At 42.5% G+C, this 576,716-nt stretch overlaps 4 protein-coding genes, 3 long non-coding RNA genes and 1 other non-coding gene across 19 annotated transcripts in view; 3 read left to right on the forward strand and 5 right to left on the reverse strand.

The window, feature by feature from the left end:
- Positions 1-2,254: 2,254 nt before the first annotated feature.
- LOC137334778 (uncharacterized) lies at positions 2,255-19,842 on the reverse strand. Its single transcript, XR_010966238.1, has 3 exons — positions 19,649-19,842; positions 16,184-16,234; positions 2,255-2,847 (listed from the first exon to the last, which is right to left on the reverse strand). It is a non-coding gene; the product is annotated as an uncharacterized lncRNA (long non-coding RNA).
- LOC137334779 (uncharacterized) lies at positions 19,313-89,289 on the forward strand. Of its 3 annotated transcripts, XR_010966239.1 has the most exons (7): positions 19,313-19,486; positions 22,087-22,153; positions 26,493-26,554; positions 29,594-29,666; positions 34,553-34,653; positions 83,858-83,936; positions 85,419-89,289. It is a non-coding gene; the product is annotated as an uncharacterized lncRNA (long non-coding RNA). The 3 variants fall into 3 exon arrangements; XR_010966240.1 differs by lacking the exon at positions 26,493-26,554; XR_010966241.1 differs by lacking the exons at positions 26,493-26,554; positions 29,594-29,666.
- Positions 89,290-114,605: 25,316 nt separating this feature from the next.
- LOC137334781 (uncharacterized) lies at positions 114,606-118,993 on the reverse strand. The gene is made up of 2 exons (XR_010966242.1): positions 118,445-118,993; positions 114,606-116,025 (listed from the first exon to the last, which is right to left on the reverse strand). It is a non-coding gene; the product is annotated as an uncharacterized lncRNA (long non-coding RNA).
- pparab (peroxisome proliferator-activated receptor alpha b) lies at positions 118,789-254,077 on the forward strand. Of its 4 annotated transcripts, XM_067999746.1 has the most exons (8): positions 118,789-118,913; positions 146,368-146,698; positions 151,138-151,377; positions 175,261-175,421; positions 184,177-184,315; positions 209,633-209,832; positions 212,263-212,710; positions 247,227-254,077. In XM_067999746.1, exons 3-8 carry the CDS (start codon positions 151,176-151,178, stop codon positions 247,472-247,474), a joined length of 1,398 nt encoding a protein of 465 aa, XP_067855847.1. In that variant the 5' UTR covers positions 118,789-118,913; positions 146,368-146,698; positions 151,138-151,175; the 3' UTR covers positions 247,475-254,077. The 4 variants fall into 4 exon arrangements, with proteins under 4 accessions (XP_067855847.1, XP_067855846.1, XP_067855848.1 ...); XM_067999745.1 differs by lacking the exon at positions 146,368-146,698; XM_067999747.1 differs by lacking the exon at positions 146,368-146,698 and having other exon boundaries at positions 212,263-212,400.
- Positions 254,078-257,103: 3,026 nt separating this feature from the next.
- Positions 257,104-306,984, reverse strand: LOC137334782 (dynamin-1-like protein). Of its 2 annotated transcripts, XM_067999749.1 has the most exons (19): positions 306,693-306,984; positions 301,643-301,790; positions 288,146-288,192; positions 287,278-287,349; positions 286,216-286,302; positions 283,987-284,149; positions 282,589-282,709; positions 281,137-281,268; positions 280,358-280,564; positions 274,632-274,752; positions 274,063-274,218; positions 273,514-273,603; positions 270,566-270,658; positions 267,912-267,968; positions 267,155-267,232; positions 264,451-264,630; positions 263,754-263,863; positions 261,881-262,040; positions 257,104-260,985 (listed from the first exon to the last, which is right to left on the reverse strand). In XM_067999749.1, exons 1-19 carry the CDS (start codon positions 306,792-306,794, stop codon positions 260,929-260,931), a joined length of 2,181 nt encoding a protein of 726 aa, XP_067855850.1. In that variant the 5' UTR covers positions 306,795-306,984; the 3' UTR covers positions 257,104-260,928. The 2 variants fall into 2 exon arrangements, with proteins under 2 accessions (XP_067855850.1, XP_067855851.1); XM_067999750.1 differs by lacking the exon at positions 267,155-267,232.
- A 3,858-nt stretch (positions 306,985-310,842) lies between these two features.
- Positions 310,843-317,881, reverse strand: yars2 (tyrosyl-tRNA synthetase 2, mitochondrial). Its single transcript, XM_067999751.1, has 5 exons — positions 317,078-317,881; positions 316,771-316,938; positions 315,415-315,570; positions 314,131-314,301; positions 310,843-312,562 (listed from the first exon to the last, which is right to left on the reverse strand). Exons 1-5 carry the CDS (start codon positions 317,872-317,874, stop codon positions 312,397-312,399), a joined length of 1,458 nt encoding a protein of 485 aa, XP_067855852.1. The 5' UTR covers positions 317,875-317,881; the 3' UTR covers positions 310,843-312,396.
- A 7,448-nt stretch (positions 317,882-325,329) lies between these two features.
- Positions 325,330-576,716, reverse strand: part of LOC137334786 (FYVE, RhoGEF and PH domain-containing protein 4-like) — a 252,962-nt gene continuing 1,575 nt past the window's right edge. The window contains exons 2-21 of one of the 6 annotated variants that reach the window (XM_067999755.1): positions 550,700-550,783; positions 525,980-526,018; positions 489,394-489,512; positions 399,664-399,840; positions 394,666-394,840; positions 375,039-375,537; positions 363,125-363,217; positions 360,370-360,518; positions 355,559-355,715; positions 353,154-353,292; positions 351,185-351,243; positions 348,895-349,044; positions 345,592-345,684; positions 345,414-345,493; positions 340,423-340,453; positions 337,217-337,312; positions 336,033-336,158; positions 335,013-335,162; positions 334,771-334,914; positions 325,330-329,930 (exon numbers count right to left, since the gene is read on the reverse strand). In XM_067999755.1, coding sequence (XP_067855856.1) covers positions 329,655-329,930; positions 334,771-334,914; positions 335,013-335,162; positions 336,033-336,158; positions 337,217-337,312; positions 340,423-340,453; positions 345,414-345,493; positions 345,592-345,684; positions 348,895-349,044; positions 351,185-351,243; positions 353,154-353,292; positions 355,559-355,715; positions 360,370-360,518; positions 363,125-363,217; positions 375,039-375,537; positions 394,666-394,840; positions 399,664-399,840; positions 489,394-489,421 — 2,622 coding nt within the window. In that variant the 5' untranslated portion in view covers positions 489,422-489,512; positions 525,980-526,018; positions 550,700-550,783 and the 3' untranslated portion in view covers positions 325,330-329,654. Of the gene's footprint in view, positions 329,931-334,770; positions 334,915-335,012; positions 335,163-336,032; positions 336,159-337,216; positions 337,313-340,422; positions 340,454-345,413; positions 345,494-345,591; positions 345,685-348,894; positions 349,045-351,184; positions 351,244-353,153; positions 353,293-355,558; positions 355,716-360,369; positions 360,519-363,124; positions 363,218-375,038; positions 375,538-394,665; positions 394,841-399,663; positions 399,841-489,393; positions 489,513-499,207; positions 499,286-525,979; positions 526,019-550,699; positions 550,784-576,716 lie in introns of those variants that run through there. The other 5 variants (XM_067999757.1, XM_067999758.1, XM_067999753.1 and 2 more) reach the window with 5 other exon arrangements.
- On the forward strand, positions 475,618-475,736 carry LOC137335036 (U5 spliceosomal RNA). Its single transcript, XR_010966313.1, has one exon. It is a non-coding gene; the product is annotated as a U5 spliceosomal RNA (small nuclear RNA).

The following is a 576,716-nucleotide window of genomic DNA, read 5'->3' on the forward strand; positions in this document are numbered from 1 at the left end:
GGGAGAGGGAGAAAAGCAAGGTTTGGTTGCAGGCTGTGCTCACATGGCTGTTTTGGCTTCTTACAGCTTTGTAGATATCACAATAATGTTTACAATCCTGTTTGAGAGGTTGGGAGATCAAGGGTCCTCCCTGAACTAAGGCAACCTTAGTCTGCAGGCCTATTTACTGTAAGGCTAGTGCCTGATGATAGCATAAGATAGATATTTGTGACCTTGACTGACTCCGGCTTTGCGACAGTGGGTTTGGAGAGCTGCCAGTTTCTCACTCGATAAGAACGAGAAGGAGGCTAGAGAAGGAGAAAACCTAAGTCTTGCAGGTTTTTTTTAACCAAGTGCCTGCTGCAGTAGGCAGAGGTTATAAAAACAACATGATACTGGCAATTTAGAGCAACCTTGTGTAATTAAGATGGGGATGATGACAAACTGGTTCTTAAATTATTTTTTTTTGTTTTTTGGAGGAAGAAGATTGTTCGTTTAGCATGTGGCATGCTGCCAGTTTGGCGCTGTTTTTAATGAGACAAAGATAGGAGGAGGGACCAGACAGGGCGTGGCAAATGACAGTTGGAGAAAGGTCTGTGAATTGCTGTCCTCAGCTGTCTCCTCCACAAGAAAAGAGAGAGGGGGAGGGAAAAAAACACACCACTTCCTCCTGAGAATACTCAAACTATCGCAGAATTCTGAGTGCTTTGGCTTTCATGCCAGCGATGTGCTGGCAGCTGTGTCTAGCATGAAATAAAGTGTCACAATCCTCAGTGGCATGCAGCAGATACACTGCACTAATGATTAATGTCTGTATAGTCTTCGCTGTAAGAAGCTTTAATTCCTTGATAAGCACATTGTACTACTTCTAGCATTATATAAAGTGCATTTAGGTACACATTTAAATCCCATATCAATTTTAAAAAATAATCTTTATAAGTTCTCCGCTCTCGACTACGTCTATAGGACTTGGTGCTGCATGATGATGTTCAGCATTGTAAAAGGAATTTGCATTCCTTTCTTTTTTAAAAGTACCAGGAAAAAGTCCAATGAGGCAGTAAGACCTAGTTTGGATACACAATGTGCCTGAAGCACGGAGAACTGTAGTAGCAGTTTGGAGCACAGAGGCTGGATGAAAATAACTGTCAGATATACAATTAGAAATTGTGGCAGATGTGAGGTGAGATTTTCTGTCTGCTAGATGATTGTAGGATTTCTTTTTTAAATTGTTCTCTGCTTTCAAATGTTATGTTTTGAAACCTTTTCGAACAAACTTTGGACCCATGTTAACTGCACGCATTGTTAGTTTTCACAGTTCTGGCAACCTGTACAGTTCTCAGTTCTGTTGTTTAATGGATTTTAACTCTTTACTGTGATCCCCATTACTGGAGAGGGAAAATAAAATGAGAAAAGTGTAGATCCTGTTGTGATTCTGTGTGAATAATTTTGCTGCTATGGAGTGCATCCCTCTTTGAAGAAACACCACTCTCTTTAATACCTTCTCAACTCCACCCCAAACTCTTAAAGAAACAGAAAAAATATAAAGGGTAGCCTTACAAATCATTAAAGCTTTCTTATTCGGTTGTGATCAATGGTCTTAAAAAGAAAATCACTTGGTGCTTGGAACTCATTTAAATGTTTGAACAAAATCACAAAATTTACTGGAGTCCAGCGAGCACTTGCTTATAGGCACTTTTACATTTACGAATTACTGCCGACAGCAAATGTACAGTTGTCTCACTGTCCACTGCAATTAATAATCATCAGGCGTGGTCCACTACTGCCCAATGTCTGATGGAGAATAGCACCAGGTAGAAATGTAAGTGGGGAGGATGGACGCAGGAGGCCAGTGTAATGATGCTCTCCTGAAACCAGTGCTGCTGTGTAAAAGCGCTGAAACATTAATCTCTCTGAATCAAACATCGTCCCATATTTCTGTACTTTTCTCTGATTTGCCTTGACTTGAGCTGCAGCAAATGAAACCTACAGAATCTGACATATTTTGAGATGTCACATACAGGAAAACGCTTGTGAATTGCAAAATGAATCAGCTACTCAAAGGCAAAAGAGATCACAAGGAGGCAGGTTTGTTTTGTGGCTTTCCCCCTCCCCCATGCGCCAATTAAAATCTCTTTTTCAAGGCGAGCAATAGTAAAGTTTCCCGATAAAAGTCCTCAGGGAATATGAATGAGGTAAGATTTGTGGAATCTAACTGGAGCAAAAAGATTTTTGAGGGACCGACACAACGTAACTTGACCTGAATTTATTAGATCACAAATCATTTAAACATTAGTAAGATCATGGTTCTGTATATGCATTGTGACATTGTAATTTTAAAAAAAATACATGTATTGCTCTTATTAGCAGTGGAAAAATTTGTTTTAAACTCACAAAATAGTATTTTTTTCTAATTAGTAATTCAAGCACTTTCTGGTGTAAATACAGATATTAAAAATATATTGATTTGCACCCCTCATATTCCCGCATCAAATAGTTGAAGATGTTTTATTTTGTGGTTATTCACCTTGAAGCTCCTTTTGTGAATTCTGCAGTGTGTGACTGCAGCTCCTTCCATGCTGGGTGCAGATCGAACTTCAGGCTTCTTGTTTAGTTCTTGTCATTTCTGAGCGTACATTGTAACATATCGGGGATGAACAGATTTTATTTGTATCCGATGCAAAACAGCAAATGGAGAAACAAGAAATATGTGTGCTGTCTATTCTTAGGGAAAATCCCACCCTTTGCCTTTTGATTGCCCAGAATAACTGGAAAACCATTGCCAGTTCGAGTTCTGGAATTATTGTTTCAAGAATGAAAGGGTTCCATTGAAAAGTTAATTAAAATTCATCATTGTTGCAAAGAATTCTGCTGCAAAATAGAAATAGAAATACCATTGTAAAGACAATGCAACAAAATGGGAATCTTTGTTTGTTTAAAGTGGAAATTTAAAACGTATAGATATTTTACTGAAAAAAAATTTCCTTCATAAAGGGGAAACCTCCATCTTTTACGTGAAGACTTAGGAAAGAATTACATTATATTTTCTGAGATGTATTTTAAATGAATAATGCTGGTTTTCCACATAATTTCCTGGAAAATTTCAAAAACTATTATGTTTATAGATTTAAAAACGTCACGCTTAGATTTCAAATTTATGCAAGGATCAAAAAGTTCTAACAGTAACATTTTTTTAAAAGGGCACCTTTGTAGTCATTGTTTTGCTGTTTACATTAGTGAGCACTGTAAAATATTAGTACCCCCATCAAAACTGGTTCAGAACTAGGGGCAAATAGATTCTGTTAAAATATCCATTGTTTTAAGTAACAACTGTGCAAATTTTATATGGAGCCAACATTTTCCTCTACACTAAAAGCAGTTAAATAATTTGTGTTGCTAAAACAGCTTTAGCTAATATTTTATTAACGTCGTATATTTTTCTTGAACTCACACCTTTAAATGAGAAAGAAGTCGGTGATGAAATTCATTGAGAACGGGCAGATGACCATTGGTAGGGAAGAGTATTTGGGAGGAATTAAATGAAACCTCACTTCATGGTATTGTTGAGAGGGATTGAAGTTTTGTTTATTGTTAGATTTGAGTTCTTTGCTTGGCTGTGCTGTTTATACAGATTATTTTGTTTTACTGTGTCACCATGTTCTGCGTTGTTTGAATTGTGGTTTGTGTTGGTATTTAGCTGATAACTCTGTCAAACTATGCAGGGAGATCAAGCTGGATAACCCTTGGAACACCACAGGAGATTTCAGTTCCTAAATCAAAACAGTGGCAAGATTTTATTTTATTTTGTACGCACGTTTATTTTACATGAAAGCTAAGAATTAAGTCCTTGTTTGCTTCTATATATTTCTGTAAATCTACTTTGAAACAGTTAAAAAGTCAGTTTTTTGAATTTTCTGTGAGATTGAAAAGCTGTAATCTGACTCATGTCTAAGAAAACTGACTACATGTTATAGCAAAGGAATACCAACATGTGGAAAACTTGCATCCCACAGCAATTTGTGTACAGGATTATAACTTGTACACCAGTGGATTTGATTCTGTTTGAAAGCTGAAAATTTTTGAATAATGACATGCTATTTTAATCGATTACCAGAAAAAAAAATATAAATATACTGCAGGTTTATTCAGGAAGGATTATGTTCAGACAGATGTAAAGCTGGATTCATGAATTTGGAAGCCATCTTCGCTGGCCACACAGATTTTTTTTTAAAATGTGGCCTGTGCCAAATATGTGGTCTAAGTAAGGACTAAGGCCGAACAAAGCTATTGGGATATTTATTCTTAGCACTTTCAAGCAACACGACCAATCCATTTTATAAATAGCAACTTTAAAAATTCATAGTTTATCTGAATATACCAACAATTTGCCTGGATAGCTTGACTAGAGCTTTGTCAGGTGCAGCAGTGTTAGGGACCAATGATATATGTCAATAAAATTGAGATAATGTTAAAGAGAAATACTGTGAATAGTTCAGTGAGAGTCTGGTAATGAATTGCCAAAATTTAAGCAATTTTTTTTTTTGAGTAGAGCATATAGGTCTCGAAATACAGTTAACAAAATGGGTTGTTCAAAGTCTCTGCCGGATGCATATATCCACGCTTACAGAAGGACTACTCCACGGCCTTTGTGCAAGAACACTCAATTCATTGCTTGCTTGGCTTTCCTTCTAGTTTCAGCCAATCAAAGGTGTCGTCAGACATGCTCAGCAAAATAATATCCATTACTTAGTAAGATCAGAGTGCCGTTCCAGTGAGTTGGCCAATCTGTGTCTTTGAGCAGTTCTTAGTGACTTGAGGCTGTTGTAGAGGCTCATAGAACATTTTTTTTTACAGTAGTGCAGTGTTTAGCCTGTTAATTACTGTAAATCAGAAATATTAGCACAAAGAATATTTTATGCAATCTGAGGCTGCCAACACTTTCACACAAAATTAAATTTGCTGAGAAACATTTGTGGTAAATTTAAATGTGTGACTACAATAAAAATTATTTGGCAGCAAAAGTTTCCTAATTTACAATGCCCATCATGTCCCCAGAAATAAAAACAATAATTTTTGTGTCAATGACCCTGATGTAGGGTGTACACACTGGAAGTGCCCATCTCAACAGATTCACTTTGGGGATGATATTTAAGTTGATACGGCTAATACGGAGAAGTCAAATTATTTTTTCTATGTTTATTATGTATTGCTTTTACTACTTGTTGGTGATGATATCAGACTGTTATTGTATCCTGGTTAGCTCTGGTTGTATCGGCCATTTAGCTCCAATGGTACATGTTGCTGAGTTTCCAACCCTGTTGCATTTTTCAGGAGGGGCCGTACATTATTGCACATATCTAAGATAGTTAAATGTTTTTGCAGTGGCCAAAGGATCTTGTGGTTATCAACTACAATAAACTTAACATCATAAATTGGTAAATCCTTGATGTGAGCATCATTATGCAACACATTGACAGCACTAAAATAGAAATTCCAAACTGAATAAACTCCAACATAAAATGAATTGATTTCATAAATGTAATTTTCTACCATTGTCTGGTGATGATAGTTAACACATTGAACTTTATTGTCGCTCTTTATGGTGTCATCCAAACCCCTCAATCAGATTACACCCTTGTAATTACCAATTATTTTATGGACAAATTTTGTGAATCACTCCATTTGATTACAGCCTGTAACTCACTCTGAGGTATCCATTATTCTGTACATAAACCATCCAAACACTTTATAGATTAATGCCTTGTAATCATTCCCATATTCATAAATTGCTTAACGGTGTTCACATCTTGATTGGATTTCAAATATAAACAAACCAAGGTAGATTCTCAGGTGCATCTACAGTTATGGTAATGATTCAGAAAACAAAGCTTTATCTAGCGATGAACAAAAGTTTTGTGATTATCCTAATGATCGAACATCCTAATGACATCTCGTATCAAAGATGTGATGATTTATATTAATATTTCAGTGTGAATTCCTGTTAAGCTAATGCATCATATTTCACAGCTATTCAGATGTTTTAGAGGTGGTTCATCACTAAACAAGAATCATCTCTACTGAAAGATGAAATACTTGAGTATGTGTTATTCTTAGAGTGCCTCAATATGAGGAAATTATAGGTTGGTAAACTATTAATTTCCTCCTGTATTATGGATTCTATTAAGCACTTGGAGAAACATGAGTTATTCAAAGCCATTCAGCAAGGATTACTAAAAGACAGGTCATGCTTGACCAACATTATAGAATTCTTTGAAGAAGTAATAGATAAAGGAAATGTAGTGGGTGTGGTTTATGTGTATTTTTAAAAAGCATCTGATAAGTTACCACAGTACCATAGTAACATTAGGAACAGGAGTAGGCCATTCAGCCCCTCGGGCCTGCTCCAATATTCAATTAGATCATGGCTGTTCTAGGAACATAGGAATTCAGAAATTTACCACAGTAGACTGCAAGGAACTTTCAATGGATAAAACTACAGGCGAACAGTGGGAGGTGTTTAAAGAAGTATTTGGTAGAATTCAAGACCTGTACAAACCCCTAAAGGGCACGAACGCCACTTGTGTAATTAAACAATCTTGGTCAACAAGGCCAGTAGAAATATGGCAAAGGTTTTACGTGGAATTAATGGGAATGTGGACAGATGGGTAGAGAGATGGTTGGAGGGCTTTTCTCACTAGAGCTGAGAAGGCTAAAAGGTGATTTGATTGAAGATTGTGAAGTGTTATAACCATTACAAAACAGAATTAAAGGGGAGGTTAGAAAAAAAGAGGATAGTTAGAATTCTCTACCTCAAACTGTTTTTGAAGCAGAATCCATAAATTCTTTGAAAAGGGAATTAGTCATTTGAAAAATAGAAATATTAATTGCCATAAGGAGTGAGCTGAAGAGTGGGATTAGATTATGTGGCTTGAAGGGCCAAATGACCTGTTTGTTTGCTATAACATTCTGATTCTATGTTGAAAATGTCTTTTAAATTCCCATTGATATTATGACTCGTATAGATTTTAAATTTGATTTTAATTACCAACGATCTCCTTTGCATCTGATTAAAGTAAAATTTTCCAGGAGAAAAAGGGCTCTTCTTTTATCTCTCTCCACCTCTCCCTCCAACTTGTTTTGCAATGCATGGGAATTATTTTGCTGTGTACCAGATCTTTTCACTTACAACAGAAGCCTCACAGTTAGGTGTGTACCAATAATTAGAACTGATAATCAGTGTGGATTTTTCAATAATCTGTGACTCTAATAACATGCTCAGTGTATCAAAATTATCAGAATTTATCAGCAGTATCTGTAACAGGTCATTGTAACTGGGCTTCAGGAGATTGTAACCAGGGTCTTTTTCTTTGTTGAAGTAGGAAGGACTAGCATTTATATAGCACCTTATCATGACCCAAAGCTCTTCACATTGCTTTGAAGTGCAGTCATTGTTGTTATGCTGATGAACGTGACAGCCACTTTGCACACAGCAATGTCCATTTAAAAAACCAAGCGAGCTGTTCTTCAGATAGTGCCATGGGATCTTCAACATCCATCTTAAATTGGCATGGACCTGTTGTTCAGTGCATGCTTCGGCGTCACTGTGTGACTTAATAGAATGGAGACTAAAGGAAGTATAAGTGTGGTGCAAATCCTGATCTGAGGAGTGTTTCTTCAGATCAGGATTTGCAATAGGATGGAGACAAACTCCATCCTATTGAGTGCACCTACTTGGACTTCTGCTTCCTCAACAAAGTCCTGTCCCTGTATTTTGAGGGTCTGCTCCTCTAAAGAGAAGAGGATTCAGCTTTGCCAGTTCTCCAACCGCTCTCATCCTCACCCTCTTGTTATGCACTCTCCTCTAGTTATGCACTCCCCTCCACAAAAGCAAAGGCATTGAGTAATTGACATTGGTGGCCAAACATAAAGCAAAAGCCCATGTGTCAGGGTATCATGCAAGTGTTGTACATGGAAGGGGTTTTGGTAGCAGGCTCTGTCATTGAGGTTCCCACTGAAGGAGCTTGTGCTGAGAAAGGGAGGTGATGAGAAATGTACAGTACAACCTAATAGGCCACTATAGGAAACTGGACATTGCTGTAAAAGTCTACGGGTTGGGAGGAACGTTTCATGCCAGTACTGCACAGTACAACTATGGGGTCACAGTGCAGGCCCCTACCTTGCCATACCTGACGAAGGAGGAAGCCTCCGAAAGCTTGTGATTTTCAAATAAAATTGTTGGACTATAACCTGGTGTTGTAAGATTGTTTACATACCTGGTGAGGTCACTGAACTTTTCCAGCCCTGAATCAAGGTACTCTGCTCAGTGCTGGTAGCATTGACATGACCATTGACATCCTGCCAAGTTCTCTGACCCACCCCTTGGCTAACTCAATGACCACTGGAGGGAAACAGAACATTCCTCCTTTGCTGTGTTTGCTGTAACACGATTATGACTTGCTCACAGATATTTCCCAAGGCTTCTAGAAGGATATCAGCAGCCAAATTTCCTTTAAGCTGCTGCAGGTCTTCAAGAAGAATTGACACCACTAATGGGTGAGCATAGAGTAGGAGTCGGGGGTCCATCACATCTGCTGCTCACCATGGCATACAAATTAGTTCCAAATATAGCTGGCTTTGGCAACGTGCAAACTGCCCGCTGCCCAAATTACATTGGGGCAATGGACTGAGATGAAAATTGGCCCCATTGTTTAAAAATGTGAGATTTAATATGAATAATGTTGATTTCAGGAGAAAATGCATTTTAATTTAGTGATGCAATTTTATCTGATTTAACCGCAGCGATTTCTGTTTTTGTTTTATTAAGGTAAATGAGTCTGTATCTTTTAACATCATTAGAACAGGATAGGCCCTTCTTCTCTGGGCATATTGAGCAAGTATTTAATAATGTGCAGATGACTTGTGACAGTCTGCAGTCACCAGTACTGTGATGCATGGGGAGTGGCAACCTGAGACGGATAATGCTTAATCCTCCTTAGTTAATGTATCAGCAAATCTTTACCTAGACAAAGCAAACAGTGCTGCTCCTGACAATGGAAAAGCTGCACTCCCAGTATAACACTATGACCTCTGGGCCATGGCCTTTGTTCCCAACATAATGGGAAGTGCCCTCACAACACTACCACAAAATGGAGCAGCAATGTAGACACGTGCTGCCAGAGAATGTCCAGACTGTTGTGAGTTTTATTAGGAAGCACATTGTACCCAATAATATTTCCACACATCATTTCATATCTCTGTGAAGCCTTAGGATACTGTAAACTATATACATTGCTTTGTGGATCCTATTTACATAATGAATGGATAGCATCCGTTAAAACTTATGTCCTTGTTCTGTATTGCATTCATCCTTAAGCAGTAATTTTAATACATATATATAAAAAAGCTACACTGTGGTACAATTTAATTTGTAGTATCTATGCAGTATGCTTGTATTATATTTTCCACACTGTATAAGTGCATTCTTCATTACATTATGCATAATTGTACATATACCTTATGGAATATATACTACAAATTGTTTGAGAGTTGGTAATATAATATGAAATATATATATTTGGCTTACAATGTAATAGTATTATACAATGTATGTACTCCTTAGAGAGGGAATGCTAAAATACAGATTGTAGTAGCACGAGTTGTATGTTTCACATAGATTATGTAAACTATATGAAATGTGTGTCTCTTCCAGTATATAGGCTATAAGCTAAAATGTATGTCCCTTAGATTTTATATTTATGTACTCCATATCCCTTAGAGTATATAGATTATAAAACATTTTTATCCCTTATAGTACATGGATTATAGAATGTCCTTTGCAGAAGGTGGATTATAAAATAGAATATATCCCATATGGTATATGGATTATAATGTGAAATATGTTCATTTTTACACTGTATGGATTGATATAAAATGTCTGTGTTGTTTACAGTACATAGATTATAATGTAAAATGTGCATGTTCCTTACAGTAGATAGGTTATGATTATAATATTAAAAATTTCCCCTTGCAAAATATAGATTATAATACAAAATGTGTCCCTCACAGAAGGTAAATTATAATTTTAACATTAACTGTGTTCCCGGCAGTACATAAAATGTGTCCCCTACAGAAGAAGGATTATTAAATAGAAAAGTCCAATTCAGTACATGGATTACAATGTGCATTCCTTGCACTATATACATTATAGTATTAAATATCTGTTTTCTTTGCAGTATATAGATTATAATGTAAAATGTTTGTTACTATAATATAGATTATAATTATAATATAAAAATATGTCCCTTGCAATATTAGAGTACAATGTAAAATATCTGTGTTCCTTACAGTACATATATTATACTATAACATGCCTGTGTTTCGTACCATAAATAGATTATACTTGTAATATAAAATGTGCCCCTTGCAGAATATAGATTATAACATAAAATTCCTGTGTCACTTACAGTATATAGATTATAATATAAAGCATATCCTTTTCAGAACATAAATTATAATTGTAAAACAAAATGTGTTCCTGGCAGTATATAAGCTGTAATAAAAAATGCGGTCCTTACAGAACATAGATTATAATAAAAATTGTGGCCCTTACAGAAGATAGATTATCCTATAAAATGTGTGCCCCTTAGAGTACATAGGTTATAAAATAGAATGTGTCTCTTATAGAGCATAGATTATAATGCAAAATGCTGCTTACAATATATAGATTTTAATATAAAATGTTCCTTACAGTATTTAGATTATAATGTAATTGTGAGTGCTGCTTGCAGATGACAAATTATTATATAAAAATTTGTCTCATGCAGTATTTAGATTATAATATAAAATGTCTTTATTCCTTACAGTATATAGATTATAATATAAAATGCATGTCCCTTACAGTATCTGGATTATAATTATAAAATAAAATATGTCCCATGCAGTTTTCATTATGAAATGTGTCCTTTATAGAACATAGATTATAATTATAATATAAATTGTAATCCTTACAGTATATAGATTAAAATATAAAATACAGTGTATTGATTATTATAATATAAAATATGTGTTCCTATAGTACATGTGAGTTTCCCCAAAGCACACAGAATCAGTAATAAGGCGGTCATTACTGTAGTGATGAAAGAATGCTAACGGTAACCACAGAACAGATTGTAAGTTGTGAGACTTTAATTTACTCTTGAGGTTCGGGTGATGAATGATTTTAGATATTATCTGAACTTTGAGATTAAAATACCATGTTACCACCTCTCTAATTATTTTTTGTACTATTTACTACTGTCTCAATAAAATGAAGAGAATATTAATGACAGTTAAAAACAGAACTAAATTGACAATGATTGAAATCTGTAGGAGGATACTGTAATGTATTGACTGCTAAGTAATAGTCATGTGATTCACACAAGTGTATATTAGGGAAATTATTTACCAGTTCTAAAGCAGAATTGTGTTGGAATTAAGAGACCAGTAAATATCATAATACATTGACAATGTTGTCACTGGATGTATTTAGCTCTTGATATCAAAGTGCTCTCTGAAAAATCTTACCTAAGCCACTCTGGTCTAATACTTTGTCAATACACTTTTTATCTGACGCTCTGAATTAATTACCTGAAATTACTTTTTCCCTCTCAACACCAATACTTCACTCAATGTTGTATAGCTCAAAATTCTCTCTCTCACAGCTCAATCCTGAAAGGACAAATTCAATAACTGTACTGCTGGTTACTTTTCACAGTTCAAGTGGACATTTTATGAAACTTTCACACGCCCACCATGAAGCTTTATTGAAATCTTAGCGACAGCACTGCTATGCAAAAATGAAATGATCTGACAGTTAATCCTTTCAGAGGTTTAAATTGAAATCTGTAACAAAACAAAAAGTGCTTTGTCCCACTTTTTAAATATCTGTAATTGTATTATTCACTGCCCCTGCACACACACACACATCTCCTCCTCCTAAAGCAGATTATTTTATTGGATCTTTAGTTATATGTTTCATCTGTTTCATGCCACTCTTTCTTCTCAATTTGCTCACTGGAAAACTCGAAATTGATCTGAAATAGATAGCAAAAAAGCAATGCACTGACTTCCATCTTTAAATAATAAATGGACATTGCCTTTGTTTAGAAGACCGGAGAGTTTATTAAAGAAAACTGTGTAAAAAAGCTTGAATTATTTTCGCTGCTTGGTAGCTACTAAACAAGATACTGTTTTATATTGAAAAGTTTTTGACATTTCTTGTTTTCTTCTACATTTGCAAGATAATGATGTAGATTGTAGCAGAACGTACTACTGCTTCACAGGTGTGTGACTTCATCACGATGAAAATGACAGCTGGCCCACTATTTTCCCTCTGCAGGCATTAAGATCGTGCCTCTTTAACCCCTATAAATACTTTTAACAAATTCTCTGTGCAAATTACAATACAGAATGGCACTGATCTCTCTATTTCAGAGGTTCTGAGGTACAAACCTCCTCCCAGCAGCTAATTTATCTTGGCTCCAAGTTGCTGTTTTACCTAAAGAATTCTGGCTTGTGTGCAAACAAAGGTTGTATTTGTTTTTTTATTTTTAAAAAAATTGCATTTCCTTGCTATAAAAACTTTATTGATTATTTTTATATAACACATAGCAGTAGCAGTGTCAATATAATTTGCAAAAAAATGCAAGAGAGCATAGAAATATTCCAAAGTACGTCAAATATTTTATTCCAACTCTTCACAGAATGGAAAACATTATCAGAACCTTGAAATATTGTTTGTTTTTTGTTATTTTGGAGGAAGACTATTTAGGATATTTTAGTTCCCACTTTTAGGGGCCTAAATTTATTTATTTCCCCTCCATTCCTGAAGGTATTAACTCATGCTGGGGTACAATTCTACAGCTACTGTTAACCCTCTGTTGCCCTCACCATTTTTCATGTGTGATTGTAAAGAGTAGGTGTCGGCAGGCAGTTTGGAAAGACAACATAGTTGAGCTCTCCCCTGATAAACGTGCACTTTCCAGCAGGAGTTAATCAATACCGATGAGGAGTGTAATTTGTCCCCTCTCTAGCCCAGGAACACTGGAGCCAGTTGTTACACTCCCATCTTAAAATTGTCAAAAGAAAAAGATCCTATGAAAGCAGTGTCTTTTCCATTTTTGGCTCAGCTATTCCATGTCACTTATTCTTTTCTAGGTTAAAAATGGCGATGAAATTTTGGTGTTAATTTAAACTCTGATGTGGTGCTTTTCACTGTGTTAATTTCTGGGTTACGGTCATGACATGTTTAGGGCAACAAGGCAGTAACACATCTTGAAGCTGAAATGATATAAAGAGAGTGAGAGAGAGAAGCTGGAGCAGTTTATTAGCATGGTGTTAATTCCTTGACACTTGCACTTCCTGGGATCACACTCCAGTGTATGTGCTGGTTGTATAATAGAAACAAAGTTAATGACTTGTCACCATCATTTGCAATTTTTTGTTTACATTTCTTTTGACAGCAGTATCATGGCACCCAGAATTGAATCATCCAGTTTGAACTGTTGTAGTGGTGTCAGGAATTAATTTTACTGCACATTATAGGTGAATATCACAGCTTGTTCAGATTAGATTTCAGCAATACACATGTTCTGAGGTATGGTCCTAGTTTCTATCTGTTGAGGTTGGGGGAATAATGAGTTGGATTAGACACAGGTGAAATGCTTGCTCTCCACCTGTTCACTGATACCACGTAGTGATATGTTTTTGCTTCAGAGAGTTTGTTGTTGTGTATATTAAAAAAGCACAGTAAATATGGTGTTAATAGGGCAACGTGTAAATTAAAAGGTGTCTTGCAAAATTTTAATTGTTTGGAGAAGGAGTATAGCCAGATTGCTGTGTGTCATTTTTATCACAATGCTACATAGTAATAAAATGACATTGTGTTTCAACATGATTTATTTCACCATATCATGTGTTTGTAAATAAACTGAAAGAAGCATTTTCCCCCGAAAAAGCACCAGTTCTGTACTAATTCAGTAAAGTTGGGAAGGTGACTTATTTAAAATGTTCATAACATTCTCCGAAGTATAAATGAAAAGGGAGAAAAATGGAAATCCAAGATTTCATACCTTTTGCAGTAATGGCCCCTCCCCTAAAGAAATTTGTACACTTCTGCATTTCCTAACATCAGATTATATACTATTTCTATTTTCCTCAACCAACATCACCAAAAACAGATTAACTGATTGTTCACTTAATTGCTGTTAATGCAATTTTGCAATGCGCAAAATGCCTGCTACATTTGCTTACAAAACAGTCACTGCAGTTCAAAGTAATTAATTAAATGTAAAGCATTTTGAGGCATTGCTGAAAAATGTAACAAGGCACTATATAATATACCTTTTTCCTTTTGACATCTCACCACACATCACTTGTTTTGCATTACACCCCAGCTGCTCATTTGGTAGCCCACTCAGTATGATCCAGAGCTGGATTTATTTTTAATTAATTATTTCTTCCCATAAATTTGCAGTAGGATTTCTGGACCAAAATTGTACATGCAACGATCACATTTGCTTTGTTTTTAATTCAGGAAAGCTTTGAATTAATGAGGTGCCATCTTCATTTTAATTTTAAAAGGAAGTTTTGGCCAGACTTTTGTTTTTTTTACTTGCTTATACCATCAGAATCTTGTTGGTAAAGGTCATTGCTTCTCTTGCTTGTGATAATATTGTGAGGAAAATGGCCTATGACTTTTCCCAAACAAAAAAAAGGTTTGTTATGAAAACAGTGCCTCTTATATTTCTATATTGTTCTATAACTTACATTTTATTGTTCATGACTGAAAATATACCACAAGGGGAACAATTAACTAAAAGCACAGTTTTGCAGATTTGTAGGAAAGAAAAGGGAAAATGAGTTTTGAAAACTGAAATGGCCTTTCAGTATGCAAAGAGTTAAAAAACAACTAAAAAATAAAATATATATATTTTTTAAAAATCTGAATGAGACTACTTACAAAGAAATGTATATTCCCATATTGGTTTTGAGATTGTACCTGCATTTGTGACTGTGCCACTCAAGCATAAACTAGTCCAAAACTAACGGAGAACTGGAGGCACCTTTTGTAATGCCACGTCATCCAGTCCAAAAATAATGAAGATTAGAAAGAAAGAGAAAAATGTTGAACCTAAATTTTGAAGAAATGGAACAGGTGTTGTATTCATACATGAGTTAAGAGTTGGACAACTAGATTTCATTTACAAGTTGTTAACTATTTGAAGTTGGATGTAATATTTTGATATCAGAATAAATAATATTTTTTAAAAATGAGTGAAAAATGAAAGAAGTTTTGTGTTTTGTTCTATTTCAGCCTGACTAAATGTATTTCAGGTGGTAAATCTTCTGTAGTCTAACTGTTTGCAGCAGCCTTTAGCATCTTACTATAAAAAAATTCTTATTGGAGTGTGGCAGTGGACAAATGTTTTAAAAGGGCATTTTGGTACATTAATGTTACCACAAACAGGCTAGACACGAGTTACATTTTACAGCAACAGATGTTACTTTTTAGAATATTCAGCTGACAAAATCTGCTGGCAAATCCCACTCCAATCAAAAAATCACCTTGATCCTTTAGAAAGCTGAACTGAGAGAGTTAAAAATTAGGTTTGTGATTCCATTTAAATAATGGTTGCAGGAATAAACACTCAATATGGCAACTGTATCTATCTAACAGTTCAAAATACAGTTTTCTCTGCTAAAGTGTTGGTCCTTGCTTTTGAAAAACTCTTGAGTGGAAAGTCAGCAGGGTGTAAGCCCTGACCTGTACAGTCCATTTATGGCTCAGTGATTACCCTGCTCCACAAAAAGATTTATTCACTTATAAGCGAGAAAAGAAGCTGGAATTCAAGTTTGGATATTAGTTGAGCCGAGAGCATCGTTATCATGGACCTAGCGAAGAAGACCTCATTGACAATTTATCTTAAGGTTTGAGCTACTTTACTGAGACCAACAGACCTTCCATCAGAATCTATGGGCAAAAAAAGGTTGTTTGTTGCAATGCGAGAGTGTTTGCGTGTGTGCACTTTGGCAAGTTTTTTTCATAGATGATAGTCTGTGACACATTTGAAAAAATCTGGCAGACAGAAAGCATTGGTGCACCTAACTTCAATTGGCTATGTTGTGCTGAAACTTCAATCAGTGCTAACTACAGCAGTCATTTACTCACAGTACAAAGGTGATGGCTTGAAATACAGGATTTGAACACACTTTACCATATCTGGGAAAATAAAATTAAGAAGAAATATATTAACTGAAAGATCTACAACTGAATACATTGTTTTAATAAAAGTTAATATAAAGACAACTGGGAATTTAAAAAAATACTTGTTCTTACTGTTGTTGGAAACATCCGGGATTCACTCTGAGATAACACTGTTTACTGGGGTAGAATGTACTTATGAGTAATTATTTTGCGTGAATCTAGTGACCATCTTAAGATTCTATTTAAATCGTATTTTTTCAAAAACAAAATAGAAGTGTGTAAAATTAACTCTGTGGCAATGTTGGTCCCAAGTAAGCAGGGGTACATGAGCACCTCTTACAGGTCGCCACTTAGAGAAAAATCATGAGATTGGTTAACCCTCAGAGTACTGAAATTGTCCTGGTAAACTTCCAGATCTATTTGTACTCTTTAATATGTGAGAAAGGGAGATACTTCTATGCATGTTTAATATTATGAATTAATTTTAAGTGATCCATAAAAAGCAGAGAGCTTTTATGAAGTGTTTGCAGCAACTCTCTATCAAATCATAAACTTGGTATTATTTATTTATTTAAAGGGTTAAATTACTTCCAGGTTTTTTTTTTAAAGTGCCCTGTGGGGTTGTGTGCATTATGCAAAATTACATTTTATCAACTGCCAAGTACAGGGGCTCCTATCAATTTAACCTTTGGGTATAAATGTGGTGCAGAGAACTCCTACAGAGATGGAAAAAATGTGTAATTTTCTCAAATTGTTCTTATTTGCTAATTGGTGCTGTGTTGGTTGTCATGACCAAATGGTTTCTCAATGTCAATACTTGGAGAGCGAAACCTGTGCATACTTGCAGGATTTGATCTGATCATAAGAACATAAGAAATAGGAGCAGGAGTAGGTCATACAGCCCCACGAGCCTGCTCCGCCATTCAATAAGATCATGGCTGATCTTCTACCTCAACTCCACTTTCCCGCCCTATCCTCATATCCCCACAAGCTTTTATTATAGAGATACTTTTGGGAATCTCACTAGGCCCCTCTGAAAGAAAAGGAAATACTATACATGCTCTAATATAAATTTTAAAAGACTCTCTGCTGTGTCAGCTAAATGATTGGGTGAAGAGAATTTTTAAATCTGTTGGTAATTTTCCATGTGGCTGCTTTCTGCAATCTAGCAATGAGCTTTTTAGAATTAATTTAAATTTTTTTCAGAATTACTGTTACTTTTGAGAGTGTTTTTAAGGGCTTTCATCTGAACTACTGTTATCTGTCAGAAGTGTCTATCATCCTTCATTTCCTGTAATAATCACAGTGATTAATCTGACAATGTCCGAGGTGGCAAATTTCATGTTAGAGAATGAGAAGAAAAACACTCTCTCCCAAAAGACAAACACTCAAAATACATTACAGTAAAAGAATAAAAACCAGGGGGCACTATCTAAGGGAAATGGGAAAGAAAGTGTGCTTCAAAAAATAGAAAATATATATGTACAGTAAATATTAAAGTGTCACTGTACTTCAGATGTTAGTCACTTTTAAATCAAAATTAAGAAAAATCTATACATTGAACATATGCCCCTATTTACAATAAACAACAAACAAATCAAGATGAACTGATGACAGGGAAACAAAGCAGTTGAATGCTTCAGATTGTAATTATTGTAAATTTGATTCATTTACAATGCACCCAAAATAAACAGAAACAAAGAAACGAGGAGTTCTCAAAGTAGATAACTAAAATGGTATTTATTGCAGAATGCCTGTACATTTTTAGAGACACCAAAGCCCGTTATTTACATTTTTGAATAGATTTTGCCTCGAATTCAGAAAAATAAGAGAATGTCCGCCTTCTTGACATTGATATCCTGTCCCTAGGAATGAGGATATAAAGGTGAAGACAATTATAGAATAGAACTAGCATGAAAACATTGTGGTTTCAGCAGAATAATAAATATGCACAGTTTCTGGATATATAATCATTTTTAAACACAAAAATGGGCACATTTCTTTCATGTCTGATTGTTGTCAGTTTTCAAAACAGGAAACAGTTGCATAATTTTCTGTAAATTTTTAAGTCATTTTCCAGACAGTTCCAATGCACTTTTCAATATGTATTTATGCGTATCTATTTTTTTTAAGATCATGATTTATATATCAGCAGCCCTGGAAATGATTAATTAGTTATATTTAAAATTATTTTCCACATTTACAAACGTATAAATTTTGTGTTATCTCAAAGATTTACAGAAGAAATTCAACAGTAATTATATGAAAGGAAACTGAAAGCAATTTTTCAAAAATTATTTGCAACATATTTGGACTAATCCAAATTAATGCACAAAAAGTACTCTGACCTGAGATGGTTACTGCAAATGGCAAATAAATAGTTATTTAAAAAAAAGAAAATTTATAGATAAACTGTAATTTAAAATTACAGAAAAGTATGGACTTTATAGCATATGAAATTACATATGCAATGTCATTTTTTTTTGCTAAAAGCAGGGCAGCTGCATTTTTTAAAATGTGGTTTTCGTATTTAGTAATGTTTTCTGGAAGCTGTTATTATCATGTAGCATATAATAACAGAGCTGAGACGCTGCTCTCTTTAATCTGAGGAAGAATAAACCATTTGAAGTTTGAATTTCCAAGCACTTTGAGATTTGACGTGAATAATTCCAATCTTTGCATTTTTGGCACAGTCTGCTCGAAGGCTTTCAGACCATTTTGAAGCTCTGATCTGTGATTTCATTACTGTAAGCTAGCAGGCTAGAGCAGGAGAAGAATGTGTCCCTTTCAATACAGAGTTTGAACAAACATGTGCCCCTCTTCAGGTACTGCTTCCAGAGCCAGTAAGCTGCTGAGTCTTTTTATGTTGTTCACCCAGAAATTCCTTCAGTGAAACTAATTTAAAATTATGTTTTTGCAAAAGTTTATTTTTGATTAAAGTTAATAGAATTATTTTACTAATCACTATCAATTAGAGCGGGAGGGGCGAATTATTTTTTTTTAAATTTACGTCAGGAAGTTTTCTATTGGTCAGAAGAAATGGCGAGATGTGACGCAAAGGATACTTGGCCAAGTAGAAACGCTGATCTGTGCCAAAGCAGACGTATCAAGAAATGTTGTTGCTAAGAGCGCTTGTGGAGGCCTTTTTTTGTGTTTTGTTTTGTTATTGGCATAGACTAGTGAGAACACAAGCAATTTCCATTTTAGCAGTGAGGCTTTGATGGCCTATCTTCAATGGAACACGCAATGGTCAGAATAAAAAGACAGGTTAGTCAAAAAAAAGAAATTCAGCAAGAAGTGGCTGAGGTTCTTTTTTCTTTCTTTAGGAGGCCGTGAGTGAGTGCCACAGTCTCCTGTGCGGGTATGCAGGAGAGAAAGCCAGCAAACATAACTGCGCTATCAGAGGTAGTGTTCAGAAATAAACCCCACCTTTTTTAGATTCACAAGTCGACGAGTTGAACTTTTGACTTCCTTTGGTTGCAACATGCTCAACAATAGAGCTGTCCATGTAAACTGTTCTTCTTTTTCTAAATCCGTCAAAGCAGGGAGAGAGAGAGAGGAAATTTTTTTTAAAGTTCGCCTTGGTCTTTCAGCAGCAGCAGGGGAAGGGGGGGGGTGGAATATGTACTGTGAACTTATGCTAGCAGCTTCTGGAACTCGAGCCAAAAGGGGCAGGAAGTTGTTTTACAATAGAGTTACAGTAATCTGCCATATGTTGATCATAAAAATATTTTTTTAAAAGAAAAAATATACCACTTTCAGTTTATGGTGTCCAGTTAAAGATATTATTTGAGTTTGCTTGCGAAGCTCAGCTCAAGCCCTTGAACGCTCCCAACAAATGCACTTAAAGCTGCAACGTGACTTTTGGCACGATTCCTCAAGTTTGCTTGAGGTTACTGTTGGGGGGGGGGGGAGGGGATGGGCGGGGAGGGAAGCACAGCACGCTGCACAAGCAAAGTTTAAAACCATACAGCAAAAAAAGAGAAACTTTTGCTGAAATCTTTCTGAAAATAAGTTTCAAAATGCGCCGTTCAGTTGAGTCCAGGGGCATTTTGTGTGCAGCATTTAGAACCAGGTTTGCTTTCTGTACGTTTTCAATCTAATAGCAATCATGGCAGCTGTTTTTCTTCCAGCACAGCAGTTGCTGTCTCGCCCAAATGCTTATCAGCCTTTGACTCCATGCCAAGATAGTTGTAAGGGTCGAACAGTCTTAACTTGGTTGAGCAGCTGGTTAAGAGCAGGGACATGAGAACAAAATTATTCAATTACGTGTGGATTTACTTTTCTATATTGATTCTCAAAGCTAAGTAACGATGATTTGATGTCCTTTGATATATAATCTTGGAAGACTTTCCTTTTCCAAATTGTGTTTTTTTTTTAAATAACACATTATCTCTTGCCAGTGCTGAGGATAAAGCTGTAGAAGGTAAAAGGTTAATTAGCAAGGCTGCACTAAGAACGGTGTGTGTTTTAAACAGTGGGGAAATCAGTCTCGTGCTGCATGTCTTAATTCATTACCTGGCTCAAAAGAGTGTGTGTGTTTGGGGGAAGGGGGCTGCAAGGAAGCAGAGAGTGCGCTGGCGCAGTGCGGTCCAGCTCAGCCAAAGGATCGGTGGTGTCAGTCGCTGCACAATTCATGGCCGTGTGATGAAAGTAGCTAGCTCTCACACACGGGGCGGGAGGGGGGTGGGTGAGGGGGGGAGCATGCCTCTATTTCATCATCAGCTCAGGCCTCTCGGTACTGCTCTGTCCTCCTTGATAGACAGTTGCAGTCACTCGTGAGAGGGCGACTGAGCTATGCTTATGCTGCTTCTGTTCCTGTTGCAAGGGCCTCCCCCTCAGACAGCCTTTGCCAGACCAGAAGATTTCTCCACACGGCAAACTGGATTTTTGTTTTTTGTTTCTCTATTGTGACTGGTTGGCAGAAGATGAGGCTCACATTTTTTGTTTGAATTATTTTTTTTCTTTCCTTTTTGGCTTTCTCTGAAGTAATGTGATGGTTAGTGCAGCTGTAGTTTTTTTTTAAAATGAATAAATTTTTCCTGATTTGAGTACTGAATTTTTCTCAGTGTGCCTACCTAATCCTGCATGGGTTAGGGTGGTGCTTGCTTCAAAATACGAACGTACTCTGCCACTCAAAAAAAAAACCAGCTCGGTCTTGTGATTGTACTGCGCATCTGCGTGTGAAAGGACGGCGTTAGATGTGGATGTGCCGAGGGCTGTGTGGAAGTAGCTGCACTACTGGGTCCTCATTTTTTTCATATACTGATTGGGAGGGAACAGGGTGTGCAGCGGAGCGCTGTCTGGGACAGGTGCCAACTCCAGACAAAAGACATAAAATAGGCTGTGAAAGAAAATGTTCAGATCAGTACGAAAAGGATTATTGATGATATTGTGGAATGAAAGTAATAAATAATTTGAGTTAAGCCACGTTAGTTTCACTTTCAATTTAGAAGTAAGAAGAAAAAAAACAAGGGAGAGTTGATTTTAAAAAAATACTTTCTTCTCACTGCAGGCATTTGGGTTGTGAAGGGGGGTCGCTTCTGCCCGTTGAATAATTCATAGGCTTGGTTGTGAGGCTGGACCAGCAATGTTATTAGCATGCATCAGACATGCTGTTTGTCTGTTTGCTAACATTCTTCATTCAAAGACTTGTTAACTACCAGACGAGTTTAACACACTGGTTTTCAGCTACCCTTCGGCCTCCCATTGTCACCAGCGTTGGCAACCGAAGGGGGGGCACGGATGGCAAGGAAAGCCTGCAGATGAAAACTGGAAGTGGTTGCTAGGTAGGGACCGCCTTCCATTACTCAGGCCTGTGAGTACTTGTAAAAATGGAGCTGACTGTTTTCTTGTCTGCTTTACAGGACGGCAAGATACAAGGTGAATGCTTTTACATGTCTACCCTTGCCGACTTCTCACACTTTTTTTGGGGTAAGAGTCTCTCTCTCTCTCTCTCTCTCTGCCTCTCTCGTCCATTAGCTATTTGAATGACGTTCTGTAATGATGGACTGTATTTTCAGCTACTCAGACCACTATGAGTGCTTATAGTCAACAAGCAAAATGAAGTTTTAATTTGTAAACCGTGTCTATAAAAATCGCTGCTGTCTCACTTTCTGAAGATGGCAGCGACTGTCTTAATTTCCATTTTTCTCTGTGTTTGGTTTCATTTGGTTTCCTGCTTTTTCCCCAAAATTTTCCAAGTACAGTTGACTTTCTATTTTTTTCCTTTTTTTGCTTTATGAAAAAATGTGTTTAATGCTGTGAAGTTTCAGTTTGTTGATGAGCGAGGGTTTGTTTCCTGACTCTTTTATTTCAGAGCGCACATGTTCTCGGACCGGTGCCAGTCTTTCTTCCTGGGTTATAATGCAGTGTCTGTTGGTTACCACCCTTTACTGGCGCAGGGATATGGGGCAGCTTGAAAGGGCAGAGAAAATAAGAGATACAGTTTGTTTTTTGGGTTTGCTTTGGAGATTGTTTTCAACTTCTGCTAAACAATATGGACTAAAATGTTTTTCTTTGGTACTGAGTGAGTATTAAATACCAGGGGTTAAAGGGAGAGGGAGATTAAGGTTCTTTATTTCCCTAAAAGTATTTTTCAGTAAGTGTTGTTTCTACGAATTGATCATCGCCATATGCCTGTAACCCTTAGTAGATTGCTGCCTATCCTTCTCCATTTGACCTTTTCTTGCAATTTTTTTTGTGGTTTTGTTTAGGTGGTAAAGTTGGTCTATTTCTGTGCTTTGTTTGTATGGATTGTATTGAATGAGCTTTTAGAGAATGCCTGGTGTTGTGTCGTCCAGTTTTGGCGCGTACACTGTATAAAGGAATTCTGCCGTTTGCAATTTTTTTGGAATTGGGGGAATCTGCAAGCAACTTATTAACTTTTTATTTCGTCATTTTCTTTCTGCTTTTCTGCTGTTGAATGTATTTGGAAAACACCAACTTTCATGAATGGTTATCTTGAAGAAAAGCATAAAATTACTGGAATATGCCAGAGTAGTAAAACAACCTTGTGTTTGTTTGAAACATTCGAATTTTTTCCTCTTTTCATTAACCCTGTACTAGTCGAATCTCCTGATGGTAAAGCTTGCGGTACGGTTTCTGTATCTGCTGTTCCAAGGTGTTGTTTATATTTAACTTTTTTCCTGTTGGATAATGTTTTTAAATTTAAAAAAAAAAATATGTATTTAAATACAGTCAAATTTCCTCAGTAACTCATGTTTGTTTTAGAACGAGTCATACTGAATTTTAAAAAAATTATCTCAATTCACAAAAGGATGATTGAGATCATCTGAGACACGTTGTCAGTTTAACCCATCCCATAGTGTATGCCAGTTAGCTAATTACATAATATTTAATTTAAATCTTTAATGTGTTAAAATCTGGTGGTGGCGATTCTTTTTTACAAAGCAAAAATAAAGATCGAAACCTTCTGAGTTGGAGCTGCATTGAGTTGGTCGGATCAGCCGTGCCTTGCGGCTGGTTTCGCTCCCTAGTATTGGCTTCCCCGCAGTCATCCATTTTTTCTATGTATTGGGGCAGTTCTTACAGTGGTGCGTGGCCCTGTTTACGGGTCTTTCCAATCGACTTTATAAGGCTCAAGGATTGTTTCTGTGCTTTATTCCAATTGAGGATCTGAATGCTTCCAGTCAGAATAAAAACTATTCTCAGTTAAGTGATTATTCCTGCATGGGGTTTGATCCTGAATATTCAGCATTTAAGAAAGAGAGAACAAAACGTAGGTGTTGGTGCGTATTTAACCTTTGCCATGGGTCTGTTCTCTAAACAGATGTTGTCTTTCTCAGATGTCAGTATTCTGTAGACTGCAACAGTAATCATGGCAGCTCCCACATTATAAATATGCCTTTTACACCAAGATCTCTTCTACTGAGTGAAAGATAGTACAACCAGACAAGTAAAATAATTTTTAAAAAATTATTTGCTGTTGATATTTTAAGTGACTATGTAAAAGGTTAGTGTTTGTGTGTTTCTTTTAATGTTGAATGTAATTGCATCTATGTCAGCTAGTCTCAAAGAATGTTCTGTGTGCGTGTATGTCTGTCTGTGTGTGTGTGTGTGTGTGTGTTTGTAAGTCTGCCCGTCTGTCTCTCTGTGCCTATCGTACTTGTTTTATTTTACATTCATTTATTTAATTACACTACATTAAACCATTGCATATTTTCATTTAAAAATGACTTTGAATGCTGATGTCAGATTTACTAAGAACACATATTCATTACTGCTAATAGAAAACTCCTGATGGTCAGCAAATTAAACTAATCCACTCAAAATAGACTGTTATCACACAAATATGTGACACTCCACAAAAAGCCATGTTATGCTGGTTCAGGAAACTCATATATGTTAAAGTATTTTATTTCCCAAATATATTTTGTCTAATTTTATCATTTTTAGCAAATAATTATTTAGTTAAGTGCACAGTCATTGACATTATCTAATTCAAATATAAAATGTTGATTTCTTTAGCAGTCTCTTTCCCTGTCCGTTTAAATGCTGCATTTATATCACTGCATTCTGCTTGTTCTAAAATCTCAGGTTTCCAATTTCGCATGATCTAATTTACTATTTTTTAATTATCTTTTTCTCCCAATTGTTTTCTGTGGATCTGCACTGACTTGCATTTATTCAAAATGCAAGTTGGTGTTAAAACTGCACACTGGGCATGAGCTGTTAGCGCTATATTTTAGAAATGAAGAGACTGATCCGACAAACCAGAATGCGGAGACGTCTCACAGTGAAACCTATGCCGCACGTATCAGATAATTAGTTTCAAACAGCAATGGCCTGCTGTCACAGGCCGTCAGTGATCGTACCAAACCAAACCTTTGACTCGAAAAAGAAAAGAAACAACAAAATTATTTGTATTTCTAGGAAGAGTTGTTACAGGATTAACGTGAGTTGATTTCTTTTTTCCACAAAACAAGTTGTTCGAGCCTAGTGAGCGTCATTGAGACACTTCATTCTTAACAGGAGGAATAAGAATACCATGGTTCTTGTTGCTAAGCTATTCCAGTACAGTCAGATCTCCCATTTTGGTCTATTGTCTTAAACTGGAATGGGAGGCAGAGAAAATATATCGCATTAGCACGCAAGGTATCTTTCCATGGCAATATAACTTCAGAGATGTTTTCCTCATCCCATAAATGGATAGCACCACCCTATTAATGTGGGAGAAAAGTAAAATTCTAAAAGAAGAGAATGACGTATTGAAAGTCGGAGCTGACAAGATTTGAGTAGAAATGTCAGTTTCCATATAAAATAAATGTAACTAAAACACTTCAATTTCCCATTTTATAGCGTGTAAATAACAGTTGTGTTGAAATACAGAACTCACCTTGTTCAACTGGTGGAGATCAATAATGATGGTTTGCTGTGTTATGGACTAATTTACAAAGAAAGAAGCAGACTATTTGCAGGAGACTCTGTTTGGCGGAGGGGTTGCAGTTGGGAAGTTTGGCTTTAAGATTTCAATTTTAATTACTACAGTGATGGTGAGGGGGAAGGTTGAATAATTTTCAATTGATGCCAGCTTTCATTTTGTAAAATTAAGAAATGCAGTATTTCAGTGAAGAGAGGAGTTAAACAAACCTTTGCTAAATTGATGTTGCATTCAGCAAAAGTTGAAACAAAATGGAAATGAGGTATTGTAATTAATTCAATAACCCTTTAAAGGTAGATGCTAAACTGAACTCAAACTAAAAAAAATAACTCTTTAAACATTTTCTCGTATTTTTTCAATTCAAATATTTAATATCAGTCATGATTCTGATCCTTGGCCGAGGATCAACGATTGACAATTTGACAGGCTGGACCGTCCCGCCTTTCCAACCAAGAAGGATTGTGTTGAAGCACAAGCTCAAAGACAGGATAGGGAAAAGAAGACACAAACTGTGCAATCTGTCAAACACGTGATATACAAGCCAGTTAAAGAGCCGCATTATTACTGAAATTTGGGATTGAATGCGCCACAAAGATGTCATTTGTTTTTTGGGTGGGTTGTGAGGGAGCAGGGGCGAGTGGCTGATTTGCTTTTTAAAAGATACAAATCATAGTTAGATGCCCAAACACTCGAAAGAGGGGCTGATATGTAAGACAAATGCTTGTATTTTCTTTGCCAGTGCCTGCTATATAATTGCTGCTATACTTGTTCAACAGTAACTAATTTTTGTATGTTCAATTGAAAATCTGTACGAAGGAAATTAAATCAGACATTCTGAAAGCCTATTTGCTCCCAATTTTATTAATCCAGAATGCCTTAAATTGAACCGTGAGCCATAAAGCCAACATTTGAATCTAGAATCAGGATACACGGTAAGAATGTGAGGGAAAAAGTAAGTTTTGTTTCTGGGATATTTGGAAACTTTTGTTAAAGTGAGCTGGAAATGTAATCTTTTATACAAATAACTTTTTTGTTTATGTATGTATATAGTTCCTGGAATATACTGATTATTGTAACGTGTTTTGTCAAAAACCTTTTAAAATGTGCTATTTCAAATAAAGTCAGTCATTGACATAGAGGCTGAAATTTACAACTAATTATAATTTTCTGGATTTGCCTTAAGCAGTGGACTTAAAAGAACAAGTCATGTGTGAGTAGATGGATATATATAGAAAAAGAAAGAATTTGCATTTACATAGCACCTTATCACAAAGTGCTGCACATCCAATGAATTTAATTTCTGGTACAGTCACTTTTGTTATTTAGGTAAATGCAGCAGCCAGTTTGCACACAGTAAGGTCTCACAAACAGCAAATTGGATGAGTTACTACTTAATATGTTTTTAGTGATGTTGGTTGAGGGAAGAATGTTGTCCAGGACAGCAGCAGAACTCCCTGCTGTTCTTTGAATCGTGGCATGGATCTTTTAACGTCCATCTGAACGGACAGACCTCAGTTTAACGTCTCATGCGAAAGACAGCACTTTTGGCAATGTAGCACTCCCTGTTGACTGCTTGAGCTGTCAGCCTAGATTATGTGCTCAAGTCTTAGAGTAGGGCTTGAACCCACAAACTACTGACTCAGAGTTGATATGCTACCAACTGAGCCAAGCTGACATAAATATGAAGAAAAAGAGAGTATTTTTAAATATAACATTTTGACTACATAGCTACATTATTTCTCTCTCTCATCTATTTATATATATATATGTATCCTGTTAATTCACAGTTGCTGAGTTCAAATTGTCAAATTCAAATCATGCTAACAAAAAGTTTCCTATGCCATTTTAATCAGTTGGTTAATCAAATTACTGGATAATTTGACATTTTTGCATAAAAACAACTTTACAAGGATATAAGAGAACAGTTCTTGTTGTCTTCCTTACTGTTTTCAAGGCAAATTCAGTATTAGTTAAAAGAAGTCACTATGGGGTAGATTTTAACTTTCACCACCGGGCAGAAAAAAGGCGGTAGTTGATTGGCCGCCTGTTATGCACACTACCGGATTTTCCTTTCCATTGACTTCAATGAAAAGGAAAATCAGGCGGTGTATATAACAGGTGGCCAATCAACTACTGGCCGCCGATGAAAGTTAAAATCTACCCCTATGTTTCTGAAGTATTTAAGAGGCACTGTTTTTACCATGGAGAGGCTGAAACATCCGCATGCAATATTTACCAAGACATCATATTGAAGAAGTGTGATAATATCTTTGCAAAATAGTGACAGTGTTTTGGTACATGTTGCTGGAAGATGTCACAGATTATTTGCCAACCATTTTCCAATAAAGATAATGCACCTTACATTACTTGAGGCAAATAAGGAGGGCTAGAGTATTAAAAAATATATTTTTTAGAGGGGAAACTGGAATTGATTGGTGGTTAAAATCAATCTTTATTTTTCAGACCAAAATGTAATTATTTTGGTTCTTTGAAAATAATTTTTTAAAAAATCAACAAAAAGTTATAGATTAAAAGTTCCCAAAGGGAAATTTCAAGGGTTTTCCTTTGGAAGCTGTTAATTGTATTTACAGCTTTTGAAAATCTACACGGTAGCCATTAGCTAGTTTTAGCACCCATTTTGCAATGTGTCTCTCAGCTAATGTTGGACGCATGTACTGAAACCTTGCTAAGTGGATGCTAATTCAGTGAAAGGCGCAACTTAAACTCAATGTGTAAACATCATGGGGTTGAAATTCCGCAAAAGTTCTGTTGATCTTCCACCATAACTTCTGTGGAAACCCCAGAAAAGCAGTTTGTTCTCCAGGATTTCCACTGATCTCAAATTGAAGTTATGGCAGGAGATTGGGAGAAGCCCTGCAGAAATTCCAGGTTTATAACTTTGTCATTTTAAAACCACATATGACTGCATTTTCAGTCAATTATATATAGAGATTTCTTCTCAGTAATTTGTTTGTTCCTGTTAGATGCAGCAGACAATAGTAATTTACATTTTTCCAAGTTTGGAATTCAGATTCTAATAAAGCTTTAACCTTTTGGTTAATTCAGTGTACAATTTAAATAATACTGTGGGAGTAATTTTAATCTGACGTGCCTGGTGGAAAACTGACAGGATCGGATCAGCTGTCTGTTTTACATCCCGTCAGATTTTGCTTTCCATTGAAGTCACTAAGAAGTAAAATTGGGTGGGGTGTAAACTGTGTGGCTGATCTGATCCTGTAAGTTTCCCATCGGTCGGTTTAGGTTAAAATTACCCCGTGTGTCTGTTTTTATTCCTTTTAACCCGTCACTTTGACCTAGCTTTCAGTCTTCCTTCCTGGCATGGCATACATTTTCCTTGCACCTATTTGTGAAGTGCCTTGGGATGTTTCTTTATACTAAAGGCACTGAATAAATGCAAGTTATTGCTGGTGCTCAATCAACACTTTTAGAAATGGCATTTTTACTTTGGTGCTGCAACAAGTGGCTATGCCATTTTGCTGAATGGGGTTTTTAAAGGAAACCACTGAGATTTTACTATTTGAACTGACAGTAAATAAATCCATATAAATGAAGCACTTTTAAAAACGAAATGTATGTATTTCTATTAATGGAACATTACTTTTTAAATGTTCATCTTCGTATTTTTGCCCAAAATTATTGTTTTCTGCTTATTGCACAAATAGCATTCAGTGTTTTGCAACATCTCTACATCATTTTATATTTAAATAAAATAATTTTGCAGTCCTTAGATTAAGATTAAGATTCCTAAGATTTAGGAATTTCTCTACAGATATGAAAAACTAAATGACATTTTTTTAAAAGAGTAATTTCAGATATTCTGATAAATTGCATGAGTGTTTTTTATATAAATAAAATAGAAGAAAACACATTTTGCAAGATCTTACAGAATATTTTTCAGTTTGCTATTGTAGTTTTAACTCTTCTGGCCTCCTTCTGCATCCTCACCCTAGAAAAATACAGAAGGAATAAAGATACCTGAGAGGGAAATACAAAGCTTAATGCAACCTCGGGAGAATTTGGATGGTGAGTTTACTAATGCTAACTGCACCCAAGATTGGTTCATAGTCTTGTATTACATTGGGTATAGTGTATTTATATAATAGACCATTTATATTATAAAGTGCAAGTATACTCTAATGCACAATGCTATACCTTGTACACTATACTATAAACGTTGTATATGGAGCTCTATCATTGAATATTGAAGTGTGACTTGTATTAACACAATACAGTGCATTTAGATTATAGTATATGGTGTATTTATTGTATTTACATAGTGTACTTATAGAGTGCAGAATATATTTATAATTACACAGTTTCATTTGAATAGCTGTACACATACTAAAAATAGACTTTAAACTGCATATTTTTAGTATTTTACATTTTTTTCTCCTGTTCTTCTGAAGATGTTAATTCTTACTGTTCCATGAGCTTTGGCTGTCCTTCTGTTCCCAACCATAACAGATACAGATTACCACTTCAGCCTTGTTCTTTAGGTTTTGTAATTGGAGCTCGTATTGTCCCTCACTGTTGCTAGTTTTGTGGTGCAGCTTCATTTCTTGTGACATGAAGCAAGATTATAGGATGCTAGGCCATGGTTACTATGACGGTGACAGTCCAGAGGTCAGAATGTTGCACTGAATAATAATATGTGATTTACAATTATAACATTACATTATACGTTAATGGTTGGGAGTGTGCAGACAACCTCAAGTAGAAACCTCCCTAGTGACATTTTGACACCTTACGGTTTAACCAGGATTCTTCAATTGTGTTACTAGGCTCTGTATGCCTAGCCATTTGTTGTTTCCCAGATTTAGGTCACCTATTATGTATTGCGATTTTAACATAAGATGGGTGGGTCTGCTTACTGTTTTGTTTCTGGGTGTTGTGGCTGAGTGCCATGCTGTTTTAGAGTTAATCCGGGCCTACTATCATCGGTGCGAACCTCATCTGTGAGATCTAGATTTCCCTCCCTCAGTATCATGAATTAACACCTGAGTTTGCCTAAAATTCCCAGCATTTCTCTTGGTTTCTCTCGCTATAGGCGTATAGTTTTAAGAGGAGGCTTTCACTATTGCTTTGGATATTGGAATAGCACCAAAAGCAAAATAAACACTTGCAAATCCCATAACCCGAGGAGACATAAAGAAAGAGCTAGGTACAGAAAAAGGGAAACTAAGGGAATGAGAGGAAAGAAGAATATATTGATATCATTTGGCTGTTCCCATATGAGGGGTGCAGCTTGCCATTTTTAGCCATGTTTATACTTTTTCCATAAGGCAATACCTCAGGTTTGAAAACGTCACACCCAGGATTTGTCCAGCATAGACACCCCTGGTTAAACAGTTAGTGCATGGCCTCGAAACTGTTCTTTTCAGGAACTAGCAGTCAGATCAATGTTTAAGTGTCTTTTTGGCACCAACCGTAAAATTTTTATTTCAATTATTACTGTCTGAATGTAAAATAAATTTCTTGCATTTTTTCACATCTGCTGTTCAAAAATAAAAGCTGTTATGAGCATTCCTTTTGTCCTACTGTGGCGGGTCAGGCCAGCCTCTTTGAAGTACACCATAATCACATGACAGGATGGAGGGCAGTACAGAGCTGTTGATGGAATGACTTGAAGGCCATCTATTGATTCCTGCAAGAATATAGTTTAAAATCATTGCCAAGACAGCCAGTGTCCTTTATGTTTTATATTGTAGCTCATTGAGTTACTCACCAGATAGCACATATTACATTAAATTCAGTGCAAGGAAACTGATCAACTATGTTTAATTAAGTTGGGAAGAATAATGATATCTACTTTCTAGAGGACATTGGAAAATAAAAATTGATGTAGTTAACTTCCTAAGGACCAGCAGATTACCTTGGACCACTGGGTAACATCTTTGCTCTCCATTCACACTATCCAATAGTCATAATGGACATAGTGTTGATTTTTACAAGAGCAAAAGAACCTTACCACTTCTATGAAAACCCTGACAGTGTTAATGGAGGTGAAGAATACTATGTTAGCAGCACATTGTTGAATGTACATTTGGTGGGAGGGGGCAGGAGAAGCACAGGAGTGGTCTGCTATGTACAGCTTTGCTCCCTGTCCTTAATACTTTAACTATTTGGTTGGCTAATAGCAGAGCAAACATACAACAAGACATCCATAACCTAGGATTCTTGCAAGAAAATGGATTCATACATTCGACAATCGTGCTCAGCATATCTCAAATCAACTTCTGTTCACTAAGGAAAATTGAGCTCCCATTTAGGTAGATAATTTTGTTGTTTTTTTTCAATTAGCTGAAATATTTGTTTGATATCACTTCTGTGATTATAGAGTTTGTGTTTGATAGGTCTGCAAAATTTTCATGGTGGGGGAGGGAGAGAGTGGCCACAGACAGTCGGGAAAGGTGGGTTTTGTCTTATTGTTATAGCTTTGGTCTTCAAAAAGGAGCATCTTCTGGAAACGACTTTTGCTTCTAGAAGTGCTGCATCTTTGCTTTGCTGCTTCACTCCAGCTTTATCACAGCTCTAGTTTATTGTGTTCTGTGACTGCAGCAGGTAATTTCACTGCCATGTGATCATCATTTCACACCTGAGTAAAGCTGTTATGTAAAATCGCACGTGAAATAGCACTTTGAACAGCAGCAACAAGTGGTGAAGCAGAGTTTGTAAAAAAATATGCTTCAGGCTGTGTGGGACGTTGTGGTCTGATTGAACAAATGAAACAGAACGACAATTAAAAAGATGCTAACAGGCTTGAAATTGAGGATGAGCACAAAATAGTAAAAATTTTGAATGAAAATTTCCTCCAAGTGTTCAGCAGACATGAGCAACATGCCCTCCTCAAAGATATCCCAAGTAAGATCAATGGACAGAACTTTCAATTTTTGCAGGGGCATATAAATGGCAGTAGTGAATTGTCCGCCTGTTACATATTCCGCCCGATTTTCCTTTCCATTGATGTCAACAGAAAGGTAAATTGGGTGGGGTGTAAATTGAGCGACTGATCCACTACCACCCATTTTATGCCCCTGCTGAAGTTGAAGGTTTTGCCCAATTACTTCATTGTATATGAGACAGAAGTCCTAGATAGGGGTTCAAAACAAATAAATCCCCAGGCTGGATGGTATTTATCAGAATGCTGAGAGAGACTAGAAAGGAGAACTGTGAGGCACTGACAATCATTAGAGGGAGGCAATGGATACTGGAAGGGAGGTATTGATAAATTGGAAACAAGCTAATGTGGTGCCCATATTCTAAGGGTTAAAACAGACAGATGCAATTACAGCCCTATTAATCTTACTTCTTTTTCATGTAAAATAATGGAATCAATTATTAGGAGTAAACTTGAGAATTATCTGTACAGCAATAACCTAGTTAGCGGAGGTGACCGTAGAATCAGAAGAGGAAGGTCTTGCCGGACCAACCTTCTCAACAACTTTGAGGAAGTGACAACCCAAATGGACTGCGGGAAGTCCCATAACATGGTGTACCTTGTCTTCCAAAAGGCTTTTGATAAAGCTTCTCACGAAAGGCTATTAATTAAACTCAAAGCTGTGGGGATTTAGGGTAAACCCTGGGAATGGATAAGAAACTGGCTGAAGTGAAGGAAACAGCAAATACTCATTAGAGGACTTATGTCAAAGTGGAGGGAAGTACAGTGTGGTATATCCCAGGTCTCAGTATTGGGACCACTACAGTTTCTAATTTGAATAACTGACCTGGATTCAGAAAATAATATTAATTGGTCAAATTTGCAGATGATACCAAACTAGGAGGGGCAGTGGCAGCTCAGAAACTACAAAATGAGTTTAACAAGATCTGAAAGTGGGCAGAACAATGGCAGATGAAATTTAATGCAGATACGCGTTAAGTGCTACAGATAGGAAGAAAAAATATACGATACATGTACTTCCTAATTAAGTACCGGATAAGAAGGCATACGGGATACTTTCCTTTATTAGCCGATGCATAAAATATAAGAGCAGGGAGGTTATGCTAGAACTGTATAAAACACTAGTTAGGCCATAGCTAGAGTACTGTGTGCAGTTCTGGTCACCACATTACAGGAAGGATGTAATTGCAATAGAGAGGGTACAGAGGAGATTTACGAGGATGATGCCAGGATAATTTTAGCAATGAGGAAAGATTGGATAGGCTGGAGTTGTTTTCTTTGGAACAGAGAAGGCTGAGGGGAGATTTAATTGAGGTGTATAAAATTATGAGGGGCCTAGATAGAGTGGATAGAAAGGCCCTAGTTCCCTTAGCAGAGAGATCAATAACCAGGGAGACATAGATTTAAAGTAATTGGTAGAAGGAGTAGAGGGGAGTGGAGGAGAAATGTTTTCACCCAGAGGATAGTGGGGGTCTGGAACTCACTGCCTGAAAGGATGGTAGAGGCAGAAACCCTCATCACATTTAAAAAGTACTGAAGTGCCTTAACCTACAAGGTTGTATAGCTGGAAAGTGGGATTAGGCTGGATAGCTCTTTTTCGGTCGGCACAGACACAATGGGCCGAATGGCCTCCTTCTGTGCCGTAAATTTCTATGATAATGGTGTTGAAATAGCTGAATATGAAGCTAAAAGAGACTTAGGAGTCTTGGAGTCGACACTAAATATGTCCAAGCAATGGAGAGTAGTAATCAGCAAAACCAATAGGATGTTGTATTCTACTGTTCTGGCTTTGTAGTTCAAGTCAGAGGAGATAATGATCAAACGTTTTGGTGCTCTATTCAAATCACACCTTGAATACTGCATCCAGTTGTGGTCACCAAGAAACAAGAAAGAAATTCAACTGTGTGGCTTTCACCAAATGAACAGACTGCTACTGTTTACCTTTTTTTGCGATGTCTTCTATAGGCCAGTATATTGGTGAGATTTCAAAACTTTCTTTGTTTTTTTTAAGGTCAAAGAAAAATGAGTATTCAAAGTCCACAAGATTTCAAGGATTAGAAGATGGTTAAAAGATGAGTCCGGACACTTGCTGAAGGACAGATGCCACCCCAGGTAATGAGCTATACTTGTCATCTAGATGCACTATATCTTAATGAAACCTTATGTAGGGGTGCACACTGCCAAAGAATTTTACCATAGACCTCTCCGTGGCTTTGAACAGAAACTAAAGTGATCAAATTTACTGATGAATATTTTCAATATTTTATGTCAACAACATGAAAACTTGAATTCAGTCTATTGAAATGGTCAAATAAACGTTTCTCAAATTTTTAAAAATGAAAGAAGGTGTAGACCGGTTTAAATTGTCTGGTGTTTGATGTTCATTGCTAAATGTTAAAGGCAGTTCATTGCTGCTCCTTGTGCATCAAGATTATAATTCCCTTTCCTCCCTACTCCTTTGATTTAAATACTTTGCTCCCAGTCGCCAGACTGATGAAAAATGTAGAGATCGTGTGAGTGCGATCAATTTCTGCTCAACTAACTCTGGGGTTGTGGCAATTCAAATAAATGATTAATGTCAAGAAATGTCTAATGATTGGTCAGTCGACTTGCCGTCAAGATAGCCAGAGTGACTAGAGTACACACATTCGTGACCTGGATGTTCAGACCCTGTTCTACTCAACGAGTTCAGTGATATTATTGTGACAACAAAGCATGGACTGATCTGTATTTTTGGCCTTTATTTTATCAGCAGGGAATTTTCAATATTGTTTGGGCTGAAAAAATCTGTTCTGAAATCAGTTGCTAGCTTGCACCATAGTTTTGTTCAATGGTTTGTTGCACAGAGATTCCATAATGTAGGTTACAAGGCTCACCACAGTCCGTCGTACCTGGAAATGCCACAGCAGGTCAGTCTGCTTAAAAAAAATTAATAATATAATTTAGAAATTGGAAAATGTTATGGAAGGAATATTATCTTTGGATATTGTGAGACCAACAAAAATAAATTCGCAACAAATGTATTTTCACTATTACCTCTGAGTGCATACTGAGAATAAAGCCATTATTGGGGTATTAAATTTTTAGAAAATCTTTTCAATTTGAGGAACCTGACCTGCTCTCTCATGTTAGAGGATTCACTGGCCTGTATTAAGATAGCAGCACTGTGATTTTATCAGAAGGTCCTAGCTCTTTATAAAAAATAATAATATATGTATATTTAGGATCCCTATGGTTTAATGACCCTGAACATTCAGTTCATTTAATCATTGATAGGACAAGTGATTTGTTATCAAGTAAATCTGCTCAGAACGCAGTGCTTTTGCTGACTCCAGGACTTTTTAAGCAAAATTACGGTACTGAGGCAGGAAACTGCTACATGTGGTAAGTACAGAAATTTGTGGGATTTGTCAGAGCATGTTACCTTGAGCCATATTATTTGCTGTAATCGTTGTGGCTATCCCGGTAATCAAGTCACCTGTCACAGTTTCACAAAATCTGAGTAGTTCGTCCCTTTGAGGTGCTAGCTAGGATCCCAGATCAATTGGAGGGGCTGACACAAGTCAACAGTCAAATCAAGGGGTTTGAGATCCCTACATTGTGAGGGCAAGACTCCAGTCATGCATAAACATCATCTGAATCTCTCAATTAGATTACAGCCTTTAAATAACTTTTCTGTCTATTGTTTACAAAATAAACTGGATTTTTAAAAAAAGTCATTAAGTTTGTCAATGCTACTGTTTCTGGGTGTGCCTTGAACATGTGAGGTAAGGAAGCTGTGGATATGAATCATGTTAGTAATCACCAACCTTTCAGTCAACCAAGGTGTCAGCTTTAGCTCATTGGTAGCACCCTTGCCTCTGAGTCACAAAAGTTAAGAGTTTATAGCCCCACTCCAGGACTTCAGCACATAATCTCAGCTGACACTCTAGTGCACTACTGAGGGAATGCTGAACTGTTGGAAGTACTGTATTTTGGATGAGATGTTAAACCAAGATCACCTCTGCCCTCTCAGGTGGATGTAAAAGATTGCATTTGAATGAAGAAGATTCAAAGAAGAGCAGTTCATCGGGTGTCCTGGTCGACATTTATCCCTCAACCAACATCACTGAGACAGTTTAATTTGTTATTTATCTCATGGCTGGTTGTGGGACCTTGCTGCATGCAGATTGGTTGCCACATTTTTCCTACATTACAATAGTGACTACACTTCAAAAGTACTTAATTGGCTGTGAAGCACTATGGGGCATCCTGAGGTTGTGAAAGGTGCTATATAAATGCAAGTCCTTTCTTTCTTTTCTTTCATTTTGTTCAGATAGAGAGAAACTATTTCAGCTGCTTGGGGAATCTAGGACCAGGGGACGTAGCCTAAAAATTAGAGCCGGGACATTCAGGAGTGAAATTAGGAAACACTTCTACACACAAAGGGTGGTAGAAGTTTGGAACTCTCTTCTCCAAACGGCAGTTTATGCTAACTCAATTGTTAATTTTAAATCTGAAATTGACAGATTTTTGTTAACCAAAGGTATTAAGGATTTAGAGCTAAGGCGGCTACATGGAGTTAGGCCACAGATCAGCCATGATCTCATTGAATAGCAGAATAGGCTCAAGTAGCGAAATGGCCTACTCCTGTTCCTATGTTCCTATCAGTGGATAAAAATACCTGGTTTATCATTAGTGATGTTGAAGAAAAAGTCATTTCGAGAGACATTTTTTTTCCCCTGATGGGTCAGTTAATAAATGCACTGTCTGTGTGGCACTGAATTATACAGATTTGCTGATCCTTGCATGGTGGCAGAAAGGCTGCTACAATTGGCCTCAGTTCTCCAGGGCTAACAAGAGAAAAATCAGCCCGAATTCCTGTTCCCAATTGTTGTGTAGTCACTTCAGCTGAGGACTATAATACCCCGACAATTGAATAGCCAGTCAATACTCATTGTCTAGTTCACACCAGTAGAATAAGCAGTTTAGATGGATAGTGGAGGGTGACTGATAGCTATATAACTGTATCCTAGAATGAGTCCACTCCTTCAAAAAAAGGGGGGACAAAATAGAAAGAAAAAAACTTTTTAAATACGAGATACCAAGGAGACCGAACAGCTGTGTGCTGCTTTCATCATGAAAAAATCACTTCTAAGAAGTGCAGTTTTAAATTTTCTGCCACAGCCATGAAATGCATGACCACCTTGTAGTGTTCTATAAATGACAAAATAAGGATTTTCAAATATTTTCTTTTACCATCGCTGCCTCTTTAACAAATGTTTCTGGTGATTTTTGAATTGCTGAATTTTTCCTTTTGTTTTTGCCCTTTTGAAAGTTACCATACTGACATGAGAGCTGAGCAGGGCATAGTGTGATGGTCACAGAAAGGTGTGAAAGGTGTCTGCGAGTTTCACAACAGCAGGTATACAGGGAGTTAATCTGTGGTTAATTAACAGGAAATCATATGACCATTATACATAATGTAGAGGGCAATGGATACCTACGATGGATTACAGGGCAGTAATTAAATGAGGGGATTCAGATAATGTCATAAACCGCTCAAATCAGATTATAATTGGTAACGGAACCTTGAGATCACAGTCTTAAACATACATAATATAAATACTGTTCACTTTATAAAATGTATTTAATTCTTATCTCTCCAGTTTTTATTGTACATGTCTAAGGATCAAGGATTTATCAGTGAGGGTAATATAATCCGTGGGGCTGATACATGATGACATTTACATTATAAGGATCAATGATTGTGATCTTAATACTGTGAATCTATCTGGAAATAAGTTGCAGTTGAGTGCCATCATCGTACTATACATGTTAGCAGTAGTTGCTATTAGAGTTCAGATATTGCAGGCATTTTATTACCAATACCTCACCAGCAAAATGGAATTCTGAGGTCTTAGTTGGTTGTTGAAAAAGCCATTAAACGAAAGATGATGATTTTTGTGTATTATAGATTTGTTCCTTGAGCTATAGAGGGGGAAAATCAACCAGGGTTCCTGATCCTGATAGCTAGCCATGATTTCTCCGGAAAGGTGAGGTCAGAGTCAGGCTTAGCTGTGATGACCCCTATGGTTTACTACACTTGCATTCCTCCAAGTCTGGCGTCTTGCACATCCCCAATTTCCTTTGCCCCTCTATTGGTGGCTGTGCCTTCAGCTGCCGAGGCCCTAAGCTCTGGAATTCCCTCCCTAAACATCTCTGCCTCTCTACCCCTCTATCCTCCTTTAAGACGCTCCTTTGACCAAGTTTTTGGTCACCTGTCCTAATATCTCCTTATGTGGCTCGTGTCAAATTTTGTCTTCTGTGCTTCTCTGAAATGCCTAGGGACGTTTTACTACATTAAAGGCTCTATATAAGTGCAAGTTGTTGTTGTCTTCACACAGGAAAAAATGTTTCTGAAACCAATTTTTCACTTACTTACAGATTGTAATGACATATATCACATTAGAACTTGCCATGATTTCATCTACATGGGGTGACACATGGCTCTTTCCCTGCCTAAACTAAGTTTGCCATACTGCCATATAAGGTATAGAATGATACCACGTAGATGAATACAACTCATAATATAGATCAAATAGCAAAGGATTTATATCAAATCCTGCTTTGTGGCCTTGAATCTATTAACATCTGTCCTGAACAGAGGAAGTTAGCAGTGTAATAAGTGACATGACTTCTCAAAACAAAATGATTTCATTCAAGTCAACTTCTATTTTAGGTTAGACACCTTAAATAAAATTGTTTATTTAAAAAGAAATATATCAACTATTTAACTTTATGAAATCAAAACGCTTAAATGATCTACTGCCACCATCTTTAAGGGAAGTTATCACCAGATGACTTCCCCTCCTCCTTTTGCACGTTTTCATTCCACTATCGCACTTTTTTATGAAAACAAAGCAAAACACTCATTTAGTATCTCCCTTATGCCTTCATCCTCCATCAGATTTTCTTTTTCATATCTAATTAGCTCTAACCTTTTGTTTTGTATTATTAGATCAGAAAGGTCCAGAATGTGAAACTGACTTGTATTTGCTCTTTCATTCTCACCAGTTTAAATTAGTTGAAACTAGAGTCTCAAAGGGTTTTTTGCTGAGGTGTTTTGGTTGTTGCCTCACATGGCATAGTTGCTCCCCAGCTGAGAAAACAGACACTCAGGTCTCTATCAATGCCAATCTGTAACTGGTCTCCAAGAGCAGCCTGGGGAAATTCACCCTGGATGTTTCACTCTCCTCCTCCTGCCCCGTGCCTTGCCCCCAAACGGCACCTTCCAATGATAGCACAACTGCAACTGAATTAGCCATGTGAAGACCCAAGGATGTTTACACTCTGTGGCACCAGTTTTAGACAACATGTTGTATAACATTATAAGATAAGTATTTCTGCTGAAAGACTTCATGTGTAATCTGTGGAACTGCAGGAGTGTTTTTGACTCTAGTTTTGCTAACCCCACTATGATCTGTTCACTTAAAAGCTAGGCCAAAAAAAGAAAAACTGGGGGGAAAAGCAGTTAATATGTTATTTCAGGGTGGAAGCTGAGCAGAATTATTAACTGAAAATAATCCATGATGCTTCCCAATTCACAGAATGGTCTTTAAAATGCTGCAGTGAAACTGATTTGTAATATTTCAATACATCGGGTGCAATCCTTCATTGTTTAGGGGCTGTCTTTGCATTTTTTCACTTTTATAACTTATTTTCATTTTATTATTCTTTCATTTTGTTAATTGTGACATTTTTCAGCATCAGTGCCAGTTTATTAATTTCAGAAAGAGGTCTGTCTGACATCGCATGCCCCAATATAAGGGAAAAATAGGTCAGTGAAGTGATTGTCTGTTTAAAATCATTGGAACTGGAGTCCAAAATACAGAGATACTGCTGACATACAGAAATAACAAGGACAAAAATAGTAACACATCACACTTCATTTTTTCTTGTTAAGCAAATGAAATGAGAATAGGTTGTTGATGTCAATAATAAGAGGGGTAGAAAGAAACTACATTGGCTCTAAAATCGACCTTTAATTGTTCAAGCCAGACTAAAAATTCTTAGACAAACTGGTGCTGCAGTGAAAGAAGTGGGACAGGAGAACAATTTTGTGAGTTTAAATATTTGCTATAGTAAAAGATAATTGTTTGGGAGTGAAAATCAAAATCAAAACAATCAAATGGAGAATTAAATTTGAGCCCAAATTCAATTTTTCCAGGTTCACTGCTCTTCCTGTTTTTGTCCGGTTTCTGCCATAATGGCTATGCTGATGTTCGGGTCTGGGACCTTTCATGTGTGCAGGTGCCAATGCTGCTCGGAGGTCATTGTAATATATTATAGTGAGGATAACAGCGTAGGAATGGCCAAAACTTGTGACTTGAGCCCCTAATGCACCAAGGGTAACTTAGAATGAATGAAAAGAAGAGCACCTGTTGCCAGCATCAGCTGATACTGGTAGAAGTGCATTACTTTGGAGCCCGAAGCCTGGGGAAGTTTTGAAAAGTGAAAGCTTGAGCTACGGTAGGGATTTTGGAGTGTTTTTTTAGTTGCAACTGGACAGAGCTGACCTTGCCTCTGATAGCCTAAGAGCCTATGAGACCATCGGGATATTCCCACCCACCTATATTAAAAGATTCTAATTAACAGTTCTGGGGTTCTCTTGTTTTCTATTTTAATGGAGAAGGAGCAGCAGTACAGGAGGGAGGAAAGGAGACTAAAACACCATTTGGGGAGGATGCACCTTACAAGATATTATTTCCCCCCCCCCCACCAAAAGACTTTACCAGCCACGCACATCTGATGAAGATCTCAGTGAAGAGCTCTGTGTGAGGAGTGTGTGCTTCACCAGAGAGGCTGAAGGATAGATATGCCAGCTTCTGCTTGAAGACCTGCAGCCAAGATCATCTACTCACAGGTCTGCCTGTGGCTTCAAAAGTTACCACCACATAATTTCTATTCCACTGGCTAATTTCAAACAGCCGCAGGAATCCTGTATAATATCATCCAGGGTGCTGTCTCCGTTTATCACCATTGTCATTACTCCACTTGCTCTTCTTCAAATAAATTCTAATTTCTTCAATGCATTACACATCCCTGAACTTTTTATTTATTGCAATATAGGAATGCCATGGTGATTGTCTAGGTGTTCACTCAGTAACCTGCTGCCTGCACTGTCCCACCGATCTCGCCACCTTCTATGGCTAGAGCAGAGTGTCTCCCCAGCAGCTCCATGGCCTACTTCTCATAGGAGGTTAGCTCTCTAATGTCCAGTATTTCCCCTTCGGTCCCCTGCCTTTCACAGGCATTGTGAGCAAGTTTCTCCCATAATGATATTGAGGAAATTCAGTGAAGGCTAACACTTGTGGACTGTCACCCTGGAGGTATCACACAATAGCTGTAATAGATCTGCTAGTATCACCCTGTTAAAATGAAAGAAGGCTTTTTAAGATTCTGAATGCAAATAATTCCTGTTAGGGGAGTTGGTGATGCATATTATACAATACAGGGTTAGAACCTCTGAACCACAATGCACAGTGAAGGTTGACTTGTACAACTATTCATTTTAGTTGGTGCCTATGGTATCCAGGAAGGAAAAGGGATGGTGGCTGGTGTGTTACTTTGCCTGCTGTCACCATTGAACTTTTTCTGGCACTGATCTGCAGTTCTGGGGGTGCCATTGCCACCTCTTTCCACAAAGCATCCAAACCACTTTATCAGATTTTCAATTTTTCTTTCCTTTGCTGCATTTCATCCAGGAGTGTCTGAAGGTCGGCTTCATTAAAATTTTGGGCTCCTCTTCTCTGCCTCCTTCCAATGCACTGTTCTTTTCGACCTACTCTTTCACTTGAAGACATTCTTTAAAAGTGCCACTTAATCTCACATGAACCATCTATTACAGCTACCTCGCAATCAAAGTCTTGCAAAAGATTCATTACTTACCTGCTGCTGTAATCTTCAGCCATTCCTGGCTATTTAAAGGCTACATCTGAAAGTTCCACCCCCATCCCCTCCCAGCATAGTCCTCCTGTGTCACACGGGAATTGTGCTCAACCAACACCAATGGGGTTGTAAATGAATTGAGGCCATGTTCTACAGCGAAGTCCGGGGCAAATGGCCACATGGAATTTTGGGACCTTTTTGTTTATTTGTAAAAGATTTATTTATTTCATATAACTTACATATGTATAATAAATATTGATACAAATATGTAATGCTATAATGTGAGTTGATTTTTAGGATGAGTTTGAATCATATTCTTATCAAGGTAGGGTATATTCTGAGGGATGGAACATTTTTCACTTAAATTACAGCACTTCAGATTGTGGTAATACATGCCTATGCTTGTTTTCCAACCTACCTGTAATAGTTCTGTGACCTCTGTGTAGAATGAAAGGATGACTAAGAGTTCAGTGTTGTCTGGCATTCTCCACATCCAGTGAGCCTCTCTTTACTCTGTTCAAATCCCAGCCTCAGAAAATTAGCTTTAATTCACCAATATGACTTTTCCATATCGCACAACAGCCTTCCTTAAGGCCCCTGACTTTCAATTTAATTTATGTCTAATGATGGGCAGTTTTGAGCTATAGGCCCACATACACAACCAACTAAGTTTTGATTACCCTAAGCTTTCTTCATTTTGGACTTTCACAGAGAGACAAGTCAGTCTGGGGTGGATCTAAACTCAGGCATGAGAGGTGAAGGGAAAGTATTCAAACTCAGTGTTCTGAAGCATTCTTGCTATATGAAAATTTCTCCCCTTATTCCTTGCTTAAATACTGCATATGCATACTAGATATTGTTTAGGTTTATAAATAAGTGGTAACAAAGGTTTAGGTTTAAAATCAGGTATACCAATACACAGTGTAAGTTACACCTTTGCTTTGCACCGTGTTTAAAGCCAACATTAATTATGGACATGCATCGCATTGTGCCTGATTGCTGCAAGTAGATTTCACTGTGATGGAATTACAGTGAATAACCTGCAACTTAGTTGGCAGTCTAGACTTTGTCTTTGTTAACTTGTTTGTACAAATACACATCAGTTTTTCTATTGTAACATTTAGTTTCTTCAAATAGCAAATCAGTGGTCCATTGAACTCTGCTTAGTATTTTTTTAAAACTGACATTCTCTAGATTGTGTGTTTCTCAAAATTGTCACAATGCTGAATGGAGGTTCAGCATTTCCTCAATGAGAGGAGAAAAAAATTGCAGGAAACTCAATGCAAGTCATTTTTCATGCACCTATTGATGGCTGGTCCAACTCAACATGGCAGATATGATGCACTAGTGTAGATTTACAACATGTTGCTCAGGCAGAAACCACCCTGATTTACATTTCTATTGTAAGTTGAAAATTTACTCCACTGTGTTTATGCCTGTGAAAATTTTACTTATTGGAAGATGTGGAAACATCATACTAATTTGGAAATACATCTTTCTTTTGAGAAAGCCTTGAATTTATATAATGCCTTTCACATCCCAAAGCACTTCACGGGCATTGAAATACTTTTGAAATGTAGTCACTGTTGTTTTGTAGGTAAACACAACAAATAATTTACACAGAGCAGGGTCCCAAAAACAGCAGTGTAATGAATGACACATTTTCTGTTTGGTGGTGTTGGTTGAGGGATGAGTGCTGATGATGAAATCAGGATAACTCCCTGCTCTTCTTTGAAAAAGTGCCATGTGATTTTTCACTTCCACCAGGTCAGGCAGATGATGCCTCAATTTAACATCTCATCCTAAAGACTACACCTCTGATAATGCAGCAGTCTCTCATAGCTGTACTGCAATGATTATGTGCTCAAGTCCTGGAGTGGAGCTTGAATCCACAATCACAGAAGGTTGAATATTGTTGCAAGATTAATTTTTGTAGGTCTCAATATTGAATTTTTTTGAAAGTTTGCTGTCAAAGGCCTTTGGAAAATTAGCATTTGTAGGTTATTCCTTCAATGCGGTTGGCTGTGTAGAGTTAGTTAAATATTGAGCACTCGAGTGGAGCAGTGAACCCACAAATTAGTGTGGGAGTGCTGCATTCCAACTTGTCCTGATCTGCAAATTGTATTTCATGGAGACTTCAGTTACAGTAACTTCAGACTGTGGTAATGCATGCCTGTGCTTGTTTTATACCCTATCTGTAATGCTCTATAGTGCTCGTTTATTCAACATCACACACATTAGCCTGGGCGATGATTAAGACCCTTTCAGGGAGAGAGTTATTTGGACAACAGCAATTACCCAACAATGTTATGATATTGGTTCACTAGACAAGTAGGATTGGACCTCTGTGTAGAATGAAGGCATGATGAAAAGTCCAGTGCTGTCTGCCATTTTGCACATACAGTTCCCACTTGCCTTTCTTCATCATTTGCTATTCACTTCTAAATGAGAGTAATTTCGAGCGTTATTGGAGTTTCAGTTATGCAAGTACACAGTGATATGAAAAAGCCTGTTCGTTATGCTGCTTATTTAGAAGAGTACACACTACCAATAGCAGCTCGTGTGGAGAGTGGATGTCAATAGTTACTTTAAGAACTACTAGAACAATGATGTGGACAACTGGAAGTAGACATGTAACTTGATGATCCAGCTCTGAAAGTGGTTTCAGCAACTGATGAAATCGTTTACAATTTGGCAAAGCCAGTTCCTGAAAGTTTGTACCTAATATTAACTCTTCATTTGGTGTAATGTAAGCAAGTATTTGAAAGACAAGTTTTGTAGGTTGAAGCCCCACCCTCATACGCTCCAGCCTGTGTCGTACAATTCTCCTTCTCCAGTCAGAGGTTCCTTGCTGTGGAGGGTCCACCTGCAATGCCTGTTGTTTCTATGGTACATATTTGATGGTCTCTTTAGTGTTATATACAAGGTAAAGCCAACAGGTTTTTATGACTTTGACAGACCTTTTAACTTGAAAGACCTTAGCTGTAACACCATGATCCTTTCATACTTGAAACATAAGTATTGTTAACATGACTGTCTAAATTTAGATGGATCTTGACTCAGGTACAGATTAGAGCCCATGCTGGGTGCTGAAAAGACTGATTTTATGTAGCCAAGTATCTTTTCTCTGCCTTTGTTAAGGTTTGGAGATACGTGATGATTTGCTGGTTGATCCCACTGGTTCTAGTGGTTTGGCTAAATAACCTGGTGGTTATATTGAGCCAGCACATGGTGTTCTCTGCCAACTCTTTAGTTATCTGTACCAATTGACTGGAACCTGTTCCATTGGATCCCAGAGATTGGTTCAGTCCACTAATAGTTGACTGTTGAGGTCAAATGTTTAGTTCATATGAAATCAGTTTATGATGAAAACTGCCTCCAATCCAAAGAAGGCATCTTAATCAATACGCTTAATTACTATATCCATTTCTATGTGGGGGACTAAGTGGTGCACTTAGCACATGTCCTTTCACCTCCTGGACCTCAGTTCACCAACCCAGACTGATGAGTTGAAATGCATCTTATGAGGAATAAATTTGACGCATTCTCAACTCAGTTCCTAGAAGCATGGCACACAAACAATAATAAAAAAAAATGAACATGTTTTGTCAAAAATTGTCAAACCTACTCAGAGAGGACGCAAGGATGGCTGGTGTGGGAAGTGAGGATAATTCGTACTCAGGCAGTAGAGTGTACTCTTCTAAGGGTGGTGGTACAGCATATTGATGGGCTAGAATAAAATATTTATGTATGGCTTCTGTCAGCATTTACATGTGACCTCTGAACTGAGGTTGCAGTTCCTTTTATTTGCACTAAGAAAGCTGTTTGGACTGGAGATTTATCAGATATAAACAGGTGGCCACTCATACCAGTGACTGTTTACACAGGTCTCACTCTCAGTGTGTAAATATAGCCACAGAAAAACAACTGTGGTGGATAGTGTTACAAAGGTACTTAAATTGTACACCATGTTCTTAAACTAACATGATATCACTTTCACACACCTTTGTTAATTGACTTCTAATAGTAACAGCCATGTTCAATGTGGTTACCACCGGTGATTGCTGCTGCCACTGTGATTCTGTTCTTTACAGGTGTGACTAATCGTCAACCTACGGCACAAAGTCAAAAGAGATGAGCTAATGCGACCAGGCTGAACTGGCCTGTTTTCAGCTCAATGAACTCTGTGCAATACTGGACTATGCCTCATCTGTTCCACTCAATTGTTGCACCACATCCGACATGTTATATATCCCTCTAGAATGTGATCTTATTATTGTCTAGTATTTGTTCCATTCTATCGCTAATTTTGTGGTAAACCTCCTAATGTACTTTTAATTGCAATGAAACGATTTATAATCTGAAAATTAGTTATTTTTCCTTTTGAACACTGCAGAGGGATTTCTACAACCAAAATTAGAACTATAACCCAATGACCTAACAGTTTTATTTATTCTGAAGACATTTTGAATTGAGAATTGTTCCATATTCTTCTGCAATGTTGGTGTCTAATCAATATTGTAAATTATCATATGCACTTCTGACCATATTTCTGACTTCAGAAGACTCAGTGCACTAAGAAACTGTTAGAAACTACACTTTCAACTGCAAAGTCATAGTCTCTATGGCAATTCTTGTAATGTACAAGGACATTTCAAATGTGGGATAAGCTAGTACGACTTTCCAGCGAAGCTATTAATTTGCACATTCTAATGCTTAAATGGTGTTGGGACCACACATGCTATTTCTAGATTATTATTTATTCCTTTTTCTCAACTTTGTGTTTTTACTTCTGCACGTTGAAAGCACATCTCTCAATTTTCTCCAGAACAGGCTATAACATAATCAGAAAGGATAGGGAAGGAAGAAGGGGGTGGAATAGCTGTACTAATCAGAGATAATATAATGGCAGTAGAAAAAGGTGACATAACGAACAGAAGGATAGAAACAGAATCCATGGATTGAAATAAAAGATAGGAAGGGATATCACACTAATAGGGGTATACTACAGACCACCTAATAGTGGAAAGGAGGTGGAGGAAAAAACATGTAAGCAAATATGTGAAATGAGTAAAGGATATAGAATAATAATCATGGGAGATTTTAACTATCCCCAAATAAACCGGCAAGAAGAGATAAGTAAAGGGGTACAGGGATTGGAGATTTTATAATGCATGTAGGGCTCCTTTCTTACCCAGTATATAAAAAGCCCAACAAGAGAGGAAGCACTGCTAGATCTAGTAATGGGAAATGAACCAGAACAGATAAGAGAAAGAAGCGTAAGGGAACAATAGCGATCACAACATAATACGATTTTAGATAAAAATTGAGAAGGACATAGTAATAAATTGGAAAAAAGGCTGATTTTCAGGGGATGAGAATGGAACTAGGGAAAATAAAGTGGAAAAAATTACTGATAAACAAAGAAATAGAACAGCAGTGGAAAACATTCAAAATGGTGATCAATAGAGTCCAGGGGAAATATATCCCACTTAAAAGCAAGAACAACCTAGTCAGTAATGATACATCATGGATGAATAAAGAAATGAGGGCAAAATTGAAACTAAAGAAAAAGGCATACACTAAGTACAAAGACAACAAAGGAGAGGATGACAAAAGGTTAGGAAAGAAGTTTAAAAAAACAATTAGGAAGGCAAAGAGGAACTACAAAATTAAATTATCAAGGAATATAAAAAGAAATAGCAAATTATTCTACAGACACAAATAATAAACGAAAAATCAGGAGTGGGATAGGGCCACTAAGGCCCAATAAACTCACAGGTAACGACAGCAAAATGGCAGAAATATTAAATAATTACTTTGCCTCAGTATTTAATAGGGAGACTAACATGGTGGGCATGACATTAGAAGAAGAGATCAAAAAAGATAGAAAGAATAGAAATCAGAGAAAGGTTGTAGCCCAGAAGGAGGCCATTTGGCCCACCGAGATATAAAGACATTTAAGATAGAAAGGGAGGAGATGATTAATACACTAATCAAACTTAGAGAGGATAAAACCCATGATCTGGATGGATTGCATCCGCGCATATTAAAAGAAGTTAGGGAAGAGATAGCATAGGCACTATTACATATATATAAAAATTCATTAGAAAAGGGTATAGTGCCAGAAGACTGGTGGACAGCTAATGTGATTCCTATATTTAAATAGGGAGATAAAACCAGTCCAGGGAACTATAGACCAGTTAGCTTAACGTTGGTGGTAGGAAAGATAATGGAATCCTTACTCAAAGACGTAATAGAAAAACATCCAGAAACTGAAAAAATAGTAAAGAATAGTCAGCACGGATTTCGAAAGGGAAGGTCACGCTTGACCAGCCTTATTGAATTCTTTGAAGAAATAACAGAAAGGGTAGACAAGGGTAATGCAGTAGATGTATTACCCAGTAGATGTGGATTTTCAAAAGGTCTTTGATAAGGTACTGCATAGTAGACTCATGACTAAGGTCAGAGCATGTGGAGTCAGGGGACAGGTAGCAGAATGGATAGCAAACTGGCCACAAAACAGAAAACAGAGAGAAGGGGTGAAAGGTAGTTACTCAGATTGGCAAAAGGAGGGAAATGGTGTTCCACAAGGATCGCTGTTGGGACTACTGTTGTTCACCATTTACATAAATGATTTGGACGTGAGAATCAGAAGTACAATTTTAAAATTTGCGAACAACACCAAATTGGGGGGTGTAGTTAATAACGAGGAGGACTGCAACAAACTTGCAGAATGGCATGTAATTGGCAAATGAATTTCAATATAGATAAGTGTGAGGTATTATGTTTTGGTAGGAAGAATAAGAAGGCCACATACTGCTCGGATAGTAAGAGACTAAATGGGGTAGAGGAGCAAAGGGACCTGGGCATGCAGATACACAAATCACTAAAAGTAATGACCAGGTTAATAAGGTCATAAAAAAAGCAAACCAAGCACTGAGGTTCATTTCTAGAGGGATAGAATTGAAAAGCAGAGACGTTATGTTAAACTTGTATCGAACCTTGGTTAGACCACACTTGGAGTACTGTGAACAATTCTGGTCTCCATATTATAAAAAGGATATAGAGGCACTGGAGAAGATGCAAAAAAGATTTACTAGGATGATAGCAGAACTGAGAGGTTATACCTATCAGGAAAGATTGAGCAGGCTTTGGGGTTCTTTTCTCTAGAAAAGAGAAGACTGAGGGGTGACCTGAAAGAGGTCTTTAATATTATGAAAGGGTTTGATAGGGTAGACATAGAGAAGATGTTTCCACTTCCAGGGGGGACCAGAACTAGGGACAATAAATATAAAATAGTCACTAATAAATCCAATAGGGAATTCAGGAGTTACTTCTTTACCCAGAGAGTGGTTGGAATGTGGAACTCGCGACTACAAAGAGTAGCTGAGGTGAATAGCATAGGTGCATTTAAGGGGAAGCTAGATAAACACATGAGGGAGAAAGGATTAGAAGTGTATGCTGACAGGGTTAGATGAAATAAGGAGGGAGGAGGCTCGTGTGGGACACAAACACCGGCATAGAGCTGTTGGGCCGAATGGCCTGTTTCTGTGCTGTACATTCTATGTAACTGCTCAGCACACACCTGGATGTTCTACAGCAAACACGTCTGAGTTTTTGTCCCTGTGAGCCAGGTAGATGTGTTTTGTGGTGCCTCGCAATAGAGGGGCTACATGTAAAATTTAAATCTATGATCCCATTAATTTGCATATATCTCAGTTGCCAACCCAACACATCTTGGCTTTCTGATTTTGGATTTATCCACCAATGAGACCACAACATTAAGAGCTGTCCTTTCCAAACCTTCAGACTCAGAAAATTCAAACAGGATGAACCAGCAACTAAAAAATATAAACGCAAGTAGGACTGAGTTGCCTGGGCTTTGACGGTCATATTGTTAGGGCTCAGGGATGGATGTTGGACACACCTGTTCCAGAGCTTGAGAGTAAATGAAAACAAGACACTTTCAATGCTGGAGAGCTAAGTGCCCTATGTTCCTTTGTGAAATTGGAAAAGAAATTTGCAGTAAACTGGATTTTTCACGTCAATAAATCATGCATACTTTCAAAGTTGCCCCCAAATAGCATTTGACACTTGGAAAGTTTACTTGTTCTCTTGTATCGGCAGTTGAGTGTAAGAAAACGACCTGCACTGACGGAACTGGGTTCACAAGTTGATAACATTAGTTTGATCACAAATCACATAAAATTCAAGGACAAATTGTCAGTGACTTTTGACTGCACAATAATTTTGTTGACATTTGTCTGTAATAAAACTCAAAATAACTGATAGTGAGCAGGAAAGCTGTAGACTGCAGGAAGATATCAATGGACTGGTCAAGTGGGCAGAAAAGTGGCAAATAGAATTCAATCCAGAGAAGTGTGAGGTAATGCATTTGGGGAGGGCAAACAAGGCAAGGGAACACACAATAAATGGGACGATACTGAGAGGTGTAGAGGAACAAAGGGATCTTGGAGTGCATGTCCACAGATCCCTGAAGGTAGCAGAACAGGTAGATAAGGGCTATAGACCTGGAAATTGGATTAAGCTGGATAGCTCTTTGTCAGCCAGCACAGCCATGGTGGGCCGAATGGCCTCCTTCCATGCCATAACTTTCTATGATTCTATGATTCTAACTGATAATAATGAAATTTGCCAACTTCTGTTATAAACACAAAACTAGAAAATCAAATGGTTAACATCAGTCTTGTACAAGATCTTGATAAATGAGCATTTGATTTTTTTTTCTAATCTTGGTGATAGTTTTTCAATCTTGTTGCCCAAGCAGTGAATAACTCAGCTGCTGCCATTATTACAAAGAGAAGACAAAGCAGTAAAGTAATGGACAGTGGATTTATGACCGTGTAAACGGTGGCAAGACAAAAAACAGTTTGCATTCACTACAGGTGGAGCTTTTCACTTCCATTTCCCTCAATAGAAATAAATACTTCTTGATGATCCATGAATCTGCTTTTTACACTTTCAAAGTTCAGGATTAAAATCGTGTGGCTAGCTTGCCAAAAATTGTGCTCATAACATTTTATAAAAAAAATCTTTATTCCGCATCCCATTTAAAATTGTTTCCAGTTGTTCTCCCGGTACCATTCCCACATTCCCTGCCTGACATGGCAGGCAGGTGTCATGTTCCAAGGCCACTGCCAGAAGTACTGTTCAGAAGGTATGCAAGAATGACTGAGTAGGAGCATTTTCTGCTTGAATTGTATCCCCACCCTTAGTTTTTCAAGAAGACCAAATCCTCAGTCTTCTTCCCCAGCCCCCAGCATCATTTCTGAGATCAGGGACTCACTGTGTGCACATTTACAGCTCTTATCGCTTTGCTGTATAGCACACTGGGGCATCAGTGGATTGCACTACCTAACGTATCTGGTTTGAAAAAACTCTCATACATTGCTTTTGTTTGGAAATGACAGCATTAAATCCAAAACAGTCACAGAGCCATGAATTGTGATCAGCAGGTTGATGTGACTGTAAACAGTTATGCACATGTAGACATTGTGCAGTACAAAATCTAAATATTGTCAAAACAAAACATGGTTAAATAATGTTTAATATGTATTATTTTGTACAGGAATCTCTTTTCTATTCACCATTTCACTGGCTATAATAGGCAAAAGCACACCTTTTCCTAAGTTTGCGACAAATCTTTTCTTAGACAGTGGAGGGCATGAGGAAAGCAAGTTTTGGGTGTGGGTGAGGGGAGATAGTTGCAGATCTTAGAGAAGAAGCAAGGGGATTAGGCAGAGGCTCTAGAGGAGCCAAGGAACTATTTTTGTAGCATCTGCTCTTCAAAAGGAAAACGGGCCCTGGGAAGATAAAGTCATGGAGAGGTCAAAAATTCCTGAGATCCATGAGCTCTGTGACAAAGTTATGATGATGAAGTCATAGCCACACACGAGAGGGCCATAGATAATGTTACTGTAACCCCTGGAATGCTGGAATCCAAAAATACACACATCATCCTTTTATACCTTGGGAAGAAAAACAAATAATTGTTTTTGGAAAGTTAGATATTCTAACTGGTTGAATGGTTGAATGATGTATAGAAGCAAAGACTTGAAAAAAAATTTGATTTCTGAAGGAGCGTCAATGGTAAACAAAAATTGTAGACTTTCCAATAGATAAAAGACCATGTTATCAAATATCTCGTTATCCTGGAAGGATATCACCATTCACTTAACTCGAGTACAGTGTCTGTATTTTTTCCAGTAGCAAAGCTTCATATTGCTGCCTGTGGAACTCTCTCCCAGACAATAGCCTAGAAATTACTGTTGGTAATATCAGCAGATATAATATCAGCAGGTCATATTATATTCCTCTGTCCATTACTGTAACAGTTGTGTTAACCAATTTATTTTAAATAGGTTAACACCTCATTAAAATAGGCAAAGGAATGTTAAACGAATGTGTTAAGTATTCATCAACTAACATCACCAAGAGTAATTTCTCAGCTGATGTTATCGTTTGGAGAAGGTTAAAAACAGTTAAACATCACTTGTTAAACCAGGTCACTGGAGCAGAAACCTGTTGCCTGTTGTTTCTCCTGTACAATCTCTACAAGTTTTTTTCTCTGCCAAGTGTCTCCCCTTCTTGGGTACAGTTCCACCGGTGCTGGGCACCATCCAAAAAAATTCCAACCACCATCCTGCAATAAATAGTGTTTTTTCGCCCATGCCCTTCTCTCCCATTCCTTCTTTCCTACTTCCTCCATCTCCCCCCTCTCTGACTCCTATCTTGTTCTACCCTTCCTTCACATAGCACCTCCACTTCAGGCTACAGCCATGGAAGCCTGCAGTGTGCTAATGTCCTGCATCTGTGACGTTGGTGACACTCATCCTCCTGTTCTTCTGCCAGGTCCAGGCCTGTCCATCACTTAAATATGTGTAGCAGACTGTGCCAGTCTAATGATAGTGCATCTGGGCCAAAACTTGGATTAGTTGCAATGTAAAAATACAGGGGGTGAAATTGGGCCGTGTAGCGCCCTTTTTGCTGGCGCTACGCGGTCACCTAAGCCCCGAAAATGGCATCCGAGATACATGCACACGCTTCCGATGTAAATTGTATAAGTTTTTGGAAGTTTCCTCTACTTGGATAAAGTTGCAATATTCCATAGAGTGGTCTGGCTGGTCTTGCATTTAAAATATTGTGCTGACAAAAGTTGCTTCCAGACATGGGTCGCCTGCCACGGCTTCCTCTGGGAATTGAACGTGACTCGGAGAATGTCGCGAGGCTACGCAGAGCAGGACAAGCTGCTAGAAGAGAGAGGAGGAGTAGCAGCAGGGCACTCAGCAGGAGGCCATATCCGCGGAGGGTCTTCAGGGAGCAATTCTCTTACCTCAACTTCAGCGACGACCAGTGCATCAGACGGCTGCGGTTCACTAAAGAGGTTGTGACTGAAATTCGTCAACTGCTGCAGCCACAACTGCAGCCTCAAAGCAGGGCATAGACAGCATTGCCTGTGGCTGTCAAGGTAACTGTGACGCGTAATTTTTAAGGCTCTGGCTCCTGTCAGGCTGCTGTTGGAGATATAAGCAACATCTTGCAGATTCAGTGCACTGCTAGATAAAGGAGGTCACTGAGGCTCTGTACGCACTCAGATACAGATTCATCTCATTCCCTCTTGCCAGATCAGGAGCGAGTACAAGGGTTTGTTCGCATTGCAGGCTTCCCCATGGTGCAGGGTGCCATTGACTTAACGCATTTGACCGAGTGTGGCACCAAGGAGCCCTAGTAAAATTGAAGTCAATGGGAATCGGGGGAAAACTCTCCAGTGGCTGGAGTCATACCTTGCACAAAGGAAGATGGTAGTGGTTGTTGGAGGCCAATCATCTCAGCCCCAGGACATTGCTGCAGGAGTTCCTCAGGGCAGTGTCCTAGGCCCAACCATCTTCAGCTGCTTCATCAATGACCTTCCCTCCATCATAAGGTCAGAAATGGGGATGATCGCTGATGATTGCAGTGTTCAGTTCCATTTGCAACCCCTCAGATAATGAAGCAGTCCGTGCTCGCATGCAGCAAGACCTGGACAACATTCAGGCTTAGGCTGATAAGTGGCAAGTAACATTCGTGCCAGACAAGTGCCAGGCAATGACCATCTCCAACAAGCGAGAATCCAACCACCTCCCCTTGACATTCAACGGCATTACTATCGCCGATTCCCCCATCATCAACATCCTGGAGGTCACGATCGACCAGAAGCTTAACTGGACCAGCCACATAAATACTGTGGCCACAAAAGCAGGTCAGAGGCTGGGTATTCTGCAGTGAGTGACTCACCTCCTGACTCCCCAAAGCCTTACCACCATCTAAAAGGCACAAGCCAGGAGTGTGATGAAATACTCTCCACTTGCCTGGATGAGTGCAGCTCCAACAACACTCAAGAAGCTCGACACCATCCAGGACAAAGCAGCCCACTTGATTGGCACCCCATCCACCACCCTAAACATTCACTCCCTTCATCAGCGACGCACCGTGGCTGTAGTGTGTACCATCCACAGGATGCACTGCAGCAACTCGACAAGGCTTATTCGACAGCACCTCCCAAACCCACGACCTCTACCACCTAGTAGGACAAGGGCCGCAGGCGCATGGGAACAACACCACCTGCACGTTCCCCTCCAAGTCACACATCTCGACTTGGAAATATATCGTCACTCCTTCATCATCGCTGGGTCAAAATCCTGGAACTCCCTACCTAACAGCACTGTGGGAGAACCTTCACGGACTGCACCACCATCTTCTCAAGGGCAATTAGGGATGGGCAATAAATGCTGGCCTTGCCAGTGACGCCCACATCCCATGAACGAATAAAAAAAAATATTGCCATGCATGCTCTGCATCTGAACTTGGCCATATTCATGAACAGAAAGGGATTCCACTCCCTTAATGTGCAGCTGGTGTGCGACCACAGGGAGTGCATCATGCAGGTCAATGCCCGCTATTCTGGCAGCAGTCATGATCCCTTCATTCTGCGGCTGTCCTCTGTGCCACCTATATTTGAACCAGCACAGCAAGTCAAAGGCTGGCTATTGGGCAACAAGGGTTATCCCCTCATGAAATGGCTCACGACTCCGATCAGGAACGCATGCACATGTGCATGTCAGGCCTACAGTGAGAGCCATGCTGCCACACGGAACATTAAAGGGCACACCATAGACGTCCTCAAACAACGCTTCCTCTGCCTGGACCACTTTGGAGGAGCCCTGCAGTACTCAGCTGAGTGGGTATCAAGATTTGTTATTGTATGCTGCATGCTGTACAACCTCACCATTATGAGGAACAGCCCTTGCCACCGCCTACCTGAGCAACAGGCAGAAGAAGAGGCAGAGGAGGAGGAGGATGAGACGGAGGAGGAGGAGGAAGAGACGGAGGAGGAAGTGCAGCAGGAATTGGAGGTAAAGGCAGGGAGGCTATAAGGTAGACAGGCCCTGTCTGCCAGGGCTCTGCGTGATCAGATTATTAATGAGCGATATACCAGTAACCTCCCCATTCACCAACAGTCCCACGCTTCTTTCCTTTCCTCTCTCACATGACCGTCAAATCGTCCTCCTTATGATTACACATTGGTTCCTCCTGCAGCTCATCATAGAAATAAAAACGACCACCAAATGCAAATTCAAATCTACTTTTAGAAATTAACACATAAAATTATGAAAAGAAAGAGGGAAGTGTGTCATTGAGTGTCCTGCAAGATGTTTGGGTGATTTGGCTGTCATGGTTGAATAGCTGCCAGTGTGTGTGACCTGTGAGTTGTGGGTGTGCGACTTGCAACTTGGTAATGTGTGAGGGTGAGATGAAGCATCTGATTTGAAGAGTTTGTTGGTAGGTGGGTGATGGGGGGTGTAGTGCATGAGGCTAGTGGTGCAGTTGGTACGATATGCCATTTGACAGTTGAACTCACTTACCTTGACCACTAGTGTTAAATCATTGAACTTCTTTCTGCACTGCATCCATGTCTTGGCGCTATGCTCCTGGCATTGACCTCGACGGCTACTTCCTGCCACTGCCTTGAGCATATGTCTGGAGGGCCTCCTGCCCCCCTGCGGATATAGGATGCCCCTCCTTCTGTCCACCACTTCCACCAAGGCCTCTAGTGCATCATCGGAGAACCTTGGTGCATGGTCTCTCTCAGGCATAGCCATTCTTCCAACTATCAGAGCCCAGGAATCACTTCTCACACCACTTCCTGCAGCCACAGTTCACTTCCCCTTTAAGAGATGCAGGCTGCCTTTAAGCCAAGCCTCCCTAGACAAAAAGTAATGTTACTCACTAATACCTCAAAATTCCTGTTTTTTTTAAAAATGGAGAGAATTTTTTTTTGGTTGAAATAATGAAGCATTAACTAAATCAGCGGAATTTGTGATTCCTGAGAAAGTGATTTTGCTAGCGGCAATTAAAAATTCCAGCACCAATCACAATCAGCAATAATGATCCTTTAACACTTCTTAAGCAGCTAAAGAGGCACATAACTGGTAAATATATCAAAGTTTGTTCATCTAGCTGTAGACTGTACAGTTCTGGTAGAAAATAGCAGAATGAAAGCAGCAAAAAAAATTCCAAATTACTATAAGTGTACAGCTGCAGTCCTGGCTTTCCTGCTTAAGAATGTTTTGAAGTATGTTCATTTTTGACACTGGTAACAATTTCTACATTGCAGCCTGATCAAACTGTTTTGATGTATTATACATATTTTTAAATTTAAATTTTGTAAGTGGCATTATTTATTTTGTAATGCAATGTAAAATCTTCACGTGTTAGTGATGGATACTTACAGCTCAAATTAATGGAAAAATTATTTAAAAGTTCCCAAAGTTTGATACAGTATCCATTGTATTTGGTGTTAAATTGCTTGCTAAATAGATGTTCTTTGATATTGACTTTACCTCCTTTGCGATAAACTTCCACCAATTGTCTGTATGCTATAATGCGGAACTCAAACTTCAAAATATTGACCATCTTCAAACTGTCAAGAACTGTGACTAAAAGAATTTATGTGAAAGGGGATGTTGCTCATATTGGATACTACATTCTCTGTATGTACAGGTTCATTAATAATATAACAACTTTTGAACTGAGTACAGAATCAATTGTGGATGATCCCATATTGCAGTTACCTGCTGAATATCCTGGAATAGTGCCCCCTCATTGTGACCAGTCTTTAGTGAGATATTATTGTATGGCCCAGATTTTGCTGGAGTGGGTCATCTTGTGGCATCTCCTGTTAATTAGACTTGTTCGTGCACGTTTAGGTATTAAAATTTTTTGCCCACGAAATTGCTAGAAGTGCGAGCTGATAACGGGGCAGTGAGGGAAACAGGGCATCGGGGACCTTGTTGAACAACGGGACAAACCGTGTATCTCCTTAACCAATGAGATTTATGGATTGAGAAATAAATAGAGGAAGGACTGAGAAGAGGGGTGAATTAGAGTGGGTGAATTCAATGTCAAATCAGGTACAGAAAGAGAAATAAAGAGAGGGAAAGAAAGATTGGATTAAGAGGGAGAGAAAAAAGAGACAGAAAGGAAAAATAAGAAAATAAAATTTAAAATTTGACATTTTAAAAATCTACTAAAACAATTCATAACCTGAAGGAATGAGACTCCACACTTATAATTGTTCACTTTCTGGGCAAGAGAGGTTGAATGACAGTCATTAACAATTATCACGTTGTTAAAAGGGTACTTACGTTGTTAATTACTAGACTTAACTTTCTGTGGCAAGTTTAATGGGCAATTAATGTGCAAATGCAGAAACGTCATGAGAATGACGCAAAGCTAATGGTGGAGTGGCACAAATCTTCCAGCAACTTGTGGCAATTCGCAATTCACAGGGTCTCTCTTCCTCACCACAAGTTGCCGGCCAATTTGCACATTAATAACAGTGTGAATTGTTCAGATGCTATTATTTTTTCAGCAAAATCTGGGGCTGTATTTCCTAAAGTCAGGCTCAACTCAGGCATAACAGAATTGCAGAAGAATGAAATCTCACTTCACAAATATTATTGATTTCCTTTCTTTAAGTTGTGATATGAAATTACCATCTGTAATTGACATCCTATATTGAATCACCACATTTAGTGTTGAAACATTGTTAGCACTACAGCTTCTGCCACTTGCCTGCGCTGTATTAGAATGAAGAGAAGCAATTTTTAGTTTATCAGGGCAGATATTTCAATGGGTGATAGTTCAGGAATTATTTTTACTCTTTTGTGAAAGTAGTGACTTGACTACAATGGAATTCACTTGTGAGAACATGACAGAACTTAAGAGACAAGCAAAAATGCTATGGTGCTGAATTTGTCACTTTTTCTCTTTTTTTAAAAAAAGTAATAGTTGCTATGTATATATGTGGCACAGTGTATTCTTAATATTTAAATAAGAATGTCATCATCAAACAAACATCAGAAAGTGTGATCAGGAAAAATTCAACAATTGAAGGTGAAAACATTAAGTGGTACTTCAGTTTCTGGTGTCAATAGGATGCACATGTAACTGGTACAATGAACATGTTTTTGTGTATATACCTACCATATAAAACAAAACCAATTTTTGAATTTAAATGTAACATGCTCCCAGACCCACAAATTGAATAAGTTGCATTCATCTTTAGAATTGGAAGACTTAAGAAAGATATTTGAAACCTGGGACTCACCAAAGCAAATTAAAACAATAGAGCACGTGATGCAGAAGAAATAGTTTAAAAGCTGATGGATTAAATTAATATGCCATGGATATTTATTTTTTGGTGTCTGACACATGGGGAACCTCATCATGTTTAATAGTCTCCAATTCTTCACATACTTATAGGATTTCAATTTGCCCAATATGAAGTACACACTTTCTCCCATAGGGACAAATCCCACTTACCTAAGTCCACAGAACTTAAGGTGCAGACTGGCATAGCCAATGCTTAGGGAACCCCAAATTTACTTATGGATATTGATGTAATTTAACCAGCCAAACTATGCAGCTTACTTGAGTAGATCACTGGTAAACGTCTCCCTGTTTGTCTACTCTATCCATTAGATCTTTGACCTGCAGGGTTGCCTGAAGCCAAATGGGAAGAATCCCTGCCTCAGTGACATGTCTACCCCTTCAGGCTCCATTAGAGAGCCAGGCTAGCTGGCTTGCTGATTATCAGCAGTGCCCTGGAGTTCTCCTGACATGTCTGGCTTGGTTATTGGATTACCAAGTCTGCCATGGAGGGTTGACTTGGTGCCAAATTTTCATCAGGAGACATGTCATCTTGGAACCAACTCAATCCCAAATGGGCAGGGGCAGGACATGCCCTAGATTCAACTTTGAAAATAAATCTTGGGTCTTTAGTGCTTGCATCCCCAAACTGAGATGTATAAAGCTTACATTACTAGCCAGTTGCTTTAGATGAGAAGAGCCATCAATTTGTTAATTAATCAACTTAAAAAAAATCCCTTTGTTTTACTTTTATCCCTCCTCCCTCAGAATATACACTTTGCCAAATACTTGGCCAATAGAATTGGCCTCTGCCTACGGTAATGCTGCTGCACCCTTCCCTTTGTTAAACTCAGTAATACTAGGTCTGACCAGGGGTAAGTTTTCATCTTTACTGCTCCCGACAGAGAGCTTTGCACACCAAGGAGTGCACATCAAGAATCTGGGTGCTGCCCCCATGATTTATCACCCATAAATGACGGGAAATTGTGGGGTGTATTCCTGAGTTCCTGATACATGCTCCTGGCATGGAAAGCTCTATGAAAATGTACCATCTGGAGTAAAATTATCAACTTTTTAGTAGTTAAGCAGCTGTGGAATTCTGCACAATTTCCTCACTAATGAACAAAACAAGGCCTCACTAAACAAAAGTCTTTTTCTTACAGACTTTCTGCTAATATTTGTTAATCGATGTTCCTACACCTAAAAATTTAATGCATCACTAAACATGAAAGATTAGTCCATTACTGCTTGCTACCTACATTCATCCACTTTTTACTCACGTCTGATTGATATCTTGTAAGCCTCCTGCATACATTAAATACACTCAAAATAGATTTGAGTTTCCCTTCCCCATTTGTATGTATCGAGTCATATTTATTTGTTGTACTTTACATAATATCATTGACCATTCCTATGCTATTTCTGGGGCAGGCCTAGAATTGAGCTTGAGTTGCCTGCTCTTGTTGCTATTGTTGCAAATGAATTTCAATATAGATAAGTGTGAGGTGGTGCATTTTGGTAGGAAGAATAAGGAGGCCACATATTGCTTGGATAATAAGAATCTAAATGGGATAGAGCAGCTAAGGGATCTGGGGTACAGATACACAAATCACTAAAAGTAGCGAAAAGGTTAATAAGGCCATTAAAAAAGGCAAATCAAGCACTCGGGTTCATTTCTAGAGGGATAGAATTGAAAAGCAAAGAAGTTATGTTAAACTTGTACAGAAGCTTGGATAGACCACACTTGGAGTATTGTGCACAGTTCTGGTCTCCATACTATGGAAAGGATGAAGAAGCATTGGAGAAAATGCATAAAGGTTCACAAGGATGATACCAGAACTGAGAGGATATCCTTATCAGGAAAGGCTCAAAACGCTGGGGCTTTTTACTCTAGAAAAGAGAAGGCTGAGGGTGACCTGATAGAAGTCTTTATGATAATGATAGGGTTTAATAGGATAGACGTAGAGAAAATGTTTCCAGTTGTGGGGGAGTCCAAAACTAGTGGTTATAAATATAAAATGGTCACTAATGAATCCAATAGGGAATTCAGGAGAAACTTGTTTACCCAAAGAGTGGTAAGAATGTGGAACGCACTACCACAAGAAGTAGTTGAGGCAAATAGCATAGATGCATTTAGCTAGATAAGAACATGAGGGAGAAAGGAATAGAAGGATATCCTGATTGGGTTGGATGAAGTAGGGAGGGAGGAGGCTTGTGTGGAGCATAAACGCCAGCATAGACCAGTTGGGCCGAATAGCCTGTTTCTGTGCTGTAGTTTCAATGTAACTTGATGTAGCTTGATGATAGTTGTTATGTCTGTTGGATTGATGCGTATTTTTTTTGTCTCTTCACTTCATATTTTGTTGAGAAATCTTTGAATAATAGTGATTAAAAAATGAAGAAGTAAAGAGCACTTAGTGGAGATGCTATTGAAATGACATCTCCCTCCTCAAATATCTTTGTCTTTTCAGGTTCCGGCCTGCGACCTAGACACTTTCACAGCAAGAGCTTTCACAAAATGGCCGTTTTGTCTGCACAGCCATTTTGTGGCTCTGCTGAGGCTGCCAGGTAATGCTAACAGAGACAGCAGCAGGGCACAAACAGGCAGCTTACAGTCCCTGGATAGAACCCAGATCCTGTACTCGAGGAGCTGACCTTGGGTGGAGGCCATCAACTGTTCTTTTGCAGCAGTACAAATGCGTTGGCAGGTCTACCATAGTTTCATAGTCTCTAACAATTAATAATCTGAACAAGCTTTGCAGAAGGTCACAGAACCATGTCCTTGGTATCAGGCTAGCAAATTATTTTCACATTTACTATTTTTAAAACTCTTTTAGTGTCCTCCCTGCAGATTCTTCTTTAAAAATGAATAAATGTTTCATGGGTACAACCTTTTCTTGCACTGCAGTTGCTCCCATGAGAAAGATGCAGCCAAATGAAAATATTGCTTGGCATCAGCGGCTGCCAACCAGCAGGAACGGGACAGAAGGGTTGCACTATCTGACAGTCACACAGATGTCTCAGTGACGATTTATAGTGTTCCAGTAGGTCCTTGTTTATGCAACAGAAATCATTTCTGTGAAACTGAAAATTTGAATTGTATTTGGCATTTCAATCAGACATTTTAAAGGGGCAATGTCTTCATAAGGAAGTGTTTGGCAACCCAAACCTTTCTTTATTTAAGAAGGGAGAAGATATCATTATTTTTGCACTGTGGTGTCACATGCAGAGAGGTAATGATGTAATGCCATATGACTTCCATCAGTGTGCCATGTATTTATGAATAAACCAAAAGGTTTTTGGAACACATCTTCATGAAGATGGTGTGCCTTTAACACACCTGAACACTCCTGTGCAAATGGTTGCATTCAGTACAAAATAAATAATATCAAATTTTCTAAAATAGATCATTTTTGAACACAAGCTCCAGAAAATACTTAAGTTTTGTGTTTTATGTTTGTATGATAGATAAATATTAGTCTCAGAACTGAAACAGTTTGGATTTTCTATATATGAATCTATATAAAACCTTAGTAATACCACAGTTTGGAGTAAGTTGTGTGGTTTTGGGCTCCACGCTATAGAAAGGATGTTGAGGCCAAAGAAAGGGTTCAGCACAGATTCACTAGAATGCTGCCTGGTACGAGGAAATACAAAAACGAAATAGACAATCTACCTCCTAGGACGTCTTCAGCAATACTGCCGAGCTGATCTCTTAAAGTGTCCCAGTCTGTCACCACTTCACCTGTGGGCTCTGCCAGTGCCTGAAAATGATTGGACAGTTCAAGTTTGAAATTATATTTTAATGATGGTGTCTTGAGCTTCTCGATATCAAACTGTTTGATGGCTGAGCCTCTGGGGAGATCAGAATTTTTCTTCAATTTCAGAGCTACATAAGAAGACAGTGATCCAAGTTGCCATACTCAGCGCTCTGAAGACCCAAACATTATCAACTTCCTATCTATCCAGTCGTAGCCAGAGAATCACCTGCAATGGCTTCTCTCCAGCACCGTTACCTCCGGAGTCCCCCAAGGATCTATCCTTGGCTCACTCCTATTTCTCATCTATTTCAGTTTTGGTAGTTCCATTGTTGCTCCACCATTTATGTCTGTGGATGTCTTTTCTGGTGCCCCATATCGTCAGCCCATGGGCCGCACACTTGTCAACTGGCCACTCACCATTGTCATTTTGTAGTCTGTGGCCATATGCTGCAATGGTCTTAGCCAAGTTTGATCTGTTGGCACCTACTTCAGCATTAAAGTCTGTCAATAGGAAGAGTAGGTCCCGTTGGGGTACTATCGTGATGGCTGCCTGGAGACATCTATAGAACTTGTTATTCATCATCAAAGTCTGACCCATTTGTCAGGGCATATGGTACTATTACTGATAAATTACAGATTGAGCTGTAAGAAGGCATTCATTTATCGGTTTCCAACTGGCGAGCACTTTGGTTCTCTGGTAATCCACGGCAAGAGATACACCTTGGAGATGTTGTCCATGATGCCTATCTGAGTGAACGTATCCATTTCCACTCATTTACGTGGAACCCTGCCCAGTCCACCTAACCTGTTTCTAACTCTTGTGTCATACATCCAGTCCATGGGGTCGTGCATCAATAGTAATACAAATTCAAAAGTCATATTGTAATATAAAAAAGCAAAAAATGTATAATAATAATCGTACCTCGTACAAATGCGAAAGCCATATTGTGATATTACAACAACTCATAGAAAAAATATAAAAGCCGTGTTCTAGTAGTTTAACATCTCGTACAAATACAAAAAACAAGGTTGTGATAGTACAGTGTCTTGTATAAAAATACTAAAGCTGTGTTGTAAAAGACATCAGGGGAATACTTTGGGCAAAAGAACCTTTATCTCTTTAGGAAATTATGACTTAGTTCTTGATGGCCATTAACTGTGAACCACATGACACATGACATGTTGAACCATGGAAAATATGCCTTCCAGTGTCATGTCAGCTGGCTACAGCTACAAGAAATCACAACTTTGCTTAAATCAAACTGAGTCAAGGACTTTTTTTAGAATCCGTTTAGCACATAAATTGCCTGGGAGGATCTAAGCGCTTTTCGTAGTCTTTTTAATTTTCTGTCACTTATTATGGCTTCATAGTGGCTGTCAGTTTCTCAGTGTTCTTGTGTTTGGATAAGACAGCTGTACTGACGGTTCAATTACAAGTCAGATGTTGAGTGATTTACCCACAGGACAGACTTGCACTTTATCTTACTGATGAGGTGCATTGCATCTCAATGTATAAGTCACATCATCGCATATGATTCCATGTTCTCTTGTTTGAGTCAGGTTCAGGGAGACTGGTATCTATGCGCCATTTAACTACTAAATCTGGCTTCCTTGCCCTAGCAGCAGGCTTGTATAACCATGAAAAGCCAGGTCTAAGATTCTTCTGCTGAAATGATGGAGCCAGATTTTGTAGGAGCTGTTTCACAGATGCTGGTCTTCCAGAACCTGATCCAGACAAGAAACTGTCCCCCACCCAATCATCATCACAATTAGAAAGGTGACATCCACAGTAATTACATGAGGTTTTGAACTGTGTGCCTGTAAACTGGAGCCCTGGACTATAAAACACTTTGTCAGTGTTATCTCGCACATAGTGGCCTGTGGTGAATGCAGCACACTTAACAGTGTGAAATCTTTATTATGCATCTTAATCCACACTTCACAAATTGTATGGTCAACCAAGCTATTAAAAAATCACATTAAGGCTTAGTGATTTTTAACCACAATCCCATCTTCCTTGACTATAATTTTCTTTTTGCAAAAGTCATAGTGTAAACTGCTTGAAATCCTAGGTGCAGGATCAAGTTCGTTTCAGGCCTTTTTTTTAAACAGATTTTATTTATCATGGGAGCTTTAAAAAAATTTGAAACGTACAATTGTGGAAGCTTTAAAAATGTTAATGTGACTCATTTTGATGCCATAAAAATACATTCAAAGATACAACAATATAATGCAAGTCTAAATTTTGAGCATAAATTTACAGCCCGATCAGAACTGATGTAGATACAGGAAATGCTGTTATCTGGGGCACGATTTTAACTTTGAAGTCCGGGTGGGTTAGGGGCAGGGGGGCAAACAAAATCACGCATTTCTAGAGCGGGAAGGAATCCCGGCTCCAACCAGCCAAAAAACGTGCACAACCCAGACCCATCTGGGTGCGCATGCCATTCCTGAACCCCGGGTTGAAATTTAAACCAACAATTGAAGTACTTAAAGTACTTGAAATCTGCATTAATGTAATTATGCTGGCAAGCTATTTCAACGCTGCTTCAACGTGTTTCCCGTGCTGTGTGAAACATGGCATGGGAAATTCGGCAGGTTGCAGCCGGCGGCCATTTGGACATTTAAATCCCTGTTTGACAGATGGGGATAAAAGGTCAGTTATTGCAGCAGGGCTCTCAGTTCTCTCAGACAAACTTTTGGCTGGGAGATCTTTGTGTTTAGACTGAAAGTTCTTGGTTTCCACTCAGAATTGTTCTGTTTATACATATTTACCTACTTTTTGGACCCCCTCAAACTGACACCATCAGGATGGGGGGGCGCAATGGCTGCATTCACCAGTACATCTGAAGAGGAGGAATATCGCCATCTACGCCAGCCGTGCACTTCTGCCACTTGCAGCTGCACAACACAGAGGTGCGCCATTGGCATCCGCACAAGAGCAGAGAGGGAAACAACAGAGGTACCAATGTCGCAGGAGGCACTACCCTAGACCGAGGCTGAGCTTCCTGGACCTCTCTGAGGAGCAGTGCCTACGGAGGCTGAGAGTGAGACGTCAGGTGGTTGCAGACATCTGCAGCCTCCTTCATGTTGAGCAGCTCCCGGCTGAGCCTTGTGGCATCGCATTGCCCGTCGCAGTTAAAGTGACCACTGCCCTCAACTTCTTCGCCTCCGGGTCCTTCCAGGGCGCCACAGGTGACATTGCCGGGGTCTCTCAGTCACCTGCCCACAAGTGCACAAGACAGGTCACCGATGGTTTGTTTTGCAGGGCGTCCCACCACGTCAACTTCCCCACGGACAACCTTAGCCAGTCGGAGAGGGCAGTGGGTTTCCACTCTGTGGCTGGCTTACCAGGGGTACAGGGTACAATCGATTGCACGCATATAGCAATCCGAGCACCTCCACACGAGCCAAGACTATTCATCAACAGAAAGGGGTATCACTCCATCAAAGCGCAGCTCGTTTGTGACCACCGGAAAATATTTCTTCACATGTGTGCCAGATTCCCTGGCAGCTGCCACGATTCATTCATTCTGAGGGAATCCAACATCCTGGAGCTCTTCCACGCACTGAACACCCTTAAGGGCTGGCTCCTCGGGGACAAGGGATACCCCCCGCACACGTGGCTCATGAAAACCTTTGAGGAACTCCATCACCGAGCAACAGCATCGATACAACGGCAGTCACATCGCCACCAGGTCTATCATTGAACATGCAATAGGGCTGCTGAAGATGCAATTTCGGTGCTTGGATCGGTCTGGGGGAGCGCTTCAAAACGCACCAGTGAGAGTGGGTCGAATTATAGTCGTCTGTTGTGTCCTGCAGAACATGGCACAACAGAGAGGGTTAATGGTTGATGAAGCCCCATGCCCTCATCCAGCATCCACATTGAGGAGGAGGACAAGGAGGAGGAGGAGGAAGAGGAACCCATCGGTAGAGCAGCGGCTCACCTGGCTGCTCATGAGGCCAGGGAATCACTGATATGTGAACGATTCTCATAAGGAGATCACAAAGTGAGAATAGTCCATTCCTCAGACCATCTGGAAAGAGCAGTGTCAACACCATCTCCGCCACCGCCGCCCCCCCCACCCCCCACACAAAACAGTCCTACAACAACACATACACCCACTGTAAACTCACCCACTGGGTAGCATCAAGTTTCACTGTTCATGTTGAAGCACATGAAAGGGCGCTATCACAAAAGGCTGTCAAGAATGGGCAAGACGTGGCAGTAGTGGTGAGAATGATAACATTAAAGTGAATTTAACAAAAAACAAATATAAATGAAAAACATGACAGTCTGTCAGACACCCTTGTGCAGACCCATTGTGATCACAAATCCTTAGCCTTTCTCTTCCTACCACTTCTACGTGGTGCATCCCCTGTGGCTGCAGCAGAGGCAGTGGCAGGTTGCTCATGTCCCTGGCCGGACTGCTTAGATGCTTTCGGCCCACGCCTTCTGGGTTTTGGAGCCCGTGAGGGCCTCTCCACAGACTGCTCCACCTGCACCTGTGGAGGGGCTGACTCGGCCACCTTCAGAGGAGGCAGCATTGTGGGTACTGGTTGAGAGGGGGGCAACGGGTGAGACGTGGAAGCGCTTTGAGTGGTGTCCCCACTTCCATGTCTCCTTTTGCCATCATCCCTCTCCTGGGCCAGCCCACACCACTCCTACCACTCTGCTGGACAACAGTTTGGAGGATATGTGATGCCTTGAAAGCCCAGTTGTAAAGTTTCTGTCAACCTGTTTACGGCGGCAGAATGTTGTTCACCCTGAGTCCGAATGGCCGTTGTCATGGCCTGAATGGACTCATTTGTGAGCCATGCTTGAAGCTGAATGGAGGCTAGCCTTAAGTCCATCGCAGACATTCCCGCACTTACCTGCGCTACTATTCCACTAATGCAGGAGTTGGACTCCTCCATCCTCTGGGCTGTTGTGGAGAGTGTACATCGCACCTGTTCTAGTACCTCACAAATATGCTGCTGGCCCTTGATCATTCTCCTTTTAAAGGATGGCCCCCGGGATTCAGCATCTGCGCCCAGCTGAACAGAGCCTGGAGAGGAGTGTGCCCACCGATGCGGACTCTCCACAGCTGCCCTGCCACCAGTGTCCAGTCATGCTCACTTGTGTATGATGACTCACTGGGTGCCAACCTAATTAACTGACTGCTAGGACCCACCGAGGTGTGAGTATCTGTGCTGGTGGATGGCTCGCTAAGATGTGATGGTGCGCCCTCAGAAGCCGGGAGTTCCTCTGAGGAATCGCCCTCTCCCATCACTTCAGTCGTTGAAGGGCCTGGAAGAGAACAGAAGGCAATATTAAGTCATGTTGTGATGAGCAAACTGAGGTGTTCAACATGCCAATCATTTTAACATCAATTCATATTGTGTGTGATGAATGTTAAAGTTGTGTCACCAGATGTTCGTGGGGTGCCAGTCTCGGCATCCCCGACGAACAAGCACTCGAGGGTGTGGCTGTTCTCCATGGCCTTCTCCTCTGCCTCTGTGAGGAGCACTATTTGTTGGGGCCCCCTCCAGTCCTCGCCCTCTCACGTGCATTTTGCGCTCTCCTCCTAGAAGGGAAGAAAGTGCAGACATGTGAGTGAGTGACGGTGATGTGGTCAGCCGATGAATGCATTGGTCTGGGTGAGGCTGACAATGACAGAGGTGCATCAGAGGGTGAGTATCAGACAGAGACATCACATTGGATCAGGACTGGGGTGAGTGGTAGTGGTGTGGTCACGAATGGGGAGGTGAGGAAGTGCTCAGGAAGTGAAGGTAAGTTGAGGATGAGCTTTAAGTGGGTGTGAGGAGTGATGTGATGGAGTAGTCTTGGCAGTGCAGAATGATGTGGGGGGGAGAGGGGTGATGTGCACCACAGAACGCAGGAGAATCAGTGAGTGTACTCACTTTTGCTGACCTAGTTAGGTCATTAAAATGCTTCCTACACTGGACCCAAGTGCGGCAGATGTTGCTCCTGCTGGTGACCTCCTCTGCCACCTCAAACCAAGCCTTGTGGCAGAGGCAGAGCGCTTCCTCCTGTTGGCTGGGTAAAATAGTTCCCTCCTCCTCTTCACCTCGGCCAGCAGCACCTCAAGTGAGGTGTCATTGAATCTTGAAGCTGCCTTGCCCCTCTGCTGCTCCATTCTGCGTGCTTGCTCCTTGCTCCAGCAAAAGCCATCGGTGCAATGGCCCTTTAAATCTAGACGCTCCAGCTGACAGCAAGTCATGCAGGTGCGCAGTCTACCCGCTGTGCAGCTTTTGGACGGCAAACCCGGAAACAACGTTAAGGGGCACCAATTAAGTCGCGATCGCGTGGGGAACGGTAAGATTTTATTATTCGGGTTTGCCATGCACCCATTGACCCCCCCGCTGCCATCCCGCCACCTCATTAAAATCGTGTCCCTGGTCTTTATTTGGGAGCTATGTTAATGAGCAGCAGAGGATTTCATTGGCGGTTTCGCTGAATCAGCGTAAAAGATTGAGGAAACTTGGATGTGGGGAGGAGAGTACTGCGTGGGGAGGGGAGTACTGCATGCCCCAGGGCTCAGTATTGAGACTACTACTGTTTTTAATTGGCGTCAATGACATGGATTCAGAAACTTAATGTAAATTGATCATTTGCAGATGATATTAAACTATGAGGCGCGTTAGAAGGAGGCAGGCTCAAAATTACAGAATGAGTTAAACCAAATTTCAGAAATTTAATGCAGACAAGTGTAAAGTATTGCACATAGATAGGAAATATGGTTAACTTACATAATCCATGAATGATGTCAAAATAACTAAGGATGAAGTTTATAGAGACCTAGGAGTCTTAGCAGACTTAACATTCAATGTATCCAAGCAATATAGAGCAGCAATCAACAAAGCCAATAGAATGATTAACAAGGGAAATATTCAAGTGCTGGAAGCAGTGCAAAGAAGAGCCATGAGGCTGATTCCCAGGGATCTGAGTTATGAGGAAACACGGGAGAGTCTTGGCCTTTTCAGCCTGGCTAGGAGGTGTCTGAGAGATGGTCTTATAGAGGTATAGAAGATAGTAATCCAGAATACAACTTTAAATTAAACTGTGGGAGTAGGACAAAGGGATACAATTCAAACTAGTATAAGGTAACTTTAGGACTGAGGTTGTCCTTCTGCAGAGAGTGAGTATTACTTGGAATAGACTTCTGGGCAATGGTGAAAGAAAAACCCTGGAATCATTTAAGAAACAACTAGATGCAGCAATGGGCAAGTGGGGTTGTTTTGGATAGCTGAATTAAGATGGGCTGAATGGTCTTCCTCATCTGTAAGTATCTTATGATCTTGTGTAAGATTAGGTTTTGATTTGGGAATGAAGCCCCATAGTAATGTTTATTCACTCTTGGTAAATCTACGCAATAATGCCAAGTAATGGTTAATGGCTCATTTCTTTATTCTTGTTTATCTGTATAGTCTTCAATGTGCATTGATGTAGGAAGTTTCTGGCTTGCAAGCTGTAAATTTCTTTTTCACCCCTCAGCCCTTCAAGGTTTGTTTTTTTTATTATTCGTTTTTGTATACTTCCCAATGGAGAATCTTGGCACCAGGGAATTGAATACTTTCCCATTTCCAGCACCCAATGTTAGTGTCAAGCACTCCGAGGTCAGATACATTACAACCAGATGCAAAATAAAGCTTTTTTCTCTACTCTGCACAACAGCGTGTCTCAACCCAAATCTCCAAAGAGCACCCTTATTGCACAGGTGTGGTTTTTCCCATTTCCCACATCACCGATCCTAATCCCCACTTTACAAAGTGTATGGTCGACCACATGATCAAGACCTGACATTAAGCTTTTGTGGTTTGTGACCACAGAAACAATTTTCTGAGAACATAATTTGTTTTTAAATGACTATTTTTATAAAACTGTTATGGCTATCTTTATAGTAAGATTGTTACTTGATGCTGAGGGCCTCCATCGATTAGTAGCTGGTAAAGTGCAAACATTGCGATACTTGCATTTCTGACATCTATAATAATCCTAATAAGCCTTTTTGTGTTTTTGTTCTTTTTCCTCTTCATTTCATGATTCATTTTCTGTCACTCTTACATCACCTCTTCTTAAGCTTCTGCCAATCTTGCTCAGAGCAGTTGCTTGGAGGCCACGAGAGCCATGTGGCTTGATTTAACTTCCCACTTCCTTCTCTCTGGAAATGTATCTGCGCCTCATTAGTGTTACAGTTGGGTGTCATTGACTATTTGGGTAGTTTCTCAGTTTCTGGCAAAGCTTCTTCTGGAAAAGATTTCAACAGGTGATGCAGTCTATAGCTGGCTAGTCTAGGCTGGCTGTAGGCTAGAGCAATTCAAGACTACTCCCACTGTCCCATTATTTTCCTCTGCTTCAAATATTTATCCAATTTTTCTTCAAAAGATGCAATGATCTCAACCACTCCCAGTGGCAAACCACTGCATGCTCCAACAACCCTCTGCTTAAAGAAATTTCTCCTAACTTCTCTCCTCACTCTCTTGGTGATGATTTTAAATTGATGACCTCTTGTCACTGACTCTCCAAACAGAAGAAATAACCTTTCCCTATTCACTCGATCAAAGATCTTCATAATTTCAAGAATCTCTATTAAATTCCTCCTTTGCCTTCGATACTCCAGTGGAAATAGTTCCAGTATTTCCTTGTTACTAGTTTTCCCATCCCTGGCATCATCCTAATGAATCTAGGTTGTATGTTGTCTATGGCTTTAATGCCTTCTCTATGATAGGGCATACAAAATTACACACAGTAATCCAACTGTAGTCTAACCAACATTTGTATTAATTCATCATTATTTCTTTATTTTTGTATTCTATACCCCTATTTATAAAACCCCAAATTCTATTGACCATTTATGGTTTTAGCTACCTGCACTCACACTTATGAGGAATTATATGTTTAAACCCTTAGTTTTCTTTCTTTTTTCACACCCATCAGCGTCTTTCCATTAACTGTATACTCCCAATACTTGTTCTTTCTTCTATAATGTATTACTTCACACTTATCCACATTAAATTGCTTCTGCCACCTGTCTGCCTATCTCACAAACGTGTCTGTATTTTTGAAGTCTTTTACAGTTCTCCCCGCTGTTTGCTAAACCTGCTGTCTATGTATATGTTTTACATATATTTGGGTAGGCTCTTATCCCTCTCACACTCCTGGAAGGAAAAAAGTTAAAGCTTCTCAACTGAAAGGCAATTCTTCTCTCACTTCAAATCTCAATCCTCTATCCCTCTCTGTTGAATTATTGCTTCTTTGAACTTCTAAACTCTAAATACATCATTCTACATGCTCTTCTTTCTCTCTGCATCCTCACTGTGTTGAAATCAGTATTTTCTGTAATGACCCATCTTTGCAAGTACCTTAAAACCATGGAACTCCTTTTCTCTTTCAATCTTTCCTACAGAGTACAATCTTCAGGTTTTTAAAACCCAAACTTGAAGTCACCTAATCTTTATTTCCTGATTGACCTCATCTCTGCCATATTCTTTTGCAGCCTTTGATTTTAGCTCAAATTTCATATTTCTAAATCAGCAGCAAATCGGAACACTGTAATTATAAGCAGCAAGAAAAACTTACTAATAAAAAGTGGAAACCATAGCTGATGACTTAAAAAAATAACTTAGAAGTCAGAGAAAGCTAGACTTTTTAGCCTGAATTCTGATTTTCAGCCTGAAAAACAATCAAACTTTTATTGACCTCACCTTTCATAGTTCCCTCACCAAATAATTAAATTCTGATTGATCTGAGGCTTTATTTATTTAGCAATTAGAATTTGTGGCCTTATAGAAATAGATGCACCTTAGCAGCAGAATAATACATCAGAATAGTGAAGGGTTAAAGCAGTTCTAGTATTTATTTAATGAGAGCTTCATCAGGGACATATCCAATAGGCTAGAAATAGAAAGGTTTTTTTACTCCCTTAAGCTATTGCAAAAGTTGTTAGAAGTTTGAATAATTACTGGAATTCCATTTGTTTTTATTTTATACTTTACTGAGATAAAATGCTCACTTTGCTCTTTGCCAAGTTAAAAAGGTTCACTGCATCAGGTTTTGGTGATGTTGGTTTTATTACAACAAAAGATAGTATGTTGGAGCTGCACTCTATTATAATTAATGATATCACTCTGCACTGTAATTACTGGTGTTCTGTGATGTAGCTGCTAATGTAACTGTGCTCCACCCATCAATATGTGTTGTGGCTTTTGATTTATGGTATCAAAGTTGCAGATGTTAAACATTTGGCTCTGAAAGAGTTAAGAAATGTGCAGCCATTTCAATACTACGTAGAAAAGTACAGATGACTAACTAAAAGTCTTGACAATTTATGGGCAGAAACCTTAACTGGGATAAACAGTTGAAAATTGCTGAAACTTATATTTATTTTATGATTTCTTCTTTTAAAAACCTCATGAATATTTTAATGTAGAACTTGTGTGTGTACTTAAATATGGGGAACAGTCGCCATCTGGTGGGGGATTACTATATAGACTAGTTCTGGAAAACTCAGCTGATTTTACAGTAGTGTGGTAAAACTGCTGCAAGTAACACACATGGATTGCTGCCTTTTTCGACAGATTGGCCATTGAACTTTGTAAGTTGTAGGAAACCCTGAAATTGGTTGTGTGAGTGCTTCTGCTTCACAGCACTCTGTCATTTCATGAGTATATTAAATAATTAAAGGACTATGACAAAAGAAGCTGTAATGGGACACCTCGGATAATAACCAATTTTTTCCAGATTAATGCGCTAATTTTATTTTCCCATCAAATTGTTTAACATAGTCACTTGTATTTTTACAAGTTCAGAGCATTAAATGACTTACTATTTATTTCTACTGGATGATCAAATTAAAAAAGCAATTATACAAGACGTCACTGTCTTCATAGCTGCTAAGAAATCAGGCCCCACACTTATCAATGGAGATGCTGAGGGAACGCACTGTAGCGGAGACGTGGCTGGAGTATCCACAGGGTAAAGCCATATTCAGTTCCTCAAATGACAGATGTGTCAAGAAGTGGGCAGGACTAATCGACCACTGCAGCATCAGACATGGCAGCACTCGTTGTAGGCCAGTCTTGTGACCCAGGACAAGGGGGTGCAGAGCCATCTCATTCCCAAAAGCCAGATACCTCATTAACTTCTGCCACTGGAGAAGCACCTAGATTGGGCACAGTACATGGATGTAGAGCATACACACCAAGGGGAAGCACCAGGAGAAAATACTGTCGATACATACACTCATCACTTGTCAAGAATTACATTTGATTGCACTTTATGATTGTCTGCTGAGGGTGTAGAATAAGGTGTTAGGCAGATGAAAAATTGGCAGCCATGGTTAGTGCAGAGACTAATGTTGTTAAAGGTGTTTTGAGCCACTACATTTTGCAGATGTGGAGAGAACTGTTATTTTGTTGGACAAATGTGACATTTTAGCTGAAGGTGTCCTCCGTGAACCTACCCTTCTCCGACTGATTTCTCTAGGCAAAGTGGCCTTTGAAATTTAACCACCCCATTTTGGCTCAATATTTGTAAAGCACAAATAACCGTAAATACGTCATATGACGCATTCCTATTATGTCTCTGATCTGCTGGAATTCGGGGAGGTAACTAAATTAGCAATTAAGGGCTATCCCATGAATATAATTTACTTGGCTTTTCGGAAGGCATTTGATAAAGTTCCACATATCAAGCTTTTAAAAAAGATGAAAGTTTATGGAATAAATGGCAGATGATCCAGCTTGATTGAACATGGGCTAGACAATAGAAAGCAGAGGTGATGAGAACTGGAAAAGGCTCTTTCTATATAGGCACTGATCAGTGGAGTTCTCTAAGGGTCTGTTCTGGTTCCCTGCTGTTAACACTCTTTATAAACAATATAAATGGAGGGTAGTACTAGTACTAGCATTTGCTGATAAATCTAAGAGGTTTGGTTTTAGCACATTGGTTAACTCACTTAAATTAAATTCTGTCTGCACAATTTTCATACAGTCATTAAACTGTTAAGTTAGAGCTGCAAGTGATGTGGCAGGTGACTAATGTAAGATTGATAGAATTCGTATAAATCTCTACAAATTAAGAATTGGCTAATAGATGTTAATGTTGATAAATGAAATGCATAGTGTGGATATAAGTATGCCATTTAACATAGATTGTGATTGCAGAACTGAGAAGTACAAAATTAACAAGCCTCAGTTGAGATGAGGCACCAGGAGAAACCACCAACATATGATATACACAGATACATAGAATAAATTCCTAGCAAAACAATGTTGATTAACTCCTTCAAAAAAGGGCTGCACATAATTTTCTAACCATTTAAAATTAATGGGAGGTGCATGTCTGAATTTCCAATGAGTTGCTGCAGGCAAAGTTCTCCACCATTAACACAAAATCTGAAAATGACCCTCTATTGTGCAAATAGAATACATATTGAGGACAGGAGTTTTACTGAAATAAATCCCCTATGTTGCAAATTTATGTTTTTTGTTTCTTAAACCACCGCTCCTTAGGGTTGATTACAAAACAGTAATGTGAACAAAGAATACAGATAGATAATATAGAATAATAGATACTTTGGAGTGAGTTACAGACTGGATTCTAATCAAGGGTGAAGATGTTTTATATATGAAGGTAAATTTTACACATGTTTACTCCTAGCACAGAGCCTCTTCCACTGGGATTGCGTAATGGAAATTTGCATGGCCTCTCAGGATTTTCTGTCCATTAATTTTAATGCACAGAAAATTATGGGACAATTGTATGAGTCTATGTTTCCAACAGGGAACATTGCCCACCGGAAGACATTTCGGAAGTTCAATGACATATAAACTACAGCCAAAGCTCAAGTGGATTTTTTTAGCCACCATCTGAACTCCTTCAACTACATAATTTTCACAAAACACACAAGTGCTACTTCCTCCTAAATATCTGTTATTTGAAACTTAATCTTAATGGAATATCATCTTCAAAAGTAAGAGAAAAATGAAATGCAGAAAAAATTTTGGAGCCTCTTGTGAGTGTGGTTTGGACATTTAAATATTCAACTTTGATGACATTATTGCAGAGTAGTCCAGATGTTCTTGACTTTCATCTACACCAGTGACTTAAGCCTTAAGCAACACTACCATTAATAATGTATACAGATAATCTAACACATCATTGAACATCAAGTACAACAAAGAGTCTGCCTGCCATGCTGCACTTAATCGCTTGTTCTACTCAAGCCTGATAAATGATTAAAGATAGATTATACGATTTTGAAATTCAAGCATCACCTAAACTCTTCAATTTACTCCAACAGAGAAAATCATTTTTTAAAATTATTAATTTGTATATTTCTGTACTTCAGTCGTAATACAATAAATAGAATATGGACATTTCTCAGACCTGCCACTGTTTATTTTTAGAACATAAGAAATTGGAGCAGGAGTAGGCCATACGGCCCCTCAAGCCTGCTCCGCCATTCGATAAGATCATAGCTGATCCTCTACCTCAACTCCACTTTCCTGCCCTATCCCCAGATCCATTGATTCCCTTAGTGTCCAAATGTCCATCGATCTCAGTCTTGAATATACTCAACAACTGAGCATCCACAGCCGTCTGGGGTAGAGAATTCCAAAGAGTCACAACTCTCTGACTGAAGAAATTTTTCCTCATCTCGATCCTAAATGGCCGACCCCTTATCTTGAGACTATGACCTCTAGTTGTAGATTCTCCAGCCAGTGGAAACAGCCTCTCAGCATCTACCCTGTCAAGCCCTCTCAGAATTTTATACATTTCAATGAGATCACCTCCCATTCTTCTAAACTCCAGAGAATTTTCCCACACTTAGTGCATAAGGTTTTTGATTTAATTTCATAACCACAATCTGCGGGTTAGAGTTCTGACTCTGAGTTACCCCTCTGAAAAATAATTGAGCTGTTGTTCGCCAAATGAAAGCGGCAATGTTCGCATAGTATGATCCAGCAGTTGCATGCCTGACTCCTATTTGGAGAGGTCCGCTCTGACTCCTGGGGCATGATATTCGCGTGGGAAACCCGGAAGCGAATTGAGTGCGTAGCAATCTGCAATCGCAACTCAATTGAAGGTATTTGAGCTTCCAGGTTTCCAACGTGCCAGGCAGCCAGATTGACAGGCTGGCTGCCTGTCAACAGTGAAAGGAGCTGCAAATTAGAGAAGGGGGCAGGAGGGAGAGAGAGATCATCGGGCTTGGAAAAAAATCGGAGGGGGTGGGGGGAAGTGGACGACATCAGGAGGCCCAACCAGCATCAGGGATCGGGGCGGGCGTGGGGGAGGTCAGCCAGCGTCAGAGATTGGGGGGGGGGGGGCAGCCAGCGGCGACATCGGGGGTGGGGGGGGTCAGCCAGCATTGGGGGGAGGGTTGGTCCTGCATCGGTGGGGTTCAGCATCGGGGGGGGGGGCGGTGGGAGGATACCCCATGGGGGGTGGGCGTGGGTGGCAGCCAATTGTGGGGGTCCTGTCGGCTAAGTGAGCTTGTTGGGCCAGGATGAAGCACTCCAGCTCCTCCAGGCCCACAAGCAGTGCAATAAAGGCACTCACCTCACGGATCTGGCCCTTCCACACCCTGCTTTCACCTAATGTGAATCGGAAGCGATGGGAAACCCGAACAGGTAAGGTTTAAGTTTTCCAATATACAAAATATTAAGTACCTCAAGTGTTTCAAAGAGGTACATTGCCCCTTTAAGTATCAGCCTGCCGGCTTTAAGTGTGGGCGGGACTTCCTGGTGTCTGCTGTGCACACGCATACAAACCTGCCTGGGTTAAACCCAGAAGTGGGCGTGTTGGAGCTGGGATGCGGTCCTGCTCCAAATATTTACCCGCCCCCAACCTCCCGTTCTTGGGGGTTATGATTACCCCCTTAAACTCTTACAAAGATGCAAACTTTTCCACTGTCGTGCTAGAGGTTTGCAAGTTCTGCACCAGTCCATCAATAGCATTAGTTTGTGACTCGTCTACCCTGATCTTGCAGCTAATTGTGGAGCTGAATTGATGTGGATAAACTTGGGTCCTACACTGCCTTGTCTCCAGGCTGAAGTGTAAGGTGTGATAGCTTCGTCCTGTTTCATAGAATCATAGAAAATAGGAGCAAGAGTAGGCCATTCGGCCCTTCGGGCCTGCTCCGCCATTCAAAATGATCATGGCTGATCATCTAACTCAGTACCCTGTTTCCGCTTTTTCCCCAATATCCCTTGATCCCTTTAGCATTAAGATGCTAAAAGATCTGTAATAGAAGGTTACATCAGGTTATGGTTGCCATCTTTTTTCAATCCAGAAGAGGACAGGGGTGGGATCATGGTTTAGGCTGTGATGTTTTCTCTTTGCTGATAATGAAAATTCATTGAAAACTTTAAAAACTGAAGCGTTTTCATGATGAAACAGAGAAATAAGCAAACAAAAAGGCTTCTCTTTAAAAAGAAAATAGACTTTGGGGTCCAGTTTACATCTTAGAAATTTCCAGTCAGTTCAGTTATAAAAAGATTCTCTTTGATAGAAAAGATTAACATTTTATGAAACCTAAAGTTGTGAAAAGTGATAATTTAAAGTCCAAGTATATAAAGAATATTTTTTCTGCATTAATTTATCGTAACATTTCGAAGGTTCATGTGTATGAAAGTGTTTAAGAGGAAATTTAACGATTTGATGCGTTTGTCAAGCATATCCAATTTCCCAGCCATGGAACAGGGAGTCAGATGCTGCACTGCTCCATCAGTTCCCACAGACTCGGTTTCATGCCTCCACTATGGGTCTCCTGTCATTTCACCTTTGTTTGATGCTTCTTTTCCTTTCCCTCCCCCCCCCCCCCCCACCCACTTCGGTCTTGGCAAAGCCTGCCAAAGGATTGAAATGCAATTTGAGCCTTTCCACAGGCCCTAAGAATTTTTGCCTACTTACCTTTAAGTTAAAGCATTTTGCATTCCCTGCACAAGGCTGAAACTGCGCAGGCAGCTATGAAGGTGATGTAAAAGAGCACACCCTCCCCCGAAAAATTATTGGCCGGCAATGAACTAGCTTAGTTATTGAATTGCTTTGTAAATATGAATAGATATTACTTAAATGCCTGTTAAACTGGGATTTTAAAATTAAAAACATTTGTTAGCTTTTAGGCCATATTTTCCCCATTTTTGAAAACCTTTTTTTCAAGAATGGCATGTTCCTGCAATACTATCAGCAGGTCACACGTTTTTTCATTGTAATATGTGACCTACTAATAATATTGCAGGAGCACAATTTTAAAACTAGTGTCGATGTTGAAAAGTTTGTTGTGTAATTGTGGAGTACACAGTAAATTTCTGTTAAATTGCACAAAGACAATTGCAAAAATCCTGATTTACCTACAAGGCCTTGAATCTACACAGGTCTGTTGTTGCCATCCTATCTGATCTGCTTAAGAATGGTTCATAATACAATAAGCCATTGTTATGTTATGGTATTTGCGAGCTAGCCAAACCCTTGATATAACAATGGGGATATTATAATTTAGGCAAGTGATTTGGTGCAGTGTGACAACACATCTTGCAAATTTCTACACGTACCACTTATTAAGGAAATCTCTGTTAAAGGATAAGATCTTACAGTAATTGCAGCAATACTGCACTCCAGCAGAGAAGCCACACACGAAGGGAACATGTGACAAAGGTAGGCCTGCAACATTGTAACCCCGATACTCCAACTCTCACTCCTTCAATCACATCTCCCTGCTCTTATCTTCTTATTCAACCTGAATTGGTTAATGCACGGATAATTCGAAAAATGCCATTGTTTCATTCAGAAATGCTTTTAATACAAAATTTAATTCATTGCGATGTGAAAGTGAGTCTGTAATTTACACCAAAAGTACAACAGCTGTGTTTATCCATACTTCTTAATTACAACTGTCATCACCACATGCTCATCTGTGAAGTCTGCTTACAAAGGCACACAATTCACATGTTTAATTGTAAGAAGATATTCCACATTTTGTCAAAATACAGATTCTAAAAGTATCATATAGCATTGAGTAACAGGGCAGTAACAAATCCAGAGGTTATGATAAGCTTGCCCCTGCTATACATCAACACTATCCCAACTCTGAGATGTCTTACTATCTTTGGGAACATAGCCCAGAATATTATTCTGTATAATATGTAGAAATGTAACAATTTCTTATCATTTTCCTTACTGAATAAAAATGAATATCAGGATTGGGAAAAAGCAGACTTTCACATGTATACCACATGATTTGACAAGCAGCGATATTGGGACTTATTTAGCTGAATAATGCAAAGGAATTTTGTATTTATTATATAAAAACAACAGATGGTAAGGGATGGATTAGCAAGGGGCATGCAATCCCTTGTCTGTGCTTTAAGGCTGGTATGTGGAAGGCGTGGCGCTTGACAAGTAACTCCAGCCAGTCAGTCATGCACACACCAGCTCCAAAAAAGAAACACAGTTGTGATAGAGCACACCTTTGCAATGCTTCTCCAACCATCCATCTATTATTTTATATAATATCAGGACTTAAAATTAATGCTGGTCTGCTAGACATGGAGCAGCAGATTTCTTCTTGGACCACAGCCAGCATTTGTGTGAATAGTATGGGTCTGGGATGGGGTTCCTGGCACCTGCACAGTAGTGACTAGTGCTCACTGACGTGCAGGAAAATTTCCTGCTGTGTGCCCTTCTTCCGACAGAAGCAACCAAGGTAAATTACTACTCAGTACTATTTTGTTTTTTAACAATACAGTTGTGCAGGAGAGTGTTTATATTAATATTAGCATATTTGTCCAGTTGTTTGTAGTACAACTGTTGGTGTGGGATTAGGGTAAAGCCAGGAAATAATGTAGTCAGGCTGGGGAAGGGCACAGAGGGAAGCTAATAGCATGAATATTTGAGAGGAGTCTGATTTTTGCTTCAGGAAAAGCATACACCAAAGAATTATTGTTTAACAGATATTTTATTTAAATGAAAGACTTTTGACATTTTCAAAATGGTAGTTAAAAAGACTGCATTCTCCATTTATAGACTGAATTGCTTTCCCAAGTGATGAGCAGAAATTTAATTGAATTCTGTGAAAGGGACTGCTATTTCAATAAGGTGATGCAGATTTTTGAAACATATTAAAAAGATATGAATTCAATTTTTAAAATAATTTAAAGGAACAGCAATATTTTTTCTTTCATGAAAAGATATTTGGCAAACCTCTTACAACCAAACACATATTGTGGTTGAAATGCATCATTGTGTTACTTGCAAGTGATATTATCATAACGGAAATGGGTCCTCTGGCTCTTTTCCTTTTTCAAACAGAAAAAAACCTTTTCAGGCACTTTTGCATGGAAACAAAGATCCTTTAACATATGATTACTGTGCTTTGCTAGTTGTCCAGTTGTTTGATACAGGGAATTACTTTTTTAGCAATCTGTTCCGCTGTCTATTGACCTCCAGCTCTTATTTGTCTGTGAGAGAGAAGGGACTGCTTTTAGTGAAAAGTGAGCATATGGATTTCTGAACATAAAATTAATATTTTGTGAATCATAATATAGGAACAAGAGTAGGCCAGTTAGCCCCTCGAGCCTGTTCCGCCATTCAATGAGATCACAGCTGATCTGTGATCTACCTCCATGTACTCGCCTTAGCCCCATATCCCTTAATACCTTTGGTTAACAAGAATCTATCAATCTCAGATTTAAAATTAACAGTTGAGCTAGCATCAACTGTCATTCGCGGAAGAGAGTTCCAAACTTTTACCACCCTTTAAATGTAGAAGTGTTTCGTAACTTCACTCCTAAAAATCCTAGCTCTAATTTTTAGGCAAATTCCCCTAGTCTTAGACTCCCCAACAAGCAGAAATAGTTTCTATCTACCCTATCAGTTCCCTTTTAATATCTTGAAAACTTCGATCAAATCACCCCTTAATCTTCTAAATTCCAGGGAATACAACCCTAGTTTGTGTAATCTCGCCTCTTAATTTAACCTTTGGAGTCCAGGTATCATTCTAGTAAATCTACGCTGCACTCCCTCCAAGGCCAATATATCCTTCCTAAGGAGTGATGCCCAGAACTGAACACAGTACTTGCAGGTGTTGTCTAACCAGGGCTTTGTTTAGCTGTAGCATAACTTCTACCCCCATGTATTCCAGTCCTCTCAATATAAAGGCCAGCATTCTATTAGCCTTTTTGATTATTTTCTGTACCTGTCCATGACATTTTAATGTACATGGATCCCTAAATCTCTTTGGACCTCCACTGTTTAGAGCTTTTCACCATTTATAAAGTACTCTGATCTATCCTGGTTAGGTCCACAGTGAATGACTTCACACTTGCCTACATTAAAATCCATTTGCCACAGTTTTGCCCATTCACTTAATCTATTAATATCTCTCTGTAATTTTATGCTTCCATCTACACTGTTGCCTATCTTTGTGTCATCGGCAAACTTGGATATGTGGCTCTCTATCCCATCATCTAAGTCGTTAATAAATACAGTGAATAGTTGAGGCCCCAACACAGATTCCTGTGGACACCGCTAGTCAAAACCATTCCAATTTGAGTACCTGCCCATTATCCCTACTCTCTGTCTCCTGCCGCTCAGCCAATTTCCTAACCAGGTCAATAATTTGCCCTCAATTCCATGAGCTTCAACTTTAGCTCTCTTATGAGGGACTTTATTGAATGCCTTCTGGAAGTCCATATAAACAACATCCATAGATCCTGACCACTACTTTAGTCACCTCTTCAAAAATTCAGTCAGGTTCGTCAGGCATGACCTACCCTTTACAAATCCATGCTGGCTCTCTCTGATCAGCTGAAAATTTTCAATGTGTTCAGTCACTTTATCCCTTATTATAGACTCTAGTAATTTCCTGACAACAGATGTTAGGCTAACCGGTCTATAATACTCTGGTTTTTCTCTCTCACCATTCTTAAATAGAAGAGTGACATGTGCAATTTTCCAATCTAAAAGAACAGTTCCTGAATCGAGAGAACTTTGGAAGATTATAGTTAGGGCATCCGCAATGTTCTCATCTACTTCCTTTAAAACCCTGGGATGGAAACAATCTGGTCCTGGGGATTTGTCACTCTTTAGTGCCCTTATTTTCTTCATTACTGTTAATTTGCTTATGTTAATTATGGTGAGTCCCTGTCCCTGATTCAAAATTAGTTTTCTTGGATGTCCGGCATGCTAGCCTCTTCCTCTACTGTAAATACTGATGTAAATAATAGAACTATGGCATGTAGGTGCAAGGCACAGGTTCACACCATATTTCCACCTGCCAAGTTTCCAATCTCAGGTGGTTCATAAGGGATGGGATGGATGGGGAGGAATGATGTCTGTAATGATGAAGACACATTGAAGAGAGAGTTGCCCTGCACAAGTCTCACACACCACCTCGTAATCAATTCAGGAAAAGCCTTGCCTGATGTGAGGAATCAGATTACCATGTTGCAATCTGGGTTGGCAATCAAAAACAGGGCACAGGAGGGAAAACATCAAGTTCTTACTCAGTTCCCTCCCCCCCAGACCCCCAAAAAGCCACCTCATTGTTTACCATTACCCTTTAGTTAAGATCGTGTTGAACTCTTTCAGATCAAGAGGCATGAAGTAGTTTCAATGGTGAACAATGACATAGCTTTTTGACCCTACCCAATCCATAATGAACTATCTCACCAGGTGGAACGGTACATGGGCATTGCTGAATTAAGAGTCAGTGGTGGTGCAGCAGATATTTCAGCACCGTGGTACAGAATTATCATTGTATTTTATAGCACTTACAATTTTTAATATAACAGACATTATTATTATGTACATTATTTTCCAACATTGTTTGAAATCATAATCTCTGGCATTCAGTGTTTAAATTTTAATTTTTTGAAAAGCATTGTTTTTCTTGTGCTTGTAGGAAAAAAAGATACTGCACTCTGCTAGCAAGAGGACAAGCAAAAGTTTCAGCTGTAAAGGAGCAGCTGCTGACATCGCAGGTTGGCCTTTTTGAAAACCAGCAAGATTCCATTCCATTCCATTTTGCTCTTTTCTTTTTCTCATGCAAGCCACTCATAGTCTGCATTATCCTGCATTTGGAAGTACACGAATATTTAGGCCAATTACTTCTCTAAGACCACCACCAGCACTGCTTTGCGATTGCCAGAGGATCAATTTAAATGGAGCCAGTTGGATGGTATCTGTACTACCCTCACAACCCCCCACCCAAAAAATCTCTATCTCCATTTCTTTCCATCCTTTGTTGGTATGTTTTACCCTTTACCTTTTGGCCTTCATGTACTGTATGTCCCAGTCCTTTACCAGATGTGTGGCAGGTGACCCTGTCCCATGTTTCTTCCAGCGCTACTCTTAAATTGATACTAGGGTCGAGGTTATCCAGCATGACTGGGCCTTCTTTCACCGCTTCTTTGCATTCTTGCGTTCTAGTACCCATCCTCTACCTGTTGAGATCGGGAATATATCACACAGTGAATTAGGGAATGAACCCACATCAAGTTATGCTGTGTGGTAATATGCTTGTGTATTTAAAGTTGGGTGACCCGATCAATATAAATAATGCTATGGTTGAATTGGAATCAGAAATGTTCACGTTTGCATCTGCCAGTCTGTTCCTTAAGGAGTGCCTGCTTAGCCTTCCAAAGAGATGTTTAGCACTCCCTTGTCTAAAATGGGCAGTAAGTTAGAGTTACCAACATTAGGAAAATATTAGGAGTGACATTCATGATTAAAATGAGTATGACAGAAATCAAACCCATTTAAACATATGGAGCTGTGTTTAATTTTAGGAGTGAGTTACATCAAAATAGACCACTTTTATAAACCAATGTGAGTAACACTCACTCCAAATGAGTGACTCTTAACAGGTTTAAATATTTATAGAATTATTGTATAGAAGTGCAGGTTGATAAATATTTATGCAAAGTGCTATATATTACTTATAGTGAAGCTGTCCACTTTTGTTATTTGAGAGACATATTTTACATCACCAGTTTCAAAAACCCTCTTCCTATTATGTGCTGCAAAGCTGTACCACAATTCTCTGTTGCCATAGTGATTGCAGTAACAGTGAAAATGGTCAATAATGCATAAGGGAATGTATTAAAGGCTCACTGATATGACACATACCACACCCAGCTCTAATTACTGTATATATTAAAGAGAAAAGTGCTTGTACATATTACAATGATTTGCTTTTGGTCAAGCTCTTGCAAACATCAAATGCTGCATTCTGATAAAATGCTAATGTCGGCCATCTAATTGTGATACACATATTGGTATAATTATGGTTGCAGTCTCCTCTTTATTGTGGTGCTTACGGTACTAACACATACCTGCCCTTATCAATATGGCAGCTGAGATTTTTTTCAGCTGTTTGCTTTGTGTTGACCAAGTAGAGGAAAGTCTTTTAACGTGATTGCACTTTCAGTTCTCGGTTTCCCTTTTTGTTCCCTTCTATGCAGGTACACAAACATAAGGAACACCATTTTCCTCCTTGGTTGTTGCTGCAGAATATTACTGTCCTTTGGGGTGAGGTAGTAGGTTGTATAGTTTTAGGGTTACCCCCTTCCGGTCAGATAACTATACAATCTACTGTCTTTCCTGAGGTGGCTGTCAAAACTGCGATGGATGTGTTAAAAACCATACACGTTATTTCAGTTATCTGGATATATTTTGGAAACGAGGAATGATTTAAACGATCCTGACAAATGGTGTTCTCAGAACAAATATGATTTAATCAATGATTTTTTTTTAGGTTGTAAAGCACTAGTTTGATAATGGATGTTGAAGATGTTCAATTAATAACAGCCACGTAATCCATGTGTGACAAAAACACCGCAGAGGTGAATATTTCCTGTATTTGATCACTCGGATGCACGTTATGTTTATCCTATGATTATCAACACTTCTATAGTTCTTTTCAAATGAAAAAATGAATAAAATGTTGCATCAGCACTTGAATCCAAAATAATACCTGATCATGCCGAATAATATGGTTAGTAATGGTTGGTTGCTCAGTTTTTTGGTTCCTAATGTGGCCTCAAGGTAAGTACATTTTTACAAACTTACCTTTATGTGGAACGGGGGGAAGCAGGAGTGCTCCTCCTCGCTCCAACATTACCAACAGCATCCCTGAAGGCCACTGCCGGCCCACGATCACCCCTCCCGTCCATTCTCCTCCCCTCCCGTTCTCCTCCCCCTCCCCCTGGACTTGTCTGATGGCCACTACCGGTGAGGCAGCTGATCCAACTTCATCCTCATCTAACCGGCGAGCTGCCTCTAAATGCCTGTTTGGCATCTGCAACCTGCTCACAATATGCTGATGAGGTCCGAGGCTCACCCGATATTCCCAGCGCGCCGCCTATTTCAGGCCTGGAAATGGGCTAAACAAATTTCCCCCCCAAAGAGTTCAAATCTCTTACCAAATTCACAGAAAAGCAGCTAGTAGGTTTAAGTATCTATGGTTTGATAGATGTTATTATTTATTATGGTGTAAATGAAGCTACAGGCCCTGAAATTCTATGGGGGTTCCACTGATCCCCTGCAATAATTTCAACGAGAGACTGGCGGAACCTCCACGGAGACAGGGGGTGGGAGAACCCAGGGGCAAGGACTGCCTAAACCAGTAGTTTCCACTTCTGACCTTGGAGAGGGCCCCAGCTCATACACTGAGAGAGATGAGGCATTCGGGCCTCCACAAGGGTGGGCCGCATGTGGGCCACCGTGGTGGGGTTCACGTCTGGCAAGGTGTCTGGTCTCCCGAAAAGGACAATTTATATTTTTTAAATTACAAGGTTGGGGTGGTGAGCCTAAGAAACCACTCCCATGGATGGGCAGCTACCCCAGTTTGCTGGCGCATGGGGCAGGCAGACACTAAAGAAATGCCCCAACTGGTACTTCCGCCCACTGGCCCCATGCAAATGAAATGCCCTCCCTCTAACCTCACAAACAACAGCGAGGATAGGCGTTGGAGGACGGCAGGCGTGATCCCAGCACAATCACCAGGATTGGCGCCTGTGGAATTTCAGAGCCACATTGTTTAACTGGGCTCATTTTATGATGGGACAGGCAGCAAATCTGCAAAATAACTGGAGCAAATATGATGGTGCTCTTGCTACAATAATTTTGAAAACTGTATAATGTGTAAAATACAACTTAGTTTGTTCTTTTACATTGCAATTGGCTTCAGGCATTGTTCATCAATCGGCCATGACTATTTCTCAATGTTCTGCCAGAGTGAGGTAGTAGGTTGTGTAGTTTCAGGGTAGTGATTTTGCCCCATCAGAAGATAACTATACAACCTACTGCCTTCCCTGAAGAGCAATATGACGGCCCGCAACCTGATTTTAGAAAATGAACACATAAAATATGGTGCAAGCAATAGGAAGAACAGCACAAACCAAGGGTAAGTTTCAATAAACATCAATGGTATTTGATAATAAATTGTTCTTTGTTGTTATTCTAGAATGTAGTAGGTTGATGCAGACAGGCAGTGGTTGCTCATTTTGTTCATATGCCTGTTTGAGAGTAATCCTGTTCTTATATTACCTTGGCAATTGGGTGCTACTGTGGTCTATCCAGTGTGAAATGCCGATGACTATCAAACATGCCGAGTCTCATTCCTTCAGGAAGTGAATTGTTGGAGATTTTAAATTTAAAATGTTTTTTTCTTACTTTTCCTTTCTGTGTCTTTTTTCTCTCTTTTAATCCAATCTTTTTTTCCCTCTCTTGAATTCATCCACTCTAATTCACCCTCCATCTCAGTCCTTCCTCTGTTTATTTCTCAATCTATGTATCTCATTGGTTAAGGAGATACACTGTTGGTCCTGTCATTCACCAAGGTCCCGGATGCCCTGTTTCCCTCGCTGCACCATTATCAGCTCGCACTTCCAACAACTTACAGGGCAAAACATTTTGAGCTGAAGGGCGCAAGTTCTGGGCTAATATCTATATAGTTGGGGTATAATATTTCCTATTGTATGTATACATTAAAAAATTGTCAACAATAGCAGAAGACTGGAAGGATCATTTACATATGTTTATCACTTTGAAATATTTATATACTTGGGGTGGGTTTTATATTAATATAAATTTATATATTGAAATATTAAGTACCCAGGTGTGGTACAAGAATGCAACCCCATCTTGGCATTCAGAAGTCTTCATGAACCATGAGAATCAAACAAAATTCAAGGGGAGACAAATGTCATGTAAAAATATAATGCACAGAATGAGACAATTCCCTCTTTCAATAATTTATTGAAGTACAGGTACAGACAGCGGCAGCCCTCCATTACCATACCTAAATGGTCACTCTTCATATATGAGCTTTGACAATGGACTACATTTTCATTTTCATGGCCTGGGCTGTAATATGGAGGAGTGGATTGCCCGCCCTATATAGAATCTGCCTGATCTTCAATCCATTGAAATTAATAGAATTAAAATCGGGCGGGTTCTATAACAGGGAGGCGACCTGCTCCACCAGATTACCGCCCAGGTGTCGAGGACGAAACTCTACTCCAACAAGCATGCCTGGTCCCGTTGTCCACATGAATACTTCCCATTCATCTGAAACTGGGTGATAGCCTTCAATGTACTCTTGGGTACCTGTTTTTTTAAATAATATCTGAAGTATTTTGGTTAAAAGAAATGTCACACATTTCAGCTACGCTTCTACTGGCTGATGGCATTCTGGCACACACCTAGTGCCATAATCTATTTATTGGGCAATATAACTTCAAAAATCAACAGAACTGGCATTCATAACACAGTTCTGTGAGACCAAAAACGCAAATACACTATTGCTGGCAAAGACCATCAACGACATTAACAGTAGCAATCCAACAGAAGGAGAGGTAACTTAGTGACCCCACTGTTTGAGTTAGGATCCACTCAAGCTGAAGCCATGACAGGGCCTCATTGATGCATCATATGGATTAGTTTACCACTGAAAAGACAAAAAACAGAAAACTTAACAGCTGCCTGATTTTATTTTACAGATGTTTATTTGATGCTAACATCTGAGAATTTTAAATTGATCTTCTATATGAGAATGATCTTTCTGTAATCTCTGCATAAATTGGGGAAATTCACTATGACATGGTGCTGATACTGGATATCACTCAGAATTATGCTCACAGTTCAATTTTCCATCTATTTCAAGCTCACATTTAATTTCATGGAGAAGTTCTCTTAATCCTGTGTTTGTCAATGACAGTAAGTGGAATTCAATTGATAGTACATGGTCTGTGTTGTCACAGGATTCTTTAGGTCTGTCTTTCTATTGCAATTATTTTATATTCAATGTTAAATAAACATGTTATTTAAAAAGTGTTTGTAGTAGTATTTTTTCACTGTCCAGTTCATAAAATATGATGGATGTCTTTGATAAAACTTATTTTAAAAGTAAAAGTTTCAGTGTCATTTTTCTAGTTAAATAAATGAAAGATGCTAATGGATCAAATATTAACATCCTGAGCTATGTCTGGTGATGGTGGCATAAAATTCACTCAGTACTGCTTTTGAGTTGGTTTGATCTGATGAGTTTAAAGTATTCAAACTGTAATGCTTGGCCATGTTTCCTTCAAATTTCAATGATAACATATGTTACAAATTCGGATCGGCCTTAGATACCTTCTCAGATTCTGTAACATCAGTCGTTCCCATAAACAGACTGAGTGTCTTATCTTTTATGGAGTTGACTTATATACAGTTGGAGTTGGAGTTGACCCTATATACACTTGTATGATGGAGTAACCAGAGATGTAACAATCGCATCCTCTTGTGATCTGGATTGGATATTTGTGTCTTTAACACAAATGCATCTTCAATCGTTCCAAAGGCAGACCAAGATGAGCAGGTCAGAGGCAGGGTATTCTGCGGTGAGTGACTCACCTCCTGACTTCCCAAAGCCTTTCCACCATCTACAAGGCACAAGTCAGGAGTGTGATGGAATACTCTCCACTTGTCTGGATGAGTGCAGCTCCAACAACACTCAAGAAGCTCGATACCATCCAGGACAAAGCAGCCTGCTTGATTGGCACCCCATCCACCACCCTAAACATTCACTCCCTCCACCACCAGCCACAGGATGCACTGCAGCAACTCACCAAGGCTTCTTCGACAGCACCTTCCAAACCCGCGATCTCTACCACCTAGAAGGACAAGGGCAGCAGGTGCATGGGAACACCACCTCCCGCATGTTCCCCTCCAAGTCACACACCATCCTCATTTGGAAATATATTGCCATTCCTTCATCGTCGCTAGGCCAAAATCCTGGAACTCCCTACTTAACAGAACTGTGGGAGAACCTTCACCACACGGACTGCAGCGGTTCAAGGCGGCGGCTCACCAACACCTTCTCAAGGGCAATTAGGGATGGGCAATAAATGCTGGTCTTGCCAGCGACGCCCACATCTCATGAATGAATAAAACAACATTGAGTGCTAGTTGTAATCAAAACTCATTTATTTCACTCAGCTTCCCATTGCTTCCTATATGTAAAGAAAATAATGAACCCTAATCCATGTTGGTGATCTTATCTTACTTTCTGTGAAACTACTAATTATTTTACTGTTTCTTGGCATTTTCTCTTTCATTCCTGCCACTGCCTGTCAATCCTTCTGATAGTTTGCTTGGTTTCACTATCACCTATCTTTAAAGGTGCAGCAGTTAAAAAGAACCGAGAAACAATCAGAGCCACCATGGGTTAGCACAATCATGGTTCGCATGAGATTTTTTTTCTTTTAACTCTCACTGGACAATAGGCTTATTTGCATTCTATCTCTCACATGCATGACATCAAAGAAAAAGGGACACCATAACAATGATAGGTAATATTACTTAATGTTTACTTGATGTTGGTTGCATTTAATCAAGGGATGCAAAACTATATAATAATCAATATATCCAAGCAGCACATGTAGTCCAGTTACATCACCAATTGGAGGTCCTAGCTGTCCCCTCTACACAAAATGAATGGTATAATGATATAGAATGAACAATCATAGATGTTCCTTTACTTCAGTAAGTGTTCTCTTCTGTTCAGGCTGATGAAGGTGTTTTTGGTGAAGGCCCCCCCCCCACCCCAAGCTGGAAGGAGAGCATCAGTAATAAATAACATGATGGTCAGTTCAAACTCAAAACTATTGTCGTGAGTTCCTTTAATTCGTAATTTGGCTCAATAAAACAACTGATATCCTGCAGTGCTCAATGGTGGCTGAAGGCTTCAAGCAAACAGGCAAACACTATGTGGCCATTCCTCATGGTCACCCAAGTGCATACTAAAGAACTTAAACATAGGTAAGCAGCTGAAGAAACCCTTCCCAGTGATTTTAGACCTCCTGGATATGTACATGGCAGATTTTGCCAGAACCACGAGCAGACCAATCAGGAGATCAGCCAACCTGCCCACCCTGCAAAAACAGGTGCACCAAAATAGACAGTGCTTGGGGGGGTGGAGGTGCAATCAAATGTTGAGGAGCAGCCTTTTCAGATGGTGACCTAGAGGCTGCAACCACTGACCCTAAATATATATATGGAAAAATGTTTTGTCCTGTGTGCAGAATAGATACGTAGTCAGGGCATCTGTGAAATGGCTCAAATAAATGTTAGATTTCACTATTCCAAGCTGCAGTCTCCACCCCAGGTCTCCAGTGGTGCTGGGAAGGAGAAGATATGAGGAATACAGTACCTTCCATTACTTCAGTAAATGTCAATGTTTCACATCAGTTGAAGTGTGTGATTTAGACAATTGGTATCTTGACAGTATTTAAATATGGTAAATATTTTGAGGCAGATTTCTCCAGGCAGAGCATTGAAGATCAAGTGTGTTAGCAGATACTGAACTGTATATAATGTTTTTAAATCTTGATAAAGTTATTCCTTTTCATTCAATGCTGGATTACAAAGAATCCCTAAACAAGTTCAAATTTGCTCCAGTTTGCCTTTGAAGTGCAATTTTAAAGAATAAAACAACACATCAAAGAAAGACTGTTATTAGGTGTACAGATACCTCCCTTTATAACAATGAGGATTATACTGCCATTCAGACAAATAGTTTCCCTGTGTAAGTGTGCCAGAGACATCCAGTTTAGAATACAGCTGATGCAAGGTACCCAGATCCTTCCAGAATGTAAGCAAGCACATCCATCCAAATAGCTAAGCACTGTTTCAATCTAATACTTTTCAGTATCCTAATCTTATTGATATCTTTCTCCTTAGAAATTCTCTCCATAAGTTAATTGTCTATAACCACTTGGTGATGTTGACCTTCAGAAATGTTTTTTCTCTATTTGCGCTCATCATGATAAGGATGCTCCTGCTGGGGATTGGAACACTTTACAACATCATGAAGCACTCTTCACAGGAGTTCTGAACTGAATTGGAATTTTACAATTGAAATGTCACAGTGTCTTGCTGGGAACAAAGGAATCTAATTAACTTGCCAAGACAGGGATTCTCAGGGGAATTTTAATGGGAGATCCAAGATGCAGTGCAATGTGTCATGAGCCAACAGTCTGTGCAACAAGCTTCTCACAGTGATATCTCTCTACCCACAATGCATTGGAGAAAAGAAAAGACAGCATCATGTTTGTATTGGATAAACACATCACGGTAAATTCACCAATCCCATGTCCAAAGGGAGCTCAAGTCGGAATTAGGACTAAAGTACTAACACGATTCTCTGACCTATGCTGGGAGCACGGGATTGATGAATTTGCCCAGTTGTTTCTTGCCTGTGCACAGGTGGCGTAAAACATTTTTCAGAGGGTTTTGTTTGTATAAAAAATAACCTGTAGTTCCCCATAACATTCATAGCAATTTTAGTGCTGAAATGGTACTGTATTTTGCCAGTAACCATCACTTATTTTAATTGTTAAAGAAAAAATATTGTTTAACTTTAGAACTTGACATATTTTATTATTCTGTTAAAAAATGGTATTTGAGCCTATTGGATTTATGAATGTGGATCAAAATTTAACCTTGATGTAAAGTTTCTGTGCTAATTTTAGCAAGAAAGTAGGTGTGAGTATAAAGTGGTGAAATAGTTTTTGTTGCATCTATGTTTTCATTAAAATTAGCAAAGATAGGAATTCATCCCTTGTTTCTGTAAATATTAACCAGGCTTAAATAGTTACTCTAACTTCTCATTTGTAATCAATCTGAGAAAATGCAGAATGTGTACTACTGTTCTGTCATTTCTGAAACGCCTGCCAAACTGGAAGCCATCTGAGAAATAATGAATACATTGCAAATCTTTTTTAAAAAACACACACAGAACATTAGCAGAAAAATGGAATGTTCATGTTGACAAACAATACAGTTATTAAATACTGTCAAAGTTTAAATCTATATGGATTACCTTTTATGTATGTCTGCATTTTCATGCAAGTTCTGGAAAATTATCTTGGGATTATATATTTTGGGCTATCTAAGCAATTTATAGTTTAACATATCTATGTGTGTAGTACAGTATCTGTTATTTAACAGTTCACTAATCTCATTCTCTTTGTCATTTTTGCTGTATTTGTAGTTCTGACTTTCACAGGCCATCTGACAGTGGAACATTACTGTAATGGGGAGTATTTTCAAAAGCAAAATACTTCTTCCTTTTAGTTATTCCACTGTGAACATTTTCAAATTATCCTTTTTCTAAAAGCACTGACTCATGTTGTGGTTCTGTGCCATGGATGGCAGCAGCCTTACGGTATCTTGATCAAGATGCCATTTTTTGTGTGTGAGCCTAGAAAGTTAAGTATAGTTTTACGGTTTTCATGGATACACAGATAGAATTGCATAATTTAATCACTAAAACGCTGGTAAAAATCCAGGAGCCCCAAGTTAAAATGAAATTTGACTTATTCAGTAACCATAAATCTGTGGTGCTAGAAATAGATTATCAAGTACTCTGAAACATGTGTTACTAGGACCATGAAAATATCATTTATGGAATACAGTGGAATTTGCAGACCTGAGCAGCTGGCCTGAACTGCTTTTGATATAGTGAGATTTTTCTTGATTACTTTCAGGTACCATGGAAACATTTCAGAGAGCTTTATTTGCTTAGAAATTTAACCTGTGGTTGATCATTTCTCTCAGGAGACTGATCAAGACTGAATCCATGATATGTTTATGAAAGGAAAGAATTGATGGCCTTTTTTTTGTTCCACATCTATTTTGCTCTTAAAAATCAGATTAAATCTGAATGTTTGGCATATTAATCTGAACTAGTCCAAGTTAGTTAGTTTATTGCTTATCCCTTTTGATACAATACAATCTTGTCTCATCTAATAAGTTGGGATGGACTGAAAACTATGGTTTACAAAGTTCCTTCAATAGTGTCCAAGGACATCCCTACAGGCTGATACAACCTTGTGGAGGGAAAGAAAAGAAAAGGAAAAGAAAATATTAAAAAAGGAAAGAAGGCTTTCACGTCCTCAGGATGTCTCAATGCGCTATATAGCCAATTAATTAATTTTGAAGTGTAATTTTGAAGTATCACTGTTGTTATGTAGATAACGTGGCAGTCAATTTAATAACAACGTTCCACAAACAGCATCGAGACAAATATCCAGTTAATCTGAAAGGATGAAAGTCTGACATGACTCTAGGAGAACTTCCGTCTCTGTTTCAAAAAAATGCCATAGGATCTTTTACCTCCACCTGAACAGACAGAGAACCCTCTGTTAAAGTTTCATTCAAAAGACAGTACCCCCAGGAACACAACAGTCACTCAGTACTGTCCTGAAATGTCAGCCTAGATTATGTGGATTAGGGCTTGAACCCACAACCTTTTGACTGAGGCAAAAGTATTACCAATTGAGCCAAGTTAACACTTGAAGAGAGGAGTACTATTGGGGAGGGGAAGAAAGGAGCTTTTTTTTTCTGTGTAAGAATTTTCACATACTATTAAGAGCAGATTTTCCATAATTGAGGTGTCAGGAACCCCAGTCATGGAGTACGCCCCTCTCTATTTTTAGTTTATGGTATCAGTGGTTTCCTAGCCACCAAGAACCAGGGCTGGATCTGAAAACACAGTGGCCTAGAAATTGGTTGATGGCTCGCCTGTTTTACAGGCATAAAAAGCGTCCAATAAGGCATGCGCTCATACATTCTGCACCGCAAGTGCGCCGCCCGCTGTATTGGTGGACAGAAAAAGAGGCGTCCAGGACCCAAGCCTAAAACATGCTTAAGGCCCTTTGCACATGCAAACGGGAGACCTCACCTGTTTGAGGCCCCCTTCCCAAAATTGGACTGCTCTGAATAGAGCTGGTGCCAGGCCGCCTCCAATAACGAATCTGTGGGCTGCATGTGGCCTAACCAGCAGTCCTTAAAGGAACCGCTGGAGGCCACCACTACAAAGGTAAGCTTGTTTTAAAATGTGCTCCTCCCGGCTGCACTCGTGTGTCCACTCTGGCTTAGTGATAGTAGTAGCACTTTTGCCTCTGAGTCAGAAGGTTATGGGTTGAAGTCCCACTCGAGACTTGAGCACAAAATCTAGGCTGACACTCCAGTGCAGTACTGAGGGAATGCTGCACTGGCAAAGGTGCTGTCTATAAGACGAGACATTAAACTCCCAAGCCCCCTTCTGCCCAGGACCTACCTGAGGCTGAGGCAGTGGCCCGAAATCCATTGTCGATTCGCCGGTGAGCTGCCTGGAGATGCCATTTAAATAAGGTCTGAGGCCCAATATTGGGTGTGCCTTGAGCCTTCCGTTCTTGCACAGGGATTGGTCCCTGCAGCTAGTGGGAGGCCAGTGCAAAGCAATTGCTTGGCCAGTGGCTGAAAATGCAACATCCACTGTTCGTTGTGCTGATGTGTATTGGTGCTAGGTCCCTGCTGTATTGGCACAGGTCTGAAGCCTTCCCATAGCTCATTACACATTATGCACCTGATGCTAAGTGCCTATTTGGAACAGGCAATTCAGGGGTAGCCTGTTGGCCGGGGGAGGGGGGGGGATGGTGTGGGGAATATTTTGCTCCCATATGCTCTCTTCAATAAAGGACCACCCTTACTTTGTACCCTAACAACTGCAAAAAAAAAAATGGCAGTGCTCCACTGATGGCCATCAGTGCCTCATTGGCTGCCGGCGCCTGACATTCCATCACCTGATCCATATGGCACTCCCCTGTCACGGGCACTGTCAAATCATATGAATACACATTATAGACAAGATCAGTTCAGTGAGGTGCATGCATGGCCAGTGCGACAGGAACAGTGTCCCGTGCAGATAGTGTGTGATAATGCATCCTGAAAGCTCCTTTGGCACTCGTGCCCTGTGCTCCAGTCATGCGGTAGGCTCATTAAAGGTATGAAAAGTATGATCATGAGGATTAGGCCCCATAATGCATTTGAATGTCTAAACAACACTACATTATAGTGCAAGGTCAGCTTTCTGTGCTACAGGCACATGCAGTGCTCAAAGAGCAGTGGTCCTGCCATCTCTGTGCTAGGATCGTAGTTTTTTTAATGTCGTTTTCTGTTCATGTTAAGTAGAGCCAACAGGAATGGAAGTTTTTCATGTAAAACCTCAAAAGATACTTGTTTTATCAGCATTACCAGATTATTTCAATAGTGAATTGTAAGAAAGTTAATTATCCAGTCTATCTAATATAGTGTACACAGTACAATACTGTTAAACATAGTAGTGATTCAGTTGTATCATGCAGGGACACCACTGATTAAAGCCACTGGATTGAATTCACATTTTGTATGTAGCAGTGCATTCGCATTTTTTTTACCTACACTTCTCAAATACCGGCTTGCTTCATAAAGTTCCCTGTAATGTGTGTATATTTAATTCACTGTTTTTAGGTGATGCAAAATCAATGGATTTTGCTAAGTAAATGTTAACAAGTGGTTATAATTGGATTTCTGTGTTCCTTTGTTGTTACATTCTATACTGCATTATCTTGCTTTGCCGTGCAGAATTATTCCAACAAACACTTAGTTAAACTAGACAGGCATTGTGTAATGGTCACTCAATCAATCAGTGTTACATTGTGATGTCAGTCTCCTCTGTAGCAATACAATGTCACCTCTAACAGTTTTCTGAAATGTTAAACATTTTTCATGGAATGAAAATGATTTCAACCTATTTGTGCAACAGTATATTCATTAAATTTTCATCATGTGTGCTGAAATATATTTATCTGCCCGGCTGATAGCAACAGTACACATACAAGATGGCAGTGGTGTATGTAGCTTAAGTATATTATTGTACATCCATTGCCAACTTGTGCATCACCAACACAGCCTGTCATTGGAAGCACTGCTATCTTTGCTGTAATGAACTTTGAACTTATTCAGCTTAAAATGTACATATGTTGTGAGAACCACTGTGCACCAGGTTTATGAAAACTGCTACTTTTACCTGGTGTTTTAGAGCCCCAAGTGAAGGACCTGAGTTTGAATTCCAATTTTTAATGTCACTCCCACTCAAGCTTCATCTAGACCAGGGTGCAAACATGCACTTATTTAAAAAAAAACAAATCGACTTGTATTTTCCTTATTTCCTTGATTTTAAGCACTGTTCACAAATTGAAACAAGATCACTTCATTATGAAAATAAGAAAGTATGCAAAGAGAAAAGGCCAACTTCCTTCACAAATCGTGTACAATTTACTTCAATGTATACTTTGCTCAACCCACACGATTTCCTGAGGGAGGCAGCCAAACATAAGTAAAACCTCCAACCACAAATCCTTCGTAAAAATTCTTACAGATTCCCAATTCATTCTAACAACCTACATTTTGTAGTGCTGACCAGTTGCCTTCTACAGATGAGTAATCCATGGTACAAAGTGCATGAATTGTCTGTCTATACTTATCCCGGAATCTTTAATCCTGTTTGTAAACATATATTTATCCAATTCTTTTTTAAAAGAGTTAATCAATGTAGTATTAATGGCATTTTGAAAATATCCCTTTATCACTATTTTGCATAATTGTGGATTGAAGAACAGGAAAAATAAGAATAAAGATAAATCATTAGCAGAAATAGAGACTCATAACTAATTTTTATTACTATTACAGGTATATAGCTATGAGTAAAAGGCAATTTTCATGAGATAGAAATCTTTTCCTTTGTGAGAGTTCAAGAAGTTGAATCCTGATATTGGCAATTTCAACAAAAAACTCCATAAACCTATAGATGATAACCATCAGCATTTCACAGTGACAGTCAGGGCTTGCAGAATTGTGTCCACCTTTAGTGTTTGCTAACAAAAATCAACATGGACCAGGTTGTTTGGTCACTGCCCTGAGATTATCCCAGAATATTACTGGAATATCTTCGAGACATATATAGAACTTGAGCGCATGCAGTGCCACAGAACCTGTATGCCTATGTGCCAACCCAGTCAAATGGCTTCCACACTGGCTTGTGATGAAGTAGCACCGTGGTGTACATGTACTTCAAGCCTTCAGGGGAAGTTATACTTCAGAGAATGATCATGTATATTGTACTTGAGAACTGATGTAAAATGTATCAAATGGAGAAGATGTACAGCAATGATTTATGTAAACGTATTCAAGAGTGTAAGCTAAAGCATACAATCAGGGAGTTGACACATATTTGTCAACCGTCAGCATTGTGACTGGTGGTATGAGGTGGAGAATGGCAATGATGCAGGGAGTGCCAGAAACCATGGAATCACTTTGGAGCTGCTTCTTGTAAGGCTGGTGAACAGGATTTTCTTTTTAAGATATGCATAGCTTAATTGTTCCAAAGTGCAAATGTGATTTCTATTCACAAGTAGGGGTATCCCTGTGAGAACAAAAATTAGAGAGGAATCTCACTGATCTCCATGGTTTTTAACTTGGTCCTTCGGCTTGTCGGAGCACGTGTATCAAATGCTTTAAAGGCCACAAAATAATCAGAAAGGAACATGCTAGATTTGTTCTCATGAGGAATGTGTAGGGCAGGTTGTGATTTTGCAGAGTATCGTATCGTACAGTTGTAGCCCTCCACAAATGGACTCTGCAAAGCTATTTAACAGCTAAACAGTAGCCAAAACAGCCAAAAACATGACCCAAAAATACCCTAAAAGCCTAAAAAGACTAACCAGAGACTTACCTTAAAGATGGTGAGGATCTCTTTAAATACCACTTCTGAAAGCTGCTTACCGACTGATCCTGCCATGATGCACTGGGCGGATTAAAGAAGTGATGTTTCAGGTGTGCGCGGACATCAATTTCAGAAAAGGGCCCTGATTCAGGCGCAGGACCCTGATTATAATATGTAAATGAAGCCTGCATTTGTTGCAGGTGGCCAGTGAGGACAAACTTTAAAAAAAAATCAGTTAAAATTTTACCTCAGTTAAACTTTGGAAATTTGTGCTCTTGTTTTACAAAATTATTTTAAGAAATGCGACTTAGTAAAAAGTACTAGAAGCTGGAGGGAAATATTTAATCAGTACAGATAACTGAACAGTTCTGATGCATCCTGAAAACTTAGGTACACTATCCATATTCGGACTGCATAATCCAAATTTAGTTCACAGTCACAGTTCTGGGCAAAAATATCAAGTCCAAGCCCAGGCTTTAGGGACAAGTTGAGACCTTCAAGTAAAAATTGTAATGAAGGCCTTAAAAAGACACAAAAAGCAATTTTGTGGATAAATTTAATCATGCTATTGTGAAATAATTAATTTTTTATTATTACATTTTGTTTAAACCTTCATTTTGGACTTCAGAAATTTCAGTGACTGAGAAAATAATAACAGCGAAGAAAAATTTCAGGAAGCATTTTGAGCAATTTGTGGCACCACGGTTGCCAAATTTTGCAATCACAGGATTATAAAATCTCACCATAAAATAACAGCCATTGTTTGTATCACAACATGGCACCTTAAAACATTGCAAAGACCTATCACAGCACCACCTATATAAATAACAGGCAATGCATTTAGATAGAATGAGTTTTCAATGTAATGTGTATCCCACGTACTGCATTTAATATATAACATATTGCCTCCACTATATCTCTCCAACCTCTTTCAGTATGCTTGGTTTGGTAATTCTTCTACTTACAATCACAATAATTTTTTTAATGCAGTGTCTTTTTTAATATTTATCTTCAGTACTGGTTCTTCCACATTCTCCTCAGGTACACCTACTTTCACCTTCATCTGTAAAAACTGATGCAAAATACTTATTAAGCATCTACGCCAATCCCTCACTTTCAAGTTGAAGATGGCACCCTTCTTCTCTAAATGATTTACACCTTTATTTTTTATCCTTTTACTTGTTACTCTGCTCATGTGTACAGTTGACAGTAGCTACACAAGTCAGTGGTACTCTAGTAGATTTACATTGTCAGCTCCACAGTAACACTCAGAAACAACATGACTTCTCATGATTCTACTACCATTTCTACTTACCTACTGGCATATGTTCAACTGTTTGGGTTGACAGCTAATGTGGCATTGTACAATTAACTTGTGTGCAGTCAGGTCACATTGCTCACAGATACTGGGCACTCCAGCTTCTTCTGAAACTCAGAGTACCACCATGTATTTACACAAATGTACGTGATACATGACATTATGATGTTCAACATGTACTTACCTTACTGACGCTAGAAGATTTAGAAAAATTCAAAGTGCCCAATATAACCTGGCCAGGACAACTACAGAGAATTATATAATGTTACACTCAAGACTCAATGGGCTCAATTTTAGGAGGCAATTGCGGGTGCATTGGGGGCGGGGAGGCTCTGACAATTGCGGAAATCCCATTCGGGTTCAGAAGCCGACTCCAACCCGTCGACTTCCGAGTTTCCCAAGGGACCCACCTGTGTGCGCGTGGGCAACCCGAAAACGGAAGTCCTGCCAGCAATTAAAGGCGGCGGGATGACAGTTAAAGAGCCAAATGTACCTCATTGAGGTACTTAAGGCATTTTACCTGTGACAGATGAAGTAATTGTAACGATTTTTAACTTACCTGGGTGGCTTGCCCACCGCTTCTGATTCACGCCTGGTGAAACCAAGCATGAAGGGCTGGATCAGGGAAAAAGAAACTAAATAAATTACATAAAACACCATAGAAGGAAGATAAAACTCAAAATGAATCTACCTTTGCACCATGCTCCGATGTCCGATGTCTCCCTCTCTGATCTTCTACTCTTCACCCCCCCCCCGATGTCCTCCCGATCTTCCCCTCACTTCCCCCTCCCCCCGATGTCCTCACGATCTTCCCCTCACCCCCGATCTTCCCCTCCCCCGATAGCCCCCTGGTCACCCCGATGTCCCCCTCTTCCCCCCGATGTCCCCCTCTTCCCCCCTGATCTTCCCTTCTCCCACCCCCCCGATCTTCCATTCTCCCCCCAGATTTTCCACTCTCCACTCTCCCCGGTCTTCCATTCCAGCGCTGGATGATGTCTCGCTCTCTCTCTTTCTCTCCCCCCACCCCCTTACGTTGCAGCTCCTGACAGCAGCCAGCCTGTCAATCAGACTGGCTGCCGGGCGTGAAACCCGGAGAGGACGTTAATCATCAGCAATCAACAAGCGATCACATCAGAAATGGTAAGTTTTGTTCATGGAGGTTTGCCACGCGCACCTTCACCCCTCCACTGCCAAACCGCCGCCATTGCAAAATTGACCCCAATATTCCTACCACAAGGTATATCTACACCATTAGGGATGCAGTCAGAGATTCAAATTTAATTTGTCAGTGCAGTACTGTCCATTAGTTTGTGTAAGAACAAGTGCAATTTAATATTTTATAAAATCTTGGGATAAGAGACTTATGGCAGGCTTTAAGCCATTTAAAATAAACTCGACTGGAAAGTCTTGGATCAGGTTTAAGAATATTTGCATCAATCTGTGCTGTGTTGAAAGAGAAGACACTCTCAGAAAGAATCAGCTGAATTACATAGAAAAAAAATGATTTGTTAGGTTTCTGATCAAAGCTGGATTTTGATTTGCTTTTTTTTAATTCGTTCACGGGATGTGGGCGTTGCTGGCTAGGCCAGCATTTATTGCCCATCCCTAATTGCCCTCGAGAAGGTGGTGGTGAGCCGCCTTCTTGAACCGCTGCAGTCCGTGTGGTGACGGTTCTCCCACAGTGCTGTTAGGAAGGGAGTTCCCGGATTTTGACCCAGCGACAATGAAGGAACGGCGATATATTTCCAAGTCGGGATGGTGTGTGACTTGGAGGGGAATGTGCAGGTGGTGTTGTTCCCGTGTGCCTGCTGCTCTTGTCCTTCTAGATGGTAGAGGTCGCGGGTTTGAGAGGTGCTGTCGAAGAAGCCTTGGCGAGTTGCTGCAGTGCATCCTGTGGGTGGTACACACTGCAGCCACAGTGCGCCGGTGGTGAAGGGAGTGAATGTTTAGGGTGGTGGATGGGGTGCCAATCAAGCGGGCTGCTTTATCTTGGATGGTGTCGAGCTTCTTGAGTGTTGTTGGAGCTGCACTCATCCAAGCAAGTGGAGAGTATTCCATCACACTCCTGACTTGTGCCTTATAGATGGTGGAAAGGCTTTGGGGAGTCAGGAGGTGAGTCACTCACCACAGAATACCCAGCCTCTGACCTGCTCTCGTAGCCACAGTATTTATATGGCTGGTCCAGTTAAGTTTCTGGTCAATGGTGACCCCCAGGATGTTGATGGTGGGGGATTCGGCGTTGGTAATGCCGTTGAATGTCAAGGGGAGGTGGTTAGACTCTTTCTTGTTGGAGATGGTCATTGCCTGGCACTTACCTGGCGCGAATGTTACTTGCCACTTATGAGCCCAAGCCTGGATGTTGTCCAGGTCTTGCTGCATGCGGGCTCGGACTGCTTCATTATTTGAGGGGTTGCGAATGGAACTGAACACTGTGCAGTCATCAGCGAACATCCCCATTTCTGACCTTATGATGGAGGGAAGGTCATTGATGAAGCAGCTGAAGATGGTTGGGCCTAGGACACTGCCCTGAGGAACTCCTGCAGCAATGTCCTGGGGCTGAGATGATTGGCCTCCAACAACCACTACCATCTTCCTTTGTGCTAGGTATGACTCCAGCCACTGGAGAGTTTTCCCCCTGATTCCCATTGACTTCAATTTTACTAGGGCTCCTTGGTGCACACTCGGTCAAATGCTGCCTTGATGTCAAGGGCAGTCACTCTCACCTCACCTCTGGAATTCAGCTCTTTTGTCCATGTTTGGACCAAGGCTGTAATGAGTTCTGGAGCCGAGTGGTCCTGGCGGAACCCAAACTGAGCATCGGTGAGCAGGTTATTGGTGAGTAAGTGCCGCTTGATAGCACTGTCGACGACACCTTCCATCACTTTGCTGATGATTGAGAGTAGACTGATGGGGCGGTAATTGGCCGGATTGGATTTGTCCTGCATTTTGTGGACAGGACATACCTGGGCAATTTTCCACATTGTCAGGTAGATGCCAGTGTTGTAGCTGTACTGGAACAGCTTGGCTAGAGGCGCAGCTAGTTCTGGAGCACAAGTCTTCAGCACTACAGCTGGGATGTTGTCGGGGCCCATAGCCTTTGCTGTATCCAGTGCACTCAGCCATTTCTTGATATCACGTGGAGTGAATCGAATTGGCCGAAGACTGGCTTCCGTGATGGTGGGGATATCGGGAGGAGGCCGAGATGGATCATCCACTCGGCACTTCTGGGTAAAGATGGTTGCAAACGCTTCAGCCTTGTCTTTTGCACTCACGTGCTGGACTCCGCCGTCATTGAGGATTGGGATGTTTGCAGAGCCTCCTCCTCCCGTTAGTTGTTTAATTGTCCACCACCATTCACGACTGGATGTGGCAGGACTGCAGAGCTTTGATCTGATCCGTTGGTTGTGGAATCGCTTAGCTCTGTCTATAGCATGTTGCTTCCGCTGTTTAGCATGCATGTAGTCCTGAGTTGTAGCTTCACCAGGTTGGCACCTCATTTTTAGGGACGCGTGGTGCTGCTGGCATGCTCTTCTACACTCCTCATTGAACCAGGGTTGATCCCCTGGCTTGTTGGTAATGGTAGAGTGAGGAATATGCCGGGCCATGAGGTTACAGATTGTGCTGGAATACAATTCTGCTGCTGCTGATGGCCCACAGCGCCTCATGGATGCCCAGTTTTGAGCTGCTAGATCTGTTCTGAATCTATCCCATTTAGCCACGGTGATAGTGCCACACAACACGTTGGATGGTGTCCTCAGTGCGAAGATGGGACTTCATCTCCACGAGGACTGTGCGGTGGTCACTCCTACCAATACTGTCATGGACAGATGCATTTGCGACAGGTAGACTGATGAGGATGAGGTCAAGTAAGTTTTTCCCTCGTGTTGGTTCGCTCACCACCTGCCGCAGGCCCAGTCTGGCAGCTATGTCCTTCAGGACTCGGCCAGCTTGGTCAGTAGTGGTGCTACCGAGCCACTTTTGGTGATGGACATTGAAGTCCCCCACCCAGAGTACGTTTTGTGCCCTTGCTACCCTCAGTGCTTCCTCCAAGTGGTGCTCAACATGGAGGAGGACTGATTCATCAGCTGAGGGAGGACGGTAGGTGGTAATCAGCAGGAGGTTTCCTTGCGCATGTTTGACCTGATGCCATGAGATTTCATGGGGTCCAGAGTCAATGTTGAGGACTCCCAGGGCCACTCCCTCCTGACTGTATATCACTGTACCGCCACCTCTGGTGGGTCTGTCCTGCCGGTGGGACAAGACATACCCAGGGATGGATGATGGAAGAGTCTGGGACGTTGGCTGAAAGGTATGATTCTGTGAGTATGGCTATATCGGGCTGTTGCTTGACTAGTCTGTGGGACAGCTCTCCCAATTTTGGCACAAGTCCCCAGATGTTAGTAAGGAGGACCTTGCAGGGTCGACTGGGCTTGGTTTGCTGTTGTCGTGTCCGGTGCCTAGTAGTCCGATGCCGGGTGGTCCGTCCGGTTTTATTCTTATTATGACTATTTTTAGCGAGATTTTACAACTGAGTGGCTTGCTAGGCCATTTCAGAGGGCAATTAAGAATCAACCACATTGCTGTGGGTCTGGAGTCACATATTGGCCAGACCGGGTAAGGACGGCAGGTTTCCTTCCCTAAAGGACATTAGTGAACCAGATGGGTTTTTTCGAAAATCCGGTAGTTTCATGGCCATCATTACTGATACTAGTATTTTAATTCCAGATTTTATTTAATTATTTGGTGGGAAGTTAGAAAGAAGGAATGGCTTGCATTTGTATGGTGCTTTTCACAACCTCAGGATGTCCCAAAGCGTTTTAAAGCCTTTTGAAGTGTAGTCGTTGTTGTTAAGTACTTTTTACGTGTAGTCACTGTTAGGAAACACAGCAGCCAATTAGTGCATAGCAAGGTCCCAGAAACAGCAATGTGATAATGACCAATAATCTGATTTTTTAGTGATATTGGTTGAGGGATAACTATTGGTCAGGACACTGAAAAGAACTCCCCCGATCCACTTTGAGATAATGCCATTCGAAATATGTCCACCTAAGAGGGAAGATGGGGCCTTGGATTAATGTCTCATCCGAAAGAGAGCCGTGCCTTGTGGATTTGGATGTTTGGAAACCACAGCTAAAACAGATCATAATCAGGATTTGCATTATGAAAGGCTAGCATTTTAAAAACTTGAGAGATTTTGTTTTCCTCCTCCGGATCCACACAAGGAGCAAAGGAGACATTTGATTCCAAATCCAGAGCAGGAAGATAATATAAATAATATAAAGCCTATCTTTTCTATTTGAAATCTAAAAGACTAACATTGCAAACTGGTGGGTGAAATGACACAGAAAAAGGGAATTTCATCAGTTTCTGATATGAGTGGGTTAACCTTGAGCAACAAGTGATGGACAACAGGTGTCGCGATCCTTTTAGAGCTTTTTTTTGGAGAACTGAGTTATAAATAAATCTTGTGACTTCTTGATACCCTTGGACTATAAATATCACTGGAATTAAGTTATCTGGGACAGGTATGTGTCATTAAACAGTAGTATTATTTTTCTTTTATGTATCAAGGATGGGAGGGGGTCTGGAATGGACCACCAACCTTGGTAGATGCCACTTTGCTCAATGTTAAAGAAAAGTCTGGAATAAATGTGAACAGTTCTTAATAGAAAATATTTATAAAAACCTGATTTCCTCTCCCCACTAGAATTTGTGTTGCAAAGCAAATTCTATCCTGGCTGATCAAAATGAGGAAAAAAATTTTCTAATAGCAGTATTTTTGAAGAAGTACAAAGAAAAACCATAAATGCAGAAAATCAGAAATAAAAAAAGAAAATGTTGTCATTAAGCAGCAGGTTGGTTAGCTTCTAAATAGGCTAACATTTCAGACAGTATATTTAATCAGAACTGGCATGGTCGGGAGAAGAGCTTGTTTATAAGAAGAAAGGAGGGATAAGCAATGGATAGACTTCAAGGCCCTGAAATTCTTGGGGAGGCCTGGGGGGTCAGAATGGGACTCCATCCACCCACAGTAGCAGACCCTGAAATCCCAGGGTTAAGCTATTTTACATTGCTATCAGTCGGCAACGAGAGCGTCCGTCTGAGGGTGGGGGGAGGGATTTCACTTGCGCAGTTTGACACAGTGCCTTTGTGATGTCGGGCTTGCAAACCTTGAAGATAACATTTTTAAAAAATGCTTTTGTCTTCTTTTGCCAATGTAGGCAACGCAATCGTTGATTTGCAACCAATTGCAGTACAAAACCAGGCTGTGGTTTTCAGAACTCCCCTTCCATGGCCCTAGCAATGCTGGATGCCAAGTTCTTCAATGAGATAGCCAGAAATAAATCAAGTCATGATTTCCACAAGTTTTTCCAACAGTAATTCCAATATTGCTTCATCTTCCTTGCCAGGCACTTTTCCAATGAACAGTGGATGTAAACAATGATGGATTTGTTTTAACTACAGTATCATAAAGAGGAGTGTTAAAAAAGAGCCATCTTGAAATATGCTAATTTTTCTAGATAGTTTAGTTTAGGATTACAGGAGTACATAAGTACAAAATTAAATCTTTTTGGATCAGGGAGATATCTGGCAGAACTTACCTTCGTAGCCTCAGGAAATTAAATGTGGGACAAAATCCAAAATAGTGGAGATTGTACATGATTTGTAGAAGCAGGCCTTTTCTTGTTATAATCCAAAAAAAACTTTAATAAGCACATGGTTGCAGTGATAAGGGGAAAATATTGAGAAAGCTTTCTAAAACAGTTTACTTTTGTTTTTAGTAGTAACTTTTTGTATTGCTTTTTCACAGTATTATAAAGATTGTTGGGATGTTTTTAAAGAGCATGCTGAGTACTTTCTGACAGGCCCAATGTAATGTATTTACATTATGCAGGAATTAGAAATATTTTCAATGTAGGTTGTTGGCAACACTACGGAAGAACTAATTCACAATTTTCAATTTTTGTAGTGCAATCTTTACAGTGGGAACCTAAGACACTCAAGTGGATGCAAGTTGAATTAACTCACATGAAACTATTAAAAACTAAAATGGCTCACTTGACCTTCATCATTGACTTCCAATTTTGTATTCACTATTAATAATGCACTGAAAGTGATGGGGAAAATGCACCAAAGAAGTAAACTGTTTGAAGGAGACTGAGCTTGCGTTATTACTTCTGAAATTTATCAAAAGGACAAATATCAATTGGACGCTGTAAAACCTATGTAAAAATTGTCTAAAATTCTACCAAATGTCTGTTTTGACAAAAACAATAAATCCTGTCTTTATGTCTGTTTAATTTCAATTAGCTAGGAGTTAAAATAGAGGCTGCTGTCTTGAGGAGATAGCCGTTACAAGGAAGGAGATCTTTCTTTTGCTGGATCAGCTAAGATAAAATTGCTTTGATAGTGGAATACATACGAACATACGAATTAAGAGCAGGAGTAGGCCATTTGGCCCCTCGAGCCTGCTCTGCCATTTGATAAGATCATGGCTGATCTGATTGTGACCTCAACCCTACTTTCCCGTCTACCTACTATAACCTTTGACTCCCTTGTTAATAAGGCATCTATCGAACTCAGCCTTAAAAGTATTCAATGACCCTGCCTCCACCACTCTCTGGGGAAGGGAGTTCCATAGACTCAAGACCATCTGAGAGAAAAAATTTCTCCTCATCTCCATCTTAAATGGGAGACCCCTTATTTTTAAACTGTGGCCCCAAGTTCTCGTCTCTCCCACAGCGGAAACATCCCCTCAGCATCTACCTCTTCAAGTCTCCTCAGGATCTTATATGTTTGAATAAGATCACCTCTCATTCTTCTAAACTCCAATGTCTACAGGCCCAACTTGTCCAACCTTTTCTCATAAGATAACCCCCTCATCCCAGAAATCAGTCGAGTGAACTTTCTCTGAACTGTCTCCAAAGAAATGATGTCCTTTCTTAAATAAGGAGACCAAAACTGCACACAGTATTCTAGATGTGGTCTCACCAATGCCCTGTACAAATGTAGCAAAACATCTCTACTTTTATATTTCATTTCCCTTGCAATAAATGACAACATTCCATTTGCCTTCCTAATCACTTGCTGTACCTGCATACTAACTTTTTGTGATTCGTGTACTAGGACACCCAAATCCCTCTGTACCTCAGAGTTCGGCAATCTCACCATTTAAATAATATACTGCTTTGCTATTCCTCCTGCCGAAGTCGACAAGTTCATATTTTCCCCCATTATACTCCATCTGCCAAATTTTTGCCACTCACTTAACCTATCTATATCCCTTTGCAGACTCCTTGGGCCCGATGTTACCAGGGCTGCGGGTTCTCGGCGGGAGGGCTATCGGGCGCGTGGGTAATGCGCCCGGCGAAATCAGTCAGCTCCCCGCGCGATCGTAGCATAATTGAAACCGCTTACCTTGTCCTCCGGGTTCCCCACTGCTGATCTGCGCATCGGGCGGGCTGCGCATGCGCAGTAAGATCTGTCAGCTGGAGGAGCTCTATTTAAAGGGGCAGTCCTCCACTGACAGATGCTGCAACAAATAGAAAAAATTACAGCATGGAGCAGCCCAGGGGGAAGGCTGCTCCCAGTTTAATGATGCCTCACTCCCGGTATCAATACATGGGGTGAGGAGGAGGGGGAGGACAGAGATCGTCCCCCCGGCGGCCAGGAGGAAGCGGCTTGCCTCTGCCACCAGGAAGGCCTGGCTCGAGGAGGCAGAGGAGGTCACCTGCACCACCAACATATCGCCCACCTGCATACAATTCAGGAGGCGCTCCAATGACCTCAGTAGGTCAGCCAAAGTGAGTACAGTTACTCTTTCCCCTACACTCCGTCTGCCACATCACCGCCCCCACCCACATCTCCTTCTGCACTGCCAACACTACTCTGTCACATCACGCCTCATACCCACTCAAACCTCATCCTCATCTTACCTGCACCTACTCACCTCGCCAGTACTCATCCCGCCACTACCACTCAACCCAATCCTCATACAATCTCATGGCTCTATCTCATACTCACCCTCTCGTGCATCTCTTTCACGGTCAGCCTCACTCAACCTGCCACTACCCATGCTGCAGCCACAGGGCATGCATCACGTATGTGCAGTAGGAAGCGTAAGGCAAACGTGTCGTGAGCATGAAGGGGATGCACAAGGGTGTTTGAGGATTTGTCACGGTTGTTATTTATATTTAATTTCTGAGCAACTCACATCACATATTATATTGGCACCACTACTGCCATGTCTTCGCGAATCTTGTCTGGTTTGTGCAATAATGCCCTTTCCTGAGGATCACTATGAAGACCCACAACTGATGACACCCATTGCGTCACTGCAGAGTGGGTGTAGGTGTATTTGCAGGGCTCTTTTGTGCAGACGGCTGAGAGACGTCGGCGATGTCCCCGGTTGCACCCTGGAAGGATGCAGAGGAAAAGTTGTTGAGGGCAGTGGTGACTTTGACAGCGACAGGTAAGAAGATGGTGCTCGGGCCAGCCGGGAGCAGCTTGGCATGAAGGAGGCTGCAGATGTCCACCACTACATGTCGAGTGACTCTGAGCCTCCGTGTGCACTGCTGCTCAGAGAGGTCCAGGAAGCTGAGCCTCGGTCTGTGGACCCTGTGTCGAGAGTAGTGCCCTCTGCGACGCATCTCTCTCTGCGGTAGCCCTCCCTCCTGCTGTACAGGTGGATGTGTCACAGCACTCTGTTGTGGAGCTCCACGTGTCAGAGGTGGACGGCGTGGATGGCGAGGCTGGTGAGGCTGGTGATGCTGTTCACCCTCCGAGGAGGTCATGACTGCAGCTCCGGCGGCCCCCATCCGGAAGATGTACATCTGAGGGGGTCCGCACGGTAGGTACATATCTCTAGACCCCGGGGTAAGTGTGCAAGTTGGTGACTTTGATTGTCAGGAGGAGGGTGGTGGAGGCCAAACTTTGTCCCAAGTGACAGAGTGGCCTCCTGCAATGAGTGAGGGTCTCCCCCCCCACCTGTCAAATGAACCTTTGCAGCTGCCACAGGCTGACAGCTGCAACAGGTCCATCTGAACTGGGAGTGTTTCCCCCAGTGTGGGAAACAGTCCCAGTTTGTTTTAAAATCCCACCCCTCCTCACATAATCCCTTAATCAGGTCAGTTAATGACCTGAACAAGCAAAATAAATACGTTCAAGTGGCATCCCGCTGGCTTTAATTGCCTGCGGGATTCCCACCAGTGGGGGCTGCGCGCGCACGCCGGCGCGTCAGCGGGGAACCCGGAAGTGCACGGGTTCGAGGCGGGCTCCGGTCCCGCTACGGGATTTCCCGATTTTCGGGGCCCCCCCGCCAGGAACGCACCCGATAGCGGGTGCTAAAATGCTGCCCCTTATGTCCTCTTCACAACTTACTTTCCTACCTACCTTTGTGTCATCAGCAAACTTAGCAACCATACATTCGGTCCCTTCATCCAAGTCATTGATATAGATTGTAAATAGTTGAGGCCCAAGCACTGATCCCTGTGACACTCCATTCATTTCATCTTGCCAACCTGAAAATGACCCATTTATGCCTACTCTTTGTTTCCTGTTAGCTAACCAATCCTTCATCCATGCTAATATGTTACCTCCTCCACCATGAGCTCTTATTTTGTGTAGTAGCCTTTGATGTGGCACCTTGTCAAAAGCCTTCTGGAAATCCAAGTACACCAGATCCACAGGATCCTCTTTATCCACATTGCTTGTTACTTCCTCAAAGAACTCTAATAAATTAGTCAAACACGATTTCCTTTTCACAAAGCCATGTTGACTCTGCCTGATTGCATTGAGATTTTCTAAGTGCTCTGCTGTAACCTCTTTAAAAGTAGATTCTAGCATTTTCCCTGTGACAGATGTTAAGCTAACTGGCCTGTAGTTTCCTGCTTTCTATCTCCCTCCTTTCTTGAATAGAGGAGTTACGTTTGCTATTTTCCAATCTGATGGGACCCTTCCAGAATCTAGGGAATTTTGGAAAATTAATACCAATGCATCTACTATCTCTGCAGCCATTTCTTTTAAGACCCATGGATGAAGTCCGTCAGGACCTGGGGACTTGTCAGCTTTTAGTTCTAATAATTTTTTCAAAACCCTTTCCCTGGTGATTGTAAATGTTTTAAGTTCCTCCCTCCCTTTCACTTCTTGATTCACAATTATTTCTGGTATGCTCTTTGTATCCTCTACAGTGAAGTCGGACACAAAATATCTATTCAATTCATCCGCCATTTCCTTATTCTCCATTATTAATTCCCAGACTCACTCTCTAGAGGACATTGGTCACTTTACTTACTCTTTTCCTTTTTAAATACCTGTAGAAACTCTTGCTATCTGTTTTTATATTTCTAGCTAGATTTCTCTCGTACTCTAATTTCTCCCTCCTTATTATTCTTTTAGTCATTCTTTGCTGTTTTTTATATTCTGATCAATCTTCTGACCTGCCACTAATCTTCGCGGAATTGTATGCTTTTTCTTTCAATTTGATACTATCTTTAACTTCCTTAGTTAGCCATGGATGGTACATCCTTCCCCTAGAGTCTTTCTTTCTCACTGGAATGTATCTTTGCTGAGTGTTATAAAATATCTCATTAAATGTCTGCCACTGCATCTCTACTGACCTGTCCCTTAACCTAAGTTCCCAGTTCACTTTAGCCAGCTCTGTCTTCATGCCCTCATAATTGCCCTTATTCAAGTTTAAAACACTAGTCTCAGACTTACTCTTCTCTCCCTCAAACTGAATGCGAAATTCAATCATATTGTGATCACTGCTACCTAGAGGCTCCTTTACAATGAGGTCATTAATTAATCCTGTCTCATTACTCATTACCAGATCTAGAATAACCTGTTCTCTGGTTGGCTCTAGAATGTGCTGCTCCAAGAAACTGTCTCAAAAGCACTCTATGAACTCATCTTCCAGGCTACCTTTGCCAATCAGATTCTTCCAATCTATATGTAGATTAAAATCACCCATGATTATCGCTGTTCATTTCTCACAAGCCCCCATTATTTCTTCCTGTATACCCTGTCCTACAGTGTTGATGATGTAGAAGTTTATCAGATGAAAATGTTATTTCTGATTATTGTCCAGTTTTGGAACAAGTTGGGTATTATGAAGGGGAAGCTAACAATTACAATTCGTTATCCCATTTTTTACAGAGATGTGAAAGCTCATAACATTTTGTTTGCTTGATTATTTCAAAATAAATAACGTTGCATCAAAGAGATTCCACAAGATAAATATCCCAGTTCTGGCTGTTAGCTTTAGTTCTGGTAAAGACATGACAGACTTCATGTGTGCTAGCAGTTCACATATTTTATGTATAGCATCTTTTTCCGTAAGATGCATTTTGTGATTGTGGACTGAAGATTCTGGAGTTGAGCCACTCTTCAGAGGTTGGGTAGACTTAGACAAGTAGCTTACCTCCTGACCCCTCAAAGACTCTCCACCTCCTGACCCCTCAAAGACTTTTCACCACCTACAAGGCTCAAGTCAGGAGTGTGATGGATTACTCACCACTTGTCAGGATGGGCACAGCTACAACAACACTCAGGACACCATCCAGGACAGAGCAGTCCACTTGATTACTGCCCCTGCCATTAGACTCAATGTCCACCCCTTGTACACTGTGGCTGCAGTATGCAATGTAGGATGCATAGCAGTAACTCACTAAGCTTCATTTGATAACTGCAGCGGTTCAAGAAGGTGGCTCACCATCACCTTCTCAAGAGCAATTAGGGATGGGCAATAAATGCTAGCCTCGCCACCGATGCCCACATCCCATGAACAAATAAAAAAAATCTCCCAGCACCGAGACCTCTACCACCAAAAAGGACAAGAACAGCATGATCAGGGACTACCATCACCTCCAGGTTTCACCATCCTAACTTGGACACATGCTGTTGTTCCTTCATTATCACTGGGTCAAAATCCTGGAATTGCCTACAAAACATCACTAGTGGGAACACTGTCACAGGACTGCAGCAGTTCAAGGAAAAGCCCCAATATCAAATTCTCAGAAAAATAGGGATGGGCAATAAAATGTGGCTTTTGCAGCGTCACCCACATCCCGAAAACAAAATAAAACTGTATCATGGCAAGAAAGGCTCAGCTGCTTTGTCCAAAGGAACTGTTACATTCTAAGAAGCTGTAAAAAGGCAGCTTTTCTAAAAAGGGTATTTAACCTTTTATTGACCAATTCTAGTTCTTTTATATAAATATTTTGTTGTTTAGTATTGTGCTTGCATCCTTTTTGCTTTTGTGTATTATTTTATTTGTAAATAAAGCCAGAACAAAGTGGTCAAATGGTGTGATATTTTCTGTTATTTGGATTGCCAGGAGACGAAGTGAGCATCTTATGTATCCTCCAGCAAGCGATTTCTGCATTCAGGGTTAATTGTTGGATTTGCACCACACTAATTCAAAAATGGGCGAGAATACAGACACAGATTTGAGTCTGTAGGAGACCTGAGTCTGCTTATCAAAACTGTCATCAAGCCATTCACACAAGAAAAGGCATTGGGGAAAAAAGCCTGAATCATAACTGTTCAACACCATAAGCTTGCCGATGACTTATATATATCTCAGTGATTTAAAATAGGCATAGGGAGAGTAAATAGCCCATAATAATGGCCTAAGAGATGAGGCAAAAAAGAATTATAAAGTCAAAAGAAATTTGTTTTTGTCTACAGAGAAGATGACTCATGTTTTTCAAATGCTGAGGGAGTAAGAAACCACATCTAGCCAGTCCTCTGAGGCTGATAATTTTGGGGAGATTTTCTGCTCATGGCAGTGCTTTCAGAAGTATGTGAGCACATCTTGTGTCTTGACTAAATGCAGGGGAGCTCCCAATATTTTCTTAAAACCCCCTCATTTTAATAATTATGCAATGTTTGTTTTTGGTCCATGGAAGGTGTGCAGGATATTGCATAACAGCAAAAAAGAACTGCTGCTGTGACTTGAGGCATTTGCACTTTCTGTGCTTTGCAAGTGCACTGCTTTGAAATTATTTTTCCTGGCATGTTATAGATGGCAGATGTAAGAGTCCAGGGAGGAGGGAGCACTGCTCCCTTCACAGACAGAGCCCTGTTTGTAATATTGTGAAAGGTGAGGCAAAGGAGGATTTAGTTTAGAGAAGCGCCTTACACAGAAGGCAGCTGGCTGTGCTGTGTGGGAAGAGGTAGTATAGGAAATGCCTACTTTTCCAGTAGTTCTTAAAACCTGAACAATAGTCAAGCAAAGAAAGTCCCCACTTATGGTGGTTTCGTTAATCAAAAGCAATTATTTAATGATATAATTCACACAAGCACAAAGCAAAATCAAATAATGCACGCAACTGTACTCTACACTTAAACAAACATCAAGCAAATCAAGTAGTACATATCACCTTGAAACCAAGGATTTCTACTTCAAGATCCGTTAAGATTGATCAAGTCCTACGGAGCTTTTAAAGTCTTGTTGCTGGATGTCCTCAGTGAGCTTCGATGGCTCCACCGATCTACATTACCAATTTCGTCCTGATGTCTTTTTATATTATTTTTGCCCTTTGGGGTGTCGATGAATTAGTGGTAATGTCATTGTGTCCAATCACGCACTATTGCCAGGCCTCCACCATGACTAGGCCTCATTGATCGACAGTTATCTCGCTTAAGACCAGGTGCAGTGGTCTCGTGTTTTCCAGACACCGCGAAATGGGGCAGGCCTCCAATATCAGTGTTGCCATGATGAACTGTCTCTTTCTCATGGCCTTGCATGGCTTTACAATGGCTGCTTCAGTAGGTTTTTAGCTACTTTATCTGATATCAGTTTTGTGGAATGTTACTCCCATCAATCGTGTTTTGCAAACCAAAGAAATTTCTGGAAGCCTTTCAGTGCCTGTTGCTTTAAATTGGTTCTGTTGTAATGTTCCAAAGGGGTAATGTTAACCCTTTCCTTAATCCAGGTATATTGTCCAAAGTTCCAGTAGGTTTTAAATTCACAATGCTCAAGGGGTTTTAACCCCTTGTCTTACAGTAGTGGAGCAGATAAATGCAGTTTCTATGGTAAGCAGATCTTCATCACGGATATGGAAGAAGTTTATCACATTTAAGAGGTTTCCACGGTTAGTGTCTGCCAAGTGTAGCTGTTCCAGTGCTATGGTATGGTATAGCATAGCAGCAACACGCACTTTCACCTCAGCCAGCTGCTTCCTCATACTGGATACATGCTGAGCATTTGGGAATCCTTCAGTCTCTCAAACAATCACATTCACCACTTTACAAATCTCTTTATGACTGCAGGAAAAGGAAGACATGAGCTACTGGCATTGGCTCTCCCAACCTGAAGCCCCAACCCGCCTGGAAGAAATGACTGCAGATTATTGGCCACCAATAAAGCCCAATAGGTGACTGACCTGCAATTCCAGGCTAGTACCCATCATTGCTGTGTTTTTCTTCCTGCCATGAATTTGTCATATACTCAGGAGTTGGGGTAGATTTTCAACTTGCTGCCCGGGTGTAAAACTGGTGTTGCGGATCAGCTGCCCATTATAGGAGTCGTCCAATTTTCAATTCCGTTGAAATTCCTATCGGTAAAGCAGAGCTCCAAGCCACATGTTGATAGTTCACTTTTTATATCTGTGTAGATTTCTGTCCCAAGTCTCAAATCACAAGAGGACTCAACAAAACAACTTTCACCAACTTGCTATAGAGTAAGAGGGAGGAGAACACAGGAATTTTGAGTTGCCATTCAACATCAGAAAAGACCAAGTCCTATCGAAAGGGAAGAAACCCTTAGAGACAAACAACTCCTCACTTCCACAGAAAAAGAAAAGGACCTCACTAGGTCCATTTTAGGAACCAAGCACATTTTTATCACTTCCTAAAGGAAAACTGTTACTATATAAAAATTCCAATAAATCTGCTTAGATCATGCCAGCCCTGGTTTTGGTATTTTCACCTTCAGTGAAGCCTGGCATATATCCTAAGCTATTTCCAATGGGGTCCTCATGTTTTTATTATATGCATGAAAAAGGTGACCTACCTTGTTCCAGATAACTCATTTAATTAATTTGACAGGCATTATTTTGCTTCTGTCCAATATTAGTTACTATTTCTTTCTGGGTACTAAAGAGTATCTACTTTATAAAATGATAGCAACTTTATTAAAATCAGAACTTATAAATTCTAAAACCTTTACTTAGACTTTAGTCATTAGGAATCATGTGCTGCAGGAAAAAAAAAATCCCAGTTCAGTTTTGTATAGCAAGAATCACGTGAAAGATTTGTCTGTAAGCATTTTGCCAATTAGGGGATATTAAATTCAAGTTCAAAAAGGATTTAATTCCTCTCAAGTCTGTCCAAATCCAAAGGCATAATATTTAATGAAATAAAATATGGCCAAAGCCCATTGAAATTCAAATATGGTTCCCATTGAAATTGATTTTGAGATATCTACAAACCCGAAAGAATTGCTACAGTATTTCCCATCTATTTTCATATTGGATATTCACACAAACTGTATAATTGTATAACTCCTCAAAGTTACAATATGCTGCAATGCATTTAAAATATGTTTTATGCGCAATAGAGCACTTGTTGCACAAAATTTTATTTTATTTTGTTGTACATTTCCCTGCTTAGTGATTTGCAAGAAAAGACCCTGTTTTCTCCATTGATTACCTCATTACTAGTTGAAAATCTAATACTACAATGTAAAATATTGAACGACTTTGATTCTAGTGGTGTATTTCCTGTGTTTTTGCGATGGTTGTCTCGCAAGTACTATGTTGCAAACACAGAAAGACCTGGCTCTCTGAACTGAAAAGTAAATGTTCACAAGGTATTTAAAAGGAGGAAGTCCCAAGGCCAAGTTACAAGTCATTACAGCATCTTGCAGTCACAAGTTTCAAGGATTCACAAAAAAGGAAATAGGGGAAGAATGAAAATCCAGATGCCAAATATAAAAGAGAAAGGAATGTGCACAGCATGATCACAGTTCTCCATTTGGTTTGTGGCAGCAAGAGAAAGCACTCATATAAACAGACCATTACTGAAAAAATGCAGTCTTTTGCGTAACAACTGGGGCTGGAAATCTTTGAGCCAACAAATTATGGGTTTCACAGTGGAAAAATGCATAACCTACGGTGAGAAAAATAATTTAGACACAGGAGTGAGAAAATAAACTAGACCTTTATGAAATTCTGAAAGGTAACAACTCCATTGTGGCAAAAATCCTAAGACGAATGGGTTAGTAAGGAGGTCTGATGACACACTAACTTGCATGCTGCGCACATACATTGAGCAGAGTCCAAAGGACTGGGATGAAATGTTGCCGTGTTTATTGTTTGCCTACAGGGAGGCACTGCACAAATCCATAGGGTTCTCGCTGTTTGAATTGGTATTTGAATGGCAGGTGCACAATCACTGAAAACTATCCAGAGAAGCATGGTCAGGGAAGAACAATGGTGAGATAGAATGCACCTACTCAGTGCTACATAGTACGAGGGAACAGATAGCTAGATAATTGCAGGAGATGTTGTATCTGGGTGGTATGGTATGGGCATCGTCAGCGGGGTTAGTCCCTAAGAAAGAGATCATGTGGTTCTATGTAGATTATCAGAAACAAAATTACCCCACAAAAGCTGTGTCTACCATATGTCTTGCATTGAGGAGATTCTTGTAAAGCTGGTGCTGCTAAGTATCTGATAACCCTAGACCTGACAAAAGGCTATTGTACCTGGACCGACCCACAACCAGGAAACAGGTATGGGCAGTCCTTGGGCTCTGGTTAAATACAAAGACCTCAATTTTCATCTTGGTCTAAAGTTGATCCATGAATTTGGAGTTGTTCTACATGCAGTCAACATTTAGTAGCCCGTTTATATCTATATTATTTAGGCCTTTCATCATTTTAAAGATCAAGCCTTGTAAGATCTCCCTCATAAGATTCTTTTCTATAATAAAAATGGAACAAGGTCTATAAAAGGCTCGCCCAACACATAACTACTAAACACACCTTGAAGCTTGAGTTAAACCCAAGTGGATTAATTGTTGGCCATTATGTTATTGGTACACGTGCAGTTAACAGCACTTATTTTTGAACAATTTACTTCCCTTTTTACCTGAAGGTGGTGACTTTGGTTGATACATAGCTCCATAGGCACCAGTCGTCCTCCTTGTTATCATGTTATATAATAAAATGCACTCCAGCCAGTTGATCTAAGGCAGATAATAAGATAGCATCAAGTGGGACCCAAGGAAGTGTTACAAAACTTTGTTTGCTGTTTTTCCTGTGTGCAGACAGGCTTTTCACCAAATCTCTTGTTCAATGTACACGTTCAATATTTTCTGTTTGTGCAAGTGACACGAACTTATCTCATGTACACACACTCAACTGCGCAACGATTGGCTAGTTTGCCTCTCCTCCCTCTGGCTTGCCCATGGCGCGTCACTTCCGTCTGTCAGCCCCAACCTGGTGGCTGTTGGAAGAAAAATTGATAAACAGCGCGAGGCCACTTCGAACGCGTTCCAGAATCTGCCCAAAACATTCTGAACATCGAGACCAACCGCCGAGCGACAACTTCAACAGAGGTGAGAGGTCGGCGCGAGAGGAAAAAATATCTTTATATTGATCGAGTGGAATAACGATAAACTTTGAGTTCCTCGGTACTATAGAGGGAGAGGGCACAATAGCCAGCTGCGGTCATGTACGGTTGTTACTAAGGTATTTGAGTGCAAGTTACTCGGACGGCAGGAGGTGATTGACAGACGTTGACAAACTGTTGATTTTCTTTTCTCTCCTCCTCCCGCTCTTGATGTGAACAGCTGACTGTCAGGGTTAATGGGGCCCGAAAGAAGTCAGGTACGCACAGGGACTCTGTGCTAAATGTGCCTGTTTTGTGCAAGGCTGATAGGGTCAGGACTTCGACCCGACTTCCTGTCAAATACTAGTATAACTTGTAATATAACAGAGTAAGTGGTAAGTGTTGTGTTGCTAGCAGGTGCAGTCCACGCCACACCGGGTTTTACGACACTTGTGCAGCTCTTTGGAAACCAACGAAACATTCCAGTCCCAACACTGATGTCATCTTAGTGACCCTCTCCACTTGGGTTGTGTAGTTTTCTTTCTTAACCTTTAAAGAGAAAAGTAACTGAAAATAATTGTCAAAAAGACAAATTTTTCTAGTATTTGAGTTTTCTTTAATTTATTTAAACCCCTGAGCGTGAGCAGGACTATATAGGTTTCAGCGTTAATACTTTAGAAGGGGACTTCTTTAGTTAAAAAGGGTAAGGTCAATTAACAATCCATCTAAGTGCATATAAATCACAGATCAATACTGTGAAAACTTTATTGATGTGTCACCATGTTGGGTGATGGGAGGGATTTTGTTGGAACAGGCACAATAACTGCATAAAGCAAACTTTCCTTACATAGTCCTTGCCTAGTTTAAAATTTTCAATCAGTTTCTGATCAATAGTGTTATCAGGAGGAAAATAGTTGTTGACTACAATTTTTTTTATTAACTACATTTGATCAAGTTTCTTACGAAGGCCAAAACAAAGCTAAAAGTTGAGTTAGAGACGAAAACTTAAAGAAAAATATTAGGACTAAAACAACAGGCTAGTAGTCTGCACCTATTGGAAATTCACTATGACCTAATTTTGCTGTAGCAGGGCATCTAACGGCGTCTGCTGTTGGTTAGATTTGCCCTTCCACGTATAGCTTTTAAAATATTTTGCGTGGCAAGTTGCTGAGAGTGTGAGCTGATAACGGCACAGTGAGAGAAACAGGGCATCTGGGACCTGAGTGAACAGGGCAAGCAACTGTGTATCTCCTTAACCAATCAGATTGAAGGAATGAGAAATAAACAGCGCAAGGACTGAGAAGAAAGTGTAAATTAGAATGGGTGAATTCAATGTCAAATCAGATACAGAAAGAGAAATAATGGGAGGGACAGAAAGCTTGGATTAAGAGAGAGGGGGAAAAAGAGACAGAAAGGAAAAGTTAAAAAAAATTCAAAATTTTAAATGTTAGTTTTTTAAAATCTCCAGCAATTAATACCTCAATGAATGAGACTGCACACTTGTAATAGTTAATTTTCAGTGCCAGAGAGACTGATTGACAATAATTAACACTTATAATGTCATGAAAAGGGTACTTAGAGTTGAAATGACAATACTTAACTTTCTGTGGCGAGTTTAGTTCGTATCTACCGCGCAAATACAGCAACTTCACGCCATTCAATGCATTGCAGTGGTGAGGCAGAGATCAAGATGCCGTTTTCACGAAGCTAATGGCGAGCGGCACAACTCAGAGAGCAACTTTTGGATATCAATCTTAACCGTGCATCTGCCTCTCGCCTGAAGTTGCTGTACTATTTGCACATAAATAACAGTGAGTGCCATTAGCTTCACCATTATTTTGACAGCAAATTCTGGCCCAATAAAGTTTTCATTGGCCTCATGAGTTGTGTGACAAGTGAAACATTTTGAAATATAAATTCTGAAAAGACTAGAATGAAAACATATTAAGTAAAAACTAATTTTTGACTAATTGTTTCCAAGACTAAAATTAAAATATTACCAAAATTTGGGAATGAAAAACTGAATTAAAACTAGAATCAAATCTCTTGCAAAAACAAAAATAAAATAAGATTAAAATTCAAAACTGCTTCAAAGGAGGATAAAATTTAAATAATTTCTATGGTTAAAACAATACTGATTTAGTAGTGCTGGATATTATCAGTGATATCACCAAGTTGTTGGCCACTCCTGTGAAAGGGAATAGTTCAAGGGAAGAGAAGTGTAGGAAAAGAGCATCCTTAATAATATTGGGTAAAAATAATTACAATTGAGTACATTTTTAAAAAGTTATATACTAGAGGAGGTCTCTGAAGCTGATTTTATTTGGTGAGGTCATACTGATGATGCCTGTTAAGGGAATTTCTCCTCAATATAATTGCCAATTTTTGCCTCTGTTCCATCATGTTTTGTCAGTTTTATCTATGTCTGCTGTTTTTTTTTCATGGTTGAGTAGTTATTTGCCATAGTATAATTTTATTTTGGTTAGGAAAGCTTCAGAGTTGCTCCCTTAATAGGTGTTGGTAGCATGATATCACCAAATAAAATTGGAGAACTAGTGAATTTTTAATAAAGTAAACATTTTTTTATATTTCAGGCACCAAGATTAGTATTTTTTTATTTGTTTATGGGATGTGAGCGTCACTGGCAAGGCCAGCATTTATTGTCCATCCCTAATTGCCCTTGAGAAGGTGGTGGTGAGCCGCCTTCTTGAACCGCTGCAGTCTGTGTGGTGAAGGTTCTCCCACAGTGCTGTTAGGAAGGGAGTTCCAGGATTTTGACCCAGCGACGATGAAGGAACGGCGATATATTTCCAAGTTGGGATGGTGTGTGACTTGGAGGGGAATGTGTAGGTGGTATTGTTCCCATATGCCTGCTGCCCTTGACCTTCTAGGTGGTAGAGATCATGGGTTTGGGAGGTGCTGTCGAAGAAGCCTTGGCGAGTAGCTGCAGTGCATCCTGTGGATGGTACACACTGCAGCTACTGTGTGCCAGTGGTGAAGGGAGTGAATGTTTAGGGTGGTGGATGGGGTGCCAATCAAGTGGGCTGCTTTGTCCTGGATGGTGTTGAGCTTCTTGAGTGTTATTGGAGCTGCACTCATCCAGGCAAGTGGAGAGTACTCCATCACACTCCTGACTTGTGCCTTGTAGATGGTGGAAAGGCTTTGGGGAGTCAGGAGGTGAGTCACTCGTCGCAGAATACCCAGCCTCTGACCTGCTCTTGTAGCCACAGTATTTATGTGGCTGGTCCAGTTAAGTTTCTGGTCAATGGTGACCCCCAGGATGTTGATGGTGGGGGATTCGGCGATGGTAATGCTGTTGACAGACAGGGGAACACTTGTGTGAAAAATGCTTTAATTATTCTATGGAGATGAATATATTGATAATTTCACTTCAGTAAGTTATTTCATATATGCAAATCAAAAATGATTCACACGTAGAAAATAACTTAATGAATACTGCAGTCTTTTTATTTTTATACATGGCTCTTTTTTTAAAAATTCAGTAAATATCTATTTTAAAAATAGGATTAAAGGTGATACAGCTAGATATAAACAATCTATGAAACAAGAAAATTTGTGTGCTGCTGGGAATTCATGGAAATATCTTTTGTTGAAAGCAACTAGATGATGTTCAATGTGTAGGTTGGATTAATATTTTGGATTACCTTTATAGTTGGGGAGAAATTTCAGAGTGTTTTATCTTGGGATAGATTGCATAGCTCAGAGATTTAATGGGTTGGGTAGAGTCGACAATAGGGAAAATGGTATAATCTGTAAAAAGAACGGCAAATGACCCTTTCTGGTTCCGAGGGAAGGTGTACTTTGGCTGTTTTGTATCATATCCCTCAGTCATTGCTGTAAAGTGAAGATGGCAGCTAGGAGAAATTCTACAAGGGTGCATCAATTTCCAGAAACTGCTCTGGAGGTCCTCATGGAGGAGGTGATCAGGAGGAGGGAGGTGCTCTTTCCACTGAACAGGAGAAAAGTACCAAGGCAAATAGCCTGGCAGCAATGGTCAGAGGTGGCAGAGCAGGTTAATGTGAGGAGCATTGCGCACAGGACCTGGCTGCAATGCTGCAAGAAATTCAGTGATCTGAAGGACAGCAGGATGCCGAGGAAGAGCAAGGGTCACCAACCCTGCCAGCTGCCAGAGCTTCATGGCAGCCAATCATTGAGGAATGATTTGGTTGAATTATCTGTTTCCGCCTCCTCCCCCCACCCAGCACCAACAGTCACTCCTGCCATCAGACAGTCCTTACATGCTCCAGGTGAATGCCCTCAACTTCAACACCAGCATGGGCATTGCCATCATGCACAATTCCGGCGTAGTTTGTGTGCGGCAGATTGTGATGTGAAATTTGGAGGTCTTGCAATGATTTTACACTAGAAAACGAGCATCCGTGAGTTGAATTTCCTAATTACAACAGTGACTACACTTCAAAAGTTCTTCATCGGCTATAAAGCGCTTTGGGACATTCTGAGGTCGTGAAAGGCCTTATATAAATGCAAGTTTTTTTTCTTTCAATACTGCATGAGATTGATTGGTGTGTATAATATATTAGACATTTTGCATATAACGAGTGCATCCTATATATTTCACATTTTAATTTCTGTTACAATTTTTGTACAATGCTACTTCCATCATGCAGAGAGGTAGAAGTGATGTGGCCCTGGAGTGGGATGATGGCGAAAGGGGGTATGGAAGAGGAAACTCCACGGAAAGTGCTCCCATGTCTCACCTGTTGTCCCCCCACCCCCCCACTCCTCCTCAACCAGTACCCACAATGCTGCCTCCTCTCCCGATGGCTGAGTGTGCTTCTGTACAGATACAGGTGGAGCAGTCTTTGGCTCCAAAACCCAGAGGGCGTAGGCTGAGAGCATCTCAGCAGTCAGGGCAGGGACCTGAGCAACCTGCCACTACCTCTGCTGAAGCCACAGGGGATGCACTGCGTAGAAGCGGTAGGAAGAGGAAGGCTAAAGTTATGTAATCACTAAGGGCATGCACGAAATGTCATATTTTTCATTTATCTATTTTTTTTCTTGCATGCACATTAAATATTATAATTGTTGCCACCACTGCCACGTCTTGTCCATTCTTGAGTCTCTTTTGTGACAGGGCCCTTTCGTATGCTTCAGCGTGAACGTCAAGACTTGATGCCACCAATTGGGTGCCTTTACATTGGATGTATGTGTGGTTGATGGACTGTCCTGTGCAAGCGGAGGAGGAGGAGGAGGAGGCTGGTATTGGTGGTGACGGTTGTTCCAGGCGGTCGGAGTAGTTCACTATCTTCACTTAGGTTCTCATAAGGAGATCTGCAATTAGATATGAGTGACTCCCTGGCATCACGAGCAGCCATGTGTGCCGCTGCTCTGTCGATGGATTGCCCATCCTCCTCATCCTCGTCGTCTTCAATGTTGCCGCCAGATGTGGATGCTTCATGAGCGCATTGGAGGTCCTCCACCTGTAACCCTCCGTTGAGCGATGTTGTGCAGGACATAACACACAACTATTATTCTGCACACCCTCGCTGGTGACTACTAAAGGGCTCCCCCAGATCGATCCAGGCACCTGAAGCACATCTTCAGCATTCTTATGGCTTGTTCAATGACAGATTTGGTGGTAATGTGATTGTCATTGTACCACTGCTGTGTGTCGTTGATGGGGTTTCTCACAGATGTCATGAGCCACGTCTGCAGGGTATATCCCTTGTCTTCAAAGAGCCAGCCCTTAAGTCTGTCTTATGCGTGGAAGAGGGCCGGGATGTTGGACTCGTGCAAAATGAAGGAATCGTGGCAGCTGCCAGGGAATTTGACACACACCTGCAGAAATCTCTTCCGGTGGCTGCAAACCAGCTGTGCATTGATGGAGTGATATCCCTTTCGGTTGATGAACAGTCCTGGCTCATGTGCAGGTACTTGGATTGCTACGTGTGTGCAATCGATTGTGCCCTGCACCCATGGGAAGCCAGCAAGAGAGTTGAAATCCATAGCCCTCTCCGTCTTGCTGATTTTGTCGACAGGAAGTTGACATAGTCGGAACCCCTGGAAAACAAGCAATCCACGACTTGTCATATATACTTATATGCAGACGACTGAGAGATCCTGGTGATGTCACTGGTGACGCCCTGGAATGATCTGGAGATGAAGAAATTGAGGGCAATGGTGACTTTAACTGTGCCCGGCATTATGTGGCCACCAGGCCCAACCAGGAGCATTTCTGCATGAAGGAGCCTGCAGGTGTCTGCAACCTCCTGGCGATTCATTCTGAGCCTGCATAGACACTGCTCCTCAGAGAGGTCCAGGAAGTTCAGCCCCTGGCTGTACACCCTCTCGTGGGTAGTGCTTCCTGCGACGTTGGCCCCTCCGTTGGGCCCCTCTCTGCTCTTTTTTTTTTATTCGTTCACGGGATGTGGGCGTCGCTGGCAAGGCCAGCATTTATTGCCCATCCCTAATTGCCCTCGAGAAGGTGGTGGTGAGCCGCCTTCTTGAACCGCTGCAGTCCTTGTGGTGACGGTTCTCCCACAGTGCTGTTAGGAAGGGAGTTCCAGGATTTTGACCCAGCGACAATGAAGGAACGGCGATATATTTCCAAGTCGGGATGGTGTGTGACTTGGAGGGGAACGTGCAGGTGGTGTTGTTCCCATGCGCCTGCTGCTCTTGTCCTTCTAGGTGGTAGAGGTCGCGGGTTTGGGAGGTGCTGTCGAAGAAGCCTTGGCGAGTTGCTGCAGTGCATCCTGTGGATGGTGCACACTGCAGCCACAGTGCGCCGGTGGTGAAGGGAGTGAATGTTTAGGGTGGTGGATGGGGTGCCAATCAAGCGGGCTGCTTTATCTTGGATGTCGAGCTTCTTGAGTGTTGTTGGAGCTGCACTCATCCAAGCAAGTGGAGAGTATTCCATCACACTCCTGACTTGTGCCTTGTAGATGGTGGAAAGGCTTTGGGGAGTCAGGAGGTGAGTCACTCGCCGCAGAATACCCAGCCTCTGACCTGCTCTCGTAGCCACAGTATTTATATGGCTGGTCCAGTTAAGTTTCTGGTCAATGGTGATCCCCAGGATGTTGATGGTGGGGGATTCGGCGATGGTAATGCCGTTGAATGTCAAGGGGAGGTGGTTAGACTCTCTCTTGTTGGAGATGGTCATTGCCTGGCACTTATCTGGCGCGAATGTTACTTGCCACTTATGAGCCCAAGCCTGGATGTTGTCCAAATCTTCCTGCATGCGGGCACGGACTGCTTCATTATCTGAGGGGTTGCAAATGGAACTGAACACTGTGCAGTCATCAGCGAACATCCCCATTTCTGACCTTATGATGGAGGGAAGGTCATTGATGAAGCAGCCGAAGATGGTTGGGCCTAGGGCACTGCCCTGAGGAACTCCTGCAGCAATGCCCTGGGGCTGAGATGATTGGCCTCCAACAACCACTACCATCTTCCTTTGTGCTAGGTATGACTCCAGCCACTGGAGAGTTTTCCCGCTGATTCCCATTGACTTCAATTTTACTAGGGCTCCTTGGTGCCACACTCGGTCAAATGCTGCCTTGATGTCAAGGGCAGTCACTCTCACCTCTTCTGCAGGTCCTTGTGTTGCACCTCACTTGTGGAGCCTCAACTCCTGGAACTGCATGCTGCGCCTGCCTCGTTGGTGATGTGCCTTCTCCTCAGATGTACTGTAGAATAAATCCATTGCGCCTCCCCCCCCCCCCCCCACCCCATCCTGATGATGTCAGTTTGAGGGGGTCCAAAATGTAGGTAAATATGTCTGAACACAAGAATTCTGAGTGTGAACAAAGAAATCTCAGTCTAAACACAAAGAACTCCCAGCCAAAGGTTTGTCTGAGAACTGATTGCCCTGCTACACAACTCACCTTTTCTTCACGTGTCAATCACTGGTTCAATGGTGCAAATGAGGGCCGGCTGCAACTCTCCTCCATTTCCATGGCATCTTTCAGAGGCCACGGGAGACACAGAAGTTAAAATGATTTGTGTAGGTCAATACACAAAATGTTAACAGCATTAAGTATTTTAAATACCTCAATTGGCCCTTTAAATATCTTAAAAGCCGGCGGGACTTCAGAGTTTCAGAAGCGCATGCGTACCCAGACGTGTTGGGGTCAAACCCGGAAGTCGGCGCGTTGGAGCCGGGATACGGTCCCGCTCCGAAAACAGAGGATTTTTACTACCCACCTGTCCCCATCCCACCCATTCTTGGGGGTTAAAATTTACCCCAGTGTCTGACAAATATGTGACTAGATAACCAAGTAACTACTACAAGTTTCATAGGTAGAAAGCAACTTATCAGTGGCATAGGCAGGATTTATTTTTGGGCACAGTTTGGATATGAGCTTGCCAGACCAAACAAAACTACTTCAAAAGGTATATTTTTCAAATACGGATTTCACAAGGTTCAAATAGAAACCTTTTACTTCCATTAATCTAACAATTCAAATAAAGCAAATAAAATTTTGTTGGACAAAAACTCTAAAGCATGAAGTCCAAGTGCCGGTTATATGTCACTAGTCTATCAATAACTTTGCTACTATCCACTGCAACATCCTGGTGAACATTTAGAAGCACAAGCCCAACTAATTAGTTTTCACTGATTGATTGAATTGAAGAACTGACTAACTCTGGAAGAACACAGTTATTTCTGTGTTCTATCAAGTGATCTAAGGCATATTCTTTCGAAAGAAGCTGTAGTCTGATAAACAAAATCAGAAATTTTGGGGAGGTGTTTGAACACCCTTAAACCCCCGGGCTATGCCAGTGACTCATCACAGTTGATTTGGCAATCCTTGCATCACAGTTAACTTTTTATCTTGGATAAAAAGGGGATTTTTTTCTTTATTTGTATTCAGTTCCCTTAGCATTTCTTCTAAGCCAGTTTTCTCTGATGTCATCAACTTTTATTATTTTAACATATGTTTTCTTGTCAGAAAAGAAACAAATATAATTATTTAAAACCAAACTTTTTGCAAAATGCTGCATTTATGGTGACATTTTATCATTAATACGCTTCTTACTGAATTTAATAGTGATTGAGTTGAAGTAATGATTGAATTTCCATCTGAAAAGAAAGTACTTTAATTTTGGATAGACTGAGTAATTACAGGCCAGTCAGCCTAACCTCGGCAGTGGGCAAATTATTGGAATCAATTCTGAGGGACAGGATAAACTGTCACTTAGAAAGGCACAGACTAATCAAGGACAGTCAGCACGGATTTGTTAAGGGGAGGTCATGTCTGACTAACTTGATTGAATTTTTTGAGGCGGTGACAAGGAAGACCGATGAGGGTAGCGCAATTGATTTTAGCAAGGCTTTTGACAAGGTCCCACATGGCAGATTGTTTAAAAAAGTAAAGACCCATAGGATCCAAGAGAATGTGGCAAATTGGATCCAAAATTGGCTCAGTGGCAGGAAGCAAAGGGTAATGGCCGCCAGGTGTTTTTGCGACTGGAAGGCTGTTTCCAGTGGGGTGCCGCAGGGCTCGGTACGAGGTCCTTTGCTTTTTGTGGGGTTGTTTTCCTTGGAACAGAGAAGGCTGAGGGGTGATTTGATTGAGGTGTACAAAATTGAGGGGCCTAAATAGAGTGGATAGGAAGGACCTATTTCCCTTAGCGAGGTGTCAATAACCAAGGGACATAGATTTAAAGTGATTGGTAGAAGGATTAGAGTGGAAATGAGGAAAAAAAATTTCACCCAGAGGGTGGTGGGGGCCTGGAACTCACTGCCTGAGAGGGTACAATACACTGTTCAGATAGTTCAAATGGGACTAATACCAAACCTATTGCTTTTGTATGAAAATGCAATTGGATGTTTAACTTCATCATTATTTAGGCTTGTTGATATATTTCAGTCTCGTTGTATTGGAGTTAACAAATCTTTGGTGTTTTGAAGGTTTATATGAATCACAACTGTGAGCCCTAATCAAGCTGTCGTAACTAAATTGTTACTTCTTTTGGGTTCTAACCATATAGGCACTTAAAGAGCTGAAACAGGGGTGGCAAACTCAATTTATATGGGCCTGATCCGACATCTTGGCACTTGCCGTGGGCCTCATTCAGCAAACGTTATTTGGATACACGGGATAGAAATTGTTATGTGTTTTGCCCCGTTTTTTTGGGTGTAAAACAGGCGCAATTAGTGTTGGATCAATTTAGATATGCAAAGAAGTATTGCACCTGCTTCAGGACCCTTCTACAAAATGCATGAAAAAGTAGGTGGAGCAAGTGCCGTGCAAGCTCCGACTAATTTTTCCAGTTCTACAGCGGCCTAAACAGCAGTTCTTAAAGGGACCGCTGAAGGTTGCTGAAGCAATAGTAGGGCAAGCTTTTTTTAACTTCCCTTTCCGCGAAGCGTGGAGAAGCATTCCTGCTCCTCCCAGCTCCACAGCACTACTGTGGGCTGCTGCCAGCCCGTACTCAGCCCTCCTACATCTCAATGCTCCATATATTGAAGCTTGTGATGTAAAATCAGGGCTTGCAGCTCCCTGCGTGCAGTAGGAATCCTCAGTCTCCATACCTTTGTTCCCCATTCGTCCACCAGTGGAAACAATCTTTCACTATTTACCCACAACAAAGTTCCCAGGTTTCACTCACCCCTTTGGCTGCTCCTCTCTTGCGCCGCTCCTGATCAACGTGCTGCTGCTCCCGGCTCTGCAGGAAATGCTGGGCCCCATGACCACCCTACCCTATTCCCCAGTTCCCTCATTCCCCCCCCCCCCCCCCCACCCAAGCCCCAAACTCCCCGATTGCCAGTTTCCCTCTCTTCTCCCACCTGAGCCCTAATCACCCGACCACTATTCCCTAGTGTCTCTTCCCCCCCCCCACCAAGTCCGCATTCCCGACCCCCATTTACCTAGTCTCCGTCTTCCCCAACCTCTATTCATCAAGCTCCCTTTCTCCCCTGAGCTGGAAGACCTCCTCTTCCTGACCCAGACCCCCGTCTCCAGTTTCCCCCCCTCCACAAGCCCCAATCTTCGACCCAGTCCCAGTCTCTCCCCCCACCCCCCCTGCCCTCCAAGCTCTAATCTGTATCCCCCTCCCCTTTTCTCTCGTCCCAATCTCAGTCTCCCCATTTCCACCCCCCCCTTCCCCCGGTCTCAATCTCACTCTTTACCACCCCACCTCCCCTGCGTTTGTGTAGTCTCTGAGCAAAAGATATTTTTGAAGCCTAAATCATTTAGGCAGATAAGAGACCAAATGGACCCTTTTTTTAGGAAGTCAGTTTGGTAGAAATATGTGTTTGTGTTTGCAGGTGTGGGGGTGATGGGTGAAGAAGAAATGGGAGATTGGGTTGCATGATATGTCAGAACACTAATGTGTAGGATCATGAAGTAATGGGATACATAGTTGATGTTCTGTTTCGCTCCTAAACTTAGATTTGTTGATCTATGGAGGTGCTTCATTAGAGAAATATCCAGGCTGCACATAACATTAGCAGATGCCAAGAAAAAGATTGGACCATAATTTGCTGTGGCAAGGCATCTAGCAGCAACTGCTGTTAGTTAGACTTGCCCTTGTACGTTTAGGATTTTAAATTTTTTGTGTGGCAAGTTGCTGAAAATGCAAGCTGATAACAGCGCAGCGAGGGAAACAGGGTATCTGGGACCTGAGTGAACAGGACAAATAACTGGGTATTTCCGTAACCAATCAGATTGAAGGATTGTGAAATTAACAACGCAAGTACTGAGAAGGAAATGTAAATTAGAGTGGTTGAATTCAATGTCAAATCGGATACAGAAATAGAAATAAAGGGAGGGAAAGAAAGATTGGACTAAGAGAGAGAAAAAGAGACAAAGGAAAATTTACATTTTACATTTTTAAAATCTCCAACAACAATTAAAATCTGGAGGAATGAGGCTCCATGCTTGTAATAGTTAATTTACAGCGTAGAGAGGTTGATTGGCAGTAATTAACACTTATCACTTAGTTAAAAAGGTACTTCAACTTGAAATGACAATACTTAACTTTCTGTGGTGAATTTAGTTCGTATCTACTGCGCAAATACAGCAACTTCATGCCCCTCAATGGTGAGGCAGACAGTGAGATGCCATTCTCGCGAAGCTAACGACGGAGCAACTCAAATCGGACAGCAATTTTTGGATATCCGTGTTTAACCGTGCATCTGTCCCTCGCCTGAAGTTGCTGTACCATTTGTGCATAAATTATGGCGAGTGCCGTTACATTGACAGCAAATTATGGCCCATCGTAGTCCTTCAACCACCCTGCCCCGCCCTGCACCACCACCACCAAAGCTTATGCTGTTGATGCCTCGCCTCTAGAAATTATGGAAGAAAATAGAGGACGGCTTCTTTCAAATAAGAGGAATGACAAAAGTGACAAAATTAATAGATTTTTAACAACTAAAATTGCAGATGAATTCTAAAGCAGTCAGGCTGACTGGGGAATTTGTAACCTGTAAAGTTCAGTAAAGCACCAACCCGGTCACCTTCCCCATCCTTGAAAACGCTGATAAATTAAGGCAGTATGCCTTGGAGTCTTATCAGCTGCCATAGATCTCCACGATGCCTACTTTCCCATGGCCATTTAGCCATGTCATCAAAAATATTTGGTTTCATTCTCAGGAATACAGTTATTAGTGCAAGATTCTCCTCTTTAATCTTTCCCTGGCACGCAGGAAACTGCCTATCTGTTGTTTTGGCACTTCTCAGGACCTGCCACTAGCACATCTATCTGTATCTGGACAGTTGGCTCATAAAAGCTCCATGCCGAGAGTCGACGGATAGTTGTGCAGAAGATACTTGCAACATTCTAGGATTTTTCATCTACCGTAAGAAAACATACCTGGAGTGTTTGCAGGAGAAGACATTTGTCGCCACCCTTTTACAGACTGCAATGGAAAGAGTTTCCTTGCCCCAGATTGGTTTGCCTTCCTTTCAGACTTAGTGACACTTCTTAGAGAGGATTTCCTGGTTCTAATAGGCATGTGCTTCATGTCCTTTGTCTGATAATGACAGCCATATTGGTGGTCCCCAGTTGAACCTACTAAAATGGTGCTCTTACAAATTGTCTTTTCCCCAATTGGTCAGGATCAACAGTGTACTTACAACCACTTCTTCCTCAGCTGACCCCTTTGACTGACACATCCCCTTCAGGCTGTGGGACCCATCTTTTATATCACTGGACTCAGGACCAATGGAATTCATAGCAATCCAACTAGCACATGTAACTGCCGAATTACAGGGCAACATTTGGCTACAAGCCATCCACCTGCAGCTGTGACTGACCCATTCCCTGGCGATTCAGGATCTTTGGTCACCTCTCCTGCTTTTGAACTGGAGTTAGGTTAAAGAAGGCTCGGCCTGTTATCTCCTTGGAAACACACATTTCTCTGTACATTTCTTCTCATCCAGGGACCTTCAAAGGATCAGGATGGAAGCGGTGAAGACATTTCTGTAACCTTGTATTAGCCTTGGAAGTTGCTCGTTGTCAACATCCTGGAGTTGAACGTCTTGCTGAATTGACTACCCCACAGGAGAGACCTCCTTTTCCCACTGTAGGATTAGATTCTCCAACCAGACTCAGCATATTTGTGTTTGGCAGCCTAACTGTTGAGAGGGGATGGTTTCCAGAACAAGGCCTTCATCTTTTGGCCATTGCTTCAAGCAACCTATCGGCATATCAGGGTGCAATCTGCAGTAATGTGTACAGGGAAAACAGGTATGCAATGGACACAGGATGGCTGAACTGTGAGAGCAGGATCAATGCCAATTTCATACTGGGCTGCAGTTCTGCTATCTGCATTATGTGAGCTAAGGGCTTGTGCCCATTTGGTGTCTTTAACCTCATTGAGACTCCAGATTTGATACAAAATATTTAAATTAACAGACTCTGTGGCTTTTGCAGTGCTTTTGTTGTATTTACATTGTGTGCCCATTTGGAATGGGAGCGAGGGAAGCTCCATGTATCAAGGAGTTCTTAAATTGTCACAAGCTGTGTATGTTTTGGTTTTTGTTGCAGTGATCACAGTATCCTTTCAGAATTGTGTTTTTAGTAGAGATTTTCTCTGTATTTCTACATTTTTATTGTATGTTTTTGCAATGAGCTTTGGGTGATCATTTTTATTTACTCCTTACGGTAAGTTTGTTTCAAAGTGTCTCGAGTTCAGTATTTCATGATTGAAGAGCTACAAGATGAAAAAAGACACCAGATCGTATCTGCAGAGCTTGGCACGCCCACCTGTCTCCACTTGCTCTGGGTCAGAAGAAAGCCCGATGCAGCGTTTTGTCTTCTACTGTAAAGATACCAGCAAAGAAATCATGCAGCATAGAAATGACCCTATCAGTCGCTGGCAAGGTTACAACTGTTAAACTTTTGGCTCATTCTCAGCTAACAGTGTAATATCAGCTAATGTGCTGCTGTAACAGATGACTGCATTGGTCAGCATGGCCAGCACTTTAATCTCATTTTCCACTAAATAACATAACATGGCTGTCACAGCAATTCTGCATTTCCCAAGTTCAGAGGTTATTGATGACTGCCATGTCCCCTGCCTAACCCATATCCTGGGTGTCAGTAAATGAGCACATTTGTGTTACAATGCCTTCATATGTGAAACCCTTGGATAATGAGTGTAGTAAGGTTTTTAATTGTATGTTGCATCTTGACTATGTGTCCGCCTGATGTATAGGTATACATGAGATGTAATGAAGTGTAAAGTAGTGTGGAGGCTTGGCGTGAGCAAGCAGCAAATGTGGAATAGGTTGTCAGGAAACATTTGTCACATAGAATCTTGGGCCATCTACATGATACATGATATTGTGTCTCTGGGGGAGGCGCCCTGGAGTGCCAAACAGGGCAAACCTCCTTGTACCCATCTTATGCAGCAACAACCAACCTCATCAGCTATCAAACGCGGTTAGATGCAGCGCCATTCTGCCACTTGCCCACAGCCTTCGTTTTGAGGCTCCACATTGGGTTTTCCATAAGAACATAAGAACATAAGAAATAGGAGCAGGAGTAGGCCAATCGGCCCTTCGAGCCTGTTCCGCCATTTAATAAGATCATGGCTGATCTGATCCTAACCTCACATCTAAATTCATGTCCAATTTCCTGCCCGCTCCCCATAACCCCTAATTCCCTTTACTTCTAGGAAACTGTCTATTTCTGTTTTAAATTTATTCAATGATGTAGCTTCCACAGCTTCCTGGGGCAGCAAATTCCACATTCCTTTTGTTCTCACCCATCATTTCTTCCCTCTCTCCTCTCTTTCCCCCCCACCCCGGCCTCCCCACCAGCCTTTTATAAGGAAGAAAACTTTTTAAGATAATTTTGGAGCCATGTACTTAATCTTTTGTTGCTTCCTGTACAAAGCTCATAATTACTTGTTATAATCAAGATCTCTCTTGAGTTGTCAGCATTTTGGGGGCTATGTCAGCTTTTTTAAAACTGTCTGCTAGCTTTTGCTAAATTGCTAAATTTTTTGATTTGCATGCAACAGTTTCCCTTTTATGGATTGGGAAGAGAATGGGACACACCCCTAATATCTCAATGCCATGACATCACAAATTTCTTAAAAGGGAAGGCTGTCACATGTTTCTCTCCTCTTTCCGCCCCCCCCCCCCCCGCCATGAGGTAAATAAGTGCTCTCTTCACTAAATGTCCTTTTTCCCATATGTTGGTGGACCTGCAGTGATCTGTCTTCTCTGTTCTAACGTACTCTTGCAACAGACACAATCTTTAGGCGTCAAATTAGTGATAGTCTCTGTCTTCTCCCTTCAAATGCGGGCTTGTACATTAACAGAACATTCATTTTCAATATACGCCTGTGGTTTATTTCACAAAATTAAAATTCTTTGGAAATAAAATTTGCATTATACAAGTTTAAACCATAATATTGTAGAGATCAAAATACACTAAAAATAATTAATCATAATTTGGTCATTTTCCAATATCCAATACAACTATACACATTTGACCAAGTTTTTTTTCCTTCCTCTCCCACAAACTGTTGAATTTTTTGAGGTGGTCACTAATAAGGTAGACAAGGGAGTGTCTATGGAAGTTATATATGGATTTCCAGAAGGCATACGATAAAGTTCCACATGAGATAATTAGCAAAAATGAGAGTGCACGGAGTTGGAGGTAGCCTTTGGACTTGGGTTGGAATTTGGTTAGGAGGTACGAGGCAGAAAGTGGGGATAAAGGGTAGGTACGCTGATTGGCAGGATGTGACAAGTGGTAGTCCCCATGTCATCAAATCTGGGATTTGTTCTGGGGCCTCAAATTTTCACCATATTTATTAATTATTAATGACTTGGATGAAGGAATAGAGTTGGAAATCCAAGTTTGCAGATGACACTAAGTTAGGAGGGACAGTAAGTAGGGCAGATGGGAGCAGGAAGTTGCAAAGGGACATAAAGTGAGTGGGCAAAACTATGGCAAATGAAGTTCAATGTGGCCAAGTGTGAGGTCATCTGTTTTGGATCCAAGAAAGATAAATCGGAGTATTTTCTAAATGGTGGGAAACTAGGGACCATAGAGGAGCAAAGAGATTTGGGAGTCCAAGTAGACAAATCATTAAAAGCTAGTAGACAGGTACAAAAAGTAATCAAAAAGGCTAATGCAATGTTGGCCTTTATCTCAAGTGTGCTGGAATACAAAGGGGGAGGAAGTTATGCTTCAGTTGTGTAGAGTCTTGGTCAGACCCCATCTGTAGTTCTGCATTCAGTTTTGGGCACCATGCCTCAAGGATATATTGGCCATGGAAGGGGTGGAGCGCAGATTCACCAGAATATTATCGGGGCTTAGAGGGCTAAATTATGAGGACAGGTTGCAGAAACTTCGCTTGTATTCCCTTGAGTATAGGAGATTGAGGGGTGATTTGATTGAGATGTTTAAAATGTTAAAAGGATTTGATAGGGTAGATTATGGAGAAACTATTTCCTCTGGTGGTGGAATCAAGAACAAGGGAACATAATCTTAAAATTAGAGTTAGGCCATACATGAAGCACTTTTTCACACAAAGGGTAGTAGAAATTTGGAACACTCTTTCCCAAAAGGCTGTGGATGCTAGAACAATTGCAGCTTTCAAGACTGAGATAGGTTTTTGTTATTTTGGTATCAAGGGATAAGAAGCAAAGGTGGCAAAATGGAGTTGAGGTGCCAATCAGCCATGATCTAATTGATTGGCAGTGTAGGCCTGAGGGGCTGAATGGCCTACTTCCGTTCCTAGTGTTCCTATGTTCCAAACTGTGCACAAGTGATGAATATACTTGCTTGAAAGACTAGAGAGCTAGGTCAGTGAGGATTGAAAGTGGAGGGGGGAGTCTTACACAGGAGTAACTGTGGTTGATTGCACTGTAGCTCACTTTAGAGAATGCATTCACCTGCATCTGGCCTGGTCCCGCTCCTGTCTATTGTGGACTCTCCAGTCCTGATCCTTTCTCTTCCACTTCCCTTTCTTAGAATCCGAGTCTCTTGCTCCATTTCTGTGCACAGTGGTTGTACAACTGTGGAACAATCAAGGTACATTCAAATCAAATTTCCAGCTCTCTGGTGAGCCTCACTGATTGAAGGGACATCTTATACATAGGTCATAGATCTTTTTCAGGCATTTGACTAGGAAGGTGGGGTCACTTATAGGTGGGTCACCTTGTATGTAAATATGTACAGTAACAATCCCAAATTTAATCAGATTGTACAGTAATCATTGCTAAAGTTATATTTTACTGTGATTTCTATTGACAGAGGCCAGATTCACCCCAAATCAGCTGGAATCTGACCTTTATTTGCCACTGCAAATAGCCAAATGTTCATGTGTTGAATTAGCACCATATAATACCAAGTTATTTAGGGGTAAGATGTCCTCTCTGTGCTCCAAGTGCAAGCCGGTATAAATTGCTGGCATGATATGATTTTATCACTTTTTCTTGCTCCCCACATGGCACCAATTATTACTTTGTTTTCCTTACCACCCAACCCCACATTGCAGACCCATTATATCTTCTGTGTTCTCTCCATCATTTCTTACCACTGGAAAGGTTTTCCAGTTACAAGAACTATGTCTGTGTGCAAAATAAGATTTAAAGTGTGTATGGTTATAGAGCTGCTGACCAATACAAGCTGGCAGCTGTACTCCGTATGTATATATAGATTCTGTTGTTGAGTCTAGAATACAATACCGGATTTTGGTATCCACCATATATTTGAAGCAAGGAGTTCAAACAGTGTTGTGTTAAACCAGTCAACCATTAACAAATTCTACATAGTAAGCTTCCTAAGTTAGAATTTGCCCTCAGTGAACTGAAAGCCCTGTTCCCATGGTGCAGTTCTTTGACGTACAGTTGTATCATTGCAGATTTGTGGCCTGTCCCTTACCAACCCCCACTTGTTTATCTGAATGAACCTGTTCACTCTTATCAATTTAAATAAACCCATTCACCCTGACATCTCACTCACTACTATTTTTGTAACTCTTTGAGTACTGTAAGTTCTTAACAACCTTCAGAATGTTTAAAATATGCAACAACAAAAAAACAGATGGTACAATACAAGTTTTATTCTAAAATACTAGAGTGTGAGCAGATTAAAACTGGAGTCTAGAGTTTACAGCCTGGAAATTTAATTGTGCCATGTCCATTTTTCATGCTCTCCAGCTGCAAACTTCTCTATGAAGATTATCAGGGTTGGTCAGTGATTGATTAACGAGGTTTCTTTTCTGGGTTCGGATTGATCCAGCCAGTTCTTCAAACCTTTAGGAGTGGAGAGCAGTGCAGCTTCTGGAAACTACAGTAAAACCTCTGAGGACAGTTTTAAGTTTGAATGGTGGTTGAGCCTAGGAATTTAAACCCTCTGACTGAGGCTCCAGTATTCTACTTCTCCAGCTACCAGAATATCTTCAATTCACCGTTTTAATCATTAACTTTTTATTTAACAATTGTTAATAGAACATTCAGAAAGTTCAAAGACAGAAAATCGAAATGCAGAGGGTGGGAGAAGGAAGAAATAGAGAAAACTTAAGTACCTGTCTCCTCGTCCTGCACCCTATGAGGCTGTCTGTATTGTCTTTTCAGTTCATTTTCATTTGTTGGCATCTATTGCAATTTGTACTGCCATCATGAGCGAGGAAAAAGTCCTAAAGCAGTTCATTGTTGGTCTGAGGGACTCATTGCTGACAGTTCTTTAATGAAATTAGAACTAAGCAAATTAACATTATATGGACGCTAGCCATTTTAAAATAATCCTTTTGGCTGTTGCATTGCAACTTTACATTATGCATGTGATACACAAAGGAAATTTTATTTATAGTAGAATATAGCAAATGATTTTCAGAGATTGAAAAATCTCTTAAGCAGCTTTTCAATAATAAATTCCATTGCCATTTGCATTATAGGGACAATTTTACAAATGTGTACCACTGTTAAATGAATGGCTGAAAAATCAAGGGCAGTGCGCCTGCGATTTCCCATTATGCCTGGCTGATGGGTGATGCTCCCTGCTGGTATTGTGATTTGGAAACATAGGGTGGTATAAGGGAATACCCTTTGCCTGTGACTGCAGGGGACTCAGTGTACTGAAGAAACTAATTATCCAAAGTTTGTTTAGAGATAAGTATACGTTATCCTTTGCACTTGCCTATAGTAAAAACTTCCTTTGTAGATAATTGTAATTCTTTGTAATAACTTTATTTTTAGAAGTCCTACACATTATACTTACACTTTTCATTGCTTTGGCCAGGGAATTATATTTTTGATATGCCATTACTCCTAATACACATCAACAGAAACTTGAACAAAGCTGCTTTTGTAGTTAAGAAAACGATAACTCCATTTTAAAACCAGAGTCATATTACAGCATTTGGCCATGAGGCAAATTTATTTCTATAATTCAAGTGTGCATGCCAGCATACCTAATCACAGGCCTATTACAGTATGATTTTAGCAAGATTCTTCTGCTGATGTTTGGTACCAGCTAGTAAGTGGCAGTTGCCCAGATCTTGATACTGCAGCTTTTTCAAAGTAAGATTAAAAAAAGATGAATTTTACAATCAGAAAGTAGAATTCTGAGCTAAAGTAAGTGTACAAAATCCTGTGATAAAAATATAGTGATTCAGGTCATTCAAAGATTTTATTTACAGTAAATGAAGAAGTATAGTAACTTCCCATGAGTCAAATTGGTTGTGATTCTTACTAAATTGTATTTGCCTCTTTGGATCTCATAATTTAACTTTTGTTTAATGAATGGAATTGTATAGGCATATATACTCATTTTGAGCATTTTCCACAGGAAGGATTTGGAAGAAGAGTTAATGTACTTAAATGTTATGTTTTAAAGCAAGTGTATTCATGCAAGTTAAAAGATGTGTCTGAGACAATAGGTAATTAAGGTGCTAATGAGTTAGCTTTGGAAACTGTAAATAATAAACCATCAGATAACTTGTCTCAGTAATCAATAAACACTGCACCCATTGAACAGGAAAGTCCTTGATCCCTTTTGTGGCTGTGAAAAGCAAGAGATATAAAAGAGCTAGGGACACAGCTAGGCAGGCAAGCTTTTGAAACAGGATGCTGTGTAAGGAGTTAGGTTTTTGAAGCAGAAAATTGCAAAGTAGTGAAGTACAGAAAAATGATGCGAGATAGATACAATGCAGGAGGAGATAGGAAATTGTTTGTTTTAAGTCAAATAGGACGACCCACTGATGAGGGGAAGTTTTTAGTGTTTTGTATTATTACACAAAGACGAGTTCTACCAATTAAACTAAATGAATCTGATTGTAACTGTTGCTCCATAATGTTCACTTACTATGAAATAAAGCAGCTTAATGATTCGTATCAAGGCTTGACTCACCGTTTGCTTGGTCTACCTTCAAAGAGATTGAAGAAGCATACATGCAAGAGACACAAATATCTAGTCCAGATCACAAGGTGATGCTATTGCAATGTCCCTGAGTTACACTATTGTACAAGTAAATATAGGGCAGTGTGAGTCAAGTTCCATAAAAAGAAATAAAAACAGAAAATGCTGGAGAAGCTCAGCAAATCAGGCAGTATCTGTGGAGAAAGAAATAGAGTTAATGTTTCAGGTCGAAGATCTTTCGTCAGACCGGAAATGGGCGGGGTGGGGACGGATTTTAGATTTTTAATGTTTTTACAGCCCGGCCCCCAACCCACCCGTTTTTCTGAGTTAAAATTTAGGCCTTTGTGTTTCCAAAAGTGAAGGTTCATAACAGTAATCAAAACTATATATAATCTTGTGTATGACATGCATTTCTTGTACACATTAACCTTACTTCCTGTGTCGTACTTTCAGGGTGCCTTGGGTGACATATGCCAATATACAGTGCATTGTTGCATCTGGCCAGTGAGATTATCACTTTTCTGAAGGATGAAGAATATCAGCAGTGGATGGTTCTTCACTTTTTTATAAAGTGGCTGGATTCAGCAAGGTGCCAGGCCTAATTGGTAGAATCCATGTAGCCACTTTCAATGCTGCTATGAATAGCAAGGAATTACATTCGATTAACGTCAAAGTTGTATATGGCCAAATACCCTAGAAGCTGCCATTCATCCTTCATTAGTTTACAGTCCCATCCTTGTTTCAAGGACTTTCCACTCTCGGTGGATGGATCCTGGGAGATCAGGGAGATCCTCTGAGCCCTGGTTAATGAATAACTGGGAATCTCGGAACTGCACCTGGAAGAAAATATAATGAGGCATATTGCCTCTAGGAGGAACAAAATAGAATACACTGTTGTACTGCTCAAACAATTATACTGCTGCTTGGTTCTGTTGCACAGACCCAAAAAGGTATCTGAAATAATAGTTGTGTGCTTTATGCTGCATAATTATGCTGTCCAGAGAGAAATTGAAGTGCAGCGGGGGGGAGTCGTGGAAGGCCAAAAAAGATGGAAACAATGAGACAGAGCCTGTGGATTTGCCAGTTCTGCTTGAGCAGCAACATGCCTGGGAAATCTGCCAAGTTACTTGAGAGCCTATTTGCTTAAAATTTTTAAGCCCCCTAACACAAACATTTTTGGATCAGGTTTGCCTTGAACTGTAACACTAACCCTATACTATAACTCACCGATCATGAATGTACATCCAGTTAAATGCTCAAGCAGAAATGCCTAACTAACAAAACGAAAGCCCAAGATCAACTTCAAGTGCAAATGTGTGAAATTTATTGATGATGAAAATGTGCTGCTTCTGTTGTCAACTATTTCTCTCCCATGTGCTGCCCTTGGCGACAAGTGGGTGAGATTCTGGTAATTGTTCCGCTGGCCAGCCTCCCATCTTCCACCCTCTGTAAACATCAACTCATCCAAAGCTCTGCTGCTTGAATCCTGACTTGCCCCAAGTCCCGTTCACCCATCACCCCTGTGCTCGCTGATAGTCCTGGCTCTCGGTCCAGCAGTGTCTCAAATTTAAATTTCTCATCCTTTTGTTCAAATCCCTCCACCGCCTTGCTCCTCCCTATCTCTGTAAACTCCTCCAGCCATACAACCCACTAATTCTGCGTTCCTCCAATTCTGGCCTCTTGTACATCCCGGATTTCCTTTGCCCCTCCATTGGCGGCTGTGCCTTCGGCTGTCTTGGCCCTAAGCTCTGGAAATCCCTCCCGAAACCCCTCAGCGTCTCTATCTCTTTCCTCCTTTAAGACGCTCCTTAAAACCTACCTCGGTAACCAAGCCCAGTCCTAATATCTCCTTATGTGGCTCGTTGTCAAATTTTGTCTGATAATGCTCTTGCGAAGCACCTTGGGACATTTTACTACGTTAAAGGCACTATATAAATGCAAGATGTTGTTGTAATTATCCTAATGCTCCTTCTAAGTGCTACCCTAATGGGAGAAAGAAAGAAAGACTTGCATTTATATAGCACCTTTCATGACCTCAGGACGTCCCAAAGCACTTAATAGCCAATGAAGTACTTTTTGAAGTGCAGCCACTGTTGAAATGTTGGAAATTAAGGGAGGGCTTGTAAAAAAGGTAATGCAATAATCATAGGCGATTTTAACTTTCACATAGATTGGACAAATCACATTGGCAAAAATAGCCCTGAGGAGGAGTTCATAGAGTGTATTAGGGACTGTTTCTTAGACCAATACATCGGGAAACCAACCAGGGAACAGGCCATTTTGGACCTGGTAATGGACAACAAAACAGGATTAATTAATGATCTCAAAGTAAAGGATCCCTTGGGAAGCAGTGATCATAACATGATAGAATTTCACATCCAGTTTGAGAGCGAGGATCTTGGGTATGAAACTACTGTATTAAACTTAAATAAGAGCAATTATAAAGGAATGAGGGCGGAATTGGCTAAAGTGGATTGGATAAACAGATTAAATGGTATGATGGTGGATAAGCAATGGCAAACATTTAAAAAGATATTTTGTGACTCGCAACAAAAATATATCCCTGTGAGGAGGAAAGACTTCACAAAAAGGGTGAACCAACCATGGCTAAATAAGGAAGTCAAGGATAGTATCAGGTTAAAAGAAAAAGCGTGCAACGTGGCAAAGATTACTGGTAAGCCCGAAGATTGGGAAAACTTTAAAAACCAGCAAAGGATGACTAAAAGAATAATAAAGAGGGAGAAAATAAATTGAGAGTAAACTAGCAAGAAATATAAAAACTGACAGTAAAAGCTTCTACAAGTATATAAAAAGGAAGAGGGTAGCTAAAGTAAACATTGGTCCCTCAGAGGATGAGACTGGGGAAATAATAATGGAAAACAAGGAAATGGCAGAGGAATTGAACAGATATTTTGTATCTGTCTTCACAATAGAAGACACTAATAACATACCAATAATAGTAGAAAATCAAGGGGCAAAGGGGAGGGAGGAACTAAAAACAATCACTATCACTAGAAGAAAAAGTACTAGATAAACTAATGGGTCTGAAGGCTGACAAGTCCCCTGGACCTGATGGCTTGCATCTGAGGGTCTTAAAGAGATAGTGGATGCATTGGTTGTAATCTTCCAGAATTCACTAGATTCTGGAAAGGTCCCAGCGGATTGGAAAACTGCAAACATAACACCCCTATTCAAGAAGGGAGTGAGACAGAAAGCAGGTAACTATAGACCAGTTAGCCTAACATCTGTCATTGGGAAAATGCTATAAACAATTATTAAGGAAGTAGTAGCAGGACATTTGGAGACTCATAATACAATCAAGGAGAGTCAACATGGTTTAATGAAGGGGAAATCATGGGCTCGATATTAGGAGGGCTGCGGGTTCGCGGCAGGGGGGCCGGTGAAATCAGTCTGCCCCGTGCGCGATCGCAGCCTAATTGGATACACTTACCTGGTCTTCCGGGTTCCCCGCTGCTGAGCTGCGCGTCGGGCTGACTGCGCATGCGCAGTAAGGTCTGTCAGCTGAAGGAGCTCTATATAAAGGGGCAGTCCTCCACTGACTGATGCTGCAGGAAATAGGAAAAATTACAGCATGGAGCAGCCCAGGGGGAAGGCTGCTTCCAGGTTTAATGATGCCTCACTCCAGGTATCATTGGATGGGGTGAGGAGGATGGGGAGGACAGAGCTCTTCCCCCCCCCCCCCCCCCCACCGGGCGGACGGGAGGAAGCGGCCTGCCTCTGCCACCAGGAAGGGCAGGCTCAAGGTGGCAGAGGAGGTCACCTGCACCACCTGCCTACAGTGCAGGAGGTGCTGCAATGACCCAAGTAGGTCAGCCAAAGTGAGTACACTTACTCATTCCCCTACACTCCGTCTGCCACATCACCGCCCCCACCCACATCTCCTTCTGCACTGCCAACACTACTCTATCACATCACCCCTCACACCCACTCAAAGCTCATCCTCATCTTACCTGCACTTACTCACCTCGCCAGTACTCATCCCGCCACTACCACTCAACCCAATCCTCATACAATCTCATGGATCTATCTCATACTCACCCTCTCATGCATCTCTTTCACGGTCAGCCTCACTCAACCTGCCACTACATGTGCTGCAGCCACAGGGCATGCATCACATATGTGCAGTAGGAAGCGTAAGGCAAATGTGTTGTGAGCATGAAGGGGATGCATAAGGGTGTTCGAGGGTTTGTCATAGTTTTTACTTATATTTAATTTCTGAGCAACTCACATCACATATTATATTGGCACCACTACTGCCACGTCTTTGCGAATCTTGTCTGGTTTGTGCAATAATGCCCTTTCCTGAGGATCACTATGAAGACCCACACCTGTTGCCACCCATTGTGTCACTGCAGAGTAGGTGTCGGTGTATTTGCAGGGCTCTTTTGTGCAGGCGACTAAGAAACGTCGATGATGTCCCCGGTGGCACCCTGGAAGGATGCGGAGGAGAAGTTGTTGAGGGTAGTGGTGACTTTGACAGTGACAGGTAAGAAGATGGTGCTCGGGCCAGCCGGGAGCAGCTTGGCATGAAGGAGGCTGCAGATGTCCACGACTACATGTCGAGTGACTCTGAGCCTTCGTGTGCACTGCTGCTCAGAGAGATCCAGGAAGCTGAGCCTCGGTCTGTGGACCCTGTGGCGAGGTTAGTGCCCTCTGCGAAGCAACTCTCTCTGCGGTTGCCCTCCCTCCTGCTGTGCAGGTGGATGTGTCGCAGCACTGTGTTGTGGAGTTCCACGTGTCAGAGGTGGACGACGTGGCCGGCGAGGCTGGTGATGCTGTTCGCCCTCCGAGGAGGTCATGACTGCAGCTACGGCAGTCCTCATCCGGAAAATGTACATCTGCGGGTGTCCGCAAGGTAGGTACATGTATCTGGACCCCGGGGAAAGTGTGCAAGTTGGTGAATTTTATTGTTAGGAGGAGGGTGGTGGAGTCCAAACCTTGTCCAAAGTGATGGAGTGGCCTCCTGCAATGAGTGAGGGTCCCCCCTCCCCCCCCTCCGCCCCACCCCTCACCCCCCACCCCCCACCTGTCGAATGAACCTTTGCAGCTGCCACAGCCTGACAGCTGCAACACGTCCATTTCAACTGGGAGTGTCTTCCCCCAGTACGGGAAACAGTCCCAGATGTTTGTAAAATCCCACCCCTCCTGAAATATTCCCTTAATCAGGTCTGTAAATGACCTGAAATACCACAATAAATACTGTCAAGTGGCACCCCGCCGGCTTTAATTGCCTGCGGGAGTCCCACACGCGGGGGCTGTGCGCACACGCCAGCACGTCTGTGGGGAACCCGGAAGTGGGCGGGAAGGAGCCGGGCTCCCGACCCGCTCCGGGATTCCCTGATTTTCAGAGCCCCCCCCGCCAGGAACACACCCGATAGCGGGTGCTAATATCGGGCCCCACGTCTGACATTTATTAGAGTTCTTTGAGGAAGTAACGAGCAGGGTGGATAAAGGAGAACCAATGGATGCAGTATATTTGGATTTCCAAAAGGCATTCGATAAGGTGCCACATAAAAGATTACTGCACAAGATAAGAGCTCATGGTATTGTGGGTATTATATTGGCATGGATAGAGGATTGGCTAACCAACAGAAAACAAAGAGTCGGGATAAAAGGGTCATTTTCAAAATGGCAATCTGTAACTAGTGGGGTGCCACAGGGATCAGTGCTGGGGCCTCAACTATTTACAATATATATCAATGACTTGGATGAAGGGACTGAGTGTCTTGTGGCCAAATTTGCTGATGATACAAAGGTAGGCGAAAAATCAAGTTGTGATGAGGATACAAAGTGCCTGCAAAGGGATATTGACAAGTTAAGCGAATGGGCAAAAATTTGGCAGATGGAATATAATGTGGGAAAATGTGAAGTTGTCCACTTTGGGAGGAAAAATAAAAAAGCAAAATATTATTTGAATGGAGAAATACTACAAAATGCTGCGGTACAGAGGGATCCGGGTGTCCTCGTACATGAAACACAAAAAGTCAACATACAGGTGCAGTAGGTAATCCGGACGGCAAATGGAATATTGGCCTTTACTTCTAGGGGGATGGAGTATAAAAGCAGGGAAGTCATGCTACAACTGTACAGGGTGCTGGTGAGACCACACCTGGAGTACTGCATACTGTTCTGGTACCCTTATTTAAGGAAGGACATACTTGCATTGGAGGCAGTTCAGAGAAGGTTCACTAGGTTGATTCCGGGTATGGAAGGGTTGTCTTATGAGGAAAGATTGAACAGGTTCGGTCTATACTCATTGGAGTTTAGAAGAATGAGAGGAGATCTTATTGAAACATACAAGATTCTGAGGGGACTCGCTAGGTTAGTTGCTGAGAGGATGTTACCCTTCATGGGGGAATCTAAAACTAGGGGGCATAGTCTCAGAATAAGGGGTCGCCTGATTTAGACGGAAACGAGGAGGAATTTCTTCTCCCAGAGGGTCGTGAATCTTTGGAATTCTTTACCCCGAAAGGCTGTGGCGGCTGAGTCATTGAATACATTCAGGGCTGAGTTAGACAAATTTTTGATCAGCAAGGGAGTCAAGGGGTATGAGGAAAGGGCAATGTGATATTGACCAGATAACCTGATTTAGTGATGTTGGTTGTGGGATAAATATTTTCTAGGTCACCTGGGCTAACTTCCCTGCTCCTCTTCGAATTGGAGCAACAGGATCTTTCATGCCCACCTGAGAGGGCAGATGGGGCCTCGGTTTAATGTCTTATCTGAAAGATGGCACCTCTGACAGCGCAACATTGCCACGGTACCGCACTGGAGTGTCAACCTAGATTTTTGTGCTCAAGTCTCTGAAGTAGGACCTGAACCCACAACCTTCTGACTCAGAGGCGAGAATGCTACCCACTGAGCCACGGCTGACACAGAAGGAAGTGAAGTACTTGACTGCTGGATTTCCCCAAGGGTTTCCTGAGGCACGATGACTCTGCCTCCTTCAGCAAGGTCAGAAGATGTCCCTGAAACTACTGGCGCCGCTTGTGCTGCTATGATGGCTGCTAGCATCAACTCGCCTCCTCTGCATGCATTCGTTGAGTAGGCCGGTTTGGTGGCATGGATGATGAGTTGTCCTGAAAGATACCTACCTTGTCCCTGAATTCTTCTGCTATGTTCCTGCTGCTGATGCACTCCCTCAGCATGTTCAGCCATCTACATGGGGGTAGTCCACAGAGCTGCTGTGAGGTTATAGAAGCCCCGCGTCACGGTACTATCCAGAAGATCCTCCAGCATGGAGAATTCAATATGAGCTAACTCTCAGATCGAGTTACATCGAGTCTACAGTACAGAAACAGGCTATTTGCCCCAACTGGTCTATGCCTGCTTTGTGCTCCACACGAGCCTCCTTCCTCCCTACTTCATCTAACCGTATCAGCATATCCTTCTATTCCTTTTTCCCTCTTGTGCTTATCTAGCTTCCCTTTAAATGCATCTATGCTATTTGCCTCAACCACTCCTTGTGGTGGCATGTTCCACATTCTTACCACTCTTTGGGAAAATCTCCTGAATCCCCTAGGATTTATTAGTGACTATCTTATATTTATGACCTCTAGTTTTCGACTCCCCCACAAGTGGAAACAATTTTTCTACGTCTACCCTATCAAACCCTGCAAAATCATAGAATGGTTACAGCACAGAAGGAGGCCATTGAGCCCATGCCGGCTCTTTGTAAGAGCATTCCAGTTAACCCCGTTACCCTGTTCTTTTCCCGTGGCCCTGCATATTTTTTCCCTTCCCTTTTTGAAAGCCACAATTGAATCTGCTTCCACCACTCTTTTAGGTAGCGCATTCCAGATCATAACTATTCGTTGCATAAAAAAGTTTTTCCTCATGTCGCCTTTGGTTTTTTTGCCAATCACCTTAAACCTCTGTCCTCTGGTTCTCAACCCTTCCGCCAATGGGAACAGTTTCTTTTTATTTACTTTATCTAAACCCTTCATGATTTTGAACACTTCTATCAAATCTCTTCTCAACCTTCTCTGCTCTAAGGAGAACAACCCCAGCTTCTCCAGTCTATCATGTAACTGAAGTCCCTTATCCCTGGAACCATTCTAGTAAATCTTTTCTGCACCCTCTCTAAGGCCTTCACATCCTTTCTAAAGTGCGGTGCCCAGAATTGGACACAATACTCCAGTTGTGGCTGAACCAGTGTTTTATAAAGGTTCAACATAACTTCCTTGCTTTTGTACTCTATGCCTCTATTTATAAAGACCAGGATCCCGTATGCTTTCTCAACCTGTCCTGCCACCTTCAACGATTTGTGTATAAAAGGCTGCACAAGGATAGAGACAGGTTAAGTAATTGGGCAAGAAGGTGGCAGATGCAGTATAAAGTGGGGAAATGTGAAATTATCTACTTTGGTAGGAAGAATAGAAAAGCAGAATATTTTTTAAAAGGTGAGAGACTAAGAAATGTTGGTATTCAGAGGGATTTGTACACGAATCACAGAAATCTAACATGCAGGTAAAGCAAGCAATTAGGAAGGCAAATGGTATATTAGCCTTTACTGTAAGGAGGTTGGAGTGTAATAGTAAGGAGGTCTTGCTGCGATTATATAGGGCTCTGGTGAGACCACACCTGGCGTACTGTGTACAGTTTTAGTCTCCTTACCTAAGGAAGGATATACTTGCCTTGGAGGGTGTACAACGAAGGGTCAGTAGATTGATTCTTGGGATGAGAGGGTTGTCCCATGAGGAGAGATTGAGTAAAATGGGCCTATAATTCTCTGGAGTTTAGAAGAATGAGAGGTGATCGCATTGAAATGTATACAATTCTTAGAGGGCTTGACAGGGTAGATGTCGAGAGGCTGTTTCCCCTGGCTGGAGAGTCTCGAACTAGGGATCATGGTCTCAACATAAGGGTTTGGCCATTTAGGATAAAGATAAGGAAAAATTTGTTCACTCAGAGTTGTGAATCTTTGGAATTCTCTACACCAGAGGGCTCGTTCAATATATTCAAGACTGAGACTGATAGATTTTTGGACACCAAGGGAATCAAGGGATATGGGGATAGGACAAGAAAGTGGAGTTGAGGCAGATGATCATCCGTTGATCATCTTATTGAGTAGTGGAGCAGTCTCGGAGGGGCCATAAGGCCGACTAATGCTCCTATTTCTTATGTTCTTATTAAACCCTTTCATTATCTTAAAGACCTCTATCATGTCACATCTCAGCCTTCTCTTTTCTAGAGAAAAGCGCCCCAGACTGTTCAGCCTTTCCTCATAAGTATATCCTCTCAGTTCTGATATCATCCTTATGAATCTTTTTTGCACCTTCTCCAATGTCTCTATATCCTGTTTGTAATATGGAGACCAGAACTATTCACAGTACTCCGTGTGGCCTAACCAATGTTCAATACAAGTTTAATATAACTTCTCTGCTTTTCAATTCTATCCCTCTAGGTTTGCCCTTTTTACGGCCTTATTAACCTGCATTGCTACTTTTAGTGATTTGTGTATCTGTACCCCGCGATCCCTTTGCTCCTCCACCCCATTTAGACTCTCATTATTCAAGCAGTATATGGCCTCCTTATTCTTCCTGGCAAAATGCACCACCTCACACTTATCTATATTGAAATTCATTTGCCATTAATGTGCCCATTCTGCAACTTTATTAATGTCTTCTTGCATTTTGATGCATTCTTCCTTTGTATTAACTATACCCCCCCCCCCACCCCCGGCCCAATTTGGTGTCGTCCATAAATTTTGAACTTTCTGATTCCCAAGTCCAAATCGTTAACGTAAATTGTGAACAACAGTGATCCCAGCACCAATCCCTGTGGAACACCACATCCCACCTTTTGCCAATCTGAGTAGCTACGCTTAACCCCATCTCTGTTTTCTGTTTTGTAGTCAGCTTACTATCCATTCTGCTACCTATCTCCTGACTCCACGTGCTCTGACATTAGTCATGAGTGAGCCTTATCGAAGACCTTTTGAAAATCCAATATATCTACTACATTACCCTTGTCTACTCTTTCTGTTACTTCCTCAAAGAATTCAATAAGGTTGGTCAAGCTTGACTTTCCCTTCTGAAATCTGTGCTGACTACTCTTTATTATATTTTTGTTTTCTAGATGTTTTTATATTACATTTTTGCGTAAAAGATTCCATTACCTTTCCTACCGTGGAGTCCAAGGTCTTCATAACATTAATTATGATGTTCCTGAGAGCATGCAACTGCTCTTAAGGATGCCCTGGAGGTGCCATGCTGTCCAGAGTAGACTGCAGTTCTGTAAAGTGGTCAAACAGCACTGCATAGATATGGGTCATGGACTCCTCTGTACGAACCATCTACTATGAACAGTTCCTTACACATTCTCAAAGAACTCAATAAATTGATGGTGCTTAGAAAGCAACCTTCTTTAAAGGCAGGTCCTAGATGCCATCAATTCCAGTATTCAACATTTGAGGCTGGTGGCGGTGATGGATTTTCTTACCAATTTAAAAAACAATACATCATAATATAGCCTGCAACAATTGTGAATTATGAATTCTATTCAGTGATGAAAATGAAATGTTGCAACGCAATTGTATTAGAATTGCACTATTCGAATTCCTGTATTTAAGAACATGTAGAGAAAGCTTAACTTGTTTTCCTTTTGCCATATACCTCACTCTGTGAAAGTAATAATTCACTCTGTTGTACAATTCCGTAGGCAACAGCAAACCTGTGCTACCTTATGTAAGTGGTCATTTTTCAGCAGTGGATTTTCCAGCCACTAATTCTCTTCCCCCTTCCTTTACATCAGGCACAATATAGCAGCCTCCCTTCTGCAAAGGCAAAAAATCAGTTAAGATCTAAAATCAATTTTCTTTTTAAAAAGTAAGCTTAGTTACTGCATTTATCAAATAACTTAATTATTCTCCACACATTACTTCAGTACCAAAGTGGCAATTCTTCTAAGTTCAACTATTATAACTCCTTTTTCAAGTAGTAACTGAAAACATAACATAATTTTTAGTTGGGTAATAGGCCTCTATCAAAATAGATATTGCAGAGAAAAGTCTCCTCAAAACATAAGGTAGTAGTCTGAAATTACAGACCATAAAAATTGAAGTAGGTGGGGGTGATAGGACATTACAGTAAAAGCCCTCATGAGGAAGAAAACATTTGTCAGTTGTGGCAAAATGTTTGCTATTCTTGCAGTTGTTGTTTTATAATTTCTTTTTAAAAGTTAGACCTCGTATAAATGTCCTTTTTTCCGAAACAGAAAGTGTGTGACATGGAATCCTCAATATTGGGGAAAATCTGGATAACCCACAATCTTCTTACTGACCACCATTTATTCTTCTTTATATGCTATTCTATGTAATATGAAATGTAATTTCTCATTTTGATGGAAATTGAATTTTAGTAAAAATTTACATTGGTCTTTTCTTTTCATAGTCTAATGAGTGTTGTACTGCCAGACAGTGTCCACTGGAATGGTAGACACACAGATCCAATCCAATCCATTATTGCCACTGGAAAATGACTCTGGGAGCCCCTTGTCTGGAGAATTGGTACAGGAAATGGAGAATGTACAGGACATCTCACACTCTATAGGGGACAACAGCTCAGAGGCATTCAGTGTTGATGAGAACCTGACTTCAGGAAATGGCCCCGGATCAAATGAAACTGTGCCAGGTAGGAGGATTTACTTCGATTGGACAATAATTTTTCCAAATGTTTCAGTAAATGGGGAGCTGGTCCACATGTATATGATCCATTGTTGCTTTGGGCTTAACTGTTGTATCTATTCTAAACAATTTTACAACACCAAGTTATAGTCCAGCAATTTTATTTTAAATTCACAAGCTTTCGGAGGCTACCTCCTTCCTCAGGTGAACGATCCGCATCGTTCACCTGAGGAAGGAGGTAGCCTCCGAAAGCTTGTGAATTTAAAATAAAATTGCTGGACTATAACTTGGTGTTGTAAAATTGTTTACAATTGTCAACCCCAGTCCATCACCGGCATCTCCACATCGTATCTATTCTACCCAGAGAGAACAGAGCCATGCATTGGCAACTGCAGCCCATCGACTCAAAATAGGGGAATTGCTATTGGACAAATTAGATACAAGTGACACCTGAGTTAGCTTTCAGACTGATATTAACCCAAAGAAAGTTATGCTAACGAGCTTAAAAATTAATCTCATAGGTCACAGCTTCATGCTGGCCTGGGAGCACAACATGTACACCTGTGCTACCAATATACAGGATTTTACACTATTATTTAGTTTAGGGAATTTTAAAAAAAACAGGTGCTCCAACCAAGAATTAGAGTCAGAATAACTTTTCTAACTTTTGTGTGTTTGTATATGGATCTATCCTTTATGACTCCCATAAAGAACCACATATTGCAGTTAATGTTGATGGAGAACTGTGCAATTCACCACAGGTGTTACCTTAGTTGATGGAATTCTAGAGGTAAGTGAAAGCTGTGAAATGTATTGCCAATAGCAAAAATACTTTGGGTCAGAATCTTGTAAACAATTGGGAGCAAAACAAAGCTGGAAGAGAAAGTACCTTTTGAAAACAAACATAATGGTAGCTTGGCTGTGAGTGGAGGTTGATATCCATGGACTCTGTCAAAAGCTCATCCTAGTGGACCTATTGATAGGAATACTTGAATGGTGGTGGAATTAGTCTCTCCCTTCTCCAGATGTTTTAATAATCTTTGCTTTCAGAAGAATACTTGAGTGAAACTCTCTGTTTAAAGTCTAGTATTGTAGTGTTGGAAATGTTATCTCCTTCCTCACCCAAGTCAACTTCCACAGAAGTCAATAGAGGGTAATTGTTAGTGTAGCAGTAGCAGGTTATGCAGACATTACATACTTCTGTAATGGTTTATTGTTCCAATCCCTAACCTTTTAGACAAATTAATTATTTTGTTATGTTGAGAACATTTAAATCAATTTTTAAAAATTTCTTTTTTGTTTGTACAATATACTTTGGGTCCAGTGGTATGATGGCAGGCATCCTGGAAAGTTGGGTGCAAAAGCCTGTGCCCTGCAATGCATCTTGAGGTACCCAGCACGCCAGAGTGTAGATGATGAGCACGAAGGGAACTGGGAGCTGTGCGCCAGGCTCATTATGCCCCGACTTCTGTGTTAATTAGGTGACCGGCCTAAAGTACGACTGGACTGCCTGAGCAGTGTTCCAACCACACAAACACCGATTTTAGAATAGGTGTTGAACAGGAGGCTAGCATGAAAACTTTTTTTTTAAATTGTGCACTGGTGGCTCCCCTTGCCACTGACCAATGTCAGTTATCCCTCCTCCTAGAGCAGGATATTAACGAGATATATTGGACAGCCAACAGCCCTTCACAGCACTCAGATGGCATTATCAGGCCTTTTATGTGTACCCTTAAAGCAAAATTACACTTACCAAAATTGTTCCATAGTCATAATTCTTAAACAGGGAGATAGTGACTACTGTAATGGCTTAGTTACTTAAGGCAATGAGTAGCTGAACAATAGAGATCAGAAAGGTCCGAACCTGAATCCTTGGTTTGTATTTAGTTAGCTAATCCCAGTTGGGGTCGTCATAGGATCACTGCAGTTTGTGTCAGTGCTACTGGGTTAAAGAAATCAAGATCAGCTAGGGTAGTTCTCCTTATGGATGTGTACTTATGGATGTCAGGGGAGGACAGGATTGGACTCTCTTCTACGGTCAAATAACTTACCAACCCTCACCGACTTGGCTCACTGATGAAGAGCTGCTATTTGGGTGAAGTACCAGAGGGTGCTCATGTAACCATACCACAGCAAGGAGTCCACACTGGAGCAGGGGAGATGATTGGCAGAAATTCTCCATGTACATGGATGCTCTACCCCATTTATTTCATTTCTGGAGGGAAAATTCTGCAAAATATTTCTCCAACTCCTATAGCTATTGAAGAAAGCTTCAGAACGTCCACATTTACACCCTTCCTGCTTGGTTGCTATCTGCAGACGAGATTTTCACACGCCAGTACAGAACCTTTAGCCCTGATTTTGAGCGGGAATTAGGCAGGGGTGAAGCGAGTGGCAAACGCCATTACCGGCTGATTTTAACTCACAGACCACATCTACATGCCACTGGTCAGCTGCCCACCCAAAACAGGCAGGACGTAGCAGCTGGTCGGCAGGCTGGTGTGGAATTTTAGGTGGCAGGACGCCGCCGGCCAGCATCAAAGGAACAGCTGCCAGCAAAAAGGTAAGTTTCGGGAGAGTCTTGCGGGAGCTCCCTGGGGCAGGGTGGGGTAAACTTTCCTTGAGGCCCAGAGGAGTACTCCTATTCTTCCTGGCCCTACAAGAAAAGTTTTTTAAAAAAGCAGGGAAAAAACTTAACTGTTTGGGCCTCTTTGGCCCTGGATCCTTTTCCTGCTGTCTTCACTCAGTGGGAAAGCCACAACAATTTCCTCTCTCAGTTAAAATCGTACTTCAATCTGCACATTTAAAGAAGGACCATGCTAGCCTCAAGATGCTGTCTTTGCCACCTGCTCAAAAGAGCAAGTTAAAATAGAAGACAGAGAGATAAGTACGGGACATCAGCTAATCTGAAACCACCTGCTGAGTTTTCAATGGGCAGGTAGGGTTAAAATTGCCCATTATATGTTCTATGAAGTATTTGATCATATTTGTTACCTTCAATTCCATTCTTAATCAGATATTATTTAGCTTTTTTAAGATGTTAATTGACACAGTACTAACTATTTTTGTGGGCAATCTACACATTGCTCTGTGCAAACAATATCCTACATTTCTAGCCTTGTTGATTTTGTGCATGAGTCTTCTAGTTCTGCATTCATGGTTCATGCTAAATTACCTGTTTGCCCTTGCTTTATCTACTATTATATGTTTCTAAACTGCATAGTGGGAGCAGGAACTGTGTTGAAATCATCCAGATGTGACATCATCATTTGGGCAGTTTTACCACCAGCAAGTGACAATGTGATATGGAAGCTTTTGATGTCATTTTGAGAGAGTTTCTACATAAAATATTGGCTCAGAAGTTACCTTTATTCAATAGTTTTAAAAGGATAAAACATGGTAACAAGGGATGATCAAATAGCACAGAAGTAATGGAGCAATACAGCTGAAGTACACCAATAGGTTCAAAATGGGTAATCAGCAATGATCCCCAGATTTCAACAAGTTCTGTAAACAACTCCATAGAATGTAATAAAAACAGAAAATGCTCGAAAAGCTCAGCAAGGGAGGCAACATCTGTGGAGACAGAAACAGAGATAACGGGCTCGATATTACTAGGGCAGCGGGGGGTCGACTGGGCGCGTGGGTAATGCGCCCGGTAAAATCAGTGTGCTCTGCATGGAATTGCAGGCTAATTGGAGCCACTTACCTTGGCTTCCGGGTCTCCCGCTGGTAAACTGCGCAGCGGGCGGACTGCGCATGCGCAGCAAGGCCTATCAGCTGGAGGAGCCCTATTTAAAGGGGCAGTCCTCCACTGACTGATGCTGCAGGAAATAGGAAAAATTACAGCATGGAGCAGCCCAGGGGGAAGGCTGCTCCCAGGTTTAATGATGCCTCACTCCAGGTATCATTGGATGGGGTGAGGAGGAGGGGGAGGACAGAGATCTCCACCCCCCGCCCCCCCCCCCCCCCCCGCGCCTCCCAAGCGGGCGGGAGGAAGCGGCCTGCCTCTGCCATCAAGAAGGCCTGGCTCGAGGTGGCAGAGGAGGTCATCAGCACCACCAACATATCTCGCACCTGCATACAGTGCAGGAGGCGCTTCAATCACCTAAGTAGGTCAGCCGAAGTGAGTACACTTACTCATTCCCCTCCCCTCCGTCTGCCACATCACCATCCCCCACCCCACATTTCCTTCTGCACTGCCAACACTACTCTGTCACATCACCCCTCACACCCACTCAAAGCTCATCCTCATCTTACCTGCACTTACTCACCTCGCCGGTACTCATCCCGCCACTACCACTCAACCCAATCCTCATACAATCTCATGGATCTATCTCATACTCACCCTCTCATGCATCTCTTTCACAGTCAGCCTCACTCAACCTGCCACTACCTGTGCTGCAACCACAGGGCATGCATCACATATGTGCAGTAGGAAGCGTAAGGCAAATGTGTCGTGAGCATGAAGGGGATGCACAAGGGTGTTTGAGGGTTTGTCATGGTGTTTACCTATATTTAATTTCTGATCAACTCACATAACATATTATATTGTCACCACTACTGCCACGTCTTTGCGAATCTTGTCTGGTTTGTGCAATAATGCCCTTTCTTGAGGATCACTATGAAGACTCACAACTGATGCCACCCATTGTGTCACTGCAGAGTGGGTATAGGTGTATTTGCAGGGCTCTTTTGTGCAGACGACTGAGAGACGTCGGCGATGTCCCCGGTGGCACCCTGGAAGGATGCGGAGGAGAAGTTGTTGAGGGTAGTGGTGACTTTGGCAGTGACAGGTAAGAAGATTGTGCTCGGGCCAGCCTGGAGCAGCTCAGCATGAAGGAGGCTGCATATGTCCACGACTACATGTCTGGTGACTCTGAGCCTCCGTGTGCACTGCTGCTCAGAGAGGTCCAGGAAGCTGAGCCTCGGTCTGTGGACCCTGTGGTGAGGGTAGTGCCCTCTGCGACGCATCTCTCTCTGTGGTTGCCCTCCCTCCTGCTGTGCAGGTGGATGTGTCGCAGCACTCTCTTGTGGAGCTCCATGTGTCAGAGGTGGACGGCGTGGCCGGCGAGGCTGGTGATGCTGTTTGCCCTCCGAGGAGGTCATGACTGCAGCTACATCGGCCTCCATCCGGAAGATGTACATTTGAGGGGGTCCGCAAGGTAGGTAAATGTGTCTGGACACCGGGGTAAGTGTGCAAGTTTGTGAATTTTATTGTTAGGGGGAGGGGGGGTGGAGGCGACTCTGTCACTTTGGACAATGAGTGAGGGTCTCACCCCCACCTGTCAAATGAACCTTTGCAGCTGCCACAGGCTGACAGCTGCAACACGTCAATTTGAACTAGGAGTGTTTCCCCCAGTACGGGAAACAGTCTCAGTTCATTTCAAAATCCCATCCCTCCTAAAATAACAGGTCAATCAGGTCTGTAAACAACCTGAAGTATCTGTTTAAGTACTTTAAGTGGCACCCCGCCGGCTTTAATTGCCGGCGGGAGTCCCACATGCAGGGGCTGCGCGCGCATGTGAGCGCGTCACTGGGGAACCTAGAAGTGGACGGGTTGGAGCCGGGCTCCAGACCCACCCCGGGAATCCCGGATTTTCGCAGCCCCCCCGCCACAAACGCACCCGATTGCGGGTGCGAAAATCGAGCCCAACGTTTCAGGTTGAAGAACTTTTGTCAGAACTGGAAGATGTTAGAGTTAGTTTTTAAGCAAGTACAGAGCCAGGGAAAGTAGGGGAGGGGAGGAAAGAAAAAAGGGAAGGTCTGTGATTAAATGACAAAAGGGATGACTGTGCAAGGCAAGATAATGGGACAAGTTAAGAAACAAAAGATCGGTCTAGAGGATCTGTAAGTGACAACAGAAGAACCATAACCAGCAGCTGCGAAAAAAAAAGGGAGCTGTGGTTATGGTCTGAAGTTATTGAAATCAACGTTGAGTCCGGAAGGTTGTTAAGTGCCTAAACGAAAGATTGAGGTTCTGTTCCTCGAGCTTCCATTGAGCTTCGTTAGAAGAAGGTAAGAGGCCGAGGTCAGAGTGGGAATGGGATGGGGAATTAAAATGGCATGCAACCGGCAGGTCAGGGTCACGCTTGCGGACTGAGCGGAGGTGTTCAGCAAAGCGATCATCTAATCTGCGTTTGGTCTCCCCAATGTAGAGGAGACCGCGTTGTGAGCAGCAAATACTGTATACTAAATTGAAAGAAGTACAAGTAAACTGCTGTTTCACCTGGAAGGAATGTTTGGGGCCCTGGATGGTGGAAAGGGAGGAGGTGAAGGGGCAGGTGTTGGATCTCCTGCGCTCACACGGGAAGGTGCCGTGGGGAGGACGGTGGGTGTTGGGGGTGATGGAAGAGTGGACCAGGGTGTTGCGGAGGGAGCGGTCCCTTTGGAATGCTGAAAGGGGAGGGGAGGGGAAGATGTGTTTAGTGGTGGGATCGCACTGGAGGTGGCAGAAATGGTGGAGGATGATACATTGAATGTGGAGGCTGGTGGGGTGGAAGGTGAGGACTAGGGGGACCCTATTGTGGTTCTGGGAGGGAGGGGAAGGGAAGGGGTGAGGGCAGAAGTGTGGGAAATAGGACGGACATGGTCGAGGGCCCTGTCAACTACAGTGGCGGGGAAGGAAGACATAGCGGAAGCACTGGTGTGGAAGGTGCTATAGTCAGAACAGATGAGACGGAGAATTTGGTAGAAGTGAATAGAGTCCTTACAAGAAGCAGGGTGGGAGGAAGTGTAATCAAGGTAGCTGTGGGAGTCAGTGGGTTTATAATAGATATTGGCTGACAGCCTATCCCCAGAAATGGAGATAGAGAAGTCAAAGAAGGGAAGAGTCGGAGATGGACCATGTGAAGGCAAAGGAAGGGTGGAAATTAGAAGCAAAGTTGATGAAATTTTGCAGTTCAAGGCGAGAGCAGGAAGCGGCACCATTACCGGCATCAATGTACTGGAAAAAGAGGTGAGGGAGGGTACCTGAGTAGGACTGGAACAAGGAATATTCCACGTATCCCACAAAAAGGCAGGCACAGCTGGGACCCATACGGGTTCCCATAGTGGCACCTTTTATTTGGAGGAAGTGAGTGGAGTCAAAGGAGAAGTTGTTCAAGGTAAGAACAAGTGGTCTCCTCTACATTGGGGAGACCAAACACAGATTGGGTGATCGCTTTGCTAAACTCCTCCGCTTAGTCCGCAAGCATGACCCTAACCTGCTGGTCGCTTGCCATTTTAATTCCCCATCCCACTCCCACTCAGACCTCTCTGTAGTCGGCCTCTTGCACTGTTCCAATGAAGCTAGAGGAATAGCATCTCATCTTTCGTTTAGGCATTTTAAAACCTTCCGGACTCAACATTGATTTCAATAACTTCAGAACGTAACCACTGCTCCCATTTTTTTTTTTGGCAACTGCTGGTTATGGTTCTGCTGTTGCCATTTACAACACCTCCAGACTGATCTTTTGTTTCTTAACTTGTCCCATTATCACCCTCCTTGTCTTGCACCGTCATCCCTTTTGTCATTTAATTGCTCTTGCCCTCTACCCTATCACAGACCTTCCCTTTTGTTCTTTCCTCCCCTCCGTTCCCTCCCCCCACTTTCCCTGGCTCTGTACTTATAGTCACATTGCAATGTTGGGAGGCGCAGCAGCGAATTTGCACACAGAACAGCAATGAGATAAATAACCAAATAATCTGAGCGATGAATATTGGCCAGGACACCAGGAGAACGCCCCGGTCTTCCTCGAATAATGCCATGGGGATCTTTTACGTCCTCCTGAGAGGGTAGGCGTGGACTGTGTAAGTCCTACACTATAAGAGATTTAGGCTCTTATAGTGTAGGATTTGCATAGTTCCAAGACATTAACAATATCTGTATCAATGAGCATTCTGGCCCATTGATTTAAGAGTGTACTGGGGCTGGTGGATTCTCTGAAAGTGATGTAGCTAAACCTATGGAGGAGGAGGATCTCATCACAACCTGGGTCCTAGTCGCATTTCATTTGATAATACTGTCATTTGTGTTGCATTAAAATTGATATATACATTTCAGTGACCCATGCATTTAGCCTGGACACTATACTCAACTTGGCAGACATTCCCAGTTCATCTAATTTGCCATCTTTTCCTTTACTGTGTTTTCACCAATGTGGATAGAAACTGGGAACATTGAGAGAATTTGTACCCCCTGCACCAGCCATTTAAAAAAAAAAATCAGCTGACATACCATGAGTAAAGACCACCTAATATAGCAGTAAATGTTGCTGAGAAGCCAAGAGCGTTGCTGTAGTAATCAAATATATATAGCTTAAAAAACTGAAAGAAATCTGCTGTCCTTATGCATTCACTAATTCTTTTTATATCATATTTACTCTTTATATTTTGCTCTTTACATATTTTGTTTTTAAGTAGCCAACTTTCCTGATTTCCTTTGCTTCCACCAGTCTAACTTTTAGAGTTGGGACATGCCACTAACATTTGCTCTTTTGTTAAAACCATTTTTAAAGACCATTTTCCTGGTCATCTAGGAAAATTTGATAACTGGTTGCACCAGTTCAAATTTATCATGTTTTTATGCTGATGTGGTAATTGCAAAGTCTGTTGAGATAATTTGGCAGCTCAAGCAAGTGAGCGTTCTGAAAGGTGTTATCTCAATGGTGACCTGAGGGTTAAATTTATTTATTTTTGGTCCTGGATAAGGTGGACAGGATCCCAGAGAACATAAAGGAAGCCTTCTTTACCCCACTATTGGAGAAATAATCAAATGCGGTACTAATTCTCATGTGATACTAATTATTTTAATATTAATGGTAAATTTGTGAATTTAGAAGTATTTGAACATTTTACCAGCAGTATAATAATTAGATAAATTCCATCAAAGTAAGACTGAATGCTCTATGATCATGTAAAGCAACCACTTAACTACATGATAAATGGAGGTGCTAAATGACCTAGATCAGAGACGCCGAGCTTCATCTAATAAAGCACTTAATTACCAATTGGACCAAGTGCATAAACAGATTGATGGTTAAGGAAGAACTGCTATCGGGCCAAATTACCCTCTCAATGATGTATAGCTTATCAGGAATTTATCATTGTGACGTGAGATTGATATAATGCAAAAGAGGGAGTTAATTCTTTCTTTCTAAAGTAGCTAATTGAATTTGAAGACAGAAATAAACACTTATTATGACCAACCAGATCTAATTTTGTTGTTGAAACCAGTACAAAAGTGAGAATTTAGGTACTACATTTTCCATGGGACATTCTGATCTCATGCACCAGATGTAACAAGGCATCTTAACATGTACTTTTTAGAAATGGAAGTTAATATGTATTTTCCAGTCTGTGGTGTTCACTGGGCAACTCATTTTCCTTGCTGTGATTTGAGGGGGAAAAGAACAAGATTCTTCAATAGGAAGGAATAAAAACCTTCAGATCATTCAGCCTCACTTTGATGGAATTAGTTTAAACCAGGTCATCTGGTTGGCCATAATTATCAAGTGCTACTTTTTGGCACCACTCTGGTGAACAAGGTTAGAATGCTCATGAAAAGTGAACTAAGATTCATAAAATCCAAATAAGTACTTTTATATCTTCATCAGCTATGTAAATTTGTTGCATTGTAGCAGACAGAAAATGTATTCTTTGTTGTCAGGGACACTTGAACCAGGATATTGAACCAGAAATAAAAACTAAAAATATTGGAAATACACAGCAGGGCCATCAGCATCTGTAAAGAGAAAAGGTAGGTTAATATTTCGAGTGTAGAACCTTCAACAAACTGAAAGATAAGAGGCCCATATGTACTGCTGAACATGCAACAACAATTTACATTTACCTTTAACATGAGGAATGTCCCAAGTATGGAAAATGGACAAAAAAGACGGTGGGGGGCGGGGGGGAAATCAGCACTCGCAGACAGGGAGTTAATGGAACTGAAATACATTTGAACTGCTTTGTAGATAAGTAGCTGGTATAAAGAAAATCATCTTAGTGAAGCAATCAAAGAACAAAACAAGAAAATAGCTAATGTAGTTTAAGACATGGGACATAGGGAAAAAAACCTGCAGATGCAGGAGGCCTGAAACAAAAGCAGTGAACGCTGTATACACCCAGCATGCCTGAAAAGAGAAAAGACAGCCCAACACCTGGGATGCAGACCCCCTGCTCCAGGACTTTTGTGAGGAATCTTACAACACCAGGTTATAGTCCAACAGTTTTATTTGAAAATCACAAGCTTTCGGAGGCTTTCTCCTTCGTCAGGTGAGTGTCGAGATTCATTGAAAATTACCGCATATATAGTCATAGAACAATGCCTGGTGATTACAGATAATCCTTCCAACTGCCCGTTATCAAGGCCATCAAATTAATTGAATAGTGTTCAGACAGAGAAAGAGACGGAGAAAGCCTCCGAAAGCTTGTGATTTTCAAATAAAACTGTTGGACTATAACCTGGTGTTGTAAGATTCCTTACATTTGTACACCCCGGTCCATCACCGGCATCTCCACATCCAGGCACTTTGGGTGTAGGCCTCCTGCATCAGATCAATGTGCCAACTTACCTTCCCTTCCCCCAGACACCAGTAGAGCCATCTTGCATCTCTAGCACTCCTGCTTCCAAGAAATTGGGAGAGGTGGCTACGGTCAGAAGTTACTAACGTAAACATTCAGATCACAGAGTTGCAGGGTGCCCAAGAGGAAGATGAGATGCTCTTCCTGAAACTTGCCTTGAGCTTGGTTGAAATAGTGTAGTAGGTCACAGATGGAGAGTTCAGAGTGGGAGTGAGATAGAGCGTTAGAGGTGAGCCTCGTGGCGGTGACAGTCAAATTTGCGAACAGATTTGACGAAGTGGTTACCTAATCTGAATTTGGCCTTCCCAATAGAAGAGAGACCACAACGTGAGCAGTGAATACAGCATACTAGATTGGAAGAAGTATATTTAAGTTGCTGTCTCACGTGAAGAAATGTTTGGGACAAGGTTGTGAGAACAGGTGAATGAACAGGTGTTGCATCTGCTGCAGTGCACATTGATCCAGGAGATGGTTTGACTGCTCAAAAAGCCACTGATTTATATTTTTCCATGGAAAAATGTGGAATTGAAAACACCAATAAAAATCCAGAAATCCCATATAATAAATAAGGATTTGATTTGATCAGTCACCATAAATCAGTGGCTCTGCTCATTGTCACCGGAAGGTGCCAGAGTGTATCTGCTAGGTTAAAGTATGTGGATAAACTAATCAGATTAAAGAGGTTATTAAAGATCATGCTATTTAATGTATGGAATTAATGTTAATTGTTTAATCCTTATTTTTATATTACTTTTGAATGCAGAAGTTTAAAATATTTTATGCTACTGTTGACCAAATTATACAGTTTTAATTCTGGAAGTTTGGAGTTTGGATTATGTTATGCTCATGTTCATTTCTGTAACTATTTTTGTAATGTTTTGTATCTGATGTCAAATAAATTAGCATTGTTTTGTAGTTCACTGTGTTGTGTCAAGTTCTTCATGTCTTCCAGGTAAGCTGAAGGTTACTTGGTAACTAAACAGTGCTGCAATTTGCTTTCAGTAACTGCTTCTGTGATTACACCTCTTGAATTATTTCATATAGAAGTGACTTTGAGCCAAAACTGCAATTTCACCATAAAATAATTAACTCCAGTGTCAAATTCCTAATTGATGTTTGTTCACTGTACCCTGCCCCCATTTTCCATAAACAAAATTATTGGCTTGCTTTAGTACCATAGAGTGTGTGCCTACAAGGTTTACATTTCAAGTAAACTGACCCTTGGGCAGACTGAAACATCAAATCAAATTTTTAAAAAAATAGAAAAAATTCTGTTTGAATTTGAAAGTATAACTGACTGACTGTTAAAATCACGACCCAAAAGTTGGTATATTACGTGCATAGCCCTATCGAAAATTACCTTTTATAGGATGGTCACAACCAGTAAATAATGTACAGGAGAGCTCATAGATAACACTTGGCAGGTTACTATATCTGATTTCTAAATATGTCAAATTGGCAAGATGGGCAATTTTTGCTGCCTGTTGAATATCAAAATAGAAAGTATATAACTTATAGAAAAATGTATACTGTGATAGTCAGAGAACAGTGCCTGGTGATTACAGATAATCTTTCCAACTGCCCGTAATCAAGGCAATCAAAGGAATTGAATAGTGTTCAGACAGAGACACATTAGATACAAGACGACTGAATGGACGGACGGACGGACGGGCGGGCGGGCGGGCGGGCATGACCAGTTGTATTAAACACAGATAACTTTTGTTTCCCGCTGGTGGGGTTACGTGTAGCGTGACATGAACCCAAGATCCCAGTTGAGGCCGTCCTCATGGGTGCGGAACTTGGCTATCAATTTCTGCTCGACGAATTTGCGTTGTCGTGTGTCTCGAAGGCCGCCTTGGAAAACGCTTACCCGAAGATCGGTGGCTGAGTGTCCTTGACTGCTGAAGTGTTCCCCGACTGGGAGGGAACCCTCCTGTCTGGCGATTGTTGCGCGGTGTCCATTCATCCGTTGTCGCAGTGTCTGCACGGTTTCGCCAATGTACCATGAGAAAGAAAGAAAGAAAGATGTGTCGATGATTTCTTCCTCTGGACCCACGGCGAAGAATCACTGAAGAGACTACACGATAACATCAACAAGTTCCATCCCACCATCAAACTCACCATGGACTACTCCTCAGAATCGGTTTCTTTCTTGGACACACAAATCTCCATCAAAGACGGGCAGTTCAGCACTTCACTCTACCGCAAGCCCACGGACAACCTCACGATGCTCCACTTTTCCAGCTTCCACCCTAACCACGTCAAAGAGGCCATCCCCGATGGACAGGCCCTACGAATACACAGAATCTGCTCAGACGAGGAGGAACGCGATGGACACCTACAGACTCTGAAAGACGCCTTCGTAAGAACGGGATATGACGCTCGACTTGTCGATCGACAGTTCCGACTGGCCACAGCGAAGAATCGCATAGACCTCCTCAGAAGACAAACACGGGACGCAACCAACAGAGTACCCTTCGTCGTCCAGTACTTCCCCGGAGAGGAGAAACTACATCATGTTCTCTGCAGCCTTCAACATGTCATCGATGACGACGAACACCTCGCTAAGGCCATCCCCAGGCCTCCACTACTCGCCTTCAAACAGCCACCCAACCTCAAACAGACCATCGTTCGCAGCAAAATACCCAGCTTTCAGGAGAACAGCGTCCACGACACCACACAACCCTGCCACGGCAACCTCTGCAAGACATGCCAGATCATCGACACAGATGCCACCATCACACGAGAGGACACCACCCACCAGGTACATGGTTCATACTCCTGTGACTCGGCCAATGTTGTCTACCTCATACGTTGCAGGAAAGGATGCCCCGGAGCATGGTACATTGGTGAGACCGTGCAGACGCTGCGACAACGGATGAACGGACACCGCGCAACAATTGCCAGACAGGAGGGTTCCCTCCCAGTCGGGGAACACTTCAGCAGTCAAGGACATTCAGCCACCAATCTTCGGGTAAGCGTTCTCCAAGGTGGCCTTCGAGACACACGACAACGCAAAATCGTCGAACAGAAATTGATAGCCAAGTTCCGCACCCATGAGGACGGCCTCAACTGGGATCTTGGGTTCACGTCACGCTACACGTAATCCCACCAGTGGGAAAAAAAGTTATGTTTTTAATTCAACTGGTCATTCTCTCTCTCTCTTTCTCTTCCTTTCGGATGTTTTTTTTTATTCGTTCACGGGATGTGGGCGTCGCTGGTGAGGCCAGCACTTATTGCCCATCCCTAATTGCTCTCGAGAAGGTGGCGGTGAGCCGCCTTCTTGAACCGCTGCAGTCCGTGTGGTGACGGTTCTCCCACAGTGCTGTTAGGAAGGGAGTTCCAGGATTTTGACCCAGCGACAATGAAGGAACGGCGATATATTTCCAAGTCGGGATGGTGTGTGACTTGGAGGGGAACGTGCAGGTGGTGGTGTTCCCATGCGCCTGCTGCCCTTGTCCTTCTAGGTGGTAGAGGTCGTGGGTTTGGGAGGTGCTGTCGAAGAAGCCTTGGCGAGTTGCTGCAGTGCATCCTGTGGATGGTGCACACTGCAGCCACTGTGCGCTGGTGGTGAAGGGAGTGAATGTTTAGGGTGGTGGATGGGGTGCCAATCAAGCGGGCTGCTTTACCTTGGATGGTGTCGAGCTTCTTGAGTGTTGTTGGAGCTGCACTCATCCAGGCAAGTGGAGAGTATTCCATCACACTCCTGACTTGTGCCTTGTAGATGGTGGAAAGGCTTTGGGGAGTCTGGAGGTGAGTCACTCGCCACAGAATACCCAGCCTCTGACCTGCTCTCGTAGCCACAGTATTTATATGGCTGGTCCAGTTAAGTTTCTGGTCAATGGCGACCCCCAGGATGTTGATGGTGGGGGATTTGGCGATGGTAATGCCGTTGAATGTCAAGGGGAGGTGGTTAGACTCTCTCTTGTTGGAGATGGTCATTGCCTGGCACTTATCTGGCGCGAATGTTACTTGCCACTTATCAGCCCAAGCCTGGATGTTGTCCAGGTCTTGCTGCATGCGGGCTCGGACTGCTTCATTATCTGAGGGGTTGCGAATGGAACTGAACACTGTGCAGTCATCAGCGAACATCCCCATTTCTGACCTTATGATGGAGGGAAGGTCATTGATGAAGCAGCTGAAGATGGTTGGGCCAAGGACACTGCCCTGAGGAACTCCTGCAGCAATGCCCTGGGGCTGAGATGATTGGCCTCCAACAACCACTACCATCTTCCTTTGTGCCAGGTATGACTCCAGCCACTGGAGAGTTTTCCCCCTGATTCCCATTGACTTCAATTTTACTAGGGCTCCTTGATGCCACACTCGGTCAAATGCTGCCTTGATGTCAAGGGCAGTCACTCTCACCTCACCTCTGGAATTCAGCTCTTTTGTCCATGTTTGGACCAAGGCTGTAATGAGTTCTGGAGCCGAGTGGTCCTGGCGGAACCCAAACTGAGCATCGGTGAGCAGGTTATTGGTGAGTAAGTGCCGCTTGATAGCACTGTCGACGACACCTTCCATCACTTTGCTGATGATTGAGAGTAGACTGATGGGGCGGTAATTGGCCGGATTGGATTTGTCCTGCTTTTTGTGGACAGGACATACCTGGGCAATTTTCCACATTGTCGGGTAGATGCCAGTGTTGTAGCTGTACTGGAACAGCTTGGCGAGAGGCGCAGCTAGTTCTGGAGCACAAGTCTTCAGCACTACAGCTGGGATGTTGTCGGGGCCCATAGCCTTTGCTGTATCCAGTGCACTCAGCCGTTTCTTGATATCACGTGGAGTGAATCGAATTGGCCGAAGACTGGCTTCCGCGATGGTGGGGATATCGGGAGGAGGCAGAGATGGATCATCCACTCGGCACTTCTGGGTGAAGATGGTTGCAAACGCTTCAGCCTTGTCTTTTGCACTCACGTGCTGCACTCCGCCATCATTGAGAATGGGGATGTTTGCAGAGCCTCCTCCTCCCGTTAGTTGTTTAATTGTCCACCACCATTCACGACTGGATGTGGCAGGACTGCAGAGCTTTGATCTGATCCGTTGGTTGTGGAATCGCTTAGCTCTGTCTGTAGCATGTTGCTTCCGCTGTTTAGCATGCATGTAGTCCTGAGTTGTAGCTTCACCAGGTTGGCACCTCATTTTTAGGTACGCCTGGTGCTGCTCCTGGCATGCTCTTCTACACTCCTTATTGAACCAGGGTTGATCCCCTGTCTTGTTGGTAATGGTAGAGTGAGGAATATGCCGGGCCATGAGGTTACAGATTGTGCTGGAATACAATTCTGCTGCTGCTGATGGCCCACAGCGCCTCATGGATGCCCAGTTTTGAGCTGCTAGATCCATTCTGAATCTATCCCATTTAGCACGGTGGTAGTGCCACACAACACGTTGGATGGTTTCCTCAGTGCGAAGACGGGACTTCATCTCCACGAGGACTGTGCGGTGGTCACTCCTACCAATACTGTCATGGACAGATGCATTTGCGACAGGTAGATTGGTGAGGACGAGGTCAAGTAAGTTTTTCCCTCGTGTTGGTTCGCTCACCACCTGCCGCAGGCCCAGTCTAGCAGCTATGTCCTTCAGGACTCGGCCAGCTCGGTCAGTAGTGGTGCTACCGAGCCACTCTTGGTGATGGACATTGAAGTCCCCCACCCAGAGTACATTCTGTGCCCTTGCTACCCTCAGTGCTTCTTCCAAGTGGTGCTCAACATGGAGGAGGACTGATTCATCAGCTGAGGGAGGACGGTAGGTGGTAATCAGCAGGAGGTTTCCTTGCCCATGTTTGACCTGATGCCATGAGATTTCATGGGGTCCAGAGTCAATGTTGAGGACTCCCAGGGCCACTCCCTCCTGACTGTATATCACTGTACCGCCACCTCTGGTGGGTCTGTCCTGCCGGTGGGACAGGACATACCCAGGGATGGTGATGGAAGAGTCTGGGACGTTGGCTGAAAGATATGATTCTGTAAGTATGGCTATATCAGGCTGTTGCTTGACTAGTCTGTGGGACAGCTCTCCCAATTTTGGCACAAGTCCCCAGATGTTAGTAAGGAGGACCTTGCAGGGTCGACTGGGCTTGGTGTTTTGCCGTTGTCGTGTCCGGTGCCTCGTGGTCTGATGCCGGGTGGTCCGTCCGGTTTTATTCTTATTATGACTTTTCGTAGCGAGATTTTACAACTGAGTGGCTTGCTGGGCCATTTCAGAGGGCAATTAAGAATCAACCACATTGCTGTGGGTCTGGAGTCACATATAGGCCAGACCGGGTAAGGACGGCAGATTTCCTTCCCTAAAGGACATTCGTGAACCAGATGGGTTTTTACGACAATCCGGTAGTTTCATGGCCATCGTTACTGATGCTGGTATTTTAATTCCAGATTTTTATTTAATTAATTGAATTTAATTAATTAATTGAATTTAAATTCGCCAGCTGCCGTGGCGGGATTTGAACTCATGACTCTGGATTTTAGCCCAGGCCTCTGGATTACTAGCCCAGTAACATAACCACTATGCTACCGTACCCAATGTGCGTGCATGCGTCCGATCTTTCGTTCTTCCTTTCTTCTATTTGTATATTCAGTAGTCTTGTATCTAATGTCTCTCTGTCTGAACACTATTCAATTCCTTTGATTGCCTTGATTACGGGCAGTTGGAAAGATTATCTGTAAGCACCAGGCATTGTTCTCTGACTTTTTATGCGGTGACTTTCAAGGAATCCCACACTCACCTGACAAAGGAGAAAGCCTCCGAAAGCTTGTGATTTTCAAATAAAACTGTTGGACTATAACCTGGTGTTCTAAAATTCCTTACATCCGTTAGATCAGACTGAGGTCACATGAAGGCATTTCAGTTATGTTACTTAACCGTCAATAATTTTATTTAAAGGAATTTCAGCCGTACCAATTTATGGAGGTAAATTTTAACATACTGGTGGGAACTCAGCGGGGTGGGGAAGGTTCAATACACGCCTGGGAAACCCGGAAAAATTTTTCATGCGTTTTCTCGAGCGATCGTGACTCAATTGATGGCCCTTAATTTGACTTCCGGGTTTTGTGTCTCCAAGCTGCGCAGCGGCTGTACTGTGCACTCGAATGACGTGCTGGGAGCTGGATTATTTAAAGGGCCATTGCAACCATGGATTTTGAGGGAGAAAGGAAAAATATGAAGATATGGAGCAGCAAAGGACAAGGCCAGCACCTCGGTTCAGTGATTCCTCACTGGAGTTGCTATTAGCCGGTGTGAGGAGCAGGAGGGAAACATTGTACCTGGTTGACAGGAGGAAGCGCTCTGCTTCTGTCACCAAGAAGGCCTGGCTCGAGGTGGCAGAGGAGGTGACTAGCAGGAGCAGCATGTCAAGAATGTTGGTGCAATGCAGGAAACAATTCAGTGACCTAACCAGGTCAGGAAAAGTGAGTACAGTTTCTGATTCACCTATATTCTGTGGTGCACATTACGCCGTCTCTTTCCACCCCACTCCCCCACACCTCATACTTTGCCCTGCCAAGCCTACTCCAGCACATCACTCCTCGCACCTACTTAAGTCTCAGTATCAACTTACCTTCACTTTCTGTGCACTTCCTCACCTCCCCATTTGTGCACCCACCACTTCCGCTCACCCCAATCCTGATGCAATGTGATGAATCTATCTCTCTGATACTCACCCTCTGATGCATCTGCTTCATTGCCAGCCTGACCCAGAGCAATGCATCCACCAGGTGACCCTGTCATCCTCACTTGCACCTCTGTACTTTCTCCCCTTGTAGGAGAAGAGAGCACAAAATGCAAGGGGGAGGAGTCGGACTGGAGGGGGGCCACCACAAATAGTGCCCCTAACAGAGGCGGAGGAGGAGAAGGCCTTGGACCTCAGCCGGTCGAATGCCTGGCCGTCGGAGATGCCGAGACCGGCATCTCGCTAACGTCTGGTGACAGAACTTTAACATCCTTCACACATACCATGATTGATGTTATCAGTGATTGACCTGTTGTAAACCTCAATATGCTCATTACAAACTAACCTATGATGATTCTTAATATTGCTTTATGTTCTCTTCCAGGGTCTTCACGGACCACGTGACCTGGACAAGGGCGATCCCTCGGAGGAGCTCCCTATCTCTGAGGGTGCACTGTCACATCATAGCGAGCTGTTCACCAGCGCAAATACTCTCCCCTTGGTCGGAGTATTTGTCACCTGATGATTCACCACACACAAATGAGCGTGAGCAGACACTGGTGACGGGCAGCTGTGGAGAGCTGTATCGGTGAGCGCACTCCTCTCCAAGCTCTGCTCAGCTGGCAACAGATGCTGAAGCCCGGGGACCATCCTTGAGAAGGAGAATGATTGAGTTAGGGATGCACTATTGCGACATTCTGGAATAAGTGCCACGCACACTCTCCACAATAACGGAGAGGATGGAGGAGTCCACCTCCGGCATTAGCAGAAAGATAGTGTGGGAATGTCTGCGACGGAGAAAATGGCAGTCTCCATTGAGCTTTAAGCACGGCTCACAAATGAGTCCATTCAGACCCTGACAATGGCTGTGCGGACTCCGGGTGCTCAATATTCTGCCGCCTTAAACAGGCAGACAGATACTTTAGCAGTGGTCTTACAAGGCATCACAGATGTCCTCTAAACTGTTGTCCAGCAGAGTGGTAGGAGTGATGTGGCCTGGAGAGGGATGATGGCGAAAGTGAACATGGAAGTAGGGACTTCACGCTGCCATTTCTCACCCATTGTCGTTCTCCCGCCCCCAACCAGTACCCGCAATGCTGCCTCCTCTCCCGATGATGTGGAGATGCCGGTGATGGACTGGGGTGGACAAATGTAAGGAATCTTACAACACCAGGTTATAGTCCAACAGTTTTATTTGAAAACCACAAGCTTTCGGAGCTTACCTTCTTCGTCAGGTGGGTGACGAAGAAATTTTTGTGCAGGTCAAACCACAAAAATTTAACTTCTTTAAGTACCTTACTTGGCCCTTTAAATATCATCCTGCCAGCTTTAAGTGTCAGCTGGACTTCCAAGTTTCAGGAACGCGCGTGCACCCAGATGTGTCTGGGTCAAACCCAGAAGCCAGCGAATTGGAGCCGGGATGCGGTCCCACTCTGCAATCGGAGGATATTGACTGCCTGCCCGCCCCCAACCCATCCATTCTTCAGGGTTAAAATTTACCCCGTGATGTCACCTGATCAGACGACAAAACTTGAGAAGCTGTAATTCATTTGAATAAAGTCCCCATAATCCAGGAGTTCAGTATTTTCACTCTCTTGATCAGGAGTTAATGCAAGTTAAGCAATAATAATCTTACCATCCTAGGGGGTGAAATTGGTCTTTGGTGAATGCATGAAACGGGTAATAGCAAATCGGCAGCCCGATTTGCTGTAGTGAATCAGTAAAACATTCATTACGTTAATATGCATTGCAGATTATGTGGTGACCGCATATCATCTCTCTCCATCGTTTACCAGTAACCGACATTCATCGACCGGCCTCTCTTTATATTGACATCTAGAATGTCTCACAATTAAAGATCCAAGAGGCATAGCTGCTCTGTATTGTCAATAGGAAAGAAAACCGGGCTAGGTGCAAAACGAGCTGCCAATTCGCTATCACTTATTTTGCACAACTACCCAAGACCAGTTTCACCCCTCTTGAGTCCAGGCCTGATTTTGTGTAACTAGAGATGTACAAATCTCTTCCCTGCTATGTTGACAACCTTTCTGATATCAACATATCTTATGTGAGACTTTATTCCCCTTTTTTGATACTTCTGAGAGAGAATGTGAGCACTGAGAGCCAGGTACAACATAAAGATACCTTCAGACATACACAATTACTACTACTTCATAGCTAGCTCAGGATACATGTACTGCATGGAAGAGGATTTTAATATGTGACTGTTCTTGTATGCTTTTCAGTTCCTCCACTTATAGAAACTTGTATCAGTTATTGCCACAGGTGACAAACAAAACCTTCCATTGACATTGGGATGCTTCCACTCTCGAAGCAAGAATTTTATTACTTTTTTGTTCCTAGTACTTGTTAGGAACTTACTCTATTGCTGGACTTTGTGATACAGAGGTATGTTCTTGATTTGTTTGCTTAATTCTGATCTTCTGTTATATCTTTGTATCCTTGGTAGATTCGTACTTGCTGAGATAATACACAATATTAATCTTTTCACTGCTTGATCCTTCATTCAGAGCAAACAAGAAAGCACTGACTACTTGGAAGCCTTTATCTTTGCAAGGCTCATTATACAGGAAATGATTCTTCAGGGCAGACATTCTTTTACAGTTCTCTCACAAAGACTGATTTGTTTGTCTTCCTCAGAAATCCATTTTATGTAGTTAAAGCCAGTGGCACAGGACCCAGTGGATGTGTCAACACATCTCTTGTTTGCAATATTCTGCTTTATTATAGTAGTGTGTAAAGAAATTCCAATCAATCCTCAAAATACCTTTCTGTCACCTTCCCTGTAAGTCTTTTTCTTGTTGAGGTTGGTGAAGGTTTTCAACTATAGTTTTCACATTGTGTCATGGAACTTTAAAGTAGTAGAATGTTTCAAGCCACTGTTCCCTGAAGGTCTAATATACTTTCTCTCCAGTATCATGCACACAAGATCTGCAGTGCCATTTTAAGAGGCAGATTAGCTTTTGTTGATCATCCCTGATTGGTGATCTAATTGCTTTCAAGACTGGAGTTTATAATAAAAGTTAGGCTGATTCATATTTTTTTAGACCTTTTTAGAAGGGTACTTTGGCATTCTGCTGTCAGGTAGTACTTGCTGACTGCTCTTGGTTTAAGTTTGAATCTTTTTGAGACATGAATGATTTGTTATGTGCTATACTGCATCCTCAATGTCCCACAAACAATGAGATGAAAAATAAGTTTGAACAATGGTTTTTGGTGATAATGATTAAGGGGATAATGTTGGCCAGGACACTTCTTTGAATAGTGCCATAAGATCTTTAATGTCCATCTGAGCAAGCAGATAGGAACTTCGCTTCACGTTGGTGTCTTTGACAAAGCAGTAATCCTTCATTACTGCACTGCAGGATCATCCTGCAGAGTATGTGCTCAAGGCCTGGTATGGGATTCAAACCTAAAGCTACAGTACTGGCAAATGAGCCAAGCTGACACTTAAACTGGTCAGAGAAACCTTTTGATTCACAGTATTGTTCAACCTCAGGATGATTGGCAAGTAAAGGTGACATCTGTGCAAAATAAGCTAGCAATTAACAAACATAGTTCATCTTGTCATAGGCAAATCATCTTGGAATCATTGCCTGGATGGATGATAAGGGCAACAGCAATTTCCCATTTTTTTTGCTTGCAGAAGGTCAAGCATGATAACAATGTCCATATAGAGCGTTCAGAATACAGAGATGCCTTTTTTTTTTGAGGTACCTTTCAAAAAGGTCAAACATTTGCTCAGAGTAAGAGTTCTCGCATATATCTCTTCTATGTGATGCATTGCATCAACAATGTGCTTTTCTATCATTGCAGTTGGAATCCACGCAAGAACGAGGATTGTGGAATCCATACTTTTTGGCACTTAGTCTTTGATAGTTGATAGCAGATATAAGGCTGCTCTCTTCGTTTGTGTCCAAGTCTTTTTGACTTCAAGAGCAAAGTATCTGTTATCTTCTGATTTTCTTTGGCAAGATTGTACAATCGCAATTTATCAGGGCAGTTATCGTGAGGAGATATATACTGCATGTCTTCAAATTTTGTCTCCAGTTTCCTGTGAACATGTTCTGATTTTGATAATGCCAGATTATTAATCAAAGTTGCTGGTCTAATAGTCAGCTTGTTTAACCTTATGACTTGAGGTCTTTCAAAAATTTCAGCTCTCATGAAGCTAAACAATAGCTCGCAGTGCTCACTCCCCTGCTATAAAATATGTCTTAGGGTCGTCTTCATCCAAATCACAAGCACTGGTAGTTGTAGGGGTGTTCTTGCTCTTGCTTCTTTAGCCACTATAAACTGATCTGTGTTAACATTCCTTTTCTGCCTCTAGATGTCAGCTGTGTTAGCCATGGCTCAGTAGTAGCACCCTCGCCCCTGAGCCAGAAGGTTGTGGGTTCATGTCCCACTCCAGAGACTGGAGTACATAAATACTTCAGTGCAGTGCTGAGGGAGTGCCCCATCTGCCCCCTCAGGTGAATGTAAAAGATCCCATGGCACTATGAAAAAGAGCAGGGGAGTTCTCACTGGCGTTCTGGCTAATATTTATTCCTCAACCAACATCACTAAAACAGATTATCTGGTTATTTTCTCATTGTTGTTTATGGGACCTGCTGTGCGCAGATTGGCTGCCACGTTTCCTACATTACAACAGTGATTACATTTCAAAAGCACTTAATTGGCTGTAAAGTGCATCGGGATGTTCTGAGATCGTGAAAGACGCTATATAAGTTCTTTCTTTCTACTTCTAAGTCTCTGGACACGATGGCTTGTATTCTTGAATTTTGTTCTTCTTTGATGGCATTTCGTACTATTTTATTTGAATGTAGCTCAATACAATTACATAGTGATTCTCGTGTCTTCTGGCCTTTTAGATATGTCTTTTCCACATACCTACACACAGGTTGGTAGGCTCTGACAAACTAGATAGTAGTATCAGAAGATTTTCTCTAGTTTATATCTGGGCTTTTTCCAGAATCATGCTCTATAGTCTTGGCTGCAATTGAGTCCAGTCTGTCTCCATTGTGAAAATGTTGCACCAGTTCTGATAAGAAATGTAGTTCTTTTCACCTTGAGGCAATGTTCTTGTAATATCTAAGATGAGGATACGGTGCTGTATCTGGTTTGCTTTTGGCTAAGTGTTCCAGGGATTTCATTTCCTGTCTTGAAAGCAAATTGTAAGTTGGGTCGTCTTTGGTCTAGTGGATGATGCATACTGGAACAGTATAGGTCTGCTTTGTCATTTTACAAAGAGAAGAAATATTAATGTAATTCTTACCATTTTAAAAATACAAAAGTCAAAGAAAAAATATACAGATTTATCATTAAATCACTTCTTTCATGAAAGAGCAGTACTGCCGTCTTTTTCATGCTATCTGATTTTACCTGATCCAAATACTCATTGGGAAGGATTGCTCAATATCGTAATACAATATAGGTTATTTTTATTTTGTGATAGGATGGCACTGCTTTGAGTTTTGTTTGCTTTCCTAGATGAAATGGATTAAGGTCCCTAGTTCATGGGTTATTAAAAGCAACACAACTGGCTAAAATGTAAAAATAACTAAAATGTTACTCGATTTTAGTTGTCTACTTGATGAATCTCAAAAGATTTTCAATATTTTTTCTTCTCCCCCTCTTCAGATACTCTTACACCGGCCTCTAGTCCATCATCAGTAATCTTTCCTGTTACACCGTTAACCCAAGATGAAGCTTCCACCTCGGGGCTAAGCGTTGAGTGTCGAGTGTGTGGGGACAAGGCCTCTGGCTTCCATTATGGCGTACATGCCTGTGAAGGCTGTAAGGTACGTGCAATAATGCTGTAAGTCTTGTTTATTGAAAATTTGTGGGTTTTGTTGTTTTTCTTATCAGTGTTGTGTTAGAATGTTTTTATCAGTGGCTCCTCTGGTAATGCTTAAAGGAAATAAATGTATTGACTGGTATTCAATTCCTACTGCTTCACTAAACACGCAACACCAGAAGAGATCAATTTTTTTTTTATTCGTTCATGGGGTGTGGGCGTCGCTGACAATGCCAGCATTTATTGCCCATCTCTGATTGCACTTGAGAAGGTGGTGGTGAGCCACCTTCTTGAATCGCTGCAGTCCATGTGGTGAAGGTTCTCCCACAGTGCTGTTAGGTAGGGAGTTCCAGGATTTTGACCCAGCGACGATGAAGAAATGGCAATATATTTCCAAGTCGGGATGGTGTGTGACTCGGAGGGGAATGTGCAGGTGGTGGTGTTCCTATGTGCCTGTTGCCCTTGTCCTTCTAGATGGGTAGAGGTCACGGGTTTGGGAGGTGCTGTCGAAGAAGCCTTGGCAAATTGCTGCAGTGCATCTTGTGGATGGTACACACTGCAGCCATGGTGCGCCGGTGATGAAGAGAGTGAATGTTTAGGGTGGTGGACGGGGTGTCAGTCAAGTGGGCTGCTTTGTCCTGGATGGTGTCGAGCTTCTTAAATGTTGTTGGAGCTGCATTCATCCAGGCAAGTGGAGAGTATTCCATCACACTCCTGACTTGTGCCTTGTAGATGGTGGAAAGGCTTAGGGGAGTCAGGAGGTGAGTCACTCGCCACAGAATACCCAGCCTCTGACCTGCTTTTGTAGCCACAGTATTTATGTGGCTGGTCCAGTTAAGTTTCTGGTCAATGGTGATCCCCAGGATGTTGATGGTGGGGGATTCAGCAATGGTAATGCATTGAATGTCAAGGGGAGATGTTCATTGCCTGGCACTTGTCTGGCGTAAATGTTACTTGCCACTTATCAGCCCAAGCTTGGATGTTGTCCAGGTCTTGCTGCATGCGAGCACGGACTGCTTCATTATCTGAGGGGTTGCGAATGGAACTGAACACTGCAAGCATCAGCGAACATCCCCAATTCTGTTGTTGCTGAACATTTTGTTACTTGATTTCAGATGCTTAGGACATTTGGCACTTGGCTAAATGCAGTCTTGGAGTTCTTATGATGTTGCTGGATGTTGGCTCAAGTCCTTGCTCATCTATTCTGGATATTGGCAATACTAGGTGAAGTGGAACTCCTCCCTCCTAGAATACAACTTACCCCCTCTTCCCCAGATGCAGAGCATCAATTTGATCCATCGGCTCATTCACTAATGGTTTTGCGCTGTGTTATCCTGTCCAGTTTAAATTCCTCAAGGGAGATTTGCAGCCAGAAGACTATAGTACTACCATTATCTTCTAGCTATCTGAATTTTTGTGCCTGAATCGTTGTTTCTAGCAAATGATTCTGATCAGACAGCCGATGAAGAGCATTACTCTACTTGTCACTTCAGCCCCTAAAGCTATATATGCAGATATATTAGCAATACATCTCCACCTGCTGCAAGGAGATAGATTTGACAATTTTAATTGTTTCCTGGGGAAATATCTGAATGCATTTATATTGGGATTTGAATGTTTCTGGATAATAAGCTGGTTCATTATCTTAAAACATCTAAATTCTGGTATACAGGCCTTCGGGCAGGTTTTCAAAGAGCCTAAATGATGTATTCCCAGTAGGCCCACTCTTAGGTTCTACAAGATTTTTTAGAAATTGTAGCTGACGGCTTTGGCCTTCAGGTTATAGGTCATGTTATCCTGCAATAAATCATAAGGAAAGTATGGTGATGGCCAGAATGGTCCAATTCCTGAGGGTTCAGAGCTGACTCCAGAATCTTTTAGATGTAACAAAAGCATGCACAAAAACTTCTCAGGATAAAAACCCTATGCCTGCAGACAGAGGGTTCAAGTGACTGGATTCATGGGAGCTAGGTTTTTGGATGCACGGCTAGGATGCGCTGCAAATGAGGATTGACTAAAGTGCATTAGAGATTATGTCATTGATCAAAGAAGCCCAAGCACGTGTTGGGGAGCCTGCTGTACCTTTGGTAAACAGTACTAAGTGAGAAATTTTGTTTTTTGGTGTTAATATGCACAAATTCATCAAGTATATTGGGATTTTGTCTCCCTTGGAATGCCTCCAACATCTGCTGAAATTGAAATATTTTGGGTCTCCTCTCGAGCTCTTTTGGGGAATATCTAATTTCACGAAAAGTATACAAAAATCTGGAATAATTAATTTTCTTCCTATCCCCTCTTAAAGCATGATCATTATACTTCTTAAGCTCATGTACCAGCCTTTTTAAGCATTAATGTTCTATTAAACTGAAGAGAGGGATCATTTGGCCCATCTACCTCATTGTTCCATAGAAACCTACAATGCCCCATCACAGTGTCTAACTGCCCCATGAATGTTTCTAGAATTCTTGCTTCCACAACCTACCTGGAAGATCATTCTAGGTATTAATCGCTCTTTGTGTTAATGTCAGGAAGCACGACCTAATCCTGATCCTGCCTTTGTCAGTTTGTACCTATGTACTTTTTCTATTTCACTTACTATTATAGTAGTATACAAAATAATATCATAGTAGGCACAGCACAGGAGGGGAGGCCATTTGGCCCATTGTGCTTCTGCTAGCTCTTTGAAAGAGCTATCTAATTAGTCCCATTCTCCTGCTCTTTCCCCATAGCCCTGTATTTTTTTTCCCTTCAAGTATTTATCTAATTCCCTTTTGAAAGTTACTATTGAGTCTGCTTCCACACCATTTCAGGCAGTGCATTCCAGATCATTACAACTCGCTATCTTAAAAAAAATGTTTCCTCATGTCGCCTCTGGCTCTTTTGACGATCACCTTAAATCTGTGTCCTCTGGTTACTGACCTTCTGCCACTGGAAACAGTTTCTCCTTATTTACTCTACCAAAACCATTCATGATTTTGAACACCTCTATCAAATCTTCCGTTAACTTTCTTTGTTTTAAGGAGAACAACCCCAGCTTCTCCAGTCTTTCCACATAACTGAAGTCCCTCATCCCTGGTACCATTCTAGTAAATCTCTTCTGCACCCTCTCTAAGGCCTTCACATCCTTCCTAAGTGTGGTGCCCAGAACTGGACACACCACTCCAGCTGAGGCCTAACCAGTGTTTTATAAAGGTTTGCATAACTTTCTTGCTTTTATACTCTATGCCTCTATTAATAAAGCCCAGGATCCCATATGCTTTTTAAACAGCCTTCTCAACTTGTCCTGCCACCTTCAAAGATTTGCGTATGTGTACCCCCAGGTCTCTGTCCCTGCACCCCCTTTAAAATTATATCACGTAGTTTATATTGCCTCGCCTCATTCTTCCTACCAAGATGCATGACTTCACACTTCTCTGCATTAAATTTCATTTGCCATGTGTCTGCCCATTTCACCAGGCTGTCTATGTCCTCCTGAAGTCTGATACTATCATCCACATTGTTTACTACATTTCCGAGTTTCGTGTCATCTGCAAACTTTGAAATGATACCATCTATACCCAAGTCCATTAATATATATCAAAAAGAGCAGTGATCCTAATACTGACCCCTGGGGAACACCACTGAATACTCCCCTCCAGTCTGAAAAACAACCGTTCACCACTACTCTCTGCTTTCTGTCCGCTAGCCAATTTTGTATCCAAGCTGCCACTGTCCCTTTTAATCCCATGGGCTTTAATTTTACTAACAAGTCTATTATGTGGGTACTTTATCAAATGCCTTTTGAAAGTCAATAAACACAACATCAACCGGACTACCCTCATCAGCCCTCTACGTTACTTCATCAAAGAACTCAATCAAGGTAGTCAAACATGGCTTCTTTCAGTGGTGAAGGTTCCAAGTTTTGCTAACTTTCCCTAGTGTCAAAGGATTGACTAATGAGAAACCAGTCTCATCGCCCTTCTGCATTGCTTTCAGGGCTTTGAGTTTCCCTTGTATGTTGGTGGCTAGAACGGAACGTGTTATTCAAGATGTGACCTGATCACAGAACTATAAAGCTCCAGCATGATTGCCTTAGCTTAAACCACTGATTTGGCAATATAGCACAGCATTTGTTTTGCTCAGTTAATTGCTACAATGCAATGACTGAACGTGGTCAGTGTGGAGACGACTGTCCGTTCCAAATCTCTTTCAACTTCTCCCATTGCTACTTCTACACCATTCGTTATGTCCCCCATTTTTAATTCAAATATGTAAGACTTTGCAATAGCCTGTTTGAATTTTATCTGCCATAGTTCTGCCTGCTTTCAAATATTGTTAGGGTCCTTCTGCTTTACCAGAGTCTACTGCCCATCTAATTTCATATTATCTGCAAATTTGATCAACTTACTTTGTGTTTCTAAATCTACATCATTTAGGTGGATTAGAAACAGTAAGGAACCTAGCACTGATCCTTGGGGCACTCCATTCTGTACATCACCCCAGCCTGACATCGTTCCCATAACTAGTACAAGCTCTCTTTCAGCCAATTTCTTACCCATCTCCAAATTCCTTTAGGGTGCCCAGTGCCTTAAGTTTGTGTAGCAGTCTTTCATGTGGAACTTTAATAAAGACTTTAGGTACACTGTATCATAGCACTTTCCAACATCCACTTGGGATGTCATTTCCTCTGAAAGCCAAGGAGGTTAGTCAGGCAGTATCTGTTCCTTCTGAAATTATGTTGGCTGGCACTTACTAGGTCATTTTCATGTAGGTTCTCCTTATCTTTATTCCTAATAATCAATTTTGTTATTTTGTCTGTTGTTAAAAACACTGGTATTCATACTTAATATGGCATGATGAGCCTGTTGGTGGTAGACCTCACAAAACTTCTTCTGAAGATGCTGCAGTATTTAATTTGCTACAGGGAACTTATATTTCCTCAATTCATCCTTCTCTCCATAAATCTCAGCTACAAATTTGGGATTATCAGAAAAGTAATGTTGGTTTATGTGGTTTAAAATTAAGTTTCTTCATAAGACTAAGCAACTTTTTTGGTGTCCCATTGACCACACACGCTTGGATCTGTTGTTTCCAAATAAGGATTGACAAAATGGCTCATTGATGACCCATCTTTATTTGCAGATCAGCTGTGAAAGGCTGGGATGGCCACCCATTTCCAACTCCTTGATCAGATTTTAATAATATGTGAAGGATGCTGTAGTGAATAAGTAGAATATCTTCGTAAGTGAATACAACCTCTGAATACTAAGATATCTCCCAAACAGCCCCTCACTTATTTCATTGTAATTAAAATTTGTACACAGATTATACTTGTATTTTGTTTTTCATACTAATGCGTTCTGTCTCCTCTGAGGAAAAATAACTGCGTATCAGGGGAGCGGACTCACTCTTTGAACCATGTGGCAAGAGAAAGTCATATAGCATTGGCCAAGCATTTTTAGTTGCTTTTAGGGGATTGTATACTTGTGATTCCATTCCTTGATAGCTTGGTATTGCTCAATTAGTATATTGAGATAGGTTCTTGTTATAAATTTCAGGTCTGCTCTAGATATTTTCTCGTTTCAGCGTAACCTGTCTCTCTTGTGTGTGAATCCCGCATTTCTTATGATAAGGAATTAACCTTTATTGACCAATATCTAGACATACAATAGTGTTACCCAGGGGTTGTAACAGTGAAAACCCCAGGTTATATAAACCTAATACTGGCACTGATTAACACTTTGAGACAAGGCCAAATGGAAATCAGCAAACTGGTTTATTTTCCCATTGTTAAATGAATATACAGAGTAATGTTTATAGTATGTCTTACCTTACTTCGACTTAATTCAGCAAACCTCCTCATTGTATAGAAAATAACACTGTCCCTGTTAGGAGGCTATATTAACCTTTCACACCAAGGTTTCTTTTGGACCTGGTCTGCTTTATGTTAGAAGGAGGGACCATCCACCACCTGCGTCTCACTCAGCAGATCTTCTCAACTGATTTGTTGACCATGTGTTTCTGCCCTTTTTTCCTTTGCTGGACAGGAGGTTAGCAGCTTGACCTCTCACCTTCTCCCTGTCTGAGGATTGTCTGGTAGTGCTACCAATGAAACTGTTTATTGCCCCCTTTGGTGGGGATCCCACAAAACTAGCTCCTGCTGTTCTCAAAATCAATAGGACCTTCTCAACATGTTATGTCTGGATGGCTCACAAGAAAGTCTGAATGCCCTCCAATGTCTAGAGCTGAAGTGGTATGCGAGAAACTCCATTCAACAATCTGATCCATCTGGCTTGAATACACATCTTCCAGATTTCCATTCGAAAATGTAATCCCTTGAGAGAAAAATTTAACTCAAAACTAATATTTCAATATAAGTTATACCAAGCTTTATCCGTGACAAAATAGTCAGGAAGACTGGCCCTCTTCGGGTTTGTGGGAGAAATCATGTGCGTTTTCTTGGTTTCCAACAGTTCTTCAGCGGTGAAGATCTAACAAGATAAATAATTCAGCATTCTTCCTTCTAACTAGATTCCAATATGACTGGCTTCTGTTTTTTTTTACAGAAATACTTAAACTTTCTCACACTGACAGTTTTCTTTGCTCTAATTGTATAAATACTACAGCAGCAAATTTGTTGTACTACAATTAGGTTATAAGAAAAAGATACAATAAAGTGTCTTTAACAGTTTCTCCATCCCTGCCTATTTAGTTACCTCTCAGACATCCTGGGTGCTCATCCTGGCTCTCCTCCACCATTTACACACTGCTACTTGACAGTATAATCTGGAAGCGTAAGGCCAGCTTACATGTATGCTGACAACACCCAGCTCTACCTCTACATAAGAACATTAGAAATAGGAGCATGAGTAGGACATACAGCCCTTCGAGCCTGCTCCACCATTGAATAAGATCATGGCTGATCTTCTACCTCAACTCCACTTTCCCGCCCTATTCCCATATCCCTTGATTCCCTTAGTGTCCAAAAATCTATCGATCTCAATCTTGAATATACTCAACAACTGAGCATCCACAGCCCTCTGGGGTAGAGAATTCCAAAGATTCTCTGAATGAAGAAATCTTTCCTCATCTCAGTCCTAAATGGCTGACCCCTTATCTTCTTCCATCAACTCAAAAACTAATGGTGCCTATCTGACATCCAAGACCTGGATGAGCCAAAGTTTATTCCAGTTCAATGTTGATAAAACTGAAGCCATTCTTTTTGGCTCTTGCCAGCATCTATGTACCGCTGGGCTTGACTCAGCCTCCACAGTTGCCACTTCCAGCTGAGTCAGCAGGTGATGAACCAAGCTCAGTTTCCTCCAGCACATCTGCTCCATTACTAAGACTGCTTTCCTCCACCTCTGCAACATTGCCTGCTTTCACCCCTACCTCTCCCTTACTGTCATTGCAAACCTAGTCCATACCTTCATCTTGAAGCTTGACTTCTCAAATGCTCTCCAAACTTCAGTGGCAGGTTGACTTCAAAATTTTCATCCTTGTTTCTAAATCCTTTCATGATCTTGTCCCATGCTCCCGTAGTAATCTCCTCCACCCTTACATTTCCGCAGACACACTCTACTCCTGTAAAACTGTACCATTATTGGCTGATTACTCACTCATTATACTCATGTCTTCTGGAATTGCCTATTTAGTTCTGTCTACTTTGCTGCCTCCTTCCTTCCTTCCAAATACTTGCTCAAAGCCTTTATCTTCAACTGTACTTTCGTCCCTCATGAGGGGGCTTGACAGGGTAGATGCTGAGAGATTGTTTCCCCTGGCTAGATAGTCCAGAACTGGGGGGCATAATCGCAGGATACGGGGTCGGCCATTCAAGACTGAGATGAGGACGAATTTCTTCACGCAGAGGGTTGTGAATCTTTGGAATTCTCTACCCCAAGAGGGCTGTGAATGCTGAGTTATTGAATATATTCAAGGCTGAGATGGATAGATTTTTGGACTCTAGGGGAATCAAGGGAAATGAGGATCTGGCAGGAAAGTGGAGTTGAGATCGAAGATCAGCCATGATCTGATTGAATGGTGGAGCAGGCTCGAGGGGCTGTATGGCCTACTCCTGCTCCTAGTGCTTATGTTCTTATGCCCAGCCCCCACCCTAACTATCTTTTTCCTCCTGCTTGGCACCCACTCTTTTTTCCTCCTTCATGCAAATGACTGAGAGATGCATTTCTTTGGCACTTCTCACATACAGAAAGGTAAGTTGGTGTTGTTACCTCAGTCTTTCAATGAACCTAATATTGGTTTTAGTTTGGGAAAAAGGGGTATCAATAAGTGTGTGTTGAAAACAGCAGTGCAGTTTTCAAGAATCACATACGTGAATACTTTGCTAAAATAGGGGGGAAAAAAGCAATCTTAAATTATTTTATGCATTGTTCAGAATTGTTGATCTTGGTTTTAATAGGCTCCTTACAACAGCACATTTTTCTTGGGTGAATTCCCCAGCCCAATTCATTTTGTGCCGATTATGACTCCAGTTGAGGGCAGTAATTGTAACTTTATCTGAGGGCTATAGAAGTGACTGTTTATACTTCTTTTCACTAACTCTTTTCTGAATGTGCAGTCACACTCTATATAAATGGAAATGATAAGTCTAGAAGGAATGTATTGGACAAGAGGTCAAGTTAGTATTTCTCTCTACATATTATTTGGGAAAATCACAAAATACTGGAATTGAATAAGGATAGACATTATTTAAACGAAGATCTTGTATTATACCAGCATCAAGTTGCTCTATAATTGCTACTGTGATTTTTATTTTATAGGGCTTTTTTCGGAGAACAATACGATTGAAACTGGACTATGATCAGTGTGAACGCAATTGTAAGATTCAAAAAAAGAACCGCAACAAGTGCCAATGCTGTCGTTTTCGCAAGTGCCTTTCTGTGGGAATGTCACATAATGGTATGTGAAGGCTGTACTCTGGATTTCTATGCAGAAGCTTAAACTGAGTTTGGTTCTGATTAGGTGCATAAGTTCACGAAGATTGATGTATCTATCTGTCCCATAAGCATATCCATGTTATGACTCACATTGTACATCACACATCCTGCTTTAGCTGCATTGGTTAATTTTTGTTTGTTTGGGAATACATGCAGTGTTTGATGACTTATGTGTTTCTATAGCTGCTCTAGGTGGAAATGACTCCTTGACTGGCTCTATGCTGTCAGATTGCTTGTCCGACATCAAATTCCTGATGTGTCATAACTTTCTACATCTCACTAGTTCAGCTTTAATGTTGGCCTGCGGATAATAAGAGCTGCGCTTTGGGAGGAGGGTAAAGAAGCAAGGACAGTGCGTGGAGGGAGGAAAAGAAAATGCCAGCATTAAAGGGGAAGGGAGGGAAAGGAAAGCCAACATTAAAGCAAAGAGCTAGTGTAGTACCACTCTGCCACTTCTCAAAGACATGAGGAGTATTCTGTGAAGACCAAATCAATTTACTGAAGTAAATCAGCAATTGATTAAATACCAGTAATGCAATATACATTTACAGTAGATGCTAGACTATGCTCTCTCCTCGTATAAGGAAAATAATAAGTAGTTCAAAATCTTTGTACTAAATCTATTAAATATTAAAAACATTGAGTGGTATCAACATGCTGAATTGCCAGTACTAACTGAAGGAGATATCATCTTGGACTGTGGGATGGGGAAGAAGAGTGCCTGCTTGAACTGAGAAAAGGGGCAGTGATCCAGTTGCCTCACTACCCTTGGATCGCATTGCCCATACCCAACCTCTCACCTGCTTGGGACTATGGACCTGACGCTGCCTGAGAAATTACTCTCTCCACTACTGATATTCTTGTTGCTGGCTGTCTTGAATGAGTTTTACCTTCCTCCAACTAAACATTGAGAAGATCTGAGCCATTATTTTAGGCCACTCCTACAAACTTTGCTCCTTTGTCACTAATTCTATCCCGGTCCCTAACCACTTCCTCAGTTTGACCCTGAGCTGAACTTCAGATCCCAGATCCTCTCTGACATAAATACCGCATACTTTCACTTTTGCAACATTGCCTGCCTCTGCTTGTACTTCAACTGCTCTGCTGTGCAAGACCTTATACATGTCGTCTGCACCTCCAGACTTGGCTACTTTAATGCTGTCCTTGCTGGCCTCTCATTCTCCACCCTCCATAAACTCCAGCTTATCGGAAGCGTCCGTTGTGGCTCAGTGGTAGCACTCTCGGCTCTGAGTGAGAAGGTTATGAGTTTAAGTCCCACTCCAGAGACTTGAGCACAAAATCTAGGCAGATACTCCATTGCAGTACTGCAACGTGCCATGTGCCATCTTTCGGATGAGACATTAAACTGAGGCCCCGTCTGCCCTTTCAGGAAGACGAAAAAGATCACATGGCACTATTTCGAAGAAGAGCAGGGGAGTTCTCCCTGGTGTCATGGGCAATATTTATCTCTCAACCAACATCACTAAAACAGATTATCTGATCATTATCACATTGCTGTTTGTGGGACCTTGCTGTGCACAAATTGGTTGCCATGTTTCCTACTTGTAAGTACTTCATTGGCTGTAAAGTGCTTTGGGACATCCTGAGATTGTGAAAGACTCTATATAAATGGAAGTCTTATTTTGTCTAAAACTCTGCCATGTGTATCCTATCCTGCACTAAGTTCCACTCGTCCATCACCTCTTCTTTCTGATCTAAGATCTGCTCCCTGTCCCGAAATGCCTCAAATTTAAAATCCGTGTCCTCATCTTTAAATCCCACAATTGCCTCGCACCACCCTCCCTCTGCAACCTCCGCCAGCCCGATATTCCCACCCCCCCCAATATTCTTCTCCTCTGCCTCAGGCCTCTTGTGCATTTTCCCCTCTCTTTGCCGGCACAGCTTTCAGTTTCTTGGGTTCCACTCTCTGGAATTCCTTCCCTAAATCACTCTACCTCCCTCTCCTGCTTTAAAAACCTCCTCAAAACCCATCACTTTGACCAAACTTTTGATCACTCCCCCTAGTCTCTCTAACTACAGGTACAAATTCAAATTAGAGGGTATGACATGATAGCTATTACTGAGACATGGCTGCAGGATGGTCAGGATTGGGAACTAAATATACCAGGTTATAAGGGCTACAGGAGAGATGGGGAAAATGGAATAGGGGGAGGAGTAGCCTTAATGATTAGAGATGAAATCACTTCAATGATAAAGGAGGATATAACGAGATGTATGTAGCCAATAGAGACCTTATGGGTTGAATTGAGAAATAGGAAAGGATCTAAGCCTATAGTGGGAGTTGTGTATAGGACCCCTGGCAGCTAGATTGTATAAATGCAGAGATTAGACAAGCGTGTAATAAAGGCATAGTGGTCTTAATGGGGGACTTTAACCTTCACATAGATTGGGAAAAGCAGACTAGCAACTGTCAAAGATAGTGAATTTCTTGAGTGTGTCCGGGATAGTTTTCTACAGCAGTATGTCCTAGAGGCATCAAGGGGGCAAGCCATACTAGATTTAGTAACGAGTAATGAACCAGATTTAGTTAACAGCTCAACTGTGTGTGAACATCTATCCAATAGCGATCATAACATGATCGAGTTCAAGGTAGTGTTTGAAAGGGAAAAAAGTGAATCAGCTGCTAAGATTCTAGACTTGGGCAAGGCCGACTTCAATGGGATGAGACAGAGACTGTCCATAGTAAACTGGGCAAATCTGTTAATCGGTAAAACGACTGATGATCAGTGGGAAATGTTTAAAGAAACATTTAACGTGTTACGGAATCGGTTTATACCCCTGAGGGGCAAGAACTCTACTTGCCAAAAAAAACAGCCATGGACAACCGAAGAGGTAAGGGGCAGTATAAGACATAAGGAAAGGGCATACAAAAAGGCAAAAAATGGCACAGATCCTGGCGAAAGGGAAAGGTACAAAGATCAACAAAGGGTCACAAAACAGATAGTAAGAGCTACAAAAAGAGAGTATGAAAAGAAACTTGCAAGTGATATCAAAACCAATACGAAGAACTTTTATAGTTATATAAGGAAAAAGAGGGTGGTCAGGAGCAGTGTTGGCCCCTTAAAAACTGAAAGTGGGGATATTGTCATTGACAGTGGGGAAATGGCGGACATGTTGAATAATTACTTTGCGTCAGTATTTACAGTAGAAAAAGAGGATAGCATGCCGGAAATCCCAAGAAAGCTAATATTGAATCGGGGACAGGGACTCAATAAAATTAACATAAGTAAAGCAACAGTAATGAAGAAAATAATAGCACTAAAGAGTGACAAATCCCCAGGACCAGATGGTTTCCATCCCAGGGTTTTAAAGGAAGCAGGTGAGCACATTGCAGATGCCCTAACTATAATCTTTCAAAGTTCTCTAGATTCAGGAACTGTCCCTCTAGATTGGAAAATTGCACATGTCACTCCGCTTTTTAAGAAAGGAGAGAGAGGGAAACCAGGGAATTAAAGATCAGTTACCTAACATCTGTTGTGGGGAAAATGCTGGAGTCTATAATTAAGGATAGAGTGACTGAAAATTCTCTGTGTTCAGCTAATCAGAGAGCAGGTTACTTGCCCAGAAAGGTAGGTCATGCCTGACAAACCTGATTGAATTTTTTGAAGAGGTGACTAAAGTAATGGACAGGGGAATGTCAATGGACTTATTTATATGGACTTCCAGAAGGCATTTGATAAGGTCCCACATAAGAGACTGTTAGCTAAGATAGAAGCCCGTGGAATCGAGAGAAAAGTACAGACTTGGTTAGGAAGTTGGCTGAGCGAAAGGCGACAGACAGTAGGGATAATGGGTAGGTACTCACATTGGCAGGATGTGACTAGTGGAGTCCCGCAGGGATCTGTCTTGGGGCCTCAATTATTCACAATATTTATTAACGACTTAGATATGAGACTTTCATCTAAGTTTGCTGATGACACAAAGATTGGTGGCATTGTAAGCAGTGTAGATGAAAACATAAAATTACAAAGGGATATTGATAGATTAGGTGAATGGGCAAAACTGTGGCAAATGGAATTCAATGTAGGCAAATGTGAGGTCATCCACTTTAGATCAAAAAAGGATAGAACAGGGTACTTTCTAAATGGTAAAAAGTTAAAAACAGTGGATGTCCAAAGGGACTTAGGGGTTCAGGTACATAGATCATTGAAGTGTCATGAACAGGTGGAGAAAATAATCAATAAGGCTAATGGAGTGCTGGCCTTTATATCTAGAGGACTAGAGTACAAGGGGGCAGAAATTATGCTGTAGCTATACAAAACCCTGGTTAGACCGCACCTGGAGTACTGTGAGCAGTTCTGGGCACCGCACCTTTGGAAGAACATATTGGCCTTGGATGGAGTGCAGCGTAGATTTACTAGAATGATACCCAGACTTCAAGGGTTAAGTTATGAGGAGAGATTACACAAATTGGGCTTGTATTCTGTAGAGTTTCGAAGGTTAAGGGGTGATCTGATCGAAGCTTATAAGATATTAAGGGGAACAGATAGGGTGGATGGAGAGAAACTATTTCTGCTATTTGTGGATTCTAGGAGTAGGGGGCACAGTCTAAAAATTAGAGCCAGACCTTTCAGGAGTGAGATTAGATAACATTTCTACACACAAAGGGTGGTAGAAGTTTGGAACTCTCTTCCACAAACGGCAATTGATGCTAGCTCAATTGATAAATTTAAATCTGAGATAGATAGCTTTTTGGCAACCAAAGGTATTAAGGGATATGGGCCAAAGGCAGGTATATGGAGTTAGATCACAGATCAGCCATGATTTTATCAAATGGCGGAGCAGGCTCGCGGGGCTGAATAGCCTACTCCTGTTCCTATATTCCTATGTTCCTATGTTCCTAAACCAAGCACTGGGGTTCATTGCTAGAGGATACAATTGAAAAGCAGAAAAGATATATTAAACTTGTATAGAACCTTGGATAGACCTCGCTTGGAGTACTGTGCACAGTTCTGGTCTCTATATTATAAAAAGGATATAGAGGCAGTGGAAAAGGTGCAAAAAAGATTCACAAGGATGATACCAGAACTGAGAGGATATCCTTATCAGCAAAGGCTCAACAGGCTTGGGCTCTTTTCTCTAGAAAAGAGAAGGCTGAGGGATGACCTGATAACGTCTTTAAGATAATGAAAGAGTTTTATAGGGTAGACGTAGAGAAAATGTTTTCACTTGTGGGGGAGTCCAAAACTAGAGGTCATAAATATAAGATAGTCACTAATAAATCCTAGGGGTTTCAGGAGAAACTTCATTACCCAAAGAGTGGTAAGAATGTGGAACACGCTACCACAAGGAGTAGCTGAGGTGAATAGCATAGATGCATTTAAGGAGGAGCTAGATAAGCACATGAAGCAGAAAGGAATAAAAGGACATGCTGATAAGGTTAGATGAAGAGGGTTGGGAGGAGGCTCGCGTGTAGCATAATCGCTGGCATAGACCAGCTCGACCAAATGGCCTATTTCTGTGCTGTAGATTCTATGTAACTTTCTTATGAACAACAACTTGCATTTATATAGCGTCTTTAACGCAGCAAAATGCTCCAAGGTGCTCTACAGTTTGGGGGGAGGGGGGGTGGTTTGAGCCTGAGGAGGAGAGGGTTGGGGGAGATATCTCTTCAACAATGTCTTTAGCTAAGTTTTAACGTGAATTTTGAAGGTGCGGAAAGAACTAGCAAGGTTTGGCAGAGGAGTTCGGGTGTGTGAGAGTTAGTAAGTGGTTCTGCCAATTATGGTAGAGCGAAAAGTGGTGGTTGGGGGGGAGGGGAACAGATCAGGTTTAGAAGAGCAGAGATGCGGGCAGGGATGTAGGGGTTGCAAAGATAAGGCGGATGATTCAATAGATACAGGCTAGATTATTCACCCATTCAATGCCCATGAGTATAAAATCTGGCCATGTCATTTTTCTCAACTGTCAGTGGAAAGGAGAAATTTTGCCTAACTTGCCTTTAGGAGACGAAGTCCTGGAATTTCCTGAAGAGTTTTGGAGTAACTACGGTGCAAGAGCAGAGTTGCATCAATTTGTTTTCCAAGGAAACCCGCCAGTAACTGACTTAGACAAGGCCGTTGAAATCGACATGCTAGGGTATGGGGAGCCAGTGGTGGTTGGCAAGAATTAGAGTGATAGGTCAGCAGGATTATGTCCCAGATAAGATGAGGGTGGCAGAGGTCTGGATGCATTGGGGTTTATGTAGGGTAGAGCTTGGGAGGCCAGAGTCAGGAGGTGACAAATGTGTGGATGTGGGATAACGTAGAGGTGGAGCTTGATGAAGTTTCAGAGATAAAAGTAGGCCATCTTGATGATAAACTAGATGTGGCATTACAAGTTCATTTTAGCAGAACCAAGGTTGTTCAGTGTTGGCAAGTATTTGGAGCTAAAGTGTGGAGTTTCTGATGGGACGAATAGATGGATTAGTTCATGCTGATGTTGAGATGCAAGAAATTTTGGCTCATACAATGCTTTATGTTGGACAAGGAATCTGACAGCCCAGTGACAATTGTGAAATCAAGGATGTTAGTTGAGAAGTAGAACTGGATATCATCAATGTACATAATAAAAGCTGACTCCATGCTTATATATGATGTCACCAAGGAATAGGGGGTACCAAGGATGGAACTTTGGGGCACATTGGAGATGACTGTGTGGGAATTGTGGAAGGTGTGTTGTTCAATATTGGGACAGGTAGTACAGGAGCCATGATAGGGCAGTGCAATGGAAGTGAATTATGCAGGAAAAGGCAATGGAAGAGAACGTTGTATGGCTGCAGAGAGGTTGAGGGAATGAGGAAGGATAATGCAGCACTGTTACAGTCTCACAGAATGTTGCTGGGGTGGCACAACTTGCATTTATAGAGTGCCGTTAAAATAATTAAATCTCCCAAGGTGTTTCACAAAGGTCAAAAAATGGATTCTAAGCAGTGGAGGAAGAGATAGGAGCGGGAATAGGCCCTACGGCCCCTCAAGCCTGCTCCGCCATTCAGTCTCCGCCATTCATTCATCTCAGCCCCAGGACATTGCTGTAGGAGTTCCTCAGGGCAGTGTCCTAGACTCAACCATCTTCAGCTGCTTCATCAATGACCTTCCCTCCATCATAAGGTCAGAAATGGGGATGTTTGCTGATGATTGCACAGTGTTCAGTTCCATTCGCAACCCTCCAGATGATGAAGCAGTCCATGCCCGCATGCAGCAAGACCTGGACAACATCCAGGTTTGGGCTGATAAGTGGCAAGTAACATTCGCATCAGACCAGTGCCAGGCAATGTCCATCTCCAACAAGAGAGAATCTAACCGCCTCCCCTTGACATTCAACGGCATTAACATTGCCGAATCCCCCACCATCAGCATCCTGGGGGTCACCATTGACCAGAAACTTAACTGGACCTGCCACATAAATACTGTGGCTACAAGAGCAGGTCAGAGGCTGGGTATTCTGTGGCGAGTGACTCACCTCCTGACTCCCCAAAGCCTTTCCACCATCTACAAGGTACAAGTCAGGGGTGTGATGGAATACTCTCCACTTGCCTGGATGAGTGCAGCTCCAACAACACTCAAGAAGCTCGACACCATCCAGGACAAAGCAGCCTGCTTGATTGACACCCCATCCACCACCCTAAACATTCACTCCCTCCACCACGGGCGCAAAGTGGCTGCAGTGTGTACCATCCACAGGATGCACTGCAGCAATTCGCCAAGGCTTCTTCAACAGCACCTCCCAAACCCGCAACCTCTACCACCTAGAAGGACAAGGGCAGCAGGCACATGGGAACAACACCACCTGCATGTTCCCCTCCAAGTCACATACCAACCAGACTTGGAAATATATCGCCGTTCCTTCATCGTCGCTGGGTCAAAATCCTGGAACTCCTTACCTAACCGCACTGTGGGAGAGCCTTCACCACACGGTCTGCAGCGGTTCAAGAAGGTGGCTCACCACCACCTTCTCAAGGGCAATTACGGATGGGCAATAAATGCCATTCAAGACTGAGATGAGGAGGAATTTCTTCACGCAGAGGGTTGTGAATCTTTGGAATTCTGTACCCCAGAGGGCTGTGGATGCCCACATCCCATGAACGAATTAAAAAAAAAAAGATCATGGCTGATCTTCGACCTCAACTCCACTTTCCCGCCCGATCCCCATATCCCTTGATTCTCCTAGAGTCCAAAAATCTATCCATCTCAGCCTTCAATATATTCAAGGACTCAGCATCCACAGCCCTCTGGGGTACAGAATTCCAAAGATTCACAACCCTCTGAGTGAAGAAATTCCTCCTCATCTCAGTCTTGAATGGCCGACCCATTATTCTGCGACTATGCCGCCTAGCTCTAGACTCTCTAGCCAGGGGAAACAATCTCCCAGCATCTACCCTGTCAAGCCCCCTCACAATCTGATATGTTTCAATTAGATCACCTCTCATCCTTCTAAACTCCAGAGAATATAGGCCCATTCTACTCAACCTCTCTTCATAGGACAACCCTCTCATCCCAGGAATTGATCTAGTAAACCGTCGTTGCACCGCCTCCAAGGCAAGTATATCCTTCCTTAGATAAGGAGACTAAAACTGTACGCAATACTCCAGATGAGGTCTTACTAAAGCCCTGTACAACTGTAGTAAAACTTCTTTACTCTTGTACTCCAACCTCCTTGCAATAAAGGCCAACATGCCATTTGCTTTCCTAATTGCCTGCTGTACCTACATACTAACTTTTTGTGTGTCTTGTACGAGGACACACAAGTCTCTCTGAACACCAACATTTAATAGTTTTTCACCATTTAAAAAATATTCTGTTGTTCTATTCTTCCTACCTCACATTTCCCACATTATCTGCCACCTTCACTTATTCTATCTAAATCCCTTTGCAGACTCTCTGGGCTCAATTTTAAAAGGGTGGCAGGATGGCAGCAGTGGGGTCAGTTGGCGCACGGCAAGCCCGAATAATAAAAACTTACCGTTCCCCACGTGATCGCGACTTAATTGGTGCCCCTTATCCATGTTTCCGGGTTTGCTGTCCGAAAGCTGCACAATGGGCAGGCTGTCAGCTGGAGCATCTGGATTTAAAGGCCATTCCTCCAATGGATTTTACTAGAGCAAAGAGTAAGAAGACCCAATGGAGCAGCACAGGGGCAAGGCTGCTCCAAGATTCAGTGATGCCTCACTCCAACTGCTACTGGCCAGGGTGAGGAGGAGAAGGGAACTATTTTACCCGGCCGACAGGAGGAAGCGCCGTGCCTCTGCCACCAAGAAGGCCTGGCTTGAGGTGGCAGAGGAGGTCACCAGCAGCAATATCTGCCGCACCTGGGTCCAGTGCAGGAAGTGTTTCAATGACCTAACTAGGTCAGCAAAAGTGAGTACACTTACTGATTCTCCTGTATTCCATGTTGCACATCGCCCCCCCCCCCCACCCTGCCCCCACATCATTCTGCACTGCCAAGACTACTCCATCACATCATTCCACACACCCATTTAAGGCTCATCCTCAACTTACCTGAGCACTTCCTCACCTCCCCATTTGTGACCCCACCACTACCACTCACCCCAATCCTGATCCAATGTGATGTCTCTGTCTCATACTCACCCTCTGATGCATCTCTTTCATGGTCAACCTCACCCAAAGCAATGCATTCACCGGTTGGTCACTTCACCATCACTCACTCACACGTCTACACTTTCTCCCCTTGTAGGAGAAGAGAGCGCAAAATGCACGCAACAGAACTGGAGGGGGGCCACAACAAATAGTGGTCCTCACAGACGCGGAGGAGGAGGCCCTGCAGATCAGCCGCACCCTCAAGTGCCTGTCTATCGGGGACGCCGAGACTGGAACCCCACAAACGTCTGGTGACACAACTTGAATATTCATCACACACAACATGAATTGATGTTAACACTGATTGGCATGTTGAACACTTCAGTATGCTCATCGCAACATGACACATCTGTGGTGATGCTTAATATTGCCTTCTGTTCTCTTACAGGCCCTTCAGTGACCGCAGTGACCGCAGAGAGTGATTCCTCAGAGGAGCTCCAGGCCTCTGAGGGCGCACAGTCACATCTCAGCGAGCCATCCACCAGAGCAGATACTCACACCTCAGTGGGTCTTATTAGTCAGTTAGTTGGGTTAGCACCTGGTGAGCCACCACATACAAGCGAGCACGAACAGACACTGGTGGCAGGGGCAGCTGTGGAGAGTCCGCGTCAGTGGGCACACTCCTCCAGGCTCTGCTCAGCTAGATGCAGATGCTGAACCCCGGGCGCCATTCTTTAAAGGGAGAATGATCGAGGGACAGCAGCACATTTGTGAGGTACTGGAACAGGTGCCATGCACACTCTCCACAATAGCGCAGAGAATGGAGGAGTCCAACTCCTGCATTAGTGGAATGGTGGCACAAGTACGTGAAGGAATCTCTGAGTTAGTGTCACAGGGTCGTGAGCAACTGTCTGAGATAGTGTTGCGGGTAACTGCGGGAATGTCTGTGATGGAGAGAAGACTAGCCTCCATTGAGCTTCAAGCACGGCTCGCAAATGAGTCCATTCAGCTCCTAACAATGGCCGTTCGGACTCACAACATTCTGCCGCCTTAAACAGGCAGACAGAAACTTTACAATTGGACTTCCGAGGTATCATACATATCCTCCAAACTGTTGTCCAGCAGGTTGGTAGGAGTGATGTGGGCCTAGTCCAGGAGACGGATGATGGTGAAAGGGGACATGGAAGTGGGGATGCCACTCAAAGCGCTCCTACATCTCACCCGTTGCCCCCTCTTAACCAGTACCCACAATGCTGCCTCCTCTCCAGGTGGCTGAGTCGGCTCCTGCACGGATGCAGGTAGAGCAGTCATATTTATCATTTATATTTGGTTTTCGTTAGTCACGTTAAATGTTATCATTCTCATCACTACTATCACGTCTTGCCCATTCTTGACTGGCTTTTGTGATAGCGCCCTTTCATGTGCTTCATCATGAACGGCGACACTTGATGACACCCAGTGGATCACTTTACACTGGGTGTAAGTGTAGTTGCAGGACTGTTTTGTGTGGGGTGGGGTGGGGGGCTGGTGTTGGCACTGCTCTTTCCAGGTGGTGTGAGGACTGGATTCTTCTCACTTTCTGATCTTACAAGAACCGTTCACGTATGAGTGACTCCCTGGCCTCACAAGCAGCCAGGTGAGCTGCTGCTCTGCCCATGGGTTCCTCCTCCTGCTCCCGCTCCTGCTTCTCCTCCTCAATGTGGATGGCAGATGTGGATGAGTGGATGGGGCCTCATCAACCGATACTCCTTTCTGTTGTGCCATGTGGTGCAGGACACTACTATAATGCGACCCACTCTCGCTGGTGCGTATTGAAGTGCTCCCCCAGAACGATCGAGGCACCAAAATCGCATCTCCAGCAGTCCTATTGCATGTTCAGTTATAGACCTGGTGGCAATGTGGATGTCGTCGTATTGATGCTGTTGCTCGCTGATGGGGTTCCTCAGAGGTGTCATGAGCCACATGTGGCAGGGGGTATTCCTTGTCTCTGAGGAGCCAGCCCTTAAGAGTGTTCAGTGCATGGAAGAGGCCCGGGATGTTGGATTCCCTCAGAAGGAACGAATCATGGCAGCTGCCAGGGAATCTGGCGCACACGTGAAGACATCTTTTGCGGTGGTCAAAAATGAGCTGAGCGTTGATGGAGTGATACCCCTTTCTGTTGATGAACAGTCCTGGTTCATGTGGAGGTGCGCAGATTGCTATATGGGTGCAGTCAATTGCGCCCTATACACGTGGGAAGCCAGCCACAGAGTGGAATCCTACTGTCCTCTCCGTCTCGCTGAGGTCGTCCATGGGGAAGTTGACGTATTGCGAGGCTCTGCGAAACAAGCCGTTGGTGACCTGCCGTACGCACTTGTGTGCAGGCAACTGAGGTACCCCGGCGATGTCACCAGTGGCACCCTGGAATGATCCGGAGGTGAAGAAGTTGAGGGCAGTGGTCACTTTAACAGCAACAGATAATGAGAGGTTGCCAGGCCCAGCCGGGAGGAGCTCAGCATGAAGGAGGCTGCAGATGTCTGCGATCACCTGGCAACTCACTCTCAGCATCCATACGCACTGCTCCTCAGAGAGGTCCAGGAAGCTGAGCCTTGGTCTGTAGACCCTCTTATGAGGGTAGTGCCTCCTGCGACATAACTCCTTCTGTTGTTCCCCTCTGTGCTCTTGTGGAGGTGCCTGTGGCGCAGCACTGTGTTGTGGAGCTACAAGCGGCGGGAGTGCACGCCATGCCTGGTGAGGATGGTGATGTTCCTCGTCCTCTGATATACTGGTGAATGCAGCCATCGCGCCCCCCCCATTCTGATGGTGTCAGTTTGAGGGGGTCCGAAAAGTTGTTAAAGATGTGTAAACAGAACAATTCTAAGTGGAAACCAAGAATTTTCAGCCTAACACAAAGATCTCCCAGCCAAACTTTTGTCTGAGAGAACTGAGTGCCCTGCTGCAACAACTCGCCTTTTATCCCCATCTGTCAAACAGAGATTTAAATGTCCAAATGGCTGCCGGCTGAAACACGACTCGTTCCCCATTGCATGTTTCACAAAGCACGGGAAACACGCTGAGACCACATTGAAATCACTTGCTTTCACTCTTAATTCGATTTATGTACATTTCAAGTACTTTAAGTACTTGAATTCCTTGTTTAAATATCGTAAAGCCGGAGGGACTTCTGGGTTCGGGAACGGCGCGCGCATCCAGTTGACTCTGGGTCGTGCGCGTTCTTAGGTGTTTTGGAGCCGGGATTTCTGCCCGCTCCTGGAAATCCTGATTCTCTTTCTCCCCCCTGGCCCCCAACACATCCACAGTTCCATTTTAAAATCGAACCCTTTGTGTCTTCCTCACAGCTTACTTTCCACCTAGCTTTGTATCGTCAGCAAACTAGGATACATTACACTCGGTCCCTTCATCTAAGTCATTAATATAGATTGTAAATAGCTGAGGCCCAAGCACCGATCCTTGCGGCACCCCGCTAACTACAGCCTGCTAACCTGAGAATGACCCGTTTATCTCTACTCTCTGTTTTCTGTCCTTTAACCAATCCTCTATCCATGCTAATATATTACCCCCAACCCCATGAGCCCTTACCTTGTGTAACAACCTTTTATGTGGCACCTTATCGAATGCCTTTTGAAAATCCAAATATTCTACATCCACTGGTTCCCCTTTATCTTACTCCTAGTTACATCCTCAAAAAACTCTAATAAATTTGTCAAACACAATTTCCCTTTCATAAAACCATGTTGACTCTGCCTAATCATATTATGATGTTCTAAGTGCCCTGTTACCACTTTCTTAATAACGTATTCCAGCATTTTCCTGACCACCGATGTCAGGTTAACTGGCCTGTAGTTCCCTGTTTGCTCTCTCCCTCCCTTCTTGACTAGCGGGGTAACATTTGCTAACTTCCAGTCCACTGGGACCGTTCCAGAATATAGGGAATTTTGGAAGATCATAACCAATGCATCCGCTATCTCTGCAGCCACCTCTTTTAGAACCCTAGGATGTAGGCCATGGGATTTGTCGGCTTTTGGTCCCATTAGTTTGTCCAGTACATTTTCTCTAGTGATATTAATTTCAATCTCATTTGCTCCTCGGTTCCCCACTATTTTTGGTATGCTTTTTGTGTCTTCTACTGTGAAGACAGATGCAAAATATTTGTTTAACGCATCTGCCATTTCCTGATTTCCCCATTATAATTTCTCCTGTCTCGGCCTCTAAGGGACCAACGTTTACTTTTGGGGCTCTCTTTTTACACATTTGTAGAAGCTCTTACAATCCGTTTTTATATTTCTTGCTAGTTTACTTTCAAATTCTATTTTCTCCCTTTTTATCGATTTTTTTTTTTGGGTTGTCCTTTGTTGGTTTCTAAAACTCTCCCAATCCCCCCAGGCTTATTACTTTTCTTGGCAACATTATAGGCCTCTTTTTTCAATCTAATACTCTCCTTAACTTCTTTAGTTAGCCATGGGTGGATCACTTGTCCCGTGGAGTTTTTATTTCTCAATGGAATGTGTACTTGTTGAGAATATTGAAATTTTAAAAAAATGTTTGCCATTGCTTTTCAACTGTCAAACCCTTTAATTTAATTTCCCAATCTACCTTTGACAACTCGCCCCCCATACCTATGTAATTGGCTTTATTTAAGTTTAAGAGTCTCATTTCTGACTTAAGTACGTTACTTTCAAACTCAATGTGAAGTTTATCATATTATGATCACTCTTCCCCAGAAGCTCTTTTGCTGTGAGATTACTAATTAACCCTATCTTATTACATAATACAAGAAGGTGACTGAAAGCAGGGTCAAGGAAGTACGTTTCGACTTTGATCAGCGCACTCTGCCGTGGATCGGATGGGAACCGGACTAAAGAGATTTGAACAGGGAATGGAGAGAGAGGTGGGCACAGTGTTGGGTGGTGGTGACACATTCCAAAATCTTAGGGAGGAAGGCTATTTGGAAAGAATAAAGGGGCATTAATTAAGCTTTTTAGAGAGGGGAACAATGCCTGAGGAGAGGGAGCAGTTGACATTCGTTGCAGACGGTATCAGCGTTGGGCTGTCATGCCCCATACAGTAACATAATGTGCCAACACTCGTGGGGGGGCTGGGTGAATGTCCTCCAAATGAGTTACGACACTGTTGCATCATTGGGGAAAAAAAGTTTGTGCCTGCTGGAAGCCTGTAGAGGGGCTTACACATAGGTTTCCTGGGTCTCCTCGTTTGCGCACCCATTGGTGTAATTGTTGGCATAAAACCCGTGTAAAACAGATTTAGCAGCTGAACTGCATGGAAACTCCTGTGTGGCCTTTAAAAACACTGTTCAAATTTCACTCTTCAGCAGCAGCCTGAGGGACAAAAAGGAAGAAAGGAACAGTGCTTGGCTCTTTCACTTTACCCTCAAATAATTTCACTATGTCTTAGCAATATTTCTTTATATATTTGTACAGAATAATAAAAACTCAAGGAACCAGAGGGCAGCAGGGCATGGCCCCATCCAGGAGAAGAATACGCAACTATACAGATGCAGACCTCCAAGCCCTCCTGGAGGAAAGTGAAAGCAGGAGGCACAGACTCCTGGGTGTGGGTGCCACTAAGCCTGCCAGGAATGTAACTTATGCCACCTGGAGGGAGGTGGCTCTAGCACTGACTGCCAACTCCCTCACCCCCAGTGCTGCAAAAGGTTCAACAACCTCGTCAGGGCTGGCAAGGTAATACACTGGACACACTCCCTTTTTCTTCCTTGCCCACCTTAGGCACCAACACACTCTTCACCCCCTTAAAGCAACACTTGTACAACTAACCCTTCACAGTGCATTCTGGTTAAGGGCAGCTCTAACTTGGAATCCTGCACTATGACTACACAGCTCCTCTAACACCAATTGCTTGCATGCTCAACCCCAAAACCCCATCCTTCACTTTAATAGCTTCATACCACAAAATGTCTGTCTTCCGTTCTCCCATGCCTCTTGGCACACATTCCTCAACTGTTTACCCTCATTTACTTTATCTTCTTGCAAAACAAATTGGTACACAATGCCTGCTAATGGCACGCCACAGAAGGGAGTGTCCTCATCTTTTAAACCCCTAACCCCCTTTGAGGAGAAGGCCATGGAGCTAATGGGGACTCACTTGACTCTTGCTGTGAGAGATGGTGATGTCAGCGGCATCTTGACAGCACCAGTTTACTGACTGAGCATCTATTCTGTTGCCCTGGTATCAGTGAAGCATCACGCAAACTTAACCTTTCACCCCATTCTCTCTCTCCTTAATTCCAAGGGAGAAATGGTCACCCATTCTTAGCTTCTATCCTCCTTTCGTGTAGATCTTCCACAGCAATGGGGAGCAGAAGAAGAGGAACATAATGATAAAGAGGAGGAGGAGCAGCAGGGAGGAGGAGCTAGAGCATTACTCTCGTGTGTACAGCTGTCCATTTGCGGCAACGTCACAAGGGTTCTCTTCCTTGCTGGCACCTTCATTGCAATCTGCAGCAGCTTCCCAGCTTAAAAAGTGGCCAGGGACCAGTTGGCGCCTCCACCTTCACAAAAGCTCAGACTGCAGCTCTAAAGGCATTGGGGGACAGAATGGAGTGCAGCGTGCATCTTAATTTCCAGACAGGGGGTGAACACTGTCTTGGGACTTTCAGGATCTGATAGCTGCATTAGACCAGCCATTCTGCTGATCATTAGGGCCACAGATCCAAGATCCAGTGGAATGGTGACAACTGGTGTCCAACTGCCTGATTCCACCATATCTCAGGACAGCAGCACAAACCGGGCCACCAGTCTTCTCCCTCAGGCCAGTGGAATGTGGCAGACGACACCAAGTTGCTCAGAAGCAAGCTGACCTGAGACGAGGGCTGCCTCAGTCCCATGACTCTTGTGTACTGCTTGAGGAACTAACTTCCTGCAATGCTGGCCCTCGGGTTGCACTTATAAGGAGCATAAGGTGATAGAAAGGCATATGTAGGCACCCAGGGGAAATACAGTGTTGGGAAAGAATAGGGTGATCGTGTGTACTTTGCAATTATTGTATTAAAATAGACTGCACTGACATGGCGCTTTGTTATACATGGAAATTCCAGTTATACAGAAAAAAGTGCACTCATTTGGTGCCGACTTAATCACTCAGGTAATCATTATTGGCACAGTCATGTGGAGGCAAAGAGGGACTAATCTGTTGTCGTGTTGTAGTGGATTGAGGGAATGTGTCTATTTGCATGGGGGAGAAGGTCAGGCTGTGGTGTCAAAGATAAACTGTGTTATACAGGAGAAGACTTCCCAAATGATTTGTCCTCTGATGCTCCTTGCAGCAGTCATTGAGGACTCCTCTGAGTACAGGTCATCCAGATGGTCCAACAGAGAAAGGGCCTCCTCCTCAGCCATGTCAAAGTGCAAATCTTCCTGAAGTGCAAAGTTGTGAAGGGCACAGCAGGCTATAACTATTCTAGACACCCAATGAGGAGAACACTGCAGATCCCCTCCTGACCTGTCCAGGCGGTGAAAGTGTGTTTTTAAACACCTCAAGATCAGCCTCGTAAAGGCATGTGCCTCGTTGTACCACTCCTCTGCTGTTGTTCATGCCATTCTGACTGGGGTCATTAGCTATGGGATTATGCTTTGTTGCCCAGGAGCTATCCATTTATTTGATTCTCTTTGAAGTGGTCTGGGAGGTAATGAATAGCCCGTTCTCATGTAAAGGGCATCAGTAACCTGACAAATGCATGCCCTTACTGTTCCTTTGGTGATGTTACAGAGAGTGCCCCATGGCTGCCTGAAATAACCCTGTGTCATAGAAGTTGAGGTTGATGGTCACCTTCATAGTCACCGAAAGAGCAGGCAGACGGGCTTGGCTGGAGGTCTTCCTACGGCAGGTCTCAGAGATGCTCCCTTTCCTTTTTGGTGAACTGAACTTTTCTTATCCACAGCTCATCAGAGGTCCTTGTAGTACCTATGCTGCCAGTATATACCTGGAAGGCTGCAACCTCCTTACTTTCCAGCTAAAAAGTTGCCAGGGACCAGTTGGCGCCTCCACCTTCACAAAAGCTCAGACTGCAGCTCTAAAGGCATTGGGGGACAGAATGAAGTGCAGCGTGCCTGACTTTCCTTAGCTCCATCCTTGCTGCTCTTCCTCCTCCATGATAATGGCATACAATGGTAGGCCTACAGGGAATACCATACCTGCTCCTGAGAAGCCCTCACTGTGGGTGAAGTGGCGGGGATCCAAAAATCTTCCAATGGGCTGATTCTGTGAGAAGCAATCATAAGCACATATGGGTATTTGTAGTGATAAAAGCAAAACAAAGCCTTTTAATAACAAAATCATTTCTAAACTAGAATTGAGTGTATAAACTCTCTAGACTCTTCATGCTTACAAACTTTTCTCTTCTGCCTTGATCAGGTGATCCAAGCAGCTGATATGCCGTATAAATCTCAGTGACTTACCCAGAGTGCATTAGCAGTGCAAACCCAAGAATCACACAACTGCTATGCCGCTGGCTCTCACTCTGATATATGTAAATGAGGCCAGTGGGGCTTCAGTGGGTGGAGCATGGGAAGGCTACAAAAAAGTGTGAGGGAACTCGGGGGGAATTGTTTTAAAGGTTTACAGCAAGCAAAAATGACTTCCACCTGATTTTCCAGGCTTAGAAAATTTCTTGCGCCATGTATGCACCACTAATGCACTAAAATGTCCTAGCTTGTATAGTGACTGCTGTGATGATGGCAAACCCAGCAGCCATTTTGTAGATAATATGATCCCAGAAAGAGCAATGAGATAAATGAACAATTGATCTGTCTTTGGTGTCTTGGTTGAGGGAAGAATGTGGGTCAGGGCACTGGAAGAGCTCCCTATTTGTCTTCAAATTGTCTCATGGGATCTTTAGCCTCTCGATTGAAGGACGGCACCTCTGGCAATGCAATATTGGCTCAGTATGTACTGTAGTGTCAGCCTAGATTATGTATTCAATGCCAGAGTGGGACTTGAACCCACAAACTTCTGACTTGAAGTTGTTGGAAGGGAATTTTTTCAGAGGGATGAAAATTTGCAAAGAAAAAGATAATTAATACAATGCCAATAGTTCTAAGAAGCTTTTAAATATCCTAAAAAGGACAGCATTATAAAGGGAAGTATGGATTCTACGGAAGTTACAATTTCGTGTTTTCATATAACTACCCTCTCAGTGGTCAAACAGTGGTTACATTAAATGGACCACGTCCCCTACAATCTGGAAATTGTACCTTTTCTATACTGTTTCTTCACTGAGGTTACACCAGGGGTAAACATTACTCCATTTGCTTACTGGATTTAACATAATCTTATGTTAAACTACAGTACCTCTCTTTGAAATGATGGCTATCATGCCATAGACTAAAGGTTTATAGACTATAAAATCATAGAAGTTTACAGCACAGAAGGAGGCCATTCGGCCAATTATGTCTATGCCAGCTCTTTGCTAGAGTAATGCAAAACTAATGTCACTACTCTGATCTGTCCCCAAAGCAACAAATATTTTCATTTGGAACTAAATAATATGAAACACAAAATGGAAAATAGTAAAATTACAATAAATAAGTATATATACATTACGAAAGACTAGAATAGGTGAAATACCCTTTGTAAGAACAGCTTTGAATTAATAAATATTGAACAGAGTTCTGTTCTGAACAGCAAATTCAATGTTTAACCTCCTCACAAATCTGCTATACCAATTTAACAAATCCTTCAATTAAGGTGTGAAACAGCCTTTTAAGGAGGCCATTTGGCCCAATGTGCCTGTGCCACGTTTTTGAAAGAGCTATCCAATTAGTCACACTCCCCTGGTCTTTCCTCACAGCCCTGTAAATTCAATTAATAACCTGAAGCTCTGCTCAATTATCAAAGTGGGAGAAAAAAAATCAAAATGTTGTCTGAGAAGCTTTACCTGTGGTTGTTCCTTGCTTCAGGAGATTAACAAGTTGGAGGTTTACAAGCTTGGTATTTTAAGTTCTCTGTTTCTGCAATCAGGGTTTAAATTAATTAATTGTGCTACATTTAAGTAATAGATATAGACATACAGTAGAACCCCAGTGCACCCAATTATTATCTGTATTTGTGATTATTCACAAACCAGACCAGTAGGCTTTGGGCTGCGTCAAGTTGAGAATCCTGCAAGACCAATATGTTTATCCAATCAGTAAATCAAGCATGCAGATATTGTATTGGGATGTTTGACTGATTTTATGAAGGAGGCCTGTGTGGGGCCCATGGCATTTTATTTAATTAGACATTTTTAAAGGGAATGCAGGTAGGTAAATATCAACTGCTTTGAAAGGCCTGTTTGCTCAAACTTGTACTATGCTGCAGTTTGTTCTGAAGTTAGTCTTTTAAAATGACAAGACATTACAGCTGGGAGTATTCAATGTCCTTCACTTTGAATTAATTTTATGGTTCTAGCCTTTCAGATTTTTGGATGTAACAGGTTACAGCGGAGAGTTTACAGTTCTGATTTTGCAGAAAAATGTAGGTTCTGATTTTGCTCTCAAAATAGCGGTGAGACTAATGTCGCTCGCTGATATTTATGTGCAAATGGTACAGCAACTTCAGGTGAGGAGCAGATGCATGGTTAAACGCAAATATCTAAAAGTTGCTGTCTGAGTTGAGCCACTCCGCTGTTAGCTTCGTGAAAATGGCAACTTGCTCTCTGCCTCACCGTTGACATGCATTAAGTGGTGTGAAGTTGCTGTATATGGCAGTAGATACGAACTAAACTCACCACAGAAAGTTAAGCCTTGTCATTTCAAGCCTAAGTACCCTATTAACGACGTGATAAGTTTTAATTACTGCCTTGTTGGCACTGAAAATTAGCTATTACAAGTGTGGCGTTTCATTCCTTCAGGTATTTTGTTGGAGATTTTAAAAATGTAAAATTTTAAACTTTTTTTTTTACTTTCTGTTTTTTTTCTCTCTCTCTTAATCCAATCTTCCTTTCCCTCTCTATTTCTTTCTCTGTATCTGATTTCACATTGAATTCACCCACTTTAATTTACACTTCTCTCAGTCCTTGCACTGTTTATTTCACAATCCTTCAATCTGATTGGTTAAGGAGATACCCTGTTGCTTGCCCTGTTCACTCAGGTCCCAGATGCCCTGTTTCCCTGGCTGCAACGTTATCAGCTCACACTCTCAGCAACTTGCCATGCAAAAAATTTTAAAACCTAAATGTGAAAAGGCAAGTCTAACTAATGGCAGATGCATTAGATACCCTGTACAGTAAAATCTGGGCTGTAGAATTTCATTTTAATTCTCTTGAGCCCAAAGCAATTTAAAAAAAGTTGTCATGTGAATACAGGAAACAATCTAAACAGATTTAAATAATTAATACATCAATATATTCTTGCATCCCCTGATTTTGATCTTTTCCAGCCAAATTTGTGGGTGTGCAATTATCTGTCAATTTCAGTTATCCACATTGAATAATCAAAGTTCCACTGTAGATCTAAATTATATTGGGATGTTAAAAGAAATAGGTGTCAGAGGAATTAATGAAACTTGCCAATAGATGATCAGGTTCAAAAGTTAGACAAGCTTGGGATTCAATTGAGTTACTCTGTATGGAGTCCAGTACTTTTTACAACTAAAATTCACTGGGGTCATCGCCACTAAAATCAGTTCTTATTGTTGTTGTATAAGGCTGAATTTCTCTGAAGAGAGAAAGTTTCTAATAATCTTAATTCTTGTATACTTAACAGCCTCAAAGTATTTGTTTACAAGTTTATTCTGCTGCTAGTTTGCACAATGTTGTAATGTAGGTTTGGCCTGTCTATGAGATAGATTGGAATGATAGAATCATGTGCCTCGCTTTATTTATCTTGCTTTTCCACTAGTCAAGCCATTGCCCTTGAATTTCGTTCAGCAAGGTGACATTGCACTTACATGAATACAAGATCTTCGAGCCTTGTATTTAAAAGTGAATTTGAAGGTTGTTTAAGATTTTCCAAGTACGTCAATTGGAAATGCAAGTGTAAGACATGTAAATACTGCAGAAGTTAATATTTTCACAGTAATACATTTAGAGCTTTGTATGCAGGCAAAATGTTTATTGCATACAATTAAATAGTTCAACAGCATTCTGCATTTGCTAAATAATTAAAATATTTTCTATTTATGATTGCAAACTAGTGCTTTAGAAATAAAATATATTTTAATATGACAGATACTTTCCAAATTTTATGCAGAGAAGGATTTACGTTATCATATCAGTGAAATAATTATTTTAATGGATTAATACTGGGGCAAAGATTATTGCCTCGTAATTACCCAGTTGAACCTGTGGGCTACATGGAAATGTTTAGTAGTGCACAGTAATATATTAAATATATTTGCCCTAATTTTTGTACATTGAAGCACTTCTGGCAGTTCATAATTTTAAATTCCCCACTTTTCAAAAGTAAATTCAATTTTATTTCTCCATCTAAGAGCTGGAGTACACACAATTAATACTGAATCATGTGTCCTCTGTACTATAAAGTGGGACAGTTTTGTAACGTGAAAGGAAAGAAAGACAGCTGGTAGCAAACATAAGCACTTGCTTAATAGTCTGCCTCCTGTTACTTTCCAATTTGCTGTTCATTCAGCTTTTAATGGTACCTACTTTGGATACTCCTCCCTTGTTGGGGGAAAAAAGGGCTAAAATGTGCAAGTGTGTGTTGGAGGGGAAGCACTGCTTGTGCCAGCATGTAGCATGCTATCATTTGTGTACTTTTCAAACTTATTTTTAGCTCCTGTTATGAAGCAATTAGAGAAATGATATCCCAAGGTAGGTCCCATGAAATTAGGATGGGGGAGTCGGGCGAAGTGAGTGTGCAGGAAAGTGTTCACACATATTTTGGTACTTAGCCAGCTCCTGGCTCATAATGAGTAATACATGCTATATCTAGATTATATTATAAATCATGTATTGGGTGTGCGCTTTTTATCCACAAATCTTACTTCCATTATCATTACTTTTGGTCACACTTTTGTGTCAACTTTTCCCATTGTAAATTGCTATGTCAATTCTTCCCATTTAATTTTGTAATATCAATGTTATGATATAATTACAACTGTGTGGAGCAAATTTCTGAATTTTTTTCTCACAGCTGTATCACTCTTGTTCTTAACTAATTTTCCAGTAGGTAAGTATTTAATTTTCTATTTAAGCTTTTAACTTTTTATTTTAAAATAAATATTTATGCTTAAACTTTTAATTTATTGACTGAAATTATGTTCATAATTTTAAATGCCCCACTTTCATTGGGCCTCAGGACCCTCTGCTCCCTTCTATATGGCTGCCTGTTTTTTTTGCCCGCTTGTAGGCATCTCCCTGATGCCTCACACCACCATCACCTTCCTTTCATTAAAAATTAGCTGCTTTTGGTGGCATAGGCCTTTCTGTTCCATCTTCCCCCGCCCCGTGGCTCCTCTTTTGCCTGGTAGTGGGCCTCCCTAGATGCTCACTGTGTCATCAGTGTCCCACTCCTGCTCACAGTTAGGCTTGTAATAGGCCATGGATGTCCTCTTGTTTCTTCATCCACTTGAGAGCCTCCCTGATGTCTTGCTGTAACATCAAAGACGTGCTTCTGCTTCAGCTTGTAACAGGCTACGGATGTCCTGCTTGCTCAAAACTATTTATCTTTTTTAAAGTCCTTTATAGCACTTTATACCATTTATAGTGCCATATTTATATTACCACAACTGATTGTATGTATTCTTTTCTGAATCATGCTCCTGCTATTTTTTTAAGTCTCGTTCGTTATTTCTATATTGTTTTTAGTGTTGCTTCCACTGTTTCTGTTTTTAAATATACCTCTGATGTTTCCTTTTGACTCCTCCTTGCTATCTTTTTTTCACTACAGCTCTGCTTTTGGTTTATCTTCCCACTCAGTATTTGTTTTTTTTAAGTATCAATCTAGGTTTTTTTTGTGCTGCACTCTGCTTTTTTTTAAACTGCCAGTTCTAGTGTTTTTGTTTTTCAGTCCCATTCCCAGTTATTTTCTTTTTAATTGGTGCTCTTTTTAATCCTGGTCCCACTTCTGTGCTTTTTTAAAAAAAATTTGCCCACACCATTATATCTGCCGAGACTTCCCTGCCCAATAGTTACATAATTTTTACCTTTCCTGCCCACACTTACCCTCACCTATCTCTTCAACATATGTGGCCAAACTCCCTATTTCCTGCCCAGATTTCAGACCTATTCTGTACTTATCGCTACCAAATTTTCCAGAGCCCCTATCTTCCTTTTTACCACCCATTCATCACCGCAACCGCTTTTCCACTTACAGCTACCAACCGGTGCACAGCCCACTTACATAAGAACATAAGAAATAAGGGCAGGAATAGGCCATATGGCCCCTCGAGCCTGCTCCACCATTCAATCAGATCATGGCTGATCTTTGACCTCAGCTCCACTTTCCCACCCGATCCCTCCCTTGTTTCCTCCCTTTTCTCCCCTAATGTTTCGTACCTCTCCACCAATTAAGCATGACTCCCCAACTTATCACTCTAAACGTCACATATTCAACTTCACATTTGAGTTCAAGTCACCAGAGAAACTGACAAACATAATATTCTCAATACTTTTTATACTACTATTTATACAAAATGCTGCGGAAATTTATATTCTTTCATTTATGCACATTATAGAAAAAATATTTCACTTTTTAATTACAAAGTATACACTACATAAATACATTTTAATTTACAATTGATATATTTCACAATTTATTTTTACTGTCATTTTCTTTTTTCCCAATCTCTACAACTATATAAGAAATTTCTAATATACAACTTTTTCCTAATTTCCAGTTGCCTATGTTAATTTAATTATAATTTCTATATAGCTCTAGAATGACACATTCTCCATTATACCATCTAATCCTCCTGTCCTTATCAGACAACATATTGTCTAAGTTCCAGTGAGAAATGCCACTGGACATATAATTGTGAAAATAATCTTCAGTTCTTCATGGCAACACAACTCGAAACAAGTTTACTTATCGTTGCATGCATTTTGGGATTTTGTCCATTTCCATGTGCTAATTTCTGATACATTGTTGCAGTTTTCATATATGCCAACCATTTGTGTTTCAAGTCAATATTAACATTTTCAGGGCACTGCCTGCTTGTTTGTGTTTATGGATAAAAGTCATTATTGCACCCAGGTTGCTATTCCAGGCAAATTGAATGCTACTGCACGGTGGGCAGGAATTCTGGTGATTTCAGGAAATCTCACGCAGTGTGCAGTCATGTTCAATCACTTGGAGCAGCAACAGGAGGCAGAAGACTAGGAATGGTGTTGCAGATTGTGGGAAAGCCCAGGAGTAGTGTTGAGGTACGGGGAGGCCAGGAATGATGCTGAAGTGGGGAGGAGCATGGAGGTGGTGCTGAGGAGGGATGGATGAGCCTGAGGAGTGCTGAGAAGAGGAGACATGAGTGTAGCAGAGAGAATTGGGGATGAAAGGAGAGTGGCAGTATGAACTGAAAAGGGAGAAGTGTCAGCATGAACTGAAGTGGGAGGGAGGGAGGGAGAAGAGTAGCAGCATGAGCTGAAGGGAGGAGTGGCAGCATGAACTGAAGGGAGGAGTGGCAGCATGAACTGAAGGGAGGAAAGAGGGAGGAGTGATAGCATGAACTGAAGGGAGGAGTGGCAGCATGAACTGAAGGGAGGAAAGAGGGAGGAGTGATAGCATGAACTGAAATGAGGAAATTGAATAAAACATTTTTTCCTACCTGCACAGCCATCCGTTTCGGTCGAATGCCACAATCTGAAAAGGAGAAATTAAAAGCGGAGATTCTGACACTAGAGCGCGATGTACAGAATTCACAGATGGCTGATCTGAAATCTCTTGCCAAACACATGTATGAGGCTTATCTAAAGAACTTTAACATGAACAAGACCAAAGCCAGAGCAATCTTGACAGGAAAAGCTAACATCCCGGTAAGTAATTGTAATTCCTCCTCATTAATTTAACCTCTTTATACAAGTGAATAACACCACATTCAAATGGAAATGAAGAGATTGGTGCCTCAATGCAGCTATGCAAGCACATGTTCCTTCCCCCCATATCCTTCGATGTGAATGAGGTCTCATTTTGGTTTTGAATTTCATTTTCTTTTACTGCTGTCAATTACAGTTGTTCACTCATGTTGCAACACACCAGGAAAGAAAGGTTTGCCACACATTGAATTCAGTTCTTCTGGTATTATCATGCTTAAGTAGTTAATTGTGAATCTTTGTTTTTATTTTAGCAAACTTTTACAGTGCTTGCAATCATTAATATTGACTTCTGGTTTTGGAAATAGCTTTTTAAAATTTTGCCTTAAATGTTAGAACGGTAAATATACACTGAGATAATCAAACAGTCCACACAATGATACATGTACTGCTGGATCCTGAGGTGGGATTTTGTCTATGGAGGATATTGAAGACAGATGACGAAAAGGGTGAAATCGAGGAGAGGGCAGGGTGCCAGTGATACATGGGGTGAGATGGTCATCACCATTATCGTCATAATCTTCCACAAACTTTTACTATCCTTCCTCCTCCTCCTTTTGCCCCCCAACTTGAGCTGGACAATGAGGCAAAAAAGGGTGTGCAGCACTCAGTGAGTGGTGAGGTAGTGACAGTTCTGAAGCTTGGTCTTTAAAGTTCTGTAGTAGGTGCAGTGGAAAATTCTATAAATAGATGCAATATCTCTGACCCCAGGTCGCATTTTGAACAAATTGAATATGTGACAGCTCAAAATATATAAAAACGTGACATTTTACTTAATTTGCAGAAATGAGATAAAAGTTTGAGAACTTTTTAATTTGATATTCAAAGAGGTGATGCATTTTGGTAGATCGAATCGGGCCAGGACCTACTCCGTTAATGGTAGGGCGTTGGGGAGAGTTATAGAACAAAGAGATCTAGGAGTACAGGTTCATAGCTCCTTGAAAATGGAGTCACAGGTGGATAGGGTGGTGAAGAAGGCATTCTGCATGCTTGGTTTCATTGGTCAGAACATTGAATACAGGAGTTGGGATGTCTTGTTGAAGTTGTACAAGAGATTAGTAAGGCCACACTTGGAATACTGTGTACAGTTCTGGTCACCCTATTATAGAAAGGATATTATTAAACTAGAAAGAGTGCAGAAAAGATTTACTAGGATGCTACCGGGACTTGATGGTTTGACTTATAGGGAGAGGTTGGATAGACTGAGAGTTTTTTCCCTGGAGAGTAGGAGGTTTAGGGGTGATCTTATAGAAGTCTATAAAATAATGAGGGGCATAGATAAGGTAGATAGTCAAAATCTTTTCCCAAAGGTAGGGGAGTCTATAACGAGGGGGCATAGATTTAAGGGGAGAGATACAAAAGGGTCCAGAGGGGCAATTTTTTCACTCAAAGGGTGGTGAGTGTCTGGAACGAGCTGCCAGAGGCAGTAGTAGAGTCGGGTACAATTTTGTCTTTTAAAAAGTATTTGGACAGTTACATGGGTAAGATGGGTATAGAGGGATATGGGCCAAGTGCAGGCAATTGGGACTGGCTTAGTGGTATAAACTGGGCGACAAGGACATGTTGGGCCGAAGGGCCTGTTTCCATGTTATAAACTTCTATGATTCTATGATTCTATATTTTGTCATCCCACTGAGAGCCATGGATTTTGATTACTGCTGCTGTGATGTAAAATCCATGCTTACTTCAACAATAATTTAGTTGGCCCCAGACAGAGTGCATTGCTTCTGATGCATCTACAGAATTTAAGGGCAGTGTCTAAACTGTGTTTCCATTGTCAATGTGTGTTTACTTAATTTCTTCCCAAATGAATCATCCATACTCCTTCCTGGTAATTGGCTTTTAAGACTAGCTAATTAACATCAGCTGACTCACCATCGAGTGGGCTTGATAGGCCTGGTGGTCTTTCCTCTCACTTCTTTTCATTTCTTCATATTCCCTTTGATGCTGTAAGTGGCACTCCTTCCAGGAGATGTACTTAAGATATGGAGAAAGAGATCCCTTACTGGTGAGCTTTTCTCCTTCCTTTTTCAATATGGCCAAGACTAATAAATGCATTAATTTCCCTAAAATAAAACCTGATGCTAATCTGTGATCCTGTTAGAAATCCCATTTATCATCTGAGCCACTGCCATGAACTTCTATAATTTATAAAGGTAATGTAAAATGTGACCTATTTTGGAGGAGTAGTTGAACTTTGGCTGTTCTTGTGCATAACTTGTCTAGATTCTTCACTGTCTCTGCTATTTTTTTCTTTTAAAAATACATTGGAAAAATGTAATTAAAAGTTCTTAAGGAAACTTATTTTGTTCTGGGAACTTGGTACAGGAGAGTGTTATGATGTTTACTAATTCTTGAATAATAAATTTACAGCCTTTTGTCATTCATGACATGGAGACGTTACGCCTGGCAGAGGAGAATCTAGTATCAAAGCAAGCAGTAAATGGCATCCAGAACAAAGAAGCTGAAGTTAGAATCTTTCACCGCTGCCAGTGTACGTCAGTGGAAACAGTAAGAGAACTGACGGAATTTGCCAAATGTATCCCTGAATTTGTAAACCTTGACCTCAATGATCAAGTGACCCTATTAAAATATGGAGTTTATGAAGCCATGTTTGCCATGTTGGCATCCATTATGAACAAAGATGGGCTGCTGGTAGTCTATGGGAATGGTTTTATGACTCGAGAGTTTTTGAAAAGCCTGCGGAAACCTTTTAATGAGATAATGGAGCCTAAGTTTGAGTTTGCCATGAAGTTCAATGCACTAGAGTTGGATGACAGTGATTTGGCTCTCTTTGTGGCTGCCATCATTCTTTCTGGAGGTAAGAATGAGTGACTCATAGAACTTGAAAAGTTAAGTAGCATTTCACTGCACAATGCTTCTTTCACTGTTGTAATTGAACACTTTTAAGGGCTCAATGTGTTGGACATCGGAGAAAAAATGTAATTGCTAATTAATACTATTAACACCAAAAGCATATATGGCAAGTCTCAGAAATTTGTTTTGTCAGTGACATTAGCCCAGAATTTGCTGGAGGGGGGCATCTCGCAGCGTGCCCTATTAGACTTTTTCCCGTGTCCTTCAGCTCAAAAATTTTTTGTGCTGCAAATTGCTGGAAGTGTGAGCTGATAACGGGGCATCTGGGACTTTGGTGAATGACGGGATCAACAGTATATTTCTTTAACAAATGAGATTTAAGGATCAGTAAGGAGTTAGGGGGAATTAGAGTCAAATCAGGTACAGAAAGGGAACTAAAGAGAGGGATAGAAAGATTGGATTAAGAGAGAAAAAAAAGAGACAGAAAGGAAAAGTAAGAAAAAATTAACACATTTTAAATTTTAAAAATCTCTACGAACAATTTACTACCTGCAGGAATGAGACTCCACGATTTCAATTGTTCTGTTTCTGGGCCAGAGAGGTTGAGTGGCATTGCAGGAACATAAATCTCATCGTTAAAAGGGTCCTTACATCGTTAAGTACAAGTCCTAACTTTTTGCAGCATGTTTAATTGGTAATTATTGTGCAAATGCGGCAATTTCTTGAAACTCACAGGGAGGTTGACGTTGTCAGGTGACTAACAGCGGAGCGACGCAAATCGTCCAGCAGTTTGTGGCAATTCGCAACTCATGGGGTATCTCTTCCTCGCCACAAATTGCTGGATGATTTACACGCTAATAACGGCATACACATTAAACTCACCGTTATTTTGCCAGAAAATTCTGGCCCATTGTTTTGGTATTGCACAACAACAATGAAAAGCCGATAACTAACCAGTAATCTCTGTGCAAGCGCGGTAGAGTTGGACAATAAAAATGTAATGTTGAAATTAATTGGTCTTCACAAAATAGTACTGCATTCTGCAGTTGTGCTCAATACATAGCTGTGGTTTGCTCATTATTATGTTCTTTAGTAACACAAGGTCAGTGCTCTCCCTGCTAATTAAAGTTTCAGTGTGAGAAGTGCTATTGTACAGAATGAAATTTCAAGGCCACTCACTTGAGCAGCTTCATTCATACAATTAATATGAAAAGGTAGTAGCAATGTAACAATATTATACTTTTTTGTACTTTTCATATTCACAGTGACGCTGAAGAAAAAAATGGTCCCATGTAATGTTGCCATATCCAGTCTGTACAGCAATATAGTTTATACTTTAAAATTATTCTATTCACCTCAGATTTTTAATTCACGTTCTTCAGCTCATGTGTGATGTAAACAAAATATATGATGATGAGCTGTGGGATGTAAATTATGTGTACGAGTGGGTGAACCAAATAAATTATGAGCAAAGTAACAAATTAACTGTCAATTATTTCTCTTGGAGGTAAATCATATCCTATTGCTTAAATATATCTTCTTTATGTAATTATTAGCTTAAGTAAAAAAAACAGGTATCAGACCATGAAATCAAGCAAAAGTTTATACATTTTTACATAGAATGTACAGCACAGAAACAGGCCATTCTGCCCAACAGGTCTATGCCGGTGTTTATGCTCCACACGATGCTCCTCCCACCTTACTTCATCTCACCCCATCAACATATCCTTCTATTCCTTTCTCCCTCATGTACTTACGTAGCTTTCCCTTAAATGCATTAATGCTGTTCACCTCAATGACTCTATGTGGTAGTGAGTTCCACATTTTCACCACTCTGAGTAAAGAAGTTTCTCCTGAATTCCTTGTTGGATTTATTAGTGACTATCTTATATTTATGGCCCCTAGTTCTGGTCCCCCCGCAAGTGGAAACATCTTCTCCACGTCTACCCTGTCAAACCCTTTCGTAATCTTAGACCTCTATCAAGTCACCCCTCAGTCTTTTTTCTAGAGAAAAGAGCCCCAGCTTGCTCAATCTTTCCTGATAGGATGATACCAGAACTGAGAGGTTATACCTAATATGAAGATCAGAACTGTTCATAGTATTCCAAGTGTGGTCTAACCAAGGTTCTATACAAGTTTAACATAACTTCTCTGCTGTTCAATTCTATCCCTCTAGAAATGCACCCAGTGCTTGGTTTGCTTTTTTTAACGGCCTTATTAACCTGTGTCTCTACTTTTTTAGTGATTTGCGTATCTGTACCCACAGATTCCTCTGCTCCTCTACCCCATTTAGACTCTTATTATCCAAGCAGTATGTGGCCCCCTTATTCTTCCTACCAAAATGCAATACCTCACACTTATCTTTGTTGAAATTCATTTGCCAATTACATGCCTGCAAGTTTATTAATGTGTATGTGTAATCTTTAATTTGTCGCAGTCGTCCTCAGTATTGACTATACCCCCCAACTTGGTGTCATCCGCAAATTTTGAAATTGTAATTCCAATTCCCGAGTCCAAAGCGTTTATGTAAATGGTGAACAACAGTGGTCCTAGTACCGATCCTTATGGAACACCACGGATAATCTGATCCCTCTATTAGGTTTCATAATGAAGAAGTAACTTTATTCTAAATGAATTAGATTTGCTAACAAAATTGAGTGTAGCCTCTATTATGGTATCGTGGCAGTTCACATTTGGTTAAAATTTATTTTTAGCCCTAGTCAAAGTTCATGACGCTGATTAAAATGGTAGGGTATCAGGTTTACTAGTCTGCCATTGAAGTGACAGACAATAAGGTAAAGTTTAATTGCAAGGAATTTGCAGTGAATATACATATGAGTTTCCAGGTTAGTAACAAAATAATTTTGAAATTATTGACTTTAGTGGTTGGTGTTTGTTTTTTCTACCTGATTTGTTCTCTGTATCCTGTATCCATCCATTTTAGAGCAGTAGATGCAACGGAGTGATACAAGGCACAGGTATTTCACAATAAGTGTGTCGGCGTTATTGTGCAATGTGTATCTGTTTTTGTGTTTTGCAACCCTGTTTTTGTGTTTTGTTTCAATGGGTATGTTTTGGCAGGTAAGGGGGCCAGGGAAGGCCAGTGATAAGACTGTAGACCAGAGTTAGAAGAGCAGAGGTAGCACAATTAATTAATTTAAACCCTGATTGCAGAAACAGAGAACTTAAAATACCAAGCTCGTAAACCTCCAACTTGTTAATCTCCTGAAGCAAGGAACAACCACAGGTAAAGCTTCTCAGACAACATTTTGATTTTTTTTCTCCCACTTTGATAATTGAGCAGAGCTTCAGGTTATTAATTGAATTTACAGGGTTATTAATTGAATTTACAAGGAACGATGCAGGGTTGGAGGCGGTTAGATAGGTAGAGTGGAGTGAAGAGTGTGGGGTTTCTAGGAGGAACTGAACAAGATGGTGTCTGGCTTGCCACCGTTAAGCTGCAGAAAGTCATCAGGCAGGGAATGAAGGAATGGGCAAAAGTGAGAAGATGCACTTTTGTAGCAGAAAATGGAGGGACTGTAGGCATTGATGAGGAGAGATTGAGTAGGATGGGCCTATATTCTCTGGAATTTAGAAGAATGAGGGGTGATCTCATTGAAACGTGTAAGATTCTAAGAGGGCTTTACAGGGTAGATGCTGAGAGGCTGTTTCCCCGGTTGGAGAGTCTTGAACTAGGGGTCATAGTCCCAAGATAAGGGGTCGGCCATTTAAGACCAAGATGAGGAAAAATTTCTTCACTGAGGGTTGTGAATCTTTGGAATTCTCTCCCCCAGGGGGCTGTGGATGCTCAGTCGTTGAGTATATTCAAGACTGAGATTGATAGATTTTTGGACACTTAGGGAGTTAAGGGATATGGGGATAGGGTGGGAAAGTAGAGTTGAGGTAGATGATCAGCCATGATCTTATTGAATGGCAGAGCAGGCTCGAGGGGCCGTACGACCTACTCCTGCTCCTAGTTCTTATGTTCTTGTGTGAGTAATAAAAAGTATAGAATTGGAGACAGGTAAACATCTGAGACTAGGGATGGGTAGAAGTGCGGTAGACCGATGTTAGTGAGAATCAACAGATATAATTTTGGAGAGCAGTTAAGTGAGGGGATGTATGTGGGTGCAGCAAATTCAACAATAGTCACATAGGAGCAAAGGTGGGCATGGAAAATGGATAAATATGGGGCTGCAGCATTAACTGGTAAAGTCCAGGACTGTGGCAGTGGCCTGCGATGTTGGGGCTGTTGGAAGTTAGCCAATTCAGTGGTAGTCATGGAGAAGCAAAGGCAGACATGGAAACAAAAAGAAAAGAAAGACTTGCATTTATGTAGCACTTTTCACTCCTCAGGACATCCCAACATGCTTTACAGCCAATGAAGTACTTCTGAGGTGTAGTCAGTGTTGTTTGGTAGAAAACCTGGCAACCAGTTTGCACACAGCAAGGTCCCACAAACTGCAATGAGATAACGGCCAGATAATCTGTTTGTGATTTTAGTTGAGGGATAAATATTGGTCAGGACACTGGGGAGAATATGCATTGAAATAGGAAACATGAATCATATGCACGCAGTGAAAGAGTACCATTTACAGAGGCAGAAAAGGAGAAATTTTGGTATTATTATTGACCATTTGCTGAAAGCATCCAATAAATGTGAGGTTTTTATCAGCAAGGTTAATTGAGTATTGGAATGCGTCTCTAGGGCGCTTGATTGCAAGTTGAAACAAAATATTTTAACCTTGTATATATATCATCAACAACGATACATTTAAAATTCTGTGGGCAGCTTTGGATACGCTACCCTGGAAAGGACATAGATATATTGAGCTAAGGAAAGCCATGGGATGATTCCAGGACCTAGAGCTTTAAGTAATGAAGAGAGACTCTCAAATCTGACTGTTTTATTGGAGAATGGGAAACATAAAGTTTATGATTCAGATCAAAAATGAAGAAGGCGTGGATAATGTAGACATAAGCAAGTTATTAAGGATAAGCTGTGATGGCAGATTCAGAGGACACCAATGTAAAACTAGTAAGCTTCAAGTGAAACTGGAGATTAGAACAAAATTTGTGCGCTCCAAACTAGCTGATGTGTAGAATAAACTCCCTTCAGTTAATGCCATATTGGTTAATCTCAGTGCAAAACATTTGGATAAATACTTGATGAGCAACAGGATTGAAGGTTAAACAAATAAATATAAACAGATAATCAAATGCTCTATGGAACGAGAAAGTTCTGTGCTGGTGAATCCATGGTTTTGTTATCTATGGAAAGCAATTTAGAGAAGAATTTTGCTGAACTTTGCCTCAGGAAATGTAGGATGCAGCACATGACAGGTCACATTGCTCACAGCCTGGGGAAAGAATGATGTCCTATTCTTACTTCATGCTTTCTTATGTTCTCAAAGAAAGCATTGTACAGCTTCCTGATAGCCTAATTGGTAATACTAAGCCATACAGATCGGAACAAGGTCCCACCCTCCGTAAACTTCATCTCATCCAAAACTCTGCTGCCCGTATCCAAACTTGCACCAAGCCCCGTTCACCCAACACCGCTGTGCTCGCTGACCTACATTGGCTCCCGGTCCAACAATGCCCGAATTTAAAATTCCCATTGTTGTGTTCAAATCCCATCCCTCTCTCTGTAACCCCTTCCAGCCCTACAGTCCCCCGGATCTCTGTGCACCTCCAATTCTGGCCTCTTGCACATCCCCGACTTCTATTGCCCCACCATTGGTGGCTGTGCCTTCAGCTGCCTATGCCCTAAGTTCTGGAATTCCCTCCCTAAATGTCTTTGCCTCTGTACCTCTCTCTCCTCCTTTTAAGACGTTGCTTAAAACTTTTGGTCACCTGTCCTAATATCTTTTTATGTGGCTCTGTGTCAAATTTTGTTTGATAACATTCCTGTGAAATGTCTTCGGACATTTTACTACGTCAAAGGCACTATATAAATGCAAGTTGTTATTGTTGTAGATTATTTGATCTCAACCACAATGCTACAATCGTCCTTGATCCCTCTTACTTAGGGAAGGGAAAAATCAACCAGGATTCCCACTCCTGTTTGCTATTCAGTGACCTCTGCTGGAAATGCACATGTGTGTGTGTGGACATCAGGTGACAACAGTATCAAGCTTGGCTGTGATGCTCTCCACAATAGAGTAACTTGCCATTGGTCACTGTCACTGGAGTACTGTGTATAGTTTTGATCTCCTTACCTAAGGAAGGATCTACTTGGCTTAGAGGGGGTGCAATGTAAGTTCACTGGATTGATTCCTAGGATGAGAGGGTTGACTTATGAGGAGAGATTGAGCAAAATGGGCCTATATTTTGGTTTTGGAAGAATGAGAGGTGATCTCATTGAAACATATAAAATTCTTAGAGGGCTTGACAGGGTAGATGCTGAGAGGCGGTTTCCTCTGGCTGGAGGAATGGCCTCTTGGGTGAGGTAATAAAGAGCTGTCGGCACCCATGTAACTGAAGCCGAGCAAGAGTTTAGCAACTTCTTACTACTGGACTAATACAGCTCAAAAAAAATTGAAATGATGAGTTATAAAATCCTTGCAAATTTTTTATCCTTTTGATTTTGTCCAGTTGTTCCCTGTTCTGTAGTCACGCTGTAGTCTATACTTAATGAACACACAGCAAATTGGTGTATTTTGAACTATGTATATATTGCCACCTTATTTCCATCTGTCTCGTGTTCAGAACATGTTACCAGTCTTCCAAGAGAATGAATATTTTTTCATAATATCCCTCATTCAATCTGTGCAACTATTTCACATGTATGTCCATAGATCTAGAAGTAGTGCTACATCAGTATAACGTTAAAAAAATTGAAAAAACATTCTCTGTTCATAATGAGGCGAATTTGCCATTTGTTTTGCCACATTATCGAGCATTATACCAAGAACACTGTGGACATAGTTAATCTATAGTGCAAACTAATTTTTATTTCCGAAAAGTGGTCTGTATGTCAACTAATCTGATGCTTCGCTTTGGTGACACTATATGGCTTGTATGCCTTAACTTTGTGCTCCTTTTAGGTGCTCGCCTTGTGGCAGGAGTCAGTGAAGCGATTAGATGCTGTGTCACAGTGGGAGTCTTTTTTGAGTGTGGCACCTCCTGTACTCCCTTGAGTTGAGTTACAGGATGGCCCAGCTACTGGCTCTGTTACATCCACAGCTGCAATAAGCTGCCTGATCCTGCACACTTGCTGGTGTATGTACTGTCAATGGGGTGGCTCAAGGGTGCACATATACGCCTGACAAGAGGGACAGGACCTTGTGCCAGTTCCAGTCATGTCCCTAATATCTACCAATGGCATAAAGCAGATATGATGTACCCAATGATATCAGTAAACTGTAAGTGTTCTCTTTAACCCTAATTTGAGGGCGACCTCTGATCAACTCCCTCAATGCTGCTTTGGCCAATGATCTAAAGGGTGGTCTCCTCAAAATTTCCTAGTGGCTTGAAGTTGAGAGACCCTCCTTCCATTTGAGTCTGCTCCATCCTGTTACAGACAGCTTTCTTCTGGAAACAGAAAAGCCAAGGTGTGGAAATTGTCTGGAGGGCATACATTCCTACCCAAATGTCACGGTTTCAGCCCATTGTGGTTGTGAGTGCAACTGCATTAGAATCATAGAAAGTTACGGCACAGAAGGAGGCCATTCAGCCCATCGTGCCCGCCAGCTGAAAAAGAGCTATCCAGCTTAATCCCACTTTCCAGCACTTGGTCCGTAGCCCTGTAGGTTAAGGCACTTCAAGTGCACATCCAAGTACTTTTTAAATGAGTTGAGGGTTTCTGCCTCTACCACTTTTTCGGGCAGTGAGTTCCAGACCCCCACCATCCTCTGGATGAAAAAAATTCTCCTCCGCTCCCCTCTAATCCTTCTACCAATTACTTTAAATCTATGCCCCCTGGTCACTGACCCCTCTGCTAAGGGAGATAGGTCCTCCCTATCAACTCTTGTCCACAAAATGCAGGACAAATCCAATTCGGCCAATTACCGTGCCATCAGTCTACTCTCAATCATCAGCAAAGTGGAAGGTGTCGTCGACAGTGCTATCAAGCGGCACTTACTCACCAATAACCTGCTCACCGATGCTCAGTTTGGGTTCCGCCAGGATCACTCTGCTCCAGACCTCATTACAGCCTTGGTCCAAACATGGACAAAAAAGCTGAATTCCAGAGGTGAGGTGAGAGTGACTGCCCTTGACATCAAGGCAGCATTTGACCGAGTGTGGCACCAAGGAGCCCTAGTAAAATTGAAGTCAATGGGAATCAGGGGGAAAACTCTCCATTGGCTGGAGTCATACCTAGCACAAAGGAAGATGGTAGTGGTTGTTGGAGGCCAATCATCTCAGCCCCAGGACATTGGGCCTAGGACACTGCCCTGCAGCAATCATTTTCAGCTGCTTCATCAATGACCTTCCCTCCATCATAAGGTCAGAAATGGGGATGTTCGCTGATGATTGCACAGTGTTCAGTTCCATTCGCAACCCCTCAGATAATGAAGCAGTCCGTGCCTGCATGCAGCTAGACCTGGACAACATCCAGGCTTGGGCTGATAAGTGGCAAGTAACATTCGCAGCACACAAGTGCCAGGCAATGACCATCTCCAACAAGAGAGTGTCTAATCACCTCCCCTTGACATTCAACGGCATTACCATCGCCGAATCCCCCACCATTCACATCCTGGGGTCACCAATGACCAGAAACTTAACTGGACCAGCCACATAAATACTGTGGCTACAAGAGCAGGTCTGAGGCTGGATATTCTGCGGCGAGTGACTCACCTCCTGACTCCCCAAAGCCTTTCCACCATCTGCAAGGCTCAAGTCAGGAGTGTGATGGAATACTCTCCACTTGCCTGGATGAGTGCAGCTCCAACAACACTCAAGAAGTTCGACACCATCCAAGACAAAGCAGCCCGCTTGATTGGCACCCCATCCACCACCCTAAACATTCACTCCCTTCACCACCGACGCATCGTGGGTGCAGTGTGTACCATCCACAGGCTGCACTGCAGCAACTCGCCAAGGCTTCTTCGTCAGCACCTCCCAAACCCGCGATCTCTACCACCTAGAAGGACAAGGGCGGCAGGCACATGGGAACAACACCACCTGCACATTCCCCTCCAAGTCACACATCATCCCGACTTGGAAATATATCGCCGTTCCTTCATCGTCGCTGAATCAAAATTCTGGAACTCCCTTCCTAACAGCACTGTGGGAGAACCTTCACCACACGGACTGCAGTGGTTCAAGAAGGAAGCTCACCACCACCTTCTCGAGGGCAATTAAGGATGGGCAATAAATGCCGGCCTTGCCAGCGACGCCCACATCCCATGAACAAATAAAAAAAACTCTATATAGTCACGTCATAATTTTATATACCTCAATTAAATCTTCCCTCAGCCTCCTTTGTTCCAAAGAAAACAACCCCAGCCTATCCAATCTTTTCTCATAGCTAAAATTCTCCAGCCCTGACAACATCCTTGTAAATTTTCTATGTACTCTCTCTAGTGTGATCATATCTTTCCTGTAATGTGGTGACCAGAACTGTATGCAGTACCTCCCTGCTCTTATATTCTAGGCCTTGACTAATAATGGAAAGTACCCCGTATGCCTTTTTAACCACCTTATCCACCTGTCCTACTACCTTCAGGGATCTGTGACATGCACATCAAGGTCCCTTTGCTCCTCTACACCTCTCCGTATCCTCCCATTTATTGTGTATTCCCACACCTTGTTTGCCCTCACCAAATGCATTACCTCACACTTCTCTGGATTGAATTCCATTTGCCACTTTTCTGCCCACCTGACCAGTCTTTTGATATCTTCCTGCAGTCTACTGCTTTCCTCCTCACTATCAACCACACAGCCAATTTTTGTATCATCTGCAAATTTCTTGATCAAGCCCTCTACATTCAAATCCAAATCGTTAATGTATACCACAAAAAGCAAGGGACCTAGTACTGAGCCTTGCAGAACCCCACTGGAAACAGCCTTCCAGTTGCAAAAACACCCATCAACCATTACCCTTCGCTTCCTGCCACTGAGCCAATTTTGGATCCAACTAGCCACTTTCCTTTTGGCTCCCATGGGCTTTTACTTTTTTGACCAGTCTGCCATGAGGGACCTTGTCAAAAGCCTTGTTAAAATCCATGTGCACTACATCAAACGTGTTACCCTCGACCGTTGAGGTCGAAAGATTTGTTTTATGTTGATCCCATTAATAATGTAACAAAAGGAACATTGCAGGTGTAATGTGTACCCTGCTACATAATGGCCATACATGATAATCCTTCAAAGAACTACAAGATAGTATGATGGTAGGAAACATATGCTCCATACTTTGCACAGTGATTTTTTATGTCATAATAGGTAGTTGTACTTTGGCTGATCTAGTGATGTTCTTCCTGACTTGGAACCAGGCCTTTTGAGTGTTGGTCTCAACATTGCTATGCATCACAACCTTTGCTTATACACTCTTTGCTGCCTGCCTGTGTGGGTTCGTACCATGGAGTGTCAAAAGAATGCTACCCTGCTGTTGTACACTTAGGAACATAGGGACAGGCCATTCAGCCCCTCAAGCCTGTTCAGTCATTCAATTAGATCATGGCTGATCTATATCAAACAGAAGTCCTGTAAATCTGGAGTTTTGGATGCTGCTTCTCTTGAAGATGACATTCTTTTCCATTATCAGTGCAACCTTAATGCACTCTCAGTAAAATAGCTTTCCATTAAGGTGATGCTGCAGGACCTTAAATCCTGCAGCATCACTGGATTTCCCACCTGCAAACAGCAAGCTCCCAATCAGAGGCATTCTTCATACTTGCTTATAATATTAATGCAAGGCTGATCCTAGAAGCTCCAGCAGGATTAAAATCAGGCTCATGGATCTCCTGTTGCGCCTGTCTCCTGCCAGATCCATGCACAAACATAAATATTGTCGCTATGGTCTTTTAGATCAGATCAACAATGTCTCATTGGAGGATATGTCCCAGAATCATAAAATCTTGCAGCACAAAAGGAGGCCATTCAACCCATCATATCTGTGCTGGGGTCTCTGAATGCTCAAGGATATATATCCTTGTTCTGTATAAACCATGATCTGAGCAGGATAACAGATTTATTCACCAGTGGTTGATTACAAATGTTATCCTGATAGCCTGTTATCCAAACACCACTATCTGAATTAACAAGTTAGCCAAATCAGCTGGATATCTTTTTGTTTTAGGAGATTTCAAAATGTCAAATTTTAAATTGAAATTTGTTTTTTTTCTGCCTCTTTTTTTCTCTCTCTCTTAATCCAATTTTTCCCCTCTCTCTATTTCTCTTTCTGTACCTGATTTGACATTGAATTCACCCACTCAAATTTACCCTCCTTCTCAGTCTTTCCTCTCTTTTTTTCTCAATCCTTAAATCTCATTGGTTCACCAAGGTCCCAGGTCCCAGGTACCCTGTTTCCCTCGCTGCCCCGTTTTCAGCTCGCACTTCCAGCAACTTTGTGAGCAAAAAATGTTAAAACTTTACCATGCACGGACAAGTCTAACTAACGGGGCACGCTGCAAGATGCCCCACTCCAGCAAAATCTGGCCCAATATTATTTACTACATTACATTAGCAGGGGAATGGGACTAACTGGATTGCTCTTTCAAAGAGCCGGTACCGACTGGATGGGCCGAACGATCCCCTTCTGTGCTGTAACGATTCTATGATTCTATACATCTTTGGAATTAATAAATGATCAGCAATCCAGATTCACTTATCTGGAAGAGGTGTTTCCCAAATTATTTGGAGACTTGGAATTTCAACTAAGCGGGACTGCATAATGAGTGATTTATTTTGTGTATAACATGACAATATTTACTTTGGCTGCCCTATACTGCTGTATAGTTTCAAGGTGTTACATCAGATAACTAACAGTAAACGGTTTGTTTTGCTAAGCTGGTTTCAGTTCGTGGACTTCGCACTTTCTTTTGCACTTGTGTGTTAAATGTTTCATTACTATTAAGGTGCCTGGATACATAGTGAAACACAGAAAAGGAACAGCATTGTTAGTACATGTACTCCAGTGACTAGTAGTTGATATGAAAGTAAATTTCCATAGCCCAGCAATGACACCACTGCTCTTCAGTTCTTTTTTCCACTGCACAAGATGCAGAGTTATTTTTAATTTCTTTTGGTAACTCAGAAGTAATGCTAATTAGGTCATATGACCATGAGCCAAGTGAATTAAGTGAAGTATCCCTTTTTTTGTAAAATTAAATGTTTCTTTAACTCATAGATATTTAGTATAAACCAACTAACTAATTTGTAACTGGAATACTGGAAAATAATTTCTCTTGATACCTGTTAACTTAGTTTCTTTTGGTATGATGTGGAGATGCCGGTGATGGACTGGGGTTGACAATTGTAAACAATTTCACAACACCAAGTTGTAGTCCAGCAATTTTATTTTAATTTCACAAGCTTTCGGAGGCTTCCTCCTTCCTCAGGTGAATTTTGTGGAAATTAGATCCTCGAAATGAAATTGCATTTATAAATCACAGAACAATGCTTGGTGATTACAGACTGTCTTTTCAACAGCCCGTTGCCAAGGCAATCAGTGTGCAGACAGACAGGTGTTACCTACAAGGTCTCCGAATATACAAAAAAACAGAGATAGAGAGGTAGAAACATAGAAAAGACAGCAACTGACCCTTTATATTAAAAACAGATAACATTTGTTCGCTGGTGGGGTAACATGTAGCATGACATGAACCCAAGATCCCAGTTGAGGCCGTCCTCATGGGTGCGGAACTTGGCTATCAATTTCTGCTCGACGATTTTGCGTTGTCGTGTGTCTCGAAGGCCGCCTTGGAGTACGCTTACCCGAAGGTCGGTGGCTGAATGTCCTTGACTGCTGAAGTGTTCCCTGACTGGGAGGGAACCCTCCTGTTTGGCGATTGTTGCGCGGTGTCCGTTCATCCGTTGTCGCAGCGTCTGCATGGTCTCGCCAATGTACCATGCTCTGGGGCATCCTTTCCTGCAACGTATGAGGTAGACAACGTTGGCCGAGTCACAGGAGTATGAACCATGCACCTGGTGCGTGGTGTCCTCTCGTGTGATGGTGGTATCTGTGTCGATGATCTGGCATGTCTTGCAGAGGTTACCGTGGCAGGGTTGTGTGGTGTCGTGAACGCTGTTCTCCTGAAAGCTGGGTAATTTGCTGCGAACGATGGTCTGTTTGAGGTTGGGTGGCTGTTTGAAGACGAGTAGTGGAGGTGTGGGGATGGCCATAGCGAGGTGTTCGTCGTCATTGATGACATGTTGAAGGCTGCGGAGAACATGGCGTAGTTTCTCCGCTCCGGGGAAGTACTGGACGACAAAGGGTACTCTGTTGGTTGCGTCCCGTGTTAGTCTCCTGAGGAGGTCTATGCGATTTTTCGCTGTGGCCCGTCGGAACTGTCGATCGATGAGTCGAGCGTCATATCCCGTTCTTACTAGGGCGTCTTTCAGCGTCTGCAGGTGTCCACCCTAACCACGTCAAAGAGGCCATCCCCTATGGACAGGCCCTGCGAATACACAGGGTCTGCTCAGACGAGGAGGAACGCGATGGACACCTACAGACGCTGAAAGACGCCCTAGTAAGAACGGGATATGACGCTCGACTCATCGATCGACAGTTCCGACGGGCCACAGCGAAAAATCGCATAGACCTCCTCAGGAGACTAACACGGGACGCAACCAACAGAGTACCCTTTGTCGTCCAGTACTTCCCCGGAGCGGAGAAACTACGCCATGTTCTCCGTAGCCTTCAACATGTCATCAATGAGGACGAACACCTCGCTGTGGCCATCCCCACACCTCCACTACTCGCCTTTAAACAGCCACCCAACCTCAAACAGACCATCGTTCGCAGCAAATTACCTAGCTTTCAGGAGAACAGCGTCCACGACACCACACAACCCTGCCACGGTAACCTCTGCAAAACATGCCAGATCATCGACAGATACCACCATCACACGAGAGGACACCACCCACCAGGTGCATGGTTCATACTCCTGTGACTCGGCCAACGTTGTCTACCTCAAACGTTGCAGGAAAGGATGCCCCAGAGCATGGTACATTGGCGAGACCATGCAGACGCTGCGACAACGGATGAATGGACACCGCGCAACAATCGCCAAACAGGAGGGTTCCCTCCCAGTTGGGGAACACTTCAGCAGTCAAGGACATTCAGCCACCGACCTTCGGGTAAGCGTACTCCAAGGTGGCCTTCGAGACACACAACGCAAAATCGTCGAGCAGAAATTGATAGCCAAGTTCCGCACCCATGAGGACGGCCTCAACCGGGATCTTGGGTTCATGTCACGCTACACGTTACCCCACCAGCGAACAAATGTTATCTGTTTTTAATATAAAGGGTCAGTTGCTGTCTTTTCTATGTTTCTACCTCTTTATCTCTGTTTTTTTGTATATTCGGAGACCTTGTAGGTAACACCTGTCTGTCTGCACACTGGTTGCCTTGGCAACGGGCAGTTGAAAAGACAGTCTGTAATCACCAAGCATTGTTCTGTAATTTATAAATGCGATTTCATTTTGAGGATCTCATTTCCACAAAATTCACCTGAGGAAGGAGGAAGCCTCCGAAAGCTTGTGAAATTAAAATAAAATTGCTGGACTATAACTTGGTGTTGTGAAATTGTTTACAATTTCTTTTGGTACCTATTTCTGGGGTACCTTTGTCGTCCAGTACTTCCCCGGAGCGGAGAAACTACGCCATGTTCTGTCATTTCTTGAATGTTTGCATTGTACTGTTCCCTGTCAGTAGTTTTTCATATACATTGCTAGTTCATTAGAATCTGAAGTCATAGCATGTCAGATCAAGCATGTAATTGGTGTGGGATTGGCTCATGTTTATCTGAATTGGACAAATCCTATCAGCAATAAGAAACTTGGTTGCTGACACTGACAACAACTTGCATTGATATTATGCCTTTAACATGGAAAAGCGTTTCACATCAGTGTAATCAACGAATAGATAGAAAGATGCAGTTATGTTTAAACATAGATTTTAGTAAATAACCATTTGATAATCTCATAGGATTTCTTTGATGCCTCTGTAGTTCCCTATGTTGATTTCAGGTGTTTTTGAGGAATCTGTAGACTTCAGCTATATCTTTTCAAAGCCCCATTTCAACTCTTTCACAGTACATACTCACTTGTATATAGGTTTGAACAAAATGCAGTATTGGTGGGTTAACTTAGTTGTGTATTAGTAGATAATATCTTGTAGTATATTCATATGTAGTATCTTGCCATTGGTGAGGTTTTTTTTAAGATGTCAGCATTCCACAAGTTTAGTTGCTAGAAGGGAAGTATCACTTCAGAAAGGTCAAGAAAGACTATTTTCAATGTGAAATATAACTTTCTGTCCCTGTTTTAACAATTTAGGCTATGTAAAGTCATGTGTGCAACAGAATATTTGTCTTGTCCTGCATAAAAAATATAATTATCACCATGCTTAAGAGTGACAAAGTAGGTTGGGGCCATGTACAGTTGATTACACCTAGTTCTTTTTAAGTCCAAATTCAGGAAAAGGTAAACTCTTCCAAATCAGAAGGCCTAATATGCTCAGGTTGCCACTGGGTTTAGCCCCCTCCAGTCAGCTCCTGCTGATCACTTAGATCCTGAACCTGATTTCCTATCATCACAAACTTGTTAAAGCACAATCATACTTCTATGTGGGTTGTGAGACATAAGGGGAAATTTCAACCCCCAAGAATGGGTGGGTTGGGGACGGGTGGGAAGTTAAAGTAATAGAAACTTGAAGCGTGACCGTAACCCAGCTCCAACGTGCCCACTTCAAGGTTTAATGGAGATGTGTTTGGCTTTGTGCGAGTAACCTACTTGCCGGAGGGGTGTTAATAATTAGTACCGGTGGATTGGTAATTGTCAGATCAATTTAGATGATAGTGAGGTGATTTCAATTTGAATTGAACAGGCATTAGAATTTAACGCCTCCAACAGGATTTCCTAGGCCGCGGGAATCCCGGCAGGTAAGAGGAGGCGAGAAAGGCTGGATTCATGAGGTAAGTGCCATTCAGCAACAGGAGCGCTTCACTGCGTCTCACCAAGCATACCTTTTTAAACAACCTTTTAATCGGATGTCTTACCCCCGAACCCCCCCTAAAATGTCTCCGACTTCCCCCACGACGACGGACTCTTTCTCTCCCCCCGGGACGACGGACTCTTTCTCTCTCTTTCCCCCCCGCGACGACGGACTCTTTCTCTCTCTTTCCCCCCCGCGACGACGGACTCTTTCTCTCTCTTTCCCCCCCGCGACGACGGACTCTTTCTCTCTCTTTCCCCCCCCGCGACGACGGACTCTTTCTCTCTCTTTCCCCCCCGCGACGACGGACTCTTTCTCTCTCTTTCCCCCCCGCGACGACGGACTCTTTCTCTCTCTTTCCCCCCCGCGACGACGGACTCTTTCTCTCTCTTTCCCCCCCGCGACGACGGACTCTTTCTCTCTCTTTCCCCCCCGCGACGACGGACTCTTTCTCTCTCTTTCCCCCCCGCGACGACGGACTCTTTCTCTCTCTTTCCCCCCCCGCGACGACGGACTCTTTCTCTCTCTTTCCCCCCCGCGACGACGGACTCTTTCTCTCTCTTTCCCCCCCGCGACGACGGACTCTTTCTCTCTCTTTCCCCCCCGCGACGACGGACTCTTTCTCTCTCGTTCCCCCCCGCGACGACGGACTCTTCTCCTCCTCCTCCTCCTCCTCCCCCCCAGGAATCTCGGCAAGTAAGAGGAGGCGAGAAAGGCTGGATCCATGAGGTAAGTGCCTTTATTCAACTGCTTGTGGGCCTGGAGCAACAGGAGCGCTTCCCTGTGTCTCACCAAGCATACCTTTTTAAACAACCTGTAATCAGACGACTTCCCCCCCCCCCCCCCCCACCACACCCCACCTTAGATGTCCGACTTCTCCCACCCCCTCACCTGAGAAGTCAGACTTCCCCCCCCCCCTCCCCCACCTGAGAAGTCAGACTTCCCCCCCCCTCCCCCACCTGAGAAGTCAGACTTCCCCCCCCCCTCCCCCACCTGAGAAGTCAGACTTCCCCCCCCCCTCCCCCACCTGAGAAGTCAGACTTCCCCCCCCCTCCCCCACCTGAGAAGTCAGACTTCCCCCCCCCCACCTCAGAAGTCAGACTTCCCCCCCCTCCCCCACCTGAGAAGTCAGACTTCCCCCCCTCCCCCACCTGAGAAGTCAGACTTCCCCCTCCATCCCCCACCTGAGAAGTCAGACTTCCCCCTCCCTCCCCCACCTGAGAAGTCAGACTTCCCCCTCCCTCCCCCACCTGAGAAGTCAGACTTCCCCCTCCCTCCCCCACCTGAGAAGTCAGACATCCCCCTCCCTCCCCCACCTGAGAAGTCAGACTTCCCCCTCCCTCCCCCACCTGAGAAGTCAGACTTCCCCCTCCCTCCCCCACCTGAGAAGTCAGACTTCCCCCTCCCTCCCCCACCTGAGAAGTCAGACTTCCCCCTCCCTCCCCCACCTGAGAAGTCAGACTTCCCCCTCCCTCCCCCACCTGAGAAGTCAGACTTCCCCCTCCCTCCTCCACCTGAGAAGTCAGACTTCCCCCTCCCTCCTCCACCTGAGAAGTCAGACTTCCCCCTCCCTCCCCCACCTGAGAAGTCAGACTTCCCCCTCCCTCCTCCACCTGAGAAGTCAGACTTCCCCCTCCCTCCCCCACCTGAGAAGTCAGACTTCCCCCTCCCTCCCCCACCTGAGACGTCAGACTTCCCCCTCCCTCCCCCACCTGAGACGTCCGACTTCTCTCCCCCTCCCCCACCTGAGAAGTCCGACTTCTCTCCCCCTCCCCCACCTGAGAAGTCCGACTTCTCTCCCCCTCCCCCACCTGAGAAGTCCGACTTCTCTCCCCCCACCCCCACCTGAGAAGTCCGACCTCTCCCCCCTCCCCCACCTGAGAAGTCCGACTTCTCTCCCCCCTCCCCCACCTGAGAAGTCCGACTTCTCTCCCCCCTCCCCCCCCCTGAGAAGTCCGACTTCTCTCCCCCCTCCCCCCCGAGAAGTCCGACTTCTCTCCCCCCTCCCCCCCCTGAGAAGTCCGACTTCTCTCCCCCCTCCCCCCCCTGAGAAGTCCGACTTCTCTCCCCCCTCCCCCCCTGAGAAGTCCGACTTCTCTCCCCCCTCCCCCCCCCTGAGAAGTCGGACTTCTCTCCCCCCTCCCCCACCTGAGAAGTCCGACTTCTCTTCCCCCCTCCCCCACCTGAGAAGTCCGACTTCTCTTCCCCCCTCCCCCACCTGAGAAGTCCGACTTCTCTTCCCCCCTCCCCCACCTGAGAAGTCCGACTTCTCTCCCCCCCCTCCCCCACCTGAGAAGTCCGACTTCTCTCCCCCCCCTCCCCCACCTGAGAAGTCCGACTTCTCTTCCCCCCTCCCCCACCTGAGAAGTCCGACTTCTCTTCCCCCCTCCCCCACCTGAGAAGTCCGACTTCTCTTCCCCCCTCCCCCACCTGAGAAGTCCGACTTCTCTTCCCCCCTCCCCCACCTGAGAAGTCCGACTTCTCTTCCCCCCTCCCCCACCTGAGAAGTCCGACTTCTCTTCCCCCCTCCCCCACCTGAGAAGTCCGACTTCTCTTCCCCCCTCCCCCACCTGAGAAGTCCGACTTCTCTTCCCCCCTCCCCCACCTGAGAAGTCCGACTTCTCTTCCCCCCTCCCCCACCTGAGAAGTCCGACTTCTCTTCCCCCCTCCCCCACCTGAGAAGTCCGACTTCTCTTCCCCCCTCCCCCACCTGAGAAGTCCGACTTCTCTTCCCCCCTCCCCCACCTGAGAAGTCCGACTTCTCTTCCCCCCTCCCCCACCTGAGAAGTCCGACTTCTCTTCCCCCCTCCCCCACCTGAGAAGTCCGACTTCTCTTCCCCCCTCCCCCACCTGAGAAGTCCGACTTCTCTTCCCCCCTCCCCCACCTGAGAAGTCCGACTTCTCTTCCCCCCTCCCCCACCTGAGAAGTCCGACTTCTCTTCCCCCCTCCCCCACCTGAGAAGTCCGACTTCTCTTCCCCCCTCCCCCACCTGAGAAGTCCGACTTCTCTTCCCCCCTCCCCCACCTGAGAAGTCCGACTTCTCTTCCCCCCTCCCCCACCTGAGAAGTCCGACTTCTCGTCCCCCCTCCCCCACCTGAGAAGTCCGACTTCTCGTCCCCCCTCCCCCACCTGAGAAGTCCGACTTCTCGTCCCCCCTCCCCCACCTGAGAAGTCCGACTTCTCGTCCCCCCTCCCCCACCTGAGAAGTCCGACTTCTCGTCCCCCCTCCCCCACCTGAGAAGTCCGACTTCTCGTCCCCCCTCCCCCACCTGAGAAGTCCGACTTCTCCTCTCTTCCCCCCTCCCCCACCTGAGAAGTCCGACTTCTCCCCCCCCCCCCACCCCCAACCTGAGAAGTCCGACTTCTCCCCCCCCCCCCCCACCCCCAACCTGAGAAGTCCGACTTCTCCCCCCCCCCCCCCCCCGCCTGAGAAGTCCGACTTCTCTTCCCCCACCCCCCCCCACCTGAGATGTCCGACTTCTGCTCTTCCCCCACCTGAGAAGTCCGACTCCTCCTCTCCCCCCCCCCCCCCCAACCTGAGAAGTCCGATGACTCCTCTCCCCCCTCCCCCAACCTGAGAAGTCCGACTTCTCTTCCCCCCCCCCGCAACCTGAGAAGTCCGACTTCTCTTCCCCCACCCCCCCCCCAACCCGAGAAGTCCGACTTCTCTTCCCCCACCCCCCCCACCTGAGATGTCCGACTTCTCCTCTCCCCCCCCCCCCCCCCCCCACCTGAGAAGTCCGACTTCTCCTCTTCCCCCACCTGAGAAGTCCGACTTCTCCTCTTCCCCCACCTGAGAAGTCCGACTTCTCCTCTTCCCCCACCTGAGAAGTCCGACTTCTCCTCTTCCCCCACCTGAGAAGTCCGACTTCTCCTCTTCCCCCACCTGAGAAGTCCGACTTCTCCTCTTCCCCCACCTGAGAAGTCCGACTTCTCCTCTTCCCCCACCTGAGAAGTCCGACTTCTCCTCTTCCCCCACCTGAGAAGTCCGACTTCTCCTCTTCCCCCACCTGAGAAGTCCGACTTCTCCTCTTCCCCCACCTGAGAAGTCCGACTTCTCCTCTTCCCCCACCTGAGAAGTCCGACTTCTCCTCTTCCCCCACCTGAGAAGTCCGACTTCTCCTCTTCCCCCACCTGAGAAGTCCGACTTCTCCTCTTCCCCCACCTGAGAAATCCGACTTCTCCTCTTCCCCCACCTGAGAAGTCCGACTTCTCCTCTTCCCCCACCTGAGAAGTCCGACTTCTCCTCTTCCCCCACCTGAGAAATCCGACTTCTCCTCTTCCCCCACCTGAGAAGTCCGACTTCTCCTCTTCCCCCACCTGAGAAGTCCGACTTCTCCTCTTCCCCCACCTGAGAAGTCCGACTTCTCCTCTTCCCCCACCTGAGAAGTCCGACTTCTCCTCTTCCCCCACCTGAGAAGTCCGACTTCTCCTCTTCCCCCAACTGAGAAGTCCGACTTCTCTCCCCCCTCCCCCACCTGAGAAGTCCGACTTCTCCTCTCTTCCCCCCCCCCCACCCCCAACCTGAGAAGTCCGACTTCTCCCCCCCCCGCCTGAGAAGTCCGACTTCTCTTCCCCCACCCCCCCCCACCTGAGATGTCCGACTTCTGCTCTTCCCCCACCTGAGAAGTCCGACTCCTCCTCTCCCCCCCCCCCCCCCCAACCTGAGAAGTCCGATGACTCCTCTCCCCCCTCCCCCAACCTGAGAAGTCCGACTTCTCTTCCCCCCCCCCCGCAACCTGAGAAGTCCGACTTCTCTTCCCCCACCCCCCCCCCAACCCGAGAAGTCCGACTTCTCTTCCCCCACCCCCCCCACCTGAGATGTCCGACTTCTCCTCTCCCCCCCCCCCCCCCACCTGAGAAGTCCGACTTCTCCTCTTCCCCCACCTGAGAAGTCCGACTTCTCTTCCCCCCTCCCCCACCTGAGAAGTCCGACTTCTCTTCCCCCCCTCCCCCACCTGAGAAGTCCGACTTCTCTTCCCCCCTCCCCCACCTGAGAAGTCCGACTTCTCTTCCCCCCTCCCCCACCTGAGAAGTCCGACTTCTCTTCCCCCCTCCCCCACCTGAGAAGTCCGACTTCTCTTCCCCCCTCCCCCACCTGAGAAGTCCGACTTCTCTTCCCCCCTCCCCCACCTGAGAAGTCCGACTTCTCTTCCCCCCTCCCCCACCTGAGAAGTCCGACTTCTCTTCCCCCCTCCCCCACCTGAGAAGTCCGACTTCTCTTCCCCCCTCCCCCACCTGAGAAGTCCGACTTCTCGTCCCCCCTCCCCCACCTGAGAAGTCCGACTTCTCGTCCCCCCTCCCCCACCTGAGAAGTCCGACTTCTCGTCCCCCCTCCCCCACCTGAGAAGTCCGACTTCTCGTCCCCCCTCCCCCACCTGAGAAGTCCGACTTCTCGTCCCCCCTCCCCCACCTGAGAAGTCCGACTTCTCCTCTCTTCCCCCCTCCCCCACCTGAGAAGTCCGACTTCTCCCCCCCCCCCCACCCCCAACCTGAGAAGTCCGACTTCTCCCCCCCCCCCCCCACCCCCAACCTGAGAAGTCCGACTTCTCCCCCCCCCCCCCCCCGCCTGAGAAGTCCGACTTCTCTTCCCCCACCCCCCCCCACCTGAGATGTCCGACTTCTGCTCTTCCCCCACCTGAGAAGTCCGACTCCTCCTCTCCCCCCCCCCCCCCAACCTGAGAAGTCCGATGACTCCTCTCCCCCCTCCCCCAACCTGAGAAGTCCGACTTCTCTTCCCCCCCCCCGCAACCTGAGAAGTCCGACTTCTCTTCCCCCACCCCCCCCCCAACCCGAGAAGTCCGACTTCTCTTCCCCCACCCCCCCCACCTGAGATGTCCGACTTCTCCTCTCCCCCCCCCCCCCCCCCCCACCTGAGAAGTCCGACTTCTCCTCTTCCCCCACCTGAGAAGTCCGACTTCTCCTCTTCCCCCACCTGAGAAGTCCGACTTCTCCTCTTCCCCCACCTGAGAAGTCCGACTTCTCCTCTTCCCCCACCTGAGAAGTCCGACTTCTCCTCTTCCCCCACCTGAGAAGTCCGACTTCTCCTCTTCCCCCACCTGAGAAGTCCGACTTCTCCTCTTCCCCCACCTGAGAAGTCCGACTTCTCCTCTTCCCCCACCTGAGAAGTCCGACTTCTCCTCTTCCCCCACCTGAGAAGTCCGACTTCTCCTCTTCCCCCACCTGAGAAGTCCGACTTCTCCTCTTCCCCCACCTGAGAAGTCCGACTTCTCCTCTTCCCCCACCTGAGAAGTCCGACTTCTCCTCTTCCCCCACCTGAGAAGTCCGACTTCTCCTCTTCCCCCACCTGAGAAGTCCGACTTCTCCTCTTCCCCCACCTGAGTAGTCCGACTTCTCCTCTTCCCCCACCTGAGAAATCCGACTTCTCCTCTTCCCCCACCTGAGAAGTCCGACTTCTCCTCTTCCCCCACCTGAGAAGTCCGACTTCTCCTCTTCCCCCACCTGAGAAATCCGACTTCTCCTCTTCCCCCACCTGAGAAGTCCGACTTCTCCTCTTCCCCCACCTGAGAAGTCCGACTTCTCCTCTTCCCCCACCTGAGAAGTCCGACTTCTCCTCTTCCCCCACCTGAGAAGTCCGACTTCTCCTCTTCCCCCAACTGAGAAGTCCGACTTCTCTCCCCCCTCCCCCACCTGAGAAGTCCGACTTCTCCTCTCTTCCCCCCCCCCCACCCCCAACCTGAGAAGTCCGACTTCTCCCCCCCCCGCCTGAGAAGTCCGACTTCTCTTCCCCCACCCCCCCCCACCTGAGATGTCCGACTTCTGCTCTTCCCCCACCTGAGAAGTCCGACTCCTCCTCTCCCCCCCCCCCCCCAACCTGAGAAGTCCGATGACTCCTCTCCCCCCTCCCCCAACCTGAGAAGTCCGACTTCTCTTCCCCCCCCCCCGCAACCTGAGAAGTCCGACTTCTCTTCCCCCACCCCCCCCCCAACCCGAGAAGTCCGACTTCTCTTCCCCCACCCCCCCCACCTGAGATGTCCGACTTCTCCTCTCCCCCCCCCCCCCCCCCCACCTGAGAAGTCCGACTTCTCCTCTTCCCCCACCTGAGAAGTCCGACTTCTCCTCTTCCCCCACCTGAGAAGTCCGACTTCTCCTCTTCCCCCACCTGAGAAGTCCGACTTCTCCTCTTCCCCCACCTGAGAAGTCCGACTTCTCCTCTTCCCCCACCTGAGAAGTCCGACTTCTCCTCTTCCCCCACCTGAGAAGTCCGACTTCTCCTCTTCCCCCACCTGAGAAGTCCGACTTCTCCTCTTCCCCCACCTGAGAAGTCCGACTTCTCCTCTTCCCCCACCTGAGAAGTCCGACTTCTCCTCTTCCCCCACCTGAGAAGTCCGACTTCTCCTCTTCCCCCACCTGAGAAGTCCGACTTCTCCTCTTCCCCCACCTGAGAAGTCCGACTTCTCCTCTTCCCCCACCTGAGAAGTCCGACTTCTCCTCTTCCCCCACCTGAGAAGTCCGACTTCTCCTCTTCCCCCACCTGAGAAGTCCGACTTCTCCTCTTCCCCCACCTGAGAAGTCCGACTTCTCCTCTTCCCCCACCTGAGAAGTCCGACTTCTCCTCTTCCCCCACCTGAGAAGTCCGACTTCTCCTCTTCCCCCACCTGAGTAGTCCGACTTCTCCTCTTCCCCCACCTGAGAATCCGACTTCTCCTCTTCCCCCACCTGAGAAGTCCGACTTCTCCTCTTCCCCCACCTGAGAAGTCCGACTTCTCCTCTTCCCCCACCTGAGAAGTCCGACTTCTCCTCTTCCCCCACCTGAGAAATCCGACTTCTCCTCTTCCCCCACCTGAGAAGTCCGACTTCTCCTCTTCCCCCACCTGAGAAGTCCGACTTCTCCTCTTCCCCCACCTGAGAAGTCCGACTTCTCCTCTTCCCCCACCTGAGAAGTCCGACTTCTCCTCTTCCCCCACCTGAGAAGTCCGACTTCTCCTCTTCCCCCAACTGAGAAGTCCGACTTCTCTCCCCCCCTCCCCCACCTGAGAAGTCCGACTTCTCCTCTCTTCCCCCCCCCCCACCCCCAACCTGAGAAGTCCGACTTCTCCCCCCCCCCGCCTGAGAAGTCCGACTTCTCTTCCCCCACCCCCCCCCACCTGAGATGTCCGACTTCTGCTCTTCCCCCACCTGAGAAGTCCGACTCCTCCTCTCCCCCCCCCCCCCCCCAACCTGAGAAGTCCGATGACTCCTCTCCCCCCTCCCCCAACCTGAGAAGTCCGACTTCTCTTCCCCCCCCCCGCAACCTGAGAAGTCCGACTTCTCTTCCCCCACCCCCCCCCCAACCCGAGAAGTCCGACTTCTCTTCCCCCACCCCCCCCACCTGAGATGTCCGACTTCTCCTCTCCCCCCCCCCCCCCCACCTGAGAAGTCCGACTTCTCCTCTTCCCCCACCTGAGAAGTCCGACTTCTCCTCTTCCCCCACCTGAGAAGTCCGACTTCTCCTCTTCCCCACCTGAGAAGTCCGACTTCTCCTCTTCCCCCACCTGAGAAGTCCGACTTCTCCTCTTCCCCCACCTGAGAAGTCCGACTTCTCCTCTTCCCCCACCTGAGAAGTCCGACTTCTCCTCTTCCCCACCCCCCCCCCCCCTGAGAAGTCCGACTACTCCTCTTCCCCACCTGAGAAGTCCGACTTCTCCTCTTCCCCCACCTGAGAAGTCCGACTTCTCCTCTTCCCCCACCTGAGAAGTCCGACTTCTCCTCTTCCCCCACCTGAGAAGTCCGACTTCTCCTCTTCCCCCACCTGAGAAGTCCGACTTCTCCTCTTCCCCCACCTGAGAAGTCCGACTTCTCCTCTTCCCCCACCTGAGAAGTACCGACTTCTCCTCTTCCCCCACCTGAGAAGTCCGACTTCTCCTCTTCCCCCACCTGAGAAGTCCGACTTCTCCTCTTCCCCCACCTGAGAAGTCGACTTCTCCTCTTCCCCCACCTGAGAAGTCCGACTTCTCCTCTTCCCCCACCTGAGAAGTCCGACTTCTCCTCTCTTCCCCCCCCCACACCAACCTGAGAAGTCCGACTTCTCCCCCCCCCGCCTGAGAAGTCCGACTTCTCCCCCCCCCGCCTGAGAAGTCCGACTTCTGCTCTTCCCCCACCTGAGAAGTCCGACTCCTCCTCTCCCCCCCCCCCCCCCCCAACCTGAGAAGTCCGACGACTCCTCTCCCCCCTCCCCAACCTGAGAAGTCCGACTTCTCTTCCCCCCCCCCCCCCGCAACCTGAGAAGTCCGACTTCTCTTCCCCCACCCCCCCCCCACCCGAGAAGTCCGACTTCTCCTCTTCCCCCACCTGAGAAGTCCGACTTCTCTCCCCCCTCCCCCACCTGAGAAGTCCGACTTCTCTCCCCCCCCTCCCCCACCTGAGAAGTCCGACTTCTCTCCCCCCTCCCCCACCTGAGAAGTCCGACTTCTCTCCCCCCTCCCCCACCTGAGAAGTCCGACTTCTCTCCCCCCTCCCCCACCTGAGAAGTCCGACTTCTCTCCCCCTCCCCCACCTGAGAAGTCCGACTTCTCTCCCCCCTCCCCCACCTGAGAAGTCCGACTTCTCTCCCCCCTCCCCCACCTGAGAAGTCCGACTTCTCTCCCCCCTCCCCCACCTGAGAAGTCGACTTCTCTCTCCCCCCTCCCCACCTGAGAAGTCCGACTTCTCTCCCCCCTCCCCCACCTGAGAAGTCCGACTTCTCTCCCCCCTCCCCCACCTGAGAAGTCCGACTTCTCTCCCCCCTCCCCCACCTGAGAAGTCCGACTTCTCTCCCCCCTCCCCCACCTGAGAAGTCCGACTTCTCTCCCCCCTCCCCCACCTGAGAAGTCCGACTTCTCTCCCCCCTCCCCACCTGAGAAGTCCGACTTCTCTCCCCCCTCCCCCACCTGAGAAGTCCGACTTCTCTCCCCCCTCCCCCACCTGAGAAGTCCGACTTCTCTCCCCCCTCCCCCACCTGAGAAGTCCGACTTCTCTCCCCCCTCCCCCACCTGAGAAGTCCGACTTCTCTCCCCCCTCCCCCACCTGAGAAGTCCGACTTCTCTCCCCCCTCCCCCACCTGAGAAGTCCGACTTCTCTCCCCCCTCCCCCACCTGAGAAGTCCGACTTCTCTCCCCCCTCCCCCACCTGAGAAGTCCGACTTCTCTCCCCCCCTCCCCCACCTGAGAAGTCCGACTTCTCTCCCCCCTCCCCCACCTGAGAAGTCCGACTTCTCTCCCCCCTCCCCCACCTGAGAAGTCCGACTTCTCTCCCCCCTCCCCACCTGAGAAGTCCGACTTCTCTCCCCCCTCCCCCACCTGAGAAGTCGACTTCTCTCCCCCTCCCCCACCTGAGAAGTCCGACTTCTCTCCCCCCTCCCCCACCTGAGAAGTCCGACTTCTCTCCCCCTCCCCCACCTGAGAAGTCCGACTTCTCTCCCCCCTCCCCCACCTGAGAAGTCCGACTTCTCTCCCCCCTCCCCCACCTGAGAAGTCCGACTTCTCCCCCTCCCCCACCTGAGAAGTCCGACTTCTCTCCCCCTCCCCCACCTGAGAAGTCCGACTTCTCTCCCCCCTCCCCCACCTGAGAAGTCCGACTTCCCTCTCCCCCCCTCCCCCACCTGAGAAGTCCGACTTCTCTCCCCCCTCCCCCACCTGAGAAGTCCGACTTCTCTCCCCCCTCCCCCACCTGAGAAGTCCGACTTCTCTCCCCCCTCCCCCACCTGAGAAGTCCGACTTCTCTCCCCCCTCCCCCACCTGAGAAGTCCGACTTCTCTCCCCCCTCCCCCACCTGAGAAGTCCGACTTCTCTCCCCCCTCCCCCACCTGAGAAGTCCGACTTCTCTCCCCCCTCCCCCACCTGAGAAGTCCGACTTCTCTCCCCCCCTCCCCACCTGAGAAGTCCGACTTCTCTCCCCCCTCCCCCACCTGAGAAGTCCGACTTCTCTCCCCCCCTCCCCCACCTGAGAAGTCCGACTTCTCTCCCCCTCCCCCACCTGAGAAGTCCGACTTCTCTCCCCCCTCCCCCACCTGAGAAGTCCGACTTCTCTCCCCCCTCCCCCACCTGAGAAGTCCGACTTCTCTCCCCCCTCCCCCACCTGAGAAGTCGACTTCTCTCCCCCCTCCCCCACCTGAGAAGTCCGACTTCTCTCCCCCCCTCCCCCACCTGAGAAGTCCGACTTCTCTCCCCCCTCCCCCACCTGAGAAGTCCGACTATCTCTCCCCCCCTCCCCCACCTGAGAAGTCCGACTTCTCTCCCCCCTCCCCCACCTGAGAAGTCCGACTTCTCTCCCCCCTCCCCCACCTGAGAAGTCCGACTTCTCTCCCCCCTCCCCCACCTGAGAAGTCCGACTTCTCTCCCCCCTCCCCCACCTGAGAAGTCCGACTTCTCTCCCCCCTCCCCCACCTGAGAAGTCCGACTTCTCTCCCCCCTCCCCCACCTGAGAAGTCCGACTTCTCTCCCCCCTCCCCACCTGAGAAGTCCGACTTCTCTCCCCCCTCCCCCACCTGAGAAGTCCGACTTCTCTCCCCCCTCCCCCACCTGAGAAGTCCGACTTCTCTCCCCCCTCCCCCACCTGAGAAGTCCGACTTCTCTCCCCCCCTCCCCCACCTGAGAAGTCCGACTTCTCTCCCCCTCCCCCACCTGAGAAGTCCGACTTCTCTCCCCCCTCCCCCACCTGAGAAGTCCGACTTCTCTCCCCCCTCCCCCACCTGAGAAGTCCGACTTCTCTCCCCCCTCCCCCACCTGAGAAGTCCGACTTCTCTCCCCCCTCCCCCACCTGAGAAGTCCGACTTCTCTCCTCCCCTCCCCCACCTGAGAAGTCCGACTTCTCTCCCCCCTCCCCCACCTGAGAAGTCCGACTTCTCTCCCCCCCTCCCCCACCTGAGAAGTCCGACTTCTCTCCCCCCTCCCCCACCTGAGAAGTCCGACTTCTCTCCCCCCTCCCCCACCTGAGAAGTCCGACTCTCTCCCCCCTCCCCCCACCTGAGAAGTCCGACTTCTCTCCCCCCTCCCCCACTGAGAAGTCCGACTTCTCTCCCCCCTCCCCCACCTGAGAAGTCCGACTTCTCTCCCCCCTCCCCCACCTGAGAAGTCCGACTTCTCTCCCCCCTCCCCCACCTGAGAAGTCGACTTCTCTCCCCCCTCCCCCACCTGAGAAGTCCGACTTCTCTCCCCCCTCCCCCACCTGAGAAGTCGACTTCTCTCCCCCCTCCCCCACCTGAGAAGTCCGACTTCTCTCCCCCCTCCCCCACCTGAGAAGTCCGACTTCTCTCCCCCTCCCCCACCTGAGAAGTCCGACTTCTCTCCCCCCCTCCCCCACCTGAGAAGTCCGACTTCTCTCCCCCCTCCCCCACCTGAGAAGTCCGACTTCTCTCCCCCCCTCCCCCACCTGAGAAGTCCGACTTCTCTCCCCCTCCCCCACCTGAGAAGTCCGACTTCTCTCCCCCCTCCCCCACCTGAGAAGTCCGACTTCTCTCCCCCCTCCCCCACCTGAGAAGTCCGACTTCTCTCCCCCCTCCCCCACCTGAGAAGTCCGACTTCTCCCCCCTCCCCCACCTGAGAAGTCCGACTTCTCTCCCCCCTCCCCCACCTGAGAAGTCCGACTTCTCTCCCCCCTCCCCCACCTGAGAAGTCCGACTTCTCTCCCCCCTCCCCCACCTGAGAAGTCCGACTTCTCTCCCCCCTCCCCCACCTGAGAAGTCCGACTTCTCTCCCCCCTCCCCCACTGAGAAGTCCGACTTCTCTCCCCCCTCCCCCACCTGAGAAGTCCGACTTCTCTCCCCCTCCCCCACCTGAGAAGTCCGACTTCTCTCCCCCCTCCCCCACCTGAGAAGTCCGACTTCTCTCCCCCCTCCCCTACTGAGAAGTCCGACTTCTCTCCCCCTCCCCTACCTGAGAAGTCCGACTTCTCTTCCCCCACCCCCCCACCTGAGAAGTCCGACTTCTCTTCCCCACCCCCCCCACCTGAGAAGTCGACTTCTCTTCCCCCACCCCCCCACCTGAGAAGTCCGACTTCTCTTTCCCCCCCCCTCCCCACCTGAGAAGTCCGACTTGTGCTCTTCCCCCCCCCAACCTGCGAAGTCCGACTTCTCTCCCCCCTCCCCACCTGAGAAGTCCGACTTCTCTGCCTCCTCCCCCACCTGAGAAGTCCGACTTCTCTTCCCCCCCCCCACCGCGACGTTAGATTCTCTTTTCTTCCCCGCCCCCCCCCCCCTGTCATCGACCCCGGCCGTCCAAACCCCGAAGATCCTGATCTCTCCCCGGCTGCTTTTCCGCCTGATAGGCAACCAGCGTCTCAATCGTCATGCCATGCAGGAAACCCTTCCTTCTGGGTGTCCCGTCCAAAAATCCTTGAACCTCCCCCCCCCCCCCCCACCTTCAACTTTCATCCATGCGCTGAGTTATTTTCCAGCCTATGGATTCTCACCCGCCATTCGATATTGTGGGAGCTTTTGGTCTGCAACATAATTGCTAAAGATAATATTTTTAAATGTTAATTAGAATTTTGGTTTATTTATACCAACCAAACTTTGAAGCATTCAAGTTTTTGTTCTAAAATGTAATTAGCAATTCTTGCTCCAAAATGAGCTACTGTTCCAACTGAGAGCAGAGGAGACAGTGAAGTCAAGAATGTCAAATGAAGGTGCACAATGGGTGAAGACCTCAAAGGTAAGAGGTTGTAACTGTCGGATGGGATTGGAAGAAACATGAAGAAATTGTGGCTTAGTAAGTTGAAACGAGATTTTTTATTATTGCTTCATCGTAGGGCATGTAGGAAATAAAAAGATATGAAAAAATAATGAATTTCCTGAGTATTTTCTACCAGAGACACATGTAATTGGGGCATAAAGCAAATATCTGGTATTAAAAAAAATTGAGCAAACCCAGGCGTAAGTGCGTTCCGCATGTAATTCCACAATGCCCGATATCCTCGATCTTGCACGCCTCTCTGTCAATCATTGCACCCGAACGCGTCTCGGTTCAGTATGGTGGCTCCACCTCCATGCTAAAGAGCTGTACACACTAATTTCCTGCAATTAGCTGGTTCAAAATGGGTGAAAAATTAAGCCCAAATTTTAGGTGCAGCAAAAAAAGTAATTTTTCTGATGTTTTATTGTGCTTTTTTTTAAAGTGTTTTTAAAAAAATGTATTCTAAGACCTGTACTGTATTTTCTGTTGCTTTGAATACATTATTGTGGCTTCAGTATAGTCACATTAAAAATAGAAAAGCTTCCACAATTGCATGTCCTTAAGCATGCTGGGGGAAAGATTGGATAAGGGGTTGTTTTTGGGTACAGGTAGCGTGCTGTGCTATTACACCGCGCCCAATGGTCCCTGCGCAGGCAGGATGCAAGTTTCGGCCCTCTGGAGGACTCACCTGCAATCAGCATTCCATTTCAGGCCTTGCACGTGGAATCAATGCAATTCACACTTTCCACCACCAGGGGAGCTCAATCTCTTAAAGGGAGGATGTTTCTTAGAAATCTCTTAAAGGTAGTTGGTACCTGTTATTTGCTGAAAATAACAGTCTACTATCTGCACAGAGTCTGAACGGAGATCAGACATTGCACATGTAAAACACAGATGCAGGTCCCATCCCTATGTTTACACACTGATGAGTTTTGTTAAAACATTGAATAAAGGTTGCACACTACTAAATCCCACATCCTCCAATCTTCACGCCAGACATCACCAATCTGCCGATCTGAGTTGGTACCAGGCCTGCGAGAGTGCATGCACCAAGGTTCTCTGCTGATGCACTAGAGACCTTGGTGCAAGAGGTGGACAGCAGGAGGGATATCCTATATCGGGTGGGGGGGTGCAGTGGGGGGGGCAAGAAGCCCTCCAGACATATATCCAAAAGCCAGTGGGAGGAATAGGGGGAAGAAGTCAATGCCAGGCGCACAGCATCATGAACATGGATGCAGTGCAGGAAGAAGTTCAATGCTTTGACATGAGTGGTCAAGGTGAGTGAGGTCAACTGTCAAGTGGCGTCTCCTGCCAACTGCATCACAGACTACACCCCCCATCACCCACATACCAACAAACTCACTCCATCAGTACTCAACTCTTCCAACCAGATGCTTCCTCTCACCCTTACACATTACCACTGTTTCAAGCCGCCCACCCACAACTCAAGGGCCACACACGCTGGCAGCTATTCAACCATGAAAGGCACATCACCCAGACACACGTCCCACTTTCTTGCAGGAGAAGGTGGCATATATCAGGAGGCAGCAAGTGGCAGTGGCATTTAGCCCCTCAAGCCTGTTCCACCATTCAATAAGATCATGGTGGACCTGTGACCTAACTCCATATACCTGCCTTAGCCCCATATCCCTTAATACCATTGGTTCACAGAAATCTATCAGTCTCAGATTTAACATTCACACGTAAGCTAGTATCAACTGACGTCTGCAGAAGAGCGGTCCAAACATCTCCTATCCTTTGCATGTAGAAGCATTTCCTCACTTCACTCCTGCACGTCCTGGCTCTAAATGATAGGCTATGTCCCCGCGTCCTAGTATTCAAGTCTAAGAGACCTCCAAAAACAGTTACAAATGTCTTGGCAGCCAGATGCAATAATCCAGCCACTAACCTGTAAATCCTGCATGGACCCTTTAAATAGCGCTGGTGGGTGCTCCTCCAGGCACTCTAAGACACGTGCAGATGGTCGGGGTTAAGACTGTGCGTTGAGTTGAGCGTTAGGTGCCAAAATTATGTCTGTCACTTTAAATCAACGTTGCACACTGAAGCCATTTTCTCCCTACTTTACATGATTCCAGTGTTCGTTATCTGCGCCTGCACTAACTCCTGTATCAAGATGGCTTCCAGCGCACGTCACGCTGGAAATGTGCGTGCGCATCCAAGACACCATCTTGGATGTTGGAGAGGCCGTGTAGCGCCGAAGCGAGTGCTACACAGCCCAATTTAGCGTCCGCTGTGCCTAATGTGCATGAATGATGGGTGGATGGATGGAAATTTAAATTTTTATACTTAAGAAAGGAATATATGGCGTGAGCTGCACGTTTTCCCCAGGCCCGATTGTTTATGCTGATTTCTACTTGTTTACGCTGAATTTTATATTCTTGTATATGCCAATGAGATAGGCAGGACATTTAACAGTAAATTGATATTTGCAAAATGTGTGACGAATGGGTGTAATTTCAGGTGTAACTTCCCAATAACAGGAAATTCCACCCCATTAAAATGAAGCACATACATCCTTAGAGTGAAATTTTCCCCATTCAGTTAATAGGAGAAACTTGCATCCATGGTTTCCCATTAATAACTAATATAAATTAGCCCTTACACTGTTTCTCCACCATTTATACTTCCAGGGCGTTTTCATTCTACCAAATACAATACCAGATTATTAATATCTATATTGATATCTATATCATACTGTTATGATGGCATTACAGCCTTGAGGTTTAGAATCATAGAATGCTACAGCACAGAAAAAGAGCATTTGACCATCAAGTCTGCATCAATGTTTTTCTCTGCATGAGCTACCTAGTCTAATCCCACTCTTCTGCTTGGTCACCATAACCTCTTAATATTCATCTTTTTCAAACATCTAATTCCTTTTTAAAAAAATTTATGGACTTTGCTTCAGCAACAATGTATGGCAAAGAATTCCATATTCTAACCACCTCTATATAAAGAACTTTCTTCTAACTTTTTCTTAAATTCTGCTGTGATAAAATGTGTGCTCTTTCATTATCATCTCACCAACCAACAGTATGGAATCATCACCGTCCACCCTACAACAACGTTTCATTATCTCAAAGACCTCTAATAGGTCACATCTTAACCTTCTCAGCCCTAGGGGAAAAAACCCTTTACTTCTCAGGTCTCTGTTCATAACTAACCCCTTATTCCTGATACCATCCTAGTGAATCTATGCTGCACATTTATACCCTTATTATCTTTGGAGGTATTGATTTCCAAGCCCTGCGACCCAAAAAGGGTTGAAAACTTCCTATGCAGAATAGAATACTGAATTTCCCAGCTAAAGGGAACTTTTTGCATGGCCTGCAAATACAGAAGTTGCTGTATCCCTTAGGTCACATTTCTTTGTTTTGAGCAGCCCTCTGAATTTCCAGGGGAAATGACTCCCCAGAATCTTGGAAGAGGTTTTGTACAGTTGATACAGCCTTCTCTGAGATTCACCCTCACAGGACACATCTGAGTTTGAAAAAGTATTTGCTACATCCTGTACTGTGAGTCAGCCCCCAGAGACTGGCAATCATACAGGATTTTTTTGCTGGAGAAGTTTGCATATTTCCTACTATTTATTGTGTGTCGTTTTAGTTGTGTGTGTAAAAATAGTCTTTGGGGTAGGATAGGCTTATGGGCAGGAGAGTTTTGGAATAGTTGAGTCTGGAGGTGACAAAGGCATGGATGAGGGTTTCGGGGGGTCAGAGACGGGCGATGGTAAGGAGGTCGAAGTAGTCGGTGATGGAGAGGATATGGAGTTGGAAACTCAGCTCGGGATCAGATAGGACACTGAGGTTGTGAACTGTCTGGTTCAACCTGAGACAGGGAAGGGGAAGTGGGTGGGGGAGGGGGATGGAATTACTGGTGGGGGCTGAAGACTATTACTTTGAGCTACCCAGTGTTTAAAAAGTAGCTTTAAATTATTGCCTTCAATCCTGGACCAAACTAGCTTATTTTGCTGTTGAAACTAAAGTTTTATAATAGGGGTAGAGTTTCTGTTTTGGGCGCAGGAAAATGCGCCTGAAATGGTGCTGGTTATATTACAGTTCACGTTTCTGATAAAATTCATTTGCATAATTACAAAAGTAAAATCTTCAATGAATCAGCACAATTGGGCAGCGTAATAGCATGTAATTGTTTCTTTCTTTCCATTAAAATGTATTCTTTGATGTATTTAAGAGTGGTAACATGGTGCAGTTTTATCAATGTGGCTGAAAATGGGTTTATCACTAAAAATAAGCATTTTAATAAATGATCACACCTCCACCTGGTGAATAACTTGAAAATGACTTTAAAAAACTATACTGAACCATTTAATAGTTTTGTTGGTGTACACTAGTCAGTTTCTTAGTAAATTAAATATTTTTTGATATGAAAAAACTTTTAAAACTTGCCTACTAGTGCCTCTGCACCCAAGAAAAAGAGCATCATTTGAAGAGCCTTCCCTAATTGGCAGAGTCTTGCAATTTCGACCTGGAGGTGTGGCCAGTTTTGTGGGCGGGGCCTGATCCGGGCAAATTAAATCTTAAACCAGCATAAAAGATCGTGGAAAGCACGGTTTTGGGCATAACTCACATTTAAAATTCCCTGATCTTTTACGCTCGTTCGGATGATTCTGCCTGGATTGCGCTGATATTACTAGTGTAACCAAGCAGAAACTCTACCCCATAGTTTATAAAAATAAAATCCAGGATGTCTAGCATTAAACACTTCAATTTTTTTTTAATAGATCGACCAGGTCTGGTTAATGTATCACAGATTGAACAGATGCAGGAGAGCATTGTTCAAGCCCTTCGCGTCCATCTGCGCAACAACCATCCTGATGCCATCTACCTATTTCCCAAACTCCTCCAGAAGATGGCTGACCTCCGCCAGCTGGTTACAGAGCATGCTCAACTTGTCCAGAAGATCAAAAAGACTGAAGCAGACACTTTTCTACATCCACTTCTACAGGAAATTTACAGGGATATGTACTAACACTAATGCAAGCTGTCACCAATATCAGAGGTTATAAATCACAGAGCATCACTAAGAATAATTAAGAGTGCAAGGATTACTTATTAGTCAATAATTGTTATTTACACAGTGCTTCTCTCAGGTTTGCTTAACATGATTGGCTGAGGGTTGTGCCCTGTGAGACAACATACTGTATGACATCTGATCAAATTTGCCACATATTTTGACATAAATTGGTTTGCTAATCCAATATATAATTGAAATAATGCAGTTTTTTATTTTGTTTGTGACTAAACCATACCTTTGATTCAGCTTATTCGACTTGCTCAATTGGCAACTTTTCAGGGCCCAAAATAATGAAGCGATTTGATTGCTTTCTAACATAAGATGTAAATCTAATAGTTTACTAAAAAATTAAACTATGAATGGATCAATTTCCCATAAGTGAATTAATCCGTAAGAGTTCATCATTGCACTCATAATAATCCACAGTGTGAAAAAGTCTACTGGTATTTCATGCAACCTCTTGCTTTCAAAGGTTTGATGATTTTCTTACAATTTTACATTCAATAATTCAAGTTATGCAGCTCATAATGCTTGCTGCCAGAAATTTACCAAAGTAAGTTTTAAGCCCTGCACGATTTTAAATAATTGATGTAATCTATTGTATACTTTGCACAGAAAAAGGGAAAAACCACTACTCAAAATGGGTAAAATTTCTGAGCAGAAAATGGGATCTTTATTACTATTGTACAATTCTTGTAACCCAACCATTAAAGAAAATGCAGACCCACTAACAACCAATTGAGGAATAGCAAATAGACTGGCTAGCTGACCCATAATTGCAAATTATGCTTTAATGAAATCATTAATAAAATTTCAATATTTCTCCATTCCCCTACCTCCTAAAAAAGAATCAGTTTATTTTCCACTTTGTTAAGGTTTTAGGTATTACTTAAAGCCTATGGAACAAAATAACTATGAAACCAATTCATAAGGAGCAAGTTGGAAGGGGTTATGGTGTTCAACCTCAGATTGAAATAAGTGAGAATGCTGCTTTAATCTTGAGAGTGAGGAGATTCTCATTTGGAAGATAATTTACAAGATTGGGCAGAGCTCAGTTCTGTCATATCTCTACTGTTTTAAAGAGGATAGTGGGAAGAAGGATGTTGAATCCTAATTAGAATTACAAACAAAAATAAATTCCAACATGAAATACAAAAGAGCAGTGAACAATGTAGCCTGCAGTGCTTATTGGTTGTGGATGACTTCAGGTAGATGCAGCACACTAATCTGTAATCTGTGCTTTTGAGAGTGCATACCAAAACTTATTCATGAGTAAACTGTCAAAGATGCCTTCCCTTACAATCTTCTGGCTCCTGCATTTGCAGATTTGGCAAGCCCCATAGGAATTTTGAAAGTTAAGTGCTTATTTCAGACTCAAATAGTTCAAAATTGTTTTTGCACTTAACAAGAACAAAGGCTGTGATTAAAGATAGATTTTCTTAATTGGAATGAAACAATCAGAAAATGTTGGTCAGATTTGAAATTTAGCTTTAACACTTTGATATGAAGATACTTTTTCAATAATTGTAAAGCAAATTTTATCCTTTTGCAAGGTAGGGTAAGGGGAATTCCCATTAAAATGAATGGGATTTCCCTGTGAGAATCAAATGTTAAAACTAATATTATTAAATAGCAAGTGGCCACAGAGAATCTTCCATGTTTTTATTTTGTATAATAGTTCAAAATATCACTAATTAAGGTTTTTGTAGAATGGCTGTCTGAGAGTTACAATGTTTATGCAGGTATTGGGAGCCTATTCCATAGCTGAAGATACTGTAGGCCAGATTTTGCCCTCATCAGGGACCTATAGTTAAAACATTCTATGGCGTGATGAATGCCTTACCTTTCTTGCTTACTAGTTACTTCATGACTGCTGGATATTTTCCCCATGCTGATGATTAGATATAAAATAACTAGAAAAACTGTGGGACTAGTGGATTTTTCCACTTACTGTGGCCAATATCAATGCATAATTAATCAGCAATAATAATATACTAAGAATGTATAAAATGATCAATCGTATGCTTGTATATTATGTAGAAAATTGAATGGTACTACCAAATGCCTTTTCTCTCAAAACAGAACTAATCCGCCTTCATGTTTGGGGCTTGAGCACTATCTTAACTCTTGTATGCCGTAACTCGACCTTGTGTGTCAGTTGCATAGAATTGTATTTTTCTACTAAAACTTTTGTGACATTGTACATAGATTGTGTAATGCTTTTTGTTGAAATACACAATTTTTTTTATGAGTCCTTTAAGGGTTTTGTACAAGGACATTCCTTTCTTACATAAAGTGACTCTCAAACAAATATAGGAAATTGAGACTGAAATTGTGTGTGGATTGTGAAATATCTATAAACTTGGTGAGGCGAAGGACTGTGGAAATATATGATGTCAGAAAAGGATAAATCCAGCGTAACAATATTGCATCTCCTATTTTGTTTATTTGGTACACTTTTATTTCCAGGACAAATTGGTGAATTAATTTATTAAATTTACAATTCCTAGTCTTATCCTTTTGACTCCTGCAACAATACAGTAGCTAATTTTTCAAAACATATTTTATTTTCCATTATCCTTTTGAATTCTAATATTTGGATTTAACACAGCAGATGTCTTTCATATATTCTACAGAGTTTAAGTTCAGTACTGAAAGGGAGTTTATATGTAACTATAATAATATTTTGGACGGCAAAAGACTACCACTTGTTCTTTCCCTTTTTCTAATAGGTATTTATCCAGCACTTTTAAAAAAAAAACCTCATGTTTTCTGTCTTGTTTCTGCTAGTAATGTATTCCATAATTCTATAACCCTCTTACTTGAACATATTACCTAAATTTCCTATTTTCTTTTGACACGCTTTAATTTGTGTCCCTTTGTACACAAATCTTTTCTGGAAGAATTTTCCTGGATCTAAATTCTACATATCCATGGAAATTTTAAAGACCTCTATCATAAAAATCTTAAAGACCTCTATCAGACCTTTCATCATCCTCCTGCTCCCCAGGGCGTAAAGTCCCAGGATTGAGAATCTTCCCTCATAACTTAGTCCTCTAAATTCATGATTCATGAGTTTTCAAGATATTAAGGGGAACTGATAGGGTAGACAGAGAAAAACTATTTCTGCTGGTTGGGGAGTCTAGGACTAGGGGACATAGCCTAAAGATTAGAGCCAGAACTTTCAGGAGTAAAGTTAGGAAACACTTCCACACGCAAAGGATGGTAAAAGTTTGGCACTCTCCTGCAAACGGCAGTTGATGCTAGCTCAATTGTTAATTTTAAATCTGAGATTGATAGATTTTTGTTAACCAAAGGTATTAAGGGATATGGGACTATGGCAGGTATATGGAGTTAAGTCACAGATCAGCCATGATCTCTTTGAATGGCGGAATAGGCACGAGGGGCTAAATGGCCTGCTCCTGTTCCTTTATCCCTATCTGTGTTGTGGACCTTCCCTGAATGCCTTCCAAGAATTCTACAGCCATTATGTAATATGGAGATCGAAACTGAACAGTGCTCCAGACGCAGCCTCACCAAGGCCAGGTACAACTTCAACATCACCTTCTTCAACGGTCACACCATTAATTATACATCTCATCATTTAATTTTTTTTAACCACCTGCGAACACTGAACCAGCTGTTTTAACAACCTAGCCACCAAAATCCTGCTGTTACTCAAATGTGTTGCCATTTAATACGTATGCCACATTCTCACTCCTAATTTCAAGACTTACCCACCACCTTCATTTTTAATTTAATTAATTTTTTAAAAAAAAGATGCTATTTCTCATCAGATCAGAAAATTAGTCTTTTAATATACTTGAAGTTACATAATTATTTTAGGTTTGAGCATTTCTGATTGATTCACACTCAAGTGTCAAAATCAAAAACAAAAATTTCGTAGTCTTTCCTGTCTTTTGGATAGTACATTTTTACTGTGTCTACTGTACATTTTCATTTTTGCAGATAAATGCATTGATGTATTTTTTTATTTTTAAAGGGAAAGGGAATATGTATTAAGCCTGCTTATTATGAAGAGTTAGAGTTTGTTAGATGAATCCGGTAGTAAGTTTAGACAACTGTATTTTACCAGCTCTGAAGAAATGTGATGAACAAATACATAATACAGTGATTCTGAAGTTGGACTAACTAAACCAATACAAATGATGTGCTTGTTTGTACATATATGGCTAACACGGCACAATCACTAATTTCTTGTACCCAAGCATCCCTTGGTGTTCCTGTATGTAAGTTCTTAATAGTATCCAGTCTTGGTCTCCAAATACTATCTTAGTTCTAAGGATCTCAGGTACAATAAAAGAGGCAGGGATTAGTAATTATTTGATGTGCATTGCATTGGAGCTCATCATCTGCTTTCAGATTGATAGCTGTAATTTAAAAAACATGGAGTATTGGCAAATCAATTAGCCCACTGTGCCAAAGCGGATTCAATTGCATGTAAAACCACTGGAAAACCCAGTAAAACTACTGGATTCCTATTGAGGAGCATCACAGAAACAGGAGAGTGATAATGATGCCCTTCACCATGCTAGTGAGATAATTATACTTGAAGTTTGATTATAGTAGGGTAAGTATGTTTTGTACAAGTCAAGTAGCACTCAACACCCTAATTTACCTGTTCTACTGATCAGATTTTGATTGAATTTATTTGAGAGTTTTAAGAGTTTATTTTTGTAATGCAGTGTGCCAACCTTTATGCCTTTCCCTCTATCCTTATGCCTATTTTCAATATAACAATGTGTTCAATTCATGGATGAGACTGTTAACTCTATAGCAGTCTTTTAAATTGCTGCTGCTAATAAATATGTTGCAAAAGTAGTGAAATTATAGAAATTGTTAAGAAATACTAAAGTCTGAGAGTGCTTCCATTGCATAACGAGGTAACTATTCAGGTACCAAAATAGTGTCCACCAGTATCCTATATACAGCACTAAATCTGATAGTGCCACCTTCATTAGATTATGATGAAGAAGCAATGTCCACTTTTGATTATGATGTGGTTTTGTACCTATTTTCTCTTACATAATGCATGAACATCGCAAGCATGAGTGGCATTTAATGGATAGTTAGGAGTGTTCAACAAAGTCTAACCCAAGTAAATTGTTCTAATGATCTCTCATATTCCAGCAGCAAAATCTGAGATCTAAAGTTTTATCAGAACTCTTGAGACTGAGTTATACACTTTAAATGCACTTCTGATTGTTATACGTGCTATTTACAATGTTTTTGTTTAGTAATTTTTGTGTTGCCAATTTATAAATGTTCCTTTTCATTTTTTTATCTCTGTAGAAAAATAGTAGTTGTTGAATTTACCAGTATATTGTGTCATATAGCAGGAAGGAGATTGATGCAGGCTTTATGAACAAGTTGCTAAAGGTGTTACAATATCATGTGACAGGAAGGCATGTGTTAAAATATTTTTTGGAACGTTACCAAGCTATTTGGTGCATAATGGATAAGTGTCTCATGTCACTTTTAAAAGAACATTTTAGGTAGAAGCTCTGGTATTAGAGAAAAATCGAAAGGCCCTAACTGAATGTTGAGTTCCATCATGACCTGACTTGGATTTGAGTTTCAGGTCTGGATGTTTGACTGTGTTGCACACATTTATGCTGACATTTAGGTACTTGGATAGATCTGTACTTGGTTTCCTTCACAGTGGTATATCCCTACATAAATGGTAATATATTTGGTAATATATTGCAATGTAAACTTGGTTACTTTTGCTCAGTGATGCAAAAACAGGAAGTCATGTATAGATCCCATTGCATGGCCTCCAAAATCAGCCATTAGTCTACCCTTCAAACAGATTATTTCTCTTCTATTTGAGATACTAGTCAATATAATTTTCAAATGCCAGAATTGTGAACACAGACAACTGAAGGAGGTTTATTTCTATACTTCAATTGCAGAGGTCTCCAATGCATTTCACTAACTTAAAAAAAAGTCAAATTTCAAAAAGTTGGAACAAAAATTGATATATTGTGAGTCTAAGTAGTTTCTTGCCTCAGGTTGAATCAAATACTTTCAGAAGGTGTGTAAACATAGATGGATGCTGTTGAAAGCCTTGCAATGGCATAGAAATCTTAACGAGAACAGTATAAGCTAATTTTGCACTTTATCATGAAATATATTGAGCAATGAATTTATACTTGTTTGTGCAGAGATCTATTTAACAACGTATTGCAGAGCATGGAAATTGCATGGGGAATGCTGCCAAATAAGATGATTATCAGGATAGATTTGATAGTAGATCTCGTAAATGGTGAAATTTATCCTGTTTTCATTATAAAATTTGTATTGGGATGTTGTTTTCTGTGTAACTTAGAAATAAGGGATAGCGCTTTAACGTCGAAACTAGATTGAGATGTACCTTTGAGCTGTAATTGTGTGTGTTTGTGTGTGTGCGAGAGAGAGTTAGTGTATATACAGATCAAAATTATGCTGTAAACCCTTTAATGAATGTATCTTTGGATCAAGAAATGTTTGTACCTTTTTGTCTCTAAAAACAATAAACAGATTTTCACGAACACATGGAATGCATCATGTTGTTATTTATGGAAGCTTCAGAATCAACAGAATTAAAATAAATCATATCAGTAGCTGCCATGCCTTAAGGTTTGTGATATGGAAAACTGCTAATCTAATACTTCTAGGGCCACCCAAGAGTGTTACTGAACTGCATATGTTAGTCAGCAAGTACCCTTATTGGTACAAGAACAAAGCAGGACTTGGAACACATCCAAAATGTCTACCTGACCATTTGGCTCAAAAAATCACTATGCAATTTTTGTCTACTGTATATAAATTTTAAAAGGATCAGTTTTCAAACAACAGTTAGGAGAACTTTCTTATTGCCAGAGAAAACAGTATTTTTCTAAAGCTAGTTTTCTAACTCTAGTTTGTTACAATTCTCATCTTAAATGTAGACTCACACTAGTATTCTATCAAACATTTCTTGTTATAATTATATTAATTTATTTCTGTAAAACAAAATTCCATTGACTGAACTCCCTGCTGCTAATTTTGGGAATCTGAGCAATTGGACCTACACTGATATTCAAATAAACACAGTACCTCGTGACATGCACACTGTGTAATATGCACATATACATACATATAGCTATGTGTATATTGACACACATATATATGTCTAAAATATATATATAATCTGTGTGTGTGTATATGGATAGACATGTGTATATAGCTATGCATATGCCAGCTATATATGTAAGTATATGCATGCATATATGTGTGTGTATACATGCATGTGTGTATATATACATATATATATATCTGTATATGTGCGTGTGTGCATTATATATGCATATGCACATACTTATGTGTGCAGGTGTATACAAGTGTATATTTATATGTGTAAGTATGTATATACAGTATGTACAATGAAACCCTTAAATTAGGGTTACCTAAGGGACTTGCATCAGGTGTCCTTTATTTGCAGGTGTCCTTATTTTTAAAATGGTCATTGTATGTGCAGTAAACCGGATGAGCCAAATATCCCAGGATTGGCTGTATGTCCTGCAGCACTCCTGAGTTTTTTTTCCTCTCACCTGGGATCGTGCCTAATTCTGGAGTGCTGCCAGCAGGATCTGACTTCAGTTCATTTTCTGTTTGTTGCGTTTCCCAGTTCATTGCCATCCTGGGGCCCTGTTCCATTGAGGGAAGGATGTCCTGATCCTGGGATCTACTACATTGGCAGCCTGCACAGTGAGTGGTGGCTTCTGTAGGGCTGGAGTGCCTGGGAGATCCCAGGCAAGTTGGGGGAATTAATGTCCAACAGACCCCTCTCCGGGACCCACTCCCTCCGTGTTCTGCAGCTGCTAATGTTTGAAGTGCTGGGGAATGGGTAGGGGGCTGTTAGCAGCTCATCAGTACCTGATGTACTGGTGGCATAGGGTTGCCAACTTTGGCTGGAGGCATTCCTGGAGGTTTGACCACATGACATCTGACCATGTGCTATCAGATTATATGACATCTGTTCACATGACTTCGCCAAATGTTATTAGATTTACCTTATAAAGTTTGGGTCCCCTATAGTTGAGAATCTTAATTTGTGGGTTTGTACCAGCAGCTCTTGAGAGAAGTTCCAAGAACCAGGAGGTCTCCCATGAGCAGGCGATGAGAAGAAACCGAGAGCAGGGAAAAGGGGGCAACCGTTCGCTCCATCTTGCCGCCCAGCTGCCATGCCCCAGTCTCTCTCCCGCAGACCCTAATGCCCAATTTCCCTCTTCCCCCACCCCCCTCCCTCCCCCCAACTTGAGCCCCCTGTGATTTCAGACGCTCTGCCCCACCACCGCCGCGCGCGCACCACCCACCCCCGCAATTTCAGGGCAACGCCCACCCCCACCACTGCAATTTCAGGCCCTCCTTGTTGTACGTGGACGTGGTGCGTCGAAGGCTGGCGGGAGTTCACTATTTGCGCATGTCCATGGTTGCAATGTGCAGCTTGTATCTATTACAATGTAAGTTATTTGAGCCTGCCAGTAAGTGTCTGTTTTTTGCAGGTGTCCATTTGTACTGGTTTCACTCATAATCCCACACACACCGACATACACACATATATATATATATATAATCCATACATATATGGCAGTGTATGCATTATAAATGCAAATGTGTTTGGGTGTGCCTATGAGTAGATCTAAATGTGCATATACCTATGAATGTGTATATATTTGCACATGTCTATATAAACATTTACATATGTGTATATGTGAATGCATATGCGTTTATATACATATATGCATATATGAATATTGATGTTAGCTATATATGTATATGTAAGGATATGTGTTATGCATACATGTTTATATATGTATATAAATGTGTATATGTAGATATAAAGGTCCATGTATATTATATATATGCATACATGTGGCCATATATACGTACATGAATTGATGTATTAAGGGTGTTTGTATATATACTCATATGTAAAAGCATATAGCTGTACATCCACACATCTATATACAAAAACGTATTTAAATACGCAACCCGATGCATTCACAAATACCTATATAAACATAAGTATCTGCATTTGTGCATAGATATATATGGATGCACATTACGTATGTGTATATGCTTATGCATGTATGTCTATACAGATGAGTGTATATAATGTAAACACATGCATATGCGTATCTGCTTACTTACGTCTATGTATACACATATATAGACTGGACTATTATAAATTGAACATGAAAAAGTATTAGTTTGCGAGTGATTATGGGTCCTAAATGGTTATTCTGCGGTTCAACAAATTGTGCATTCACCCTTCATCCTTCTGTACTTGCAATTCATATAGGGCTTTAGCTCAGCAGTGGTGATTCTGTTTAACAAATTTGGATAAATATGTCAGCTGTATCTGACTACGATGGTCATCCTGAAGCCATGTTTTGACTGCATATTCTATTTTAGTGATTACAGTTTAATTCAAACTTGTTTTTTTACACATTGAATTATGCAAAGTATTAATTTCATGCTAAAAAAAATTAAAATATCATTTGAATTGTGACTTTGAAAAAAGTACATTATATTCATTTAATTGCAATAATTTTTTTTAATAATGTGGCTATAGTTTGTGTTCGAATAGAGAATAAGTACGTTTTTATAAGGTATCAAACGAAATCCATCTGAATTGTAACGCTTTCTACAATGTACAATTCTACCGTTATCAAGTCCTGTTGTGTTAACTTTCTCTTTCAGTGAAACCTTATGAGCAACAATTTAACTGAGTAGCGTCTTTGCAAGTCCAAGAGATGGATATCACACTCAATATATACTAATCTTTACCAATGATAATTCAAATTTATTCAGTTTGTGGGTCTTAAAGAAATTGGATATGACTAGAGGTAGTCCAGTACATGTACCATACAGAAAGCATAAATGGTCAATGTTTTGAACAGGATCTATTTTATTCTTGAAATTTATATGGTAACCATGAGATGCTAGGCTGACCAATACTAGCTCCTTCGTTATCAACGCCCCTCTGGAATGATGGTTTACAGTTTACTGTAAGTGCATACAGGTTAATGAAATGACACCAACTTGAGCCATATAATGCTTGATGTGAGTGAGCTGGAAACTTTTTACCCAATGTGTATTCTATCAAAACCTAAAAGCAGACATTAGATTCACAAATGGAAGTGATGAAATATTACTGTGAAGCATTAGGACCACACAATGTATGTGATTAATTAACACACTGAGATTGCTTGAAATGATTCCTAATGAATACTGTTCATTTGGTCGTCATGATAGACTTCCATAGACACCAACACCACTCAGTTCCTCCAGCCTGTGTGCTAAAATACAATTGCATGGCTGAGTTCAGCCAGTGAATAGCTGAGCTATAAGCACAGGAAGATCCCAGCTTCAATCCCTGCTCTGTGCTTATTTAGTTGATTTCAGCCAACAATTAAGTTCAGCACCGCTGAGTTTTGTCCAGCAAATCTTGCTGAAAGTGGTTTTTGTGGACATTGGGTCAAAATTAGCTGCAATGTTGGAAAAAGGACATTGTTTGCAGTGACTGAATAAGTCAAATTATTTTATTGTGTTGGACTCTGATGTTTTAAGTATTTCATTCTATGATTCTGTCCACTTTTTCTGTGAAAACCAGTGGTCTTGAAAATAATGCTACGATAGAAGAAAACAGCAAACAAGAAAAATGTGTTCTGTGCTCTCGTTTTCTTCCACTTGGTTTTAAGTAATATTCTCTAGAGTAGGAAGTAAAGACAATGCAAAAGCACTGTACAACAAATCTGCTTGGGTCTTGCAGCCAATATCGTCAAGAACACAATCCCAGGTGGAATAGATACTTTCTACCATCACCACCCCTGAATGGTCTCAATCGGCACTATCTTTAATGGTAAAGATGGTACACTACAACTGCCATATGTCACTAATCTCATAACTAATTGTAAAACAACACAGAATAATGGTCTGTTGGAGACCAGCTCTCTACTGAATTAGAGATAGAGGAAAAAAAATGTATGGAAAATAATGTTTCTGAATTTAATTCTTCCAAGAAAGTGAATTATATTTTAATCATTAAGAGTATTAATTATAGTTTCAAATTTAGCTCACTACTTAAATGTTGTACCTTATTTTCCTGTTTGACACCCAATTATGTTTATTAGGAGGATAACAATGGATTAACCCACTAATTTGAATAATCACTACATAATACTGCAAAACTAACTCAAGCACCATTAACTGAATCTATCATATAATCTGTAAATCACAACATGCAAAACCAATATATGCATCATACCACTCAATCTTAGTGATCCTTCAGGTTAAACCTTTTAACCCCACAATCTGGAGACAAACTTTCCTGATAACTGGAAATTTTTATTTCTAAGTGAGCCGATTGTAAAAAAAAAACAAATCCTTGTTCTGTTCCGAATTTCAATCTTGGTTAAAAGCCTGCACCGTACATATTTCTCAGATCCAACTGAATTCTTATTTGCAGTACAGCAGCTGATGGCTTTCAGTCAAGCTCCACAGACTCTCTTCATAATACAGATATCATGTTTAGCTTTAAGTATCACCATTCTGTCACTCGTTGTCCCTTGTTGTTCTAAGATTAGATGCTGTCACCATTTTTACTTCTTGAATGCCTTTTAGTTTACTTAACTCAGTCCCTTATTCTCACACCAATTTTTCATCCTCTGTAACCATCAGTTCCTTACAAGTAGTTTCAGGGGATGAGTTATCAACAGTAAGTCTATGGATTATTAATTGTCTTCTTGCTCTTATACCAATAATACAAAGAGCAGCCAGGACTCTGCCAGACCAGCTATTAGGTGCTCTTAAAAAAATTGACGTTACAAGTGCTCACTTCCAGCACACAGTACATGCTCCTGCTAATCAGATCACTAGTAGGAACTGGGAACTATCCCAACAGCCCCAGAGCCTGGAATGGCATTGGTTGATTCCTTGACTTTTGATATTTGTATCAAATTTTTTATTTCTTCATTTTGTTAGGAGGGGGGGGGGGGAATAAGAATGAATGAAATCAGGGGAAATTGTACCAAAGGATTTTCTCTAAAAGTAGTAAGTCAAATCTGAAGTATAATAATCCTTACTGAATGTTAAATTACAAAATAGCAAATAGCAAAATAACAGAGTGTTCCACACATATACTGTACTAAGTGATTATATAGAGGACACTTAATGACCTAATGCAATGAGAGATCTAATGTCCTTTTATATCAACAAATGTACTTTGCATCACCGGTGACCCAAAAATGGCAGCTCAAGTCTGGTAAACCAGCTACAAAAAAAATAGCATCAGCAGTTACTTCTGGCTTGATTTGGGGAGCAGGGTACAGTTGATCCTTGTACTTTTGTAATACACTCATTGAATGCTGGAACAGCAAGTTCCTTTTTACATGTATCTATATCATAAAATCTTACATCATGTCTGCACTCTCATTAGTTGCATGTTTCTAATTTCTTAAGAAAAATATTTCTCCAAGACATAACTTTCAAACAGTTCCCTGCTTCAATCTCCACACCCAGCCCAGTAGAGATACAATAATAAAGAGGCAAGTCCTAATTTACCTGCATAAAGCCTGCTGGAAGGTTTCCTGCCACTTCCTCCTTGGGCCTCTCAGAATCAGGATCAGCCTTTCCTGCTACTTGCTCCCTGCTTCTCCTGCTGTGACAGGCCTTAGCTTCTGCTTACTGCCTCGGCCCAGAGCCTCCATCTCTCCCATAATTTGTCCTGCCTCATGAACAAATGGCAGGAAAGATAGTAGTATTTACTAAATCTGCAGGGTTGTAGCTTGTGCAGACTAGGTAGAAATTTTTATACGCTGACATTTGGTCCTTTGCTCTTAACAATACGGACATTTAGAAATAAGTAAAAAAGATCTTTCATGCACCTAATGGGACCCATCTGCAGATTAAGTAGTGACTTCAAGTGTTTCATAGGCAAAAATGGCAAATGCAAAAAAAATATTTGTTTTAAGGACTTTTGGACTGTATGAACTTAATGGGATATCATTGTCTACATAGTGAGAAAACATTACAGAGAAGTCAAAAAGCTGGAATGGAGGCAAGATCAGTGGATTTTGTGATTCCGAAGATTTCTATTTTCCAATTTAAACTTACAATGTGTTTTCTACCACCACAGAACTTTAAGCAAATATTACACAAGCTCAGTAGGAAATACTACATAAAGGGCTCAAGATTTATGGCATTAGGTTTCTGTAGTTTCCTTTTCAGTACCATAGCTGACAGTTCATAAATACAATTTTTACACAATAAGCAAATAAACAGTGCATTTTTCAATTCAGCAGCATTCAAGTAATTGATGTATCCATCCAAGGGAACTCTAGGCTATATGGCCAACACGTTCACCACAGATGTGTTTCCCGTATTTCTGCTATAACCTGGCTGGCTCGTTGTAAGGCCTGTTTGGGGAAAAGAATAATTTAGGGTCAGTTTCTATACATAGTTGGGTTGACAGTTAGTGATTTTTTCTATAAGAACATAAGAAATAGGAGCAGGAGTAGGCCATATGGCCCCTTGAGCCTGCTCCACCATTCAGTCAGATCATGGCTGATCTTCGATCTCAACTCCACTTTCCTGCCCGATCCCCTTATCCCTCGATTCCCCTAGAGTCCAAAAATCTATCCCTCTCAGCCTTGAATATATTCAATGACTCAGCATCCACTGCCCTCTAGGGTAGAGAATTCCAAAGATTCACAACCCTCTGCGTGAAGGAATTCCTCCTCATCTCAGTCTTGAAGTTTTTTTTAAGTGTGCCTCACCCTGTTTGTCTCAGCAGTTTACCAATAAAATAGAAATGTAAGAACTACTACATAAGGGTATGATAGTGCAGATTTGATTTGTTATTCCAGAGTGGCAGAATGTTGGTTCATGTACATGCTTCCCTAGAGTGAGTCCCAGATTTCAGCCATGTCATCATGGGAAGGCACCAAGAGGAGCACATACTCTTCATAGCAGTTTACCTTTCTTATTTGAAAAAAAAGAACAACTTTCATAGAAGCCTACAAGACTGCCTCATCTGGCCAAGGATAATACATGGTTCAGGGATGAGGGGAACAATTCTAAAATATTGTATTTTAAAAAACAGACACAACTAAGGATACTTACTAAGTATATGAGTAAATTATTTTGATCCTACTTTGCATTTTAACTACAATACAGTGACAGCTTACAAAGCATTTTGGAATTTTTTTGGGGGGGAATTGCGGTTGGGTTATACCATTTGTTATGAACTTGTGTTATGACAGGCTCCATTTTGTGGTATTAATAACATCTTTTAAATTACACAATTATTACCTTTAGCATGTCTGCAGCCTCCTTCCTGCGCTGGGCCATGTCCTCTGACTCAGTAAGAAGGTCTTCCAGCAGCATTGACTTGTACAGTTGACCAACCAGTTCACTTTGGAGATTGTCCTTCACATAATTGACTAGGAAATTCATCACAGCCTTTGGCACACTATGAACAGCAGAAGAACTTAGCCAAGATACTTTCAATGATAGGGTTATTTTTGCTGACAAATTACATGGAAATATATGCACAGCAACTAAACAGGCACCTAATAATTGTACTTTAGCTTATATTAACTCAACTGAGAAATACTCGATTATCTAGTAAAGTGAGAGATGATCGCTGCTTTCAATATACATTTAGATACTGCAAATACAATGTTCAAGTTTTTAAAAATATAACAACGTCCAAAATGTTTATTTCTATCCAGCTTCTCGAGCTTTGATTTAGAGGTCACCTTACAGGGAACAATAACATAATCGTAGCAGGAATGACTTGCTAAAAACTGGTCTGAACACTAATAAAATTTTATGTGTAACCCAATTTACAAGAACTTTGCAGGATGCCCATTTTAAGGGCTAAAAGTGTGAAACAGAAGTTGTGGGGACACAAAGCCAAAGGAGATCCTATCAAAGCACATCCCTTTAAACTGTTGCCCATGTAATTGATCTTTCAGATTATTAACTTTCTTTGCACATTTTGGGTGAAGAGTGTCAGTGCTGAGAAACAAAGTTTCCTACTTCACTCACTCCGTCAACATCAAGCATTCCCAGACCAATTTCAGCACAGCTAAATGCAGAGTAAGCTCCAATTAATTTGATGAGACCTCCAGCCCATTTTTCAGGGCTGGATTTGAACCTAAATCCCTTAGGTGAGAGTGTGCAATCCACTGCACCACTCAGTTCAAGCTCAATAACTCAGTGTCACATCAATAATACTTAAATCGCCAATAATAATGCTATGTTTTAACAAATACTCAGCAGGGTTTTAAAAAAATGTACTGGCTTCAATCTGTTTCAACAATCCGGCCACAGAGATAACAATATTAATGAATGGAAGCACTCCAATGGGATTCACTGGGCCATCACCATTACAGCTTAATAGCCAAAACTGAATCTATACAGGGTTCCATAACGCAGCTGTGTAAATAAGGTCATTTAGAAAATAAATTGGCCTGCACCAAAAACTAATCAGGAAGGAATAATTTAGGAGTGATAAATATATATATATATATATATATATACAAATATGACATACAACAATCTATCATTATGTGTAATCTGTGGGACAGTTGTAGATGACTTTAATATTTAAGAAGTCTCCTGTTAGCTCAGTTTGTTATAGCAGTGAAAAGCTGAGCTGCACAGATCAGGAAGGTCCCATGTTCACTGCACGGTCATTGCTGAGCCACCCAATCTCAGTCAGATTAGCAGAAGGGAACTATAATTTGCCTCAGTATCTCTGGGTTCCTATTCCTGATCACGATCCAGCAAACCCTGCTGAAGATGCATATGCTTGGATGTCATGACTACAGGATCAGGTGTGATGCCCCCTCCAATGCATCAGCCTGGCAAAACCTGTCTAGGCTCACACATGAAGAATGGCCAGCCAAGTGAGGTCCTGGAGGGTGATTAGCAGTTGTAGAACTATATCCAAAGCAAGGAATCAAAATCTTCAGCAGAGAATATTTCCTTAAAGTTAGTTGTTGCTGCAAAAATAAAAGATTGCAAGTAGCGTAAAAGCAAAAAATTTAGTCAAACAAAAAAATGGAGACCTTCATATAAAAACATTTATCACTAGTTTAAAAAGATGGTGCTGGAAATTTCAATGTTGTCAACCTGGAACTGTAGAGAAGAGTACCCATTTATTACAGAAACTTACCTGTCCTGGATGTTTTTTCTCACAATCAGAAAATAGGACTTGATCAATCGTTCAATTACTTCACAATCTCGCTGCTCCCGTGCTGAAAGTTTACGCGAGACAGGAACACGCTGTGAAGAGGACGTCCACTTTAATTATTAAATGTTATCTACAACACGACGCACACTATAAAAAATAAATACACTTGCTTCCATTGTTTACTGGACATTACTGTAGCATTCTGAGAGATGGAGCAAATTATTTTTTAAAATCTACTAATCACTGGTACAAGGAAAAACAAAAGTGAGAATAGAGATATTTTAGTTCTGTTTTCCAGTAAAATGCTAGGATTAATAATGCTGCCACTTTTTCCCTTTTTATAAATCTGCTCCCTATCCTGAATAAGTCTCATATCTCCCAGGGTGACTTTTCAACATTTGTTAGCAGTATTGCTTTGCAAGAAATATACTTCTGACAAGATCTGTCATCAGAATTTTCCAGCGTGTTCCCACAGACAGGAGCTGATGCACAAGGAGAACTGGTCAAAAAGAGACGATGAATGAAGGCAGACAAGATTGAAAGGAATTAACAGAGAAATGTTGGTGCTTTAGATATTGAAGAGCAAGCAGAACCCATTACAGTGTCAAAATGATCACATTTTAGAACGACCGTGTTACCCAAGGAACAGAGAATGACTGGAAACAGAGTTACAACCTACCACATCAAGGAAATTTATCGATGGTCCCCTGTGAGGACTGCCAGGAGCAAGGTGCTTAGGCTTTTCTTCTGATGATCCTTCATCTGGCTTTGATGTAGATGCTTTCAACATTCCTCTCCAGCTTCCAGTTGTTGCTCCATCCTGATTCCCATTCTGTATCTGAACTTCTTTACCTGAAACCTGGGGGGGGGGGGGGGGGGGGGGGAGTGGTAACAGCAGCAATAATAAAGCCATTACTCAATGTGTTCAGCCTTTTTACTTTAACTTCAATTCCTTAAACAACTGTTATGTATTTCTGAAAGCTTACAAGCAGTATATACAGTGCAAAAGCTGGACAATTGCACACACACAAGCATACAAGGGAGGAGTGCAACATTTGAACCATTTGACAGGTAACAGAATCCTCAATATGTATCCGAGATGTTAGAGAAATAAATACTAGTTCCTCCATCACCAATGTAACTTGTCCTACTGTCAAATATCAGTTTTGTTTACTGCCATGCAGCATGCCCAAATAGCAGCACATACTCAGGATACTATACCCCAAATCAAAGTCAATGGTCAGCTTTTAAAATCAGTGTACACTATATTTTACAGTGCCCTGAAAGAATGAAATTCCATTTTAATATGATTTCGCCGATGCATATCACTATTATCGCAGAAGTGAGGTGCTGTGCCTTTTCTCATCATTTATATAGAAGGTGCTTACAAAACTCATTACAAAAAAGGGAGATTACCAACGTGACATCAAACTTCACCTAACATCACAACCTCCTTCTGCCAATCTCCTTGTTGAGGCTTTTCTTTAATAATATTGCTTTCTGTAACTGAAGTGGTAATGGTAATATTTTGTTTCTATAATTGCTGACAGTAAATTTGACAATATACCACATTCTCCTGCATATGTGTATTGAGTATCAGAGGTATTAGGTAGGAAATGTAGTCATATTAGGAACAGAGAGATCTTGTGACTTTAAGTCTTAATCCTGCTTTTAAATCATCCACTTTATTAAGGCCTTCTCTATAGGTTTTTCTTAATTCATTCATGGGATGTGGGCATCGCTGGCAAGGCCAGCATTTATTGCCAATCCCTAATCGCTCTTGAGAAGGTGGTGGTGAGCCGCCTTCTTGAACCGCTGCAGTCCATGTGGTGAAGGTTCTGCCACAGTGATGTTAGGAAGGGAGTTCCAGGATTTTGACCCAGCGATGATGAAGGAATGGCGATATATTTCCAAGTGAGGATGGTGTGTGACTTGGAGGGGAACGTGCAGGTGGTGTTGTTCCCATGTGCCTGCCGCCCTTGTCCTTCTAGGTGGTAGAGGTCGCGAGTTGGGAGGTGCTGTCGAAGAAGCCTTGGTGAGTTGCTGCAGTGCACCCTGTGGATGGTACACACTGCAGCCACTGTGCGCCGATGGTGGAGGGAGTGAATGTTTAAGGTGGTGGATAGGGTGCCAATCAAGCCGGGTGTTTTGTACTGGATGTGTCGAGCTTCTTGGGTGTTGTTGGAGCTGCACTCATCCAGGCAAGTGGAGAGTATTGCATCACACTCCTAACTTGTGCCTTGTACATGGTGGAAAGGCGTTGGGGAGTCAGGTGGTGAGTCACTCGTCACAGAATACCCATCCTCTGACCTGCTCTTGTAGCCACAGTATTTATATGGCTGGTCCAGTTAAGTTTCTGGTCAATGGTGACCCCCAGGATGTTGATGGTGGGGGATTCGGCAATAGTAATGCCGTTGAATGTCATGGGGAGGTGGTTAGACTCTCTCTTGTTGGAGATGGTCATTGCCTGGCACGAATGTTACTTGCCACTTATGAGACCAAGCCTGGATGTTGTCCAGGTCTTGCTGCATGCGGGCACGGACTGCTTCATTATCTGAGGGATTGCGAATGGAACTGAACACTGAGCAATCATCAGCAAACATCCCCATTTCTGACCTTACGATGGAGGGAAGGTCATTGATGAAGCAGCTGAAGATGGTTGGGCCTAGGAAACTGCACTGAGGAACTCCTGCAGTGATGTCCTGGGGCTGAGATGATTGGCCTCCAACAACGAGTACCATCTTCCTTTGTGCTAGGTATGATTCCAGCCAATGGAGAGTTTTCCCCGATTCCCATTGACTTCAATTTTACTAGGGCTCCTTGATGCCACACTCAGTTAAATGCTGCCTTGATGTCAAGGGCTGTCACTCTCACCTCACCTCTGGAATTCAGCTCTTTTATCCATGTTTGGACCAAGCTGTAATGAGGTCTGGAGCCGAGTGGTCCTGGCGGAACCCAAACTGAGCATCAGTGAGCAGGCTATTGGTGAATAAGTGCCGCTGGATAGCACTGTTGACGACACCTTCCATCACTTTACTGATGATTGATATATGCCAAGTTTCCTAATGCTGCTGTCTATATAATAAATCCATAAACTAAAGTGTACAAGATAGATACAAATGAAGACAGCCACTCGGCCCATGTTATCTCAGTCCCTCGATCCCAGATTTTAGGGTTTACTTTTTCTATATTGTTTACTACCTTATATACGTGTATATGGTCACTGACCGGTCGTCTCCTTTCACAAAACTGACATCAAAGCACATGTAGGTACTGCAAAAGCTGGAAAGGATTTTCAACACATGAAGGACAAATTGGAGCCACTATCAGTTTATGATAAAACATGGAGCCACAATAAAGCATGTAGCAGATAGATGACCAACCTTTCCCTCAAACTCAGCAGAAGCAACAGCAGAAGCTTCCTGGGAAGGAGCTGACATAGCACTGGGAGCTTTAGAAGACTGCAGCGTGTAAAGAAAAGCAGGAAAAGAAAAATGTTGAAAGATGAATAAGTAAAATAACTATTTTCTTCTAGTAAAGGTATAGCTCTAAATAAAACATTTATGCCTAGTTCATAAAGCATTACTGGCATTCTTGCAAGTCCATCCCTTTTTCAGAAAAACTATGGATAAACACTGAAAACATCAAGCTATTTACTGGACAAATGCTCCCATGCCTACAATCCTAGTCAATAATTGGCAAGAAATTCAATATTTTCATCACTTCCAAATCACAGTTATTGCATTAAAAAGGACAAAACAAAGTAGTTTAGCGGTCTTCTTCCCTTCTGGCTTCCATGCCATCCATGAAGTATGTTTTTATACTTCTTAATTGCCTTTGCTGCCTGCACAATTTTCTGGTAACGTTCATGTCAGGTCTCTGTTAACACTCGTTTAAGCAGGTGCCAATAAACAAGCACGATTGGGTGGACTAACTTGCCTTCTATTTTTTCCTTTGTATCTGTCTATGCCTCATGTCCATTTGTTGTCCCCCCTCCCTGCCTCCCCAATAGTGAGGAATTTGCCATGCACAGCAGAGTGGTTGAACTTGCATTCTATTACCCTATGATGCAGGACATGATTGCACCAACACAATATGCCATTGAGTATTTACCTTGCTTCAATTTCCCTCAAATCTCACCTTATCTCGAGATAGAGCAGAGGGCGGCTCCCTTGCTAACCTGTTACGCCTTTGTTCCTGAGAAAACAGAAACCCATCACATTCTGTAAATACAAAAGTCAAAATTTTTTTTGAAGTTAAAATTAAACTTTTTTGATTTATGAGTAAAGACCCTCTATTTTTGTACCCCTAGACAAATGCACCAACTACCGAAGACAGGGTAGGTGAACAACTTACTCCCAGGTCTCTTACAGAGCCACGCTGAGATGGCTGCCAGCCAGTGCATGACAGTAGCCCAGAAACAACTCCACTCCAATTTCCCCTTGTCCAGTGGAAAAGCATCTGGCTCCCATTCAGTGTCTCCCCAATCCTGATATCAGGAACTCTGATGGCCTGCAATGGTGCTCCAATACGTCACACCATCACAGTCAGAAAATTAGCTGAATCTAGATCTGGTTACCTGCTAACATTTCGGTGGGTGCCAATGGGTAACAGTCGCCACTCAGCATGCAAAATAAATACTTTCTCCCTTTCTCAATTCTTTTCTTGCTTTTATTTATCTAATTTGTCCGTGACTCAGTCACATTTTCACTGTCATGGTTATGGATAAGAGTAGAAATTTAATTCAGTGTTTGGGTGTTGGGGGGGGTGGGGGGGGAGAAAGAGTTGTCTCATACGCATGTTACAGCAGTAAATGGTACTGTTGATCATTCCTCTGTTCCTGAGCTGGACCAGACTCTATAGTGGCAGTGCTTCACTCATCAATTTTGGATTCCCTATGTCATAATCACTTCTCTTTGTCTCCATGGTTGTGCTGACATGAAGTGGCAGCAAAGCGTGGAAAATTCATTTGAAGTTTGTTTCTCCGAGGAGCCTCGGTGACTTATTGGCAACTCTACAGAAAGCACTGAATGTGATTTTCATGTGCGTTTGCTGCTCGGTTTGCGAGACTGGAAGCCAGAGACAGGTGAGTGGGAGACAGAGAACAAGAGAGGCAATGGTAGATTGGAAATTAGAGAGGCATGTAGGAGATTGAGAGCCAGAGTTGGCTGTGCAGGAGACCAGCAACCAGAAGGGGCAGAATACTGGCACTGCAGAGGGAGAACTTTGTGTTGTAATGACAGCTTCTACAGGATAGCAATTTAAATTTAAATTTGATGCAGGTAGGGGTAGAACCATAGAACCTTAGAGCACAGAAGGTGTCCATTCAGCCAACCATGTCTGTGCCAGCTCTTTTCTAGAGCAATCCAAAGCTAATCCCACTGCCCTGCTCTCTCCCCATAGCCCTGCATTTTCCTCTGCTTCAAATACTTATCCAATTTTCCCTTAAAAGATACAATGGACTTTGCCTCAATCACTCCCTGTGGCAAAGCATTCTATGCTCCAACAACTCCATGTGTAAAGAAATTTTTTCTAACATCGCTCTTCGCATCAAATTGATGACACCCCCCTCATTAAAGACATCCCAACCAGAGGAAATAGAGTGACTAGGGAAAGACTATCATAACTCCTCAATATTTTAAAAACCTGTTAAATGACTCAGCCTTCTTTGCTTCAGTAGAAATAATCCTGGTACCTCAAGTCTCTTTCATAACCATAGTTTCCCATCCCTGCCATCATCTTGCTTACTGTTTGAAGTGTTTTTCAGCTGGAAAGTATCATCTTTAATGTGGGTTGCTTTATAGGCAAGAATATATATAAGCCTATGTTGTAGTTTGCTGTAATAGTCAAAATATATGCCATAATATTAATGAGGTCACAGAACGGTTTTGCAATACAGTATTAATTAACCTCTTGTGGTCATCAAGTTGAGGGTTCAGTGCTAAAAAAAAAATCACTTTTCCATTTTGGGCACCAAGAGTCAGCATTAAGTACTCCAAGGTCAATAGCTGAAAAAAATGTGGTCCAACAGAGGACCTTGAAATCTAAAAAAAATGAAATCTCAGAAAATCACCTCTTTATACCCCCAGTCACTGCCATTTCTTGGCCTCTCTGACTGAGAATACCACTTAATACCAAGAACAAAAGTGCCCACCATTCAGCATAAATAGGTAAACTTGCTCAGAAATATCTAAGGGGAAAAATAATTCATGCCAAAACATTATTTCTAATTTTAAAAATTAAATAAAGTTAGAGGAGTTTAAGACCATACTCTGCTGTCTGGGTTTTCATCGTTTAAGACATAACTTTGATTCCATTAGTCTTCTAACTTATTCCCAAATATTGATCATTCTTATTTTTGCATATTTGTTTTGGAGTGACATATCAAAATAAATTACATTTTTAAACAAACATGAGTGATTGCCCTAATGAGTAATGTTTGCTTAGCATACTTATACACTGCTGGTTCAAATCCCTTCTATGCCAGGCTGATTTTAATTAATGTCTTAGATCTTACCACCACCAAGGGAAATGCTTGGACAGTAACACATTACAAAGAACCATTGCCTATGGACCACCCATTCTTATCCCTGGGTTTTAATGAACTGTTAATTAAAAATGTTTTTGTAGGAGTATATATTTTTGCTATTTCCCTATAAAATATTGCAAATACTTACAGAATATAACATGACATCATTTTTATCAACACTGTGACAGATTATACATTCAGGATTGGAAAATGAGAAAGCATATGCAGTAATCATAATTTTACAAACTTGATGCATAAATCTTACCTCTATGTTACTGTTCAAAACACCACAGGCATCTGCAAAGTCAGGGTGCTTTGTATTGATGTATGCAAGCTCAATGGCTACCAAATTGTGAACCTTGAAGAAATTAATTAAAAGACTTTTAAATAGCAAAGACTGAGATGAATAAGCTAGATGGTATCAGTCGTACCAAGCCCAGGTTAAATCTACTGTTTGCTTGTGTCTTTGGAGCCAAATAATCTTGAAAGTCATTCATGTCCTTCCATAAGGCTTCAACATCTCTACTTCCCCAATTATATCAAAAACATTGTAAAGTGCTCATAATTTTACAAATATTTACAAAAATGAAAGAGTCAGTCACACAAGTAACATGATATAAAGATGCACAGCATACTTTTATCAACAGTACATGCTAGCAAGTTTGTACCCAATATAAATGCACACACATATATGCAGGGTGCAAGCCAATTAACTGATGGTGACATCTATATATATATATAAAACTTTTAAAGCTCCAATACGGCAATATAGAATCACAGAAGTTTATAAACACACAAAAGAGGTCAGTCAGCTAATCGTGTCTATGCTAGCTCTTTGCTAGTGCAGTCCAAAACTAGACCTCTTGTTCTACTTACCTACTGCCTATACTCCTCTTCTTCAAATGTTTATCCAGTTTTTCCTTAAAAGTTGCAACGATCTCTGTTTCAATTGCTCCCTATAGCTAAGTGTACCATGCGCTAACAATTCTCTGTAGAAAGGAATTTCTTTGAACTCTCTCCTAATACTCAATGACATTACCTTGCAGCCCTGCAACCTCTACCACTGTGCAACACAAGAGCAGCACGATCATGCAAACACCATCACCTTCAAGTTCCACTCCAAGTCACACACCATCCTAACTTGGACATATATTGCTGTTCTTTCATCGTCACTGGGTCAAAATCTCAGATTTACCTACCTAATACTATTATGAAAGCACCTTCAGCGTGTTAAAGGAGAAAGCTCATTGCCATCTTCTTAAGGCAACTAGGAATGGGCAATAAATGCAGCCTTGCCACCATTTCCCACACCTCAAGAACAAATAAATCCTGGTCACTGATTCCCCCAACAGACGAAATAGTCATTTCCTATTCATCCCATCAAAATCATTTATAATTTTAAAAACCTCTATTAAATTCCTTAGCCCATCTCTGCTCCAATGGAAATATTTCCAGTCTCTCAAGTGTCCTCTCATAAATGTAGCTTTTCATTCTTAATACCACCCTAGTAAATTTATGCTATGTGGTCTCTGTAGTTTTAATGTTCTTTCTATAACAGGGTGCCAAAAACTGTACACAAGTAGTCCAACTCTGTCCTAACTACTGCCTAGTGCAAATTTATAATTTCCTCTTTGCATATGTACTCTATGCTCCTATTTTAAAAGACCCTAAAGTGCATTAAATTATATCTGGCACCTGTCCGCCCATTCCACTAGCCTGTCTGTGCCCTCCTGAATTCTATTAAAGTGCTCCCTGCTGTTTCCTACTTCTGTGTTGTCAGAAAATTTGGATATTGTACTCTCTATTCCCAGATCCCAATCATCTATGCATATCAAAAACAAAAGTGGATTCAACAATGATCTCTGGAGGTACACCATTTCCAATTCTTCTTCAATCTTAATACCCATGAATCTTTAACTCTTGCTTTCTTATCTGTCAACCAACTTTCTATCCATGTTACTACATTTCCTCTTATAGCATAAGCCTGAATTTTAATAACAAACCTCCTGTGAGAGACCTTATCAATTGCCTTCTGAAATTGCATATACCTACATTTACTGCATTCTCTTTGCCTGTACAATCGGTCAGTTCTTCAGAAAAACCTCCCAAATTTGTCAAACACAACTGGCCTTTAACAATTCCATGCTGGCTGTCCTTGATTATCCCTGGCTTTGGATGTTCATCATGTTTCATTCTGATGTCACAAGCCCATTGTTTTCCCATTACTTGCAGAGCAAACTCAAAAGCCCTGTCACAGTTTAATTGCTCATCAACATGGGTCCACAGTATAAAACCCCACAAATACTGAAATCTTCCCTCTTACAAGCTTGGATTGGTACTAAAAATGCTAATGGAATTTATTTGTGTTTATTACTCTCAACAGATGATAAATGGAAAACTTAATAGAACACAAACAGCCTTCATTATTTGAGTATTGCATTTGTAGATTATTTCACTAATAGTTTTATTCCAGTTTAATCCCATAAGGCTTTTAAAATTATGGCAGATTCCCTGCTACCTTCGTGAAACAACAGTACTAAGTTTGAAAAAAGTCAAAAATTTAAAACAGCTTTTCTAAGAAAGTCTGTGCAATTTCTTTTCAAAACATATCTGAAACACTGAAAAATAATTTTACATAGCCCAATTAACAACTCTAGCAACCAATTCCTCTCTCAAAGACATTTTTTTGACCTTCATTGCCACTACAGTGTGTCAGATCCCTTCTGGGAGGACTACTCCAGCTTCTGCCACAGAATGACCTAGATTCTACAGTATAAAACCACAGTATAAAACCACTTTCTTTGATTTTTCCCTTCTTGCCTGTAAGAAAGTACATGGCCTACACTTGGCATTTCCCCATTAGGGCATAACCAAGATCAGTAACGCTTATTGCGGGCGAACCTACCTCCTTGCACCCCAAGTTACTGAACCATTATGCTGCCCCTCCCCCCAATCCCAACCTGGGGCTGGCCAATTTCTGTAGATCTTTAGATGACTCATACCCCTACAATGAATTTCCCTTTGGTTTTCAATGTTTTACTGTAAACTAGAAGATTTTCAACCAGATACAAGTACTGAGGTATCACAGAAAGAAAAAATTAACAATGAGCAAAAGTGATGAGAGCGAACTCATATGTTTCAAATCATTTACACTGAGTCTTCCTTAGTACAAATCTGCATGCAGATGTTACGATGTGTGTCGTAGGGGCTTACCATATCATTAGTAACAGGTAATCTCTTGCGCAACAGTGATGTCACAACCTCTACTATGGCATCATGGAGTTTTGGAAAACGGAGCAACTCCTAAAGAAGGAACACAAAATACAGCATCAGAAGTTCTACTTTCAGACTGAATACAGGAGAATTCATCATTCCATATAAAATAATGGCCAAAGATCAGTTCTGCTGAACAGATTAATGTCAGCCAATTGGTTGAACTAACTGGGTCTGGGGCATTACAAATATCCAAAACCAATCATATTCAACAATTTTTTTGTGTTCTTCAGTTATAAGTTGATGAAAAACACATCCTGCCTGAGTAGCAAAAATTTAATGGGTATATTTAGGATTGATAGTTTTGCTACATTGTTTTTCTTAGTAACATTTACCATTTCTCAACAAAAGTCTCCTGAACTGACATTCAGGTAACCAGTCAATGACACCAAAAGGATAACTCAAGTCAGCTCCTCCCGAGGAAATCTTCAGAAAGCACTATTTAAATAATAGTTGTGGCACAAGAGAATGATTGAGTGGCCTGTGTACCTGTGTGCTGTACGTGCTGCAATGCTGTATAATCCTTTGCATTTCCTCATGGACCAGCTCGACACATCGCAAGCTGGGCTCCTCCAGACGTTTGATCTGTCGTTTTACTAACAACTCAAAAGAGATTTCAGGAACAAAAAGTGCTGGACGTGGACCCTAAACAAAGCAGATCTAGTTAACATCTTATTCCTCCCAAGGTACAAATTTTATAATGCTTAAGTTCTAAACAGAACATTAAAAACGATGCATCAAAACTCTTTTCCCTGACGAATCTCTACAGAAAAGAATGCTGACAGGATGAGAATAGAGACAAAAATGTACAATTACATAATGTAGAAAAATAAGATTTTATGCAATTAAGACGAACTTGGAGGCACTGTATTGCTTTCAATGAATAGAGCAAGTGCCATCACCGCAAAAGCAGACAAACATAGAGCGTATCAATATGAACGGATGAAGAAAAGCTAAGCATACATTCCAAACAATTATAAGGGAATGTCTCAAAGGAAAGCTTTCCTTGTTGATGCTGAATGATGACTCTTTAAGTACCGAGTCCTGACTGTACTCACAGTGGCATTTCTAATTGCAGTGAGAATGTCAATAGTATTGAGTCCACCCAACGGATCTACAGATTCCAAAGTACGGCCGAACGTTTCATGAAAAATGTAGCATACTCTCGCTCCGCCACAACTAGAAAGAAAAAGAAATTTGGATAGTAAGGCAGTTCTACCATCACTTAAAAATCATTGGTTTTATCACATTATCCAGAAAATTGTATTCAGTTGATTGTACATTATATGTAGAAATAGTTTTACAGTCCATATGCACAAGATTCATAAAAACATAAGAAATAGGAGCAGGAGTAGGCCATCTGGCCCCTTGAGCCTGCTCCGCCATTCAACAAGATCATGGCTGATCTTCTACCTCAATGCCATTTTCCTGCACTATCTACATATTCCCTTGATGCCTTTAATATCTAGAAATCTATCGATCTCTGTTTTGAATGTACCCAATGAATGAGCCTCCAAAGCCCTCTGGGGTAGAGAATTCCAAAGATTCACCACCCTCTGAGTGAAGAAATTTCTCCTCATCTCAGTCCTAAATGGCCTACCTCTTATTCTGAGACTGTGACCCCTGATTCTAGACTCCCCAGCCAGAGGAAACATCCTCCTTGCATCTACCCAGTCGAGCCCTGTAAGAATTTTGTATGTTTCAATGAGATCACCTCTCATTCTTCTAAACTCTAGAGAATACAGGCTTAGTCTACTCAATTTCTCCTCATATGACAATCCCACCATCCCAGGAATCAGTCTGGTGAACCTTCGTTGCACTCCCTCTATGGCAAGTATATCCTTTCTTAGGTAAGGAGACCAAAATTGTACACAATACGCCAGGTGCGGTCTCACCAAGGCCCTATATAATTGCAGTAAGACATCTTTATTCCTGTACTCAAATCCTCATGTAATAAAGGCCAACATACCATTTGCCTTCCTAATTGCTTGCTGTACCTGCACGTTAGCTTTCAGTGACTCATGTACACGGACATCCAGGTCCCTTTGAACATCAACATTTCCCAATCTCTCACCATTTAAAAAATACTCTGCATTTCTTTTTTTCCTACCAAAGTGGATAACTTCACATTTTTCCACCTGTCATGTTCTTGCCCACTCACTTAGCCAGTCTATATCCCCTTGAAGCCTCTTTGCATCCTCCTCACTACTCACATTCCCACCTAGTTTTGTGTCAATAGCAAACTTGGAAATATTACATTTGGTCCCCTCATCCAAATCACTGATATAGATTGTGACTAGCTGGGGTCCAAACACCGATCCCTGCAGTACCCCACTAGTCACAGTATGCCAATCTGAAAAAGACCCATTTATTCCTGCTCTCTGTTTTCTGTCTGTTAACCAATTCTCAATCCATGCCAGTATATTACCCCCAATTCCATGCGCTCTAACTTTGTTCACCAACCTCCTGTGTGGGACCTTATTGAAAGCCATCTGAAAATCCAAATACACCACATCCACTGGTTCCCCCTTATCTATTCTACTAGTTACATCCTCAAAGAACTCTAATAGGTTTGTCAAACATGATTTTTCTTTCATACATCCATGTTGACTCTGCCAAGTCCTATTATTATTTTCTAAGTGTCCTGTTATCACATCCTTTATAACAGATTCTGTAGATCTATAGTTCCCTGTTTTCTCTCTCCCTCCTTTCTTATCTAGTGGGGTTACATTTGCTACCCTCCAATCTGCAGGAACCAATCCAGAATCTGCAGAATTTTGGAAGATGACAACCAATGCAACCACTATCTCTATAGCCACCTCTTTCAAAACCCTGGAATGTAGATCATCACGTCCTTGGGATTTATTGACTTTCAGTCCCATTAATTTCTCTAGTTCTATTTTTTTACTAATACTAATTTCTTTCAGTTCCTCATTCTAGCCAGACCCCTGGTTTTCTGGTATTTCTGGGAGGTTTTTTGCGTTTTCTTCCGTGAAGATGGACACAAAGTATTTGTTTAATTTCTCTGCCATTTCCTTATTCCCCATTATAAATTCTCCTGTCTCTGTCTGTAAGGGACCCACATTTGCCTTTGCCAGTTTTTTCCTTTTTACATACTTTTACAGTCCGTTTTTATGTTTCATGCTAGTTTACTCTCATGTTCTATTTTCCCTTTCTTCATCATTTTCTTGGCCATCCTTTGCTGAATTCTAAAATGCTCTCAATTCTCAGGCTTACTGCTTTTTCTTGCAACTTTAGATGCCTCTTCCTTTGATAATGGAAAGTCTATGCATGTCAAACTTGCATCTGATTGGCTCAAATTGCATATTCATTTTTTAAAAAAGCAACAAATTACAACTGAACCGGATGGAATGTGTTGTCAATTTTGCATTTTCAGTGCAGCACCTCACTGGCAGTGACCAAAAACTGGGTATGCATTTTGTCAAGCGAAATTTTGCACAATAAATATGGCCGTGCTACTTGCAGCCTCATTTAAATGAATCAAATATTTAAATTTGGGGTTTTTCTCCCGATACTTTCCTTCATTAATTTTTGTTGCTGCTGGCATTTGAATTGCACTATACCAGGTGGTGAGGGTGGATATTTTTTTGGGGGTTACAATAGCACTGCACAATTTAGATGATGTGGAGATGCCGGTGATGGACTGGGGTGGACAAATGTAAGGAATCTGGTGTTGTAAGATTCCTTACAATTTAGATGAAGAAGAGGAGTGTATGATGCATCCCAGGTTACTGAGGGAAGTAAGGGTGGAAATTGCAGAGGCTCTGGCCACAATCTTCCAATCCTCATTAGATAAGGGGGTGGTGCCAGAGGACTGGAGGATTGCAAATGTTACACCTCTGTTTAAAAAAAGGGAGAGGGATAAACCTGGCAATTACAGGCTAGTCAGCCTAACGTCGGTGGTGGGGAAACTTTTAGAGACAATAATCCTGGACAAAATTAATTGGCACTTGGAAAAGTATGGGCTAATAAATGAAAGTCAGCACGGATTTGTTAAAGGCAAATCGTGTTTGACTAACTGGATTAAGTTCTTTGATGAAGTAATGGAGAGGGTTGATGAGGGTAGTGCAGTTGATATTGTGTATGTGGACTTTCAAAAGGCATTTGATAAAGTGCCACATAATAGACTTGTTGCAAAAATTAAAGCCCATGGGATTAAAGGGACAGTGGCAGCGTGGATACAAAATTGGCTAAGGGACAGATAGCAGGGTGTAGTGGTGAACAGTTTTTCAGACTGGAGGGAAGTGGTGTTCCCCAGGGGTCAGTATTAAGATCACTGCTCTTTTTGATACACCCTGGACTTGGGTATACAGGATATAATTTCAAAGTCTGCAGATGACACGAAACTCGTAAATCTAGTAAACAATGTGGAGGATGGTAACAGACTTCAGGAGGACATAGACAGACTGGTGAAATGGGCAGACACATAGCAAATGAAATTTAATGTAGAAAAGTGTGAAGTGATACATTTTGGTAGGAAGAATGAGGAGAGGCAATATAAACTAAATGGTACAATTCTAAAGGGGGTGCAGGAACAGAGAGACCTACGGGTGTATGTACACAAATCTCTGAAGGTGGCAGGACAAATTGAGATGGCTATCAAAAACATATGGGATCCTTGGCTTTGTTAATAGAGGCATAGAATGCTAAAACAAGGAAGTTGTGCTAAACCTTTATAAAACACTGGTTAGGCCTCAGCTGTAGTATTGTGTCCAATTCTGGACACTTTAGGAAGGATGTCAAGGTCTTAGAGAGGATGCAGAGGAGATTTACTAGAGTAGTACCAGGGATGAAGGACTTCAGTTATTTGGAGAGACTGGACAACGTGGGGTTTTTGTCCTCAGAGCAGAGGTTAAGAGGAGATTTGATGGAGGTATTCAAAATCATCAACGGTTTTGATAGAGTAAATAAGGAGAATCTGTTTCCAGTGGCAGAAGGGTCGGTAACCAGAGGACACAGATTTAAGGTGACTGGCAAAAGAACCAGAGGCAACATGAGGAAACTTTTTTTTAATGCAGTGAGTTATTATGATCTGGTAAGCACTGCATGAAAGCATGGTGGAAACAGATTCAATAGTAACTTTCAAAAGGGATTTGGATAAACATTTGAAAGGACAAAATTTACAGGGCTATGGGGAAAAAGCAGGTGAATGGGACTAATTGGATAGCTCTAATTGGATAGCCAGCACAGGCATGGTGGGCCGAATGGCATCCTTCTCTGCTGTATCATACTATGATGAGGGGCCAACAACTGGAGGTGTGGCAACAGCTAAGGCATTTTTCCACACCAGACACTACCCCCAGGACCAACATTTATAGATCTATCTTCGCCACCTGTACTTCACAAGACAAGCTATAACAGAGATGTACCATCTGCTGCAGACAACATCTGGAACATCCCACAGAAGTGAATGCTGCCACAGCATGAAGCTTTCATACTAACAGGTTCTTCCAAACTACCCCAGAGGACATCTGAAACATCAGGCAATCTGCAGTGCACGGGTTTATTAAGCAAGTGACAAACACCACTTTTGTAAGGAGCAGTACCTTCATCACTGGGCATCAGCTGTTCAAGGAGAAAAGCTTTCATAGGGTGGCAGACTTCCGGCGAATATAAGCCAAAGAAGCCACTCCTGTGGGCAAAAGAGTGCCTCATATCAACCCCACGGCATACATGAACAGAAAGGGTTGGTACTCAAAAATGTTCATGGGGGTTTGACCATACAAATTATTATCCACATCAATTGTTGTTATTCAGAAACTGCTATATCTTCCTCATCAGGCAGCCAATAGTGCCTACATTTTTTAAAGGAACAACTCGGGTGAGGGTGGCTCTAAACTGACCATGGCTAATCACGGCATCCAAGTTTGCTGACCCCACTACGAAACCCCCAAATGCAAAGGAGTGCCTCAAGTTGGAACCCTAAGCGTCTGATTGCTGTTCCTTGGCTGCCATCTCCACCTGTAAGAACAGTGTGCCATCCGGTTTTGGCACAATGGATATATACGAAAGGGCAATGATGGTGTCCAATACTTTTAATGGTACCTCTCAAGAAAGTGTGGCAGTTCCAGCTTAGGTTTATGCCATGCTTATGTACAAAAGTGAGGAAAACACTTACCTTAATTTCTTCCCACTAGTAGCTAACCTTTTCCTCTTGTAGTCAGATACAAGAGATCTGGTTACCTGCACTGATTTGGTCAGTGAACTTCCTCCATGCAGCAGGCACCTGTGATTTTACTTAGGGTGGCCAAATTGGATCAGCTTGCTTTAGTTTACCTCCTACAGCAGGGCCTCCAACACCTTAATCAAAGGGAGCAGTATTGCCCACATGTCTCTGCTGTACCATTGCAAACACTTAGTCCACTTTTCTACCACCACCACAAACTCTGCTCACAGCTGTAGCCTAGCCAGATTTTAGACTCACCAGTTAGATGTGCCATAAGATAAGCTCTTTGGGCAAGCTTTTCATGTGCCAGTAGACTTATGCATATTAGCAGGAAGAACTCCCATCACAAAATTCAGAGTGGCCCACCGTCTAAGTTGCTAACACAGGTAATCTGGCATCATAAGCCAGCTCAAACTCATTTTTGCCATGCTTGAAAAACTGGCCCATGGAGTTTATATATTATTTTATGTATGTATGTAAAGTACTTTGCATCAAAGCTAAATGTTAATGAGCAGTATTTAGGATACTTCAGAGAAGGTATTAAAGAGCTACCAATTATATTGGATGTACTAGATAATAAAATTGCAGCACACTTACAGTTCTGAAGTTTCAATGTATTTTGCTGTTCCCTCAATTGTGTGGCAATATTCTGCTGCAAACTTGGTGATGAGCTGCAGCAGAGTGGCGCTCTTGTCCTCCACTGGTTCGCCGTAGCTGTTCAGTAAAGACTGATACTGAGCAGCCAGGACATTTATCCTAGTCTTAAGCTCTGGCAAGCAATCTCGGATATGATGCATTAGCAATCTACAAAAAAAAATAAACTCATTAATAAAACTCTCTTAGACCAAAGAATTTAGAGCAAACAGAATTACATAGACATTACAATACAGAAACATAACACTTAGTTACTAGTGATAACACCCAATGCCTGCTGTATTTGTGCCTGACTTTGCAGGCAGACCACCTCACTGCACTATCTTGTGAGCAGTGCAGTTTGGAGGTTTATCTGCATGAGTAGTCAGCACAGACGACTTCAAATTGTTTCAGAAAACTTGTGAGGTGTATAAAGATCACCAACAACATTTTTAGGAAAATTAGCTGAACCATGGCCAGTGATAGTAATCTGAATAAAGCAGTAAAAACAAAAAAAAGAGGAACTTTATACATGTTCTTTTTCCCCAGATGATGGTAGAGATCATATGCCTGGACATAAACACAAGATAGTTTAACAAACTCCACTGAAGGCGCCTCACAGACTTTCCTAGGTGCCCAATGTCTAGGTGGAGCAGCAATCTCTGGAACATGGCATTCAGAGGAACAAACTTTGCATGCTGCTGGTTTCTTTCGTTAGGTAAAAGAGTTTAACTAAACATTACCTATTCAAAGTTTTGGCTAAATACTTGGTTCCATTTCTGTTAGCAAGAGAGGGATATTTCTTTTGTAGAAAGGTATGTTCATCCTTTAAAGCATCTGCCACAATTTTCTTATTGTTGATGTCCAGCTGACTCCTGAAGAATACACACAAACATGTTTTAAATATAGTAATTAGTGTACCAGAAATAATTTTTTACAAGTTTCTGTTTGAAACCTGAGAATTGTGATAAGCAAAATGTATCAACCTGTCCCAGAAGAAGCTAGAGGCAGTAAACACAAAAGTGCATTATCCCTGTTAAAACATAGTGCACCTAAGCAGTGTGGTGATGCAACAGTTTCAATATCACAAAATAACATGATTCACATTCACCACCATCTCATCCCAGCTCCAACACTTTAGAGTTCCTGATTTCAGCAACATTGCGGGGAGGTGGGGAAGAAACATTAAGTAGTTGTTTCACTAAAGGTAGAAATTAAATGTTTTCAGCAAAGCAATGGTAGGAAGAACAAAAAACTTTTCCAGCTAAGAGGGTGGATAGGTAACCTGCTCCCAGGCTCTGCCAAATAGAAGCAGTCACAATGAAGTCGCCCAGGATGATTCTCCATTTGTTGTTCCTTTCCTGTGGAGATGCAGAGACATGACTAAGATGGGAAGGAGCTCAGCATACTAAGGGTTGCAGGAACAAAGTGGAATCTTATTACTTCATGACACACCATTGTAAGGTGCCAATATGCTACACATAAATAGGGAGTCTCTCTCTCCTCTCACTTAAAATAACTTTCTCGCCCCACCCAATACCATGTAGCCTTTTTCTGATTGAGACACCAGGCAGGAGACCTGCTTCAATGCCTCTACCTGTATTACTCAAGATGGTGGCTCAGAGATTTTTGACTATTACCTGGAGTGAAGGTCTCAGACTTTCCCTTCGTTCTTTGTGAGGGAAATCACAGCTTATGCTGGGCTCCTCCCTTAACTTTTCTCATTTTAAAACCAATTCTCTCTTCTTCCTTTGTCCCTGCCTCTGTTACCACTCTTCAATTATTATGCAACAAGAGAACAGGCAAATTTAATTTTATATTCCTCCATCTTTCTAAAGCTTATGGTGTTCATTGAGCAGATGGCCAGACAAATCCCCATCTACAGTCAGAGGTGACAACATGATTGAATCTGGGAACACTCCTGTCAGTGACAAATTGCACATGTGTAGCCAGCTACAGTGACAGCCTCTGGCTAGAATTGACTATAAAAATGAAAGTGGAATATGTGGGTTGCTATTTTGTCAACGCACTACACATTGATTTTTGGCACTCTGCAAGTGGAATATCATTTTGTTACATTATAATGAGAGATACAGTAATTTGACCAATAGTTGCTAATTCTGTAGCTGTTAATGATTCAACAAGAGGGTCACATGAAAGTAACAATTTGAATCCAACAGGAAATTGCTACATACCTGCTGACAATTCCAATGATACCCAATTTGACTGGAATAACTCTTCCCATAAGCACATCCATAGCATCAGTGCCGGCATCCATAAGGTCTAGTTTTGTAACAACAGCAAGTGTTCGGCGCCCTGTAGGTCAGACACATTATTACCTATTCAGATAGGCTCCTTGAGACAAAGCAACTCAAGGAGAATTTCAATGCAGAGTATAACACACACACAATTTTAAAATTCCTTTTTTCCTTCTCCCAAGTTTCTCCCTCCCATATCCATGTTATCTTCCTCGTGTCATCACTGGAGTAGTAAAACCTGCACTATACTTTCCAGGACATTCTTCAAGTGACATATCAGGAGGTGTGGTAGAACAGGAACAGGATCTCTGTCCACAAGCAGCCCAGCTAAAACTGATGAAAGTGGCTCACAAAAGGGAAGCCCAAGAGTGAATGTCAGTGAAGCTGTAGATGTAAACTCAAATGTTGTAACTGGTAGTCTAATGCTCTAGAGTTGCAGCTACTGGGCAATCTCCTCAGATAATGAAGCAGTCCGAGCCCGCATGCAGCAAGACCTGGACAACATCCAGGCTTGGGCTGATAAGTGGCAAGTAACATTCGCGCCAGATAAGTGCCAGGCAATGACCATCTCCAACAAGAGAGAGTCTAACCACCTCCCCTTGACATTCAACGGCATTACCATCGCCGAATCCCCCACCATCAACATCCTGGGGGTCACCATTGACCAGAAACTTAACTGGACCAGCCATATAAATACTGTGGCTACGAGAGCAGGTCAGAGGCTGGGTATTCTGCGGCGAGTGACTCACCTCCTGACTCCCCAAAGCCTTTCCACCATCTACAAGGCACAAGTCAGGAGTGTGATGGAATACTCTCCACTTGCCTGGATGAGTGCAGCTCCAACAACACTCAAGAAGCTCGACACCATCCAAGATAAAGCAGCCCGCTTGATTGGCACCCCATCCACCACCCTAAACATTCACTCCCTTCACCACCGGCGCACTGTGGCTGCAGTGTGCACCATCCACAGGATGCACTGCAGCAACTCGCCAAGGCTTCTTCGACAGCACCTCCCAAACCCGCGACCTCTACCACCTAGAAGGACAAGGGCAGCAGGCGCATGGGAACAACACCACCTGCACGTTCCCCTCCAAGTCACACACCATCCCGACTTGGAAATATATCGCCGTTCCTTCATTGTCGCTGGGTCAAAATCCTGGAACTCCCTTCCTAACAGCACTGTGGGAGAACCGTCACCACACGGACTGCAGCGGTTCAAGAAGGCGGCTCACCACCACCTTCTCAAGGGCAATCAGGGATGGGCAATAAATGCCGACCTTGCCAGCGACGCCCACATCCCGTGAACGAATAAAAAAAAAATAAAAATCATCTTACCTTCTGGATCCGCCTCTCTGGCAATTTTAAGTGACTCCGAGGTTGCCATGTCAGTATTGGCAGCAGTGACAGATAAGATGATTGAGTTTGGGTTGCTGATGTATCGCAATATTAGATCTTTTATCTGCAGTTCAATGTCTCGAGGTTGGTCACCCACTGGCACCTAAAGAGATAGTGCTATGGTGAGTATTAAAGACATTGCTACAAAAACTAGCTATTGATTCCTTTTCAACAAACAGTATCTGTCAAAGGATTGAGTTCCAGTTGAAGGACTTGTGTAATTCAAATTATCTTTGCAATATGATTTTGAAGATTTTCTTTTACAGCAGATTTAAGTTTCTAAAACTATGTTTGGTAAAGTAAAACAGTGAAACCCATAATAATTAACAATAGGGTCCAGGAGCACAGAAATCTGAAACGAACAAAACATTAACTGAATGTGTGCACACAATCAACATTATACTGGCTTTCCAGGAACTATTTAATTTACACCAACATTTTGAACACCAAATTCTGAATTAGAAGCCATTTGTTTTAGAAAATAAAGGCAAACTAAAGTAACCTTCTATTTGTCACATCAGTATTGTTGTGAATCAAAAATCATTGAGCTAGAAGTAAAATGTGGCAATGCTATGCACGAAGCAATCCAATGCACTATACAATAGAGTGGTAGGATGCAATTCTCTGTTTTGTAACTGGGATTCTCCACAGATTTGAGTTCCCAGTTTTTCCCAGGGTATCCATGGCGAAACACAGTGCGGGGTTAGTGTCTCTCCAAAAGGAGAGAGAGAAAAATCAAATCAAAATGAATCACCCAGATCCCAAGGCCACATTTGTGCACTGCTGGGCCAAGGTCAACATCAACGAGGCTTGGCAGAAAATCGCCTCTCTGCTCTCTCAGCAGGGGAAGTGATGCTTGATATATGGAAGAGGGTAACATAAAGAGAAAAAAAAAGTTTATTATAAAAAAGCTGTACTAAAATTATGTTAACTACATACGAACATTCCATAAGAACATAAGAACAAAAGAAATAGGAGCAGGAGTAGGCCAATCGGCCCTTCGAGCCTGCCCCGCCATTCAATAAGATCATGGCTGATCCGATCCTAACCATATTAGCATCAAACTTCTTGAATTTTTTAACTATACTTTTGGAAGCAATGATAACAATAAGCATAACTGTTTTCAATTAATCTAAATTTGAGGCTTGGAAGATTGTCCTGGTTGCATAAAGAAGTGACCAGGTCAATCTTTGATGTGATACGTCGCAAACCATGAAAAGCCTTGCCAAACAAATAAATTTGCCAGTGGCTGCCAGTAACCAGACAAGAAAACCTTTTCTCAGTGCTCAAAGGATTAAACTAAGTTTCTTACATCTGCATTTCCAACACTGATTGTTCTGTGATCATCTTACACAGAATTACAACCACAATGTAGGAATAACAGATGCTTTACATCAAGGATAATGAACATGACAACAGGGCAAGGTTTGTTGTGCTGAAATAAGCTGGTTATTTTACCACTTTCTTTTTCAGAATGTTTCAACAATGCACTGTCTTTACACCTGTGACAACTTTTTTGTGATACCTTCATAGGTCCTTCATTTAGTGAAGTAAATGCTACAGCTTGCCAATGACTCATACTGAGCAGAAGAATCAGGTTCATTTCCTGAACTGTGTTGAGTTAACTGATCTCAAACAAGATGACGCTAGAGTGGTGCAATTGGGCTTAATGTTCCTGTGGGGGTGGGGAGAAGAGGAAATCAGCTTGGGTTCCACTCCTGATAACTGTTCAGCGATTCCTGCTGGAAAAATGCACATCTGTGGACATCAAACAACGGGCAGGATTGGGCTCAGCTGTGATGCACCCCACCTGCCTTAATCAAATAGCCTGCCGAGACTCAATGTCTAACCTCACACATGAGGAATGGTCACTTGGACAAGATGCCAAATCGCTACTAACGGCCATAGAACTATAAGCTTACAGGTGTTACTGCTTTTAGTGCTTTCAGGACAGGAAGGAAGAAAATTGGGAAAATTGAAAAAAGCAAAGTGAAATAAAAGAGGGCAGAAACAGTTCAGGAGGATTTGAAAGTAGTTCACTGCTAACATTCACGATGATTATTGGTCTAGTTGTGCAAGGTGTCTGATGAACGTCAATTAAATATGATCAGCAAATGCCAACAGCTCTGGATGACTACATGAGGATTGAGACATCCTGATATACTACACCTTTGTCATTCCAGGAAGGTCGACAAGCGTCAGGTTAACAACATGTGGTGAGAAGATCCTGAGGTGAATTGGTTCAGAACTTATTCCCTGTAACAAGAAAAATGGTATAAATTAAATAGGAATGAATTATATTCGATATCGGCTTTAGAAGTCATGACTTCACCCCAAGTTTTAAGAGGAAAATACATGCTTTGGAGGATACTTTATCACTCACACAATGGTCAAAATGGTTTAATCTCATTATGCTTTTCTGGACCAGAATATCGGGCTCTAAGTACATTTCCAGGTATGTTATCTACCCATATAAAATATTCTTCCTTTTGAAACTGTGGATGATCAAAATGCATTTAGGGTAGTACTGTGATTATTTGAAATGACCCCCAAGTGCCCAACGGTTTTCCCAGAATAGAGCTTCGACAGATTAGCTCACCTGTCCTTGGCTAATCTCCATCAATCCACTTTGTCAAAGAGAAAGTACTTTCAACATGGACATAGTATCCCCTTTATGCATTTCAGTGAGAGCTTCAAAGCCAATCCTGTTCTCTGAAGAGTAATCTGCCCCTTAAGCTCCTGAATGATTCTTGGTGGGGACCGTTGGACCAACATATCATGGAAGCTAACAGAGCTAATTGTTGTGAAAAGGATTCCCATAGAGCATTCTGCTGTTAGCCAATCAATTCAGTGTAGTATGCATTGTTACAGATTATATAAAACTAAATAACTAGCTCAATGGGAATGTCAACCCCTTTTCCTTCAAAGTTTCCACAAAATGCCCATCAACAAAGATCTACCAAGAAGTCCTTAAAAGGAAGATCATGCCTCAGTGAGATATGAAATGTATTATATGCTTCACATTGAAAGTATTTTCCCCATTTCTTTCATCAACCTTCCCCTTTAAATCCTCAAATAATACCAAAAACCAGAGTCCCATGTGAACATCACAAATCAAACATTTATTAACCAAACGTACAGTGACACACTTGCAAATAGCATCAATTGTTCACTTTTTAAATTATTAGATTTACAGAGCTTGTGCCTCTACCCGTTGGCTGGTATCCTTACCTTATTGCCACCAGAAACTCTTTCTGTCTCATTTTCTATTTCTTGTCTAATTTCATCAAAGTCTGTGTAGATCTGAAAAGAAGCATTAGCCATTGAAATAGCAAAGTCATTGGCAAAGTATCTGGTACTTCTCCACCCCCATCCCCAAATAAGCAATAAATGAACCAACATAAAAATGCTTGTACAGTACAAGGTTTCCTTAGTTCAATCATTATATTAGGTGGGGAAAAGAGGATCATAACTCAATATCTTTCATATGAAAAAGTAAATGACGTTCCAACAACAGGTCGACATGTTATGTACTAAGCGATCCACATCTGCAACCTATGCGGTCAGCTGACCTCAGTCTGGGTGGCAATGGGGCCACTAAAATTGGCCTCCGTGCCACTTGACAAGGGGGAGGCACCGTCAGCCAGAGCTCCTGCTTTTGATCATTATCCAGCGTTCTCGGCTGAGAGTGTGCATTTGTGGACATCAGTGTTGTAGGTCCAGGGGTAGGGGTGGTGAAAGAAATCAGCCAGGGCTGCTGTTCTTGATTACTATTCAGTGATCCCTGCTGGAAAACATGTATGTGCAAACATCAGCAGAGGAGAGGACAGGACAGCCCCTCCCCCCCCAGCTAAATTGTTGAATAGCTACCTGTCATTCAGGGCTGCTGATCAACAAGAGTCAAATTGTACATTTAAATCGATGATTTGATCTGGCTCTGTTGCAATTGTAGTGGTGGCATGGGGAGCTCCACTGGACTCTGTGTTTACAGTTCCCAATTGTTACATTCCCCAGTTTCAGATTTTGGGTGTATCCATTATGTTCATATGTTTTAAGCTTATATAATATTGAAAAAGTTAACAGTGAACAATTAACATACCTTATGTTTTGTGTGAAGAAATTTTCCCCATTCATCTCCATCAATTCCTTTAAACAAAGTTAAAAGAATTAAAAATGTAAACATTAGTTGAACATGTAAGCTTTAACTCAACAAGATAACCTTAAATTAAAATGAAAAGGAGCAAATTATAATGAGAAACACAACTACATTAAAATGGTAAAATAGAGCTAAAAGAAAGCTAACCAAGGTTATTAAGGTGTGCGACACAGGGCTAATTTTCCATGCAATGACTATGAATAAATGGAAAATTAGCCCTAATGGTAAATGAGATACAACCCTACTCTGAGAAAACCTTAATTTCTACAAGATACCCAGCTGTTAGATTCTATTCTACATGTTATGAAATGAAAGATTCAATTGCCATTTGTATCATTGCCATCCCCCACTCTATTTCCCACACAGGTCCTTTACTAGAAACCGAAGAGTTTGAAGGGACTTAGCTGAATCATTTGAAGAGTTGATTCTAATGTTTAGGTCATGTGAACCATGTTATAATAAGCAGCGACTATGTTACCTTCTATTTTACACAAATTCATTTTACTGGCCCTTTCTGTCATCACAAGCGTAATGCAATGCAAGTCTCGTCATAAAGTCTGGTGAAATCTCTAATCCTGATACAATTATAGAAACTACCATCATATTCAGGAGACTAATGTGGTGGAAAACAACTGCATGTGCAAAAATTAACAGCTTCTATAGGCTATATAAACTACGAGGGAATGTACAATGGAATCTGCCTAACGTTATTCTCGCATGTCGGACTGAACAAAATTATAACATTATATATATAATAGGGTAATTTTCCTTATAAACACTTGCAAACACTTCCAGACTGCTCTGAAGGCATTTACAGTTTCAAAGATAAGAAAAAACCATGTAACAAATCCAATATTTTACATTAAATAACCCTTATTACAGTGAAATTAACAAAATCAGTTATTTTGGACTGTTATATCTTCAAAATTGAATCATGAGCAATTGCTTCTTCAATTTTTGCCAGACTAACCAACATTTTTGAGTCAAACAGGTCACTCAATGAGTCATCTCATGATGTAATATTAAATGTCAGAGAGCATCTTGAGACAGGCTGCTGGAGTTGGATGATTAGGAGCAACGTCATCATCTTCAAACTTCTCACTATCCTCACTAATTTCATTATTTAATTCCGGCTCAGGTGATCAAAGAGTCATCAACTGCGATATAGTCAGATTAAGGAACATCAGCAGGGATCAGTCCTGCTTGCCAAAGTCACTCCCAAAAAGTCTGCAGCTCAGGGTCAGCTTCAATTTCTTCGAGCTCCACCAAATTCTCCTCTTCTTTACTGGCCATTACCACATGGCGAAAGAAGTTTGCAATGTTGTTCTGAGACACAAGATCCCAACCTCTAGCAATGAACCTCACTGCATCCAGTAAACTAATCGAGAAATCAGTCTTGGTTTTGCAAGCAGCTAGTCTTTTTCTAGCCAGAAATTTCTAATAGTGACGTTGAAAAGCTTCATAACTCCAGTGCCCATCAGCTGAAGCTTAGAAGTGGTATTCTTTGGAAGATAGATAGGTTCCATATTGAGTAGGCCAGAAATTGCAGCTTGTGTTTAACAATCTCTCTCTCTCAATATGGCCTATCTCAAAATGATATCACTAAACTCAAGGGGAGCTCAATCACCCAATTAAGCAGAAAACAAATCTGACTACCTACAGACAGAAAGGGGAACACATGGCAGTCCTACAAGAGACCAACTTCACCCCCTCAAAACACACTTGAGAGAATACGTGGCACAACGATGCCAGCCTCCTACTCAGCCAAAAAAAGGAACTGGCCATACTAATCAAAAATAAACCTTGCTTTCACTCTGGAGACAATTATCCCTGGAGAGGACAGCATCTTGATCCTAATAACAGGTTGAATAGCAGGAGACCACATAACAATGCTTAACTTGTAAATCCTAAATGAGGACTACCTCACATGAGCATTCCTCACACTCATCCCATATAAGGAAGACACAGTGATCAGGGGTGGAGATTTGAACATTTCCCTCCACCCTCAAAAGGGACAGGCTCCCAAAATACAAGGCACCTAGAACAAACAGCCAAAGCAACCCAAAGGCAATGCAATGTATTGAGCCTGGCCGATATCTTGTGGACCCTATGCTCCACAGAGAAGGAATTTATCAAACCCACATAAATTATACTCCAGGATAGACTACTTCTTCCTGAGGATCCCACCTATCTGGTGTCACATGCTGTGCGACAGAGAGCCAATAGCCATTCTCAGACCATCCCCCCAATTGCACTCCAGCTTTTATGCAACTACTACTCCGGTTCATTGTTCCTCCTCATCTTCCATGACCTTTCCCCTTTTCTTCCTCCTTGACCACTGCAACCCACTCCATCCTCCTTGAATGTGTCTCCTCCAGAATCTATCTCCATAGCAATGTCCTCTCCTGGTTCCATTTCTAACTGATAAAGTGCCTCAAGCTGTTTTTCCTCCTGCACCCGCATAGTCACCTATGGGTTCCAGCCTTGGCTCTCTCGATCATTTGCATGCTACTTTTTGGTAAAATTATCCAGAAGTGTGGGGCCAGCTTTCACATCTATGTTGATGACACTCAGCTCCACCTTGCTGCCTCCTCCATTGACCCCATGGCTGTTACCAACATCTCAAATTGCCTATCCAACATTAGGACCTGGATGAGCCAAAACTTCCTCCAGTTTAATGTCAGCAAAAGAAAGCCATCCTGTTTCGCTCTCAAATAACTACACCCTTCTGGCAACAACTCCATCTATCTCTCTGGCTGTCAACTCAGCCTCAGCCCAAAGGTACAGAAACTTGTTAAATTGCGCAATATCAAACTCAACTTCCTACGTCACATCCAATCTGTCTTTCTTACAACCTCTGCAACATCATCTACTTCTGACCCTATCCCTCCCCTCCACTGCCAAACCCTAATACATGATTTGATCACCTTGCAACTAGACCTCTCCAAATACTTTCTGTGGCTGGCCTCCCTACTTATAGTATTGATAAAGTACAAACCATCCAAAGTGCTGCAGCACTAAGGCCTGCATGTCCATCAAGTTCCACTGGCTCCCTGTGTCACAGATTCACCTTCAAATCCCACCAGTCTCACCCTCCTTACCTCTGTGATCTCCTCCTTTAGCCCCATGTCCCTGAGCACACCCTCTAGTCCTCTAACACAGTCTGACTTCTTGTTCCCCAGTCCCTGTGCTCCATTAGTGGTTGCTGCTTCAGCCAGCTTACTCCTGCCATCTGGAATATCCACCCTCAGGATCTCCATCTTGCAACCTCACCCCCTGCCTTCAAAATCTAATTAAAGACCCTCCTTTTTGACTATATTCAAACAAACAAAGCAACCCGAAGACTCTTCTGACCTTCATTCGCCCCCAGCCCCGACCTCCAATCTGCGCCCACTTCCTATCCACCACCCAATTGAGGGCTCTGAGATGTCTCTTTGTACATAATAAATGTTATAGAAATGTAAATTGTAAGGGGGGAATCTAATAGAGGCTTTCAAAATTAGAGGTAAAAAGCGAAAGATTGTTTCTGCTTGTTGGTGAATCAATAACAAGGTGTCACAGAATGAGAATAATCTTGAATGAACAAAGGGGGAACTTAGATGAGACTTTTCCCACACAGAAGGTTGTTACAACACTGAAGAGGCTATTGAGAATATATAATTTAAAAGGGAATTGGATAAGTATTAAAAAGATGCATGGAAAGAGCAGGGAAATTGGATTAGAGTAGATAGCTCCAGTTGAAAGCTAGCACTGGCACAGGCACAATAGGCTGAATTGCCTCCACCTATGCTATGATTTCTGATTCTATGATTGGGCAGGACACCTGCGTAACTTAATTAAAAAACTATTTATAGACTCCCTGAGTCATGCATCAGCCCAGCCACAAGAGGGTCCCAGTGAGCTGTGTAGATTTTAAAAGCTCCCTCAAGGCAGGTAATAGATACAACAATACTACAGTTCACTACTACACCCTAGATCCAATGGCCTGAAACAGACAATTTTAGCAGGTGTGGATTCCATAAGTCAGACAACAAGTTAGTGGTGCCAGACCATAATCAAAATTTCCCTGTGTACTGCGCATTTTTTTTCCTTTGCCTTTCCTTTGGTGACATTTTCTCCTGTTTCTTCAGAAAACTGAAAACATGCCAAAAAAGCATACAATGACAATATTTCAGTAATTCTACTAAATGAGATATTTTGAGACTGATTCACATCAATGTCATTCTTGGGTCCTCTGCACTGAAAGTTATTGCTTTGGTGATCACCAAATTACTAACACATGGAGGATACCTATAATCTGCCTGTCCTGTTTCTCACACCCTGCTACATCTGAAAATTCTGCTTCTTTTTTTAATAGAACACCAGGATATATAAGCTATAGGATTAATCAACCATGTTGTTGTATTAAAGACAATTCCACTCAGTAACAGGAAGCACTCTCAAAGATTTACATTACATGATGATACAAACATACAAGTGTTTTAAACTTTGAGCAAAGACACTTTTGTGTATTTTGTTTGGTTTGAGCATGGAATAATGATCGACACAAAAGGAAAATCAGAGCAAAGAATTGCAAAGCATAATACAAAGTAACTACACAAAGGGACCACCTCCATAATGAACCACCAAATTCAATATTCTGCTATGTAGTACACCTGCAATGGATGGCAATTCACAATTTGTTTTCTTTTCTCATTATACAAAGATTTTGCATACTTTAAAATGGGCATTGGCATTTGGAATATCTAACCAGTAAGCCAGAAATTCTTGCATGCAAACAGGAAGTATAGAAAATTTCAGCAACCACATGAATTGATCTTAGCTGTCATTGCAACAATTTATTTTAAAAGAGAGTCAAGTGAAATGAGTTAAAAACATTGTTGCTGTAAATATTGCAGCAGACCTGGATAATCACTAATGTATTCCAAGTGCTGAAAAATTGGGTTCCCCTGCTCATGTGCATAAAATGTTACATCAATTACTTATATTTAAAATTATTTTATTTGTGGCTACTCCTTTATATAGGTAGTGAACAATGTACTCCCAGGCTTCTGCCAATGCTGCTCTACTAGGAGTTATATCAGAGCTGGCTACATTTACTTGCCCTGTGATAAGGTTTCCAGTGAATTGGGGACCACTGCTACTACACATCATAGCTGAGATGGGGAAATTGTCATGTGGAAACTAAAGGCTATAAGCTGCGCCCACCACACGACACTCTAACCTGACAATGTCCCCTTTTAAAATATTCACATCAACCACAATGAATTTCAGACAGGTTTCTATGTATTGCAAAACCCAAATGGTTACACTTTGGTGGTGAATGATTAGAGAATGATCCAAAGCCATGCAGAGAACAGGCAAGACACACAGAAACAGGGAAACAAGACTAAGTGGAAACCTTTGTAAAATTGGCCAGAATTTTTCCACATGACTGTGTCTGTAGTTAGAGAAACAGCAGAGAGAAAGGTTAAGTGGGTGTCAGCTTACGAGTTGCTTAGGTCATGAAATACTTTCTCCTGCATGCAGAGTGAAAGACTGATACAACAGATACTGTACACAGATTATCTGGTGGAGAAGAAAAAGGTTTATGCAGCTTAAGCTTCATCTCAAACACTTTAGAATATTTTTGTCATTTAAGGCATTAATAGAAATTTTAAAAAACCAAGAATATTGGTAAAGCATTTAAAAACATATTTAACATTCCAACAATTTTCAAATGATTGAAGATTTCTTTGGTGACAGTAACTAAACCCTGCACATGTAGTGGACTAGTTGTCTACTATCAGTTATCCTTACTGACCAGTATCTGACAACCAAAACTCTGGACCAGGGGAGGATCATAGGTAAGGAGTAAGGAATGAAGGCTATGATTGTGACTGAAGGGAGTGAGAAGATTTACTGGAGTCCTAGAAGGCAATGGATGAGTTTGGGATCAATTCTGATCTTAGTAATGGACTTAAGTTCTTCAATATAATCATGTACAGTATGAACTAAAGTCCTGAAAAAGCAAACTACACCATAAAATCATGGGTTTGGGTCATGGTGTGCAGGGAGATCATTTAATCCAAGAGCTCATTCATGATTTACACCTTCCATGAAGTGAAAATCTCTGCAGTATTCCTTCCTGATCTATTATCTAGTTTACCTAATTTGAAAGCAACAGCATGCTGCTTCTCCAGAAGAAGGTCAAACTCAAGCTTATAGTTGCCAGTGTAGAGATAAAAAGGAAAACTGCAAATGCTGGAAATCTAGAAAAGAAAAGTAACCAGCCTCATATCTTTGTATAAAGTCTGGACCGTATTCTTGCACCTGCTTCCATACACCGTGGATCAACTATTTAAGTCAGTAGCTAAACATTCCAGGATTGTCTCAGGTACAATCCCAGTCTTTGCTGAGTTAGCTAATCTCAGCTGCAGTAGTCTCTCATATTTGACTGTTTGACAATCACTTGACCATTCTTAACAACCAGGAAGAAAAGTGCAGAAGCCGGAGCAATCTGTGGGGATTACTATGCTGTTTACTGTAGAATTTCAAAAAAGTGGTTTATTTCTTTCAATTGATAATGTGCCCAAACTCTTTCACTGCAGTGTAGAAGCACTTTTTAAAAATATATCTAATTTTCATTACTTAGATTCAATTTCAAACAGATGTGGTCACCAGCTGAATTTGAACTAACAACCAGATCTCTCATGGCATTACTTAAAGCAAGTCGGAGGATACAGGATGTTTGTGTCATATAGGTGATAGCATCAGGACCACTGATTTAGTGACTGAAAAGACAAATTTCATTTTTATTAAATAGTATTCTGGGATTTTACAGATGGTTTGGAATCTAACTTTATGACTCTATCCAATATTCTGCATATTCTTTATCTACATATGTTTAATTTTTAGTTCTGATCAGTTTTAAAGCTGAGACTATATAGCAAGATGCTATACAAGATGTACCAGTTGGAATTAAATATCTGATATTTAGGAGCACTGGGCAGGTGGAATGAAGTTTAGCTTCACTGGAGGTGGTCCTGGGCTTTAGTCAACCTGGGAGATAGTCCTTGGCTTGTAGACCTGAGGGTGGTTCTAGGCTTTGGTAGACCTGGGGTAGAGGTCCTAGAGTTTGGAAACACGAGGGAATCCTCTGGTCCATCAGCACTGTGGATTCTTGGTGTTGTCAGCTATGAATGAAAGGGGAAAGAATGGGCCTGACAGCACTTGGGGGAGCAGGGGGAGGAATCCCAGGCTTGTAACTTTCCAAGAATTATCTGAAAACATTAAATATGGTGTTTTGCGATTGTTTCCTGGAATTGTGCACACTGGACATGTTCAAACTGCAGAACCTACCTTCAGCTGTCAGAGTATTGCTCTGGATACAAATATCACGTCCGTATCAGGCATTTGGAAGAGGCTGATCTTTCAACTAAAAACTTTAATAAGGGTATTAAAAATACAAAAAAACAATTCGATGGATATATTTAATCATGTTATTGTGGCATATGTATTTTTATGTTTAATAGCTTATTTTGGAATTTAGAAATTTCCGTTACTCAGAAAAGATAGCGGCCAAAACAATTTTCAAAAAAAATTAAGCGATTTGATTGGTTCATCAACAAGCCATGATAGGCAATTGTTTACAGAGAAATGTCATTATAAAATATTTACAATAGCAGCTACAATGATAAATGTTGACATAAAGCCCTGTTACTAAAAAGCATGACACTGGGAAGTAAAATTTGTGCATATACACAAGACTTTGTGGACTAGTCACCATTCTGATATGTCACTTTGATACCATTACAGGGTTATTAAGCAAAAGAATAACTACATTACTATTTTGCTTCAAGTACATTCACATTGCACTTCATGGCTTATGCTGCATGACAATAATCATCTATTATATAAAATACCCTGGTTATCAATCTGTAATGGAGTATTTTCTGGAAATTTCCATAATACATGAGTCATTGATCAAGCAGGAAATTATAGTTTTTATGCTGCCATCCTCCTTTCAAAGAATTATTTTGATTAAGGCTTTGTCTTTGGGAAATACAACATGCTATATACATTCAGTTTTAGAGGGCCTGCGCATGTGCAAACCCTGTGCATGCACAGCTGTTCTGATGTTGCTCCAATCTCTAATCCTCCTCGAAATGTAAGCAAACTTGGAACGTAGCCAACCTCATCATATTCCAGTGGAAGTAGTTCCATAATATAAACACTGTATGAGATGATGTGAGTTGCACAGAAAAACAAAAGAATTTCCTAAGAGGTTGAATTATTGCATTCACACATCAGAATAGAACTGCTCTCCACCAAGGCAGTCTTAGTTAGGTTCCATCTGCTGTTTCCTTTCCTTCAGGCAATTTTTTTGATCCCTACTCCAGGTTTTACCTTGAATGCCCACCACTTTAAGCTTACATAGCAGCCTTTTGTGCAGAACTTTGCCAAAGACTTTTTGGAAGTCTCGGTACGCTATATTATGAGGCTTTTTCACAGTTCACCAGATGTCACCTGAAACCAATCATTTTTATTCAGCACATTTACATAGGCAACTAATTGGCACAAATCTATATTTAAATGAGTGGTTTGCTACAACCCATATCATCTCTGGTCTACTTTTTTTTGTTAATAGATAACTTTGAGAGCGAAACACTGTGAGCCCTGCCCCAGCACCAATTGGATAGTTGTTTAAGGTAGTAATTAGCTGACCAATTCAATCACTGGTCTGCATAGAGTTAATGGGGGGCGGGCGGAAAACAGGAACAAAAAGATTTTTTAAAACTGGCCATGGTTCCAAATTCTAGCCCTATCTCATGGCTCTGCTGGAAGTGGCCACATATGTGTGAACATCGGGTGAGGACTGGATCAGTATTGATGCTCTGGAGCTGAACAGCCTGCCAACATTGTTTAGTCTCACACATAAAGAATGGCATTTGGCCGAGGTATCAGAGGGCACCTGGCACCAATGAAACCATTACCCAGCAGGAAATGAACGGCTGCAGGAAGCAATGAAAGAAAATCGTTGAGTTACATGAAACCTCAGCACAGAAACAGACCATTTGGCCCAATTGGTCTATGCCAGCATTCATGCTCCACACGAGCCTCCTCCCTCCCAAATTCATCTAACCTAATCAGCCTACCCTTCTATTCCTTTTTCCTTCATGTGCTTATCTAGTTTCCCCTTAAATGAATCTATTCTATTTGACTTAACTATAATGATACCTGGGTTAAATTACGAGGAGAGATTACACAAACTAGGGATGTAATCCCTGGAATTTAGAAGATTAAGGGGTGATTTGATCGAAGTTTTCAAGATATTAAGGGGAACTGATAGGGTAGATAGAGAAAAACTATTTCCGCTGGTTGTGGAGACTAGGACTAGGGGACATAGCCTGAAAATTAGAGCCAGGACTTTCAGGAGTGAAGTTAGAAAACACATCTACAGGCAAAGGGTGGCAGAAGTTGGGAACTCTCTTCCACAAACAGTAATTGATGCTAGCTCAATTGTTAATTTTAAATCTGAGATTGATAAATCTTTGTTAACTAAAGGTATTAAGGGATATGGGGCTAAGGTGGGTATATGGTGTTAGGTCACAGATCAGTCATGATCTCACTGAATGGTGGAACAGGCTCGAAGGGCTAAATGGCCTACTCCTGTTCCTATGTTCCTTGTGGTAGCATGTTCAACATTCTTACCACCCTTTGGGTAAAGATGTTTCTCCTGAATTCCCTATTGGATTTATTAGCGACTATTTTATATTTATATGACCTCTAGTTTTGGACTCCCCTGCAAGTGGAAATGTTTTTTCTACATCTATCATATAAAACCCTTTCATTATCCTAAAGACCTCAATCTGGTCACCTCTCAGCCTTCTCTTTTCGAGAGAGAAGAGCCCCATCTATTGAGCCTTTCCTGATAAGTATATCCTCTCAGTTCTGGTATCATCCCTGTGAATCTTTTTTGCACCCGCTCCAATGCACCTATATCCTTTCTATAATATGGAGACCAGAACTGTGCATAGTACTCCAAGTGTGGTCTAACCAAGGTTCTATACAAGTTTATCATAACTTCTCTGCTTTTCAATTCTATCTCTCTAGAAATGAACCCCGGTGCTTGATTTGCCTTTTTTATGGCCTTAGTAACCTGCGTCACTACTTTTAATGATTTGTGTATCTGTACCCCTAGATCCCTTTGCTCCTCTAACCCATTTAGATTTATTATTCAAGTAGTACCTGGCCTCCTTATTCTTCCTACCAAAACACACTACCTCACACTTATCTATATTGAAATTCATTTGCCAATACACACCCATTCTGCAAATTTATTAATGCCCTCTTGCAATGTGATGCATTCTTCCTTTGTATTAACTTCACCCCCCAAATTGGCGTAGTCCGCGATTTGTGAAAACATGCTTCTGATTCCCGAATCCAAATAGTTACTGTAAACTGTGAACAACAGTGGTCCCAGCACTGATCCCTGTGGAATACCATTTCCCACCTTTTGCCAGTCTGAGTACATACCCTTAACTCCTTCTCTCTGTTTTCTGTTTTATAGCCAGTTTGCTATCCATTCTGCTACAGGTCCCCCGACTCCACTTGCTCTGACCTTAGTCATGAGTCTACAATGCGGTACCTTATCGAAGGCCTTTTGAAAATCCAAATATATTACATCTACTACATTACCCTTGTTCACTCTTTCAGTTACTTCTTCAAGAATTCAATAAGGTTAGTCAAGCATGACTCTCCCTTCTGAAATCCATGCCGACTATTCTTTATTGTATTTTTGTTCTCCAGATATTTTTCTATTACATATTTGAGTAAAGATTCAATTATCTTTCCCACCACCAACGTTAAGCTAACTGGTCTACAGTTCCCTGGGCTTAGTCTATCTCCCTTTTTAAATATAGGAATAACATTAGCTGTCCGCCAGTCCTCTGGCACTATTACCATTTCGAATGAATTTTTATATATATATGTAATAGTGTCTCTGCTATCTCCACTCTAACTTCTTTTAATATTCGTGGATGCAATCCATCCGGACATAGGATTTTATCCTCCCTAAGTTTAATTAGTTTATCAATTATCTTTTTTAAAATTCATTTATGGCATGTGGGCGTCACTGGCAAGGCCAGCATTTATTGCCCATCCGTAATTGCCCTTGAGAAAGTGGTGGTGAGCCGTCTTCTTGAATCTCTGCAGCCCGTGTGGTGAAGGTTCTCCCACAGTGCTGTTAGGTAGGGAGTTCCAGGATTTTGACCAGGATGATGAAGGAACGGCGATATATTTTCAAGTCGAGATGGTGTGTGACTTGGAGGGGAACGTGCAGGTGGTGTTGTTCCCATGTGCCTGCTGCCCTTGTCCTTCTAGGTGGTAGAGATCGCGGGTTTGGGAGGTGCTGACGAAGAAGCCTTGGCGAGTTGCTGCAGTGCACCCTGTGGATGGTACACACTGCAGCCACTGTGCGCCGGTGGTGGAGGGAGTGAACGTTTAGGGTGGTGGATGGGATGCCAATCAAGCGGGCTGCTTTGTCCTGGATGGTGTCGAGCTTCTTGAGTGTTGTCGGAGCTGCACTCATCCAGGCAAGTGGAGAGTATTCCATCACACTCCTGACTTGTGCTTTGTAGATGGTGAAAAGGCTTTGGGGAGTCAGGAGGTGAGTCACTCGTCGCAGAATACCCATCCTCTGACCTGCTCTTGAAGCCACAGTATTTATGTGGCTGGTCCAGTTAAGTTTCTGGTCAATGGTGACCCCCAGGATGTTGATGGTGGGGGATTCGGCGATGGTAATGCCGTTGAATGTCAAGGGAAGGTGGTTAGACTCTCTCTTGTTGGAGATGGTCATTGCCTGGCACTTGTCTGGAGCAAATGTTACTTGCCACTTATCAGCCCAAGGCTGGATGTTGTCCAGGTCTTGTTGCATGCGGGCACGGACTGCTTCATTATCTGAGGGGTTGTGAATGCAACTGAACACTGTGCAATCATCAGCAAACATCCCCATTTCTGACCTTATGATGGAATTAAGGTCATTGATGAAGCAGCTGAAGATGGTTAGGCCCAGGACACTGCCTTGAGGAACTCCTGCAGCAATGCCCTGGGGCTGAGATGATTGGCCTCCAACAACCACTACCATCTTCCTTTGTGCTAGGTATGACTCCAGCCACTGGAGAGTTTTCCCCCTGATTCCCATTGACTTCAATTTTACTAGGGCTCCTTGGTGCCACACTCGGTCAAATGCTGCCTTGATGTCAAGGGCAGTCACTCTCACCTCACCTCTGGAATTCAGCTCTTTTGTCCATGTTTGGACCAAGGCTGTAATGAGGTCTGGAGCCGAGTGGTCCTGGCGAAACGCAAACTGAGCATCGGTGAGCAAGGTATTGGTGAGTAAGTGCCGCTTGATAGCACTGTCAACAACACCTTCCATCACTTTGCTGATGATTGAGAGTAGACTGATGGGACGGTAATTGGCCGGATTGGATTTGTCCTGTTTTTTATGAACAGGACATACCTGGGCAATTTTCCACATTGTCGGGTAGATATCAGTGTTGTAGCTGTACTGGAACAGTTTGGCTAGAGGCGCGGCTAGTTCTGGAGCACAAGTCTTCAGCACTACAGCCGAGATGCTGTCGGGGCCCATAGCCTTTGTTGTATCCAGTGCACTCAGCCGTTTCTTGATATCACGTGGAGTGAATCAAATTGGCTGAAGACTGGCTTCTGTGATGGTGGGGATATCGGGAGGAGGCAGAGATGGATCATCCACTCAGCACATCTGGCAAACGCTTCAGCCTTGTCTTTTGCACTCACTCTGCCATCATTGAGGATGGGGATGCTTACAGAGCCTCCTCCTCCCGTTAGTTGTTTAATTGTCCACCACCATTCACGACTGCATGTGGCAGGTCTCTTCTTCTAATGTCATGCCCACCTGGTTAATCTCAGTGGTAAATACTGAAGCAAAGTAACTATTCAATATTTCTGCCAAAAAAAGATCAGCAAAAAACAATTTCAGTAAACAAAAATGAAGCATTAGGGGCTAGAGTGTAGGAAATAGAGCACTTCAATCGAAGTTGCTGTGAACTATTCCCATACTATACTGACCATTCTTAATGCTCAAAGGAGTATAAATTTACAGGATTAAGATTAATAAATTGAAGAAACAAAAAGGGAATTTTTAAAAAAGCAAGAGAAAAGATTAAACTCTGCAACTCAACAGCAGTGCTGGGGCACATTTCTGACTCTCATGCTATTGAGTTTCCAGTCTCAGACATATAAGAAAAGAAAACTGGAGTAACAGTTTCCAGACATGGTTTGGAATTTTTGGGAGTTTAGATTCAGCATAGGGTACAATCTTACAAAGCCAGCATCATTATTCTCACACACCTGTCCTCAAAGCCAGCTCGACAGCCTTTATGTAAATAAACACAACACAAATTAGAAGAAAAATCATACCGTTATCATCTCCCACTGCTTTCTGCTGTTCCTCGGGAGAAACATTCACTAGCTGCAGAACTAGTGGCCTTCGAGTGACAATGCCGGTACCTCTGGGGAGCAAGTCCCTTCCCACCAGACTCTCCAGTACTGAGCTTTTTCCACTGCTCTGTCAAGAGTTAGAGAACAGAAACAGTCTGTTAAAAAAAAAGTACGAGATTCAAGTTTGTGATGTACAGGGTTTGCTCCAATTGCCATCTTTGCCTTTGGAAGAAACATATTCTGGAGAAGTTGGGCATGTTCCAACTACCTCATCCAATACTTAGTTAACTTGAGGCCAATTCCAGTGAAACAATGAATATCCCTTTCATTTAGTTCACTTCAGCAGGAGAAAGGGATGATCTCGTTCACGTGGGTATCAACACAGCTGCAAAGTGACAGAATTGAGGAAAACAAATATAGAAAAACTGGGGAAAAAAATGTTTTTAAAGTTGCATTTAAAAATTCAAATAATTTAAGGAAATCTATATAAATTTTGCTTGTGAAGCAAATGGTTATCCAATCTCTTTCCATCAGTTGTCGTATTTCAAAATGTTTCTGCATTTGTCAACTAACTGAGCTGAGCTTCCGACCCCATATCCTCTCCATCACCAAGACCACCTACTTTGATATTACTCCATAATATCGCCTGTCTCTGTCCCTGCCGTAGCTCATCTGTTGCTGAAACCCTCATCCATGCCTTTGTTACCTCCAGATTTGAATATTCCAATGTTCTCCTGACCGGCCTTCCACCCGTAAACTTGAGCTCATCTAAAGCTCAGCTGCCTGTATCCTAAATCGCACCAAGTCCTGTTCACCCATCACCCTGTGCTCGGTGACCTACATTGGCTCCCGGTACAGCAACACCTCCATTTTAAAATTCTTATCCTTGTGTTCAAATCCCTCCAAGGCTTCGCCCCTCTCTATCTCTGTAACCTCCTCCAGCCGTACAACCCTCCGAGATCTCTGCGCTCCTCTAATTCTGGCCTTTTGTACATCCCCGATTTGCTTTGCTCCACCACTGATGGCCGTGCCTTCAGCTGCCTAGGCCCTAAGCTCTGGAATTCCCTCCCCAAGCCGCGCCGCCTCTCCCTCCTCCTTTAAATTGCTCCTTAAAACCTACCTCTTTAACCATGCTTTTGATCACCTGTCCTAATATCTCTTTATTTGGCTGTGTCAAAATTTTGTCTGATAATGCTCCTTGGGACATTTTACTACGTTAAAGGTGTTATATAAATGCAAGTTGTGTTGTATTATGTCAGAGTGGGACCGTGTTTGACAGCATTGAATTTTCTGCCGAGACCACGGTTTCTGTTTTTTTAAAAAACAATTGAGATATTTAATTGTGTTCCTGGAGACTGTGTAGTATCTTTAATACTGTTTTTGTTTTGAACTCTTCTTATTGTTGTGTGGTGGGTACACTGAGCATGGTGGCAGCATTATGATGTAATTGAGGTGGTGATAAAAGTGATTATGGTGTAGAATGTAAACATAGAGGGCATCACATGAATAAACAACTCAATATATTACAGAATATACCTACAGGGTGCTGCTGAACTTCATAACAATCTTGTGGTTCATTAGCTACAGACACATCTGAACAACATGCTTATATATAACCTTCCCTTTATATAGTCAGATTACTTCACAACATTGTTTCAACACCTTCAACAGCTCTGTAATTTCAACGTAATAATTTATTTTAGATTTGGTTAGGCCACACTTAGAATATGGTGGCCTGTTTTGAGCACCATGGAGGGGGTACAGCAGAGATTTACTAAGATGCCCGAGGGGGTGGTGGAAGCAGATTCAATCATGGCCTTCAAAAGGGAACTGGATAAGTACTTGAAAGGAAAAAATTTGCAGGGCTACGGGGGAAGGGTGGGACTAGCTGGATTGCTCTTGCATAGAGCTGGCGCAGACTCGATGGGCCAAATGGCCTCCTTCTGTGCTGTAACGTTTCTATGATTCTATGATATCAGGAATGAAAACTAAGTCTGGAGAAATTGGGGCTCTTTTCACTGAAACAGAGAATGTAAAAAGGAGACCTGATGATGGTGTTATGAAGGGTTTTGATAAGGTTAAACAGGGGAAAAGTATTTCCATTGGTCAGTGAAGTTATGGGAGCATAAGTTTATCAAAGGAATGAAGGGAGAAGTCAGGAGATTTTTTTATGCAAAGGTTTTGAATGCCATACCAGAAATATTGCTAGAAGCTGAATCCATAATAGATCTTAAAAGGGAAGTGGATACATATTTAAAAAAGAAAAGTTTAAACAAGATGGGGGATGGGACAGTGAGCTGGTACAGGCGCAATGGGCCAATAACCTCTTTTTTCACTGTAAAATTCTATGATCCTTAGCTCATTGTTGCTGTGTGTGAGCAAGAGGCAGCAGCAACAATTAGCTGTCTTGTTATTATGACACCCCCATGATTGAAATATCTAGTCATGCAACTCACACAGCAGCATAACAATATGGTAAGCTTGCAGATCAGAAATTTACAAGAAAAGTTATCTCATTAATACAGTAACCTGGGCAAGAGTTAAGGAGTGAGAATAAAAACTGGGATTTCTTACTGAAATCACATTCTAAAACTGGTAGAAATACTATGTAAATTCCAAAACCATCATCAAGTAATAGTGATTGTGAAATGAATACAGGACCAAGTGTTACTATGAAGACAATTACAATGAGGCCCTGTTATTGTGTTAATTATGCAGACATTTAAAAAATACAAGGCTTCTTTTCTGATTAATCATCAGATAATGCCTATCCCGACAGGGTCAATATAGGGAGAAATATCATTGTTATCAGCTCAGTGACCTCGACACCAGAGCAGAGAATGAGGGTCTGGAGCACCTTGAATTGAAGTACTTCTGATCACATTGGAATTTAAGAACAGGAGTAGACCATTCAGCCCCTCAAGCCTGCTCCACCATTCAATTAGATCATGGCTGATCTGCACCTCAACTCCATATCCGTTGATACCCTTACCTAACAAAAGTCTATCTTAGTTTCGAAAGCTCCGAATGTCCTAGTACCCGCAGCCTTTTAGGGGAAGAGAGTTCCAGATTTCTACCTTTTGTGTGAAAAAGAAAAAATGACAGTCTGTAACTTGTGGAAACCTCCTCTCAAAAGCATTTAAATTACCTAAGGGAGTGGCAATTAATAGAACTGAAGGCGTGATAATAGATACTGTCATGTCAAACAACTATTTCCCTCTTATTTTGGTTCTTCTTTCTTTACTGTCCTCCTAACAGACAGGAAAGGTTGACACAAGGATCCCCAAAGCCGGAGCGCGCAACAGCAAAGGGATTCCCTCTCACCAAATCACCAGGAGCAATGGCAGGACAGTGACTCTTAGCCTGCCCAAAACAAATGGTAGCAAGGTCAGTACAAGGTGACCCCATGAACCCTGAAAGAAGGTTAGCACAGAGGAAATTCTCAGGAACAGAAGAGCCCTTATGGGTTTACCTTCAGCACACAAAAATTAACTCCCCTTGCAAAGCAGATCAGCTTGACGTTGTCCCCAAGAATGTCTTACTTTATGCTCTGCCCCATCCACATGGCCATCAATATCAGGGGACTAGTGGGGATTTTACTTGCTTACAGTGAGACTCACAAATTACATCCTCTGTGACTGTGGTGCATTATCATTGATTTCCAAGTTCCACTCCAAGTCAAAAACCATCCTAACAGGCATATTCCTTCATCACCTCTGGGTCAATATCCTGGAATCCCCTACCTAATGAACACCATTGTGGCAGCACCTTTACAAAGACTGCAGCAGTTCAAGAAAAAGCCCAATCACCACCTGCTCAGGGCAACTAGGGATAAGCAATAAATGCGGTCTTGGCAGCATCGTCAATGTTCAGAGGACAATAAGAAAAAAGGCTTCTCTCCCTTCACTCTCACTTTTGAGCCCCAAAACAACTATCCTTCAGCTCTCCTCTTTCGTAGCTATATGCTACCCCTTAGTGAGACAATCCACAGGTAAGGAACCATCTTCCATCTGTAGACAACTCTTGATTCTACCTCTCCGCCACTTCTCTCGACTCCACAACCACTTCTCTGTCTGTCTGAAATCGAGTCTTAGATAAATCACAACTTCCTTCAGCTAAACTTTGGAAAGACCAAAGTCATATGTTTTGGCTCCTGCCATAAACTCTGCTCCGTTCCCACTGATTCCAATCCCCTCTCTGGTCAATCACTCCAGCTGAATAAAACCTTGTACAACCTTGGTGACGTTGAACTGAGCTTCAAACTACACATTCACTAAGTCACCAAAATTATTTCCACTTCTGCAACATTGCCAGCCCTCCACCACTTACTCCCTTATCCACACTTCTGTCACCACCAAATTCGATTGCTCTAATGTTCTCTTTGTTGCCTTCCATAGTCCACGCTCCATAAGCTCCAACTTGTCAAAAATGCAGCTATTTTTTTGTCCCCACATCGATCATCCCGTCTTCACTAACCTACGCTGGCTTCCTATACCCCAAAAAGATAAATAAACAGCCTCGCTCCTCCGTACCTCAGCAACCTATTCCCCATCCCTTCCTTCAAACTTCTGTCCTCCAACTCTGACCTCCCCTTTCGTTTCACCATTGATGGCTGAATCTTTAGCCACCTCGGCCTTAACCTCTGGAGCTCTCTCACTACCTCTCCGACCTCCCTTAGAAACCTTCTCAAAATCCAATTATTCAACTCCACCTTCAGTCATCTCTCCTGAACCCTCTGACATGGCTTGGCATCCGCTCCTCTGTTTTCCCTCCTCTGCAAAGGCTCCTCTGCAAATGTTTTGTACAGAAAAGTTGTGGTTGAGACACACTGAAACATCAATTTAAATAGAAGACAAAACACTACCAGTGCTAAAAATCTGAAATAAAAAACATACTGGAAATACATAGCAGGTGAAAAGGGCAGGCTAGGAGTTTGGGTAAAGCCCCTGGATCAGGACTCCCCACTGAAGCAGTGTGTGCGCGGTGAGTGACAGCTCCATCTGCTTCCCCTTCACCCCGGGCTCGTTACCTGTGTCCCCACCACCACGATCTGCGGCAGTTGGATGATGTCGGCCCCGACCGTGTTAAACACTTCCTGCAGCTTGTTAATGACGGGAATCAGCGCCTCCATCGCTGCTCACTGATAATCGAACGAACTCTTTGTGTCCGGGTGAGGCCGCCACGTCTCTCGCCGAGCGAGCGTTATCGTGTTTCAAACTGTCACCATCGCTGACCGGCCACCGTCCCGCTCGACCTACCAACAGGAGAAGGAACAGGCCGCTGTCCTCGGCTCGCGGCAGCACTGTCACTGCGCGCGCGCAGATCGCCAGCGCTCGGACGAGGATGGGGGGGGGGGTCGCGCACTGCATGATGGGAGTTGTAGTTTGCTTCCTGCCACAGCGAGCAGACGGAGGACCGGCTGAAACTACAACTCCCATCATTCCCTCGGTAACCTGTGTTCGTATTGAATGCATTGCTGGGACTTGTGATGTTTTGACCTGTGAAGTTTTACTCGTCGCCAGTGACAGTCAGGTTTTTTTTTAGCTAAATGTTTTTGTTAAAGGCAAATCGTGTTTAACTAACTTGATTGAGTTTATTGATGAAGTATCAGAGAGGGCAATGCGGTTGATGTGGTGTATATGGACTTTAAAAAGGCGTTTGATAAAGTGCCACATAATGGACTTGTCAGCAAAATTGGTGCCCATGGAATAAAAGGGCAGCATGGAATTGGCTAAGAGCCAGGAAACAGAGAGTAGTGGTGAATGGTTGTTTTTCAGACTGGAAGAAGGTATACAGTGGTGTTCCCCAGGGGTCGGTACTAGGACCACTGTGTTTTATATATATTATAATGACTTAGACTTGGGTGTACAGGGTACAATTTCCAAATCTGTAGATGACACAAAACTTGGAAGTGTAGTAAACAGTGAGGAGGATAGTAATAGACTTTAAGAGGACATAGACAGGCTGGTGGAATGGACGGACACATCGCAGATGAAATTTAATGCATAGATGTGCGATTTAATACATTTTGGCAGGAGGAATGAGGAGAGGCAATATAAATGGTACAGTTCTAAAGAGGATACAGGAACAGAGAGACCTAGGGGTATATGTGCACAAATCTTTGAAGGTGGCAGGACAGGTTGAGCAAGCAGTTTAAAAAAAGCACACGGGATCCTGGACTTTATAAATAGAGGCATAGACTACAAATGCAAGGATGTTATGTTGAACCTTTATAAGACACTGGTTCGGCCACAACTGGAGTATTGTGTTCAATTCTGGGCACTGCACTTTAGGAAGGATGTGAAGGCCTTAGAGAGGGTGCAGGAAAAAATTACCAGAATGGTTCCAGGGATGAGGGACTTCAGTTACATGGATGGACTGGAGAAGTTGGGGTTGTTCTCCTTAGAGCAGAGAAGGTTGAGAGGAGATTTGATAGAGGTGTTCAAAATCATGAAGGGTTTAGATAAAGAAAATAAAGAGAAACTGTTCACATTGGCCAAAGGGTCAAGAACCAGAGGATACAGATTTAAAGTGATTGGCAAAAGAACCAAAGGCGACATGAGGAAAAACTTTTTTATGCAGCGAGTAGTTATGATCTGGGCTGCGCTGCCTGAAAGAGTGTTGAAAGCAGATTCAATCATGGCTTTCAAAAAGGAATCGGATAAATAATTGAAGGGAAAAAATTTGCAGGGCTACGGTGAAAGAGAACGGGGGACTGGGACTAACTGGATTGCTCTTTAAAAGAGCTGGCATGGGCTCGATGGGCCGAATGGCCTCTTTCTGTGCTGTAACCACTCTAAGATCCTATGTAAATTCTACTGTCTGTCTCATTGCATAAAGAAAACTCCCACCTCAATTCATATCATTGTTTCTGCAATGTGACAATGTTTTCTAAAAAATACTAATTTCAAACTAACATTGTTTTCAATACTAAAATTTGTTTTCTTCTCAAGATGGAGAAATGCTTAGTCAATTTACAAAACAATTAAATAAATTGCATTGAAGTACTACAGGAAATTAATTTGCAGAGTTTTGTTTTGTTTCTAACCAATTTAAAGTATAGAGAATCTGTATTTTCACTTTCATTATAGCTTCCAGCTGAATTGCAGTTTCAGTGTGGGTTGGTTACCGAATCACAGCAATGCTGTGTGGAATGTAACCAATTTGAATGTTTATTTTTTTATGCCACATTCATGTCTTAAAATTTCAGTTAACTAGTTCTGGGTAGCTGTCAGATGTTTCATTTTCCTCTTTTAAAAAATTTTTACTTGGGGTTATTTGTTCCCTTCTGAACACTGAGTTTAGTAACTTCAGACCTTAGCTATATCCTCCATTTTCTTTATAGCAAGAAGTACTTGTGATATAGGGTCAGTCTGTCAGTGTTTAGGAGAGAGAAGACAAGTTCACATTTGGGATGGAGACACTTTGTCCAACCCTAGGGTGTTGATTTGTTTTTTTCCTCATCTTGGGACTGTCAGACCACTGCGTTTTGCAAGTTACCATTGTTTTAATTTCAGATCTGCTGCATATGTAGCTTGCCTTTTTTCTTCTCTTTATTTTCCCTATTGTCTCACATTTATATTTGTATGTCTTTTCACCTGGCACTATTTCTACATTTTTATGTTTCTCCATTATCTCATTAATGATCTTGTATATCATCCAACAGTCTTCTGTTAAGTATTGTGCAATTCACTCAATCCATTTACTCTCTCTGTAATTGGTGTATGTTTTCTGTTGAGCTTTCAACATCTTTCACTTATGTAAACCTTTAACATAGAATTCAGAAGAAGAAAAGATCTGATATCGAGCCTTTGTGGAAGCAGTGTTCAAAGGCTTGGTTGAAGAAATGGGCTTTAAGGAGATTTTTTTTAAAAGGCTGAGAAAGAAAACAAGCAGGGAGGCTGAGGGAGCTCCAGAGTAGGGCTGAGCCAACTGAAGATTCTGCCACCAATGGTGCAGCATGTGGCAGGATAAGGAGATGCACAGGGCAGGAGAAGATCAGAGGGCATGGGAAATGATACATCTGGAAGAAGTTGTAAATGAAGACAAGGGTTTTAAATTCAATGTAGTAGAAGACAGGGAGACACAGTGTAGGTTAGCAAGAACAGTGTGATGGGAGAATGGGACATTGTGTGGACCAGGATGTAGATGGCAGAGCTCTGGACAAGATGTTGTATAGAGGGGGGGCGGGGTGCAGGAAAGGCGCAGGTTAGCAGGCCAGCATTGGAGAAATTGAATCTAGATGTGACAGAAGTGTGGATAAGGCAGCGGGGTGGAGGCGGGTAATGTTGCAACAGTGAAATTAGCCTTGGTAATAGATAACATGTTTGAAGCCCAGTTCTGGGTCCATCAGGACATCGAGGTTGCAAAGGGGAATAACGCTCATGTACTTGAATCTAAAGTATTCCAGAGACACCGGGATTTTAAAAAAATCTTTGACTGCAGTCTATCAAGACCTGTTACATCAGGTCTGCTTGCAAGAAAAGATGTGCTTAAGATGAGATATCTGGAAAGTCCATCTCCAACTGGCTGCTGATTGAGGGCCTTTCCTATATACCAATCTTTGCTTTCAAAGTTAACTCAAGAATTCAGTGTCTGAATCCCAGAAAGCACTGGACTTTGCCAATCTGTGCACAGCTGAGTAACAGCTTATCAAGATAGAATTGTCCCATACAACTGCCAATAGATCCTTTCCAGTAGGAAGTACAGACAGCAGCTTTTTACGAGTCTATGTTTTGATTTACAAATATCTCCTCCCAGGGATATTGTCTATTATTTCCATTTTTTTTTTGCACCGAGTAGTTTTAATCTAAAATTATCCAGAATATTGTTTACCTCCAGAAGAATAATGAGAAAAGCTCATATTATGAGTTTATCCTCGGGTACTCAGGCAAACCCCACTCCAAATTGTGTTTTTTTTTTAAAAAGTCTCGTATGTAATAATTAGTCACCTGATCACAGTAGCCATCTGCATGATCTTTCTGAAGATACTGATTCATGATGTTTTGGGACTAAACTATAGCTCCCACCCCCACCGCTCATTCCTTTTGGTGGGATCCACCAAAATGAAAAAGCCATGATGGGTCATTGTACATTTCCCTTAATTCATTCCCTCCCAAATAACAGATATTGCAGCACAGAAAAAAAATTCCATTTGAAAGAAATTCAAATGTACAAACTAAAATTTTCATATCTTTTAATTCATTTCAGATTTTATTACTGTACACAGCTTTTCTTCTGTACTTTATGAAGATTAATTATTACGTAAGGATTTTTTAAAAAATGTCACCTGATCACAGTGGCCATCTTTAGGGCCTCTCTCACTCAGTGAGCATAAAAGTATATACACAGTAGTGTCTGTATAAAACAGATGGCAGCAAGTGAACTTGAAGGTTGATTACAGAAATCCTGAAGTTGGAGAAAGGTACATCAGCAAATTCTATTTCAGTGCTCACCGTCCAGTCAGAGAATGCAATTTTGTCCGTTACTTTACAATTTGCTTGAAGATTTCAATTGCTATCTACCACACATTCTATTTTATAAACAAAGCAATCCCTAATTGGGACGAACAAGTGTGTTTATTGAGGCTTCTATTGCTCACCCACATCCGTGAGGATAACGATGCAATAGATGCATCCAATTTCTTCATATTTCTCCAACCAATGTAATTACTTGACCAAGAGGAAAGGTACACAGTGGCCCCCTTTCCAGGAAAAGGCATGCTGCTGATGGAAAGTGGCCCAGCCAAAAACCTCAACATTTACCCAATGTTGCATAATATGAATATCAAAGTTACAATTTGGAACAGCGATCATCCAGTTCAGTCTATTGCTAGAGCTACTGGACAAATGTTCTCCCATTTGATCATTGGAAATAGCATGTTTAGAACTCCCTGGCCCAGAAATTGCTTAGAATAGAATGGTGAACTCAACTGCGCTCACCATTATTAGTGGCGAAATAGGGGAACAAGTTCAGGCATTCGCACATGTGCTGTTAAACACGGAAATCTGGAACTTGCTCCTCCTAGTTCGCGGCGATATGACAGCTTCAAATTAAAAGGGATATCACCAGCTGGAATCAGTGGAAACAATGGACCAGCATCAACTTGCTCATCTGCCCAGCTGGAAAGTAACTAATATGGCTACAAAACAGGTACACTTAAAAATATCAGGTCTAAACTAAGTTTTAACAGCACGGTAAGTCTTAATGACTGCCAAACAACTAAAAATTAAACTTTTAAAAATGTGGAGTCTCATTACTCCTGATTTTAATAGTATTTGGTCATTACTTTTCCCTTCTGTCTCTTTAATTCCATTATTTCTTACCCTCTTTTTTCGCTGTTTGTAACAATTTTAGTGTTGTCCCTTTCACTGCTTGGATTTTACATTGCAGCCTGCAGAAACCGTTCGCAGCTTGTCAAAAATGCTGCAATCTGATTGGTCGAGGGAAGAGAGTGATCCTCTCGTTTCTCCCATGGGTCCTAGCTTCACTGGACTCTTCTCCGCTTCCTATTAAGAGGAAGTGCACCCAGTAAGTTAGCAGGTTAGTATAAATTTATGGATGGCGAGCAGTTTTGGTTTGCCACTCCAAACAATTTCTCGGCCATATATGTGACTCCAGATTTCTTCATGTGACATATTGCCTCAAAAAAATGTTGAAAAGTGAAACCTGAGAGCACACAACTGCATAACCACATCAAAATAACATTCATGCAAATCCATGAACTTCAGTGACTAAACTACCATATTGAGCCATTTCACAATGTGATAATTTTTCTTTCCAACTCTAAGCAAGGATAGCCCATTTGTCAGAATATGCTGCTCCAAAACCAGCACTTGTTCTGGTTTTGTCACTCGTATGTGATTAATCCAAATTCCACCATCTGTGATCATCTGGTACCTGGAGTGGGAGAAGGAAAAAAGTTATTTTAATGTGGTTTGGATTTTTTTCAGAATCACTCCTTCAGCAACCAATCCACTCCTGTTTCAAAATTACCCCTAACAAAAGAGTTGTCAACAAAATGGCCACTGTACCAAAACCATGTCTGACTGATTTCCTGTTGGAACTAGAGAAATATGGTCAGTGAGATGTTAACCATTCTTACTCAGGAAGACAATACTGCAGTGAGAATTATGGGACTCAATCTGAATATCAGCTTGAGGGGGTTTGAATGGCACATCTGGGACCTAGGTCTAAATCCAGCTCAAACTCTTTGCTGGTTGTAAGGGTGATATAGGGAAGATGAATGAGTTTGGGCAGTCTCAAACCAGTTTCTAGTGAGTGAGAATCACAGCAATAATTGGCCTTAAAAATGGACGGTGTGAAAATGGAAATGCAAAACATTCATGTACAAGCAGTCGCGGATGCTGTTTTGCTGAGACAGAAATATTGCGCTCTTCTATATACTTACATTGAGTGTACAATACAGAAACAGGACATTCGGTCCAACTGGTCTATGCCGGCGTTTAGGCCCCATGAGCCTCCACCCACCCCTCTTCATCTAACCTGATTAGCATATCCTTCTATTCCTTTCTCCTCATGCTTATCTAGTTTCCCTTTAAATGCACCTACGCTATTTGCCTCAACTACTCCTTGTGGTAGCGTGTTCCACATTCTTATCACTCTTTGGGTAAAGAAGTTTCTCCTGAATTACCTATTGGATTTATTAGTGACTATCTTATATTTATGACCTCTAGCTTTGGACTCCCCCACAAGTGAAAACATTTTCTCTATGTCCACCCTATCAAACCCTTTCATTATCTTAAAGATCTCCATCAGGTCACCCCTCAGCCTTCTCTTATCTAGATCCTGTTGAGGCGTTCCTGATAAGCATATCCTCTCAGTTCTGGTATCATCCTTGTGAATCTTTTTAGCACCTTCTACAATGCTTCTATGTCCTTTTTATTATATGGAGACCAAAACTGTGCACAGTACTCCAAGTGTGATCTAACCAAGGTTCTATACAAGTTTAACATAACATCTCTGCTTTTCAAATCTATACCTCTAGAAATGAATCCCAGTGCTTGGTTTGCCTTTTTTTATGGCCTTATTAACCTGTGTCGCTACTTTTAGTGATTTGTGTATCTGTACCCCGAGATCCCTTTATTCCTCTACCCCATTTAGACTCTTAATATCTAAGTGGTACATGGTCTCCTTATTCTTCCTACCAAAATGTACCACCTCACACTTACCTCTCTTGAAATTCATTTGCCAATTACACACCCATTATGCAAGTTTATTAATGTCCTCTTGTATTTTGACGTATTTATTTTTTTAAACTGAGAAACCTAAGTGAAGCGCCATGGCCCATTGTGCACAGCACCATTAAGGTTGAAAAGACTAAATGACAAAGTTAATAATGAAGGATTGGTACGCGGGTGCCTTTGATGAGGTTCTTTGCCCCATCCATTCCTGCCCAAAGGTATTTGCCAACAGGTGAGAAGTAAAGTTCTGCGCAAGAAACATACCCCCTGGGTCCATCTGGAATAGCATTGGCTTTACGACAAAGATCCAGCACCGTTGTGCCTGGTTCAAGCAGATTCTCAGAGAACGGTGCTTCTTTAAACAATTCTTGTAGCTCTTCGTCTGACATAGTCTCTAGGGCATCCGTACTGCTATGATAGAGTGCACTAGTACACCTGAAGAGAAGATGCAAAAAAAAAATTGAACAACAGCAGCAGTAAAATATGGTCTAGCATTTGTTTATGGGGCTGGATGGTGTGGTGAAGGTACTAACTGTTGACCAGGTTGGCAGCCACATAGTTCACAAGAGAAAATTTCTCCTTCCCTGCTGAATTTTCATATGGCTAAATATGTCTACCCCTTACTCAGAGATAAAGCACACCTCCTCATATTGACAACTCAAGTCCTGGTGTGGGATTTGACATGCAACTTTCTGATTCAGAGATGAGATTACTACCAAGAGTCAAGCTGACACTCTTAAAAAAACAAAAACAGAGAACGATATATACAAGATGGGGGAAGTTGAGTGATGAATACTGCCAGGGGAGATTGAATTAAATGGCTTATGAACTAAGACTGTGGAAACCCCTTGCTAACTTATGAAGGATCACCAAGACCACAAACTCAGGACTGTAATATTCACTATGGAAAATACAGAGAACGACAGGTTTGTAGAGGCAATGTAGGATTTTGAGGCCCTCACTGAAGTTGAGCTTGGGGTGTTCCCCGTCCCAGGTTGCCCCTTTCTGTTTGTCCTACCAAACCCCTCTGCCTCTCCACTTCCCTCTCCTCCTTTAAAACCCACCTCTTTGATCAATTTTTTGGCCACCCCTCCTAAAATCACACATCATCATACAACTGAACACGATAAAGGTCCAGGAAATAAGTAGCTAAAAATGTTACATTTGGTCTTGTTTAACATGAAAACACAAAGAAATTAGATAAACGTTATGGGGAAATAGCAGGTTCGTCCCGCGATTATTCCGAGTTACTGTTGAGAATAAGCATAGATGGTGTGGAGCAGTGGGGTATCACTTGTCTAATGCATCCCTCTTGCCTCCTGTTTTATTAAATTCAGTTGTCTTCTGGAAGGAGGTTTCCACGGACTTTGGATAGATCAGCTTCAGTAGAGGCAGACTGCTTCTAGGAGCTTAAGTTGGTGTCAGGGCCCCACGTATTATTGACTCCCTGCAACCACAGGTGTTTATATGTCAAAGTGGTAGGGACAAAGCCTGATGGAACTAAATCTCTTTTCCTAGGGGTTTGATACACAGGTTCTCATTACTCACCTTTTGGCAGACTCTAGTCCTTCTTTGCCATGAACCAATTTTGTGACTTCTGCTGCTAGTCGTTTCTGGGCAATGCGCTTTCCTGGATCTTTTCTGTGGTTGATCATGATGTTTTCAAGCTCAGGAAGTGGGATGAAGGTAAAAAGTTTCAGATACCTAAAGTAATGAAAACTGCTGTTTAGTGAAAGGCAGAAATAATTTAACAGACGTGTATACTTCATAAAGGTAAAATAAAATTACACCTCGTCATTTAGAACACATATTGCTGTAACTGGAAGCAGCCAGGATAGTGGCATGCTACATTGGAGCTCCAAGGGGAGGTGAGTTTGATACCAAACCTCTGAATTCCCAATCTTACCTACATTGCTACGAAGAGGCACAGAATGCAGGTCATTTATCTCTCTGATGGGGGACCGGGAAGAGGAGGCAAGAAAAAAAAGAATGCAGTGATTCTTTTCACCAGGCTACGCTTACATGCTTGTGGACAACTACGAAAGTAAAAGGAGAGCACATATTTTACATATATATATATATATATATATATGTGTGCCTAGATCACGCAGGCTGCTGACCACCTGCTTCCCAAAAAATTCAAACATAGCCCAAGAAAATCAACAAACAACACAATACTGCGGCTGCATTGTGGACAGTTCCTCATCTGCCGATGGCCACTCAAAGCAAGGATAACATGTGTTGCAATTTTATGTTTCAAACAATTATTAAATCAAACAAAAATCATAAAACAAGAGAAGGACATGTCACTGAGGACTAACTGGAACATAGCAGAGGAGGTGGAAGGCAAATCCACCAAGCATGAATTTTATTATTATTGTAATGTTTGGACTCAAAGTGCCAGCATTTAATTGCAATTTCTGAACTGAGAAATCTCTCTTTCAAAATGCACACTACTGTGGCTCTTAATGAATCATGAACGATGGCGGAAGACTGAATGAGCAGAAACTGCAACAGCTCCCAAACGGTGTTCTCACCAGACCAGGAAATTATTGGATGACACTGGAACCTCTCTTTACTGAACAGGATTGTTTGAAATATTGGGTACTAAAATTTATGTTTGTGTTTTAAGAATGATACTCAACTATGAATAAAAGGTCACTTTTAAAAAATATATAAAAGTATGAAAAGGAGCATAGGAAGAGAGAAGACATGGTGCAATCATGCAAACCACTGACCCACCAACCCACCTCCTAACCACATAATCTCCAGGGAGAAGCAAAAAAACTGGCAACTTTGTAAGGAACGCTGAACACTCAGTTAATAAATTGTATTGCATGTTGGATCAGATCATGCGAACACAGAAATTAAAAACAATCACAAAAGTAAGGAGAAAGAACTTGCCTTTCTATATGTGAGTCCGGTTGCCTGACAAAATACTGGTACAGTTCAAAGGGTGAAGTCTTGTTTCTGTTCAACCACACTGCATTTCCTGCAGTTTTTCCCAGTTTATCTCCTGATGCACTGGTCACAAGTGGCACCATGATGCCATAGACATCTTGCCCAGTTTCCCTACAGATTCATAAGTTTTTTTTAAACAAAAATCACAAAAAAAACTCGATATATGCAGAAAACAAAGATGCACAATTCCAAAAATACGAGACATTTAGATACTTGCAAATAATACACTTAAAGAGGGTGTTTTGTTTACTTATGAATAAATTCGTATCCAGTCATCATGTTGCCCAGTTGATCTGTCCCTCCTAGTTGGATCCTGCAGTCATGATGTTGATTTAAATAATAGAAATCGTATGCTTGGAACATCTGGTAAGTGAATTCTGTCAAACTCATGCCCTCGGGGCTCTTGAGTCGGGACTGCACGCTGTGTCTGCTCAGCATGGTGCCCATGCGAAAATGCCTACCCACCGTGTCCATGAAACCCACCACATCCTTACCCTCGTACCAGGACGAGTTATTGACTATGCTGACCGGTCCCAAGGTGGCTGCCTCGGCGTCGCTGCAGAAACAGAGACGGTGGTTGCGGAATACGCTGAGGATCCCCTCCCGGATGCCCCGGGCGTTCTCCTGCACCGCGCTCAGGCTCACAGGCTCCCGCTCGCTGCACCTGCCGCTTGGGTCACCCAGGCGAGCCGTGGCTTCCCCCAGTAGCACCAGGACACGGTGACCGGCCCGCTGGAAGTGCAGCAGCCCGATGAGGGTGAGCAGGTTGCCGACGTGCAGGCTGTCGGCGGTGGGATCAAAGCCGCAGTAAAGGGTCTGGACACCGGACTCGAGCAGTTGGTGCAGATCGCCGGCCTTCGGGAAGATGTCCTTGAAGATGCCTCGCTGGTGAAGCTGCAGCACGTCCCAGCGGCTCTTACATCGGCTCCGGACTCGGACCGCAGCCCTTCCCGGAGCCGAAAGAAACGCTCTCGGCCTCTGTAATAAACACAAGAGCGGCGCTCTCCGCACCATGGGCGCCGCCATCTTAGCAGGCTCCAGGCGCATTGTGGGAATCGGTGACGTGCGAAAGGAGACCCGGATGTTCCCTCCCTATAGTAAATTCTGCCCCAGGGCCCTGTGAAAGGTCAATTATAAATTATCATCTAAACACAAGCTGCTCCAGGGTGGCCTGGTATGGTTGAGGCTTTCTCCAACCGGTGGGCACCACAGGGACTGGTGTGCATAATAGGCATGGACAATAACATTATGATTTAATTGAGTTTCTTTTTATTGATCTGTTGGGATGATGGTGGCCCCAGTGTCATCAAAAAATTCACCTGAGGAAGGAGGAAGCCTCCGAAAGCTTGTGAATTTCAAATAAAATTGCTGGACTATAACTTGGTGTTGTAAAATTGTTTACAATTGTCAACCCCAGTCCATCACCGGCATCTCCACATCATCAAAAAATGGGACACGTTTATACCTAACCCCCCCCCTCCCTTTAAAAAAAACTGCTGCAAGTACTGGGCAGTCCAGTTAAGATTTCCTTTCACACGAACACAGTTCTGCTGTGCTAAAGTTTACTTCTTTAACTCACTTCATTTTTTTCACTAACACAAACAGTTGACACCTGCCTTACGGTTGTCAACTCTGGTTGGAGGCATTCCTGGAGGTTTGATCACGTGACAGTCTGACCACGTGATGCCCGATCACGTGACATCTACAACTGTTATTGCGTTTACCTTCTAAAGGTTGGGTCCCCTGTAGCTGAGTATTTTTACTGATGGTTTTGCGCCAGCAGCTAATGTGTGAGAAATTTCAAGAAACAGGAGGCCTCCCGTGAGCGGGCGAAGAGGGCAAACCAAGGAACCCCACCCACTTCCATTTCCGAGGCATCCCGCATTTAAGAGCACCCCCCCCCCAAATTGCCGAGACTCCCCGTATGCTGACTCTCCAGCCCCCTTCCAACTGCACTCCACGTGGTCGCGACTCTACAGGTGACATCACTGAGCCAGAGGTTTCTCCAACAGCAGCCGGTGATTTCAGGGTTGGGGCAGCGCTCGGGGGAGGAACCCTAGATTCCGGGAAACTCCCGATCATTCTGGGAGGATTGGGAATCTTAACCTGTCTGGGTGTTTCTAAAAGTATCAGTCTCTGTTTTATGACATGAAGTCATCAAGGTTTTCAATGAAAATTCATCAGTAACAAAGCAGAGCTGAAGCCCTGATGCCACCACTTGCTTACACTTCATCCAACCACCACTCTTTTAAACTTTGCCAATGATGGCAAGGCAACTTGTTTTTAAAAATAAATGTATCCACACAGAAAGTTTGCATTCTCAGAAAAGCTTTCAGGAGTGTTACTGCGCAGGGGAATAATACATTGGGCTGGAAATTGCTCCAAGCGCGAACCAGCAGTGGTTCGAATTCGTTTTGGCAGCAACTTCCTTGAACTGTGAGTTCAAATAACATCAGTGTTCTTTCCTGGGTTGTGTGTGTGGTGAAAGGATTGCTAAGGCCCCACGACCAATCAGCCAAAAGCAAGCCATGCTGTGACAACCAGTAAGTGCAGTTCATTCACAGAGCAAATTAAAATCCCGGATGTGCCCGATAAGGTATTATAAAATGACATTGAAAAACTGAAATAAAGAGAGGATAAGATTAAAAGACTGAGATAAAGAGACAGAAGGAAAAAGTTTTTAAAAAGTTTAATTTTTTAATTAAACATTTTTTTATTAAAATGTCCAAAAACTATTAAAATCAGGAGTAATGAGACTCCACATTTTTAAAAGTTAATTTTTTTGTGCCAGAGAGGTTGTTTGGCTGTCATTAAGACTTACCATGCTGTTATAACTTAGTTTAGACTTAAAGAACTGAGCTTACATGTTTCATGGCGAGATTAGTTCATGTCCAGCTGGGCTGGAGAGCAAGTTGGTGCTGGTCCGTTGATTCCATTGATAGCAGGCAGTGATTTCCGTTTCAGGCAAAGCTGTCAGATCACCGGCAAACCAGAAAGAGCAAGTTCTAGATTTCCACGTTTAACTGCACATGTGCAGTCGCCGGAACTTGCTCTTCGATTTCGCCATTAATAATGGTGAGCGCTGTTAGGCTCAACGTTATTTTAAAAGCAATTTCTGGGCCATAGTGCCTATGTTACTAAACGTAGCTGCATTTTTTAATATGCATGCTGATTTCTCATTATTTGCCTGAAAAGTACAGCTTCTGATATGCAGCTATGGCTTAAGGTCTTGAAATTGGCCATAAACTGTGAGATTATTGCCCATTCCCACAGCGTGGCCGAAGCAAAAAATATACAGGCAAGAGAGATCAGAAAAGTGATCCACCAGTTGAACTTTCTGAACAGAAGTATATGAGACCTGAGAAGCAGTGTCCATACATGTTAGTCTAGAAATCAGGCAAAAGCTGATCAACAGCTTCAAATAAACTGACAACTCCAAAACAGTTCTGAATTAACACAAATAAATGTGAAAGTAAGTAATGACACTGAAGGTGCAGTGGAATGCAGGATCATAACTTAAATTGTGAGTATATCCAACCGTCCTTTAAGTACATGAAAGCCTGAAACAGAATACATGCAATGAAAATGCAAGGTCTATATTCTTGGGAAGAGGATGGCCCCAGAAAATGTTGATTTTTCAACTTTATTTGGTTCATTTTCCAACAATTTGGTATTCTACCTTGAGCATTGGAATCGCAATTTTCAATTAAAATACTGATCTTTTGCTCAATTTTATTGAAAGCTGCTCTATAGTTGCCAATGTTGGGAATTAATAATTCCTTCATATTTTTTAACTATCTACATTCCACCCCCCCGCCCCAGCCCCCCACCATGCACACACACATTCCCCGTGGCAGCAGGTGATCTATTACTGGAAGCAAAAAGTTTTAATTTAAAAATATTCCCTAATAGCAAACAGAGGATTTAAAACAAGTTTAGGAGTGGACCTGCTCTCAGCTACCAGAGTTGCTCCCACCTTCTAAATTTTCTATTTCTCTCTCCCCAGAACACTGGTCCTGCCTTCTCTCTATCCCTCCCCAAAGCATTGCTCTTGTCTTGGCCCTCTCTCTCTGAAACTCCCCATTGTGCAAGGATCCCCACTGACAGCGTACAGCAGTGTCAATCACAGCTTAAGTGCTGCCAGATAGAAGCTCTGTAGTGGTGGCTGGGGGAGAGACCTGATCTGTGTTGATTTTGATCGGCAGATATGGACAGTGGCATGTATGAGGGTTAGGAATATTGCGGATAGCATGAGACCTGAGGTAATTGATTAAAAAAACTCCCAATTTTGCACACCATAAAAGTAGAAAAAGAAACATTTGCAACAACAAATAAAAAGAAAGAACTTGCATTTATATAACATCTTTCATGACTTTAGGACATCCCAAAGCATTTTAAAGCCGATTAAGTATTTTTGAAGTGAGGTCACTGTTGTAATGTAGGAAACATGGCCACCAATTTGTATACAAGGTCTCACAAACAGCATTGAGATAAATGACCAATTAAACAGTTTTAGTGATGTTGGTTGAAGGATAAATAATGTTGGCTAGGACACTGGAAATCTCTAGGCTCTTCTTTGAAAAGTGCCACGGGATCTTTTACATCCATCTGAGAGGGTGGACGGGACCTCGGTTTAACGTTTTCATCCGAAATACAGCACTTCCGACAGTACAGTACTCTACTGGAGTATCAATCGGGATTCTGTCCTGGAGTAGGCTTCTGAATCAGTAGTCCTACATGTCTTGTACTACATGATTCATACTGCAATGCTGTTATACCATGTGACATAGTGGGCTGTTTTTGCACCACAAGATTCAAACCGCATTGACATAGTACTACCTGTCGTGTAAAGCAGTACTATTGTGTTACATATCAACATTCTATTGTTTTGGGCAGAAGACCATTGTTCCATGTAGAATGTTACATGATTACAATGAAGTTTGAAAGATGTCATTGAGGAGATTTGTAATCCTTAACCAACTTTGCTAACAACCTCAGATGGAGCTTGTCATGAGCCCAAAGGTTTGTTTACCTTAAGCTTCCTAAATCTTTCTACAATGCCTTCCCTTGTAATACTGCAGTTTTCATCTGCTCTCTCCTTTATGCTCCTCTCTCAGGTCAGGCATCCTTTCCCAGTTCAGTGGTAAAAACAGTCACAATGATTAGTAATTCTAACACTTCCATGTCCTCAGATACCACCTCCCCACTGCCACTAGTAAATGGCCCAGCATCCACCTTTGAATACTTCCTGAAAACCCATCTATTTGATCTAGCCTTTGGTTGCTTTTCCTAATCTCTCCCTTCCTGGCTTGGTGTATGTTTTCGTTAAGTCTATGTCTGAAGTACCTTTTTGCAATAAAGGTATTATGTAAATGCAAGTTGTTGTCCCACTGTAGCTTTCTCTTGCTTCTGATACACTCAGAGAATGTTTTGTTATTGTCCTTTATATTTTTCACTATGTTCCTTTCATGTTCCCTCTTTGCATCTTTTATCAGTTCCTTGGCCCTCCTCTGCTTGATTTTGTCGCTCTTCTGTTCTTTCCTGCACATTTCAGAAATTTCTATGCCTTTTCTTTCTCCTTAATGTCTTCCATGACTTCCCCTTTGATCCACATGGTTTTACTCTCCTGTTTTGTCCTGAATTTGTTTTTGGGATAAATGGCTCTGTAAGGTAAAAGATAATCTCCAGTCATTTCTGAAGAAACGTTGCAGAAATGATTCCCTTGCACATACTGATCATCTTCACTCTAAGTCTCTGACAATGTCAAGATAATTAACATCCTTCATGATTACAACTGGCTTCAACACGAAACATTATGACCTTTCACAGCAGTACATCCACCTCTGTTTTATTTTGTCATGGCCTCATTAACTTTTCCCCTTTCTATCTTCCTGATCCACCCATAAAGACTCTACCAATTTCCTCTCAGCACCGTATTAACCTTCTGTGATGCACGGTGCCTCCCAATCTCTTTATTTCCTTCTCTATCCTTTTTGAAGTCTGTATAAGCCTGTAGATTTGTTCCCCACTCATGCTCTTTTTTAAGCCCGTTTCATATTGGCTACGAGACCTACTTACCAGAACTGCTAACTCAACCATCTTATTTCTTGTGTGCCTGGCATTCATGTAAATACATCATAGATCATTCCTTGTGTATTCACTTAACTCCTGCCTATTAATTGGCCTATATTGTTATCCCTTCTAATCTGGTTTCCGAATTAAATCCTTCCCAACTGTTTGATTTATTCTATCTGTCAAGATGAATGTGCCTTCTTGGTTTAGGTGAACTCTGTTTCAGTGGTATAGCCCGCCCTTCCCCTTTTCTTCAATCTTTTCCCTACTTCCTGAAATTGCCTTTGCATCACCTCTATTCTATAACTACTTATATCAATAGTTTCCATATGACTCATACTGCAGTTCTATTGTAGTGCTGTTATATCATGTGATTCATACCACAGTGATACTTTATATTGTTGTAATGTTGTATATGATTCATACTGCAATGCTGTTGTACCTTGTGACTTATGCCTTCAGATTATTATATTGGGTTCTATTTCATAGCATTTTACATGGCAAAGGCATATTCTGCAGGTGATGCAGTAAAAGCCAGAAATTTGTGCCAGGGCTTACTGTAGGTGAGCAATAAATATGTAATACATCAACAGTCACCATTTTGCCATATGCAATTCTGGATCATCTGTCCAGTACGGGGTACTATTGGGTAGTCTTTCCTAGTCAGATTCTTTAAAGTATACCATTTTCTTCCACATCAGTTCTCAGGCTGTGCAACATTGAGCCTGGTCACCACCTGCTAGCAGGAATGGTTGCACTGTTGTCCTCTGCAGAGGGTGCCCTGACATGCCAAACAGGACATACCCCCTCACACCTACCTCATGCAGCATGTTCATTTTGTTCCTCATCAAATGGAGTTAATTACTGTACTGCTCAGTCACCTCCTTACAGAATCCACACTGAGTTTCCTTTAACTTCAATTTTGAATGTATCATCTCCCCCTACCTTGCTAAAAGCCAACATATTTCAAAATTAATTTTAAACCTTCATAAAACGCAATATTTGTCCACATAAGGAGCCACATTCCTTTGAACTTGACCTGCTGGCCAGATTCATCCCAAGCCCAAAGCAGCACAGCCAGCTATGAATAATTATTTAAATAAGTTGGTCATGCTAAATTGCAGGCTGTAAGCTCACTGCACTGAGAGCAAGCTTTGCACTAGCAGCTAGGCAGAAATGCCTAAACTTAGCCCTGACTGCAAAATTAGTTACTAGAGGATTGCTACATGGATATAGTTGAAGCTGTGTTGATGGATTGTGGTATTTGTGTAAGGTACTAAATGGACATATACTTAGAGGTTGTGTTACTCTTTCCTAAATCAGAACAGAGAAGCCTAAATAAGTACACATGCCATTTGCATGCATGCCAACCATCAGCATGTCGACATTTACTGAAACAGTGCAGACCTAGCCCAGCTGCTCTTACCACTTAATGGATAGATTTCATGCTGTTGTAAGCTCTAGGCAGGAATTTTCATGAGAACAGAGAATCTTGCCTAGAGTATACAACAGTTTTAATCCCTTCCTTTAAGGCCTAGGAGTTGCACTGAGGAGAGAGACCCACCCAATCCATTAGTGGCAGCACGCAGGTGTGAGCAGCAGAGAGGGGAGAGGAGAAAGTGGGCATAATAGATAGCAAGGAAGGAGAGGAGGGAGTGGATGGTAAGGAAGGGAAGAGGGTGGGGAAAAGAATGCCAGCTTGAACCTGGTTAGATGGAGAAGAATGCAAAGTTGAATGAAGGAGGGAGAGGGAGGAGTCACTATGAGGTGGGAGGGTTGGAGGAGGAGAGAGTCCCTGTAAAAGGGCAGGGAGTTGGGTGGGCTATGGTGTCGGATGGGCTAAGGTGACTGAACTGGGTAGGAGTTGAATGTGGGAGCGTGTTAAGGTAAATTTTGGGTAAGTGATGGCGTGGTGGTCTGTTGAAAATTCAAATGTCACTGTTCAAAGATTTTTTTAAAAAATCAATTATGAAGTGTATACATGGTTAACATAACTAGAATACATAATATTTAATGTAAAAATTGAAGATTTTCCAGGGGAGCCTGGCCCTGGATTCCTTAGAACTGCATCACCAATTTGGTGCTTTCAACATTTAGATTTCCCCGTTTAAGATTAAGTTCTTATATTTTTTTTCCTCATACAAGGAATGTTGGGAATGCCTACAGCTTAAGTTACAAAGCTCATGTAACTCCTTGTTTTCATATGCTTACAGTTAAGCCATTTTTGAGTTGCCAGCTTTTTTGGGGCTGTATCAGCTTTTCTTGGAGAAGTTTTTACTAGTTTTCTAGGGCAGCATGTATGCATTTGGATCAAAGGCCAATGGGTAAAAGCAAATTAAAACCAGATTAGCTGCTACTGCTCCATACGTTACTATCTGCTCTACTGCTTCCAACGTGCAAGAAAATTGAACAGAAAACAATACCACAGACTAGTTAATTAGTTGTTTATAGGAACTTGTTAATGGAAATTAGCTTTAAAAAAATAAAAAAGTACCACCTTCTGAAATTTGATGAAGTGGCTGTGCGGGGGTGTGATCTTACAGGAATACCTAAAGACTAAACGTTATAAAACAGCAATATGTAACTATAAAAGTAGCTTTGAATATTGTGGCACAGCCGGTCATTTTAATTATACAGCCACCTTCATACACATTAAATTTCACTGCATTTCATGAACAGGCACTAAATGAATAACTTAATAAAAGCACTCTAAGCAAATGATTAATAAAAGACATTTGGAAAACAATAGCAGAATTTCACAAAGAACATAGCTTAGTTGGTCTCATTTATATGTTGATAGATGGTGGGAGGTGAGAGCAGAAAATTGTACCCCAAGTTCCCAAACTGAATTTCTCACAATTGTGCCAATAAACTTTTTGTAACTTTTCATACTCTGAAACCCCAGTTTACGTGACAGTCTGGACACATTTCCAGTTGTTCATGTTATAGGAGGTAGGTTGTAAGAAATACTTAATTTTTTTAAAAGTGGCATAGGCATTGTGCAACAGTCCATATTTTCAACAAATGCTTTGTGTGTGTAAAACCTGATATAAAATTAGAAGCAAAACCCATTGGCATTGAGCAAACTAACATGATCTCTAATTTCTCTGCCTTTCTAGATTGTCCGTACAGAACAAGTTGACCAAATGAACATCTGTTCTTCATTTTGATGGGTCATCAAAATACAGTCAATTTTCATACTGTCTTCTAATTTAGCACTAATATGGTTCTTTAATATTAAATATAAATCAGATTTGCACCAGAGGTAGTGTGATGACAGAGAGCATATATCCTTACAACAGTACATCTTATATCTAAAACTATGAATTATTTTTGTGAGTTGGCCTGAAAATCTTTGACAATAATCCAAGTGTCTGAAGGCACTTGACTCCCAAGATAGAGGCAGCCAGTTCAAACACTTGGCAAATTGTTGCTCGAACTCAAAGGCCTTGATTAGGAGAGTTTGATCATCACTGGGCCAATCTGAGGCATTCCTTCTCAGAAAGGAGGGAGAAACAGAACAGAGAAACTAGCTCCCATCACTTCCGGATAGCTGATGATAGACTACCAGTGATCGTGGTCCCTGGGTTCCATTGCCCTGGCTGTAACAGGAAACATACATGATGGCAAATGGTACCATTAGTAAGAATTGAAATTTGAAAACAATTCTGTAATCTGGTGTACCTGTATTAATTCAGTTTAATACTGTACTGATTGGAAATTTAACAAAAAATGTATATACATTAATTTTCTCAAGTGCCAGTTGATAATATTAACAAAACTCTGAAATCATTTTCAATTTAAACTAGACTTAAAAGTGTAGTACCAAAGTTATAGCCAATGTGTGCTAACATGTTCAAATGCTAATACAACTTGAGCAGGCTGCAGGCCAGGTGACAGAACAAAGACCACAGAACAACATTTGAAACAAAAATGTGGAAGAACAAGTCTTGCAAAGTGGAACCACAGACACTTTTCAGAGACATCCCCTGCAATGTGGAGCAAATGGGATTAAAGATTCATAGCATTCACCCACAGAACTGGTAATGTGGAATAAAACGGCAAATAACGTGTACATTTTCTAATTCCGCTGCAAATGAGGATGGTGATTAGTGTGTGATCAGCAGAAAAATTAACTATTTTAAAGTGCTTAGTCTACTGTATGAATTCAACCTAAAACCAGCTATGCTGTAATTTTTGATTTTAATGGAGTGTTAAAATCTCACTATACAGTGCAGCGCCCTGGGACCTGATATTATCTGGCTGACAGGTAGCATCTTACAGTGATGATCCACTGCAGCGGTACTGACTAACTTTTCACCGAGGGTGACAACCCTGAGGACCGACTCGCTCAAAGGACACTCTCAAACCTACCATAAACTCCATTTACTTTTTTTATTTCTCTCTCTTGAGCTGTGTTTCCAATCCAGGCTCCAGCAACATCATACTTGGTGATGGGCTGTGAATTGAGGTGCAAAGATACATGGAAGACTCCTGTGGGCCACAAGTGGTGCCTGGCATGTATGAGTGCCAGGACATCTTAGATAAAACTGTGATTGACATTCCTTCACCAGATAGCAGGTGGGGCGGGGGGGGGGGGAAGAGCTGGGGGCAGAACACCATGACAACTTTATCACTGTATTTTCTGCATGAAGGTAGTGTCATGGGGTGAAATATTGATACGGTGGCACTATCAACAAGAAAAAGTATTTGAAAATAATTTCATTTGTTTGACAAATTCATGATTTCTTTCTTGTGCTACGTGTTGCAAAAATCTAAACTTGTTTATAAAGAATGTGTTTGGATTTCATTCCACATCAAACAGAGGAAACTGGCTCCCATGACAACGTAACTTGCACTGAAGTGCACTGTTGCCTTGCAAAAATACACACAATTATATCCCTTCTACATGATATATGGAATGGTGACAAGTTCCACTTTAAATAGGCAAGTAGTAATATCTGGTTTTGTCAATGAATGCCATTTGGTTGCATGTTCAAATGAAAAATAGAACCCTCAATATCTAGCTCCACACAAAAAAATGCAAATGCTACACTTGAATTAAAGTTGGAGTATCCCTTCTGATCCTTTTACAGGTTTATAAGTTGCACAGGGGGCAGGCACTAACCTACTACCTCGCTGCATAACCCACTGTCCTGCCATCAATCATGCAGTACAATTTCAGACATTTGCTTATATTGCAATACTGGTCAGTGCTCTTGGGAAATTTTTCAGAATGATCTGAAGCTGGATTGTTTTTCAACTCCAACAAATTAAGTCACGAAACTATGCACGCAATAGGGAATGACAAATAGGTAGGAAAGATTGTAAGACAATCAAGGTCAATAGATGGTCATTAACCCACATTGCAAAGCAGTTGAAACCAGAGATTCTGTTTTTCTATTCAGATGCCCATTCTTCATCATAACCAGTGAAAGTCTTGTGTTATGGTTTCACATCACAATGCTTAAATCTGTCATTTGATGTCACTATTTTACAGAAACATTGCTGAGTTTGAGAAGATTATTCACTATTCTGTACATATTTACATAAAATGATTTAAACTGTTACATCACACTTATTTAGGTCATGTTTACCATTACCTGACCCTCTCTGCTAGTGTGTTACTGCCTTTGTCTCTATTCTTTATTTTACACAGAATGAAATCTATACCTGGATAGATACACATTTTTACTTCCCATTTGAAGTTTATTTTCTGATGATTTCCTTATTCAATTTTTGTAATATTTTTTCCCCTCCCATCTTTTGAGGTGACCCCCATATCTCACAATGTACCATTCCCAATCTGTGAGGATGAGTGGTTGACCTACTCCCAGGACACTGGCAATAGCACTGCTGAACTAATTCAAGAGGATTGAGATGTCTCCTCCCTCCTTTTGGTTGTGAATCCCATTTGCCAGGCACCATTTGTCTCAACTGAGAGCAGGGACTCACTATGTTTGAATCATTTTGCAAGAATCATAAAAGTAACCTGCCCTTTCTGTAATGTTGATTCCTGCCAGTGTAATTCAGCATTCCTAACTATCAATGTATATGGCTCCTGTCCACCTTTGATCATTTTACATTTCAAAGTTGGTTAAACTTTTACTGCATTTCCTGATAATTAAACCACCCCATGCACACACATATCCATGATTTCTTTTACTCTGAAGTTAACCTGTAACTGCTACATAGGTGAAGGCAAGGAAGGGATACTGCAGCTTTACTGTAATACAATAATATTACATCAAATTTTTGCCACTGTTTAAAATACAAGGTTAATATCTTTTGGAGGTCATACACAGAAACTAATGGTCTCTAAAGAACTTAGGTTGGTGCTTATAAATCACACCTTCACACTTCATAAATTTTAGATCCTGCAGATTACTGAGAAGCATCTTGAGCACTTCAATTTTACTTCTTGAACAAACAGCAGCTATAAAGATAGAGGAGGACTTTATAATGATGTCACCATCATTTAAACCATATTTAATTGCCCAGTTTTTTTTATATCAGAAGTTGATGCTGGACAGTTTTTATGGATTCCTGGACTCGAGACAGTTGGGGTGAATAGCTTCAAAAATGACTGAATAATGTAGTTTGTTGTTGCTGCAGAATTAGTCCAGGGATGATAAGGGCAACAGATTACAGTGGACATAGATATTTCATTTGAAGAAATGGATTTTACATTTTTTTCATGTAAAATACCACATATGCTTTAGAAATTGTCATTAAGTGGCTTTGGACCCTCAGTGTCAGCTGTCGCTAGCTTGGTCTGCTTCAGACTGGCTGCTAAGTCGCCAAGCAGAGGTGTCATCGCTACAGAGATCATCATCGTTAGTGGGAGTTTCTCCCTTGGCAGCCATGTTGATGATTCTCAGCCATTGTTGTTTCTGATCATCAGAGTCTGCAGCAAAAGTATGGATGAACCGTGACTGTTTAAGTCTAAACACATGAGACACATCAACACCCCGTGGATTGTCTTCTATCGCGTAGCCAAGAAGAGGAATAGTGGCTAGTGCCTTCACATCCTAGAGAAGGAGCAAATAAAAAAGCAAATCATTTTGTCAAATGTATTTCCAAGAAACCATGCATTAGCTTGACTACTGAATAATTGAAAAACCGTTGCAGTGACCTGAACAGTTACATTTTGGGGGAGTTTTTATGCTTATTGAGATGAGAGAATCAGTGTTAGTATTTTTTTCATCCCAGATTTTGTAGTGTGCAGTTTTGTGCTATGGATTTAAAGCCCCCTGACATTATTGGTCCTTACAGCTTGCAGTAGAGAGGGGAGTTTCATCCCATCAGCCTGGGCTGGATTCAAACTCAGGTCCCAAAGAGTTGCTAGCTCACTGGATAGCACCACTTTGTCTCAGAGTTCCCAGAGCTGAAAGGACAGTTAGCTAATTCACTGCACTTCTCCAATTTATCTCTTCCCCCAGGTCCAGGAAGTGAAAGAATTGTTTGCAATTTCTATGCATCATATAGTCCCCATCTTTTGTTGCTTAAACTTCAGCTTGCTTTTGCTATTCACGGGGAATTGCTCTCGCCAAAGTCTGTAGCATAATACATTCAAAAGGACAGAGTGATTTTGGTATTTGGTGTAAATGGTAGGTGGGGTGTATGTAGTGGCTGCCCGAAAGAGTCGGTGAGGGACTCAATCCATTTTGGTTCGGGACCTCATTATAATGTAGTCAATGAGCTTCAAGTGCTAAACATGCCACCCAATAGGTAGCACTGGGCGGGATGGTCGAATGCAGCAGCATCTTAAAAGGGGAGGGGTAGAAGCAATGGGAGGGAAAACAAGCAGCTTAGGTAAATCAAGATTTAAGAGCAGCTGGCATCATTTTTGCAGCAAGTACATTAACTTTGGAAGTCATTAAGACTCAAAACAACAACAACTTGCATTTATATAGCGTCTTTAACATAGTAAAATGTCCCAAGGCGCTTCACAGGAGGGTTATCAAACAAAATTTGACACCGAGTCACATAAGGCGATATTAGGACAGGTTAGGTTTAGTCAAAGAGGTAGTTTTACGAAGCATCTTAAAAGGATGAGATAGAGGTAGAGAAGCGAAAAGGTTTAGGGGGGGGGAAATTCCAGAGCTCAAGGCCTAGGTAGCTAAAGGCATGGCCACCAATGGAGGAGAGCAGAAAATCAGGAATGCCCAAGAGGCCAGTATTGGAGGAATGCATAGATCTCGGAGGGTTGGAGGATGTTACAGAGATAGGGAGGGGTGAGGCCATGGAGGGATTTGAAAAGAAACGTATGAGAATTTTGAAATCGAGGCATTGCTGGATCGGGAACCAACGTAGGTCAGTGAGCTCGGGGGTGATGGGTGAGCGTGACTTGGTGTGAGTTAGGATACGGGCAGCAGAGTTTTGGATGAGCTCAAGTTTACAGAGGGTGCAAGGTGGGAGGCCAGCCAGGACAGCATTGGAATGGTCAAGTCCAGAGGTAGCAAAGGCATGGATGAGGATTTCAGCAGCAGATGAGCTGAGGCAGGGCCGAGATGGGCGATGTTACAGAGATGGAAGTAGGTGGTCTTGGTAATGGAGAGGATATGGAGTTGGAAGCTCAGCTCAGGGTCAAATAGGATGCTAAGATTGCGAACAGTCGGGTTCAGCCTCAGACATTGGTCAGGGAGAGGGATGGAGTTGGTGGCTAGGGAATGGAGTTTGCGGTGGGGACCAAAGACAATAGTTTCGGACTTCCTAATACTTAACTGGAGGAAATTTCTGCTCATCCAATACTGGATGTTCGACAAGCAGCGTGACAAATCAGAGATGGCGTAGGGGTCGAGAGAGTTAGTGGTGAGATAGAGCTGGGTGTCGTCAGCATACATGTGGAACCTGACATCGTGTTTTCAGATGATGTCGCCGAGGGGCGGCATGTAAATGAGAAATAGGAGGGGGCAAGGATAGCTCCTTGCCGGGCTCTAGAGGTGCAGGAGCGGGAAGAGAAGCCATTTCAGGTGATTCTCTGGTTACGACTGGATAGATAGGAATGGAACCAGGTGAGGGCAGTCCCACCCAGCTGGACGACGGAGGAGAGGCGTTGGAGGAGGAAGGTGTGGTCAACCATGACGAAGGCTCTAGACAGGTCGAGAAGGTTGAGGAGGGATCATTTACCACGGTCGAAGTCACATAGGATGTCATTTGTGACTTTGATAAGGACTGTTTCAGTGTTGTGGCAGGGGTGGAAACCTGATTGTAGGGGTTCAAACATGGAGTTGTGGAAAAGATGGGCATGGATTTGGGAGGCGACAACACGTTCAACGACTTGGGAGAGGAAAAGGGAGGTTGGAAATGGGGCAGTAGTTTGCAAGGACAGAGGTTTTTTGAGGAGGGGTTTTTTGAACCCACAAGCAACTGCTGTAAAGTTACATCCCAAACCTCCATCCAGCTTCTCATGACTGCAGCTGAGGATCTCTAATTGTACCGACAATGATTACTACCAGATTTGTACCAGTTTGGTGGATGGAAGCAGGAACCAGTGATAGTCAGATGGGTAAGGACGGAAAAATGGCATGTGTGTCTTAACTGCCTGATCTAGGATATGTACGAGGCTCCTGCCTGTTTTTGGCGGGAGCTCTGACCATCTGGATTGAGGACCCCCGAAACTCAGGATGGATGGAAACTCGATGGTATCTCCATGCTTCTGTTCCATATGCCATTATTGTCTTGCTACCACCCTGTTTTTAGGCTCAAATGGGGCAGTAGGAACACAAAAATCACCTCCAATGTGTTTGCAACTTCACTATGTATAGCATTCACAGGATTTCTTCCCATGTTTTAAAGAATAACTGGTAGGATTCACTGAACTGAATGCACTCTTTCACATTTCAATACCAACTTTTATTGCAACTCTCCCAATCTTTGAGCCTCACTTCCACTTTTGCCTTTCAGCTGTTTGTTAATATCCTTGTACTGTTTGTTAATATCCTTGTACTGTTTTAGTTGCATTAAATATCAAACAAACAGCAAGTTATTTCTTTACTATCAATAAATAGTTTTTATAATGAGCGGACATACTGTGGAATTTCAGTCCCAAAGAACGGAAAAAATCTTCACTATATCAAGATTTCTGCTCCTGTTTACCAGGACTCTCCAGCCAGTCTCCCGCTGTCCCAGACTGTTTCATATACCCGTACTGTGTTTATATCTGGCCCCGTTTGCCCATTATAAATCTGTGATAGTCCCAGCATTTCTTTTCAGTACCAATGTACCATTGTTTTGCTTTCCTAACTAAAATTTCTACTGACAAAAGTCATTACAAAACAGCCTAGTTTGAATTTTGACCAGAACAGTGGCATAACTGCACGATGCAAGATCTTGACTTCAGAATTTAACTGCACTGTTGTGAATGTATAATGTGTACACTCGCCCATTTTTCACTAACTGTCCATTTACTGTTCTGCTGTTTGAGCTGCCTTTCATTTTTTCCAGTTTGATTTCTCAGCCTTTTGAGCTACCAATAGTTTCCTCTTTTTGAATCATTATTTCTGACTGTGGTTATTGATTTCCTATTCAATTTCTCTTTTTTCTGCCTTTGCTCTTTGCCTGTTTGAATTTCCAGTTTTTCTGGCTGTCTGTTTTGTCCTGTTGTATAACATTTCCACAGAAGTATAGAATTTTACAGTACAGAAGGAGACCACTTGGGCCATCGTGCCTGTGCAGGCTCTCTGAATGATCTATCAACTTAGTCCCATTCCTCTGCCCTTTCCCCGTTTCCTTTTTAATTTTTCCTCCCATTTAAAAGTTATTATGGATTCGGCTTCGATTACTGTTTCTGGTACAACATTCCATGTCCTAAAAACACTAAGAATATTTCCCCTAACCTCTCCATTGGTTCGTTTGGTGATGACCTTAAATTTATGAACCTAGAAATTGGGTCGTGCAGCACCTGTTTTTCAGACGCGATGCGGCATACTAAGGCCGTAAAATGACGGGGAGGAGGTGCGTGCAAACATCTGGCCGAAAGTGCGCAGACCACCATAATGGGTGAGGACAAACAAGAAGTGTCCTTTACCAATACCTGAAGCAGACCTTAGGCCCTTTGCACATGAAAGAAAAAGGGCCCAATGCCTGCTTGAGGTCTCTGCTCCAACATTTGCTTGTCCTGAGGCATCTGCACTTCAGGAAACCAGCCCCACAGAATGCCCGCAACAAAGAAGGTAAGTAACGTGCCTGAATATGGAGCCAGAAGCAGCAGAATTGCTCCTCCTGATCCCACATTGAAGGACCCAACTGCTGCTCGGGCCCCGCCCCCGACTCCCCCCACCGCCATCGCCACTGCGCCCGACTTCCCCCTCAATTGCCACCGCTCCAGAATCCCCTCCACCAATCGACACTGCTCCCGACTCCCCCCTCAATTGTTACCACTCCCAACTCCCCCCAATCATCACCGCTCCAGAATCCCCTCCACCAATCGACGCTGCTCCCGACTCCCACCCCATTGCCACTGGTCCCGACTCCCTCGCCACCTCATCACCGCCGTCCTGACCCTCGATCCTTCCCCCCATGTCCTGATACTAAATCTCCTTCCCTCTAGGAGGTGCCGGTTAATCTAAATCATAATTGCTGAAACTCCTTTTGCAGTACCCTAATTCTATTTCTTTCTATGTAATTGGTTCCAACATGAATCACCCTCAAGATAGTTGCTAAGAAGAAAACAAAAGAAGCTGGCATCACACACCTACCCATTTTGCTCCCTATGCGGTAAATACCTGCTTTCCACTAAGTACCTCTCTCTGATGACAAAGATGATCTGAAACTTGCCACAGCGGGAATCCCAAGTAAGAATCTGTGTCCTACCTCTCCCTAACACAGCCAAAAATGTTATTATTGTTTAAGATTTAACATTGGTACCTGGGGTGCTCCATACATATAAAGAACCAATCCCTCATTTTTAGGAACCACACACCACACTTTCTGCCAGGGTTTGGTTGGTTTCTCCAGGTAGTGAAGGAAGTTGCAGATGATGCAATTTTCTGAGACCTCAGCTGCCTCAATCTGAAAGGGAGGGGCAAATTTTAAAAAAGCAAATTTAATTGACTACAGTAAGAAACAAGATGCAAATAATATCATACTTAGAAAACCACAGTTCCTACCTCCAGAATTCCTTTCTTTTTTTTATCATCCTTCTCCTCACTGTCAGTTTTCCCTGTTATTATGACATAACAGTCTTTACATACTTTGCTGAGTTTGTTGCTGTCGTATGCAAGGTTTGCTTTGTAATCAGAACACTTCCAGCATACAACCTAGAAAAATAAAAAGACACATTCAAACACTCCCGATGGGTCACACTCGGCTGAAAATTCCATCATCTATGTAGCCTCCTGTTTGTCAGAAATCTTGATTAAGGTAAGTAATAGCAGGTAAGTACTAAATTTTAATCTTTACATGTATTATTTTTAATATAATTTTTTAAGTTCATCTTTGTGCACCTCTTAGCTTGTTATTTAATTGGCCAGAAACTGATTTTCATTTTGCCTCCAACCCGCTTCCTCAGCTTCTACTGACCCCACTGGGCGTTCCATTGTGGTTTACGTTGAGTGCTCACCTCTTCCAAGAGAGCTGCATTGGATTCTTCTTTCTCCACCTGTTCCCAGCCATTGTCAGCTGGCACTGCTGCCTCCCTGTGATATTCAGGTGCTCACTCATTCTCTACTTGACAAATAACAGCCTGTTCTTGTATCCCCTTCCCATGTTATTGGTTGCTGTGCCCATTCTACATTTCTCATCTGCATCCCTTTTCAGTTGTGTACTTATCAGAGGCTCAATCGCAGCTTCACTTTTGCCAAAGGGCTAATTAGATCCCTGAAGCCAATTTAAAGTTTTTCTTCTCGATGTAGTGTTAACAGATCGGGGGGGGGGAAATCACATGGGAGCAGGAATAGGGGGATCACATGGGAGCGGTCTTTATGATGTTGGGACCAAAAAAAATGATTCCCCAGAATCAAAGCAAGATTGGATCAGTTTCAATGTGGGATGAAGAATGGCTGAATAACAAAGAATGCTCATTTCCTTATAAAACAGTGTATCTTCCAACTTACTGCAAGCATCAGTAGATCCAATGGTTACAAAAATGTATTAAAAATCAAGCACACTGAGTCACCCTTTCCACTTACATATCCACATGCACGGCAATGATGTCTTCGCCTGGTCAGTGCATTGAAGGGTTCCTTACATTTCATGCATAAAGTAACTTCCTTGTCACGAATCCATCTTGGTGCCCTCATGCCCAGCTCTGCAGTCTTTGGAATAGTAGAAAGAGAAGAAAAGATCATGTGAAACAAAGGTGAAAGTGCCAGTCAGACGACGTATGAACAAAACGCTGCTTATAAATCAGATTGATCTGTTCTCCTCAGTGCCATTTAATCAGCATATCTGTTTCCTGCAAACAGCAGATACGTCCCGAGATCCATTAAAGATATAAAATCTACATCTCAGTCATTTTATAATACAATAACCCCATTTTATGTTTGGTACAGCTGTGTTCTGTGAATGTTTGGACTTAAATTAAGTTTGGTGTCTCCAAATTCTTTTGCTTGTTCGATGATTAAAGCAGTGTGTTTGGGGTTTCCTCTTCTGCTGAAATCAATGGAAACCTGTGTTCACGTGAATATCAAAATATAAGCTGTGGTTTTATCTGACCTCTTGTGTTCCGATGTCAGTTGGGATGGATACAGGAATGAGTTTAAAAATGGGTTTGAATGTTACTTGTTAAATCCTTGGATTACATGCACAGATTTCAGGAAAGCAGAGCATGCGCTAAACAAAAACAGCAGGAGAGTAGATGGAGAAAATGATCTTGCAAAAGGACTAATAATGCTGTCCCCTCTTAAAAGAAATGAATCCTTCTTGAGCTGTGAAATTCATTTTGACACTATTCACATTCATCTCAATTTAGTCGTAGTTCTCTGGTCACAAATGGTTTTTTAACCTCTGCTAAAAGTCATGGATAAATAACTTCACTGTGGACTCTGTGCCTCTGTAAAGCCTTCCCCAAAACATTATTCTAATTTCTGAATTAAGTAATCATCCAGAGTAAGAAGGGTCGCTACACAAAATCTGAGTACTCATTAAAAATAGAATGTGAAAATTGAGATACAATATTGTTGCAAAAAAGTCCCAAATAACTCCTCTTAAATACTGAAGCATCACGATAATCAGATGAAAATCAAGAGAAAAAAACACCAATGGAAAAGAACATTTCATAACATGTGTTCATCATTGTGTACTTTACCTAATTCAGCATAAAAATCAAGATTACGTTAATGTCAGTGAGTTTCCTGAATGTCAATGAACTTACTGAAACCTCAGAACCCTGCTCCTCTCCTTCCTTGGCTATTGCGGATCTGAAAGTTTCATTCTTCTGATTAAAATCTTGTATTGTATCCTTTAGAGCCTGTAAAAAAAAAACAAAGTAATATTTTTTTTAAAAAACAGCACAGTACAGACCAGGCCACAAAGATTAACAAGCCAAAAAAAGTAGCTTCCCAATGGCATAGTGGGTAAAGTCAGCACATGGGATGGTACTGAGCCATACAGAGAGCAGTTTGTATAGAGTTACTTGATCTTGGTGCCAGTGGTGTTTCTGGCTGGTTAGCTAACCACCATCTGAGACCCCCACTGCAAGATTGGTTTGCCCGGATGGGTGCGACCAAATTTCTAGGCCTTGCACTCAAATATATACAGATCATAGAAACTATTTAAAAATACCACTGTAGATTAATGAAAAATACAAATACTGGGTATCTCAAAGAATCAGATGATTTAAAAAAAAATTCCTGGATAATATTGATTTTTTTCCCCCTGTATTCAGAAATGTTCATACAATAATCGATCATACACTCCATACCACAAAGCAAAACCCGGTCAGTTTTTCTCAGAACACAAATATAACAGGCCTCTACCATTTTAAACCTGAATATACAAAAAGTATACAATTAGTTTCATGCACTGACAACCAACTGCGTCACAACACTTCAACTGTATTTGTAAGACTTGTGACTGGCTCTGTAAACATCTCCTTTATTCCTGCTAGGAAAAAAGGTGAACCTGAGGTAACCAGCCTTTATATACCAAAACAAATTCTTCACCAAATGTCATAAGAGTGAGGAGTGCTAGAACTAAGCACGGCAGCGAGAGGATGGAGTTACTGATCTGAGCTGTGCCTCAATGATATGCATAGCAAAGCCTGTGGCATCTCCTTGCTTTGCACCAGAAATTCTCCAGCGATCAAAGGAAAAGGCAGGCTTGCACAGGTAAAGGTTAACAAGGAAATCATTAACTGCAAACCTTCCAGACTCTCTTGTGATGTATTGCAGTCTACTGCTAGTCAGGTTTATGCATAACCTCCTGGCATTACAGGCAGTTAAATGTTCAATAAAAGTGAATAGGTTCACAAAATACCTCCATCCATCTTGCTGGAACCTGATTGTGAAAATGCATTGCAGATTTAAAATAGTATTTGTTCTGAGGTATCTGAAATAGTAAAATTATTCTGAGTCCAGCACCACTGAGGGCTTAGATTATGTAAAACATTCTTGCCCAGTGACACTCCAATGTTTAGTCAACTTATGAATCTCAAAATAATGTACAGTTTTGAATTATCCTGTTTAGCTACTGGATTTTTATTTTATTATACAAAAGATTTGGTCCTTCAAATTCCACAGAGGTTCCGCCGAGTTCACAGCACCTCTGGCAGGAGAATGGTGGAGCCCCATGGCAAACAGCAGAGACCCAGTTACACTGCCTTGTAAGAGGCAAAACTTCCTGACCAGACAAATGACGGACAGGGAGTGCAGCCAGGGCAGGGACTCCATGCACCGGAAGTTCTCAGTCCTGATCAATGGTCAGGACCCAGTGTTGTAATGCCAGCTGGCAGACCAAGTGAATGGAGGGGTACCGACCGTCACAGAAGGCAGTTGTGGACCCCGTTGCTTAGGGGACTGATGAGGTAATGGGAGGAGGGCATGGGCAACCCATTCACAGGCAAGTGCCAGAGTTTCCGGCTGGCATGGGCAGGTGGACACTAAAGTTTAGCTTGAAGTGATGCTTGCACTCCAGCTGAGCCATGCAAATGAGATGCCTCACCGAAGTTTGTGGGGTCAGGACCATTCCAATGTAATGGCTGGGATCACAACTAAAGGAATTTCTGGGCTTTTTTTAAAAAAAAAACAAAGTGGAAAATTGATAAAAATCCAACTTATTAGTCTGACAGTTTGAGGAGTTATCATGTGTACATTGTGTTAAGTGAGGTCAATTAAATGGTATATCACCCAGTGAGGTAAACAAATTGAAAATTACACCATCACAAGTTGTTATAACCTAGTAAAACCAAGTGTTACGGAGCAGGCACCCGAGGAATAAGCACATCGATGTAAAATTAGTTGCATAAAGTGTGCAATGCCTTATAGCAGGTTATTTGATTCCAGGCCTGTTTACCCACATAGAAGCTACATGTTATAAACACAAAAAAATTATAAAAGATTAACAGGTCAGTTCAACAAAGGATACCACACAATCTCAGGATTCAGATCATTGTATGAACTGTTCCAGCTTCTCAGTATATTTTGCCATCTGAATCTCTTCCACCACATGAGAAAAAAATGTTGCAACCATGAAACCTGAGTCCTCACTGGTCATAAGTTAGCAATTCAGACTCTGGGATTGAATCCAGCCCAAAACTGAGGGAAAGAATGATATTCCACTTTCGGTTGGCTATAAAGGCACTGCAGGAGATGAGCTTGAGGCAGTGTCAACCCAGTTTTTAGTCAGTGTGGGCTCACAGCACAGAGCAACTGAGATATATTTCATTACGAATTGCCAGTCTCACTTGGAGGTCATAAGGACAACTAGTGTGGGGAGTAGAAATATTCACACCTGTGCTATACTAACTCCCCCGTGTCCTTTAATGACAGTGAGTATTCAAAGGGGAACTATTTCATTCCACAGAGATAAATACCCCCATATTGATGAATTCAAATATTTAATAAAAAGTACGAAGTTATTTTTTTTTATTATTCTCGTAACAAATACAACCAAACATAAATGGGGAAGGCTGTTCAATTCTTGTTTACTTCTGCCAGGCTCTTCAATTTTAACACGAAAATCCTGTTTTGAAATCTGTAAATGTTACTTGTGAAACAGATATTAGGAACATAGGAATTGCTGGACGAGAAAAGACCCAAGGTTCATTTATTTCACCTTCTACCATCCTGGTAGTCACATGATACAATGATACCAGAGTTGTTGACTAAGCATAGCAATCAATCTCTATCAACTAGTCTACAACAGGCCCAGACATGGCGCGAGGAAAACCCCAGTGGTGGAGAGCTTTGGGAACCATAGGTCCAACGTCACCTTTTTGTTGAATAAAAGATTAATTTCTTGCTTACATGCAAGAAAATTCTGACTATCTGCAACCTTTGAAGAACTTGCTTCAGCCTTGATTCAGATCACTATCAAAATGCCAAGATGTGAGATATCTAAAACAATATGTTCAGTTCTTACCTTTATCCATTCCTCTTTGTTCTGATCAGAGCTGGAATAAAACAAGAACTTAATCAGAAACACTCCAGAGTACTCACTCAGGGGGAAGATTTCCTTTATTCAATATGCATAACAAAATCGTAAACATGTTCCTTTTTAAATGCTTTTATGGTTTCGCTCATGTAACAGACAGAAGAATCTGCCCCGGAAGTGCCAACAAGTAGTTACACTCTCTGTATAGTGCTCCAAATATCTTCCAGGATGCACTGTGCTATCCTCTGTCACAGGGACTGAACACACAATTAATATTTGTGTGAGGTTTGAAATATAATGGATCAAGTACATTCTGACCTTTGTCACCAGTACTCATTACATCTCTGCAACAGGCTCATAGCCATGTTATTTCACATTTAGTTCAAACACTACAAAACACTTACAAGTTATAATGTTACAAACATATCACACATTCTACATCCAATATCATAAAGACTATTTTCCTCTGTAGGAAATTGAGTCTTCCCTTTAAATCTTTTGGCTAATGTTTTTAAAAAACTTTCATAAACTAATATTCATTAGCTCCTGCATATATTTATACATATAACACACAAAAATACATTAAAAAAGTCTCAATATTTTCTGCGCTAAAACAAAAAACTACAGATACTGGAAAATCAAAATAAAAAGAGAAAATGTTGGAAACACTCAGCAAATTAGGCAGCATCTGTAAAGAAAGCTTCTGTATTAAGGTTAGCTAAACTCAGTTGAGGTGGAGGAAAGGGTATAATAGAATGTATCTCACTAACCCGAAGTTAGGGAACGGAACAGAACAGCATAAGAAATAGGAGCAGGAGTAGGCCGTACGGCCTTTTGAGCCTGCTTCGCCATTCAATAAGATCATGGCTGATCTTCAACCTTGATTTCCAACCCGATCCCCATAGCCCTCGATTCCCCTAGAGTCCAAAAATCTAACTAACTCAGCCTTGAATATATTCAATGACTCAGCATTCACAGCCCTCTGGGGAAGAGAATTCCAAAGATTCACAACCCTCTGAAGAAATTCCTCATCTCAGTCTTAAATGGCCGACTCCTTATCCTGCGACTATGCCCCCTAGTTCTAGTCTCTCCAGCTCGTGGAAACAACCTCTCAGCGTCTACCCTGTCAAGCCCCCTCAGAATCTTATGTTTCATTGAGATCACCTCCTGTTCTTCTAAACTTGAGAGTATAGGTCCATTCTACTCAATTACTGAAACTAGGGAGGGGTTAAATGCCAGCCAGAGTTCCTGCACCTGATTACTATCCCAATGAACCCACTGGAAAAAAATGTGCCTCAGGCAAGGACAAATAAGTCTGCACTTTCACCTTTATTATTTTATTTGAACACTTGTTTAGAGTCACTTTTCAAATAAGCATAAATACTGTTTAAATCCTACAGGTGGAGCTGGCAGATCATTGTATGTTAGAAATGAACTTGTTTTTGAAGCCTGTGCCCAGCCTATCAATGTCCTACCAGGTTATTTCATAAGGACAAAGGAATCATTATTTGAGATATTTACAACAGGATGTGTACCCCACCTTCAGTGCACCATCAGTAATAATTTGTGAATTATTTAAGGCAATGTTTAATACATTAAATTAAAGATGCATTATCTTCATGAAAATTAAAATGTTCAAACATTTTTGTTTAGGAAGGAAAGTATCAGGAGCTAATTGGAATGTCGTCCAATAGGTTACTGCTTTGTTTGTAAACAAATTTTTCATAAATGCAGTGCTGCTTTAACTTCAAATAGTGTGTATCATTTATTACTCTGACATCAAGTGCTTGCAACTGCATTGCCCTGTAGCTACCAGGCATATGTAGTCAGTTAACAAATTCTGAAAATTCAGCAAAGTACTGGAAATAATCTTAGTGGTAAAGTCAGACAGTCACATTAATCACAGTGAATCACTCATTCTTTTAGCTTGTTCCATATTCACCTATTTAGGCCATCCAGATTTCCAAAGCATTTTTCCCATGTTAAGGACTATGGGTAAATTATGCAATAATTGGCCTATAATAGCTGTTTAAAGGTACTCTCACTACAACAACTTAAATCACTAAGCCTGGAGACCAATTTGAATGTTATTGGGTGGTGACTACATACAGGAACTCCATCAGTTGTGACACATCTTACCTACAGTTGTTTGGAGGAGGAAGAGATATCACACCAGGTTGTTTAAATAAAGGAGGGCAGATTGCTTTCAGCTGAGCAATAAGAAATGGGGAAGAAACAACACCCCAACTTCACACGCAGGGAGAACACGCTGTGCTCTGGTAATTTAACTCAGCAAAAAGGACGAACTGCAGAGTTAATGATGCACGTGCCTCGACTCATTACTACATCTGTGTGGAATATAGCAAATTCCTATTACACTCACCCTCACTTTGCTGCTCGGCAAAGTGACGTTAGTAGTATTTCATTCCATGAAGTAAATGTGCTCGGCCAAAAAACATTCAAGATGAACCACTCACTAATAAAATCAATCTCAATTTCTGCAGTTTGTGGGGAAGGTGCAAACACACTTCGGATCATTAAAAAAATGACAAATACATACCTGAAATATTCTGTACTTATTATCCAGTGAAATTTGTGCTCGTCAAGCTGGGAAATGCAGCACTAACTTCAGGAAGGGAATTTTAACCACCCACGATGGGCGAGACAGTGGCAGGGGGTTAAAATTTCAAAAATCTGAAGCCCGACACCAACCAGCCCTGAATGCGCCCACTTCCGGTTTTAATGGAGGCAGGTTGGGGGGGGGGGGGCAGACAATTAACCTGTTCTCGAGAGGGTCAGTTATTTAAATATATTAATAAAACTGCATGCCTTAAATTTTAACAGACTTTTACATTTAACAGCTGCGGGCCAGGTTTCCCAGGGCTCGGGAGACCTGCTGCTGAAGGGAGGCGAGAACGGCCAGATCCAGCAGGTAAGTGCCTTTCTAGCACTGCTTGTGGGCCAGGAGGACTTCCCCTGGGCCGCCCAAACAAACCTGCCTTGATTGGCCTTCCTCCTTGCAATTTGCCAATCCCCCACAATCTCTTCACCCCTACCCCCCCACCCAGTGATCTCCACGCGACTTGCCATCACTCCTCCTCCCCCCCCACCGTGATCTCTTCAACCTCCCTCTCCAGCGATCTTGCCCTCCTTTCTGCTCTGCTCCCCGATTGTGGCCTTCCCGCCTGACAGCCAGCCAGCCTCTCAATCTGGCTGGCTGCAGGCCGTGAAACGGAGAAAAAAATTTAAACGAGGTCCTGCCATTAAATTCGGCTGGACCTCCGCGTTACCCGCACTTCCTGGCTGCTACCAAACCCACCCACCCCCCAACGCCCTCCCTGCAAAGATCGAGGCCTCAACGTCTGCGAGAAACACTCCCAGCTCAGTTAAGCATGCTTAGACGCACAGTGAAGTTCCTCTTACTTCCTCTCACAACCCAAACAATATGCCTCAATTTTAATCTCAAGAGCATCCCCATCTGCATCAGAGATATTTTTTCCAACACCCACATCAACTATCTTTCAGCCTCACTAAGTTAGATTGCTAATCGCAGAATGGTTACAGCACAGAAGGAGACCATTCGGCCCAATGAGTCTGTGCCAGCTCTCTAAGAGCAATCCAGCTAGTCCCCTGCCCTTTCCCCATAGCCCTGCAATTTTTTTCCTTTCAAGTACTTATCCAATTCCCTTTTTAAAGACACCATTGAATCTGCCTCCACCACTCCCTCGGGCAGTGCATTCCAGATCAGAACAACTTGCTGTGTAAAAAAAAGTTTTTTCTTATGTCGCCTTTGGTTCTTTTGCCAATCACCTTAAATCTATGTCCTCTGGTTCTTGACCCCTTCGCCAATGGGAACAGTTTCTCTCCATCTACTCTGTCCAGACCCTTCATGATTTTGAATACCTCTATCAAATCTCCTCTAAACCTTCTCTGCTCTAAGGAGAACAACCCCAGCTTCTGCAGTCTATCCACGTAACTAAAGTCCCTCATCCCTAGAATCATTCTAAGGCCTTCATATCCTTCCTCAAGTATGGTGCACAGAACTGGACACAATACTCCAGTTGTGGCCGAACCAATGTTTCATCGTAACCTTCTTGCTTTTGTACTCTATACCTCTATTTATAAAGTCCAGGATCCTGTATGCTTTCTCAACCTGCACTGCCACCTTCAGCGATTTGTGCAAATATACCGCCAGATTTCTGTTCCTGCACCCCTTTTAGAAATGTACCCTTTATTTTATATTGCCTCTCCTCGTTCTTCCCACCAAAACATATCACTTCACACTTTTCTGCATTGAATTTCATCTGCCATGTGTCTGCCCATTCCACTAGCCTGTCTATGTCCTCTTGAAGTCGATCACTATCCTCCTCATTGTTCACTACCCTTCCAAGTTTTGTGTCATCACAATTGACTGATAAATTTGGAAAAGTTTTGTGCTGTGTGCAACAGACTAAAAATAGCTTTAAAAAAGGTGTAAAGGGATGTACTGGATGCAAGACTTTAGAAATTAATGATAAAGAGCACACCAAGTCTTGCCTCCGAGATAAATGTTTATGGGTTCAAGCCCCATTCCAGGACTTGACTGCACATTCTTGCCTGACACTTCAACAGTGCTATAATGCCACAGTACGGCACTGGAGGTGTTGTCTTCAGGATGTGTTAACTGAGGCACCGGCAGCATGTTCAGGTGAATGTAAAATACTAATGGTACTATTTGAAGAAGAGTTCTCCAAGTGTCCAGGTAAACATTCTTTTCTCAACCAACACCACAAAAAGAGACTGTCTGATCGTTTCCCTCATTTGATGTTTGTGGGACCTTCCTGCGCATAACTTCATTGGCTCTGAAACACTTTGGGGATGTCCAGAATACGTGAAACACTTTATATAAATGCAAGTTCATTCTTTCAATTGAAATAAAACAATACAGAGAGAATAATTTTACATCTGCATAATAACTGCTAAAGCATGTTTCATCTTACCTAGCCTGCAACTCTAGTGTTCGTTCTTTTCCAGAGACCTGGAACGTGTTTGGATAGTCTTTGTTAAGGGTCTCAACGACCTAAAACATTCAGCATCACAAATTGAAAATGTTTAGGTGACATGATTCAGAAAAGACAAATGAACTGCAATTCACTATTAAATAGGAATTTGACAAACCTGCATGCCTTCAATGCCAATTTTTGTTCGAACTGAGTATCGTGTGAACACCAAACTGAATTTTGGAACACAGTACAGCAACATATTGTTCAACTGTGGAAAAAAAACAATAAAAAAATCTGCAAATTATTAACCAATTTCAGCATAACAGAATGTGAGCCCTGGGGATGGGAGAATAGTCATTAACAGTTTTAGCTGCAACTTCATGCCTTTGTTTAAAAAGAGAGCCCCATTAAATAACACATACATTGATGGTGGAACTCACTCAACAACACCAGGAACAAATTCAGCAGTGTGTTATAATGTTGTGTCTGCCCGTTAGCTAATTTCATATCTAATGGATCCCAATATTTTTTCTGTTTATAACATGAACACAGATCAATTCAAATAATAGATATTACTTTATAAGGTAGACATTTATGTAGGGTTCATGTAAAATAATATCTCAGAGCACTTTGCAAGATTCTTGTGGGGATTTGGGGGGGGGGGGGGTGGTGGTGGAGGGTGGTATGTGGGGGAAGAGATAGAGAAGAGGAGATAGACACTAACCAGGAAGTGAGGGGATTTGGGGGGCAGGGTCATCCAAGAATATTGAAGATGTGGCAGGTGTAATTCACACTGACTACAAGCTGGAAATAAAGGTGACAGAGGGTCCATAAGATAGAAATTTTGCTCTCCCAGTGGGAAAACTTTTTAACTGGGCATAGATATTGGAAATTCAGGAGCCTGTGACTGATTGTCCAGCTATTAATTTAAATAGTTGGAAAATTATGTGCAGTGCTTGCCTGAATTTCTGATGTGTTCTCCTGGAAGGGAAGATTCCTAGCCAGGAGTGCAAAGTCGTTATATTGCCCTAAGCATCTTTTTTTTTGTGGCAAATGTTGGTAGGCAGTACCAGTAGGAAGGATTCTGGAAAACAAACCACATAAGTGGGGACAGTATGGAGAGACACATACAAACATACGAATTAAGGGCAGGAGTAGGCTATTCGGCCCCTCGAGCCTGTTCTGCCATTTGATAAGATCATGGCTGATCTGATTGTGACCTCAACCCTACTTTCCAGTCGACCTACTATAACCTTTGACTCCCTCATTAATCAGGAATCTATCTAACTCAGTCTTAAAAATATTCAATGACCCTGCCTCCACCACTCTCTGGGGAAGGGAGTTCCACAGACTCACGACCCTCAGAGAAAAAAATTCTCCTCATCTCCGTCTTAAATGAGAGACCCCTTATTTTTAAACTGTGTCCCCTAGTTCTAGTCCCTCCCACAAGGGGAAACATCCTCTCAGCATCTACCCCTTCAAGTCTCCTCAGGATCTTATATGTTTCAATAAGATCACCTCTCATTCTTCTAAACTCCAATGTATACAGGCCCAACTGGGCAACCTTTCCTCATAAGATAACCCCCTCATCCCAGGAATCAGTCGAGTGAACCTTCTCTGAACCGCCTCCAAAGCAATTATGTCCTTTCTTAAATAAGGAGCCCAAAACGGCACACAGTATTCTCGATGTGGTCTCACCAATGCCCTGTGCAACTGTAGCAAAACATCTCTACTTTTATATTCCATTTCCCTTGCAATAAATGACAACATTCCATTTGCCTTCCTAATCACTTGCTGTACCTGCATACTAACTTTTTGTGATTCATGTACTAGAACACCCAGATCCCTCTGTACCTCAGAGTTCGGCAATCTCTCTCCATTTAAATAATATACTGCTTTTCTATTCCTCCTGCCAAAGTGGACAAGTTCACATTTTCCCACATTATGCTCCATCTGCCAAATTTTTGCCTACTCACATATATATCCCTTGCAGACTCCTCATGTCCTCTTCACAACTTACTTTCCTACCTACCTTTGTGTCATCAGCAAATTTAGCAACCATACATTCGGTCCCTTCATCCAAGTCATTGATATAGATTGTAAATAGTTGAGGCCAAGCATTGATCCCTGTGGCACTTCACTCATTACATCTTGCCAACCTGAAAATTACTCATTTATGCCCACTCTGTTTCCTGTTAGCTAACCAATCCTTTATCCATGCTAATATGTTATCCCCTACACCATGAGCTTGTATATTGTGTAGTAGCACCTTGTCAAAAGCCTTCTGGAAATTCAAGTACACCACATTCACAGGATCTCCTTTATCCACGTTGTTTGTTACTTCTTCAAAGAACTCTAATAAATTAGTCAAACATGATTTCCCTTTCACAAAGCCATGTTGACTCTGCCTGATTGCATTGCGATTTTTTAAGTGCTCTGCTATAACCTCCTTAATAATAGATTCTAGCATTTTCCCTATGACAGATGTTAAGCTAACTGGCCTGTAGTTTCCTGCTTTCTGTCTCCCTCATTTCTTGAATAGAAGAGTTACATTTGCTACTTTCCAATCTGATGGAACCCTTCCAGAATCTAGGGATTACACTAATAAGTACCCTGCTACTGTTACCAGCTTATCAAATACCAATATACAAAGGCTTTCCAAAGCTGCTAATTAATGCAGCTCCAGTATATTACAGATCAGCAATTGCAACTCCATTGTTAGCACTAGGATTTCAATGAAGTATAATGGACATTGTGTGAAATGTGTCTAATTGAATTACGAACAGTCCAAAGCAAAATTACATATTTTGTTCGGGCAAAGTTAATTGTGTCTGAAGATGGTACTTTGAGCTATATAACACTAGGATAATAATGATCTGTCCCAGTGGAAGGAGCAATGAGGTGTTGAATTAAGAGCATCAAAAAAGAAGCATATTGCACACAATGAAGATCAGTTTTCCATTGAAAATTGGGGCCAAGACATCAAATAAGCCTGATGTCAATCACTGGGAGTTTCCTTGGGCCTTCTGCCTTGCACTACCGTAACTTTGGTGGAAGTCCTGTTTATGCATGTAAACGGAGTTTCCGACATTACCTCTGGCAAAGTTACAGTGGTGGAGTGGGAGAAGCTCCGAGGAAACTCTCCGCGATTGCGTCCTGCAGTAACTGGTCACCATTAACAATGGATCCAATTTTGGGCTTTTTGTCGAAGTATAGCAAAAGATCATGGATTTTACACTCATGTACATCCCTTCCAGTTTCTCAAGGGATGGACTCTAGTCCTCCAGCTGAGTAGATGACCAAAGATATCTCTAAAGACTCTTGATTTTGGTCAGTGGTGTCGGGCTTCTTTGGTGCCCATTTTCTTTCCCTCACATCAGCTAAATCCAAACAAATTGAACAAGATTAGCTGCTCTCAGGCTGGCAAGTTCTCACTACTCCTGTTGCCAGGTTACTTCTTAAAGGCAGCAGTACTTACCAAGAAAAGATATCTTTCCTGTGAAGAAGTGTTGCGAGCAGCCAGTTTAAGAATTTGCCCCTCTTTTATTAGTTCATTTGAGGGATTAACAATATCCTCCTCTTCACCTCCTAACATTTCATACACATCAATCAACTTCTTCATCTTTTCCTAAATGTAAACAAAATATTAGTAATCTACCTAAATTTCTAATAGCATGCTATAAAAGAGTACATTCCCTCTTTCATTTAAAGTAATTTTCTTTCCCGTTTCTAGGTTTCAATCCCCCATGCCATGTATTTTTCTTCAACAGTGGGCAAATCTCCAAAGTCATTCTTGAGCTGGTCATTAATTGGTACGCAAGATTAGTCAGTGGATGGGGTTTGGAAGAAGTCTTGGGCTGGCAATTATTCTTAAGTCCTTAGACGGAAATGCCTAACTTCTGTTCTGGACTTCTAAAAATATTGCTGAGGTTAGAAACTCACCAAGTGCGAGTTGGAACATCTCATATGTTACACTACAAATCTGATGCAGTACACCACTCACAGCCAAGATGCTGAGGGTGCTTTATTGTAATCTAACGTATTCTCCCCTTTTACTGTAATATTTAGGAGTGGAAACATTGGTGGACTGGCCTCAATTTGTGTAATTTCAATCATATCCAATCAGAGGACTGCTAAATTGGTCACAAGTTCAAATGTAGCTATATATGGCTCCTGGAGTCACTAAAGAAAAAATCACCATGGCTACTGTCTTTCCCAAACTCTGGAATTTTAGATATCCCAGCTAGATGTGGGCTGTGGACCATTTTATGACTGGTAATAAATGTTGCTCAGGAATTGGCTGTCAAGCTAAAGGTGTCCCCCTATGCTACTTGCCCCTTCTTGGCTGCAAGAGGCGTACAGCTCTGGGGAAAACCTGCAAGGGGAGAAAACAATAGGGTGGAAGTTTGGGTTCACTGGAGAGAAAACAATCCATGGGATCACAGAAGTTGACAGCACAGAAGGAGCCCACTCAGCCCATTATGTGCTGACTCTTTGTTAGAGCAATCCAAAATTAACCCAACTGCCCCTTATCCTACCTATAGTCATGTACCTTTTCCTACTTCAAATATTTGTCAATTTTTACTTTAAAAGCTGCAATAGTATCTGCCTCAACCAGTCCCTGTGGCAAAACATTCCATACTCCAACATTCCTCCATGTAAAGAAATTTCTCCTAACCCCTCTCAATTTAAAATTGATGACACTTTTGTCACTGACTACCCAACCAGAGGAAATAGCCTTTCCCTATTCAATCTGCATAATTTTAAAAACCTCAATTAAATCTCAGCCTTCTCTGCTGCAGTGGAAATAGTCCCAGGATCTCAAGTCTTTCCTCATAACTATAGTTTCCCATCCCCGGTATGATCTTGCTGAGGTAAAAGGCATGGTCATTAACATTATTTCTGAACATGCAGGAGTTTCCAGGTATCACTAAAACACGTCATCATCATTCTGTGCTCTTTTAGACCTCATCGAAAATATGTTCAGTGAGTTATTTTAACTTTATGGCTAAAGTCCAACAGTAGATGACTTTTTAATACAGATGTAAACTGTTAGCATTCTTGTAGTGTTGAATAGCAAGATCATATAAATACATTACTTTATGCAGATCCTACACTCTCCACAAAGAGATTTAATATACCTATTGCCTTCTTAATTTGAATTGGTTATGTGGCATCAAGTTCAACAGAACAACAATAATAACCGGTAAAAGTAGTAATTTTACATGAATAATGGTTCACAGAAATTGGGTCGGTATGTAATGTCTCCTGCACAAATTAATCCTCAGAGATATGAATTATTAAACACAGTATATACCTGTTTTGCCATTGCTCAACCTTACAGTTCAATCATTGGGCCTGCCTCAATGCTTGTGCACCATTAGAAACAATTTACATTTCTCCAGCAGCTTGTGCAGTGAAATCAAACATGCTGCAGTAAATCTGGTTTGACAGCAAGCTGTACAACAGATGCAATTGTAGAGATATTCATGATCAGGAATGTCACAAGAGTGCAGTGGTGAGATGATCTCACTGTTCACAGGCTTCACAATGAATATTTATTATATAAATTTGCTGTTAACTACTCCCAACTTGATTGATTTTTTTTATTGTACTGATTTCTCTCTGGGCAGTAAGGATCCCTGCATTTACGGTGTCTGTCAATGGTGATTACTTGTTCACTTGCAAATAGGTATTCCTACACGAGCCCTTGTTAAAAAAATAATGCCATTTACAGCTATCAAGGTAAATTTAATTTTTGCACTCACCATCATACGGATTGCAGCATTTGAGTGGGTGGCTGCAGTGGAAATAATTTCAAGGGACTCTGAGAAATGTTAAATAAATTAAAAAATAAATTAAAATAATACTTTGTGACATTGAATAATTAAACTATGAATCTGTATAAGTATCTTGCTAATGCAGTCAATAATAATAATTCTCTATAGTTTCTGAATAAATTACATTGACCTAGAAATACAACAAATGGAAAATAATGGATAGAGTAATTATAAGGAATTAATTTGATTGACGATTTCAGATGGCACCATAACCCTGCAAGTGAAGCTCAAATGGTTCACCACAGTCATCTGAACCCCGAGCTGAAATTACAACTTTAAAATTGCTATTCTCCAACATTATGTCACAGAGCCTCGGTCAAGTTTGTCATGATTGTGAGTTGGTGTTGCAATTTTAAAAATTAAAATCAAATTCACTGAAAACTTCTGGGAAGAAGTTTGCTCTGGAGCAGTTCTCCAGCAACCAAGTAGTTTGTACAGACATCTTATAGTCAAATGGTGCCAGGAACATGCCTAACCATCAACTTTTCAGCATTCAGATGAAAATACCACTGTAATTGAATATAATCAAATACATAAACTATTTATTTGCAAATATTCTGTCCTTCAGGTTACTTCCTAAATATTTATTTACAGACCACAATTTGTTTCTTTGCTGAAGCACTGATCTCACAATTTGGTGCGATGCAAGTATCACAAATGTTGATAATCACACTATGCAGCGTGGTACTGAGTTATACAGAAGGTGAAGATTCCAGGCTCAATCCCCTGGTCTGGTTTGAATCAGCTGACCTCAGTAGGGATGGCAGTGGGGCATGACAATGGGTGTCCATCCCTGAGCTATACCACTTATACATCTGGAAACATTAATGGACATGTACAATAAATACAAGATTGCACAGGTTAGGAATCATGCAGTATAGGAGGAGGCTATTAGGCCCATCATGGCTCTGCCAGTGTTAGATTTCCTTTGGAGCTATCCAATCCTATTTCAATACTTTTAATGTTATTTTCCTTCTTTGATTGCTTATCTAATTCCCTCTTAATAGGGAATTGAAACTCTGCATCAAAGGATTAAAAAAATCAGCATGCAAACTTATCCATGCTTATAGATAGGATTAGAGACATTAATAGGAGGTAAAGACAAGTTTGTCCTCGGTTCTCTTGTACCGAAAGCTGAAGGAGCACAATGTAGATATGGAAAGGCAAAAGATGGAAATAATAACGAGGTGAAGAACTGTACATCTCTCCATTTCAAGAACATCCTCAGATGTGGAACAGTCCTAGGCCTAAACATCTTGCCCTCATAAGCTAGAGGATAACATATAGTTACCATGTGGAGAAAGAAAAATGGTAATAAATTTAAATAGGAAACAAGAAAAGCCCAAATTTTGTACCATAATTGTACAAAATTGAGGAGTTGAACATCATGCACTCAAATTGCCGACCAAGGATGGGATATTAAAAGAGAAGTCAAAGCACAGGGACATATGCGCAAAGAAGGGTTTGCATGCTTCTGTATCTATAACCATACAGGTTAATGTGGGATTAGGGCTGCAGTGTTGCTTTGGTGATGTGTATTATGTGGGGTATACTGAAGGAAATAATGTAAAGGAATAACGTGCTCAGGTTTGTAAACATCTACTGCATAATTCCCAACTTACCCTGGTTCTACTCTGCAAGCTACTTTACCCAGAGGATAATAGCATTTCATCCTAAGTCAGAATTATCACACCCTCTTGCTCAAGGGTGTTGGGTGGGGATGAACAGAATACTCAAAAAGGAGAAAACAACAAAAAGAAACAAAAATTGTTTGAGATTTATGTAGCTTCATTTTTGATGAGTACCTAGAAGGAATATTCTAATCTGACCGATTAATGTCCTAAAAGAGCAATCACAGTATGAAAGCTATTTTGAAAATAATTCAGGTTTTCCTTACTTTCTGCATCTTTCCTGTCTGAGTCATCCTGTGGTAGTTTCTTCAAATAATCCTTGAGGAGTAGCTCATAGCGAGGAATTCGCTGGACGGGTTCTAACATGTGATGTTGTATTGTCAGGGAACCACAGATCTCTTGTTTCTGAAAAACAGACAAACACTGTCAAAACAGCCGAATCAAAGCTAGCACCACTAAGAAAAAAAAGCAAAATGTAAATAAGAAGTCAAAAGTAAAAGTAATTGGTTCTAGCTACTTGAAAATAGGCTGTAGATATAAAATTTATCAAGTGGAACATTGTAACTGGTCATGAAATACACAGCATAATTTTGGGAAAACAGTACATTGTACCTGTCTGTAACCCTGGCTTACTATCAGAATGTTGTAAACAACCATTCTCTCCTCGCCTGATGAATTAGTTAGTAAATAGTGTGCTCAGGTTTGATTTTTTACCTGTGCTGAGTTAGTTGATCATAGTTGGAACAATAGAGGCCCTACAATTGATCTTTGTGACCCTGGGCTACAAGGTAAGGGGTGGCGGGGGTAAAAATTTCTCAAAATTTGTTCTTGGGATGCTGGCAAGGCCACATGTATTCCTCATCCCTAGTTGCCCTGCAAAGGTGGTGGTAGGCCTTCTTCTTGAACCACTGCAGTCCTTGTGGTGACTGTTAGGTAGGGCATTAATGATTTTGATCTAGCCACGATGAAGGAACCATAACAAGTCGGGAGGGTGTGTGACTTGGAGAGGAACATGGAGATGATGATGTTTCCATTGACATTCTGCTTTTGTCCTTTTCAGTGTTCAAGTTTGTGGAGCTGTGAGGTGCTGCCGAAGTAAACTTAGTGAGTTGCTGCTGCACATCCTGCAGATAGAATCTACTGAGGCCACAGTGTGCCAGTGATAGAGGATGTTGATAGAGTCTGGTGGCAGGAAAGCTGATCGAGTGGACTGCTCTTCTCTGGATTTTGTCAGGCTTCTAGAGTGTGGCTGCACCCATCCAGGTGAGTGGTGAGTATTCCATCGCACTCCTGACTTCTGCCTTGTAGTTGGTGGGGAATCTATGAAGCGTCAGGAAGTGAGTCACTTGTTGCAGAGTACCCAGCCTCTGCCCCGCTTTCATAGTCACCGCATTCATTTAAGCTTCTGGTCAATTTGAGACCCCAAGAAAATGGCCCAAAAATTGCTGCAGGGGCACATCTCACGGTGAGCACCATGAATTAGATTGTTTAGTTCACCCTTCAGGTCGTATTATTTTTGCACTGCAAATTGCTGGAAATGCGAATTGATAATGGCACAGCGACATCAATAGGGCATCTACGTCCTCATGAACATCGGGTCCAATGGCCTATCGCCTTAGCCAATGAAGCAAAAGGATAGAGAAAGAAACAGAGCAATCGACAGAGAAGCAAATCATCACCTTCAGCCTATCACAAACTCCACTCCGTTGTCACTGACTTCATTCCCTTCCTTCTCAGGCCACACGGGACTGGTCTTGGTGTCCTGTTGAACCCTGAGCTGAGCTTTAAAACCCATGTCATATCGATCACTAAGACTGCTTAGTTGCACCTTTCCACTCTACCACCTGTCACCTCCAAACTCCTTGCAGGTCTCCCAACCTCCACCGGCCACAAACCCCAACTTGTCTAAAATTCTAGTGCACAGATAAGATCTCAGACTAAGTCCTGCTTGACCATCTCCCCTGTCCTTACTGATTCAACTCGCTACCAGCCCAACAGATTAAAATCAAAATCCTGTCCTCATCCCTAAATCCCTTCATGGCCTTGTCCTCCCTTTGCAATCTTCTCCTGCCATATATTCCCCTCCCAAATGCTCCATTCTTCTAATTCCAGCATCTCTCCCTCCCTTGGTCTTAGGGAGGTAGGTAGGTGGCACATCCTTCTACTGCCTCAGACCTACTCTCTGAAGCTTGCTCCCTAAACCTCTCCATCTCTCTCCACCTTTTAAAAATCTCCTCAAAACCCATCTCTACGATCAAACTTTTGGTCACTTACCCTAATCACTCCCTTCCTGGCTCAGTGTCTGTTATTCTTATGCCTATTTATGAAGCATCCATCCAAAGGCACTACATAAACACAAGTTGTTGTTGTTGTTGTGTTGACCACCATGTACAATAAAATATGTATGTGAATGAAAAAAAATACTTGAGCTGTTCTGTCAAGGTGTATGAAATTGCCTGAACCTTACCCTTTCATTACCACCTCAGGTTCAGCCACAAGTTCAAATGCTGCAATGGATATTTGAGATTACAATTGCACCTTTAAAAGTAATGGTTGCTGAAGTATTTATACTGTCACCACAATACTAACTAGGTCTGATTATAGGAGTTTTATTTTAAGAAGATATTAATCACGCCTGTAGTTATGGAGTCGTATCATCCTTTCTGGTTACCTGAATGTCCTCGACGATGGCTTTGAACTGTGGTGATCTGCTCATCCACGTTTTCAGTAGCTCCATGGCCTTTTCAAAGTTTTTCACGTACTCTGCATACATCTTCAGAAATGGGGCCAATTTCTGCAAAATATCCCCTATCTGTGGTGTAGTATTCCTACAGGGGATAAATTCAAGCATTATAGAAAACAGTTCTTAAGAACAATTACTGAGCCCACAACACAATGCACTGGGCCTCCAATATGTGGTGTGATGGAATGTTAGCAAGTAGGTTGGTGCTCATGATTCCCCAAGCAGTGAATTTATGGAGAAAACCATTTATAAATTCAACAGTATACCTTATGTAAAACGACAGATCTTAGTGATTTCAAGGTTGTAATCTCGTTCTGTCACTGTCCATTATTCTCTATTTAATCACAAATATATTCTAAGGCAACAAAAAGAGAGATGATTAATGAGAAAATTACATCAGAGTTCTCAGATGCCACAGATATTTCTAGGCACTGAAAATGTTAAGTTGTTCCACACAGGGTTTGGGTCAGTCTCGTCTCTGTAGATGTGAGAAACTGTGTGGTTTGAAAAGGTGGTAGGTTTTTCTCTGTGAACAATAATTAACAGACAGCATCTATTGAATACTACTGCATCTCCTGTGGCATTGTGCATAGAGAATGAAAGGATATTACATAGAATTTACAGCACGGAAACATGCCATTCGGCCCAACTGGTCTATGCTCCACGAGCCTCCTCCCTCCCTACTTCATCTAACCCTATCAGCATATCCTTCTATTCCTTTCTTCCTCATGTACCTATCAAGCATCCCCTTAAATGCATCTATGCTATTCACCTCAGTTACTCCATGTGGTAGCAAGTTCCACATTCTAACCAGTCTCTGAGTAACGAAGAAAAGGATGTGAAAACTCTTGGGTTGTAACTTCTTCCCCCCCACCCCCGACAAGGGAGGGGGAAGAGTGAGGTCCAAATGTGAAACAGGAGTGTTTTTACATCTGGTTCAAATTTCCCAGAACCAATAAGAAAAGCATGACAATTTATTTGCTATGAATACATTTAAAATGTTAAATATTTTACTGAAAACTTATAATAATTTAGCAAAATCTGCAATCACTATATCCGATATACTTTTTGGGCTGCATTTTGTGACAGAACACAGGAAAAGGTCCAAAGGCACACAGGGCAATTTTGATAAAAAGTCGATGAGGAGTTGGGAGCTCTGTTACTGAAAAATTCTAACAAGGATAGTGAGAAACACAATGGTGTGCATTATTTTGGTGAGTGTGCATAGTGGATAAGGGTATAGTTAGCTATTTATTGTTTTCATTTAATAATTGTAAAATTCAACATGTTTCTAGAAAAGGATGGCATGAGATTCTACTACGAGACTAAACCCTGAGCAGCTAATTAAACTAATTTCAACTCTAAAATATGTTATCCTTTGAAACATTCCAGATAGTGTGTTATCCTATATACACACATATTCTTTATTAGTTTAATTAGATTAGACCACATATTTTAAGTTTGTGTTAATCCATCCAGATTTACAATTTGTAAAAGAGGGATAGATGCACAACCCATTTTTTTTAAATGGAGAAACTTAGTTGAAAAGCTAAAGGCCAGAGCTGGGAAGGGGAGAGAAAAAGGAGTAAAATGGAGAAAGAATTTATATGACACCATATCACATCTCAAATGTCCCAACGCACCAGATGACTGTTTCTATGTAGAACACAAAAAAATAAACCAGGAAATAGTGATGAAATGACACCAAACTTAGGTTTTAAATTTTGATGATTGTACTAGGAAGGAAGTTAAGAGTCCCACAGTTTTGAGGTTTTGCAAAAGAATGAGTTTGAGTTGGACACTGATGAATCTTGATTTCAACACAGTGAGAATGAAGAGAGGAGGAGGAGGAGGTAGAAAAGCACATTTGGAGCTAAGAAGGGGCAATAAATCTGTCCATAGTAATAATAAAACAGAAGGAGAGCGCTTGGGGGATTGTCGATCAGACAACAAACTATTGTACTATGTCCAGAAGTAGGAATAAGATATTAGAAGAGCCTTCCAGACGTGGCAGCAGGATTCAAGGTTTGGACAGACTTGGGCTATATAGAGAATTAAGAATTGTTGAAGGCAAAAGTGAACCTGAATGGCACAAAAAAGAAACTGAATTTCTTAGTGGCAGCTTTAGCTATAGAAAAGATGTGGGGATTCTATTTGAGGCGAGAGGAGATAGTGAGGCCAAGAATATCAATTCTTGGAAGAACTAATAGAGCTAAAAGGTAAGAGTTTGTAGCTGTTGGACTTGAGAGACACAGAGAAACCTTGCCTTTGATGAATTGAAAGGAGCAACATTTTCACTGCATCATTGATGGGCATAAAAGGAGTTCAAGATGCAGTGATTCAGCACCATACTGGGAGAGGAGCTTGTGTGCACTGAAGGCATGCAATCTGATGGACATTGATGAATATACGTGGAATTATCATCAAGGAGGATAGAAATGTCTGCGATAGGTAATGCATTATTTAAATACCGATCTGTACCCTATAAACAAGCTATTTAAGTACAAGAATGAAAGCAAAAACAAAATTTACAATAATTTACTGTTAAAATTATTTGATTCAAACCATAATGAATCTGAAATAAACATTTCTTTTTTTCCACCCTGGTAATAAACTGCAGCTTATTTTTCTTATTTTATTGTATTTTCAAGAGTTTAAATTCATACATATTTCATGAAGCCAAATTTAATTACAAATATGCAGAGAGGAGTATATTGAGTCATTAAAGTTTTTTTGGCATGGTTGCACTTGTACTAGAAGCAATAGTCTTTTTGCATTCATCCGCCTTGCCCATCTATATGTGGACTGCTGCTGCTGGTCCACTTTCTCCCCCGTGAGGTAGTTTCAGAGGGGAAAGGCATGGTACCAAATTAGTTTTGAAGAGAGGGCCCCAACACTGCATCCAATTTTTTTTATTACACCACTGTGGAGTAGTGTGGGATATTTTTCCACATTAAAAGCACTATGTAAAACCAAGTTATTGCTTCGGCCACAGCTGTGCTGGCTACGGAAAGGGTTAGCCTGGTCAAAAATTGAGAATGGAACCCCTCCAACTAATTGTAATAGATTACCTCAAGTTAGATACTTTGATCATGCTTCTTCCAAGAACACAAGTTTCAAATGAACGTTGAGAACAGTCTGAGGCAGGCGAGGTCTAAGCTTTCCTTGTGGGGCCTCTTCTGGGGCTGATCCTCTTCTATCCCAAGGTGGCCTGGCTAGAAAGCCACAGAAACGTCCTTGCTCAGGCCAGAGTTAAAATTGCAGTCGGGTCCCAATGATATCATCGAGATCTGACATGCATATGTAAAGAAGGCGGCCCCCCCCCCCCTTCACCCCAGCTTTGGGCAGGTGTCCTTACCGCCCACCTCAGGAGAGCAGGTTCAAATCATGGATGGCAGGATCTCAGTGGCTCCAGGGCAGGTATGTAACTCAGGGCATTTTAACTGCCTCTCTGTCTGCTTTCCACCAGGCAAGTAGGGCTAAAATTGCCCCATTAGTTCCAGTTATCACAGATGGATCAAGTGAGGGGGCAAACACCTTTGCCATTATCAAAGATTGATTATCTATTTAATATAGAAAGGGGAAATGTAACCTTTTGTTTCAGTTTAACTTCAGAGATGGTCTTATGCTACCTTAAGACAGATCAAACAATGCAAAATCATCATAATGTTTCCTTTTCATGAAAGCCGATACTGGCCAGCATTGCAGTCTCCCTCAATGCCACTTTTTTTTTCCTCTTACACAAATTGTGCACTCAACCATTGGACACATCCAATCCCAACTTGTGTTCTCCCATGGTGAGTTCCCACACTGTAGTGAGGCCTTGCAATTTTAGGGCTATATTGTAATTTTGTCATTATGTCACAAAAACAATACTATGCTCTCATAAGCATTCCCCCTTGGTAAAAGTGTCCCTTGAAACATCACAGAACACTCAACTGGGGCATTGGCATGAGTCATTAAAATTAGGACTGTTCTGGTCAAATTTGGATATTTGAATGCCTTATTTTAGTTAAAGATTTTATATCTTAGATACATCATCCATCCAAGATCTTCAGTTTTCCTGAAGGAAAAACATACACTTCAAACCACAGTATTAACAAAATGAAATACGAAGGTTGATATCTGCTTCCTCAGTGGCTTTGTGTGCAGTACTGAGCCACACAAACCAGAAAAGCCCTAGGTGTGATCCTTGGTTTGTTCTAAGCTAGCTGATCTTACCCTGAGTATCAGTTGGGCATTAGAGTTAGGCTTGATGACCTAGGGAGGGAGGGGTGGAAGAAAAATCAGGCAAGGTTCCTGATCACTATCCAGGAGTTGGGAAGGGTGGTGGGGGGTAGGAGAGAAAGAGTGAGTGTGGGTGCGAGTGTGTGTGAGTGAGTGAGTTTTGGTGAGGACACAATCTGGTTCCTACATGATTAAATGTCTTGCTGACACTTTTTATCTAGTATCGTGCATGAAGAATTTGCACTTGGCATAGCACCGAGGGAATGCTGATACCTGTGGACAATACACCAATAAGAGTCAATGCATTTGGGAGAGGTGATATCTATAACTTCTCTCAGGAAAACTCCATGCATTATATACTATACAATGTTCTTCCCAGTAATCCATTGCCAGAAAATAAATTGCAATTTTATACTACCATTTACACCATCTTACACACAACTATTCAAATTTTTCATTTTTGTTAACTTTTAGCAGGGGAAAAAAAAAAGAAAGATTTTGAAAAGACTTACCACAGATTCATGCGTGTTTCCAGCTCTGGCAGCAAGAACTGATTGTGGAAAGTGTAAATGGATGAAATGTTGGAGAAGATTTTGGTCACTACCTCTGCAGGAAAGGAACCCTTACTATTGGCTTCCTCTAGCAGCTTAGCACAGAAAACCTGCAGAACAAATCAAGTAAAGAACTAGCCTTGACTAATTGTGCTCATATATGGGCTATAAAAGTGAATATTTACAAAAAGGTAGGTCTAGGTCCAATAGGGTTCCACAAAACAAGTTGTTTTAATATTTAACAGACACGGGCAAGAGGATATATAGTCCCAATCATCCTGTGAGGGATTCATAATATATTCTGTTTACAATGTACATGAACATTTACTTGTAAATAATTAGGCAGAGGTTTTTAAAAACAAAGTTTGGGTTCCTATGCAGCTGCAGATGGAGAGTACTACTTGGACTATTGCTGTGAGGCAAGGGTTAAGAATGATTTTATCCTTTGAATATTTTCTTTGAACAAATTGTTACACTGATTAGAATATACTACATCATAGCCATCAAATATGGAAAGTATTTCATTGATAGGATAACAAGATAATTTATTTAAAAAGCAGAGGAAAATGTCACTAAGAAGTTTCATTAAAAATAGTTGGAAAATACAGATAGTTATACTAAAAGGGTATGTATATCTTACTGAATGACTCTAAATCCCTCAATATTATAAAAAGGGAGATGCCCATACAATTACTCGCATCATTCAGTTGTCCCTTGTTACGATGTTCAATTTCCAATTAGAGGCAGCCTTGGAGCAGGCATTGTGTAGAACCCCTTTAGTGCCATCATGACATCACAAATGGGAACATTTGGAATTGAGGGTGGCGCTCTGATGTCATGGGCATTGAATCATATAGCACAAAGTCACATAAATGTAACCATGCAAAGCTCTCCGCAGCTCAAGCATTCACCCTGCTTCCAGGTACTAGTCTGTTCTGCTGGACTGCTAAATATTAAATCTAACATCACATTTACCCCGTGTTACATTAATTACCTCTGAAATTTTCTCTCACTCTCTACTGGTTGTTCCTTTTCTGGCCAATTGACTCCAGGGACAATGAAAACCTGTGACTCACATTAAAATGTCCTTCTCTTGCCTAAGTAGCCCTACGTAAGGAATCTTACAACACCAGGTTATAGTCCAACTGTTTTATTTGAAAATCACAAGCTTTCAGAGGCTTTCTCCTTCGTCAGGTGAGTGTGGGATTCCATGGAAGGTTACCGCATTTATAGTCAGAGAACAATACCTGGTGATTACAGATAATCTTTCCAACTGCCCGTTGTCAAGGCAATCAAAGTGTTCAGACAGAGATGTTACCTACAGGACCACCGAATATACAAACGGCCAGAACAAAAGACATTTGTTCTGGCCGTTTGTATATTCGGTGGTCCTGCAGGTAACATCTCTCTGTCTGAACACTTTGATTGCCTTGACAACGGGCAGTTGGAAAGATTATCTGTAATCACCAGGTATTGTTCTGACTATAAATGCAGTAACCTTCCATGGAATCCCACACTCACCTGACGAAGGTGAAAGCCTCCGAAAGCTTGTGATTTTCAAATAAAACAGTTGGACTATAACCTGGTGTTGTAAGATTCCTTATATTTGTCAACCCCAGTCCATCACCAGCATCTCCACATCCTAAGTAGCCCTCTCTCATCTATCTGTTCAACTTGAGCTGGTGGTTGATAGCAGTTGTCAAATATCATTTTGTTGTCTTTATTATTACTAATTTCTAACCAGATTGCTATGCTCTTGTATCCACCCACTCAACAGTTGTTATATCCTTCATTACCAGTAATGTCAACCCCACCTATCTTTATAGGTCTGTATTTGTGAAGTATTTTATATCCACTTAACTTTCAAAATGCCCAAAATTTGATTTCACATTTGCATTTATTGTTCTCCCCAGGTTAGGAATACACTAAGATAGACATTAAGGTTCCTCCACTTTTTCTCTTATCCCTCTCCCTTCCCTCCAAGTTTCTCTTCTGAGAGCATTGACTCTTGATGGGATATAGTTCCATGGGCCCTGGCTGTCCTCTAGATATCCGATTCTTCATTTGTGAGCCTCAACAGGGAATTTCAGCAGGCTTTTCGAACACTGGGGGAAGGGACCACATGAATTCAGTTCTATCTTCACCCAACATCAGTTTTCCAGCAGAAATCAATGAATAGCAATCGTAACTATCAAATGCAAAAAGTGATCAGTTTGAGTTGTGCTTCTCTAGTTAGCTCTTCTTCCATATTGCAATCCTCCTGCACTGCCTTAATAAGCCATGCAGCCAAGGAATCCACAAACCATTACAAGGCAAATAAAGCTCTGTTAGATTTCTTCTTTTAGACTAGCAAATAAAAAAGGAGAATGGCCATTTTCCCTCTGCAAATTTCTCACTAGCAAAATTGCAAGAATGTGTAACGTTGAAATAGAAGGTTCCTGGGAATTTTGAATTTTATCCAAAGTGTTGAATTCAAGAATAAAAAAAATGCAATTATATAGTGACTTTCATGGCCTCAGGACATCCCAAAGCACTTTACAGTCAATTAAATACTCTTGAAGAGTAGTCACTGTTGTAACGTAGGAAATGTGGCAGCCAATTTGCACAAAGCAAGGTCCCACAAACAGCAATGTGATAATGACCAGATAAATAAATAAAGCAACAGTTATTAACATGCTTGTAAAAAGGAAAGACACTGAACAAATCCATCACTAACCTGGTCTAAAAGATGAAGTTTGTTGACATAAGCTTTTTCTGTTAGCAGAAGCTCATTAGCAATCTTGTACAGCTTCTCTTCATTTGTCTCCTGCTAAGAAAAACAATTTGTACTTATATAGAACTATTATAAATGACTGATAAATGCAAAGTGAGCCTGGCTATGACGATTCCACAATCAAATAGCCCAGTAACACTCCCCATCCAGGGTCACGCATGGAGAATGGCCACTGGGGAGGTATCCACTGGGGGGCTGACACCAACACTTGTGGAATCATATCTCAGCAAGAATGAGATGTTATGATGATGAATAGGATATGGTGGCACACTATCAGGTTCAGCTTGAGTGAACAGCCAGGAAGAGGGCAGGACAGGGAGGTTTTTTTTGGGGTGGGGGGGTGCTAAATATGGTGGCTGTGGTCTCACCAATGTTAAACTGGAGAATGTTCTGGCTCATCTGTGATAGTGTTGGATAAGCACATTATATAGCATGTACAGCACAGAAACAGGTCTTTCGGCACAATTGCGTTTATGCTTCACACGAGCCTCCTCCCACCCTCCTTCCAACTATCAACATATCCTTTAATTGCTTTCTCCCTCATGTTCTTCTCTAGCTTCCTCTTAAATGCATCTATGCTAGTCACCTCAACTACTCCTTGTGGTAGAGAGTTCCACATTCTAACCACTCTCTGGGTAAAGAAATTTCTCCTGAATTCCCTATTGGATTTCTTAGTGACTATCTTATATTTATGGCCCCTAGTTTTGGACTCCCCCCACAAGTGGAAACATCTCTACGTCCACCCTATCGAACCCCTTCAAATTTTAAAGATCTCTCAGGTCACTTCAATTCTCCATTCAACCGAGCTCTTAATGTTGGTCACTCTGCTGTAGGCACCTTCCTACAAGGCTGGGATAGAAATCCAGACAGTGAGTTGGTTCTAGGCTGCTGCTTTACCCTTCAAAGTGACTAGTTGAAAAGGGGCATTGCCTGACCAGGGGATTGCCTAAGTACTCTCCAGGCTTCAGATGGAGATCCATACAGGGAAATTGGGGAGAAATAAAAGGAATGTGTAGATTCTACTTAACAAAATCACTTGAACTCTGAAATATCTGTGCCTTGAGGAGCGAGTCAACACTTGGACAATAGATCAAGGAACCACTTCTCAAACACAGTCTGTGCCATTTAAATTTTGGCTAAACCCCCTTCATTTCCCTTACAGATAGCCATGGAAGCTGTCCTGCCAAGCAGAAGGAGATGTTAAGTTTTACTGAAGTGTGTACTTTGACTATCTATACACTCTGGGCTGGACTTATTTCATCAGCAGATTTACTGCATTAGACCTGTTCTTAAATATAGAAACAGGAGTACACCAGTCAGCCGCTTGAGCCTGTTCTGTCATTCAGTTAGATCATAGCTGATCTGTATCTTAACTCCATCTACCCACCATAGTTTTGTAACCCTTAATACTCTTGCCTAACAAAAATCTATCAATTTCAGTTTTGAAATTTTCATTTAACATCAACAGCGTTTTGGGGGAGTGAATTCCAGATTTCCACTAACCTTTACGAGAAGAAATGCTTTCTGACATCACCCCTGCATGGCCTAGCTCTAATTTTAAGGTTATGCCTCCTTGTTCTGGACTCCCCCACCAGAGGAAATAGGTTCTCTCTACCCTATCAACTTCTTTGATCATCTTAAATGCTTCAATTAGATCACCCTTAATCTTCTATATTCAAGGGAATACAAGCCTAATCTATGCATCCTGGCCTCATAATTTAACCCTTTTAGTCCCAGTATCATTCTGGTGAAATGTTATGGTTGGTAGCAGAGAGGTAGAGTTGGGTGTTGTCAACGTAAATGTGGAAGATGGTCCCATGACTATGTTACTCCTCAGTAATATTATCCATAAACATGAGAAAAAAAGCATAGGGCCATGGAAAGAAATATGGAGTACTTTCAAGGTGGCTATGCTGGGCCAAGAGAAGAAGCTATTTAGAGTGTGGTGCTGGCTATTTTGAAAAGATAGGAATTAAACTGAGTCCCACTGAGGAGTGGCAGTGGAGGAGTGATCAACCATGTTGAACTCTGAAAAGGACAGGAGGGATAGTGCACCACAGTGATAGTAGAGGTCGTTGGTGTTCGTGCTTTTGGCAGGACAAGAAGAGATTTGAACAGGGAGTGGTGGGAGAGATCAACACGAAGCTGTGTGATGACTATTTATTCAAGGACCATAGAAAGAGAAGGAAGGTTAGAAAAGGGGTGATAATTATTGTAGCACATCCAAGATTTGACGTCGGACAAGCAGTCTGACAACACAGAGGCAGCAGAGGGATCAAGAGAGATGGTGGAGAGGTAGAGTTGGATGTTGCCAGTGCACATGTGGAAGCTAACCCCTGGGCTAGATTGTTGTCTTCAGTGCCTGGGGGGTGGTAATCTGTCAGGGTGGATTGCATGCCCTTACAAAACTCACCTGATTTTCATTCCATTATTTTCAATGGAAATATTATTTTCGTCTTCAGATGGTGAAGACGAAAATCCACCTCTACATCTGCAGATGATGTCACCAAGGGGCAGCATGTAGATGAGAAAAAGGAGGGGGTGAAGGATTGTCACTGTTAGGAGGCATAGTAAATTGTGTAGATGGGAGCAGGAAGTTACAAAGGGACATAGATAAAGTGAGTGAGCAAATCTATAGCAGATGGAGTTTAATGGGGGGGGGGGGGGGGGAATGCGAGGTGATCCACTTTGGCTCCGAGAAAGACAAAATCGGAATATTTTCTTAATGGTGAAGGAGCAAAAGGATTTAGGTGTCATGTATACAAATCAAAATCAAAAGCTAGTGCACAAGTACACGAAGCAATCAAAAAGGCTAAAGGAATGTTCCCTTTATCTCAAGAGGGCTGTAATACAAAAAAAGTGAGGAAGTGATGCTTTGGTTGTACAAAGCCTTGGAGTACTGCATTGAATTTTGAGCACCACATCTTAGAAAAGATATAATGGCCTTGGAGGGAGTACAGCCCAGATTCACCAGAATGATACCAGGGCTTAAAGGGTCCAATTATGATGACAGGTTACATAAACTAGGTTTGTATTCCCTTGAGCTTAGTAGGATAAGCCATGATCTGATCGAGGTGTTTAAAATGATAAGAGATTTGATAGGGTAGATACAAGAGAAACTATTTCCTTTTAAAATTAGAGCTCGGCCAGTTAGGAATGAAATCAGGAAGCATAGTGGAAATCTGGACTTTCGCCCAAAAGGCTGTGTATGCTGGTCAATTAAAATTTTCAAAACTGAGATTGATAGATTTTTCTTAGGTAAGAGTATCAAGGGATATGGGGAAAAGGTGGGTAAATGGAGTTGAGGTACAGATCAGCCATGATCTCATAGAATAGGCTCGACGGGCTGAATGGCCTACTCCTGTTCTCATGTTCCTATGACTATGGAGGTAATGGTGCATGACTGGAAAGAGAAACCATTGCTGGAGATGTACTATGATTGAATAGGTAAGAATCAATTTTTCCTCTCAGTTAGGGCAGCGGGTAAAATTAAGAGCTGGGAGAATAAAACTGCTATTATTTTATTAAATTAATAATTTAACTAGATTAATAAAACTATAAATAATTGATAGTTTTTAAAAACTTTTATTCAAATTAAATAAAACAAGTTAGAGAGAGATGGCAGGTAAGGTGGTGTGTTGTAACTGCAGCATGTGGGAGTTGGTGGAGACCAATGAGATCCCGAACGACCACATCTGCAGCTCGATGAACTTCGGCTCAGAGTTGTTGAGCCGGCGTCCAAGCTGCAGATATTGCAATGCATCAGGGAGGGTAAGAGTTATCTGGACACTTTGATCCAGGAGGCAGTCACACCCCTTAGGTTAAGTAATACTTTAGAGTTAGTCAGTGGTCAGGGACAGGAGGGTGTGACTGCGAGTGAGGCAGGTATGGGGACCCAGGACATAGTGATGGAGGAGCCTCAGCCCTTGACCTTGTCCAACAGGTACGAGGTACTTGCTACCTGTGTGGATGAGAACGAGGACTGCAGGAAGGATGGGTAAACTGACCTCGGCACCGTGGTACAGGAGGCCATTCAAGTGGGGGAAAAAATGAGTAAAAAGAAACTTGGTAGTGGTAGGGGATATTATAGTCAGGGGGATAGAAACTGTTCTCTGCAGCCGCGACAGAGTGTCTCGAAGGCTGTGTTGCCTACCCAGTGCCAGGTTAAGGATATCTCCTCACGGCTGGCAAAGAACTTGGGGCACGAGGGGGAGGATCTAGTTGTTGTGGTCCACGTAAGAACCAACAACAGAGGTAGAAGAATGAGGTTCTCCTGAGGGAGTTCAAGAAGCTAGGAACTAAATTAAGAAGAACCTCAAAAAGGTAATAATCTCTGGATTGCTACCTGAGCCATGCGCAAATTGGCATAGGGTCAAGCAAATCAGAGGGTTATATGCATGGCTCAAAGTGTGGTGTGGGAAGAAGGGGTTTCAATTCATGGGGCACTGGCACAATACTGGGGAAAGAGGGAGCTGTTCCGTTGGGACGGGCTCCACTTAAAGCGGGCTGGGATCAGTTTCCTGGCGAATCGAATAACTTGGGCTGTAGATAGGGCTTGAAACTAAAGGAGGTGGGAGGGGGGTGGGGTGAGGCGAAGGGAAATTTCGCAGCCTGAAGAGAGACAAGGCAATAGAGCAGTGTAATGATTTGGGTAAGGATAAGCAGAGTGTGACAGGAAGGGACAGAGAGCTTAACGGAAATAGTACATCAACGAACAAGGTCAAAGTAGGGAATAATGGTAAAAAAAAAGTTAAAATGAATGGCTCTTTATCTGAATGCACAAAGCATTCATAACAAGATAGACAAATTAGTGGCACAAATGGAGATCAATGGGTTTACATAAGAACATAAGAAATAGGAGGAGTAGGCCACATGGCCCCTCGAGCCTGCTCCGCCATTCAATCAGAACACGGCTGATCTTCAACCTCAACTCCACTTTCCTGCCTGATCCCCATATCCATTGATTCCCCTAGAATCCAGAAATCTGTCTATCTCAGCCTTGAGTATATTCAATGACTCTGGGGTACAGAATTCCAAATATTCACAACCCTCTGAGTGAAGAAATTCCTAGTCATCTCAGTCTTAAATATCTGACCCCTTATCCTGCGACTATGCCCCCTAGTTCTAGACTCTCCAGCAATGGGAAACAACCTCTCAGCATCTACCCTGTCAAGCCACCTCATAAACTTATGTTTCAATTAGGTCACCTCTCATTCTTCTAAACTCCAGAGAGTATAGGCCCATTCTACTCAACCTCGCCTCATAGGGCAACCCTCTCAGCCCCGGAATCAATCTAGTGAACCTTTGTTGCACCGCCTCTTAACGCAAATATATCCTTCCTTTGATAAGGAGACCAAAACTGTACGCAGTACTCCAGGTGAGGTCTCACCAAAGCCCTGTACAATTGTAATAAGACCTCCTTACTGTCGTACTCCAACCCCCTTGCAATAAAAGCCATCATTCCATTTGCTTTCCAAACTGCTTGCTCTACCTGCATGCTAACTCTTTGTGTTACTTGTACGAGGACACCCAAGTCTCTCTGAACACCAACATTTAATAGTTTCTCACCATTTAAAAAATATTCTGTTTTTCTGTTCTTCCTACCAAAGTGAATAACTTCACATTTCCCCACATTATACTCCATCTGCCACCTTCTTGTCCACTCACTTAGCCTGTCCCTATTTCAATTAGATCACCTCTCATTCTTCTAAACTTAAGAGTATCCAGTTTGATCTAATAGCCATTACAGAGACGTGGTTGCAGGTTGACCAAGGTTGGGAACTAAATATTCCAGGGTACTTGTCGTTTCGGAAAGAAAGGCAGAATGTAAAGGAGTTGGGTGGGGGTGGGGGGGGCGGTAGTTTTGATAATAAAGGATGACATAAGGACATTAGTGAGAAAGGATCTTGGCTCGGAAGATCAGGAAATAGAATCGGTATGGGTGGAGAGAAGAAATAACAAAGGGCAAAAACAGTGGTGGGAGTAGTTTATAGGCCTCCTGACAGTGGTTAAACCATTGGACAGATTATTAATCAAGAAATAATAGGAACTTGTAACAAAGGTAATGCAATAACTGTGGGGGACTTCAATCTTCATATAGACTGGGCAAATCAAATTGGCAAAGGTAATCTGGAGGGCGAGTTCATGGAATGCATTCAAGACAGTTTCTTAAAACAATATATCATGGAACCAACCAGGGAACAGCCTATTTTAGATATGGTCTTGTGTAGTGAGACAGAGTTAATTAGTAATCTTATAGTAAAGGATCCTCTGGGGAAGAGTGATCATAATATGACAAATTTCACATCGAGTTTGAGAGTGACATACTTAAGTCTGAAACTAGAATCTTAATCTTAAATAAAGCCAATTACATAGGTATGAGGGGTGAGTTGGCTACGGTAGATTGGGAAATTAGATTAAAAGGTATGACACTAGATAAGCAATGGCAGACAATTAAAGAAATATTTCAATATTCTCAACGAATATACATTTCATTGAGAAATAAAAACTCAACAGGAAAAGCGATCCATCCATGGCTAACTAAAGAATTAAGACTAGTATTAGATTAAAAGAAAAGGCTTATAACGTTGCAAAGAATGGTAGTAAATAATAGAGCTGGAAATGGAAGGCAGAAAATTAGTAAGTGAGTTTGGAAGGCAGAGGAAGCAAAGGTTAGAAACTAGACAACAAAGGAATTTGGCAGTGCTTAATGGCATATACCTCAATGCAAGGAGTATAGTAAATAGGGTAAATGAACTAAGGGCACAGATAGACACGTAGAAGTACGATATCTTAGCTATTACTGAAACAAGGCTTAAACAGGGGCAGGAATGACAGCTCAACATTCCTGGTTACAGGGTTTTCAGATGAGAGGGGGGGTAGAAAAAGGAGGGGGATGGCAATATTGGTTAAACAAACAATTATGGCTGTGAGGAGGGATGATATGTTAAAAGGATCAAATGAGGCCAACATGGGTTGAGCTAAAGAACAAAAAAGGGGCAGTCACACTTCTGGGATTGTACTATAGACCCCCAGTCAGAGGGAGATAGAAGAGCAAATATGTAGGCAAATTTCTGAGAAGTGCAAAAACAATAGGGCAGTAATAGTAGGGGATTTCAACTACCCTAATATTAACTGGGATACAATCGGTACAAAAGGGATAGAGAGCGCAGAATTCTTAAATTGCATTCAGGAGAACTTTTTTAGCCACTGCGTAGCAAGCCTAACAAGAGGTGGGGCAGTTCTTGATTTAGTTTTAGGGAATGAAGCTGGGCAGGTGGAAGGAGTATCAGTGGGAGAGCATTTTGGTGGTAGTGATCATAATTCAGTTAGTTTCAGCATAGTTATGGAAAGAGACAAACACAGAACAGGAGTAAAAGTTCTCAATTGGGGAAAGGCCAATTTTACTAAGCTGAGAAGTGATTTAGCAAAAGTGGACTGGAAACAGCTACTTGAAGCGTCAGAGCAGTGGGAGGCACTCAAGGAGGAGATTCAAGTGGTTCAGAGTAAATACATTCCCACAAAGAAAAAAGGGTGGGACTGCCAAATCTAGAGCCCTCTGGATGACAAGGAACATACAGGGTAAGATAAGGCAAAAAAGGGAAGCTTATGTCAAACACCAAGAGCTCAATACTACAGAAAGCCTAGAGGAGTGTAGAAAATGCAGGAGTGAAATTAAAAAGGAAATTAGGAATGCAAAGAGGGGGCATGAAAAAACACTGGCAAGTAAAATTAAGGAAAACCCAAAAATGTTTTTGTAAATACATAAAGAGCAAGAGGCTAAGGAAAGAGTAGGGCCTATTAGAGGCCAAAAAGGTAACCTACGTGTGGCGGGTGAAGATGTGGGTATGGTTCATAATGAATACTTTGTGTCTATCTTCACAAAAGGGGACAATACAGACAGTTAGGAGGAGGAAGAGTGTGAAATATTGGATGGGATAATCATAGTGAGAGGAAGTATTAAGGGGTTTAGCATCTTTGAAAGTAGATAAATCGCCAGGTCTGGGTCAAATGTATCCCAGGCTGTTGAGAAGCAAGGGAGAAAATAGCAGAGGTTTTGACCATCATTTTCCAATCCTCCCTGGCTATAGGTGTGGTGCCAGAGGATTGGAGGACAGCTTAAGTTGTACCGTTGTTTAAAAAGGGAGAAGAGATAGACCGAGTAATTATAAGCCAGTCAGTCTAACCTCTGTGGTAGGCAAATTATTGGAAAAAATTCTGAGGGACAGCATAAATCGTCATTTAGAAAGGCACGGGTTAATCAAGGACAGTCAGCATGGACTTGTTAAGGGAAGGTCGTGTCTGACGAACTTGATTCAATTTTTTGAGGTGGTAACAAGGAGAGTCGATGAGGGTGATGCATTTAATGTAATGTACACGGATTTTAGCAAGGCTTTTGACAAGGTCCCACATGGCAGACTGGTCAGAAAAGTAAAGGTGCCTGGGATCCAAGGGAAAGTGGCTAGTTGGATCCAAAATTGGCTCAGTGGCAGGAAGCGAAGGGTAATGGTTGACGGGTGTTTTTGCGACTGGAAGGCTGTTTCGAGTGGGGTTCCGCAAGGCTCAGTACTAGGTCCCTTGCTTTTTGTGGTGTATATTAATGATTTGGAATTGAATGTGGGGGGCTTGATCAAGAAGTTTGCAGATGATACAAAAATTGGCTGTGTGGTTGATAGTGAGGAGGAAAGCTGTAGACTGCAGGAAGATATCAAAAGACTGGTCATGTGGGCAGAAAAGTGGCAAATTCAACTCAATCCAGAGAAGAGTGAGGTAATGCATTTGGGGAGGACAAACAAGGCAAGGGAGTACACAATAAATGGGAGGATACTGAGAGGTGTAGAGGAACAAAGGGACCTTGGAGTGCATATCCACAGATCCCTGAAGGTAGCGGGACAGGTAGCTAAGGTGGTTAAAAAGGCATATGGGATACTTTCCTTTATTAGCCAAGGCATAGAATATAAAAGCAGGGAGGTTATGCTAGAAGTGTATAACACATTGGTTAGCCCACAGCTTGAGTACTGCATACAGTTCTGGTCACCACATTACAGGAAAGATGTGATTGGACTAGAGAGGGTACGAGGATGTTGCCAGGGCTGGAGAATTTTAGCTATGAGAAAAGATTGGATAGGTTGTGGTTGTTTTCTTTGGAACAAAGGAGGCTGAGGGGAGATTTAATTGAGGCATATAAAATTATGATGGGACCAGATAGAGTGGATAGGGAGGACCTATTTCCTTAGCAGAGGGTTCAGTGACCAGAGGGCATAGATTTAAAGTAATTGGTAAAAGGATTATAGGGGAGCGGAGGAGAATTTTTTTCACCCAGTGGGCAATGGTGGTCTGCAACTCACTGCCTGAAAGGGTGGTAGAGGCAGAAACCCTCAACTCATTTATAAAGTACTTGGATGTGCACTTGAAGTGCTGTAACCTACAGGAAAGCGGAATTAAGCTGGATAGCTCTTGTTCAGCCAGCACGGACACGATGGACCAATGGCCTCCTTCTGTGCCGTAACTTTCTACGATTCTATAGTAAGCCCGAGTATTGGGAGAGTTTTAGAAACCAGCAAAGGACGACTAAAAAATTGATAAAGAGGGAGAAAATAGAATATGAGAGTAAACTAGCAAGAAATATAAAAACAGATTGTAAGAGTTTCTACAAGTATGTAAAACGGAAGAGTACTAAAAGTAAACGTTGGTCCCTTAGAGGCTGAGACAGGAGAAATTATAATGGGGAATCAGGAAATGGCAGATGTGTTAAACAAATATTTTGTATTTGTTTTCACAGTACAAGACACAAAAAGCATATCAGAAATATGCAAATGTTCCATTTGCAATCCCTCAGATAATGAAGCAGTCGGTGCCCACATGAGGCAAGACCTGGACAACATCCAGGCTTGGGCTGATAAGTGGCAAGTAACATTCGCACCAGACAAGTGCCAGGCAATGACCATCTCCAACAAGAGAGAGTCTAACCACCTCTTCTTGACATTCAACGGCATTACCATCGCCAAATCCCCCACCATCAACATCCTGGGGGTCACCGTTGACCAGAAACTTAACTGGACCAGCCACATAAATACTGTGGCTATAAGAGCAGGTTAGAGGCTGGGTATTCTGCAGCGAGTGACTCATCTTCTGACTCCCCAAAGCCTTTCCACCATCTACAAGGCACAAGTCAGGAGTGTGATGGAATACTCTCCATTTGCTTGGATGAGTGCAGCTCCAACAACACTCAAGAAGCTCGACACCATCCAGGACAAAGCAGCCCGCTTGATTGGCACCCCATTCACCACCCTAAACGTTCACTCCCTTCACCACTGGCGCTATGTGGCTGCAGTGTGCACCATCCACAGGATGAACTGCAGCAACTCGCCAAGGCTTCTTCGACAGCACCTCCTAAACCCGCGACCTCTACCACCTAGAGGGACAAGAGCAGCAAGTACATGGGAACAACACCACCTGCACGTTCCCCTCCAAGTCACACACCATCCCGACTTGGAAATATATTGCTGTTCCTTCATTGTCGCTTGGTCAAAATCCTGGAACTCCCTTCCTAACAGCACTGTGGGAGAAGCTTCACCACACGGTGAAGAAAAGAGCCTGAGCCTGTTCAGTCTTTCCTGATAGTTATAACCTCTCAGTTCTGGAACCTTTGTAAATCTTTTTTGCAGTTTCTCCAGTGCTTCCACATCCTTTTTATAATATGGAGACCAGAATTGTTCATAGTACTCCAAGTGTAGTCTAACCAAGGTTCTATACAAGTTTAACATAACTTCTCTGCTTTTCAATTCTATTCCCCTAGAAATGAACCCCAGTGCTTTGTTTGCATTTTAAAAAAAAACAGCGAGCTTTAGGGCAAGGAAATGTACTTGTGAGATCGGGAAGATGGTTGAGGGAGAAGGTTGTAGGTCTCATGGGAATGAGCTTGATAAGGGCTTTGGGGGTTTGAGGTGAGGAGGAGGCCAAGGAGATAGTCTCAACCTGGGAGATAAAAATCTACAAGCTCCTCAATTCCTATCCCACCCCAGGTTTCGAATATCAATGTTCCTTTTATATAGGGAAGAATTACTCTGATTAGGCAACCAAATGTAGCAATGTTGTAAATGCATTCAAAAAGAACAGAGAGCAACCCAAGCATTGTATCCCCCAAAGTGGAAAACCCTGGCCCATTAGATCATATGTTAGTTAGTCTACTATAACTTCCCTTGGCCACATTCCAGTTTGTCACAGCCAACTTCATTTGTTTTTTTGCAAATTTAATCCACCTTCATAAATGCAATTTTAGATAAACGTAAACATATCAAACAAATTGCTCTGAAAGTTCCATCATTTCAGGCAAGAAATAGCTTGTGGTAGGCAAAGGATTGAGTCACTCTGCTTAGACACCTGCCTGGCTATCAGGCGTACTGTAACTTTATTCCATATCAAGCAGTCACATTAAGCATGCACTCAACATTAGAGTTGGCAGCATTAAAATGTGCAATCCAAACATGCAGAAGGAGCACAGAAGCGTAGTTTTAAAAAAAAAAGTTTTCAACTGACACAATGAACTTAAAATGCACGCAGATTTAATACTCCATTGGAGCCAATGAAGCGTAAAATCGGGCGGGGTGTAAAATAAGTGTTTGATCCAAACCCTCCCCGTTCCCACTGGGTGGGTTAGGTTAAAATCGGGGATTATATTTTCATTTTTAATGCATGTGGGTAATTATATGAATAAAACATTCAATAGTGGTAGGCAAATTTCTACTGAAAAACAATTGTGGTTTATGGAAGAACATTTGGAGCAAACCATCTCTAGTTAAATTGCACGGTTTAACAGGAGTATCCCAAGAGTCAGTTTTTAAAAAAGGTTTCTCACCTTCTTTTCTACAAACGCTTCATTTTCATTTTTTTGGATTTCTCCATTCCAAATTTTCTTTGATTCCAGAATGTTCCGTGTTTCTACCCCAGACTCCTCTCCGCGCTTCCCATGTGGACTCTGGACATCACTGAGGTTAACTGCTCTTGTGCACAGATCCGTAGATGGCAACAGATTCAAGGTAGCGGCTGTTTGTTTCCCATTTGGTCGTTTGCTGTCCATAACTGAATCAACTGTACAAATGCTGGCTTCAGTTTTGCTGTTATTTTGGCAATCTGTTGGAAGTGGTGTTACCAGTCCATTGGCTGGGTGAAGCCCTGTATCTGGAGTAGAGTCTGCAGCACTTTGCGATTTCACTATGTCTATCCTCTGTCGCTGAAGAATAGGGTGGTCTGACAGGAGTTTTGGCTGATGAGAGTGAATCAAAGGTCTTGCAGAATTTTGAGGAGAGCGTGACCCACTTTGAGCATCCTTCTTCAATTCATTAGAGCTTGCTGGACTGTCAAAATATAAAGCTATTGTTAATTCCCACTCATCATTTAAATAACACTACATTTCTTCTGCACGGTGCTGCATTACAAAAATGGGGAAGAAATACACAAACTAGATGTTTTTTGCTTTCTCGCAATATGAAGTGATGCAGAAATGCAGTCCCAAGAGGGTGAATGCACTACTTCTACAGCACAAAAATACACCTACTAAAACAAGCACACCATAGAACAGAACTTGTGAACTGAGATCGGTCTCTGTTGTACTGTGATAAAGACTGCTTCTTCCAAATATAAATAACTTAGAATCATAGAAATGTACAGCACAGAAGGAGGCCATTCGGCTCATCGTATCTGTGCTGGCCGAAAAAGAGCTATCCAGCCTTATCCCACTTTCTAGCGCTTGGTTTGTAGCCTTGTAGGTTATGGCACTTCAAGAGCGTATCCAAGCACTTTTTAAATGTGATGAGGATTTCTGCCTCTACCACCCTTTCAGGCAATGAGTTCCAGACCCCCAACACACTCGGTGAAAAAATTTCTCCTCAACTCCCCTCTAATCCTTCTACCAATTTCTTTAATAGAAATAGAACTTGTTTATCACCATGAAACAGTTCAGTGTACAAATGGAAATGAAGTAACCCATAAAAAAAAATTTTTCTTTTTCCCCTCTTCTCTCAACTGACCCAGTTAAGAACACGGCACTATCCTTCATGATCAAGGAGATGGGACAATCCAACCTGCAGACATTCTGACAGACAGCGCCATTCTTTAGACAAGTTGTCACGAGGTTTGCTGGTGCTTATGGCTGGGTTGTCAGTATTCCCTTCCCTTCCCCCTCCACCAAGCAAATATAATTTAGCTTACACTTAAGCTTGCTGCGATCTGTTAATGAGTAGAGCCTGAATACTAAAATCAAAGGAGTTACAGGATATAAAGGAGAACTGCCAGGTATGGTGTGTACTTAACCCCAAAAAATTCCTATCTTTTGCCCTGCATGGAACACACGAACCTCACCATCACTAACAGTAGAGGAGAACACACCGATCGCACCGCCACCAATAACACAGAGTGGAACACACCGATCGCACCGCCACCAATAACACCGAGTGGAACACACCGATCGCACCGCCACCAACAACACCGAGTGGAACACACCGATCGCACCGCCACCAATAACACCGAGTGGAACACACCGATCGCACCGCCACCAATAACACAGAGTGGAACACACCGATCGCACCGCCACCAATAACACCGAGTGGAACACACCGATCGCACCGCCACCAATAACACCGAGTGGAACACACCGATCGCACCGCCACCAATAATAGAGTGGAACACACCGATCGCACCGCCACCAATAACACCGAGTGGAACACACCGATCGCACCGCCACCAATAACACCGAGTGGAACACACCGATCGCACCGCCACCAATAACACCGAGTGGAACACACCGATCGCACCGCCACCAATAACACCGAGTGGAACACACCGATCGCACCGCCACCAATAACACCGAGTGGAACACACCGATCGCACCGCCACCAATAATAGAGTGGAACACACCGATCGCACCGCCACCAATAATAGAGTGGAACACACCGATCGCACCGCCACCAATAATAGAGTGGAACACACCGATCGCACCGCCACCAATAATATTGAGTGGAACATAAGAAATAGGAGCAGGAGTAGGCCATTCGGCTCCTCGAGCCTGTTCCACCATTCAACAAGACCATGTCTGATCTTCTACCTAAATGCCATTTTTCTGCACTATCCCCATATCCCTTGATGCCTTTGATATCTAGAAATCTATCGATCTCTGTTTTGAATGTACGCAATGACTGAGCCTCCAAAGCCCTGTGGGGTAGAGAATTCCAAAGATTCACTACCCTCTGAGTGAAGAAATTTCTCCTCATCTCAGTCCTAAATGGCCTACCCCTTATTCTGAGACTGTGACTCCTGGTTCTATACTCCCCAGCCAGGGGAAACATCCTCCCTGCATCTACCCTGGCGAGGCCTGTAAGAATTTTGTATGTTTCAATGAAATCACTTCTCATTCTTCTAAATTCAAGAGAATACAGGCCTAGTCTACTCAATCTCTCCTCATACAACAATCCCGCCATCGCTGGAATCAGTCTGGTGAACCTTCGTTGCCCTCCCTCTATGGCAAGTATATCCTTTCTTAGGTAAGGAGACCAAAATTGTACACAATACGCCAGGTGCGGTCTCACCAAGGCCCTGTATAATTGCAGTAAGACATCTTTACTCCTGTACTCAAATCCTCTTGTAATAAAGGCCTTCCTAATTGCTTGCAGCACCTGCATGTTAGCTTTCAGTGACTCATATACAAGGACACCCAGGTCCCTTTGAACATCAACATTTCCCAATCTCTCACCATTTAAAAAATACTCTGCATTTCCATTTTTCCTACCAAAGTGGATAACTTCACATTTTTCCACACTATATTCCACACACTGACCTCACTGCCACCAATAATATGGAGGGAAACACACCGATCCCAAGGTTCTATACAAGTTTAACATAACTGGAGGGAGCAACAGTGTAAGAAAAGGTTACTCAACTCACTGGTGGTCCCTACCAATCTGGCCCTCTTTTACAGCACGACCTATGAAGAAAATCAACTAAAATTCAATTTTAAGTGATTTTCCCCCATGTTGGTTGAGGTCCATTGAGGCACCTTATTGGCTGAGATGAGCTAACCTTGGATAGTCCAAGGATCAAACTGCAACATCATAGAACACCATCACTTGCAAGTTCCTCTGCAAGTCATGCACTATCCTGACCGACATATACTGCTGTTCCTTTGTTGTTGCTGCGTCAAAATACTAGAATTCCCTACTTAATTCCATCACGGGAGAACCGTCATTGTAAGGAATGCAACTGTTCAAGGAGAAGGCCCACCACCTCTTTAGGGCAACTAGGGATGGGCAATAAATGAGGCCTCGCCGACATCACCCGTATCCCAAGAACAAATAATAAAAAACTACATATTTACTATAAAAAGTCAAATGCAATTGTAAATAACCTCGCAGATAGCAATTGTAAATAACCTGACAGGTCACAGATCTGTGTCAAACAAAAATGTAAAAAGATGGAACTACTCTCACATCCAAGGGCCAATAATAATGTTAATAAAATAATAAACAACCTCCATTTGATCTTTTGATTGAAAGACATCATACAATTCCAAAGCAAATGAAATAAACTATTATATTTACTAGGTATAATATTCAGGAATCGAGAACTATTTCCATGATGGCTGTTTAAATCACAGGCAGTTTATGATAGAGATTTATTCACTGTTAATTATAATAAGCAGAAGCAACAGGGCTCCATTTTGTGGGCACCATTTCCAGAGGACACAGTTCTTCTCAGAGACTAGCTCAAGAAATGCTGCAACATAAAAGAAACATTTTCAATCCATGTTTTAAAATTATTTTTATGGTGCCTGCAACTACAGTTTTGCTAATGTTCTCTTTGTATTGTAATTTAAAAGACAGCACTACTCCTTGAATAGCTATAAATAAGTTGTATCTGACTGGATAAGACAAGCAGGGTATAAACAAGCACATGAATCAGAAGCCAGGAAAAGACAAAAAGCTAATCTTGCTGTTATATTATTGTACATTATCTCCCAATCTCTGAGGTTCTTTCATAGCTAAGTTCCATTTCCCTCTAAGTAGACTAGGAAAGTTGCCTGTTTGTAGGCCTTGGTGAGATCCTTCAATCAGGAGGTGCACAAGAATGGCACAAGCCACCTGTGATCAAGGTGTGTGAAAACAGCATATACTGACTTTAGTTGCAAGAAAGTTTGCACTAAAGGTCATTTCAATCCACGGTGCAGTGAGTTGCGAAGCCTGACGACACCCAGGGATTTTTCACCTTAATCCATTGTACAGTAGTCTGTGAGACCAGTACAGGAGATCTTCCAGGAACTATGCACCATAATCCATGGCACAGTGAGTTGTAAAACCTCCGGCAGTACATCTTCCAGTAGTTATTTACCTCAACCCATAGTATAGTAAGCTATGAAACCTCAAAATGTTCTTAAAGGGTTTATACTTCTCAGATTAATTCCTCGCTGAGTATTTAGAGAAAATAAAAGCAATACTATAAATTCAGTAAAACTTCAGTAAAGTCCTTAATCGTGTCATTAAATGAGAATCATTATTCACAGTTTCTTGGGGTAGCTCAGAACACCCAATGTAGAAAATAAATAATTATGCTGTTTCTAATGTGTGTCATGAAATAAGAAGCCTTATACAGCAGTTTGCTGTGTTGAGAGATACAATCCAGAAGTTGACCTATTCTGCATATCAGTATTTTATGTGTACTTTTAGTTCACCAAAGTGTGGGTGGGAAAAAGAGCTTGAAAGAACCTATTCAGCTGTACAATAATTTTTTTTTTTTAAAAAAAGAAATTTCCCAGGAAAGCCCACTCCATAAGCACTACAGCCATGCCGGCCATTGCAGCTGCTATAGTGCAAATGTTTTCAATGCTTTCTCTCTCATTTTAAATCAAAAACAAATGCTACACATTGACTCATGGAACCTCTTAAAATAAAAGTTGTAAACAAAGAAAAATTAGCTTCAATAGAACTGTTTTTTTATGACCCCATATCAAACCAAACAAACGAGACAAGGTGGAAGCCAATGTCACGGGAGGGAATGCACTTCTACTTTCCACTACAAAGCCAACCATTTCCACACAGATATTCTGCATTGTGCTTGGTAGGTGTTTTATTACCTTTTTTTGTTAAGCACACTGGCACATCTCTTTCTTTCTTCATATATATATTTCCTCAAACCAGGCAGCATTCCAGCGAATTTGTGCTCTACCTTCTCTATTGGCTCAACATCTATAGTGTGGAACCCAAAACTTCATAAAATACTCCAACTGTGGAGTTTCTAAAGTTTTATATAGATTCATCATTACATCTCAATTTTTATATTCTATACCTCTTGCCAGAAAACTCACTATTCCATTATATTTTTAAAAATGTACCACCGTACATTTACTGACATTAAATTCTATATGCCACTTTTTACCCATTCCACCATCTTATTAATGCCCCCTGCAGCTTCCTTAGTTCCTCAGAATTATTTACTATGCTTCCTATTTTAGCAGCATCTGCAAATTAGGACACTACTCCATTCAGCTCTATATCCAAACCATTGATGTACACTGTAAACAGAAAATTAAGAGGACTGTGAAGAAAACAGGATTTATAGTTCAACAACAACCACCTGTATTTATATAGCACCTTGAATGAAGTAAAACATCCCAACCGTGTTTCACAGGAGTGTTATCAAACAAAATTTGATACCGAGCCACATAAGGAAATGTTAGGACAGATGACCAAAAGCTTGGCAAAAGTGGTAAGTTTTAAGGAGCCTCTTAAAGGGAGGAGAGAGAGATTTAAGAAGCTTAGGACCTCGGCAACCGAAGGCATGGCTGCCAATGGTGGAGCGATTAAAATTGGGGCTGCGCAAGAGGCCAGAATTGGAGGAGCGCAGACATCACAGAGGGTTGTAGGGCTGGAGGAGGTCACAGAGATAGGGAGGGGCAAAGCCATGAAGGGATTTGAAAACGAGGATGAGAATTTTTTAAAAAATAAGGCATTGCCAGACCGGGAGCCACGTAGGTCAGCGAGCACGGGGGTGATGGGTGAATAGCACCTGGTGCTAGTTAGGATACGGGCAGCAGAGTTTTGGATGAGCTCAAGTTTATGGTGGGTGGAAGATGGGAGGCCGGCAGGGCATTGAAATAGTCAAGTCTAAAGGTGACAAAGATATGGATGAATGTTTCAGCAGCAGATGAGCTGAGGCAGGGGCGGAGACGGGCGTTGCTACAGAGGTGGAAGTAGGCGGTCTTGGTGATGGAGCGGATATGTGGTCAGAAGCTCATCCAGGGTCAAATAGGACGCCAAGGTTGCGAACAGTCTGGTTCAGCCTCAGACAGTGGCCAGGGAGAGGGATGGAGTAAGTGGCTAGGGAACAGAGTTTGTAGCTTGGACCGAAGACAATGGCTTCAGTCTTCCCAATATTCAGTTGGAGGAAATTCACAGAAAGAAGTGTATACATGTCATTAACATAGCTTGTCTACTGATCAAATTGACAAGCAAATATTGGACACCTTGGAGGATATTTTGAGGCCTCCCACCCAGAGGAAATTGGGCAGTAGCACCCTGAAAATGGTGGGGTATGACTTACCACCCTGTTCCTGCCGACATTATATTCCAAAGGGCCTACTGCTGGGCGGTAGGAGCACCTGCCTTAGTCAGGTGGTAGACCCTTTTAATATGGAAACTGGAGTCCAATGACATACATGGGATTTCCATTTTCGGGGTGCTATCACCCCATTTCCTCTGGGCGGAGCGCTCTGATGGCTAATCGCCCGAAAACCGTAGAGGGAACATCTACTTCCTACTATTTATAACTTCCATCAACACAAATTACTACATGAGTGATGATACAATAAACAGCTACTTTACAATCCTGTACCTGTAATCTGAGTTACAACTGTCTTGATAAAGAATGTCAATACAGTACAGATTTATTTACTCAACAAATTCACAATGCACTGAATTCTGGAATGTCAACTAAGTGATAACAAACTGGAGTTATTATCTTTCCATTTTAAATGCATTTCATTACTACACTCCTGCAGTGTGGAGTTGTCTAAAACCCACAAAACAAAAGTAATAATCCCTCAAATAACTCTTGAAGTTGATAAACAAAGAAATATGTAATGGAGTCGACCCATTACAAGCTTTGAAATTTTGGTATATTTGGGTTTTGGTGTGGTCCCAGACCCTAGAATGTTATATTGCATTGGATTTAACTTTGATTAATATTGGATAAAAAAAAGCCCGTAGTATACCAGTGCATTTTTGGGCTGCACTACCTATACTGTACCTTACTGACATATCATAACAAAGCCAAGGGTCCATAACATATTCAGTGATCTGCTCCATGGTGAGCCATGTTAACTAGTCATGGCAAGTCCTTTAAATCTTTGGCACCTAATAGGCTGTAGCATGTACTAATTTATCATAACCAATCTGATATGGGGCTGTAGTGTCCATATGACTTGTCACGTCCAATCAGATTTCAGACTGGAGTATGCATGTGATTTGTCATACCCAATCCAATTCTGGGCTGTAATGTGCATGTGATTTTCCGTAGCCAATCTGATTCTGGAATGCAGTATGCATGTGATTTATTACACCCAATTGAATTCCAGGCTGTAATATACATGTGATCTGTTATACCAAATTAGATTAAGATGTGCTTCCATAGTACATTGCTTAGGAGAGACAGAGGGAAAAAATGAAGTGATAAAAACATGTGGAAAATACAGAAAAGTTAGATATTACTGGAAACGTTTATTACCCTGGTTCCATTTTCCTTAACAAAAATCTATCAATATCAGTTTTGAAATATTCAATTGACCTAGCCTCAACAGCTTTTTGGGGAAGAGAATTCCAAACTTCTACTACCCTTTGTGTGAAGAAGTGCTTCTGAATTCACCCCTGAACGTCCTAGCTTTAATTTTAAATTTATACCCCCTTGTTCTGGACTCTCCCACCAGAGGAAATAGTTTCTCTTTACCTACCCTATCAACTCCTTTGACCATCTTAAACACCTCAATTAGATCACCCCTTAATCTTCTAACTCAAGGAACTACAAGCCTAGTCTACGCAACCTGTCCTCATAATTTAACCCTTTTAGCCCCAGTATCATTCTGGTGAATCTGCGCTGCGTCCCCTCCAAGGCAAATATATCCTTCCCTGAGGCGCGTTGCCCAGAACTGATCGCAGTACTCCAGATGCAATCTAACCAGAACTTTGTACAACTGTAGCATAACTTCCATCCCTTTGTATTTCAGCCCTTGAGATAAAGCTCAACGTTCCATTAGCCTTTTTGATTAATTTTTGTACTTGTCCACTAGTTTTTAGTGATTTCTGTACATGGACCCCTAAATCTCTCTGCTCCTCCACAGTTCCTAGCTTCTCACCATTTAGAAAATACTCTGGTCTATCTTTCTTAGGTCCAAAGTGGATGACCTCACACTTCCCCACACTGAACTCCATCTGCCACAGTTTTGCCCACTCACTTAATCTACCAATGTCAATTTGCATCTTTCTGCTCCCATCTACACTACTCACTGTACCAGTTAACTTAGTGTCATCAACAAACTTGGATATACGGCTCTCTATTCCTTCATCTAAGTCATTGATAAATATAGTGAAAATCTGAGGCCCCAGTACAGATCCCTGGGCGACATCTCTGGTCGCATCCCGCCAATTGGAGTACATACCCATATCCTTACTCTCTGTCTCCTACCTCCTAACCAATTCCCTATCCATGTCAATAGTTTGTCTCCAATTCCATGCACTTTCATTTTTGCTAACAATCTCTTGTGTGGAACCTTACTGAATGTCTTCTGGAAGTCGATATAAATAACATGCATAGATACTCCTTTATCTACCACGATAGTGATTTCCTCAAAAATTTCAACTAGGCCAGTTAGACATGATTTACTCATTACAAATCAATGCTGGCTCTCTCTCTGATCAGTTCACATCTGTCCAAGTGCTCAGTCACTCTGTCCCTAATAACAGATTCTAGCAACTTCCCCACAACAGATGTTAGACTAAACAGATCTATAATTTCCTGGTTTCTCTCTCCCACCCTTCTTAAATAATGGAGTGACATTGCCAACTTTCCAATCCAAGGGGATAATTCCTGAATCAAAAGAGCTTTGGAAGATCATGACTGAAGCATCTGCAATTTCCTCACCTACTTCTTTTAAAACCCTGGGGTGGATTTCAGAATGCAGCAAGGACAGTCAGGTTTGTAAAAGGATAACGGTCATGGGCTTTACTGAGGTGAAGAGATTAGAAATTCTGGAGAATAGTTAGAAGGCATCTTGTTTAAGTCAAGTAAGATGATCCACTGATGTGGGGAAGTGAGGTATATTCTTTGGTTTGTACCATTTAGCAAAGTTAAGTTGTAGTAATTGAGATAAGTGAATATGATCATAGCTGTTGCTCTGTATGTTCACCTGCTGCGAAATAAAGCAACTTAACAATTCGTATCAAATCTCATCTCAACAGCTGTTTTCTCAAATAAAGTATACAATAAATATAGAGGGATAATATGGAGGGCAAAATTAGGATCAGGAAGCGGGTCCAGAGGCGAGAGGCCCGAGAACAGGGATATAAAAAGCGATGACCCAAAGCCCGAGACCAGAGCGGAATGGACCTGACCGGGTCCAGAGGCGAGAGGCCCGAGAACAGGGATATAAAAAGCGATGACCCGAGGCCCGAGACCAGAGTGGAATGGACCTGACCGGGTCCAGAGGCGAGAGGCCCGAGAACAGGGATATAAAAAGCGATGACCCGAAGCCCGAGACCAGAGCGGAATGGACCTGACCGGGTCCAGAGGCGAGAGGCCCGAGAACAGGGATATAAAAAGCGATGACCCGAGGCCCGAGACCAGAGCGGAATGGACCTGACCGGGTCCAGAGGCGAGAGGCCCGAGAACAGGGATATAAAAAGCGATGACCCGAGGCCCAAGACCAGAGCGGAATGGACCTGACCAGGCCCAGAGGTGAGAGGCCCGAGAACGGGGATATAAAAAGCGATGACCCGAGGCCCGAGACCTGAGCGGATCAAAAACAACAGAAAACCAAGGAGTGACCTCACAGGACAGCAGGTAAGTGATTGGTTTGTGAGTATTACCGTTTTTTTTTCTCTAAACTAGGGCATTGGTTTAAACTAAGAGCTGGGAAACTAAAAAGGGGGAGGTTAATTGGGGTAAGTAAACAGTAAGTAAATTAATAATAAGAGTATTTTAAGTCTTCAGTTTATTTCTGTTAAGTGAGTTAATAATCTAATAAATCGAGGCATGGCAGGGCAGCTCAGACCCATCAAATGCACATCCTGTGCCATGTGGGAACTCCAGGACGCTTCCCGTGTCCTGGACGGCCACAGGTGCAGGAAGTGTCGTCTGCTGGAGGAGCTTGAGCTCCGGGTTTCGGAGCTTGAGCAGCAGCTGGCGTCACTGCAGTGCATCCGCAAGGCTGAGAGTTACATGGATAGCACGTTTCAGGAGGTGGTCACCCTGCAGCTTAAGAGAGTGCAGGCAGAGAGGGATTGGGTGACTGCCAGACAGACAAAGAGGAGCAGGCAGGTATCACAGGAGTGCATCTCGCTCTCAGTTCTGAATACTGGTGAGCGAGAGGGTTCCTCTGCGGAGTGCAGCCAGAGCCAAAACCACAGCAACATGGGTGGCTCAGCTGAACAGGGGGGTTGGAGAAAGGTCAGGAGAGCAATAGTGATAGGGGATTCTATAGTTAGGGGAGTGACAGGCGTTTCTGCAGCCACAAATGTGATTCCAGGATGATATGGTGCCTCCCTGGTACAAGGGTCAAGGGTGTTACTGAGCGGCTGCAGAAGATTCTGGAGGGGGAGGTTGAACAGCCAGAGGTCGTGGTCCATATCAGTACCAACCACATAGGTAGAAAGCGGGATGAGGTCCTGCAGGCAGATTTTAAGGAGTTAGGAAAGAGATTAACAAGCAGGACCTCAAAGGTAGTAATCTCCGGATTACTCCCAGTGCCACACGCTAGTGAATATAGAAATAGGAAGATAGAGCAGTTGAATGCTTGGCTGGAGAGATAGTGCAGGAAGGAGGGCTTTAGATTCCTGGCGCATTGAGACCAGTTCTGGGGAAGCTGGGACCTGTACAGGCTGGACGGGTTGCACCTCAATGGGGCTGGGATCAATGTCCTCGTGGGGAGGTTCGCTAGTGCTGGTGGGGGGGAGGGGGTTTAAACTACTAGAGCAAGAAATAGTTCGGTATTAGGTGGGAGCAGACTAAGAGAGAGTACAAGAAAGTCTAAGACTGATTTGCAGTGCATGTGCATAAACGCATGAAGCGTGGTAGACAAGGCTGGTGAGCTGCAGGCGCAAAAAGCCACAAGGGAATGTGATGTTGTGGCAATAACGGAGACTTGGCTCAAAAAAGGGCAGGATTGGGTACTAAATATTCCTGGATATAAAGGTGTTCAGGAAAGATAGGGAAGGAAAGAAAAGAGGGGGGGGTGGCAGTATTGATTAAGGAGAATATTGCAGTACTGGAGAGAGATGATATCCTGCAGGGATAAAGGATAGAATCTATTTGGTTAGAGTTAAGAAACAATTGAGATGCCATTACACTAATGGGTGTATTCTATAGGCCACCAACTAGTGGGAAGGATATAGAGGAGCAAATTTGCAGGTAAATTACAGAGAGGTGCAAAGGCTATAGAGTTGTGATAACTGGGGACTTCAACTATCCTAATATAGACTGGGATAATAATAATGTAAGGGCTAAAAAGAGGGGAAGGAATTTTTGAAATGTGTTCAGGATAACTTTCTTGACCAGTGCGTTTCTGGCCCAATGAGGAAGGAGGCATTGCTGGACTTGATTCTAGGGAATGAGGTGGGCCAAGTGGAGCAAGTGTCAGTGGGGGAGCATTAAGGGAGCAGCGATCATAGTATCATAAGGTTTAGAATAGCTATGGAAAAGGACACGGACCACTCTAAAGTAAAAATAGTCGATTTGAGGAGGGCCAAATTCAGTGGGATGAGAACAGATCTGGCCCGGGTAAACTGGAATCAAAGATTGGCAGGCAAAATTGTAATTGAACAGTGGGTGGCCTTTAAGGAGGTGATGGTTCGGATACAGTTTAGGTACATTCCCACGGGGGCGAAACATAGGGCAACTAAAGCCAAAGATCCCAGGATGACAAAAGAGATAGAGAGTAAGATGAAGTGGAAAAAAGGGGCGTATGACAGATGTCAGGTTGCTAACACAAGTGAGAACCAGGCAGAATATAGAAAGTTCAGAGGGAAAGTGAAAAAGGAAATAAGAGGGGCAAAGAAAGAGTATGAGAATAGACTGGCAGCCACCATAAAAGGGAATCTAAAAGTCTTCTTTTGGCATGTAAACAGTAAATGGGTAGTAAGAGGAGGGGTGGGACTGATTAGGGACCATAAAGGAGATCTACTCATAGAGAGAGAGGGCATGGCCGAGGTACTAAATGAGTACTTTGCATCTGTCTTTACCAAGGAAGAAGATGCTGCCAGAGTCTCAGTAAAGGAAGATATAGTTGAAATACTGGATGGGCTAAAAATTGATAAAGAAGAGATACTAGAAAGGCCAGCTGTACTTAAAGTAGGTAAGTCACCCGGTCCGGATGGGATGCATCCTAGGTTGCTGAGGGAAGTAAAGGTGGAAATTGCAGCGGTGCTGGCCATAATCTTCCAATCCTCCTTAGATACGGGGGTGGTGCCAGAGGACTGGAGAATTGCTAATGTTACACCCTTGTTCAAAAAAGGGTGTAAGGATAAACCCAGCAACTATACGCCAGTCAGTTTAACCTCGGTGGTGGGGAAACTTTTAGAAACAATAATCCGGGACAGAATTAAAAGTCACTTGGACGAGTGTGGATTGATTAGGGAAAGCCAGCACGGATTTGTTAAAGGCAAATCATGTTTAACTAACTTGATAGAGTTTTTTGATGAGGTAACAGAGAGGGTAGATGAGGGCAATGCAATTGATGTGGTGTATTTGGACTTTCAAAAGGTGTTTGATAAAGTACCGCATGGTAGGCTTGTCATCAAGATTGCAGCCCAGGGAATAAAGGGGGCAGTAGCAACATGGATACAGAATTGGCTAAGTGACAGAAAATAGAGTGTAGTGGTGAACGGTTGTTTTTTGGACTGGAGGGAGATGTACAGTGATGTTCCCCAGGGGTCGGTGCTGGGAGGGTAGTGAACAGTGAGGAGGATAAGGATAGATTTCAAGAGGCTATAGACAGGCTGGTGGCATGGGCGGACACGTGGCAGATGAAATTTAACGCAGAAAAATGCGAAGTTATACATTTCAGTAGGAAGAACGAGAAGAGGCAATATAAACTAGAGGGCACAATTTTAAAGGGGGTACAGGAACATTGAGATCTGGAGGTATATGTGCATAAATCATTGAAAGTGGCAGGGCAGGTTGAGAAAGCAGTTAAAAAAGCATACGGGATCCTGGGCTTTATAAATAGAGGCATAGAGTACAAAAGTAAGGAAGTTTTGTTGAACCTTTATAAAACACTGGTTCGGCCACAGCTGGAGTATTGTGTCCAGTTCTGGGCACTGCTCTTTAGGAAAGATGTGAAGGCCTTAGAGAGGCTGCAGAAGAGATTTACTAGAATGATTCCAGGGATGAGAGACTTTAGTTACGTGGATAGACTGGAGAAGCTGGGGTTGTTCTCCTTGGAACAGAGAAGTTTGCGAGGAGATTTGATAGAGGCATTCAAATCATGAAGGGTCTAGACAGAGTAGATGGAGAGAAACTGTTCCCATTGGCAGAAAGGTCAAGAACCAGAGGGCATAGATTTAAGGTGACTGGCAAAAGAACCAAAGGTGACATGAGGAAAAACCTTTTTAAACAGCGAGTGGTTGGGATCTGGAATGCCCTGCCCGAGGTGGTGGTGGAGGCAGATTCAATCATGGCCTTCAAAAGGGAACTGGTTAAGTACTTGAAAGGAAAAATTTGCAGGGCTATGGGGATAGGGCGGGGGGAGTGGGACGAGCTGGATTGCTCTTGCATAGAGCCGGCACAGACTCAATAGGCCGAATGGCCTCCTTCCGTGGTGTAACCTTTCTCTGATTCTATGATTCTATGGAGGCAGTGCAGAGAAGAGCCAGGAGGCTGCTCCTTAGTGTCAAAGCTTTGAGTTATGAAATAAGACTGGAGATACTTGGGCTTTTCAACCTGGAAAGGAGGGGTCCAAGAGGTGATCCTTTAGAGATATATGTGATTGTTTAGGGTAAAGAAAAAGTTTACCCAGAATCTAACTTTAAATTAAACTGCAGGAATAAAACTAGTGGACACAGCTTCCAACTGGAAAAGAGTATTTTTAGGCCAGATATCAGGAAATTCTTCGCAGAAGGGGTAATCAACATGTGGAATAAACTTCCAGAAAGAGCAGTGCAGGCAAACACCCTGGAATCATTTAAGAAACAGTGTCATCAACCCAAATTAAAGAAAACTAAAACAAGTGAGGTGGCACAAACAACAAAACCCAAATCCTACCCAAGAGGAAGGAAACTTATTAAACTAAACAACAATATTATTGACCCTATCCACGATACACTGAAGTCCCTGCGGTGCCCACCAGTCGTGGAAAGCCTCAAGCGTACCGGCAGACACCGCGTGCTCCTTCTCCAGGGCCACCTGGGCACGGAGAAAGCCGTGGAACAGAGTCAGGCATCCGGAGCGTCCACCCTCAGGAGCCGTGTCCTGGACCTGTGGATGGTCACCTTGGCCAGGCTCAGGAGCAGAACCAAAAGGAGATCTCCCTCCTCACCGGGTGGCTAAAGATCAGGAGCATGGGGCTGAAGTGCAGCCAGAAATTGAGGAGCACCCTCACCTCATTGTTCAGGTAACGGGAGGAGGAGGCTCTGTAAACATCCCCATCCTTAACAATGGCGGAGTCCAGCACGTGAGTGCAAAAGACAAGGCTGAAGCGTTTGCAACCATCTTCAGCCAGAAGTGCCGAGTGGACGATCCATCTCGGCCTCCTCCCGATATCCCCACCATCACAGAAGCCAGTCTTCAGCCAATTCGATTCACTCCATGTGATATCAAGAAACGGCTGAGTGCACTGGATACAGCAAAGGCTATGGGCCCCGACAACATCCCGGCTGTAGTGCTGAAGACTTGTGCTCCAGAACTAGCTGTGCCTCGAGCCAAACTGTTCCAGTACAGCTACAACACTGGCATCTACCCGACAATTTGGAAAATTGCCCAGTTATGTCCTGTCCACAAAAAGCAGGACAAATCCAATTACCACCCCATCAGTCTACTCTCAATCATCAGCAAAGTGATGGAAGGTGTCGTCGACAGTGCTATCAAGCGGCACTTACTCACCAATAACCTGCTCACCGATGCTCAGTTTGAGTTCCGCCAGGACCACTCGGCTCTAGACCTCATTACAGCCTTGGTCCAAACATGGACAAAAGAGCTGAATTCCAGAGGTGAGGTGAGAGTGACTGCCCTTGACATCAAGGCAGCATTTGACCGAGTGTGGCACCAAGGAGCCCTAGTAAAATTGAAGTCAGTGGGAATCAGGGGGAAAACTCTCCAGTGGCTGGAGTCATACCTAGCACAAAGGAAGATGGTAGTGTTTGTTGGAGGCCAATCATCTCAGCCCCAGGACACTGCTGCAGGAGTTCCTCAAGGCAGTGTCCGAGGCCCAACCATCTTCAGCTGCTTCATCAATGACCTTCCCTCCATCATAAGGTCAGAAATGGGGATGTTCGCTGATGATTGGACAGTTTTCAGTTCCATTCACAACCCCCCTCAGATAATGAAGCAGTCCCAGCCCGCATGCAGCAAGACCTGGACAACATCCAGGCTTGGGCTCATAAGTGGCAAGTAACATTCGCGCCAGACAAGTGTCAGGCAATGACCATCTCCAACAAGAGAGAGTCTAACCACCTCCCCTTGACATTCAACGGCATTACCATCGCCGAATCCCCCACCATCAACATCCTGGGGGTCACCATTGACCAGAAACTTAACCTGACCAGCCATATAAATACTGTGGCTACAAGAGCAGGTCAGAGGCTGGGTATTCTGCGGCGAGTGACTCACCTCCTGACTCCCCAAAGCCTTTCCACCATCTACAAGGCACAAGTCAGGAGTGTGATGGAATACTCTCCACTTGCCTGGATGAGTGCAGCTCCAACAACACTCAAGAAGCTCGACACTATCCAGGACAAAGCTGCCCGCTTGATTGGCACCCCATCCACCACCCTAAACATTCACTCCCTTCACCACCGGCGCACAGTGGCTGCAGTGTGTACCATCCACAGGATGCACTGCAACAACTCGCCAAGGCTTCTTCGACAGCACCTCCCAAACCCCGCGACCTCTACCACGTAGAAGGACAAGGGCAGCAGGTACATGGGAACAACACCACCTGCACGTTCCCCTCCAAGTCACACACCATCCTGACTTGGAAATATATTGCCGTTCCTTCATCGTCGCTGGGTCAAAATCCTGGATCTTCCTTCCTAACAGCACTGTGGGAGAACCTTCACCACACGGACTGCAGTGGTTCAAGAAGGCGGCTCACCACCACCTTCTGAAGGGCAATTAGGGATGGGCAATAAATGCTGGCCTCGCCAGCGACGCCCACATCCCATGAACGAATAAAAAAAAAGGTTCATGCTAAGGATCTGTTTTAAACATTGTAGTATATTAGTAAGGTGCCTAAGAACAACCTAGCCTTTTAATTGGCATCTGGGACCCTTGGTTGATTGATTGCAGCTAGACTGTTATTGAGCACCGTGTTAAGTCTCACTAGTTTGGAGCAGGAATTTGTCTCTCTGCTGTACTTTTTTCTCCTTTGACTTTACATGTTTTCAAGTTCACAGTGCAACACAAAATATGTGGAACTTGAAAATACATAAAATGAGGGTCCAAAAGAATTTTGTATATCTTGAAGGTATTAGTCATTTTGAAGGCCAGGCTATCCCTTGGTGAGGGTCTTAAGTTAATCAGGTCAAAGCAAAACAAGTGGCTTATGGGGCGTTGGTTGGTCTGCGACCCCTGTAGGAGTTTAGAAGAGCAGTATAATATTGGTACGAGGCCATGCTCATACTGATTATCGGGATGTGCGTGTGTAGAATGCACTCATAGGCAGAGATCGTCACTGGTTTACATTCAGCAACTGCAGTATTCGTGACTTGAATTTCATTTGCACCCAAAATATACCATTATCATTTATCTCTTGGTTTGAAGGGAGTGAACAACATTTTTATAAATATCAAACTAAAGCTCTACAACTTTTGTTTTACTCTTTGAAGTTTACATGGAGATGGTTTCTTGTGAACATTGTGGTTATGCAATGCAAACAAACCAGAAGAGTCTCAGGTTCAATTACTGCTCTGTGCTGGTTAGCTGATCTCAGACAGTGCAACAATTAGGATATTATAAATTAGCTTCAGTGCTCCTTGGTTACTGGGAGGGCGGGAAATCAGCCAGAGTTTCCTCTCCTTACCCTGCCAACAAATCAACAAGTGTGCTGGTGTGGACAGGAGAGCAGAAAAACTGGAAGAAGAAAAATACAATACTGCAGTTTCTAGAAATATTTACACTCATCCTGGAATCAATCTGCAGCAACAGATTTCATCAACTTAATTCAGTTTGGATCAGAGAGATTGTGTAATTGCAAGACAGCAATTTGATCTAACAATCTGCATTCCCTTCACAAATATGATTCTGTATGGAAACAAAAAAAATAAATGAACTGTACTCAAAGCTGGTATCAAATTGTGACTAAAATACCTTCAGTTTTGAATCAAACAAGTTAAAATCAAACTATCATGGTTGATATATAGCAGTGTAAAGTTGGGGCAGGAATGTAAACCAGGGATGTAGGGAACGAATTCAAAATTGTGCAAACTCATTCCAAATGTTGATCCTTCCTTCTGTGCCCATGATAGGCATATTTCTGGGACAATGGAGTGAGGCAGAAAATTTTGCATTTTAACATTATAAATGCAGCATTCCAGTTGATTTTAGCTAAAAAAAAATTATGAAAAATAAATGACATTTGGACTCATCCATATTAAACAGACCAATCTGACCATCACTTCCACAAACCCTGCACAGTCACACTACCCCCTTCAGAGATACTCTCCCTGTTCACATTGATACTTTTCCCCTCTTTTCCTGTTCAGTGGAACTCCTCCTCTCCAATTTTCTCCTCCCACCACTCAACAAAAGGGCTCTTCCCCTGTAGTTTCTGTCCAAACCCCAACAGTTTGTAAAAGCAATTTCCCCTTCTAACCCCTCATCTATTTCAAAGAAGCACTCTTCCCCTCCAACTCCTCCTCCCCGTTTCATTGAGGCACTCTTCCCTGTTAACTCCTCCTCAAGTGACCCTGGAGCAGACTCTATGCCCCACAATGTAGGCAGGAATTCCTGATTTGGAAAATATTATTGTGAGATCAGAAATTTCCATTGACAGTTTGTGACACAGAATCCACTCCAAGTGAAGCAACAACATCAGGCAAAGCTGGATCTGGATCCGGGGGTGAGAAGAGCATCAGTGATCTACCGGCCAAATCTCTTCAGGCAACAAATTAGTTGTTGCGGTGTGAGCCCACACTCATATGGATAGTCTGTGCTGCTGATCTAAACATTTTTAAAGATCTAGAGGTCCTGCAGGTAAGAAGGAAGTATTCAACCCAAGCACCATAGCAGCTAGTCACATTTTGCTAATGGAAAAGCAGGGAACCTCAAAGTCCCCATAGGAAACCAACATTCCAACTCAAATCCAGTTATGTGATTTCGATGAGCTCAGTGTAAACTCAGGCAACTAGGTAGGATAATCCACTATGAAGACAGTCTAACAATATGTGCATTATGTTTTAGCCTTTTTACTTTAGAGCTCTGAATTTAACTCGGAGTGGGAATCGAGTGGGCAGGTCGTGAGGCAAGCACTAAAATTTTAACCACCGGTCCTCTTCTGCATGTCCTCGATACAGATGGGAAGTGGCAGCTGGCAAGCGGGTAAGAGCGTAATTTCGGACGGTAGGAGTCTGTCGGTCGGGACCGAACGAACGTTTGCTAGCACTCAGGTAAGTCGAAGGGAGGGGTTTTTGGGAGGGTCTTGCAATCGGGAATGAGGGGGAACCGAGGCAGGGGTGCTAAAACTTTCCTTGTGGTGCCTAGAGGAGCACTCCTAGTCCTCCTGGCCCCATAAGAAAAAAAACAGCAAAGAATGCCTACAACATGCTAAGTCTTAGAAAAAATTGCTTTGTCATAACATGGATGAGTTTCTTTAGCTGGTTGACTTGTAGAACAATACCTAAATCAAAAGATAAAAAACTTGGGATTTACTGCTCCACTAACCACCTTTCCATATGGAAAAGAATGCCGAGCATAATGCAAGAAGCTACGGGATGAAGAGGGAAAGAATGAGAAGGGAGAAAGACTTGGTTCATAAAAGCTGCTGTACACATGACTGTTAATTTACAAACATCATGTATTACCTGCCTCCTTCAAACCGATTTATGAGATTAGACACCTTGCCAACTTTCTCCTTGCATGTGCTGGAAGGTATGAAGGTCTCCATCCTTGTTTTCTCACTGTGTAACGCTTTATTTTCAGAAGTTTGGCTTGTTGGTTGCGTTGATGAATTCTGAAGATGTAAAGGTTTTCGAGGCACTGAATAAAGGAAAAGCAACAGAATGAATGATTCATTTATGATTCATGACTTGTTTTGACACAGGACAGGGCAAAGAATCAAAAATGGATTCAAAATAATTTTTAGGCCAAGATTTTGCAGTAAGAAGCTTGGCCAGTTGCAGTATCTTCCTGTTTTACTTATAAGTTGATTCGATATCAATTGTTTTCTGTAAATCATGAATATTTGCATATTCACTATGATTTTAAAGCAGAAAAAACACAAATTGTAAATAAATTAATAATACAGTTGTACTTTTCCATGAGTAAAGTCCCTGCAGCATTGCTTATTAGTTTCTGCTAAACACATACCTGATAATACCACGTGGTTTGCACAAAGCAATTAAATTGCAAAAGCAAAAAGAGAAAGTAACCCTGAATTCCCAGCCAGCCTCACCTCCAATTTCTAAAGATACCAGAGAACAAAAAAAATAAGTGTTATAAAACAGTTCACCATCCAGTGGTATGCACATCCCCCCATGACTCTGCCCTGTGACTCGACCCGCCTATTCCAGAACTCAGTCTACCTCCCATCTATTTTTTCCATGTCTACGTGCATTTCCAAGGACTCTGGAAACCTAACCTTACCAACCACCATCATCATCTTAGTCTTTCACGTTCTCCCTCTTTGCCTCAGGTCCTGCTTCTTCAATACAGCTTGCTTTCCACCCTCTCCCTTCATGTCACCCGTCCTCAGTTAAATCTTTCAACTTGCCTATCTTGTACGTTTTTTTTTAACTTTCCCTCCATTCAAGGGTAAAAAGGCCAAATTTCTCCAGTCTTTCCAAATCACTCAGTCCTCTTATGCTATTGATCAGCCTTGTAGTTCAGTGGCCAATACTGGACATTGTAATCAGAGTGTGCTTGCTGACCTACATTGGCTACTGGTCCGGGAACGCCTCGATTTTAAAATTCTCATCCTTGATTTCAAATCCCTCCATGGCCTCCCTATCTCTGTGACCTCCTCCAGCTCTACAACCCTTCAAGATGTCTGCGCTCCTCCAATTCTTGCCTCTTGCACATCCCCGATTTTAATCGCTCCACCATTGGCTGCCGTGCCTTCAGCTGTCTCGGCATAAGTTCTGGAATTCCCTCCCTAAACCTCGCCCCTTCTCTACCTCTTTCTCCTCCTTTAAGACGCTCCATAAGATCTACCTCTTTGACCAAGTTTTTGGTCACCTGTCCTAATATCTCCTTATCTGGCTCAGTGCCAAATTTTGTTTGATAATCGCTCCTGTGATGTTTTATTTTTATTCGTTCATGGGATGTGGGCGTCGCTGGCAAGGCCAGCATTTATTGCCCATCCCTAATTGCCCTTGAGAAGGCGGTGGTGAGCCGCCTTCTTGAAATGCTGCAGTCCGTGTGGTGAAGGTTCTCCCACAGTGCTGTTAGGAAGGGAATTCCAGGATTTTGACCCAGCGACGATGAAGGAATGGCAATATATTTCCAAGTCAGGATGGTGTGTGACTTGGAGGGGAACGTGCAGGTGGTGTTGTTTCCATGTGCCTGCTGCTCTTGTCCTTCTAGGTGGTAGAGGTCGCGGGTTTGGGAGGTGCTGTCGAAGAAGCCATGGCAAGTTGCTGCAGTGCATCCCGTGGATGGTACACACTGCAGCCACTGTGCGCCGGTGGTGGAGGGGGTGAATGTTTAGGGTGGTGGATGGGGTGCCAATCAAGCGGGCTGCTTTGTCCTGGATAGTGTCGAGCTTCTTGAGTGTTGTTGGAGCTGCACTCATCCAGCCTCTGACCTGCTCTTGTAGCCACAGTATTTATGTGGCTGGTACAGTTAAGTTTCTGGTCAATGGTGACCTCCAGGATGTTGATGGTGGGGGATTTGGCGATGGTATTGCTGTTGAATGTTAAGGGGAGGTGGTTAGATTCTCTCTTGTTGGAGATGATCATTGCCTGGCATTTGTCTGGTGAGAATGTTACTTGCCACTTTTCAGCCCAAGCTTGGATGTTGTCCAGATGCCTTGGGACTTTTTATTACATTAAAGGCACTATATAAATGCAAGTTATTGTTGTTGTGGTACGACCAGAGCACTACACAGTTTGAGTAGCCTTCCTACTATTTTGGCTATATAATTCCGCATTCTCCTTTCTTTCTTGATTATTGTTCTGCAGTGAAACAGGTCAACTAAAACGCATCGGTCTCTTTCAACTTCATCATTAGGTATTTCAACGCCATTCATCAAGTACTTATGTCACCCATTTTTTTTACACATGTCCTTATTAAATTTCATCTTTCAATTGTGCCTCCTTACTGGTCAGTGGCTGTGTTGCAGAAGCAAACAACTATTCTGTCTTTTTGCATAATTTGTGCAACAGATTTTGTAGTTCTCAAACTGCCTCCTCAGATTCAACTATCACACCTGTTAATTTGACCATTTGCATTGAGTATGTGAATCCAATTTGTTACTATAAATTAGAAACAGTAGGAGCCCCAAAATTGATTCATGGTGCACCTCACTCTGTATTTCCCACTTTCTTCACAAATACTTGCTGCTTCCTACCCTTATCATCAATTTCCAGGTTCTACCCTGAATCCCAGAGCCTTAAACTTAAATTGTAGCCTTTTGTTCGCAACATTGTCAAATGCGTTTTGCAAGTCAAGTACATCATGTCATAAAGCTTTTCTTCAGTCAACATGGAATATCACTTCTTCAAAAAGGTCAAGAAGGTTGGTCAGGCAGAATCTTCTGCTGCTCAGTTCACCTTTGCTGCTGTTTAGGAGGCCGTTATCCTCACATTTGTTTTTGATAATTGATTCCATTATTTTACCCATCCTTCCCTGGGGATTTTTGTCTTTTGAGCTCTTCAGTCCCCTGGGACTTACATCTGCTACATGCTGAAGTCATTAATTCATTGGAATATCTCTATTTAGGGAGGGCATGTTAAATTAATTCTTTGTTTTGATTCGGGGAAAATTAAGCAATGTAAAAAGTAGAGTACAAGTTGTTTGATTACATAATCACAGTTGCTTGCTTCTGCAACACAACCACTAACAAATTATGAAGCAAGGCACAACTAGGACATTTCCCAAAAGGAAAGTAGTATTTCATGAAATGCATGAGCTTTTATGCACATCACCAAGTGTCAGTTTGGCTCAGTCGATAGCACTCTCACTGTTAAATCAGAAGGTTGTTGGTTCAAGCCTCCCTATGGACTTAAGCACATAATCTAGATTGGCACTCCACTGCAGTACTGTGTGAGTACTGCATTGTTAGAAGTGCCTTTGTTGTATGAGATGTTGCACCGAGATCCTGTCTTACTGTTCAGGTGGACGTAAAATATCCCATGACACTATTCAAAGAAGAGCAAGGAGTTCTCCCAGTGTCCTGACCAACATTCATCCCTCAACCAACACTATCAAAACAGATTAAACAGATTTATCTTATCTACTGTTTATGGGATTTTGCTAGGTGAAAATTGACTTCCGTATTTGCCTACAAAACAACAGTTTTTTTTTTATTCGTTCATGGGATGTGGGCGTCGCTGGCGAGGCTGGCATTTATTGCCCATCCCTAATTGCCCTTGAGAAGGTGGTGGTGAGCCGCCTTCTTGAACCACTGCAGTCCGTGTGGTGAAGGTTCTCCCACAGTGCTGTTAGGAAGGGAGTTCCAGGATTTTGACCCAGTGACGATGAAGGAATGGCGATATATTTCCAAGTCAGGATGGTGTGTGACTTGGAGGGGAACGTGCAGGTGGTGTTGTTCCCATGTACTTGCTGCTCTTGTCCTTCTAGGTGGTAGAGGTCGGGGGTTTGGGAGGTGCTGTCGAAGAAGCCTTGGCGAGTTGCTGCAGTGCATCCTGTGGATGGTACACACTGCAGCCACTGTGCGCCGGTGGTGAAGGGAGTGAATGTTTAGGGTGGTGGATGGGGTGCCAATCAAGTGGGCTGCTTTGTCCTGCAATTCAAATGTAATTCATTGTCTGTGAAGTACTTTGGATGGATACAGTGCTGGATCTTTGTTCTAATGCTGAGAATGCTTCTCTTACTCTCTGATTATGATGGGGTGTCTTTATTTGAGGCCAACAAACAGGACGATTCTGGTACTCGTCCTCCGGTGGTGGGCTCCCTGGGACATTGCTGAGCTATGTCTTTTAGGTTTGTGCTGCAGCTGGTCCTGCAATGCAATACTGTGCTACTTGTGTAATGACTCTTTGGGAGTTCAGATCTCATTTATGTTATCCGCAGTATTCTGGGCTCAGCGAGTGCACAACATTACTGTAGTCCTCTTTTTAACTTTTTTCCCATTACCTGAAGTATACAGGCTTAGACCACCTGTTTCCAGCAGTGAAGTGAGGAGTGAATCACAGCTCTGTCAATACTCTGGGGCAGTGGCCAGGTCCAGGTCCAGGTTCAGGTTCGGGTTCACGACTCAATCATGCTGAGGCCACTTATTTGGGGCGCAGTTGGATTGGAGCATGATTAAGCACATTTCTTTTTAAGTGGGGGCTATCCGGTAGGGGATTCAGGAAGAAGAAACACATTTATAGTATAACCACCACTGCTCTCAGCAAACCGGAAGTTCCTCCACCGATCCACTATTTTAAATCCATCCTCTACGTTTCTCATACTCATCTCCTGCATATCCTTCTTTCCTGTAGAACTTCCTAACAGGATATCATATTACAAAAATCTTACCACAGGAAACATCCTTGTTGTTCTTTTCTGCTCTGTCACATGACGCAAGTAAATTTCAAGGAAATTCTGAACGGGTTTGTACGTTACTACTGTTAAATTCCCCACTTTCACCATCTCCTTTTGCATTTGATCAATGAACGGTTAAGGGAATCACTTACCTTGTGGCTTTGGACTTGTTGCGTGTGATATGAATGTACTTGGGGTATTTCTCCCATTTATGTCCTGAGCATCGTTTCCAGCTATGCTCTTGAAAGCTCTCTGAACTGACTTGGAAGTGTTTGGCAGACTGGGCCTATGCTCTGATGCAGAAGTCTTTTTGTGGTTGAAACTGTTGGCTGAGGGTAAAGAAACAGAAAGGTTCAATACAAATATCAGTTGGAGTCAGCATTTTTAGCATGCTAATTTGTTTTAGATTTCCACACATCTGGAGGAGCATAAAATTTGGTATATTAACTGTAAACTTTTTGTTGCATTGTTTTCAACGGACCCATCCGCAGGAAAATTTCATCAACTACTCAAATTTGTTTTTATATTAAGCTATCGTTATTGTAATGGAACAAAATCCGTCCAGTTTCAAGAACTTCTATATCGTATATTTTTATTTGAACTAGTAGTGTTCAAATAAAATGAGACTGCTGAGAGTTCAGAATTTTATTTTGGAACCAGTTTAATGTTCCAGTGAAAGTTACGTACTGTGGTGATATTAGTATCTGTGATCTAACTTGTTTTTGTGCACATTTTTTCTTGTAATAAACAATTAGTAGTTTTAGCTTGAATTGCACAGTCAGAGTGGTGCTTTTCTACCTACTGGAGAGATCAGGAGGATATGGTGAGCAATCTGTATTATTTCCATGCATTTCTCAGAGGTACAATGATAGATTGTTTGCCTTGTGTCACACCATCTCATATGCTTCATATGTAAAGTCAAGTTTCAGTTAATTGGAAGCTTGGACATTCCTATGAAAGCTAAAGCTGACATGTGTGATGAGCACAAGTAAAGAGAATTGGGAGAATACTCCATGTCGAAATGTATAATTGTGCAGCATTCCTACTTCATTGTAATGTGACTGCACCTTCCGACCATATTCCCATTTCTGGTAATATAATTGATTGCTTACTGTCCTATCAAACTCAGGTCTTGCCTTGTCATTTATCATTTTTGCCACACGTTTGTAATGTAGTTACTGGATGGCTACTAACTTACCATTTTGACACATCAGAAATGTCACCCACCCCCCAAAAGAAGAACACCCACAGAAAAACTTCACATTTCAGCAGACCTGCGACAACATGAGAAAACTGCAGTGTGTTATCACAGGTGAGGCAGGTAAGTGATTGGTAGTGACGGCGGGCTAAGTTTTAAGTTAACATATAGCATATAACTAAATTTTAAAAACTAAACTTCATTTAATTACTTTAATAAATTAAACGAGGTAAATAATTTGATTAACACTAAACTAATTAATTAAATAAATAAAATAATGGGAGAACAGGAGATGTATTGCTGCTGCAATATATGGGAGCTTATGGACATTTTTGTCCAGTGCGACTACATCTGCGGTAAGTGTCTGCGGCTCGAGGAACATCAGCTCCGAGTTGAAGAGCTGGAGTCCAAGCTGCAGACATTGCGAGACATCAGGGAGGGAAAAAACTACCTGGATCTTTTGCTCCAGGAGGCAGCCACACCCCTTAGATTAGATACTTTAGACTTGACACGTGGTCAGGGTGTGATTGCGAGTGAGGCAGGTATGGGGATCCAGGAGGTAGTGTTGCAGAAGCCTCAGTCCCTGCACTTGCCCAATAGATTTGAGGTTCTTGCAACCCTTGTGGACAAGTGCAGGGACTGCGGGAAGGACAAGCAAACTGACCACGGCACCATGGTGCGGGAAGCCGTTCAAGTGGGGGGAATAAAATGGAAGGTGGTTGTAGTAGGCGACAGTATAGTTAGGGGGATAGACACTGTTCTCTGCAGCCAGAAGCATAAGTCCCAAAGACTATGTTGCTTATCCGGTGCCAGGGTTAAGCACATCTCCTCCGGGCTGGAGAAGAACTTGGAGTGGGAGGGGGAGGATCCAGTTGTCGTGGTCCACGTAGGTACCAACGACATAGGTAGGACTAAGAAAAAGGTTCTGCTGAGAGAGTTTGAGCAGCTAGGGACTAAATTAAAAAGCAGAATCACAAAGGTAATAATCTCTGGATTATTACCTGAGCCATGAGCAAATTGGCACAGGGTCAATAGGATCAGGGAGATGAATGCGTGGCTCAAAGATTGGTGTGAGAGAAGTAGGTTTCGATTCGTGGGGCACTGGCACCAGTACTGGGGAAAGAGAGAGCTGTTCCGTTGGGGAGGTAGATAGGGCTTTAAACTAAATAAGGGGGTGGTGGGAGGGTCCCGGTGGAGAGAAATCTAGAATGCTAAAGAGAAAAGACACGGAAGCAGTGCAGGAAAGTGATTGGGGTAAGGATAACCAGATTGTGTCAGGAAGGGACAGAGTGTAGAAACAAGAGTGCAGTAACAAATAGGGTCCGGGTAAGAAAGAATGGTAATAAGACAAATAGGGCCATAGTACGAAAAATGTTAAGATTTCTAAAAATATTAAAAAGACAAATCTAAAGGCATTGTAACTGAATGCATGAAGCATTCGTAATAAGGTAGATGAATTAACAGCACAAATAGATGTAAACGGATACGATATAATTGCGATTACAAAGTCATGACTGCAGGGTGACTAAGGCTGGGAGCTGAATATCCAAGGGTATTCGATATTTAGGAAGGTCAGGCAAAAAGGAAAAGGAGGTGGGGTGGCGTTGTTAGTAAAGGATGAAATCAGAGCAATAGTGAGAAAGGATATTGGCTCAGAAAATCAAAATGTAGAATCAGTCTGGGTGGAGTTAAGAAGCACCAAGGGGCAGAAAACACTGGTGGGAGTTGTCTACAGGCCTCCAAAAAGTAGTGGTAATGTAGGGGACGGCATCAAACAGGAAATTAGAGATGCATGTAACAAGGGTACTACAGTAATCATGGGTGACTTTAATCTACATATAGACTGGCCAAACCAAATTAACAATAATACTGCAGAGGATGAATTCCTGGAGTGTGTACGAGATTTTTTTTTAGGCCAGTACGTTGAGGAGCCAACTAGGGAACAGGCTATCCTAGATTGGATATTGTTTAATGAGACAGGGTTAATTAATAATCTTGATGTGCGGGGTCCTTTAGGGAAGAGTAACCATAACATGATAGAATTCTTCATTAAGATGGAAAGTGAAGTAGTCCAATCTGAAACTAGGGTCCTAAATCTAAACAAAGGAAACGACGAAGGTATGAAGAGTGAGTTGGCTATGATAGATTGGGGAGCTTCATTAAAAGGTATGACGATGGATAGGCAATGGCTAACATTTATGGAACGAATGCATGAATTGCAACAGTTATACATTCCCTTCTGGAGTAAAAACACAAAAGGAAAAGCGGCCCAACCATACCTAACAAAAGAAATTAAGGATAGTATTAGATCCAAAGAGGAGTCATATAAAGTTGCCAGAAAAAAATAGCAAGCCTAAGGATTGGGAGCAGTTTAGAATTCAGCAAAAAAGGACCAAGCGATTGATTAAGAGGGGAAAAATAGAGTATGAGAGTAAACTTGCAAGGAACATAAAAGCGGATTGTAAAAGCTTCTACAAGTATGTAAAAAGAAAAAGATTAGTGAAGACAAATGTAGGTCCCTTACAGTCAGAAAAGGGAGAATTTATAATGGGGAACAAGGAAATGGCAGAGCAATTAAACAAATACTTTGGTTCTGTCTTCACAGAAGAGGACACAAATAACGTCCCAGAAATGCTACGGAACCAAGGGACTAGTGAGAAGGAGGAAATTAGTATTAGTAAAAAAATAATGCTGGAGAAATTAATGGGACTGAAAGCCAATAAATCCCCAGGGCCTGATAATCTGCATCCCAGAGTACTGAAAGTGGTAGCCATGGAAATAGTGGATACATTGGTTGTCATCTTCCAAAATTCTATAGATTATGGAACAGTTCCTGCTGATTGGAGGGTGGCAAAAATAACCCCACTATTTAAAAAAGGAGGGAGAGAAAAAACAGGGAACTACAGACCGATTAGCCTAATATCAGTAGGAGGGAAAATGCTAGAGTCTATTATAAAGGATGTGATAACAGGACACTTAGAAAATATCAACAGGATTAGACAAAGTCAACTTGGATTTATGAAAGGGAAATCGTGTTTGACAAACCTACTGGAGTTTTTTGAGCGTGTAACTGGTAGAATATATAAGGGAGAACCAGTGGACGTGGTGTATTTGGATTTTCAGAGGGCCTTTGATAAAGTCCCACATAAGAGGTTAGTGTGCAAAATTAAAGCACATGGGATTGGGGGGAATATACTGGCATGGATTGAAAATTGGTTAACAGTCAGGAAACAGAGTAGAAATAAATGGGTCTTTTTCGGGGTGGCAGGCAGTGACTAGTGGGGTATCGCAGGGATCAGTGCTCAGGCCCCTGCTATTCACAATATATATCAATGATTTGGATGAGGGAACCAAATGTAATATTTCCAAATTTGCTGACCACACAAAACTAGGTGGGATTGTGAGTTGTGAGGAGGATGCAAAGAGGCTTCAGGGCGATTTAAACAAGTTGAGTGAGTGGGCAAATACATGACAGATGCAGTATAATGTGGATAAATGTGAAGTTTGGAAAGGAATTTGGAAGGAAAAACAGAAAGGCAGAGTATTATTTAAATGGTGATAGATTGGGAAAAGTTGATGTACAAAGGGACCTGGGTGTCCTTGTACACCAGTCACTGAAAGCAAACATGCAGGTGCAGCAAGCATTTAGGAAGGCAAATGGTATGTTGGCTTTCATTGCAAGAGGATTTGAGTACAGAAGGAAGGATGTCTTACTGCAGTTATACAGGGCCTTAGTGAGACCGCACCTGGAGTATTGTGTGCAGTTTTGGTCTCCTTACCTAAGAAAGGATATACTTGCCATAGAGGAAGTGCAGCGAAGTCCAGCATCCCAGACTGATTCCTGGGTTGGCAGGACTGTCGTATGAGGAGAGATTGGGTCGACTAGGCCTATATTCACTAGAGTTTAGATGAGAGGGGGTCTCATTGAAACATATAAAATTCTGACAGGGCTAGACAGACTGGATGCAGGGAGGATGTTTCCCCTGGCTGGTGGGTCTAGAACGAAGGGTCACAGTCTCAGGATACGGGGTAGGACATTTAGGACTGAGATGAGGAGAAATATCTTCACTCAGGAGGTGGTGAATCTGTGGAATTCTCTACCACAGAAGGCTGTGGAGGCCAAGTCACTGAATATATTTAAGAAGGAGCTAGATAGATTTCTAGACACAAAAGACATCAAGGGGTATGAGGAGAGAGCGGGAATATGGTATTGAGATAGAGGATCAGCCATGATCATATTGAATGGCGGAGCAGGCTCGAAGGGCCGAATGGTTCACTCCGGCTCCTATTTTCTATGTTTCTACGAGTGACTCAGGCAACAGTGGGCTCTTGTTTTTTACAGATCTTTTTTTCTTTAATAACTTTAAACAAGAGAAAGGAAAACTCTAAACTAAATTGTAACAATGGCCCAGAATTTACTGGGAAAATAATGGTGAGTTAAAAGTGCCCGCTGTTATTAGTGTGTAAAAATCCCAGCAATTTGTGGTCAGGAAGAGATATGCTTTGAGTTGCAAATCGCCACAAATTGCTGGACGATTTGCATCACTCTGCCGCTAGCTTCGCAAAAACTGGATCTCGCTGTCGACCTCCTCACGAGTGTCGAGAAACTGCTGCATTTGCGCTGTTAAAATGAATTAAATTCACCGCAGAAAGTTAGGGCTCATATTTAACGATATAAGGACCCTTTTAATGATGAGATTTATGTTCCTGCAATTTTTTTTATTCGTTCATGGGGTGTGGGTGTTGCTGGCAAGGCCAACATTTATTGCCCATTCCTAATTGCCCTTGAGAAGGTGGTGGTGAGCTGCTTTCTTGAACCGCTGCAGTCCGTGCGGTGAAGGTTCTCCCACAGTGCTGTTAGGAAGGGAGTTCCAGGATTTTGACCCAGCGATGATGAAGGAACGGCGATATATTTCCAAGTCAGGATGGTGTGTGACTTGGAGGGGAACGTGCAGGTGGTGTTGTTCCCATGTACCTGTTGCCCTTGTCCTTCTAGGTGGTAGAGGTCGCGGGTTTGGGAGGTGCTGTCGAAGAAGCCTTCATGAGTTGCTGCTGTGCATCCTGTGGATGGTACACACTGCAGCCACAGTGCGCCGGTGGTGAAGGGGATGGATGTTTAGGGTGATGGACGGGGTGAAAATCAAGCGGGCTACTTTGTCCTGGATGGTGTTGAGCTTCTTGAGTGTTGTCGGAGCTGCACTCATCCAGGCAAGTGGAGAGTATTCCATCACACTCCTGACTTGTGCTTTGTAGATGGTGGAAAGGCTTTGGGGAGTCAGGAGGTGAGTCACTTGCCGCAGAATACCCAGCCTCTGACCTGCTCTTGTAGCCGCAGTATTTATGTGGCTGGTCCAGTTAAGTTTCTGGTTAATGGTGACCCCCAGGATGTTGATGGTGGGGGATTCAGCGATGGTAATGCCACTGAATGTCAAGGGGAGGTGGTTAGACTCTCTCTTTTTGGAGATGGTCATTGCCTGGCACTTGTCTGGTGCGAATGTTACTTGCCACTTATCAGCCCAAGCCTGGATGTTGTCCAGGTCTTGCTGTGTGTGGGCACGGACTGCTTCATTATCTGAGGGGTTGCCACTCAACCTCTCTGGTCCAGAAAGGGAACAATTGAGTCTCATTCCTGCAGGTAGTAAATTGTTCCTAGAGGTTTTTAAAATTTAATTTTTTTTAAAGTTTTTTTCTTACTTTTCCTTTCTGTCTTTTTTCTCGTTCTCTCTCTCTTAATCCAATTTTCCTTTCCCTCTCTTTATTTCTCTCTCTGTATCTAATCTGACACTAATTCACCCTATTTCCTTCCTTGTTGTTCGTCTGTTTCTTTCTCTATCTTTAAATCTCATTGGTCCCGTCGTTCATTGGTCTCAGATGCCCCGTTGACCTTGCAGCGCCATTATCAGCTCGCACTTCCAGCAATTTGGGGCGCAAAAATTATTCGAGCTGAAGGGTGAGGAAAAAAATGTAACCAATGGGTATGCCGTGAGATGCCCCACTCCAGCAAATTCTGGGCCATTATTCCTGGTGTCCACAAAACACTTCAGTCCTTGCGGTGCCCACCGGTTGTGGAAGGCCTCAAGCGTACCAGTGGACAATGCATGCTCCCTCTCCAGGGCTGCCTGGGTGTGGACAAGACTGTGGCAGAGAGACACGCAGCCAGAGCAACCCCACCCTGACCCTGGAAATGGGCTTCCCGCCACAGTTCTCGGGTGGCTGGCCCGCGTGATCTGCCAACCAGCCACCTGGATGTTAATATATTAGGTCAAGAAGACCCCACTGAGTTTCAGAATAGCAGGAAATGGTTTCTAGCGATCACGGTAAGTGTGTGTGTGTGTGTGTGTGTGTGTGTGTTGGGGGGGGGGGTGGTAGCCAGTTTAATTGGCCGACTTATTAGCCAATCCCAGACAAGGGGTGGGTCAGAGATCTGCCACTAATTTCCTGTCCAGAAGAAAGCGGCAGAACAAAGACCCACCCACGTGTGCCGATCAGTTGGGAGAGGCAAGAAAGGCCTAGGCAGTTTATTGCAAGACTGGTGCCAACCAAGTCCATGTAAATCTTTGTCTATTTCAAAGCTAAGAGGGACTAGCAACAAGTGTCTCTAGCTCACTAACTGGAGGGGCTGCATGGTTTATAATTTTTCTTATTCACAAGGGGAAGTTTAAAGTTAAATGAAGGAAGTGAGTTTTGATTATAACAGTTACTCTGTACGTTTAATTGTTGTCTGTAAATTAAAGCAGTTTATCAATTATTGTCTGCTCTTGTCTTGCCAAATGTTTCTCAGTGTGCCTACTGAAAGATTAGAGGAGTGCCCATGTGAAAGACACAAGGACCCGTAAATTGCTCTGAGCGGCGAACCAACAGTGCCCGCCGCTCATTAGATTTAAATCTCACCCACTAAGTATCTGCGGGCTTTTCGGCAGTAATTTCCTTCAATGGTGACCTTAAACAAGTGCAACAGTCTTCCCCGAGCTTCTGTGAGCTGTGAAAGCAGGGAAAGGATCTCTCTCTCCCCTCAACCAATCAGCTTGAAGCATCCTTGACAAGCCACACAGACTAAGAACCAGGACGTGTCAGATAGATTAGTAAATTCACTATAAAATCAGCTAGAGAAAATGAAATAAAGAGAGGGTAAGATTAAAAGACAGATATGAAAGAGACAGAAAGAATAGGTAAAAAAATTAAAATTTTAAATGTCCAACAACAATTAAAAAGTAATGAGACTCCACATTTTTAAAAGTTAATTTTCAGTGCCAGAGAGGTTGTTTCGCAGTCATTAATACTTACCACACCGTTAAAAGTTAGTTCAGACCTAAAAAAAACCCAGCGTACCTTTTTTATGGAGAGGTTAGTTTGTTACCAGCTGGGCAGTGCAGCAAGTTCACACTGGTCCATTCATTCAGCCGGTGAGCTGTCCTTCCCGCACAGCTTTCAAACCAGCAGCCAAATGGTAGAGCAATTTCCGGATTTCCGCGTTTGACTGAGCGTGTGCCCTCGCCAGAACTTGCTCTTCCATTTGCTCTGAAATAACAGTGAGCCCTGTTAGCCTCGCTGTTATTTCTTCAGCAATTTCCGGGCCTATATCGAGTTCATAACACAGACGGATAGTATTGTTACACCCCAGGGTTACACTATCATATGATTAGATAATGGGCAGTATAGGCATGCCCCAGAATAAGATGTAGGGACTGCTTAAGAATTTTTGGACTAAGAATTTTTAAGGTTTTACCATTTAGTGTATATGTCCTCTCTTTATTTTCTTGCCAAAATGTAACACCTTACATTTCTTTGCACTGAATTGTTTGTTCAGTCTCCACCATTCTTTCATCCTCCATAAGAAGGACCCTACTTTTTAACTATCCTTTTATGTGGATAAAATCTTTCACTATTTCCTTTTGTCACCTGCTATTCTTTTTCATATCCTTGCTTGACCTTTATTTTTTTTGCTTGTCCTCTATATTTTGCTCGATTTTCTTTAGAATAACATCTTTATATGCATAAAACTTCCACCATAATAAAATAATCCACACTAGCAGAAAACAGTTGCAACATGCAAAATCCTAAACATACTAGTTCTAAAAAGACCTCAATGTTTTGCTCACAGATAACTGTAATGCCAGAATTCATTATGTTGGAGTCCCACTTTCTACTTGAAGTTTGTGTTGCCAAACAAACAGAAGTGACCAACACTCGTCATCCAGGTTTCTTTATGTCTCAAACAAGTACACATAGGACAGTCAACATAAAATGCACAATATCTTCTATGTTAACTTTGCAGTTAGGACATATTTCATCCACTGGAATATTTTTATATCTTCGCTCACCTACAGCAGCACCCATTAGTTGTAGTTTGTATTAGTTGCTTAAGATAAGTTTAAGAAAAAAACATCTGCAGGATAAATTAATGTATCTTTAAAAAGAATCTGTACAAACAACTATTATTTTAATTAACAAAGATGCATTGTTGTAAAACGCTGCATAGTCACTGCTGCTTCCTGCTTTCATCAATGGCAAAACAAACAATATTTAGTCACAGGTCAATTCCAAAGTTACTTCAGTGCCAAGCCTCCTAATTTGTGGATCTTGGGGTGGGGTGGGGGGGAGAGGGTGGATAACCCAAATTGACATGCAATTGACTGAACTGTAACAGGATTTTCATGCCAAATTGACATTGAGATGGGAGTAAATTTGGCAGGAGAGTCCCAGTATAATACGGGGATAATGCAGAGTTAAACAATCCTAGGTTAAGGCCGGCGAAGAGGATTTCAATTTCGGGCCATTGCATCATCGGCAGAAGCCCGTAGATAGGTCCTACTAGAGGGGAAGAAGCGATTCGGAGGGGGCCGATCAGGGTTCGGCAACAGTGCACCTGGGAGGAACACTCTTGCTCCTCCCGACTCCATGGGCTCGATTTTAGGGTCGGGTTTCCGGCGGGTTACCAGCGGGGTGGCCCCGAAAATCCCGATCTCCGGTCACGTGACCGGATCGCGACGAAATCCCGGCCACTTCCGGGTACCGCGCTGACGTGCGGGGCTGCGCGCGCAAGCCCCGCTGGTGGGAATCCCGCAGGCAATTAAAGCCAGCGGGGTTCCACTTGAGAGCACTTAACTTGCTCGTTGTGGTCAGTTAATGAGCTGAAGCAGCTGTCAAAAGAGGAAGTGTGGGATTTTAGGTTCAAGGCAGTGAGTTTCCCACACTGGGGGAAACAGTCTCCCTCCAACCAGGCGTGTTGCAGCCAGCAGCCTGTGGCAGGTGCCAAGGTGCGCTCCACGGGGGAGAGCCCTCACCCACGCAGGAGGCCACCGCGTCACATAGGGCAACCCCTGCCCTCCACCACCCCCCGCCAAGCCAGAGGACAGACCGACACGAAACCGCAGCCCCAGTCCGAGGAACCACACACCTACCCTGCACAACCCCTCAGACCAACACCTGCCAGTTGGGTGGTGTGTGGACACCCTCGGAGGACGAAGAGCATGACCAGCACCAGCAGCCTCGCAGTCCACGCCGTCCGCCGCAGAGACGTGGATCCCCCCAACACAGTGTTGTTGCACGCCCACCTGCACAGCAGGAGGGAGGGCGACCGCAGAGAGAGACGCGTCGCAGAGGGCACTACCCTCGCCACAGGGTCCACAGACCGAGGCGCAGCTCCCCGGACCTCTCCGAGCAGCAGTGCACAGGGAGGCGCAGATTCGCTCGACATGTAGTCGTGGAGATCTGCAGCCTCTTTCATGCCGAGCTGCTCCTGGCTGGCCCCAGCACGAACTGCTTACCTGTCGCTGGCAAAGTCACCACTGCCCTCCACACCTTCTCCTCCGCATCCTTCCAGGGTGCAGCCGGCTACACCGCCGATGTCTCTCAGTCGTCTGCGTGGACGAGCCCTGCAGATACACCTGCACCTACTCTGCAGTAACACGATGGGTGGCATCAGTGGTGGGTCCTCATAGTGATACCCAGGAGCGGGCATTATTGGACACAACGGACAGGATTCGCGGAGACATGGCAGTGGTGGTGTCAATATAATGTGTGCTGTTTGTTGCTCTGAAATTCAATATGGGTAACACCCATGACAAACCCTCAGACACCCTTGTGCACCCCCTTCATGCTGACGAGACGTTTGCCTTACGCTGCCTACTGCACATATGTGATGCATGCCCTGTGGCTGCAGCACAGGTGGTGGCAGGTTGAGTGAGGCTGGCCGTGAGGGAGATGCACGAGAGGGTGAGTATGGGAGAGAGCCATGAGATTGTATGAGGAGTGGGTTGCGTGTTAGTGGCAGGGTGAGTACTGGCGAGGTGAGTAGGTGGAGGTAAGATGAGGATGGGGTGTGAGTGGGTATGAAGGGTGATGTGACAGAATAGTGTTGGCGGTCCCGAAGGAGATGTGGGGTGGGGGCAGTGTTGTGGCAGACGGAGTGTAGGGGAAAGACTTCGTGTTCTCACTGCGGCTGACCTACTGCGGTCATTGCAGCGCCTCCTGCACTGTATGCAGGTGGGCGATATGTTGGTGGCGCAGGTGACCCCCTCTGCCACCTCGAGCCAGGCCTTCTTGGTGGCAGAGGCAGGCCGCTTCCTCCCGCCCGCCGGGGGGAAGATCTGTGTCCTCCCCCTCCTCCTCACCCCATCTGATGATACCTGGGGTGAGGCATCATTAAACTGGGAGCAGCCTTCCCCCTGGGCTGCTCCATGCTGCAATTTGTCCCATTGGTTGCAGCATCTGTCAGTGGAGGACTGCCCCTTTAACTAGAGAGCCTCCAGCTGACAGATCGTACTGCGCATGCGCAGCCCGACCGATGCGCAGGCCAGCGCCGTGGACCCCGGAGGAGCAGGTAATTGATTCCTATTAGTGGGTTGCCTGCTACGATCGCGTGGGCAACCCACTAATTTCGCCGTCCACGTTTTCGACGCTCCCGGAGGACCACCCGCTGGGAACCCGCAGGCCTGCTAAATTCGAGCCCCATATTCAGGTAAGCATTTTTAAAAAAAATTACCTTTTTGGTGGTGGTCTCCAGCATTCCTATAAAGACTGCTGCTTAGACAGTATGTAAACCATGCTTTCCTGAATGCAGCTGGCCCCGTTGCCAGCTGCATCCAGGGCAGCCCAATTTTGCAAAGGGCAGGCGCGGGGCCCTGGACACCTCTTTTTCTGCCTTTACCAATATGGCGGGCAGCGCACTTCCAGCACATGACCGCACATGCCCTGCTCACCATATTGCACTCATTTTGCATCTGAAAAACGAGTGTAGCACTATCAAATTTCTAGGACTTAATGTTCTAAAAGGAAAGTGAAATGCAATCAGTAACATTTATGTGGAAAAATACATTTCATGGAGTTAGTCATCTGAGCTCATTCAACACTGCATTACTCCATTTACCTCTACATATTGCCTATTTAAATCAGTGTTGCCAGAACACTAGAGTGCCCTGTTAAACAGAGATTGGTTATTTATTTTACCTAATAAAAAGAGGTGACATTTTCACTTCCTTTCCCCTCCTTCCCAGGATACCATGGGCTCGATTTTACCAGGCCTGCGGGTTTTCGGCGGGTTGGGTTTCGGGAGCCTGGTCAACACGCTCGGTGAAATTAGTGGGTTGCCCGCGCGATCGTAGTAGGCAATCCACTAATTGGAGCCACTTACCTGCTCCTCCGGGGTCCACGCTGCTGGTCTGCGCGTCGGGCGGGCTGCGCATGCGCAGTACGATCTGTCAGCTGGAGGCTCTCTAGTTAAAGGGGCAGTCCTCCACTGACAGATGCTGCAACCAATGGAACAAATTTCAGCATGGAGCAGCCCAGGGGGAAGGCTGCTCCCAGTTTAATGTTGCCTCACCCCAGGTATCATCAGATGGGGTGAGGAGGAGGGCGAAGACAGAGATCTTCCACCCGGCGGGCGGGAGGAAGCGGCCAGCTTCTGCCACCAAGAAGGCCTGGCTCGAGGTGGCAGAGGGGGTCACCTGCGCAACCAACATATCGCCCACCTGCATACAGTGCAGGAGGCGCTGCAATGACCTCAGTAGGTCAGCCACAGTGAGAACACGAAGTCTATCCCCTACACTCCATCTGCCACAACGCTGCCCCAATCCCACATCTCCTTCGGCACCGCCAACACTACTCTGTCACATCACCCCTCATACCCACTCAAACCCCATCCTCATCTTACCTCCACCTACTCATCTCGCCAGTACTCATCCTGCCACTAACACGCGACCCAATCCTCATACAATCTCATGGCTCTCTCCCATACTCACCCTCTCGTGCATCTCCCTCATGGCCAGCCTCACTCAACCTGCCACCACCTGTGCTGCAGCCACAGGGCATGCATCACATATGTGCAGTAGGCAGCGTAAGGCAAATGTTTCGTGAGCATGAAGGGGGTGCACAAGGGTGTCGGAGGGTTTGCCATGGGTGGTACCTATATTGAATTTCAGAGCAACAAACAGCACACATTATATTGGCACCACCACTGCCATGTCTCCGCGAATCCTGTCTGTTGTGTCCAATAATGCCCGCTCCTGGGTATCACTATGAGGACCCACCACTGATGCCACCCATCGTGTTACTGCAGAGTAGGTGCAGGTGTATTTGCAGGGCTCTTCCGCGCAGACCACTGAGAGACATCGGCGGTGTAACTGGCTGCACCCTGGAAGGATGCGGAGGAGAAGTTGCGGAGGGCAGTGGTGACTTTGGCAGCGACAGGTAAGCACTTGTTGCTGGGGCCAGCCAGGAGCAGCTCGGCATGAAAGAGCCTGCAGATCTCCACGACTACATGTTGAGCGAATCTGCGCCTCCGTGTGCACTGCTGCTCGGAGAGGTCCGGGGAGCTTCGCCTCGGTCTGTGGACCATGTGGCGAGGGTAGTGCCCTCTGCGATGCGTCTCTCTCTGCGGTAGCCCTCCCTCCTGCTGTGCAGGTGGGCGTGCAACAACCCCGTGTTGGGGGGCTCCACGTCTCTGCGGCGGACGGCGTGGACTGCGAGGCTGCTGGGGCTGGTCATGCTGTTCGTCCTCCGAGGGTGTCCACGCACCACCCATCTGGCCGTTGTTGGTCTGAGGGGTTGTGCAGGGTAGGTGGGTGGTTCCTCGGACTGGGGCTGCAGTTTCGTGTCGGTCTGTCCTCTGGCTTGGCGGGGGGTGGTGGGGGGCAGGGGTTGCCCTATGTGACGAGGTGGCCTCCTGCGTGGTTGAGGGCTCTCCCCCGTGGGGTGCACCTTGGCACCTGCCACAGGCTGCTGGCTGCAACACGCCTGGTTGGAGAGAGACTGTTTCCCCCAGTGTGGGAAACACGCTGCGATGCAGGTGAAATCCCACACTTCCTCTTTTGACAGCTGATTCAGCTCATTTAATGACCTCAACAAGCAAGGTAAGTACTCTCAAGTGGAACCCCGCTGGCTTTAATTGCCTACGGGATTCCCACCAGCGGGGGCCACGCACGCAGCCCCGCACGTCATCGGGGAACTCGGAAGTGGTCGGGATCGCGGCGCGATCCAGTCACGTGACCTCATATCGGGATTTTCGGGGCCCCCCCGCTGGAAACCCGCAGGAAACCCGACCCTAAAATCGAGCCCCATACGTCTGACTGCAAAAATGCTGATTACTCTTTAGGAAATCATTAAAATAATGAAAATGCCAATTTCCTCTCATCACTCATTTGTTTTTCAATTGGCCAAATGTGCAGACTTTTAAATGGGCGTTGCATGTAATCCACTTGCCTGATAGTTACAACCCTCTATTCAACAAGGGATTAATACTTCTTTATATAGGTGTCTGTTACATTTTAGGATTTTGGAAATCAATTAGGTTTAGATGCTGGATTTTTAAAGTAAAGTATATTCACACAAGTTTTAAAAAACATGAAGATAAGGTGGTTGATATGCTAATGTTCTGACATGGAAGTTGTTTTCTCCAAAGACTGTTAATAATAAGAAATTCATTAATCTGTTTTGGCCATCAATAAACACCTCACACCCATTGTGCTGGGGATTCTCTGATCCCAGGTGCTCAGCAGAGAAGATCTGTCTGGCATGCCTTCTTTCTGGCTGTCAACACAGGGAGATAAAAAGCAACAGAAACACTCAGTGACAGTCAGGTTTACAAACAGAAAGCTGCAATGCCAAGAAGGAGAATGCAGGAGGGTAATTCAGAGGTTATTTATGACCCACTGATGTGAGGAAGCATACTGTGTTCATTATTTTCCATTATTGGATGAGGAGAATGCATGGTGATTGAATTAAGTGAGTCCAATCATAATTGTTGATCTGAAATATTGTCAAAGCTTGACCATTTGTATTTGGCCTTGTTTTACTAAGTGTTTTCTCAGTCTGCCTTCGAAAAGATTAGAGAAGCATGCGAGGGGCATGTGTAAAAGAACTGAATATCTGATTTGGGTCATATTGTTACACTGAAGTCACTGGGGATCAGACGGTAAACTCTCTAGTGGCTGGGGTCATACCTAACACAAAGGACATCACGGCAGGAATTCTTCAGGGCAGCGTCCTAGGTCCAACTATCTTCAGCTGCTTCATCAATGACCTTCCCTCCATCATAAGGTCAGAAGAGGGGTCATACGCTGATGACTGCACAGTGTTCATCTCCATTCGCAGTTCCTCAGGTAATGAAGCAGTCCATGTCTGCCTGCAGCAAGACCTGGACAACATCCATGCTTGGCTGATAAGTGGCAAGTAACATTCACACCACACAAGTGCCAGGCAATGACCATCTCCAATAAGAGAGAACCTAACCACTTCGTCATGACATTCAATGGCATTACCATCGTTGAGTCCTCCACCATCATCATCGACCATGGAGTATTTAAGGCTTAAAATACCTTTCCGCTATAAATTACAGACCCAGCCCTATAACAGATATCAGCACAATCTAATCTAACTACAATGTTATAAAATTCAGGGCTTGCTACCACGGCAGTTGTCTACTGAAAAATAAAAATCGAAGTGACTACAGTAGACTGAAGGGAAAGCAAATCATGTAATCAAGCATCAACAGAAAGTTCTTTTTACAGGGAATAACCGCTATCTAGTTGCAGATCATATTTATGCCACAATATTATATTAAAGTGTATGAAACATGACATATTGTAGTTGAATTCACATACAGTAAAGTGAAATATACTCCATCATGCAGAGACAAAGGGCAGGATTTTGATATGCCAGCAGGAAGAGTCCAGGGATGTTGGGGGGGGGGGTGGTGTAATTTGCAGATGCGAAACCCGGAAGGGAAGTAGGCGGGTCCTAATGAGGCCAATCAAAGCTTCTTCCAGGTTTCCCACCCGGCAGCCAGCCTGATTGACAGGTTGGCTGCCGACAGGAGCTGCACATCCGAGAAAGGGGTAGGGGGGGGACCGAGAAAAGAAAGAAAGGCCTCATTGGCAGTTAGAATAGAGATTGGGGGGTGGGGAACAAAGATCAGAGTGGAGACATTGGACATTGGGGTGGGGGTTCAGGCAACATCGTTTTTAAGGTATGTTTAGTTACATTTTTTTACAATAGGAAATGTAATTTTATTTAATTTATTTAGTCTATTTTTCATTGATCTGGCTCTTCCTGTCTGGTTTCACCAGGCGTGAATGGGAAGCCATGGGAAAGCCGCCCAGGTAATGTTAAAATCTTTTTAAGTGTCCAATACACAAAAAATAAACTACCTTAAGACCTCAATGAGGTACATTTGCCCCTTTAATTATTGGCCCACCAGAATTAACTGGGGGTGGCACTTCCTGGTGACTGATGTATGCACGCACACAGATCTGCCTGAGCCTCGTTCAAAAAGGTGCGAGTTCCAGCCCACTCCAAAAAACAGCAACTTTGATTGTTCCCCCTCCACCCCCGCCCCCAACCTCAACCCACCCGTTTTTCCCTTTTAAAATCCTGCCCAAAGTTAAAGAGGAAGTGTTGTGAAAGAAAAATAAATGTGTCTCCTTTCCTTCCTCAATTTAACTGATAGCAGCCCACAGTAAAGGGTGGGCCTGACCATCATTCTGAAATACTGCAGCCAGCGAAACCAATCATTGCCATTAAATCAATCAGGCCATTTCAACAATTGTAACAGAAGCAAATTTGTGTCAGTCAACACAGATTCTTAAACAGTTGTTTTCAATATTGCCCCTTATGGAGTTATGTCACTACAAGAGAACAACTAACCTTACTTGGTCTCAATTACAGGGTCTTCTACCACATTTGAAATTCACCTGGGTCTTCCTGCATCTCAGAGATCCCCATTCATATCCTTGCCAAGATCTCTCTGCCTTGAACATCCTATCTCCATGTCCAGCTGATATCAGCTTCAACTCTGCTGCAAGACAACTCTCTCTGGTCCCTCTGATGCCATAATCCAATCTTCCTAGCCTTCGCACGTGCTAATGTTGGACAATATAGTGGACAAGCTCCTATACTGCACAGTACAATACCATGTAATTGATTACATAGAATTGATTACATAGAATAGAGTAGAATAAGGCAAAAAAGGGAAGCTTATGTCAGATATCGAGAGCTCAGTACTGCAGAAAGTCTAGAGGAGTATATAAAGTGCAGGGGTGAAATTAAAAAGGAAATTAGGAAAGCAAAGAGAGGGCATGAAAAAATATTGGCAAGTAAAATCCAAAGATGTTTTATAATTACATAAAGAGCAAGAAGATAACTAAGGAAAGAGTAGGGCCTATTAGAGACCAAAGAGGTAACCTGCGTGTGGAGGTGGAAGATGTGGGTACGGTTCTAAATGACTACTTTGCGTCTGGTGTTCACAAATGAGGGGGACGATGCAGACACTGTAGTTAAGGAGGAGGAGTGTGAAATATTGGATGGGATAAACATAGTGAGAGAGGAAGTATTAAGGGGCTTAACATCTTTGAAAGTAGATAAATTGCCAGGCCCGGAGGAATGTGTCCCAGGCTGTTAAGAAAAGCAAGGGAGGAAATAACGGAGGCTCTAACCATCATTTTCCAATCCTCTTTGGCTACAGGTGTGTTGCCGGAGGACTGGAGGACTGCTAACGTTGCACAATTGTTTACAAAGGGAGAAAGGGATAGACCGAGTAATTACAGGCCAGTCAGCCTAACCTCGGTGGTGGATAAATTATTCGAAAAAATTCTGAGGGACAGTATTAATTGTCAGTTAGAAAGGCACAGATTAATCAGGGACAGTCAGCATGGATTTGTTGAGGGAAGGTCGTGTCTGACTAACCTGATTGAATTTTTTTAAGGAGGTAACAAGGAGGGTTGATGAGGGTAGTGTGTTTGATGTAGTCTACATGGATTTTAATAAGGCTTTTGACAAGGCCCCACATGGCAGACTGGTCAGAAAAGTAAAAGCCCATGGAATCCAAGGGAAAGTGGCAAGTTGGATCTAGAATTGGCTCAGTGGCAGGAAGCAAAATGTAATGGTCAACGGGTGTTTTTGTGACTGGAAGGCTGTTTCCAGTGGGGTTCCACAAGGCTCAGTACTAGGTCCATTGCTTTTTGTGGTATATATCAATGATTTAGACTTAAATGTAGGGGGCATGATTAAGAAGTTTGCAGATGACACAAAAGTTGGCTGAGTGGTTGATAGTGAGGAAGAAAGTTGTATACTGCAGGAAGATATCAATGGACCTGTCAGGTGGGCAGGAAAGTGGCAAATGGAATTCAATCCAGAGAAATGTGAGGTAATGCATTTGGGGAAGGCACGCAAGGCAAGGGAATACACAATAAATGGTAGGATACTGAGAAGTATAGAGGAACAGAGGGACCTTGGAGTGCACATCCACAGATCCCTGATGGTAGCAGGCCAGGTTTTGCTAGAACGGTATAAAACACCAATACGTCCACAGCTAGAGTACTGTGTACAGTTCAGGTCACCACATTCTAGGGAAGATGTGATTGCACTAGAAATGGTACAGAGGAGATTTATGAGGATGTTGCCAGGGCTGGAGAATTTAAGCTTTGAGAAAAGATTGGATAGGCTGGAGTTGTTTTCTTTGGAACGGAGGAGGCTGAGGGGTGATTTAATTGAGGTATATAAAATTATGACAGGACTAGATAGAGTGGATAGGGAGGACCTATTTCCCTTAGCAGAGAGATCAAAAACCAGGCGGCATAGATTTAAAGTAATTGGTAGAAGGGTTACAGCGGAGTTGAGGAGAAATTTTTTCACCCATGGGGTGGTGGGGGTCTGGAACTCACTGCCTGAAAGGGTGGTAGAAGCAGAAACCCTCAACGCATTTAAGAAGTACTTGGATATGCACTTGAAGTGTTGCAACCTATAAGGTTATGGACCAAGAGCTGGGAAGTGCGATTAGGCTGGATAGCTTTTTTTCGGCCAGCACAGACACAAGTGGGCCGTATGGCCTCCTTCTGTGCTATAAATTTCTATGATTCTATGAATTTACAGCACAGAAACAGGCTATTTGGCCCAACCGGTCTATGCTGATGATTATGCTCCATATGAGCCTCTTCCCACCCTACTTCATCTCACCCAATCAGCATAACCGTTTATTCCTTTCTCCCTCATGTACTTATCTCGTTTCCCCTTAAATGCATCTATGCTATTCACCTCAACTACTTCATGTGGTTGCAAGTTCCACATTCTAACCACTCTCTGAGTAAAGAAGTTTCTCCTGAATTCCCTATTGGATTTATTAGTAACTATCTTACACTTATGACCCCTAGTTTTGGATTCCCCCACAAGTGGAAACATTTTCTCTGTGTCCACCCTATCAAACCCTTTCATTTATCTTGTAAAGCAGTAAAAGGCAAATTCCGGACTGATGTCAGGAAACACGTCATCACACAAAGTGAGTGATCAAATGCCTGGAATGGCTTCCAGGTAGGGCAGGGGAGGCAAAAACTCTGAAATCATTTGAGAGGATGCTGTGCTCAGATGGGGAGTATGATCTCGAAGTGGGGAGGAGCCACATGGACCAAATAGCCTTCCTCATTGCAGCTCATCTCGGTGAAGTAGTTGCTGTTGTTGATTATATGGAGAGCAACTGAAACACAATATTGCAAACACAAAATTGAAACACAAGTTTGCTCTGGAGCGGGTGATCCACCCGGATCAGACCTGTACTGTACCCGGCAAGAAGATCTCTGATAGCCTTATGCTGCTCAGGCATACGATCGCCTATGTACAGGACAGAGGGATGAACACCTGCCTCATCAACCTGGACCAGGAGAAGGACTTCAACAGAATATCCCACATGTACACGATGGACGTGCCCTCCAAAATGGGTTTTGGGGAGGGAATCCGCGAATGGATCCAACTGCTCTACGCAGACATCTGTAGCGCAGTCCTACTCAACAGTTGGGAGCCGGAGAGCTCTCAATCATATTTGGAGTCAGGCAGAGCTGTCCTCTTTCCTCGGTCTTGTTAGTATGTTGTATTGAGCCGTTTGCCGCGTCCATCAGGAAGGACGCAGGTATCAGGGGGGTGACGATCCCAGGCAGTGGAGGCTCTCAGGTTAAAGCTTCTCTGTACATGGACAATGTCACTGCCTTCTGCTCCGATCAGCAGTCAGTCCACAGACTGATGGGCATCTGCGATCATTTCGTGCCGGCCTCAGGGGCCAGAGCCAACTGAAGTAAGAACGAGGCCATGATCTTTGGCAGGTGGAAGACCCTATCCTTTATCCCCTTCACCATCAGATCCAACTACCTGAAGGTGCTGGGGATCTGGTCGGAGGGGCCCACGAAGAACTGGGAGGAGCGGATTGCCAAGGCCAAACAGAAGCTTGGTATGTGGGTGGGGCAATCCCTCTCCATAGCCGGCAGGAACCAAGTGATAAAGTGTGAGGTACTCGCAGTGTTGCTCTACGTGGCTGGGGTCTGGCCCCTTCCCCACAACTCCACCGTCACAGTCACCTGAGCTATCTTCCACTTTGTCTGGAGGTCCAAGATAGAACGCGTCCGCAGGGTCAGATTGTCCAAGCCCCCATACAAAGGGGCGAAGAGCGTCCCCAATGCCACTCTGATCCTGATGGCCACCTTTGTGTGTGGCTGCCTCAGGATGTGTGTAGAGCCCCAGTGCACAAACGCTAAGTGTCACTATGTGCTGAGTTTCTACCTGTCCAACACACTGAGAAGGCTGTGTCTGGCCAAGCTGGCCGAACAGGCGCAGGTCATCCCGTCCAACTGGACTGTGCCCCCACACCTGTCCCAGATGGAGAAGTTCCTGAGGAGGAACCCCTTCGACCACAAGGCCGTCAGATAGTGGTCGACACAAAGCTTTCTGAGAGTCCTGCAAGGAAAGGAGAGGGTGGGCTCAATCGGGTTTTCCCCGACGGTTGATGCCATTTGGCAGAACGTCTTGTCCGCAGAACTAACAAATAGGCACCAGGATGTAGCCTGGACGGTGGTGAGAAACGCCCTCCCAGTGCGGTGCTTCCAACACGCACGGAATCTCAGCGCCACCACGAGCTGCCCTCGAGGCTGCGGAGGGGAGGAGACCGTTGTCCACCTCCTGATGGGCTGCCCCTTCGCGCAGAGGGTGTGGAGAGAGATGCATTGGTATCTGTTCCGGCTCATCCCCAACAGCTCCATAACACAGGACGCTGTGCTCCACGGGCTGTTCCCCGGGATGCACACCATGACAGATATCACCTACGGCTGGAACACCATCAACTTGGTGAAGGAGTCCCTTTGGTCCACCTGAAACCTGCTGGTCTTGCAGCTGAAGGAGCTGTCCATGATCAAGTGTTCTCGACTGGCACACTCTAAGGTCAAGGGGTATATGCTGCGGGACACACTGAAGCAAGGTGCAACATACGCAAAAGCCCTATGGGGAAAGGCCACCGTGTAAGACCACGCCACCTTGTATTGTACACCATGAGTCATAAAAAATACCGTGTTTGAATTGTAATATTGAGATCGCTTTGTGTTCGATCTGTAATGTATTGGCTTGAATTGTACTGGTTTGGAATTGTGATATTTATATTGAACTGTGTGTATCTTTAAATTCTATGAAATAAAGTATATTTTGAAATGAAAAAAAAACAATATTTTATTATTCTTCTGGACTTTGATATATTGGCTGCTGATTTATTTTGTCCATTGTGCTATTAACCACATGAAAGTCCCAATTATTTCCAAAATGCCCTCTCTATTCTTTTTTATCAATGTGCATTTGCCTGCTTCTGTAAAACTATGTGTTATTTCAGACCTAATTTTACTAAAGAAAAGATAAAATATATTTTTGACGGCAATTTTTTTCACATTCAAAGTGTTTTCAGTTTATTTTGGGCTGGATCTGGGAGTTTACGTGTACCCAAGGACAAATACATTGACTTTTATATTGCACTGGTGCCATGCTAGTGCCACCAGCCGCCAATGCACAGGCCCAGTGCAGCTGGCAGCAAAACCAAAGTGCCTGGGATGACTCATTTTTGCTGAACCTTCCCAGCCTTAAGTGAATCTGGCAAGTTAGTCTTTTTTTTATTATACCTCTGTGAAGCACTTTCTGATGTTTTTCCATGTTAAAATGGGTTTATAAATGCAAGTTATTGTTGTGTTGCTGCCAGCTGCAAGAGACCTGCACTCCAGCCGGCAGCAGCACTAGAATGGCACCAGAGTAATAGATTTACTTTGTGGCCAAGGGCTTTTAAGTGTGTTGCAGAGCTTATCAGGATATTCTCTGCCCTATATTCAAATTGATTCTATTTTGGATTAAATTGAGATGAACGCTCTATGAATAGTTTACTAGTGAAATTTTGAGCAGGGTGTTTTCAAATACATCGCGATACCTTTAATTAATTTTAGGCTGTTAACAAAATGGGGCAATACTCCGACAGATACAATTGAATTAGTAATAAATGCTATCCTTCTTTAGACACAAGTAGTCTTGTTATATAAAGCAATATTTTTCATCTTTCTGGTATTATTGTACACTTTATCATTTAGTTAAAGCATTTAATGTCGAGAACCAGCCCAGCAGTGATACATTTTGGTAGGAAGAATGAGGAGAGGCAATATAAAATAAAATGGTACAATTTTAAAGGGAGCGCAGGAACAGAGAGACCTGGGGGTGCACATACACAAATCTTGAAGGTGGCAGGACAAGTTGAGAAGGCTGTTAAAAAAAGCAAATGGGATCCTGGGCTTTATTAATAGAGGCACAGAATGCAAAAGCAAGGAAGTTATGCTAAACTTTTACAAAACACTGGTTAGGCCGCAGCTGGAGTATTCCTATGGAGTGCTGTGTTCAATTCTGGGCACCACACTTCAGGAAAGATGTCAAGGCCTTAGAGGGGGTGCAGAAGAGATTTACTAGAATGGTACCAGGGATGAGGAACGTCAGTTATGTGGAGAGACTGGAGAAGCTGGGGTTGTTCTCCTTAGAACAGAGAAGGTTACAGAGTTCAAATCATGAATGGTTTTGATAGAGTGAATAAGGTGAAACTGCTTCCAGTGACAGAAGGGTTGGTAACCAGAGGACACAGATTTAAGATAAAAGATCCAGAGGCGACATGAGGAAACATTTTTTTATGCAGCGAGTTTTAATGACCTGGAATGCACTGCCTGAAAGGGTGGTGGAAGCAGATTCAATAGTAACTTTCAAAAGGGAATTATAGAATCATAGAATGGTTACAGCACAGAAAGAGGCTATTCAGTCCATCGAGCCCGTGCCGGATAAATACTTGAAGGGAAAAAATTTACAGGGCTATGGGGAAAGTGCAAGGGAGTGGGACTAATTGGATAGCTCTTTCAAAGAGCCAGAACAGGCACAATGGGCCGAATGCCCTCCTCCTGTGCTGTACCTACTATGATACTATGATACTACTATCCATTCTGATTAAATAAGCCCTAACTAAACTGATGACCTTCATCCATTTTACTTTTTAAGTTCAGAAGGGGATCATAAGCTTCCTTTCATTAAACATGCTTTTTTGATTCACTTCAAAAAATTAACATACTGGAATGAGCTGTGCCATACATGCCTATTTCACAATTTAATACCCATAAATGAGTCAATTCTCAACATAATACGCAGCTGTGACACCTGGTGGGAAAATGTACAATGTTGTCTGGTTGATCCATAGATAGTAATCATTGGTCTGTGCAGTGTCTTACGACTAAGGGAACACTGTAGGTGACAGTTTGGTCATTATGAATTGGGGGATAGGTAACCACATGATAACCGAATGTTTACAGGTACTTCCCATGCGAGCGCAGGAGATGCAACACCTGCCCCTTCACCTCCTCCCTTCCCACCGTCCAGGGCCCCAAACACTCCTTCCATGTGAAACAGCGGTTTACTTGTACTTCTTTCAATTTAGTATACTGTAACTGCTGCACACAATGCGATCTCCTCTACACAGGGGAGACCAAACGCAGAACAAATAAAGCCATCGCATTCTGAAAAAACTATAAGTGCGACTTTCAGATTGTGTTCAAGACGATCAATAGTCCAGGTATAAACCTGCAGACTCCACATCCTTTCTCCAGCTATTCCTTGAGCAACAAAAGGCTCAATCTTCAATCAGATTAGATGTGAAAGCCAGCAAGATTACATAATCTGTAACAGTTTTAGCCGAGATGAAGACAGAAAAGTGTAATGAGCTTAGGGTTTTAGTGCATGCCTGTACTCTACTTAAAAACTGCAATCTACTTAAAAATTCCTAGTTGCAGCAACTTAGAAAAAAACAAATAATGAGTGAATATGCCTATTGTACCTGCATCACAAATATTTTTTCATCATAAGGTACTATTTCATCACCATAAAACAATACTTAGGTTTGAACTATACCCCAAACATTCTTTAATCTATAACTCTATTTCCCACAGCTCCCTGATGGCTGAATATGTAAATATGTTGCCTGATGTCATACATGCATGGACATTTTCAGGTTTGATCCCTGGTTTTCGCAAGGTTAGTTGATCTCAGCTTGGATAGGCATGGGATGGATGGCAATTGAACTAAGTGTCCCTGTGCTGGGGTAGGAAAAAATGTTTTGCCTGGACTGGAATCTTCTCATGATCACTATCAAGTGACCACAAATAGAAAGTATGTATGTTGGACCAGAACATACTGAGCGTAACTGCACCTGCCCACTTTAGCCAGCCCTCTGCATCTCCTGTGGTTGAATACCTACCACTGTTCACTACCTGGGCTCATGTAAGATGCTTCCCCCCAGAGAGAGAGAGAGAGCCAGTAACACTCTTGCACATCTCACAAAGGCTAATTATAGAGCAGCATTGATGGAAGCTTGGAAACAGTTGCATATCTGACCTCCTGTGCTGAGACCCAGGATTTGGTGTAGCAAGTGGGGGAAGGGAGGAAGGAAATATATGGCATTAATTCAGAGTACTTGGATTAAATGATAGAAAAATATAAGGTTAATTTTGAAAAATATATGGTTAATTTGTTTTAGAACTATAATCCTGAAATGCTGAGGCGAGCTTTCCAAAGGGATTAAAATCTTGGTGTGAATACAGTACTACTATACCATTAGGAACAAAATAAACTACTTTAATAAGAACGGAAAGGAATTATAGCCTGAGGGAAAATAATTTCCAGCACTTTTGTCAGTAATACCATCCTGACCTACTTCTAGCAGGTATCACATGATTTATAAATTCTTCTGAAACTCACATATAACATAGCTGGCATTTTTGTGAAGCTTTAGGGAGTCGTAATGATAGCTTGGCTTTTTAAAAAAAAATCGGTTTAAAACAAATATATTCCCAAAACACAACTTTGTTCAAGCTGGTGACAATTTTTTTTGTTAGAAATAGCTCAGAAAATTCTACTGATATACTCTATAAACTTGCAGGGGTTTTAATTCAGTAAAATGGGCAGAACAATTTATGTTTATTGTGAATCCTAACACATAGGGATCATTTTCACAGGAGGTGAAACTGGGCAATAGTGGGCTAAAACTGAAAGCACCGTACACATTTATTGGTATTAACTATTGCCATTTCTGAAGTGCTAGCTGTGGCCCAATGGTAGCATTCTCATTTCTGAGTCAGAAGGTTGTGGGTTCAAGTCCCACTCCAGAGACTTGAGCACGATCTACGCTGACACTTCAGTGCAGTACCGAGGGAGTGCTGCAATGTTGGAGGTGCTACCTTTCGGATGAGACGTTAAACCGAGTCCCGATCTGCTCTCTAAGGTGGAGGTTAAAGATCCCACAGCACTATTTGAAGAAGAGCAGTTCTCCTGGTGTCCTGGCCAACATTTATCCCTCAACCAAAACCTACAGCAGTGACAATACTTCATTGATTGTAATGCACTTAGGGATGTCCTGAAGTTGTGAAAGGTGCTATATAAATACAAGTCTTTCTTTTCTTTTTATCCCTTTCTTTTGTTTTTTAAGTATATTTGTTCATCATTGCCATTTGGGATCCTTCTGGTTTTAGTGTAGCAGAATAAAACATTGAGGCTGAGTAAAACTATGTCCTCGTTTCAGGTTTCAGTAACTGTTCTCTGTCAATCTGAACATCCTTAAGGCACACCTGGAACATAATTACATTTCATCATTTCTTTCCTCCCCTCATTTAGATGTGTATAATGTCTCCAGCCAAAGGGAAGGACTTAAAAGGTCAGGGATTTCTTCAGGGGTCTCCCGATATAAAATTGTTTTTGGTTTGTGTGGCTAATCATGCAGTTCCATAGGGCAAGGTATAAGGATTTTATTTTAGCTTCCCTCCTCCCAAAAAGTATGGTAATGTAATGGTACTAAACATTAACAAAATTCATCATCTATGTGGAATTACAGCAGCATGATCTGATAGCTTCTATCAGGGACTTTGATCCTCTTACTAATTACATCACGATGTGGAGATGCCGGTGATGGACTGGGGTTGACAATTGTAAACAATTTTACAACACCAAGTTATAGTCCAGCAATTTTATTTTAAATTCACAAGCTTTCGGAGGCTTCCTCCTTCCTCAGGTGAACGATGTGGAAAAGTTCGTTCACCTGAGGAAGGAGGTAGCCTCCGAAAGCTTGTGAATTTAAAATAAAATTGCTGGACTATAACTTGGTGTTGTAAAATTGTTTATAATTACATCACAACCAATGTTTTGAATTTTGGATGTCAAAACCCATTACTATGTCAATTTCACCTCTTTCTTTACTCATTTTTAAAGGTTCATGCGAGGTTAGTTATGTAGGCACTAGCAGCCCTCCAATACCTTGTCCAAATAATACTTTCATGTATGTGCCTAGATAGTGAATGTTGGCACACTATTTAACCGCAGCAGGGTATCGTGGCTGAACCAAAACCAATGAATAAGGTAAGGAAGGCGGCTGCTGACTATGGAATCATACTCCAAACTTTTGGATCAGTGGTCCAAATCCTTATGCCATGACTTGTGTGTGGGCCACATATGATTAAATCACTTCAGTCAACAGAATCATGACTAAGTAGCAGGTTCAACTCAGTTTCTTGGAGCCTCTGGACTATACCACTTCCACCAGACAAAGAGGGTGTTAAAAAGAGTCAGGGTATGATAATCTGGGGCGTTGGTAATGTAGAAACACACCTCTCTGTCAGTTCTGAGCAATCTGGAAATCTATTGATTCTGAAGAAGTGAGACAGACTCTTCCAATATCTCAAGATAGAGATGAATACCTAGAGACTCATGTAAGTTTTATGTTATGGACACTAGTCCAGGTTGAGTATTACTAAGGGAGTTAATAAATTGTTGAGACTTTAATTATTATTTTTGTATATCCGAGGAGATGTAAGATAAAAGCTCTCCATGGAAATCTTCAGTAAAAGACGAAAGATTTATACAATCAGAAGACAAACCAGAGTATAGTAATCAATTAAATTTGCTGTATTGACTTGCTACTACTGTTTAACTTTTACTTTTAATAAGTCTGATTTGTAATTGATAGCCTGAGTGACATGGTCTGATGGTGTTTATTCTTCCAATATCCAAAGACTAGGAGGACACAAGAAGGTTTGTGTCAATTCCAGTAAGCTGCTAGGGTAAGAAGGGCTTCTGTTTGACCTGTGCATATGCCAATACAAATATGCCATCAGGTACTCGCGTCCTGATTTTTTCTTGCGTCCCTTCATTATCTCTCCACAACAGTGGGGCTAAGTTTGGAGTGGTAGAAAATTGAAGCTGCATTCTCCCACTTCTAAGGAATTAAAAGTTGGATTTCCATCACCTTGTGACATGGAGTCCCTTTTATTCAATTATTATTTAATTAATCTGATCAAGATAATCTTAACGAGGTCAGATTTGTGGCTTTCGTGAATGGCACCACTATGTTTTCATTTTTGAAATATAATTAAAGTATGTAAATAATAGGGTAAAATCACTACTCCAATTAACTAATCCAGTCCTCCCAAATGGAAGTCATTCCTGAAGGGAACATGGGTCAGATGTAGAGTTTGACATGGCAGCACTGATTTTCTGACCCATGCTCCCTTCGAGCATGGCTCCCTACTGGGAACACAAGATCAATCAAGTTAACCGAATATTCTAACATATATAAATAAATGTTTAGCTCAGAACAGTTTAATTTTATATTATATCCTTAGCATCAATTTACATTATTTTCTATGCAGCTGTTAATTAATATTCCTTCTGAAGTCTGGTGTTGAGGACCAGTACCTTTTTCTCTAAACAACTATCTCTTACTGTTTTGGTACTTCCCCCAACTCATATATAAATAAAATTGCTGGGTAGGAATTACATTTAAGTTCTTTCTCCTCCTGGCATAATTAATTTTTTTGTTTCTTCCTGCCCCCCCCCATTTTCTCATCTCCACCTTTCCTGAAGAAACCAACTTTTGTTGGAATATGGTTCACAAGTGCCAGCAGCCAACCAGAACCTCATCCAAGTGGCCATTCTTCATGTGTAAGACAAGATAGTGAGTGTTGGCAGGCTGTTCAACCATGAATGACATCATACTGTTCTTGTCCAATATTCGTTCAAACACACAGTATCATTGAATAACGATCAATAACAAGAACTCGGACTGATTTTCACCATTCCTGGCCCGGGGTATTGTAGTCAATTGTAGTGCCTCAATTGCTACCCTGGCTGAGATAAGCTAGCTCAGCACAGAGTTGGGATTGAACCCGGACCTTCCAGATTTGTATGGTTCAGAGTCATAACAAGTGATGGCTTTAACCATGAATGCCTCAGTGGGAATTACATTAATGTTTTTCTTAAGGTTTGTATTTCTTTAAGGTAATAGTAGGGGACAGGAAAATATACATCTCCACATCATACCACTCACACAGAAATTCACGTAACTCCATTGAGACAAACTTTCTGCAGTAAAAACAGCTCCCTGGTGCTCCTTCATTTATGCTGTCACCCAACCACATGTGCTGCCAAATAAGCTTAACTCACCCATCCAGCTAAGTTCTAGGTCATAGTGTCCACATCCACAAATTCAAAAAAAAATTCTCCATATTTGTTTTCAACCAAAGCTGAAGTAGATGTACTTTAGTCTCAGAGAGGCAGCCATTCGTTGCACCAAGAAACCACCTTTCATTTTAAAATGTAACAATGGCAAGTGATCAGAGATCATGGCAGAGATGATATTCGCAGTATAGTAGCATGCGCTGTAAAGAGCCAATATAAAAATAAAAACAGAAAATGCTGGAGAAGCTCAGCAAGTCAGGCAGCATCTGTGGAGAAGGAAACAGAGTTAATGTTTCAGGTCGATGACCCTTCGTCAGAACTGGAATATGTTACAAGAGTTAAAGTTTTTGAGCGAGTACAGAGCCAGGGAAAGGGGGGAGGGGCGGAAAGAGCAAAAGGGAAGATCTGTGATAGGGTAGAGGGCAAGAGTGATTAAATGACAAAAGGGATGATGGTGCAAGGCAAGGAAGGTGGTAATGAGGCAGGTTAAGAAACAAAAGATTGATTAGGAGTAGCTGCAAATGGCAGCAGCAGAACCATTACTAGCTGACCGAAAAATGGGAGCAGTGGTTATGATCTGAAATCAATGTTGAGTCCGGAAGGTTGTCAAGTGCCTAAACAAAAGATGAGCTGATGTTCCTCGAGCTTAAATTGAGCTTCATTGGAACGGTGTAAGAGGCCGAGGACAGAGAGGTCAGAGTGGGAATGGGATGGGGAATTAAAATGGCAAGCGACCGGCAGGTCAGGGTCACGCTTGCGGACAGAGCAGAGGTGTTCAGCAAAGCGATCACCCAATCTGCGTTTGGTCTCCCCAATGTAGAGGAGACCGCATTGTGGGCAGCGGATACAGTATACTAAATTAAAAGAAGTACAAGTAAACTGCTGTTTCACCTGGAAGGTGTGTTTGAGGCCCTGGACGGTGGGAAGAGAGGAAATGAAGGGCCAGGTGTTGGATCTCCTGCGCTCACACAAGAAAGTGCCGTGGGGAGGAGTGCGGGTGTTGGGGGTGATGGAAGAGTGGAGTAGGGTGTCACGGAGGGAGTGGTCCCTTCAGAATGCTGAAAGATGTGTTTGGTGGTGGGATCGTGCTGGAGGTGGCGGAAATGCTGGAGGATGATATGTTGAATGTGAAGGCTGGTGGGGTGGAAGGTGAAGGTGGCAGGTGAGGACAAGGGGAACCCTATCATGGTTCTGGGAGGGAAGGCTGTCAACCAATATCTATTATAAGCCCACCGGCTCCCACAGCTACCTTGATTACACTTCCTCCCACCCTGCTTTCTGTAAGGACTCTATTCCATTCTCCCAGTTTCTCCATTTCCGTCGCATCTGTTCTTACAATACCACCTTCTGCACCAGTGCGTCCGATATGTCTTCCTTTTTTCTCAACCGAGGATTCCCCTCCACTGCAGTTGACGGGGCCCACGACCGTGTCCGTCTTGTTTCCTGGACCTCTGCCTCACCCCTTCCCTTCCCTCCCAGAACCATGATAGGGTCCCCCTAGTCCTCACCTTCCACCCCACCAGCCTCCACATTCAATGTATCATCCTCCGCCATATCTGCCACCTCCAGCGTGATCCCACTACCAAACACATCTTCCCCTCCCCTCCCCTTTCAGCATTCCGAAGGGACTGCTCCCTCCGTGACACCCTGGTCCACTCTTCCGTCACCCCCAACACCCACTCTCCTCCCCACAGCACCTTCCCATGTGAGCGCAGGAGATGCAACACCTGCCCCTTCACTTCCTCCCTTCCCACCGTCCAGGGCCTCAAACACTCCTTCCAGGTGAAACAGCAGTTTACTTGTACTTCTTACAATTTAGTATACTGTATCCGCTGCTCACAATGCGGTCTCCTCTATGTTGAGGAGACCAAACGCAGACTGGGTGATCACTTTGCTGAACACCTCCACTCTGTCCGCAAGCGTGACCCTGATCTGACGGTCGCTTGCTATTTTAATTCCCCTTCCCACTCCTACTCTGACCTCGGCCTCTTACACTGTTCCAATGAAGTTTGAGGAACAGCACCTCATCTTTCGTTTAGGCACTTTACAACCTTCCGGACTCAACATTGATTTCAATAACTTCAGATCATAACCACTGCTCCCATTTTTTTGGTCAGCAAGTGCTGGTAATGGTTCTGCTGCTGCCATTTACAGCTACTCCTAATCAATCTTTTATTTCTTAACCTGACCCATTACCACCTTCCTCGCCTTGCACCATCATCCCTTTTGTTATTTAATCACTCTTGCCCTCTCCCCTATCACAGACCTTCCCTTTTGTTCTTTCCTCCCCTCCCATCCCTGCCCCCCTTTCCCTGGCTCTGTACTTGCTCAACAACTTTAACTCTTTTAACATCTTCCAGTTCTAACGAAAGGTCTTCGACCTGAAACATTAACTCTGTTTCTTTCTCCACAGATGCTGCCTGACTTGCTGAGCTTCTCCAGCATTTTGTTTTTATTTCAAATTTCCAGCATCCGCAGTATTTTGCTTTTGATTGAATGTAAAGAGCCAAACTGCCATTGTCCTACTATTATAGCTACATACCACATACGCCTTCTCTGTAAATGAGCACAAATCAGAGTCTGACAACAGGAAAAACAGCCTAATACAAACCCTCGATTCGAACAAATCCAATTACCTTTACGTAGTCAACAATAGAATTGATTGACAGGCTTCTTGTAGGTTTCATTGAATATTCATGGATATTGTCAAGTCCAATGTCTAAGTTATAATCCTCTGGCTGCAAGTATCAGTTGTTAGTGAGCTCAACTTCTCTCTTTCTCTGTCTCCTAATGACACAACACATTCAGGAAACGCTGCAAACTATTAGTGTGAACAACTGTGAAGTTAAGCAAGGGACAAATAATCTATGGGCAACCTAATTATGACTGAATATCAAGTTCCTTATTCTGTCATTCCTGTTTTTGCAGTGCAATAACTTCCCTCTCTCAAAATATCCTTCTGCCAAGATTTTCCATTGGTCACATTGAAATGCGCAGCTTAGATCTTAAAATGCATCTGATGACCTGATCAGCTGTGAGTTCCAATCACCCTTTTGTTCACCTATTAGGATCTTACTGCTTTCTAATCATTTCCTTCCCACATCTTGACAGCACTGCTACGACTCCCAATAGAGCTGTACACAGAATCATTATTCAGGAGAATTATGGTCCAATACATGTCAGAGCAGTATATACCCATGAACCTAGGGTTGCCAACCCAACCACGTTGCCCAGGAGCCTCCCAGATTTGGGCGATTGGCATCCTGGGCACTATTGTTGGTGACCTGGGAGAAACATTCCTTGTATGCGCGGTTCGAGAATGCACTGTACCCTGGCTGTCATGGCTGGCAGACAGTTAACATTTCCTGGTCCTTGCTGGTTGCTCCAGTGCTGGAAATGCAGCTTGATGCACTTCTGGTGAAGTTAAGTTGGTGGTGGACGGAGCTGCTGTGGAGTAGTGTGTGCAAGGGAAAAGTTACAGTGGTGAAGGTTAGATCTATAAATTAGTTTGTGTAAAACTTCAATGTAACATATGAACCAAGTATTACACAAAGACAAAACAGGAAAATAATGCCTTAATTAAGTGACTCTTATTAACAGACACAATAAAAATTAACTCTGGATAAATTCTTGAAAATTTAATGAAAAAAGAAACTTTCTGCAGAAATTTAATTTTGTTTGTGATTTGAGTTCAAGTGAGGGAAGTGTGACTTTGTGGGGCAGGATTTAAATTCAAAACCATGATTGGCCCACAGGGATTAAATGTTGTTAAATACAAGAATGTTTGCTCCAAATAAATACAGGCAGCTTTTAACAACTTTATTTTTCTGCCAACTCTGCTTTCATCAAACTTGACAATTTGATCTTTCCAACAAGGTTGCCAACCCTTCCAGATTGTCCGAGAGTCTCCCGGAATTGCGGGTTGCTCTCCTGGGCACTGTTGCTAGCAACCTGGGAGAAAGTACTTTGCATTCGCAGATGGCGGAATTTCGCGCCTGTGCACCTCAGCCATCTCGGCTTGCAATTCCCGCCCCCATCATGCCTGGCTCGAGGAGGCTGTCTGGCTGTTTCAACCATTCCCCACCTCCCAGAAGCAGCCCGGAATTTCTTCAAGTGACCATGCACTTCCAGCGAAGTTATATCGTGGACTAAACAACCACAAAGAACTTCCCTACCTGAGAATTTCAATTCTCTTCTTTGTCTACTAATCAGTCCAGTCTGCACCATTTGCAATCGGGCCATCATGATCAGTTTTGAAACTTGATATTAATGACTTAGATGAAGGGACTGAGTGTAATGTATCCAAGTTTGCTGATGATACAAAGCTAGGTGGGAAAGTAAGCTGTGAGGAGGACACAAAGAGTCTGCAAAGGGATATAGGCAGGTTAATGAGTGGGCAAGAAGGTGGTAGATGGAGTATATTGTGGGAAAATGTGAGGTTATTCATTTTGGTAGGAAGAATAGAAAAACAGAATATTTTTTAAATGGTGAGAAACTATTAAATGTTGGTGTTCAGAGATTTGGGTGTCCTCGTACAAGAAACACAAAAAGCTAGCATGCAGGTACAGCAAGCAATTAGGAAGGCAAATGGCATATTGGCATTTATTGCAAGGGGTTTGGAGTACAAGAGTAAGGAAGTCTTACTAAAATTGTATAGGGCTTTGGTGAGACCTCACCTGGAGTACTGTGTACAGTTTTGGCGGTGCAACGAAGGTTCACTAGGTTGATTCCTGGGATGAGAGGGTTGTCCTATGAGAATGGGCCTATACTCTATACTCTCTGCAGTTTAGAAGAATGAGAGATGATCTCATTGAAACATACAAGATTCTGAGGGGGCTTGACCGGGTAGTTGCTGAGAGGTTGTTTCCCCTGGCTGGAGAGTCTAGAACTAGGGGGCAAAGTCTCAGGATAAGGGGTCAGATATTTAAAATTGAGATGATGAGGAATTTCTTCACTCAGAGGGTTGTGAATCTTTGAAATTCTGTACCTCAGAGGACTTTTGATGCTCAGTCGTTGAGTATATTCAAGGCAGATATAGATAGATTTTTGGACCTTAGGGGAAATCAAGGGATATGGGGATCAGGCAGGAAAGTGGAGTTGAGGTTGAAGATCAGCCGTGATCTTATTGAATGGCGGAGCCGGCTGGCCTACTCCTATTTCTTATGTTCTTGATTCACTAAGAGCGGGAAGCAGCCAATGTCGCCCTTTACATGTGGCCTGGTCGCCAGTGAATGAAGGAGAGAAGGATGGAGTGGAACTACCGGCCACAGTCCCAGGGTGGACCAATCCAGCCGTTGGGACAGGAGCAGCTCATGTCTGCCTGTGCTGTGCGCTGTTGTAGAATATGTTTTATTATCAGAGTCAGATATCTTTGGTGCTTCTCCCTGAGGACTGAGCCTCACCTCCCTGACGCTGGGTTTCTGCAGTAGGGTACGGAAGTCACTGAATTGAATTAGATATGTTTTTGGTTTTACTTAGTATTTTTCTAACTTATTATGCATTGTAAAAAGTTATAAAATTGCACAAAACCTTTATAGCGGTTATGTTTTTGTTGAATCAGTGGAATTTACTTCGTGTTTCTCATTGCAATCGATATTGTAGGAACATCACAGGAGTAGTTTTTATTTAAACGTTCCTGATCCTTAAGTCTTTCTATTCTTTTGTGTTCTACCTTTGATTTATAAATTATATTATAATTCATCTCACTGAAATCTTTGTATTCTACAAAACAAAAAGACAAATATTTTATTTGCACTTGATGATACTGAGACACTCATCTAAGATAAATGCAATAACATTTGCAAACAGAGGACAAATGTCACGTGATCAAACTTCATGTGATCAAGTCTAATGTGATCAGCGTGACATGATCGAGTGTCATGGGATTAAACATCACATGATCAAATATCACATGATCAAACCCCCGGGAATATGTCCAACCAGAGTTGGCAACCTTACATGAATCTCAGGAGAAGCACTAGTACCAGCCTGAGGTCTGCAGTGTAATAAGACTGGGAATTCACCATACTGAGAATCTTGGCCAGTATGTCAGTCATCCAGCTTTTACAGCTTGTGTGTGCATTAGTGTGCTCTGCTACTGGACAGTTACTTTTAAAAAAAAGGAACTGACTAAGCTTCATTTTGATGTCTTACAGATGACACAATTCAGGCATGTACTACTAAATTAGGATGTCATACTGGGATTTTGTTCCAATCAAAAATAGATTATTAAAATATTTAACCTTTAATTATGTAACTCAAGTTGTGAATGGTTTATTAACCTTAAGCTGAAAGTGTGGTGTTCATCCCTGAATATCATTCTAAGAGCAGATCACAGTAAGGGAGGATATATATATATATATATAGAGAGAGAGAAAGAGAGAGTCTCCTTTGATTACTGGGAAAAGCATAGTAGCTGAGAAAAGAAAACAACAAAAAAATGTATTTAAATGTTGGAGGGTGGGTTGTTTCTAAATAAAAAGTGGATACAATTTGAATTCATCAAAATGTAATAATTTTGGAAACACCAAACAGATAAATAAAATAAAATGAAAGAGGTAAAAATAGAACCTTTACTCAAATAAAAACAGCATAGCTTTGCTGAAAGAACGCAAGCGAGCACTTTTTGTGGAAAAAACTTATGGAACAGATTACTACCCCGTTGACATTGCAGAAATAGCAACACTCTCATTTCCCTTTGGCACTTTTACAGTCTGACAAGTGTGGCCATTGTTTTTTAGAAGGGAAAACTAACATTCAAATTCTACCTTTAAATTCAAAGCTATGCCATTGGTTACCACATTGAGTTGATTGAGCCAAAATAACTTTATGTATATTTTTTAAAATTCCATACTGCAAAATACATCCTGCATTTTCAGCTTTTTAATTACACATCATCCCCTGTCAAGTTTCTCCCTTCATCTCCTGAAGGTGCCTTATATGTTGGGGCTCCAGATAGTCCTTGTTTTCTCACCAAACTATCCATTCTTCATGTGTGCACATAGACGGTGAATGCTGGTGGACTGTTTAATCATGGGAATAGGGACACAGTTCAAACTAATCCTATCTACACGCAATATCCTGGAACTCCCTTCCTAACAGCACTATGGGAGAACCTTCACCACACGGACTGCAGCAGTTCAAGAAGGCGGCTCACCACCACCTTCTCAAGGGCAATTAGGGATGGGCAATAAATGCTGGCCTCGCCAGCAACGCCCACATCCCATGAACAAAAAAAAAAATCCACACTGCAACCACCTTTCCATCAGGAGTAACTGGGTGGCAATCAGGAGCAGGAATCCTGGCTGTTGTTTCCCCTCTGTTGTTCAGAGATCATGGATGCTTATTGTAGTGCCCCCATACCACCCCAGCGGAGGACAGCCAACTCAGCATAAACAAGGGGTCAAAGTCCCAGACGGTTCTGGTCTGTACTACTCTGTAACACGCTGTGTCACTGTGGGAGACCCAGTTTTAATATTTTCAATCCATTTGTTTTAAGTAAAAAAATACAACTGCCGCCTATAAAAAATTAGTTCAAACACTTTGCGGCAAGTGGAGAACTGATACACCTGCTATAACCCTTCATAGGAGATACTTTTCATGCATCACAAAAGGAAATTTCAGTTTGGTAGTTCAAAACCCTCTGGTTACCATTGTGCCAATGGAAACACAATCCAGAATCTCATTGACTTGAATGGTGAGTTTTTTTGCCTCAAGTGGATCCAATTTAATTGATTGCATTCCATTAACAGAGCTGCTGAAACTAACCTGTAAATCCTATACCTTTAACGGTTCCCTTCTTTATTGGTACATTCTCCCCTCAATTAAGCTCCATGCCTCAGTATATAAACACACACAATTACATGCATGCACATATAGTTCTCCATTATGTGTAGGCTTAGAATGCCTGCACAGACATCTCCACAGTTCCCATCAATGTTCAAATGATGAGCAGATGGACCTGCCTCCCTAATACAGTGTAGCTCAGATTGGAGAGATTCACCCTGGAAGATAAGCTGATGCCTGTAAAAAATAGACTTAAATATAAATCTTGTAACTACTGCTGTGTCATATGAGGAGACATTTTTTAGCACATAAAGATATCATCTTAAAGAAAACTGATGAAACTCATCGTGTATATAATTTAATTTGGGCATCAGGCAGCAATAATCAGCCCACCCTCTCCAAACAGTGAAAAACAGGGTTGTTCAGAATGGAGTTTTCACAAAATTACTGGGAATCACCCCCTCTCCACACCCCCAATTGTCAAGAATTCTCAGTGTGAATGGCAGATAACACCATTTGTAGATATTCATGTCAGAGGATATCAGTCTCAAATGTAAGGGTCAAGTTAAATCAAACCAGACTGAATTTTGTGTGTTGAAACCAAATAGAGTTAGAACCTTTGTTAGGGTGAATACAGTCTCCACCACTTACACTGTTCCCGCTTATCCTGGACAGCTGCCTATATCGGCAAATGGCACTGACCATTTGCTATTATCACAGGCGTCAATTATAAAGGCGGCGCTTAAACCATATTAAGCGCACCAATTATTTTGGGCAGTTCAAGCAGCTGCTCACACTGCACGATTACCTGTCATTAAGTTACTCACTGCTTGCAAGCAGGACTTTCACTTTCAGAATTCCTCAATTAATTTCCCCTCACTGAAAAAAATGAGTTCTTGAAGTTTAACAAGAGGAAATTACTTTAAAAAGACTCTAGAACTTCTGCCACTGCTGCAAGCCCTTCTTGCCGACTTGCTAAGCTCGACACCGTCCGGCTCAGTTTTAAAATTAAGTACTATGGGGTCTAAATTGGGCTGCGTAGCACCCATTGTGTAGGCACTACGTGGACTCCTAAGCTCGCAAAATGGAGTCTGGAATGCGCACGCACACTTCTAGCTTGATGTGCACTGGACATCATATTGGTAAAGGCATCTGCGCACACAGATAACAAACGCCGGCACCATGGAAAGTAGGGAGAATATGGGGTAGATCAGTGTGCAACGCGGATTTAATGGGACAGATGCGACTTTGGAACTCAACGTTCTAGCCAACGCACTGTCTTAACCTCACACAACTGAACAGGTCTTAAACAGCATGGGAGTCCCCCCATCAGCGTTATTTAAAGGGATCATGCAGGAGTTACAGGTTGGTTGCCGGATTATTGCTTCTGGCTGCTGATGCATTTGTACCTATTTTTGGAGGTCTCCTACCAACTGCATCACTAACCACATCCAGCAGTGGATGTGGCTAGTGATGCAGTTTGTAGGAGATGCCACTTGATAGTTGACCTCACTCACCTTGACCACTCGTGTCAAAGCATTGAACTTCTCCTTGCACTGCATCCATGTTCGTGGTGCTATGCACCTGGCATTAACTTTGTCCCCTACTGCCCCCCCATTGCCTCGGAAGCATATGTCTGGAGGGCCTCTTGTCCCCACTGTTGATATAGGATGCCCCTCCTTCTGTCCATCTCTTGCACCAAGGCCTCTAGTGCATCGTCAGAGAACCTTAATGCAAGCCCTCTCGCAGGCCTGGTACAAACCCAGATCAGCAGATTGGTGGGGTCTGGCGTGCAGATTTGAGGATGTGGGATTTAGTAGTGCGCAACCTTTATTCAATGTTTTAAAATAACTCAGCAGTTTTAAACATAGGGACGGGCCCTGTATCTGTGTTTTACGTGTGCGATGTCTGATCTCCGTTCAGACTCCATGGGGACCCGTATCTTACATTTTGCAAATATCAGAGTCCCATAAATGTTGTAAACAATTTTACAACACCAAGTTATAGTCCAGCAATTTTATTTTAAATTCACAAGCTTTCGGAGGCTACCTCCTTCGTCAGGTGAACGATGTGAAATGTTGAGCAGCCTAGTTTTTAAAAATTCCAGAGTTCCCATTATCATCACGCTGCACTATATTGCAACACAGATTCACTTCAACATTGACTTCCACCACTTCCTGCAACCAGATTGCACCTTCCCTTTGAAAGGTCAGGCTGCTTTTAAGTGGTGCTAGCCACTCGTGATATCTGGGCCCCCTGCTGGTGAGCAGCCACTCAACAGCGCAGGTAGGATTGGCTGCACGCAGCAATCATGGAAATCACCAGGCAGCACAAATGTTACATGCTGCCTGCATCTCAACAACCGGGAGCGGGTTAATCACACACCATGAGCCTAGTTTCAGGGGTTATCCAATATAATCCCCTAAATACTCTGAGGACATGTTTGAAAAATGATCTGAATACAGGAACATGTTTTGATAATTTTACTGTCTGCTGCTTTTGTTCATTTCTTGTCATATGCTGTTAAATTTAATTTTGATATAAATGTTGAAAACAAATGAATTTAAAGGACATATTGTTAGCCCCTTTGGTAAATTTAGGTGATAACTGTGATATGGAGTTGAGTTATATTATTGTGGAGGCAGTTCTGGCTTCACTTTAGCCGTATAGCGACAAATTGCGCTCGCACGAACGTGCCGGCTAAAAGCAGTGGGGAGTGTACTCTTATTGCCAGCAAAATACTTCCTTTAATTTGATTCATTTCCTCAAATACTGAAATGCACATTGAAATTCATTTCTAAATAAATATTCTGAATAAACGTATCAATGAACACACATGTACAGTGTGAAAATTGTAGGTATTGGGCACAACAGCTCCAAATTTTCCTGTGGTAAGTTGCACCCCATTTGTGCCAATAAGACATGAGTTGCACCCACCGCAGAGCTGTTTGCAGCAGAATTGGGTCAGTTTCAGACTCATTGGAGTCACTGGTGTAAATATCATGTAAAACAGGAATAATTTGCCAGGGTGCTTGGAATTTGAAGTGCAGCTTTTAGAAAGCCAGTTCTGGCTGAAGATTGTAGTTGCAGGCTGGGGGAGCAGCAGGTAAGTATCAAAGTGGTTGGCTCAGTGAGTTGACTGTCACATAGTTTGACTGAATGTCTCACGAGTGTTTCTGTGCCATTTTTCAAGAATGTCTACCACAGGAGCAGCTGACAGAGGAAGCCAAATAAGAGACAAGGGCATGGCACAGAGGTAGAGAAGAAGATGCCACAGTTTCAAGAGATGGATCTGCAAACTTTCCTGCATGAAGTTGAGCTCAGGAGAGACAGACTGCAGGATATCCATGGCAGGAATGCTGCCACAATTGTCACTGGTGCTATGTGGAAGGAGGTGGCAAAGAGTGCCAATTCTCTCATTCTCAGGACTGCAGACCAGTGCCACAAAAAGTTCAATGACCTCAACTGACCAAGACAAGCAAGGTAACACACCACCCACTTTCCCTTTTCTTCCTATGGGCTCCCTCGCCACTGGCACATTCTTCACCCACTAAAATTAATAGCTACACAAATAACCCTTCACAATGTACTCTGGTAAAGTGCACACCAACTCAGGATCTTTCAGTATAGCTACCCATCTCCCCTAACAGCAATTACTTGCATGTGCAACCCTAAAATTTCTTCCTCCATTTTAACAGGATGATCAGGGTGATGCCAGCAAATCTCTTACTTGAGCTGTCCCATGGCACCTGGCACATACTTCTCAGTTGCTAGCCTTCACCTCATTCACTCAATCTTGTTTCAGGACAAACTGGTACACAATGTCTGAGAGGCAGGCCATTGGAAAAGGCATCTCCAACTTAAAAAAGCAGACCATGAAGCTCATGGTCACTCTGCTGTTGCTGGAGGAGATGGCAAGTTTGGCTCCAGGTTAGTTAATGAACACCTACACGGTTGCTGTGCCAGCCCAGTGAAACACCACAAAGCTGCAAACTTCCACCTCTGTTACCTTAATCCCAAGGGGGTATTGTTCATCCATTCTTATCTTATAGATCCATTCTTTCCTATTGATCCATCATAGCAACGAGGAGAAGGAGAGTGCGAGGCTGAGAAGGAAGAAGAGGGAAACAAACAGAACTATTTCCTTTTAGATTATGAAGATGCAAAGGCTGGAATATGAAGTAGAGAGAGAGGAAGGAAGTCAATCTCAAAGCCCATGCATGGGTTCCTGCAATGACCTTCTGCCCCATTTTCTCTGCCACATCCCGCTCAATCTCACTCCCTGTGACATTTGCTTTTTCACTCTCCAGGAGGAATTAGATAGTGTTAGTGAGGATGTGGAACTGGGTGATTCACAGTGCACAAGGGGTCCAGAGGAGTGAGGAGTGGTGAGGAAATGCCATCTTCCATGTAGAGACTGAGGAGAAGGCTATCTACAACTTTGAGTCATGGGACTCAGTACTCTTGAGTACTAACCTGAAAAGAAGAATGTTCAACCAACATCACATCTATGTGGAGGCTTTGAGGTCAGTCACCAAGGATGTGTGGCAACTGACAGGTGTGACTCTGGAGTCTACAGCTCCCAGGAAAGATTTTTCTTCATTGCAGGCATCAATGGAGCATGTAACAACTGCAATGGAATCTGCAGCAGTCCTTCACCCAAGAAATGGCCAAGGACCAGTTGATGCTTCCTCCTCTAGGTATGTACAGACTGCTGCCCTAATGACAGTTGGGGACAGAATAGACACCACACTATGTACCATCATCCTGACCATGGCAGCTGGGATACATGCTGCTGGAATTACAGGATCTGATAGCTACCATTAGTCTAGCCAGCTCACTAATTAGTGGGGACACAGATCTGGGCCAAGTGGGATGGTGATGGCTGGAGGCAGCAGCACATGCCAGGCCTCCAGCCTTCCCCCCCAGAGCACCGTGGTGGAGGAGGAGAAGGTAAGGCACTGATGTCACAAAGGTAGACTGTGTTAAATGGAAAAGACTTCAGTTATCAGTTATACTCCCTTCACCACTTACTGAGGAGTCCTCTGAGTGATGGTCATCATGATGCTCTCCTCCATGTAATTCTGCCTCCAAGGCTGCTAGGAACGTCCTAGTCTAGGCCTTTTTGTATGGCAAAGTTGTGAACACAGCTGGAGCTGGAGCATACTACAGTGCCACTTCCAACCTATCTAGGCAACAAAGGCATATTTTTAAGACCCCAATGGACCTCTCAATGACCACACTTGCAGAGGCATGCGCCTTATTGTAGTGCGCCTCTATTACTGTTTGGGTCATTCTTAGTGTGGTCATTATCGATGGGAGCGGGGGTAGGCTGTTACCCACAAGTTATCCTTTGACCAGATTTTCTTCTTTGAAAAGATCAGGGAAGGGTTCATTTCAAAGCATGAATATATTGTGACAACTTCCTGCAAATCTCTCATTGACTTGTTGCCTTTGTATTATCACATACAGCAGTGGAGGTCCTTTCTGTTGAGGAAGGTGCAGGTGTTGCTTGTAGAAGTTCGCAGAACAACATGGGTGCCATCAATTATATCCCAGACCTTAGCAAAGTCAGCAATCCCATAAAACTGAATGGCCCTATCTCACTGCTGGCTTTACTGTGATGTCAAACTGGTTGAAATCCCCAGCTCTCCTGTAAAGTTTTTCAGTCACCTAATGAATGCATGACTGTACTGCATTCTGGCTGATATGACAGAGGTTGTCCCTATGACTGCCTAAAATGACCCTTTGCCATAAAAATTGAGTGCAGTTGTCACCTTCATGGTTAGAAACAGAGCTGTGAGAACAGATAACCATGGCCGCAGGTCCTCATACAGTAGGTGGAGAGCTCTCCTATTGCCTCTGTGATGAATTACAATCTTCTAATATATATATCCTCATTAAGACCCTCTTAGGACTTATGTTGTCTGTATATTCTTTTGGGGGGGAGGGGGCTACTATCAGATGGAGGGCATCTTTCTTATGTGCTGCATCACTCTCCTTTCCTCCATCCTCTGCTGCTGCTTCTCCATTATGATAGCATACAATGGTACACCCCTAGGGAATGCCATACCTGCTTCTATAGGTGGGGTGGGTGTCAAAATTTACGAGCGGTCTCAGACTTCTAGAAGTTGTTTTGGTAGAATGCCCCAAAGCACAAATTGCTCCAAAAGTCGTTCCCAAGTGCAGAAATCACTAGTCAAATTCTCCACACTCTTCAGGCTCAAAAACTCCTCATGTCTCCCTGTCACAGCTGATCCTGGCAACAGCTGTGTCTTATATTTCTCATTCTAACATTTCCCTTGGACACTGAAAGTACAAAACCAGGAAATTCAAGACTGCAGCATCGCTGGCTCTTATTTAAATATATTGTAATAAGCTCACTTGGGACTTGGCAGGCCGATTGTGGGAACGGCTAAAAAGCATGAGGGAATTTGGGGAATTGATGTTGGGAGCAGAATACCACTGAAAATGGCTTCCAGAACATTTTGCTGGCAAAAAAAAAGGTGAGGTCCCGATTCTATACTGAAAGTATGTGGAAATTTGGGACCAAAGACTTTAAGATTAGACGAAAAATCTATGATACACCAAAATCAACAAAACTAAAAATAATCTGTTTGGTGGTGTAAAAATGGAATGTGACTACATTTCGCAACTGTTTAACCTACCTCCATCACCCACTCCCACCCCAGCTTCACTCTTGTTCACACACTTGCAGGCCACAGTACAGATGGAGGAAGCTACAAGCTAGGTGTCTTCATTGTGCAAAAATACAGAACACAAAACTAACCAAAAGCAAGCAGCAAAAAAAGACATGCGGCTTTAGCCTTTTTCTTGTAGTAAACTGGATAGCAGAAATCCATTTTAACATATACAATACTGCATTGAATTACCAACAAAAGATCAACTTCCCCATTTAAGTTGTTTCGCTGGTTTCTTCTTCCTTCAATTTGGTAAGCAGAAAAATACATTTTGAAAACAAATGCTAACAAACATAGCTGAAAATTCAACTAGCTTGAAAGTCCAGAACTTCCTTGCTTTCTTTTGAAATAAGGGGGCAGACCAACAGGAAGTACTGTGAATATAAATTATTGGCTCACTCAATTGCTGAATTAAATATGGCATTGAGCAGCTAGGCCATAGAGAATAAGATGATTCTAGATTAGTGTGTGGCGAGTTAGCTGATATCAGTTGAGGCTGCAGTAAAGGACTAGTGAGTAGCCTCAGTGTCCCTGAGGTATGGAGGAGGGAAAGGGAAAAAACAGCCAAGACTCCTGCTGCTGATCACTATCCAATGACCCACTGTTATTACTGCCCACATGTGAACACTGGGTGAGGACATGATCGAGCTGTAAAGCTCCCCAAGTCAAATAGCCTGGCTACTCATTGTCTAGATGCTCCTCTGAATAGTGGCCACATGGATATGGTAGAGGGAGGCTGCACTATACTCCAGGAAGCAGTCAACATCATCAGAGGAGGTCAAGAGGAGATAACTGGAGGGGAAAAAAAGGAGGAGCAAATTCTAGATTATAAAATCACACCTCTGCTTTATGGTTTGTTATTTTGGTTTAAAAATGTTAAGGAGGTATGACTCAAGTCCAGAAGATGGCGGGTGATCAGAAAATTTGATTTAACTACTTTGCACAGAGAGTGATAACAAAATGTGAACTGCCTGTCCACAGAGGCACTGGAGGTGGATAAATATTTGTTCGAGAAAAGAGTGGAGATGTAATTTTTGAACTTTGGGACCAGCCAGATGAATCACAGTGGTCTCTTCTGGTTCTGTAAATTCCTATGGGCCCAAGTTGTATTGTTAAAAAAAAGTAATTTCTTCATAATTTGAGTACATAAAAACATATGTCCAGGTCTTCAATACGCAAATATAAATTGGGGCCGAAAATCCTTGGTCCCATTCCACCAATGGAGTGGTAACCTCTGCTCTTGACCCCACTAGAATATCCGAGGTTGGGGCATGCTCAAGTCATTTATATGTGGTTGACAGGCACCTGCACCAGTATTGATTTACCAGTATTGGGCCACCACTACTGGGGGGAGGGGAATACTGTGCCAGATAGCTACGTGCGGGAGTTGGGGGGGGGGGGGTTAGCAGCCCCCAAAAGTGTAAGCTCCTTCTGATCAGCCTCTTTGTAGAATGCCTAAGTGCAGCATTTCTAGGGTCTTCCAGGTCATGACCCCAGCCTAAAGATCCTGGTGGGCCCCACTTCTGCCCTTTAACTGATCCGTACGCATTGTTTATCCTGGTATCCAGGTTGCTGGGTGGAAGCAAGACTGGAGCCAAGGAAATTCCTGATGTGAGAAATCACTCCACTTGCCCCGCCCCCTCTGGCATCATGTGCCATGTTTGGGACGGACATAGATTCTGCTCACCTAGGCCCCATCAGGAATTGGAAGCCTGGATGGGACCTATCCGATTTTCCTGCAGCTACACTGTACTCCCAGCCAACTTACATGGGGAGTGTACTCCTGACCCTGAGGAAATTCAAGGCAGTTATAGACCAGGTTAAATGTTACAGAACATTTCAATAGTCTTACGACACAGCCCTCAAGAGACACATACTTATCATGTTACTGCAAATAATAGCACAAAAATACAGTGTTAAACTGCTGAGAGCTACTGAAGACCAGTAGAAATGGCATAATACAGAAAAGCCTCATAATGGGAGTGGGGTGCATTTGATGTTTGCCAATGAATGTCAACACACCAGTAGTAGATATCAATACCAATAACATGGTGCCAAACAACCCTGCACATTTCCTGGATAAATAGGAAAGTAGGCAAATTCACAATATACGGGATGGGGTCTGGTCTCAAAGCAATTTGGATGGTAGAGGCATTAGGTGAAATGTAACAAGGACACACAAGAAGTGTCAATGTAATCTTCCTTCCACTCCTTTGTGGACTCTTCCTGAATATTAAATGTTTTTCTTGATTACATCGGAACCTTAACAGTCAGTTATCTTGACCAACTCGTAAGTGATGGGCCAGTATTCCATTAGTGCTTGTATCTGAAGCGTAGAGGATGTGTCACTCTAAGTTCCTGCAATGCCTGTTGCTTAACTAGCTTAGGACAAACATTGGAACTTGAACTTTATTTCTTTTTATGCTTCTAATTATCACACTTGCCTTTTTTTGTACAGACAGACGAAGACATTCTGTGTATCACCTTGACTTTGCTTTTTCTACCTATAACTGAATGTTGACAACATGTCTGCCCTTTCTCCTAATAGCCCACAAAAGATCTAACTGTAAATAAGTACCAGAATAAATGGCCTAATCTGGACAAAAGAGGAAATTTGGCTCATCTATGTAGCATTTGTAAAATTAAGAGAAAGACTACAAAAGAAGAACATAAGTGTTTTTAGATTAGAGAGATGAATATAAAACATTGATTACAGCAAAAAAATCTAATCTTAAGTGCCCATCATACCTTTAACTGCCAAATACTTTGTAAAATAAACAGAAAGGTTTCAATGCAGTATTTTTTCAACCTACCTCCTACTCCCGAGTTAAAGGAAGTACCAAAATGCTTTTAACAACATTGCACCACTTCCTTTACTATAAGTGCAGTAACACACTATGAGAGAAGGATGTGTGTTAAGTGTGCGTGTGATGGTGGGAGGTTCTGGCCATTTTGCTTCTTTTCTCTTTTCAAACCCTTACACAAGGTGGGATAGTGTTCAACAAGTCACTCTTCACTTTGACACCGCCAACATGCATCAAATCCACACCCCTGTTTGAACAGGCCGGAGGAAAACAGTCAGGAATCACACAGTAAAAATTGGGGTGTCATATTCCATATTACTTCATACTTAAACTAGCCAACAGAAATAAAGAGATTTCTAATAAACATTTCTGTGACTCAGAATTTTTTCTTTTAAATTTAGCATAAAAATTATAATGAAATGTCTTATGTGAATATTAGGCAATAGAAGACAAGTTACACTTGCAAAGTATGAAAACAGTTTCTCCTCTGTTAAGTGATCTTCCTCTCACCTCTAGCCTACACCGTTACTTTCTTTCCATTGCAACCTTTTCTTTCTCTATTTCACTAATACTATTTTGGTCAGTGGTCTCCACTAATACTATGTTGGTCAATGGTCTCTTAAATCCTTTTCTGTACCCCTAAACTGCAAATATGCCATTGTACACAGTCTTCTTTCTCCCTGCATGCTGTCAATGTTGCAAGCTCACTGACACATAGTATAGGTTCTGCCAGAATCACTCTGCTACCAGACTTCATCCGAGGAACATACCTGACACTTTAGAAGATTGTCATCTGAAGTCAATCAGCAGCTCCAGGACATTGCTGCAGGAATTCATCAGGGCAGATTCCTTGGCTTAACCATTTTTAGCTGCTTCATCAATGATCTTCCCTCCATCCTAATATCAGGGGTGGGGCTGTTCACTGATGATTCCACTGTGTTCAGCTCCCTTCCCAACTCCTCCGATAATGAAGCAGGCCATGCAGGATCGGGACAATATTTAGGTTTGGGCTGACAAGCGTCAGGTAACATTTGCATTATATAAGGCAATGACCATCTCCAACAAGAAAACAGCTGCCCACCTCCCTCGACCCTAAATGGCTTCACCATTGCCAAGTCCCTCACCATCAACCTCATAGGGGTCACCATTGACCAGACTAGGCATAACAAAACCATGACTAGAAGAACAGAGCAGAGGCTGGATTCTCTGTGAAAAGTAGCTCACCCCCTAACCCTCAAAGGCTCTCATGCATCTACAAGGCTCAAGTCAGGAGTGTGATGGAATATTCGTCAGATGCCTAGATTGGTGCAGCTGCAACGACACTCAAGAAGGTCAAGAATGACAGAGCAGTCTGCTTGATCAATGCACCTGCCACTGTACACAATATTATCCCCGTCCACCGGTGACGCACTGTGACTTCAGTAGACACGATCTATAGGATGCACGCAGCAGCTCATCAAACTTTCTTCAACACCTCACAGCCCAGTGACCTACACCATCAAGATGGACAAAAATGGCAATATTGAGGGAGCACAAGCATCTCCAAGTCACACATCATTCCATCATCGTCACTTGGTTAAAATCCTGGAATTCCCTATCTTTCACCAAGGTGGAAGCACCACCAGAAAAACCAGGAAAATGTAGGAAAATGTTCCAAGGTGCTTCACAGGAACATAATTAGATAACAATTGACACCAACTACATGCTTCTTTGACAAAACGCCTAACGGGGACTTGAATTAAGCAGCTGATGATGAGTAAGATTGGTTTGTGGCACTTGGAACTTGAACATCTAGAACATCGAGGTAGCTGTCACGAAGCAGGCTGCCCTAGGTATTCCACCACACTGAAGACAGAAGTTCATCGTATCGCTAATGAGGAAACTTTGCCATTTGGTAACTCCTTCCAGCAGCAGATGTCCCTGGAGGCTAGATATGAGAACACATGCTCAAATATCCGTGTCTCGGTATCTACCACCATTAAGTTGAAGAGAGGTCAGAAGCTGCTGATAAAGCTCTTCACTTCTAATTGTTGGAACCATGGGGTATAGTTTGTGTCCGTGCTGTTATCAGGAGGCTTGTGACAATGTACATTCACATTTTCCTGGGAATTCTGCTGCTCATCACATTTCTCAAGGGGAGCTCCTGTTGTCTACCTAGCGATGGCTCAAACCTGCACCTGCCAGTTGTCTAATGACCAACTAATGACTATCCTCCTTGTGGGGTGAGGTGGGGGGAGGAAAGTAGTAAGCAGAGTCCCTCTGAGAACAAAGTGGCTCAATGACAACGGGGAGAATTTTAACCCTACCCGTGACTGGCGGGACAGGGTTGGGGGTAGGAGGTTTCAACTGTTAGAAATGTGAAACCAGACCTCAACCCCCTGTGAACACGCCCACTTCCGGTTTTACCGCGGCAGGTTTGGGGGCAGCCAAGTAACCTGCAGAGGCTTTTAATATTTAAATGAGGCTGCGTTCCTCAGATTTTGGCAGCCATTTCAATTTAATGGCTGCGGGCCGGATTTTCCAGGGCTCAGGAAACCCGGCAGCTGAAGGGAAGCGGGAGCTGCCGACTCCAGCAGGTAAGTGCTTTTTAGAGTACTGCTTGTGGGCCAGGAGGAGCAGGAGTGCTTCCCCCAGCCCCTCAAGCAAACATTCTGCCGCGCTCTCTCCCTCCCCGCGATCTGCCGCCCCCCCCCCCCCCCCACCCCGATCTGTATCTTTCCCCCTCCCGCGATCTCTATCTCCCCCCACCCGTGATCTCTGGCTCTCCCCGCTCCCTGCTGCAATCTCTAGCTCTCCCCCCAACACAATCTCTCCCTCCCTCTTCTCGATTGCCGGGGACCATCCCCAGCGGTTGCCGGCTGCTGCCTTCTATGGCAGGCTTTCACGCCCGACAGCCGGCTGCCAGGTAGCAGACGGAGTAAAAAAATTCTAATGAGGTCCTGCCATCAAATTCTTCTGCCTTCCTAGTATTTCCGGGTTTCCCAGCCACCGACACGCGCCCCCGCTCTCTCCTGGCCTCCCTGTAAATATCTGGACTCATGCACCTGGTGAAGGAAATTCGCAACTAAGTCAATTTTCTGCAGCAGACTGCAATTTGATACCTGAATCAGGTGGCTCCACAGCACTCCATGTACTGTTGCTGATTGAGCAACCACTCTGGCTCACAATTGGAACCTGAAGAGGTAGATTTGTCACTGAAGTTGGGATTCTTCACTCTCAGTTTGATATAGGCCTGCAAGCCAATGCCCTAATGGGTGATCCTTGTTGGACAAGCAGCAGGAGGCTTACCAGTACTTTGTATTGGCAAGCTACAAGGTTTTAACTGGTTTAAATTCACCAGTATCCCTATGCAAACTTGGGGTCCCTAAATCCTGACTCGATCAACCTGCATCTAAACTCTTTGGACTTAGGTAGTAGGACTGTAGTATGTCCATACGGGGAGACAGTGTGCACCCTATATCGGGCAAACATAAACTCTACCCGTGTGGATTTCTCAGTAGCTTGGTTCAAAGGCTCTTAAATATGGTGATGGGTTTCTGCAATTGTCAGATGTCCAGACAACCAAAATAAAAACGGTGATGGGGCAGGTAATTAGTAGAGCAGGAATGGAAACAGTGGTGGAAGCAGAATCCATGATTTAGCTTTTAAAAGGGAAGTAGATAAATATTTGAGAAAGAAAATTTTAAAAGGGTCAAGATAAAGGGCAAAGGAATGGAACTGAGTGGACAGCACTTTCAGAGAGCTGTCACAGGTGCAATGGGCCAAATGGCCTCCTCCTAAGAACATAAGAAATAGGAGCAGGAGTAGGCCCGCATGGCCCCTCGAGCCTGCTCCGCCATTCCATAAGATCATGGCTGATCTTTTACCTCAACTCCACTTCCCCACCCTATCCTCATATCCCTTGATTCCACCGGTGTTCAAAAATCATTCAATCACAGTCTTGAATATACTCAACGACTGAACATTTACAGCCCTCTGGGGTAGAGAATTCCAAAGATTCACAACCCTCTGAGTGAACAAATTTTTCCTCACCTCAATCCTAAATGGTCAACCCCTTATCTTGGGACTATGACCCATAGTTCTAGACCCTCCAGCCAAGGGGGAACAGCCTCTCAGCATCTTCCCTGTAAAGCCCTCTAAGAATTTTATACGTTTCAATGAGATCACCTCTCATTCTTCTACACTCCAGAGAATATAGGCCCATTTTACTCAGTCTCTCCTCATAGGATAACCCCCTCATCCCAGGAATCAATCTAGTGAACCTTCATTGCACCCCCTCTAAGGCAAATATATCCTTCCTTAGGTAAGGAGACCAAACTGTATGCAGTACTCCAGGTATGGTCTCACCAGAGTCCTATAAATTTTCAGCAAGACCTCCTAACTCTTATGCTCCAACTCCCTTGCAATAAAGGCTAACATGCCATTTGCCTTCCTAATTGCTTCCTGTACCTGCATGTTAACTTTCTGTGATTCGGGTAGAAGGACACCCAAATTCTCCTGACTACCAACATTTCTTAGTCTCTCACCTTTTAAAAAATATGCTGCTTTTCTATTCTTCCTATCAAAGTGGATAATTTCACATTTCCCTACATTATACGCCATCTCTCACCTTCTTGCCCAATCACTTCATCTGTCTATATCCCTTTGCAGCCTCTTTGCATCCTCCTCACAGCTTACTTTCCCACCTAGCTTTGTATCGTCAGCAAACTTGGATACATTACACTCGGTCCCCTCATCTAAATCATTGATATATATTGGTAGGGTGGTAAATAGCGAGGAGGATAGCCTCAGTCTGCAGGACGATATAGATGGGTTGGTCAGATGGGCGGAACAGTGGCAAATGGAATTTAACCCGGAAAAGTGCGAGGTGATGCACTTTGGAGGGACTAACAAGGCAAGGGAATACACAATGAATGGGAGGACCCTAGGCAAGACAGAGGGTCAGAGGGATCTTGGTGTGCAAGTTCACAGATCCCTGAAGGCGGCGGAACAGGTAGATAAGGTGGTAAAGAAGGCATATGGGATACTTGCCTTTATTAGCCGAGGCATAGAATATAAGAGCAAGGAGGTTATGATGGAGCTGTATAAAACACTGGTTAGGCCACAGCTGGAGTACTGTGTGCAGTTCTGGTCGCCACACTACAGGAAGGATGTGATCGCTTTGGAGAGGGTGCAGAGGAGATTCACCAGGATGTTACCAGGGCTGGAGCGCTTCAGCTATGAAGAGAGACTGGGAAGATTGGGTTTGTTTTCCTTGGAGCAGAGGAGGCTGAGGGGGGACATGATTGAGGTGTACAAAATTATGAGGGGCACAGATAGGATGGATACTAAGGAGCTTTTTCCCTTCGTTGAGGGTTCTATAACAAGGGGACATAGATTCAAGGTAAAAGGCGGGAGGTTTAGAGGGGATTTGAGAAAGAACTTTTTCACCCAGAGGGTGGTTGGAGTCTGGAACTCACTGCCTGAAAGGGTTGTGGAGGCAGGAACCCTCACAACATTCAAGAAGCATGTGGATGAGCACTTGAAATGCCATAGCATACAAGGCTACGGACCAAATGCTGGAATATGGGATTAGAGTAGACAGGGCTGATGGCCGGCGCGGACACGATGGGCCGAAGGGCCTCTATCCGTGCTGTATAACTCTATGACTCTATGACTCTATTGTAAACAGCTGAGGCCCAAGCACTGATCCTTGTGGCACCACAATAGTTACAACCTGCCAACCTGAAAATGACCTGTTCATTCCTACTCTCTGTTTTCTCTCCATTTACCAATCCTCAATCCATGCTAATATATTACCCCCAATCCCATGAGCCCTAATCTTGTGCATCAACTTGTGTGGCACCTTATCGAATGCCTTTGGAAAATCCAAATATACTACATCCACTGGTTCCTCCTTATCTACCCTGCTAGTTACACACTCAAAGAACTCTCAGAGATTTGTCAAACACGATCACCCTTTCATAAAACCATGTTGACACTGCCTAATCATATTATGATTTTCTAAGTGCCCTGTTACTATGTCGTTAATAATAGATTCCAGCATTTTCCCTACTACTGATGTCAGCCTAACTGGTCTGTAGTTCCATGTTTTCTCTCTCCCTCCTTTCTTGAATAGCAAGGTTACATTTGCTACCTTCCAATCCACCAGGACCATTCTAGAATCTAGGGAATTCTGGAAGATCGTAACCAATGCATCCACTATCTCTGCAGCCACCTCTTTTAAAACCCAAGGGTGTAGGCCATCAGGTCCAGGGCTCCTGTGCTGCAAAATTCTATGGGGATAAAATTCAATTTCGGCGGGGACACAAAACAGCACCCCGCCTGATTTTCCTTTTCACTGAAGTCAATGGAAAAGAAAATTAAGCAGGCTGTATAATGGGCGGCTGATATGCTACCGCCCGTTTTGCACCCCCGCCAAAGCTGAATTTACCCCCTATGATTCGAGCAGCAGGTATAAATATCTACGATGAGGATACTATACACTTTGGATAATTAGCATAATAAAGTAAAATTAAAAATAACACACATGAAATATTGGACTGCACACTGATGAATTACATAATGCAATCAGAATTAGCTGCATCACTGAACATGGGGTTGAAATTGGATGAGTTAGTGAAAGTCTCTCCGGTGCATTTTTAGAAATAATGACTTCTTTTAGAAAATGACATTTTTATTCTGTCTTTCCTCTCAAGGTAACACACACACAGCCAATAGGCAAACAATCCTACAGGGAGTACTTACAAAGGCATCAGCATTAGAGCACTGCAGTAAAAGCAGAAAATGCTGAAAAAACACATCATGTCCCTTCGCATCTGAAAAGAGAAAAGAAAGGTAGAACTGGATTCTGAGCAAGGTCCTTTATGCAAAGATTCTTTTCTCCTTTCAGGTGCTAATGGGCTTGCTATTTATTTCCAATATCTAATTATTCTAAAATTTCATATTTCCAGCATTTGCAATTTTTTCTTTTTTTTTACAAGGTCTAACCAGTTTCAGAGTCATCTCTAGGAATGATCTAAATGGGTCACTTATGAAGATCCTAATCCATTCAAAATTAGGTTATGTGAAGACTGTACACTATGTTATTTACCATTAATAAGCATGCTGATGTAGAAGCAGGCAGGGAAACGGAAGTGGAGTAGATAGCTCCAATTGAAGAACTAGCAGCAACATAGATGCAGTGGGCGGAATGGGCTTTTACTGTGCTGTAATTTCTTTGATTCTAAAGAATTCCAAGTATCATATTCTATATAGTACTTTAGAATGCACTCCGTTCTTTAAAATAAATAGCACTCCTAATTCATAATGAATATGAACAGATGGAGCAAGTGCTTAGGTTTGACGTTCCTGTTCATAGCTGGATTTAGTCTTAACATCCAGAATAATGCTGAAATCATAAAGATAGGGAAGGATATATGTGCATAATTCCACTGATTAAAATTCTGATGAAATTGGAGTATAGACTGTTGCAGATCAACTGCAATAAAAAAATGTTGAATGAGAAGCTATGCATAATTTGGGCAGAAATCCCAGTTGGAATTATTTGGTGTTATGTTTTTGAGTTTATACATTGAGTTTGTTTATACATTTTGAGTTTACCATCACTGGCCACTTTCACAAGAAAACCTTGCATTCCCTATGAACCATAGTGTGTCTTTACTCCCAATATCTAAATAAGTGATAATGAGACCCAATGGTCAAACCGAGAACCTTAGCCAACTATTCTGGCTTACTGGAATGACCTCATTTTTCTCTTTATCTTCGATAGGTGGGCAAATATACATTCTATCAGACCAAGGCTCAGGCTATAAATCAATAGACAATTTATTTACCAGGGCGTGTGGATAAACAGTGTTCAATATAAACCTGCATATTTGCAGTAGTTTATGAACTTTGCTATCCTTCTCAATATGGCAAAACAACAAAGACACTTCTCCTGAGCTAGCTGTTAACATAAAATTGAACCACGAAACAGACACTCGTTCTTATGTGGTGAAGCTCTGGCACAGGGCCTGGTTAGCCCAGTCTCTCTGCGGACTATGAATTGACTGATATACTGGGTGCAGGCAACCCCAGATAAGCCCACACTGGGAAGCTTCTACAACAGAACTGTCCATCTAAAGACTACAAAAAAATAATTGATCCTGCCCCTTTCCTACATTACAACAGTGATTACACTTAAAAAGTATTTAATTGCGCTTTGGGACGTTCTGAGGTCGTGAATGGCGCTATATAAAAGCAAGTCTTTCTTTCTTCTTCTATCTTTCTTTCTTCTCATAGGTCTGACCCATGACCCGTTCCAGACACATCAGATCAAAATCACCCAAGATGTTTTGAATTCAATGGAGTGGCTTGATTCATTAATCTATGGCAAGTACTTTGAATTACCTATGATGGCTATTAAATTAACACAATGCCCAGCCAGCTATCAAATAAATTATTTAACAAACTGATACCAGTAACTCTGCATTCGATTAACATTAGCATATGAAACTCTCTTTTGTTTCAGAGAAACGAAGATTTCATACACATAATAATGCTTTTGGCTTTCCAAGCCATAGTGTGTATTTCTTTACCTTGCAGAACCAGGCCACAGAAACCAGTATTAATTCCTGCATATAATGTGGCCAGCAATAAAGAAATCAATGAACAAACAAACAGACAAAAATGCTTTATTTTTGTCACACATTTTGTCTGAGCAACACTAAAATCTTTTACAAATGTTTTATAAAATACATTTTGGACACACCTATTTTATAACTATTAACAAGCACTGCCACTTTGCTTGACTCAAACTGGTAACCAACACAAGTGACAAATACTGGAAGCGGGCACCCCTGGTACAATTATGTTTTCACATCCTACTATAATGTATCAATTACATTTCATAGATTTAGGATCACAAAAAGCGCAACAAAAAGGTGAATAAAAAATAGCACTAAGTTTACAAAGTTGACATATAATGTTAAACTATGTCGACTCTTCACTGGGGTATCATTCTGCATTCATTGGTTCCTTGCCAAAACAATTATTCTTTGCACATCATCTTTGACAATGAGCGTTGGCAGCTATTTGACTGTGAAGGCAATACAGAGAAGTCCAATCCTGTCCTCACCGCATGACAAACAAATGCACTTTCTAGCAAGGATTACTTGATCAGGACCTTTCCCTTCCATAATCCAGAAGTGCTAAAGCCAATTGTAGTGCACTACAGCCACCCACTCCTGCCCTCCTGGTTAAGATAAGCTAACTGAGCACAAACTGGGGAATGATCCTACAACCTTCTTGGCCTGTATGGGTCATCTATAGACATGCTTAATCAGCTGAGCCATCAGGGGAGCAGTTGATGTGGTTGTTTTTGGTTGTCCGAGGAACTGAACCTGCCTGGAAAGTCCCCAATGAAGTAATGACATCTCCCTGAAGTAATTTTAAATTAACAATTAAAACTTACATTCCGTAATAAGAAAATAAATTAATTGTTTTAATTTGGATTTGATAAGTTCTTTGCAATTTAATTGTTTTGACACTAATTCAGGGATTCTAATGTACTCAAATGTACAATACTGAACAAAATGTTTGCCAATTAGAATTCTCAAACTTCTCTTTAATGTAGCAGGTACCTCTTTGGTATAAACCCCGACTTAATGTTTTTGAAACATTCTATCATTTTGCCCAAGTATTCAAAATAGATTCCAGGATATTAGATTCATACAGAAGAAAAAAAAAGACCATTTGGCCCATTAAACCTGTTTCTTATACTCGGTCAAGGACTCAATCCATTTATTCTCCTGGGAAGAGATTCTGCAAAATTTCTCCCCATTGCCCCTTCTTTCCCCAGGTAGATCAAACAAAACTTCAGAATATGTATCAAATCGTACATCCTATACTGGTTGCCACTTCTGCCATGACAGTACCATACACGCACAAGATAAATCACCCAGTGATTATAAAACAGTTTAGAAGAAACATTTATCTTTGTTAATATGGCAAAACTGATAAATTGATAAAAATTATATGCAACCTCTTAGAATTTCACTCCTATATACCCTGGCCTAAATCTCTTCACTCTTAAAACACAGAACATCTGGGCTTGCATCAGCAACAATAAGCTTCAAAAGCTTATATTGCTTTGAAAAGCTGTAATTGTGAAGCCTCTACTGTATGCAATGAAGGAAATGGTTTCGGCTTAACAAGGCACAAAAGATTGGTTTATGTGCCAAGGATCCAGCAGGTATTCGCCATTTGTATTGTAAACAGTTATGAGTGCCACTTCTCATTAAATGCATAGGTTATAGGTCCAAGAACAATAAATGAAGAGAGCATTTTGACTCAAACTAAATTATGGCTTTAAGAAAAATACAACTGAATAGATTTTGACCTCCTGGCATTCTATCTACCTCCACTGTATGGAACACAGGAGATATTGGAGGTCACAACGGATCACAGGGGTCTCTGTAACTTAATTCTCCTTAAGGGGTTGATTCATGCTGGATGTTATTCCATTGGTGACAGTAGCCCTTTGATACCTCAGTCAAGTAGCCATTCTTCTTTCGTGCATCTACGTAACGTATGTTGACAGACTATTACACCATAGGGGGTATTCAGATGAAGCTGCTAGAGATAGGAAACATACAGAACAGCGGTATGCGTCCATTACTGTTAATCTATTTGTAATACCCACCGCCTGCTCGATGTCATCAGCGATAACAATCTTCGGTAAGAATCTTATTTTTGGGAATCTCCCAATAATGTTCTTTAACTCTGTTCAAATTGTTGATGTGATTTCGCAATTTGGTGTGAGAGAAGTCTGAGCATGATCCACAAACATTCACTTTCAAGCAGGACTCACTGGATAGTAATCAGGTGCTGAAACCCAAGCTGATTTTCTTCACCTTCCTAGCCCAGAGGCACTGAAGCCAAATGCAGTATATCCCCTACTTCTACTCCAGCTGGGGTCAGCTAACTCAGCACAAAGTACATAGCAAACCTGCGACTTTCTTGGCCTATATGACTTAGTGCTACACAAGTAGTTGGTACAATACAAAACCTACAAAACTGATTTTTTCTGAATTTTCAACAATGAACATTGTGAAATAACATAAGGGAATGTATAGAATTTTTAAATTCACAATACTTTCCAAACAAGGTTTTTTTTCAAGCAAAATGCTTCCATAATTTTGAGAGTTAATGTAGTCTTGTCAATTTTCAGAGTGCTAGATTTAAAGCAAGATTTTGGCAGGAATTTTCGAGGAGCTGCTCTCGCTCCACCACCGTAACTTTGCCGGAAGTGAGGTGGAAACCATCACAAATCTGAAGACCGTATTACCAGTGCTCCCTGTTCCCAGAATTGTTCCAGACCTTGAGACCTCTCTCCAGTTATCCCAAATTTGCCCATGTTCCAAGAATTGAGAATCTTCCTCTGCAGTGATTTTGGAACCCTGGAAAGCCCAACCTTCCCCCCCACCCCATCCCAGTACTCCCAGCCTCAGGATCCCCTTCCACCCCCCCAAATCCCCTTCCTAGAGTTCCCAGGTCCCAGGACTGGAAAGTCATGTAATACTAATTGGCTAATATCCCATTGTTAAATCTTTGACTCATTGGGAGAAATGTCACAGGATATCTGCTGGTAAGTAGAAAAATTTTAAAAAGCTTAATCAAATTTATTTACAGGATGTCATAACTGAAGTAATATTCTTTTGCTTTGTAGGCTTCTGTAATTCACAATGGAAGCTGTGAGAAAATTATTTTTGCAGATGTTTTATATGAAAACAGTATGTATGTTTTGATTGCTGCAGATTAAATTCAGTACTCTCCAGAGTTTTGTTGGGTCTCTGCCAAGCCACTGAACAGAAGCAATTTGAGAAACAGGAGTGCATCACTATCAGGGAGAGCAAAATACAATCACCATAGCCATCTCGCTCCATGACAGAAGATGGAAAGTTGGTCAGATGAAAATGAGAAAGAAAGGTAATTCAGTGATCCACGGTTGAAATGATGCTACCACCTCAGTCAATGACCTCTTAAAAAGATGAAGTAGAATCACCTCACTTTAAAGGAGCGTGGGGGGGAAAATTGGTTAAGGGTCCATTCTGGGCGATGTTAGCACGATGCGCTAACACCCCGCGCCCCACGGACCCTGGGCCGGCAAGACACAAGTTTGGTCCCAAGGGAGCACTTACCTACAATCAGCGTTCCTTTCCAGGCTTTGCACATGGAATGAATGCAATTTGCACTTTCAACCACCAGGGGGAGCTCCATCTCTTAAAGGGAAGATGTTTCTTAGAAATCTCTTAAAGGTAGCTTGTATCTGTTATTTGCTGAAAATAACAGTCTACTGTCTGCATGGAGTCTGAACAGAGATCAGACATCGCACACGTAAAACACAGATGCAGATCCCATCCCTATGTTTACACACTGATGAGTTATGTTAAAACATTGAATAAAGGTTGTGCATTACTAAACCCCACATCCTCCAATCTGCACACCAGACCTCACCAATCTGCTGATCTGAGTTGGTATGTCTGCGAGAGTACATGCATCAAGGTTCTCTGCTGATGCACTAGAGACCTTGGGTGCAAGAGGTGGACAGAAGGAGGAACATCCTATATCCGCAATGGGGGAGGTGGGGGTGGGGGGCAAGAGGCCCTCCAGACATGTACTCAAAAGACAGTGGGAGGCAGTGGGGGACGAAGTCAATGCCAGGCGCACAGCATCATGAACATGGATGCAGTGCAGGAAGAAGTTCAATGCTTTGACATGAGTGGTCAAGGTGAGTGAGGTCAACTGTCAAGTGGAGTCTCCTACCAACTGCACCATACACTATACCCCCCATCCCCCACATACCAATAAACTCTTTCCATCAGTGCTCAACTCTTCCCATCAGATGCTTCCACCCGCCCTTACACATAACCACTGTTTCAAGCCGCCCACCCACAACTCACAAGCCACAAACACTGGCAGCTATTCAACCATGACAGGCACATCACCCAGGCACACGCCTTGCTTTCTTGCAGGAGAAGGTGGCGCATATCAAGAGACCGCAAGTGGCAGTGGTATTTAGCCCCTCAAGCCTGTTCCACCATTCAGTGAGATCATGGTGGACCTGTAACCTAACTCCATATACCCGCCTTAGCCCCATATGCCTTAACACCCTTGGTTCACATAAATCTATCAATCCCAGATTTAACTTTCGCAAGTGAGCTAGCATCAACTGCCGTCTGTAGAAGAGCGTTCCAAACATCTCCCACCCTTTGCGTGTAGAAGCATTTCCTAATTTCATTCCTGCACGTCCTGGCTCTAAATGTTAGGCTCTGTCCCCACGTCCTAGTATTCAAGTGTAGGAGACCTCCAAAAACAGTTACAAATATCTCGGCAGCCAGAGGCAATAATCCAGCCACTGCAAATCCTGCCCAGTAGCACCACTGGGGGGTCCTCCAGGCACTCTAAGACATGTTCAGATGGTTGGGATTAAGACTGCATTGAGTTGAGCGTTAAGTCCCAAAATGTTGTCTATCACTTTAAATCAGCGTTGCACACTGATTGAAGCCATTTTCTCCCTACTTTATATGATTCCAGCGTTTCTTATCTGCGCCTGCGCAAACTCCTATACCAAGATGGCGTCTGGTGCATGTCACGCAGGAAACGTGCGTGCGCATCCAAGATGCCATCTTGGATGTCGGAGCGGCCATGTAGCGCTGAAACAATGGGCGCTACACGGCCCGATTTAGTGCCCATCGTCTTTAGGACAACAAAGTTTTTGGCAAATCTTTACCTGGTGTAAATTGCATCAAAACACATCTTCACATCCCTGATAGTCTCCTAACAAAATGATATTCTCTGATATTCTCCTAACAACAATTCTGTTTTTTTTCTGGCTCTTCTCCTTCCCCAGCCAAAAGGTTTATCAAGCACATTTTCATTGACATCATCCCCATTTAACCTAAGGTTAGTGCACCTTCTTACAGACCTTGCTCCAAAACAAACACATCTTCAGCAATGTAGGTACCGAGTGATGTAGGTGTCAATCTGTTCGTAATGGTCAATATTATATGTTCCCTGAAAATTAAGTTATTGATTAATACAGAATTTCTGTACACAATACTTTCATATTGCATGTTAAATAAGGAAATATATATCGCAAAATTCAATAGCAAGGTAAACCAGATTCGTTAGTGCACTGCTGTACAGCAGATGGGGTGAGAAAGGAACTTCCATTGCATTGGGAGGATAGGTTTACATGTAGCAGCAAAAAGGGAAATCCCAGAAGGCAAATGGATTTCTACAATGACATTAACTACCGAATTGATCGAGCATTGGTAAGGTTTCCAATACTTTTTTTCTGTACATATTAATCTTCAACGCAAATGGGAAAGTCCATACCTTGATCACAGTTCTCGCCAGAGTGAAAGCAGTCTAGGCGAAGAAAAGTATAAACCTCACAAAAGATTAAAACAGAAAGCAATAAATAAATGCTATGTAAAATATATAATAAAAAATTCCTAAAGGGATAGAAACAATTTTTATTTTAAAGTTGGCTTCTTGTTCCCAGGTTTTTTGGTAAATTGGCTGGTTTTATAGTCTGTTTATCGACAGAGTATGTGCAATAATATTCTTTAAAATCTCATATTACTATGACACCCACCACAAATGAACTTTTAAACAGAAAGTAGAACACCGGACAGCATATGCTATAGAGATATTGATGGCAGCTGAGCTTGTGTGTGGAGGCCTCTAATGGAGGCAGGTGTCTCCCTATTGAAGCAGCAGAAAAGTTAGCAGAGGCATCTCTGGACTGCTCTCACATCCCTTAGAACACCACTGGCAGAAACCTTGAAGTAGGGAATCTTCTCATCCTCTTATCCACAAGATGTGTCTAACCCTCAACAGTCACAAATATTCCCTTGTCAAATATTGAAAAATAGCACAATTTTGAAAGCTCTTGGACAATAATGTAAAGGAGGCTTGAGACAGAGTGCGTGAGGGAGTGAGAGAGACACTTTTTCGAATATATGTAATAGGTGTTTGCTAATAGATAAAACATCAAGGAGGAAGATTTCAAGAAAAACAAACAAATCAACAAATGAAGATGAACTTATGAAATTAACTCGCTTCATTAATGGTTTTGTGCCACTGTGCAACTTTGTGATTTGACCTGCTATTTTGCTGATCTATAAAAATGGTGCAAGAGAAACAGCACCATTGATAAGCCGAAAAAAGCGAATACTAAATTTACAACCCTTTTGAGAATATAACATGTGGCTTTTGTACCACTCTGCCTCTACTGTTCAAAACCAACATATTGTCCATCCAGGTCACAGTGGGCACAGGTCCACCACAACAAAAAGCTACCTATACTGTGTGACTTATGGCACACTCATCAAGAGAATCCACAAGGTGGCTGATGCGGAAAATAGAAATACTGTGTTGGTGTAGTAAGGGATGCTGTTCTGGCGTTAGAATTAAGGCATATTTTTGGAACAAGGCAGATGGAGCTTTACTGTATTTAACTAGTGCTGTGCCTAAGTTAGAAGTGCTTAATGCAGGTTCTGAGGGGAAAAATAAAAGATATTCTGTTCTTGAACAATCGGCAGCCCTCACCTTGATGAATACAAAAATTCAAGGATTTTTTTTTGAAAGGCAATTTTCATTTAAATAGCTTTACATAAAGGTCACATTTTTGAAAATCTTCCAAAATGATAATTCATGAATCTCCACACATTCCAATTTTCCTGGTCATTTTTCAATTTTCTCCCACCCCTCTTTCCTCGCTCTCTCTCTCCCCCTCCCCCCACCCCAGCCATAAAACAGCATTCAATTACTCCCTTTGCAGATAATATTTCAGGAAACAATACCTTTAAAAAGGATGACACCATCAGTAACAAACAATCCATTGCAATGTACATACCCCAGCTAAACCTCATTCACACTGGGACATCTATGGTTCAAAAACAGTCAGTGTTAGACTTCTGAGGTTAGGAAATGGCTGAAAAGGTTCACAAGCCATTGGTGGAAATGGTCAAAAAACAAGGAGACATGAGAAGCAAATACCGCATGTCTTCACAAATCCATTTCTGCACTAGCATCAGATAATAGTACCAAGCATCAGCACACAAGTCAACGATTAACATCAGACCTGAAAGTTAGAATAGATTTCAACATAAGGACAAAGTAATTGATCTATGGCAGTATGAGCCTCACTGATTCTGCCATTCAATACAATTTTGAAAGGTTGTTGTCTTGTCTGGTATAACCTTTAATCTAAAGCTAAAAGGGCACCAGTAATTATTTCAACACCACAAATCCTCCACGTCTGCCTCCTCTATAAGCGCTGTCCATTAAAAACACATCATTACCATTCCTCCAAGTTTCAACAACTGGTCTGCTGCAGTAAATGTTTTTAATTCCCCTCAAATTAAAAACAAGCCACACACCAACAACAACAACAACAAAAATCAATAAAAGCATATGAGATGAGTGTAGAATTCTTTCCATTTGTTAATAGTACTGACCTTATGAAAGCAGGTCTAGCTGCCTTGGCTGGCAGCATTGTAGATTTTCAATAAATTCCATTCAACTGCTCCACTAATCAAGCACTTATCGCTTATTAGCACACTGCATCTTAGAAATTTCCCCTGCACGCGATGTCCTGGTTCTTGCCGACCCCAGCACAGCAGGCACAATTGCATTCCAATAGGGAATGAGCAGATGGCTGTTTCCAAGGCAACTACATCTATTAAAACTACTGGCAGAAGGATGTGACTGCTGTTAACAGCATTACAATTGCTGGCGTTGTACCACAATGAACGGAAAAAAGCTGCAGTGCTGACTGAGCATGCTCAGCAGGTATTCTTGCCCTTTGACCAGGCAATATTTTGGGTTCCAAAATCTCAATTAGGGAACCACTGCAGTTCGAAAATTATCTACATCCTGTTACTAGTAACTTGGGACAGTCTGGAGTCACCCAGGCAGTTTCCAAACTGCAATGTTGTACTTCTAGTAAACATGGCAAGTAGATGATATCACGTTACTGATACTTTGGGGCAGAAATTCCTTGGGATTTCTACCGGTATCCCACTGTTCTGGTGTAAGACTGGCAGCCCCACCGAAAACAATGCGAATCTAGCTGTGCCCTGTCTCCGTTGTTTCTGGGAATTTATTTCTCCTGTAAGGGGCAGAGCCTCCATCTACCTCTTACAAGGCAACTGACAGCAAGGGAGCAGAGTTATGGACAGGGACTCCCCACACCAGCAGTTCCTGTTCCATTGGCTCAGTCGGGACCAGTGTATTTGTGGAGGCTGGTACACACAGTTTTGGTTTGCAGTCTGGACCCCTTTAGAAAAGTAGGCATTTTTTTTTCAATTTCCAGATTGATTCTCTTGCATAGGAATCAAGCGTCGGTGGTGGTGGGGGGGTGCGGTTTGAACAATTCCATTCCCCCCCCCCCCACAATAGCAGGAGGGCGCTCGAGTTTCTGGCTGCATTGGACAAGTGGGTGCCAGAGATGCCCCTGTTGTGGTGCTGCTGTATGGTATTTAGGTGCCCTCCCACTGGACCCCATAATCTCTGCTTGCGTCAGTGCTGGAGGCACCAGTGGGCATATTCCTGGCATGTCCCTTGGGATTTCAGCCCACATATTTTTAATCTCTGTTTATTTACAGTTACTGAAATCAATTGAAAATACAGCATTGAGCCTTTAACTCAACAGTAATAGATGATTTATAGAACACAAACACATCCTGCATGTGCCGCATCATAGAATTAGTTTGATGCATTAGCACCTGTTTTTGAATTCTGTGAAAGGGATAGATAATTCACAATATTCAACATGTTCTAATATTAGCTCGATAGATTAGATTAGCTCTTAATTCAGTTGAAGGGAAATAATCTGTTGAATTTACGATTTCGGTGTCTGTCCAGATATCCAAGAGGGGACTGAGGGATTTTTTTAGCTTCATCAATGCCATTATGATAACTTTTCCATGTAATTCAACAGAGTCGATTTTTGTCACCTGAATACTAATTTTTTTGTAATGACATGTTTGATATATTTTCCCTAAATACATATTGTGGTGTAGGATTTGAAGCCAAATTAAAAAAGTATTCCATTTCAATAAAAAAACATTTTAATAGATATAAAACCAATCTCTAATTTTCTGAGCTATCCACCTTTGCATTGACATGCATAATCATACAAGTAGTCTGTCCAAGGAACTAGAAAAAGCACTGATTTGCAGTGCAGAACAACCACAAAGCAACTGAAGCAATTATCTTAAATACATTCAATTTTTGGAAGTTACAAAGCGCTCAAGTCCTCAACATTAAACTCAATTGCTCCATAATGAGGATATCCCCAACTAATGGTTTGACTAAACTCAGACCTGACCAGGCAGAACATGTTTGTCACTCATGTACTATGTGGTTAGATAAAAGAGTTGTACTAATTTTCTACCAGCCAGCAGCTTGGACGTACATCACTGTGCTATGGAAGTGTCCATAGTGAAACTGTAGGACCTTCATTGTATCTTTTAATTTATAAAGGTGTTTTTTTTTGTTTAAAAAAATAAGCTTTGTGGTTAATAGCACTATTGTGCCACTGAGTCACACAAAGCAGTAAGCTTCTACATTTAAAAAACTGACCTCAACCAAAGTGGTAGTGAGGATACCACAATTCCTTTCAGTTGCTCTTGGGGGGAAAAAAATCAGCCAAGTTTCCCAGTTCTAATCATGACCTAATGCCACCTACTGGAAAGCACAAATACATGGACGTCAGAGAGGAAAGGATTTCCCCCTCCCCCTAACAGCCTAATTGCCTTGCACAAAGAATAGTCGCGTGGGGAAGGGACTGGAGGGCTGTCGCTGTCCATGGAATAGTACCCCTGCATTAGTCACAGCCTTGAGGGAAGAAAATCGGAAAAGAGAGAGTAAAATGTAAGCTTTGTTGTGGCTGTTCGCTTTGACAGAGGCAGAACAATTCTGAACAAAATCCAGTGATGCCATTGCTAAGATCTATAGTTTTTGGACTAGATACAGAGTGTCACACATTGCAGAGATGAGCCCTATTGTACATTAAGGTGTAAAAATAAATCTTCTGTTGTGATGAAGGTATGCTGTATATATTATTATTGATCTCATTTCTGTTAGAAAAGAAGCTTTTGAACTGAACTTTGGGAAAAAGAAGGTTGGGCATTTACTCTATTTGCTCAGCAACAAAAGCAGAAGCATGAACATCAGCTGGTTTGTTGTTTTCAGAGCATCAGGGCCTAGTTAAATAAAATCAGCACATTTGGAAATTCTTAGATCAGTGGAAGGAACAGCCGGGCCCCAATATTTCTGGGGAGGCAGGGAGAGTGCGGGGGAGCATGGGGGAAACATGGCAAGGCTGGGGACGTGGAAGTCCTGCCGAATTTAATGGCAGAGCCTCATTATAATTTTTTATAATGATGCGAAATTGACAGGCTGGGCGAGAATGCCAGTGGCATGAAGCCGCAGCCAGGGACCCTTGGGGCCGGTCCCTGGCAATCGCGAGCCGATCACGGGCTGCAGGTCAGGGCTGGGTGGGGGGCTCAGTCATGATCACAGGCTGCAGATCAGAGCTTGGGGGAGGAGGGGTCGCCTAGCACAGCAGAGGCTAGAGAGAGGCGGCGATCGGCGGAAGGGCGGCCGAAGCCTTCCTTGAGGGGCCGGGGGGAACACTCCTGCTCCTGCTGACCCACAAGGAGTGCTGCAAAAAGCACTTACCTTCTGGAGTCGGCAGCTCTCACCTCCATTTCACTGCCGGGTTTCCCAAGCCTTGAGAAACTCTGCCGGTAGCAGTTAAATTTAAATCAAGCTCCCAATTGCAGTGTTGGAGCCTGATTTAAATATATTAATGACGTGTCCTGCCTCTCCAAGATGAGATACTCGCTCACCTCACTCCCGCCATTGTAAAAATGGCGGCAGGCATGTACATGTCGGGTTTTTACCCCCTCCTCCCCGTTGTGGGGGTATTAATATTGAGGCCCTGGAGTCTGCTGTAAGGATTTTGGAATGATCTTAAGTATCTGCATAACGTAATATCTTTGTATAAAATGTACTTTATAAAAGTCCTGTTAAACTGACTGATCAAAACTATGTTCACCAACTTTGTCACTAAATTAAGAATTCTACTGACCCATTATTCTCAGGTGGGGGTTTTACTGGTAGCGAAAGTAACATTGCAAAAGGTGCCAAATTCACCCCATTTATACTGTGGATATAAAGACTTTAAAATCCAAATTTCTGATGTTAAATCTGATACAGCACCCCCCCCAATGAAAACATTAACGCAGCATGGACTAACTGTGAATACGCATGATTCATGAATTGGCAGTAGCTTTACGACTTCCAAGTAAGTGCACATGTGCAAATCTTTTCCATGCACAGTTTCCCATTGTTGCTGATTCTACCTGACAGTATAAATAGAATAAACTTGGCACCAATAGGAATTGGCACAATTACTCAACTATTTTAAATATAGAAAGGGCTTTAAGCACACTACTCTGTGTTGCAGCTAGAATGTACACCATTTCACTGACCTCTGCTTTCATGCAGGAAAAAAGGTACAAGAATAGAAAGGCTTTAAAGTTCGAACAGCTGACCTTAATAAATTCAATACAGCCCTTCCCCCATCTTTTTCTACCAATATCCACTAGGTTTCTTATAAATCATGTACATCGTACCCGGTCTTTAAGATAGTCTTTGGAATTAATTTTAAAAATGCCATAGACATGCTCCAGAATGGATATTTTATACAACTTCTTTATCAGCGAAGGAGCTATAATCAATGAGTTAAACAGCAGATGTCATGCTACATGAAGAAACTGTTTTACTGAGGGGGTAGTGCACAGATGGCCTTGGTAAAAATATTTTGTTTTGAAAAGCTTTTGTCAAAGTTTAATTGCATTTATCTTTAATGGCCTCTTTCCCACAGGTGGAAGCAGGAAGTCAATTGGTTTGTTACTGGAAATGGAGCATGAATAAGGTTTGGATGAATGATACAACTTTTAGGATGTGAACTGAATACAGGCTTGGATTGCTTGATTATTATTTTGTTTAACTCATTTGATTCCATCAAAAGAACACCAGGGTGTCACCCAATTAGGCCTGTTAAAAATGGTTAATAAGCCTTTGGCCATCTGTTACATTTTAATGACACAGCTACTTAATTGGCTTCTTTTTAATATTCTCCTTGGTAACAGTAGAGCATCACCAATGCCACATACACCAATATTTATTTACAATGCTCACTGTACACTGTCATTTGCTCTGAGAAATATCACAAAATTGATCATTCACATTTTTAAAAATCAGCATAGAACTGTAAAATTACTTGCAAGACAGCGAAGATTTCCTCTGTGCTTATGTTGCAAGCCTGTTCTCTATTACAGGTTTTGTTACATGTGATACATTGCCAAAATCTTCCGCTGAAAAGTTTAAACACAATGCACTGCAGAACATCTCCCTATTTTCACTCAATTTTGTCTTTCATATAAACCAAGGAACTGTAGGGGCCTGAAGAAGGGCCCTGCCTGAAACACAGTCCTGTTTTTCACTTCACAGGTGCTGTCTAACCTGTTGTGTTTCCAACATTTTCAGTTTTATTTCAGATTTGCAGCTTTCTGCTTTTTATTTTAACTATATAAATGAACAAACTTGCATTTCTATGGTGTCTTTCACATCCTCAATACATCTCAAAGTGTTTCACACTCGATGAATTATTTTTTGAAGTGCCATCACTGATATTTTGTAAGTGAACATAACAGCCAATTTGGATACAGCAAGGTCCAACAAACTGGAAATGAGACAAATGCCAATTAATCCTTTTTTTGATTGTGTTGTTTGAGGGCTTAATGTTAGCCAGAACACTGGGTGAGTTCCATGCTTCTTTTTGAATGATGCCATGGGATCAGTAATTGCACAAGAATGATGTAACTTCCTGTCCAACTGTTTTATTAAAGTACCACAAAAAAGTTAGCAATTACTCGACAGGGCTATAAAACCTGAAAGGTATTATAATCTGTGGCACCACTATAGGCACTAAATGTAAGACTAAATTAAGAAAAATTGAAGCTTAATAAACTACTTCTGATCCATACAGTACACTTTTAATATAGGTTTGGGTACATTATTGTACCCACTCCTCGCACCATCAGTGCGGTATGGTCTAGGTTAAGCATTAGACTCTACACATTATATTCAATCACTGATTGAAATATATTTGAATTTTCCCTCAGACATTTCTGCTCATTTAAAAACTGTTTAAGGAAGCATTTCTTTACAAATACTCTATTGTAATGCACACATCAGATCACATTCATGACAATTCAGCAACAATTAATGCCATAGTAAAAATTATTCCAATCTTACACACATTTTAGGCTTTTTTTTAAAAAGAGAAAAACATGATGGGACAGAAGGTATGACAGCTTAAAAAATTATGATTTTTTTTAAAAAAAGCAAATTCAAAGCAGATAGGATAGAAAATGATTGTATGTTACAACTAAAATTTGCATTTAGATAGCACCTTTAAAGTAGAAAAACATTACAAGGTGCTTGATGGAGGTGTAATCAGATACAAAAAATGTTAAAAAGAGGTTAGCTCATTAAATCATAAATCTATGGCATTTCAGAACATTCAAAAATCCAAAACCTTATACACAAAATAAAATCAACTGGAGCTGTGAAAATTATTTAGATTTTTAATTGGTAAATTTTAGGATCAAAATGAGAGAAATTAGTGTTGGAGAATGGGACAATTTTAATTTCTTGTGCAAAGTGTTAATTAACATTAATCACCATCAGGTCAAGAATTTCATGGTTTTCCTGCAGGTTAAAGCTCCTTTCCGCTTTGCCAAACAATGTGCCATAATGCTGATCTCAGAACAACACCCCTTATTGCACCAGTCATTATTATTTCACAGGCCAACTGTGGTTATATCCTGTGTGAGTGAATCTGCAAATTTAATGCCAAATTATTGACTGTTTTAAGTTCTGGATATGTGTCCACTATGAACTGGGCCAAGTCATTTCACACAGAATCGTTACAGCCAGCAGAGAAGAAACATTTATCACATCAGTCATTCATGGATTAAACCTCTGATCCCCAGGGTGAAAGAATAATGTTTTGGCCTACTGCACCAATTGCTTCCCGAGAACTGCACATTTGGAGGGAGTTTGCATAATTTTAAATTTGCTTCTGATAGCACTGATTAGAATGGACCAAGGGTTAATAAGACAGGGTTCAAACCCCCTATTTGCTATTGGGCAATTCAAAAAAATGTAAATGAATTAAAACTACTTCTTCTCCCAGCAGATTATTTGCTGCTACTCTGAGAAAGGAGTTGTAAAATATAAAAAGGAAAATAATTAGTTCCCAAATGTTCCTTTTAGATTACAAGAAAACACATGCTCATGCTGATTGTAGATTCCAAAATACTGGAAAATGCATCATATTAAGTGTCAAAAATCATCATTTTCTGGGAAGGTTTTGCCCAAGACCCCGTTCCCCCCCCCCCAAACAACCGACTGACCAGAAAATACATTTTTTTACCATCAATCTTTGTATTTCCTCTTTAGGCTTTTCTATCCAGTAAGACTGAAAGAATGTATACCTACAGCTGAAGTTAAAAGGCTATGGAGGGGGGGGGGGGGGGAGGGATATGGGAGGAGGAGGAGAACAACATGGACAAGAAGGAGGAAGAGAAAGGCAGCCACGCACTGTGGGCCAATCCAGGCAGTACTGGGACTAGGGTGAGGGAGGTTTGCAAAAATCTACTAGATCACAAGGTGAGGGCAGGGTAGGCTAGTGCATATCGACCACAGATGGACACGCTTCTGGCAGCAGGGTTTTGCGACAGTTAGGGTTGCCAACTCTGGTCAAATGTATTCCTGGAGGTTTCATCACATGACCTTATACCTCCAACTGCCCTGTCCCCCACGCTCCCACCATTGGTCACCCAAACACATCCATCCTCATGGCGGACTGACTTCCCAAACCAATTGGAAAGTGAAAAGAGACTTCACTACCCATTGGATGATTCTTGACTGTCAGTCAAACAACCTTTATCCCCATCTCCAATATTTTTATAACTAATAAACAGGAGTATTCAAAGAAAATTTAAAAATGCACAATTTTATTTAATGCCCCTATGATTTTTCTCCTTAGTTGCTTGCAGCAGTGCCCTGAAGATTAATCTTCAATTCCTGGAGACTCCAGGCCATTCCTGGAGGGTTGACATCCCAAGCGACAAGGCGGGTGTAAGGTTTGGGCCTCAATGGCCAAAAGTTGTTTTGCTGTAAAAATAACACTCTTCCTTCCCCACACAAACTGCCTATTATTTAAAGGATAGCTCAGTAAATCAAAATTTATTCAGAGAAATACTTCTGAAACACTTGCTGCTGTGTTATAGCTTCAAGGCTAACATTTTCCTTCTCTGATTATTGATATTTAATATATATAATTAATACCTAAGGAGCTAAAGAGATGGCCCAAAATATTAGAACTGTTTTAATGAATATTTTAAAAGAAAAACTTTAAAGAAAAACATACCAAATATGTGTACAAATGTGCTCACTATGCAAGGGACTAGACATGGGTGTATCTGTGACAGATGAGATATGACACCCTTAACATTGAAAACTCCCACTTACAGGCATAACAGGTACTACAGACAGCATAATGGATACTTCTCTTAGAAGCAAACTTTACATGAAAGTTTTTGATGAAATGCACATCCACATACCAAATTTAATATATATAACAGATTTAATTATCATAAGCCACTGCCAGTTTCAAACTTGGGCAGGAGACAGATGAGAAGCAAACAGCCCAATAATTGACTATAATCCTAATACCGTCAAGGAACACTCCTTTTGCATTAGTGTGACATTTTAATTTCCAATAACTTCTCAGGCAAAACTATGCTAAATAATGGAGAATTTAAAAGCAGATTTGTGCTGTCAAACTGGATTAAGAGGGTACAAACTCACACTGTTAAGGGAATATTAATTTGCATCTGGCATGTACCAGATTCGACCCAGGAGTTAAAAGTGGAAAAGCTGCAGTGACATCAAAAGTAGATTATGCATTCTTGATTAAAGAATTATTTGAAAAAGGGGGATAAAAGCTTTTTTAGAAGTAAAAGTCAAATGTGGAAAAATGTTCTATTCTCCAGCGATAATATCCTCCATATTAATGAACAAAAAAACATTTTTTTTTATTCATTCTCGGATTGTGGGTGTCACTGATAAGGCCGGCATTTATTGCCCATCCCTAGTTGTCCTGAAATGGTGGTGGTGGGCTTTCTTCGTGAACCACTGGAGACTTGTTCTTTATAGTGGTTTGATATAACTGAATGGCTTGCGAGGCCAGTTCAGAGACCAGTTAAGAGACAGCCACATTGGTGTGCGACTGGAGTCGCATATAGGCCGTATGGGGTAATTCCTTCTCTAAAGGTCATTTGGATTTTTACGACAATCTTGACAGCTTCAAGGTTACTTTTACTGGTACCAAATTTTTATTTCCAGATTTCTTTTAAAAAATCAGAATTCTAATTCTCAAACCCATTTCCTCTGGATTATTAGTCCAGTAACATAAGCACTACACTACCATACCATTCTAAAATAAAATGAGCTGCCTGATCACTCAATCAGTAATGGGTGGTGTGTGAATAATCCAAACAAATTTCCAGTCACTATCTCCGCTATATGCTAAGTTATCCAATCTCAGCTGGAGTGTGGTAGGCAGGCCGACAAGTCTGCTGCATTCAGTGGTAATGTCACACAATTATGCATGGACTGTGCTGGTAGTTGTCATCACTTCTCTTGCTTTCTCCACTGCAGAGGTAAGGTTAGCCCAGTATCCATAGCAGTCTTGCCACTCAAACATTAATTGTATACATAATCTGACTCATCCAGAACTCTGCTGTCCACATCCTCTCCCATTCTAAATCCTGCTCACCCATCACCCCGGTCCAGTGCATTGATTTCAAAATCCTTGTGGTCATTTACAATCCTTTGTGGCCTCACTCCAACCTTCCTCTGCAATCTCTGCCCCAGCCCTGCATCCCAGCTCACACACAGCTCTTATGAGTCTGAACTTCTGTGCACATTCCCATCCTCTGCTACATCATCACTGGCAAAGCCTCCAGCCAACATGCCTCTGCACACTGAACTCTCCTCCTAAACCTCTCCACACCTAGAACCCATGAATGTTATCTGTTTAATCAACTAGTGATTATCCTACTGTGAGGAGTGGGGGAGGGTACAAAGGGAAGTAAGCAAGGTCTCTCTGGGAGTCAAGCTGGCTCCAATACTACATGCATGTTCACTGAAGTTCAGAACCAAATCACCTTCTATGGCAGACTCAGTAATCCAATACCTGAACCAGGCAAGCCTGTAGTATTTCAGAGCAATTACTAATTGACCAGCCACTCTGGCTCATTAATGGAACCTGAAGGGGGAGTGATCACTGAGGTCTAGGATTCTTCATACTCACTTTAGGAGCTCCACCCATACATCACTCCTGTCCTTGCTGACCTACTTAGCTTCCAGTCCTCCAAAACCTCAGATTTAAAATTCTCATCCTCTTGGTTAAATCCCTTCATGGCCTTGCCCCTCCCTATCTCTGTAACCTCTTCCAGCCCTACAACTCCCCCCCCCCCCGCGCCCCCCCCCCCCCCCCGGCAGAACTCTCCGTTCCTCTGACTGGCCTCTTAGGTATCCCACATTGCTGCCACATCATTTCACAGTGTGAGGCCTAGGTATCTGAAGGCATCATCAGCCATGCCTTCAGATACCTAGGCCTCACACTGTGAAATTCCTTCCCTAAATCCCTGCATTTCTCCACTTCCCTCTCTTCTAAGACAGCACTTAAAATCAACCTGTTTGACCAACAGATAGGAGATAGAAAGATAGTATTATTTTGGGGGGTGTCTAATTAATTGGTTTGCAATCTGAATGAAAATCAGGGATTCCCAACTCATTGGAACAAACCAGGTCTGGTTGTACATTACAACATTTTATCCTATTTCAAGGGATCCTGCTGTTATACTGAATACTGCATTAGAGATATTCTTATTACATAGGATACCTCGTTCCATGCAGCTTTCAAGATACAATCAGCAAGAGACCAATTGAAAACCATAAAATATGTTTACATTTTTTCTGCATTTGTTACAAATTATGAGCAGCAGTGATAGAAAGAATAACTTACAACAGTGAGTGAGTTACAGGACAGTAATCTAATCAAATGCTTGAAATGACATTGTAAACATAATAATGAATTCTGAGTAGTTTAGAAATCTCATTTGAATCCTTAGATTTAAATCACATAGGGTCCAGGAGGTATTTGTTTCCTGGCCTATGTTGCCTGATTTAGGTGTGAGTGTATCCACTAAGAATCCATATGTCCCATTTTGTTGATCTACGATGTATTCACAAAAGAATAACTGAGTGCCTTGTGATGTAACTACTGCAGGTTTAAAAATTGAGACACAAGCTACAGACGATTAAAGGTACAATTTTATATATGGTATTACTCTGTCAATTTGCTGAATCAGTACTTAACAGTGGACCGTGAATCTATGAAATCGGCTTCAAAGCTGCAAGCTTTGTCACTTGAAGATTTAACTATAAGCTGCAGCAAATTAGTGCAATGTTGTATGATTTACATTTCATTACAGATCAAATCTTTTTTCTCGCTTATCTAGGCTCTAGGTTGCAATAGCTTTTTACAGCTATGAAACAGTCACCATAGAAACAAAGATTGTCACCTTCCATACAGCATATGAACTGCATTTTAAAAAAAATTGATTTTCTAAATATATATTCACATACACATACTCAGTGTTTATTTTCATTGCCCATTCCATTCACATCTGATAGACCTCATTACTGTTCGGATTTATCTTTATTATCATTCAGCCAAGATGTAATGGTGGATCTATATGAAACCATAGTAAAACCAAAATACAGTGTGCAGTTTTGGGCTTCGCACTATAGGAAGAATGCTGAGGCAATAGAGAGCATACAGCACAGAATCGCTAGAGTGCTGCCTGGTATGAGGAAGTACAAATATGAAGAATGACTTGAAAAATTGGGGCTGTTTTCATTAGAACAGAGGAGATTACAGGATTGGGTAAAGATGTTTAAAATTATGAAGGAATAGGACAGGGTAGATAGAAACAAACTGTTACCAGTGGTTGGGGCAGTCTAGAATGAGGGGGCATAGATATAAAATTAAATGTAAGACATTTAGGGCAGAAAGCAGGAGAAACTTTTTTACATAGAGATTTGTGAGGCCGTGAAATGTATTACTGGAGTTAATGATTGAAGCAGAGACCACGTCAACATTTAAGTATAATTTAGATAGGTGTTTGAAGAGAAGGAGGTTAAGGGATATGGGAACAGGGCAGGCACATGGGATTTTGACTACTGCCCATACGGAGATAAACACCAACACAAACTAGTTGGGCCAAACAGCCTGCTTCCATGTTGTAATTTCAATATAAACACCCTCTTAAAATTACTGATGTTATAAGGCTCAATTTCCTCCCTGGGAAGATAATGTTACATTTTTGTGTTTTTAACATCAGAGATATTACTTGGGTTCAGTGTTAAGGACCATTCCCAAAAGCAGACTGCACCTCCCCTATGAACCATTGAGTTATTTCTGTCCACTATCTAGGTAAATGTAGCAAGATCCCAGATTTGAACAGAAAACCCTTGTCACTTCATTCCAAATTACTAGAATATATCTTGTCACTGTTGTAATACATTATGTCAGCCTTGGCTCAGCGGTAGCACTCTTGCCTGAGTCAGAAGGTCGAGAGTTCAAGTCCCACTCCAGAGACTTGAGCACATAATCTAGGCTGACACTTCAGTACAGTACTGAGGGAATGCTGCATTGTCGGAGGTACCATCTTCAGATGCTATTGTAGGGCCAGATGGGTGAGAACATGCTGTGTGGAGGATGCATATTATTTGAAGAATGAAGAAAATGCTACACGGAAGCTTATTTTTCTTCTTCTTTCTGCATCCTCTATGCACCATAGGAGCATACCAAATTAGTGCAGTATTAGGATGAGAAGGCCCCTACATAAAAGCATAACTCTAGCTGCCAGAACAAATGCATTGTTGTGTGTCGCAGTTAAATCTGGACAGTGATGTTTAGTAAATGAATGAGGATTGCTCCTTGTGTCAGCCTAGCATTTGCTATCAATTGGAACCTGATGTACACAAAGCAGCTGTGAAATGGATGAATGACCCTGAAACTGTCCCCTAGGCTTCTTCCATATACTCTGGTTTCTCTTAACATTGTATAAATCTTTTGCCTTTTACTAAAGATTTCTGTGCATAATAGCAGTGTAGGTTGCACTCAACCAACCATTTGGCTCCCTGCTTTTTTGTTTCTGTTTGCCTTGGGTCCCTACATTGTGGGAAACAAATTCCTGTTGAGACTTTCTAAATTGTTCTGCATCAGAGACATAATAGAACTGATTTCCCTGGGGCCTATGAAAATGAGTGCAACACATGGGCAGCACATCAGAAGTGTGCTTCACCTGCAGAAAGTTCCAAGGAAACCAGAGGAAACAGCATAAACAACTTCCTATTGAGGCTAATTATTTATATGGTGGCTGTTCCATGGGCAGTTACTTGGGGCTTTGATTGGGCACAATCACGATGGCACAGGAAATTCCAGTACTGCTGCAGGCTTTAAAGGCCTGCGGCTGTTGAAAGGGCTATTACACATTGGGGATTTCTGAGAGTCTGTGAAGGAGATGTTGTTTTGTGGTGCCATTGATTATTTTGGAAGCCTGAAATTTGGTGTCAAATATCCCGGAGTGCTTCTGCCAAATGAATACTGCCAGCAGTCTATTTTTAGTTTAAATATCCCAAGGGGGAAGAATTTGTGTTTGCATTCAGTGGAATCTGTGCAATTCATCAAAATGTCAGACAAGATGGCTGGTAGGATCAGGGTGCCCATTGTAAGTGATTGGGCAATTGAGCAATTGCTGCAGAATGTGGAACACAGGAAAGATGATCAGTGTTCCTGCTATGGATGAAAAGTTTTCAAGACTCTAGCCTGCAGAGCATTGCAAGAGGTTGCGGAGTCTATTAATTCAAGCAGCATTGTACACAGGATGTGGATCCAGTGCAGCAAAGATTCCATAATCTCACCAGAGGGGAAAAGTAAATATGACACATTTAAACTGTGTGTGGCCCCTCTGACAATAACAGCATCTGCTCCTCTCCAAAACTTATGTTCTCGCTCTCATCAAATTCAGACCAAGGGCACTTTAAGACCAGCTTTCTTATGACAATCTCCCTCCCGTGGACACTTGATATGTAACGACATGGGAGAACTGAAACCAGCAACTTCATCCAACAGCATCTACATGCTCAACGTTGTAGGTTTCTCATCCTTGGGAAGAGGCCTCTGCTAATGTGTATTTCCAGGATAACACTTTGTTTCAAGCAATCAACGTTTCCTTATGTTTCTGCAGAAGAAGGCTGCGCACAACAGGAAACAAATCACAGCCACTGGAGAAGGACTGGCCACTCTGCATTAAGTCTCCCAATTTGAAGACAGGGCCAATCACTGAAAGTAGAAATTTGATGGAGGAAGCAGAAGATAATGAAGCAGGGTGTGCAAAATGGGATGGAATGGGTGGTTGAGTGCAACCTACAGTGCTTTTTCTGAATCTGCAGCTCTATCTTAAGGAGGTCTTGGCCCTATTTGTCTCTCTCACTTTCTCTCCCTCTCCTTCTCTCTCTAGATCTTCTGAAATGATCTAGACCATGTGCTTACTGGTTTGTTGTTTCCTAGTGGACGAAAAGTCAAGGGCTTCACCTCTGACTGTCTCCCAGCTCTCCATGGCCAGAGGTTGGCCGGAAGGGCTACCAAGTAAGCTGGCTACTGCCACGCGGGTGCGGGCTGACTAGAAACTAGCTCCTGCTGCTCCCAAATGAATGGAAAAATTTTGACATAATGGGGCTGATTTTAAGTGCCTCTGCCTGAAGTAGCTGAGGTGGTAGTGGCCTGAAAATGGTGCTGGGTCATTTACTGCCCCATTTACACCAGTGCTTCGGCTGCTGCCGTCTTGGATAGGGTCCGGAGGTGGGTGGCCGGAGCACCTCCCTCTTTCAGATGGAAGGCCATTTTAATATGCAAATTGGATGTACATGGGACCCCGACTGCAATTTTTGAGGCACAAATAGGCAGATTGTGTGCCTTTCATGCTCCATTCATTTGTATCGGCATTGAGCATACTAACTAGTGGTCCTTAAAGGGACTGCTGGAGCCCAATTAGAAAGTGGCCTAAGTTTCTTTGGCCATAAAAAAACTTTGGCCTCTGCAAGCCCTTCCCCATCCCACCTCAGGTTAAAATCAATCTCCGGATGGCTACATCAGCATAATCACCCAATCTACTATCAGGGATAAGGTTTTTTTTATTCGTTCATGGGAGGTGGGCGTCACTGGCGATGCCAGCATTTATTATCTCAAGTCGAAGTGGTTTGCGAGAAGCAACATTCCACAAACCTAACTTTAATATACATTCTCTTCCCCTCCACTCTTTGGCTGCAGTGGCGATTTTAATCTCTAATGAGCTAAATTTGATTGAGTACCATAGTTTTACTGAGAGTTTCACCATCACTATGGTGTATGGTAGCTTAGTGGTTATGTTACTGGGCTGGTGACCCAGAAGTCTGAAGTAATAATCCAGAGAATGTGAGTTCAAATTCCATCATGGCAGTTTGAGAATTTGAATTCAGTTTAAAAAAAACTGGAAATAAGAAGCTGGTATCAGTAAAAAAAAATGACCATGAAGCTGTTATATTGCCGTAAAAACCCAACAGATTCACTAATGTCCTTTAGGAAAGGAAACTCACCATCCTTACTTGGCCTGGCCTATGTGACCCTTGTCCCATTGTGGTTGACTCTTAACTGCCCTCTGAAGTAGCCTAGCAAGCCACTCAGTTAAAAGTAACTAGGGATGGGCAATGTCAGCCTTGCCAGTAATGCCACATCCCAAAAATGAATTAAAAAAACAAACCAAAACAATACAGGCACACAAAGGAAATTAAACCTGTATTCCAAACTCAGAGCTACATAGGAACATAGGAACAGGAGGAGGCCATTCAGCCCCTCATGCCTGCTCCACCATTTGATAAGATCATGGCTGATCTGTAATCTAACTCCATATACCTGCCTTTGGCCCATATCCCTTAATACCAAAGGTATTAAGGGATATGGGCCAAAGGCAGGTATATGGAGAGCAGGTCAGAGGCTGGGTATTCTGCGGCGAGTGACTCACCTCCTGACTCCCCAAAGCCTTTCCACCATCTACAAGGCACAAGTCAGGAGTGTGATGGAATACTCTCCACTTGCCTGGATGAGTGCAGCTCCAACAACACTCAAGAAGCTCGACACCATCCAAGATAAAGCAGCCCGCTTGATTGGCACCCCATCAACCACCCTAAACATTCACTCCCTTCACCACCGGCGCACAGTGGCTGCAGTGTGCACCATCCACAGAATGCACTGCAATCAACAGCACCTCCCAAACCCGCGACCTCTACCACCTAGAAGGACAAGGGCAGCAGGCGCATGGGAACAACACCACCTGCACGTTCCCCTCCAAGTCACACACCATCCCGACTTGGAAATATATTGCCGTTCCTTCATTGTCGCTGGGTCAAAATCCTGGAACTCCCTTCCTAACAGCACTGTGGGAGAACCGTCACCACACGGACTGCAGCGGTTCAAGAAGGCAGCTCACCACCACCTTCTCGAGGGCAATTAGGGATGGGCAATAAATGCTGGCCTCACCAGCGACGCCCACATCCCGTGAACGAATAAAAAAAAAAGCTATCTATCTCAGATTTAAATTTAGCAATTGAGCTAGTATCAATTGCCGTTTGCGGAAGAGAGTTCCAAACTTCTACCACCCTTTGCGTGTAGAAATGTTTTCTAATCTCACTCCTGAAAGGTCTGGCCCTAATTTTTAGACTGTGCCCCTACTCCTAGAATCCCCAACCAGCGGAAATAGTTCTCTCTATCCACCCTATCTGTTCCCCTTAATATCTTATAAACTTCGATCAGATCACCCCTTAACCTTCTAAACTCCAGAGAATACAACCCCAATTTGTGTAATCTCTCCTTGTAACTTAACCCTTGAAGTCCGGGTATCATTCTAGTAAACCTACGCTGCACTCCCTCCAAGGCCAATATGTCCTTCCGAAGGTGCCCAGAACTGCTCACTGTACTCCAGGTGCGGTCTAACCAGGGTTTTGTATAGCTGCAGCTTAACTCCTGCCCCCTTGTACTCTAGTCCTCTAGATATAAAGGCCAGCATTCCATTTGCCTTATTGATTATTTTCTGCACCTGTTCATGACACTTCAATGATCAATGTACCTGTACCCCTAGGTCCCTTTGGACATCCACTGTTTTTAACTTTTTAACTTTAGCTACCAATCAAACATATATGTAAGAAGGCCCACAGAATATTTTTATTTGAATTGAATGGCTTGGCCTCTTCCTGGAACAATTTTCACTATTCCAAACTCTTTGGATGAACTGTGAGATCTTTCCTCATCTAAGAAGAATGGTAGCAATAAATATTTGCATATCAAGCCTTTCTGAACAGTACTTTGTTGCTGTCCTATCCTGATCTGCAGCTGCAAGACTCGGTCACTTTCCATAATTGAACCTAGGTTTTAACCCAGGATGTGGCAGAACAAAAAAAGGGGAAAAAAATACATCATAGACAAAAATGATTCATTTTTGTCACATCACGCATGTCATCAAATACTCCCAGCGCCTGAAAATGTCCTAAATGATTTCTGAGTGGTTCTTTCATTCAGGAGAGCCAATGATGAGATAGCTGAGGGCATCTTCTTCTATGTTGTCTATTTCAGCTAAATGCGGAGTAATCTAACATTCCATGAGAGTAGCACTGTCCTTGGAGCTGGAGACTACTAGCATCAAAGCAAAATAAGCCTTCATCTGATTAGGACAGAGCAGCTTTTTGCTCCAGTGTATTTTGTAGCCCCCTAAAAGACACGGGTGTCCATTCCATGCTAGGTGTCAGGATCCTACACTAATTTCTAAAACTTGAATAACTCAAGGTGGTAGCACGATCACAAATTAGTTAAGCAATATACTCAGTGGGCTGGTTTTATGCCATAAATCTAAAAGATGCATACTTCCATATTGCCATATACGAATACCCACGGAAGTTTCAGAAGTTCAACTTCAACGAACAAAATTATCAGCACAGGGTAATCCCCTTCACATTATTCTCAGCAGGAATTTCACAAAATAGCTGGCTGATGTCCAATGAAATTGTACAGCAAGTAGTTTAGTGTGTCATTCTCCAGCACGTTTTGAATTTACAACCACAAAAAAGTTTTAAGAGAAGATAATTAAAACCCCTAAATAATTTCCTGTTACTTTGGGGGTCACAATGGGGGTTAAATTCGATAACCCCCGAATCCAGGCGTAGGAGTCATGGTACGCGATTAACCCGCGCCCGGTCGTTCTGATTCAGGCAGCATATGAGATTCATGCTGCCTGCTCATTTACCTGATACCAGCACGAGCAGCCAGGCCTAGCTGCGATGTTGAATGATTTCTCACCAGCAGGGTGTCTAGCTATCATGTGAATGCCTCGCACCTCTTAAAGGCAGCCTGCACCTCTTATTTGCAAAATATAAGATACAGGTCCGCATGGAGCCTGAACAGAGATCAGACATCATACACATAAAACACAGATGCAGGTCCCGTCCCTATGTTTACAAATTGATGAGTTATGTTAAAACATTGAATAAAGGTTGCGCACTACTTAATCCCACATCCTTCGATCTGCATGCCAGACTTCACCAATCTGCCGATTTGAGTTTGTACCAGGTCTGCGAGACAGCATGCACCACGGTTCTCTGATGATGCACTAGAGGCCTTGTTGCAAGAGGTGGACAGAAGGAGGGGCAGCCTTTATCCGCAGGGGCGCAAGAGGCCCTCCAGACATATGCTCAAGAGGCCGTGGGAGGCAGTAGGGGATGAAATCGATGCCAGGTGCATAGCACCACGAACATGGATGCAGTGCAGGAAGAAGTTCAATGCTTTGACACGAGTGGTCGCGGTGGGTGAAGTCAACTGTCAAGTGGCATCTCCTACCAACTACACCACACACTACACCCCTCATCCCCCACCTACCAATAAACTCTTTCAATCAGTACTCAACTCTTCCAATCAGATGCTTCCTCTCATCTTCACACATTACCACTGTTGCAAGCTGCACACCCACAACTCATAGGTCTCACACACACTAGCAGCTATTCAACCATGAAAGGCACATCACCCAAACATCCTGCAGGACACTCACCGACACACGTCCTGCTTTCCTGCAGGAGAAGGTGGTGCATAACAGGAGGCAGCAAGTGGCAGTGGCATTTGCCCCTCGAGCCTGTTCCGCCATTCAATGAGATCATGGTTGATCTGTGACCTAACTCCATATACCCACCTTAACCAAGGGTATTAAGGGAAATGGGGCTAACAAAAATTTATCAATCTCAGATTTGAAATTAACAACTGAACTAGCATCAATTGCCATTTGCAGAAGAGAGTTCCAAACTTCTACCACCCTTTGCGTGTAGAAGCATTTCCTAACTTCACTCCTGCAAGTCGTGGCTCAGATTTTTAGGCTATGTTCCCTAGTCCTAGTATTCAAGTATAGGAGACCTCCAAAAACAGGTACAAATGCATCAGCAGCCAGAAGCAATTGTCCAGCTACTAACCTGTAAATTCTGCATGGTCCCTTTAAAAAGCGCTGGTGGGGGGGTCCTCCAGGCCATCTATGACATGTTCAGCTGTTCGTGGTTATGATAATATGTTGGCTGGAGTGTTGAGTACCAAAATGGTATCGATCCCTTTAAATCAGCATTACACACTGATCTAACGCATAATCTTCTTACTTTACATTCGTTATCTGCGTGTGCACAAACACCTTTACCAAGATGGCGCACGTGCACGCGCATTCCAGGCACCCATTTGGGACCTTAGGAGGCCGCATAGCGCCTAAAAAACGGACGCTACACGGCCCAATTTATAGCCCAATCTCTTTAAATGTTAATAAATGCAACAGAGGATGGTCTATTACAAGGAAACATGGTTCACGCAACTCCTTTGATACAACCATAAAGAAGCTTTTGAGTCTATTTCCAATTTTTATTTAAGTCTTTTATTTACGCCAATACTGAAGTACCTTGGTACATTTTTTACGTTAAATGCACTATACAAATGCAAGTTGTTGTGATATGAAACCAAGGAAAGAGAAGTACACTAGCCTTTCAGTACATGAGGGATCTTTCAGAATTATCTGTCATGTCACAAGTGTGATTGCCACATCCTGTGTGATTTGTTTGGGGGGGTGTGCAGATTTGTATTTTTTTATTATTTTTGCATTTCTCACATCCTTTCTCAGAGAAAGACTAAGATTGTCACCAAAGGGGAACATTGCCATATTCTATCACACTCCGAGGGAGTGATGCTGTGCAAGTTGGGTAAGGTGCTAAAGGAATCAAATCTTACCAACTGTAGCAAGTACACTTTTATATTTTTCCCATTCCTTTCCCCAGTCCTAAGGCTCAGTAGAATTCATCATGCTTTCACCACTTGAAAATGCTTTATAAGTTTGGTGGCAAGTAGGTTAGGCATCATCTGCATTCCTGTTTCAAAATTTCAATTTCCAGAGGCCCTAGGAGAGCATAGGGTCATCTTGTATTGGGGAATCAACGTCCAACACTCCAAAATAATGAAATATAGGTTCACACTCATAGTCAACTTGTTATATTCCTGATGTCAGCTGCACTGCTATGGCAAAATATCAGTTCAAGGCTTGCCCACTTTGGGAAGGGGGAGGGAGGAAGGGAAGCAGGAGAGGGAATAAAAAATATCAAACCAGCCAAAGAATCAGCACCATATTTAGATCATATTGCCTGGTGGCCAGTTCACAGTGATACTGGTTTAATAATCTCAAAATTATTTAATAATTTCACAAATTAACTCCAAACCTAGTTCAATCACTGCACTGTGCTGTATTAGGTATTCTCAGGCAGAGTGGGAATACAGATTTTATAATTGGCCTCATCATCCTTGGGTTGGGGAGGGAAAGAATCAGCCAGGGTTCCTGCTTTTGATTACAGTTTACGACCGCTATGGAAGTTGTGCTGACTGAGCATAGGATTGAGCTTGGCTGCAAAGCAGGAATCACCTGCCACCACTTACTGTCAAGATTCACATATGAATAATGATCACTAGGACAAAGTACTGGCACCACAGAACTGTCCTCCAGCCAAGGGTTAACAAGCCCTTCCAGGAAGGGAGGGGAAAAAATTGGTTAGAAGAAAAAGAGTTAAACATTTCTGTAAAATAAATAGAAAGTAGTGAATTGCTCATGGTAAGTCTGAGGATATGCCTGTTTTACTACAGTGTGAGTATTACACCATGAACCACACATGCTGTTGCTAAGGTGAAGCTCTTTAAATAGGCAGCAAATAGACACATCTTGAGGTCATTTAGATGGTAGTTGTTACTCTGTGTATTGCCAACTGATTTTAAATCCTTGGCTCCTCCCCAAGGTCTGGAAAACCAGCAGCAAATGATTGGCTTTCTTTCTCTTTTAAGATTATTTTTCATTTGTAACAAAATGCGGTGCTTTGACACAGGACATCTATAGCTGGATGGGCTCAAAGAGGTGTATTAAGCTGAAGAGATGCAGATCTGAAGTTAGATAGTTATGGTATATTTTTGGGGCGGTGTAGAGGGATCTTTACTTCTGAATCTACCATATGATAGGCATGCCCTAAGAGTGCTTGGTCAGCACCGAGTACAAAAAGTGGAAAGCATTCCATTTTGATGAGCCCAAAATGTGACCCCCCAACTCAAAAAAAAACAATAGCCTGCACTGGAGGTTTTCTAACTATTAATATCCAAATCTGGATCATTAATGTAACCTCAGTAGAGTTAAGCATCCAATCACCACAGTTTACATGAAGGCACCAGGACTACATAAAAACTTTTCTCATGGTTTAGCTTAAAAGGCTTAAGGTCAGAGGTGCAGCTTGAATACTGTTGTACTCCTCTTAGCTTCATGGTACTTTCGCTCTTCTTCAATTTAAAAGTCATGAACTCCCCCCTCCCCTTTCCAGCACTTCCTTAACCCCATAGAAATAACAGAAAGGATAGTAAGAAAAAGAAATCGAAACACAACCAAAAATGCACTTATAAATGAAAATGGTCAGGCATGAGTAGAAACAAGAGCAAGTCTGAAAAATAATACCAAAGAAAGTAAAACAAACAGTGGAAAAGGATGGAGAGGGGAATAATAAAAATGGAAGTTAACACATTCCTTTCACTACTGGAAAGAGCAAGTGGGTTCACCATATTATTGCCAATAGTGATTTACATAGCAGGTGATGTGTAAAATGGTGGTTTACAGTAGACTTCGTAAAAAAAAAACTGTCAGGACAACACAGGCTCATTTCAGTTTTTGTAAGCTGCCAATTGCCAGTAAATGTCCTCTTAATTTAAATGGTTCCTTGTCCAAAAAAATTACGATTTTAAAAAAAAGTTAATTTTGGCAGATTTCACATTACCTCCAAGACATTAGCATATGTGTCACTCTATTGGTTCTCATTATTTCCATGCTGACAACTACAGCCAAAATCAGAGCTAACTGAAGCTCATTTTAAGTATATAATAATGATCTTTAGGAAATGAAATAAAATACAATGTTATGCCATGGATGGGAAATCCTGCCAGTATTTGATTTCCCTCCTTGAAAGACCTGCAAGTTGCATTAATGCCTCTTCGATAGCATTGAAGCTCATCTAAATAGAAATAATAAGGCATGCACATAGCGCCCCCCCCAGGGCAAGGAAGCAATATTGCAATAGGCTGCTGCTGGCTGGCAATATTCTTTTTCCAGTTTCATGTTGAAAAATTAACAAAATGATGACATTGTAAATTCTTCAGGGAAAATAACATCTCTAGTAGTGCAATCATGAACTGGTGTGAAGACTCAACTCCTGTATACAGTGCCAGGTTTTGTGTTTCTTTTCAAAGGAAAAATGCATATGAATAATGTATTTTACTCCTTCCTTTTTGGAGTCCCTGCATCATTCCTAATGAGATAGGGCAAGCTGGTGATGTACATCGAAGTATCTACCTGTACCTTCCTCCAAACCAGATGTGAGGAAATGTTGATACAACTTTTGAAAAGCAGCTGAGATTTTAGTTTCCTGTTGGTGGAACCACCTTTTTTAAACTATGGGGCAATTTTACTGACAGAAAGAAGAAAAAAATGGCTATTGGCTAGTGACTATAAAAGGTGCAATTTTTTTTCAAAACAAAAATTTTCCTACTCAGCTGATATTAAATTCAAACACTTGGTTTTATCTCCCCCAACTAATTACTCTATTTTTACAGCACAAGAAAAGTTAATAATACTGTGATGTTAAATTAAATCACCATGAGGGCAAGATTTCCCCTGTGTACCATGTGGATTGAAATCAAACTTATTCATAAAGAATGGTCTTATGATTTTGTCACACATAGGGGGTGATTTTAAACCCCAAGAACTGGTGGATTGGGGGCGGGCGGGAGGTGAAAATAGTTGTTTTTTGGGTCGCGACTGCAACCCGGCTTTATTTCCGGGTTTAACGTTGGCGTGTAAAAGTACAGGCTTCCCACTTGGAATGCAAAGTCTGAAAATTTTGCGGTTGCGACCCAAAAAAACAACTATTTTCAACTCGTACCCACCCCCAACCCACCCGTTCTTGGGGTTTAAAATCACCCCCATAGTACGCAGAGAAGATCTTTCCCTATATGTTGTAACAAGATATCACAACATCTGTAGTAGAAGTCAGGATAACACTAGTTCAATACAGCTTCTACTTTGGGGCCAAAGTGAACATGTGCTTTGTAACTCAAGCTGTGGTGTATCCAACATTCCTTCACTTCTATTGAAGAAGAAAAAACAAATACATGAAAACCTGATAGGGGGGGCTTGAAAGCATAAAATTTGTGGTGTACTTATAGGGGGTGAGTCTTGGGACACGCTGCTCTGGAACATTTAGAACTTTTAGCATTAAAAATGATGCATCTGGTTAATTTTAAGCACTTTTATACTTCACAATTGATAGATTTTCAAATCTTAAAAAAAGAAAAAAAGGTACATTTGGATTCTCAACTGACCTTCCAGACAATCACTTCCCAAAAATTACCTCAACAGCTACTTTCCCACATCCAACATCCAACCCCCCACCCCAATTCACAGTGATGAATTGAACCTTATTCAATTCCCAACCCTTTTGCTCTTCTTTTCCAATCCTCCCAGTTCATAATGGCATACTTCTTCTTCTCCCCCCGCCCACTTCAATCTGACATTCTTCTCCCACTCCAACCCAGTTCAAGTTGGCACACTTCTTCCACCCTCCCCCTTTCAAGATGGCACTATTCTGCTGCCATCCATGCTGACATTCCTCATTTGCCCCTCCCTCCTTTCAAGCTGGCACTCTTTCCCCCCATTCTGTTGAAGCTGCCACTTCTCTCTATTTCTCCTTCAACCTGGCACTCTTTCCCTGTCCCCAGTTAATGTTGGCCCTATCCTTACTCCTCCACCCAAAAGTTCTATTCCAAGCTTCTCCCATCATTTTCCCCAAAAGCACTACTCCTATTTTCTGCCTATTTACCTCTATTGCCATCTATTTCCTTCTCCTCTTTATTGCCATCCATTTTCCTGCCCTTCCCTCTCCCCTTCATTGCCATCCATTTCCCCTTCACATTCATACATTTCCCTCCCTCTTCCCACCCACCTTCATTATCATCCATTTCCCTTTCCTTCCCTCATTAGTAACCATTCAATTCTCCCTTCCCACTCCCTTCAACGCCAATTCCTAGCTGAGTGCTGTCGGTAATGGCAGAGATCCCAATAACTGCATGCTGTAGGCAGAAATCCTGTTCTTACAAGAATTCCTGCCTAGAGTATGTAGTGGCCGGAATTCTTTCCACATTGACAGCACTTGGATAGGAGCAGCAACAAAGGGAGGGGGACCTAGTTTGAGCTGATTTTTGTCAGCAAATGCTGGCAGGCGGACCAGTCCCCAAAACATTGACTGTCAGCTGAACGTGTGCTCCGATTTCTCTATGGTGTTGTGCAGGTAGGGTTGCCACTTGAATCGCTTTGGATCAGACAGTTTAATTTTTGCACAGACTGTTTGCACATTTCTTACATATGGCCTGGGACCAAAATCTGGTTGCTAAAACAGAATTTAATTTTTTCCCCACTGTGTTTCCGTGACTTATGAAATGGAGCCGTTCTTCAGTAAATTTTCAATTAATTTTTATAAATCTCCAAAGCTGAATCCCACCCTCAGTGCTGACCTGTCTCCCTGCCCAATTTTCAATTTCGCAAAAGGTGGCAGCACCTATATATGTTAACCCTTCAATATGCTGATACATGTATTAAATTCTAAATATAAATACTGCACTACATCCTCTGCTGCAGGGAGTGCAATTGTCCTGTACTCTAATGTATATTATTTCTTTTAATGCTGCAGTGTTCTCACTTGCTATTTTACCACAAAAGCTCACATTGCTAAAAATAAATTAACTCAAATAGTACAAAACCCCCAAACCAAACAGACTTCAAGTGTCCTACAACTCTCTTTTGTCAACATTACGGCAGGCCCTCCCTGAGCAGCAGAATTACAATTTACAAAAAGAGACTAGCACCGGGAATTTCCTTGGGGCTTCTCCTGATCCGTGGCCATAACCAGGACAAAAGTTCAGCGGAAACACCGTTTACCAGCGTAGGAGTTTCATTTATAACTTATCATGTTATCTGAAACCAGTGGTTGCATTACAACTTTAAAAACACAACCATGATGTTGCACACGTTAAGCTCCCAATCTTTGCTGTCCCACCAGAAGAAAATTGGAGGCCAAACTACCATGATCCACTTTTATGTACTTCTGGAGGCTGGCTCTAGAGCAGCATTGGCAAGAACCTGGGAATGTGCTTCCTGTGGGGCATGGCAAGTAAGGGTGTTTGGTGTCCTTGGGAGTAAGCAAGAAGTGAGGACCAGTGTTAATCACATCAACATGGATTGGAGAAGGAGGCAGGCTTACAAGTAGAAAGTCCTAACATGCTCTGTGAATTAAGCAAGATACTCTGTTGAGTCTCTACAACTGACAGTGGTTTTTCTGGGAAGCCCCATCACAGATGCTAAGAGAGCTTGCTCCTTTTATTCTAGAAAAGTGCAGTCTTCAGGGAGATTTTATTGAGGTATTTAAAATAATGAAGGGACTAAATTGTATCCATGTGGATAGAACATATGAATTAGGTGGGATACGGAGAACCAGTACACATGTCTGTAGGTTACGTAAGCATGGAACTGGGTTAGATGTCCGGATGTTTTTCTTTCTGCAGGGGGTCATTGACCCGTGGAATTAGGTGGTGGCTTCTGCAGTGAGTTTGGATTTGCTGCACCATTCAAAAGGGAGCCAGACGAATTCCTGGCTGTCACTGATGTCACTACGTACAAAAAGTAGGTTCAATATTAAGTGATGTGTTTCACCGTCACTGTAATCTCCTGGAACTCAATTTGATCACCTTCAGGCATCGGAGAGGAATTTCCCTGAATTGTTTTTTTAATATCCTGAATTGGCCTCGGACACCTTTTATCTTTTTTTTGCCTTTTCCAGGAGACTACGTGGCTACTGGCAGATGGGGAGCGCTGGGGATCAAGGTATATACGAACATACGAAAATGACAGACAGAAAAAAAATAGCTGGTCCATTGAGCCTGTCCCTTATAGTCAATTTGCAATTAAGCATCATGAACCCCAATGCTTCCATCCAGCAGCCATGTAAAAAACAGAGGCAAAAAAAGAGGACAATTCAGGGAAAAAGAATTCAGGAAAATTCCTTTTTGACACCGAAGGCAATCAAAACAAGTTCCAGAAGATGACAGTGACAATGAGACATATCACCCAACAACTCACCTACCTTTTGTCTGCAGCGATATCAGCCTCATCCAGAAACCCGTCTGGCTCCCTTCTGAATATTTGCAGTGAATGTGCACTCACTGCACAAGCCAGCAATTTACTCCAGAGGCTGATGACTCTCTGCAAAAAGAAAAACTTCCGGTCATCTAACCTAGTTCTGTGCTTACGTATCTTATACTTATGTTCCCTAGTTCTCCCGACAGTCTATCCACCCAGACACAGTCATTGTATTAAATAACTCAATCAAATCATCCCAAAGTCTATGCTTTTCTAGAAGAAGTCAGTTAGACATGAACATGTGAAAAAGATTGACAAAAAAGAAACAGTTGGTCAAAGATCCTCTGAGAAAAGAAATACTCCCTGACATCTAACCTAGTTCTATGCTTACATAGCTTGTACGCATGCCCCCTTGCTCATCCTAATTTATATAGTCCACATGTACACAGTCTAGTCCTTTCATCATTTTAAATACTCCAATCAAGTCTACCCAAGGTCTACGCTTTTCTAGAGTTAAAAGACCCAGCTCCCTGAGCCTATTAATCTAGTGGCCCTCCTCTGAACCTTTTCTAGGGGCTGTATATCTCTCACCATGCGAGGAAACCAGAACTGGAAACAGCATTATAGATGGGGCCTAACCAAGGTCTTGTACATGGACACTATGATGTTGTTTGTTTTATATTCTATCATCCTAGCTATACATCATAATACCCCATTTGCTTTCGCTATAGTCTCTCAGACTGTAATTTAGAGCCCAGCATGGCACACACATATCTGGAATTAGCCCTACCCACATGCATTACAGTACATTTATGAATATTAAATATCATCTGTCAGATGCAGGCCCATTATCCCACCGCATCTATTGTAGACTGTAATCTTTTTTTCTCCTCAAAAGTTCTGACACCAGCACAGATCTTCAATTCATTCACAAACTTGCAGTCAGTACCCAGAATGCCAGATCTAGATCACTGATACAAATCATGAAGAGTAATGGCCTTAACATTGATCCCTGCAGGAATCCACTTGTAACCAGTCTCCACGTGGAGCTGCTACCATTAATCACAATCCTCTGTCTACAAGTATGCAACCAATTCCCTATCCAACCCAGGATCTGCTCTCTAATCCCACATGATTCTATCTTATATAGCACCCTATTGTGAGGCACTTTGTCAAAAGCATTTTGAAAGTCCAAATATACAATGTCTACTGGGCTACCTTCATCCATCGACCTAGTAATCTCCTCAAAGAATTTAACCAGGTTGGTAAGACGTGAATTTCCGGAAGCCATGCTATGAGTCTCTAATAACCCCTTCTCTGTCAAGGTGGTCATACAGAGTATCCCATATGATCTCTTCTAGCAACTTTCTCACAACTGATGTCAAGCTAATTGGCCTATAATGCCCGGTTCTGAAGTTGCCCTTTTTGAATATCGGTACAATATTAGCCTCCCTCCAATCATCAGGAATGATCCAAGACTTGAACTACTGAATATATGAGCAAAGGGCTCACTCAGCACATCTCCTATTTCTTTAAGCAACTTCGGGTATATACTGTCTGGATTAGCAGCTTGATTTGTTTTAAGACCCTTTATTCTCTTTTTTTAACTTTAGGGATATACATGGCTTCCTTTTGCATTGGAATAGTTTTAAAGATATTCCATTTTTTATTTGTTTTATTAATATCCCTGCCTACTGGGTTGCCCAACTGACCTGATTTAAGTCCTCTTGTCATTTTTGCAAATTTAGCCCTCTTAAAATCCAGTACTAGCATTGAATTTTTAGCAACTTTTGTATGACTGATCAGGTTGAATCTAACAATATTGTGGTCACTGTTCCCAGGTGTTCCCTCACATGAAGGTCTGATACTATATCAGGGTCATTACCAAACTAATTACCACTAGTCACCTCATTAACATACTGGGGTAGAATTTGGTATGCGTTGCGCCTGTCTTTTGGGAGTCAAACAGGTGCAAAGCATACCAATGGGACGGCCAGCGCCCAAGCTATGCAGGCGTTGACGCCCAAGCTATGCAGGCATTGACGCCCAAGCTATGCAGGCATTGGTCGCACTGCTAAATTTGTGGGGCACTTGTTTTATGGGTTGTGGGCAACCTTGGATAGGCAGCAACAGCTTGGAGTTTTTTTCTGGGCCCAGGAGCAACATTCCTTCTCCCCCTGGCTCCACCAAAAATAAAAATTAACATTACCTGGGCTGTTATGTGAGCAGCCTCCAGTGGTGTCTTTAAGGACCCCTGGTTAGGCCGCATCGCACGAATGCGCAGTGCGTGCGTGGCACAAACTCTGCCGATTTGTACTTCGGAATTGCAATCGGTGTCCTATGCATATTACAGTGGCCTCTCGCCTGAGATAGGCAAGTGCTCCAGCTGAGCATCTCAGAATCCTACTCAAGATGGCGGCGGCCGTGCAAACTTACTGACAGTCCCTCCAATGCCTTCATCCAGATCATTAATATAGATAGTGAACATTAACAGTCCTGGCACGATACTTGCAGGACTCCACCAGTAACTGGTCTCCCTGCAGAACCACTACCATTAATAACCACCCTCTGTCTATGAGAATGCAACCAACTACAACAACTTGCATTTATATAGCGCCTTTAACGTAGTATAACGTCCCAAGGGCTTCACAGGAGCGTTAGCAAATAAAATTTCACACTGAGCCACATAAGGAGGTATTAGGACAGATGACCAAAAAGCTTGGTCAAAGAGGTATGTTTTAAGGAGCATCTTAAAGGAGGAGAGAGAGGCGGAGCGGTTTAGGGAGGGAATTCCAGAGTTTAGGGCCTAGGCAGCTGAAGGCACGGCCGCCAATGGTGGAGCGATTAAAATCGGGGATGTGCAACAGGCAAGAATTTGAGGAGCGCAGAGATCTTGGAGGGTTGTAGGGCTGGAGGAGGTTACAGAAATAGGGAGGGGCGAGGCCATGAAGGGATTTGAAAACAAGGATGAGAATTTTAAAATCGAGGTGTTCCTGGACCGAGAACCAATATAGGTCAGCGAGCAAAGGGGTGATGGGAGAACAGGACTTGGTGTGATAACCAATTCCTTATCCAGCCCTGGATATGCTCTCCTATCCCACAGGTCTCTTATCTTATAAATTAACCTACTGTGTTGCACCTTGTCAAAAGCTTTTTAAAAAACCAAATATGCTATATCAATTAGGCTACCTTCATCCACCAACCTAGTAACTTCCTCAAAAAATTCAACCAGGTTTGTGAGACAACCTTCTTTCCTGAAACCATGTTGGGAGTCTCTAATAACCCCTTTCTCTTTATAGGTGGTTATACAGTGTATCTCGAATCATCCCTTCTGGCAACTTGCCTATAATTGAAGTCAAGCTAATGAGCCTATAATTGTTCAATGCAACATGGCTGCATGGGACAAGCTCAACTGATCTGCAGCTCTTTACCTGTCTGTCATTTTCATGTTTGTAACTCAAATCCTAGGCTTTCCAGAAAGGCACAAAAAAACGATTATAGACAAATTTTAAACACATAAAATGCCATTGTCCAGGTAAGTTTAATGATCCACTTATAAGTTTTGTATTTTTAAAAATATCTTTATTGTACTACAAGCCTTATTTCCATTACTAAGTTTTTCAGTTTAGTGAGAGTCGAAGATGGTGGCCAAAAGAATTTTCTAAAAATATCTGTGACAATTTTATTGGCTTCCATTCTCATTTTTTATTAGTCACTTGAGGTAATTGCTTTCATTACATTTTCATTGGAAGTTTATGTGCTTAATTTGCCCGCTTTTTATTGGTAAGTTGCCTATCTGTTTAGCTATGGGTTCACTGCAGTTTTATGAACATGAAATTTGAGTCAATGAGGTGCGAGTGTGATACGTGAATTGCATATCAATTGTGACACCTGATGTGTGATGGGCACAGATGTACAATAGATACAAGATTTTATATCTTATTAGTCAATCTCCTATGGTGTTGCACATGGTAAGTTGGAGAAATAGGGTCACTCTTATCTGTCCCTGATCTTGTGTATCTGTCTCTCTTCTCTTTTTCAACCCGTAACTCTTTGTTTCTCCTATCTTTTTCATCCTTTCTTTCAGGTAGTTGTTGGTGGGGTGGTATGGCCTGGTATAACACAGAAAAGAGCCAACAATGGCTGCAGGCTGCATTTGAGATGGGATTGCAGGCCCTTGGCGGCTCCTTTCCCATCCATTCCCTTATCACTCATGCTCCCGCACTCCCACCCTGACATTCTCATCACATCCCCTACCCCTTCATCTTCCTACTGTCTTTCTCCCCTTTCTACCGCCCCCTCACACATATCACTACACCTACCTCTCCCCACTTGAACTACCTACTCAACTCCTGAATCCTCCACTCGCTCTTGCTTCACTGTCATTCACCTTACCCTTAAGTCCCCAACTTTCCCCCCACTCCTGCTCATTCCTTCCAAGGGAAGATGCTGAGAGACCAGAGGTTCCTCATCCTGTTTCCCTCCTCTCCTCCCTTTGTTTGCTTTCAAAATTCGGATTCTTTTTAATAAAACTAAAAATACAGAAAGGTAGTGTCTGCCATTCTCTCTATTTCTTTAATAGGTATTAGCAATCTCTGTTTCATAGTTCAAGGAATTACTTTTTCTAGCAGTCAGCAAAACACAGGTGGATAATTAGTTGGCGTCAAAATTTAATTGGTGTTTTTGTTTTTAAAATTAAACTAACAGTAACATGAAGCCCATCGCTCTACTCCATTTTCCCCTTCCTTCTCTCTCTTCCTTCAGCTTAATGCACTTTGAGAAGTTTATAGGACACAAATTTCCTGGGAAATTAGGCACAATACAAATGCTAAGACCGCACAATCCAAATTCAGCTCAGAGTCACAGCTCTGAATCGGGCGTGCAAGGGCGGGGTGTACACTACATGCACCGTAATACTCGTGCTGCCCGATCATATCATCACTCAGGCATGCAGCCAGCACTACCCGTGCTACTCATTGGCTGCACGCCTGTGAGGGGGAGGGCAGATATTGGGTGTCTCTGACGCCACTTAAAGGCAGCCAGCACCTTTAAAGGATAGGTGCATTCTGGCTGCATTCACTAGGGAAACAGTTCTGAGTAAAGATATGGCTGAAATAACTAGTAAAAGAGAAACCAATGTTTTATGATGCAGCCTCGGAGGCCCTAGTGCAGGCAGTGACCAGGAGGAAGAAAATCCTCAATGCCTTGGAACAGGAAGCCCTCCAGGCATCTATTCCACTGTCAGTGGGAAGAAATTGCCAGAAATGCTGCACCGAGGACATGGCTGCGATGCCAGAAGAAATTCAATGATCTAACTAGAGTCGTTAAGGTAAGAATACTGCTCTCTTACTCTCTGCTCCCACCTCCACCACTTTCAGCCTTATTAATCACAACACTCCTCTCCCCCACTTCCCTTCACTCTCCTACAACCACTGCACCACACATTTTTCTCATACTCACACACTTACCACTAGCACAACCCTCACTCACCCACAAAGCACATTCCACACACTATCAGCTATTCCACCATGACAACCACATTCTCCAAACACCTCATAAGACTTTCAGCAACACAATCCCTTCTTTCTTACAGGAGAAGATTGCACACAACTCCAGACAGCAGACTGGCACCGGAGGAGGAAAAGCCCACCTGAACACCCGCTCCCCCCTCGAAGAAAGTGTGCTTGCCAACATGGGCAGGGGAAGAATCGAAACCCTGGTGACTGACAACGCTGGAGGAGACGTCATGCATGGTTTCTTCATACCGAATCCTTTTTGTCCCCTCTGACTTCTCTCTCACCCCATGACAAGCTGCAGATACATTCACCATCCACTTCTCTCTCTCTCTCTGCTCTCACTTCACACCACAAGCTAACCCTTGTCCCTCTCTTTCATGTCAGCTTATGAGAATATGGAAGCCCCCGTGCCAGCGGAGGAAGAGGAGATGAGCCTTCAGGAAGATGCAATGTCATTTGATTTGACTCTTGCAAGCATCAGGTCAGATATTGGCACCGTGCAGACTTTAGAGGCTAGGTTAGAGTAGGAGTCTACACATGGTGATTCACCGGGGACATGTGTGCAGGAGCTAGGGCAGATCCCAGACTTTGCCCATTGCAAAAGTCTTCTTCTACAAGTAAGCTTTGCTCCCTACGAACCTAAACAGGACCTTGTGCACAAAGTCACCTGGAACATCAGGCTACACGGTGAACAATTAACTCTTTTACTGATAAGGTACAAACCACTGTATGCTCTTGATCCTTCCAACTGTCAGATAAATAACATTGGCAGACTGTATATCACAGGCTACAAATGCAAAGCAAGGTTACTGAGTAATATTAAACAAGAACAAGAACAAATACAGAAGATTTACTTAGACTTTTTTTATTCGTTCATGGGATGTGGGCGTCACTGGCGAGGCCAGCATTTATTGCCCATCCCTAATTGCCCTTGAGAAGGTGGTGGTGAGCCACCTTCTTGAACCGCTTCAGTCCATGTGGTGAAGGTTCTCCCACAGTGCTGTTAGGAAGGGAGTTCCAGGATTTTGACCCAGTGATGATGAAGGAACGGCGATATATTTCCAAGTCGGGATGGTGTGTGACTTGGAGGGGAACGTGCAGGTGGTGTTGTTCCCACGTATCTCCTGCTCTTGTCCTTCTAGGTGGTAGAGGTCGCGGGTTTGGGAGGTGCTGTCGAAGAAGCCTTGGCGAGTTGCTGTAGTGCATCCTGTGCATGGTACACGCTGCAGCCACAGTGCGCCAGTGGTGAAGGGAGTGAATGTTTAGGGTGGTGGAAGGGGTACCAATCAAGCAGGCTGCTTTGTCCTGGATGGTGTCGAGCTTCGAGTGTTGTTGGAGCTGCACTCATCCAAGCAAGTGGAGAGTATTGCATCACACACCTGACTTGTGCCTTGTAGATGGTGGAAAGACTTTGGGGAGTCAGGAGGTGAGTCACTCGCCGCAGAATACCCAGCCTCTGACCTGCTCTTGTAGCCACAGCATTTATATGGCTGGTCCAGTTAAGTTTCTGGTCAACGATGGCCCCCAGGATGTTGATAGTGGGGGATTCGGCGATGGTAAAGCCGTTGAATGTCAAGGGGAGGTGGTTAGACTCTCTCTTGTTGGAGATAGTCATTGCCTGGCACTTGTCTGGCATGAATCTTACTTGCCACTTATGAGCCCAAGCCTGGATGTTGTCCAGGTCTTGTTGCATGCGGGCTCGGAATGCTTCATTATTTGAGGGGTTCCGAATGGAACTGAACACTGTGCAATCATCAGCGAACAACCCCATTTTTTATGATGGAGGGAAGGTCATTGATGAAGCAGCTGAAGATGGTTGGGCTGAGGACACTGCCCTGAGGAACTCCTGCAGCAATGCCCTGGAGATGAGATGATTGGCCTCCAACAACCACTACCATCTTCCTTTGTGCTAGGTATGACTCCAGCCACTGGAGAGTTTTCCCCCTGATTCCCATTGACTTCAATTTTACTAGGGCTGCTTGGTGCCACACTCAGTCAAATGCTGCCTTGATGTCAAGGGCAGTCACTCTCACCTCATCTCTGGAATTCAGCTCCTTTGTCCATGTTTGGACCAAGGCTGTAATGAGGTCTGAAGCCGAGTGGTTCTGGCGGAATCCAAACTGAGCATCGGTGAGCAGGTTATTGGTGAGTAAGTGCCGCTTGATAGCACTGTCGATGACACCTTCCATCACTTTGCTGATAATTGAGAGTAGACTGATGGGGCAGTAATTGGCCGGATTGGATTTGTCCTGCTTTTTGTGGACAGGACATACCTGGGCAATTTTCCACATTGTCGGGTAGATGCCAGTGTTGTAGCTGTACTGGAACAGCTTGGCTAGAGGCGCAGCTAGTTCTGGAGCACAAGTCTTCAGCACTACAGCCGGGATGTTGTCGGGGCCCTTAGCCTTTGCTGTATCCAGTGAACTCAGCCATTTCTTGATATCACGTGGAGTGCATCGAATTGGCTGAAGACTGGCTTCTGTGATGGTGGGGATATTGGGAGGAGGCCGATTAGATTATAATACTTCACTTAATTTACTGTACAGGTTTCACAATAACATCTCGAACCTTTTGTAGATTTCAGAAGTAGCGCTCTTATTTTGAACCAGTCCATGATCAAGTGTTTTACGAGAGACTGGGTGCTCATTAAGTACTCTATCAGCTCTGACTTATCAGCCATCTGACAAAGTAGAAGTGCACTGACAAATAAGTGCTACCACCCTGCATTCTATCCTTCTTTTCCCTTTGATATTCAGCTGAAACAAAGGAAGATCAAAAAGGCATCCGCCACAATTAGTCAAAACTGTCCATCAAAGTACTGCTTGACAAGTTTCCCTCCTTGGTCATACCCCCACAACTACCACTCTCCCAGCCACAACCAACCTTACTTAAGTTTTTTGTGATTTTATTATTTTAAAAGTGCTGTAAATGCACAAGGAATTTTAAAGTGTTAAGAGTGTTAGTAGGGGCATGGGACTTGAGATCGCAGTTCAGGGAGTAGTGCCAAGGGGTAGGTCCTATCTTGAGAAGGAGGCATGTGGTAATGACTGGGGGTGGGGTTTAGTTGCAGCAGGGAATGGTTGGGAAGACAGCCACAAGAGAACGCAGCAAGGAGGGGGCAATCTGACATGGCATGATTTTACCTGTTCCAAGATAGCTGGTACTACGGACATGGCTAGAAAATGAATAGATGGATAGATAGATGTACACAGAACATGACAGTCACAACCTTTCGAACAGCAGATGAAATTTTAATTTGCTACCCGGACATACCATACGCTATGGATCCTAGCAGATCGAATCAAAACTATTAGCATTTGGAACATAAGTGTTATCTGAACTTTCCCAATTCAAAACCAGAATTGGTTACAAAAATTGTGATTACAATGGCAAATGTACTTGAGAACAATATGCAACACAACACTGTACAGAAGACAAATTGGATCAACTCCAATCTGATAAATGTACTTTTTCACCATCCAGGCACTCAAATCACTCCCAATCAACCCTGTGAATTGAACATTTAAGCATTGCATACTGTAACATCTGACTGTATCTCCAGCCCATGTCACGTCCACCAATCAGCCAAGGGAAGGTAGGGACAATGGGACACGGTCGTCAGTTGGTGGGTGAGAGGAGAAAATGGGCCACGACACAAGGTCCTGGTTACTATCCAGTGGTTTCTGCTGGGAAGTCATTCATGTGAACATCACCGAAGACATGACTGGGCTCAGCTGTGAATACCTATTGACATGCATTGTCTAGGCTCATCCATGAAGAATGGCTATTTATTCAAATATTATTTAAACTTTCTTTTGTTTTTTTCACTTTCTCATTGGTATATGTACAGCACAACACAGAATAGTACAGTATATCACACATTTCCAGATGCTGCACACATTTTTCTTTATATAAATATATGGCAAATTATCTAATTACTCTCCATTTTCCAATTACATTTGGATACGTAACTATACACTACAGCACATAATTTTAGCACAGCTATTAGTGTATGCAAAATTTCAATCCATGATATTGTTGCAAGATCAGTCATCTTATCACACTGATACAGCAACCATAAAAACTTGAATTCAAGTTTGCTGTATTGCACCTTTGTATGTTAAGAATGTTTGCAATGGGAAAATGAAACAGATCGCTATTACACTTAATGTAATACCAAAATTGCCCTGGTATATTTGTGCATAATTTGGAGTTTTATTAATTTGAAAATATTCAAATGAATTATTATTTTAACTTCCAACATAGGTGGGACACTTGTAAAGTTTAGATGACATCACCTACCAGTGAAAACAACTTGTGAGTGCGAGACTTTGAAATAAACAGTCCGATCCATTTTTCTGCCCTGTACCAGTTACCAGTGTTTCACAAAAGTAGCTCCAGCAAATTATACCTCTGACAGCTCTTTTGAGCAGTCAAACGCATTTCCTGTTCACATCCTGAGTCACACTGGTAATAGAATAGGCCAAAAATATTCAGAGGAGTCATCTTATTTCCGTTCTTGCACTTACCGCACCAGATTCAACAATACTGAGAGGTCCCTGGTGATCTCAAAAGGCAGCTGTAACTTGAAAACTACTACTGCAGCAAAAATTTGATATGGGTGACACAATGAAAGAGAAATCCTCAAGCATCATGTTAACACTTGTGTCTAACATCATTCTGTACTTCAGAGGTCTGGGGCATGATTTCTGGCTTATGTTTTGAGTGGTACACTTGGTAGCTGTGCCAAAGTTACTCATGCAAAAGAAACTGTTGCAGCTTAATATTTGATTGCATTTTGATGCAAAGCTACACAGCATCTCCATGCCCAATAGTTTAAAAATTGAATGTCTAGAAAGCAGCTCTAAACATTTCAATTTAGGTCAGGTAGGTTTAAAAAGTGCCCGTGAGGTTTGGTGGATTCCCTGAACACTTCGTAAACCAAAGCCCCGATTTTAACTCGGGAAGTGGGAGGGGTGAGTGGGTGTAATCAGGCGGGGTGAGTGGCAAACCCCTCTGACATAGTCAGCATAAGGCCTGGGTTTTAATTCTCAGGCCTCATTTTAATATGATTGATGGGCCAACACAATACCCGCCAATGTGCCAAGAAGTCAGCTGGACCAGACTGCCCCAGTAGCAACTGAGGTGCAGCAGTCTGCAGCCGGGCCCTCAGGATCGAGCACCCACAAGTCACCAGCCACGAGCATCGCAAGGGTCCTAATATGAGCAACAGCAGCCATCCACCAGCTTTGTTGAGTCCACAAGGGGAGCATCTCGTAGGAGTAATAGAGTTAGTAAACCTTCCTGTAAGGAAAGCACCATGGGTTGATACTTGGGTGAGAAATTAATTAGTGTTGGGAATTAAATTCATCACCCTAATCATATTTGGCACTTTGGTCTGCAGTATGGTTTTATAGCAGCTTCTAAGTCTGCATTGTCAGTATGTCATTAATGTAGAAGGTGGCTGAACGGCTTAAATGTTCTTTAATGTAGGATTAAGGGAGTGGTGAAGGAAGAAACAAGGATTGTTAATGCAGAGGGAGTTTGTGTGAGTTTTCATGGCAGAAGAATAGCTGGTCACCAGAAATCCTGAGCAATTAATTCATCCGATGAGGACTTATGCCGCTGCCTCCTCCAAATGCAGATTTCTTTGTATGGCAAGGTTGTGCATTCACGTAGCACATCACTATGATGAAGGAGACTTTGTGGGGCATATTGTAAGGAGCCCCTAGGCCTGACCAGACATCAAACACATTTTGAGCAGCCCTACAGTGCACTCAATTATGAGCCTGCTGGTTCCATGGCGTTGATTACCTGTTGCTCAGGTGTGATGAGATTGCGGTGGGGTGTCATGAACCACAGAGGTAGGGTTTATCCCTTGTCCCCCAGCATCCAACCTGTCACATTCATGTGGCAACATGTGTGCAGTCAATGACACCCTGTACATAAGGGAATCCAGTCATTGCTGCAAAACCCTGCGCTCTCTCGTATTGATGTTGTAAGAATATAGATATATTTTTACATTATTCTAATACAGAACAAAGACAGAATAGTAATGTAGACAGAATTGGTTTAAACTGTGTTCTCGCAAATCCTGAATTTTCCCCTCAATGACGCTGATAAAATTAGAGAAGGATGAATTTCAGGATCGAAGACATCGTACTGTAAGGATAGGCACATATAGATTATTAAATAAATCAACTAGCTGGGTAATATTGAGCTTAAAGGGTTGATAGGATTAAAATGCAAAGACTTTTAATACACAGGCTTTTGATCACAGCAGGGGGGAGTGTAAAAGAGGAGAGTACGGCAATATAAAAAGGCAATGGGCAGCATTTCAGCACCTACTATCGGGTGCGTTCCTGGCGGAGGGGCCCCGAAAATCGTGAAATCCCGGAGCGGGACCGGAGCCCGCCTCGAACCTGTGCACTTCCGGGTTCCCCACTGACGTGCCGGCGTGCGCGCGCAGCCCCCGCTGGTGGGAATCCCGCAGGCAATTAAAGCCAGCGGGATGCCACTTGAAAGTATTTATTTGGCTTGTTCACGTCATTAACTGACCTGATTAAGGGATTATGTGAGGAGGGGTGGGATTTTAAAACAAACTTGGACTGTTTCCCACACTGGGGGAAACACTCCCAGTTCAAATGGACCTGTTGCAGCCATCAGCCTGTGGCAGCTGCAAAGGTCCATTTGACAGGTGGGGGGGGGGGGGGGGGGAGACCCTCACTCATTGCAGGAGGCCACTCTGTCACTTGGGACAAAGTTTGGCCTCCACCATCCTCCTCCTGACAATCAAAGTCACCAACTTGTACACTTACCCCGGTGTCCAGACACATGTGCCTACCTTGCGGACCCCCTCAGATGTACATCTTCCGGATGGGGGCCGCCGTAGCTGCATTCATGACCTCCTCGGAGGGCAAGCAGCATCACCAGCCTCGCCATCCACCTCTGACACGTGGAGCTCCACAACACAGTGCTGTGACACATCCACCTGCACAGCAGGAGGGAGGGCTACCGCAGAGAGAGATGCGTCGCAGAGGGCACTACCCTCGCCACAGGGTCCACAGACCGAGGCTCAGCTTCCTGGACCTCTCTGAGCAGCAGTGCACACGGAGGCTCAGAGTCACTCGACATGTAGTCGTGGACATCTGCAGCCTCCTTCATGCCAAGCTGCTCCCGGCTGGCCCGAGCACCATCTTCTTACCTGTCGCTGTCAAAATCACCACTGCCCTCAACAACCTCTCCTCCGCATCCTTCCAGGGTGCAACCGGGGACATCGCCGACGTCTCTCAGCTGTCTGCACAGAAGAGCCCTGCAAATACACCTACACCCACTCTGCAGTGACACAATGGGTGGCATCAGTTGTGGGTCTTCATAGTGATCCTCAGGAAAGGGCATTATTGCACAGACCAGACAAGATTTGCGAAGACGTGGCAGTAGTGGTGACTATATAATATGTGATGTGAGTTGGTCAGAAATTCAATATAAGTAACAACCATGACAAACCCTCAAACACCCTTGTGCATCCCCTTCATGCTCACGACACGTCTGTCTTACGCTGCCTACTGCACATATGTGATGCATGCCCTGTGGCTGCAGCACAGGTAGTGGTAGGTTGAGTGAGGCTGGCCGTGAAAGAGATGCATGAGAGGGTGAGTACGAGATAGAGCCATGAGATTGTATGAGGATTGGGTTGAGTGGTAGTGGCGGGATGAGTACTGGCAAGGTGAGTAGGTGCAGGTACGATGAGGATGAGGTTTGAGTGGGTATGAGGGGTGATGTGACAGAGTAGTGTTGGCAGTGCAGAAGGAGATGTGGGTTGGGGGCGGTGATGTGGCAGACGGAGTGTAGGGGAAAGAGTAAGTGTACTCACTTTGGCTGACCTACTGAGGTCATTGGAGCGCCTCCTGCACTGTATGCAGGTGGGTGATATGTTGGTGGTGCAGGTGACCTCCTCTGCCTCCTCGAGCCAGGCCTTCCTGGTGGCAGAGGCAGGCCGCTTCCTCCCGCCCGCCGGGAGGAAGATCTCTGTCCTCCCCCTCCTCCTCACCCCATGTATTGATACCTGGAGTGAGGCATCATTAAACTGGGAGCAGCCTTCCCCCTGGGCTGCTCCATGCTGGGATTTTTTCTATTTGTTGCAGCATCTGTCAGTGGAGGACTGCCCCTTTAAATTGAGCTCCTCCAGCTGACAGATCTTACTGCGCATGCGCAGCCCGCCCGACGCGCAGATCAGCAGTGGGGAACCCAGAGGAGCAGGTAAGTGAATCCAATTAGTGGATTGAATGCTACAATCGCGCGGGAAGCTGACTAATTTCACTGGGCGCGTTACCCACGCGCCCGATAGCCCCCCCGCCGAGAACCCGCAGCCCTGCTAACATCGGGCCCAATATGTTGCTAGGGAGCATACATCAAAGGTTTGTACAATAAAGCTATGGCTTGGGAAAAGCAATGATAGAAAGTAACTGTATTGTATGAAAAGACATGAGGCCCCTCATCCCTATCTGGCAATCTGTTCAAAGAACTGAGAGTCATAGAACACCCAGGGCTCAATTTTAGGCGGCAATTGCAGGTGCGTTGGGGCCCCGAAAATCGCGGAAATCCCGTTCGGGTTCGGAAGCCAGCTCCAATCCGCCGACTTCCAAGTTTTCCAGGGACCCACCTGTGTGTGCGCGGGCGACCCGAAAATGGAAGTCCCGCCGGCAATTAAAGAGCCAAATGTACCTCATTGAGGTACTTAAGGCACTTTACCTGTGACAGATGAAGTAATTGTAATGATTTTTAACTTACCCATGGGGCTTGCCCACTGCTTCTGATTCAAGGGCCGGATCATGGAAAAAGAAACTAAATAAATTACATAAAACACTATAGAAGGAAGTTAAAACACAAAATGAATTTATCTTTGCACCCTGTTCCAATGTCCCCCTCTTCACGCCCCTCTCCTCCCCCGATCTTCCCCTCTCTCCTCTCCCCCCCCGGTCTTCCATTCTCCCCCTGGATCTTCCATTCTCCCCCCACCCGGATCTTCCATTCTCCCCCCACCCCGATCTTCCATTCGCCCCCCACCCCGATCTTCCATTCGCCCCCCACCCCGATCTTCCAGTCCAGCACCAGATGATGTCTCGCTCTCTCTCTTTCTCTCCCCCCCACCTCGCGTTGCAGCTCCTGACAGCAGCCAACCTGTCAATCAGACTGGCAGCTGGGCGCGAAACCCAGAGAGGACGTTAATCATCAGCAATCAACATGCGATCGCATCGGAAACGGTAAGTTTTGTTCATGTGGGTTTGCCATGCGCACCTTCACTCCCCCTGCTGCCAACCTGCCATCATTGCAAAATTGACCCCCGCCCCGTGTTTAACATTCAGCAGGGTAGAAAATGCTATAAAAAGAGATCCAACATTTGACTCAGTAGGAGCTTTGCTTTGCCGACAAGGCCAGGTATATGAATAGGTTTAGATAAGCCATTCTCTCGATATCCCCCGAGAAGTTCCCTGCACAGATGGTTTCAGACGTGGTGCTAAATGTGTACTATTCTGTATGGAATGTTTAAGATGAATGTTCTGAAGCAAGAATAAATGAAGTTAATTTTCCAGACATAGTATTGTCTCTAGCTTTACGAATCTGTTAAAAGGATAAGGAAGGAATTATCTTACAGTCGTCAATGGGGAAAGTGATGTACTGGTTAGCCCTGGCGAACAGGGCATTGCTGATGTGCTTAATGCAGCTGTGTACTGCAGACTGGGATATGCAGGAGATGTCGCCTGTAGCAGACTGGAAGGAGTCAGTGGCAAAGAGTTAAGGGCTGTGATGACTTTGACAGCCGCTCGCAAAGAATGGGCCCCATGTCCAGTAAGCAGCTTGTCCTGTTGCAGCAGACTGCAGAGCTCTGTCACAGCCTACCAGGAGAAGAGCAGCCTCCTGATGCACTGCTCTTCAGATAGTTCCAAGAAATTGACTCTTGGCCTGTACACCCTGTGTGCTGGGTAAGGCCTCCTATGAGCAGCCCCTCTCACCTGCTATCTTCTAAAAGGGCTAGTAACTGTTGCTGCTCCTCCTCCGCCTCCTCTTCCTCCATCCAAATCAAACCAGCACTAACAGCACTCATAATAAGCAGATAGAGCGAACTGAGGGCGAAAGGCAAAAAATATCAGAAAGAAGTAATCTGGAAGCTGGAAACTCACCTGGCAAGCAGACGAATATATATTATATATATATTTATATATATGTATGTATAAAAATGACAGACAGGAAAGGTACTCCATACTCATCCAGAACCATGTAAGTTTCTGGGAGAGGCAAAAAACAGATAAAAACCTAATCCAATTAGGGGGAAAAATCTGGAAAATTCCTCTCCAACCACTTTAGGTGATTGAAATTAACCCAGGCGATCACACTGACCCTGGTTTATATTAAGGGTGCTTACCTCTTGTACATGGTGATCTGCACCCCAGCCAGAAACAGACCCAGCTCTCTCTTGAAGGAATACAGCAAATTAGTGTTCACTGCATGAGCCAGCAACCTGTTCTCCAGGTCCACTATTCTCTGGGAAAAGAAGAACTGTCGAACATCCAACCTAGTTCAGCCCCTTACATAACTTATAAGTATGACGCCTGGGTCCTCCCTAAACTATCCAGTTAAAATAATTGTTCCACGTAAACACAATCTAGTCACTTCATTATTTTATAAACCTCAATCAGATTGCCGCTGATTCTATGCTTCTCTAAAGTATACAGACTATCTGGGTAGCTAAGGTGTTTTAAACTGACAATCAATCTTGTGGCTCTCCTCTGCACCCTTTCCACAGCCTCAATATCCCCCACCATGTGAGGGGGACCAAAACTGGACACAGTATTTTAACTGAGGCCTAACCAAGGCCGTGTACAAGTACAAAATGGTATTTTCTTTTTATAGTGAATTGTCCTGTGAATACAACCTAGAATCTGAGGGGTTGCGAATGGAATTGAACACTGTGCAATCATCAGCAAAATCCCCATTTCCAACCTTATGATGGAGGGAAAGTCATTGATGAAGCAGCTGAAGATGGTTGGGCCGAGGACACTGCCCTGAGGAACTCCTGCAGCAATGTCCTGGGGCTGAGATGATTGGCCTCCAACAACCATCTTCCTTTGTGCTAGGTATGACTCCAGCCACTGGAGAGTTTTCCCCCTGATTCTCATTGACTTCAATTTTACTAGGACTCCTTGGTGCCACACTCGATCAAATGTTGCCTTGATGTCAAGGGCAGTCACTCTCACCTCATCTCTGGAATTCAGCTCCTTTGTCCATGTTTGGACCAAGGCTGTAATGAGGTCTGAAGCCGAGTGGTTCTGGCGGAACCCAAACTGAGCATCAGTGAGCAGGTTATTGGTGAGTAAGTGCTGCTTGATAGCACTGTCGACGACACCTTCCATCACTTTGCTGATGATTGAGAGTAGACTGATGGGGCAGTAATTAGACAGATTGGATTCGTCCTGCTTTTTGTGGACAGGACATACCTGGGCAATTTTCCACATTGTCGGGTAGATGCCAGTGTTACAGCTGTACTGGAACAGCTTGGCTATAGGCACGGCTAGTTTTTTTTTATTCGTTCACGGATGTGGGCGTCGCTGGCAAGGCCGGCATTTATTGCCCATCCCTAATTGCCCTCGAGAAGGTGGTGGTGAGCCGCCTTCTTGAACCGCTGCAGTCCGTGTGGAGTTAGTTCTGGAGCACAAGCCTTCTGCTCTACAGCCGGGATGTTGTCGGGGCCCATAGCCTTTGCTGTATCCAGTGAACTCAGCCATTTCTTGATATCACGTGGAGTGAATTGAATTGGATATTGGGAGGAGGGAGAGATGGATCATCCTCTCGGCAATTCTGGTTGAAGATGGTTGCAAACGTTTCAGCCTTGTCTTTTGCACTCACGCACTGGACTCTGCCATCATTGAGGATAGGGATGTTCACGGAGCCTCCTCCTCCCTTTATTTGTTTAATTGTCCACCACCATTCACGACTGGATGTGGCAGAACTGCCGAACTTTGATCTGATCCTTTGGTTGTGGAATCGCTTAGTTCTGTCTATAGCATGTTGTTTCTGCGGTTTAGCATGCATGTAGTCCCGTGTTGTAGCTTCACCAGGTTGGCACCTCATATTTAGGTATGCCTGGTGCTGCTTCTGGAATGCTCTTCTACACTCCTCATTGAACCAGGGTTGATCCCCTGGCTTGTTGGTAATGGTAGAGTGAGGAATATGCCGAGCCATGGGGTTACAGATTGTGCTGGAATACAATTCTGCTGATGGCCCACAGCGCCTCATGGATGCCCAGTTTTGAGCTGCTAGATCTGTTCTGAATCTATCCCATTTAGCACGGTGGTAGTGCCACACAACACGTTGGATGGTGTCCTCAGCGTGAAGACAGGACTTCGTCTCCATAAGGACTGTGCGGTGGTCACTCCTACCAATACAAGCCATTAGAAACAGGCAAGGTACAGGGAATAAAATTGAAGCAAAAAGAAAGAAAAGCACCAACTATTTTAATTAAAGGAGTTTAATGGATTGAATTTTTAAACTGGACAACTTCATGATAATTACCAGAATCCTTTGGTTTAAGGTAGAACCTATCAGTTCCAGATGCCCCCGTTATGTTTCTGGGCCCTTTCTTTGCCTCTTACTCTAGATTTTATAGTTTCCATATTTTAGTTGACTCTCATAGGTGAATTCCAATGCCCAGTGACTTCAAGAGTAATTTCACTAGCCTTGATATCTTGGTAAGATTTTGATGACATGCCCTGGATAACGAACAGAAAAACCTCTCTGATAATTATTTTAGTTACTATAATTGACTTATGCCACCACAGAATTCTTCACCATTTTCAATAATAGATAAAGCATCAAGCCACATTTTAAACTTAAACAATCAAGCAAATGTTTTGAACAAAAGATGAACAAGTGAATAAATAATATTATTAATATGACACACATTTACAATAGAAGTTATACTATCCATTTCCTGAAAAGAAAAGGAAAAGTCAAAATTCCTATACTAAATTTTGAATTAACATTTTATCTATGTAGTGATTCTTTTCTTATTTTTCTCACCACTGCAGAAGCTGAACTAGCCTAACTTTTGAAAGTTCCAAGCAGATTCTCAGTGTTGTCTACTTATACTAAATGAAAGCTGCACTTGCCTGGAAAACTGGATGTTTCTACAGTAAGGATATATTGCGGGTATAATTAAGCCATACAAGAATGATATTATCTTTCACTTCCCTTTGCTATTGACAAAGTTCAGCAGATATAACCATGAAGAACAGACTAAACTGCTCATCTGTTGGTACACATATCATATTCAGCAAAGTTCATTACAGCCAAGATGGCTGTATGACAATCTTCCCCTGCCCCTTTAATAAGCATTAGCATCAGCAGGAAACAAACTGACTCCAGCATCAACCTCATTAATAATAATAAATAAATAAACAAGTTGGGATTTGCTATCAGTTTGCCTGCAATGGGATTGGATTATAACAAATTTGCAAACAAACTCAGTCCTCAGCAAAAAGCATAACTATTACAATAATGTGTGTATTCATCACTTACACTAGGAAGAAGTGTATTATTCTTGTGCCACAATCAAAATACACATTTATACAGGTCAAAAGCACACCAGAGGACAATGAAAAAACAAAGCCTGAAATAGCTGCACCGGCTTCTCACCCCACCCCAAATTCAGCAGAATCTGTTAAATAGGAAGCAGCTGTTTCCAGATTTCAGCTCTTGTTCTACATTACATGCAGAACAAGAGCTACAAACTTTGCAGCCGAGGTTCAACCCTCTTTAGAACTCCTTTTTACCCATTAAAATATATTTTCCTTTTCCCTCATAAACGTACCACTTATGTATTTTTAAAAATGTTGTTTCCATTCCCCCCGCCCTGTGCTCTTCCATTACCTCTCCTCATACTGGGATATGGTTTCATGGGTACCAGCAGCCCTCTGGAACCATGTGGTAATTCGCAAGGGAGATCAGACATTAGGGCCATGATTTTAGTATGGCGGCAGGAAGTCAGCGGGTTGGCGGATTTGTGCGTGGGGCATCTGGAGGCAAAATGAGCAGGTTTAAATTTACGATCGTATCTCGATTGCAGACAATTACCTTTGGGTTTTGATTCTCCAAGCTACGCAACGGGCCTACTGGAATGACGCGATTTAAAGCCCACTATTTAAAGGGTCAGTCCAAGAACGGATTTTGAAGGAGAAAGGGAGTCAAGGAAAGTAAAGGCTGCCCCTAGACTTAATGATGCCTCCCTGGATGTACTGCTGGCTGCAGTGAGAGCCAGGGAGGAGGTAATGTTTCCAATGGATGACAGGAAGAAACCTGGCTCTGTAACCAAAAATGCTTGGCTGGAGGTGGCAGAAGAGGTGAGCAGCAGAAGCACAGTGCCCAGGTCTTGGATTCGGTGCAGGAAGCATTGTAATGATCTAACCAGGTCAGGAAAAGTGAGAACAGTTGCTGATTCACCTACATCCTGTGATGGTCAACACCTTCCCCGCCTGTCACTCTGTGTTGGCACGACTACCCCATCACATAACTCCTCAAACCCACTTAAGTGTCAGCATCCTTCATTTTCTATGCACTTCCACAACTGCCCATTTATTCACCCACCACTGCCACTCACCCCGATCCTGATGCAATGCGATGTATCTATCGGATAGTCACCCTCTGATGCATCTCTTTCATGGTCAGCCTCACCCAAAGCAATGCATTCATAGGGTGACTGTGTCACCTTTAATCACTCACAGATCTGTTCTTTCTCCCTGTGTAGGAGAAGAGAGCGCAAAACGCTAGGGAGAGGAGCAAAACTGGAGGTGGCCCACCACATAGTGGAGGTGACAGACATGGAAGAAGAGGCCATGGAGATAAGTCGGACTGTCGCATGCCTATCCATTGGAGATGGAGAGACTGGCAATCCTCAGATGGCTGGTGACAGAACTTTAACATCTTTCACACACACGATGAATTGATTTTATCAATGATGTAACTGTGTCAGACCTCCGTATAGTCATTAGAAAGATTGTCAGTTTTGCGATGAACTATTAATGTCCCCTTCTGTTGTCTTCCAGGGCCTTAACGCCTTCACGAGGAATCAGCTAGAAATGGACAACAGCGATTCCTCAGAGGAGCTCATTCCTTCTGAGCTCATTCCTCCGGTCATAAGACATCCAGCCATGCATCAGCACAGATACTTGCACTTCGGTGGGTCCTGTTAGACAGTTAGTTGGGCTGTCAGGTGTGCTTGAGCAGACACCGGTGGCAAGGGCAGCTGTGGAGAGTCCGCATCGGGGCACACTCCACTCCGAGCTCTGCCCAGCTGGACATAGATACTGAACCCCGGGGGCCATCGTTGAGAAGGAGAATGAGAGAGGTGCATCAGCAACTTTGCGAGGTAATGGAAAAAGTGCCAGGCACACTCTATACAATAACGGATAGGATGAAGGAGTCGAACTCCATCACCAGTACATTGGTGGCGCAGGTAAGTGTGAGAATGTCCGCAATGAAGAGAATGGTAGCCTCCATTGAGCTTCAAGCACGGCTCTCAAATGAATCCATGCAGGCCTTGACAACGGCTATGCGGACTCTGGATGCCAATATGTCTGGCACCTTAAACCGGCAGCCAGATATGTTAGCTGTGGCCTTATAATGTGGCACATCTCCTCACCAACCTGGTGGCCAGCAGAGTGGTGGGAGTGATGTTGCGCTGGCCCAGGAGAAGGACAATGGCAAATGGGTACATGGAAGTGGGGACTCCACTCAAAGCGCTCCTACGTCTCATCCGTTGCCCCCTCCTCAACCATTACCCGCAATGCTGCCTCCTCTCCCAATGGCCGAGTCTGTCCCTGCACAGGTACAAGTGGTGTAGTCTTTGACAGGGCCCTCACGGGCTCCAAAACCCAGAGGTCATAGGCTGAAAGCATCTCAGCAGTCAGGGCATGAATCAGAGCAACCTGCCAATAAATCTGCTGAAGCCACTGGGGATGCACCACGAAGAAGCGACAGGAAGAGAAAGGCTCAGCAATTGTAGTTCACCAAGGGTATGCACAAGGGTGTTTGACGAGCTGTCATGTTGTTAATTTATATATTTATTTTGTTATGGCACATTAAGTTTAATCATTATCACCTCCACTGCCACGTTTTGGCCATTATTGAGTCCCTTTTGTGAATTCACCCTTTCATGTGCTTCATCATGAATGCAAAAACATGATGCCACCCATTGGGCGTGTGTGCAATGAGTGTATTCATGGTTGAAGAAGTGTTTTGTGCAAATGGTGGCAGGTTTGCTGGTGGTGGTAGTGGTTGTTCCAAGCGGCCTGAGTATTTCAAAGTTTTGAATTTGCACATCTAATTATGAGAACCTGTTAGAGATGAGGGCATCCCTGGCATCACAGGCAACAAAGTGCATGTCTGCCCTAGCGATGGGTTCTCCATCTTCACTTTCCTCCTCCTCAGGTGTACCGTGGAATAGATCCATTGCCCCCCCCTCCCCATCCCGATCTTGTCAGTTTGAGGGGCTCCAAAATGTAGGTAAATTTGTCTGAACATAAGAATTCTTGGGGGGGAAATTTAACCCCCAAGAACGGGTGGGTTGGGGGTGGGTGGGCAGTAAAAATAGTTGATTTTTGGAGCGGGACCGCATCCCGGCTCCAATGCGCCCACTTTATGGTTTAACCTAGACGCGTTTGGATGCGTAACAGAAACCCGGCGAGCCGATACTTAAAGGGTTACCTACTTACCTCATTGCGATAGTTGCTTCTGATCTTCTAATTCACGTCAGGTGAAAGCAGTCGGGAAGGGCCAGATCCATGAGGTCAGTGCCTATATTGCACTGCTTGTAGGCTTGGAGGAGCAGGAGTGCTTCATCCAGGCCCAACAAGCTCACCTGGCATGATCGGACCCCTGCGATTGGCCAACCCCCACCCCATACCCGATGCTGGATCCCCCACCTTCTCAAAGGCCCACCCAATATCGAGCACATCCTCCCACCCCTCCGATTTCTTCCAAGACCCACAATCTCTCTCTCCCACCCTCTCCCCTCTCCGATTCGCGGCTCCTTTCACTTCCAAACGACAGCCAGCCTGTCAATCTGGCTGACTGGCGTGTGGGAAACCTGGAAGCACAAATAATTACCTTCAATTGAGTTGCGATCACAGATTGCTCATTTAGCTTCCAGTTTCCCCACGTGAATATTTACGGAGGCGCTGTGTTCCAGGCTTAGAGCTAAAATCATGTCCTCAGTCTCAACAAAGAAATCTTAGTTTAAACACAAAAACTCCCAGCGAAACATCTGTCTCAGAGAACTGAGTGCCCAGCTGCAATACCTCACCTTTCACTGAGATGTGTCATTCACTGGTTTAAAGGGTCAAATGAGCTTTGGTTACAACTCGCCTCCATTTATATGGCATGTTTCAAAAGCCGCGGGAGATACGTTCAGGAGAAGTTAAATTCGTTTCTGTTGCAGAATCCACAAAACCTTAAGTACCTAACGTGTTTCAACTACCTGAATTGGCCCTTTAAATACCGGCCTGCCAGAGTTCAGGAGAAATATATTTCTCTAAAAAAACAAGAACAAACTAGTGAAATAGTGAAGCACCATGGATGAATAAAGCGATAAGGGTAAAATTGAAAGAAATGTCAGTATATAGACAATAAAGGAGAGTGTCTCTCTTCATGCATTTCTACATTAATATGGTCAGGTATCTCTTTATGCATTTCCACAAGAGGATGACAAAAGGGAATACGAAGAGGTTAGTAAAGAAGTCATAAAACAATTAGGAAAGCAAAAAAGAACTACGAAATTAAATTATCAAGCAATATGGAAAGGAATAGTAAAACAGTCTACAGACACATAAATAACAAAAGATAAATCAGCATCGGGATACAGCCACCAAGGGATGCACAAGATAAACTCACAGGCAACAACAGCGAAATGGAAGAAATATTGAACAGTTACTTTGCCTCACTATTCACCCAGGAGACTAACAAGATGGTTCTAATAACATTAGAAAGGGGGGGATATAATTGTTAAACTAATCAAACTTAGAGAGGATAAAACTCCTGGTCTGGATAGATTGCATCCGCGCATATTAAAAGAAGATAGAGAAGAAATAGCAGAGGCACTATTACATATATGTAAAAATTAATTAGAAAAGGGATTACTGCCAGAGGACTAGCGGACAGCTAGTATGATTCCTATATTTAAAAAGGGAGATAAAACAAGTCCAAGGGAACTATAGACCAGTTAGCTTAACGTTGGTGGTAGGAAAGATAATGGAATCTTTACTCAAAGAGGTAATAGAAAAACATCTAGAAAACGAAAATATAATAAAGAGTAATCAGCACGGATTTCAGAAGGGAAATTCATGCTTGACCAACCTTACTGAATTCTTTGAAGAAGTAACAGAAAGAGTAGACAAGGGTAATGCAGTAGATGTAATATATTTGGATTTTCAAAAGGTCTTCGATAAGGTACCGCATTATAGACTCATAACCAAGGTCGGAGCATCTGAAGTTAGGGGACAGGTAGCAAAATGGATAACAAGCTGGCTACATAGCAGAAAACAGAGGAGGGGTTAAGGGTAGCTACTCAGACTGGCAAAAGGTAGGAAGTAGTGTTCCACAGGGATCGGTGCTAGGACTATTGTTGTTCACAATTTACATTAACGATTTGGACTCAGAAATTGGAAGCACAATTTCAAAATTTCCGAACGACACCAAATTTAGGGGTGTAGTTAATACAAAGGAAGAATGCGTCAAAATGCAAGTGGACATTAATAAACTTGGAGAATGGGCGTGTAATTGGCAAATGAATTTCAATATTGATAAGTGTGAGGTGGTGCATTTTGGACAGAAGAATTTGGAGGCCGTATATTGCTTGGATAATAAGTCTAAATGGGGTACAGGAGTAAAGGGATCTGGGGGGTACATATACACAAATCACTAAAAGTAGTGACACAGGTTAATAAGGCCATAAAAAAGGCAAACCAAGCACTGGGATTCACTTCTAGAGGGATAGAATTGAAAAACAGAGAAGTTATGTTAAACATATATCGAGCCTTGGTTAGACCACACTTGGAGTACTGTGCACAGTTCTGGTCTCCATATTATAAAAAGGATATAGAGGCATTGGAGAAGATGCAAAAAAGATTCACAAGGATGATGCAGGAACGGAGAGGATATACTTATCAGGAAAAATTGAACAGGCGGGGGCTCTTTTCTCTAGAAAAGAGAAGGCTGAGAGGTGACCTGATGGAGGTCTTTAAGATAATGAAAGGGTTTGAAAGGGTAGACGTAGAGAAGATGTTTTCACTTGTGGGGGAATCCAAAACTAGAGGTCATAAATATAAGATAGTCACTAATAAATCCAATAGGGAATTCAGGAGTTACTTCCTTACTCAGAGGTAAGAATGTGGAACACACTACCACTAGGGGCAGTTGAGGCAAATAGCATAGATGCATTTAAGGGGAAGCTAGATAAGCCCATGTGGGAGAAAGGAACAGAAGGGTATGCTGATAGGGTTAAATGAAGAAGGGTGGGAGGAGGCTTGTGTGCAGCATAAATGCTGGCATCGGCCAGTTGGGCCAAATGGCCTGTTACTGTGTTGTAGACTCAATGTAACTCGCTGTAACGTGGTCAGTCAGGACATATCCTGTACTTATAACATAAGGGCTGATGTTTTATCAATGAACCACAGAAGAAATTTCTATCTGTTATATATAATATAAATATAACAAATAGTCCATGGTTTACATAATCTTTACAATGCCAACTGTTCTGGAATAGCGGCAGTCTGCTTACCACAAGGTGAAAGGAAAAAACAAGCATATTAATAATTTAAGAAATAATAATTTTCATTCAATTTTCTTTACTCCCTTACAATGCATAATGGACAAGTATGATGCCCACTTCATGGGGGAACACTGTGTACACAAGCCACAACTTCATCTCTGGTGAAATATGAGTTCATTCATAATTAGAGATTACATACTTGCCCAATGTGTGTCCTCTACTAATTATACATTTACTTGAATTCCAGTAAAATAAAGAATATTATGCAGTTTCTCAATATGCTTTTAATAGATATACACCAACAGAAAAAAGAAAAACCTAAAGTAGAATATGGTCTTACACTACTATTTTAGGCCACCAGAGACCACTATACTATAATGTAAGGACAGTAAAGTCACGATTAGGGGATAGCAGGAGGGAAAAAAATGATGGAGGGTTGTCGTAAACCAATAATTGAACAAACTGAGCAGACCGGATTCTGCATGGTTGCGTAGGAGTGGTGAGTGGGAAGGTGCACTACCATTAGCATGCATTTGATTTTATAATTTGCAGAGATCCGAACCATCTATCGAATTCCACGATTGGCCCTAGATTTCCCAGTTGTCCTAAACCAGGTGCTATTTTATTTACAGAATGAAACTCCACTGTAGTGATTGTATATAAATAAAATTTGCCACTCGTACAAAATGACGTGATACCTGATTCAGGTCAACTTCAACCTTTCCTTTCCACATGTGTCAGCATTGATCACTTCAGCTGTCATTTGACAGTCTAAGTTGACAGTAGGAATGTCTGCATCCTTTTCACAATGTTGTTTCCTTAGTCTCTCCCCATTTCATTTTCTCGATGAAGACATCAACTGAAGTTTTGATACAATTTTAAGGGTGCCCCATACTCCCAATCCATTGCCTAAATGGACATATTTTGTGTGAGCCCTGACACAGAATATTGACAAATGATTTGCCTGTGGCGGAGTTATCGTGGTTGAGCCCCCTCCTGTTCTCATCTATCTTCAAGGAACTGGTACTTTTCCAGATGGAGTCCCTGGACAGCGATACGGAGCAGGAACCCTTGCTGATTTTTTTCCTCCCTAACTCAGGAGCAAGGAGGCTGATGTAGCATGCTATCCTGGCTGAGATCAGCTAACTCAGCAGAGGTTGAGGAATTGAACCTAGGACCATCTTAGCCTGTATGGCTCAGTAGCATGCCAGGCCACACATTTACCAATTTATGGCCCAGATCAAAAACTTTAATTCTGCAAACAGCATCGGAGCAGGTAGTAGGAGCTAAATTGGACCATGCAGCGCCCGTTTTGCAGGCACTATGCGGCGCCCTAAGGTCCCAAAATGGCGTCTGGAATGCGCGTGCACACTTCTAGCGTGACGTGTGCCGGATGCCATCTTGGTAAAGGCATTTGCGTACGCGCAGATAACGAACGCTAGCACCACGTAAAGTAGGGAGTATATGCGGTAGATCAATATGCAATGCTGATTTAAAGGGACAGATGTGATTTTGGAACTCAACATACCAGCCAGCTTAACCTCGCACAGCTGAACAGGTTTTAAACAATATGGAGGACCCCTCCCCAACTAACGCTATTTAAAGGGATCATGCAGAAGTTACAGGTTAGTTGCTGGATTGTTGCTTCTGGCTGCTGATGCAATTGTACCTGTTTTTGGATGTCTCCTATACTTGAATACTAGGACTAAGAGATATAGCCTAAAAATTAGAGCTAGGACTTGCAGGAGTGAAGTTAGGAAATGCTTCTACATGGAAAGAGTGGTAGAAGTTTGGATCGGTCTTCTGCAAATGGCAACTGATGCTAGCTCAATTGTTAATTTTAAATCTGAGATTGATAGATTTTTGTTAACCAAATGTTTATAAGATTCTCAAAATTCACAGATCCCCCAAAACTCAGAGAAAAACCCTAAAGAAATTCACCTTTTCCCTGAGTATGGAAAACTTTGGCCATTGACTAAAATCCTAAGATGGAAGGATAGGTGAGAGGTCACCAGACGAATCAACAACACACACAGTGGAATGTGGGAGAATTACTGCTTCAGACATGTCTCTGTTTTAATGCAAAACCTACAGCAGGTTCGAAAGTACTAATTCGAAAGGCAGTAGGCCATTGAAAGAGGCAACTGCTCCAGACATGGTGGGGCCATGTCTTTGTTTTAAAGCAAAACCGATCAACACCTAGGACGTTGGATACAAAAGGAAGCCTTGTGTGGCAAGCTCTTCAAATCGGAATTAACAATGTCAAATCGAGAAAAACAATTGCAACATGATGAGAAACCATCAAAAGCCATCAAAGATTCTGAAGGACTTTGTAAGAACTGTTCAAACAGACATGAAGTGCCTTTTTTTTTTAAGTGACGAAGACCATTGTAAGAGAGGGATATAGAAGTGGAAACTCGAAACCTCTCTCTCTCTGGCTCTTGCTGGCTGTTGTGTTCTGCTTCTCTTGTTCTGCCTGTCTCTGGACGGAGAGCAGCTTCCAGCAGAACCAACGAACCCTACGTGAGAGAACCGGTCAGCCAGACCTGCAAGTGCAAAGGATTGTTCAACAGCTCGGGAGGCGACAGTTCAACAAGGGGGCAACAGAGAGAAAGTCAGCAGCTCAAGAAGCAGGCCGACACACAAGAAGAAACCAGAGCAACAGCCCCAGTGACCATCAGACACCTCGCAGCAACAAGGGCCTTACGAAACAACCAACCGAATATTGCCACCAACCAACCGGGTAATATTGGGCCACCGCGACCAAAGAAAATCAAATCGGCAGAAAACCGAAGATCCGCAAAGTTTCCACTCTACGATCTATTCCTGACTTACCTCTGGGTGAATTACTGTCAAGGATTCGTTTGGTGAGCATTATCTCTGGTCCTTTATAGTCCAACTTAGCTAGCTAAAGTGGGATTGGGAGGGGTGAGGTATCTTTCTATGGTAATTTCCCTCGTGTGTACCGAAGTGTTCCCCATTTTATTAGAGCGTTAAAATTGTTGTGTTGTATTTTCTCTCTTGAATAAAGATTGAAGTTTCTTGCACCAAAACTTGTTATCTGCTGCACTTTGTCACAACCCCCAAATAAGTCCAAGGTCTCGAACCCAGGGAGTGGGAGCGATTCGAACCGCTCAGAAGTCAGAGGCGAAGCTGACACACACCACCACTCCCTACAGGTATTAGGAACATAGGAACAGGAGTAGGCCATTCAGCCCCTCATGCCTGCTCCACCATTTGATAAGATCATGGCTGATCTGTGATCTAACTCCATATACCTGCCTTTGGCCCATATCCCTTAATACCTTTGGTTGCCAAAAAGCTATCTATCTCAGATTTAAATTTAGCAATTCAGCTAGTATCAATTGCTGTTTGCGGAAGAGAGTTCCAAACTTCTACCACTCTTAAGGGATATGGGGCTACAGCGGGTATATGGAGTTAGGTCACAGATCAACCATGATCTCATTGAATGGCGGGAACAGGCTCAAGGGGCTAAATGGCCTACAGCTGTTCCTTTCTTCCTATGTTCCTATAATAAAGTTTCAATACTCTACAGGGAGTGGGCTGGCTAGCTGACAGGCAATAGCAAGGGCACTGGCAGAGTCGTAGGGGTGGGACAGGAGTGCTGTCACCCTGAGAGAGAACAGCAGGTTCATGTTCCATGGAGCAACTGCCACTTGCTGCCTGCTGTTATGCGCCACCTACTCCTGCAAGAAAGTGGGACGTGTCTCGGTGAGTGTCCTGCATGATGTTTGGGTGATGTGCCTGTCCTGGTTGAATAACTGCTATTGTGTGTAACCTGTGAGTTGTGGGTGTGCGGCTTGCAATAGTAGTAATGTGTGAGGGTGAGAGGAAGCATCTGATTGGAATATTGGAGTACTGATTGAAAAGAGTTTGTTGGTAGGTGAGTGATGGGGGGTGTAGTGTGTGGAGAAGTGAATGCGGCTAGTGGTGTAGTTGGTAGGAGATGCCACTTGACAGTTGACCTCACTCACCATGACCACTCATGTCAAAGCATTGAACTTCTTCCTGCACTGCATCCATGTTCGTGGCGCCATGTGCCTGGCATTGACCTCGTCCCCTACTGCCTCCCACTACCTCTTGAGCTGGAGGGCCTCTTGCCCCCCTGCGGATATAGGATGCCCCGCCTTCTGTCTGCCTCTTGCACCAAGGCCTTTGGTGCATTATCAAAGAACCTTGGTGCACGCTCTCTCGCAGGCCTGGTACAAACTCAGATCAGCAGATTGGAGGATACTTGTGCTATCTGGGGCCCTTGCTGGTGAGCAGCCACTCAACAGCGTAGTAGGCCTGGCTGCTCACAGCAATCAGGTAAATCACTGGGTAGCATGAATGTTACATGCTGCCTGCATCTCAATGACCCAGCGCGGGTTAATCGCGCACTGCAACCCCCATGCCCGATTTTGGGGGTTATCCAATATAACCCCCAAGATGTCTAAAGTTTAGTGATTAGATTGAACCAATAAAATCCTGGTATTATAAAAAACATTTACAAGAATTCTGCATCTTCCCAGGAATATGTAATTATACTTCAAGCTGAAAATTAACCTTGGAAGTTCTTTTTGCAACATCCACTGCACCCTCAAATATTTGCTTCCCCATCAAATTTTACTTAATCATTTTTTTTTCAGACTGGCAACCACAGTTTTGGAGCCATGCAAATCAAGCATTAAAGTTAGAAAATCTGGGCACAGCCTATTTCTACTGCAATCCACTCCAAGGCAGAATGGGTGTGGATTTGTCCTTAAGCAGATAAGCTTTTACTCAGATGCCAAACTGATCAAGACATACTCCAGTCACTGTCCTAATCAAATCTGGATTCTGAGCAGAACAGGCAATTATTGCCACATTTATGCTTCTATTGGTATGAATATGGCATGAAAATCCTAATACAGAGCCTCCCAATCTACAGCAGCTACTATTGTGTTGGCACCACCAAGATCTACTCAAGGTAACAGTGGAGTAAGGTTGTGTTGGTTCCATTCTAACTGGAGTCAATAAGATCGTACGGTCCATATTCATCACAATGTGCGTAAAGTCACCACATACTTAAAGACCAGTGTGAGTCTAACTTCTACAGTTGGTAGAGATATGGTGGCAGGTACATATAACGTTGGCAGTCAGGTTATGATGGTTACATGCACTGGACATTCCAATTTCCTCTGTAATCAGAATTGGCAACATGTGTGCAGTGGCGGCCGCCATATAACCATTATGTGCCTGCTCTTATGTACATGTGCCAAGTTTCAGAATAAACTGAAGCGTCAACTGCATGCAAACTGACCAACACAATTAAAGTGACATTATTTAGTACAAAGAGTTATGCCAGCAAGCTATCTACATCAACAGCCACTGTCAATGGCACCCAATTAGTAAGGGGGGTATTTGCAGCAGGGGAATGCCCAACACAAACATATTCTTTTTTTCTGTTCTGATTAACACATTAATGTGCTTACCTTCAGAGCTTAGCTTTATCCTCAGTTTTCCTCACAGCAAGGGGGTGCTGATAATAAGGTGTGAGTTTTGGTGTCTAGAGGGGAGGGGAGACAGGTTGCCATTTTGGATGTAAATCCTGGTCATACTTTATCTCTTTATGGAGCTGGCAGACCTACTATGTTTCCAGAATTTTCTATTTTAATTTTAGACCTCCTGAATCAGCAGGCTTTTTTTCTTTTACCATATTTCCAATTTTCTTGCCTTTTTGCTAGCATCGGCCTCACCCATAATTTTTCAACATCTTAGCTATTTGCACTTTCTTTTGTTCTTTTAGTGTCTTACCGTTGCCTCATTGAGATGAATAGGTCAATTTTAACTCCCAGCAAGTTTCGGGCCGGCAGGAGGGGGGTGACGAGTGAAAAATGCACTAGCTGGCACAGATTTAGGCCCAGGGTATTTTAACTCCTGGGCCACATCTTCATGCTGCTGGTCAGCTGCCCGTTTGAAATAGACAGAAAGCGGCAGCTGAACAGCAGTGTTGTGAAATCGTCTTCTGGGAACATAATCACATGGCACACACTGAGTGCTTGAAGAGTAGCTATTTTAGCTCTGATGATCATTTTAATCTGCTCGAGATGTACTTTTGAAGTTTATCTTCAACTGGACTACAGCCTTAAAAATCACTCTCAGATATCCATTGTTCTTCACACAAGTGACATTTGCCATGTGAAGGAAAATTATGTAACTCCATTTATGCACAATACAAAATGCCAGTCTTTTGCCAGATTTGACTTAATTTAAGTACAGAATATCTAAAAATTAATTACAACCAAGGGCTACATTTTAAAACTAAACTAGAAAAGACTGTTACAGAGGAAATATATCAAGAAGCTGAGCATTGCTGCCCCAGGGCACTGTGTCAGACAGGTACAGTGTTGAATCACACCCATGATCCCCTACGTTGAATTATCAATTTTAGATCTGCAATTATGGGATGCATTGGATGGAATCAGGTATTTCACTACAAGAAACAGAGGACATCAGTCAGAGAATCACCATGGGATGACCTTGTACACCTCCTAGCAATTGTTTTTAGGGCAGCATTGGTAGAGGCCTGGGGCTTGGTTGCCCACCGCCCTCTTGGCCAGGGATCACAATAGATAAGGATGAGCGAGGCCATTTGGCCCATGCTAGCTCTTCTATCCAGAAAGAACCTACAGAATTCATGTCACAGCATCCAGCTATTTCTTAAATGGTTCCAGGGTTTTCATCTTCATTAGGGGCATGAAGAGGGGAGAAATAATTGGGTAAATTTCATGATAGGGAGCATTGCGGATGGTTTGCAGAGGGAACAGGCTCTATAGGCTAAACAGTTATTATATACTTTCATTTTTTATTTTCTTGTATTGCGTGTTGGCTTTAAGTAAGGAAGCAAGAAACAGTATCTGGTACAGCCTCCTTTTGACAATAAAACTATCGCAACAGGAACAATGGTTTGACCTTTGCAAACAAGCTACAAGGCCTAAATGTTAATGCCTCAACCAGTTTAATCATTAACTCTTAACACTCTTGTCACCTCCTGACTTCTTGTAAACTTCTGCATCAATTTCTCTCCAAACAATTTTTTATAAATGTTTCAAATTAAGGTGTGCAACAGTCCCACTGAACCGTGGCAATGTGTCAAGACACAGTACCATGAAAAAATGTTGGATTTGGGCTCAAATCCAGCAATTCACAACACAAGTTCCTGCTCCCTGCAAAGACTATGTAAGTTCTAAAGGGATTGGAGAGAAGAAAAACAACAGTATAAAATCAGAGGGAGGCAGTCACATCCAACTCCAAAATAAAATCTGATGACTTATTTATCTCGTAGCATTTCGGTTCAAAGCTGTTTACGTAGAGGCCAAGAAAGCATATTCCATTACTCTCAATGAAAAAGCTGTACATTGCACTGCAGACTTTATTTAAATTAAGGAGGGAAAAAAAACATAATGGGGTACATTTTCCCCTCGGTGTGGACCCGATAGTCACTATGAGAAGCCCAGTTAATTTTGAGGGCTGGCCATCATTAGCATTTGGATGGTGGGCTCCGGGGGAATAAAAGTGCCCCGGGGAAGCCCGCTGATTCCAGACAGCAGTAATATCATGCAGCCTAGCCAGCCTCCAGGTCAATAGGGGGACTAATCTTGGGCGAGGAGGAGGGGACCTGGATCGAGAGCAGCAGAGGCTGGTTTTGTGAATCACAGAGCAGCACTCCCAGTCCTTGTAGCCCCACAAAAATACAGTAAAACTTATTTCTGGGCTCCTCTTTGGTTCGACCACCAGCTGATACTGGGTGGAGCATACATTGTGTACGCACTGCCCAGTACTGTCCTAAAATGGCAAATTTGTACTTTTAAAAAACTGCCTCCTGACTCAGGCAGGTGATCCGGCCACCCAGCGGTAGGCCTGGGGGAAGACTGCGATGGCCACAGTGACAGCAGGTACAGGGTGCTAAGTCATTCCTCTCCATTTATGGGGCACCAGTGTCCCTTTTACACTTGGCAGGAGGCCTCAAAATCTCCCACAATGTCAATAAAGATATGGTGGCAGGTGCATATAACGTTGGCAGCTAGGTTATGATGGTCACATGCACTGGACGCTCCAATTTCTTCTGTAATCAGAATTGGCAACATGTGTGCAGTGGCGGCCGCCATATAACCATTATGTGCCTACTCTTATGTACATGTACCAAGTTTCAGAATAAACTGAAGCGTCCAGCTGCATGCAACCTGACCAGCACAATTAAAGTGACATTATTTAGCACAAAGAGTCATGCCAGCAAGCTATCTACATCAAAAGCCACTGTCAACGGCCGCCAATTAGTAAAAGGGTTATTTGCAGCAGAGGAATGCCCAACTCAAACATATTCTTTTGTCTGTTCTGAATAACACATTAATGTGCTTACCTTCAGAGCTTAGCTTTATCCCCAGTTTTCCTTACAGCAAAGGGGTGCTGATGATAAGGCGTTTTGGTATCCGGGGTGGGGGGGGGGGGGGAGGGGAGAGAGGTTGCCATTTTGGATGTAAATCCTTGTCTTATTTTATCTCTTTTTGGAGCTGGTGTTATGGCATGGGAGCACCAATTAAACTTTTAAAGGTTTTCAATAGTTACTTTCCCCATTCCCCCCACTGCCCTAATTCACAAAGGCACTCAACCCCCTCCAGATCCAGTTCACAGAGACAATGCACTCCATCCAATTCCCCATCCAGTAAGAGACACTCCTCTCCAACCCTCCCAGTCCATACTGGCACTTCTCTCCTTCACCAATTAAACTCGGCACTCCCCCCCCCACCCCCACCTCATTAATCTTGTATTCTCCCTTGCTCAAGTTGTGCTACTCCTCCCCCCACACCCTCCCCCTTTTGTTCATGTTGGTACTTGCTGCTTCTTCCCCAGTTCATATTGGCACTCTCCCAACTCCCTCTCTGTCTGGTGCATTAGCCATGAACTCAGGAGCAGCGGGATGGACGCTGGGGGCAAGAACATTGCACTCTCCATTAATTTTGGACTACAAAGTGTTAAATTATGAGGACAGTTGTATTCCCTTGAGTTTAGAAGATTGAGGGGTGATCTAATTGAGATGTTTAAAATGATAAAGGGATTTTATAGGATAGATATAGAGAAATTATTTCCTCTGGTGGGGAAATCCAGGACAAGGGGCCATAAACTTAAAATTAGAGCTAGACTTTTTCACACAGAGGGTAGTGGAAATCTGGAACTCGCTCCCCCAAAAGACTGGATGCTGGATCATTTGAAATTTTCAAGACTAAGTTCGCTAGATTTTTGTTAGGTATGGATATTAAGGAATATAGAACAAAGGTGGGTAAATAAAGTTGGGGTACAGATCAGCCATGATCTAACTGAATGGCAGAATAAGCTCCAGGGGCTGAATGGCCAACTCCTGTTCCTACGTTCCTAAGCACAGACAGTGCTAACATGGGTCTCAAACCCTGACTGTCCTTGTAAAAAGCAGAAGGTTTGCATATATACATGACTGCCACAAAGAAGTATTTGTAGAAAGTAGAGGAAGTTTTATTCTGCATATAAGGATTTGGCCCTGGAAGAGGGTCAGAGTATGGCCACAGTAGTGAATGAAAGTCCTGCCCTGCTGCACTTCCAGCAGTAACGCCACCACAGAGGAAATGTAGGCATGGATGTCAGGAATGGAAAGGGTTCCATTTCTGAGCGTTTATATATAAACTTATTTAAACTTAGAATCTGAGGGCACCCAATGTATCCTCTCCATTCCCACAACAGTACATTTGTAAACAAACTAATAAATCAGTTTAATTAAAAGGACACACTGTGCAATGTAAACACATGTTAGTAGATTGCCTCTTTCAGTACCTGAGTTTGCACCAAACTGATAAAACCTGTAAACAAAATAACTAACAATAACTAAAACTACATGCATGTAATAAAACAACATATACATCACAGAGTAAAATGTTAGAACCTTCTCATCAAGCTCAACCTTATTTCCTAGAAGCCCATATTCTTCTTAGGCCTCAATAAATTGACGTACATGCCAACTATTCCCAAACCATCCATGAGGATCGTGCAGGGGCTGTAAAACTCTTGATTTGGAGCAGGCTGAATTAAATATGGGTATGCCATAATCCACGGTGCCTTATCTGTTCTGTGTATGCACATTTCAACACATGTGAGGTGCATTCAGTTTGCCCCAAGTCAGCTGTTTTCCTAGCTCCCGAAGTTGGGGCCTGTAAAAGTTAATTATCTGCATGAAATGTGAATTGTTGCCAACTATTTTGGCCTCCCAGGCATCCCACAGGGAATCAGAGGTGTCAGTCACTTTGTTCTTTACTATTTCCAATAACGAGTTACCTGACGACCTGTATGATTATTCTTTAAATCTAGACTTTAGCAAGAATTGAAGGCATGTCAGGCAATGCAGGCAGATACATAAGTGTACAAGGATCTTGTTGCCTTGAAAGTGTAGTGAGCTGTTTAATTGGGCAGTATTGTTTTCTTTGCACATATTTATAATAGTTTAATTGTACTTGCCATCTTAGTTCAGCTTTTGGTAAGCACTGCAAATGCGTAGTTTGTTTGCATTTGGTCAATTGACTATAATTTGGAGCAAGAAGGAAAGTCAGGTCTAAACTTTTCACCCAAAGGGTAACTGAATTATGGAATACATTAACAGGAAAGGCCATTGAAGCAGACAGTTTACAAATGAATTCAAGAGATAATTATACATGTTTCTACAGGGAGAAGGGATACGGTAAGAAGGTGAGTAGGTGAACCTGATCTATGAAAAAGGGATGAGTTTGTTTGGACCTAATGACCTTTTCCTGTTCCTAAAAATTCTCATGCTCTTCTATTACCCTTGTGCAGCATCAGGAACCTTATTGCTTGAAAACAAAGCAGCAGAAACACTGACCTTCATGTGGAGAATTTATCTACTGATTTGATATTTTGTTGTTTGCTTTAGTCTCCAGTAATGGTCCAGGATTATATTTTTAAAACTTGAACTCTGTCTTCTTACCTTCTCCACCCAATCCCTGCCAGATTATAAAATATTTTTCGGTGCCAAATATTTCATTTGCATTCCCTACACTCACTGTCCTATAGCCACAATAAATTTCCACGACAAGAATCTCCATGCGAATAGGTCACAGTTTTTCAAATTCTGCTCATAGTATTACAATTTTAAGAATTCTGAAAAAAACTGAAGTCATTAAATGAGTTAAAAGTGCCACAATAATGTTGATTTTTAAATCTGATTTGTTACATACCTGTTTTCCTTGGTGGAAAATCAGCTGTTGTTTCTCCCACTAGAATGAATAGAAACAAGATTAAAACCAGTTAAAGTGAACATTTTCTTAAATGCACGTCTTAATACTATACATTAATATGACATTATTGATTACATTTAATTTTTTTAAATTTTGGGGCGAATTTTCAGCTTATCAAGGTAAATGATATTTGTACGGGGAACAGGATTTTTAAAAAATTCTGTCATTCAGTGTCAGTATACAGCACTCCCAGGTCAGGTACAGCATAGTCAGCTGCAGCATTACATTCTCTCTACTCTGCCCAACTGCAGGGATGTCAAAGCTTTTTGTCTTCATGGGCCGATAAATGTACCAGTGAGCATCGGATGGAACCTATCAAATTTAAATCCATGATATCATTAATTTGCACTTATCTGTAACTACTAACAGATTATAGTGTTCTGAATTCATCCGCCAATGAGGCAACAGTGGTAAGAATAGCCCTTTCCAAACATCCAGGCTCACAAAATGCAAATAGAACGTATCAGCAAAAAAATATAAAAAATATATAAATATGACTGAGTTGCCTGGGCTTCAAGCGTGGGATTCCCAGGGGTCTGAGGACCACACGTGAGGCACAGACTGGCCATCATGCTCTGTGGCACAAGTGAAATTTAATTCCCACACCAGGCATCGTTATGGACTCTCAGAGTGAGATTGCCAAGTATCGCCGAATTAGTGGAGCTTTGTGCTGGGTTACGGCTGCCCTAATTCATTTCACATATGACCCTTATCAGCCAGCAGAAGGAAATGTTCACCCAGTCAGCTTGGACTGGATTCAGACCCAGGCCCCAAACCCACCCAGTCTCACCCATTGATTACATTCTTCGAATAACATGATAATTATGAGGATGGCCATGTAAAATGATAAATATTATCACTAGTAACACAACTGTTCTTGAGTTAAAGATATCCACCGTATCATGTCCCTGGCCTAGACAGATTCTATTCATGAACCGCCCGAATGTGATTTTAGTGAGAAAATACAATTCTGGGGTGCCCTATTGAATTCATTATTGTCTGGTTGCGATGCCATAGCAATGGGATTAAAAATCATTGGCTAGAAATTCCTACATGTGTTCTGTTTGCCCCATGAGAAAATTCTTAATAGGTACATGTCTTTACCCATGGGATAAATGTAATGCGTGGAGCAATTTCTAGTTACGTTATTTCACAGGTTTTCTCCATAGAGAGTGTTGAGGTCCAAATAAGTAAAACAGAAGTGTTCCACGCCAGGTTAATGGAGAATTAAAAAAATAAAATTAGACCTTTCTAATCAAATTCTAAAAGTTCAATTTTCCCCAGTGCGCCCGGTACAAATATGATTGGTCAGTCATAATCAGCTTGCTCACAGACACCGCAGTTGTTATCTGACCAAGGGAAAATATGACCTTGCATCTATATCATATAATGTGATTTGCCCCAGTTGGAATTTTGCCTGAAGTCATGGGTAGTGGTGAATCAGCAAAAATCACAGTAGCATGCTGGTCCGAAACTAGAGCCTTAAATGTAAATATCTGAAACTGGAGTCTTATGCTTAAATAAAGCCAATTACACAGGTGTGAGGGGTGAGTTGGCTAAGGTAGATTGGGAAATTAGATTAAAAGGTATGATGGTAGATAAGCAATGGCAAACATTAAAAAAATTATTTCAATATTCTCAATGATTATACAGTCCATTGAGAACTAAAAACTCCACGTGAAAAGTGATTCATCCATGACTAACTAAAGAAGTTAAGGATAGTATTACATTAAAAGAGGCCCATAATGTTGTAATTTTGCGAAGAAGAGTAGTAAGCCTGAGGATTGGGAGAGAAAACAGCAAAGAGTGACCAAAAAATTGGTAAAAATAGAGAAAATAGAACATGAAAGTAAACTAGCACGAGATATAAAAACAGATTGTAACAGCTTCTACAAGTATGTAAAAGAGAGTAACAAAAGTAAAAGTTGGTCTCTTAGAGGCTGAGACAGGAGAAATTATAATGGGGAATAAGGAAATGGCAGCGATGTTAAACAAATGTTTTGTATCTGTCTTCACAGTAGAAGGCATAAAAAGCATATCAGAAATAATGGGGAACAAGGGGGCGAATGAGAGTGAGGAACTTAAAGTAATTAATATCAATAGAGAAAAAGTACTAGAGAAACTAATGGGACTAAAAGCCGATAAATCCCCTGGACCTGATGGCCTACATCCTAGGATTCTAAAAGAGGTGGCTGCAGAGATAGTGGATACATTAGTTGTGATCTTCCAAAACTCCTTGGATTCTAGAATGCTCCCAGTGGATTGGAAGGTAGCAAATGTAACACTGCTATTCAAGAAAGGAGGGAGAGAGAAAACAGGGAATTGCAGGCCAGTTAGCCTGACATCAGTCGTCAGGAAAATGCTTATGAAAGGGAAATCGTGTATAACAAATTTATTAAGAGTTCTTTGAGGATGTAACTAGGGTAGATAAAGGGGAACCAGTGGATGTAGTATATTTGGATTTCCAAAAGGCATTCGATAAGGTGCCACACAAAAGATTGTTACGCACGATAAGGGCTCATGGGGTTGGGGGTAATATATTAGCATGGATAGAGGATTGGTTAAAGGACAGAAAACAGAGAGTAGGGATAAACGGGACATTTTCAGGTTGGCAGGCTGTAACTAGTGGAGTGCCGCAAGGATCAGTGCTTGGGCCTCAGCTATTTACAATCTATATTAATGACTTAGATGAAGGGACCAAGTGCAATGTATCCAAGTTTGCTGATGATACAGAGCTAGGTGGGAAAGTAAGCTGTGAGGAGGACACAAAGGGCCCGATATTAGGAGGGAGGCGGGGGGTCGACTGGATAACGCGCCCAGTGAATTTGGGGTGCTCCGCACGCAATCGCAGCTTAATTGAAGGTACTTACCTTGGCTTCCGGGTTTCGCGCTGGAAAGCTGCGCAGTGGGCGGACTGCGCAGCCGCAGCATAGCTGTCAGCTGGAGGAGCCCTATTTAAAGGGGCAGTCCTCCACTGACTGATGCTGCAGAAAATATGCAAAATTACAGCATGGAGCAGCCCAGGGGAAAGGCTGCTGCCAGGTTTAATGATGCCTCACTCCGGGTCTTACTGGATGGAGTGAGGAGGAGGAGGAGGAGGAGGAGGACAGAGATCTTCTCCCCGGCGGATGGGAGGAAGTGGCCTGCCTCTGCCACCACGGAGGCCTGGCTCGAGGTGGCAGAGGAGGTCACCTGCACCACCAACATATCGCGCACCTGCATACAGTGCAGGAGGCGCTTCAATGACCTAAGTAGGTCAGCCGAAGTGAGTACACTTACTCATTCCCCTACACTCCGTCTGCCACATCACCGCCCCCACCCCACATCTCCTTCTGCACTGCCAACACAACTCTATCACGTCACTCCTCACACCCACTGAAAGCTCATCCTCATCTTACCTGCACTTACTCACCTCGCCAGTACTCATCCCACCACTACCACTCAACCCAATCCTCATACAATCTCATGGCTCTATCTCATACTCACCCTCTCAAGTATCTCTTTCACGGTCAGCCTCACTCAACCTGCATCACATTTGTGCAGTAGGAAGCGTGAGGTAAACATGTCATCAGCATGAAGGGGATGTACAAGGGTGTTTGAGGGTTTGTCATGGTTTTTACTTATATTTGATTTCTGATCAACTCACATTACATATTATATTGTCACCACTACTGCCACCTCTTTGCAAATCTTGTCTGGTTTGTGCAATAATGCCCTTTCCTGAGGATCACTATGAAGACCCACAACTGATGCCACCCATTGTGTCACTGCAGAGTGGGTGTAGGTGTATTTGCAGGGCTCTTTTGTGCAGACGACTGAGAGATGTCGTCGATGTCCCCAGTGGGACCCTGGAAGGATGCGAAGGAGAAGTTGTTGAGAGCAGTGGTGACTTTGACAGCGACAGGTAAGAAGATGGTGCTCGATCTGCAGCCTCCTTCATGCCAACCGGGAGCAGTTCGGCATGAAGGAGGCTGCAGATGTCCACGACTACATGTCGAGTGACTCTGAGCCTCTGTATGCACTGCTGCTCAGAGAGGTCCAGGAAGCTAAGCCTCGGTCTATAGACCCTGTGGCGAGGATTGTGCCTTCTGCGACACATCTCTCTCTGCTGTTGCCCTCCCTCCTGCTGTGCTGGGCAAAAGAGCCCTGCAAATACACTTACACCCACTCTGCAGTGACACAATGGGTGGCATCAGTTATGGGTCTTCATAGTGATCCTCAGGAAAGGGCATTATTGCACAAACCAGACAAGATTTGCAAAGAGGTGGCAGTAGTGGTGACCTACCTTGAGGGGGTCCGCAAGGTAGGTAAATGTGTCTCGACACCGGGGTAAGTCTGCAAGTTTGTAAATTTCATTGTTAGGAGGAGGGTGGTGGAGGCCAAACTTTGTCCAAAGTGACAGAGTGGCCTCCTGCAATGAGTAAGGGTCTCCCCCCGCCACCTGTCAAATGGACCTTTGCAGCTGCCACAGGCTGATGGCTGCAACACGTCCATTTGAACTGGGAGTGTTTCCCCCAGTACGGGAAACAGTCTCAGTTGAGTTGAAAATCCCACCCCTCCTAAAATATCATGTCAACCAGGTCTGCTAACGACCTGAAGTATGAAGCATGTAAGCGCGTCACTGGGGAACCCGGAAGTGGGCGGGTTGGAGCCAGGCTCTGGACCCGCCCCAGGAATCCCCGCCACAAACCCGCCAGCTCGGGGGTCCGAAAATCGAGCCCAAAGAGTCAGCAAAGGGATAGAGACAGGTTAAGTGAATTGGCAAGAAGGTGGCAGATGGAGTATAATGTGGGGAAATGTGAGATTATTCACTTTGGTAGGAAGAATAGAAAAACAGTTTCTTCCATTTAAAAAATATTCTATTAAATATTGGTGTTCAGAGAGATTTGTGTGTCCTCATACAAGAAACACAAAAATTTAGCATGCAGGTACAGCAAGCAATTAGGTAGGCAAATGGCATGTTGGCCTTTATTGCAAGGGGGTTGGAGTAAAAGAGTAAGGAAGTCTTACTACAATTGTACAGGGCTTTGGTGAGACCTCACCTGGAGTACTGTATACAGTTTTGGTCTCCTTATCTAAGGAAGGATATACTTGCCTTAGAGGCGGTGCAACAATGGTTCACTAGACTGATTCCTGGGATGAGAGGGTTGTCGTATGAGGAGAGATTGAGTAGAATGGGTCTCTACTGTCTGGAGTTTAGAAGGATGGGAGGTGATCTCATTGAAACATAAGATTCTGAGGGGGCTTGACAGGGTAGATGCTGAGAGGTTGTTTCCCCTGGCTGGAGAGTTTAGAATTCAGAGGATTGTAAATCTTTGGAATTCTCTAGCCCAGAGGGCTGTGGATGATGAGTCGTTGAGTATATTCAAGGCTGAGATGGATAGATTTTTGGACTCTAGGGGAATCAAGGGAAATGGGGATCGGGCGGGAAAGTTGAGGTCGAAAATCAGCCATGATCCTACTGAATGGCAGAGCAGGCTCGAGGGGCTGTATGGCCTACTCCTGCTCCTATTTCTTATGATCTAATGTCCCTGAATCATTCCAATTGAAGCATTTCAGACAGTTTTCCATTCTGAGCACAGAAATGCAAGAAGCAGGTTTCTGCCGCTATTATTGGATAAGTCCACCAAGTGAGCAAGATTCTCCATCCTCTCAGCCAATATTTTTTTTAAAAATAAATGGGAACAACAGTGGTATGAAGAAGAAAAGAGATGTCAGCATTCATTTACATTGGCAAACAATACAAGGGCATGGAGGCTGCACTCAGCCAATTTGCAAACAGTTAAAAGTTGGAATGTGTTCCTCTCAAGAGACTAGAAACAGCATTAACATTTGGAGAACTGCTGTCAACCCAGAGCTGTTTTCAACTGACTTTGTACATCTCTTTGTGGTTGCAACTACAAAGGAGGGTGGTGTGTTTTCCTCAATTTAACACGAAGGATGGCAAGTTGTAAATCCTCCTCTGCAGCTCAATTATCTATCAAATTTTATCCTGAAGTAAATGCTACAAAACCTGCAATGTTTTGATAGAAATTGGAGTTGGAGCATTTTGAATCTCTGAACTTCCTTTTTCCTCCTGGCTTCCAAATACATGGTGCTGCACACTCTTTATTTCTGTATCCTCAATTCCTTGAAAACAAGACTCATTTCGCAATCTTCTACTCTATCTTTTCTTTCTCAAAACAATGGAAGCCTATGTCTCTCAGTTTCCATTCCTTTGCAATCTACTGGCTTTTAAAACCTATGCTTGATATCACTTAACCATATCTTTCAGATGAGACATTAAACTGAGACACCGACCATCTGCCTGCTCAGGTGGACATAAAAAATCTCTTAACACTATGATAGGAGCAAAAAGGGAGTTCACCCAGTGTCTTGGCCAACACTGTTCCCTCACCATCACCATCAATTCAAATTATCTGGTCATCTATTTTACTGCTGTTTGTGGGACCTTGCTGTGTTTAAATTAGCTGCTGCATTTGCCTTTATAACAATAATGCTTCATAAGTAATCTATTGGCTGTGAAGCACTTTGGGTGTTCTGAGGATGCAAAAGGTGCTATATAAATGCATTTTTAATTCTTTAATACATCTTGTAACCTCCCCTTTTTCCTCTTGATGGCATTCCACACTGAGGGCCTTAACCCTTCATCTAGGTTTTCCAATTAAAAAAATTACACAGTAATGAGATTGCAAAATAATCATATAACGTCACCTTGGCCTTATCATTCATACTGAATTTGCTTTTTTGTACATATTTTCCACACCCATCCCTGCCTGCACTTTCCATTCTTAAAAACCCAATAGTGAAATTGCTTGAAACCCTAATGGAGAACCTGGGGGAGAAATTTGTTTAGGCCGAGCCGAGCGGAGGGAGCGTCCGATAAAAGGCGGGATTTCAGAGCGCTGAGAACAGCTGAGAGGAGCCGAGCCGAGTGGAGGGAGCGTCCGATAAAAGGCGGGATTTCAGAGCGCTGAGAGGAGCCGAGCCGAGCGGAGGGAGCATCCGATAAAAGGCGGGATTTCAGAGCGCTGAGAACAGCTGAGAGGAGCCGAGCCGAGCGGAGGGAGCGTCCGATAAAAGGCGGGATTTCAGAGCGCTGAGAACAGCTGAGAGGAGCCGAGCCGAGCGGAGGGAGCGTCCGATAAAAGGCGGGATTTCAGAGCGCTGAGAACAGCTGAGAGGAGCCGAGCCGAGCGGAGGGAGCGTCCGATAAAAGGCGGGATTTCAGAGCGCTGAGAGGAGCCGAGCCGAGCGGAGGGAGCGTCCGATAAAAGGCGGGATTTCAGAGCGCTGAGAACAGCTGAGAGGAGCGGAGCTGAGGGAGCGTCCGATAAAAGGCGGGATTTCAGAGCGTTGAGAGGAGCCGAGCCGAGCGGAGGGAGCGTCCGATAAAAGGCGGGATTTCAGAGCGCTGAGAACAGCTGAGAGGAGCCGAGCCGAGCGGAGGGAGGGTCCGATAAAAGGCGGGATTTCAGAGCGCTGAGAGGAGCCGAGCCGAGCGGAGCTGCGACCGAGTTCGAAGTGACGTCAGGAATCAGATCGGGACGCGACACAGGGGAGGCACCTGATTGGTGAGTAGGTTCAGGTGAGTATTTCTCCTTATCTACAGTAACTGAAGTAAAAGGAAAGGGAAGGTCTGCAGGTCTTATAGGAAGTAGCATTTATTTTTTAGTGAATCAAGGTCCCTAGTGTAGTTAACATTCTCTAAATTGAGAACAATTTAAAGGAGTAAACTCCTTAAAGGAAGTGGTAAGTAGTTTTTCTTTCCTTTTTTTTTCTCTTGACATTGTAGTTGTTCTTAAGCTAATTTAAGGGTTAAGTCATGGCAGGAGATCCCAGCGCCGTGTCATGTTCCTCTTGTGGGATGTGGGAATTCAGGGCTCCTTCCTGTATCCCTGATTCCTTCACCTGCGGGAAGTGTGTCCAGCTGCAGCTATTGTTTGACCGCTTGACGGCTCTGGAGCTGCGGATGGACTCACTTTGGAGCATCCGCGATGCTGAGAAAGTCGTGGATAGCACGTTCAGTGAGTTGGTCACACCGCAGATAAAAATTACTGAGGGAGATAGTGAATGGGTGACCAACAGACAGAGGAAGAGTAGGAAGGCAGTGCAGGGGTCCCCTGCGGTCATCTCCCTCCAAAACAGGTATACCGTTTTGGATACTGTTGGCGGAGATGGCTCACCAGGGGAAGGTGGCAGTGGCCAGGTTCATGGCACCGTGGCTGGCTCTGCTGCACAGGAGGGCAGGAAAAAGAGTGGCAGAGCTATAGTGATAGGGGACTCGATTGTAAGGGGAATAGACAGGCGTTTCTGCGGACGCAACCGAGACTCCAGGATGGTATGTTGCCTCCCTGGTGCAAGGGTCAAGGATGTCTCGGAGCGGCTGCAGGACATTCTGGAGGGGGAGGGTGAACAGCCAGTTGTCGTGGTGCATATAGGCACCAACGATATAGGTAAAAAACAGGATGAGGTCCTACAAGCTGAATTTAGGGAGTTAGGAGTTAAACTAAAAAGTAGGACCTCAAAGGTAGTAATCTCAGGATTGCTACCAGTGCCACGGGCTAGTCAGAGTAGGAATGACAGGATAGCTAAGATGAATACGTGGCTTGAGAGATGGTGCAAGAGGGAGGGATTCAAATTCCTGGGCCATTGGAACCGGTTCTGGGGGAGGTGGGACCAGTACAAATTTGACGGTCTGCATCTGGGCAGGACTGGAACCAATGTCCTAGGGGGAGTGTTTGCTAGTGCTGTTGGGGAGGGTTTAAACTAATGTGGCAGGGGGATGGGAACCGATGCAGGAAGTCAGTGGGAAATAAAGTGGTGACAGAAACAAAAGGCAGTAAGGGAGAGTGTACAGAACATGACCGGACAGATGGTCTGAGAAAGCAGGGCAAAGACCAAGGGAAGACTAGATTAAACTGCATTTATTTCAATGCAAGAAGTCTGATGGGCAAGGCAGATGAACTCAGGGCATGGATGGGTACATGGGACTGGGATGTTATAGCTATTACTGAAACATGGCTAAGGGAGGGGCAGGACTGGCAGCTCAATGTTCCAGGGTACAGATGCTATAGGAAAGATAGAGCAGGAGGTAAGAGAGGAGGGGGAGTTGCGTTCTTGATTAGGGAGAACATCACGGCAGTAGTGAGAGGGGATATATCCGAGGGTTCGCCCACTGAGTCCATATGGGTAGAACTGAAAAATAAGAAGGGAGAGATCACTTTGATAGGATTGTACTACAGACCCCCAAATAGTCAACGGGAAATTGAGGAGCAAATATGTAAGGAGATTACAGACAGCTGCAAGAAAAATAGGGTGGTAATAGTAGGGGACTTTAACTTTCCCAACATTGACTGGGACAGCCATAGCATTAGGGGCTTGGATGGAGAGAAATTTGTTGAGTGTATTCAGGAGGAATTTCTCATTCAGTATGTGGATGGCCCGACTAGAGAGGGGGCAAAACTTGACCTCCTCTTGGGAAATAAGGAAGGGCAGGTGACAGAAGTGTTAGTGAGGGATCACTTTGGGACCAGTGATCATAATTCCATTAGTTTTAAGATAGCTATGGAGAAGGATAGGTCTGGCCCAAAAGTTAAAATTCTAAATTGGGGAAAGGCCAATTTTGATGGTATTAGACAGGAACTTTCAGAAGTTGATTGGGAGAGTCTGTTGGCAGGCAAAGGGACGTCTGGTAAGTGGGAGGCTTTCAAAAGTGTGTTAACCAGGGTTCAGTGTAAGCACATTCCTTATAAAGTGAAGGGCAAGGCTGGTAGAAGTAGGGAACCTTGGATGACTCGGGAGATTGAGGCACTAGTCAAAAATAAGAAGGAGGCATATGACATGCATAGGCAGCTGGGATCAAGTGGATCCCTTGAAGAGTATAGAGATTGCCGGAGTAGAGTTAAGAGAGAAATCAGGAGGGCAAAAAGGGGATATGAGATTGCTTTGGCAGATCAGGCAAAGGTGAATCCAAAGAGCTTCTACAAATACATAAAGGGCAAAAGGGTAACTAGGGAGAGAGTAGGGCCTCTTAAGGATCAACAAGGTCATCTATGTGCGGAACCACAAGAGATGGGTGAGATCCTGAATGAATATTTCACATCGGTATTTACGGTTGAGAAAGGCATGGATGTTAGGGAACTTGGGGAAATAAATAGTGATGTCTTGAGGAGTGTACATATTACAGAGAGGGAGGTGCTGGAAGTCTTAACGCGCATCAAGGTAGATAAATCTCCGGGACCTGATGAAATGTATCCCAGGACGTTATGGGAGGTTAGGGAGGAAATTGCGGGTCCCCTAGCAGAGATATTTGAATCATCCACCGCTACAGGTGAGGTGCCTGAAGATTGGAGGGTAGCAAATGTTGTGCCTTTGTTTAAGAAGGGCGGCAGGGAAAAGCCTGGGAACTACAGACCAGTGAGCCTGACATCTGTAGTGGGTAAGTTGTTAGAGGGTATTCTGAGGGACAGAATCTACAGGCATTTGGAGAGGCAGGGACTAATTAGGAACAGTCAGCATGGTTTTGTGAGAGGAAAATCATGTCTCACGAATTTGATTGAGTTTTTTGAAGGGGTAACCAAGAAGATAGATGAGGGCTGTGCAGTAGACGTGGTCTACATGGACTTCAGCAAAGCATTTGACAAGGTACCGCATGGTAGGTTGTTACATAAGGTTAAATCTCATGGGATCCAAGGTGAGGTAGCCAATTGGATACAAAATTGGCTTGACGACAGAAGACAGAGGGTGGTTGTCGAGGGTTGTTTTTCAAACTGGATGCCTGTTTCCAGCGGTGTGCCTCAGGGATCGGTGCTGGGTCCGCTGTTATTTGTTATTTATATTAATGATTTGGATGAGAATTTAGGAGGCATGGTTAGTAAGTTTGCGGATGACACCAAGATTGGTGGCATTGTGGACAGTGAGGAGGGTTATCTGGGATTGCAGCGGGATCTTGATAAATTGGGCCAGTGGGCCGATGAATGGCAGATGGAGTTTAATTTAGATAAATGTGAGGTGATGCATTTTGGTAGATCGAATCGGGCCAGGACCTACTCCGTTAATGGTAGGGCGTTGGGGAGAGTTATAGAACAAAGAGATCTAGGAGTACAGATTCATAGCTCCTTGAAAGTGGAGTCACAGGTGGATAGGGTGGTGAAGAAGGCATTCAGCATGCTTGGTTTCATTGGTCAGAACATTGAATGCAGGAGTTGGGATGTCTTGTTGAAGTTGTACAGGGCATTGGTGAGGCCACACTTGGAGTACTGTGTACAGTTCTGGTCACCCTATTATAGAAAGGATATTATTAAACTAGAAAGAGTGCAGAAAAGATTTACTAGGATGCTACCGGGACTTGATGGTTTGACTTACAGGGAGAGGTTAGACAGACTGGGACTTTATTCCCTGGAGAGTAGGAGGTTAAGGGGTGATCTTATAGCAGTCTATAAAATAATGAGGGGCATAGATAAGGTCGATAGTCAAAATCTTTTCCCAAAGGTAGGGGAGTCTATAACGAGGGGGCACAGATTTAAGGTGAGAGGGGAGAGATACAAAAGGATCCAGAGGGGCAATTTTTTCACTCAAAGGGTGGTGAGTGTCTGGAACGAGCTGCCAGAGGCAGTAGTAGAGGCGGGTACAATTTTGTCTTTTAAAAAGCATTTGGACAGTTACATGGGGAAGATGGGTATCGAGGGATATGGGCCAAGTGCAGGCAATTGGGACTAGCTTAGTGGTATAAACTGGGCGACATGGACATGTTGGGCCGAAGGGCCTGTTTCCATGTTGTAACTTCTATGATTCTATGATTCTATGATTCTATCAGGCCCAAAATGGTCAGCACGCTCGCAGCACACATCAGGGCCGTGGGTGGGTGGGGCTCCGAAAATCGTGGAAATTCTGCTCGGGTTAGAAGCCGGCTCCTACCCGCCAACTTTCGAGTTTCCCAGGGACTCATCTGTGTGTGAGGGGGCGACCCGAAAATGGAAGTCCTGCCGGCAATTAAAGCCGGCGGGTTGACAGTTAAAGAGCCAAATGTACCTCATTGAGATACTTAAGACACTTTACCTGTGACAGATCAAATACTTAGTACGATTTTTAACTTACCTGGGTGGCTTGCCCACCACTTCTGATTCACGCCTGGTGGAAGTGAAAACACAAAATGAACCTACCTTTGCACCCTGCTCCGATGTCCCCCGCTCCGATGTCCCCCGCTCCGATGTCCCCCTCGATGTCCCCCTCTTCACCCCCTCGATGTCCCCCTCTTCACCCCCTCGATGTCCCCCTCTTCACCCCCTCGATGTCCCCCTCTTCACCCCCTCGATGTCCCCCTCTTCACCCCCTCGATGTCCCCCTCTTCACCCCCTCGATGTCCCCCTCTTCACCCCCTCGATGTCCCCCTCTTCACCCCCTCGATGTCCCCCTCTTCACCCCCTCGATGTCCCCCTCTTCACCCCCTCGATGTCCCCCTCTTCACCCCCTCGATGTCCCCCTCTTCACCCCCTCGATGTCCCCCTCTTCACCCCCTCGATGTCCCCCTCTTCACCCCCTCGATGTCCCCCTCTTCACCCCCTCGATGTCCCCCTCTTCACCCCCTCGATGTCCCCCTCTTCACCCCCTCGATGTCCCCCTCTTCACCCCCTCGATGTCCCCCTCTTCACCCCCTCGATGTCCCCCTCTTCACCCCCTCGATGTCCCCCTCTTCACCCCCTCGATGTCCCCCTCTTCACCCCCTCGATGTCCCCCTCTTCACCCCCTCGATGTCCCCCTCTTCACCCCCTCGATGTCCCCCTCTTCACCCCCTCGATGTCCCCCTCTTCACCCCCTCGATGTCCCCCTCTTCACCCCCTCGATGTCCCCCTCTTCACCCCCTCGATGTCCCCCTCTTCACCCCCTCGATGTCCCCCTCTTCACCCCCTCGATGTCCCCCTCTTCACCCCCCCCCGATCTTCCCCTCTCTCCCCTCTGATCTCACCCTTTCCCCTCCCCCCACCCCGGTCTTCCAGTCCAACGGCGGATCTTCCACTCTTCCTACCACCCCCACCCTGTCTTCCAGTCCAGTTCCTGATGACATCTCACTCTCTCTCTTTCTTGCTCCCCCCCACCTCGCGTTGCAGCTTCTGACGGCAGCCAGCCTGGCCCGAAACCTGGAAAGGACGTTAATCTTCAGCAATCAACATTCGATCGCGTCGGAAACTGTAAGTTTTGTTCAAGTGGGTTAGCCACGCGCACCTTCACCACCCACCCACACCCCCGCTGCCAACCCGCCACCATTGTAAAATCGAGCCCCAGAAGTCAAAGACTTGAGGTTTGTCCGAAATTGGGCCTTGGGCCTCATCTGAATAATACCGGCGTTCTCCTGAGCGTGTTGAGGCAGCTCACTGGTTTCCTCGAGACCAATTTGGACCGGCTATCACGCTGGCAGAGGCCCTCAGTTAGATCCTGGGATGGGAGGCGAGCTGGAAGGGGATGAGTACGGGCTGGCAGCGGCCTTCAGTAATGCTCTGGAGTCAGGAGCAGCACTCCTGCTCCTCCTGGCTCTACATTAAGTTAAGTTAAAAAGAAAAAAAACTTACCTTTCTGTTGGCGGTCTCCAGCTGTCTCTTTAAGGAAAAGAAAAGATCTGCCAACCACCAAGTGGATTTTTGTTTTACATTACCTACAATGCAGAATCTTTACTTTCATTTTGTAATAAATAAAGACAAAAGCCCAGAGGAAACGCCAATTTTGAGGTATACAAATAATAAAGAATAAAAGGCTCAACAATCAAACTGTCTCTGTGTAATAAAGTATAATTAATTGAACCTTTATAGCACTTTGCAAATATTAAATATCATACTGATAGATGTTATATGCTGCTTACTATTCCTACATCTTAATCTCATAGATAAGAAATGCTGATCCTCACCCAGTTGCAGTACACTTCAAAGTGCCGCAAGTTTTTACTTAAAATTTTATTTTTCCCTCCAGTTTTCCTGGGTCTCACACATTCTACATCCAGGTCAGCTAACAGCTGTACTACTTCCTGGTCTTTGCTAATACCACTCTGAGGCATTCAGTAGAAAGCACATGATATAGGAGAGAGTATCATACTTGATCCTCCTTTAGCCCACCAAGTGATCTGGCCTTGACTCAACACATCTTTACAGCAGCACAACTAAGATTAAAAACTCAGAGGCATATGGGAGATGTGCCCTCTCCCTGGCTGCTGTGACATCCTGTGTTTATGCTCCAAAGAGCTGTATCACCAGATGACAACATTTGCTTGTAATCATATTTATAAATGACACAAGTGATTTAAAACCATGTTCCCATTAAAGTTCATAAATCTCAAGCTGTGGTACTGAAGATCTTGGTGTTCTGATTTAAGATTTGTCCATCAACATGGCAATAGTGCTAAGAATAGCCCTTTCCACACAGGACAAATCAGGATAAGAATTGCCAGGGCTCAGGGTCACATGTGACCCATGGGTTATAGTTTGTTTTCATTTATCATTTAAAAAAAAGAGAAAAATAATAACATTTCACTGCATGGCCCTGAAATTCCTCAGGTAACTGCTGGGATCACACCTGACCGTGACCTCCTGTGCGGGAGTTGCCAGGATTCGCAGGGTCAGGCAGGTGAAAGCACCACATCGGCTGTACCTCTGGCTCTCACCTTCATATGACTGCTGGAAACTCTTTCACCCGCCCATGAGGGATTGCCTAGGTACCCCCCAGAAAGGGGGCCGATCAATGATTTTAAAAAATGTTTTTACTTCATTGCGGGACCAGATCGCTTGCCTGCCTATTCGACTAAGGAGGTCTTCAGAGCACAGTCTGATTCTTTCCATAACCAATGCCCTCACACTTCCAGCAGATGTCACTGGGCATTTCCCTCCCTTTGCTGGGACACTGTGGCCAATTATTAATCCAACTGCTTTGTCAGGGAATAAACCGACGTAGCTCAAGCTTTTTAATGGGAGTCTATTCTATGCATTTATTCTCTGTATTTATATTTGTGTGGAAGTGAGAGGAAGAGAAATTCTTTTAATCTTTAGTCTTAACACAGAATTACATAGAATGTACAGCACAGAAACAGGCCATCCGGCCCAACAGGTCTGTGTTTATGCTCCACACGAGCCTCCTCCCTCCCTACTTCAATTAACCCTATCAGCATATCCTTCTATTCCTTTCTCCTTCATGTGTTTATCTAGCATCCCCTTAAATGCATCTATGCTATTTGCCTCAACTAGTCCTTTTGGTAGCAAGTTCCATATTCTAACCACTCTCTGGGTAAAGAAGTTATTCCTGATTTATTAGTGACTATCTTATATTTATGGCCCCTAGTTCTGGTTTCCCCCGCAAGTGGTAACACCTTCTCTATGTCTACCCCATCAAACCCTTTCATAATCTTAAAGACCTCTATCAGGTCACCCCTCAGTCTTCTCTTTTCTAGAAAAAAAGAGACAAGCCTGTTCAATCTTCCCTGATAGGTACGGCCTGACAGTTCTGGTATCATCCTACTAAATCTTTTATGCACCCTCTCCAGTGCCTCTATATCCTTTCCATAATATGGAGCCCAAAACTGTGCACAGCACTCCAAGTGTGGTCTAGCCAAGGTCCTATACAAGTTTAACATAGCTGCTCTGCTTTTCAATTCTATCCCTCTAGAAATGAACCTCAGTTCTTGGTTTGCTTTTTTTAATGGCCCTATTAACCTGCGTCGGTCGCTACTTTTAGTGATCTGTGTATCTGTACCCCCAGATCCCTGTGCTCCTCTACGCCATTTAGTCTGGATGTCAACAAGTTCTAAACACAGTGTAGGAGCAATTTGGAACATTCTGCACCAAGAACAGTACACAACAAATAGTCTTGATTACCACGTGTTCTTTTCACTATTTGAACTCATGATAAATTGTGGATACACAATGCAAATTCTGTTTTTGAACTACAAGTGCTAATTATATCATTGGAGAAACCAACTTTAAGGAATATTGAGCCCAATGGTGCAAGACAACAGAATTAACACCAGGGGGAAAAAAATCATCAAAATCCAATGCACCTTAGAAATTACTTCATTTTAACTGTGTATATTAATTCATCACCCTCACAGCACCTGTAACACCTTGAGCCAAATTCCTTGATAACATCATTAACATTCACTATTTAAAAACATGAATATTTTATCTCAAAAGAAACAGACAGAGCTCTCCCAAATCTGGAGTGTAAATCCATAGCCTGGGTGGTACTAAACCACAGGACAATGCTCAGCATGCGCTGAGTTAGTTGATGTGACCTTGATGGTGCAACTGGGCTCACCAGCCCTGAAGTGAAGAAGGGGATTTCCTCCTTCTGCCCCTGATCACTATCCAGTGACCTCCTTCTGGGAATTGTGTGCATGGATATCAAGTAACAAGAAGATTGGGCTCAGCTGCGACGCCCTCCACAGTTAAACAGGATACCAATTCTCACCGACTAGATTCCCACATGAAAAATGGTATTTTGGTGAAGTACCATACACAGCAAGAGTCAGTATGTTCGGGAGCGGAGGGATATTCAGAGGGATTTGGGTGTTCTTGTACACGAATCACAGAAGTTAACATGCAGGTACAGCAAGCAATTAGGAAGGCAAATGATATGTCAGCCTTTATTGCAAGGGGGTTGGAGTATAAGAGTAAGGAGGTCTTGCTGCAAATATATAGGGCTCTGGTGAGACCACACCTGGAGTACTGTGTACAATTTTGGTCTCCTTACCTAAGGAAGGATATAGTTGCCTTAGAGAGGGTGCAACAAAGGTTCTTGGGATGAGAGGGTTGTCCAATGAGAAGAGATTGAGTAGAATGGGCCTATATTCTCTGGAGTTTAGAAGAATGAGAGGTGATCTCATTGAAACGTATAAAATTTTCAGAGGGCTTGACAGTGTAGATGCTGAGAGGTTGTTTCTCCCGGCTGGAGAATCTAGATCTAGGGGTCATAATCTCAAGATAAGGGGTCGGCAATTTAGGACCAAGATGAGGAAAAATTTCTTCACTCAGAGGGTTATGAATCTTTGGAATTCTCTACCCCAGAGGGCCGTGGATGCTCAGTCGTTGAATTTATTCAATACTGAGATCAATAGATTTTTGGACACTAAGAATCAAGGGGTATGGGGATAGGGTGTGAAAGTGGAGTTCAGGTAGATCGTCAGCCATGATCTTATTGAATGGCGGAACAGGCTCGAGGGGCCAAATGGCCTACTCCTGCTCCTATTTCTTATGTTCTTATGAAAGAAAAGGGGAAAATAAAACAAAAATACCAGTGCAAAAAGGACATTAATTCTAAACCTTTGGTGAAGAGGTAATACAGTTCACAGTAAAGTATATTAGTTATGTTTGTGGTGTGTGGTTTATGCCTCCACCATGCCACTGCAAAAGTTTTTATAAAATTATTAGGGTAGAAATGGTCTGGTTTTTCATATATTTCAACACACTTAACTGTTATACATGTTAGGGATGAAACCAGCTGTGAGACCGAAGCAACCAGAATTAGTTTGTGTTAATTCAAATTTAGTCCAAATTGAATATTTCTGTTTCCAATTCACAAAATTTGCATTCCTTAAAACAGATGAACGAACCTGCACTTATTTGTGACAAAAATCACGTATGATGACTATTTGTGTGTCTTACTTCTTCAGTGCAAAGATGGAAAAAAGTGCTTTGCGCAAATGCACTATTTAATATATTTTTATTCTTGGTGGTCTGGTGGGGGTATATGTTGCTAGTACAGTAGAAGATCATACAGCAGTCTGCAGATATTGGGATTAGGCGTTGCACACTTTAAATTTTAAGGCAACTGAAGCGAAAACCTTTTAATCATCCCCACCATGTTATGAACCTAATTTGTTACGTGCTGCGTAAACTAAATAAATGAAACAATGAGGGAGACATGCAACTGCTGGCCACTTGTTTCTCGCCTGAAAAACAGGCAACTGGCAATTGAACGTATGGTGAGGATCTTATGCGCCTATTTGCATGCCTGAATCAACTTTCAGGCAGGCTATTAAATGGGTGCCCAGCATTCCCACCCAACATAGGCAGGCGGCTGTTTAGTTATGCAAGCTGGGATCCCATGCCTGCTGCAGGACCCCAGTTGCAACTTTCAAAGAGAAATGGGCAGAGCATGCATGGTACATGCCAGTTCTATTTCTCCAGGTATTGAGAGACCAAACCGGGGATCCTGAAAGGGACTGCTGGAAGCCGCTCCAAAAAGAAAACTTTTTTGTTTTCGCTTAAGATTTTTGTGGGCCAGGGGGAGCAGGAGTGCTCCTCCACAATCCACAATAATCTTCCAGCCCACTACCCTCCATCCTTGGGCCTTCATTAAAATGAAGTAATTTTTAAGGTGCATTTGATTTGATGTTAATTCTGCTGCCATGTACTAATTTGCTCAATATTCCTCAAAGCTAGTTTCTCCAATGATATCATTAGCATTGGCTGTTCAGTTGGGCTTTGTTAACCGTTTTATCTGCAAATCTCTTGGTTCCTCCTGACTGGCTTCTATCTATGTCAATAATAATAACCCCGCCAACTCATCATTTTGGCACCAGTTACTATCTCTGATGACCTCCTTCCAGCAGCCTAACTGGAAGGAGGTTCCCCAGATCAAAAGCAAAATACTGCAAGTCATGCAGCATCTGTGGAGAAAGAAACAGAGTTAACGTTTCAGGTCAAAACCTGAGTTGTTCCTATCACTTACTCCTCTCCCACCTTCTCCCTCACCTACGTTGCTGTTAAGCAGCAATCAATCATGTGCAAGATTCAGTAAAATTCAATACAACATTGGCGTTAGTTTGCCTATCTCCGGCCTTCCCCCTTCCTGATTGCCGGGGACTGCAGCTTGGCACTTCACTTCTGGTTCCCATCATCTCAACCCTAGCTCCAGACCAACAGCTCTCACTCACTGCCACTCAAGCTCCAGACTACACTGTTTCTTCCCTCCTAAGTAACCCAAGACTTTGCAATTCCCTCACTCCTAACAATGTTCCCAGGCCACAGACTTTATCATTGCTACCCAAACCCACCCAGGGTGCCCCACTCTAGAAACAGACTGTGAAATTCCAGTTTCATTAAATGATGTATTTTGTTTAGGTGAATTCTGACGAGCTCAGGATTCATGATTCACTGTCTTCCAGGCCCCAGTGCTCCATTTTTTCTCTCATCTGTAAGTGTCACAACTGGCACCGACTGCCATTTACTTTAACTTGTTTGATATTGTGAGCTTTCTTGGAGTAGTTCAGTGAAATAAATATTGAACTAGAATCTACATGGACACTAGCTCTCCTGCCTCTCATAAATCTGTCACCCAACTTTTCTAGAAAACAATTCAAAATAAACCTGGTGCTGCTCAAGGCAAGATCAGGAGATGCCACCTGTGAAGAGTATGGGAATGATCTCCTGGTGGATAATTTCATTGAAGTATTTGTGTTTTTGGACTTTTCCAGAAGGAGTTTCAGGATTGTGTCAATACAGAGGAGAGTCATGTTTCATACATAGGAACAGAATAGATCATTCCTGCAGCTACAAAAAGCTCCCACAGCGCAATTAGGAGCCTGATTTATAGTTGCCGTGCAGGTTTCCCATGGCTCGAGAAACCCAGCAGTAAAAGGTAAGTACCTTTTACAGCACTTCTTGTGAGCTAGGAGGAGCAGGAGTGCTCCCACAGGCCCCTCAAGGAAGCCTTCGGCCTCCCCTTTGCCAATCACGGACTCTTTCTGCCCTCTGCAGCGATCGCAGACCTCCCCCGACAAGTACCAATGTTCTCTCCACACCGCAATCGCAGCCGACCTGCCACCCCCCATCCAACATCTATCTCCGGCCTTCCCCCCTCCTGATTGCCGGGGACTGTCCCCAAGCTGGCCAGGCTGTCAATTTGGCCAGCTGCAGGGCAGGAAATGGAAGAAGAAAATTATACTGAGGTCCTGCCGTTAAATTCGGCAGAACCTCTTTGTCCCCGGACTTGCCAGGTTTTTCCCCGCTACTGCACATCCCCACACCCTCCCCGTAAATATTGGGGCCTAAGTCTAAGAGAAGCAAGCAGAGTGGGAAACATTCAAAGCAAGAGAAAAATTCTGTGAGAGGCACATGAGGAATGAGTCAAAGAGAAAAGATTCTTACATAAAAGGTCAGGTAGAATTAGGAAAATCAGTTATAACAGAACAATACACAAACCATTGACAGAATGCATGAGAACCAGAAATAGAGGAAAACAACAACAACAAAAATAGAGTGCATGACAAAAAAATGGAACACAAACAGAAAGACAGAGAGAAGAATGCAGAATTGCATTAGCAAAAGGATGTTCTTTGGGCCCAAGTTTGATTCCCAAGCCTTGAATTATATTCAAACTCAAGTACCTTGAATAAGTGAGTTCAGTGAGTTCTTACGAGGACAAATTAACTGGTCCAGTTCCAAGTCACACCAGTGTCCAACAATCACAGAGTAGTAATTAGTAATAACTATAGACCAATACATAGCCCTATCCATTCTCTCCCACTGATTGGACAATGGGAACTCAAAAATAAGGTAAATAGTACAGAAACGTTTTAACTTCAAAGCTAATCATGGAATTTAGTCAAAGTACATCGCAGTCCTATTCTTTGCTCAGAATCTATTATGCCCTTTCTGGCTCTGACCTTTCCGCATTTAGTCTGTAATAAGTAATTTTAAATTCACCTCATTTTGTCTTCTTCATCACTTTGTTTTTAAACACAGCAGAATCTTTTACTGAGACAGCCCAGAAATGGGAGTTGGAGTTGGGAGAATGGTAAGTAGCCCCTGATGTATTAATTTGTTCTCTAGCTCAGGCACAGTGCGAGATTTTAGAACAAGGTAAAAGAAAATATGGGGTAGAAATTAGTCTGGGCACATTTCCCAGCCTCAGGCCTCATCTAAATATTCCAGGTGAGCTGATTGTGCCTCTCAGGCCTCGACAGGCAGTTCCCCTTCAGGAGGATTGAATTTTGGACCCTTTGCCTCGCTGGCAGTGGCCTCAGATAAGTCCTGGAAGGGGGGGAGGAGTTAGAAGACCAGGAAAGGGGGCGATCGCACCTGCTCCTCTTGGCTCCACATTAAAATGAAAAAAAAAATGTTTATTTTTTGGTGGTGGTCGCTTGCTCGGCCGCATCCATGCCAGTAAAACCTGAGTAGAGCAGACCAGCACCAGCTGAGGCAGCTCAGGGCAGTCCAATTTCCCAGAGTGGTGCTAAAACAGGATTCATTAGCATATGCAAGGGGCTTATAGCCTCTCTTTGGCAGTCACCCACAATGCCTGAAAATCATCCATATGGCAGTGAACCTTTTTAAGGCATCCCTGGGGTATAGGGCTCTGCCTTGGTAATTTCTGCCCCTGTTTTCTGCCCGCAAAACAAACGCAATGATGACTAATTTCTACCCCATTTTGTTTTATTTTTATTTCAGATTTCCAGCATCTGCTTTTTTTAAAAGAAAACATTGACAATAATATCATTGTTAAACTGGCCATAAAACAGCACAAGGAGTAACAAAGTTCCTTTGTAACCAATTTTACTTTCTCATGGTTTCACAATAGAGATTAAACATAGTGTCTTTCTGCCATCTCAGCCTCCGCCACTAACTTCACAGCTAGTTATCATTAATTCTGCAATTACTCATGTTCTCTACCATATGTCAACATGAAACGGAGTACTATCATGAAGACATTACAGTCATTATTGAATAAGAAGAAACCACAGATATGCTGAAACATTTGCTAAGAGCATTGGAATGATATGAACAATGCAAACATTGTCTTGCAATTCTCAACTTGAAATGGATTTTTAAGATTGAGGAAGCAGATAGAAGGAAACCATGTACTAAACAGTACTTTACAAATTAACTGAGATGTGTCAATTGTATTAGAAGAAAAGTATTCTGATTTATTTCAAACAATTAATAGAATGCTCAGATTTATAAATGTATCCATGCATGGGCTCTCATTGAAAATAATAGTGGAAGAGGAGAGTAAAATTGAAACTTGCATTCCTGGTAGATTGGCTTTATAAAGGTGTGCACACTCAAAGTCACCTAAGGATTTTTTAAAAATTCGACATAGATACTATCAATTTAACACTAAGAACATCATAGGACAAAATGGTAGGAGGTGGATTCTTTCCTCTTCCCCAATGCTGTTCCAAAAAGGCCATTATAGCACTGAATCTTTTACAGAAGATCTCTATCTAGAAAAGGAGCAATAAATAATATGTCAGAGTACAAGTAACATTAGGGAATTTCTTGTAAAGGCAGTGGCTGAATATAATTTCATGAGATCATTCCAAAATATTTTCTATGTATTTGAACTCTGTATTGCTGTCAAAGCAATTAATTTCATAAGTGCCAGCTTTCAGAATTTCACACCAACATCAGATTTGCTCCAAAATCCATGTGAGCCAAACTCCTCTCCCCTCAGTGCCAGTTCCGCATGAGAGTTCTGCACGAATGGAAGCGATCCCAGACACTGTGTACTGTCACTGGGAATTCTCAAGAACAGGAATTCCCACCTACAGAATATGGCAGACAGAACGCCTTCCATCAAGTAGAAGTAGTGCTAAAGGGGAAAAGAAAAGAGGGTAAATGGATGTAAATCAAGGGAAGAGGGAACATGAAGAGAAGAGGGGGATTAGATGGGAGAATGAAGGGGAGAGGGAAGAGTGCAGAAGCTGGCTACGGTGCTTTGTGGGGGGACGAGAAGCTGGGAATAGCATTTTGGGGTAAGGAAGGAAGGAGAGTGCCGAGATTAACTGGGGAGGGTATGAAAGAGTATCAGCTTGAATAGGAGAGAGGTGGTATGGGGGGGGGGGATGTGGAGAGAAGAAGCATTAGTTTGAATTGGGTCAGAGGGAAAGAACAGTGTCAGGTTAAAAATGGGGAGAAGAGTTCCAGGTTGAATTGAGGGGTTAAAGATGGAAATGAGTGTCAGTATGAATTGGAAGTGTTGGAGGATGAGAGAGTGCCTCTGCCAAAGGGTGGTGAGTTGGATGGGAATCAGTGGGGACAATTTGTCTTCACTGCCGGGCAGGGACGGGGCGGTAGCACCAAGAAAATCACAGTTCAGCACTTAGTGCACTGTTCCCGCTGCTGCTACAGCTGCCATTTTGGTGAAGGCCTTGAAATGTATTTCCCAGGCATTGCTATTTGACTAATGTTGCTGAGTGGCTATGGTTGCTTGCTATTCTTTGAAGTAGCAGGCATTTTGAGCTTGACAAATATTAACACCTGTGACATATTTGTATATTTGTTAGATTTAATGTAAAATGTTTGACCTTCAACAAGATCCAGATGCAACTTTGAAGTATCAATGGGCAAAGTTTGCACCACACACTCCACCCATTGGTACTTGGCATTGAGCGGCCTAACCAGTGGTCATTAATGTGACCTATTACATCATGTCTCCGCCCCTTTGCGTCACACTATGATTTCCAAGAATGTCTCTGATGGGCAGAACTGGGACTTTGCCTAGAGCAGGCACAGGCTCAATGTTACGTGACTTTAATGAGGTAGAAGGGGGTGTTCCTGACCTCCTGCCTTAGTTTCCTCTGCCCGTGAACATTAGGCATTGGAACAGAAGGGTGCCTGAAGAAACCTGGAGGAAGAGTCTTTCTCTGGAATTCCTAAATCCAGAGGATCTATGGGGGTGCCAGGGGCAGGCTGAAGACGAAGGAGGCATCATTGCTTTTAATAACCCCCACCAGGGTTATCTAAAGGCTTCAGGGACTTCTGACTGTTGTTCTCCAGCAACAGCCAGAAGGCCCAATGCCGCTGGCAGGAGAAAAGCTGCACTACTGTTTGCTGCCTGATTTTCTGGCATAAGGCCTAGCTAGAGGGCAGGCCTGTGCCAGGAGTGTGCCCAGGGCATTCAAATAGCTACTGCAGAAAGAATGGAATGCTCCTTTGTTTCAACAGCCTGTATTGTGCCCATCCAATACAAGTGAAGGAATGTTGGCTATACCTAAGGCTTAAGCTACAAAGCCCATATAACTACTTGTTTTCACATGTTATAGACTTACAAACAGCTGTTCTTGAGTTGAGCTTTTTGGGGGCCTGCATCAGTATTTTGAAGTTGTTGATCAGCTTTTGCTAGTTCTACAAAGTGACGTGTTCATATTTTACTGATATGCTCACCAGACTGTCTGATGTTCCTGATCAGCTAGAAATCAGACAGCAGTCGGAACAAAAGGGTGCAAAGAAACGATAAAATTATTACCCTCTCCCCTCCCCCAGTGAAAAACGCAGTTGCATTTGTCTGGAATACTAAATACCACAGATCACAAAAGACCAAAAGCTTGTGGAGGCTATACGGTGCAGTGGATTAGAACACTGGAAATTGATCACAGTGTAAAACGGGCTGCCAATTCACTGAGCACATTTCACGCTACTGGCAAAGGCCAATTTTACCCCCACTGTCTTTTCACTTCTGGGATGGTTCACCTTTTTTTAAGTCACATGCAGAAATCCTGACCTTGCTTATGATCCTCCAAACTCAACTGGTAAGGAAGATTCACATAAGTAGAGTAAAATCTGTTTCCTTTATATGGGTGGCAGGGATCTCCACTGTACATGTGTAACAAATATCTTAACCAATGTTATAAAACAGATTTATAAGTTTGTTACATAAAGTGCACATATAAATATTTACCCAAGGCTGCACTTTCTCTCACACACCCCACTTATCCAAGTCCGTTGAATTTAGCAATAGAGCTTAGGCTTAGGGACTCCAAGTCTGTGTAGAAATAATACAAGAGTTAAACCAGCTATGAGCACTGGTAAGCTTTCTGCTGCTGTTCATCTGGCTAGAATGGGCCTATACTCTGGAGTTTAGAAGGATGAGAGGTGATCTCATTGAAACATATAAAATTCCGAGAGGGCTTGACAGGATAGATGTTGAGAGGATGTTTCCCCTGGCTGGAGAGTCTAGAACTAGGGGACGTAGTCTCAGGATAAGGGGTCGGACATTTAGGATTGAGACGAGGAGGAATTTCTTCACTCAGCGGGTTGTGAATATTTGGAATTCTCTACCCCAGAGGGCTGTGGATACTCAGTAGTTCAGTTTATTCAAGACTGAGATCGATGGATTTTTGGACTCTAAGGGAATCAAGGGATATGGGGATCGGGCGGGAAAGTGGAATCGAGGTTGAAGATCAGCCATGATCTTATGGAATGGTGGAGCAGGCTTGGGGGGCCATATGGCCTACTCCTGCTCCTATTTCTTATGTTCTTATGTTCTTACTCATTAGAACATTAACTTGCAAGGTTATCTAGAACTGAACAGGATGAATTCAAGGGGCCAAAATATGCAGTCCTGCCTGCACAATCCCACCATAAGTCTGGCAGAAGTGCAATGAAAGGGCCACAAATTAGGCCAGGTCCCTGTCTCTTGGGGAGTTTCTGAATGGTTTTGTAAAAGGTGGTGCCTCCACCTAAACCAAACAAGGCCATCATTGTAGAAGGGAGTGTAGAACCAGGTGTACTGGCCCATCTAATGGTGGAGGTGATGTCCATTGGGGGAGGGAGTCCAGGTCTTGACTCCCCCTTTTCCCAAAGAAAAAAAACTTAATCCAGATACATGTTCTTATGAATTCCTTTGGGTGGAGAGAATAGAACGGAAAATTGAGCTCGAGCATTCTCACGTACCTTCAGCACTGGGTCTCTGAACAGCACTGTCAGTTGTCCAGCAATGGGGAGACACAAGAAAGGCAAAAAGGGGATGATGGGGGAAAAATTGGATAAGGGCCGTTTTTGGATGCAGGTAACAGGATATGCTATTACCCCGCGCCCAATGACCCCTGCACAGGCAGGACGCAAGTTTCAGCCCACCCAAGGACTCACCTGCAATTAGCATTCCATTCCGGGCCTTACACATGAAATCAATGCAATTCACACTTTCCACCACCAGGGGGAGCTCAATCATTTAAAGGGAGGAGGTTTCTTAGAGATCTCTTAAAGGTAGCTGGTACCAGTTATTTGCTGAAAATAACTGTCTACTGTCTGCATGGAGTCTGAATGGAGATCAGACATCACACACGTAAAACACAGATGCAGGTCCCATCCCTATGTTTACACACTGATGAGTTATGTTAAAACATTGAATAAAGGTTGCACACTACTAAATCCCACGTCCTCCAATCTGCATGCCAGACCTCACCAATCTGCCGATCTGAGTTTGTACCAGGCCTGCGAGAGTGCGTGCACCAAGGTTCTCTGCTGATGCACTAGAGACCTTGGTGCAAGAGATGGACAGAAGGAGGGACATCCTATATCCGCAGAGGGGGTTTGGGGGGGGGCAAGAGGCCCTCCAGACTTATATCCAAAAGGCAGAGGGGGGCAGCGGGGGATGAAATCAATGCCAGGCGCACAGCATCATGAAAATGGATGCAGTGCAGGAAGAAGTTCAATGCTTTGACATGAGTGGTCAAGATGAGTGAGGTCAACTGTCAAGTGGCGTCTCCTACCAACTGCACCACGCACTACACTCCCCATCACCCACATACCAACAAACTCTTTCCATCAGTGCTCAACTCTTCCAACCAGATGCTTCCTCTCACCCTTACACATTACCACTGTTTCAAGCCGCCCACCCACAACTCACAAGCCACACACACTGGCAGCTATTCAACCACAACAGGCACATCACCCAGACACATGTCCCGCTTTCTTGCGGGAGAAGGTGGCGCATATGAGGAGGCAGCAAGTGGCAGTGGCATTTAGCCGCTCGAGCCTGTTCCACCACTCAATGAGATCATGGTGGACCTGTGACCTAACTCCATATACCCGCCTTAGCCCCATATCCCTTAATACCATTGGTTCACAGAAATCTATCAATCTCAGATTTAACATTCACAAGTGAGCTAGTATCAACTGCCATCTGCAGAAGAGCGTTCCAAACGTCTCCCACTCTTTGCGTGTAGAAGCATTTCCTAACTTCACTCCTGCACGTCTTGGCTCTAAATGTTAGGCTATGTCCCCGCGTCCTAGTATTCAAGTGTAGGAGACCTCCAAAAACGGTTACAAATGTCTCGGCAGCCAGAAGCAATAATCCAGCCACTAACCTGTAAATCCTGCAAGATCCCTTTAAATAGCGCTGGTGGGGGCTCCTCCAGGCACTCTAAGATACGTTCAGATTTCGGGGTTAAGACTGTGCGTTGAGTTGTGCGTTAAGTCCCAAAATGGTGTCTATCACTTTAAATCAGCGTTGCACACTGATCAAAGCCATTTTCTCCTCACTTTACATGATTCCAGTGTTCGTTATCTGCGCCTGTGTTACCTCCTATACCCAGATGGCATCCAGCGCACGTCACACTGGAAATATGCATCCAAGACACCATTTTGGATGTTGGAGAGGCCGTTTAGCGCCAAAACAACGGGCGCTACACGGCCCAATTTAGCGCCCGATATTCTTTATCAAAACTAAAACAGGGAGTCTCACCCTGAAAAACGTCAGAACAAGACTTATGGTAAGAAGTTTACATGATAGGTTTGTCAACATCATCTGGACTCAGAAATGTGTCAATGAAACACATTCACCTTGTGCTATTCTCCAGAGCTTGAAGGTTACAGATGGAAATCTATTTCATTTTTAGCTGGTTTCAGGAGTCAAGACAAATACTTCTACCCCCCCCCCCCCCCCCACAACCCCTGGAAAATTGCAACAGCCTTTCTCATCTGTAAATATCATGTGATCTGGTGACAATCATGACTGCAATCTTTAAGTGGCACCATCATTACGAAAAAGTGTTTGGCAAACCTCTCCCCTCTATTTGTAAATGAAAATGATATGATAATGTAAATTGATGTGATGGTGAGGAAAATGACACATCTTCTTCTATGCCTTCCTCAAGTTTCAAAATATAGAAATGATCCCTAAAAGAATAGTCTTTGGCAAATACTTCTTCATAAAAAGAGAGTACACCTTTAGAGGGTTTTTTTCTGCACTTATTTGAAGAGGAAGACAAGGCAATCCTTAACCTCTGATCTTCTAAATTGTCAGCTTTGGCTCAGTGGTGTCACTCTCACCTGAGTCAGAAGATGGTGGATGCGGGGCCCTCTCCAGAGACTTAAGCTCATAATCTAGGCTGACACTTCAGTGCAGTGTGCTGCATTGCCAAAGCTGAGATGAATGAGATGTTAAACTGAGGCCCAATCTGCTCTCTCAGTTGCACATAAAAGATCCCATTGCACTATTCGAAGATGAGCAGAGTAGCTCTCCCTGTATCCTGACAATATCTATCCCTCAACCAAGACCATTAAAACAGATTATTTAGTCATTTATCTCATTTGTGGGGTCCTGCTGTGCTCAAATTGGTTGACTTGTTTTCCTACATTACAACAGTGACTACACTTCAAAACGTACTTTATTGGCTGTGAAGCACTTTTAGACATCCTGAGGTTGTGAAAGGCGCTATATAAATGCAAGTTATTTCTTTCTCTGTGAATAAAATCAAATCATCAAGACAAGAGACCAGGCAACAATTTGTAAGGGGGAACGCTTGGCACTGAAAATCATATTTATATATTTACAGATAGTGCACATGAATTATTGATCAGAGAGACTTATAACATAAGAAAAGCCAAGGATGATAAAAGGCCATTCAGCACATTAACTCTCCATTCTCAGAATGTAATTGCATTTTGAACATTGTTAATGTTCTTGCCTCTGGTCTACTTATTGGCTAATTCTGAAGTAGTAGTCTGCATTCAACTTATCTGTACTGTGTCTAAGTAAATTAAGTACAGGCTTCAATGAGCACTGTGTCCAACACATATATATCTTTTTTGACATGGTGACCAGAACTGAACACAGCACTCCCATGTTTTGTCTGACCAGTGCATTGCAAAGCCTTAATATAACCTCTATTGGCTTGTACTCCTGTATCCTGAGCAGATGCAGAGTTTAATCTTTGAAACTAAAACAGTATTCATTGAACAAACTATGTTAAAACATTGTCCATCTGCTTTTCTTCTTATTTGGAAGTTAACAAATTGAATTATTTAGAACTCAATTTGTCCAGAGGTATTTCTCTCATCAATTTTTTCCCCTTCCCTCCTCCCCTGAAGCAATCAACTCTTTGCTGCTGTACAGTTCGATATAAGTCACCCCCCAGAAGCTCTCCTAAGTGGCAGTTATTCATATACAAGCCCAGTGATGAACATCAGCAGCCTATTCAACCATTAGAAGCTTCACAGATGAGCCTGTCCTCACTTGATTTTCACACCAGCACACTTCTAGCATGAATCACCAACCAGGAGTGGGAATCCTCATCGATTTTCCCCACAGCAAGGGTGCTGAGGCCAATTGTACAGCTGAAGCCGAGGTCAGATTATTCAATACAGATCAGGGATCAAACCTGCATCCTTCTTAGTCTCTCTGGCTCAACTACTCATTGGATAACTTGTTGAGCCATTGGAGAACTGCAATCGCTCCAGAGTTAATAGGTATTTCAAAAGCAAAAACTGAGTTGATTTTATCAATGTTAAGACTAGGTCTTTTAAGGTTACTTCCATTGACTACAACTCTTTCTGGTCAGGATAGGCTGAGTAAAACAAATATTACTTTTAGCCTATCCTATATAAATCTTCAAACAATATTTTAATTAAATATTGTACAATTAACAACATAAAGTATGTACACACACATAATATAAATAAATCAGATAATTTACTTAGATGGAATGGGCACTGAGGATTTTCTGGAGTACAGAATTAGTGATATGCCCTAATCAATAATTACTATTTTATCTTTGAACATGCCAATATGAAACAGTGACACTGAATTATATTTCTATAGAATGCATCATCAGTAATCCAACATCTTCTGCTAAATGCACACATATGTCAGCTGTGGCTCAGAGTCTCTGAGTCAGATCGTTGTGGGTTCAAGTCCCACTCCAAAATCTAGACTAACATTCCAGTGCAGCACTCCTTCAGTACTGTCAGAGGTGCGGTCTTTTGCACAGGCCCCGTCTGCGCTCTCAGGTGGACATAAAAGATCCCAAGGCACTACTTCAAAGAAGAACAGGGGAGTTCTCCCCAGTGATCTGGCCAATATTTAGCTCTCAACCAACACCTAAAAACAAATTATCTGGTCATTATCACATTGCTGTTTGTGAGATCTTGCGGTGCGCAAATTGGCTGCCACATTTCCTAAATCACAAATCACAACAGTGACTACACTTCAAAAGTACTTAACTGGCTGTAAAGCACTTTGGAATGTTCTGAGGTTGTGAAAGGTGCTATATAAATGCAAGTCTTTGTTTCTTTCATGTATTTTGCACCAGCAGGGACAGGGCCAAAAAGGACCAGATTCACGTGTGTGAACACTCGTCAGAGTCACTGCCACATGCTGCACTGTAAGCATTACTGCCAAATTAACTCATTTCACAAATCTCAGTATTCCTCTGTACATTGGTGTCACAAAACAAAAGAACCAACTACAGTGGACAGGCCACAAAACCTAACCACTACAGTAACCACTTGTTGTATTTCTCAAGCATGCACACAAAGAGCAAATTTAATAGTTCTATAAAAGGTTAGAATTGTAATTCTTGAAAACCATTTGACCATTTTCCCCTGCATAACACTAATATGTGTGTAATAATAATATTGCAATTAGCAATATAATAACGAAATAATTTGTTTTCCTCAAATTACATGCATCTATGAGTGAAGGTGAGCTGTAGATCTTTCATGGTCTATTTATACTGTACATTTGGTGTCAAGGCAACCCAATCTATTGTGCCACATACATGGTATATGCCAGATACATAGTATAATGTACCAATTCTGCATAAATGTAAAGCTCAGTACCAATGACAAAACTACCCACATGATGGAGAAATAGAACTGCACCTGCTGCATGGTCCACTTTTTAATTAAAAAAACATGCAGTCCACTGATTCATTATTCAATTTTTAATGATTGAAAAGATCTGATGGAATATTCAACTCTTTTCAGTTATTACAAATCTCACCAGCAGTCAGAAGCTTAGGGCTCAATTTTAGGGGGCAATTGCGGGTGCATTGGGGGCGGGGGGCTCTGAAAATCACAGAAATCCCGGCAATTACAGCCGGCGGGATGACAGTTAAAGAGCCAAATGTACCTCATTGAGGTACTTAAGGCACTTTACCTGTGACAGATTAAGTGATTGTAACGATTTTCAACTTACCTGGGCAGCTTGCTCACCGCTTCTTATCCACACCTGGTGAAACCAGGCGTGAAGGGCTGGATCAGGGAACAAGAAACTAAATAAATTAAATTAAAAAACCATAGCCGGAAGTGAAAACACAAAATGAACCTACCTTTGCACCCTCTTCCGATGTCTCCCTCTCTGATCTCCCCCTCGTCACCCCCCAATGTCCTCCCGATGTCCCCCTCTTCACCCCCCAATGTCTTCCCGATGTCCCGCTTTTCATCCCCCCAATGTCCTCCCGATGTCCCCCTCTTCACCTCCCCGATGTCCCCCTCTTCACCCCGACCTACCCCTCTCCCCCAATCTTCCACTCTCCCCCCTCAATTTTCCAATCTCCCCCCCCCTCGATCTTCCCCTCCCCCCCCCTGATCTTCCCCTCTCCCTCTGCCGATCTTACCTTCTCCCCCCCCCCCCCCCCCGATCTTCCACTCTCCGCGCCCCACCCCGATCTTCCATTCCAGCGCCGGATGACGTCTCACTCTCTCACTTTCTCTCCCCCCCTTGTATTGCAGCTCCTGATGGCAGCCAGCCTGTCAATCAGGCTGGCTGCCGGGCGCAAAACCCGGAGAGGACGTTAATCATCAACAATCACTATGCGATTGCGTCGGAAACGATAAGTTTTGTTCATGTGGGTTTGCCACGTGCACCTTCACACCCCCCCACCCCTCCCCTCGGCCGCCAACCCGCCACCATTTCAAAATCGACCACTTAGTATCCATGCATGTGTTTGGAAATACATGAACTGAGCTCTTCTTTCCCCACTCAACAGTAATGTGACCAACAGGCACTAGAATTAGCACTCTCCATTAGTAAATCATTTAAAAGTACCCAAGATTGCATTGGCTAGTGCAACATAATGTGAGCATCACACTCATGTAATAAACCAATTAATACACTGCTGCTAGTACAATATTCTCTATTTAATCAGGGAAATTTTAAAACAATCCTGCATCAGCAAATCTAACACTAAAAGACACATAATCACTTAAAGCTACCAGTACTATCAGTATTTATTTCGAAAGAAAATCACATTGCAACTCTAATATGTCAGTTTAAAAAACAAAATAATACCTCCACAACAAACAGAATATCATGTCCCTCTCAGCGTTGCATTAAGATTTCAAAGAATAATGATGGTTGCACATTGTAGTATAAAGCTGCAGTGAAACAAATCATTTTTTCTTCATGGAAATTGGAAGAGACTAAAAATATTCAGATTTTAAAAAAAGTGTTGATCACTTTTGATAATGGAAACCGATAGTGCACAAGGAATGAGTTCTAGATTCTCTTTCCTTTACAGGGAACTAAACAAAAAGGGTATGGGAAATCTCAACCAGTTTCTTTTGCACATTTCACTTTGATTCTGGGTGGTTCAGGAATTTAGGAACATAGGAACAGGAATACGCCATCTAGGCCCTCGAGCCTGTTCCACCATTCAATGAGATCATGGCTGATCTGTGACCTAACTCCATATATCGCCTTAGCCCCATATCCTTTAATACCTTTGGTTAACAAAAATCTATCAATCTCAGATTTAAAATTAATAATTGAGCTAGCATCAACTGCCATTTCCAGAAGAGAGTTCCAAACTTCTACCACCCTTTGCGTGTAGAAGTGTTTCCTAACTTCTCTCCTGAAAGTCCTGGCTCTAATTTTTAGGCTATATCCACTAGTTCTAGACTCCCCAACCAGCAGAAATAGTTTCTCTCTATCGACGCTATCAGTTCCCCTTAATATCTTGAAAACTTTGATCAAATCACTCCTTAATCTTCTAAATGCCAGGGAATAAAACCCTAGTTTGTCTAACCTCTCCTTGTAATTTAACCCTTGGAGTCCCAAGTATCATTCTAATAAATCTACACTGCACACCCTCCAAGGCCAAAATATCCTTCCTAAGGTGCGGTGCACTGAACTGAACATAGTACACCAGGTGTGGTCTAACCAGGGCTTTGTATCGCTGTAGCATAACTTCTACCCCCTTGTATTCTAGTCCTTTAGATATAAAGTCCAGCATTGCATTAGTCTTTTTGGTCATTTTCTGTACCTGTCCATGACATTTTGATGATCTATTTATATGGACCCCCTAAGTCTCTTTGGATCTCCACTCTTTCAGGCTTTTCACTGTTTAGAAAGTACTCTGATCTATCCTTTTTAGGTCAAAAGTGGATGACTTCACACTTGCCTTCTTTGAAATCCATTTGCCACAGTTTTGCCCATTCACTTAATATATTAATATTTCTCTGTAATTGTATGCTTCCATCTACACTGCTTGCAATGTTGCCTATCTTTGTGTCATCGGCAAACTTGGATATGTGTGGCTCTCTATCCCGTCATCGAAGTCGTTAATAAATACAGTGAATAGTTGAGGCCCCAACACAGATCCCTGTGGGACACCACTAGTCACATCCTGCCAATTTGAGTACTTGCCCATTATCCCTACTCTCTGTCCCGTGCCGATCAGCCAATTTCCTAACTAGGTCAATAATTTGCCCTTAATTCTAAGAGCTTCAACTTTAGCTAACAGTCTCTTATGAGGGACTTCATCGAATGCCTTTTGGAAGTTTATAGAAACAACATCCATAGACATTCCCTTGTCCACTACATTAGTCACCTCTTCAAAAATTTCAATCTGGTTCGTCAGGCATGACCTACCCTTTGCAAATCCATGCTGGCTCTTTCTGGTCAGCTGAAAATTTTCAAGGTGATCAGTCACTTTATCCTTAATTATAGACTCTGGTAACTTCCCGACAACAGATGTTAGGCTAACTGGTCTATAATTCCCTGGTTTCCCTCTCTCACCTTTCTTAAATAGTGGATGTACAAGTTTCCAATCTAAAAGAACAGTTCCTGAATTGAGAGAACTTTGGAAGATTATAGTTAGGGCATCTGCAATGTTCTCACCTACTTCCTTTAAAACCCTGGGATGGAAACTATCTGGTCCTGGGGATTTGTCACTCTTTGGTGTCATTATTTTCTTCATTATTGTTAATTTGCTTACATTAGTTATGGTGAATCCCTGTCCCTGATTCAAAATTAATTTCCTTGGGGTGTCTGGCATCCTCTTCCTCTACTGTAAATACTGGCGCAAAGTAATTATTTAATATGACCGCCATTTCCTTATTTTCATTTACAATATCACCATTATCAGTTTTTAAGGGGCCCACATTGCTCTTGACCACTCTCTATATCCTAATATCCTAATAAAATTGTAAACATTTTTTGTGTTGATTTTGATATCCCTTGCAAGTTTCTTTTCATACTCCCTTTTTGTAGTTCTTATTATCTGTTTTGTCACCCTTTGCTGTTCTCTGTATCTCTGTGCTATATTTTGCACTTGTGTATGCTTTTTCTTTTAGTTTTATGTTGTCCCTTACCTCTTTTGTCATCCATGGCTGTTTTTTTTTGGCAAGTAGAGCAATTGTCCCTTAGGGGTATAAACTGGTTCTGTATCACGTTAAATTATTTTCTGAACACCTACCACAGATCTTCTGTTGGTTTTACCCATTAACAGATTTGCCCAGTTTACTGTGGACAGTCTCTGTCTCATCCCATTGAAGTTGGCCTTACCTAAATTTAGAATCTTAGTAGCTGTTACAGAATGCACCCTTCAAATACAACGTTGAACTTGATCATATTCTGATCGCTATTAGATAAATGTGCACGCACTGTTAGGCTGTTAACTAAATTAGTATCAGCCCATGTATTTGTTCCTCCGTAGCAAAATTCAAACAGAGACCTTGGGCTCGATTTTGAAACGAAAGTGCGGGTGTGTTAGGGGCGGGAGGGACGCAGAAAATCGGGATTTCCAGGAGCGGGCAGAAATCCCGGCTCCAACACGCCTAAGAACGCGCAAGACCCAGACTCATCTGGGTGCGCACGCTGTTCCCGAACCCGGAAGCCCCACCAGCAATTAAAGCCGGCTGGATAATATTTAAAGCAGTAATTCAAGTAATTAGAGTACTTGAAATGTACATAAATCTAATTAAGAATGAAGGCAAGCGATTTCAACTCTGCATCAGTGTGCTTCCGGGGAATGAGTCGTGTTTCAGCTAGCAGCCATTTGGACATTTAAATCCCAGTTTGACAGATGCTATCGCAGCAGTGCGCTCAGTTCTCTCAGACAAACTTTTGTCCGGGAGATCTTTGTGTTTAGACTGAAAATTCTTGGTTTCCACTCAGAATTGTTCTGTTCACGCATATTTACCAACTTTTCGGACCCTCTCAAACTGACACCATCAGGATGGGGGGCGTGATGGCTGCATTCACCAGTACACCCGAGGATGAGGAACATCACCATCCTCGCCAGGCACAGCGTGCACCTCTGCCACTTGTAGCTCCACAACACGATGCTGCGCCACAGGCATCTGAACAAGAGCACAGAGGGGAACAACAGAGGGAACGACGTTGCAGGAGGCACTACCCTCGTCAGAGAGTCTACAGACTGAGGCTCAGCTTCCTGGACCTCTCTGGGGAGCTGTGCAAACGGAGGCTGAGAGTGAGTCGCCAGGTAGCCTCATTCATGCTGAGCTGCTCCCAGCTGGGCCTGGCGGCATCTCATTACCCGTCACAGTTAAAGTGACCACTATCCTCAACTTCGCCTCCGGATCATTCCAGGGTGCCTCCAGTGACATTGCCGGGTCTCTCAGTCGTCTGCACACGTGCATAAGGCAGGTCACTGACGGTTTGTTTTGCAGGGCCTCGCAATATGTCAACTTCCCCATGGACGACCTCAGCCAGACGGAGAGGGCAGTGGGATTCCACTCTGTGGCTGGCTTCCCACGTGTACAGAGTGCAATCAATTGCACGCATATAGCAATCCGTGCACCTCCACTCGAGCCAGGACTGTTCATCAACAGAAAGGGGTATTGATCCATCAATGCTCAGCTCGTTGGGGACCACCGCAAAAGATTTCTTGACGTGATTCCCTGGCAGCTGACACGATTCGTTCATTCTGAGAGAATCCAACATCCCAGGCCTCTTCCATGCATCGAACACTCTTAAGGGCTGGCTCCTCAGGGACAAGGGATACCCCCGGCACATGTGGCTCACGACACCTCTGAGGAACCCCAGCAGTGAGCAACAGCGTCAATACAACGACAGCCACATCGCCACCAAGTCTATAATTGAACATGCAATAGAGCTGCTGAAGATGAGATTTTGGTGCCTCGATCGTTCTGGGGGAGCACTTCAATACGCACCAGCGAGAGTGGGTCACATTATAGTAGTGTGTTGTGTCCTGCACAACACGGCGCAACAGAGAGCCCCATGCCCTCATCCACCATCCACATCTGACACCCACATTGAGGAGGAGCAGGAGCAGCAGTAGCAGGAGCAGGAGGAGGAAGAGAAGGAGCAGGAGGAGGAGGAGATGGAGGATGAGGAGGATGAACCCATGGGCAGAGCAACAAGTCACCTGGCTGCTCATGAGGCCAGGGAGTCACTCATATGTGAACGGTTCTTATAAGATCAGAAAGTGAGAAGAGCGAGTCCTCACACCACCTGGAAAGAGCAGCGCCAACACCAGCCCCTCCCACCCCCCTGCACAAAACAGTCCTGCAACAACACATACACCCACTGTAAGGTGACCCACTGGGTGGCATCAAGTGTAGCTGCTCATGATGAAGCACATGAAATTGCGCTATCACAAAAGCCAGTCAAGAATGGGCAAGACGTGACATTGTGGTGAGAATGATAACATTTAATGTGACTTTAACAAAAAACAAATATAAATGTAAAGCATGACAGTTTGTCAGACACTCTTATGCATATCCTGCTTGATCACAAATCCTTAGCCTTTCTCTTCCTACCGCTTCTATGTGGTGCATCCCCTATGGCCGCAGCAGAGGCAGGGGCAGGTTGCTCATGTCCATGGCCGGACTGCTTAGATGTTATTGGCCTACGCCCTCTGGGTTTTGGAGACCATGAGGGCCCGTCCAATGATCGCTCCACCTGTGCAGGGGCAGACTCAGCCACCTGGAGAGGAGGCAGCATTGCGGGTACTGGTTGCGAGAGGGGCAACGGGTGAGATGTGGGAGCGCTTTGAGTGGAGTCCCCACTTCCATGTCCCCTTTTGCCATCAACCCTCTCCTGGACCAGGCCCACATCACTCCTACCACCCAGCTGGAGAACAGTTTGGAGGAGATGTATGATGCCTTGGAAGCCCAGTTGTAAAGTTTCTGTCTGCCTGTTTAAGGCGGCAGAATGTTGTTCACCATGAGTCCAAACGGCCAACATCAGGACCTGAATGGACTCATTTGTGAGCCGTGCTAGAAGCTCAACGGATGCTAGTCTTCTCTCCATTGCAGACATTCCCGCACTTACCTGCGACACTATCTCAGACATTTCCGCACTTACCTGCGACACTATCTCAGACATTTCCGCACTTACCTGCGACACTATCTCAGACATTTCCACAGTTAGCTGCGACACTATCTCAGACATTTCCGCACTTACCTGCGACACTATCTCAGACATTTCCGCACTTACCTGCGACACTATCTCAGACATTTCCACAGTTACCTGCGACACTATCTCAGACATTTCAGCAGTTACGTGCGACACTATCTCAGAGATTCCCTCACGTCCTGTGACACTATCTCAGAGATTCCCTCACGTCCCTGTGACACTATCTCAGAGATTCCCTCACGTACCTGTGCCACCATTCCACTAATGCAGAAGCTGGACTCCTCCATCCTCTGCGCTATTGTGGAGAGTGTGCATGGCACCTGTTCCAGTGCCTTGCAAATGTGCTGCTGTCCCTCGATCATTCTCCTTTTAAAGGATGGCCCCCGGGGTTAGCATCTGCGTCCAGCTGAGCAGACCCTGGAGAGGAGTGCGCCCACCGACGGAAATTCTCCACAGCCACCAGCGTCTGCTCATGCTCACTTGTGTGTGGTGACTCACCAGGCACCAACCCAACTAACAGACGACTATGGCCCACCGAGTTGTGAATATCTGCGCTGGTGGATGGCTTGCTAAGATGTGACAGTGCGCCCTCAGGGTTCGGGAGCTCTCTGAGGAATCGCCCTCTCCCATCACTGCGGTCGTTGAAGGGCCTGTAAGAGAACAGAAGGCAATATTAAGCATCATCACAGATGTGTCATGTTATGTGAGGTGTTCAGCATGCCAATTATTATTAACATCAATTCATGCTGTGTGTGATGAACGTTAAAGTTGTGTCACCAGACATTTGTCGGGTGCCAATCTTGGTGTCCCCAACGGATAGGTGCTCAAGGGTGTGGGTGATCTCCAGGGCCTCCTCCTCCGCCTCTGTGAGGACCACTCGCATGCATTTTCCGCTCTCTTCTCCTAGAAGGGGAGAAAGTACAGACGTGTGAGTGAGTGAGGGTGAAGTGGTCAGCTGATGAATGCATTGCTTTGGGTGAGGCTGACTGTGAAAGCGGTGTATCAGAGGGTGAGTATGAGACAGAGACTGGATCAGGATTGGGGTGAGTGGTATTGGTGGGGTCACAAATGGGGAGGTGAGGAAGTGCTCAGGAAGTGAAGGTAAGTTGAGGATGAGCCTTAAGTGGATGTGAGGAGTGATGTGATGGAGTAGTCTTGGCAGTGCAGAATGAGTTTGGGGGTGGGGGTGATGTGGAACACGGAATGCAGGAGAATCAGTAAGTGTACTCACTTTTGCTGACATAGTTAGGTCATTGAATCGCTTCCTGCACTTGACCCAGGTGCGGGAGATGTTGCTACTGCTGGTGACCTTCTCTGCCACCTCGAGCCAGGCCTTCTTGGTGGAAGAGGCAGGGCACTTCCTCCTGACGGCCGGGAAAAATAGTTCCCTCCTCCTCCACACCCCTGCCAGCAGCAGCTGAAGTGAGGCATCGCTGAATCTTGGAGCAGCCTTGCCCCTGTACTGCTCCATTGAGTCTTCTTGCTCTTTGCTGCAGCAAAATCCATTGGAGCAATGTCCTTTAAATCTAGATGCTCCAGCTGACAGCCTGTCATGCAGGTGCGCAGTTCGCCCATTGCGCAGCTTTCGGACGGCAAACCCGGCAACAAGGTTAAGGGACACCAATTAAGTCACGATCATGTGGGGAACGGTAAGTTTTTATTATTTGGTTTGCCCATTGACCCCCCCCCCCCCCACCCCACCACTGCTGCCATCCCGCCGCTTTTTTAAAATCGAGCCCCTTGTTTCTGTCACTTGAAGTGTTCATTGCAACATTAGTGTGTGCCACAGTCCTTATGATGACATGTGTAACCCTTGTTCTGATTGTAAAAGGACACTTTCACAAGCTCAATGTGTACAATTGTTCATACAGTACATGTAGTTCTCTTTTGAGAAATAACACACTCGGCTGTTGTGTACACAGGATCCAGTTTGAAAGCAGAACTGGCTGTATTATATAAACTTAAATAAGTTAGACACCTCAAGAACAGTTTCTTTTGCATAACAGATTTCAGGTTGGTAAGGTCCTTTGTGACTGAATTATTTATTTAAGATTCAATTCAATAGATCTGAATCATACATACACACAGGTATATTTCAGAGGTTCTCAAATTTGGAAGGAAAACTAATTTGGCAGGGGGCTGGGCACCAAGACGAAACATTAGAGAGGAGAAACAAGGTGCACAGAGGACTGGGAGAGACAAATAGCACTAGAGGAAAGAATAATTCAGAAATAGGAGGGATCAAACAGGGGGCAAATGCGAGGCAGGTCTCAGATGAGTTTGGTGTGCATGTGTGTAAATGCACGTAGCATGGTAAATAAGATTGGTGAGCTGCAGGCACAAGTCGCGGCATGAGACTATGATATAGTGGCAATAACAAAGACCTGGCTCAAAGAAGGGGAAGATTGGGTACTTAATATTCCTGGCTACAAGGTATTCAGGAAAGCTAGGGAAGGGAAGGAAGGAAAGGAGGGAGGGGGCTGGCAGTATTGATCAAAGAAACTATTATAGCAGTGGAAAAGGATAATGTAGTTGAGGGGTCAAAGACAGAATCTATTTAGAATTAGAGGACCTATTACACTATTGGGTGTATACTATAGATCACCAAATAGTGGGAAGGAGCTAGAGGAGCAAATTTGCAGGAAAATTACAGAAAGATGCAAGATGCAAGGTGAGGGGTCCACCAGGCATTCTAAGACATGTTTAGATGGTCACGGTTGAGACAGTGCATTGGGTGGAGCGTTAAGTGCCAAAATGGTGTCTATCACTTTAAATCAGCGTTGCACACTGATCAAACGCATTTTCTCCCTACTTTACATGATGCCAGCGTTCGTTATTTGCACATGCGCTAAACCATTTACCAAGAAGACACCATCTTGGATCTCCGGGCAGCCGTGTAGCGTTGAAACAACGGGCACTAAACAGCCCAATTTAGCGCCCGATGAGATTAAAATGAAACGGTAAAAGGAGGCTTATGACAAATGTAAGGTTCATAATACAGTAGAGACCCAAGCTAAATACAGGAAGTACAGAGGAGATCTAAAAAAGTGAATAAGAGGGGCAAACAGATTATGAAACTAGATTAGCGGCTAACATAAAAGGGAACCCAAAAGTCTTTTATAAACATATAGATACTAAAAGGTAGTCAAAGGAATGGTGGGGCCGATTAGGGTAGGGACAAAAAAGATCTTTTGGAGGCGGAGGGTGTGGTTGAGGTACTAAATGAATACTTTGCATCTGTCTTTGCTAGAGGAGAGGATGCTGCTAATGTAGCAGTAAAGGAGCTGCTTTACTGCTCCTGGTCATTGACATATATTAATGACCTGGACTTGGGTTTTTGGTGTATAATTTCAAAGTTTGCAGATGACACAAAACTCGGAAATGTGGTAAACAATGTGAAGGATAGACTTCAGGAGGACATAGACAGACAGGTGAAATGGGCAGACAGATGGCAGATGAAATTTAACGCTGAGAAAGGTGAAGTGATACATTATGGTAGGAAGAATTAGGAGAGGCAATATAAACTAAATGGTACAATTTTAAAGGGGGTGCAGGAACAGAAAGGCCTGGGGGTATATGTTCACAAATCTTTGAAGATGGCAGGACAAGTTGAGAAGGCTGTCAAAAAAGCATATGGGATCTTGGACTTTATTAATAAAAGCATAGAGTACGAAGGCAGGGAAGTTATGCTAAACCTTTATAAAATATTGGTTAGGCCTCAGCTGGAGTATTGTGTGCAATTCTGGGCACCACACTTTAGGAAGGATATCAACGTCTTAGAGAGGGTGCAGAAGGGATTTACTGGAATGGTACCAGGGATGAGGGACTTCAATTAAGTGGAGAGACTGGAGAAGCTGGGGTTATTCTCCTTGGAGCAGAGAAGGTTAAGAGGAGATTTGATAGAGGTGTTCAAAATCATGAACGGTTTTAATAGAGTAAATAAGAAGAAACTGTTTCCAGTGGCAAAATGGTCGGTAACCAGAGGACATAGATTTAAGGTGATTGGCAAAAGAACCAGAGGCTTCATGAGGAAGCATTTTTTTTACACAGAGAGTTGTTATGATCTGGAATGTATTGCCTGAAAGTGTGGTGGAAGCAGATTCAACAATAATTTTCAAAAGGGAATTGGATAAATACTTGAAGGGAAAAAATTTACAGGGCTATGGAGAAAGAGCAGGGGAGTGGGCCTAATTGGATAGCTCTACCAAAGAGCCGACACAAGCACGATGGGCCAAATGGTACTACAAACTATTTTTACCAGTTTCATCACCTAAAAAAAACATGGAAATGTATTAGTGGCAATCAGTAAACAATTGATTTTAATGATCCCTGAAAATAAGGCAACAATAAAGGTAAAGGAGGAGGTAGTAGAGAAATTGAATAGGATAAAAATAGATAAAGAGGAGATACTTAAAAGGTTGGCTCAAAGTTGAAAAGTCATCTGGACTGGATCGGATGCATCCTAAGTTGCTGAGGGAAGTAAGGGTGGAAATAACGGAGGCTCTGGCCACAATCTTCCAATCCTCCTTAGTTTTGTGACTGGTGCCAGAGGACTGGGATGCAAATGTTACACCCCTGTTCAAAAAAGGGGAGAGGGATAAAGGGGTGAACGGTTGGTTTTCAGACTGGAGGGAAGTGTGCAGTGGTTTTCCTCAGGGGTAAGTATTAGGACCATTGCTTTTTTTGATGTATATTAATGACCTGGACTTGGGTAAACAGGGCATAATTTCAAACTTGCCAGATGACATGAAACTTGAAAATGTAGTAAACTATGAGGAGAATAGTAACAGACTTCAGGAGGACATAGACAGACTGGTGAAATGGGCAGATACATGGCAGATGAAATTTAACGCAGAGAAGTGTGAATTGATTCAATTTGGTAGGAAGAATGAGGAGAGGCAATATAAACTAAATGGTACAATTTAAAGGGGTTGCAGGAACAGAGAGACCTGGGGGTGTATGTACACTAATCTTTGAATGTGAAAAGTTGAAAAGGCTGTTAAAAAGGCATACAGGTTCCTTGGCTTTATAAATAGAGGCCGAGATTACAAAAGCAAGGAAGTTATGCTTAACGTTTATAAAACACTGGCTAGGCCCCAGCTGGAGTATTGTGGCTAATTCTGGGCACTACACTTTAGGAAGGATGTCAAGGCCTTGGAGAGGGTGCAGAGGAGATTTACTAAAATGGTACCAGGAATGCGGAGAGGCTAGAGAAGCTGGGATTGTTCTCCTTAGAGCAGATAAAGTTAAGGGGAGATTTGACAGAGGTGTTCAAAATCATGGAGGGAGTTGATAGAGTAAATAAGGAGAAACTGTTTCTAGTGGCAGAAGGGTCGGTAACCAGAGGACACAGATTTAAGGTAATAGGTAAAAGAACCAGGGGGAAAATGAGGCAAAAGAATTTTACACATGTTCTGGAATGCACTGCCTGAACGGGTGGTGGAAGCAGATTCAATAGTAACTTTCAAAAGGGAATTGGATAAATACTTGAAGGGGAAAAATTTGCAGGGCCATGGGGAAAAAGCAGGGCAATGGGACTAATTGGATAGCTCTTTCAAAGGGCCAGCACAGCACGATGGGCCTCCTTCTATGAATCTACTGAAGGGTTCTAATGATAATGTCACCCGCGAGAGTGAAGATCGGGGGCGGGTGGTGGGGGGAGATTTTTAACTTTATCCCAATATGAACACAAAGTCGATAGTGTGCCTGTGGCTCCCGTCCAGGACCACAGTTAGGAGTCTTGAACCATTTTCAGTTTCAGGTTTCATTTGAGCGTTATCAGCACGCTGGGGGCACTCGCTGATTACAGATGGCAGAAAATCGGCCAGCTTCTCCAAGGAACCAGCAGGCAGATGGGATCTGTTGGAGGGTAGGGAGCATATGCTGAGGTTAGGACAAGAACGGGCCAGCTGAGAAAAAGTTAATTTTGAGGGGATGAGAATGGGACTAGGGCAGGCAAATTGGAAAAAAATTTTGACAGGCAAAGAAATAGAACAGCAGTGAAACGGTGATCAACGGAGTTCAGGAGAAATGCATTCCTCCATAAAACAAGAACAAACTAGCCAATAATGAAACACAATGGATGAATAAAGAGATACATATAAAATTGAAAGTAAAGAAAAAGGCATATTCTAAATATATAGACAATAAAGGAGAGGATGACAAAAGGGAATACGAAGAGGTTAGGAAAGAAGTCAAAAAAACAATTAGGAAAGCAAAGAGGAATTATGAAATTAAATTATCAAGGAATATAAAAAGAAATAGTAAAGTATTCTACAGACACATAAATAACAAAAGAAAAATCAGAATAGGGATAGAGCCACTAAGGATGCACAAGATAAACTCACAAGGAAACAACAGCGAAATGGCAGAAATATTGAATAGTTGCTTTGCCTCCATATTTACCAGGGAGACTAACAAGGTGGACATGACATTAGAAGACGAGATTGAAAAAGATATTAAAGCGTTTAAGATAGAAAGGAGGAAGATAATTGATAGACTAATCAAACTTAGGGAGGATAAGATCCCTGGATTGCATCCGCGAATATTAAAAGAGTTAGGGAGGAGAAAGCAGAGGCACTAGTCATAGAATCATAGAAATTTACGGCACAGAAGGAGGCCAATCGGCCCATCGTGTCAGTGCCGGCCAAAAACCATCTATCCAGCTTAATCCCAGCCTTGTAGATTACGGCACTTCAAGTTCATATCCAAGTACTTTTTAAATACGATGAGGGTTTCTGCCTCTACCACTCTTTCAGGCAGTGACTTCCAGACCCCCTCCACCCCATGGGTGTAAAAAATTCTCCTCAACTCCCCTATAATCCTTCTACCAATTATTTTAAATCTATGCTCCCTAGTTATTGACCTCTTTGCTAAAGAAAATAGGTCCTCCCTATCCACTCTATCTAGGCCCCTCATAATTTTATACACCTCAATTAAATCTCCCCTCAGCCTCCTCTGTTCCAAACAACCCCAGCCTATCCAATCTTTCCTCATAGCTAAAATTCTCCAGTCTTGGCCACATCCTCGTAAATCTCCTCTGTACCCTCTCTAGTGCAATCATATCTTTCCTGTAATTTGGTGACCAGAACCGTACGCAATACTCTAGCTGTGGCCTAACTAGTGTTTTATACAGTTCTAGCATAACCTCCCTGCTCTTACATTCTATGCCTCAGCTAATAAAGGAAAGTATCACTTATGCCTTCTTAACCAACTTATCTACCTGTCCTGCTACCTTCAGGGATCTGTGGACATGCAGTCCAAGGTCCCTCTGTTCCTCTACACTTCTCAGTATCCTACCATTTATTGTGCATTCCCTTGCCTTGTTTGCCGTCCCCAAATACATTATCTCACACTTCTCCGGATTGAATTCTATTTGCCACTTTTCTGCCCACCTGACCAGTCCATTGATATCTTCCTGCAGTTTACAGCTTTCTTCCTCACTATCAACCACATGGCCAATTTTTGTATCATCTGCAATCTTCTTAATCATGCCCCCTACATTTAAGTCTAAATCATTGATATATACCACAAAAAGCAAGAGACATAGTACTGAGCCCTGCAGAACCCCGCTGGAAACAGCCTTCCAATCACAAAAACACCCGTCTGTTAATTGCATCCATGTGATTTATATCAGTGTTAATTGTATTCAGGTGGTGCGTATCAATTGGGGGCTCTCTTGTATCCATTTATATGAGAGCTTATCTAGGGTGTGGAGTGCATTATGTTGATCACTGTGAATAAAGGCATGGAAGCAACTGAAAACCAGGCTCTAGTATTCTATCCTTTGCCACCTGGCTATCCAATTCTATAACACCATCGACCATTACCCTTTGCTTCCTGCCACTGAGCCAATTTTGGATCCAACTTGCCATTTTCCCTAGGATCCCATAGACTTTTACTTTTTTGACCAGTCTGCCATGTGGGACCATGTCAAAAGCCTTGCTAAAATCCAGAGACTACATCAAATGTGCTACCCTCATCAGCTCTCCTTGTTATCTCCTCAAAAAATTCAATCAAGTTAGTCAGACACAACCTTCCCTTAACAAATCCATGCTGACTGTCCTTGATTAAACCATGTCTTTCTAAATGACAATTAATACTGTCCCTCAGAATTTTTCCAATAATTTGCCCACCACTGAGGTTAGGCTGACTGGCCTGTAATTACTAGGTCTATCCCTTTCTCCCTTTTTAAACAATGGTACAACATTAGCAGTCCTCCAGCCCTCCGGCACCATGCCTGTAGCCAGAGAGGATTGGAAAATGATGGTTGGGGCCTCTGTTATTTCCTCCCTTGCTTCTCTTAACAGCCTGGGATACATTTCATATGGGCCTGGCAATTTATCTACTTTCAAAGATGCTGAGCCCCTTAATATTTCCTCTCTCACTATATTTATCCCATCCAATATTTCACATTCCTCCTCCTTAACTACTGTGTCTGCATCGTCCCCCTCTTTTGTGAAGACAGACGCAAAGTAGTCATTTAGAACCATACCCACATCTTCCGCCTCCACACACAGGTTACCATTTTAGTCTCTAATAGGCCCTATTCTTTCCTTAGTTATCCTCTTGCTCTTTATGTATTTATAAAATAAACTTTGGGTTTTCCTTGCCAATATTTTTTCATGCCCTCTCTTTGCTTTCCTAATTTCCTTTTTAATTTCACCACTGCACTTTCTATACTCCTCTAAGCTATCTGCAGTATTGAGCTCTCGGTATCTGACATAAGCTTCCCTTTTTTGCCTTATCCTACCCTGTATGCTCCTTGACATCCATGGGGCTCTAGATTTGGGAGTCCCACCCTTTTTTTTTGTGGGAACATATTTGCTCTGAACCCTCACCATTTGCTCCTTGAGTGCCTCCCACTGCTCTGACACTGATTTACCTTCAAGTAGCTGTTTCTAGTCCACTTTTGCTAAATCACATCTCAGCTTAGTAAAATTGGCCTTTCCACAATTGAGAACTTTTACTCCTGGTCCATCTGTGTCCTTTTCCATAACTACGCTAAATCTAACTGAATTATGATCACTACCACCAAAATACTCTCCCAATGATACCCCTATTACATATATATATATATATATATATATATATAAAAAATCATTAGAAAAGGAAATAGTGCCAGAGGACTGGCAGACATTAATATTACTTCTATATTCAAAAGGGGAGATAGAACAAGTCCAGGGAATTGTAGACCAGTTAGCTTAACGTCGTTGGTAGGAAAAATAATTGATTTTTTACTCAAAGATCATAGAATCATAGAATCATAGAAGTTACAACATGGAAACAGGCCCTTCGGCCCAACATGTCCATGTCGCCCAGTTTATACCACTAAGCTAGTCCCAATTGCCTGCACTTGGCCCATATCCCTCGATACCCATCTTCCCCATGTAACTGTCCAAATGCTTTTTAAAAGACAAAATTGTACCCGCCTCTACTACTGCCTCTGGCAGCTCGTTCCAGACACTCACCACCCTTTGAGTGAAAAAATTGCCCCTCTGGATCCTTTTGTATCTCTCCCCTCTCACCTTAAATCTGTGCCCCCTCGTTATAGACTCCCTTACCTTTGGGAAAAGATTTTGACTATCGACCTTATCTATGCCCCTCATTATTTTATAGACTTCTATAAGATCACCCCTTAACCTCCTACTCTCCAGGGAATAAAGTCCCAGTCTGTCTAACCTCTCCCTGTAAGTCAAACCATCAAGTCCCGGTAGCATCCTAGTAAATCTTTTCTGCACTCTTTCTAGTTTAATAATATCCTTTCTATAATAGGGTGACCAGAACTGTACACAGTACTCCAAGTGTGGCCTCACCAATGCCCTGTACAACTTCAACAAGACATCCCAACTCCTGCATTCAATGTTCTGACCAATGAAACCAAGCATGCTGAATGCCTTCTTCACCACCCTATCCACCTGTGACTCCACTTTCAAGGAGCTATGAATCTGTACTCCTAGATCTCTTTGTTCTATAACTCTCCCCAACGCCCTACCATTAACGGAGTAGGTCCTGGCCCGATTCGATCTACCAAAATGCATCACCTCACATTTATCTAAATTAAACTCCATCTGCCATTCATCGGCCCACTGGCCCAATTTATCAAGATCCCGTTGCAATCCTAGATAACCTTCTTCACTGTCCACAATGCCACCAATCTTGGTGTCATCTGCAAACTTACTAACCATGCCTCCTAAATTCTCATCCAAATCATTAATATAAATAACAAATAACAGCGGACCCAGCACCGATCCCTGAGGCACACCGCTGGACACAGGCATCCAGTTTGAAAAACAACCCTCGACAACCACCCTCTGTCTTCTGTCGTCAAGCCAATTTTGTATCCAATTGGCTACCTCACCTTGGATCCCATGAGATTTAACCTTATGTAAAGATGTAATAGAAAAACATCTAGAGAACAAAAATATAATAAAGAATAGTTGGCATCAATTTCAGAAGGGAAAGTCATGCTTGACCAACCTAATTGAATTCTTTGAAGAAGTAACAAAAAGAGTAGACAAAGGTACTGCAGTAGATGTAATATATTTGGATTTTTTAAAAGGCCTTTGATAAGGTACCGCATTGTAGACTCATGGCTAAGGTCAGAGCATGTGCAGTCAGGGAACAGGTAGCAGAATGGATAGCAAGCTGGCTACAAAACAGAAAACAGAGAGTAGGGGTTAAGGGATTCTACTGAAACTGGCAAAAGGTGGGAAGTGGTGTTCCACAGGGATCAATGCTGAGACCACTGTTGTTCACAATTTACATTAATGATTTGGATTTGGGAATCAGAAGTATAATTTCAAAATTTGCAGATGACACAAAATTGGGGGGTGTAGTTAATACAAAGGAAGAATGCGTCAAAATGTAAGAGGACATTAATAAACTTGCAGAATGGGCATGTAATTGGCAAATGAATTTCAATATAGGTAAGTGTGAACTGGTGCATTTTGGTAGGAGGAATAAGAAGGCCACATATTGCTTGGATAATAAGAGTCTAAACAGGATAGAGGAGCAAAGGGATCTAGCAGTACAGATACACAAATCACTAAAGGTAGTGATGCAGGTTAATAAGACCATAATAAGAAGTTATGTTAAACTTGTTGCACCCCCTCTAAGGTATTAGACCCTTGGTTAGACCACAATTGGATCACTGTGCATAGTTCTGGTCTCCATATTATAGAAAGGATATGGATACATTCAAGAGGGTGAAAAAAAGATTCACAAGGATGATACCAGAACTGAGAGGATATCCTTATCAGGAAAGGCTGAACAGGCTGGGGCTCTTTTCTCTAGAAAAGAGAAGGCTGAGGGGTGACCTGATAGAGGTCTTTAAGATAATGATAGGGTTTGATAGGGTAGACATAGAGAAAACATTTCCACTTGTGGGGGAGTCCAATACTAGAGGCCATAAATATAAAATAGTCACTAATAAGAAAAGCAGAATATTTTTTAAATGGTGAGAGACAAGAAATGTTGGTAGTTAGAGTGTCCTTTTACATGAATCACAGAAAGTTAACATGCAGGTACAGCAGGCAATTAGGAAGGCAAATGGTATGTTAGCCTTTATTGCAAGGGGTTTGGAGTACAAGCATATGGAGGTCTTTCTGCAATTATACAGGGCTCTGGTGAGGCACCTGTGTACAGTTTTGGTCTCCATACCTAAGGAAGGATATACTTGTCTATGAGGGGGTGCAACAAAGTTTCACTAGATTGATTCCTGGGTTGAGAGGGTTGTCCTATGAGGACAGATTGAGTAGAATGGGCCTATATTCTCTGGAGTTTAGAAGAATGAGAAGTCATCTCAGTGAAACGTATAAAATTCTTAGAGGGCTTGACAGTGTAGATGCTGAGAGGCTGTTTCCCCTGGCTGGAGACTCTAGAACCAAGGGTCATAATCTCAAGATAAGGGGTCGGCCATTTAGGACTGAGATGAGGAAAAATTTCTTCACTCAGAGGGTTGTGAATCTTTGGAATTCTCTACCCCAGAGGGCTTTGGGTGCTCAGTCATTGAGTGTATTCAAGACTGAGATCAAATGATTTTTGGACACCAAGGGAATGAAGGGATATGGGGATAGGGCGGGAAAGTGGAGTTGAGATAGAAGATCAGCTATGATCTTATTGAATGGCGTAGCTGGCTCGAGGGGCCATACGGGCTTACTCCTGCTCCTATTTCTTATGTTCTTAAATCCAATAGGGAATTCAGGAGAAATTTCTTTACCCAAAGAGTGGGAAGAATGTGGAACGAGCTACCAACAGGAGTAGTTAAGGCAAATAGCATAGGTGCATTTAAGGGGAAGCTAGATAAGCTCATGAGGGAGAAAGGAATATAAGGGTATCCTGATAGGGTTAGATGAAGTAGGGAGGGAGGAGGCTCGTATGCAGTATAAACGCCGGCATGGACCAGTTGGGTCGAATGGCCTGTTTCTGTGCTGTAGTTTCAATGTAACTCAATGTAACTCTGACCTTGATTGATGTTATGCAAACACATTTTGAGGAATACTAAGAATAGACAGACAATTTAGAATGTATTCACACTGCAGGTTTAGCATTGGTGTGGAACTTTTTAGCTTCACATTAACATTAAATTTGTTGTGTGTAATTCAGTTATCAAGGCCCAAAGTGACTCAAATGCAGAGTGAGACTCCCTCTTCTGGAGAGTCTCACTCCTCTTTGCTTCGGTGTGAGTTCAGGTTGGATTCCAAACACATTATAACTGCAATGTTACTGTGAAGCAAAACCACTTCAGGTCAACACTACATTTATAGTATGAATGCACCCTTCATCTGTGATTGCTGCGAAGGAAACCCCTTTGAAATTGGAGAATATCTTAAATTTCAATATTCACAACATCACAAGATGGATGAGCCCATGCTAACTCTTTATTCAGAAAAAAACAGCATCTTTTCCTTAAGGTATTGCACGGTTTTTCTCTCCACGATCCTACCGAGAAGTCCAATCTACACGTTGATCACCCATTGTGAAAAGAACTTCCTGACATCAGTATTTCCTGGTAATTTCAATAACCTTTGTTCTTTATAGTCAGTTTGAAACGAAGAAAATTCTG

Source organism: Heptranchias perlo, chromosome 18 (assembly GCF_035084215.1).
Source record: "Heptranchias perlo isolate sHepPer1 chromosome 18, sHepPer1.hap1, whole genome shotgun sequence".
Taxonomy (NCBI): Eukaryota; Metazoa; Chordata; class Chondrichthyes; order Hexanchiformes; family Hexanchidae; genus Heptranchias; species Heptranchias perlo.

Bases quoted from the DNA above. Each gene is read 5' to 3' on its own strand.
- pparab (XM_067999746.1), top strand. From the start codon at position 151,176: ATGGTAGACACACAGATCCAATCCAATCCATTATTGCCACTGGAAAAT. The intron at 151,378-175,260 runs GTAGGAGGATTT...CCCCCTCTTCAG, and splicing joins ATCAAATGAAACTGTGCCAG to ATACTCTTACACCGGCCTCT. The intron at 212,711-247,226 runs GTAAGAATGAGT...TTTTTTTAATAG, and splicing joins TGCCATCATTCTTTCTGGAG to ATCGACCAGGTCTGGTTAAT.
- LOC137334782 (XM_067999749.1), bottom strand. From the start codon at position 306,794: ATGGAGGCGCTGATTCCCGTCATTAACAAGCTGCAGGAAGTGTTTAAC. The intron at 274,219-274,631 runs GTGAGTACAGTC...TGCTTTGTTTAG, and splicing joins CTGCAATTAGAAATGCCACT to GGTCCACGTCCAGCACTTTT. The intron at 267,969-270,565 runs GTAAGATTTATG...CTGTTTTCTCAG, and splicing joins TTTTGAACAGTAACATAGAG to GAACAAAGGCGTAACAGGTT.
- yars2 (XM_067999751.1), bottom strand. From the start codon at position 317,874: ATGCGCCTGGAGCCTGCTAAGATGGCGGCGCCCATGGTGCGGAGAGCG. The intron at 316,939-317,077 runs GTAAACAAAACA...ATGAATCTGTAG, and splicing joins GGATACGAATTTATTCATAA to GGAAACTGGGCAAGATGTCT. The intron at 314,302-315,414 runs GTGAGTAATGAG...TCTTCTCTTCAG, and splicing joins GGACTAGAGTCTGCCAAAAG to GTGTACTAGTGCACTCTATC.